This window comes from Mauremys mutica, chromosome 16 (genome assembly GCF_020497125.1).
Source record: "Mauremys mutica isolate MM-2020 ecotype Southern chromosome 16, ASM2049712v1, whole genome shotgun sequence".
In the NCBI taxonomy this organism is placed as follows: Eukaryota; Metazoa; Chordata; order Testudines; family Geoemydidae; genus Mauremys; species Mauremys mutica.
Genome location: NC_059087.1, coordinates 22165203 through 22687485, shown reverse-complemented (window position 1 = coordinate 22687485; position 522283 = coordinate 22165203). Strand labels below are relative to the sequence as shown.

The following is a 522283-nucleotide window of genomic DNA, read 5'->3' as shown; positions in this document are numbered from 1 at the left end:
GTGGCTGTACACTTGCCTTCTCTATTTTATAGAACATATTTGTAATATTGTCCAATAGTAAAACAGAGTCTTAATCCATTTCTATGTCACTTACAAAAAGTTACTATGATAGAGATTCCATGATGCTAGATACTACGTAGATCCTTTAGGGTTGTGCTGGCAGAGGCTAAGCAGGAACAGTTCTAAGGATGTTAATGAGGAGCACAAGTAGTTCTTAATGTTTAAGCACTTCCCTAGGGCTGGCACTAACTTTGAGCTGGGAACTATATCCTTTCAAATGCTGACTGTAAAGCCCCAGCTTGCAAAATTTATGGATGTTCACCATCTTCAGTACCAAGAATCCTTAGCCATCATGTTTCTGCTGCTCTACACTTCTTACTACACTTGAAAGTTACAGCAGCTTTTGGAGAAGGTATGCCAGCCTTATTAGGTACCAAGGCAGGAAAAGGTAAGGTAAAGGGGGGAAATAGGGTAGTGCTTTCAGCTGTTAATTGCTCTAATTTGTTTTAAAAGCCTCTCCATTAGAAGTAGCACTGCAACAATCATACTGTGAAGGATGGTAGTATAACAGCTATTCAATATGCATGAGGCTTTATGATGCTCTTCATTAGTATAGAAGTAATGTTCAATTATGTTATGCTTCCATGTTTAACACTTAAGCAAGACTCATAACTGTAGAACAATACATACTCAATACTGTTTGGAAAAAAATTTTTTTTTCAGGTGGAAGAGTAAAATATCTCTACTTACCTGATCTGATCTAGAGTCCAGTTGAGGTAGTTTGACAGACAATGTCCTGAGTTCTAAATGATTAGGTTAAGTGTCCTGCTGTAGCAGGAACCACTTAAGGTAGTGAATTAGGTAGTAGTCCTACAACAGATAATGCACTAAGAGCTGATTGATGTGATTTATTTAAGGGCCTATGAAGTCACATAGCATCCAAGCTCCTTTAAGTGATATTTTATACTACTATATTGATTGTTTACCATTTTGCAAGCTACCAGCAGATTACAATAACTTCTGCTATGTATCAAGCCTGCTTATGATTTGTTTCTACCAACTATGCATTCTGAGCTAGACAACTCTGTAGCTATTTTTTTCCCTTGGGTACTTACCACATTTCAATCCTACACTTTCATTCTGGTATAGAAACACAAATTACAGATTACTAAACCTCCAGGAAGCTAGTAAGAACTGAATTAAACTACACACTTTAGTAAACAAACTACCAGAATGCAGCTCAAATAAGATTTTTAATACATTTCTAGTTTTTCCACATTCATTACTGCAGAAGTTTCCTTGACAAGTTACCCAGATCCAGTCTTAACAGGATACAGAGGTAAACTAGTGGAAAATTTCTTTGAAGACATGATATAAGGTGATGGGTAGGGTATTTCACAATTATAGCACTGTTTCATGACAGTATAATTAAAGTGAGGATAGTGAACAGATTCTTTCAGAACTTTATCCCCATCACTGAGGAAATACATTAATAACTTACTACTTCTGCAGACAAGTCTTCAGAAATCAGTGAGACATTTACCACACAAGTGAAAGACTGATATATAAAATTTAATAAGATCTTTAAAATAAATACACAAAAACCCTACGTGTCACACACATTTGTAATTTTAGGTGTTACCCACCTTGAACTAGAGTCATTACTTGAATACAATATAGGGCGATATCTTGTTTGAAGGCTAGTTGGTCCATGTCTACCTTCAACCAGTTTATTACTGGTGTATGGAGTATATGCTGTCAAGCTTAGGTAAGTCAAGTGTACTTTTTGCCATATCCTCACACTGTACTTTAGAAGATATGTACTAAACAAGTCCAATAAAAAAGTCACTGTCTGTGAGGTTTTGGGAAAGTGGTATCAGCTGAGAGTGAGCACATACCAGGCATCAAGGAATCACTTGACCCATATTACATAAATACTTAATTGGCAGAGGGATTCCAGATCCTGACCTAGTTGTAAGAGCATAATTTCAACTTTTCAGAAACCCAAAATCTGAAGCTTTAGATTCTGCAGAGGGACCAAGTCTTCCCCTCCGCATAGTCTATCTTGGCAGTGAAGTTTTTGGAGTTGCATAGGTTTTAGCTTCCTCAGGGGAAATACCCTTTATCCTTAAGAGCTTTGCAAAGTAGGAGGGTCATAGTTTGAAACCTGAGTGAATGGCTACAATGCCCGATGTTAGATTTCGATATTCCACCTTCAGAAAACCTGCATCTTCAACCATTGCCTTGAATTCATCCTGAAATATAGTAATAAAGAACATAAGAATAGCCATACTAGGTCAGACCAATGCACCATCTAGCCCAGTATCTTGTCTTCTGACAAGGGCTGGGGCCAGGTGCTTTGGAAGGAGTGAACAGAACACAGCAATTACTAGGTGATCCATCCCCTGTCATCCAGTCCCAGCTTCTGGCAGGGACACTTAGAGCACAGGGTTGTATACCTAACCATCTTGACTAATAGTTATTGCTAGACATAGCCTCCATAAGCTTAATTTTTTTTTGAACCCAGTAATAATTTTGGTCTTTACAACATCCCTGGCAACGAGTTCCAAAAGTGGACTGTGTTGTATGAAGTACTTTCTTATGTGTGTTTTAAACCTGCTGCCTATTAATTTTGTTGAGTGATCCCTGGTTCTTGTATTATGTGAAGGGGCAAACAGCACTTCCTGATTTACTTTCTCCACACCATTCATGATTGTGTAGACCTCTCTCATATCCCCATCAGTCATTTTGTGTGGGGGGAGGGGTAATTGTGAAATTAGCAGAAGTAAACTAGCATATGCCTTCTTAAAGGCCTAGTCTCTTTACCCATAACCCAGCTGACCCCATGGTGACAATCTACACTAAATGTTCAAGCAGAGCACCTTGTTACCTGGGCTGGAAAGCGTCGGATGCTTTCCACAAGGTACTGGTAGGATTTCCAATCTCCAGCAATAATCTCACCCAGAACAGGGATAACCTGGAAACTGTACAAGTCATAGAGCCTGCCCAAAGAGACGAAGCGCAGATTAACATGCAGACACCAAAATAAAACCACCTAGGAGTAACTTTTTCCTAAAGAGGAATTAATTAGTCTCTGTATATCACCTTTGCTGTGGATTTCTACAGAGTTTGGATTTAAGTGTGCGATAGTGTTTCGAGGGCTTAGGACTCTTCCACGTTTTTGTCCCAGCTCAAGAAAAACCCTCATGAGAGAAAAGAAAAAAAATTGACATATTCCAACCTGGAAATAAGGGGGTTGTTGACTTGACTAAATTCCAGACACAGAAATCTCCCTCCTGGTTTCAGCACACGATACGCCTCCTGTAGTGCCTGAGAGAGATCAAAAGTGGATGAACACACTGTAGGAAAGCACCCTCCCTATTATCATCTCATGAGGATGTGAAACATGGATGTTCCACCTCCTTGGGTTGGGCACAGTCCAAGCAGAAGAAAGACTCTGTTCTGGTTAAAGTCACCAAAGTGTCCTGGGATTTTCATAGGGAAAATAAAACATTTAGACTTGGACAATAATACCACCCACCTATCCATTGTGGGCCTAAAATTGTATGTATGCTTTAAATTGGGTAACATTCTCACATAAGTCCCTTTCTGCCAGGCTAAACTCAACCCACTCAGGTCAGAGAAGCTCAATATGGCTGCACTATTATATTTTTAAATTATATCTGTTGCTTTCGCGAAGAGATTGGCCTACTTTAGGATGGTTTTAAACATTAGGTATTGCAGCCTACTAGCAAATATCCAAAGATTCATAATAAGATTTCAAGCTACATCCACCTTCTTCCTGAAGATAGGAGATAACACTACAAAACCAAAGCAAAAAGAAGCGGACATGCAGAAAGTCATCAGTTGTGTAAACAAGTAATTACACTTTAAGGGATTCAAAGCACATGGAACATTACATGCAATTACCAGTTTGATCAAAAATATCCTCTCAGGCAGAACAGTTATAACCAATCAATCTCAAAATACCAGGTCCCAATTGGAATCGGTGACATTACTTGCTAGAGTGCTTACAAATATTTTCTAATTTTTAAGTAAGGACTACTCAGAGCTTCCCAGAAAAATGTATGCAAGTATTTATACCATGCTTATCTCCATGGTAAAAATCTGAACCCTATGATGCCCCTAGAATATTTATTAACCTCAATTTCTTTTCATTCAACCAAACTGTAGGGCTATATCCCAGTTTCTTTTACACGCGAGAAGTTGAAACAGAGGTTCCCTCATACAGGAGTGTTTCTTCTTTTCTTGATGCCCAGAAAGCCCAGGAGAACTGTATATCCCAAGACATGTTGCCCCTGCTTACCTGGTCAATATGAGTTACATTCCGTATTCCAAAGGCAATTGTGTAAACATCAAACTTGTTGTCATTGAAGGGCAGCTCTTCAGCATTCCCAACCACCCAGGACAAGCCTTAAAAAAAACACAAAAAACTCACATATATACCAGGAGCTGCTCATCCCAGAAAACTTTCAGAAAGACTAAATCTTCACTTTGTTTTGGCAAAGATAATATATATATAATAGGGCTGTCAAGTGATTAAAAAAATTAATCGCAATTAATTGCTCTGTTAAACATTAATAGAATACTATTTTAATGAATATTTTTGAAATGTTTTCCACATTTTCATATATATTGATTTCAATTACAACACAGAATACAAAACGTAGTGCTCACTTGATATTTATTTTTGATTACAAGTGTTTGCACTGTAAAAAAACAAAAACAGTATTTTTCAATTTACCTAATACAAGCACTGTAATGCAATCCCTTTATCATGAAAGTTGAACTTACAAATGTAGAGTTATGTACAAAAAATAACTGCATTCAAAATAAAACAATGTAAAACTTTAGAGCCAACAAGTCCACTCAGTCATACTTCATGTTCAGCCAATTGCTCAGACAAACAAGTTTGTTTACATTTGCAGGAGATAATGCTGCCCGCTTCTTGTTTACAATGTCGCCTATAAGTGAGAATAGGCGTTTGCATTGCACTGTTGTAGCCGGCGTTGCAAAATATTTATGTGCCAGATGCACTAAAGATTCATATGTCCCTTCATGCTTCAACCACCATTCCAGAGGACATGCGTCCATGCTGATGATGGGTTCTGCTCGATAACGATCCATAGCAGTGCAGACCGACACATGTTCATTTTCATCATCTGAATCAAAATCACCAGCAGAAGGTTGATTTTTGTTTTTCGTGGTTTGGGTTCTGCAATTTCTGCTTTGGAGTGTTCCTCTTTTAAGACTTCTAAAAGCATGCTCCATACCCCATCCCAATCAGATTTTGTAAGGCACTTCAGATCCTTAAATCTTGGGTCAAATGCTGTACCTATTTTTAGAAATCTCACATTGGAACCTTTTTTGCATTTTGTCAAATCTGCAGTGAAACTGTTCTTAAAACGAACAACATGCTGGGTCATCATCCAAGACTGCTATAACATAAAATATATGGCAGAATGCAGGTAAAACACAAAGCAGGAGACATACATTTCTCCCACAAGAAGTTCAGTCATTAATTTAATTAACACATTAACGAGCGTCATCAGGATGGAAGCATGTCCTCTGGAATGGTGGCCAAACCATGAAAGGGCACATGAATGTTTAGGCACATCTGGCACATCAGTGCCGGCTACAAAAGTGCCATGCGAACATTTGTTCTCACTTTCAGGTGCCATTTGTAAATAAGAAGCGGGCAGCATTATCTCCCGTGAATGTAAACAAACTTGTTTCTCTTAGTGATTGGGTGAACAAGTAGGACATAGTGAACTTGTAGGTTCTAAAGTTTTACATTGTTTTGTTTTGACTGTAGTTATGTAACAAAAAAAAATCTACATTTGTAAATTGCACTTTCAGGATAAAGAGATTGCACTATGGTACTTGTATGAGGTAAATTGAAAAATACAATTTCTTTTATCATTTTTACAGTGCAAGTATTTGTAATAAAAATAATGTAAGGTAAGTACTGCACACTTTGTATTCTGTGTTTTAATTGAAATCATTATATTTGAAAATGTAGAAAAACATCCAGAATATATAATTCTATTGTTTACCAGTGCGATTAAAACTGCAATTAATTGCGATTAATTTTTTTGAGTTAATTGTGTGAGTTAACTGCGATTAATCAGCAGCCCTAATATATAATTTTTAAATCATACTGTGATTCTTCTTTTTGTTAGGGAGGACACCTCAAGTTTATTCCTGCTACCCTTCAAGGTTCTGCATCATGGCAATTCCCCATCAGACAAGGAAGAAGGCCAACAAACTTGTTCCTAAATCAATCAAAGACTTCCTCCTCCCCACTGGAGCTAGGCATGCTCTACCCACAGTACTTCAGATTGGGGGAATGAGACGGAACCTACATCTTTAGCATGGCAGAAGAGAGCAACAGCTATTTGGCTGCCCCTATATGTTTTAGTGTAAGGATTCCCTTCTGCAACATTCTCACTATTACAATCACTCGTGGGGATAGGTTTTGCAATGAGTTGTATGAAGTCCACAAAACACTGAAAATGTACGCATTTGTTTTGATGTCAGAATGAGTTTCATGACAGAAAGCAAATTGTGGTCATGAATCCTATATGACTACAGAAGGAAGAATCATCGGGTGGAATTAAATAATCTTGGAGTCGTATACATTTTTAAAAAATAGATTAATACTGGTAGGAGCAAATGTCCTGTTCCATCCACAGATGGGAGTTCCCAAGCTTTATATGGATTTTATGAAATGCAGACATTTCATAAAAAGTTGCCCCAAAACAATATTTCTTTGTTTGAACACAGTGGTTATTGTCTCTCTGTTTATCAGCACTGGAGAGTAACAAAAGATTATTATAGTAACAAAGAAGATGATGGGCTACACAGGGGTAAGCAACCTATGGCACAGGTGCCGAAGGCGGCATGCGAGCTGATTTTCAGTGGCACTCACACTGCCCAGGTCCTGGCCACCAGTCCGGGGGGCTCTACATTTTAATTTAATTTTAAATGAAGCTTCTTAAACATTTTGAAAACCTTATTTACTTTACATACAACAATAGTTTAGTTATATATTATAGACTTGTAGAAAGAGACGATCTAAAAATGTTAACATGTATTACTGGCACGTGAAACCTTAAATCAGAGTGAATAAATGAAGACTCGGCACACCACCTCTGAAAGGTTGCCGACCCCCAGGCTACAACTAGAGGCCAGAAAGCCAGTGTTTGACTTTTGAGCTCCCCCTTCTGGAAGAAGGCATGAAGTCGGGGTAAGGGAGAAGAAATCAAGAAGCTGGAACTGATGCTAGAGAAAGGCATTTGAAAGCAAAATGATCTTATCTAGTTTCTAAGTCACACACTACACTAGATGACCAAGTTACTTCTATGAGAAATCATCAGCTTACTTAAGCAACTACTAAGGCGAGGGTGAGGGGTGGGGCAAGAAATCACAGACATTATTAAAGTCATTCAGTGTTGCATCAACACAATACAAAACGAGCCCTCTACAGGATTCCTTTACATCATTTTACCTACGTATAGCACATTTTCTTCTCCAACTTAAAAAAGAAGAAACATTAATTATCTTTTGGTGTTCACCAATATGTGCAATTCTTTTGAATAAGCCTGGGGGAAAAAATATTTTTACCTTGCTAATTTTTTCTCTGCTTGAAAGACATTGATCTGTTTCCCCAACAGTTATTTCTCTACGCACTACTTGCATCAATGAGGTAATCAGGAATGCAGAGAGAGCTGGGTGTAGTAATTGGTTTGGGGTATGTAACACTAAAAATTGTAGCTGCTCCCCCAAAAGTTCATCAAGAGGAAATGAGAGTTGAAATTCTGTTCACGTTTTCAATCAAGTTTTAAAAGTTTAAAAAGGTACTTCAAATGCTGAGACTGACTGTATTTTCCAGTTACTGTTGATAAATTTTTAGTTTACTTTGAAATAAGGACTGGTATTAAACAGTGTTTTTAAAGCCAATTTAAAACAAAGTTTTATATAAAATATACCACATTTAAATACATATAGTAAATCTTATTTAAGGAATGTTTCTGTAATTAAAGTGGGAGAGGGCAAACAACTATTCTACAAATACTGTGCATCAAGCACAATTTATTACTTACTTCTTAAATTAATCCTGATTGAAAGGACCAATGTGGTCCCCAAAAGGATTTCTAGAGATCACTCACTGAATTACCCCATTGACCTGCAAACTAAATATTTAATATGACTCAAATTCCAAAAGCACTATAACCTATTCCCTATTGGAGGTATTATCATCTCTATATAGGTTCCCCCCCTTTGGACTCATGACATTTTTATTTGCTGCTTTGATTTTTAAAGTATTGCTTATGAGATCTGTGGTGTAGTTACATTTTTAGGGCCAAACTATCCTGTTTTGTACCTATGCAGCTTGACTAAATTCAGTGGAATTGCACTGGTGTACAGAGCAGTATTTTGCTCACTGGATGATTTTGAAGGAGAATCAAACTCTTGGCTTCAGATTAATACTCAGACTCATATTTTCAAAGAGATACAAGTATTAAAGAGACTCACTGTGCCTCTATAGAGAGTATAACTCACAGTTGCAGAATTGTCATGACAATTGGCCAGCTCATGTACATCATCTTACTTACCCACTCTTTCCATACTGTTGAGGATAAAGAACCTACACCTGATATTTGTCCATCAGAACAGTTAGTGCTCCAGGCAAATAAGCAAGTAGAATTTTGGACTATCGCTACATAAGGATTGTTTTAATCTAAGTTTCTATCACTCAGAGACCTACTATAGAAGTGATATAATGCAGGACTTACCTTCAGAGTAGCCAAGATGTTGTGCTTTCTGCTTTCCAACCTTTAGCATTTCCTTATTAATGTCACAGACCACCACTTGGGAACCTCCTGGCAATTTAAGTTCCTCTTCCTGGTAACTCTTAGAGATTTCCTCCCATGATAAATTCTGATGGGATTTCAGTTTCTGTTTGATCTGGTGCTCCCACTGGGAATGAACATAATTGATAAACCGAAAGGCGATGTCACCTGTATTAGTTTTGAAAGGGAGATGCAAAATGTGGAATATTTTCTGACATTATAAAAATTAAATATTCAACAGGAAGTTAGGACTTCTAATATTTAGGTAAACTGGAACTAACATGCTCCCTAGCTTTATTTTTTTCGATGAAACATTAACAAGTCACTTTCCCCCATTACTGTTAGTTGAAACAGAGTTTCTATAAGTGTAAGGGGTGGCTGCTGGATCCCTAGAAGGACTAGATAGCCTAGCTGGTGATGCAGATGCCTGGCCGGGCTCCAGAGTCTTGCTGCCCTGCATGGGCCTATGCTGCTCTCTGGACTTTCCCTTTCCCATACAGGATGTCGGGGAATGCCCTCTTCTGGTGTGCTTCCCCTGCTTCTTAGCAGGTACCGAGGATTGGGACTGGTGCCAAGAGGCCAGTGGCAGTGGCGCACTTCGCACCCATGCTGCTGTGCTCGCTGCAGAGTCTGATCTCGGGGGCCGACTCCATGAGGAGCGCTTATGTCCCACTACTTTTTAGTCCTTGGCTGGAAGCTCTTGCAGATGTGACACATCACTAACGGGGGCTTCTCCCAAATACTTCAAGCAACTTTGATAAGGGTCGTTGATCTGCATAGACTTTTTACAGCGATCACAAGGCTTGAAGCCCAGGTCAGGGCATGCCTTGTCCCTGGGGTAAGTCCTAGAGGGGACTATCTAACTTATCTACAATACTATTTGCTAGTCATTAAGGGAACAAATAAACTACTTATCTAGAACTATTTACACAATGTGATGGGGTGGGGAGGGTAAAGAAAGCTTCCAGCACTGTCACTGGCAGTAAGAAGGAACTGAGGGAGGGGGCCAGTGGCGCCCTTATATTGGCGAATATGTATGCCACTCCTGAGGGCACCAGAGCTGGTCCTTATGGACACCACTGAGGGAAAAACTTCCTGCACTGATGCATATGGTGAGCACACACACCTAACATGGAATGGACATGAGCAACACATCTCAAAGAACAGCAATTACAAAAGGTAAGTAACCGTTTTTTCTATAAGTGTAATACTTTGCATATCTAGAGCAGCTTTATCCAAGGATCTCAAGTGCTTCAAAACATTAGAAAACTAAGAGTATGTCTTCACTACCAACATTAAAGTGCTGCTGCAGCAGTGCTTTAACATGGCTGTGTAGTTGTGGCAACAGCACTGTAAAAAAGTCACCCCCATGAAGGGAGTAGCTCCCAGCGCTGGTGTACTATCTACACTGCCACTTTACAGTGCTGAAACTTGAATCGCTCAGGGGTGTGTTTTTTCATACCTACCCCTGAGCAAGAAAGTTTCAGCGCTGAAAAGTGGCAGTGTAGACAAGGCCTAAGACTCAACCCTGCCCCTTGAAGAGTAGAAGTTATCATCATTCTCCAGATAGGGAAACTGAGGGACAGAGCAGTTAATTACTTGCTTAAGGTCATAGTGTGTGTGTGGCAGAACAAAGACTACAACCCAGTATTCCCAACTTCAGGCCCCTTATTTAGTCACCAGACCAGGGTCCCCAAACTTTTTATGTTGTGTCCCCGCTTACTCGTAATGTAATCTGTTTGTGCCCCTTGGAGGACTGAAGCTGCAGCTGGGAGCCAAAGCTGGGACTTGGGGCCAGGGCAGAGCAGGCCTGGGTAGTCCTCCCTCCCTGCCCTGTCTATACTGTACTTATTTTCCATTTGAATCTATAGGTAGATGAATTTCTGCTCTCCATTAAGGAATCCTTACTCCAGCAAATAGTATTCCTTGATAGTAATACTAGAAATAAAATGGAGTGCACCTGTCCCTCCAGCAACATCTAGCAGCTGAGTTCCTGGGTAAGGGTTCATTTGATGCAGCAGGATATCCTTCCAGAGCCGATGAATCCCCAGACTCATTGAATCATTCATTATATCATACTTCTTAGCCACACTTTCAAATACATGGTAAACTGAAATAAAATTACATTATAATGCAATACATGTCACTTTGAGGTAGCAGGGGATAGCATGCCACTTAAGTTCACTTCTATGTATTCACTGTCCTCTTCCTATGTCTATACTAACAGATGGACCTGTAAAGTCTCAGGCAAGAATCCTATTTTTTTAATTTCATTAGTTAGATTATCATATTTCACAAAGTTTATATTTTGTTACATGCATTTACTTTCACCACATTCCTACATTTCACCACATTCCCAATCTAGGAAACACCATGTAAACTAAGTGCAATTTGTTCTAAAAGTTATTTATAGACAGATTACCTGAAAGCATTCAGCTAAGCATCAACTTGCTAAGAAATTCTCATCCCTCAGATAGCTAATCCTTGAGCTACAGAATGCACCCATTTATTATAGGTTTAAATAAGCTATTATTTGTATTAGGGTAACTCTAACAACTTCCAACCAAGATCAGAGATCTGTTGTGCAAGGCAGTGTTCAGATACTGAGCAAAAAACACTCCCTAGCATAGAGTTCTCATTATAAATGTCCAGACACAGGGAGAAGAAAGAATATATGGAGAGAGCAAGTGACTTGCCTGGGAGGAGGAGGAGGAGAGATGTGTGTGTCACTCTCACCAGGAGATCAGCGACACAGCTGGAAATAGAACCCAGGTCTCCTCGGTCCATTTTGTTTCACAATAACTGGACCACACTGCCTCCTACACTACACCAGTCATTGGGGTATTCAACGGTCCAGCAGTCCCTTCCCCTCCACAGGGTCTCCCCATTCTCCCGCTAGATCCCCTGCCAAGTCGCCCCGCCTTGCTCCTACCCCCCTCACCTTTCTCCCCTTTCTCCGTCTCCGACACATCCTGGAACCCGAAGTGCGTCTCCCCCTCCGCGACAAGGCACCGCGCCCCACTGAAGAGCCCCCGACCTACAGACAGCAACTGCCTGTGGCGGCGGCTGTGCAGAGCCCTACAGGCAACCGCGCCGATGGAGGCCGCCATCTTTGTAGCGGCGTGAACTTCGCACTCGCAGAACGCGTCTCCGAGTCACGTGACGCTTCAGGCCCCGCCAATGGGAAGCCCTCCTGGAGAGGAGTAAATAAAGCGCGTGATTCTTACTGGCCCGACGACAGGGAGGGCGGGTTTTATTATGTAAACTAGGCCCGGGGAACGTAGTGCTGGGGCGAGAGGCTCGGGGTTACCGAGGGAACAGGGGCCTGGTATCTCTGGTGCCAGTGGCTCGTTCGCCTCCTAGCCAGAGAAATGGGCCTATGCAGCGCGACCCCGGATTTACCGCCCTCGCGTCTGCCCTGTGACACCGCACCGCGACCCCACCGCCTCTCCGCACCGCGACCCCGAACCTACCACCCCCTGTGTCTGCCCCGCGACCCCAAACCCACCGCCTCTCCAGCTCCGCACCGCAACCCCCGATCTTCCGCTTCGCGTCTGCCCCGTGACACCGCACCGCAAACCCAAACCCACCGCCTTTCGCGCCTCTCCCCTCTCCAGCTCCGCACCGCAACCCCCGATCTTCCGCTTCGCGTCTGCCCCGTGACACCGCACCGCAAACCCACCGCCTTTCGCGCCTCTCCCCCCCAGCTCCGCACCGCAACCCCCGATCTTCCGCTTCGCGTCTGCCCCGTGACCCCGCACCGCAAACCCACCGCCTTTCGCATCTTTCTGTCCCCCCGGCGCCGCGGCGCGACTCCAAACCTACCACCCTTCGCATCTGCCCCGTGACCCCGCACCGCGACCTCAAACCCACCGCCTTTCGCGTTTCTCTCCCCCTCCCCCAGCTCCGCGCGTCAGCCCCGTGACCCCGCACAGCAAACCCACCGCCTTTCGCATCTCTCTCCCCCCGGCTCCTGAAATCAACACCATTCTCTCAGGCGCTCATTTCTAATCTAACATCAGAGCCCACAACCCTCATTCAGTTCCCTAGCCCCATCCACATCACTGAACCAAGCAGGTGAGTAAGAGCTGCACAATAAATATAGGCAAAGTGGCACTTAGGGTACTACTTTCCAATAGCTCACAAAGAACCTCTAGCAGGTTACAAGTGTTAGTTAAGTTTAGTTGGCCTCATTTAAGGCTGATTTTTTTTTCAAACATGGACATTTGTATCAATGTATAGAACCATAATATGCATGGTTATAAAGACTCAGATCTATGAATGTATTTAGGAACCAAACTCCTATTGATTTCAATGCAAGTTATGCACCAAAATACCTTTGAGGATCTGGCCCATAGTCATGTTCACATGTAAGTCAAACAACTTTATAAACCAGTTTAACCACAACTGCTTTTAATACATGTTTGAACATGACTGAAAGCCTTGCCTAAGCAGAAACAGAGAGCTAGCCATTCCCCATTACTGCATTTAAAATTTAATTATGTCATTACAAATGTCAGGTACATGAATGTGTGGGTTATTACTCCATTGTGGTCTGATCTGTTTATTGACTTTTTTTTTTAGGTACTGAAGTTTGTTTAGCTTAGAACAGAAAATATAAAGTACCCAAAGCTTTGTACATTATTATTTAGATTGTGGTAGCACCCAAAATAATGTGTTACACACTTCCCCAAGCCAGAAAAAGACACAGTCCCTGCCTTAACATATATCCAGTCCAAGGACTCTGATCCTACAAGTTGTTCCATATTGACTCAGGGATCCACTTGTGTAGAACAACTTACAGGATCACAACCAAAAAAGATAGACAAATGGATACATTTTATAAGACTAAGATCCAATTCTGCAATTAATTTTGCATGGCCCTTCCCCTTTGACTTTTTGATTTTGGAGCCCCTTTAACTTCACTGGGGCTCAATGAGCGCAAACGGCTCTGCCTATGCAGAAAATTGTAGGCTGAGGGCCCTAGTGAGCAGTGTTCACAACTGATTACAGTTTACTTCTTATCAACCCCTTCTCTTAAATTAGTAGTTCACTCATGAAATAAATAACTTGATGATTTAGCTAAGTTTACATGGCTTTGCAGAAGTAATGGGTCTTCTCATAACATAAGAACGAGGGGACACCAAATGAAATTAATAGGCTGCAGGTTTAAAACAAACAAAAGGAAATATTTTTTCACACAACAGACAGTAAACCTGTGGTTAATGGTTGATGATTACTTGTTCTGTTCATTCCCTCTGAGGCAGATGACATTGGCCACTGGCTAGACGGACCTTTGGTCTGACCCAGTATGGCCGTTCTAATGTTCAGGAATAATTTAAAAAAGAGAATGGTGGCTTTGTGGACAAGCCTGGGGAGGGCATTCCATGTATATGAGGCAATGTGGAAGAAAGTGAAGAGACTTGAGGGAGAAGCAGATAATCAGACATGAAGGTTAACACTAATTTCTTCATAAATATGAAGATGAGATACTGAAGTACAAATAAAAAGAACGAGGCGTACTTGTGGCACCTTAGAGACTAACACATTTATTTGGGCATAATCTTTCATTGGCTAAAAACCCACTTCATCAGATGCATGCAGTGGAAAATATAGTAGGAAGATATATATACAGAGAACATGAAAAAATAGGGGTTGCCATACCAACTCTAACAAGACTAATCAATTAAGATGGGCTATTATCAGCAGGAGAAAATTTGTTTTAATTAATTTGCACACTGGACACCATTAAATTAGGCTTGAATAAAGACTGGGAGTGGATGGGGCATTGCACAAACTAAAAACTATTTCCCCAGTCAAATTTTTCCCCTACTGTTACTCACACCTTCTTGTCAACTGTTTGAAATGGGCCATCCTGATTATCACTACAATTTTTTTTCTCCTGCTGATAATAGCCCACCTTCATTGATTAGTCTTGTTAGAGTTGGTATGGCAACCCCCATTTCTTTGTATTCTCTGTGTGTGTGTGTATATATCTATATATCTTCCTACTGTATTTTCCACTGCATGCATCTGATGAAATAGGTTTTAGCCCACGAAAGCTTATGTCCAAATAAATTTATTAGTCTCTAAGGTGCCACAAGTACTCCTAATTCTTTTTGCTGATACAGACTAACACGGCTACCACTCTAAAGTACAAATGTACTTCTTCCTCTGGACCTCCTGACCGTGACCAGACACATTAACCTTCTAAATAAAGGTAATGTTGTACTAAGTTTGTTTTATCTTTCTAAGCATCTAGATAGCTAGTGGTACATTTCTGATGGATTCATCACCTTAGTATTTAGGCATCCACCTCTTGGTCAACAGACCATCTAGGGAATTTGTTGATCCATATAAAACTTTTCATACTTTTTTTTGGGTAGAATTAACATGCTAAAATGAAGCAGAGGTTCTTCTGGATTCCAAGAAACGTGGGATAGTAGCTGACACTCCCCAACCCTCAGGGTTATGGGGCGTGTTGCCTCAGATTTATGAGATACTGGATCCTGCAAGGGAGGCAGCATTTTATGGAGTCTCTGTCATAACCTGCAATCCTGCATATGTAACCCATTAGCAAGATGGAAACAACTACAGCCTGTATTGATATTTTGCTTTATACCTTGATTTTCCATCCAGTTTTAAAATACTAGTACAGGCATATGAATTGGAAAAGGGGGTGAACAGTGAGGTGACAAAATTTGCAGATGACATAAAATTATTTTGTGATGTCCAGTGAGGACTATGAGGAATGGTAAAAAGACCTAAAGAAGCTAGGTGAAAGGGCAACATGATGACAGATGAAATTAATGTTGATAAATGTAAAATAATGTACATTGGAGGGAAAAATTGGAACTACCTCTACACCTTAAAAGTGTTTAAATTAGATGGATCAGGTCAGGAAAAGGATCAGGGTATTGGTGTGGGCAGTTCAACAGAGATCTCTGGTCAATGTACAGCTGTGGTAAAAAATGCGAACAAAATGTTAGGATGTATAAGGAATGAGACGGAGAATGATACAGAAAGTATTATAATGTCATTGTATAAACTAGTGCTTCATCCTCACCTGGAATACAATGTTCAGTACTGTTCACTCCATCTCAAAAAAGATACTGTAGAATTAGAGGGAGTGGAGAAACAAGCGATGAGCATGATTAGGGGTAAGGAAAAACTCTTTTATGACAAGAGATTGAAAAGAGTGGTATAGTTTACTTTGAGAAAAAGCAAGAGGCCTGTGATAAAAGTATGATAAAAGACTAACTTCTGTTGGTGAAGGAGACAAGCTTTTGAGCTTACACAGAGCTCAGGCTACCAAGGAAGAGCTCTGTGTTAAGCTCAAAAGCTTGTCTCACTTCACAACAGAAGTTAGTTTAATAAAAGATATAAGAGCTCTGTGTAGCTGGAAAGCATGTCTCCGTCACCAACCAAAGCTGGTCCAATAAAAGATACTACCTCAGTCATCCACCTTGTCTTTCTAGTATCAGAGGGGTAGCCGTGTTAGTCTGGTTCTGTAGAAGCAGCAAAGAATCCTGTGGCACCTTATAGACTAACAGACGTTTTGCAGCATGAGCTTTCGTGGGTGAATACCCACTTCTTCGGATGAGCTTTCGTGGGTGAATACCCACTTCTTCGGATGCAAGTGCATCCGAAGAAGTGGGTATTCACCCACGAAAGCTCATGCTGCAAAACGTCTGTTAGTCTATAAGGTGCCACAGGATTCTTTGCTGCTTGTCTTTCTAGTATTTTTCTGTGATGTTATGATTCTGTAACATGCATATAACACAGGTTGATTTCATCTGTACGTGAAAGACCATAAAATTGCTTTACAATATTCTGGGGTTGCACACTTGCATGATTCCATGAAGTAGTCCCAAAACCAACTCAGATGTGAAAAGAATGACAACTCCCACAGTGCTCTGCTTCGGGTACAGTAATACAAAACAACACAGAGAACTAATGGCGTGAAACACTAAGAACTACAACTCCCATAATGCCTTACGATAGTCAATACGAACCAAATCCGTCCAGACCCACCAGAGAACTACAACTCCCAGCATACATTAGGTCAGCCGGCTCCCTATATAATGAGTTCCATCCGGGTTCTTTTCTTGCTGTTGGCGATTCGTCGCCATTACAGGAGAACAGCTACGGTACGCGGTAGCTGGAGGAGCGGCGCCGAGGAGCCCGCGCTGCCTGGGCGGCGCCGACCACCCTCACCGCAGCCAGTGCCGGGCCCCGCGGGGCTCCTCGTCCCGTTGCCACCCCGCCTCCCCTCCCCCGGAGCCCCGCAGGCCCGGCCCGGCCTCCCCCGGCTCTCTCTGTTTAAGCGGAGCAGCGAGAAGATGTCGCCATGAAGGAGGCCGAGTCAGCGCTGCGCCGCCCCTGTCGGTCCCCTTCGCGGGCCATGAGCCTGGGCCCCCGTCGCCTCCCCCAGCGCCCGTCCTACCCCCTAGTCCAGAGCCGCTGCCGTCCACTCACCAGCGCCGTCGGGGCGCCCGTTGATGCTGCAGAGCTCGCCCAGCGCGGCCCCCGCCTCAGCCTCCGACATGGACAAGAGCAGCCCCTGCGGCTCCGGGATCCCCGGCTCCTCGGCCGGCAGCAAAGGGCAGCAGACCCGCTCCGCCTCAGCCGGGCCGGCTGGGGGGGAATCTAAGCCCAAAGGCGGTAAGAGACGGGCCCGGGGGGAAGGGGCGCTGGGGTAATATTGTAGCTGAGTCTCCAGCCAGGGAGCTCGCAGGTGTTTCGCACTAAGAGGGACGGGGCAGGGGTGGGATGGGTCTCCGGGCTGTGTAACAGTCGGAGGGCTCAGTGCTTCTGGGAAATGTTAACATCACCCACAGGAGGTCGGCGTGGGGCAGGGATACTAATTGTCATGGGGGTTGGTCCGCAGCCCAGGTAGTATTGATCCACTGTTATCCTCTTTCTAGCCCTTAACATACTGGGCATCTCTAGTAGTTTTGGAGAGGCCAAGAATTGTATGCCTGGCATGCATTGCTACTGTATCATCATTGAATGGAGCTTGGAAACTTGAACGTCTCTTCCTTGTAGGTGTTCTTTAGGTCAGCACTGAGACACACGGGGCGGGGGTGTCTAAGGAAACTTTCTTGCTCACATCCATTTGTGTAGTACATGAATGGACAGTCACTTTGCCCATCCTATCGCTTGAGCCTCTTGGAAGCACTAAGCTCACTATGTTGTTAAAAAACAAAGCAAACATTCTGTCAGTTTCTGGCCTTCCTATATCCTGCTCAGCTTAAGCTTTCAGCAGAACTATTATCTCCTGAGTAAGGATCATAAAATCTCAGGGTTGGAAGGGACTTCAGGCAGTATCTAGTCCAACCCCCTGCTCAAAGCAGGGCCAATCCCCAGACAGATTTTTGCCCCAGATCCCTAAGTGGCCCCTTCAAGGATTGAACTCACAACCCTGGGTTTAGCAGGCCAATGCTCAAACCACTGAGCTAACCCCTTTGTGGTGTTAATAGAAGAGTGTGGTGTATATCCAGGTGATGTGACCTGAAGTGGAACTCTGTCTTTTGAATAGTGGCTTCCTTCCTAGAATGTCTAAGCAACTTACAAATTACAACTCGAGGCAGGGGCAATATCTTAACTACAGATAGAAAGGCTGGGACTTGCCCAAAGTTAAATATTGGAAAGCTTTGTTCCAAGCTCTTCCAAAATCCAGGAATAATAAATCCTCATCCTTTGGTCTAATTAAAGATGAGTAGTGTCAAACTTGCTTGGTGGAGAGGGCTGAATTCCACTCACGTTTAACGGGACAGGGTATAAATCTAGAGTTACATACATTACTCAGTCCACAACAAACTGCTTCCTTTTGGCAGGAGGCTTATACTAGGATCAAAATTAGAAGTGGAAATTGAACATCTCGTTATCACTGTTACCTATTCAGTACCTCTTGGGAGAACATGCTTATCATCAGGACTATTATTATTTCTGCCCTTTTGGTTTTTCTCCATTCTTCTTTGTTTCTCTCCCTCTTCCCTGTTTGTGTTCTGTCTTTCCCTCAGGTTCCCTTAACTGCAGCAACTCCTAGTTCTCTCTTCCAAGGGGGAATACTTCCACTCCTTTCCCCATTTTACTGCTCATCTTTTTAGCAGATGAAGTAACCTTGTAACTGAGCTTTAGAGCCCTTGTTTCAGGCTGCCTGCAGACTTTGAGAAGACAGCCCTTATTAGCTTACACTTGGATCACATTTTTAAGGCTTTCTTTGCAACCATGAGTACTAAAAACTCTTAATGAATGTTTTCTGCATAGTTTGTCATGGAGGCCATAAAGATACATCAGGGAGGCTGGATCAATCTTGCAGCCATATGTTTGACACACTTGCACTCTCGTATTAAAGGGATCTTATAGTTAAGTACTATAGGTTCATACAACATTTCAGTTTAGACTCTTATTGCACATAGCTTCTCTGACTAATAGTTTATAAACTATCTTGTGTATCACTTACACCATTGCACTACATTATTTTAAGCTAAGGGTCTGATTGTCAGAAGTGCTTAGCAGTAGCAGTTCCATCCCGAGGCAGTTGGAGTTCCTGGAGCTTGACACTCTTGACAGTTTGGTCCTAACTGTTTCTAAGTATTGAAATTTGCAACAATACTTGATATTGCTGGACTCTTTGACACAGAACTATGCACAATACAGTCTAATTGGAATGGTGCTGTGATGGCTTGTACTCAATTTCTTTCCTCTTGGGTGGTTTGATGTCTCAATTGTATTATAAAAGTGTGTTGGCATAATGGCAATGTATACCTTGGCGAGTTTACCAGTGAAATGAAATAAGCTTCAAAGAGTAGCCACAGGCAGTTGAAATAAGTGACTCTAACTCTTGAGATGTTAGCTTCTCCCCAAGACTTCACTGCATATGTCAAATTGAAGGGCTGCCAATACATGACATACTTGATCTGGATCTCTCACAGAAGCAACTGGAGTGTGTGACATTCTTTTTAGGCTGCACCATAACTGACATTAATTTTAACTTTAAACCAGTTTTAAAGATGTTTTGTCATTATGAGTCAAATACATGAGTTCTTTTTAAAAAAACTGAAAAACCAAGTTCTACTAAGATCCCTTCATGAGTCAATAGCTGGGTTTGAAGCTGGGCCTTTTAGACTCCCAGCACAGACCTCTGCTACTTGAGATAAAGGAAAAAATGTTATCCTCAGTGAGCCAGCTACTAGAACAGGGGAAGGGGGGGAGGATACCGAACAGTTCTGGGATTCTGGCCATGTAGGGGGAAGGGGGATAGGATGGTTTATTAGACAGAATAGCCAAGTACAGTACATAAATTTATTCTGAAAGGCACTGTGACTGAATGGATGAATTGTGAGTCTGTCATTGAAGAACTGTATTCCATTCTAGTTCTGCCAGAAATGCTCTTATAAAATCCTTTTTATTTGTAAAATGGGGCACAGTGGTGATGCTTGCCTACTTCCTATGGAGGGGATCTGGTGCTTTGCTCAGTTATAGTCCCGAGAAATATAAACCACCATGGGTGGGAACTCATGGTTTTCTGATACCCTTTAGCCTAGAGAAAGGTGCACTGGTCAGGGAATCTGAAGTGAAAGTTTCTTGTTTCTCCCATCCCCCAGCAGAACATTCTCCAACTTGGCAGTGCTGCAGAAGAGGGAGGCTAATGTAACTGAAATGCAGATCATATGTTAGAATCTGGGACTCTGGGGAGGACTGAGTGAAGAATTAAGTCATAGGCTTATCTTTTACAAGAAGCAGTAAGGAAGCAACAGAGCCTCAAAGATTCCTACTTCATATCAAAAGTATGAAATATAGGCCATATACTAATTAATACAAAGAGAATATACCAAGGGCTGTTATGTCTAAATGTTTCACACTTAGCTTTCTAAGCTGTTTCCTAAATAACTGCAAAGTGGAAAAATTGGGGGCTGTACCTTTTTTGAGGTATAAAGGTTGCCTGAAAGGATTTCTTCAACTTTTTTTTATGCTTGGAATTCAGGTTGTAGGCTGGAATAGACTGGAGAGCTAATGTCAGTTATATTGCATGAAGCTGTAAACTGAGCTGTTTTAAAAATTGTGTTAATGCTTAACTTAACATTTTGAATAAATACTAAACTTCTGAATCTTGTATAACATCTGAATGTATATCCACTCAGGTACCATTCTAATGTCTCAAAGGCATTGATGCAATAGCTCTCTTGCTTGCTTTTGTATATAGCTGTAAGTCAGCAAATAACTCTGAGAATCTCTCTGAAACTGGAGGGATACCAAGTAGGTGCAATTGAGAATTAAATGATTTAGGAGCTTAGATCCCATTGACTTTCAGTGGAAATTAAGCTCTTAAGTCATCTAGGCACTTCTGAAAATGTCACTTGCTGTGAACAGTTGAGAAACTGGAATAGAGACTGGTGAAATAGAGTACTTTATCACAACTTCTGACTTGTGGATAAGGCACCTTGTGCTCCTGCTCAGGGTGCACCTTGAAACAGTTTATAGAACTACTAGTGTTCTAAATGTGAATTCAGCCTTTGAAAATTTAAACACAATGCTCCCCGTCTGAGGGGCCCCTGCCTCTCACAATTAAAGATAAGAAATGTGATCTGTTCTACCTATAGTTCATATAGTTGAAATAAGATAACGATAAGAAATGAGCCCTGCTTCATTAAAATGAACTGGTTCTGGATTAACAGTTCTAGAGAAGATTAATGCTTTCAAAAGTGTTCATTAGATTGGAACAAACAGCAGGGCCCCTCAAGTGAGGATGTTTGTTTGGCAACCAGTAGCGAAGGGCTGTTGGGAAATGATATGTACATGTTTTAAAAACAACTTGTCATTAAAATCATTTTTTGGGAAGTGGAGGTAGGGACAGGAACTGAAAGCTTTTTTTTTGGTTCCTAGGCCAAGGAATAAAATTCTGAATTAATTTTATTTTAAATACTTATCCAGCTGTCTTCTGTATCTTTTGGTAGGAGAGGTCACCGGAGGCAGTTCATAGTACCCTAAAATCCATAACTGAGGCATATCAGAGAAGAAAGATGACAGTGGACAGTAGAAGCTTTTTTCTGACATGCTGCCTGCCAAAACAATCAGAAGGAAGAAAAGCCCTTTTCCTGTAGTTGTAGGGAAATAGGCAATCCTCTCTAAGATGAGCTTTTGCAGCAAGACTAGACATTCATACTCTTTCTCTGGCTTTACATCTGACTCTTCTCTCATTTCAATCTTGTTTTACTACAACCCTGGAGGTTCTTAGACATCTTGGGAATTTTCATGCAGACCATCCTGAAGAGGAGAAACTGCCTTCATCCAGTAAAGTTGTGGAAAAAAAGGTGTCTGGAGTCTATACCACTCTGGATTCTTGGTCAAAAGGCACATTCCTTGACCATCAAGTCTGATGCAGTAAAGTCGTCATTATAATGATGAAAGGGAAACTCCTAAAAGCCATTGAGTCAGGTTGAAGGGATGTAATGTGATAGGAATGTTCTGGTAAGAGTTGACTGACAATTTAATGTTCATAATGGCTGTAATTTTGTGTTTGCTGTACTAAGGTGAGAAATTTCCTTGCTGTCAACTGTGGGGGAAGATTATTGCCACACCTGACAAGAAGTAATCTGACCCAATTTAAAAAGAATGAGGCTATGCAGTTATCTTGACCTCTGTCATAACTAGAAAGGGAAGGGTAACAACCCTCCTGTAGACAATGCTATAAAATCCCTCCTGGCCAGAGGCACCAAAATCCTTTAACCTATTAAGAAGCTCAGGTAACCTGGCTGACTCCTGACCCAAAGGACCAATAAGGGGACAAGATGCTTTCAAATGGGGTGAGGGGGGAGAGAAGGGAAGGCTTTTGTTTGTATGCTCTTTGTTTTTGGGTGTGGTCACTCTTGGGACTAAGAAGGGACCAGACATCAATCCATGTTCTCCAAATCTTTCTGCACATGTCTCTCATATTTCAAACTTGTAAGTAACAGCTAGGCAAGGTGTGTTAGTCTTATCTGTTTTCTCAACTTGTAAATGTTCCTTTTGCTAAGAGGGTTTACCTCTGTTTCTGTAACTTTGAACCCAAGGCTAGAGGGGGTTCCTCTGGGCTCTTTGAATCTGATTACCCTGTAAAGTTATTTCCATCCTGATTTACAGAGATGAACTTTACTTTTTCTTTTAATAAAATTCTTCTTTTAAGAACCTGATTTTTTTTTTCATTGTTTTAAAATCCAAGCGTTTTGGATCTGTGTTCATTAGGACTAATTGGTGAGGGTATACTCTCAAGTCTACCCAGGAAAAGGGGTGTAAGGACTTGGGGGGAGGAGGAGGATTAGTCTCAAATCTGCCCAGGAAATGGGGGGGGGGGGGTTAGGGACTTGGGAAATACTTGGGGGAAGGCAGAGTTCCAAGTGGCTCTCCCCTAAGATTTGGAACACGCTTGGTGGTGGCAGCTTACTGTTAACCTAAGCTGGTAAATAAGCTTAGGGGGTCTTTCTTGTGGGTCCCCACATCTGTACCCTAAAGTTCAGAGTGAGGAAGGAACCCTGACAACCCCCTTGTTTGCAGATACATTTTTCTGTCCCCTTGTGCTCATGAATTGAAAAAATCCAAAATTGCTGTGGCCTGGGAGGTCTATACCTGTCTAGAATATGCATTGTGATTGTAGATGTAAGAAGGCTGTTCAGTGATGGACTTCAGCTCTATTGGCTTTTCCATATAGACATTCTTAAAGTTAATTTATGAAAATGGCTAATTCAATAGCCATTCCTTGTCTTTAGAATGAATTTTAATTCTACCAGAGACGATATCCTAGTCTCAGTGGTGTAAATTACAGCTTCTTCTCTACACTCAGTCTGTCCAAATCACCATAGTCCAGGCCTGGCTACACCCTGAATATTTAGCTGCAACTGGTGTTTCTCCAGATAAAACACTGCCCCTAAGGTGTCAGGCTGACTTGCAGTCTCTCACATGTGCACTGTAACTGTTGCACAAGTCAAAGGCATGCTGTGATACCAATAGTAGGAACTGTTTGGGTTCTCAATAATTCTGAATTTGGCTCTGCCATTAGGCCAAATACATCACCACTTTTGCCAGTAAATAATGGCAGAGTGGTTGCATAATGCCTCTTGAAAACTTCCCTGCTGCTGCTTAACTAATGATTAATTACTGTCCTCCTATTTCTCCATGTCATCTGAAAGGTGTTTGGCTTTAGTCTTAATTTTGAAGATCTTCTACTGCACGATTATCACTCTTTGGAAATCACAGGCACATCTAACAAGTAAAATTCAGAATTGCATGGGGTTTTAGCTGTGACTCCACTGGAAGCTGAACTGTGAAAACTGATGCAGTAGGTCTCTTAAACTAGTTTTTCCCCCCACAACTCTAAAATGTGCTGGCCACACATTTCCATCCTGTGCATTTCCTTTCTACTAAGAGGTTAAAGCTTTAATTGGTCTTAAGATACATTTGCTTTTTTATGTATGCTTTTTTTTAAAAAGCATCTGGATGCTCAGTCATGAAGAGGTATGCACAGCCCTTCTCACTGTTCCCTGAACACACTTTTTGGGGGTGTTCAGGAGGGAGAAATGAAATGTTTGCAGTGAAAAGTGTGGAGAATAGACATGAATGAGATCATTTGGTTACTATAAATGTGCAGTTGGGTTGCTCCTGATGCCTGTCGCTCAGGAGTAATAGTGGAAGATAGTTACCAAGGTTAGTGGAACAGTAAGTAATATGATCTTAAAATAGGGAAGGAGGGAACCTGTTAGCCGTAAAAGACTTGTGCAGAATCCTGGGTGATGAAAAAGGGGCAGAAGCCTGCTACTTCCCAATATGTGGGTCTAGATGCAACTGATGTTCTAATGCTATTGTGAGGCATTAGATTTGATAAGTCACAATGGACCTGATGCAATGTAAATAACTCTTTCTGAGAGGGAAGGGTGTATTGGCACATCTATGGGCTGATATTGAAAATTAAGCTCTAGTTTTATTCTGCTGTTTCAGGAAACAAATGTATCAGTTGCATTATCAGGTTAATACACAGGGAAGTGGATTACCATGTTTGGACTCAACCTGATTTTACATTTAAGAACTCACTGGAACTTTAGAGGGAAGTACTTTCTAATGTTATGGAAAGATCCTCTGTAATAGTCTAGGAAGCATTAGCAACTCTTCTACACATTTAGAATACCCAACTAACATCTGACTGCTTTCTATTCTTATGAGCTTTAGAATTAAAGCCACCACTTTGTGCTTGATACTAGTGCGTTCTGTGTTAAAATGCCAACAGTGCTCAGCACTCTCACTAGGCAAACAATCCCTGCCTCCAGGATTTACTGACTAAAACACCGATTAGATAAATACACAGGGAGACCAAAGGTGGTAGTGGTGTGTTGTGGAAGAAGTGGGTTTTTAACAAGAGCCTGATGCATTGCACTGCCCTAAGCATAGGGCTTAGGATGAAAGAAGCACAAAGGAGAAAAGGAAATAAAGATAATAGTGATTAAAAAGAGAAGTCCACATAATAGAGCAATGTGGGAGATCTAGAGACAGACAAATGCAGGTATGGTGGTATCTTTTACACAGTCTAGACATGAAAACTCACATAATGAACTAAGGGCATGTCTACAATACAAAATTGTCAACTGAAGTTACATCATACAGCTGCTGCAGTAATTAAATCGTGTTGTGTATCCACACTACACTTCTTGTGTTGGCAGTGCAAGTCCTTATCAGGAGCCCTTGTACCAACTATACTGTCAGTGCAGGGCATTGTGAGACTGCTTCTGAAAGCAGTTGATGTAAGCATCACAGTGTCTCCTTATGCCGTGTTGACCTAACTATGTTGACGTTGATTCTACGCCTCTCGTGGAGGTGGAGTTAAGTCAGCATAGCGGGGCAGTTACGTTGACAGGAGCAAAACTTTAGTGTAGACACTTGCATGTTTAGGTTGATGTAAGCTGCCTTGCATTGACCTAACTCTATAGCGTTGATCAGGCCTATGTGTTCCCAGAATAAAGAACTAACTGATGGCTATTGAGTGTTTTGGAAAAACACCGGAAGCTAGAAAATTCAATCTTGATTACTTGTTGTAAAATTGTTCTAACTAAACACACCCTGCTAGTGGCTGTTCCTGGTTCTAGCCTGAAACTAGTTTTGTGAATGAATTGAGTGTAGTATTATACTATCCTCAATTCAACTACATACCTGCCTTATGTCTTTTTGGTCCTTTGCTTGGTATAAGCTCTGAGTAGTGGTAGATTTTGGTGTACGTTTTAGTAAATGCTGATTAAGGAGCTGATTCTGCAAAGAAACTATCCATGGTAGGAAGAATCCAGACAATAGAAGCAACTTAGCTGCATTTTATTTCAAGGCAGCTAAGAAGTTTCTTCCTTTATTTGCTGCATAGATTCCTGGATACTAATGTGCCTGAAAAGTACTTGGCTGTGGGTTTGGTGGTGTAGTTAGAGAAGCCTTGGAGCTCTGGATAAGAGTCAGTATTGTCTTGCTGTAGACAGGTATACAAATGATCCAGGCCAAATGCGGTCCTGTCTTAAAGGCATAAATTACTTGACAGCCACTAGAAAAGCACTGGAAGCAGGGCCGGCTCCAGACCCCAGCGCGCCAAGCGCGCGCTTGGGGCGGCGTTTTGCCGGCAGGGTGGCAGGCGGCTCCGGCGGACCTCCCGCAGGCATGACTGCGGGAGGTCCACCAGAGCCGCGGGACCAGCGGACCCTCCGCAGGCACGTCTGCAAGAGGTCCCCCGGAGCCGTGGGACCAGCAACCGCCAGAGCGCGCCCCGCGGCGAGCTGCTCTGCTTGGGGCGGCGGAATTCCTAGAGCCGCCCCTGACTGGAAGCATCTCACTGAGCTTGTGAGCCTGACTTTTTTTTTTTGTTTGTTTTGTTTTCAGATGGAAAGAATTCAAGTGGATCCAAACAACGTTACAATCGTAAAAGAGAAACTTCATATTCAAAAAATGAGAACTTTTCCAGCCAGTCCCGTCGCTCCAATTCACAGAAAAGCAAAGCTTTTAACAAGATGCCCCCTCAGAGAGGGGGCACTGGGGGAAGTTGCAAACTTTTTAGCTCTTGTAATGGTGGAAGACGAGATGAGGTGAGAATTGTAATGCCATGTCTGCAAGGCCCCTTTTTATGGGACGAGAGGATCACTCTGACCTGCTAGTTAGGTCTCCTGTGTTCCCTTTCTGGGCTAGGAAGGGCAAGAACCCTAAGGTGGTAACATCACTGAGATGCCAGATCAGAACAACTTTGCAACATCTCAGAAGAGGATGCTCTTTGGTCTGAGATGCCTTCAATAACAAGACCAGTGAAACGAACAGAAGTACAGTCTGAGGAATGGGTGTATAGACAGGCCACATACATATTGTGAAACACAGGTCCTTCATGAAACTGATCTTAGTAATGCAGTTTTCAGTTCCTAAATCTGTGACATATTTATGTCCAACCACTTGTGTATTCTGAATCCCACATTATGGAATATTTAGCAAAGTAATCTGACTAGCCTTGATATGATCTAGTGAGGAGTAAAGGCAGATCAGGAATCCTTTCATGCTGATGTATACTATGGGTGGTCTGCCTCCCCCCCCCCCCCCTTGGCATATATAACCATGTTACACCCTTTTTTTTTTAAATTAGCAATTTAATCTACAAATACACCTTTACCCTGATATAACACGAATTCGGATATAACATGATAAAGCAGTGCTCAGGGGGCAGGGCTGCATATTCCGGTGGATCAAAGCAAGTTTGATATAACGTGGTTTCATCTATAACGCAGTAAGATTTTTTTTTTTTGTGCTCCCAAGGACAGAGTTATATCGAGGTAGAGGTGTGTCACATATTCAGTTACTGTATGGGAGAAGGCTAGCTCAGTGGTTTGAGCACTGGCCTGCTAAACCCAGGGTTGTGAGTTCAAGCCTTGAGGGGCCATTTAGGGATCTGGGGCAAAAATCTGTCTGGGGATTGGTCCTGCTTTGAGCAGGGGGTTGGACTAGATGGCCTCCTGAGGCCCCTTCCAACCCTGATATTCTATATTTTGAGTTCTAATTCTGTCCATTTCAACTATATGGAAACTAATCTAAAATAATGAAATCTCTGGAATGATCCTAAAACTTGCAATACTGTCTCTTTAAAGGGATATTGTCATTTTAAAAATAACTTTTGTTACCCATGTCTCTAAAACTAGTTTAGGATTTAAAAAATAAAGCTTTCACTTTCACTACATAGGTTGGTTTTACACTTCCATTTGTACAATGGAAAAAGATTACTCAATCTTAACTTTCAAGTTCCTTTGCATTTCTAATGCTGCAGTATTAGATCTTCAGACCTGGAGTAGGAGAAGGTGAGTAGGTAGGGGTAGTGGATTTCCCTGTATATCACTGAAGGGAATGGATCTGTGTTTGTGCTGATAGGTTGCAGTGTACCAGCTTCCAGAAAATTCTAACCAGACCTCTGTGTCTTGTTATTTTTGTGGTGGACTTTTTTTAGGTAGCAGAGGTTCAACGGGCAGAGTTCAGCCCTGCCCAGTTCTCTGGTCCAAAGAAGATTAGTCTGAACCACTTATTGAACTTCACCTTTGAACCCCGTGGCCAAGGAGGTCACTTTGATGGGAATGGTCACAGCAACTGGGGGAAGAGGAACAAATGGGGACACAAACCCTTCAACAAAGAGCTCTTCCTACAGGCCAAGTGAGTGGAAGATCAGGGCTCCTAGACATTCATACAAATGAGCTTTAAGGGAATATGTATTCACTCTGTGTAGGTGACTGAGTCAGGGGATTATGTATTTAATTATACTGAATGTTTGTGGTGGTTCTCTTCTCCCCCCACCCCCTTGTGTTGGTTACTGAAGTTCTGTCTCCACAGTATTGGTGTACGGGTTACCTTGTGTGTATACAGAAGGGTGAAATATGTTCTTTTCCTGACTATAAAAGGAGATATTGGTATCTGAAAGAAAACAAAGGAAATGCAGTTAAAGGGTCTGAGTGTGAAGGATGGAAAGGGTAACACACCCTTCTGCCCAAATATTCAAGCACCACCTGTAAAATGTAACATACCCTGTTGGGTCTAGGAAGACCTGTGGTCACTTTACCACTTAAGTAGTTCATATTTCCTTTCTAACTTGAGTAATATGGTGTAAACAAAACAAACTCAATCCATCTTAGTACGGTGAGATGTTAAAACTTGCTGCATTTGAGATCAAAGCAAGTCTGAATTTTTAAGTCCTCATGTGCAGAGGTCTTCGGTTTTTAAACAGATACATTGTAATAGTTACTCCTTATCTTTAAAGGTGACTTGAATAATTTTAACTTGTGTAGAAATATTTACTGAATGCATCAATAATCAAGGTAGTCAGTCAGTTTAGCAGATGAACTTTTTTTTTTTCAAGCTAATGTATTAGTGGCTTTCTCTCTAATTTGGGGCAGGTTCAACATTTTCTGTATCTGATCACCACCTTTAAGACCATGAAAAGACTTGTGGTCATTGGCATTTTTGTATACTATGGTAAAATGTGAATATACTTTATTTGTATAGAGACTTCTTATAGCACTTGTCTGAATAGTATGTGATTTCCTGCCTTGTCTTCTGCCTATTTCAATAGTTTCCTTTACAGAAAGCTGTTTCCTCTGCATAAGTTCCCTTTCATTTAGTCTGTACTCAGACACGAACTCCAGGCAGGATGGCCAAACTGCAGGGAGAAGAACTGTGTCCAAAGATGTGCTGGCTCTGACCTTAGCCCTGTTAGGTTCACTGATGATAACTGCTGGCCATGGTCAGCCTAGATGCCAAGTCTTTTCACATACCCAGCATATGACTTGGTTTCTTGAGGATCTTAATGCAAAGGCCACTTCTGCTGTCACTTGGACACAGTTGGAATAGGTGACTTATCAATTATGCCTTTGTGTCTTCCTTCCAGCTGCCAGTTTGTGGTGTCTGAGGAGCAGGACTACACAGTGAACTTTGCTGATCCAGATACCTTGGTCAACTGGGACTTTGTGGAGCAAGTGGTCAGTAGTGATGGGATGGGTTTTTTAAACTTATTTCTTTTCATCTACCTATCTAATATAAAAAAGTACCTACCTGTTGCTCTAGTTACATTTGACATAATGTGAATTTAGTTGCCACGAAGTCTCATTCCTTCCAGTATTGCATGAGTGACAAGAGAATCTGATAGGGAATTACTTTTGAAAGACTCTGTATATAACAGGAGCTTAAGACTGCCAAAGACTATTATGAGGAAGAAGATATCTTCCTCTGTGCTTTATGGATGGAAGTTGATTAGGAATATTAAGTGTGTTTCTGACACTTCCCCCGCATAGTATTATGCAGAAATGTGGTCAGCCTTCTGACAAGGTCACAAGGATGGAGTTGATGGAAGTGTGCTGTGTAGAATGCTTTTACAGACTCTTATCCTGTGCATGGGCAAATGTCTTTTTGCCTCACAACAAAAATCTGTAGCTACTTGAAGCACCCCAGAATTCTAACCAGATATAGAAAATAGCGCTCTCTCTTGATACTCTTAGTCTATGATGCAGCGCATGCATTTGGGAGGGAGCATGTTTACTGTTATCCTGAACTTGATGCTTCTTTGGAAACTCATGAATGTGGACTTCTTGGTGTCACCTTATTGACTTTACAACCTAATTACACAACTAAACATCTCTGCATCTCCCAGATTAAAGAAAATCAATGAATCAGAAGAATAGACAGATGCATTTTATGTAATGTATATGTAATCTGTTTAAGATTATTGCCTGCAAGATTAGTTGCTTTCAGATGACAATGCTAGTAATCCTGGAGTTGGGGGTCAGCGAACACATGAAAAGGGAAACTAATCTAGGATACCAAGCCTTGTACACTGAAGAGTCTGACAACAATATCCTGTAGATGGCTCTACTGACTACCCTATGTGCATTTTAAAAACATTGTTCCTGCTAAACCATATGACCAACTTCTTGGTGACTGAAGGAATCTACTATCTCTGCTTTCTTGGAAAGGTTCCAGTCTGTCTTGTCTCTTTCTCTAGAGGACAAAAATATTTTGGCCAATATTGCAACAAATTCCTGAACAGATCTCAATTTATAATCTCTAGTTTTAGTAACTTGTTTGTATTATGCTTCTCTTATGGCCATCCAGCGAATTTGTAGCCATGAAGTGCCCTCTTGCCCAATATGCCTGTATCCACCTACTGCAGCCAAGATCACCCGGTGTGGGCATATTTTCTGCTGGGCATGCATTCTGCACTATCTCTCCCTGAGTGAGAAAACCTGGAGCAAATGTCCCATCTGTTATGGGTCTATTCACAAGAAGGATCTCAAGAGGTAAGACTTGCAGGCAATTCAAATCCCTTCATCTTTTTGTAAAGTTAATTCTTGCTATTTAGTCTATTCCTGTATTGCAGTGTTGTTGCTATGGAAACACGCCAGTATGCAATTGGTGACACCATTACAATGCAGCTAATGAGAAGGGAGAAAAGTGTTTTGGTAGCATTGCCCAAATCCAAGTGGATGAATGTAGAGCACCCCATTCATCTTGGAGGTGAGTACTCGTGAAGACTCTCCTGGAACGTTGGCTGCATGTATGACTAAAACTTGGATGTGGAAGCTGGTTGCTATGGGGAAACCTCACTCTAGGTGCATTTATATTGGGCCGATTACAAAACGTTGCTTTCAAATACTGATCAAGTTAACTACCACCTCTTAAATGACTAACATGCAGTCTCCTACTCCATAACTCCCTTCCATAAGCTTGCATCATACAGCAAGGCCCTGCCATCCCAGAATAATGTACAGAACAAGCCAACGTTCAGTATTTCATAACTATATTAGTGCATCACTGCAGAGCTTACTTCCTTTTGTTGGTCTGTCTTTGTTCCCCATGTTTTTGTTTGGTTTTGTCCCCCTCCCCACCCCTCTGCTCAGCAGCAGAGTGAATTATTTTAGATTTGATTTATTCTGTAGTTTATGCTAGATTATTTCAGAGATGCTGTGTAGGAACAGCATATGCATGATTCTACCAGTGGAATCTCCTAGTGGGGGAAACTGGGAAAACTATATTGCCTATCTGGGGCTTGATCATAAAATCATAGAATATCGGGGTTGGAAGGGACCTCAGGAGGTCATCTAGTCCAAACTCCTGCTCAAAGCAGGACCAATCCCCAGACAGATTTTTGCCCCAGATCTCTAAATGGGCCCCCTCAAGGATTGAATTCACAACCCTGGGTTTAGCAGGCCAGTGCTCAAATCACTGAGCTATCCCTCCCCTCCCTGACCTGTTCCATATGCCTCATAATTTTTGTCTTCCCTTCTCTACCTTTTCCAATTCATAGTTATTTATAGTCATAGGATACATTTAATTGCCGAAATTAGGCATCATACCATCCCCTCCATACATTTAAAGCACTAATAGATACAACCTTCTAGGCACTGCTTATTTCATAGACCAAAGCCCATCCCTTTTTTTTTTTTTAAAAAAGCCCTTTGTGGGTTCTTTAAATGTGCCGTGTGTGTTTGTGACCAAGTCACTAAAACAAATATCTAGTGCAGAAATTCTTGAATGTTTATGGAGACTTAACTTCATAACATGCTATTGGGATTTACGGTAAACTGATCTCCTATCATAGTAACTTCTCGCCAACAACGTTGCTTATGTGCAGATCTAGTCTTCCTAGTAGACTTGCTCACAATGAGAGAGTAGATGAGATTTTAATAGGAATGGCAGAGTTTGAAATTGAAGCTTGCTGCACATTGGGTGTCTGCAAAGGATGTCTTACTGATATTCTTTCCCTGGCCAGATGAGCAGCACAGCCAATTCTCTAAGCTGCTGCTGGCATCCAGGGAGCAAGTGCTGCAGTGGGTGATATTGGAAGAGAAAACAGCATTACTACAACAGTACGAGGAGGAAAAGAACACCCCTGAGGCTTGCTTTATTGAGGCAGCTATCCAGGAACTGAAGGTGAGGACTCAGTTGTGGTGGATGTTAATGGTTACTTGATGACAATTGTTTTTAATGGAGGCCAAGTATCCACAGTGGGTTTGGTTTTAGGGGAGAGTGAGATGAGAATCCTTAAGTATCTAAATATAGAGATTATTTTTGGAAATGTGTGATTCATATCTGCAGTAGTAATGAAAGAAAAGTTAAAATCTCAAATATTCTTCCTTTGGGGCACAGAATATTGGCAAGGTAGCTTGATATTGGTGACACCTGCTGATCAAAAGCAGCACTATAAACACTGAAAGGGAATAAGAACTACATGCACCCCAATCACTGTGTTACTGACCAAACTCTGCCACCTGGAATACCACCAGCCTCTGAATACTGTCTTAACTGTAGAGGTAGTTGTGGAAGCTTACTGTTGGTGAAGTCAGGCTCTCCTTGCGTCAGGAATAGCTAATTCTTGGGATAATGATTCTTTAACCAAACCTGCAGGCAATTGCTTGTTTCAAAGCCAGTATGTGGCAGATGGCCTGCAGAGGACCTTTCTAAGTAAGCTGGTGTCTCCCTCTATTATAGAAGTGGCCACTGCGTGAGGGAAAGTCTTGATCTGCGGCAGTCTGAGACACAAGGGGAGGGAAGACTGATGTTTATCATCTCAGTCTCCTGGAATAAGAAACTGAAACGTGTTCTCTTTGGGGTGGCTTGTAGCATCGAGAGAGGGCTCTAACTTCACTGGACCAGAGTAGCGATAGTGACGTCGCAGGAGCTACAGCAGCTGTAGAAGAATTGGTCCTGATGGAGCCCTCTGTGGCCAGGGAGCCTGCAGCTTCCCAGGAGAAAAAGGTGGGTTTTTTGGTCCCCTTTTCTCCCCCAGGACAAGCACAGTTAGGATCTAACTCCACCTCATCACTCTAATGTAAGGTGAGCAGGCACTGAGGATATCTACCCTTCTCAGAGTATGTGTGTACCAGATATTATAGTTCTTCTGAATGGGATGATGTGAGCTGGATATTGACTCTACACTGTTTGTGCTATAGCAGTGTGTTCTGGAATATCTTTCTGCATTTGATGAAGAGATGGTGGTGGAAGCCCGCTCTGATTCTGGAAGCTCCTTTCCTCTTCCCCTGGAAGCAGAAGAGGAGGAGGTACCTGAGGTGGACACTGAGGCGGTACCAGATGTGAGTGCTACAAAAGAAACTAGTCCATCAGAAAGTAACTACCAGGAATCTAAAGTTACAGCCACCAGTGGACGTTTGAGCAACAACTCTCCTTTTTACTATTTCTATCAAGGTTAGTGGAATGGAGTCTGTTTCTGGAGGGAGAGGTAAATGTTCACCCAAAAAAAGTGCCCCGGAGGAGGCATTTGTAGCTTGTTAGTTAACCCCTATGAAACAGAACTTCACAGAAGAAAGTCTAACACTTCTTGTTTGACACTTTGTGGGGAGGGGGATGGCTTTGAGAAATCAGTAGTTCCAGGGGAGTTAAGGGTGAGTGGGAAGTAGAGAAGTGACAGGTGAATTTCTTCCCCTGTAGCGGAGGATGGACAGTGTATGTATCTTCACCCTGTGAATGTTCGCTGTCTTGTTCGTGAGTATGGCAGCCTGGAGAACAGTCCAGAGAAGCTCACTGCAGCTGTGGTGGAGATAACTGGCTACTCTATGACAGAGGTAATTGCTGTAGCTTTCCCTTGTATTATCAATCATGGCCCTTTTTCTTAGGGAGGGCAGTTGAGAGCTGATGGTGGGTAAGATAATACTAGGAAATGGTAACTTATAGTGGTTGTCAAGCACTTTCCAATACTTGCTGAAGCACTTTTTTCCCAGGCTGGGGTAAGGTTGGGATCCACTTCAGGCATCTTTGGAAGTAGCAATGTCTAATATCAATTCCTCTGAAGTGACTGGTTTCGTTGGTGTTGCTTCTGTTTCCTCTTCCTGAGAACAGATGAATGGGGAGTACTTGGCATAACTGTTTCCAAGACAATGTTTCCTAGAATTTCAAGTGTTTAGTGGGCGAGAGTGATGTCACCTCCTAAAAAGCAGGTGACATAGATGGTTGCGAAGGGAAAGACTTGCAGGTTCTGCTGCAACAAGATATCGGATATCTTTGCTCCTTTCAGGATATGCGACAGCGTCATCGTTACCTGTGTCACTTGCCTCTCACTTGCGAGTTCAGCATCTGTGAACTGGCTCTGAAGCCACCTGTTATATCAAAGGAGACCCTAGAGACATTTTCTGGTTAGTACTTTCGTTCGTTTTCCCAGTATGGGTGATGCCCTGTAACCATAAAGAGTTTGGAAGAAAGGATGTCTGTTCTGTGGCTAGGAGGGCAAATACATAACAGGAATGTAAAAGGCTGGCTTGCTGATCAGTCACACTAGTTCACGATGATCCTAGCTAGAATTAGGAATGGCCCTGCTGAGGTTAAGGAAATCCTCTGACTTGTCTGCAACAGGTGAGGTTTTTATTTGTGTGGATTAGACAAACAGTTTGGGAGAGAAGAGTATGGACTAGGGTGGGACACTGCACTAACTGGCTTATGGGCAAGTTAATAATCAACTAGTAATAGTGCTCCAAAACTGGAAAAAGCTTTACCAAGTATTAGCTTTCACCTGGTTTCCTATGATTTGTGTGACACTTAGATGACATTGAAAAGAGGAAACACCTGCGGCAGAAGAAAGCTCGTGATGAGCGGCGTCGGGAACGCAGAATTGAGATGGAGGAGAATAAGAAGCAGGGCAAGTGTAAGTCTCTCTTACCCACAACTGGTGGGTTTCTACATCTCTTCAAATCCTGGGAAGGTGTGAGGTTTGCAGATTAGGGGTTAATACATTGGGGTGAAGGTTGGGGGGGCCTGCCATGATTACAAGTGAATACTTATCAACCTTGCCATAAACTGGGCTTGCTGTAGCACTCTAGCACCCTTTCCTTATATGGTGAAATCATAAATTGCACTAGCTGGGTCAAATAAGTTTATCAGAAACTGCACAACTAACATTGAAGCTGAAGAATGTGGTGGGGGGGCTTCCCATGGAAAGGATATACATTAAGACAGTAACTCCCAGGATTCTGTCTCTAAATCCAGACTAATCCCTTCAACTGGAAAGGTGAAGGAGGAGCAAACATCTGCATAGGGATTGCCTTTACTCAGCAGCAAGGCTTCTATTTGTGTTTTTTCTCAAGGTGGCAGTATTGTTACTTTCCCTTCAAGGAAGAGATTACTCCCAAAGCCCCTGAAACAACTTGACACTTGCACACCTGTCACCAATTACTCCATATTAAGCAATGTTCTTAAACTTTTTCTGGCTTTCTCTCTAGATCCTGAGGTCCACATTGCTTTAGAGAACCTGCAGCAGTTTCCTGCCTTCAGTGCTTGCTCAGGAGAACTCATCAGCAGTGATAACCAGAGCTCCTCTTTGTCCATTCTTGGCAGAAGCTCTGTCTCTCTCCCAGGTGAACAGCTGGAAGAATGCATAGAGGGATTGATGCACTCCCTCCCTCAGGCTTTGACTCGCCAAGCTAGACTTTCATTGCTGGCCACGGAACCCTTGGGTATTAGTGGTGAAATCCAAAAGTTCAACACCCAGAAATAGGACTAAAGTATATATCTCCATAAGCGTTGCCCATCTTCCATTATGTCTTGTCTATATCCTGGGTCTGAGCATTGCATTGCAGCCACCACTTACAATACGAGGCTTCTTGTAGGAAAAGGAATAGCTGCTTCCAAGAAATGGACCCCCACTCCCAAGGGGACCTGGGAAGTTTTATAAGTAACTGTTCAATTCTGCCTTGGGTAAACCACCATTTATTGTGTATTGTAACCTGAAACATGCTACCCTTAGCACTGAATATAGGATATGTTTTCCTGTGTTAGTCCCGAGAAGGATCAAGTCAGTGACTCCACCACCTTAGGTGTATCTCATCTTGGGGTCTACTTTCCAGCATTCAGAGACAGTTCTTGGTCACTTGCTCTCTAGTAAGTGACCTTGTATAAAAACATCTTGGAACAATCTGTATAAGAGGCTAAATAGCAGAGGGGGAAACTGAAATATCGACAAGATATGTTGAGATGAAAGCTGAAAATTATGGGCTATTATAATGCATTGTTTGACTTGGCTGGCACCAGCTTCTTTTTCCTCCGTTGCATAAATGTGCGATTTTGCTCATGTAATTAGCTTTCCTGTTAACTGACTGAATCTTGTCTCTGCAGAGTCTGTCTCAACTCCATTGTCAACTGCTGTCAGCCTGGCTAGCCCATCACTCTGTATCGGAAGCCTGGAAGAAGAGTCTCCCTTACCCTCCTTTGCCCAGGTAAATCCTCTTCCCTTAAAGTTGCATATGGAACAGACCACCCAGCTGACTATTCTACTTGCTGTTTCCTCACTGGTCTAAAATTTAAGACCTCCAAGCATGGTCCTAGTGGCTGCTAAGATGGGATGGTTCCTCCGCTCTTCAGTTAATCAGTGATAATATTTAGCAAAAGACCCATAATACTGGGCAAAGTCCTGTTTTCTGGCTTGAAAGTTGTATTGTACAAACGGCCTGGATTTCCTTACAACTTCTGGGGGTGTGGGAGGGGATGCTGACAGGCCTTGGTCTGCTTTCTTACATATGCTTTTTCCCCCTCCCTTGGTAGATGTTGAGAGTTGGAAAAGCAAAGCCAGAAATGTGGCCCAAAGCTGCCTCAAACTCAAGAGGTAAGGAAACCCGACCTTCAGTGACTATCTGGCATAATTTCAGCTGTAATGGCTACTGAATAAAAGCACTCTTGTACAACCTCAGCAACACAACTCTTCCATCACCTGTGGCCTTTCTAGAAATCTCCTTTCTTCCAGATCAGAATACCCTGGCACCTCCTGTTCCAGTGGATAGTGATGGAGAGAGCGACAACTCTGACCGTATGCCTGTGCCCAGCTTCCAGAATTCCTTTAGCCAAGCTATTGAGGCAGCCTTCCTGAAGTTGGACAAGCCGTCCACATCTGACCCCCTCTCTGGTAAGAACAAAGCAGTCTGTTACCTAAAGTTTAACATGCAGAGCTCCCTGACACTGGGAAGAGTCCTTCCCAGTGTACAGGGGCCATAAAAGCCCTATCACTGGCTGGGCAAGTTTTTTCCCCCAGTGCTGGCACTGCATAAGGCTTATGAGGTCCTGCGCAAGTCCTGGTGTAGTAGCGTATTATGTTGGGGATGGAACTGTAACATACAATACTAGAACCATTCTGAACAGTTCTAGGTTGTGGAGCTGCTCAGAGGCCGCCTTAACATGGAGCTGCTGTAAGTTACAATGGGAGTTGCACCAGCCTCCAACAAGCCCAGAATCTCATAGGCACAGAGGTGGCTTAAAACCACCTTTACCCCCTCTCTCCCTGGACTACACCTGACTTGGACCTCAGAGGCACAGCACACAATTGTCTCTTGGGTATTCATCCTGCACCAGCTTCTGCTGGCTTCTCCCTATGTGCAAGGATTGGTGTTATGTGGTAAAGTGGGCCTAGCTCACCCCAAAGTTTTTTGTGCCTCTGGCACTCTAGTGATGAATTCGGCAGCCAACTGTAGTCATATGTTTCAAACTAATTCATATCTAGACCCTTTCATTTAAATGAAAGGGCATTGACTGATAACAAGGACTAGTATGCTCAGTTTCATGCTTCCATGAAAGTTGCAGTGTATTGCGGACTCCATATTGATGACACAACTGTTGTAGAACTGTTTCTGGCAGTGGGAAGGAGATGTACTTTTTATTTCTAACTTATGAATGGGGTTGAGGTGAGCTAATCTATCATGCAGCAGTGTGATGGATAAGTATGTTCAGAGCTACTAAAATGACAGCAATAATAGCTCATACTGTTTGACTATTTCAAACTCTAGAGACCCAGAAAACAACCCATCAGATTGCTTGTTTCTCACCTTTGGACAGCTTCCTCTGTAGCCGCCACAAGGGCTAGTACTGGACTTTTAAAAAAAGTCCTAAAATTCTCAGCAATAGAAAACAAGGTCCTAGGTACCTACATTGAAACTAACCCTCTTCCTCAACCTATTGACCATGAAATGGGAAGATCACTGTAGCTGGGGGAAAAATATGGCTTAGTCTAAACCAAAAAAAAATTTATAAATCTTTTTTTCTTTACAGAGGAAAAGGGAGGCAAGAAAAGAAAGAAACAGAAGCAGAAGCTGCTATTTAGCACCTCAGTTGTCCACACAAAGTGATGCTGCTGTCCAAGAAAGTTCTGTCTCCTGGTTTTCATTTGCTTTTTGTTTTGCTGCTATAGTTTAAGTATTTAAGCTTGAACAGACTAAATCCATGTTTCTAGGCCTGAGGGGGGAACCATAGATATCCATTTTTTTTCCCCAGCACCTTCAATTGGCTTATACAAAATCAAAGTATTAAGAGAAACTGGAACCTGGCACCCTTTAGCCAAGGTTTCCAGTCTGTGCCAAGTCAGCTCTTTTGGCCCATCAGCAGTTTTAATGTGTTTTACTGCTGTCTGTGGCACTACCAGTTTTTTGCAGTGTGGTGTGTCACTCAAAAGGCAGAGAGGCTCTACTCACTATGAGTGTGTGTGTATAGTGAGGAGACAGTACACAAGATCTAGCAGTAGGTGCAGTTAGCTGTAAAGCAAAATCCTTTTTTCTTAGCAAGTGCAGTTGCCTCCCACTGGAAACAGGCATTACTGAAGAGCATAGTAGGAAGGAGGGTTCTTACTTTTTAAAATGACAGGAATAGCAGTTACTTACTCCTTCTGGTGCCTAAGGATTAGCTCTAGAGTGGGAATAAAGTAGATCCTCATTACCAAGCTCAAATTACAATACATACAGGACTCTCTGCATTTCAGAATGAAGGTTAGGGAATGACTGTTATAGTACAAGGCAGCTATGTTGCTGTGTTAACATGGATGTAGTAATAAGACTGACTTTAGCCAGCATAGGTTAAAGAGAATTTCTTTGCCTCCATGATCTGGAGCAAACATTCCACCCTATAGTCTAAAACTATGCTAGGTGGGTTTTGAGATCAGATGAATAAGTGATATCTAAAATCTGCAGAATTATTAACCCCACAGCAGGGAGCCAGGCTGTCCTGTCCTGGGGAGGGGCAGGGGCCTCATTCTGTTTTGTGCAGGGATGCAAGTTGGATTGTACTAGGCTCATCTTACTATAAACCTTCCCCCCCCCCCCATTTTTTATTGGAGCGGTCTCATTCTGCACTGCCTGTGGTTTAATTTGAAGCTAATGCATTAATTGGTGTGGATTTTCATTAAATAAAATGAACAGTAGGTGTAATGTACCAGCAAAGGCAAACAGTTGCAATAAATCATATGCACAATTGGAATTATGGTGCTGGGGTTGGGGCAGGAGTTCTTCCTCTGCTGTACTCTACCCCATTTGTTAAGGCTTGACTTGGAAAGGTTTTTAATATAACTTTTGCAGTTAAGCTGAGCAGCCACTACCTGAAAAAGAAGATCCCCTTTACCAACTGGCTGTAAAGGGAAAGAAAGTAGCTGTACCCTTTAGCTTGCAGGCCTTCTTTATAGGACAGCAGCTTTAAGTTCCTTAACTATCATGAATACCAAGGTGCCTTACTTCTTTTTCATGTGGATATACTGAAGGACTTACTATGCAGTGAGCTTTCTCACCCTACAAAAAGGGGAAGATATTAGATTAATATGCTAGAGAGGAGGTCTGGCCCCTTATCAAAAGTCTAAGAATTACACCTTGCCCCCTTAGTTCTTCCTTGGTATCACAATATCCCTCTGCCAGACTTGTTTTTCTGATAACATAAGAATGGCCATACTAGGTCAGACCAAAAGCCCATCTAGCCCCCTATCCTATCTTTTGACAGTAGCCAATGCCACATGCCCTCAGAGGGCATGAACAGAACAGCTAATCAAGTGATCCATTCCCAGCTTCTTGTAAACAGAAGCTAGGGCTAACAGCCATTGATGGACATAGTCATGGAGGATTTTTTTTTTTTTTTTGGAACCTTGTTATAGGCTTAGCCTTCACAACATCCTCTGGCAAAGAGTTCCACAGGTTGACTAGGTGTTGTGTAGAAATGCTTGGTTTTTAAACCTGCTGCCTATTTCATTTTGGTACACCCCTAGTTCTTATTAGTATAAATAACACTGCCTTATTACTTTCTTTACATCAGTCATTTATAGGCCTCTATCATATCTCCCCTTACATATCTTTCCTAAGGTGAAAAGTCACCATGTTGTTAATCTCCCATCATATAGAAGCTATTCTATACCCCCTAATAATTTTGTTGCCCCATTTCTAAATTTTTTTTTGGAGATGGGGCTAAAAGTAAACTTCTCTATAAACCTTTCAGGCCTTCCTAAAGAAGCCACTGTCCAACCTATCTCTTCCTTTGCAATCCATTTTATTTAACATGAACTAGGTGTGTCTGACATAGGACAAACTGCTTTGTTTACACTAGGACTCAACTGAAAACATGCCACTACTTGCTCTTGCAGCCAAGAGAAACTTCAACAGTCAGGTTGCATGGAATAATTTGTTTAGAGAAGGTGCTGACAGCTCCCTGAAGCCTTGTCTATACTACCTCTTCTACTTGAGGAGCTGAATTAGTGCAATGATGGGAAAACTTTGGAAAAAAAATCAGTATAAAACTTTACACCATCTCCTGTTCTTTCCTGACTCCTATGAATATCTTAACCTTGATTTGTGATGTCCTCTACACTGGGTGTTCTGCAGTCTAAACTTTACTAATGTTAGGATTCCACAGATACTGGGGGCAGGGAACACATTTTTGGGAGGGGGGCCCTCACATTCTTCTACCAGCAATGGTGCACATTTCCTCAGTGTGAATTAATACACTATAAGCACACTTCAACCAAAACCCAGAGGTAGATATTAGTGTTTTGCTGAGGGTAGTAGAGCAGTTGCTCAAAACTTATTCTGACAGTTAGAAACAGGTTAACTATATACTACATAAGCAGGGCAATATTTAACCATCCTCAAAGATGGCATACTAAGTCAGTTTAATCTCTTCTGCTATAGAAAAGCAAGCCTGATCCAGTATTAGGATATGATTCCCCTAGCTGGGTGTAGTTGGAGGTTAACTTGTTAAAAAAAACAAAACTGCTCTATCCTTCAAATAAATCCTTTTGATAATAGCTTGCTTATGCCTCCCTTGCCATTAAAAATCCAGCCACTCCATTTCCCCCTCTTAGCTGGAAGAGATTCAGACTCTCGGCTTAACAGAGTAACTGAAGAGTGCTGTAGTTGAGTTTTTAAGGCTGCTGCACAGTGATTTTACAAGAAAGCAACATTTTACCCTTTGCTTTATTTCCAAAAAATCAAATATATTTAAAAAAGTGGGGCACAAGATGCCTTGATCCTTATCTGCTCAGCACAGGACAAAAAGCCCAGGATATCTTTTAACTGAAAGTTATCTGCTTGTCTCTCAGAAGGCACTGCACTAGTTTTAGGTTTATGTTCAGTCTGTCTCTGCACAGTCGTCTTCATCCCCACTTTGAGACTGCTCCTCCTCCACTTCCTTAAGGCAACAGCTTAACACTGACTTCTGGATGGACTCTCTTTCCTCTGCAACAATGAGGGTGAAGCACACAATGAAAAATGTCACTATTCAACATGCCTTCACATAGAGGGAAATACAAGAAGTTCACTTAGCTATACTGACCAACTGAGGAGCCCAGCTCTACCAAATAATCAGACTGACAGGAGAGAAATGAAACCAATGCATCATACAATGTAACACAAAGTGTGTGTAACAGGGCCCCTTTTAGAATGTATGAATGGAGCAGCTGCTTACCTTCACTGGTGCAGTTGTGCAATAATAGCAGCAGCTGTTTCCTATTGTACTGAACAAGGAACTTCTGACATGTTCTTATTGTCCCTGTTGGAGAAACAAGTGCACAAGTTCTGTATGTTAGCAGAGGGCTGATGCAACAAAGCAGGGCAAGAGTCCATTTTAATGCTGCTACACTATATTCTCCCTACTCATGCAGGAAGTAGGAATGTAGTGGATCAAACAGCAAGAACATCACAGGCTATAATATTAATCAGCTACTGAAATAGTGCTGAACAACAAGGAAAGAACTCTTGCTATCCCTCCAGCCTTCCCTCCCTGTTTGAAACTTCTTGACAGAGACTCAGTTGCTACTTTGCTCCACTGGAGATTTGATCAAAACAGCTCCCTGCTGGCAGATTACCAAATTGTGATGGGGGTGGCCCACTCTTTGCTGTAAGTAGTGAAGTTGGGAGAAGAAAGTTACACCTGCAAAGTAGGAGGGCTTTTGCTTTTAAAGCAGTAGCAGTATAATGAACAGATGAGCGACTAACTCAGCATAATGAAAAAAACAGCAGAGCTTGTAGAGTCTATAGGAGAATGAAGAATGTCTTAGCTTTTGGATGACCTATTGAAAGCCATTAAAAGTGAGTTTATACTAGCCTCCGTGAGGCATTACATGGGCTTCATCTGTCATATAACTGGAAAATTAAATAACAGAGCTCTTCCCTCCTAATCATTACAAGAGTAATAATAAATTCAAGATCTCAAAGCTCTGAGATGTTGCTGCACTAGGAGTAAGACATGCCACAGGCCACCAAAGAAGAGCTACTGAAAACCTTACCTCCAACATGTAGTGTGTTGAAGAAACAGGAATAACGCTGGTTCCTGTTCTCCAAGTAAGTGACAAAGGGAAGAGCTGACCATAGGAGCCTGTAGAAGTCCTTTCGGCAACGCAAGAGAACTATGCCTGTATAGGCATTGAGATATTTCACTGGGCACACAAAACAGCTCATTAGAACAATTGATCTTTCATTGCACATTTGAATATTAGATCGTATTTCAGAAATTCTGGTTTACAGAACCTGAGGTTCCAAGTAACTTCTAGTGAAGCAAAACCTCATGTTTTCCAGAACTAATTCTACATATTTGCTGGCTATGTAGCCACAGAATGAAAGGCTGTAGACTAGACATAGCGAGGGTTTATACTGATTTTCCCTAAACCTCATTACTTGGCAGCCACTTGCCTCCAGTCAGGAGGATGGGTACAACAACGCACTGCAGAGGATGCTAGAATGGAAAAACTGCCCCGAGCAAAGGGACTGCACTTTAATCTCTTTTGAGATTGGGAGGAGGTTGTGAGCTCAATCCTTGAGGGGGGCTATTTAGGGAACTGGGATTTGAAGAAAAAAAAAACCACCACAAAAAACGGGGGATTGGTCCTGCTTTGAGCAGGGAGTTGGACTAGATGACCTCGTGAGGTCTCTTCCAACCTTGATATTCTATGATTCTAAGGCCCGGGCAGTGTTTTGGGAACTGGGGGCCGAAAGACCCATTCCGGATCGGTCGGAGACCCTGGTTAGCACAACGGGGCTCTCCAGAAATGACACACATTTGTTGGTGATTTTTCAAGACTCATTCACCCCTTGTAACACTGAAACAAACAGCCCGCGCCCTACGTCCAGTGACTGATGGGCAACCCCCGACCCCGTCTCTGGTGTGCGCGCACTACTCCGAGAAACGGCGCCCGGCCCCGCCTGTGGGCCTAGCCCGGGGGTCGGCACCGCGGAGGCGGGGGCAGGGGGAGACCTGTGAAGGCGATGGAGCAGCAGGCCAGGCCGTAGTCCCCGTGGGTCCGGGCAACGGCGTCCTTCGCCGCCGCGCCCACCGCCCGCTCGTCGATGCACTGCCGGCAGCGGGGGTCTTCGGAGACGATCTCACACAGCAGGTACCTGCAACGCAAGGCAGCGCGTTAAGGGGGGAGAGGGAGAGTGAGCGCGCGAGCGGAGCAGAGACCTCACCCCCACCTGTGCTTGAACCGCACCATCTCCTCCGGCCGGGGGCGGCCGCGCGCCAGCCTCCCCGGGGCGCCGAACCAGACAGACGCTCAGCTCAGCCCAGCCAATGGGAGGGTCGTCTCTGGGCACTACAGCCAATCGACATTCGGCAGGGGCGGAACCGGAGGGGCAAGAAACACCGCGAGGGAGCGTCGCGCGCGCGCATGTTACGTCCTCGTGCGTAAGGCTTTGGGTGGCGCGCGCGGCTCCCGGCCTCTGGTGTTTGCCGTGTTCCCGCTGCCGGCACGCGGCTGGCTGGTAGCGTAGGGACGCTCGTCGGCGGATAACCGCCCCTCCCCCCAGTCACCGCGGGGTCCCTGCGGCTGCCCGGCCCCGGCCTCGTAGCACGGCCCCGGCCTTCACGCTCCCGCCCAAGGACCCATCTCCAGCGTTAGCCCCGCGCGGTGGCAGCAGAGCATCGCGCAGCGCCCCTCGCCTCCTCCGGCCAGTGCGAGCCGGGGCAAGGCGGGCTGGTTGGCTGGCTTGACTGAGATCCCGTCAGACCCCTGGCCCTGCCCCCGCCCTTGGCCCCTCTGTCCTCATCTGCCCCCCCCCCCCAGCCCGTGGCCTTGTTTCTGTTCCCGTCTCTTTTTGGAGGCGCTTTGCCAAGCACTGACCCCTGCCCTGCTGGTGGGTGGCCCTCAGAGCTCTGCCCCCCAGTCACAGGCCCTCCTCCGCGGTGAGAGGCTTACATCTGCTCTAGGTCCCCTCCAAGGATATAGCTGGCCCATGGGTCCCTACACAACCACTGTTGCCCATTCACCTTCTGAAAGACTCTTGCCATATCCCATGTATGTGAGGGGGTGAGTGGAATCCCCCCTCCCAGTGGAGCCAGGGGGTGGGGCGAGAAGACCTTGGTTGAAAAATGAAGTAGAGAAGAGCAAGAGAAGAGTAACAGCACAAGGGTGTGAAAGATGGTGACGGGAGGCTGGGACAGAGAGGGGAGAAGGGAAGACTGAAGAGAGAGAGAGGACAAATCAGTAAGGAAAAATACGGTGAAGAAAAAGACATGGAAATGGAGAGAAGCGTACGTGTGGAGGAAACACTTGGCTTGCAAAACTCAAAGAAAAGCATCAGGATAAATGAAGGAAAAGTTGAGAAGCAGGAAGGAAAGAATGAGCAAGCCCTTAGCAAGTAAGTTCTTTCCTCTAGAGAAGTTAGTTTAATTTTCAATAAGTGATTTCATGGTGGCTTGTCTAGTTCTAGTGCAAAAAATAAAAGTTGAAAATGTTTCTGGTTTTGGATGGGGAAGGGTTTGCCCCCACTGTCCTTAGATCTGATCCCACCCTTGGCTTGGCATGGATTTCTCACCCTATCCACTTATTTTCTGATAAAGGTGAAAGTTAAGGCAGCCCTCAGCTCTTTTTTTGGTAATGGAGTTCGGGCAGCCACTGGGGGTCAAAAACACATGGTCTCCCAGTAGGAACTGGTCCTTGGAACCTTAGGATTTTTGTGCCCTCACTCTGGGAAACTACAGGGATTTATGTAAATCAAGTTTCCCTAATCCCAGTTTGTCCAACATGTAAGTAAAGTTCCAAATGCATGGTGGGTGGTTAGTGAAAGGATTTCTGAAAGAGAAGCCTGTCCAGAAGCCTGGGGCTTGGAGCAATTTGGATTTGAGGGGGGTGAATCTTCTGTGTCGCTGTATGATGGGAACCTCATGCCCTGTTCGGCCATAGTGGTGACACCAGTTTGGGATGAAGATAGTGAAAAGCCAAAGGGGTCTCAAATCAAGTCATTGAAACCGAACCCAGTGTCAGGGAAAGAGGCTCAGTGTGAGTTCCACTGTGATGTGTGAAGAGGATGGGGCCAGGCAGTGAGCACCGTGGCAACCAATGCAGTATGGGTGGTGCTGGGCAGGGAGCTTGAGTTCCAAGTCACAGGCATGTATGGGTGGCATAGAGTAAGGAGGTCAGTGGCCCCAAGCAATAGGCCCTGGGTATAAATGGTCTTGGGCAGGGAACTCTGTAACCCTGAGTGATTGGACTGGGCACTGGGCATGGATTGCATTGGGCGGGTTACTCTGTGGGTCCAGGAAATGGCCGCAGTATGAATGGCACTAAGTGGGGTGTTCTACAGTCCTGAGTGATAATCGGTGAGTGGGGCACTCCATTGCATTGAGCAATGGGTGGATGTGGATGGTATTGGACAGGAAATTCCATGGCTCCATTGATGGGTGAAGTGTGGTTGGCTTCTCTGTGGCTTTCCTTTGTTTTGCACTGTTTTGTATTAAACCCACTAAAGGATACATTATTCAAAGGAGATTGAGGGGTACCATGTTTTTACTGCAGGAGCCAGGCATTGCTCTGGCACTGTCACCAATTTGCTGGTGCAGACGAGGAGACATTGTTATTGCAGGTTATACTGGTAAAGAACCATACAGAGATGTGCCATCTGGTTGCAATTCCTGTTGAGTGACAGGGAGGGTTTGGCTTTGAAGGGATCCCAGCCAGCTCCCCAACTTATATTGATTTGCGCCTGTAGAGCTGCCAAGCTCCAACTCAAGATCATGCCTGTTACGCTTCCCACAATCCAATTGCCCTTTGAATTTAACAGAATGAGAACAAGAACATAAAGTAACAGCAAGACACTCCAGTTAGCACAGTGAGCAAGAGGGTCCTTTATTCATAAACTACATCCAGCCCCACTCCATTTTCAGGTTCCATCTGCAACCAACTCCATTTCTAACTACTGCCAACACCTTAGTCCCCCGTGTTCTCTCCCTGTAGCACATAATATTTTGTCTTCTGAGAGCTGTAATACTTTTGTCTAATTCTGGTTGTTGGGCTTGATGTGGGAGTGGCTGGGTGGTGTTTAGTGACCTGTGGTATATACAGGCGGTTGGTTTAGATCAGTGACTGTCAACCTTTCCTGATTACTGTACCCCTTTCAGAAGTTTGATTTGTCTTGGGTACCCCCAAGTTTCACCTGACTTAAAAACTACTTGCTTACAAAATGTGGGGATGGGGATGTGGGATACCGGGAGGAAGCACAAGCAGGAGATTACAAGAGGGGAGGACTCCTGTCTCAGACCAAGAAAGCGGGACAATCAGCAGGTTATCTTAAATGCCTATACACTAATGCAAGAAGCCTGGGGAACAAGCAGGGAGAACTAGAAGTCCTGGCACAGTCAGGGAATTATGATGTAATTGGAATAACAGAGACTTGGTGGGATAACTCACATGATTGGAGTACTGTCATGGATGGATATAAACTGTTCAGGAAGGATAGGCAGGGCAGAAAAGGTGGGGGAGCTGCGTTGTATGTAAGAGAGCAGTATGACTGCTCAGAGCTCCAGTATGAAACTGCAGAAAAACCTGAGTGTCTCTGGATTAAATTTAGAAGTATGAACAACAAGGGTAATGTCGTGGTGGGAGTCTGCTACAGACCACCGGACCAGGGGGATGAGGTGGACGAGGCTTTCTTCCAGCAACTAACAGAAGTTGCTAGATCACAGGCCCTGGTTCTCATGGGTGACTTTAATCACCCCGATATCTGCTGGGAGAGCAATACAGCAGTGCACAGACAATCTAGGAAGTTTCTGGAAAGTGTAGGGGACAATTTCCTGGTGCAAGTGCTGGAGGAACCAACTAGGGGAAAAGCTCTTCTTGACCTGCTGCTCACAAACAGGGAAGAAATAGTAGAGGAAGCAATAGTGGATGGGAACCTGGGGGGCAGTGACCATGAGATGGTCGAGTTCAGGATCCTGACACAAGGAAAAAGGGAAAGCAGTAGAACAGAGACCCTGGACTTCAGAAAAGCAGACTTTGACTCCCTCAGGGAACTGATGGGCAAGGTCCCCTGGGAGAATAACATGACGGGGAAAGGAGTCGAGGAAAGCTGGCTGTATTTCAAAGAAACCTTATTGAGGTTGCAGGAACAAACCATCCCGATGTGTAGGAAGAGAAGTAAATATGGCAGGCGACCAGCTTGGCTTAACAGTGAAATCCTTGCTCGTCTTAAACACAAAAGAACAGCTTACAAGAAGTGGAAGATTGGACAAATAACCAGGGAGGAGTATAAAAGTATTGTTCAGGCATGCAGGTGTGAAATCAGGAAGGCCAAATCACACTTGGAGTTGCAGCTAGCCGGAGATGTTAGGAGTAACAAGAAGGGTTTCTTTAGGTATGTTAGCAACAGGAAGAAAGTCAAGGAAAGTGTGGGCCCCTTGCTGAATGAGGGAGGGAACCTAGTGACAGAGGATGTGGAGAAAGCTAGTGTACTCAATGCTTTTTTTGCCTCTGTCTTCACAGACAAGGTCAGCTCCCAGACTGCTGCACTCTGCAGCACGGTATGGGGAGGAGGTGACCAGCTCTCTGTGGAGAAAGAAGTAGTTCGGGGCTATTTAGGAAAGCTGGACGAGCACAAGTCCATGGGGCCGGATGCGCTGCATCCGAGGGTGCTAAAGGAGTTGGCCGATGAGATTGCAGAGCCATTGGCCATTATCTTTGAAAAATCATGGCGATCGGGGGAGGTCCCGGATGACTGGAAAAAAGCTAATGTAGTGCCCATCTTTAAAAAAGGGAAGAAGGAAGATCCAGGGAACTACAGGCCAGTCAGTCTCACCTCAGTCCCTGGAAAAATCATGGAACAGGTCCTCAAGGAATCAATCCTGAACCACTTAAAGGAGGGGAAAGTGATCAGGAACAGTCAGCATGGATTCACCAAGGGCAAGTCATGCCTGACTAACCTAATTGCCTTCTATGACGAGATAACCGGCTCTGTGGATGAGGGGAAAGCAGTGGATGTACTATTTCTGGATTTTAGCAAAGCTTTTGATACAGTCTCCCACAGTATTCTTGCCAGCAAGTTAAAGAAGTCTGGGCTGGATGAATGGACGGTAAGGTGGATAGAAAACTGGCTAGATGGTCGGGCTCAACGGGTAGTGATCAATGGTTCCATGTCTAGATGGCAGCCGGTATCAAGTGGAGTGCCCCAAGGGTCGGTGCTGGGGCCGGTTTTGTTCAATATCTTCATTAACGATCTGGAGGATGGTGTGGACTGCACCCTTAGCAAGTTTGCAGATGACACTAAACTGGGAGGAGTGGTTGATACGCTGGAGGGTAGGGATAGGATACAGAGGGACCTAGACAAATTAGAGGATTGGGCCAAAAGAAATATGATGAGGTTCAACAAGGACAAGTGCAGAGTCCTGCACTTAGGACGGAAGAATCCCATGCACTGCTACAGACTAGGGACCGAATGGCTGGGTAGCAGTTCTGCAGAAAAGGACCTAGGGGTTACGGTGGACGAAAAGCTGAATATGAGTCAACAGTGTGCCCTTGTTGCCAAGAAGGCTAATGGCATTTTGGGTTGTATAAGTAGGGGCATTTCCAGCAGATCAAGGGATGTGATCATCCCCCTCTACTCAGCACTGGTGAGGCCTCATTTGGAGTACTGTGTCCAGTTTTGGGCCCCACACTACAAGAAGGATGTAGATAAATTGGAGAGAGTCCAGCGGAGGGCAACAAAAATGATTAGGGGGCTGGAGCACATGACTTATGAGGAGAGGCTGAGGGAACTGGGATTGTTTAGTCTGCAGAAGAGAAGAATGAGGGGGGATTTGATAGCTGCTTTCAACTACCTGAAAGGGGGTTCCAAAGAGGATGGATCTAGACTGTTCTCAGTGGTAGAAGATGACAGAACAAGGAGTAATGGTCTCAAGTTGCAGAGGGGGAGGTTTAGGTTGGATATTAGGAAAAACTTTTTCACTAGTAGGGTGGTGAAGCACTGGAATGGGTTACCTAGGGAGGTAGTGGAATCTCCTTCCTTAGAGGTTTTTAAGGTCAGGCTTGACAAAGCCCTGGCTGGGATGATTTAGTTGGGTTTGGTCCTGCTTTGAGCAGGGGGTTGGACTAGATGACCTCCTGAGGTCCCTTCCAACCCTGAGATTCTATGATTCTATGAAAATCAGACATAAAAATACAAAAGTCACAGCACACTATTACTGACAAATTATTTGTTTTCTCATTTTTACCATATAATTATAAAATAAATGAATTGAAATATAAATATTGTACTTATACTTCAGTGTATAGTATATAGAGCAGTATAAACAAGTAATTGTCTATATCGGGGTAGGCAGCCTATGGCACGGGTGCCGAAGGTGGCACGTGAGCTGATTTTCAGTGGCACTCACGCTGCCCGGGTCCAGAGGGTTCTGCATTTTAATTTAATTTTAAATGAAGCTTCTTAAACATTTTAAAAACCTTATTTACTTTACATACAACAATAGTTTAATTATATATTATAGACTTATAGAAAGAGACCTTCTAAAAATGTTAAAATGTATTACCGGCACACAAAACCTTAAATCAGAGTGAATAAATGGAAGACTCGGCACACCACTTCTGAAAGGTTGCCAACCCCTGGTCTATATGAAATTTTCATTTATACTGACTTCACTAGTGCTTTTTATGTAGCCTGTATTAAAACTAGGCAAATATCTAGATGAGTTGATGTACCCCCTGGGAGACCTCTGTGTACCCCCAGGGGTACACGTACCCTCTGTTGAGAACCACTGGCATAGATGATTTGGTGGCCCTTTCTGCCCTTAAGCTCTGTGTCTAGTCTTTGAAACTCAGAGACACAACACGTTTCAGTCCTAGATTTCAGTCTCTGGTTTGACAGTCAATGGCAGCAGTGGCAGCACATCTGGTAATACATAAAATAATTCCCATTTCTCTCCTGTTTCCTCTGCTCCCCAGGCTGCCTGCTGTGAATCCTGGTGGCTTCGTATAAGAGAATCTTACTGCTTCCTTCTGAGAGAGACAATTGGCTGAGCAAGTAGAGTGGGAGGAAGGCAGTGTCCTGTGGCTTCTATTTCCCTGTCTGCTTGGGCCTGTGGGGAACCTCATTTACACTTCAAAATCTGTTTGTCTGTGCTTGTACTACTGATCTGCAGACACAAGAAGATGCTTCTCTGCTATTCTCCCCCTCTTCACTAAGTCCAGATTGGGCTGGACAAAGCCTGGAAGTTTCATAAAAGACTGAGGAGTAAGATGGCTCCACAGGACATCACACATGAGTCACCTTCACCCTCATCTTGCCCTCCCCTGTATGTAGCCTTTGGGCCTCTGTCCTTTTGCTGCCACCATGAAACACTCTCTTAATGATGGATGATGGATCCTGCAAGCTTTATCCTGTCACCTATTAAAGCTAATGGGAGTGTGTCACAGTTCCCATGTTAACTGTGCCTCTGACCCCATCGTGGCCCTCTTGAGGGCACTGCACTTAGGTCTCAGGCCTCCAGCTGTCACCTTTCTCTAGGTGGGATCCTGCAATCATTTTCTTCCAGACCAGGGATTTAGGCTTCAAACTCCTGTAATTCACCATGATCACCTCAGCCAATCTGATTTCATCTCAGCACCTGCAGTTTTACTCTTTCAGGGTCAATAACAGGGTTTATTCAGTGACCAGCCAGCTCTTGTGAAGCAAAGTACTATTTATTCAGAACAAAAGAATTTAAGAGAAAAGCGACCATAAAAACAGTAATCAGCATCTTTTGCTTACCAGATGGTCATCCATCTCACACATGGAGACTCTGATAGGGCTGATGTACTTTGACTTTCTCACAGGGCTTGCCTCTGTTGGTCACAGACGGTTGCCTGAGCAAGCCTTCCACAGGGCCAGATGCTGTGGAGAACATTTTGTTATGACTAGAAGGGGATTTCCACGCCACTACCTCCATGGTTGGATCTTTCCACTTTCAGTCCAGTGCTGGCTGTGATGTGGGGAGACCCAGAGCCAGTGACACAGAATATCAGTGCTGTCTCCAACACGCTTTGTGGAACACGCCTCTAGTTGTGTACTAACTGGTGTATGTGCTCAGCACTGCCCCTGCTGGATGGAATGTTAGACTGTGGGTTCCTCTGATAGCCCACAGGATAAAAACCATATTACTAGCAGCTATTGGAGATTCTCCTTAGAGAAGGCATAGAGACCTGTGAATTTTGGGACTCTGGGTCCTGGTTTGTATCTCTCTTTGTCCAACCAGGTGAAAACAGCCACAGAAATCCAAGTGTCAGAGCTCCTCTTTCCTGCTACACTAATGTAGTGGTTCTTAGTCTGACTCTGGTCCCTGATAGACCACCTGAGAAAGCAGAAAATGTGCTTGGGAGGTGGTGAAGACTTGGTATTGGGAGAGGGATGAAAGAGAAGGTGTGGAATGGGAGATGAGGTAGAGTATTTAGGTATGAACGATTGGGAGGGTAGAGCATTGGAGGGGGGAGGGGAGGAGTTGCTGATCGGACTGGTATGTGATTCATGGGATGGACTCCCTCTCGCAGAGTGGTCCTTGGAATGAAATCATGTGGAATTATTGGCATGCTGTAAGGGAAGGATTTAGAGGAAAGTGGGAGCTCATTGTTAATTCAGTGTGGAAACATCTCTGTTAATGACCTGAATTCTAGACAGAGAGAACAGCGATAAACCCAATGGAAATACTGTCCTGGATGATAAACTCCTGCCCTCTGAAATGGATGCCAACTCCATTGATCTGGTTTTTCTTTCTTCACTCCTCTCCCCTCCACCTGGGATCACATGTTTTTCCTCCAAGCTTTTATGGCAGTTACAGATTGTGATGTGAATAGCTTTGAGGGGAGCATGGAGTCCAATATGGGTTTGTTGAGAGCCCTTCACCTTTGCCCTCTACAGGTGATGGGATTGATGAGAGGGTGTCCTCTTGCCCTGACAGTGTCATGGATCGAGTCTGCTTCCCTCATGAGATGGAATGTGTTGAGCAGGTCTCTGCTGCATTACCTTGTGTTTCAGTATCAAGATGATTTCACCTAGTCTTCCCATCCCCTGGGCTCTCAGGGAAATTCACTGTGTCTGCAACTCATCCCACTTATAGATGCAGTGAGCTCCCAGGTGATATTGATCTGTCCTCTCCACTTTTAGGTCTCACCAAGTCTATGGTGTTATCAACCAGGTTCTTGCTTTAGATACACACCAAGACTCATGCATTTCCTGCCTATAGACTGGGGTCCTGAGTTATCACCCTGAGGTGCCCCTCTCTCCATGCAGAAAGTCTCAGGTTACATCTGCTTGCTCATACAGTCCCAGGTGGAATCCTGTGCCCAGCCTTCTGACTGTAATGTGCAGACGCAGGTTGCTTTCACATATACCCCCCTCATTCCCTTTACTTTCTGCAGAGACACAGCTGAGTCTCTGACAGACTGGGCCACGTGAGTGTGTTCTGCCCTGTAATCCAATAGGACATGTGCACTGTGCATGCTCAGGGCTTGGCCCTGTGCACAGCAAAGGCTTCTGTTTTCAGTCCAGGAGGCTGATTAGGAGAGACACAGAAAGCAAAGGAGAAACAGTGTTTAGAGAGAATCCTGTCCCGCTTCATTTCCTGCAGAATGTCACTTGTGCTTCACTGTTGCTGACGTGGTAGAGATACACAGAGCAGCCCTGAGCCATCCCTGTTCCATCTGCAATTAATGCTCATGTTAGAACATGCTTCCTGACTCTGGCCGGTCTCGACAGGGCACTTGTCTTGCTTGGAAGAGGGGAACTCAGTGTAAGAAATCTCTGAGGGAGACAATGATAGCATGCAGTATATTCACTGCACAGCACCCTTATCAGCATAACATTGCGACCAGCATCGATGATCCAATAAAAGGTAACTGGCAGGACAACCCTGGCCTGGCTGCACTGGGCTCTGTTCTGGTGATTTCTTCATCACCTTGTAATGATTATGGAGGGACTGATAATCTCTTCATAGTTATTAATCCAGTTTACACCCCTTCACCCTATAGCTTTGGGTAGAAAAATTCTTGGAGCATCAAACTTTTTCTGGTAATGAAATGTCCTTCTATAATGCCATTTATCTGAGAATCTCAAAGCACTTTACAAGAAGTAATGAATTAGGAAGCCTCTTAACATCTTTGTGAGGTAGATATGCTCTCCATTTTGCAGGGAGGGAAACTGAGTCAGGGAAAAACTAAATAACTTACTTACAAGTCTGTAGGATAGCCAGAAATAGAAGCAAGAAGTCCTAACTTCCAGTTCATTTCTAACCATGAGAGAATGCTCCTTGTAGGCCTTGATGTGATGATTCCTGTGAGTGTGTGAAGATGCCCAAAGCATCTGACCTCTGCTGAGCTGCAAACCTCCACTGAACCTGCTGATAGGACTAAGGTGGATCCTCCTGGATGTGGTATGTCTGCTATGACAACATCTGCTCCCTTTCTTCTCAGGAACATTTACAATTGCTATGTTTTCTCTATGGCTTCCAGATCCAGGACCCAGCATAACTGGGCATGTTGACCCTGAAGATAGTGTTGGTCACCACTGTTGGCTTTTCAAAGCTGAGTTCAACAAACACACTTCACTAACTGTTAAAGCCTGAATTCATGCACCTGTGTGGATGAAGGATGGGATAAACAGCCATGAGGAGAGAGAGGTGTCTGCTGAGAAAGTGGGGGTCAAAGATAGAGAAGTTCAGCAGGAGAGCGATTCAGGATAAAGACTAAATTGAGAGAGTTGCTGTGTCAGTGGGTAGGGGTTGCCTTGCCGCGGGAGACCTTAAGAGATGCTAGAGACGACAAGCTGTTTTTGATTGGGGTGTCTCCTCAAAACAGAGTCACTCAATGTTAAGGAGGGTGGGGGATGACAGTGTCCCAGCTCCGTACTGTGTATTAAGCACATTGTAAATAGTTTGTAAAACACCTTGAGAACTTTGGATTAAAGACAGTCTATAAATATGTCTTCATCTTGGACTGTTACAGAATAAACTGGTTAATTGGGAAAGGTCACTAGGCTGCATGTCTTCAGTTGTAATCTATATATTGATTCCATCTCATCAATAATACAGAGTGTGCAAGAAGTGGCTGATATAAATCCACATGCTCTGGGGAGTTGCAGAAACTGTGTTTCAGAGTTACCATAACAGGTCCCAGAGTTGTTACCCATAGGTGAGTGTCAGAGCTTCTACCGGGACTGCAGTTAGATATATTCTAGCTAACACCCAATGATCTTCCCCCAAAATGTTTAAGTCTATTAGAAACATCTCAGAGTATCCTGGACCCCACTGGCCTTCCCTTTCTTATTCTGAAACTTCCTGAAATGCAGAGTGGGGATGGAAGCAAGCAGAGGATGAATCTGCTTGTGGGATGGAGATCTAGCATCCTCTGTCATCCTTGACCTTTAAGCAGTTCCACTCCAGAGACGGACAGCCAGAACACTGGTGCTCAGCAGCCTAAGCCCTCAGCCAGGCCTGCAGGAGCTGACATAATGTGCTTCACCTTTTCACTGTGTCTGCTCAGGGCCTCAGGAGGATGAGTCAACACAAACTGGCTCTGACCTTCCTGTGACTCAATTCCATATCCGCCTGCATTTAGGGACATTAAAAATGAGTCTTTATGGCATTAGCCTGGAAGTTGGAAAGGTGAATAGGGGAGGCTGAAGTCTCTCTTATCTCCCCAACTTCATTCCTGGAAGGTTTCAAGAAAAGCTCCTCTCCAAACAGACCCATCTGGTTCTGAGTGTGGTGTTACCAACTGCATTCATGATCTGACCTTTCATAGCTGACTTCAAGATCTATGACCTGATCCCTGGTATATAAATTACTTTTCATCTTCAAGAGTCTTTACAGATAGTACCTAATTACTCCTCAGGCCATCCTTGTTTAGGAGGTATAGGGTTGGATTGGATTTGTATTAGGAAGAGCTGGGTGAATAAACTGCAATGAACAATTTACATAATGAATTTATACTTTTTTTCTATCTGCAAACATATTTGAGAATTAGCAAATGTATTGCTATTTGAAATTACTGACAAATGTCTCCAGTGGAAAAATTCCTGGTTTGAGGGTAGTTTGTGAACTGTGAAATACTTTCCATTCAAAGTTTGCAATTTATGCTGTGTGGTCTGTTTCTATAAGTCCTGTGGTATTGTTTCTGTTCCCTGACTGGATGACTTATGTAACTAACCAAACCATTGCAAAATGTGAAATTTACAAGATAATATACTTTTAAAAATGATTTTTTCATGAGGATTTGTGGCAGTTAAATATTCATGGGCAGTGAATGTGAGGGGATGTGAATATGGTTAAATCAAAATTCACTTTCAAGTTTGAATTAATATTTGTGAATGTTTTCTTCACTATTGGCTAATACCTATTATTCTTATCCTCATTTACAGAAGGAGAAACTGAAGTACATAGATACTAAGTGACTTGTTCAAGTCCCAGAAAGGGTCAAAGGCACAAAGAGGTTAAGTGAGTTGCTCACAGTGAGTTAGTGACAGAGCTGGGAATATAGCACAGGGACCCAGTGAGAGGAAGAAGGCAGACCTGGAGCAACTTTGTGATGGGAGTATCTGTTCTGTGCATCCCTCATAATACCTCCTGACCCCATCTATGCAGCTAAAGTAATGAGTTTAAAAGTCAGGTTGTAATATAATAGTGTTCTATCCTTGTTATAATGCAGTTTGATCTTTCCTGTATAGCTAGAACTAAACCATGTAATAACCATGTCACCCAGCCATATTAGAGCTTTGTTTTTTAATATGAGTCTCTTACATGCATATAACACTATTTGGTCATAATGTAAGATCAAATGATGTTAAAACATGATCTCCTGACACAGCTAGTTTGGCTCTAGACTAAGGCTACATCTACACCAGAAGCACTGCTGTGTCTCTCTAGCACTTCTGGTGAAGATGCTCTAAGCTGACGGGAGAGAGATCTCCTATCAGATTAATTACTCCACCTCCCACGAGAGGTGGTAGCTATGTTGGTGGGAGAACTGCTCTGGATTAGTCACACCCTTGAGCGCTGTAAATTATACTGAAGGAAGTTCTAGTATAGACAAAGTGTAAGGGCATGCCTACAGTAAAAATTATGTCGACCTAAGTTATGGTGACATATAGCCACTGCAGTAATTAAATCGCTTTTGCATGTCCACGCTACACTCCTTTGCCCATCCTGCCAAGCATTCATCCCTCTCTATCTCCAGTCAATTGCTTCTGATCATTGTGTGTGCATGTGGGAAGATCAGCTTGGGGATCAGGTACCACATTCCACAACTGGATGGTGTCCCTGGCAGCTGATACCTGGATCCTTTTGAGCAGACCAACCCAAAAAGGTCAGAGAGAGCACTCATCAGCATTTGATGGGCTGGCAGCTCAAGGAGAGAGGAATCCCTGAAGGACTGCAGTGTGGTATGACATAACGCAAATGTCTTCCTCATAACAGCAGGTTAGGGCTGAAAAAGGAAGTGCTAGCAAGTGTAGTGGTTACAAGCACAGGACTAGGAACAGGAGATCTAAGTTCTGCCCCTCGCTCTACCACTGTCTTGCTGGTACACACATCTTTGTGTCTCCATTTTCCATGCAGCGCTAAGAATACTTGTCCGCCTCACAGGGGTGTTTGAGGCTTAATTAAAGATTGTCAAGGACTTTGAAATCCTTGAATCAAGGGTGTGCTCTGAGTGCAGTGTAGTAGTAGTATTAACACTGAGAGAGCAGAAGGTGGAAAATGGAATTTTTTTCTTTTGCCAGAGTCACCTCGGTGGGCTGAAGGTGTGCTTCTAGGGTGGGAAGAATTGGTTTGGATTTAGAGGCCCTGTTATTATTTTAAGTCCCAGGTATATTGAGGGGCTGACAAATATCTTGATCTTTACCTTTATCTTGTTCCAGTGTAAGTACATTTTATCCCAAAATAACCCCATGATTGAACATACAAAACAATCTGGCTAAAATTAAAACTGCCTTTTAAAGCCTCCATCTGCTGTTGCCTGAAGCTTTTTGTTCTGTTTCTCATTTTGCAAGGTCACTGAGACAGAAGAGCACATTCTTCAGGCACATTGGCTTCTGCACAGACTTTCATTTTAAGGGCTGGGAAGTCCTCTCTCAGCTTCTGGTCCCTTTCTCATCTCTCCCCTCCCACCCTTTCCCCTTAAGCTCAGGGCCCTCAGATCAATAACAAGTCTGTCCTGACCTTTACACTTAGGAATAAAAGCAGATCTTGCTTAGCAGCTCACATGTCACTGCTGCTCATTAGCCTTTCAAGCTAGTCACTAATTAACAGGAGGCTTCTTCAGGTGAAAGAGGATGTGATGTCTTATGATGTCTTTTTTAAAACAGGCACAACACCCATTTTTCCTTTGCCCCCTTTCTGTTATAGTGGCAGAGCTGAGAGAGCATCTGCCTAGGCTGCAGAGGGCCTGTACTTGTTGGCTTATCAGCTGGAACTGCCAAAGGTGTTGCTCAGAGCATCTTCAAAGCCCTTCCCCTTTGTCCTGCCATGTGGAAGGTGTGTTTGAGAGGCCATGGTCTAGTGGTTAGAGCAGGGGGCTGGGAGTCAGGACTCCCAGGTTCTGTTTCTGCTGTTTCACTGACTGAAAACATGGTCCTGGGCTTGTCACTTTGGCAAAAATGTTTTAATAGGGCCGAGCATCCTAAATGCCAATTTAAGTGAATGGGAGGTATGTGTGCTCAGCATGTCTGAAAATCAGTTTCAAGGTGTTTAAAGCTGAGCTTTCAATAACTGAGACATCTAAAATTAGAGACCACCTTGATGATCTGAGCCTAAACTGTTGAGCTCCATGTTTGTTCGTGTGTAGAATAGGATTAATAGTAATACTTTACTCACTGGTGTATATTGGAGGGGTAGCCATGTAAAGCACCCTCTTGTATAGCCTTGACTTCCATTAAACATAGAAAAGTTGTTTCATAGTGAGAGATTTAAGCAGGAATGGAGGGGCAGCACACTGCTCATTAGCAGCCCTCAAGCTGCTCTTCTGCATAGCGGATTCCAAACTAGTTAATTCACTTAGGGAGAAGGCTAGGATACTAGTTGACGTATTGTAGGATTGTTCACGGTTCTCCGTATGGAAACTTTGCAACTTATCTCATCTAAGTCTAATCTGTGTACATACACTGTATAAAATACATATTTAATACCTGCCTCAGAGGGGTGTTAGAAGGGTGTTAGAAGGCTCTGAAGATAAATGAAAGTTATTAATTATGTGGAATTCCAAAATTGTTCATCTTCACACAGCCTCCATCAGCAATTGGCAGCCCTTTAACCTCTTGCCCTCTGTAAGGCTGGAGTGATGCTATAGGGAGAACTCCCACAGACCCAGTATGCTATAATGTCCTTCGAGATTCCCATCTAGAACAAGCTGCTCAATGCCTGCTGGTGGGACAGGATCCTGAGACCTTGGTCAGTGCCAAGGGAATACCAGGGCAGGCCAGATGCAATTGCTAAAGTTGATTAAGTGTCCAACAAAGGAGCCTCCAGGCTTTACTTCAAAGGACAACTCATGGGGATAAATTCCAAAGAAGCTCTGGCTGCCTGTCCAGGAAGACAGCTTTTGTACGAGATCCCCTGATGTAGAACTCCTTGGTATCACCCATTGGTTAAGGACAGAAAACAGAGATATGAGCCATGGTAACAGGTTGAGATTCTTGAATCAAGGGCAAATGTTAAGTTACTGATTATTTTCAGGAGAGCTGAGCACCCCAGCCTAAAGAGGGAGGATGGTGGTTAGGTGCTAGCCTGGGGTTCAGTTCTCTGCTCTACCACAGACTTCCTGTGTGACCCTGGGCAAATCACTTAAGGCTTGATTCAAAAAGGGTCTTTGGTGCCTAACTGCCTCATTAGGCAACTAAACCCAATATTTAGATGGCACTGACATTCAGAGAATCACTACTTCAGGAGAGGATTCGTGGGAGAGAATTCCAAATGGAGATAGGCAGCTCCCTCCAGCCTGTCAGGCACCAAAGGTCCAGATCAATGTGAGTTAGGTGCCTAAATACCTTGTGGATCTGGGCTCTATGTCCTACGCCTTTCCTCTGCATTTCACTCCAGGCTGGCTTAGGTGGCTTCCCGCTCAGCTTGCTGGCTTCTGAGAATCCCTTTCTTAGGCTCTGAATTCTTCCCATACAATGCACGGGGAGCCTGGGTGCCTAACTCAGGGCTGTGAATTCCACTGGGTGGTAGGGTATCTAGGAGTTAGGCGTTGCCCTCAGTTCCCCATATGCCAATATGTAAAATGGGGATAATAGCACTTCCATACCTCACGGGGTGTCGTGAGGGTAAATAAAAAATACTCAGATTGTGAGATGCTTGGGTATTGTGCTAATGTGGCCCATATAATTAAGTACCTAATATATATAGATAGATTGCCCTGTCCCTTCTCCATCACGTTTGGGTTGGCATTAAGGGGCTCAGTCTTCTGAAGCAGGGAATGCACAGATTCTTTCTCCCTGCTTCCCTCCCACAAACTCCCATATGGATATTAGTAGGGGGTCCTAACGTATTGTAGAATGGATCTGCTGGTATCACTGAAAGATGGACAATCCTCTCTTAGCTCTTAGTCAAGCCTCTGCAGCCCAGAGTCAGTGATATCTTCCACACAACACTGCTTCTCTCCCTAATGAGGAAGGCAATGAAAACCATTTGCCTGTGCATCTGTCATTAAGGCAACTCAGGGGTGATGGCACAAGGACAGGCATTGAGGGATGACTTTATATAATATGTGCTTGCTACATGGGATTTGGTAGGGCAGCAGCAGCAACAGCCTTTGACAGGGAGGTGGGGAGCTGCAGTGGATTGGCTGTGTAGGGATGGGACTCTGATTGGCGGCTGGAGGGTCTCAGCTTGTGCTGGTGTCAGCTTGGTGCCAAGAGTATGCCATTCACTGACTAGTTGGGGTGCACAGATCTGAATTTCATGGCTGACCCTCTCCGACAGAGAGCTGCCCATCTGTCTGTTTCAGCTTTGATCAAATTCTGGTTGCAACATCCCACTGACCACAACAAATGAGAGCCGCTGGGAAAGAGAGTGGGGTGCAGCCTGTGAATGAAGCATCAAGAGAGGACATGAGCACACATTTCTCCTTGCTGCTGAGCTGATTGGGTAGCTCATGGGGACACATGTCAGAACCCAATTAGGTCCAGCACAGAGGAAACAATTTTCTGGGGGCATCTGCTGTAATTAGCTTGGAGACAGAGATCTCTGGAGACATCTGACCCATTTTTGAGGGCTTGTGGGTTTTTCATGTGTTTAATATTAGTTTTTTCAAGAGGTGTTTGCACTTAAGTCAAAGGGGTTGGAAATAGCTGTCACTTTTCTAGCTGTGCACTTCACAAGGATAGGAACAAACTAAAAAAGTCTTGTTGACTTTGCTTGACTTACTCCACCAGCAGCCCCAAGGGGATGGAGTTTGAACGGCACTTGGGATGACTCCTGCTGCTGCTGGCTGGTCCTACACCAGGGTCTCCAGTGATGGACACAGCAGCCTCCTTGGAGAGCTAGATGCCTCTCCCACAGAGAGGTAATTGAGAGGTGATATACCCAAGGCATCTATCCCATGCCACCTAAGCTGGAACCTCCAGAGTACCTTGTGAAACCCAAACAGTTGGTGCTATGTGACTGAGGAGTTCCAACCCCGTCCCCACACTTGTGTTGCTTGAAGGGCTGTATTAATCCTTGGTATAAATCCAATGTCTTCATCAGGGATGAATTTGCCCCAATATATCACTAATGGCTGCCTGTGTCTCAATTCAAGCAACCAAAGAGAACCATCCTCTACAAGGGACCCCATGCTTACAGTACAACCCAGACTCTACAGCAGAGGTTCTCAAACTGGGGGTCGAGACCCCTCAGGGGGTCATGAGGTTATTACATGGGGGGCTGCGAGTTGTCAACCTCCACTCCAAACCCCGCTTTGCCTCCAGCATTTATAATAGTGTTAAATATATAAAAAAGTGTTTTTAATTTATAAGGGGGTGTCGCACTCAGAGACTTGCTGTGTGAAAGGGATCACCAGTAAAAAAGTTTGAGCCACTGCTCTACAGTTAGGATGGGAAATCCAAATCAAGAGTCTATTTTGTGGATCAGATTAATTTCAAACCCAGTATACACAAGTGGGTCAAGAATCTAACCCAGAGCCAATGAAGGTTTTTCTCTGTGAATCACACAGGTGGCAAAGTTTCCACCCAGCACTGCCACAGGAGCTGGCATTTCACACAGTGTGGCTCCTCTTACACTGTTATCTCAGTCTCTTGAGCATTTGGCAGGGTGAATTATACATTGGACACTTACTGGTGCATTAACAGGGCTAGCAGAAGACTTGTCTACTTATATGGTCCCAACACCACAGCTTCCGAGCACCAAATGCCAAACCTCTTCCAGAACACATAGAGGTGACCCTATTTTGGCAGGGTGGTAATGAATGTTGAAGGTTTATATGGGAGTGAGGAATTGGTTGGCTCAAATAACTGATTATTTCCAGACATGCTGGCACTGAGTTTTCTACACTAGAGATTTACCTCCAGATGCATATTGATTGTTCCCTCTAACTCACCCCGCATCCCAACACAAAATTCCCTCAATTGTGTGTTGCTCATGGCAGAAGTTGAAGTAGCTATACTAGGGTGCCATTTTTAATGTTTTTTTAAAGTGTAGGATATTTGGTAGGAAAGTGTAATATGATGGTTTTGAGCGTAGGCTGGCCTCCACTGAAACACTGTCACCCTCAACACTCGTTTAACTTGTTTGAAAAAACCTACCACATTACTCTGTATAAAACCCTGATCCCTGGGTGAGCACCTATACTTTATTATATAAAAATACCCAGTATTGCCAGCCCCAAGCATTCAAAATTCATGAATTAGGTAATAAAAATGAATGTGATTGGCTTACAAATCATGAGATTTTAAACATTTGGGGTTCTCTTTATTTGCCTTCTGGTTTCTGAACCTTTAGGGTACATATAGGGCACAACTTCAAGCATTTCTCCACAAACATAAGGGCTAAAGGCTTACTTTTTCTTTTAAATGAAAGTCAAGAAACTCATGAATTCACATTATGACGGGACCTGGGGCTTCAAGTAAAAGAAAAACCAATTTTGCATGACTCGCAATAAAATCACAAGAACTGACAACTCTGAATACCACATTACTCTCCAGATAGTGAATATTATACCTTTCCACACAGGTACCACAGTGTCCTGCGTGTAAAATATTCTGCAGTCGAAGGATATTTTAAAGTTCAAATTCAATTTTTTTAGTAATTGTCTTGTCATAATCTGCTCTTCTACAGGTGAATGTGTTTAGAGGCTAGGGCACAGGTACCTTCGGATTAAACAATGGAGTTAAGCCTCTGTATGTAAATTGGGCTCACTTTCTGGCTGTCAGTGCTTGATACCATGTAACTAATATCCAGCCTGATGTTTCCTTTATTATTATTCATAAGCTTCCTTTCCTAACAGCAATCAGACTCTTCAGGCTATGCTGTTCTGGGGATTATCACTCTTGCTGGGTGTTTAAAGTCGCTCCACCTCAAGTCCTCTGCCTGTGACAAGCGCCCGAGGCTAATCACCACAAAATGTGATGCCTGTCATGTCTTCTTGCTTAAGTACGTGAGGCAGACCTGTCATTCACTAAAAGCCTTTACATCTGTTATTACATGGTAATCCTCATGCATCAGGCTTCCATGTAAGGAATCAGTAGAGCCCAGCAATCTATGGCTCAGTCTTAGTTTGCATAATTCCCACAATGCAAGGCAGCTCACGCTCCTTGCTGAAATCATTAATAAGCAATAAGAGCATTATATAAGTAGTAGCATCTTTTTTTAAAAGTATGATCATATCAAATGCTCTTATAATTAGGACAAAGATGAAGAGTTGGGCTGAGGGAGGGAGTGGATGAAGCTTTAAACTGAACCCCACCATGATATGAGTGGGTTGCTCTGTATGTGATACCTGTCAGGGATGCAGTCTGATGTGTAAGGACGGAAGTAGATAATTTAATTATTAATTATGTTTGTTCTGATGGAGCAATGTTGAACATCATAAATAACATTACCCATTTATACCTCTCTAGCCCATTTATACTCAATTAGCTCACCCCATTAGAAGAAGCCTGAGAAGATATAGGCCTCATGATGTGCCCTGACAGCCATCAATTCAGGACTCTGTTGGATAAAGCAGGGAAAATTGTTTCAGTGTTAAGAACTCCCTCATGTTTCCACATTTAAATTAGGGTGACTGCCAGTTGGAGTGTTCCATCTGATTGCAGCTACATTGCTATTGCTTGGCAAGAGACATGGCCGCTCAGGTACCCAGCTCCCAAATTGTAACTTATATCAGATGTGAGAGACTTGTAGATTTTTCTCCAGGAACAGGCTATGTGACTGGGTTTGAAGAATCAGTACCTACTGGTAAATGAGAGCCAGGGGAAAGTATGGTTAATGGATGTAACTAATAGGCTGATTACTTCTGAATAGGAGAGATTTAAAAAGTCACCTGTCAGAATTGGTTTCCCTCTAACTCTGCAGCAGCCCTCAGAGATTAGCATCTTCCTGATGTGCCCCCTCAGTCACATGCATGAACACGGGGAGGTTGGGTGGCGGGAGGCAGCTGCACTGACACTATGAGGCTGCAGGAGCATGATGGCAATTTAGCAGAGCGATTAAATGATTGCAAACATTTATTAATAGCTTTGCTGCTGCAGCAGCTCCTCTGGGGAAATCTTGCTCCCTCAGGGATGCTCTCATGTCCTGCTTGCTTCCTTCCAGGGCTTCAGGATTTGAAGATGCAGCTGTGGGCCGGATTTCAACATAAAGCATTAGACTTATATAAAATAGCACATGACCCAACAGCACACAATTGCCCAGAAAGAAAATGCCCAACTGTGAGAAAGAAACAAGCAGGAGATTTCCAAGGAAAAAAAGGAAAGGATTTTTTTCCAGATATTGTTTGAGCATCCCTTTCTTCCTGGGGCACAGTGGCTATTCACTCCAGTCCATGGTTCAGTGGTTCCCTAGGGCCTGGCTGAAGTGGACTAGCTTCAACAGCAGGACCAGAAATATTTGTCATGCTGTGCAGAAAAATCAGTGAAAGGCAGAGCAGTATTAAAACAGAAATTGAGAGGATCTATTAAAAGAACCCTGCAGAGCAGTCAAACTTCACAGGAGCTGGCTCTCCCACTGTTGTGGTGGCTGCTTTCCGTTTCTTCAACATCAGAAGGGGGCAGAGGTTCTACAATAAAGAGAGAGGGAGAGAAAGACTCGCTCAGCAGGTGATCACCTTAAGTTTGGTGGCTGAGCCTGATGAGCAGCCGGTCAGCGCTGTCCAAGGTGTAGTTGAGATGGCTGTGATGGGTTGGATCACAGAAACCCCCTTGGGGCTGCCAACGGATGTGCCAAGACTACTTCTGCCCCTGCTTTCCTGCCCTGGCAGCTTAGGACTTCAGTGCCCTGCTTGGTTTGAGCCAGACCCACTAGCCTGCTGCAAACCCAGACCCAGGGTCTGAACCACGTCCCCTAACAGCTGTAGGCTTAACTGAAAGCAACTTACAGAAGTGTTCCTGTCTTTAACACTCAGATGTCCAACTCCCAATGGGGTCCAAACCCCAAATAAATCCGTTTTACCCTGTATAAAGCTTATACAGGGTAAACTCATAAATTGTTCGCCCTCTATAACACTGATAGAGAGATATGCACAGCTGTTTGCCCCCCCCCAGGTATTAATACATACTCTGAGTTAATTAATAAGTAATAAGTGATTTTATTAAATACGGAAAGTAGAATTTAAGTGGTTCCAAGTAGTAACAGACAGAACAAAGTGAATTACCAAGCAAAATAAAATAGAACATGCAAGTCTATGTCTAAGAAACTGAATACAGATAAAAACCTCACCCAGTATGCTACCTTTTACAGACCAGTCTCCTTCTGAGTCCAGCAATCACTCACACCCCCTGTAGTTACTGTCCTTTGTTCCAGTTCCTTTGAGGTATCCTTGGGGGTGGAGAGGCTCTCTCTTTAGCCAGCTGAAGACAAAATGGAGGGGTTTCCCGGGGTTTAAATAGACTTTCTCTTGTGGGTGGAGACCCCCTCCTTTCTCCTATGCAAAGTCTAGCTACAAAATGGAGTTTTGGAGTCACCTGGGCAAGTAACATGTCCATGCATGACTGAGTTCCTTACCAGCCAAGCCACATTCCTGGGAAAGCCCAGATGTGGATTGGCATTTCCAAGTTCATTGTTGGCTTAAGGGCTTCTTGATTGGGCTCTTACTGAGAATGCTCTTTTCTCAGGAAGCTGACCAACTGCTTCACTAAAATCTACTTAAAATCAAACAAGTGTGCAGCCGATATTCATAGCTTCGAATACAAAAAATTATACATGCATACAAATAGGATTACTCGATTCAGTAGATCATAACCTTTACATAGATATGTTACATGGCATATGTAGCATAAAACATATTCCAGTTGGGTCATATATACATTCATAAGCATATTTCCATAAAGCCTTATGGGGGGCACCATCACAATAGCTTTACCTTTTTGCAGCTTATTTGAGACATCTCTACTCCACTGGAGCTGATCATGGCGACTGACTGGTGTGAGACTGCAATAGGAGGATGAAAATATAAGCAATTGCACACTCTGTTGCCTGCCCTGGATTCCCCATGCAGAGGGGAAAAACTAATTCCTTACAAATCTTCCTAACTAGATCTAGGCCCTAAAACAAGTTAAAATGTCCCTGGACAGCATATAGGCAATAAAATCTTTCTGTCAGGCACCAACAGCAGCAGGTTCAAGTGTTTGGGCCCCTATGATTGTTGTAAATCAGACCCAGAATTAGGTGGGGAGCACAGAGCACCACTGCACTCTCTCCCTCTGAATGCTTATTCCCCAGTCATTGCTACTCCTGTACAGCATGTCCAAGCAACTGGAAATGCCATTGGGCCACCAGCTGCTGGCCACCTGGGTTTGACTTCTTGGCTCCATCTGGAGGTTTTATCTTTTTTTCAAATGTACTTGCTCTGCATATGATCCAAACAAACCACAGGGTAATTTTAAAAAATGCCAGTGCACAATCTGTGCATCACTGCTCTGTACAGTAGAATGGGCAGCTGGGAGAGGTGAGGGAACAGAGCAGGGATTAGAAAAAGGAGGTGTGGAAGGGAGTGAAGGATGCAGGAAGAGGAGCAAATGAGAGAGTGAGCTAAACAGTATAAGGCCTACATGCTTACCATCTGAGCCAAGCAAACTCCATTTTTGTGTTATTTCCATAATGTTATAGCTGGGCTTGGTTCTTTCCATACAGGTCCCCCTCCCTACAGAATTTAGAGTCAAAACTTTTCCTCACAGACCCTATAATATAATCAGCTGTATAGCATCATTTTAAAGTGACCATTTTCAGGTGCTGATATAAGAACTGGCTAATAGCCATTGATGGACCTATACTCCATGAATTTATCTAGTTCTTTTTTGAACCCTGTTATAGGCTTGGCTTTCGCAACATCCTCTGGCAAACTGTTCCACAGATTGACTGTATGAAGAAATACTTCCTTTTGTGTGTTTTAAACCTGCTGCCTATTAATTTCATTTGGTGACCCCCTAGTTCTTGTGTTATGAGTAAATAACACATTCTTATTCACTTTCTCCATACCAGTCATGATTTTATAGACCTCTATCTTATACCTCCTTAGTTGTCTCTTTTCCAAGCTGAAAAGTCCCAGTCTTATTAATCTTTCCTCATATGGAAGCTCTTCCATACCCCTAATATTTTTTGTTGCCCTTTTCTGAACCTTTTCCAATTCCAATATATCTTTTTTTGGGATGGGATGACCACATCTGCACACAGTATTCAAGATGTGGGCGTACCATGGATTTATATAGAGGCAATATGGTATTTTCTGTCTTATTATCTATCTCTTTCTTAATGATTCCCAACATTCTGTTTGCTTTTTTACGGCCGCTGCACATTGATGTTTTCAGAGAACGATCCACAATGACTCCAAGATCTCTTTCTTGAGTGGTAATAGCTAATTAAGACCCCATTATTTTATATTTATAGTTGGGATTATGTTTTCCTATGTGCATGACTTTGCATTTATCAACATTGAATTTCATCTGCCATTTTGTTGCCCAGTCACTCAGTTTTCTGAGATCACTTTGTAACTCTTCACAATTTGCTTTGGACTTAACTATCCTGAGTAATTTTGAATCATCTGCAAATTTTGCCACCTCACTGTTTACCCCCTTTTCCAGATCACTGTTTACCTCTTTCTCCAGATCATTTATGAATATTTTGAAGAGCACTGGTCCAGGCCCCTGAGGGACCCCACTATTTACCTCTCTCCATTCTGAAAACTGACCATTTATTCCTACCCTATGATTCCTATCTTTTAACCAATTATGGATCTATGAGAGGTCCTTCCCTCTTATCCCATGACAGCTTACGTTGCTTAAGAGCCTTTGCTGAGGGACCTTGTTAAAGGCTTTCTGAAAATCTAAGTACACTATATCCACTGGATCACCCTTGTCTACATGCTTGTTGACCCTCTCAAAGAATTCTAGTAGATTGGTGAGGCATTTTTTCCCTTTACAAAAACCATGTTGACTCTTCCCCAACAAATCGTGTTCATCTATGTGCCTGGAATTCTATTCTTTATTATAATGTCAGCCTGTTTGCCCGGTACTGAAATTAGGCTTACCGGCCTGTAACTGCCAGGATTGCCTCTTGAGCATTTAAAAAAAATTATGTCACATTAGCTATCCTCCAGTCGTCTGGTAAAGAAACTGATTTAAATGATAGGTTACATACACACTTAAAAGTTCTTCAATTTCACATTTGAGTTCCTTCAGAACTCTTGGGGGAATACCATCTGGTCCTGGTGACTTATTACTGTTTAATTTATCAATTTGTTCCAAAACCCCTCTAATGACCATTCCATGAGATGAGACTGTATCTTTTGCAAAGTGACCATGAGATGGTTGAGTTCAGGATTCTCACAAAAGGAAGAAAGGAGAGAAGCAAAATATGGACCCTGGACTTCAGAAAAGCAGACTTTGACTCCCTTGGGGAACTGATGGGCAGGATCCCCTGGGAGGCTAATATGAGGGGGAAAGGAGTCCAGAAAAGCTGGCTGTATTTTAAAGAAACCTTATTGAGGGCACAGGAACAAACCATCCTGATGTACAGAAAGAATAGCAAATATGGCAGGTGACCAGCTTGGCTTAACAGTGAAGTCTTTGGTGAGCTTAAACACAAAAAGGAAGCTTACAAGAAACGGAAACTTGGTCAGATGACTAGGGAGGAGTATAAAAATATTGCTCGAGCATGCAGGATTGTAATCAGGAAGGTCAAAACACAACTGGAACTACAGACCGGTCAGCCTCACCTCAGTCCCTGGAAAAATCATGGAGCAGGTCCTCAAGGAAACCCTTTTGAAGCACTTGGAGGAGAGGAAGGTGATCAGGAACAGTCAACATGGATTCACCAAGGGCAAATCATGCCTGACCAACCTGATTGCCTTCTATCATGAGATAACTGGCTCTGTGGATATGGGGAAAGCAGTGGATGTGATATATCTTGACTTTAGCAAAGATTTGATACGGTCTCCTACAGTATTCTTGCCAGCAAATTAAAAATGTGTGGATTGGATGAATGGACTATAAGGTGGATAGAAAGCTGGCTAGATTATCGGGCTCAAGGGGTAGTGATCAACTGCTTGATGTCTAGTTGGCAGCCGGTATCTAGGGGTCAGTCCTGGGGCCAGTTTTGTTCAACATCTTTCTTAATGATCTGGATGATGGGATAGATTGCACCCCCAGCAAGTTCACGGATGACACTAAACTGGGGGGAGAGGTAGATACGCTGGAGGGTAGGGATAGGGTCCAGAGTGACCTAGACAAATTGGAGGATTGGGCCAAAAGAAATCTGGTGAGGTTCAACAAGGACAAGTGCAGAGTCCTGCACGTAGGACGGAAGAATCCCATGCACCGCTACAGGCTGGGGACTGACTGGCTAAGCAGCAGTTCTGCAGAAAAGGACCTGGAGATTATAGTGACTGAGAAGCTGGATATGAGTCAGCAGTGTGCCCTTGTTGCCAAGAAGGCTAATGGCATATTGGGCTGCATTAGTAGGAGCATTGCCAGCAGATCGAGGGAAGTGATTATTCCCCTCTATTTGGCACTGGTGAGCCCACATCTGGAGTATTGTGTCCAGTTTTGGGCCCCTCACTACAGAAAGGATGTGGACAAATTGGAGTCCAGAGGAGGGCAACAAAAATGATCAGGGGGCTGGGGCACATGACTTATGAGGAGGGGCTGAGGGAACTGGGCTTGTTTAGTCTGCAGAAGAGAAGAGTGAGGGGGGATTTGATAGCAGCCTTCCAAAGGGGGGTTCCAAAGAGGATGGAGCTCAGCTTTTCTCAGTGGTGGCAGATGACAGAACAAGGAGCAATGGTCTCAAGTTGTAGTGGGAGAGGTCTAGGTTGGATATTAGGAAACACTATTTCAGTAGGAGGATGGTGAGGCACTGGAATGGGTTACCTAGGGAGGTGGTGGAATCTCCATCCTTAGAGGTTTTTAAGGCCTGGCTTGACAAGGACCTGGCTAGGATGATTTAGTTGGTGTTGGTCCTGCTTTGATCAGGGGGTTGGACTAGATGACCTCCTGAGGTCTCTTCCAACCCTAATCTTCTATGATTCTATGATGGAGCCTGCCAAGGGGGTCTGGCTAGCTTTCTACTCCTAGACCATGTGCTGTGGAAAGATCACAGCAGGTCTAGTCACATTGAGGCAGAACTGAGAAAGTATGTGATCTGAAAGGGTAGATGTGCCCTCTACAGGAATCCACACTGGGGCATTTGAAACAATGTGGTATACAGCACTAGAAATCCTGGTGTAAGGACACAATGCTGCACTGGCTCCCAGTGTATGGACTAAGTAGTCTAACAGGCTGGCAGTTTTTGTGGCCTTGTAGAGCCATGCTCTTCCAGGGATTACAGTAAGTCACGTCTGTCCCCTTACCACCGATCTGCAAGCCAGCGTACCATTGCCCAACTATAGTCCACTCTGACCCTGGAGAATTAATTCTTTAATTTTATTCCTCCACTCCTTGCTTTTCTGGCCATAGGGGAAGTCACCAGAGACTGTGGTGACCCATGGATAGATAAGGGAGGAGGTCATCATGCCCTGAATTTTCATCATAGGCAGGAGACGGCATGGATATCTGGAAGGGGTGGGGGAAAAGTGCCTTCCACAGGTGGGGAGGGAGCTAGAAGGGGACCCACAAGTGTCAGTCCCATAAAGAACAATCCTGCCAATAGGTCTCTTCCATTGCTGATTTCTCACCTGGAGACTTGACAGCCCAGGCCTTTCCGCATTGCTCCAGCTGCTCCTTGAAGGCTACATTTCCTCTCTTGGAAATGACTGTTTTGTTCAACCAGCATCTTTAATCTCTGAGGTTGTTTTGCATAACTACAGGAGGATGTCGGAACCTTGCAGTCTTGGGACAGAGATGAGCATGCCCCTTGCAGGTTTGAGGTTGAGTTGTCAGTGGCCAGAGACGCCAAACTGCAAAAGACTAGTCTGTTCAGAGCCGGTCTTTACATGTGTTTAGAGCACTGTTTTTTTTTTATCCACACCTTTCCCCTAACATAGAGCTCCCCATGCGGAGTCTAATGCCTCCCCGATGGCCCATCTGGATCCTGCTGCCAGGCCATCTTCTTGATAATTAAAAAGAGAGATTACTGTACCTCCTGGGGCTTGACCCACCAGTGATGACTGCCAGCTGCCTCTGCTTGCTGCCCAATGGTCAAAGTGAGGACAGTGGCCTGAGCACTTCCTCCTCTCAGGACAAATGCTCCTCTTCCTTACGTTGGTCCAACCCCATTGGAATCATGGGAGGTTGCACCATCATAAACAAGAGAAGAATTCAGTCCCTTGTGTTTTGTCATTCTGCCCAGTGTGAAGTTAAGAGCATGCCACCTTTGTGGGCTGTACTTCCCTGGAGTTCTTTGCAAACTGGCAGCTGTATTAAAACTGGCAGTTGCATTAGCTAAAAAGCATGTGGTTCTGCCACAGTGATGTTCAGAGACCTGTGTGTACGTAGGGTTCTATTTGTACCCAGCCCATTCTTCTTGACTGGGGCAGGTAAGCAACACTGCAGTAAGTGTTGAATAAATTGAAAATAGGATAGAAGAGATTAGGTGAGAGCCTGGGGTATCCAGCTCCTTTAGAGGGGTGCTTAATGCAGGGAGTTGGCAATTAGGGCTCCTAGCTTTTTCCCAGGTCTTCTGACTTGTTGTCACTTCCCCTTTTTGTGTCTCAGTTTACCCATCTGTAAAATGGGGATAATAGTTGTCTTTCTCATAGGATGTTGCGATGCTTAAATTCAGCATTCTGAGAGCCCTGTACATCAAGCACTAGAGATGTGCAGAGTTTTATTTATATGTGCCCTATATTTTTTCCATTTTGTTGTCCTCTCTCTTTAAGGCAAAGAATATTTGCATGGAGACAGAGAGCCAGATTGTGAGCTGATGTAAATCTGCATTACTTCACTGAAGTCAGTGGAGCTACACTGATTTACATGAGCTGAGGATCAGTCCCAGAATCTTTGGGCAAAGTCATCTCTGTCACAAGAAAAAATGATGGAAGATGAAGCAGTAGAGACCACCAAGTGGGCAAGGGCAGCCAGCCAAGGGGTTGGAAAGCTGGGCTGTGAGCCTTCACAGGACCCATGTTTGACTTAGGTCAGGGAGCTTTTGGAGACCCTGTGATGAGTCTTGTGTCCTTTAGTGACCTCACAAAGACTATGAGGGACTGCATTGATTCCCTCCCTTCGGTGATGTCTCTTTATTTTTCCCTTTTTTGCAGCGTGCCTCTCAGTCTGAGCAGCAAGTAACAGGATTACAGCTGAGCTACATCTAAAATAAATTGCACGAGCCTCCAAATAGAACAAAGGAGCAAAGTGCTAAATTTCTCATTTTATAAATAAAGCAGGAGAGGGAATATTTTTCAAGATTTTAAATAAAATTCCCTTAATTAGAGATGTGAGAAAATGTTGCTAAAGAATTCATCAAGTACCAGGGATTTGCCTAATCTGCTCCTCTCCCACTATTAAATAAAGATCTGGGCTTGTAACAGATCCCATGGAATTGACCCATGAAATTCATTTCCTCAACCATCATACTACATTTGAGTAGGGATTGGGATTTGCGCACAGCCATAGGAAATACACTCCTGGGATGCACCGATCCAGTTCATAGACTTTCATAGACTTTAAGGTCAGAAGGGACCATTATGATCATCTAGTTGACCTGCACAACGCAGACCACAGAATCTCACCCACCCACTCCTGTATCAAACTTGTGTCTGAGCCATTGAAGTCCTCAAATCATGGTTTAAAGACTTCAAGATGCAGAGAATCTTCCAGCAAGTGACCCGTGCCCCACGCTGCAGAGGAAGGTGAAAAACCCCCAGGGCCTCTGCCAATCTGTCCTGGTGGAAAATTCCTTCCCGACCCCAAATATGGCCATCAGCTAAACCATGAGCATGTTGGCAAGACTCACCAGCCAGACACCCAGGAAAGAAGTCTCTGTAGTAACTCAGATCCCACCCCATCTAACATCCCATCACAGGCCATTGGGCATATTTACCGCTAATAGTCAAAGACCAATTAATTGCCAAAATTAGGCTATCCCATTATACCATCCCCTCCATAAACTTATCAAGCTTAGTCTTGAAGCAAGATATGTCTTTTGCCCCCACTACTCCCCTTGGAAGGCTGTTCCAGAACTTCACTCCTCCGATGGTTAGAAACCTTCATCTAATTTCAAGTCTAAACTTCCTGATGGCCAGTTTATATCCATTTGTTCTTGGGTCCACATTGGTACTAAGCTTAAATAATTCCTCTCCCTTCCTGATAGTTACCCCTCTGATATATTTATAAAGAGCTATCATATCTCCCCTCAGCCTTCTTTTGGTTAGGCTAAACAAGCCAAGCTCTTTGAGTCTCCTTTCATAAGACAGGTTTTTCATTCCTCGGATCATCCTAGTAGCCCTTCTCTGTACCTGTTCCAGTTTGAATTCATCCTTCTTAAACATGGGAGACCAGAACTGCACACACTATTCCAGATGAGGTCTCACCAGTGCCTTGTATAATGGTACTAACACCTCCTTATCTCTACTGGAAATACCTCACCTGATACATCCCAAGACCGCATTAGCTTTTTTCATGGCCATATCACATTGGCAGCTCATAGTCATCCTGTGATCAACCAATACTCCAAGGTCCTTCTCCTCCTCTGTTACTTCCAACTGATGCGTCCCCAGCTTATAACAATAATTCTTGTTATTAATCCCTAAATGCATGACCTGGTACTTTTCACTATTAAATTTCATCCTATTACTATTACTCCAGTTTACAAGGTCGTCCAGATCTTCCTGTATGATATCCCGGTCCTTCTCTGAATTGGCAATACCTCCCAGCTTCATTTCATCTGCAAACGTTATTAGCACATTCCCACTTTTTGTGCCAAGGTCAGTAATAAAAAGATCAAGATTGGTCCCAGAACCGATCCCTGAGGAACTCCACTAGTAACCTCCCTCCAGCCTGACAGTTCACCTTTCAGTATGACCCGTTGAGTCTCCCCTTTAACCAGTTCCTTATCCACCTTTCAATTTTCATATTGATCCCCATCTTTTCTAGTTTAGCTAATAATTCCCCATGTGGAACTGTATCAAATGCCTTACTGAAATCAAGGTAAATTAGATCCACTGTGTTTCCTTTGTCTAAAAAATCTGTTACCTTCTCAAAGAAGGAGATCAGGTTGGTTTGGCACAATATACCTTTTGTAAAACCATATTGTATTTTGTCCCAATTACCATTGACCTCAATGTCCTTAACTACTTTCTCCTTCAAAGTGTTTTCCAAGACCTTGCATACTACAGATGTCAAACTAACAGGCCTGTAGTTGCCCGGATCACTTTTTTTTCCTTTCTTAAAGATAGGAACTATGTTAGCAATTCTCCAGTCATACGGTACAACCCCTGAGTTTACAGATTCATTAAAAATTCTTGCTAATGGGCTTGCAATTTCATGTGCCAGTTCATTTCATATTCTTGGATGAAGATTATCTGGGCCCCCTGATTTAGTCCCATTAAGCTGTTTGAGTCTGGCTTCTACCTCGGATGTGGTAATATCTACCTCCATATCCTCATTCCCATTTGTCATCCTACCATTATCACTAAGCTCCTCATTAGCCTCATTAAAGACTGAGGCAAAGTATTTGTTTAGATATTGGGTCATGCCTAGATTATCCTTAACCTCCACTCCATCCTCAGTGTTTAGCGGTCCCACTTATTCTTTCTTTTCTTCTTATTTACATGGCTATAGAACCTTGCCACACAACCTTTGTTTTATCAGACTCTGCCCACTTTGAGCAGTAACCCAGTTCACCCATAACACATACCCTGCCTTTGTGCTGTACTGAACAGGAGCTATCCACACCTATCCTACACTCAACACAGCCTACTCCATAGAATGAACACATCTACTGAATTGTACCTAACAGCTGTCAATCACCCGTGCCCCACTGCTGACACAGCACTGAAATGAGGCATACTAGATCTCTCAAGGTACACACGCATCTCTTTCCTTTGATCACACAGCCAGGGATCAGGGAGAGGGGCTCACATACACCCCAGAGGGGCACAGCCCCTGAAATCACCTCCTAGCACAATCACAGCTCTTCTGCACTACACCTAACACAGTGTATGCAGCTGGAGTGCATACAGGTATTTCCCACTGGTTACTGTCAGCTTCAGCGGAGCAGAGTTAAGGTTGTGTGGGTGCATACCTTAACTCTGGCTTTCATGCATTTCAGAAGTGAGTTGGAAATACCTTAATTTCCTAGTTTTCACAATTTTGAGTTTTGCTGAACTCAACATTCTGGAAGGCCACAAGATACCACCGGGAAACCTTAACTCTGCATTAACCAAGGGTTTTGTCAGTGAAAAAAGGAACCAAGATGGAATAGGTTGGATACCCCATAAATTCTGTAAGGAATATAAAGCCCCATGGTAATGTAGATAGGTCCTTTTCAAGTGCTGGGTTGATAGAGGAAGGAAGGGATGGTGAATCTGTCTGTGTAGGTGTTGGGATTGTGGAAGGGAGGGAGGGAATGGGGTCTTTAGTTTTCAGCTATTGACATAGAAGCAAGGCAAGAGAGACAGCAGTCTCTCCACTGCAATTCTTGGTAAGAGAGAGGAGGAGAAGAAGTGATAATGAGAAGGAGAAGTCAGAAGTGGGAGTGGGAAGGAGAGTTGGCTTTCCAAAGCACATGGGTGTAGAGCTGGGGTAACTTTTCAAGGCACTAAAGAGCAAGGGTAGAGAGAGGGTAGGGGACTTTTCAAGGTGCTTTGTCTCTGGAAAGCCTCTCTTCTGTTTAGAGAAAAAAAATCTCTTCAAAGACAAAATGCTGCCAGGCAACATGAATTTAGAACAGTTGAATGATGAGGCTGCTCATGATGAAGTTGGAAAACTCAGAAGTAGGTCAAGTTTTAAACTAAATGAGAACAAAGACATTAACATTTCACAGAGGAGGCTTTCTTGTTCTGGTGGTAAATTAAAAACTGGAGGAATAAATGCAAAGGCAGTTGATATAAAACTGAGTGGGAAACATTCCAACAGGATTTTTGTATCACCCTGTCATGACTGCATTACTCAGGACTCTCCATCACTGAGACATGACTACATCACTTTTTCTGTTAGAAAAACATCCACCACCTCTTCTGTATCACAGCACAGCATCCAGGAGCCTTCATCACCAAGACATGACTGCATCACCTCTGCTATAGCACAGTACAGCATCAGGGAGCCACTTGCAGTGAGAAACTGCTAGGTGATCTCTGCTGTATTTCAGCCAAAGTATTGAGTGACTGAGTATTGAGAAACTGAATGAGCTGAGATCTTGACTATTCTGATTCTATCTTGAACCTCATCATTCCTGATGGATTTTATTTCTTTTCTTTTCTAACCATTGCCACCCATGTGTTTTCCCTCTTTTATTCACAGATACCACTCCTCTTGTGAGCCACCAGCAAAACCATGGCTTCAGTTCTCTCACCAGATATTACTGAAGGGAACAGCCAGGTTGTCCCATTGGCTTCACTCACTGTTAGAGCTCGCTTTCCCAGATGTCACTCATGAGGTCTGTCACTGTCATCCAGTGCAATTTGTGAGAAACCGAAGAACAAGTTTCCATAGTTCATGTTTCTTTAAACGCTCCATTTCAGGAGTCCAGCATCACATGATACCCTCATTTTCTTCCCCACAGTCCTGCTCCTTGCACACCAAGGAGACCTGCTTCTGAGACCTTGCCTGTCCCTCTCCTACACCATCAGATTCATATTCCCTCCCTCCCTGATATTCTTTTTCTTCTCTTTAATCCCGTCTCTTCCCCTGACTCCTGCCCCTGCTGTGAAATTCCCCCATCACTCATCATGTCTCAGGCAGACATGGGCTGCCCCATTCATATAGCCTCATTTCTCTAAGTGAGGGCTCTCATTCTCTCACATGCTTGTTTTCCTGCAATTCAGAGGGCATTATCCCCTTTTATCTTGTGTTTGGGGCAGGCCCTTCCTTAGTGAGGGTCCATTTGTCCACTAACAAGGCCCACACAAGCAAAGCAAGTTGCTTCTGGAACCTCTCTTCTTTTGGAGGCCCTGCATCCCATGCGAGTTCTGGAACTCCACACTGACATACCTTCCTCTCCAGCAGCAGGACCGGAGGAAGAGGTGTCAGCCCCATCTTTTCCCCTCACCAAAACAGGAGGCAACTCATGGACAGATTTTCCCCATTCTAGCAGTTTGGGCACCTGCAGAACACAAGGATGGCTTTGTCTCCTATTGTCATTCCCTGCTTCTGTCTCCAGTCTCTTCCCTGGGGATGCAGAGGCAGTGCTTGGAAAAAAGGTACATGGCAGGTCTCCTGGTACTTGACCTGCCCATTATCAGGGGTTGGATAGCAGAAATTTCCTGCATGGAGACTGAAGGATTTGCCCCTATAAGGGGACACTATCATCTCCATCACACACCAACTAATAGGCTACAAGCTCTTATCAAAAGCCAGGCAAGCAAGGAAGATGGTATGGACAAAAGAGGCTCAGGGCACCAGTGTCTCCGTTTCTAGATCCTCTTGAGAGTTTCTCTGGAATAAGCATTATTCTAGCTCACACAGAGATGGACTTTTTTGGGTGCATGTGGGTAAGGGGTAGGGATTTGTTTCTTTAGCCTCCCTGTCCCCAGATTACTGCCCTTTGAGAGAGAACAGTGTGCTCCTGGCAGCCACACTCAACCTGACACAGTTGGTTTGGTGGGAGCCACAGAGCAGGCAGGGATGACTCATTCTGCCTCAATGGCTCATTCAGGAGCTGCAGGGAGAAGCTATTTATAACGAGCCCTTTCAGGTTCAGTGCAGGAGCATCTTCAACACAGGGAAAGGGAGGGGCTTTTTCAGTTACAAATATAAACACTACAGTGCCTCCAGAGGCACCCAGGGAGCAGCTGACCTCTGCTAGTCCTCTGTCTCAGTCCCTTTGCCCAGCTCTCTGCATGTGTTCTTGTCCCACCTTGGGCTCTGCCCATAACCCATGTGCACAAAACTCAGACTCTTGGCACTTATCTAGCTGTCACCCATTCTGTCTGTCAGTGAGCCTAGCAAACTCCCCTAACTCTGTCTGTCTTGTCATTGAAGCAAGTTTCTTCCCTGGATGGTCTCAAACAATCTTCATACCAACAGGAAACCCCATCTAAAACCTTCTGAGGTAGGATTGCTAACATTGTAGTTAGAAAATAAGGGACTGTTTTCTTAGCACACCCGCCCCATCCCCCTGATATTATTATTATTAATAATAGTAATAATTAATAATAAGCAGTACTCACCTACATTCACCATGGGTATTTCTTGCTGCTTTTTGCAGCATTCAGCAACTCCCAATCTTGTTGTACAGAGATGAAAAAATAAGGGATGTCCCTTGTAATAAGGGACTGTTGGCAACCCTAGAGTGTCCCTTATATAGGAACTAATGCTGTAATTTATGGGATTCCTGAGTTATTTTCCTGACCCTGCCTCAGATTCACTTCATCTCTCTGTGCCTCAATTTCTCCACATGTTAAATGGGGACAATGATACCCATCTTTGTTTAGCATATTGAGATCTATGGATGAAAAGCACCCCCATGTTGTTATTACCAGAGAAGGGGGCACAGATTAATAAGAAATCACATCACATAATAGCAGGGAACAGCATGTTCAAGAGAAATATATTCTATAAGCATCGACCTTTCTAGATCTAAGTATTTGTGTGGCATACATCATGGAGATTCTGAGCATGTTTCAGGATTCTGAATTTTATGTTAAAGTAAATGGTTTTGATTTGTCTGTCCTCTAAGATGCTTTTGAAATCAAGTCTGCAACAACCCAATGAGCTCCTGTTGTCTTGATATTTAGTGTGTGTCCCTTACCATATTCTTAAACCTACATGCATATTGGGAACAACTCAGAGATCAAAGAGCTGCATGGCTCGCATCATTCTGCAACCCCTTCCCACAGATATTGCACTTTTCAGCTGGCTCTGAAGCATCACTTCACCATGGGCCTCCTCTCTTTTCCCATTCCCACCTCTTTGTTTCTCATGCAGCGGCACAGCTGCACCGATGCAGCTGCACCACTGTAGCGCTTCAGTGAAGATGTTCTTTGCCCAAAGCTCTCTCTTTGGCATAAAAAACCTACCTCTGCAAGCGACGTAAGTTTTGTCTGTGGGAAAACTCTCCCGCCAACATAGAGCTGTGCACACGAATGCTTATGTTGGTGTAACTTATGTTGCTTATGTGGAATAATCACTCCCCTGAGCGACACAAGTTTTGCCGACATAAGCTGTAGTGTAGTCATAGCCTAAGTGCTATCTGCACCAGGAATTAGGCTGATATAACAGCATTGCTCAGGGGTGTAGTTATATCAACATAAATTGCTAGTGTAGACCAAGCCTCAGTGTCTGTCTATGATGGTTGCAAAGAGAAACTAACAAATGTGAAATGAGTAATTGATGCAGAGGTGTTTACATGAACCTGCAGAGAGCTTGGGACAATATCTCTGATAGATAGGAACTGCACCATTCATTTCAGTGAGGTGTGAACTCAGATGACTGGTGATGATATATTAAATGTCAACACCCATTAGCTATTTCATTTCTCGACTCATTTTGCATAGGCCATGAGCTGGTACCCAGAGCTGTCCTTGGCCCATGGTCACAGGATTACCCTTTCCAGCAGCTGTCTTGCCCATTTTCCCTTCTCTGCCCTGGACACGAGCTGGCACTTACCTCACCTGTTTCAGACCAAGTACTTCCTGCATATCTCACCATCTTCTCTTTGACTTAGGGTTGATGACACTCTTCAGGAAAGCTCAGGAGTTGACAACTACCCCCTCTAAGCCCAAGAGGCCATGATCTAAGTGCCAAGTGTGAGCTGCACTGGTCAGTCTCCATGATCCCAGAGTGGTCAGGGCCATGGAGGGGAGATCAAGAATGTGTGCATGTCAGAGGCTCAGGACGGATTTACCTTCCTGCAATTCCAATTGCTTGTTTTCTATCTGGGGAAAATCCCTTTTGACAGCCCAGGCGGAGAGCTTCTAATTCCCGTCTACGGCTCATTTTTCACTTCAATCCCTCAGCGAAAGGACTTTAATGCTTGATGGATTCAAACTAAATTATTTCCGTTCCTGTGGCTTTGCAAAAGCCTCTAGGGTGTGTGTGTATGCAGGGGAGGAGGGCGGGGGCTTGTTTTCGTTACATTCCGATAATCCCCCTCTCCAAGGGAAATGCAGTTCATTTCTTCATTTAGGAGCTTCTTACTGATGATCCCTCTCATGCTGTCTTTCTGGCTCTTAGATCACAGCAGTGCCCATAGAAGAGCTGCCATTTCAGGGGCAAATTAGTGTCCCTTTCCCCTGCTCCACACCAGTATTTCTAGTACAGATATGTACACAAATAAAACCACCATTGGGATGTGCTCCAGGAATGGTACTGGAGTGGTGGTTGCTTGGGTGGAAACGTGAATCTTCCACAGTCCTTGCCTCTCATAACAGGACTCTTTGCAGGGAATGGGGAAGAAGCACTGGTTATGAGACTAGCAATTACAGCCTGGTACATGGCATCACCTTAGCTGAGTTCTATTCCTATTTCTGCCATTGACTCACCATGTGACCGTGGGCAGGTCATGTCCTCTCCTGTGCTTAAGTTTCTCTTACTGTAAAATAGAGATCATGATGTCTGTCTCACAGCAGGAGCAGTGGTTGTGAAAATTAATCTATGCTTCTAAAGTGTTTTGAGGTCCTCAGATGGGTGGGACTATAGAAGGGGAAAGTATTGTTATTTATTCCAGTCCCAGGCTCTCCCATCAACAAAAGTCACTGTAGGGAATGATGAAGGGACACTGCCTGTGAGAGAACTTGTTGCAGGCCCAGACTTTCCCAGCAGGAGGCTCTCTAGGGAATAGTATAGCCACAGAGGCTATGGAGAAGCTCAGAGCTCCTCCAGTCCTAGTGTCTCCCAGAAGGCATCTATTGGGTAAGTAAAGTATATTTTCAAAATGAAATCAGTACTGTTTGCCCAATTATAATGTGATACGAAGTGGCATTTCTCTGATAATAACAGCAAGCTGAGGCCATCACGGGCTGTTTCCTGGACAGTGGCAGGAGAGATGGCCTCATCTCTAGGGGAGATGATTGTCTGCTCATTCACTCAGTGGAAGATTTTCTTTCTTTCTTTCATATATATAGAATAAATAAAATGACTACAGAGTGCACATACCTGAGAGAAGGAAGATACCCTAGTCTCCTCTCCCAGTTTCTCCTCTTTTTGTTGCTCTGTCTCATGACCTTTACAGAGGTTTTTGCATTGATGCTTGAGATTTCTCCCCCACCCCCCGCCAAATATAACACTTCCCACCTCCTCATTTGCCTTTGATCACAGCCTTGCAGATGGCTCTGACATTGTACGCATTCCCTACACCGGTGCGAAGCCTTAATCCTTTTAATAGATGGAGGTTTTCAGTTTAAGTCATTTATTAATATTAATTCTTAACTGTAAAGCATTTTGGTGACATCTGAAAATCTGTCTTACATAACATCCTTATTCACACTTGAGTCCTTCAGATGTGGAGTGCCAGGGAATAACTCCCTCTCTCTTTTGATCTCCCCGTTCTGTCATTAGTCCTTGTGCCTTTAATGCACAAAGTCATTAAAAACGTTTCAAGTGTTTAAGCTCAGTTAATGTATATATTTTTTAAAAATCCCACTGTATTATGTGGAATGTGATTTGCTGTCATGTTTGCATTTAAGTGCTGCAGCAGTCAGCAACAGGAGTAGAGCAGATGACTCCATGAAGTCTTCTAGCGGTCTCGTTATGCAGATCTAATGGGAAGACTTTAGATAATAATGTGCGGTATGCTATAGAAACTATGCGATAGAGAGAAGATTTTTCCCAAAGTGCTGAGCGTCGCTAACTTTCTATATGCAACAGCTCTTGGGAAGGGGAGCATGTGATAGAGAACCTAGGACTTGGTGTTTTAGAGAGTTGGGGATCCTGGGGACTAGGAGCAAATAGCTCACTTGTTTTTATAGCTATTCCAGCAAAGCACTGAGCCAGGGAAAGGGGAAAAGGATCCTAGCTGGTCCACAGTCATAATGAGCCTTGTTCAGTTTGAAGTTCTTAGGTTTCCTCTGAATTTCCTGAAGATGATTATTCCTTTCCTGACTACAGTACTGAATCTAGTTGGTTCAGTTAGCTGCCAGCCTTTTCCAAATGTCAATTGCAATATTTGCATCTTTAGTGAGTGCTTGAAGTAGTCTTTAAAACCAAATACTGGCCTCTTCACTGATGTGAACCTTCCTGGAGCTGATTGGGAGACTTTCTTTAGGCCCAGAGCGCTTTCATACGTGTCCTTACGTCAGCATAGTTGAATAACAGCAGCAGCTGGTATCTTTGACTGAAAATCTCTTACCAGGTTTTTGGCCAAATTCTGCAGACTTAAGTTGTTTGCATGAGCTTCTGTAAAGCATCTGAATATTTGGGTGTGTAGGAAAACTAGACTTGAACTCCAAGAGTTTGATCCTTCTCTCAGTCACACTGGTGAAAATCATGAGTAACTCCATGGAAGTCATTGGAAGCAAGCTGGTGTGAGATCAGTATCAGGCCTCTTAATCTTTTGATGTTTTCCCATTATTAGTCCATGGGGGACACTCCTATATCATTGCAGAGCCTCCTTCTCCCCTTTTAGACTAGATAGTTCAAAACCAGGCTGTTGTTTCCCCTGAGCAAAAGACTCCACCACCAAAACTTGTTTTCAATAGGATGCTGTCAGATTGGCTCAGATCTAGGTGGTGTGTAGGGAGGAAAAAAACTTTGATAAGACCTTAAACCAAGATAATTGTTTCTATTAAATTAAAAATTAAGTAAAGTCCAATGCAAACAGTGTTGTGAGTTTTAAAAGAAATAAACAACACCATCCTGTGTTCATAATCCAAACATTGTTGCATAGAGGTAGTTAGTACATAAGAAACTGAAAGTGAAGCTGACTTGAAACTGACTAGATACCCAAAGTGAAGTGACTGCCCTTTTCAGTTCAATGTACAGCCTGAAAGAAATGCAAAGAGTAGACAAAAAAGAGCATTAATGCTAAATTAGATTTTGAAAATTATTTCAGTTTTCATACACTGTGGTGTTGTTAATAACCAGATAATTTAGAGAGGTGAGCTTGAACATCAAATCTGAACCGCTTCCTTCATCCCAGCTTGGAAAAGGATGGGAGACTGGATCTGGACCTATTCCTATAGTTTTAGGATCAGGGTCACATCAAAAATTGAAAGAAGCCTAGTTTCTTGCTTCTGGTTTGGATGCTGCCCAAGAAGACAGGAAAAAAATCATTTCCAAAACCACAATACTTAATACTTTGTACTTAAATAGAAATCCTTAAATAGAAATAAAACAGTTTCAAAACACTTTAGAAAGATGGATACCTACTTTACATATAAAGTAACCAAGGCACAGTGAGGTAAAGGGGCTGATTGTTATAGGTACCACTCAGTATGAGAAAACATTACAGCATTTGGCCTCAACTGTCTCAGATAAAGTCACAGGATCAGAGAGGGGACTAGAACACAGGTGTCCTGACTTTCAGCCCCCGTGCTGTATCCACTAATTTGTGCTACCTCAAAAAAAATAGGGAGGTGATTTTTGCCATTGCAGGTAACTTTGAACGCCTGTGCCTTATCTTCTTAGTAAGATCAAATATGCCCTGTTTGTTGTATTTTCATCTAAAACATGTTCTACTATACAGTCCTAGATAAAACAGCTACTCTTTCCATGTGTGCTAATTTGCCCCTGTAAAAACTTGTCTCCTTGCCTTATGGAAAAGTACTGTAGAGTTTAATAGCAATGCAACCAAGACATTTCTCTAGGAATTTAGTAAGGTTATATAAAAATTGGTTTGAAAAACCCTATAAAATGTAATAGAAAATGACAACCTTACAATGGAGGGTTTTTTAATCATCCTATGGAATTTAATAGAGGATGCTATCCCTGCTATAGAATTCCATAGGATGGTTCAGAAAAAATCTATACTAAGGTTATTATTTTCTATTCAATTCTATAGGACTTTTCCATAAAAATTAGGATCCTTCATTCTAATCCAATCCATCCCCCTAGAGGCATGTTAAGAAATTTAACTTCCTTTCTGTATCATGCAGTTTCCATCAGAAATGGAAGTACCTCACATCAATACTTTGTGAACTTTTTCTTGATTTTGTTTTGCCTGCTAGGATTTGTAGCCATCCCATTTTCCATCCATTTTGACAAGGTGCTGGCACAGTCACTCTGTGCTGCTGTGTATGTGAATGTGTGACATTTGCGAATGCACTAACACCTGGTTCCTTGTTCTTCATTTAAAAAAATTCACCTGAATGTGCAAGTGTCCAAGATTTATTTTAGGCCTGCAAATCGGGCATAGAGTATGCCTAGTGCACAGGGATGTAAGTCAGGAGACCTGGAGTCTATTCCAAGCTCCTCTGCTGTCTTGGTATATTTGCTGGACAAATCATGTCAACGTCCTGTGTCAGTTTCCTCATCTGTAAAATATGGATAATGATTCTCACCCTCTTTTGGAAAGTGTGTTGCCATCCTGGAAAATGTAGTAAGTACTCAGATCTGGGTTGTAGTCCCTAAAAAAGATTTTGTGCTTTTTGCCCCCCATGTGGAATATTTCTTAATGCAATCCTCTTTATTGTTCACTTTGTGCTCTAGTATATAGGATTCAGTGAAAGCTCAATTAAGTGACATGGGATTTAAATTCCCAGGGAACGGGGAGCCAAATAAGAGCTATGGCCTGAGGCAAATCTCATCCCAAATCTCAGGTTTATTTGTCTCTCACAAGATTCAGTCTATTAACATCATTACTAATTATTATAACAATTTCCAGTTCTATAGCACTTTTCATCCTGAAAGATCCCAGTTCTCTTTTCATACTGTATATCTAGAGATCTTTCTGAAATGCAACCATCTCTGAGGTGTGACACCACAAGCATTCTGTATTTATAACAGTACTGTAGGAGGAGAAGTGAGCAAGGACTTCAGTTAAAACTGAATGGAAAGTTAGGCAGAATGGCCCTGATCCTCAAAGGTATTTAGGTGCCTAACTGTCATTGAAATTAATGGTAATTAAGCATTGAAATAACTTTGAGATTCTGGGCTAATTAACTATTCAAGCTATTAGGAAATCAGGGTAGTACTCAAACTCTTGCAAAAATATTATTGGATCTTTTAGTGACTATGAATCCTCAGTGCCTTTGTGTTAAGTTTCATGCACAAAATAGTACCTCCAACAGCACAATGCCCCCTAACAGTGTGATAGGGTGTTGGTTCAGCATTGACTCAGAGAAAAGAGGGCTATCTAGTGGTCTCAAACTTTTCATATTATGATCAGAGTTTGGGGTTTTTTTTTGCCTTCCTCTGCACCATGTGGGTGTGAGTCACTTGCCAGGATTATCTGGGTATATCTAATTTAATCATTTCCTTGCAATTGCAGAGGCCTCAAGCACTGATGTATCTCGGTCTTTCCTATTCCCTCCTATCTCTCCCTGTGAAACATAATCTAGTGTTTTATGGGTCTTGTTTACTTTGGTCTTATTTCGGTTGTTGGGTTTAGTGTGCGGGTTGTGTTGGTGGCCTGTGCTACACAGGAGGTCAGACTTGATGATCTAGTGGTCCCTTCTGGCCTTGAACACTATGATTCTATATTTGGGTGCCTAAAGTTAGGAACCTAAATCCAATTTAGGCACCTAAGTAAAAGTGACCTAATTTTCAGAGGTGCTGAGCTACTGCAGCTTGTGTTGATTTCTGTGGGAGTTGCAGGCCACTTTTCCTTAGGAGCCCTAGCCAAGATCTTTACATACATCATTTTAACGCCCAAGTTTGATAATTTTGACCTGAGTCACCAGCACCACCTCTTGCAATCCCTTGGGATTTCCTTAGACAGCTCTCAGGTTCTAAACAGACTTAAACCTGCTTAGCGTATATGAATTAGGTCCTGATCCTGCAAGAATCCCCTTGATTTTAAGGATCAGATCTCAGCCTGAGGTGATGAAGCTTCAAGCTATTGTGGTTTATCTTCCTCCCCACAGTGAACGGGGTTAAGCTGAAGCTGGTCAGTGCATGTCCATATTTTCAGACTCATGTTTTCATTTCTGTTTATTGGCTGTATGTGCCAAATTGTCTCTCCAGAGCTATGTTCTAATGGCACCTTGTTGATTTTGTACCATTAGCTATGTTCATTATGTAAAATCTTTGCAATGAAGGGAGAACAGCTGCCCTGGAGCCTGGAGATAATGAGTGACTCACTCTGACCAATCCAATCTGAGTTTGAGTTCAGGTTATTTATTTTACACCCTTAGCTCTTTTGCTGTAATAACTGAGTTCCCCCTGCAGTGTCATGATGAAAGCTCATGTTTTAGTTGTTATATTGGAGAGACCAATGGATGAAAAGGAGCAACTGCTTGTGTCCTAATTTTTCAAACACTCGGCAGGGGGTGGCAAGATGAAATGGCACAAGAATCTGTCATCATCTGCAAATGGCACACACGGACACTTCATTCCCAGTGAATCCTGAGTTGCAGAAAAGAGCCATTTCCTATCATTAGGTCAAGAGGTGTCCTCTACCAAGGATGGACTGGCTGCAGCAAAGATCACCGTGCTAGGCTATAAATAAAGGCAATAGCAATCGCCTCGGTCCTTCCCCAGTGCAGATCCTTGCTCCCATTCCATCCCTCAAGAAGCCCTCCAAATGCAACCCCTCAGTGTTTGGTAAGTAGGGTGTGATAAATAGAGAGTAGTTTTTCCTTGCTGGCACATATTAAAAATATGCCAAAGCAGGCAAAAATGGAAGACATTTACCACATAGGCAGGGATACTTTCACCTCTGCTCAGTTCAGCTCAAGAGTCCCCCTATCTCTCTGAAAAGAGGGCACTGCTCATATGACCCAGGTGTAATTTTAGGCCTTCCTCTCTTCCCTTCAGGGGAAGACATCACCCCATCACATGACCTGATTCCTTGGGACTGCCTCACCCTCCCACAGGCTGGAGGCTGTGAGCTCCCAGAGGAAGCAGGGTATCTGGGAGACTTGGACTCATCCAGGAAAGATGCCTGGGAGAGCAGGGCTCATCTGGAAGGAGAGTATTGAGAGATCTCTTGTGAAAACTTTTCCTCACATGTTAATTGTTGTGCTCAATTAGAGCTAAAGATGAGCCAATTGATAGAACTTTACTTTCCTATTTACTCTCTGGCACCACATGTTTTTTTTGCCCTGGGACTTCTGCTTGCCATCCACAGACTTGCACCCACGTGTCCCTGATAGAGCAATGTCAATACTGCTTTTATTTTTTTACATGAAGAATTCTTTTTAACACAAGGACTCAGAAATCTACAACTTAATGTGCTGCTCCATCTGCCATGTGGTTTACCCTCCCCTTCTTCAACACCACAGAATGCCCTGCTAGGTAGAGGTGCACTGTGAAGTGGATCACAGTTTGGTAGGGAATAGGTCTGGCTAGAGGAAGGACCACAGTTATCCACTTTGAGTGCAAAGTGAATGGATCTGCAGGGCCAACCCAGCTTTAAGGACTGAGTTAATTCCCTTCCCAGCCTGTAGGGCTGGAGCTGGGTCTGTAAGAGGGAGCTCAGAAGGATGCAGCTCTAGGAAGATTCCTGGGTTTGTTATGGAACTGAGTTGGGGTGAGCTGCTGCTTCGCTGGAGCTTGGGTGAAGTTAGGCCCTGCTCTTTGGCTCAGGGAAGCCCTGCTGTATTTGTCCCTTAGAGGGGCAGGGCATTTCTTACATTTCCTTTTCTGCTTGGTGTGGCCAATTGCAAAGATGTTTAAAGTTAATTGATGTGTGGAATATCATCTCTTGCTCTAAGTGGCCCATCATGATAGCAACACAGGGCCCTAGCCATGCAAAGGTCTGCATCTTTCCCTAGCGTCATCGTGACAAGAAATGCTGTTTGCCCCTGTATCTTTCTCCTTCACCCCATTGAAGATTGCTCCCATGTTCCATGTCCCCACTGTCCTGCTAGAAGGGCACCACCTGATTCTCCCTCTGACAGGCCTTGCAGCATCACTACATCCCCTGTAGCTAAGAAGACAAGACAGAGCTTCACTTTCTCTCTCTCATATTTTTCCCTCCTCCTCTCTCCTCTCTCTCAATCATTCTTGGCTCTCTCGCACTATCTCTGTTTCCTGTAGGTTTTCTCTTCTCTCTTGTAGGCTGCTGTCTCTGTCTTTCCATCTCTGCTGCCACTTAGATTGCTAAACCCCTCTTTCTTTCCCATCCCTCCCCAGAGCCCCCACGGGGCCACTTTTGTCCCTTTTCTCCTCAGAGTTATTTGATTGCAGAACTCAGTCCTCTCCTGGCTTCTTGCTGCCCTTCATCTAGTGCTGGCTGAAGTGAGCTTTCTGTTCCCAGTGACACTGCATGTGTAGGTAACCGGAGTGGATTTGAGAAAAGTGATTACAGCCAGAACAATAATGCCTTTGTAATGCTGTGGGGATTATTCTTCTCCTATTGAGTAAGACCTAAAGAACAACGCTACATCGTCAAGCAAACAGAACCTCCAGCTGTCAATGCTGTAGCTCCCTTTAGAGACAGACACATGCTTGGCCAACTGCAGTTCCCCTGAAGGCAGACACTTGGCACCCTTGTTCCCATTGAAACACGCTGTGATTCTGCATCATCATTTGACAGAGACAGAGAGGTAGCGGATGTGAAGGGCCTTCTTTTGCCATGGGACAAGTCCCCTCTCTAGCAACCCAGCAGCTCTGCCTAGTCCACCTTTGCTTTCAGTTTGTCCATCCTTCTCACTCCTTCTTCCTTTGATGGATGATTCTATAATAAAAATGACCTTCTGGAAGAAAAAAAACTCTTCTAATTTCTATCCTATCCCCTACTCCTTGAACTTAAATTCCTACCCCTTTCCTGTACCACAATGGGTCTCTGTAGGAGCCTTTCACACACTCTTATCATGCTTAGATCCCCATAAAGGCAACAACTTTCAAGACTAAAACAAGTTCAGTGTCACCTCACTTTCCTCAGGAAAGGAATCCTTGTTCCCAAAAATCCTCAGTAAATGTCTTTTTACCATTATCATTTCAGAATGCCTTTTCAGTCACAGCATATGAGCCAAATTCTGGTTCCATCAACATCAGTAGCAAAATGCCCATTGGCTTGCCTGGGAACAGGAGTTGGTCTAGCATGTTCTGGAGTGATTCAGAGGCTATTTCATGAGCAACAGTATTGGGCTCAGCGCTCTACAGAGCACAGAGGAAGAGATGGCCTGTCACCCAAGGAACTTACATTCTACATTAAATAGCCAGTACAGCTTGGATACATAATGCCATAGCTGCTTGTCAGATATCCAAGCAGTGATTTATCCCTTTGAATAAGGTAATGTCCTACTCTTGATCCCCTGGCAGGATGCCACTAATGAGTTTCACAGGGCAAGATGGGATCCTAATAAGAAGAGAGCGTTCATTTAGTGCACAAGGTTAGTGAGTGAGTTCAAAGCTAAAGCAGCCCTATGGAAGAATGTCTGAACGTGAGAGTGGGAGAATGATAGAAAAGGAATGCTCAGGAGGAGATAGAATAGGGGCTTCTGGGAGTCAGGACTCTTCTATTCCCAGCTCTGTCATTGACTTGCTATGTGACCTTGGGTAAAAGTCATTTTAACTTATCTGTGTCTCAGTCTCTCCAAGTGTAAAATGAGGATGAGACCTGTCTGTCCCATACGTGTAGTTGTGTTTGTAAAGCACTTTGAGATGCTCAGATGGAGGTGCTCCTTGGAGAGCAGAGTGTTATAGTTTTAATAGAAGAAGGTAGTGTTACTCCAAATGCAAGTGTAAGGAAGACAAGAACCAGGAAAATGTAATATTGCAGAAAGATCTGTTCCAACGAATCACAAAGCCCATGGCCTCTCCTTCCTCAGGCATTTTTGGGCTTCACAGCTTGTCCTGGGACATTTCTCACTCATCTCACTGTCAAGCAGTTCCTTAACAGGGCTGCTCCATAGTCTCTTTAATGCAAACTGAAATGTGCTCTTTTGAGTTCCCTTTAGGACAGATAAAACACCCCTGGTTCCTTTGAATCCTGTTCCATTTCTTCCAGGCCATTTTCAGTAGTGCTAAGGAGGGGCAAAAAGATTCAGATCCCAACAGCAAAGACATTTTGTTAATTGTTATAAAGACTGGTCAGGATTGTTACCACTTACAGGCAGTACTGCATTCATAATTACCTGCTGGAATGGGACAGGCACCTGCTGACATTGAGATGCCTATGATTTTGGGAATGGAATGCCATCCCCTTTCTGGATTAGTCTCTGATTTTGAATTACACAAATAGCTTTGACATTAGTGCCATCTCAGGAAGACGTGAGTACGCATGTTATGTAATATAATCTTAGTATCTCAAAGATTCTGTTCTGTCCTCTTTTGTACTGCCAGATGGCATAGAATATCCATTCTCTCTGGAGAGATGTTCATATACATCTAACAGCTGGATTTATGGTGGTTCACTCTGTAACTGGGCACTGTTGTTCCTTGGCATTTGGCTCCTGCAGATCAGCTAGCAATTTAGTATTCAGCCAATGCCACACAGCCTCTTGCCTTACACTCCGATCCCAAGATTAAATTGTCTGCAAGAGGACATAAGTGAAGAACTTTAAACGCAAATTTGAAAGGAGGGGCCATTTCAGATTCTCCAAACATGTTCCTTCCCAGATGAGACCTAGGCCTGGGTTAGTGAACAACAGGTGTTAGATCCATGCTCTCACTCTGTCCCATTCTGCACTTGTTTCAGCTGCTGCCTGTTTTCTTGCTGCTCTGTTCTATAACATGGCTCTTAGGCTGCATTGTTATTGACTCAGCGGAGCTGTTTCTTACCTTCATCCCTGAAATGCTCTCCAAAGTGATGAATCACACACCTGCATAAGTGACTCCCTTCCCACAAATGAGGCATCTGCTCAAAATTCTGCAGTGCTCAGTTGGTTGAGACAGGGAACTATAACCCATCTGCTGGCAAGTGGTATCACCACAGTCTTCAGAAATAGCCCCAATAACTTCATGCTCCTTCACAGCAAGCAATGTCAAGTAGCACTCCAGTGGTGTGAACTTCCTCACAGCAGTGTACTGTGAGGGCCAGCTGGGACTCTAGGAATGCCAGCTTCTCTAAAATATCATAACTCCAGCACGATGGGCTTCCCAAAGCACACCTAATGTCTGTATGAGTTCCTCGTTATGGATTCTCATACCAGTGTGCTGTTGAGTGTGAGCTTCCTTGCAGAAATGCCTCTTCAGTATCCATGAGTCCTCCAGCTACAGTAGTTCTAGCGAGGACTCTGCCTCTCATACATGTAACCATACTGCTTCTGGAGTGCAATTTTAGTTTAATATTATAAAATATGAACAGCCAGTTATACAAAAGGGCAGCTGGGCTGTAATTAAGAGCTAGAATGACAGTGTAGATTTGATCAGGAAATTACTACTGGACAAGTGTCTTCATCACAATAACCACTATCACAACTGGCACTAATTAGCCAGAGAAATTGGACTCTTCTCTTAACCCTAGAGAGGACTTGAGGCATATTGTGGGAGAATCTTGCACTGCAGCTGAACATGCTGTACCTGTTCTGTAGCTAAGTGCCTTCAGTCTCCAGGACTGTTAATGAAACATAAGCACAGCATGCAAAAGTTGGGGAAGGGGAGAGTGTGGCCTTTACTCACTGAGAACATGTGTCTGATAGGAACATTTAGCGCTTCTCTTTGTCCAACAACAACTGATTAAATTTTAAAGCCCCTTTTCAAACCTGTCACCCTTTGCGAATAATGTCCTGGGTTTGATTACAGTAAAACTTGAGGCACCAATTTCTTAGAAACAAACGTTTATTTATTTTTATAATGGCCTTGAACCAAGGCCCCAGATCCATTACCAGGCTTGCATCTGAGTTCACAGGAAGAAGCTATTTCTAAAATAGTCTGAACAACTGACTCCAACCCTCCTGAACTTTGAGAACTTTGGGATTTGGATCAGGAATCTGAATCTCCACCTTTTGGAGTGTTTTGATCCAGGGATTTGTTCCTGCCAATTATACCAGTAAGAAGTTTGGATCCAGGTCTAAGATTCCAGGGATGTACCACTTAAGCAGTGTGAGCTCCCTAAAAACAGTGCTCAGAAAATGCCTGCTAGAACTCTGTGGAATGTGGAGTCCCCGATTGCAGCGCTAACTACCACGTTCATAGCTGCGGCATCCTCACAGCAATGCACCAGTGGAAGGCATCACTACACCAGTGGAAGGCATCACTACACCAGTGGGAGCTTTCTCACAGCAGTGCCTTCAACTCAGCTAGCACCTCAGCTGTGTGAGCTTCCTCACAGCAGTGCCCTGTCCCTGACCCCTGCAGTGTGAGCTTCCCCACAGCAGTGCCCTGCCCCTGCCCTCTGCAGTGTGAGCTTCCTCACAGCAGTGCCCTGTCCCGACCCCTGCAGTGTGAGCTTCCCCACAGCAGTGCCCTGCCCCGACCCCTGCAGTGTGAGCTTCCCCACAGCGGTGCCCTGCCCCTGCCCTCTGCAGTGTGAGCTTCCCCGCAGCGGTGCCCTCCCCCTGCCCTCTGCAGTGTGAGCTTCCCCACAGCGGTGCCCTGCCCCTGCCCTCTGCAGTGTGAGCTTCCCCACAGCGGTGCCCTCCCCCTGCCCTCTGCAGTGTGAGCTTCCTCACAGCAGTGCCCTGTCCCGACCCCTGCAGTGTGAGCTTCCCCACAGCAGTGCCCTGCCCCTGACCCCTGCAGTGTGAGCTTCCCCACAGCGGTGCCCTGCCCCTGATCCCTGCAGTGTGAGCTTCCCCACAGCAGTGCCCTGCCCCTGACCCCTGCAGTGTGAGCTTCCCCACAGCGGTGCCCTGCCCCGACCCCTGCAGTGTGAGCTTCCCCGCAGCGGTGCTCTGCCCCTGCCCTCTGCAGTGTGAGCTTCCCCACAGCAGTGCCCTGCCCCTGCCCTCTGCAGTGTGAGCTTCCCCACAGCGGTGCCCTGCCCCTGCCCTCTGCAGTGTGAGCTTCCCCACAGCGGTGCCCTGCCCCTGCCCTCTGCAGTGTGAGCTTCCCCACAGCGGTGTCCTGCCCCGACCCCTGCAGTGTGAGCTTCCCCGCAGCAGTGCCCTGCCCCTGCCCTCTGCAGTGTGAGCTTCCCCACAGCAGTGCCCTGCCCCTGCCCTCTGCAGTGTGAGCTTCCCCACAGCGGTGCCCTGCCCCTGACCCCTGCAGTGTGAGCTTCCCCACAGCGGTGCCCTGCCCCGACCCCTGCAGTGTGAGCTTCCCCACAGCAGTGCCCTGCCCCTGCCCTCTGCAGTGTGAGCTTCCCCGCAGCGGTGCCAAACTTTATTTCTTAGCAGCAGCCTGATTTAGTCCCTTTTCTGCTGTCCGCTTTCCTCTCTTCAAGTTCCTGCTCACACCAAAGAGCTGGGCCGGGGCTGCTTGGAAAGTTGATCCCCCTGCAAGTCACGGCGGGGGCCGGTTACCAAGACAGGGGAAGCGTCCTGGGATGTTTATGGTGATGCTCATTTTCTGCCTGACACCGAACCGGCTCCCTCAGCCCCTCCTGGTGGGCGAGAGGGACGGGTTCGGGTTTCAGGCGCTCGGACTCCCCTTCACGTTCACGCGCCACACGATCCCCGGTTAAAAATTCATGCAGCTGCCGCAGCGATCTCCATCCTCCCCCTGCCTGCTGGGAAGCTGCAGACAGCGCCGCCGGGCTGGGTGGGAGACGCCACGGAGCGCCCCGCTTGGCTCCCAACGCCCCCGGGTCGGCTCCTCTCGCTGGGGAGGGGAGGAGGAGACAGCGCCTCACCTGAAGGAGCTGCGCGTCGGCACCTTGGGCTGCCAGCAAGGGGAGGAGGAGACGGTGCCCTCCAGCCCCCTGCTTCCTGGCGGAGCCAGTGCCTTCCCAGGCCATTGTCTGGAGCTGTCACATGGGCTGTGGTGCTGAATTTAAGCAGATTTCTGAAGGACATGCCACGAGCACTTCCTTCAGCCTGCGGGGACTGCCGGGCGGAGAGCTTCCCCCAGACAGCAGCCGCCACCGGGTTTAAGATGCTTCTGTAGCCTCCCCGAGATGAGCTCGCCCATTGCAAAGAGCGAATCCAAGACTTCGCTGCTGAAGGCAGGGGGGAGCCGGAGGGCTGCGGTAGGAGCAGAGCCCCAGCCCAGGAAGAGCCATGCCCGGGACGGGAAAGGGCAACCCAGGTACCCAGCGAGGGAGCTGAGCAGCCAGGAGCAGCTCCATGGGGACCCCAGTTCCAGGAGGCCACTTTGCCACCCAGGAGTCAGGGAGAATGGAGTGAAGGGGCTCAAGAAGCAGTCACATGGACAGGGTGAGAGCCAGCCGGAGCCAGCAGAAGGAGGTCCAAGCAGAGGCAGCAGCAAGGAACAAGCCAGGACATCTAGGCATCATCACCAACATCACCATCACCACCACAAGCAGCAGCATCCCAGCCTGGACCAACAGCAGCAGCACACCCAGAGGGATGGGGAGGAGAGGGAGGAGGACTTTTTCTTCGGTCACAGAGAGGGGTCTAGCAGAGAGTCCCTAAAGCTCTCTGAAGGCTCGTCACCTCTGTCCAAATCCAGCAGCAAGTACTCCACTAAGTCCAACAGCAGCGACAGATCCGGGGAACCAGATCCCCTCTTCCACCAGCTGCACCCCATTCTCAGCTCCGTCTTTGGCCAGGTAAGGACCAGAGGGTCTCACATCTGCCCTCCTCCCATCCTCCCCCAGCACCCGCGTCTTTCTGCCCCTTTACACATCTTTGGCTTGCTGGCTCCGAGCCCTCCTGTGCTTTAGAGATAAGCTTGCAGCTATAAATGCACTGCTTCCTGGCTGCCTCTACAAAACTTCTCTGAGACATTTGCATCACAGTGGTGCAAAGTTAAAGGGGCGTCTTCCTTGCAATTGTGAACTAGGGTGCGTGTGTTTGTGTGGAGCAGGAAGGTTTGTACCGCGGATGGGCACAGGATAGGCTCAGGTGTGCAGGCTGGGAGCTGGCTTTGCGAGTGTCTATTGATAAAGTGAGGGGGGCATCTGTGCACTTTGAGTCTTCCCTAACGAAAGAACAAACCCTGTCAGATCAATGGCTTATAGGAATTCCCCTTGGGAGGCGGACACTGCCGCAGCTGCCCTGGTCTGCTGGGTGACAAAGGATTCTTTCTGGTTGGCTCTGCTGTGCGGTGTGTGGCGCTCTGAGAGATATCAGGCAATTAATTCAATTTCATCCCAGCACCAAAATGAATCCCACCCCTCACCCCATCCCCCTCTCTCCTTGGCTCACTGAAAATCCACTTTAATTGTCTGAGCTAAATTGTGTCTGTGTCGGGAGGGGAGAGGGGGAGTCAAATAATCTGATCTGAAAAAACACATGCAGATATTAGGGTCTTTCTCGCACCCTTGCTTTTCTTTATATGTTTACTTCTCCTTAAGGTACATTTATGTGCAATGAGAATATGAATCATTTATGATGGCAGAGCTGTCAGAAGAAGGGAGGGGGACAAAAAATCCTTCTGACCCAATTCTGCAACCCTCTCAGTCAGTGTGTTGAGATGGAACAGATGCCTTCAGTGTTTGCAAGCTCTTTCTGTGCAAAGCTGTTGTTTTAAACTGCGCCTGGTAATGAAATTACCCCTGACAGGGCTACTCTTTAAAAGTGAAGAGGCAAAGGGAGCCTCACTTCCAGTTTTCATTTAGAACCATTATGGGATGTTACAGTACTGGGAAATGTAATCTCCAGGAAGATTAATGTAACTGCAATCTCCCAGAAGCACAACTGTAGGTATAAACCAGTAGCCTGAAGTGCTAAATTCCGGTACAGAGAGTGATCAGTGAAACCAGAATTAGGATTTGTGGTTTTGTTTTATAGACAAAGCTGGCTTGGGAGGTTCTGTAGAAATGTCTAGTCAAGTTGGGGTGGTGGAGAGAGGAAGGGAGAAGCAGAACCTTAGTAGTCAAGAGCAAGGACAGTGTGCACCAGGTCTGTTTAGTTCAGTGTCAGAAAGTGCTGTCTACCTCTGATAACCTTGACTGCACTGAAGAAAATCAAACCTCACCTGTTCCCCTTCCCCAGGACTTTGCATCATCAACAATAATTTGTTTGTTGGGACATGAATATTATTGTTGCAATGGACTCAGAACTAGTATTTCCCCCCATCCCCACAAACAGGACATCAAAACTCAGGGATAAAGTCTTTCAGTAACAACATTCAGGGTTCTGGTCAGTGCCAGTGCTCAATTAGGTGACAAAAAGCAATATGCCACCAGCATATTTGGAAATCTGTGGGCTAAATTCTGTTCAGTTACATCTCTGCAACCTGGCTGACAGCAGTGGAGATGTAACTGAGTATGGATTTTAGCTCTGTAGCACTGCATGGCCTCAAAGTATCAGAACCACAAAATAAATCCACACCAGGGTCCCCAACACAAAAGCCATTGTCTACCTAGTTTTTAATTGACCTTTTCCCACTGATGGAAACTGGCTCTGAATGGCATCTTTATTATATCAGTGTTGCCTACCCACTTTCAGGTGTCACCACCTTCTACTGCATGCCATAAACTCTGCAAGATGTAGTCCCCCCAGTTCAACAATGCCGGCTTGCTTACAAGAAAGAAGGGCACAGATGAAATGCTGCTTCTGGCTCTTTTACCCAGTGCATAGCCCCAGTGCCTGTGAATAAACAGAGATCTTTCTTCATAGCCTGACATTCTGTATCTGTGTCTGTCTGCCTCTTGCCTTCTTTGAAAGGATTTAGATGAAATGACCATTCAGTGGATAATGTAAGACAGGAGTGTGGAGTGGGTTGTAGTAGGAACATTTGGGAATGGGTGAACACAGCAATGCAGTAATGCCCTGGTAGCTACAGCACGGAATGCAGAAATAGTTGGATGCAGGAGCACAAAGTAAATAAAATTGTAATTGTAAAGTTCAGGAATGGATGGAGGCCTGAGGACAGAAGCAAGTGCAAGTTTTGTCATGGTAATAGAAGGGATGGAGGCTGTATCCCAGGAGTGGAGAAGTGAATGTTAGCAGTTAGATAGAAATGTGAGTTTGCAGTAGTAGGGGAGGACAGCAAATTATACTTATAGGAACCCAAGTTTCAATCATGGGTGGATGCAGTGTCACAGGGGTGCAGTAATGCCCAGGATTGCAGTATAACGTGAAAGGAGTTGCAACACCCATTTATTATACACTGTAATTAAAAGATAGCAACAGCACCATACAGTAAACAGTTTCTTTAGTCCAGGAACTTCTAGCTAACACACCCCGCCCACTGTTTTGTTATCACACAGTGAGTGAATCAGTTAAAATAAATTTTCAGTTCCACATTAGGAGGGGAGCACAATGCTGCAGATTTACAGCAACAACGAAGCATGATCCAGGGGCACCAGTATGTGTTGCCCCAATGACACACAAGCAAAACATCCTCCTCTATTTACATAGTGGTGCAATGATATGGCCACGTATGCAGAATGGTACAATCAGACAGGCAGAAAACGTTGCAGGGATGACTTCACACGGTATTTCATTATTGCAGTAGCAGTGTGAAATAGCATTTCAGGACTCCAGAGTTGTGTCTTAGGCAGATAGATTTGTAACTGTACAGGAAGAAACATAGAGCATGGACAGAAGTGCTATAAATATATAACTGGTGTGCTAGCACAACTATGTGGTGCATTGATGGTGTATGCTGCAGGCTAATGCTAAGGCACGGTACTGTCAGGGTACGGTAATACAGAAAGAAGTATTTTATTCACTACACTCAAGGTGCACTGGTATTGTATATAGAGCAATAGTGCAATTTCAGTGCATCGAACTGTACTGTAGTAGTCGAGTGGTGCCTGGATAAACAGATGTGGGGTGGTGTAATAGTGTATTAGTATAAGCCACGGTGTCACATTAGGCTAATGACATGTTAGTGTGTTGGCTCTGTGGAGTAATACATAATATTATAAAAGCATTTTAGTGTGGTACTTATGCTTGGGTGTTGTACAGCCCCAGAGCGACTTGATAGTACAGTCCTGACAATGCAGTAATATAACAACACAGTCCTGGGGCTGTATAAGGAAGTGATACTGGTGCAGTGTGCGCGTATTTTGGCAGTTCAAGGATGGGATATTTGTGTAGTGTTGTAGCAGGTTGGCAGTCTAATGATAGAGTAATATAATATTGTAAAGGCATGATATACAGTCTCATGGCAATTGCACTCAGTGTGATGTTAGCACAGGGCTGTGCCAATCTGGCAGTGCAGTGTTGTAATACCATAAAACAGTGAGTGAAATGTTACTACAGTGCTGGAGGGGAGGATGAATGTGAATTAGTGAGAGTAAAATTAGTGCAGTATTATGGAAATACAATTTTGTACAGTGAACTTAATGCAGTGTTGTTATGGTCCAGGAGTAGTTTCTTAGAGTGGCAGCGTACTGGTGAGATATTAGTGCAGTGGTGCAGTAATGCAGCTGGGTGGTGGAGGGATACTAGTGCAGTGCTGCAGTGGTGTGGAAGAATGGCAGTGGTAGGAGGACAGCAGTATGCAGGTGGGAGAGTGGTGCAGTAGTATAGCAGCCTGGTGTTCGATGTTGGAGCAGCAGCATGGCAGCATGTTGCAAGGATGGTGGTGCAGTAGAATGGCAGCATGGCAATGGGATGTGGCAGTGGTGCAGAAGTGTGGTACTGTGATATTGGTATAGCAGTAATGTGGCAGTGTGGCAGGAGAGACAGCAATACAGAATTAGTGTGATAGAGGGACAGCGGTGCAGCATTAGCATAGCAGCAGGGAGAGAGGAGCACAGTTAGCGTGACAGAGGAATAGCACTGTAGCGTTAGTGTGGCAGCAGGGACAGTGGTTCAGGGATAGCCGGGCAGAAGGGATAGCACTGCAGCGTTAGCGCGGCAGCAGGGACAGTGGTTCAGGGATAGCCGGGCAGAAGGGATAGCGCTGCAGCGTTAGCGTGGCAGCAGGGACAGTGGTTCAGGGATAGCCGGGCAGAAGGGATAGCGCTGCAGCGTTAGCGTGGCAGCAGGGATAGTGGTTCAGGGATAGCCGGGCAGCAGGGGTAGCGCTGCAGCGTTAGCGTGGCAGCAGGGACAGTGGTTCAGGAATAGCCGGCAGCAGGGGTAGCACTGCAGCGTTAGCGTGGCAGCAGGGACAGTGGTTCAGGGATAGCCGGGCAGCAGGGGTAGCACTGCAGCATTAGCGCGGCAGCAGGGACAGTGGTTCAGGGATAGCCGGGCAGAAGGGATAGCGCTGCAGCATTAGCGTGGCAGCAGGGACAGTGGTTCAGGGATAGCCGGGCAGAAGGGATAGCGCTGCAGCGTTAGTGTGGCAGCAGGGACAGTGGTTCAGGGATAGCCGGGCAGAAGGGATAGCACTGCAGCATTAGTGTGGCTGCAGGGACAGTGGTTCAGGAATAGCCGGGCAGAAGGGATAGCACTGCAGCGTTAGTGTGGCAGCAGGGACAGTGGTTCAGAGATAGCCGGGCAGCAGGGGTAGCGCTGCAGTGTTAGTGTGGCTGCAGGGATAGTGTTTCAGGGATAGCCGGGCAGAAGGGATAGCACTGCAGCGTTAGTGTGGCAGCAGGGACAGTGGTTCAGGGATAGCCGGGCAGAAGGGATAGCACTGCAGCGTTAGTGTGGCAGCAGGGACAGTGGTTCAGGGATAGCCGGACAGAAGGGATAGCGCTGGAGTGTTAGCGTGGCAGCAGGGATAGTGGTTCAGGGATAGCCGGGCAGCAGGGATAGCACTGCAGCGTTAGTGTCGCAGCAGGGATAGTGGTTTGGGGATAGTCAGGCAGCAGGGATAGCGCTGCAGCATTAGCGTGGCAGCAGCGTTAGCGTGGCAGCAGGGACATTGTTTCAGCAGTAGCATGACAGGTATAGTGATGCGGGTAATGTGCCCGCAGGACAGCAGTGCAGAAGTAGCATGGCAGTAGGGATGGTGGTGCCGCAGTAGTGTGGCAGCTGTAGCCTGGCAGTGGGATAGCAGTGCAGCAATAGCCTGGTAGCATAGCAATGTAATAGTGTGGCAGCAAGGATAGCAGTGCAGTTGTAGCATAACTCCAAGTCTTTCTTGTTTAGATCAGTTGCCTCCACAGTACTGGCCCTTTAAGCCGAGCCTTTCCTGGCGTTTGCCATGCAATATTAATTTGTAAGTGATCCCGCCATGTGAGACCCGGCAGTTTTCAGAGCTGTAATGCTTTCACGCCCTGCCTGGCTGTTAAATTTTTTAATGAAGTGATTTCCCAACACAGTTTTCTGTCAACTGCTTTCTAATAGCCTGGGGATCATGCGGGTCAGAGAAAGCCATAAGGGCCTATCAAATATTTACAGGCTCTGTCTGTAAGTGCCCAGGGCCAAAGGGCCTGTTGCATTTCCACCTGCAGAGGCCATGAGAGGCTTTATCTTTTTGGTGTCTGTAATCCCACTCCCAGATCTGGTTTTAATTCTAATGACCAAATGAACATTAAACAGGAGGAGGAGAAATACCTTGTTTACAGCCCCCTCTTTTCTTTTTATTTCCCTTTCCTTGTCTGTCTTCTTCCATCTCTTTGGCGTTTACTAGTAGAAGAGCAATGGAGTCAGGGTGCATCATGGATCAAACCAGAGTGAAAGGAACTAGCCCTGCTTATCAGGTGGTTGGGGTCCCAAGCTGTAGGGGTGAGTAACTGCCATAAGGAACACCCTTCTCCAAAAGGAGCCAGAAACTTCAAGGCAAGAGAATATTTCCCAGCTGCCCACAGAGAAGGAGTGAGCACTTTCTCCCTGTTCTCCATGTTATCCTGAGGTCCTTACTAAGGCAAAACTTCCATTGACATCACCGGGAACTCTGAGTTCCTACTGATTTGAATGGGAGTGTTGCCTGACTAAGAATGCTGCATCAGGCCCACAACTTAGAGCCCTCCAAGCAGAAATGCACAAGGATACTCTTCAGTCTGAATGTTGAGAGAGAAAGAGAGAGAGAGAGTGTTATGTATATTTCAGTGATGGAAGTTCTCGGATCCCAGACTGTCTTACACAGATGTGTGTGAGTGATGGAGGTCCCTGCATGCTGTGTTGTGCTGTAGCAGAGGGGATGTCATTGTGTTGCAGTGATAGAGGCTGTTGGATGTAGTCCTAGGCTGTGCTATAGTGGAGATGAGTAGTCATATCTCAACGTTTATGGTGAACTGAGGAGACTAGTTCTAACAGCTGCACATTTAGGATGTTAGATTTACATAATCATTTGGGGGACAGGGCATTTCTTCAGTGGGTCATAGTCCAGTCCCCACATTAGCACTGACTCCATTAAGTCTCCTTCCTAGCTGATTAAACATTGAACTTGGGTAACACAGAATAACACAGAAGAGGGAAGCATAATCTCTTCTCCAGCTGCTTTTCTCTGACTGGACTATTATTCCTGCTGCATTTATTGTGGTGTCTGTGAGGTCCTGTCTGAGACATAGAAGTGGATATCCAGAGTGAGCCCAGATGCAGAGAAAGGATCAGTTCTGAGACCAGAATGTTAAACTATAGAGAAGGGATGAAACAGGATGTTGGTATAAAGACAACTCTGAGATCCTAACCATGGGTGCCTGGTGCAGAATCAGAGGATAGGAAAGAGTTGGTTCCCAGGCCCAGAATGCAGGTCCCAAGAGCCTAGCACAAACCTGCAGAAGAGAAACAGCTGGTTTTGACACCGACATCTAGCATGAATCCAGTGCTGTCACTGGTTTCAGGGGAAAGGTCAGGATTGTGATCCAAGGAAAATCTTCACGAAGGGACCCTGTTCCCTGCTTCATTTTCCTACACCAAACATTTCCTCTCTGCTCCATTCCACTCAGACCCTCCCTACTTTCTGTCCCTGGGGGACTCTTCCACTCCCTTCCAGGGGACCCTGCCTTTTATGGGACTTTCCAGTGAGAGAGGTTCTGCTCTGTCAGTGTCACCAAGGCGCCCTCTGCTGCTGGCCAGCAGAATTCACTACAGTCTCAGTGTAGGTTTCTCCTTAGGAGACTTCTTTATATTCTATCTCAGGGGTAGGCAACCTTTGGCACGCAAGCTGATTTTCAGTGGCACTCACACTGCCCGGGTCCTGGCCACCAATCTGGAGGACTCTCTGCATTTTAGTTTAATTTTAAATTAAGCTTCTTAAACATTTTTAAAACCTTATTTATGTTACATACAACAATAGTTTAATTATATGTTATAGACTTATAGAAAGAGGCCTTCTAAAAAGTTCAAATGTATTACTGGCACATGAAACCTTAAATCAGAGTGAATAAATGAAGACTCGGCACACCACTTCTGAAAGGTTGCTAAATGCTGTTCTAGCTTAACCTCCACCTCCAGTCTTCCAAGGGCTCTTCCCCTTATTGACCCCATCTTGCCAAGCTTTCACAGATTCACCCACCAACCATTAGGAATAGTTCTGGAACAGGAAGTCAGTGACGCACTGTGGGAGGCTCGAGGCTGTGAGGTATGCGGCCCCCAAGTCCTCCTCAACTTCCCAACAGGACAGGAGGTATTTAAGTTCAACAGCTCCTTCCTCCCAGGAGCACGGAGGATGCAATGATAATTCTTTGCCCTCATCATCCAACAGACATTTAGTACAGAAGATGTTGCATGGTAGAAGAAGAGCGCACATGGCCACAACCACTACACAAGTATATGCCTGTGTGCTCATTCACATACACATCCTGTATGTATACACACAGTCAACATACATACGTTCATGCATCCCTGTATGTATACACACAACCTACATATGGGCACCCCTGTATCTAGATATATAGCCTTCATACCTACACTCCTTTGTGTGGGTACACACACACACACACACACACATGCATCCCTGTGTGCAAAGACAAGCTGAATATACACACACATACAAATCCTTTCCAAACATTCACATGTTCCCATGGTCACACAAATTCCAACATGTTTGTATATAGACTTCTTTAAATGTATCCACACAACCTGCATCAGGTAACAAAATCATTTTATTTAGTGTACACACCACCTTATAAATGTATGTATATATGTATACATATACACACACAAACTCTTATATGTTTACATACAGAGTACTCTCTATGAATACACATAAATATATGTACACACAAAACTCTCTTAGAAGGATACACACACAGAACACAACTCCCTCTATTTAAAAATACACATACACAACTTCATATATACAGTTTTCTTACAATCCAATAAATGTGCATATGCCCCTGCATGAATGTACCTATATGCATATAAAGGCTAACATTTTCAAATTTTAGTTCTTAAAGTTGGGCATCTAAATGTATAGGCACCTAAAGAATAATACCCTGATTTTTAGATGTGCTGAGCACCCACTGACTGACATCTTCCACTGGAAAAGGAAGGAGGGACTTGTGGTTAACATGCAGAATTGGGAGACAGGCTATTCACATTGCTTCTAGCTATGGTAAAAACCTTGGGCAAGTCACCCTGCTTGTACCTTTGTTCCCTGTCTGTACAGTGGGGATAATACTTACCTCACAGTGGGGTTTGTAGGCTTAATTCACTTACGTCTTTCAGCTCCTCAGCTGAGTATATTCACAGAGCCCCCTGTGTGTTATGAACACAGAAAAACATGGATTCACTTGAGCACATCCATGCAGTCTACCCTTTGCTCAGCAGGGGGGAGAATTTATTGCATGAATTGCTTCTAAAGAGCCTGAAGGATGGAAGCCAGGCACACAGAAGCACCGAGGGACAATGGGCAAGATTCCTGTGCACACCACCTCTGCCAGGGAGCACTAATTCTGTTAGTGATGCATTTTTTAAATAGATCTTTATTTTTAAAGGATTTGGTAAAAACATCAAAGTAAAACTAAGCTAAACAAATATCCATTATTGCTCTGCTCATCAAATACACAACATAATATCTAACCCACTGACATACATATACCTGCTGGCTGGATCAGGCTCATCTTTTGTCCTCTAAATTAGCCCAATGTAAGTTCCAAGGACTATGTATTGCCTTGACTTATGTTTCATGAAATATCATTGCACTCAATGGGCTTGCACAAGGTGTAAATCAGGGAAGAGTTTGGCACCATGTACTGTGCGGATCCTGTGTATTTGTCACCAAAATTAGCTGTGGTTCTTTCCGGCATCACAGCTCCAGTTGCTGTTTTGCTCTGATGAGCCATCAGTGGTATTGATTTCCAATAACAAGCAACTGTATGATGTATATCCAGTAAAAGATGCTTTGCTAACTTTGGGCTCCCTTTTAATTATCCAGTGACATTCATGTGACCTTGCAGATAGTCAGCAGGATCCATAAACCTGAATCACATTTCTATTCCAGTAGCAAAGAGTCCTGTGACACCTTATAGACTAACAGACGTACTGGAGCATGAGCTTTCGTGGGTGAATACCCATTTCGTCGGATGCATGTAGTGGAAATTTGCACTACATGCATCCGACGAAGTGGGTGTTCACCCACGAAAGCTCATGCGGAAATTTCCACTACATGCATCCGACGAAGTGGGTATTCACCCACAAAAGCTCGTGCTCCAATATGTCTGCTAGTCTGTAAGGTGCCACTGGACTCTGCTGCTTTTACAGATCCAGACTAACACGGCTACCCCTCTGATACTTGATTTCTATTCCAGTTCAAGATCCCTTCTTGGAATAGAGGCAAACAGTGTTACAATTGGTGTGGTCCTGCGCAGTTGTTTAGTAGCCTACTGTACCAAGGTGAGGCTACCAAACTCAATACACCTGTGACTGAAATCACTATTAAATCAAAAGTGTTTAAATTTACTAATCTCTGTGCTACCTATCCCTTACTTAACATACTTTGCACATATATAGCCCCTTGCAACCACCCTGGGAAGGGATATAAATGAATCACTTCATCCCACGTTGATATGCAGCCTCCACTCTGGGGTAGAACGTGGCAGCTATGTAACACTGCACAGCAACATGACACAACTGTTCAGAACAGGAAGTGAAGAAGAAACCTGTATTCACTTAAAAAACTGGAGGAGGCATTTAGGAAGGCAGAATATGATCACCTGAGTTGGAATTTGATCAGGAGACCTCACACTGGGGTTAACACCTTGACTCTTACAAAATGTGTCATTAGATCTTGAAAGAGTGCACATGATCAGGACCTTGGTTTTATGAAGGAACCTCCAGCCTCATACCAATCTGCAGTGTCACACTGGGGTATTGGTTTAGTGATGACTCCAACGGAGGAGCACCACCTGTCTAGTCACCAGCACCATTGATGGCAGCACTTAGTGTCTCGCCAGGTACAGACCCAGGCTGACCCTGGGATCAGAGGATAATTAATGCTTTCTGCAGTGTCATGTTTTTTTCCAGACAGTGCAACTGATTCTCATTTCCCCTATTCCTGAGTTTAGGGCAAGGATGGGCACTGAGGGGAAAGATTGTTTAAACTAGAGGCCATTTCCACTCCACAGTGTGTAACTGAGATTCAGGACCACTGCTTTTCTTTGAACAGTTAGAGATAAAACTGTCCTGAGCAGCAATTGCAGGTCAGGGTTCTTATACCTTGGGAGGGATGGGAAATATCTGTGGAGGTTCAATTTTGTTAACAGACTTTCTGATTGTGTTTGAATCTGATCCAATTAGTGTAATGCAGAAGAGAAACACTCATATAATGTTATAGTCAGCATGAGTCAGCAACGGACACCTAAGAATAAAAAAAGTCCCAAACTCTTCAGGCAGCTGTACTTGCCTACTAGACTAAGACCTTCCCTGTACCAGCCTGTGCCTGCTGCTACCTGACTGGAGCATATAATACAGTCCAAGCTCCATTCCTGGTTGGAAAACACACAACTGAATGGGCAGCAATAACATGCCAGGGCCTAACACAGAAGGAGGAAAGATGACCAGTCTCAGATATTTGGAGGCCCAGTGCTGGTACCAGTGGTTGGGAGCTGTAACCGAAGGACTCCTGATACCAATGACAATGTAGTGCCAAGGATGTTAATAAATCCTAATCAACAGGCTCATCCAACACACACGACTGCATTATTTCTTATTTCTACAGAGTTATGTAGCACTATGTGGAGGATGAGTAGGTACAAGGTTGAAAGCTAGCAATCCAGATGCAAATTCATGGCAAAGTAGAGAAAGAATTCAAAACCAAAGCAGGTAGAAATCACACATATGTGTGGGATAAATTAAACAGGCAGAAGTCAGATGGGTTTCTCAAGATAAAAAACAGTGAAACCTTCCAAGTACACAATAGGTCAAATCCATCCCTTAGGTAGCTCCATTGACTTCAACGGAGGTCCACTGGGGATGAGTTTGAACCTCATACATATATTCTCACCAGAGATTAAACCACCACACTAATATTATTGTTACTCCAGTCATAAACAGGGGTCTGATCTGTTGTCCTAGAAGATGGAAGATCACATATTGTAAGGGACCTGAAATCTGAGAAGGAACAGGAATGCTTTGTCCTCTGGAAACTGTTACTTGCCCAGTAGAAACAATTTTATTCTATGCTGCCAAGCTAGGCTGCAATCTGACAAAGCAAATTCCCCTCCTCCCCTCTCACATCTCAGTTTCTGAGTTGGTTTTTGATCTCTCTCGGGGCTGTTTCTGCTGCTGGAAGTAGCCCCTAGCAGCTGCCACTGAACTAATCACAGCCAGTACACAGCAATGTTTTTCTTTGGAAAGAATGTCTTTATCTTTCTTTAATGTCTGCATCTAAGGTGTCGGTTCCATGTTTTCTTCATAAGCAGGAAGGGGTGTCTTATAATAGATAGCTGCTATTACAGGTGAAAACATAGTTCACTAGTCTCCATCTCTCTCAAGAACAACATTGCTTCTGATCATAGAATCTAGAGATGGAAAAAATTACAGTATTCTGTCATCTAGTCCATCCATATGCACACATCTGCCTGCACCCACACCCACATAAATCCACCCACTGATGTGTACCCACGTAAATCACTTGTGTGCACACGGATCCTTCTGCTGACTCCTAGGCTTCTTTTCCTCCTAGGCACAGCAGCTTCAGAGGTAGAGGAAGGGGTAAAGATAGATTTAACTGGCCTTTTTGCATTTATGGCTCCCTCCCTCCAGATTTCTTAATTCCCCTTCTGACAGCTTTGATGCCACATCTCATTGCACATCACTAGAGGTGCCGAGGGATGGGAATGGGAATTGGACCACAGCCTGTAAAGTGAATCAGCTGCTTAGGATGTGCATCAGTAGCTATGCTTAGGCCAGTGATACTCAAGACCTCAGTGGTTCAGGAGCCAGCAAAGTGACTGACCAAGTATTATTATATCAACTACAGTTGGCTAATAACATAGTAAAAGCATCCCGATTGGTTAATAATTAAATCATACAGTGTTTTAATTTCATATGCTGCAAAGAGCTGCAGGACACATATTAAAGAGCCACTTGCGGCTTACGAGCCTCAGTCTGAGTATCACTGGCTTAAGTTCTCTACATCTTAAATTGGAGGCTTGCTGGACAGGTGCTCTGTTTCTTTTACTTTAGAGGAATTCTATGTACAGAGGGAGGGGTTGAAGATTTAGGATTTTGCCCATGTTGCACACCTGAGTGCAAAATGGGTCTAATCCCAGACACACCACACCCTTCCAGATCTGGAAGTGTTCCTCTTGGACCTTCCCCTATACCAGGGGTAATCAATTATTTTTTGTCAAGGTCCGAAATTCTTGGTCAAGGTATAGTCAAGGTCCAGACTCCAGAGAAAATAATAAAAAAAAACAACAATAATGATAATACGTAAATAAAAAGATTTCATGGTTCAAAAGCATTGGGCGGTCCAGATTTGGCCCTTGGGCCACTTATTGACTACCCCTGCCCTATGCTCTGTCTGTCTTCCGTCCTGTCCCCCCTGCAGTTCCCTGCCTTTCCACTTTCTCCTGGAGCAGCTTGGGTGATTTGGTTAATCCTTATGCCAGGGCCATCTCTGGGGATAGAAGCCTGGATGAATTGCTCCGTTTCCTCCCCTCTTGGACAACACAGGCGGCAGATATTTATCAATTGCGGGGTGTTCCTGGCCACTATTGTTGCCTGTCACAGTGAGATTCATGAGCAGCAGGGAGGTGATTCTCTTGTAGTTTTGCTCTGGAATTGGAGTAATTTGTCTCAGGAAGGAGCCAAGACGGCTCTCTTGCTATGTGGCAGCTTCTGCTCAAGGGAGACAGGCACTTTGTCAATAAACAAGGAGCCGGGAGATGGTTCCAGCTGACAAAGAACATTATTAACGGCCAACAGCTTGGCCCAGTATAGATCAGCACTTCATTAGCATCTCTGAACAGTGTAGAGTCAAACCAGTAGCCACATACACAGGAGAGGAGGAGCTGGGAGCTCCCCCATGGCTAGTGCTTCCTCTAGCTCTCCTGCTGGGTGAGGCTGGGACTGGAGCAAACTCCCTCACAGGCACATGGTCCTGTGTTTTCCCCTGCATCTGTGATTCTCAAACTGTGGTCCACAAAACGACAGAACAGAGAGATTTGATTCACTGACGTTGCTGCAGGGAGGGGTGAATTACAGCTTTGTGCCACCTAATCCCCCTCTACAGGGTGGGCTGTGATATCAGCACTGTGCTCCCTGGAGGGGTTCTGTAGGGATTGGGAATATGGAGACAAGAGATGCTAAATTTCCCATCAGGGCTCCACAGGGACTCTGCCCATGGAATCTGCTCAGGAGATGCCCTGATCGGTGCTTCCCCATCCTCCCTGCCCAAACCCCTCTTCAGGGATAGATAACATCCATTTGCCCTGGATGGTAGGCAGTTTCTGGCCAATTTCTGCCACCACTTCCTCCATGGTGAACTTTCCATCTTGAAGGCCCTATGTCTTTCAGATGCTGCTAGTATAACCATGTGCAGGATCTGTCCCAGAGAATGCGCTGGAGAAGGAACTCAAGGGGCATTGAGAGGCTGGGTATAGGGTGTGGGGATTTCACCTTTGTGTAATACTAGCAGAGTGAGGAGTAATTCATGCTGGACTGGAACTGGAGATGCTGTCAGCTCCCATCACAGTCAGGGTTCCTAAACCAATACTTGAAGTGACTCTTGGTAGAAGAGACCACAGGGCTGTGGAATAGCTGTGAATTCTCTTCACACCTAGGGATCCTACAGTATTTCCTACAGCTAGATAGTATGAATGCAGAAAAATTACTTCTTTGCTGTTGCCTTGACAGTTCATCCTTCTCCATTCTTACAATACTACAGGTGAGAACTCATGAAACGGGAATAACCCTATGTCTCCAGCACAGCAGCACAAGGGCTAAGATCCTGGGGTCAATTGGAACCACACTTGTGAACAATGTTGTAAAGCAGTTCCACTGTAGGTGAGAACTCCTAAATCTCCGAGCAGATTAATGAATGTTCTGAAGTACAGCTGCAGCTCCAGCATCATCTCTGTCTTTGCAGTTATAGATGGAAGCGGCTCTCCATTCCATGGTCTAGTTATTCTTGTGGATCCACAGCCGGGGTGGCTTCATAGCTGAGGATGCATCCACCATTAAATTCAAAGCACTATTGCATGGGATGGGGGTGGATCATTTCTGTAATTTAAACCTCCCTTCAGACTGAACGTTCTCAGCCTTCTCAAGCCAGAAGTAAATTTGTTTGGGACTCAAATCCTGATTGCTTCAGGGATGGGTATTGCATTGCCCTGTGGTGGGGAAGGAGGAAGATTCTGTTATCTCCAAGTGGCTTAGAATGAGAGATGGGCTTACAGTTCATATTCAGATATATGTGTTGGAGGCCTTAGATTTCCAGGGTGTTTGGAGCTGAGTGCTTGGTTCAGTTCACTGCAGATATGGAGTGATCTATGAAATTTGGATCTGGAATCTGAACTTTTTTCCAGTACATCCTCAGAACTTGGATCAGTCCAGATCCAGGGGCAGAGTCGGCATTAGGCATAAGCAGACTAAGCAATTGCTTCGGGCCCCAAGCAGCTCAAGGGGATCCCCTATTAATTTGTGTGTGTGTGTGTGAATATTCCTGCTTAGGAATCCCAATGGGCTAGTACTGGCACTGTCAGGGGTTTGGTTGGGCCCATCTCTGCTTACATGTGTGCAGGGAAAAGCCAACCATTTGTTATTTTTTAACTACAGAAGGCAGCGGAGACTCTGGCATTTGGCTGGCACTTCGTCTCTCCTTCATTATGCAAACTTACTCTCTGGAGGTGAAGAGGGGTCTAGAAGCACTGGGTTACTACCTTCAGCTACTTGCTTTGGCCATAGCAGGAAAAGAGCAGTAAGGGAGCCAGCTCCCAGGTCTTCTATTGTTTGTAGAGTAGGAGCAGGTCCCATCCAGATAAATGGTCCATTGCTGTGCTGGTCTGAGCTCCGGTCTCTGCTCAGAGCCTCTAAATGGATTGCCTTCCAGCTAGCCTGGCTTTTTGGTAATTGAAAAGCTCAGAGGAGTTGGAAATGCGGGGGGGCGGAATACAGAATGAGATGTTCACTGGCTATGTGGACCCAAAGTAGCCAGATTCCCTGGACTCATCATTGAAATAACTTCTTATGTTGCCTCTCTGCTTTAATTTCCCCTGAATCAACCCTCTCCCATGAGTGAAACAATCTTCACTGCAGATTGAGGGGGGTGGGAGGGATTTGAGCATTAATCTGATGTAGATTATACCTCCGCCTCCCTCTTTCTGTCCTCCCTCTCTCTCTTCCTCTTTCTCTCTCTTTCTGTTTCTCTCCCCTCCCTTTCCTCCTGCTTCATCTTTTCAAGAAAGTGAACATAAAGTAAAAACACACAGAGAGAGAGAGAGAGCGAAGCAGAGAGAAAAAGCTCCCTGAAGAGGGAAGCCCCAGCAGCCAATAGCTGTTTGGATTTGACTGGTGCTGCCTTTCTTGCTTTGCTCCCAAGGATACGGTACCTTTAATGGAATCAATTGCCTCGGTTCCTTTATAACCAAGTCCATCGGAAAGGCAGACTCAACATATTATGGGCAACTGTGTGAAGTCTCCACTGAGAAACCTCTCGAAAAAGGTATGTTCCCTGAATCGAAGTGCGTTGTGCGTGTTTCAAGCCCTGCTTCTTGGGACGGATGACGTTGCGGGTAGATGGGAAGGGGAAGGTGGGAGGAACATGCAGACTTGTTTGCAAAGGTTTCAGCTCCCTCCAGAAGTCCTTTTCCTAAGAGCTGTTAATGCAAATGGACTGTTCAGAACCTGCGATGATGAATGCCACAGCTGGTGTGTGAATATGTGTCTAGGTATGTGAGTAGGCATGTTTCCATCCATGTGTGCAAATGTTTGTATGTGCATATACATGCATTTGTCCACTTGCATGTGGTGCATGTATATGTGCACAAGCATGTGGGCACATGTTTGTGTACATATTATTTGGTTATATATGCACACATGTGAGCATGTGCACACATTTGTGTGGGTATGCACGTGTGCAAGTTAAGATGTATCTGGCTATCAATGTGTGTGCATGGGAAGGTGTGGATGTTTGTGTTGTTTCTCTATGTGTGTGCAGACATGCATGTGAAAATGTGGGAGCACATATTTATTAGCATATGTCCCTCTCTGTGTGTATGCAAATGAGTACATGAATATGTGTGTTGTGTGTGTGTGCATTTCCGTGTGTATATCTTAATGTGTGTGTATACTCATGCATAGGCGTGCAACATCTGTGAGTGAGCATGTGTGGTTAAATGTATGCATGAGTGCGTGTTCACATGTATAAGTGTGTATGTGTATTTGTGCCTGCATGTGTGCATTTATTCTTGGATGTCCTCACATATGTGTGGATCTGAGTATTTGTGTATTTGATATTTGTATGTATCCAGGTTTGTGCACGTATTTACATATATATGTGGGCATGCCGATGTATGAGCATGTGTTTGGCCATGTTTGCTCAGGTGTGTGTGTTCATTCTTTCCCTCATGTGTAAGCATGCCCCATGTGTGTATACATTCATGCCCACCCGTACTGCCATGTGTGTCTGTTTGCATTTTACTTGTGGGCTGCTGTGTGCTTAGGTCTCAGAATGGTTCAGGGATTAATTACATTTAGGAGCTGTGCTGCCACTATGGGCTGAATTGGCAATGGGAATAGCTCTCCCTGGGCACTGTGCGTATCAGGATGAGGAAGGTGTTGAGATAGAATGTGTCCATTAGGCCATCTGGAGGAAGGAATTCACTTGGGGACGCTGAACCAAATAATAATTCACCACGAAATGCTCTGCTTGTTCCTTACAAAGGGGAAGGTCATAGTAGGCAATGACAGTGCACTGCACTGAGGGAGCTCACAGCATGGAGGCCTCACTGGCAGTGAAATGGCATTGCTGTGAGGAAACCATGATGGGGAGGCCTCGCGGGCAATGAAGTGACACTGCCATGAGGAATCTCACAGTGCAGAGGTCTTACCAGCAGTGAAATGGTGCTGCTGTGAGGACGCTCACTGCAGCCTGGAGTCACTGAGTACCTTGCCAGACATGAAACGACCCTGCCATGAGGAAGCTCACAGCGTGGAGGCCTTGCTAGCAGTGAATTTTTTCTGGTCTTGGGTTTGTCACTTTTGTGGGGCAGCTCACTGCTGTAAACTCTGCTACCACAAACAAGGCACAAGTGTAAGTTAAATCTGGAGTGTTTCCTGGTAATGACAGAGCATTGCTGTGCGGGAGGGAGCCCATCCCAGCAGACCCAGCTGATTTATGGGGTATGTAATGAGGCAATTCATTCCAAAGCAGCTAGACAGGGCTGAGCTCTCCCTTTGGTCAGTGTGACCCTGCGGAAGAAGCAGGAGAGGCACTTGGGGTTCAGCCAGCTGGAGTACCTAAACTTTGCACATGTGAAAGGGCCATTCTGGCAATTTGCAGCCTGCCTCCAATGCACATAAAATGGAACAGAATGTACCTGCACTCGTCTCTAATGTGAAGATGTGGTTTGCAGAGAATACAGGTCCCAGCGTACAGCAGGCCCTGGCTGCTTAGATCAAAATGGAGCATTGCATTCTGGATCTTGTAGCCTGTCTAGGCCCTACCTTTATTTGTATTTAATCCTTCATTCCTAAGAGCCATTTAAAGTGATGCATTCTGCACATAGTTCCAAAGAGTAGGAATGAAGGGGTTAAAGATGAGGAAGCCCACAAGCAGCATTATAGAACTCTGCAAGCTCCACTTTGGCCCTTATATTAAGGCCTCAGGGCCCAGTGCTGTGAGGTGCTGAGTCCCCTACACTGCTGTTGACCTCATTGCAGCCTGGAGTCACTGAGTACCTTGCTGGATCAGACCATTACATGACATAACCTCAGACTGCAGCTCTGTATAACATTCCTCCTCTCTTCCTCAGGTTTTGACATTGGCAAACTGAGGGTAAACTCAGTGAGCAAGGAGAGATGGGAGATAGGCTGAGCTAGACTTTGTCAGGGAGATTTCTCCCATTCTCCCCAGCTCCACTGAGTTTTCATGTCCAGTTCTGAGACTGAGGAACCACCTTGGCTAGAATGATGCCAAGCAGGGCCCTCTTCTTGCTGGTCTCCTCCATTTGTTCCTTCCAAATGTGGCCTGTCGAGTGGAAGCAGAGACTTTAACACGACTAGGAGGAACCTGGAGGCTTCTTGCTTTTGATAAACCTCCCTCAGGGAGAGGAGGGATGGATTTTGCATGACAGAGATGCTGCTTCCTGCACTTCTTTGAACATTGGTGGGGGGGCATAATTTCAAATTGAAGCGAGAGGGCAGAAGAGCCTCAGTGACAGATAATCATCTGTCACCCAAACACTCTCCATAGCAGCTTCTCTCACTGCAGTGATCCCAGCTCTCTTTATTGTGGAGGCAGAACAAGAAGCTGTGTAGATCTGAGAGAGGATCTCTACACAGACAAACTGAGACTTCCCTGAGTAGCTTAGACAGAGGGGGAAGCCCTGGAAATAGTGGATGTGAAGTGTCCTGAGAGAGCAGGGAACAGGCTCACTTTGAACTCTGGTAGACAAGACAGAAAGTTCAGAATAATCTGGAGGGACGGGATGGCTCAGGGGATATGGTTTGGGACTGGTGTATGGACCTTTTCACCTCCACCTCCCTGGTTCACATCTGTCTCTGGTTGATCATGATCAAAATTCATTCCCGTCCAGTCTCTCGTTGGTAGCCCCCTATTTCGTGCAGAGTGCACCAGTGTCCCCATAGCAGTAAACCCTACTGTCATGACACTAATTGACAGTCTCAGCAGAGGCACCTAGGTGTAAATGGGATAAATCTCAGTACTCCGGAGTGTCCCTCAGAGTCAGGACTGAGGCACATTGGCAGGGGAATGAGGGGAAGCCTGCTCTGCTTCTGCCTCTACAGTGGCTAAATAGAAAGCTTCATTCTCCAAGTCACTCAGTTTGGTACCTTTTGCCAGCTCTACAGCCGCCTCCCTGGAGGAGCCCAGCCAAGTGCTTGTATCATCCCAGAACAGCTGTGGGTTTTTATTGGGGAGGGAAGAAGGGCTTGAGCCTTCCTCATGATTACCTTGCTTCTATCAGTACTCAGGTCTGCGTGTTGCTGCTTCTGCCACTAACAGGTGGCTGGCCTCCTTTTGCCTTGTATCCCTCTCTTGGAGGAGCTGTCTCCTCTGCTTTGGCTTGATGTGTTTATGGGACACAGGAGGGAAGGGAGACTTTCCAGCACCAGATTGGGGTGGGGGGTGCAAATGGGCAGCAGCAGCAACTGGTGCTTTGTAGGGCAGTTCTCGGTGAGCCCTGTAAATGACCCTGGGTCACTAGCGGCAGAGGGGCGAGGGGAGACTCACCTGGTGTCACACTAGGATAGAGAAGTCCCATTCCCTTTCCCTGCACTACCTCTGGTTCTGTGGATCAGCCTGTTCTGTGTTCCTGGCAATTCTCTCCTCAGACTTGTGATTTCTGTCCACATAGGAAAATAAAGGGCTAATCTCAGCCTTGGTGAAACTCCACTGACTTCATAATAAGATCGAGAGACTAGGTGGCTCAGCTAGGGATTAGGAATAGGCTTTGGAACCTTTCACCTTTCATTTGATTTCAGTGGAATTACCCCTGAGACAGATTTGGCCTGACGTGTATATTTTCAATCTCTCATATTATATATTGAAAAAGACTCTGGGAAATAAAGCTGGTGATTTACAAAATATGTTGTACCAAAGTGACAAATGTTCACGTCATTATCACACAAATGTCAAGACAATTAGCTGCGCCCGTGATGTGCCAGGTGTGGATTGACGTTAGTCTGTTATATTTGTATAGATAAATTCCCCATCCGCCATGTATAATCAGGTGAAGGGTTTCCTTCCCATCTGTGATTGCAATTAGAACCCTGTTATGCTATTTTCTTTCTTTTGTGATTTTTGTGTGTGTGTTATATTGGTCTTGGTGCTTTTGGTGGATAGTCACATGACATTATACATGAGCAGATTGTCTCAAGACTGTGTTTAAAAATGTAAACTACAAAGCATGTGTGCGATGGAGTAACATATGGCAGACGCAGCAAATAGCTACAATAAATGTGAGGAAGTGTGAGTGGGGAGCAAATATGGCCTGCTTCTCAGCCCTGAAAGAAGAAGTTTAAGATTTAAGGGATGAGTCAATATAAAAAGACAATGGCTGTGGACAGAGTCTCCCAGATGAACTCTGGGAATGCCATTGGTACAAGCAGGAGCTCATTCCTGAAGCAGAAATATGATTGTTAATGTTTATTGTATAAAACCAAAGGTCCTGTGGGTAGTGCTGGCTTTTTATAGCTGCATGGGAATACCAGGATGAGACATTTCCGCCAGAGCCAGAGAAAAGCATTTCTATATAAGGACACCAGTGGCTCCTCAGTGGAGCCTGGAGCTCCAACCTCAGATTCTATTCTGGAATCCCAACTGGCTGGGATGTGTGGACTCTTTGAGAATGGTCTGTGAAAATGCAGAGCAGACAAGGCTGCAGGACTGGGACTGTAAGTGACTGAATAGACTACATTCTCATAGGCTCGGTCAGTTATTGTAACTAATTAGCATTGTAATTGTCTGGAACCCAGCTCGCTGACACTGTAAACGGCCGTCTGATGGTTTTGGTATGACTGTGGTACAGGTGTTAATAGAGAGCTGTAAGCTGTTGAACTGTGTTGCCTGAAAGTTACTTGAAGCCAAACTTAGTCTCTCTGTGCAGGTTCTGTGCCTGCTGTTCAGTGGAGGTCCCTGACGGAAGCTTCTCTCCCAGTAATCTCCTTCTGTACAGACACAGACTGTTATGTCTGGGCGTGCTATTCCCTTGCAGGCCACACATGAAATCATTCACTCTGGGGCTGGAGATGGGAGGGACGGGACATGTTCGTTTTCTATCCTGGCCCTTTCATCTGTAGCTGGAGGGATGCGTGCAGCTTTGAGAAAGTTTGATGTCATTTCAAAGTGAAATCTTCCTGGTTGGCTGGACTTTTATCAGCCATTGACAGTGAACTCCTGTACCTACTGCTTCTATACAAGCCTGGACTAGACTGGTGGGAGGGACCCAGCATGAAAAGATGAAGGAAATTTAGGGCTAATTACTCTGTCAGGCAGCCCAGTAAAACATCAGATCAAAGACTGAGAGACATGGGGAGGTAACTTCCTCTGTTGTATTGTTTACTTGCTGCTGATTGGCTGGGAAGATTCGTCATGAGGAGAAGACCTGCTATAAGGCTGTTCAGACGAGTGAAGAGGGGCCGTCAGCCTGCGAGTACCAAGGTCCACTCATGATGCTGGCCCAGAACTGCGCCGTCATGCACAACCTGCTGGGGCCAGCATGCATCTTCCTGAGGAAGGGCTTCGCAGAAAACAGGCAGCCTGTACGTAAGTTACACCCTGCTGGGCAAGAAATATACAAAACACAATGCCCACATTGCCACAAACGTGTAGCCACACATGTTGCCTCCATACATGGGACTCTGAGCTCTCCCAGCGACAGGTCACAAACCTACAGCCTCAGACCTGCAAATGCAGACTTACAGACACACATACATGCTCAGGCATGTGAACTGAAAGAAGTGCGGAGATACCCTGGCACCTAGGTAGTAGGCATTGTAGAAATACGTATACAGATGGATAGATCAGTCGCACTGAAACACTCACAGTCATACAGACTCATATATACCTGAGAAGTCCAACGTTCAAATATGACACTCCAGTGAGACATCAACATCCCATACGTGGAGGCTCAGATTAGTACATAGAGCCTAAATGGCCACTATATGTGCTTCACTGGATTTGTCTGTCCCATCAAGGTGCCCACATTTGGAGCCTACTCAAATATGGCCTGAGATGCATACCCATCCACATTCACTCTGACACACAAGCTCAGATTCATACACACATCCATGCACACTCTCATGTCTGCACAGGAGAACACATACATACAAACCTCAAAATAGCTACCTGTTCACACACCTTCAAATAGCAATGCACAAACAAGTATCAGTACCTATATACCCACTAATATACAACACACACCTATATTTATATTTCTATCCATCCAAGCATATATATGCATACATACACATCCATTCCTGCAACCTTAAAATATGCAAAAATATACACACAGACATGTCAAATATACATAGAGACATGCTTACATAATGTACATTCACACTAACATAAAGCACATATCCCTGTACACAAACATTTAATATCTACTAACATAATTAAACACATATACACAGACACCATATTATTAACACACATATAGGCATATATGTGATTAGGTGTACACACTTGCATACACTCATCCAGTACATTACATGTCAGAGCCGTAACTAGGTATTTTTGCGTCCAAGGCAAGAATATAAAATTGTACCCTCCCCCAGGGCCGTTTCTTTGGTGGCAATTTGGCGGCGGGTCCCTCAGTCCCTCTTGGAGGGAAGGGCCTGCCGCCGAATTGCTGCCGAAGAATGAATGAAGCAGTGGCGGTACAGCCTGTGGTTTTGGGGGGGTCTAACTCATGATTTTTGACTGCTTGGGCTGGTAATGTTGCTTCCAAGATGGTCTTTGGTTCCAGTCCAGTTCCAGTCCAGAGAGGGAGTCACAGGTTAAGAGAGGAGGGAGGTGCTGGATATCAGCAGTGGCCACTAGGGATCAGCATGTGTCCTGAGAATGCTGGGAGTTCAGGTCTGCAGGGCAGGATCAGGGGTGGCAGGTTTGTAGAAATTTTGGTGGTGCCCAGAATCCGCCCCCGCCCAAGCTCTGCCCCCCCAAACTCTGCCCCCCGACCCGCCCAAGGCTCTGGGAGGGAGTTTGGGTGAGGGAGGAGGTCTGGGATGCAGGCCCTAGGCTGGGGCAGGGGATTGGGGTGCAGGCTCTGGGAGGGAGTTTGGGGATGGGAGGGGTGCAGAGGGATGGGGTGCAGGGGTGAGGGCTGTGGGTTGTGGCTGCAGATGAGGGGTTTGGAGTGTGGGAGGGGCTCAGGGAGAGAGTAGGGGTGAGGGCTCTGTCTGGGGCTGGGAGGTTTGGGGTGTGGGAGGGGCTCAGGGCGAGAGTAGGAGTGTGGGGGGTGAGGGCTCTGTCTGGGACTGGGGATGAGGTGTTTGGGGTGCTGGAGGGGCTCAGGCAGAGGGTTGAGAGTGCGGTGGGGGGGTGAAAGCTCTGACTGAGGGTGTGGGCTCTGGGATGGGGCAGGGCTGGGGATGAGTTTGGGGTGCAGACAGGCTGCTCCGTGACAGGGGCCAGAGAGGAGGACTCCCCCCAGTCCGTTCCCTGCTGGCAGCAGTAAGCTCTGGGGGAGGAGTCCCCCTTCCCTGCCCCCCCCAGCAGCACACTCACCCCCACCACTGTCACTGCATGTGCTCCTAGGGCCCCTCTCAGGTCCAGGAATCTCCCTCACCTCCCCCGTGGTGGGTGCTGCGTGCACCTCCTCCCCTGCTGTTGCCCCTGACTGTAGCCTCACTGGGGGTGAGGGATGGGGCTGTCTCCTTGCCCAGCATAGAGCAGGAGCGATGACTGCGGACGGGGGGGCCCCCTGTGCTGGTGGAGGATCCCATTGGAAAATGGAAGGGTCTGAAGGGGAAGGGCAGGGTCAGAGTCAGTCTGTCCTGGCTGTGGAGATGGGGGGCACTAGGACCCTGCGGCAGCAGTTGCTGCAGGGACGCAGCATGGAGCTGCAGGGGAGGGACAGGGATTCTCTGCTCTGGGGCCGGGAAGGGTGGCGGGGAGCAAGTCGGGCTGGGGGACACTCAGGGGAGGCGCGGGGGTGGGCAGCAGGTGGGGGTGGGGGGAGATCACCCAGGTTATAAATATCTCCGTGCCAGCGGCTTTTTTTTTTCTCTGCCGCTTTCCTTGCCCCTTGGCTTTGTGCGCCTGAGGCAAGTGCCTCGCTTGCCTCTCCCTCGTTACAGCACTGTTACATGTTCCTCCAGTCAAACAAAACTCATCCTCAATGTCTGACATTCGTGGCAGTTAAAATCCAGTTGTCAGGCATCCCTCCATAATAAATCTCTGTTCTATATACTCACACGCAAAGACACACTTGTCCTTAGTTGGAATAGAATCAAGGACCTTTAGTTCCAAAACCTAATCCTCTTCCACTTGAGCTGAAGACAAGTCACCATTAGTTATTGCTCACTGTAAGTTTTTATTCTCTGCAGCCTCCAACTACTAGCAGACAATCGCATATTCCATTAGCCAGCACATTAAAACACATGCAGAAATATTCTCAAGCAAGTGCACACACACATATGTATAAACTGGCACACAAACATCTACCAAATAACATGTGCTTATGTAAAGAACTGGATCCAAATTCCATTTAGAATGTCAATAGCTTGCAGGTGACTATATCCACCATGTTCAGAGCCTGGAAATTCATAATATCCTAGGAGGCTCCAAAGAGAGGAGCACAGACATCTCTGACAACAGCCCTGGTGCGGAGTTAATGTATTTATAAACAGCTGTTCTCCTCATTGGCTCTTTAGACCAGCAGGATTTAGCATGCATAGGACAGAAATAAAGTAATGCCAGAAAGTTTCTTATGATGGAGTGGTTGATGATCACCTCTAGTGTATTCCTAGGACCTGAGCTCTTTGAAAAGGTGTATCCCTTTTTCCATATGTTCTCCTCCGAAAGCTTTACACTGCTTCAGCTGATTTCTTCTTAAGCAGATGTTTTCCTATTTAATAATTTTTAAGGGAGCTTCCTTGGACTTTAAAACAGAAAATCTCCTCATGACACCAGTTACAATTTGGGCTAGATTTCCCAAGGGACCTGGAGTGGCCTCTTCTTTTGCACATACAGTCTTTGGCTCCCTCCAATGACAGAATCTGCACACACAAAGAAGTGCTCACATCTCTGCACATGCAAATGCTTCTATGTGCAAAAATAGAGGCCAGGCTGAAAAAGTCTTGAGACTTCCTCTTGGACATTCTGGTGTGTTAATGATGCTGGCTATAATGGGGTTTCAGACATCTACTGTGGTACAGCCTGGTCTAGTGGTTAAAGCACAGGCCTAGATGGCATGAGACCTGTGTTTCAGCCAGATGCTGCCACAGATGTAGTGAGTAACCTTGCATGAGTCAATTCACTGTTCTGTAAAATTGAGTTGATGATACCTCTGTATCTTGACCATTCCTGATCAGACTGGTGGCGCTCAAGAAGGACTCCTGGGGTCATTAAAGTTCATAAAGAGCTTGGAGACTCTTGGCTGGAGATATGCAAACAGTGCTTAATTTGTAATGAAAGAGGTGCCGGGGCTCGAGCAATTTTTTTACTTTCATAAGTGATGTGGCAAGCCCAGAGATACTGGGGCTATGAACTGCCAAGCCCAGAGGTGCGGCGGCTCAGCTCTGGCACAGATTAAGCACTGTGTTACTGTAATTCATTATGATATCACTGATAGGAAGGCAGTGAGGCCTCCTGTGCCTGCTTTAAAGAGTGTGAACTCTTTTACAAATCAGTGTCTTTGAAAGCAGAAGAAATGGGATGACATGTCTGAAATTACCAGATCTGTGAAGGATGAAACTGCAGAGCTAGAGCTCTCTGAAAGTTCCATGCAGCACAGAGATGCCTCTGGGAAGGTTATAAATGACAAGCTGATCATTTCTCTGGCACAGCCCCTTTTTGCACAGACGTAAACCAGTGTGTGTCCTAGTTTGCTGTATTCTCCGGGCAGCCGCCGCTAGAGTTACCACAGAAGCCTGCGGTTAATTAGCAAGAGCTCATCCTTATGAAACAGATCAAGGGCACAGTCTCCAGGGACCTGTGGTGAGGCTGCAGACCCCTGGGAGATGAGGGGAGAAGCCAGGACTCAAGACAAGAAGGGAAATTTTGTCTCTGTTTCCAAATTCTCAGATATTCTGGATTTGCCTGGGAACCATGAGTGGAGTTAGAAGGGGGTTTTAGTAACCAGAAAGCAGTGCATTTCCACACTCATCTTTTCTTCCTCTTGATGCAGTCTCTGGAGTTTTCCTGTACTCTTTTACATCCCTCCCCTCTCTAAAAACAACCAAACCAAACTGGATGTTTGAAGTTGCAGTGTTTCCTGATCATGGTGAATCCTTGTCCTGTTTCGTTTGTAGATGACCTTGCTGCTGTATATTTTGTTTCTCTGCCTACATGCTTGGGTTTGAAATGTTTGTATCTGGGGTGAGCTCACTGCTTCTACAGTTCCAGTCCCTCCCTACAGGAGTGGCTCTAAGGAATAGTATTGGGAGAGCTCATGGCTGCTCTCCCTCCCAGCAGCAATCACTATAGGCTTGCTGGTTGTGGTGCAGCTATTTCCAGACCCAGACATTCCCAGCAGGACTTGCTGTAGGGAATACAGTAAGAGCTTCAGAGGAGCTCCGAACTACAGCGGTGCCAGACTCTGCCACTCAGAGTCACTGTAGGGGAATGATACAGGCACACGGTGGAGGCTCTCAGTGCCAGCTTATCCATCTGGAGTGGAGTGCTGGAGTCCCTTTGAGAAGCCTGTGTTGCCCTGGACCTGAGGTGTGGAACAACACTTCTATTTGCCCACTTGGCCAGCAGGCGAAATGGAGATGGGCTTCCACAGAGAAGTATGCAGGCAGCTGCTGGCACCCTCCTAATAGGAAAGGGAATGATGCCTTGCCAGGTAGATCGGATTAAACATGTCATCACCTTCTTGTTTCTTCTGTCACTTTCTTGCTTGTGCGTGATGCTCCCAGACCTGCCTGTACTCGTAAGTGCTGTTCTGACACCACTTTCCTAACAAATGGTTGGGTTTAACAGAAGATGTTCTCTCATTGCAGGACAGAGAACTGCGACCAGAAGAAATTGAAGGTAAAACTTTGACCCTTCCTCCATGTCTCACTTTCTCTCTGCTCAGTGAAAATATACTGCTGGCCAGACTGATCACGGGGGGCGGGTGGAATCTGGGGTAAAACTAGGTAGACGAGCTCATAGCTGTTCTCATTCTAGCCACTCCCTGCAGAAGACATCATAGGGAACGGTGCAGAAGTGCTGACTTTGGGGCAGCTCACATACACTCCATCTCCTGACAGAGGGGCTGTAGAGTGTAGTACTGGAGTGATGATTTTGGGGGAGATCACATTTACTCCATCTTCTGCCAGGGCTGCCCAGAGGATTTGAGGGGCCTGGGGCAATTTCGGGGGCCCCTTCCATAAAAAAAAAGTTGCAATACTATAGAATACTATATCTCGTGGGGGCCCCTGTGGGGCCCGGGGCAAATTGCCCCACCTGCCCTCCCCCCCCGGGCGGCCCTGTCTCCTGCAGGAGGGCTGTAGAACATAGTGCAGGAGTGCTGACTATCTGACCATTCAAAGACTCTGCAGTCTGAGCAGGGACTGCTGTAGGGCACGGTGCAGAAGTGCTAGTGGGGTGGAGCTCAGAGCTCCTCCAGTTCTAGCTTCTCTCCGGGGAATCTGCAGGGGGAATGTGCACCTTCCTAAAGAACATCTCTGAGATCCTAGCATCCCAGAGTGCTGCTGACTCCTTGTGGGGGTGTTCTGGGAACTGTGTCTAACACCGTCACTGATAACACTGTCCTTATTGGATTCAACCTGACAGAGTTAAGAGAAGCCTTCAAGGAGTTTGATAAAGACAAGGATGGGTTTATCAACTGCAGGGACCTGGGGAACTGCATGCGGACCATGGGCTACATGCCTACCGAGATGGAGCTCATAGAGCTATCCCAGCAGATCAACATGAATTGTGAGTGTGACCCCTCACTTGCATGTTCCCCTGTCACTGCCATTCTCTGCCTCCCTATGCTGGGCTTTAGCTGTCAGTATCTTTCTGTCATCTGTTCCTCTTCCTTTGTTCTCCTGGCTGCCTGCCTGCCTGTCTGTCACCCACTCTCTCCGCTAGGCCAGCTGTCTGTTTGACTAGTTCTCTGGGCATCAGTCAGTTTGCTTGTCTCCAGCCTACCAACCTATCTGGGTTTGTAGATAGTTAGTGAGGTATAAGAGCAATGTGTTGAGACAGATACACCAACACAGGACTGCCCTTGGTGCGTACACAGTCAAGTGTTGTCCTTGATATGGGTGTTTAAGGTATTGGTGTGCAGCTGCTGCATGTTGTTGTATTGAATCTGGTCTTTAGGCGGTGTGTGCTGAGGAGGGAGACTGGGTGTTAAAAGGAGGGAGATCCTTTGGTGTGAGCGTGGTGCTATGTCGGAGCAGAGTGCTGGGGTGTTTAGCTTGAGGTGTGAGTGTATTGAGGAGATAGCTCTGGGGAGTGATGGGCTGAGGGGCTACCCTCTGTCCATCTGCTGTCACATGAAAGGTGGAATAATGGGGAAGTGTATTCACAAACCTGTCTGTGATTGGATATGGCTGTATTTGTGTCCCTTCCTTCTATCGTCAGTTCTTTGTCCTTATACCTGTCTGCAGCAGTGCTATATGGTGCCCACAGGAATATTCACTAGGCATTATTTGTTGTACTCCCTGGACTAGAAAGTGTTAATCATCCAGAGAGGGAGCAGAAACAGTACCATGTGAAAATAATACATAACAAATAGCAGTTAACGAGGGCACTGGTTGCCATGTGATCCACAGGCTGTATAATTAGGTCAGGCGGTCTGGTGATCCACGGGCTGTATAACTAGATCAGGCAATCTGGTGATCCACGGGCAGTATAACTAGGTCAGGCGATCTGGTGATCCATGGGCTGTATAACTAGGTCAGGCGACCTGGTGATCCACAGGCTGTATAACTAGGTCAGGTGGCCTGGTGATCCACGGGCTGTATAACTAGGTCAGGGGACCTGGTGATCCACGGGCTGTATAACTAGGTCAGGCGGCCTGGTGATCCACAGGCTGTACAACTAGGTCAGGCGACCTGGTGATCCACGGGCTGTATAACTAGGTCAGGCAGTCTGGTGATCCACAGGCTGCATAACTAGGTCAGGCAGTCTGGTGATCCACGGGCTGTATAACTAGGTCAGGCGGCCTGGTGATCCACGGGCTGTATAACTAGGTCAGGCAGTCTGGTGATCCACGGGCTGTATAACTAGGTCAGGGGGTCTGGTGATCCACGGGCTGTATAACTAGGTCAGGCAGGCTGGTGATCCACGGGCTGTATAACTAGGTCAGGCGGCCTGGTGATCCACGGGCTGTACAACTAGGTCAGGCGGTCTGGTGATCCACGGGCTGTATAACTAGGTCAGGCGGCCTGGTGATCCACGGGCTGTATAACTAGGTCAGGCGGCGTGGTGATCCACAGGCTGTATAACTAGGTCAGGCGGCCTGTTGATCCACAGGCTGTACAACTAGGTCAGGCGACCTGGTGATCCACGGGCTGTATAACTAGGTCAGGCAGTCTGGTGATCCACAGGCTGCATAACTAGGTCAGGCGGTCTGGTGATCCACGGGCTGTATAACTAGGTCAGGCGGTCTGGTGATCCACGGGCTGTATAACTAGGTCAGGCGGCCTGGTGATCCACAGGCTGTATAACTAGGTCAGGCGGCGTGGTGATCCACAGGTTGTATAACTAGGTCAGGCGGTTTGGTGATCCACGGGCTGTATAACTAGGTCAGGCGGACTGGTGATCCACGGGCTGTACAACTAGGTCAGGCGGTCTGGTGATCCACGGGCTGTATAACTAGGTCAGGCGGCCTGGTGATCCACAGGCTGTATAACTAGGTCAGGCGGCCTGGTGATCCACAGGCTGTATAACTAGGTCAGGCGGTTTGGTGATCCATGGGCTGTATAACTAGGTCAGGCGGTCTGGTGATCCACGGGCTGTATAACTAGGTCAGGTGGTGTGGTGATCCACAGGCTGTATAACTAGGTCAGTCTGGTGATCTGACAAACAGGTAGGAATTTGAGGAACTCCTCACCAATTGCAGCTACTTCATAAACAGGAAAATTTATTAATCTGTTGACTACACTGCTTGTTACAAATAGCCTATCCAGCTGTGGTGTTGAGCTTCTGGGACAGATTTTCTCCCCTGCTCCAGTGCAGTATAGGGCCCATATGGGAGATACAACTGGCTGAGGCAGAATTCCCGCTGTTCACACACACCCGCAGGGCTGCCATGTGCTCGCTCGCTCACAAGCCCTGAGGGATGGTGTATGCTGGGAGCAGATCCATAGCACACAGTGCTGTGGGGATTCTGAGCTGCCTGCTGCCTATAGGCAGCCTGGGATGGCCTGCTGTAATTTAGAGGAGCTAGGACCCTTTCAGCCCTGTCCAGAATCAGAGGGTGCAAAGATGGTGTAATGCCACCTTTGCTTCTTCTCCCCCTGAACTGCACTCTCTGTGCTGTGCCTCCTGGAGAGTCAGACCCTGACTCTCCCATAGGTGGCTGATCTCCAGTGGAACCATGTATGGATGTGTTACCCTGGGTGCTCGGCTGGGCTAAGGAAAAAGGGCATATTAATTCTTACACACAAATTTCCCCTTGGTCCCAAGTGGGCGGCCATGTGGATTTTGAAGATTTTGTGGAGCTGATGGGACCAAAGCTTTTGGCAGAAACTGCAGATATGATTGGTGTAAAGGAGCTACGTGATGCCTTCAGAGAGGTGAGCACCCCCCCGTGCTGCGGGACCCCTCAGAGAGGTGAGCGCTCCTCGTTCTGCATCACCCCCTCAGAGAGCTGAATGCCCCCTGTGCTGTGACCCCCTCAGAGAGATGAGTGCCCCCTCTCATCTAGTAAAAGTGGAGAGAAGGGGAGAGCAAAGGCAGGAAAGAGAGAAGACCAGTGGGGGAATGAGGAGGAGGAGCGAGCATATACAGTAAAGAGGTCCCTGAGAAGGAAAGAAGAGAAACCAAGTCTGGAAAGGAGGGGAGCCCAAGGAGAGCAACAAGGAGAGCAAAGGCCTAAAAGGGAACAAAGGAGGAAGATGGGCCAAGCACAGCGATAATGTATAGGGTCTGTGAGGAGAGGAAAAGGACCTGAGGGAACAGGGTGGCATCAGAGCAGGAGGAGAGAAGATGCCTAAGGAAGGAAAGAGAGAGCCAAGAGGGACTCAGGGGACCTCATGGACAAATATGTGCACTCAGGAGGGGAAAACATGGGACCCAAGTCTGGAGACTGTAGGTACCCAAGAAAGCAAGTCAGGGTCCACTCCAGCTGACTGTGCTCTTTCTGCTGTTGTTTGTTGTCTCCCTGCAGTTTGACACCAACGGTGATGGAGAGATCAGCACCAGTGAGCTGCGGGAGGCCATGAAGAAGCTGCTGGGGCAGCAGGTGGGCCATCGGGATATTGAAGAGATCATCCGAGATGTGGACCTGAATGGAGATGGGCACGTGGATTTTGAAGGTGAGAGAGAATGAGCTACTGTCCATCTTCACTGGGGCAGGCAGGATTTCGGATCAGAGACTGGGTCATCGCCCTGCTCCAGGAATAGAGGAAGGGAAATGATCTCTATGTTCTAAGAGGCCCAGGTATCTGTGGAATGGGGTGAGAGGCAGCCGGATCAGATTGGGGGAGAGATGGCTGGTGTAGGAAATTCCAGGTTAGTGGTGTCTGGCTGTACAACTCTTCTCAATGAATCTCAGTGATAAGCATGTCTCCATGGATCACATACTAGGACAGACTGTCCCTATGTCAGAAGAGAAACCTCTTTGTGGCCACATGCAGCCCAATGGTGGATTTCTCTTTCCTCCTCAATGCCCCCTGGGTACATACACAGGCGGCTAGCCTGAGCTGCTACCCATGCCACTGTGGCCACACTGCTATTTTAGTGTGCTAGCCTGAGCAGAGCTAGTGCATTTACATTTATTCAAGTTGGGAATCACATCTCCCAGCTGCTGTGTAGACATACTGTGTCAGTGTCCAGCAAAGAGTTTAGTGTGGAAATGAGACATTACATTGTTCTAAGGCAGGTGTCCCAAATTATGAACTGCCCTGGCTAGTGGGATCCTGGAACACGTTGCGTAAACTCTCCAATGTCAGTAAAGAAATCAAACTAGTGAGCAGTGTGGGTGGGGCTTTCCTGTTGGCTGCATAGTGTCTCAGGATGGTGAGAGGTGGGATGGGAATGTGTTGGTGTGTTCTCTAGCCTCTCTGTTTGTCAATGGCTGCAGAGTTTGTTAGGATGATGTCCCGTTGAAGATTACACTCATCTGAAGAGGAACCAGCACCTCAGTGAGGGCAGAAGAGACCTGAGTGGAGCATCTAGCCCCGATGTTCCCATGCAAAGGTTAATAGGCTGGATGCATTTGAGACAGTGCGAGATGACCCGCCTCTCCTGCCCCAAAGTGGTCCCCACACTCCTCCACGCTTTCACACTGTGAAAGACTCATAATGTCCTATAACTGGAACTGTTCCTCCAAGGTGACAGCAGGAAACTGCAGCGCCAGCACAAGCCACGACGTTTTCATGAGATGATTGCAACTTTAGACTCCTCCCCTCCTGCTTTTATTCTCCCACCAACTGCTGAAAAGCAAGAGAAGGAGAAAGCCTCTCAGATTGGGGGATGAAAGCAAAGCCACCTGGGCTTGGTGGCTGCAGCAGGTCGCGCTCTGCACCTGTTAGATTCCCTTGGTGAACTGTGTCCGTGTTTGCTGTGTGTCTGTCTGGAGTTATTTATGCCTCCCTGGTACATTCTTGTGTCTTCTGTGGTTATGTTTACCAAGAGCAACTACAAATACATGTTTGGAAAAAAAAAAAGGTGATAAATGTGCAAACTGAAGATGTGTGTGCAGCCCTGACCTTTCTGTGGGAGGTGAAGGGTGGGCTGGAGGGAGGAGCATCTGCCAACCGATCCACTCCAACCAGACTACTTTGGGACCCATATCGTGGCTGGGGAGACAAGCTGGAGCCAGGGGAGGTAGGTGCTGCTTGTTGCAGGATTGGTGATTGGGTGCTGTTCAGGGTGAGTGATACCTCCAGCCATTCTAGTCACAGGCAGCGTAATACAAACACAAGATATACATACTACCAGGTACCAAAGACTTAATGGGCTAAATTTCTCCTTGCTGGAAATCGCTTTAAATCAGTGGAGTTACACCAGGGATTACAGTGTCTGAGGCTGTACAGTCATCCAGAATACAGAGACTCTGTCTGTCTGTTGCCTACTAAGAAGTGCACCCTAGAACACAGTATGTGACTCTGTAGTATGTACCATGATACTGGCCCCCAAGCTCTTCCTGTCCCTTTTCTATAGCATCAGGTGCATACCCCCTCTCTTTATCTTAGGCTCTCCCTTAGATTCTCCTATCCCCCCTCACTCTCTGTGTCTCAGGCAGATGCTGGGGCTGCCCCATTCACATCCCCATTTCTCTAGGCTGGGGCTTTCAGTTACTCACTAGATCATTGGGTCTAGTTCCTCCTGCAGTTCAAGGGGCATCGTCCCCTCTCTCTGGATTTCTCAGAGTCTCTTGGGAGCATTTTCTTATCCTTGGCTGTCCCTCTTCCCAGGGTAGGGGCTGAGATACAAGAGCCTCCTACTAGACCAATGTTGCTATTTATTTTTTTTCCCCTTAGACCGCCGGGTTCCAAAATTCTGTCTGTCCCAAAGGTGCAATACCCTGAATGAAGATTTTCTCTTGCTTCAGTTTGCTTGTTGCTGTGCCAGTCAGTCTGTAATTGACATTCCAACAGTGGGAGCATGTATGAGAGTATTTGGACAGGAGTGTGTGGGCAGGTTTGTGTGTGTGTGTGGGGGAATGCATGGGAGCGGGCACATGGCTATTTGCATGAGAGATCTCTGTGTGTGCGCGTGCAGTACTACTACAGGTATGTGGGTGTGCCCACCAGAGGTGAAAGGAAAGTGTATGTACAAGTAGTTGCACACGATACTGAAGCAAACGTGCAGGCCTGTGATATGTATGTGCAGACGGTGTGTGCGTGCAGTGCACAGATTCTGCTGTGATGAGCACAGTACAGAACTCTAGCTAGTTATATATGCATGTGTATGATGGGAGTGTATGTGTGCATGCAATGGGAGTGTTTGTATAGGCATGTCCCTAAGCAATAGGAGTGTGTGTGCTTGCATGTCCTGTGTGTGTGCGCAAAGTGCAATGGGAATGTGTGAAGTGATGGAACAGTATGTGTATGTGTGAGTGATGAGGAGTGTGCATGGATGCCCCTGTGTATGCGTGTGATGGGAATTCCTGCATAGGTGTTGAGTGTTCATGCATGTGCGTGTGATAAGTGTGCATGCACATGGCATACTGAGCAATAGGAACATTGCAGGGGTGTGTGTGTGATGGGAATGAGTTTGCGTGCATGTGGCCCCTGGATGAATGGGTAAAATAGTCACAGTAACTGTCTCTTTGGCTGCCTGCTTGCTGCCTGCCCCTGCACTGAGGCTCCTCTGCCTGCAGCAACAGATGGTGGGACATTGTCTTAATTTATTTAAAAACATAAGCCCATTCATGGAGGTTGCACAGAGTCCAAATTGCACAGGATTCCCCAGAATGCATAATCTCACTCACTGGGCACATTCTCTGCTCATTACTGCTGCTGGGGGCTTACAAATAATCACGTATGCTTAGAGTAACCCTGCCAAAGCATCAGCCTGTGGGATGCAGGTGCAGTGCATGTGTTGGGGGAAGGGTGCTCTCTGACAGATGGAAGGTAGGGAGGTGCCTTTCCTGTCTGGTGATGGCAGAGATTGGAGGCTTTCTCGCTCTGATCTGGGGCTGTCTGGAAGAAAAGAATATCACTAAACACAAATTCACCTGTGAATCTTGAGTCCAGCTCTGCCGTATGGAGCCACTGGGGCCATGGATTGCATCAGGGCACAGCTGTGCTGCATGAAGAGGCTGTAGTTGGGCTAGAGTAGACACGAAAGCCCAAGGCATCTGTTGAGGAAAGTCTTGGCATCCCCCATAAACCCGCTGGCTCCTCAATGCAGGATCAACCGCACGATAGGTCAGAGAGGGCCGGTCTGAATGCATGCAGTAATTGCTGTTGGTTCCAGCAGAATCGCTTCCTCCCAGGGATGGTTTTATCTCCCTATGCAACCTCGAATAATCCCAGGGAGTTTTGCTATTTTTTTGTGCTGACTGGGTCAGAGATTAAATCTTCAATCTAATAATCTCATTCCAGGGATAATCCTTTTGCTTTCATCTCCCAGCCAGTGCCAGGAAGGCTTCCAAATAGCCCTGAAGGACAATATGGAACAAGCAAGGGTCCGTCTGTCTCCCTTCTCTCTTTCTTGCCGTGGCCCTGTGCTCATCAGGATAAGCCCCAAGGCCTCAGGCTGCTGTCTCTAAATGTTTTTGTCCTTAGCTGAGTGTGACCATATTGCTCCTCAAGATAGCCCCATCCTGTTTCAGTCCATCATGTTCACTGAGCCCTGGTTCTGCCTCCCATCCATGGGTCTCTATTCTCTGTTTTAGCCACCCGAACTACTGATAATTCCTATGGATAATATAGCCTGTAACCTCCCTCCACAGTAAATGAATGTGGCCTTAAGAGGACTAATTGAAGGCACCATCCGTGCAGAATAAATACAGGCCCAACACATGAATTAATCTAATTCCGGTGCTGCTTCTAGAGGATGGGGACAGCTCCAGGGATTGGGAAGAAGACACTGGGCCTTTCACTTGTAGGTTACAAGTGTGTAAACCCAGCATGAGTCAGGGGACTGGCTGGTTTAGCAGATTAGTAACAGGATACAGAGCCTTTTGTGTCTATAGCACCAGCTCCCATCTAAATTGGTAGTGTCTGAATGTTACGGACAACGTCAGTGGGCTATTGCAGGTGGGGATGGGATGGTCTCAGTCCTCGTTAGTGAAAGCTGGGTTCAACGACCCACCTGACAGTGGCAGCAGAGGGACCGAGAACTGAATCATGGAGGCTGAACGCCCCTCTTGCAATTAGACCTAGCTCCCAGGCCCCCACCTCTTTTGCCAAATCGGATGTTAAGCAAGCCTGCTACTCCGTGAATAATAAGCAGTCTGGCTGGCACAGAGGAAGATACTCTCTTAACTGGAGAGATGAGTGTGGTGTTGGGGAGGGGAGAGACAACAATATGCCACTTTCCCTTTCTCCTGTTCATAGCAGGGACATGTGACCCTTTCCAAGCCAGCTGAGTCTTAGAATTGAAAGGAAGCAGAAGGAATAAAGAGGCCACTAGCAACTCGAGGCCTGCCCAGCACCAGCCCATCGGGAGGAACACCTCCCTCTGAGACAGGAAGGAAGGAGGTCCAAGGTCAGTGTCAGAGGAAGGGATACCCCTTGTGTGATATGCGACCAGGCAGGGTGCAATAGGCCAGGTTTGCTCATGCACATCCCATAGGAAGCTGAAGTGGGCCTGATACAGAAAAGCACCAGAGGCCAGGTCTCTGTATAATCTCCTCCAAGCAACCCCAATAAAAACGCTCTTCACCAGCAACTGTGCAATCCCGAGTGACACATACCAGCCCTGAGTGCAGCAGCAGGTGCATTAGGATGGCAGTGGCTGCCCCTCCTCCAGACAAACCCTCCGTAGTTGTGTGAGCCCCTTCCTAGGTCACAGGCCAGAACAATAGGGCAGGAGGGGCTCCCAGCATGCAGTGTAACCTTCTGCTTGGACTGAAGGAAGCAAGGCACGGTGATCTGTGTGTCTCTATGGGCTGCACCTCAGGACTACAGATAAAAGTGAAGAACGTGTGAGGTAGGGGCTGTGCTTGAGCAACCCCTTCATAAAGCACAGCCCAGCTCCAGGCCCCTTTCTGTGTCTCTGTCGGGCAAAGGTTGCCCCGCCTTGACATGGGCTGGCCAACTGCTCAGGTTTGTCATGGCTGAGCGATGTCAGCCAGCAAAGGCCCCTCACCAGCAGTGCTGCCAGGTCTTGCCATGGCATGGCCCCCAGCGAGGGGATTCTGGCTGGGCTGAAGCCTGGCTGGAGACGAGGCAAAAAGCTCCAGGCCGCTAACAAGATTGAGCCCTGCCTGAGGGACTGAGCCCAGCCCCTCGATTGGCTATCTGCCCCCCTTACTTGCCTCCTGGGGCCCAGCAACAGTCAGAGCTGCTGTAGGAAGAGCTTCCTCAGCTACCCAGAAGCAACCCTCGCAGGAGGAGGGAAGGGAGCAGCAAGAGCTCAGCAGCTCTGCTCCCTCTTGTGAGCAGTGGGGACAGCACTCTACTCTGCCCCTGCAACACTCAGCCGGGGAGGGGCAGGGGTACAGAGGGGTTCCCGCTGCAGCCTCTTCCAGGTGTGTGTGTGTGGGAGGGTGAAGAACCCAGCAGGAGCGAAGATGAGGCTGGGGGGCTGAACTGATGGAGGTGGGGGATGTGCTTAACTGAGGGGGGCTGAACTTATGGGGCAGAAATGAAAGGGGAGCTGCAGGGGTAGAACTGATGAGGGGATTGGTTTGGAGGTTGGGAGGCATCAGTAATTGTTGAGCAGGAGACGGGCAGATGTGGGTGTGAGCACTTCTCCAGCAGGGGTCAAAATCACATTTCCCAGTAAAATTGGGACAGTGGACAACACTAATTGTCACACACACATGCAGGGGGTGGGCAAGGGGAGTTCAAAAATCAAAAGACTGACCAAAAACCATAATATCAAAAAAAAAATTAATCTCATGATTTTTTGGGATCTGATTCATGATTTTTGATCGCCGGAGGTTGGCCAGTCAGAGGGTTTCTCAGCCACTTCTGATCATAACTGATAATGGCCAACATGTGTATACATGCTTTTGGCACTGACCGCCCCTGGGGACCCCAAAGTGCTTTATAAACTTCAGACTCACAGCACCACCAAAATGCAGCCACCTGGGGCAGCGGGAAGGAATTTCAGCTAAAGAAGCAGAGGCAACCTCTCTACTGCCAAAAAAGTGCTAGGGGATCCTTAATGTCCATGCACAGTGGAGAAGGGCTCTGCTTTGAAGGTGCTTTGATCTGAAGTCCCCCACACAGTAAAATATCTGGTGCTCAGTGTATATACCTCAATGGGATCTCAGGGCTCAGTTGATCCTGTATGGACTTGAACCCATGGAAAGATTAGCTTGAACCTGGTGTTTATATCTCAAAACCATCCCCTTCCTTTTTGTGGGTGTTTTACAGACAGGCTATTCTTGTTCATCCTCCCCTTGGCCATTTCATTTCCCTTTTCTAGCTAATGACTCATTACAGTAACTTGTGACATACAAAGAATTTAAGTGCTTAGAAGCTGTGCTGCTGACCCAAGCTCCTCACAGCTTAAACTGAGAAATCTTGAGGATTAGTGAGGATCGGCTGTAATCGGTATAAATGAGCCTAACGAGGCCTCCCTCTGCCCTGCCAACAGAATGGCATTCTTCCAGGACAGGCTGCTTTCACTCTCTTGCTAATTGAATTTGGGGGACACCCAGCAGGTTACAGGCACGGCAGGGAGATTAGACTGGATTTAATCCATCCAGGCACTGGGTCTGTCTGAGCTCGGGGGTGATGCCATTGCCACCCAAGTAACTTTTGTTCCCTGATCGGCATGAAGGACTGTGAGGAGCAGGCAAGAGTCCAGCATCATGGGGCTTGATTTTGAGAGGTGCTAAGCATGCTGAGTGCCCACTGATTTCTATGGATGTCTCACAATCAGGCCTTTCTCTGCCTCTTGCAATATTAACAAGCCCTTTTTTGTGGCAGCGCTGCTGTGGGGCCCAGTTACATCACCTCCATATCATCTAGAGCTACACACTAATGTGGATTTAACCAGTGCACTGAGTCCCCATCAGGGAGCTGGAGCGACTTGTCTACAGCTTGTGTACTGCCATGGGCAAGGCTAATGCCCAATGAGCCTCCACCAGACCAGCTCCTAGGATTCAAACTCAGCTCAGCTTATTTGGAGCCTGCTCCCTGCATAGCTCACCTCTGACACTTGGAAATACTCATGAGAAATTACATCTGGAATCATCACAGCAAAAAGTGTGCATGGGGGAGGGGAGAGAAACAAAAGTTAGCTCTTTCCCAAGCTCATACCTTGATGCCACGAGTGGACAGAGTACAGCTGGCGTCTCCTTTCCCAGGGCTATGGAAGCAAGAAAGCAGTGATCTTAGAATCTGCACTGACTCAGATTGGCAAGTACCAACGGGAACCTGAAATGCCTGGGAGTTGACTCCCTGGACTCCCTCCAGTTATTCTACCAGTTGGAAAAAATTTGACAATGAATGTCATGTAAAATTCTCAGAGCACTAGTACATCTCCTAGGACTCTCGTTATCACTGGGGCTGAAGAGCGGGGGCACTGTCCTCTCTGTGGCTTGCTTGGGCAGACCTCTCGTTCTGTTCACTGCCATGTCACTCTCATGGTGACAGGGTGCTGCTGAGAGCGCTGATGTTCTGGAGGCAACTTAGGACAGGTAAACGCTCCAGTTCTTTAAGAGGCTAAAGCCATCTTGCTGGATTCAAAGCTGAATACTGTGGATTGCTTGTGTGTGGAAAGAATGAGGCCAGATGGCAGAATGAGATGGAGTCAGATTGGTCAGGAACAGACCGAGACTAGAGTCCTAGCTAAGCTAGAGCCAAGGACCATGGCCTTTTGGAGACGTTCCTGTGAATTTGCTTAACAGCAAAATCTACAGAGAGACAAGCTGAGTGAGGTAATATCTTTAATGCAGTAAAATTTCTACTCAGTTGAGGGTAGATACAAAAGAAAGACCTGTCTGCACATAGCCCCCTAAGCAGCTCCTGGTCTGAGGCAGACAGACAGAATGCAGCCAGGAATTCTGCAATTGCAGTTTGAGCAAAATATTTATTTTTTCAGCCCTGATTCATGGCCTAGTGTTCCTGAGGAAGGAGCCATCTATTTGCAAACATGTAGGACCCTTCTGGCCTGATAGGTGACTGCACCAGGGCTGACTCCTGCCAGATTCAGAATAATCTAAAGGGGAAGAAAGCCCTTCTATTCTGGGACAGCAACAGCACTTGTAGCTTCCTTGCTGGACCGGTTTGAGGAGTACGTCCTCTGAATCACGGAACCAGCAACGCCAGCTTGTATCTCATTGGAGGATCTCAAACAGCTTTACAAACAGACAATTAAGGCTCCCAATACCACTAAATAATAGAAGGTATCATATTGACAAATGGAGGCAAAAAGAAGTTATTGACTGGGTCAAGGCCACAGAACTAGTCTGTAGAAGCACTGGGATTAGAACTCAGGAGTTCTGATTTGCTGTACCCTGTTCTATTTAGGCTGATTTGCTGCTACTAAGGTTTAGCCTGGGTCACCTCTGGCCCAATTGATTCAGGCCATACATGCAATATTCATGCACACTTTTGTTAAACAACAGTTATTCAACTGTCCTGATGTGGGGCATACAACTGGGTAATTCAGAGTCTCTAAAAATAGCATCCTGCTTTTACCATATGGGCAGCATTCACAGTACAACCAAAACAGGGTACCCTCTAGTCTAGAGGACACTTCATATATAATGGCTACAAGAACCACCATGTTTGCAATACCAAGGCTTGTGCCTATTCAGCAATGGGCAGTGGAACTACCCAAATGTCATAAAAGTCTCTCAATTAGTACATATGTTGAAATCTTAACCAATTTTAGTGATAATATTGGAGCAAATCAAGTGAGGACTTAGAAGTTTCATGGCAGCAGAGAGAAAATAACATGGATCCTGCACCTGAACCACAAGTGTGAACTAAAGGGAAATGAATCTACCTTTCAGCAGTAATGACATGCGGTTGAGTAATTCTGATTCCATCCAGTACAGAGCTGTAACACACACCAAAAACGGTAACATGTAATACAAATTTTAAATACCTAAAAAAACAAGAAACATGTTCCCTGTTTGTTACTAAAGTCTGTGAAAAAGGGAGTGTTCATCACAATTTCAATGCATGAGAGAGGCCAGAGCATTTTGCAATTGGAAAATTAAAGTTTGATTTATTAGGTTTTGTGTGTGCAGTTAATTTAACATTGGTTTAATATTTTTTTCACCAATTTTTCTAGTAACTAACAAGACTAACCTTAAAACAACAGTGAAAGCTTCCAGCCTCTCATGGCGCTGCTTAGCAGTCCTTTAGTCATGACTAAGGGCCAGGTTCTGGGGTCAGTCCATATGGAGCAGTGTGCAGGATTAGGGCTTCAGTCAGCAGACTGGACATCCCATTCCTTGACAATTCCCAGTCACAGAGATATTAGAGGGACACAACTTGGAATATTTATTTCTAATAATACACTGTTCTAAATGAATCCCCTTTCAATAGCAAGGAAAGGCCATTTAAAAAGCATAAGGGTTTGCTGCTCTCCTGATGATGTTTAGAAGGGTCTGTTGGGTGGACCAGAGAGCAACATCACTAAATCTGCTTAGAGCCATCTCTCCGCTCCTTCCTCTCTTGGCACACACCTGCCTGATGCCTCCTCAGTTTGTTTTGCTGCCAGGACCTTGGGTTAAGCATATGAGATCCCCCTGAGCAGTGCTTGTGATGTTGCAGGCTAGCAGATGAGATGGGAAGTGCAATTAACTATCAGCAGTGAAACTGACTGCACACAAAATGCTGTCAAACAGCCACTGAAAACATTGAAAAAACAGAGAAAATATTTTATCTTTAATCTGTGTCAGCAATACCAATTTTAACAACAGGCACAGTATTTTCAGAAGGAAAAGTGATTTTCAGGACAATGGTGTCCCTTTAGAACAGTGCTGGCTATTTTAAAAATGAGTTGGAAAATGCATTTTTAATTAATGAAGTGGGAATAGTAGAAAGGCTGCAGTCACTTACTGATATTGACTACAGCTTGATACATGGCCATGTTTTCCTCCATTTCAAATGTCATTTCAATGGGAGTTAGATGCCTACATATTTTAGAGGATTTCTTTTTAAGGGTGTCACCTTTGGAAGGCATTTGTTTCTCTATGCGCATAGATCACCTCTAATAAAACTAATTTTCCCGCTATATTGTTCTGGGCTTCCCCTCTTCTAGAGATTGGCATTTGAGAATGAGGCTCCAGGAATGGGAGTTGACTCAAAGTGTTTTTGTGGATGGCACTGCCTGTCACCAGCTCTAGGGGAGGCCTCTGGCTGCATTTATTTATTTTAAAAACATGGTCTTGCCACATTCCTTTGGACAACGGATTGCAAAGCATTTCGGGACACAGTTCTAACCACATACTGCCCTCTAGTGACCAATGTATGCAAAATCAGGACTGGCTACTTTATTCATCCCATTATGAAAGGAGTTAAAGGGATCCCATTTGTGGGGCTTCACACTCTGCAGGTCTTAGGAATGATTGCTTTAGTATCCTGTCGCTGAACCAACTCAGCTTTTGCAAGGCTTTATTTGCCAAGACTTCTCAAGGTGCTTTAGAAAAGATGTAGAATAATTTCAACTACAATCTGTAGTACTGAGGTTGTGATTAAAGGCAACGACTAGACAAAAAGACTGTGGAGCTCTTTTTTTTAAATATGGCAATGCCTCTGGCCAAAGTGTAGGATAAAAGATGGTAAGTGGCCAGTGTGATAGCCACCCAGTGTGGCAAGTTTAGGAGCAAGTAGGGCATCAAATGAACCCAGCTTCAGTCTGAGACTTCCAGGGGCAACAGAGAGAGAGAGAGAGAGGATCACAACAAGAATGACATTCATGATCGTACTGGGGCAAATGTGAAAATCATGAGGATATTTGGCCCCATTTACCTTCGGCAAGAACATAGTTAAAAAATCAGGTTTCATCCAAACTTCAGCTGTGAAGTCCCATGCCAAGTCCTCCAAAGATCTTGTCATAGTCCTCCAGGATAACATAAGGACACATGAGGACCGGACAGTTCTTCTGTAAAACACAATATGGGGGAGGGGGGTATGTGAGGATTAGATGTAATAACTTTAAACCCTTTAAGGAGCAGTAAAGGACACAAATTCTTTCTTTCCCTGGCAGTTCACCTTTCAACTGCATTTATTATGAAGCTCAGAAAAGGTCCCTGAGACCTTTGATTTCCCAGTATCTTCACTTTTTGCAATCACCTCAGAAACCTTTCACTTCCCTGTCTCGCCACCTCTTGTGCTTTCCCGAGACATTTTGCTTCCCCTCTCACACCAACTCAGAGATCTCTTAGTAGACACCATTCACAGAGTCTTTTCACTTCCTTCAGTCTCAAGAGACATTTAATATGTTTTGCTGGGTCCTGTGTTTATGCCATCTTGGATTCTGGACAGTGCATTGCATAGGAATAGTGTATTGCTTGGACTAAAACTGGGTTAACAGTTCCTATAAAAAGCATAAACACAAAGAAAGCACTGTTCTGATCTGACAAAAAGCTGCACCTAAAGAAACTACCTGATGAGTCTCTCTCAGCAGCTGTGGCTACCCCCATCTTGTTTCAGTATAGTTTGTGCTCTAACTGGTTTCCCATCCATCTACTCAGCATAGTAATGGGCACTCAAATAAAAATTGACAGGCAGAGGCAGGATTAACTGTGGCAACAGAGAATGGAACGAAAAGCATTTTAAACAGACTCTGCCCTGATGTTTAAAGAAAAGCTCTACCTGCTTGTCTGAGCAACCCGTAAGTTTGTAAAGCAAGAGTCACATCTCACTAGGAATAACCTGTGAGATGTGTTTGAGAGTAGTGTTGTTAACCACATTTGGCATTAATATGCCTCCTCTTGGCTGCAGTTGCTTGGTTGCTGAATGTCAGCAACTGTATGATGTAAACTAAGCAGGGGTTCTCAAACTGGGGGTCGGGACCCCTCATGGGGTTGCGAGGTTATTACATGGGGGGTCGCAAGCTGCCAGCCTCCACCCCAAACCCTGTTTCACCTCCAGCATTTATAATACTGTTAAATATATAAAAAAGTGTTTTTAATTTATAAGGGGGGGTCAAACTCAGAGGCTTGCTATGTGAAAGGGGTCACCAGTACAAAAGTTTGAGTATGGGATGACTCCATCTAGAGAATTCAGTCAAGTTGGGTCGGATGCTACAGTCCTTATCCAGAACTCCTCATGATGCTAACAGGATGTTCTCTGCATCGGGATAATAGGATCTAGTTCTATGTCCATACAAATAAAATAAATTATTACATAAAAAATGGAAATCACATTATTCTCACAGATTACACCTTTCCAGTTTCTTTGCAAATAGAGAAACTAGAACAGGAGGGCTGATGTAAATGAAGAAAAGAGATAGAAAGAAGGAAAGTGAGACAGCTGGAAGGAGAGAGAGAAATGCCAAGAAGTGGGAGAGAAGTGTGTAGGTGGGACACCAAGTGAGGACACCCTGATCTAAAAAGTTTTCCTTTGAACATGTAGTTGTTTGGTGCATGGATGTCTTGCAGGAACTGCCCTACCTGGGGTCATGAGATCTACTTGGCTTCTTGAGTTTCCATTATGAACACAGACATGAACTCCTTTCTTTCATTTCGCGATTGCCTGTGTGTAGTGGGGGTTGGAGCCTCCGCTTATGGGTTAAACCAGGGGCTGAAATTAAAAATGTGGCTTCCTAACCTGCCCTGAAATGCCAGGCCCCATCTGTCAAATTCTCTTCAGGCACCTCGAGCACCCAACGCACGAACTGGTGACGCTTAAAGAAGCGTTTCACAAACGTCCTCCCCGTCCATCAGCAAAAGAAACCGGTCACCCCCTGCACCCCGCCATGGGCTGGATCTTCACCAGGAGCAGAGCTGCTGCACCCAGCACTCCATGGGGATCCCCCTCCCCGCGGCTACAAGGGCCCGGCCCCCAGACGGGCCCCCTCCTCTCCCTGGGGATCCCCGTCTCCCGAGATAGAGGGACTAGGGTCTGATAAGACCCGTCATTCCGCTGGCGACGGGGAAGGTGACGGTTGCCATGGGAACCCCCACATGCTGAGCCACCCGCCTGCTTCCGTTCCGTTGCCTTCCCACAATGCATTACGTTCCAGCCGCGTTGGAGCTTCCTGATTGGTGGGAGCCTTGGGCGCGATCTCAGAGAGAGAGAGAGAGAGGGGTCGGTCTGGCCCGGGAGTGGTGGGAGGAAGCACTGAGGGGACATTGCGTTGGCGTTTTCCTCCTCTGTGTCCCAGTGGTCGCGCCCAAGGAGCCCGGCCCGGTCGCGGAGAAGCTTCTCCCACTTCGGGCAAGTGGCGCGTTCCGTGTCCCCCCTCCCGAGCGGATGGTAAAAGCCCAGCGAGAGCAGGAACCTGTCACCCGCTCGGGACTAGGAGACGTTCGGGGAGGGGGGGGAGTGTCGGTTTGTACCACTCCCCGCACATGGGGCGCTCCAGTCCCCGCTCCCCCGGCCTTTGCCAACCCAACAGCCTTAGCCGCCTGCTACCTGCTTATCTCTCAACCAAACTTGCTGTCCTGGCTCCTTCCTATTGGCTCGTCATTTTATTAATATACAAATATGGTGACTCCAGTACCCAATGGCAGACGGGCAGGTAGTTAACATTCAAGACCACGGGCGGTGACTGGTTGGCTGGTCTCCATCCGTCTGGCCAGCGGGTTCGGGTGCCCCCTCGCCGCGGCAGGAAGAGGAGGGCGGCATGTGCGGCGGGGCGGGGCTGCGCTGAGCTGAGAGCAGGAGCCGGGAGCCGGAGATGGGGGCGGCCGGGGCCCGCTGGGCGCCTGGGGCGGCTCTGGTGCTCGCGGCCCTGCTGGGGGCCTCGGGAGCCGGCCTGGCCGACAACGTGATCTGGGCAGTGAACGCGGGCGGCGAGGCCCATGTGGACGTGAACGGCATCCACTTCCGCAAAGACCCGCTCGAGGGCCGGGTGGGCCGAGGTGAGGCCCCCGGGGGAGGGAGCCGGAGGCCTGGCCACGTCCCGCCTCCCTCCGATCTGTTCTCGCCATCTCCTCTGCCCTCCCGCTGGCCCCTTCCCGCTCCCCGTCAGGCACCGTCCTGCCGCGCTGCCCCCCCCCCCACCGCCGGTGCGAGCAGCCCCGGCTGTGGCACCCTGCGCGCTGCCAGGCCCGGGACGGGCAGGCTCCTTGCCATGCGGCGGCCGGTGTGAGGGGGTGATGGGCGCGCGTCTGACGGGCACTTAACCCTTCCCCCGCCGGGGGCCCAGCCGGCTGCCCCGGCGTGCCCGCCTCATGGCTAACGGGCCGTCTGGAGCCCGCCTAGACGCTTTCCCGCTCCCTTGCCCGGAGCTGTTTGGAGGCTTCCGGCTCAGTGGCCGACTGGGGGCAGGTGCCAGGTGCGGACCGGGGCCTGCTGCCCACGTACCCTGACCAGCGGAACGGCTCCTAGCCAGGTGTCTTTCAAAGGGGGCGGGGGGCTAAAGGGACGACTCCATCCGTCTAGGACTTCGGAGCCCTGCTGGCTTGCGCCAGGCTGCACTGCATGGCCGGAGACCCGAAACATGCCCTGAGGGGCCAGACTCCTGGGTGCAGCATCCCTGCACGTCCTCAGTGCGCTAGGTGACCCTCCCATCCCCTCCTGCTTCCTCCTGGCCTCTCGCCTCACCTCTTCCTTTCCCCATTTGGCGCCCTTGGCTGCAGGGAGAAAGCAGGGGGATGGACTCCTCTGGAGGAGTTCCCTACCTCAGCAATTCTTGTCTCCAGTCACCCAGCAATTGTTGAACCCTCCTCCCATCTGTTAAAGCGGTAAAGGTTCCCCTGCCCCTACACTTCTCTTTGACTTGGTTGCCATTTTCCTGTTGATAACCTAAGCACTCGCCATGCTGGGTACCCGTTCTGTTCCTTCATTCCTGTTCTGTAATTTCCAGTCACACTGAGGAGCATTTTTGTGAGGGAAGTGAAGAGAGACAGGAAAGGGCGTTAGGACTCTCTAGTACCTTGTCACATGCTGTGAGCCATGTGGCAATGGAAGGCTGCCCTTACTCCTCTCCAGATGAGGAAGAGGACCGGGCTGATAGTGCTGAACTGCATGTGAACTTGTATAACACTCAGAGCTACCTGCTTCTGCCACCATGACACACTCTCTGGCCAGGTGGATACACGAGTGCAGCTGTTTGTAGAGATGCAGAGTCTGACTTTACAGCATGTGCTCTGTTTCAGCAGGCAGGGGAGAACAGTTGGGAGGTTGGTGTCTTCCACCTCTGATTATGTCACAAGTCTAGCATGTGATCCTAACTGAGCATAAGTTGCTTATTTGTTCATATCTGAATGGCTTCACTCTTCTTGAAACTGCTAGGGCATTAGTGTTTCATTGAGATGAGTCTTGATCCAACTTTTGAGAGGGTAGCCTCCAGCGGGGGAGAGAAAAAGGAAATGACCACTTTGGGGACCCTGCATCAGACCTCACAGGAGCAGACTGTTTGAGCTTTCTGTATTGTCCATCAGAAAGCTGCAAATATCAAAGTGATACTTACCAGCAACAAGAATTTTAAAAGAAGTTATTTAGCTTCTGCTAAATGAGGCCTTTTTTGGGGTGGGGTGGGGGGGAAGGGTGCTACGTTGGCTGTATCTTGCAAAAAAAACCACCCCTCTGTTGAGCATGCCTAGTGTCTCACCTGAAATATGGTAGCTCCCTGCTTACTGGATGAGACTTGCAGGGTTTAACCTGGTAAAACTTCAAGTTCCCTGCTTTAGACTGCAGGAATGTCATCTGAGGGGAAGTCTGTCCTTACAGACTGAAGTGGAACTTACTCTTGAAAGGTGATGCCAGTTTGGTAGCCTGACCATTCAACAACATGCAGCAACTTGCTTTTTCCAGAGAAAGACTCCAGTTTCCGCAGCAGGGGCTGTAAGTTTGAAGCCCATCTGGGAACAGTCTCGGTGAGACAAGCACAGGGTTCAGGCACTTTCCACAGCTGAACTGCATGTTGCATGGTGGCAGCACCCATTACCCAGTGATGGAATTCTACTAGGTGGCAGCAGGGCTGAGCACCTGCTGGTGAATGAGGAACCCAAGTACCTATTGCATGGGAAGTCACAGTAAATGAAAATGTGGCTGCTGGTTCACCCACCATTTCTGGCAGCAGACCTCCAGCACTGAGGTCATGGCAGGATTCTACATTAGCTGTGCCCTGAGCGAAGGCAGTAAATGGGGATACACTAGTATGGGGTATGTACCACTGTTGTAGCTGCTGAAGCAGTGAAATCAAAAATCCACCAGAGGGTGTAGGACATAGAATATGTTGCAGCTGCACTTTGGATCCTCAGTTCTAGGGTTGGGGAGGAGCCAGTCAGCACATAAGTCTCATGAAGTGAGATGCTGGTTTCTTTATCTGCCCACAGCATGAATAATGTCTCTTGGGAGCCAAGTTACTGTTCTCCTTTGCCCCACTTCTGGATGTTCAAATATGATAATGGCTGAAGGTAAAGAACATGAACCCTGTTCTGGTCAGGTACTGTGACACCCAGCGTCAAACACTGCGATCCAGATTCAGGCTGCATACCTTACAACGGTACGGCTGTGCCACTGCAGCCGCGCTGTTATACGATAAGCCGTGTAGCTGCTCTCTATCACCAGTAGACAAAATAAAATCACCCCCAACAAAGGGGAAGTAGCTTCGTTGACGGGAGAGCAGCTGTCCAGGCTGGTGATTTTTGTTGTTAAAACTTTTTTCATTCAGGAGTAAGTTCCACACCCCTGAGTGATAAAAGTTTTAACAATGAAAGTGTAATGTAGACAAAGCCTCAGCCTTGTCTGTGGCGTAGAAATTGCCTGCTGCTGATAATGGTGGCAGCACAATATCACTTAGCTGCAAGTTTAACAAAGGACTGAGTTAACTAAGGCCATGGCTACACTTGCAAATTTGCAGCGCTGCAGCAGGGTGTGAAAACACACCCTCTCCAGTGCTGCAAATTGCGGCGCTGCAAAGCGCCAGTGTGATCAAAGCCCCAGCGCTGGGAGCACGGCTCCCAGCGCTGTACGTTATTCCCCACAGGGAGGTGGAGTACGGACAGCGCTGGGAGAGCTCTCTCCCAGCGCTGGCGCTTTGACTACACTTAGCGCTTCAAAGCGCTGCCACGGCAGCGCTTTGAAGTGCAAGTGTAGCCATAGCCTAAGATACACCCATTAGCAGCAGCAGGTACCTCTTGTGGTGCAGACAAGGTGAACTACCCATTCAAGGCTTGGGTCTCCTGCCCATCACTGCTACAGCTGCAACATACAGTATCGATGCAGCTCTCCTTGCAGTGATGGTGTCACTACTACACAGTGCCCTAGATGTGGTTGACCGTTCACACACAAGTAACAGCCCAGAGGAATTTACCATTTAACTATGGATACGCTGTAAAGCTTATAAGCTTTTAAGTTTGCCCCACCAAAGGCTTATATGCTGGTAACCTGTATTTCACTAGCTGTAGGTGTTCAAATATCATTATTAATTTTAAGGGGAGGCTGACCTACAACTGTATGATTAACACTTGCAGCTGCAACCTGGAGGAGAATGTCTCTTTGGACTTTAGCAATCTCTTTTTCAAACAGTGCACGGTGTTGTGGTTTGCTCCTCCCAAAAGAGTGTTTGTTCATGGTGCCTCACTGAACAGCAACCTGTTACAATAACCCTGCTGCAACCACAGTGCCAGGCTCAGCAAGTAAGACTTTAACCCATGAGCTCAACTGCTATCTTCCTTCTCCTTCAACGGTTTTTATTGCACCATCATTTGAGTTCCCCCAGTTACTCATTCTGTTCCCATTTGTGTGGATGGGCAGGTAATGGCTGCAGCAGAAATCCTGCTGCTGATGGCTTAAAAGTCCTGGGTTGGCATTTTAGGGTTGTTTCCCCTCAAGCCTCAAATTCTGATCCTGGGACTTAAGGGAGAAAGTATAACTAAGGGATTTATAGCATATCCAGATGCCAAACAAATGAAGATAGTGGCTACTTTTGTTACTTTTAATGTGTAATGGTTTGTTTTTGTCTTGGTGCTTCAGTCATTCTTCACCACAACTAAAATACTGCTAATTCAGATCCACTTCCATTGCATCATGAAGAACTGCAGCATACACATGAATTAGTCTTTTGTAAAAAGAACAGGAGTTCTTGTGGCACTTTAGAGATTAACAAATTTATTTGAGCATAAGCTTTTGTGTGCTACAGCCCACTTCATTGGATGCATGCAGTGGAAAATACAGTGTGTGTGTGTGGGGAATACTGTTCCTCACAACTTCTTGTCAACTGCTGCAAATGGACCATTTTCATTACCACTACAAAATGGTTTTCTCTCTCCTACTGGTAATAGCTCACCTTAACTGATTACTCTCATTAGAATGTGTATGGTAACACCCATTGTTTCATGTTCTGTGTGTGTGTGTGTGTGTGTGTGTGTGTGTACACACGCGCGCACACACACACAATCTCTTCCTACTGTATTTTCCACGGCATGCATCCGATGAAGTGAGCTGTAGCCCACGAAAGCTTATGCTCAAATAAATTTGTTAGTCTCTAAGGTGCCACAAGTACTCCTGTTCTTTTTGCTGATACAGACTAACATGGCTGCTACTCTGAAACTTAGTCATTTGTGTGATTGGGTGAATTCACTCTGATGTTTGCTATCCCAGCCTGACAACAAACTTCCTTTCTCTGCAGACTTGTCTCTAACCTGCAGCGTTAAATAGGAGTTGAGCTAGTGTTCATGTGCTATTTGGACTACTATAAATTAGTTAACATGTAGCTGGAAAAAGGGATGTATTTACAGCAGTATGTGAAAACAGTGAGAGCTCTTAGCCTCCATGACCGTCCCTGGTGGTTACAGAACAATAGCAGTCTTACCCCAGGGTCCTCACTGTGTAGAACAGGTGTTAGTTTCCTCTTGGTCATTTCCATGGGCTTGGACATAGGTGGTGGGCAACTGGATAGAGCTTTTGGCTTACTCTGCATTGGCCAACCCAAACCAATGTCTGTTTCCATGGAAATGGGAGTGGAAATAGCAACTGTCAGCTGACAACTAAAAGCTTAGATCAGCTTTCGCTGCTGACTGGAAGTGCCAGCTATGCAGATGCCATCCAGAGTCTCCCCTGTTCCATCCAGTGAGAATAGCATTTTAGATTGTAAGCTCTTTGGGGCTTGTGCCATCTTATGTGTTTGTAGGGTGCCCAGTACAATAGGGCTCTAATGCTGCTTGAGGCCCCTGAGTTCCATTATGATACAGATACTAAACAACAAAGAAGGACAAACAAGTATTTAACCTCCATGATTGCTTCAGATACCGGCGCAGCTAGAAACATTATTCAAAGATTCTCCATTGTGTGGTGTACAGATAACTGAAGTAAAGGCTCACGCACACATGTGGCTCTGATGTATACCCCATAAAATCATACGAGGTAGTTTGCATGGTCATCAGAGCCCTCAGGTGCGCACATCCTTATTGATTCAGGTTCCCTGCATGGTGTTTGAAGGATTATTAGCAAGAAGAAAGGGATTGTATTAAGATCCCTTTAATACATGCAACACTCTCCCAGCCTGCATGTTTTCTCTTGGGTGGAACATGGCTTTTCAATGTTTTTTTTTTTTTTTTAGGAGAAATTGTAATTAGGTTTTTAATTTCAAGTCAGTTGCAGGGGATGGGATTATATTATCTGAGGTGACTCAGTCCTAAATTGACTTCATTTCATTTGTGCACTGCATCATGTTGGTTAAAACATAAGAAGTTCAAAGTGCTCTTTCTCTAGAGAAGTCTGGTCTTATGGCCAAGTCTTCTGATGCTGTAGGCCTGGTTTGACATGGGTGAGGCCTTATTTCTTGGGAGACAGGATTAGGGAGGTAAATGGATCAGCAGGCTGGAAACAATGTCTGTACTAGCTAAAATAAGGGGAATGCCCATTTATAGTGGACAGGGTAACAAAGGATAAGATAAACCTGGAATGTAAGCTGAGGTAAAGAGTAAGTTATGCATGGACAGTGCATGCTGTACAGGGTTTGGTTTCTACAAAGTGATTTAAGCCAATTCCAAAATGTGTGATGCAGTGTAATTTATAAATGTATATAAGGGAAGAGATTTGCTGTGTAACTCTGGATGTGTGGTATGCTCTATACACACCCCCTATCCTTGAGTCTGATCAATGTAGCTTTACTATAAGCCAAATAGAGGAAGCTGAGAAATTAGACTGGAGTCGAACTGAGATCTTGGGGATCCAAGTGGAAGAGGTCTCGGGGGAACCCTAGCGCACCCAGTCCATGAAATAGGACCTCTTCTCTGCTAACTGGCTTGGGGATGGTTGATAGTCAGAACTGTGTTTCTGTAGGATTCAGGTTTCCTCCAGCCACTGCTCAACTTGCCTCCCCCTCTGGTGTACTGGATTAAAAAAAGAAGTGTGGCAGTTGGTAAAGTGGGGATGGGGACACTTGAAAGGAAGTAGTGCCCCCCATTGGTCAGAATTAGGAGGGACTGTGGGGCCTCAAGAGAATTGGTCCTTGGAGGTTGTTTATAGAGTTGTCTTCTGCCGATGCCTGAGAAGTTAACCCTTGCATTCTTGTTGATTTTTATATTTGGAATCCAGCCTCTGACTATGGCATGAAGCTGCCAATCTTGCGGTCCAACACAGAGGATCAGATTCTGTACCAGACTGAGCGTTACAACGAGGAGACCTTTGGGTATGAAGTCCCCATCAAGGAAGAGGGCGACTACGTTGTGGTGTTGAAGTTTGCTGAAGTTTATTTTGCACAGTCCCAGCAGAAGGTAAGCTAAGTCTGCCCCGACCCAGGATCCTTCCTTGGTTATCTCTGATGATGCTAATTTCTGTCTAGGGCTGTGTATGCCAGGTTCCTGTGACATGCCTTTGGGGAGTTCAGGGCTGAGAATCACCTTGTTACTCCCTGTGGAGGGTGAGAGTCTCATGGGAGCTAACCTCTGTGTCAGTTCCCTACACTCTGGTCTGCTAACCACCCAGACAACCTCCTCAAAAGTTTTGCCAGCCTTTACTTTGCCTTGCAGATAAACCTGAGGTGCACTTCACTGCCCAAAACTCCATGTGGAGTGTTCCTCTGCAGTATCCAGCCCCTGTCACTGGACACTCACAGAAATTACCAAGTCTGCTATCTCCAAAGAGGCATATCACACACCAGCCTGTTAACTCAGCTGAGGATTCACCCTTTACTTAACAGCACCCAGATGAATTTATAGCAAAACCGAGAATAAGTGTATTAGGAACAGAGATATAAGTGATACTGAGTAAAGATAGTGGAAACAGATACGGTTACAAATAAAATAAAGTATTAACATGCTTCGAAGAGTCTAACCATAACTTAATGAGCTATAGTCCTTTGTCTGAAGCATTTTTCTTACCCTCAAAGGCCTTTCACAAAGTTTTATGGATTTTCAGTCAAACCAGGATCCAGATTTTTCATGACTCCCCCCTCTACCAGTTCCACTGAGCCCAGTGGAGCTGCCCTAGGGATGAACTTGTTCCTAAGGATGCATTCCAAAGTGATACTGAGCTCCCATATCAATTTCTAATATAAAGTAGAGCTGGATGTACTTGTTTGTGAAGTCATGTCTTCAGCTGACTTTCTGTAGTGAAATGTGACTGACACTTGACTTTTGTATAGCACCTTTCTTCTGGAGACATCGAAGCATTTAATGATTCTTGCCCACCTTTGTGATTCCCATTTTACAGTTGGGAAAACTGAGGTACACGGGAGTCAAGGCCACACAATAACTCAATGGAAGAGCTGGAATTAGAACCCTAGTCCTGATTCCTAGTCCTGTTCCTTGTCCACTGGACCATGCTGCTTCCCTACTTGGTGATTATTTTAAGCAGCAACATTGGCTTGTAGAGGCTTATCAGAAGGATGGAAATAATTGGATGTGAACAGGTGGCTCTCCTGACAAAATAGAGTTCTGTAGGATTTAAGGACTAACATACTTCCTTTTGTTTGCTTCCTTTACACAGTTGTGATGGTATTCCAGGCTATGAGTGATGCTTGAGTCACCGCAGCCCAGAGATTAGCTTCCGCTCTGTTAGCTGTTCAGTCTCTTTACCTAACTCATCCCTTTTCTTCTGCCTTTGGTCTCATCTCTTTCCCTCTTGTCTCTCCTTCCCCTGTTTTACCACCAGACCACTGGGATTAAAAAGCCAAGAGCACAATTTTCAGAGGTGCCGAGCACTAACAGCTCCCACTCGAGTCAACGGGAGGTGTGGGTGCATGGTACACCTCTACCTCGATATAACGGTGTCCTTGAGAGCCAAAAAATCTTACCGTCTTATAGGTGAAACTGTGTTATATTGAACTTGCTTTGATCCACTGGAGTGCGCAGCCCCGCTCCCCCGGAGCACTGCTTTACCGCGTTGTATCCAAATTTGTGTTATATCGAGTGGCGTTATATCGAGGTAGCGGTGTACTTCTGAGGATAGGGCCTAATGAAACTCCCCACGGTCCTCAGTACTGAACAGTAGTTATGGAGACGTGTTAGAGGCAGGATACAGGTTTGTCTATTTGAAACCATTTTTAAAGGGCTTAATTGTTTAACTTCTGTGGTCTATTTTGGGGCTGTGGGTCCTTCTCAACAAGGGGGTGGAGACAGATGCCATATGCGCAGAGAATCTGCATTGGTTCGGTGGCACATGCAGTAATACCTCTTGTCTCCTGGGCTTTGTAACGAGCACAGACTGTTTCTGTCCTGTCCCCTCTCAGTCATGTGTCTGATTCCCCTCTGATACTCTCTGCAATCTCTTCCACCCCGAAGGTGTTTGATGTGCGCTTGAATGGCCACGTGGTGGTGAAGGACTTGGACATTTTTGACCGAGTTGGACATAGCACAGCTCACGACGAGATTATTCCCATCAGCATCAGGAAGGGGAAGCTGAGTGTCCAGGGAGAGGTTTCCACATTCACAGGGAAGCTCCACATTGAGTTTGTCAAGGTAACAAACCCTGGCTAGGGGAAAGCCCTTTCTTTCTTTCTCTCTCCTCTCATCTCCACCCAATCCCTCACACCCTGCCACATGGTGCAGATGTGCATAGGGAGAGGGGAAGTGACTCTGATGGGTGGGGGGTATTCCTTCTTTGACAGCATTGACCTTTGTCTTCCCTTTCGCTAGGGATACTACGACAATCCAAAAATCTGTGCACTATACATCCTGCAAGGAACAGTGGATGGTAAGTTTTTTAACTAATAATCCTTCAAGACTTTTTAGCTTGGAGGGCAACTGATTTCCTTTTAAACCATGTGTATAGCACTCTGTATAGTGGCAGCCTTAACTGACCTGTCTCAGCCAGGCCCATCGCCCTCAGCTGTCCCCTGTGAAGTTTTGTCCTAGCGCATCACAGGTGTGTTGTCTCCCCAGTTCTTCATTCCAAGTATATGAGGCTGATTCATTTGGAAAGTAGGTTGTGTGTCTAATTCAAAAACTGGGGGCTTTCTGAGTCTCAGTGGCGGTTAAACTGGCTTATAGCTAAATTCTTTGGCTGCTAGACATTGTGAGCAGCTCTGCAGAGATCTGGCTCTGGAGACCTCTTTAGCTAGTAATCATTCAGTTTTTCTGGCCTAGTGCTTTCGCTCCACACTGGGCTTCTGCCCCCTTGGCTCTGAGGATGCCGCTGCAATTTTCCCAGACTTAATCTCTTGGAATAATTCTGTGTGGGGTGTGCTTTGTGGGAAGGGTTAGCAGGAGTCCCTGCTCTCTCGTTGCTGTGTGTCAGAGCACTCAGCTGAAATCTTTGTCATATGATGGGTCTGTTTGCTGCTCTAGAGATCAAGGATTGCTACCCTGCAGGCAATGGGTTGGCTCTGTGGTCTAGTGGCAGCACAGTATCTTGCTGTGTGGGGAGTTTGAACTCAGGTCTCAGACCAGCAAGGACTGGGGTGTGGGTTGGGATGAATATTGCTTTGCTTTGGTGGATACGTGGCGTGGCACTGGCAGGTTATGGGGAAGCTGCTGTGAGATAGGTCTCCATTTACAGGTTGGGAGGCACTTGGTTATCAAGGCAGTAACTCTTGGTCCTGCCTGGGGTCTATAAGGCTGCCAGGAGCATTAGAGGTTGGGATGGGGCAGATGTGCTTGCATGATGTAGCTCCTCCTGAATGAGAAGCTGGAGAGTGGTGATGTCGCTCTGTCCTCACAGGCAGGTTCTTCATAATAGGGCCCTACCAAATTTATGGTCCATTTTGGTCAATTTCACAGTCATAGTATTTTTAAAATAGTAAATTTCACGATTCCAGCTATTTAAATGTGAAATTTCACAGTGTTGTAATTGTAGGAGTCCTGACCCAAAAAAGAGTTGTGGGAGGGTCGCAAGTTATTATGTGGGGGTTGTGGTATTGCTACCCTTACTTCTGCACTGCTGCAGGCAGCGGCTCTGCCTTCAGAGCTGGGCGGCCAGAGAGCGGCAGCTGTTGGCCAGGCACCCAGCTCTGAAGGCAGAGCCGCTGCCAGCAGCAGCACAAAAGTAAGGGTGACTTGGTATGGTATTGCCACCCTTACTACTGCGCTGCTCCTGGTGGTGGCTCTGCCTTCAGAGCTGGGTGCCTGGCCAACAACCGCCGCTCTCCGGCCGCCCTGCTTTCTCCCCTGTGAAATCTGTACAGTATAGGGTAGAAGCACACAAAAGACCAGATTTCATGGTCCATGATGCGTCTTTCATGGCTGTGAATTTGGTAGGGCCTTATTCATATACTAATATTTGCTTCACAAGCTGAGAGTGGAGCCATCCAAGTATCTCCATGAATTAGGGTGCTTGTATTGGAGTGGAGCCCTGACAATGTGGGACTGTGTACCAGTCTATGGGGTGCCCCATGTGCCCTGTTCAACTGGTTGGGTGTGGGATGGCGCAAGTCACGTTCACAATAGTGAATTTCTTTCTTTTCCAACAGATGTTCCAAAGCTGCAGCCTCACCCTGGCCTGGAGAAAAAGGAGGATGAGGAAGATGAAGAAGAGTATGAAGAAGGCTCCAGCATTAAAAAACAGGCCAATAAGAACCGGGTTCAGTCAGGGCCCCGGACACCAAACCCCTACGCCTCGGACAACAGCAGCCTCATGTTCCCTATATTGGTGGCCTTTGGTGTCTTCATTCCTACCCTCTTCTGCCTTTGCCGGTTGTGAGGGCAAGCCCCGTGCAGAGATGCAGTGGCAGGGGCCGCAGGCCAGGAGGAAAGGAGTCGGACCAAATGCGATTGCTTTCAGTTTCTCCATATTTTTCATAATTTAAGGGAAAAAAAAGTTCATTTGGAATGAACGGCAGGTACAGGTAAAGGGGGGAGCTCGCCTTCCCCCAGCCAGCGAGCAGCGAGGCCTTGGCTTCCCCTGTTGCACCATAAGCAGCATCCCTTCCTCTTCGGGGCACTTGAGATTAAACTGGATCCTTGCTGTCTGTCTGGGCTGTAGGAAGCTGATGCTGGTGAACTTTGGTCCATATCCCGCATGGAGAGGAAGCTGCGTGACCCAAACGCTGTGCCCTTGTCCAGGTGGATAATTGGTCCCGGCTTAAGAAGCTAAGCAGGGAAGCACTCTCTGAATGTTGCCTGGAAAAAACAGCCTTTGAAGTGAGGCCTAGATGTGTGTGTTGGTCAGAAGTGTGCACAGATGTTCTGGTGCCTTTGGGTGACAATTATGGGGGAAAGAGACTGGCTTAACAGCGATCTGAATGTGTGTAACTAAATGCACGATACTTCTCTGTCCTGAAGATACACAGGCTCAGACTTGCTGATGGGTCTCCAGGAAAGGTTTCAACTTTAGAGTGAGTTGCAAAAAGAGCTGAGGGAATTATTTGGCCTGATTTTCTGCACCAGTTGGGAAAGACTTTCCTAGTTTGATAATTGTGTAACGTTAGATCGTTGCTGCGGGGATTCTGCTGTGACCTGCAATAGGCTGGCTTTTTGCTGCAGTGTCTCTGCTCCGGATGCGTTTGGTTTCTGTATCAGTTGTGGCTTTTATTTCCTTTTTAATATTTTTCTTCACAGTGGCTCACTTCAAGCCCCATCCCACCTTGCCCTCTCTAGTGTTCAGTGTCTCCCCTGGAGGGGCTGACAACCAGGTGACCAAAAAAATGGAGGCTCTGAGCCCCCAATGCTTGTGCATCCCTGCTATGATCAATAGTCTGGCAGCCATAAAACAGAGTAGTGCAACCCTTGAAGTACTTTCCAATAACCCTCTAATCCTTCTGCATCAGCTACATTGATCTGATCCAGTCTGCAGTAATGTGAGATTGCAGTCTGTACCTACCATTAACTATCTTGCGTAGGCTTTGGAATATCAGGATGTGCCTAATAATTGGATGCTGGCAAGTGCCAAGGTGCCCAGCCTCTCAGTCCTGTAGGATGAGCGTGTCCATCCATTGTGGAGAATCTGAAATGGATGGAAACTGATGTAGATCAGTCTGGTCAGCTTCCATGGTCACCTAATGATGGGTCTGAGCTACACTGTTCACTTTCCCCCTCTGATAGCTTAGCAAGTGGACTCTGCACCACATGAAGAGCATGTATTCTCTGAGTGGGGTGGCAGGAGTGGCTGCTTCGCTCTGGATCTGAGTCTGGTGTAATCAGGAGAGCAGTGTGGAAAACAAAAGCCTGCAATGTGCAGTCCACACACTCTTCCTGATCTGGAACTGAAGATCCTTGGGCAGCTGGCATCACTTAAGATCTGAATCTGCAAGGTGCTGAGCAGCTTCCGTTCCCATTGACTTATGGGAGTTGGCAGTGCTCCCTTCCTCACAGGAAGTGCCCAGCACCTTGCACAGCCAGGGTAAAGGGTATTCTTTGGAGCTTAAGTCTTGAGACACCAGCCTTGTCAGCTTTCATTCTAATAACATCCATCCTCAGGGCAGAATTCTCTTTGCCTTGGGCTAAATCTGTTTTTGTTGGCAAGCATCTCATCTGCTTCATACTGTGCAGCTTGACTGAGAAGTAATTCCCCTGCTGCTCCTGCCTGGATTCTGACTTTTCCTATCAGTTGCTTTTGAGCACAATTGTGTGTGTAGCTGCTCAACTCACACCTGGCCTTTTGATAATCTAGACAGAGCATCTTGGTGAAGGGAGCTCTATGAATAGTCTGTTTACAGCAGCCAAGACATTTACTTTCTTCCTATTAATTTTCAAGCTGTGGAAAGTGTTGCCCAGCCATGAGTGCCAAGACAGGAGCTAGGGACACTGTCAGAGCATTGGTCCCCAAAGCAGCCATCTTTCTGAGCAAGTGCATTGCTGCTTTGTGTTTAACCACAATTCTGATTCTGTAAGTCCAGTGCAGAATATAGGATCCAGCTGAGCTTTCTCCCATTGCTACTGTCAGCCACTAATGCTCGCACAAGCAGTTCAGTTGGTAAAACGGTCAGAGAATGCTTGACCGTAATGAAACCTACCCACGGGGAGGAGAAGGCCAGCAGTAGATCTCCAGAGCAAGCCAAGCTCTGAAACACTGGGAGGCCTGGGACTAGCAGATTCATTCAGCTGTTTCCACCTGGACTCTTATCACTCCTAAATGCTTATTTTTTTAATGTATGAGTCAATTAAAAAGGTGTATTTTGAGGACATTTTTAATTACAGGCATTGCCACTCGGAAAATTTTGTCTAACCTTATGATTTCCCCAGATCTCTTTGGCCACCATCTGATCACTCTAACATACTAGCATAGCACAGGGTTTGGAACCTTAATCAAATAGCAGGAACTTCTTGGGTTCAGCACAAACTGCCCTGATTCATTAGGCAAACCAAGAACTTGGTCTTGAAAACAACAAGGCTGCCAATTGAGGAATGTGCTCTTCTCGTCCCCTGAGATGCCAGCATTTCTTAGACACAAGTCTCCTTCAGCATCCCTCAGTCCCTGCATAGCTTGAGCTCAAGGGCCCACATCTAGGGTCATAGGTGTTAGAGATGGAAGAGGCCTGTTAGATTAGTCCACTCCTCTGCAAGGCCAGGGTAGCGGATCCTGCCCTGTTCCTTCTAACAGTGGCAATGCACTTGCTCTGTGCTGGACTCCCACCTGAGAACGAAGCAGCGTGTCTTTAGGGGTAGCCGGCACGGCATTAGACTTCTGCTGTGTGTTGCAGCCTATGTTTTTCAAATAAAATTAATTCAGTTTATTTTTTTTTAATTGGAATATTTTTTGCTCTGTTTACCCATAACTTGGTTATCAAGCCTTATCTTCTGCACTAGGGGTGAGGTACTCACATGGGTTTGCGCTCCCTCCCTTAGCTGCTTGCTGGGTCGTCTGGCCCCATGATGGTACTATAATAAAGCAATTTTCCTTTTTGCTTTCCTGTTCCAACCCTTCCCTTTCTGGCAGCTTCAGACTTCATTTGAAGGATCCTTTTGGGACAAGTAAAACGTGCTTTATTTTTATTTTTTAAATAAGGACTATTGAAGAGCGGGGTGGGAGGTGCGGTGGTCAGAGGGACCCATCCAACATATGAATGGATATTGAGGTCTGATTGTGGCTCGCTTTTGCCTAGATCTCTTCATAGCTGCATCTGCATTTCGGCTGCTTAAGACTGGCAAGAGGTACGCGGCTTGGGGGTGGTGGTGGTTTAGGGCTACTTTATTTTTCTGTTGATATGTTGGAATATCTTATCGTTCAGCTGTTGTCTTTCACTGATGTTGGTTTCCATTTGTATTTAGGGATGGATGCTTGAGCAAATACAGTCAGCAGGCGAGGCTGCTGCATGGTGGAAATGAGTGGAGAGTCAGTGATTGCTTCCATGACACGTTTCAAACTCTGGCTGGCTGTTTGCCTTTGGAACGGCTGCGCCGCTGTTCTACTTCCCTAAAGGAGTAGCTTTTCCACGGCCTTACGCTCCGGTAGTCTGTAATGCAGGCCAGTGCCCTGGGGGTTAGGGGACCAGTTAGAAACAACCAAGGTAGTGTAAAAACTCAGTATCACAAACAAAACAGCAGCGGGCAAATACAGACCTGGTCCCTGTGTGCACGGCCTTGCAATAGTGGGCAGGGTGGAGTGAGTACATTCAGGCCACAGCTCCGGGTACCTTGAGAAGCCTGAGGATGAACAGTTGTGTTCTGTGGGACAGATTGTTTAGAAAACAGGTTTAGTCAAGTTTTTTTTCCTAAAAACAAAAAAGCAACGTGATGATGATATGGGCTTGTCTTGAACCTTCCCAGCCCAGGGTATTCAAACTGCAGGTGGAGATTCTTTGGTTTGTTTTTCCTCCCCACCTGCTGTGCCTAGGGTGTGGGATCTCAGAATAGCAGGCAGCCTTACACATCTGAGTCCTTCTTCTGCAGTGCAGTTGGGAGAGTGAGGATCTGTTTCATCCTTAACTCTGAATTCTGTGGGCATTAGTTGCTTTAAACCAGCCCTGTAACTTTGTACTGTAGTGTTTGTGTGAGTGGAACAATATCTAACCTTTCCCTGTGGGACTGTAGGTGGAAGTAAGTGGAATGCCAAAGCAAATCCTTATGTTCATTTTTGGTGCCTTTTGTTGTGGTTTGATCACAAGTCTGTTGGAAGAAGCTTCTGTTTTAAGGAACTTCTGTTTCCTCTTTAAATCTAGCTCCTGGAGGAGACGGTCCCTAATCCAGGCACTTCCCCCTCTAAAAGGAGGGGGCATTATCTTACCATCCTGTGATCCAAGCTCTGGAATGTCCTAGCTGAAGTACGGTGCTACTTGTGAATATCCTCTGATAGTTTCTGTTGTCTGGATGCATAGTAATGGATGTGATAGGGGAACTGGCAGGCTCCTTCAGGTTTGTTCTCCCCAAAGAAATCTCCAGAGAGACGGGGAGCTTCCAGGAAACATTGTCCCCATCTGTCCATGGTTTTCAGGGGCTTGGTGAAGGTCAGATTTTGGGTAGGAGCATGGCCCTCAGCATGGCTTCAGTCCTGCTTCTGCAGCAGTAGCGTAGTTTATGGCATGATGTCAACCCCATCCCGCATCAGGACCTTGCTAGCAAAGGGCTTCCCCTAGAGTGGCCATTGTGGCAGGGACTCTAAACCAAGAGCAGAATACAGTACTTCATCCCTGGCTTTGCTGTGGTTGAGACTGGACTAGCAGCAACCATTGGAAACATAGTACAGTTTCAGCTGTAGCCTGCACAGTCCCTTTGGAAAAGGATAGAAAACTACTGGAGTCTGCATGACTCTCGATGTGTAACAGATTCTGAGAAAGTGGCTTGGGACAAAACTTCTCTTAAACTCCTGCTAGTAGCAGACCCTCTGCAGCATCTGTCTGCTCCTTGTGCCAATTAGGGCAGGAGAAAGATCTGCTTAGTGGGAATCCCACGGAGAGCAAGGTCTGGAATCTCAGAATCAATTCCACTATCTGGCTCTGCTACATCTCCATAACAAATGCATGCAAAGGTCTAATGGGACTAGGTTTGGGTTTTTTTTACACACTTGCCTCTGTTTCCACCAGATTTTATCCAGTGATTAATTCTAAATAAGCTGAGGCATGTATTCTTGAGGAGGAATATATAATGTGGGTTGGAACTGAGAACTCCTCCCAGGAAAGGATGGAGCCTAATAAATAGGCCCCAAGTTCCTGATCTTGACATAAGGGTTAGGGGATGCATCAGACCCATGAAACTTGTGATTATTTCACATCAGATCTGAACAGACTCATCCCAAGAATATGATAGTACTTAACTTCTGGCATTGGTCTGTGAGGAGGAGGTTGCAGCCAGGGTTCTGTCTTCCTGGACTCTGGCTTACTCAGAGTTTATAGCTATATATTAAAGAACTATTTCTGAAGAGATCGAGGAAATACCCTGGAGTACTCTGTGCCTGGTCTAGTCAGCACGACTCTCATTGCTGACATTGGTTTTTATTCCCCCCTCTTCCACCCCAATAAGTGTTTGTTTTATTTAAAAAAAAAATACAGAAGTGCTTTCTTCCCTCCCAGAGAGAGTGCTGTCTGCTCAGGAAATGTGAATAATCCATAGCAAACAGCAAAAGCTCAGGAGGCTGTGGGTAGAGGTTAATCCCAGGGAAAGTGGGGAAACAGCAGCTCAGACAGGTGTCAAGAGCAGTTTTTAACAAGTCTTGTTTAACCAGAAACTCTTCTTAGTGTGTGTGAATCTAGGAAATGCAAAATCTTTGAGCCATAGTTATTTCTTATTCATGTGTGTTAGGGGTGTGCTTATTTGTTCTCTCACAGCGATTCGGTTTTAATCCAAGCATGTTCAGTCAGGATCTTGGAGTGACTAAAACACCCGCTAGAGGCTGATAAACTTGGGCCAGGGCTGCTCCTGGGGACTTCTTGCACTCAAGCTCTTCCTGCTTAAGAAACTAACCAGTCTGTAAGGTGGCTCCAGGCTGCATGAAACAAAAGTAGAGTTCTCAGGGTTGTTGGAGAAGTAGCCTGGATTGCCTAAGGCTTTAGCCCAGTTACAGTGACAATGTTTGGGTCCCATCTGCACAGCAACTTTTAACTGTGTTTTAAGTGGGTCCCATGACATGGATATCGTTGTGTAGACAAGGCCTGAATGAGGTGCTTGCAGGTCCCTCTTGCTAAGGGAACACTGGCTTCTTGCAGTCAGCTGATTTGTTGAGCATTAAGAACCACACAGTTGCAAGCTCTACTCAAGGCTGCAAGACTCGAATGACCACGAAGGATATAGCAATATGGGGAGAAATATCAATTTCTTTTGGGGTAAATCTTCATCTGTATTAGTAATCAGTACTAAAGGGTTTCGAAGGAGGATTTTTTTTTTTAACTGTCCATTGCTTTGTGTTATAACAACTTGCGGTGACTGTTTGTTTGTATCAGTCTTAGGCCCTGGGTTAAAAGCACAGATGTCTATTTCTGATTAGACTGGCTTTGCAAAGACTTGTTCTTTTGGGGAGAAGAGCTGGGTGTGTGGGTGGGTTATTTTATTTTTGGTACATGTAGCTGTTTATTTTTTAATTTTCCCAGGATGTTTGGTTGAGGGAATGTTCTGAAATCTACTGCCTGGCAGTTTTAACCAGCAGTGTATTAAAGGAAAATAAACAAAATTATATTGTCACTTGGAGCATCTGGTGCTTTAAAAAAAAAAAACAACAAAAAACCAAACCCTTGTTTTTTACTGCACAACAAGATTCCTTGAAGTGCTGAGATGGGCCTAGCTGTTTCCATTTACAATCCACTGTAGAAGAGGCTCTTGGCTCTGATCAGGCAGGATGGAGGCAGATTCTGCCTCGTGGGTGTACTATGATCTATGTCAATCTTTGCTTAAGACAGAAAGGGGGGCAAAGGGGACCATCCCTGAGCAAAGAGAGGGTATCAGGGTTACCCACTTATTCAGATGTTGCCACCTTCCCCTGAGCTACAGGACAGCACATGTGGCATGGCAGGTGCGGTTAATTAACAGTCTGTAAAGACTCAGCAGCAGGGTCTGAACGCTGTAAGGATTCTTTGGAGGCACTAATGTGGCTGGGTGTTTGAGCTGAGTGTACAGCACTTTCTTGGCCAATACCAGGGATTTTGGGTGGGTAATTTGGCACAAGGTAACTTGCAACAAGGGATGCCCAGAGAACCACTGCTGGAAGAAGGTCTGGGTGTAAGGCAGATCACATCAGGCTAGGGACAGTGCTACCGCTGTGTATTCATGTGTAGATAAGGCCTTACTAAATGGCCCAGCCAGCATTTCAGGTGGGGCCTGTAAGGAGGGAAGGAAAAGCTCCATCCGTTTACTACACAAAGCCACCTGCTGCAGGGAGGGAGGAGGAGGTGGAGAGTAGCACTCCTCCTTTTCCACTGGGCTGTTGGAAAAGACACTTATTAATATTGTGTAACTAAACTGAAGATGGTGGGTTGTTTTCTTTATTAACTCTTCCCTTTTTCAGGATGATGCTCCAAGGAGTTCTACGAGAGATGACATCCATGGGCCAAAAACATTTGTCTGAAATACACATTGTTTGCCCCGCCTGTGCTCCCCTGACCCCATCACCAAAGTCAGCTGCACACACTCACCCCAGTGACTTGTGAACACCTACATATGAGCATTATCAAAAACTAAGGGGAACAATCTTTGTTGGATCCCTTTGCGTTAGGATGTCACTGCGGTGCCTGATAGTAAAAATGACACAGCCCCACAAGGAGAAGCTGCAGCAGCTGCCACATGAAATGACTGGTAGGATTGTCTAACTGCAGTGTCCTGAGTCAATCTTAGCTATGGATAAGTTGTAGTAATTGACGGTAAGATTGGGGGAAAGGAGCCTATTGGGGATCTGAAAAGAGGAGAGAAGGCAGGGAGACTCGGATACAGCAGAGAGCCCTGCCTTACTTGTCAGCTTCTCCCAACTGCAGTACAGGCATTTGCTCCTTTGGGGTAGAAAAGCAGGGAGTTTACTGCGTTCTTTTTGAAGCAGCGCCAGCTGTTGGCCCAGAGACCACCTGGAAGTTAATAATAGTTGTGTTTGAGGCTTTACAGAGATGTTGGAAGTCTTGGATCTGTCCCACGCAGCTTACTTCCTCAAACATGCAGAGGAAGGATGGGAGGTGCAAAAAGCAAAGCCACTCAGCCTGAGTTTGGGTCAGGTACTTGGAGGCTGGCGTGGTGAGCGAAGGTATCCTAGATTGTAACTCTGCTGCTGACTTGGCCCACTACCAAAATGGAATAGTTGTAGGTAGGGTTAAGATCTTGTCACGGGTATTTTTAGTAAAATTCTGACAGGTCATGGGCAATAAACAAAAATTCATGGAAGCCTGTGACCTTAGTTATAGGGTTCAGACCCCTACTGGCTGTGTGGGTCGGTGCTTGGAGATCAAGAAACCACAACTTGTAACCACTTCATTAAGTGAAATGACTTACCACTGTTTTGTGATGCTACTGCTCCTCTCTTTCCTCAGGGATGGAAGCTACCCATTCTCTGTAATTAAATTGCTGCCCCAGAAGATACGTTCTTCAATTAAATTAATGAGTAATATAGTAATGCTTCTATTTGCTCCAAATCTGTGCTTGCTGAGGGCTATAGCTTAGCTGCCTCTCGAACTACAGCTACTGGGAGACATGGGGCCTCATGACGCATCTTAGAGGATAATTCAGTCCCTGAAGCCTTGTGTGTGGGAGCAGTGCTGTTTCCATCTCTTTAATTAATTTCTAGGAGTCTCTGCATTGTCAGCCTAAATTCATCCACCTTAGAATCTCTGCAGTGACTGACTGCTATGGCTGCTGGAAGCAGGTGCTTCATCTATAACTTAAAAAAAAACAAAACATTGTTAAAATGGGTGAACACCAGCCATGGGCTGAGCAGAGCAAAAGCATTGTTCAGAATGAGATGTAGGTGTGAACACACAGCCTAGCATGCTATCTATGCAACCCTGTTGAAGCTGTTCTGAAATGTTAATTTGCCCTAGGTGCCTCCTCATGTGCTCAGACATATTGATCAGTACTGCAGATCCAGGGCTAGTTTTAGAAAATGCACTATTTCCGCTCTGCTGTGCCCTGAGAGGGAAGGCTGCATGTGGGCAGAGCTGGAATGGGGTTTCGGGTCTAGAATGGTACGCAGAGGAGATGTGACTAGGGCATCCACAGTGCAGAATACAAAAGCTGTTCTTAGCAGGACTAAGAAATAGGCCTTATGCCATATTTTCTTGTAACAAATCATCCAAACTGGTTCTGATTCCCTGGTATCAGTTCACCAAAGCGTAAGTGCCCACCCTGCCCCCGATCCTTGTACTGCTCTGCTCTGCCTGTCAATGGTCCTTTCTGTGAGCATAGCTCTTCTGCTGCAGCCTGCTCAGTGTCCCCACCTCCGGCTGGGGCTGCAGGGCACAGGAACCAGCCCTGCAACAGCGATGCCTGAGCTGCCCCAGAGAGCGCGAGAGCCCTGATGTGGCGCAGAGCCAGCCCAGCGTTGGCAGGAGTCCTGGCAACGGGACCCGGGAGTCCTGACTCCCACAGCTCCTGTGCTTTGCTCTGCACAGTAACTTCCAGGGGGGGAGAGGCTGATCCCTGCCACGTAGGCGCGGGGGCAGCTGATGCTGAATAACCGTGTCTAGCTGGTTAGGGAGAAGGGGTGTGTGGCAGTAGCCACAGGGCTCCCATCCCTCGTCCCCCTCAGGGCCAGGCTCTGCGCCCGGAGCACGCTGGGTCTCCCTTCCAGGCATTGTACGCAGTGGACCATGCTTAGCTTCAGTCCCCAGCCGGGCTCTCAGAGCCGAGCAGAGGGGCCGAAGTACTTCCGGCGTCGCCGCCACCCCCGTTGCCAAGCATCGCGCCGTTGCCCTCTGACCCCGCCGGTGCCCCGCCCCTCGCTCCCATAGCTACGGAGGGAGGCGGCGGCCATCTTGGCGGAGGTGGCGGGGCGATGAGCGGCTCGAGGCCGAGGGTGGCGGCGCCGGGCCCCGAGAAGAAGCCGCCGCCGGGGAGCGGGGGGGTGCTGAGCCGGCTGCGGGGGCGGCGGGGCTCCGGGGACGCGGCGCCGCGGGCGGCCCTGCCCCGCTCAGAGTCGGAGCTGCTGGCGCTGGAGATCGTCCGGCCCGAACACGTCCTGGGGCTGGGCCGGGTCACGGAGAGTGAGTGCTGGGCTGGGGGACCTGGCACCGCGGGGCCGTCCGTGCTGCTGCCGCCGCCCTGCGGGACCCCCTGCCAGCCCCCTCCCCGGGCGCCCCCACTCGCGGGCGTCCGGCCCCACGTATCGACCCCGGGCTCCTCCGGCAGAGCCGAGTGTGAGGCCCACGGAGACCTCGTGGCCGTTTGTCTGAGGATCCCCTCCAGGGACCCCATACACTTTGCCTCTCAGAGGCTCCATTTGCCTTCCCCGAGACACCACCCCTTACCCCAGGGACGCCGTTATCATCCCCTCAGAAACCCTATACACTATGGCCCCCGAGGGATCCCGTACACCTTAACCCCACATCCATTAGCATTCCCCCAGGGACCCCCTATACCAGGGAGGGACAAACGTTTTGGCCCGAGGGCCCCATCTGGGTATGGAAATTGTACGGTGGGCCATGAATGCTCACGAAATTGGGGGTGGGGGTGAGGGCTTTGGCTGGGGGTGCAGGGTCTGGGCTGGCACCGAGGGGGGTTGAGGGTGCAGGCGGGTGCTCTGGGCTGGGACCGAGGGGTTCGGAGGGTGGGATCGGGATCATGGTTGGGGCACAGGAGGGGATTACGGGTGGACACTCTGGGCAGCACTTACCTCAAGCAGCTCCCAGAAGCAGTGGCACATATCCTCTCCCGCTCCCACACAGAGCCGCAGCCAGGTGGCTCTGCGTGCTGCCCTGTCCACAGGCACTGCCCCTGCAGCTCCCATTGGCCCCAGCTGGAGCAAGGCAAACTCTGGACCCTGCTCCCTGGCTGGAGCTTGAGGGCTGGATTAAAACGTCTGAAGTGCCGGATGAGGCTCTGGGCCATAGTTTGCCCACTCCTTCCGTATACCTTACCCTCTTTGCGGCCCCAGTATCAGTCTTTCTGCAGAACTTGATATTCTCTTCTGAGGATACCAGAAGTAACCTTGGCAGGACAATATTCTTTCCGGTCCAGGACACCTCTTCCCTGGGGTCCCCACTATCCCTTCCAGAAAACATCCTAGTCTAGACTAGGTGAAGGACCTACTCTGCTTCCTCTCTCAGCAGCCATATTTGGCTGGATAGATGAAAAGGTTGAAAGTCAGAAGTTGTCAGGCTCTTGTGATAGATCTCTGCTTTTCCAACTGGGTCCATTTTGGTGCTGAGGCATCCCACCTTTTCTGGTTTGTCCACACAGACAGAAAAGTTGGGGGACAAAATCTGTCAGGGTCTGGAATACTGAGACTGTATTGGTCCATAGGGACCCAGATTTTTCTGTGAAGTTCCACATGCATGCCCATGTAGATGTTACATTTTTGGTTTCAGGTCCTAAATTGGCTTGATCATCAAAGTTTTGTTTTACTTGCCTATCTAGGATGAATATCCCTGAAACCCTGAGACTGCTTGTCAGCCTTGTTCAGTCTACTCCTCGAGTTTGTTGGTCTCTCACTTTCCAGTAGTTTTGATGAAGCAGGAGCCAAACTCTCCTTCCCTTTTGCAGTTTGTCCTGTTGGCTTTTTTGCAGGAGTGATGCTGCTTAGGTGGTGCTTGTGTTAAACTGTGGCATACTGAATAAATAGCCTCATTTTCCCCTCTTTGATTGGATTTGCTCACTCAGTATATATAGCTGAGTAGTACTAGTAACTTATAGTAGTTATACAATATATACATATGAATAGTAGTAACTTGGTTCAGTCAGCACTGAGTCCAAATGCTGAACTGCATTGTACTGTTTGATTAGTTTAACTGGCAACTTGCTTTTTTGGTTTCCTTGCTGTTTGCCCCCCTCAACTCTCCCAGAAACTTCTGGGAAATATCCCTAAAGGTTCTAAGGTGCTTGGGCTTAGTTAATGTTGCTGAAGGCCTTTTGATATCTGAGAGGAGAACCTTTGAGGCATATGGGTTAGTGGCCCATATTTTCTTCTCCTGATCTGGACTGTCGTGAGCAAAAGAGCCCCCTAATATGTTCCTCTATCTCCTAGATTATTTATGCAAACCTGAGGACAACATCTACAATATCGATTTCACCAGATTCAAGATCCGGGACCTGGAGACAGGGACAGTGCTGTTTGAAATTGCCAAGCCTTCTGCTTCAGGTAGAACCTGCTGACAGTGGGGAAAGGGCTAGATATTATGGGTTCTGGTGGGATGCAGGGAAGGGGCTGTGCAGGCCAAACACCAAGATCTTTCACTATGCAAAGTGTATTGAGTTCACCTGTGTCGTCCCTATAGGCTGATACTGTTTTTCCATTTGTGAGCTCGGTGGGATGCGAATACTGTGCTTAGAGATCCCTTTACCTCCTCAGCTCAGCAAGGTTGTTACAGATGGTGCCCAGTGTTTGGGGACTTGCATGCCCCATAGTTGTGGTGCTGCTGTTGTGGTCTGATATGGTTTGATTTTTTCCCCCCTGAACACTAGATCAAGGTTTATCAAATTCCATAGTTAAGTCCCACCAAAGATCCCTTTATGTGTAAGTAGGCAAAGGAAGACTGGAGTGCAGATCCTGGAGGTAAAAGGCTAGCGGTCAAGTATCTATGTACTTCCATAGCTAATTCCTGGACATGCATCTTTGTGAGCAGGGTCTTCTGGTCCATGTAATCAATTGTGTTTTCTATGAAGCTGCTCTCTGTTAACTTCTTAATGCCAGTAGCATATCAAAGAACAGTCCTTAGATATTGCGGTGCCAGGTGTCTGAGCAATGTCTTGGATGGTTTCTGTATACCACCTACAAGCCATCAGCATGTTATTCCTAGAACATCAGAAGATTAACTCTGAGTTGGTAAATTCTTCTAGAGCAAGATGATGAGGAAGAGGATGACAGTGGAGAAGTGGACACCAGTGCAGGCCGCTTCGTTCGCTATCAGTTCACCCCAGCATTTCTCCGTCTCCGGACAGTCGGTGCAACGTGAGTAAAAACTCATACAAAGAGGGGGGGAGTAATGCCTCCAGGGAACTTTAGGTACCAACCCTGTCAATTCATAGGTGAACTTAACAATGGACTAGTGAGAACCCAGTTCTCACTAAAAAGCTAATAGTGACAGGGAAGATTCCAAGATCTGCCTCGGTTTAGCAGTGATATCAGCCGTATTGGTAGGTTCTGCATAACCACAGCTCTGAGGCTGTCTGCCTCTCCCAGTCTGAAGTGAGCTAGGTGGTCTCATGAGGTGTATTTCTCCTGCCCTATGCCTGCAGAGTGGAGTTTACAGTGGGAGACAAGCCAGTGTCAAACTTCCGAATGATTGAGAGACATTACTTCCGGGATCGCTTGCTGAAGAACTTTGACTTTGATTTTGGCTTCTGCATCCCCAGCAGCAGGAACACATGTGAACACATCTATGAGTTCCCCCAGCTCTCAGAGGACCTCAGTAGGTATCCTTCCTCCCTCACTGAACTACTGCTGCTGTGTTCAAATGCTCTCTCTCCCTGAGATGATAGATGGTCATGTGGTGGGACAGGAAACTAGGAACAGGTAGATCTGGGTTCAGTTTCTGGCTCTGCTGATGGCTCACTGTGTAGTCTTGAGCAAGTTGCCTTCATATGCTGTATGGTTGAGGTTTGGTGTTTTCCTTTATTGGCAGCTAGTGACCTCAGAGTCACAGTGGCTTTTGCACATAATGCCTCAATGCATAGTCCAAGAGGTAACCGTGGTGACTTGGAGAGAATATTCCCTTAAAGGCCAAAGACACACATTCATAGCACCCACTGTTTGGGGTTTGAGTCCTCCAGCTGCAGACTGGGGTTGTTTCTTTTCTGGGAGCCTGTGGAGAGCCATCTGTGATGGTAAGCTGTGAATATTCCCTGTGTGGTTTTATTACAAGATGTGCTGTGCCATTGAGGGACAGACTGAACAGGAACAATTGAATGCTCTCTGCCACTCTCTGGATATGTCTGGCAGAGGGAGGATGAGCTGAGTTTGTATGTGACTTGAATACACAAGCTGGGCGTGCAAGTGACGTTAGTTTTTCCACTTACTCCACACCAGGCAGGTCTCAGAGGAGGAATGTACTTGTTCAGTGCTGCTGTACTGTGGCCTGACACAGGGTCCAGAATATCTGTGTGAAATTGATCCACCCTCTTCCAGTTTGCTTTGACAGCCTGAAGACCTGCATTCTGTGGATAGGCTGACCAGGTGGGCCAGTGCAGAGCTCCTGAGGCTCTCACAGTCACACCAGTTTGCTTCTCTTACCTCTCCTTAGGGGCAGAGCTTCAAAGTGACAAAGGGTTTTTTTTACCACATGCTTGTTTTCCTCTAACACTGCACTGCCCCCTTGGGATGTGCCAGACACAATACTCATGACCTTTCTCTCCTACAGTCCGCCTGATGGTTGAACACCCCTATGAGACCCGTTCAGACAGCTTCTACTTTGTGGACAACAAGCTGATCATGCACAACAAGGCTGACTATGCCTACAACGGGGGACAGTAACCATTGCGTTCATGTCCACTGGACGCTGTGCTATCCCTAACCATTCCAGACGTGCACAAAGGGAGGAGTGCTGCTGTCTCATGCACCAGGGCCTCTTGCTGAACCTTTCCTTCACCCATGGACTCAAAACATGAAGCAAGAAGGCTGAGGTGGCAGTTTATGACAGTAAAGGAAATCTCCCTGCAACACTCCCCTCCCTGGCATTCTTATGTACCTTGCCTCTGGCTTTCTCTCTGTTTCTGATGGTACCTTGTTTAGGTTTCGGATCAGGGAATCTAAGGCTCTGCTAGCAGATTATTGATGTTATGGTTTTTGTTGTTAGGTTACACCCTGTGCCACCCAGTGGGCAAACTGCCCCCTGTCCAGAGAGCTCAGCTGATATGTGGGCAAGTTATTTCTCAGTACGAGAATCTGCTTTCTCCAAGTAGCCAGTGGAGCCTGAAAGACAGATAACCTCTTTACTGCATAGTGGTTCAGTCTGTATGAATGACTAAGACTGGCTCCCAGTGTGCACCCCTGCTCCCCCATCCCTCAAGGGGAGAGTTACAAGAAGGGATGAATCTATCTTTAAATGGTGCAGGAATCTTCCTTCTGCTTCCAGAGACCTGGGCCACTCCCAGGATTCCTTAATCTGTTACAAGTATGTCTTGCAAGGGATTCGAATTGAGGGTCAGAATGTTTGAAAAGAGAGATTACACTAAATTGGCCATTAAATCAACCTGCCAGACTCCCACTCCTTGAGCTGTTGTTAGGGAATAATTGGGCTATGAGTGGGGCTCAGCCTTAGGGCTGAGGTTAATCTTGCCATCTTCATTTCCCCTGCATCTGTGTGAGAGATTTTTCTGCTCAAGCTACACGGGGGGGGGTAGGAGGTCTGTCCATTTAGCTCTTTCTTTGGAGGTTGGGGGAAAACCTGGAGAGTCACCTGAAGAACATTCTGCTTAGCAGGCAGATCTTCCTAGACTTCAGTCTTTTTATATATTTTTAAACCCATGTGAGTTTAAAATACCACATCAAAGGTATTATAGTAAGAGGCAATGGTGTTACCAACTCATCGACTTTGTGTTGCTTGGGCCAGTGCTTAGGGTTGTGCTAGTATTAAACTGAGCCCTAAATGCTGCCCAGACCAGGACATTGAGGCACTGTTGGGAGGTGGCTGCTTGTGGTGATCCAACAGGAAGAACTGACATGATTTTATCCTTAAACCATGTGGATTTGAGCCTCTGCCAGTGTTTTACCTATTTAGTTGGATCATTTATATTTAAGATTTGGAAAACTTCTTATGACTACTTCTGTGGAGATAATTACTACAGCTATTAGAGCAGCCAAACCAAAGTGTATGTTTCAGACCTATGTAGCACCTGGCATTGAAGATGGGAAGAAATATTTGTGTCAGGCACTGACACAGTGTGTGTCCGTGGCAGTGAGGCTGGGGTCTAGCTCTCTGCCACGCAAATGTGCACTAGTGAAATGCTTATATGGGTGTCATATTGGATACCCTGATCCACTGATACCTTGCCATTCATTCGCACTCCAGCCCTATTGCTGATCAGGCCTGCCTCTTGTGTCTAACAGCTTGGCCTTATCTATGCTAGACAAGTTGATCGGTGCCAGTATCGTTTGTTCCCCCTCGGACAGTGGAATAAGACAGTGGAAATGCACCTTGTGGCCATACACACACTGGCTGCAGTTGGTTCCCAGTCATGCTAAGTAATGTCCAAAGTAGACTCTGCTTTGTCAGGACTAAATATTGATTAAATCACAATTGTAGGAATGTGGATGTTACAACTTAGGGCTTGTTAATATATACACAATAAAAGGAAGCCATTGTTCCATTTGTGTGGCAGGAGATGAATAGCGTTAGCACTAGCACAGAGGATCAACTAGCTACAAGGTAACAGGTGAGAATAAATGTGGGATAAGGATCATGAAAGAACCTTCAGTTATAAGTGAGGATATTAATTATGAATGATACCACAAATGCCTTTATTTTTGTTTTGGAGAGGGCATTAATTGTGGACCATCACAACAAATACCTTGGGAGCATGAATAGAATAAAAGTGACCAGGCTCAAGATGTGTGTGTATGGCTGTGGTGTTAGAAAGCTGGGAGGTAAAGAACAATTCTCCTGCCATTTATACCCATCAGCTTCCCCAGGGACGTGCATGTAACCCTATTTGATTGGTAGTTTAGAATCAGTAGAGCTGGTGTATCTTAAGAAAGGTCTCTAGTTCTCCTTTTGCTGGAGCTGTCTCCAGAGCTCCTTGCAGTGTGCCATGGTGATACTGAAAGATCCTTTCTCACACAAGTACATCATACTTCTTTTGAGAGGACACAATTCCCCAGAAAAGTGCTTTCTATCCTGATGTGTTCCAGGATGCTCAAGAGAGGAATGTCTAAGGAGATAACTAGTTATTCCCAAGGAGCTGGTGGGAAATCCAGCTGAACTTGTGTGTAGTATAAATCCAGGTGCCTTTAAATATGACTTTTGTCTAATTCTCTGTTTAAAGCAACTACTTCTTGCTTGTTCTTATGAATGTGATGGTTTGTATTTGTTCCAAGTGTAATGGATAATGAGGTAGTCAGAAGGGATGTGTTATCACCTGAGCCAGCAACAGGGAATACTCTGTACACAAACATCCCAACATGTATAAGATGTATTATCAAATCTTTAAATAGTATCTAGTGTAGGTAGGAGGATTTGGCAGTGGTTGGATGCCATCTAGTTGCTGTTTTGCAGAGTACATCTGCCTAGCATGAGTATACTCCTGGAAATGTGGGACTGGCTATTAGTTGCTGAAGAAGAGTCCATTCCAAACTGCAGTGGTCATCTTGAGCACCCAGAAGTCAGGGCAGAGGAAAGGACTGGTGCTCTGGGTGTCTCATGTGTTACTGTGCCATCTCCTCAGCAATAAGAAAGGGAAAACTAAAGATCATAACAGGTACTTCCCAGTTGGAAAAAAGAGGTGCTGCCAGTTGCATTGGTTTTCCAGATTTAAAAGGCTAGCCCCAGAGGCATGCTGAGATAAAGGCTCATATAAGAGGGCAACACTATCCTAGGAGGGTTAGTCAGGCAGAGGAAGTTATGGATACTGAGCATAATCCAGTATTCCCTCTCTCCTGGATGCTGTTAGCGTCTCCATTTAGAAGAAGATCTGTGGAGTACTTCCCTGCCCTTGGTAAACATGATTAGCAGAGAATCTTTTCGCCTTCAGTCTGCGTCATTTGCTGCTGAGTACAAGCTCCTCAAACCAGGAAGGAACTGAATGGGAATCTCCACTCATTCTTCCCCCTCCCCCTTCAAATGGGCTGTCCATTTCGGTGTGGTATATGTGTGTATGGAGCCGGTGCTAATGGAATGAGGCAGACATTTCTATAGTGTTGGCTAAGGAGTTAGTGGGTGGGAGATCAGTATGAGACTGGCCTCCCTCTGTTAGTATACACTAGGCTGGAAAGGGAGTGGGAAGTTAAGCTTATACTGTAAGTAAAAGGGCCAAAAATGCAAACAAACTAACTCCATAAAGTATTTGTCCTCTTGGGACCAGTCTGAAGCATTCTCACAGTGACTGCTTCAGGCCCATGTGCTGTGCAAGAGAGGAGAGGAAACTTCCTGCACAACTGTTCCATGGGTGACTGAAGATTTTGTATTGCAGCTGGTGTGATAGGGTCACGTAGTGTTACATGACCAGGTATCACTGTCCCTGTTCTCTCCCTTAGTTATGAACTGTCTTCCTTTGTGTATTTCCTTATGGTTTTAAGTGCTTCTCATCAGAGAGGAGAAGAGCTGGAAGTCTCTTCCCATTGTAGCTTCTCTGAGCTGGGATTTTCATTTTGCTTCTCTAGTCAAGGTCCAGGAATAATGGGAAAAACATTTGAAAACAGGATATATTAGTGGAAACGAATCAGGAAGGTGATTAATAATATTTTGTGATAAGTGGTGGAGCAGCAAGATGAATTTGGCCAAGTAGTGTGGTAATTCCACTTCCAGGTTCTGTACTTCATTAAATCCAACGTTTGTCTTCTGAACCACTGTCTTGTCACATCAAGCTTTGGGCTTTGTGATGCCCTCTTAATGCAGGGCTCTTCACATAGTAGCCAACATCTACCCTGCCAGACGCACAGATGACTGCTGTCTAATAATGTGCGACTCGAGTACCAGCTGTAACTCTTGGAGTCATAAAACATTGCCCTCTCCCTGTGGCTTAATGGTGAGGACAAAGCTAATGGATAGCTGGCGATGTCTAACAAGCAATTCCTCTTCATCTGTCAAGGAAGATACAAGCACTAGCAAATATCATGGTCATCTACATGGCCTTATGATTTTTTGTTTGTCAATGAGGTACATTTATAGGCATATTAGATGTGGGTTTTGGGCTGGTGGCAAGTTGCAAATGCATCTCTATGCCCCAAAGCTTTGGCACTCCTATCAGAGTATTTGTAACAGGACATGGGTAGTGTTACATCTTCACATGACCAGTTTGTCTGAGGGAAAATATAACCCAGCATCCATACTTGCTTCATTCTGTGAATCAGATATTTGAACAAGCCCAGCATTTCCTTGTACTTGGGACTGGCTCTCTGCTTCATGATGCCCTTTACCCTGGGAGCCCTCCAAATCTTGGTCCATATTGTCTCCATATCATCCACGTCTGTCCCTTTAGATCCAAGAATGATCCTTGGGTGCTGCAGGTTCCCCTTAGTTTACAAAGGACAGTAGCAGTTCAGTGGAGATTTAAAAGAAATATATTTTTTCCTTTTTAAAGATATTTTTCACAGAGAATGCAAGAAGCATCAATGAAGTTGCTTGTGATATTTCCCTCCTCTGCTGTCCTTCTACCTTGGATCCTCATTCCACTGTGTCTTGTCATGTCTCTCCTTGTTGAGAGTAAACTAGGCGACTTATTTGTATAAAATGTTATTTTGTCCCAAGCAATAGTAATAAACCAGGATTTTCACAAGAATGGGATTGAGTACTGTTTCTTGGCTCACTCACTCACCCACACTCTGACGAAGTCGGTATTCACTCAAAAAGCTTATGCTCCAATACATCTGTTAGTCTATATGGTGCAACAGGACTCTGTCACTTTTTACAGATCCAGACTAACATGGCTCCCCCTCTGATACTTCACAGTATACCGGCTCTCAGCACAAGGCAGACCCCCAGTGTTCAGAATCACATTAGACCAGTGGGTCTCAAACATTTTGTATTGGCAACCCCTTTCACACAGCAAGCCTCTGAGTGTGACTCGCCCCCTTACATATTAAAAATGGGGGTATTAAATTTAACAGGGCCTCAGGGTGTCAGCCCCATGCCCGGTGGCGCTGATAGCTTGCAACCCCCAGGTAATAAACTCATGACCCCCTCAGGAGTTACAATCCCTCCATTACTCTTAAAACAGAGTACCTCACTTCTAGCTTTGGATCCACACTGGGTAACAGTGGAAACCTATATATGTTTCACCTTGAATCTGTAGTGCAGATTTATAACTGGCAAGAAAGCTGAGACTATGGCTTCTACCATCCAATGCACATTGAAGCTGCTGGCCTCCAAATGGAGCATTGCGTGATGGGAAAGGTAGTCGTGGTTAAGCCTTACTTCTGTTTATTACTATTCTAGTGCCTAGAAGCCCTGCTCAGGATTGGAACACTACTTTGGTAGGAAGGTAATGCAGATATGGTCCCAGCCTGGAAACCTTTTGAATGCAGATTGAGAACTCAGATCATATAGTGTGAGATTATATAGGCTACAGCTGGCTAAGGGGAGTGGTGGGATGACAGCTGGAAAGAGGCGCTACTAGCTTCCCTCCATATGGCGTGAGGGAGGGAAAACAGGTGGGTTATGACCAAGTTTTTATCTGCATGACGAGATCAGCCGCCTCTGCGTAAAATAAAGCAAGTGGCTGAGCGGCTCCCCGCAGAGCAGAAGCCGCAGCGGGAGGTTTAGCGTCAGGAGCGGGCGGTGCGCTGTTACTAGGCTGTCAGGGGCTGGGCAAAGGCGCCCCGGGGTTGAGCTGCGCTGTGCTCCCCGGGCCCGGCCCCTAGTGGCCCCGCGGCCCGGGCCCGGCCTTGGGGCAGGCTGCGGGCAAGGCACGAGCGTGGCACCGGCCACCGCCCCCCCAGCGTGTGTCGCGCGGGGCTCGCCCGCCCCCTGCCGAGCACGAGCCGCTGCCGGCGGTCCCGCCTGAGGAGCGCTGAGAGCCTGGCTCCGCCCAGGGCCCCGGGCGATGGAAAACTGCTTATGAATATTAATGAGGCGGAGGCGAGCCTATCTGGCGCGGGTTGGGGCGCGGGCGCAGGCGCAGCAGGCTGGGCACCAGGATGGCGGCTACACTCCTAGCCCGGGGCGGCGGCGCCGCTGCCCGAGGTCGGTCGGTGGGGAGCGGACCCGGGCGCTGGGGGCAGAGCGCGGGAAGGGGCCCGGGCCAGTGGCGGGCGCTGCTCCCCTCACCTCCCGCCAGGGGAGCGGAGCCAGCGGCTGCTCCGGGGGCAAAGCCGGGGAGCGGCGGGGGGGCCCTGAACACCCGCCCCCCCAACCGCCGAAGACCCGGACCCCACCGCCTGGCCCGGGCTCGCGGCAAATCGTCCCCCCACCCGAACCCACCCTGGCTTCCCCGCCCCGCTGCTGCTTCCCGCGGCCGCTGCCTGGGGAGGGGGTTCCGGCTCCTGCACAGCCTGGTCGCTGCCAGGGGTTGGGCCCTCGGGGCACGAGGCTCAGTCCCGCCCAGACGCGCTGTACCCACCTATGGCGCTTCTGTGGCGGGACTGGTAGGGCCCCTCACCGTGGTGTCTGAGCGCCTCACGCCCCTTGGGACAGGCGGGGTGGTGGGGGTGAGACTGATTTGCCCAAAGTTCTCCCGAAGCGCCGGAACCTGGGTCTCCAGCGCCCCAGGCCCGTATGGACCTGCTGGACCATTATTCCTCCCCGCTTGGACTTCCTGGCTCTACGGGCATGGTCGCAAGGGATCCCCTTCATCTCCTCCCCTTACTTTCTAGCCCTGACCTTTGGGTGCTTGCGACAGCTGCACACAGTGTACCAGACAGTGGAGTTACCAGAGACCCACCAGATGCTGTGCCAGACATGCCGGGACTTTGCTGAGAAGGAACTGGTTCCTATTGCTGCTCAGCTCGATAAGGAGCACCGCTTTCCTGCTGAACAGGTGAGTGCAACTCATTTGCGTAAGGGTTGGGATGATGGTGTGCAGATCTGGTTGACCCCATCTCAAAAAAAGATATATTGGAATCAGAAAAGGGCAGTAAAAATGATTAGGGACATGGAACAGCTTCCCTATGAGGTGAGATTAATAAGACTGGGACTTTTCAGCTTGGAAGAGTGATGACTAAGAAGAGAGATGATAGAAGTCTGTAAAATCATGACTGGTGTGGCGAAAGTGAATAAGGATGTGTTATTTACTCTCTCATAACCCAAGAACTAGGGGTCACCAAATGAAATTGATAGGCAGCAGGTTTTAAAAACAAACAAAAGAATGTATTTCCTCACACAATGCACAGTCAACCTGTGGAACTCTTTGGCAGAGGATGTTGTGAAGGCCAAGACTATAACAGGGCTCAAGAAAGAACTAGATAAGTTCATGGAGGATAGCTCCATCAGTGTCTTTTAGCCAGGATGGGCAGGGATGGTGTCCCGAGCCTCTGTTTGCCAAAAGGTGGGAATGGGTGACAAAGGATGGATCACTTGGTACTGGTTCTGTTCATTCCCTCTGAAGCATCTGACATTGGCCATAGTCAGAAGACAGGATACTAGGCTAGATGGACCTTTGCTCTGACCCAGTATTGCCATTCTTATGACTGTGTGCCCCAGCCTCACCAATACGTGGCCCAGCCCAGCACAAAATATGTTCAGTTTAAATCTGGATCACACATGTCAGATGATGTCTCGTGCATCATATTGAGTACGCTGTTCTCCAGCTCCATTGTATCAGGATGTCTCTGTATGTGACCAGTGTACAAATCGGCATGATAAACCCAAGCTTCAGAGTGATACACAAGGGATTCTGCCAGAAGCATTTGTACTTTCAGACATCATATTATACTGCCTGTAGGACACAGTTATTTAGCTTAAAACCATAAAACATGACAGCCATTGTGCATGTTAATTGCCCTTCTGTGTCCTCCCCTCTGGACTTTGGTACCATTGAGTTTTCTCTTCTCTCCCAGCGACTTTCCCCAGGGCTGCTGTAGTTAATACAGCATGTGATGCATCTGACTTGGAAAATCATTACCTCACTTTACTAAAGAGGTGACAGGTCACATTGCAGCAGAATAGTGTAGAACAGTGGTCCCCAACCTTTTCAAAGTTCCCCGAATTTCGGCGGATGCGCGACCGCTGCCAGGATGCGGCACCGCGTTGGGGACAGCTGGTGTATAACAATAAAATGTGCATGTATTGAGCGTAGTTCAGCTGATGAAGTGAAAGAAAACTACCAAGAGAATCATCTTGCCCAAGAGAAGCTGCACATTTTATTTCTTGACTATTAGAAGCAGGAAGGGAGTGTTTGAGGTTCCAGTGTACCAGTGTCTAGATGTTTCACTTTTGTGAAAAGAGCTCAGCCATCCCTTGCTGCAGTACCAATGCAGTTGGATAGCTTAAAATGCTAACTAGATTGTTATCAGATATGCTGTGCTAGAAAGCAAAATATTATTGCCTTAGCCCACAGGCTTCAAACTGAGCATACACAAAATAAAAAGGCACATTTTTTTCTCCCCAGTTTGAGTTACTGGCCACCTAAAATGTCATACTCTAAGAAAATAAATTAAAACGAGTATCCTCCCCTGGTTTACTGATCAGCCCGAGGTTCTTACAACTGAAAAGACGTTGACTCTAATGTATTTTCCCCCCATTGATGCTATTAAAATTTTCCATTTAATTCTATGGCATTACACATAAAATTAGTCAGTGTCATTTGTTCATGGTCACTTTATAGTCTCCCTTTCTGGATTTCATATAATGGCTTAGTGCCACAATATTTGGAAGACAAATACAGGCAAGGGGAACTTTTTATTTAAAAATTCCAAAACAGTTTCTGTTGGAATAAACAGAAGGTCCTAGCTAGATTTCAAGTAGTTTAATTTTTACAATAGCTAAATGTTAAGCCAAATTACCTGGCAATGTCATAAAATACAGGATCAATCCTGTTGTTAAATCATGACAATTGCTCAGCAGTGTACAAGATACACACACAATTATTGCCCAAAGAGATTAGGATTGAGGAGGCAGAACATGTTGGGTAACCCAGAGTGGGGAATATCTTGAATTGTGTTGGTAATAATTAACTCCTTGTAAAGACAACTTCAGTGAGAGAGCTAAAATTGCTCTCCTGTCAACTAAAAGCCCTTTTCTTAAGTACCTTTAGGATGCAGTATAAATAGAGTGAAAGATTTCAAGGTATAGTTGCAAGGACTGGATCTGCTAGATTTCTCCTGAATCACCTCTGTACAGTGTAATGAACAGAGCTTTGCTAGGGAGTGTGAGAATAACCAAACATTGTGGTTGTGCGTGATTGTAGGTTAAAACAGGGCTAGTCTTTGTCTCATGTGGCAATAAGCGTAGTCAACCTCAGGTAACTTGCCCTTAATCAGCAAGGGTTGCATCAGTTCTGAGCATCAGTAATTCCTATTGAAGTCACTGTGAGCTGTGGCTGCTCAGCAACTGTTGAGATCAGTCCCCAACTGAATCAAAAGCAGGTGTGTCCTTTCTGCAGGCTCACTATAGCACATCTGTGTACCCAGGAGCTGACCCAGTAAAGAACCTGCTGCTGTTACCAGACATGCCAGGATTGGCTAGTATGTGCATAGGTGCCCCCGCTGCTTTGGAGTGCAGAAGTAGTTGTTTCTGGTCATGTGAACGAGCAGGAACACATCTGCAGTGTGCATGTGCTCAAGTGCACCCATGAGGGTGGTGTGGTGTGTGTTGCTGTACATATGTACTTGGGGATTTGCCAGAGCATCACTGATGCAGAGACTCTCTGGCCTGGTCTACACTGCAGTGTTTTGTCAACAAAAGTTATGCCACTTTAATTAAAATACTTCAGTTAAACCACTGTTGCATGTCCACACTATGCTCCTTGTGTTGGCAGAGTGCATCCACACTAGCAGCTTTTGCATCTACACAGAGAGCAGTGCACTATGGATAGCTATCCCACTCTGCAACTGGTCGCACTGTGCTTTGAGAAGGGTTTGCAATGCCTCATGAGGCAGGTACAGCATCACATGATGCAAGTTTCTCAATCGTGTTGTTCCATGGGCATCCTACCAGATTGCCAGCCATTTTTCAATTGAAGTGTGTGTTGTGGGGAGAGACAGAAATGCAGTGTGTGTTGGGGGAGAGTGTGTCAGCATGTTGTCTCTAAGTTCAGACAGCAGCCTGAACAACCAATCCTGGGGGAGAGGGACACCCCCCCACCCCCAGGAGCAGCAACCTGCTCTGCCTGCCTGCGGTTCTGTGATTCCCTCCGAGTTCTCCCACAGCTTCCTCAGCAGCTCTGTGAGCTTTCCAGGCTGAAGAATGTCAAAGCTTTCTGGAGCTTTGACAGGGGAGGGGTGCATGCCTGCAGGGCAGCAGAGTTGTCATAGCAGGCATTGTGGGATACTGGGGGAGGCCAGTTATATCAACATAACGAATGGCAGTGTCTACACTGGCTCTTTGTTGACACAACTTCTGCACAAAAAGCCTTACGTGTCTTGGCAACAAAACAAAACCACCTCAACAAAACTGGCACTGCAGTGTGTACACCTCCACTGTTTTGCCATCAAAAGCTGCCTTTTGCTGACCAAACTCTGCAGTATAGACAAGGCCTCACTTGTCCATTTCTCCTTGTCTAGGTGAAGAAGATGGGTGCCCTTGGGTTGCTGGCCATGGATGTGCCGGAGGAGTATGAAGGGGCAGGGCTTGATTACCTGGCCTATTCCATCGCTGTTGAGGAGATTAGCAGGGGCTGTGCATCCACGGGTGTCATCATGAGTGTCAATAATGTAAGACCCTCCCACTGTCTGGGAAACAAGATGTGTGGAACCAGTCCTAGCAGCCAGGGGTTACTCTGCCAGTTGAGTAGTGTGAATCAGTGCTGATGGGGAATGACATCTGCCTTTGTTGAGCCTGGAGGATGGGTCCTGGTCATGATGGTGCTGGACTTTCGGGAGTTATTGGTTCACTTTTTCTTGCAGGGTAAATTAACATGACTTCTTTCTTCTTGAAGTCTCTGTATTTAGGTCCAATACTGAAATTTGGTTCTGAAGAGCAGAAGCATCAGTGGATTGCTCCCTTCACCAGCGGAGACAAAATAGGGTGCTTTGCCCTCAGTGAACCAGGTAACGTGGACGTTAATCTTCCTGGGCTGATGGCAGAGAACAGTTTCCCCTTGTAAATTCCCCTCTTTGTAATGTCAGGGAGCAGAGCTGTAACGCATATGGGAGCTTGGAGTGAGAGAAGCCTCCGAGAGGATGGCATTTCCATTCTTAGTTTATTGTGGCTCTGTGAAGGTAGAGGTGAGATGGAGCTGCCCCCAGTAAAGTGTGTGGTACTGTTACTAGATGTGCCATGATTGGCTAGCGTGTGTGGGTGTGTGTGCGCGCAGGGGCCAATTCTGGAGCCCCAGGCCCAATCCCCTGGGGTGCAGAAGTAATTGGTTCTCTTGCCTTTGGTTATATGAGTGAACAGGAATACTTCGGTTTTGTTTTGCATGGTGCCTTGCTCAGGAAATGGCAGTGATGCCGGAGCTGCTTCCACAGTGGCACGGCTGGACGGCAATGAATGGGTCCTGAATGGCACCAAAGCTTGGATCACCAATGCCTGGGATGCCTCTGCTGTTGTGGTGTTTGCCACTACAGACAAATCCCAGAAACACAAGGTGAGCTCAGTGGGTTATATCCTTAAATGTAGCTCTTGGAAGTAGCATGCAGAGATCTTGGTAAAAGGCTCCATAAGCTTACATTGGACTCAGAACGAAGAGCTGGGAGAAGCCTGTGTCCCCTCAGAAGGCTGGGGAGGGGGGGCTGTGTGGGATGCAGTGCTGTCAGAGGGGGTGTAGATGGATGGCCTATCCCATGAGGCCCTGAGTTCAGCTGTGAGAAGCTGGAGCAGAGCTTACTGCAGGGAGGACTATTTCATTCCCCCTTAATCGCCCCTCTGATCCATCACTTTTTTCCTTTCCCACTCCCTTCCCATGGCCAGTTGGATGGGTGGGTGAGTTGGGATTAGCCTCATGTGCTTCCCAGGAGAGCTCTGCCCAGCTGCATGATGAGAGGTTGGAAGCAATTTTAAAATCCTGGATCTGATTACAGGGCATTAGTGCATTCCTGGTTCCTATGCCAACACCTGGACTCTCGCTGGGGAAGAAAGAAGACAAACTAGGAATCCGAGCCTCTTCCACAGCCAATCTGATATTTGAAGACTGCCGGATCCCCAAGGCCAATCTGCTGGGGCAGCAGGGGATGGGCTTCAAAATCGCTATGGTGAGAACCAGCTGGACTTGTGGGAAGACAGGGTTGGGGCAGGACTACATCCATATAAACTTGTCCAGCCAATGGTGTGTGTAGTGACCCCTTCTTGGCAATTGAGGAGCACCACTAGTATATCTTGCCTATCTGGCAATCCTCAGGTGTAGGACTTGAGCAGATCTGAAGCAGAGGGAGAGCCTCCCCTCCCACCATCTCACCCTACATCTGCTGATCTTGTGAGGAAACACACAAGATCTTTTGGATGCTTCTCTTTAATTCCCTCTATGGAGGAGAGGCAGAAATTCATACCTTGCTGATGCAGAGAGGAGACCTTCTGGAGTGCATCCAGACATAGATTAGATCTTATTTGGGGAGCATGTGTGACTTTTGAGGAACTGAAATCTTGGCACAAAGATAATGCCTGGGGAACATTATGTGCAGTGTAGCAGGACTTTTGAACTGTTTGGAGAGATGATTTCTCTACAAGCAGGGCTGGAATAACAACTGAAGGTTGACTCTTACAGTCCCATGAGCTAGATTCGTTCTCAGACTGTCATATAAGTTAAAAATTTGGAGGGCTGGGGGAGCACCAGCCATCAGCACCTTGATTTAGGTAGGTCTCTGCCTCCATCATCCTTCCTTTCATCCCCAGACTTGTCTCAGTGCAAGGGAATTTCCGGACACATTATTCTGGAATTAAATTTCAAATACACAGGAGTTTGATGTGGAGGTTTCTGCTGGGAACCCTTCTTGTAAAGAGGCCTCTTTATGGGGTGGGGTTAGAAATGTTCCTTTTTTGAATGAAATCCTGCCTGGTTGAACAAGGAAGGAGCAACACTGACATGAAGTGCAGTGCTGGAATTGTTCCAAGAAAATTCAGTTCATTAGAGGTTATAAAGGTGCCAGTACCTTGCTGGGGTGTGGGAGAGACACATAGCACAGCGTTGAGCCTCCCTGAACAGGCCTCTGACTAGTTACCCAGCTCAGGACATGCAAGGGAAGGAAACTTGTGTCCCCCTTCAGAGTAAGGGAGTGCGCTGTGGCTTGGGCCTAGATTCTCAGAAGTGAGGAGCGATTTGTTTTTTGGGGTGTTACACTTGACACCTTAAAGGAGCCTGATGCTCAGAAGTTTGGAACTTTGCACTTTCTGAAAATTGGGCATCTAAAATCACTTGTCCTTTTTGGAAATTGTAACCAGTGTTCACTGCAGAGAGAAACAAACTAGCGCTGTTAACAGAAGTAGGGGGAACACGTAAATCTAGTTTTGTATCTTTATCATTTGTCTAATTTCTTTACTTCCCCCCCTTTCTTTGCAAAGTAGCAGTTCCTCTGCTAGATTATTTTTGCCTCTGTCATGCTTTCTCCCCTTTTTGTTCCCCTCTTCTGATCTCAGTATATATCTGGGATGTCCTAAATATACTGAGGATTTTTATTTCCATACATTGTGGGATTGTCCAGGGGGTGCCAACATGACTGCAGATTGCTGGCTCATTCAGGTATATTCACCCTTCAGCCCATGGTGTGACTGGAATTACAGATGTATAATTTGTGTGTCTCAGCAAACCTTGGATTCGGGCAGGATTGGGATTGCCTCGCAGGCTCTTGGAATAGCTCAAGGAGCTCTGGATTGTGCTGTGGATTACGCTGAGAAGAGGTTGGCCTTTGGTTCTCCCATTTCTAAGCTGCAGGCTATTCAGGTATGGGTTAAGATGAAGATAGTCCTGTGTCTGGTGACAGTACTGCTGCATTAGCACAGTAGCTGGCCTGGTCTGGGGAAGGTAACGCACCTTGAACTCTGGACACCATGTGTGCAAGCAACTTAGATTTACAGCTGCCTCCATGCACACACACAAGTCTGGCTTGGGCACCTCCCCATTACTGTGGGGGGATGCTTTGGGTTTCTGAGAGGTTTGTCAACACAGGTGGTGTGTGAAGCAAATGAGTTCTCCCCTCACATGTCTGTCTATTGCAGTTCAAGCTGGCAGACATGGCACTGGCATTGGAGGGTGCTCGCCTGCTGACCTGGAGAGCAGCCATGTTGAAAGACAATGGGAAACCCTACACAAAGGTACTTCCTGCTTTCTGTAATCTGCTGTTGATCTAGCAGTGAGAGGTATATGCATAGAAACTTAAACAATGGAAACCCTATTGAGTTATCTGGTCCAGCTCCTAGCCACCACAGGTTCTCTCCTGTGGTTTATCCTCCAGTGTTTTAGTTTAGTTAATCTCAGAAAATGACTAACAGAGGGCACCAAACATTGCATGGCATCCCCCTTTCTGTTTAAGCCTCTTATGCCCAGGTCAGAGGATTCCCTGCAATCTGACTCAGCAGCTCCCACTTTAAAAGAGAATTTAACACCAGTGAAAGGTGCAGTATGATAATCTTGGCAGCTGAGATCCTCACAAAGCAAAGTGAGCATGGGCAGTGGGAGCACTGTTCCCTCCCAATGAATGTGATGGCCTCCTGAGAATGGGTCTTATTATTGGATCTGGGACCTGCATCCAGTTACCTTCTCCAGAACTCCCAAAAAACATTTATATTAATTTATGTAGCATTTGTGACAGATGCAAGATTTTTTTTTTTATATAAATGGGTGATTCGGTAGGTGACTTGGAAGGGTTAACAAATCAAGGAGTTGCTCTTGTTATATCTTGGCTCACCTAAAACACTAAGGTGGTGGTAGTCTCCAGCTTATTCTTTAATTTCACAAATTGAACCTGGTGCGCTATCTCAGTCCTGTGAGTAACCCCAGAGCTTCGTGTCCCAGGCACATAGAAACTCAGTATCTCTGTGCTGTGCATGGGAGATGTTACTGTAGCCTGTGGTCCAGGATCCCAGGTATGCAGGGCTAGCCTATGCAGCTGCTACTATTGAGCTAGCTTGGCTATGTCTGTAGAAGGGTGCTAGACAATCCAGGGTAAAAACCCTGCCCTGTAACTTAAGGTGCACTAATCACAAAGCAGTACTTGTGCTAGCACCAGAGAGTTGTGAGAGTGTGCATGGGATTCTGACAGCCCTGGTGAGCCACTTAGAATGTCTGCTAGTTAAGCAGGGATGTGAGGGCCTCCCAAATAGCACCTCTTTGTATGTCTGGCTGAGATGGAGAGTCCAGGAATGAACCCCTAGACAGAGGGTAGGTTAAGGACTCTGGTCAGCTATTGCAGGGTTTCTGCAAGGACAACAAGTTGACATCAGTCTAAACAAATGTTACTGCCATGGTACCTCAACATCTGTTACTATTACACTGCACATTCCAGCCAACAAAATACTCTTAATTATGCATTTTGTTCATTTTATCAACCTGAGTACTTCAGATTTGTTACTGCTCTTGATCTCCCCTGCAAATTTCTCTTCCCTGTTGATATATTTAAAAAAAAATACACAAATAGGAGAAACTGACTTGAACCAAGGAGGTGTCAAATGAATCAAGTACACAAATGGAGGAAAAGTGTGTTTTTATTTTTTTCTTCTGTCCAGGGTTTCAGTGACAATATAGAGAAAAACTTTTCACAACTTAACAGTAATATCTAGAACTCGCTGCCAACAACAACAGTAAGGCCAAGAGCTTAGCATGGTTTGAAAAATAATAATAAAATAGGATAATTTGCTACAAACCCTTTTGCTTCAGGGCATAAGCCAGCCCTTGGGATGAAGCAAAAACCTCCCTTTGGACCTAATTTTCTGTGTAATGGGGTTTTACAGCTTCCTCTCGACCATTGCTCTGGTCATGAAGCCCAATTTTCCATCTTGTTTAGTTATTTTTAACTTAAGTTGGAGACAGCAGAATGGAGAACAAGACCCAGAGCTATGTTGTGCCTATACTTTGACTAAAGGGTTTTTTAAAATTGTTATATATTTGATAACATTGGTTCAGATATTTAAATTGTGTACATTCAAAAGATGGCAGAGATGGTAATGGGTAGGTTTAATTAATGAGTTATTAAAAAAAAAACTTGCTAAATTTAGAGGAGCTACCATTAGGTTACAGAATAGGCCATTTACATCAGAATGCAATACAACTTTAATCACCCATTAATACACCATTCCATCTCTGAATGCAAGTATAATTGTAGGCTTGTTTGCTTAACTAATCATTTTTTCTTTTAAATGAAGTTTGTTTCTATCATTCAAAGTATCAGCCAGAGTCTCCAACCAACCTGCCTGCCTTATCACTGACAATTTAATTATTAAACACTTAACAAATCAACATTCCAATAGTAAAAAGAAGTTCATGCATACAGCAATCTGGGCATGGGCAACTTAAGTGTGTCCCATTTCCTGTGTGTACTGGAGCCATGTGCTTTTTCTTTGGCTGTTAGCTCCAGCCCCTCTCACCACTTGCATCTTCTAATCAAACAGCTGGAGAGGACTTATCAATGAATGCTCAAATTCCAGCATGAGACTATCAGGAAAAGTACATTTAATCACAGAGGGTGTGAATTCTGGCTCATTTGCTTGTACACAAAGTTTTGTTTCAGGTGGTGCACGAATATTGATACTAGCACCCTGCTATATAAAGTCTACAAAATATCTTTGTTTTTAAAGGAAGCTGCAATGGCCAAGCTAGCTGCATCAGAAGCTGCAACTGCCATTTCCCATCAGGTAACCATCTGTCTCTTCTTCACCACTCACAGACTAGCCTAAGAGAGACTGGGTCTCTGCTCCAACACACCAGGGGGATAAGCTTGTCCAGCCTTCCCTCTCTGGATTACAATAAGTAGGCTTGACCAGACATTACTTGTAGTGTTATAACTGATGGATAATAGCAATATTTATTATCTATTTAAATGTCAGTTGTGGAAAGTTAGGCAATGATTTAATGACAGTTTATAAAACTTTATACCACCAATTGTCAACATGTGTCAAAATATAGAAGTAAATATCCTTACATCAAACTGGGTTCTCAAGCAGTATTTTTATTTATCAATGAAAATATTTTAAGCAGTTTGTGTGTATATGATATACACATTTAAAAACTTAATTCTTCCAAGCCTAAAATTAAGTATATATAAAGGAAAGAGCTCAACTTTCTTGCATATACACCATGTACTGCTGTAATTCCTCTCTGGCCTTGGTGCTTACATCTGTTTAAAGGCTGTGGGCTATTCTGTCCCCTGTGGAAAGTCCCTTCAGCTGCTAGGCCTAGATCTGTATAGCAGCAGGGCAGGCTTGAAGCCCAAGTAGTGCAATGGTGAAATATGCTACTGCTTACCCAACCACCACTTCAGTTTCTGTGCCGTTCCCTGTAGCATTGCACCTAATGAAAGGAGGGAGGGCAAATAACTCAAGGCTGTATCCTTGGTCCAACACAGTTTGCATCAGGCTCACTACAGAGAAGGTCCGTCAGGTACCAGCATGACTAATACACCCTATGACCTCTCTCTACTCCCTGTGGTTGCTACTAGACTAGGGTCACTCACATGAGGATTGCAGTCTCCATGGTGCACGGAGTCTCTGACATAAGACTCACTGCTTTTGTTTCAGGCCATCCAGATCCTGGGAGGAATGGGCTACGTAACAGAAATGCCAGCAGAACGCCACTACCGGGATGCTCGAATCACAGAAATCTATGAGGGGACAAGTGAGATCCAGAGACTAGTGATAGCAGGGCAGCTGCTGAAGGAATATCGTGGTTGAAGAAGAGCAAGATCAACTTAAGTGCCTTATAACCACTGCAGAAGTGCTTCTAGCCTTTGCCCTGGACGAAATGAGGTGGAAATTCCCTCATATCCATACTCACCACCCCTCTTTAAGGGGGTTGGTCAAGCCCCTTTCTCAAATTGCCTTTGTAAGGGTTTAGGGCCAAAACAGTCAAAGGGGGAAAGGGGGCAGCAGCATCTGAGTGTGGCCCAATTTATTTTAAGCCAGTATAGTTTCAACTCAGTTCTCTTACAGACAATCCATGGAATCAGTCGTTGGCCCTACTGGCTGCTGCCACCTAAGATTTAGTTCCCTTCACAGGGTGCTTGGTAACGAATGAAGTTATATGAAATGATGGGGATAAGTAATAGTTATATTTTTCTTGTGAATGTCAAAGGCCTGGTGAGGGTATAATGCAGCGGCAGGACACTCACAGTATTATTTCAGTACCTGAATGGGGGCTATATTTTCTAAAATTGTGTTGGTGAAGGGGTGATCTGTCTGCACTACCCCAGAATGATTGTTACACTACCTCTTCAGGTTTGGTCACTAATGAATTCCAAATGTTGGACCTTGCTGACTGTGAGCTCTCATTAGATGGATTTTCCTTTAATTACTGCAGCAAAGGGGGTTAGTACCTGGCTTGTTCTCACAGGATGAAAGCAAGGTGAGTTAAAAAAAAGCCACACAGACTGCAAGTGCTTTAATAGCACACTTTCAGTATCTACTCAAGAGCATTGCCCATAACTGTTCTGACTTAGTGGTGAAAAAGCATAACTGCCTTCTCCACCTCAATAAACCATTGCTTGACAGAGATTTACTTTTGGGAAGAAGTTAATCAGACCTTATATTTCATTCATTTTAGGATATTAGTGAAAACAGCAGTTCTTTACCCTAAAGATTTTTAAACTGCACACACTTGAAACACCCTTCAAAAAGGAATGCAGCATCTGGACTAAAGCTGTTGGTCCTAATTACTAACCTCTATGGAGAGGCTAAGTTAGAGAGCAGAAGGGGGTATTTTTGCATTAATTACACACTGATCTGCCCACCATCCATACACTTAAAGGTCACTGTATGAACCTTGATACCAGCTACAGCCTTGGTGGGAAGATGGTTTCACAGCAGCTGGTCTTAAACAGATGTATTTAATGTGCAACTCTTTCTTGAAAGTGAACTTTCAAGTTAGTCTTCATGAATGGGGTTGGCATCATTGCACATGTAGAGCAAGATAGCTACAGCTGAGCTCTTTCATTTGATCCTGGACTTAAGAGTCCTGTACCATGATATAAAGGTGGGGGTAATAATCAATTTTGCTGTAGATTGTAATTCATGCCCATTTATGGAGAGGAAGGACAGTATTATGGATCAGAGCTTTTTTTCCCCCAAAATCCCTCACTGTTAGCACAGGTTCATGAACTATGCTGCATGAAGAAGCAACAAACAGTAGGGCACAGGAGCTTGCATATTAAATTACATTATTTTTGTATTTAAAATATCAAATCCCAACTCTACTGGAAATTGAGTGGGGGCAGGGCCATCACACCAGGCTGAACCCGAGCTGGTATGAAGAATTTTGTTTAAATAGTTTAACAATACCAACAGATGGGTAAAAGATGTTGGGAGCTGCGTTTGGGATCCAGGGAGTCTATGGAAGAAATTGTTTTTAAACAGATGTGTGTGGGGTAAAAGCCATCAGACTATCTACATGCACTTCAGAAAGGAGCAGCACAAGGTACAGCATGATCACTACACAAAAGTAAAAACTGCTATTAAGGACCAGAGTTCCACAAGCATGTTTCTAGAGAAGTGTAATGCTGTTTCACTTTGGGGATTAGAGAAAGGTTTGACTGCCCTCGGCTTTCTTTCCTGGCAGACACTTAGAGGAAAGCAGCCCTGCCATAGCCACAGATGAGGGCAAGCATCTTTGTTCCATCTCCTAGAAGATAGGCCAAGATTCTGATCTCGATTACCCCAGTATGAATGCCGAGTAACTCTGCTGAAGTCAGTGGAGTTACTCCAGTCTTAGAACATGCCCATAAGATTTTTTTCTTGCTCTTGCATGTCCTAGTGCAGATTGGTCACAGTGGCCATAAGAAACTATGAGGATGTTATTTTCCTGAAGCCCACTAGGGGGCAACTGAACACTTAAGAAAAAATCTTGTGGCTTTCAAAAGCCACTGCAAAAAAGGAAGTATAGGGAGGCTAACCAGGCAGGAAATGGAACATACCTGATATTTCTGGTTAAAAATCCCAGAGAAATGTAAATTCTATTTAATCAAGTAAGTCGAATGAAGGCTGCATGTTCACTCCACACAGAAGTAGCATCTGGAAGTTCAAAGCCTGTTGAAGGGAAACTGTTTGCTTTAGTAACATGCAGAAATCAAATCACTCATTTGCATTAGGATTTACGGGATTTATAGCTTTTCCAACTCTGTCAGACTGTTACTATGTGCAACTGTCCAATTTCTTCTAATTGGGAAGTAGAAAACATTTGAGACCCACAGTTCTGGCTGGACCATTTCCACAGGTCTGTTTGCCTTGCTGTTAAAACAAAGCAGCTCTGGTAGAAGTCCCTTCTTACAGTTTTAAGACTGAATTAAGAGTCTTCTGGCTGCTGTTTTCTCCTAGTTATAGTCCTGTGTTCTACCATAAATTATTTCTCGTCATCTTTGCCTCTTGGCAACTTCCAAATGGTTATAGACTCATGTCCCACCTTGTTTACTGGAAGCTATATATACTACTTCTTACAAGGGGCAGTCAACTTAAACAGTTACTATCCAAAAGTGACTTTTCCTAAATTACTGTAACTGAAAGTTAAGAGGAGAGTTTCACTACTTTTCTCCCAAGTTGTTGGCAGGCTCTCTTCCCCCCCCCATTTTAAAAAACTTTGTCCACTTGACATCACTTTGTGTAACGTCAATTTGAATCATGTTTAGTGGACATTTCACACAGGGGGGAAATATTTACCATAGAATAGGAAAGCATGTCTTTAAAAGCCACAAAAAAAACTGTCAGGCGGCTTCAAGGGCAGGTGTAGCATCTGAAACTGCTAATTACTTTTTATTTTTTCCATGAGTCTCCCCCTTCTCTCATAAGGGGAGGCCAGAGAAGTTTTTATGCAACTTCTAATATTGAAGTGCCTAGAACAGAACAAGCTATTCTAGGGCTATATCAGTGAGAAGGATTTATCATCTTCTCTAATACTTGCTAATGACTTGTTTTAACCATATCCTCTCAAATGTGTCTAATTTGCTATCCAGTCTCCTCCCACAGATTCTTCAGTATTCCCAAGTTCTGTTTCTGATTTCCTTATCAGGTTATTTTCCTCCATGTGCTTTAAATTTGCACTTTTCCAAATTAATTGGTTTTATTTCTTGTCTGTATTTCTAACTTCTTCTTTAAACTCCTCAGTATTATTCAGTTCTCATTTGCAATTCCTCACCATTTAGTATCATCTGTGAATTTTAACAGGAAGCTATTTCCACCATCCCCTTTTAGATCAGTCATAATTATTTTAATAAATTCAGACCCTCCCGGTTCCCTTCTAGCTTGTTATGGTCACTTCATAAACATTCATTTTTTAAAAATTGCTGTTGAAGGCCAAAGTTCCTCAGATACTAGGGACATATATTCCATACATCCAAGTCACACCAGTTAGAGTCCTGCCACTCAGTTATAACAAGCAGGCTAATACTCCACTTCTACTCTTACAACCAAAGACAGCCAAACATAGCATAGTTCTCACTGAAGAGCTGCATCTTGTCCAGATCTAATTCCTACTCTCAAATCCTGCTGAAGATTCCAAAAGTTAATTACAGATCTTCGTTCTTCCATATTTTTAGATGCAGAATAAAACAACATGAACTGGAAGAGTTTCTTGCCCCATAATAGGTGAAAGCCAGCACAGAGGTCTGGGATCTATTGCTTATGAGAGTTGTTAATACCACTTGAGGGCATGATGCCATGTGCCACTAGTAGGTGGTGGTTAGATCCCTGCTCAAGCAAACCTCTGACACTCCTGGTCTCTCCGCTTCTCTTACCGAAAGTATTGTTAGCACAGCTCCAACTGTATCAGTAGTCCACAGATTCTCTCGATTCAGCAGTGGTGGGTATTGGTGCAGAGACGGAATTAATTATGTTCTTCAACTGATGGACAGATGCAAAGGGTCTGTGTTGATTGGGAAGAAAGTCTTGTCCATCAGGTGCTCATTATGCGATGTTGGGCAAGTCACTTCATCACTCTGGGCCTCAGCTCTTCATCTATAAAACAGGAATAATGTACCTCACAGGAATGTGGCAAGGCTTCCTTAGTGTAGAGAGAGCTTTGAGATCCTCAGATAGAAAACTGTAGCAGTGGGACGTATTTCAGCTCTCCCAGCAGCGTACAGCATCACTGAGGAGATTTGGATGACTCAGCTGTAGACTGTGGAGGGGTATGTGAGGTGCTTTTGCAGAAAGTTGCTTCTTTCCTCTCTGAGGGCGCTGAATAGTAATTACTCTTCCTGTAGTTTCTCACTGGTTATGTACCATGAGTTTCGCTTCTGTTCTATCTACATGCATATCTGCTACAGGAGAGGTTTTAGTCCCATCCATAAGGAGAAGTTATTCAGCATCACATACCTTCATCAACCCCACATGCCAGAGTCTAGCTACTTTTATCAGTGTCCTAGGGCGATGTATGAGAGGTGGCAGAAGCATGGCCCAGGCATGCTGCTGTTTTGTAAGGGGAAGTTTGAGGGGGTTGGCACCCTCTTTTGAACCCACTTCACAGTACAAACGTTCTCAAGCTGCTTCTCCTGCTGAATTTCCAGTTTATGCTTTTTTTTTTTTTTTTAAACCTACAGCTTTCCTGGACATTGCAGCTCACCCTCTCTCACACGGCCTGGACACAGAGCCTTACCTCTGTCCTCTCCAGGATAGATTAATGCCACAGTTCTTTGAGACTTTTCTAAAACACGTGCTGGAGTTGAACACAGCAGTTCACCTCAGAGAGAGAAGTTGCTATGAACATACTATGCTGGTGTTCTGCATGCAGTGCCAGAGGGTTGCTTACAATCTTTAAAGCCCTGAATGGCCTAGAACCTAGTTACTTGAGTGAGAAAGGCATCTTCACCTATAACTTGTCAGGACATTTAAAATCATGTGTGTTGCTCTTACAGGAGACTAAGGGCTTGTCTGTACTGCAAACAGTACCTTGAGTCAGTACAACTCAAGCTGATCTGTCTGGCCTGACTGACAGCAACAACACTTAAAAACAACACTGGAATTACACCAGCAGTACCAAAACTATGGGTTGCAATCCCAAGTGGGTCTCTCCATCAGTGGATAGAGTCACAACAATCCCAAATGTGTGGAAGATGCATACAAAATGGTCTCCTCCACACAGCATGACCTCACATTAGGTGTGTGACATGTCACACTGTGCAGAGGATGCCATTTTAAAATGACAACTTCCATGCTGTGTGGGGTCACGGGAAGCAGGAGATCTGAAAATGGGTTCATGGCAGGGAAAGAGTTACACACAATGATTAGCAGAACAACTGGATGAGCTGCTGTGGAGTAGTTGTATTCCCACTACACTATTAGCTCAAACATCAGCATCACTTGAGCTTTAACACACCTCCCACCACTCCACCCCAAACAGGCCAGCTCGTTCCAGCACCAGTTCACTCACGCTAGAGATGTGTGTGTTTGTTTGTGGATAGGAGTCAAATTAGGGGTAAAACTTGAGCTAACTGTGCAGTGAAGAGACATCCTCAAGCCTCCACGATCAACATCAGGGTATTTTTGCTAAGGGCCCTGCTCCTGCAGAACTCCCTTGCTACCACTGAGTTTGAGGAGCTTCAGGACAACGAGGGGCATACACGTTTAACCAGGCCTCTCGGTATGTCTCCACTGCAATTAAAAACCCATGGCTGGCCTGTGCCAGCTGACTGAGGCTTGTAGGTCTCAGCTCAGGGGCTGTTTAACTGTGGTGTAGACATTCGGGCTTGGGCTGGAGCACTGGGTCTAGCACCCTGAGCGGGGAGGGTCCTGAGCCCACACCACAATTGTAGCCCAGCCGCAGGTGTCTAATCGCAGCATAGAGCTACGCTCACAAGCTGCAATGTCAGATGCTATCGTTTAATGATTTGGTTGAAGTACCTACTTGAGGACAGTAACAGCACACCTGATCCCTCACTGGTGGGTGCTGAACAGAAAAACATATCAAATTATAAGCTTTTGCTGTAGATAGGCTGCACCCAGCTCAGAGAACTCACTGACTAACCATGTAACTATATGAACACGGTCACACAGGTCATGTCCAGGCTTACGAGACTATGAACATTTCCAGCATGCTGGCCAACTGAATATACTCAGGGGCAAGTAAACCATGGAAGTAAAGTCAGGCAAGGCCTGCCACAGCTCCTATGGCGATCTGACTTTACACAGGAGCAAACTACTAAATCTCCTTTCCCTTAGCAGCTACTGTTTGCAATCAACTGCTTCATAAGGTAAGTCTCTGCTACAGACAGAGCAGGAAAAAATTGCTGCATGTACAAAACAAATACATTTTGCAAGATTCAGTAGGGGGATTTTAAGAGCGATCTCCCCCCTCCCTCAGGGAGCACTAACCTGCCAAGAACAAGCATAGGCAGGGCCAGGCCAGCCTTTGAGAAGAGGCAGCGTGAAGTCATGTTTTTATTTGTCAGTTTATGAGCTGAGCCAAAGCCCAAAAGTTGGGGCCTTGGAAAGGGAAAGTCAGGTCATGGACAGATCACACAGGAGGAGAGGAGAAAGTCACAGCTTCGCTTTCCATTCTCTTTTACAGGACTTTGGCTTTTTGCCCCATGAAGTTGTAAGTGAACAGGAAATTAGTTACTAGACAGACTACTGGGAATGAGGCAAAAACCTTAAGAGCTGGTCACACAGAGGTGAGGAACACATTAGCAAACATGCTTGTTCTAGGGCAGGGAGAGCTGGTCAGATGAAAGCAGCTGGGCTGCTCTTGCTTGCCTTAGGTTTGGGAAGTGCCTTGCAAGAAATAAGAGCTTGGCTCTGCACCAGAAGCATTGCTGAAACTGTCCCCTTCCCTACAACTATAGATGGAGAGGCTGCTCGTCTTAGTGTTTTCAAAGTTTTTCCTCTCCCCACCCCATATAAAGAGTATGTACACCCATACATAAAGAAGGAAGTCTCTCTGTTCAGACTGAGCCAGAAACAAGCTGCTTTGGCTCATCACACCTAAACGTGGATGCATGCATCACACAGAAGTGAAGACCCCACTGATGTTTTATCATTTCTGTTTCTTTAAAAAAGCTAGGCTGTCTCCCCTGCAGCGTTAACTGCGGTGATTGGCTCCTGGGTGTGAGCAGCCACACAGGAATTACTGTGTCCTCAGTGGTGCTGCATTCACCTGTGTGGGACACTAGGATTTCTAGGGGCCTATCCCATGGTTCTTTGTGCTGCAGCCAGCTGAGCTACTGATCATCCCCAGGGAATTGTAGGAAATGTCATCTGTCCTTCTGGGCATGAGGGAATTGTAGGAAAGCACAGAGGACAATCAGCACTCAAAGTGTATGAGTTACCAGGTCAAGTGAAAGCAGCACCTGGGTTTTAATCTATATCCCCCAGAAGACTAACTAGTCTGGATTGAAAAGACCAGTAAACTTGTGTGAGAGGGTTGTGCATATGGACAGGGGCAATATTTGAGTAAACAGCCTGAGTTAACTCTGCAGTGAAGAGAATCCCTAAATGTACAGCAAGAGAAATCCACCCTCAGCAATTAAAGAACCCCCCATTATGGAGATAAAATAGTCCAGTGGGTAGAGCAGAGGCCTGGCAATCAAGATTATGGGTTTCCTTCCTTACTGCTATTGCCTTGTTGGGTTATCTTGGGCAAGACACTTTACTGCATGGCTGAATTTAGAGCTCTGTAAAGAACTGATAACACTTACCAATGTCTTGGGCGTAAAGGACTTGAGAGCCTCCACATGGAAGTCACTGTAGATATAAGAAGTTACTGTTGCACAAGGCACCATCTCCTTTCTCTCAGTCTTTTTTTGGCATTGTCTCATCTGCAGTTTGAGGAGAATAAAAGTAAGCCATTATCATCACGATTAAGCTGTGAGTTTGTCACAGAAGTCACAGATTCCGTGACCTCTATGACTTCTGCAGCAGCTGGCATGCCTGACCTGGGAGCCGCCTGAGGAGCTCAGGCAGCACCTGGGCCAGTTGCTGCTGGGGCAGTCTCAGGCCACCGCCCCCAGCAACAGCAGCAGGAGTTTGGGTGGGGGGGCTCAGGGCTGGGGCGTGGGAGGGGATGAGGGCTCTGGGCGGCGCTTACCTCAGGGGGGCTCCCCGGAAGCGGTGACACCCTCTGCTCCTAGGCATAGGCATAGGCACAGCCAGGGGACTCTGCATGCTGGCTCCGTCCCTGCAGTTCACAGCCAATGGGAGCTGTGGAGGCAGTGCAGAGAACTGCCTGGCTACGCCTCTGCCTAGAAGCACTGGGAGGGGGAATGTTACCGTTTCCAGGGAGTTGTGGAGCCAGGCAGCCCCCAGCAACATCCCTCCGCGCTCAGCACTAGTGGGGGTCCTGGGCTGCTGTCCATCCCACCCCCCAGCCAAGATTCAGTCAGGAGTATATAATACAAGTCATGGACCATGAATTTTTGTTTATTGCCTGTGACCTGTACATGACTTTTACTAAAAATACCTGTGACTAAAACGTAGCCTTAATCATGTTCAAACTGAAGACACCACACAGCAGGAATATGTTAAAATGTTTTAAGTACTCAACCTATGCATTTTTTTCCCCAAATGCAGCTTAAAAAATACGGTGTCACTGTCCTCTCCTCCAGTAACAACTGAACATTCTAACAGAGCTATCCATTAGGGGTTGATTGTAGGTCCACTCTTATTTAATATTTTCATTAATTTACAAGTACAATTTGCAAGGGATAGTAAATTTGGAGGAGTGGCAAAAATTTGTGAGCAAATAAAAATGGACCTGGACCTAAAGATTAGAAAAAATGAGATGCAACTTGGACATGTTACCATCATTTGGGTAAAACTAATCAACGTCATATTCAATATGGGGGAAATTACACTAAATGATTTAAGGGCAATGGTACATTGCAAACTGAAGTCTAAATTGCAATATAAAAAAAGACGACAGCAGCCAACACAATTTTGGGGCTGCATATACAAACATACTGCCACAAAACAGAGTGCATTTTCTCTAGCTCTGGGTATGTATCTATTTTTGAGCACCCAGATGTGCAAGGCACTTCACAAAAACAAGTAGAGATGTGACCACACCTGTTATATAGAATTAAATACCAGGCACCTCATTATCAAAGTAACTGCAGATAACAAAAAGATCCTGGAGGGACTGATTTACTGGAAAAGATTAAGAGTTAACCAAGTACTGGATTGGCTAAGAAACAGCTTTGTGGGGGATAGAATAGTAAAAAATGTGAAAGGTACAAAAAGCTAAGAAGGGAGAGAAGTTTAAGATAATATATGGGGGAATGATAGAAGTGTAGGATTAGAAGAGACAATAGCTCATCTAATCCAGTCCTCTGTGCTCAAGGGAGGATAACTAACGAAATAACTAAGGAATAGGAGTAAAAGGATTCCAACCCCCACCTCCCCAACCATTTTAGGTCAAATGTCAGGAAAAGCTTCCCAACAGTAACATCTATCAGGCTGTGAAATATTCTCTAAGGGTACGTCTACACTACAAGACTATTTCGAATCTACTTAAATCGAATTTGTGGAATCGACCTTATGAAGTCGAATTTGTGTATCCACACTAAATACACTAATTCGACTGTCTGAGTCCACAGTAACGGGGCCAGCGTCGACTTTGGAAGTGGTGCACTGTGGGAAGCTATCCCACAGTTCCCGCACTCCCCGCTGCCCATTGGAATGCTGGGTAGAGCCCCCAATGCCTGCTGGGGGAAAAATGTGTCGAGGGTGGTTTTGGGTAACTGTCATCATTGAACCGTCACTCCCGCCCTCTCTCCTTGAAAGCGCCGGCGGGAAATCTGTTCGCGCCCTTTTCTGGTCGGTTACAGCTCGGACGCCACAGCACTGCGAGCATGGAGCCCGCTGCGATCATCGCTGCACTTATGGCCGTTGTCAACTCCTCGCACCTTATCGTCCACCTCTTCCACAGTCAGCTGCTGAGAAATCGGGCGAGGAGGCTCCGGCAGCGCGGTGAGGACAGGAAGTCACAGAGTGGCGCAGACCTTTCACAAAGCAGGGTACGCCGTGCAGTGGAGATCATGGTGGCAATGGGTCAAGTTCATGGTGTGGAACGGCGATTCTGGGCCCGGGAAACAAGCACGGACTGGTGGGACCGCATAGTGCTGCAGGTCTGGGATGAATCACAGTGGCTGCGAAACTTCAGGATGCGTAAGGGCACTTTCCTTGAACTCTGTGACTTGCTGTCCCCTGCCCTGAAGCGCCAGGACACCCGGATGCGAGCAGCCCTGACTGTGCAGAAGCGAGTGGCCATAGCCCTCTGGAAACTTGCAACGCCAGACAGCTACCGGTCAGTAGCGAACCACTTTGGCGTGGGCAAATCTACCGTAGGGCTTGCTGTGATTCAAGTAGCCCACGCAATCGTTGAGCAACTGTTCTCAAAGGTAGTGACCCTGGGAAACGTCCAGGTCGTCATAGATGGCTTCGGCGCGATGGGATTCCCAAACTGCGGTGGGGCTATAGATGGGACTCACATCCCTATCCTGGGACCAGCCCACCAGGCCAGCGAGTACATTAACCGAAAGGGCTACTTTTCTATGGTGCTGCAAGCACTGGTGGACCATAGGGGACGTTTTACCAACATCTACGTCGGGTGGCCGGGCAAGGTTCATGACGCGCGTGTGTTCAGGAATTCTGGTCTGTTTAAACGCCTCCAGGCAGGTAGTTTCTTCCCGGACCACAAAATAACGGTTGGGGATGTGCAGATGCCTACAGTGATCTTCGGGGACCCAGCCTACCCGCTAATGCCCTGGCTCATGAAGCCCTATACAGGCGCCTTGGACAGTGAGAAGGAGCTCTTCAACTACCGACTGAGCAAGTGCAGAATGGTGGTGGAGTGTGCTTTCGGACGTCTCAAGGGGAGATGGCGGAGCTTACTCACTCGCTCGGACCTCAGCGAAAAAAATATCCCCGTTGTTATTGCTGCTTGCTGTGTGCTCCACAATCTCTGTGAGAGCAAGGGGGAGACCTTTATGGCGGGATGGGAGGTTGAGGCCAATCGCCTGGCTGCTGATTACGCTCAGCCAGACAGCCGTGCCGACAGAAGATCCCAGCGGGAAGCGCTGTGCATCCGGGAGGCTTTGAAAGATAGGTTCCTCGGAGAGCAGGGTAACCTATGACTCTCCAGTTGATTTACAGAGAAGCTGAACCTGAGCCTGTTTCAGGGACTGTTGACTTCGATCTGCGGTTACATACCCCGTTCTCCAGGTTTCCCCCCTTCCAACACACGTTTTAAAATAACTTTAATGGAACAGTGATTATTAATAAAGTTTTCTTTAATTATGAATTCCTGTTCAAGGGTTGAAACATGGACGCGGACTGTGGTAGGTACGGTGTGCACTGATGTACAGACCGCTTCTACACTAGAGGAATGACAGGCTCCTGCTCCTACAGCGGTCTCTGGGGGGAGGACGGTTGCAGGTGGGTGTGCAGGAAGGGGTGGGTTTGCAGGAAGGGGTGAGGGGTGCCGTCTTTGGGACGGAGTTTGGATGCAGGCTCTGGGCTGGGGCGTAGGAAGGGGTGAGGGGTGTGTGGGAAGGGTGAGTATGTGTCCGTGGATGAGGGCTCTTGCTGGGGCTCAGGGCATCGGAGAGGCTCGTGGCTAGGGTGGAAGGGCATGGTAAGGGCAGCCTGCCTTGCCATTTGTGGATGTCAGGCGCTAGGACCCTGGGGCAGCATACACCTCACAGACTGACCCGGGGCAGCATTCACCTCCCAGAATGACCCTAGTGCCTAGTGACTGCAGTCTGTGTGTGTCCTGCTGTTGATCCTGCCCCCAAGTCTGTACCCTGGTAATGGAGGCTGTCCTATGCAATTAAACCCCCCCCCTTCACACAAAGTCTTCTGACAAGGAAAACGTGACGGAAACAGTGAACAACAACAAACTACTTTTAATACTCAACTACACAGTGGGGGATGAAACTTGGATTTGGGACTGGGTGATCCAGGAAGGGAAGCACTTCTCATACTTTAGGGAATGAGAGCTGTTTGGTACATGAGCGCTCTGCTGGGGTGGAGTGACAGTTTTCACGGCCCCTAGCGCCCCTCCTTCTTGTGATTTTGGGTGAGGGGGGGGACAGGACTTTGTGGCGGGGGAAGGCGGTTGCAGATACAGTTCAGGGGGGCTCTCTGCTCCTGCCTGCGGTCCTGCAGAACATCTACAAGGCGCCGGAGCGTGTCCGTTTGCTCCCTCATTAGCCCAAGCAGCGTTTGAGTCGCCTGCTGGTCTTCCTGCTGCCACCTGTCCTCCCGTTCGCTGTGTGAGCGCTGGTGCTGACATAAGGTCTCCCTCCACTGTCTCTGCTCGGCCGCCTCGGCTCTGGAGCAAGCCATCAGTTCCGAGAACATGTCGTCCCTAGTCTTTTTCTTTCGCCGCCTAATCTGCGCCAGCCTCTGTGAGGGGGATGCCGGGGCAGTTCGTGAAAGAGCCGCAGCTGTGTGATGGGAAAAAGGAAGTGATTTCCTTGAAAAGATACATGTTTGCGAACACTGAACACAGTCTAGTCAGTTTCTGTGAACAAGACCATACAGGGCACCTAGTCTCATGAGCTCTCAGGACAAGTTCGAGATTTCGGAATACGCTTTCATTGGCTGCGGTCTTGCACAGGATATCGGACAAGCGGGGCGGTACAGCTGAATCCGTGTAGCAGCCAGGCCTGGTAAGCACTACACTATAGGCTGCTTAACAGTTAATGGATAGCTGTGCCCTCCCGCTGAAGGCAATCTGTAAAGCATAAAGTCTGACCCTGTTCCAGCCCCTCGCGGCTGTGCCCGGGAAAGATCACTGTATGCTTTTCCTCTGCGGCCTCCAACACGTGGCTGTTAAACGAAGGTCATTGCTATGCAAAGTAAAAGTCAAGCATTCACAATAGTAACAGTACACTAATTGCCCTAATTAGATGCAGCAGTCGCCGAACGAGATTACCCTGAGGCGGGTCACTCGGAGAGAGAGAGAGAGAGGATGCTGCTAGAATCCCTGCACAGACCAGGACCGTATGCTGCCATGCTGGTGGAGGCAATGATTCCGCTGTACATTAGGATGGCCTGGCGCGGAAGAGTGTGCTTCCACGGAGCACCAAATAAGGCACCTCTCCCCAGGAACCTCCTGCGGAGGCTTTTCGAGCTCCTGTACGAGAGCTTCGTGGAAGTGTCCCAGGAGGATTTCTGTTCCATCCCTATATGTGTGGACCTTCTTTTTATATAGTTTTATGTGGAAAAGTTTTTATATAGTTTTTATATAGTTTTTATTCCTGTTTTTTAAAAAATAAAAAGTTTCCATGTTTATAGCACTTACCGACTGATCCTTCCCCTGATTCTGAGTCCGGGTTAACGGCCGGGGAGGGTTGGTAGGGGATCTCTGTGAGGGTGATGAAGAGATCCTGACTGTCGGGGAAAGCGGTATTGTAAGCGCTGTCGCCTGCGTCGTCCTCCACAAACCCTTCCTCATCTTCCCCATCGGCGAACATCGCCGAGGAACTGCCCCTCGACACTATCCCATACTCAGAGTCCACGGTCACTGGTGGGGCAGTGGTGGCAGACCCACCTAGAATGGCATGCAGTGCCTCGTAGAAGCGGCATGTCTGGGGCTGGGCTCCGGAGCGTCCATTTGCCGCTCTGACTTTTTGGTAGCCTTGTCTCAGGTCCTTGATTTTCACGCGGCACTGCGTTGTATCCCGGCTGTATCCTCTGAGTGCCATGGCTTTGGAGACCTTCTCGTAGGTCTTTGCATTCCGTTTGTTGGAGCGCAGCTCCGAAAGCACAGACTCATCGCCCCACACAGCGATCAGATCCAGGACTTCACGGTCTGTCCATGCTGGGGACCTCTTTCTATTCTGGGATTGCATGGACTCCTCTGCTGGAGAGCTCTGCATCGTTGCAGGTGCTGCTGAGCTCGCCCCGATGTCCAACCAGGACATCAGATTCAAAGTGCCCAGACAGGAAAAGGAATTCAAATTTTCCCGGGTCGTTTCCTGTGTGGCTGGTCAGAGAATCCAAGCTTGGACTGCTGTCCAGAGCGTCAACAGAGTGGTGCACTGTGGGATAGCTCCCGGAGCTACTAAGTTCGATTTGCATCCACACATAGCCTAATTCGAGATAGCCATGTCGAATTTAGCGCTACTCCCCTCGTCGGGGTGGAGTACCGAATTCGAACTAAAGAGCCCTCTAGGTCGAATTAAACGGCTTCCTGGTGTGGACGGTTGAGCGGTTAATTCGAATTAACGCTGCTAAATTCGATTTAAAGTCCTAGTGTAGACCAGGCCTAAGGGAAGTGATGGCAATTCTACCCCTTGGAACATTTCAAAATAGACTGCAACACAAGCAAATGGACAATCCTGCAGTGGCAGGAAAATTTGACTAGATGACCCAATAGATCTTTTCTATCTCTAACTGCTACAGTTCAGACATTCCATTTTTATAGAAAACTGCAGACTGGAACTTGTTTTAGGGGCAGACCAAGAAAATGTTACAAAAGACACACTGAAGACCAACCTCCAATCTTACAACGTTGACCTCAGCACCTGGGAGCTCTTAGCCCATGACAAGATCTGACAGCAGCAACCCTGCCACACCTCAGACTGGAAGATTTTGAGAGCTTGTGGATTTCTGCAATCAAGGAGAGACGTGCAAGATGTAACTAGCTAAAAACAGCACTAATTCATTTACAATTGTCTTTACATATGGCACTTGTGGAGGAGGCTGCAGGGTCCAAAAATCAGTCTTTGGTCTCATCACAGGACCCACAAACTCAACAGGAGACTTCATCATATGTAGAGGAAGCCTTCCCCGCCCCACCAAAAGAGGTCAATATTTAGTTGATTAAGTGATCCAGCAGCACATATGTATTTCCTAATTCACGACAGAAATGCCGGTCTGAAAGAGACCTCGAGAGGTCATCTAGTCCAGCCCACTGCACTGCGGGCCAAATATTCCTAGGTTATACTTGACAGGTATTTGTCTAATGATTTTCAATGATATTTCTCCTTCTCTCAGCAAAAAGAAGGGCTGCCAATGAAAAGCCCAGGAAGTGTCCACAGTGAAGAGACATCTGTCAAGTCCCACATCAGAGGCAACACATGGAAAGGCAGGATTTGCAAGAATGCCCATCCAATGGGCACAAGGAGGATGACGCTTTAATACAGTACTTCAGGCATTTGACAGGTTAATTATGCATCACTTGAAGAAAAAACCTCCCCTCAAGTTTGCATTATGCACAACTCTGTCCCTGCAGTTGTAGCACTGGACACCAAGTCGTTCCGTACATTTCTTTGCAGCATGGGCTTCTCTCAAAGGGGCTAGTAACAGAGTTTGGAAACAGTGCATAAGAAGGGAGCCAACAGAATCCTTTTCTGACACCACTTGGCTGGACAATATTGGACATAATGTGGCCAGCCTGTATTTCTACCAGTTTGTCCACACTGGCTGGTCAAGCAGTTGGAAACAGATTTAATAAGAACTCTGTTTAGATAGAATTTAAACCCAGATTCTTAAGTCCGATTAATTTAAATTAATTTACATGCTTTGGGCTGCAGGGACACAACCTAATTAGAAAAAAACAAAAATAGGAAGAAAATTAAAGACATTGCATGGCTAAGAAAGCACAGGGGTAGGAACTGTTCTGAGGTTACATTTCAGATGAATGAGTGCAGCAGCTTTAACAAGTTGCAGGTGTTTTCTAAACAGAAATGTTCATTCAAGACATCTGGAGGAATGTGATCTTACAGGTGACTCACATAATGAGAAACTTTACAGTCTGATGCTGAATATCGCTAAACAAGCAGTATAAAGCATTTATTAAACAGCAGATTTCATACTAATTCATAACAGCTCCAGACATCCTAGTTCAGGATGGTGCGAGTTACATCATATGCTAATGATGTCCCGTAGAACATTGCTGCCAACAGGTTTTGCCTGATAGTACAATAGTATACAAATATAATTTCATTTAGATAATGCTATCTTATACATTTTTGGTAATATTCTTTTATTTAGCAAAGTTTTTAAATATCCTAATATCCCAATAAAATTGTCCTGCTTAGATGCAGTCAACTATCAGATAAACCAAAGTGTCCAGAACTGCATTGTCAATTCTGGATTCCACTGAAGAGACCTGTGTCAAACATATAGGGGTACGTCCAGACTACCTGCCAGAACGGCGGGTAGCGATCGATCTATCGGGAATTGATTTATCACGTCTTGTCTAGACGCGATAAATCGATCGCCGAACACGCTCCCCGTCAACTCCAGAACTCCACCAGGGCGAGAGACGGAAGCGGAGTCAAAGAGGGAGCCACGGCCATCAATTCTGTGCCGTGAAGACGGGAGGTAAGTCGATCTAAGATATGTCGACTTCAGCTACGCTATTCTCGCAGCTGACGTTGCGTATCTTAGATCGATCTCCCCCCACCCCCAAGTGTAGACCAGGCCTAACATAACTCGGAGTCACTGTATAGATTTAATCCATTTAAAAAACAAAAGGTGGAAATAACACAACTACCACTTGGGTCCTAGTTGTGATCTTGGACCATGAGTAGCCTTCTGAAATCCAGAAAATCCAAAGAAGCTTGCAGACTGGCCTAACAGTAAGCTTGAGAGATGCCAACAGTATCTGCCAGATCAAAAAGCCAAGGACGGAAAGTACTCTGCTCAGAGAGAGCCTGACAGCACAAGGAAGTGAAACAAGGGGGCTATTTTTACTCTAAAACTGGAAAAGTTTTGTTTGGTCTTACACAGGAGAAAAATACTATAAGGGCTTAAAATATATTAAAGTAAAAAGCCCAGGAGCGATGCTCTCGTCTTTGCAAGTGTAACCATTTTGCATTAAGAGCAATTATGCTTCAGTGAATCTGTCCCAGAGTTCAGCAATAGGTTAAGAAGTCTCAGGATACAACTACACTGAGCCTCAGAACCCAGGTCAATTGACTTGGGCTTGTGGGACTCAGGCTGTGGGGCTAAAAATACTACTGTAGACATTCAGGCTCAGGCTGGAGCCTGAGCTCTGAGACCCACGCCCTGGTGGGGTTTCAGAACCTGGCTCCAGCCCAAGCCTGAATGTTTACACTGCAATTTTTAGCCCCACAGCCTGAGCCCTGCAAGCCCGACTCAGCTAACCGGGCCAGCCACAGATGTGCCGTGAGTCTTTTACTAACGTGTAGACATAGCTGGAGTTCTATAACTCCTAATAAAGGCTGCTCTTTTCTTTTAGGTATATTATGATCTTAACCCACTTATGTGAACTGGTGCTGAACACAGCTTTTCAGGTCAGTTTTCCCTACCCAGTCAGCAGTTCTCAGCCTCCAATGAGAAAGCGATGCAGACCATTCACTGGATTAGGTGCTAGAACTTTTAGAGAAGCACTGTGTTTATAGCTGCATCTGTTCTCTCAATAGGAAGTCGAAAGGAGGTTCGACTTTAGGTGGACAGAGCTTAGCCACAGAAAAGGAATGACAGGATTGTTTTTTTCTGAATGCTGAACTAATCCTTGTTAAACATCTCCTTTGCTAGCCCTTTTAGAGTCCAAAGACATGCCTCTCTTCTGTGCATAACAAAGAATACTTGTATGGGCTTTCCTGGAATTGATCTAAAAATGCCAGGGAGGAAAAGCAAAGCTGAGGAGCTGGACTTTTTCCAGCTCTCACTTGGTCACAGCCAAAGCCATCCTGCGGTTTGCCTGCCCCAGTCACAACTGCATCATCATATTAGGGAGATGATGTATCATTATGCAAAATGCATGCATAGAAATATTTTCCATATTAACCATAAAGGTAAAGATAGAAAGGAGGCCTAAGAGACTGACAGCACTTGAGGTGGAAATTAACTTAAAATAGCTGGAAGTGCTGGGGAAATGAAGCAGTGACAGGCTGGATCTGAACAAAGCCTCATTAATAAAAATTTGGGCAAACACATTAGCAGCACTGGTGATTACTATATTTCTGAACACAGATGTACAGAAAGCCTACAACATCTCTGACACAGAAAGCAAATAGCAATGGACACGGTTCTACCACAATCACTTAATCCAATTCCCATGAATAAAACTGAATTTTGAAAGCAGCAGGCTCACAACGTAGTCGATTTGTTCATAACCCAAGACCTAAGGCATCAAATTCTCCCCAAGAAATCAGTATAACAAAGTGAGCAGAATCGGTAGTTTTGTACCTAACTGAACTGAAAGTTTATACACAGACCATGTTTTTTAAGTCTGGAGCATTGTGAGCAGTATCACTGCTGAGGCAGTGAGAGAGAAACATGCCAGTGAATCTGGTAAGGACTTTTACAGCCCCACTCTTTAGATTTTGGTTTTCTCACAATACTCTGCTAAAACCTTAATTGCCTGAAACATACAAATGCAGCTGTCTAAAGGTTATTGGCTAGGGATTTTTTTGGCTTTAAGTACAAATGGATGCTGTTTATGAGTTACATGGGATGGGGTGCTTATAAATTGGATTGCCGTTGTAAACTGTCTCCCACAACAGCCCAAAACATTAGAAGACATAGGAAGTGCTAGTTTTTTTTTGTTTTGTTTTTTTAAACCAGCTGGTAAGAGTGGCTATGGTACTAAACCCTGCCACCACCACCCCCACCCCAAATCTTGTTAGCAAACTGTATTTTGGCACTTTATAGTTTCTCTTGTATACTTGCAAATAAAGTAATTAATCACTGCAAAGCAAAAATCATTAGAGAATCTGACTACAAACGGACACTTTAAAAGCTTGACTGAAGTAGCAATGCCTCGATTACTATAACTTCCACTAAATTCTCCTGTTTTATACATTTGTTCTGCAGACACCAAATGCAAAGATTCTTTGGGCAATGTGAGCATTAGTGTGATGTACCACAGCTATGTAATGACACTCAAGATTTCTGATGACTTAAATGTCTGGCCTGATCCAGAGCCCACTGAAATCAATGGGAGTCTTTCCATTTACTTTAATGGATTTTGCATCAGGTCCTAACTTACAGGAGAAGTATACTTCATGCTTCTGCAAGTCATGTGGAGGTACTGAATAGTACAGAACTTGGATGCATCACTTGTTCTCTCCAGCTATCCCTCCCAGATGTTTATCCCTTCTACAATCCCCACTCCAAAAAAAGCACACTCTGACCAGAGCACATCTCCTCCCCTCAGATACCGTTTTCAGCACGACTGCTGGAAGATACCTGTAAAGGTGCTGAAAAATGGTGCTCTCTCTTCTACACTAGCAGATGAACTGTTTTCAGCACCAATTCAGCAGGATTCATTACTGACAGTCATTGTCAGCCAAAGGTGATGTAAAATTGGTGTAAGCCACTGGATTAGCAGCAATTGAGGTATGCAAATACTTACAGATCACAACGGTGCACACAATGAACTGGAAGATTTACCTGGAGTAGAGAAAATAATTCACTGTCACCATAGCCAACTGATAACATTATTCATTACCAGAATAGTATTCTGTGCACAGAGTTAAAAAAAGCTTACCTTTTAATACATGACGTGTCTTCATTTCTGGGTTATTCACACACATGCCCAAAGTTTTAGACCATATACAAACTGTGCTGGTAAAACTGAAGTACAAAAAGTAAGCAAGCTTTGAACCAGGCTATTTCTGCAGGTAGTTTACTGAACAAAAGCTTCCTAAACGTTATTTAATTTTAGTGAAAAAACTTGGGCCCACGGTACCCAATGGGTTTTTTAACTAAACTGCACTGCATGTTTGTTCCAGTGTAAGTTTTCAATAAAGATCCTGCCTCTGAGAGGACTCCTTTCCAGTGCAAAGCAAGCATCACTATTAGCTATTAAATGGGTGTGTCCAATATAGGACAAGATGGTTTTACGAAACTGTAGTATGAGGCAGCGAGATTGCAGGAAAGGTTTCCATGAGAAGTAGAAATTGGATCACCTCAGTGTGCAGCCACAAACTTTAGAGAAACCCACTACCCAGTCTTTCAATCCTCTTAACAGTTTATATTTTAAACGCTCCTACTAGCCATAGATTATTTCTGTTCACTGTCAGCTTAATCCAGTCAAACAAATCTTAACAAGCTCACATTTTACAGCCTAAACAGTGCTAAAGGTTCAATGAACTGACAACATCTAAGCACCAATTTATTTACAGCAGAAGCAATAGACATTCTTAAAGGACCAATGGCTTGGGAAGTGCGTGCTGGCTACTTTACTCTGTGGCTATTAGCAGAGGTCAATGCCACTGCTGGAGGAGTAGGTTCTCTCCTCTACCCTCATCACCTCCCAGGACTGCTAAACCAAGGACTTTGAGGGAGATGAGGGGAGGAAGAAAATAAGGAAGTTTTATTTTCCTGCGTGATAAGTGGTTTTCTGAGAAAGGCACTCTCTGGTTGGAAGGAATGTGCTATTCTGTTAGAGAGATATCAACATTCAAAATCTTGGAGCAGAAGTCCTCTTCTCTTTCCCCTAGCAGTTCATATACAAGCATCCTCCAGCCAATGCTGCGCTATATGCGGCACATACAGTTTTCATCACACAAAACCACATGGGCCATCCTAGACCAAGGGAAAGGTCTTGCAGAAATAACAGTTTTATGTTTCTACCTGACACTGGATTTCTATTACTGTGAAGAACAGTCCCATACAAAGAGGTTGTTAGGGAGAGAGGCCTTCCATTGCTTTGCTGGATCTTGAAAAGTCTTGTCCAATATGTCCCAGAAAGATACTGCCTCTTAAAGGGCCTACCCTAGCCTCTACTTTTCTTGGGAGTTCAACTATCATGACCAAAGCCAGAGCTGCCTCACCCCCACCACCATGCTGATGAAGAAAGATACCGCAACATTCCTTCTTAAATCAGGACAGACTGATGACTTCAGTCAATATTACTCATTTCTGCTAATGCTGTGGGTAGACTTAAATCTTACTTTTTTTTTCTTTTTAAAAACATGCCTACTAACTAGGAATAAGACCAAAGTTTTGGTGCAATATTTAGCAATGTCATAGTTGTTCCTAATTCAGTTTGCAGTCAACAAAACCCTTTAGACATTTGGTTCCATCACGAGAAGTAGAGGTGGTCTCAACATGGATCGTGGGTCTGCAGAGTCCATTCTGGAGACTGTGTCCCAAACTTCAGGCTTTACAGCTTGTGGATTACTTCAGAGTTTGGAGGAGTCTCCGTTTCTGGTCTCCCATTTTAATCCAGGACACTGACATAAATCATATCTGGACACATAGGAAGCACATGGTTTACACAAGCAGGTGGTCTTTTTGGGAGTCATCCTGTTCTGTGACTCTGATTCAGAACTCAGAACACGTCTTCAGGGAGGAAGGCTAAAGCCCTCTCTGAAGCAAATTTAGCACAATTCTTCCTCAAGGAACTTCAATATTCCCCTCCTAAAATGTGGATGAGCACAGATCTTCCATACTATCTGCCTACCATTTTTGCTATCTGCAGGGCTGAAGAGAGGGTGTCTCTTGTTATGGCTTAAGACTTCGAGATAAAAGATTTTTTTCCTTTGAATACTCCTTTCCCTCCATTATCTTCATTTATATAATGTCCTGCTGCTTGTGGCAAACTACACAGATCTGTCCAAAACTTCATGAACCTGAGCCAGAATGGAGGAAGGTGTCCATCAACAAAACTGTAGATTAACCTCAGTCCCAAACCCTTATTCTAAAGGCAGGTAGAATAGATCTCCCATCACTCTATAAACTTGTTCCACTTGTACCAGGACACAATGACTAAACTGAAAGAATAATGAAGAAAGAGATGCATAAGGAGGAATTAGCTACCTCTTAAAAAGCATCCAAGTGTGCAACCGGTGAGAGAATCCTGGGATTTGGAGTTTCTCTGTTTGTAACTTCCCAGAGATGAGTCAACAGCCAAAGGAGAGACCACATGTAGGAGGAAGTAAGTCAAACAAATACATAAGAGTGTGTTCACACTGAATTACCAGGAATCCTGCTGGGTTTTCCTTACCTCTTCACAGTGAGAACCTACTACCAAACAGGATAACATTATTGCTCCAAAGAAGTTATGCTTTGCTTTTAAGTAATCCTGTTGCCCCCTAAGTCAGGCAACAACAGCCACCACAATCAGTTCACTAACAGAAGCCACCAGCTCACAGGTGCATGCCCCAAAACCAGTTTGACAAAACGTTTTAATCTTGGCAGGAGAGGAAAATCCTGGGGCCCTTAGAAGTAGTTACTCTGTCAGTCAGTTAAATAATATAGCCGCAACTATTTGGTTAGAAAAATCCACATTTTAACAGACTCCCATGTACAAAGCAGTCAACACACAAACTTTGACCAATCACAGCAACAAAGGACAATTTTTTCTTTTTCTTTTTTTCTTTTTTTTAAGGGGCAGGGGTCTGGAAAAAATACAGCACACTAATGAAACAAAATGCCAAAAATACAAAAAAAAATAGAAAAAATGTATTTACAAGTGGTACATTACTATGATCAGAACGCACAAAGACAATTGCTGCTATAATACATGCATTGGGTCAAGAAGGAACTACTAAAAACCCTGCAAGGGAGAAGTTCTTTAAAAAAAAGAAAAGGGTAAGGGTTTAAACTTTTTTCTTCCCTAGTTTGCTACATTGATCAAAATCAAATACTCCCCTAAAGTCCATGAGTACAATCAGTACAAATACTACACTGGTTTTTAACTGTGGGTTCAGCTGTGGAGGGGGAAAAAACAGCAGCTTATCGTAGAGTCATATACAAGAAAGCCATAGTAAACTGCTCTACATGCTAAAAATTACAGCAAGCCCCTGACTGCTACATAGCATGATCTTAGCAGGTTTTCCTCTTTATTTATTCATATATATATCTATACGCGTGTGTGTATATATATATAGATATATATACTGTATATATATATATGTATAAAAATCGTGCCCTTGTTCACTGCAACATGACATCTGGGTGGAAATGTAACTCGCTACAACAAATTCTTATATGTATACTGCAATAAGTCACTCAATGTCTGTGGATTTAATAAGTCACCTCACACCACAGGAAATATTTAATAAATCAAAAAAAGAATATAGTGACAGATTTTCTGTCTCAGTTCTCTCCAAAACTGAAGTCTGACAGGAAACTGGTCCCAAAGTACTTGGGGGCTCTCTGATGAAACTTCAATTTGCTTAATTGTTTTTCCTTTTAGTGTTCGCAAGTTTCTGAACGACTTTCATGCCGTTTTCAGTTTAAAGTTTGTCTCCTCCTCTCTCACAAAAGTAACAGTCTGGTACTAATCCATAAAAGAGGGGGAGGAGAAGAGGAAGGTGGCTGCAGTAGCACAGTGTCCCCAATTCCACATCTGCAGGGAGAAAAGGAATCAAACGGAGCTCCAGAACCTTTGTATTTAAAAAAAAAAAAAAAAAAAAAAAAGCAAAGTCCATTCATACAAGTTCCATAAACTGGTACCTTTCCAAGTACCAGTCCAGCTTTAGGAGACAAAACCACAAGTTAAGAGAAAAGGACCAAGGCAGAAGTTCCAGTCACTTTCCATCTATTCCATCATACTTCCAGGAAACGGGAGCTGCTGGACTTGGAGTGGAAAGGTTCAGACCACATGCGACGTAGATCACCCTAGAGAATGGGAGTGAAGAAAGAAACCTCTTCAGAAACAGTCCACAGATTTTAGCAACTATTTCTAAGTCCTGTGTGTCAGGTATGTCGTCTTAAAGCATATTTGCTGTCTCACAGGTAGTGAAGACTGTATTCTGACACAACAAGGAAGAAAATCCTTTCCAGGCAGAGCAAAGACTTGTGTATATTTGAAGCAATTCCACCTGATAGACATTTCTGCTGGAAAAACTCAATGGGGAGTGATATAGAGAATTCTGCTTTTGTTGTGCCATACTGCTTGGAGCAGTAGGTTTGCATTTCAACAGTGTCTCTGAAATGCAAACCTTCCATTTTCAATTTAAATTCCAGGCCCAGTTTGTGCAAAGAGGAAAGCAGGAAGAATCTGCCCCTCCTCCACATTTAGAACTCTGTGTTCATTCTCTCATGATGAGCAGGACATGGGACAAATTCACTAAGCCACATCTTGTTTAAACAGAATGGCCTTTACTGGTTTGGAATCAGATTGCTTGCTAGGAGTTTAAAAATATGATTAATCCTGTGCCCTAGATAGGAAATCCACTCTTCACAAAACAGTTCACTACAATTATGTTTCATAGCTATAGCAATGAGAACACAACTCTATCATTAACGGCAGTGATACAAACAGCACATCATATCCTCAGAGGAATCAGTGCAACTGCAAGTATAAAGAACAGAGCTTTCTTCCACATTAACACTGCTACATCTTCCTGTGTAGGATCCAGAGCTGGACTACAACTTCCTGCAGACTATATTCATGCTAATCTCACCTTTAAATAAGCCATGGTGAGGAGCGGCAATAAAGTGAATGGTACCAAATAGAGCAGGGCAGGCTGTGCGGCCCGGTGGATGCGAGAAGCCACTGTTGCCGTTAACAGACCTTAAAGAGTAAAAAAAAAAAGTGATGGTCAGAATCCACTGGTGATGTATGATGTTTTTACCTTTTTATCCACATCTGGATTCCTCCTTCACTGTTCTGTTACAGTGAAAGCATTAATTAGGAGTCAATCTACCTAGGATACATTCCTAGCTTTTCTATAGACTGTTCAGCTGTGGGCAAGTCATTTTATCTGTGCCTACACTTCCCAGGATAGATATGAAAACATTAAATAATGATTTTATTTAAACTGATTTTAAGATTAGACTTGGTTGTAACTACAACTTCAAAATTTAACAGTCTCAAGGATTAACCTAACTATAGCTATATAGTCATGAACAAAGTAGTTGGATGAATGCATCAGAATGGATTGTTACACTTTCCAGGATATCAGCTGAGGTTTTCAATCTGGAAATCACTAGACTGAAACATGAGAGGTCTGAGGTAGGGAATTCTCATGTCAGGAACCATCTCTCTTCTCAAGTATTTGCCTGAGGCAGCTGGGGTGGAAGGGAAATAGTTTTTTTGTAGGGAATGGTCTTCCCTTTCTATCCTTGAGAGAACTGAAGTTAAATTATGTGCATGCGCCTTGAGCTTTATGGAAGAATTTTTATAGGGGGGAAACCTGCCATGTTACAAAAATAACTCCCAGTTGTGACTATTTCAAAGTTCCTGTATCTTCTCGAAATGTCACAGGATTACGAGCCTAACATTAAAAACGTGTAACAGATGCAGAAAGCTGAGCTAGAAGGGTTCATACAGAAGCAAAAATAGTACAACTGCACTCTGACCAATCAGGGCTTCTTTTCTAGATCCCATATGGAACATGATCCATCTAGAAATGCTGGTATTCCCTCCATAGCCCAGGCCTCAAATCCTATATCCTCCCCACTACTGATGCAAACCTCCACAAAGAGGCACAATCTCACCCTCCTGCTGCTTATTTCTGGTGAGATGATTGGGATAAGGAGATTTTCCCTCAGGTCAGTATTCCAAAGTCCAGGGAAATTAGTAGGGGGGAAAAAAGAGGACGTCCTTCATAACTGGTCTCATTATCTTGTAACCTAGTATGACCAGCCCACTCCTGTAAGCAATGCAGCAGTTGTTCATTTCCTTACCTACAAAGTATCCAATGAGTGTGCAGTGAAAATAGGAGACCTTCTGCATACGCCCAGAGATGTTCCCAGGTCCTGGAGTACCACAGGAATCACTGTTGGCTTGTTTTTTGTAGTTATCATAACGCAGGACAAAGCAGAGCAGAAGACCTGGCATCACAATATCTCCAATCCCCAGCATAGAGAAGTGGCTGCCTGTGGAACTGCAGAACAATTTAAATTATGTGCATGCCCAAAGCATTGGATGACAGGATCTAGATTCCTATTTCCACCGTGCTTCTATACAGGCCACCTTTCACCTGGCACGACTGATCTGGTTACTAGAAGAAAACTGCCAGCTGGTAAAAAGAGGCCATGTGATCCCATCTTCACAGCAACATAAGGTGCTTTGAGTTTTGTTTAATCTTTTAGTTCTGGAGGGTAGGATTTCGTGTCAGTAAGAATCTATTGCTTCATATCAGGACATCCCAATTCACAGATCAGCCTTTCCGGATCATAAAAGCCCTAACGGTACTGAGAAGAGATGCACATCGGGGGTTTTTGTGCCACCAAACCACTGAGTGAAACTGTTCCACTAATTCCAGATGCATCACTCAACTTTTTTCCTATTTCTGTCTGGAATTAATTTAATGTTTGTGGGAGATGTTGGACTGACAGTGCTGTCAATTTAAATTACTTATTTTCAGCAGCAGCAAAATCTTCCTCATGCTGTCCCATCAATACATCCTACCCCATGGTACAGAGAACAACTCCACCATCAGACAACAATTCATTTTACGGCCCATTCAAATCTTTGACCTCAGTTTAGAGAGACCACTAAACAGTCATCTGACAGTAATGGGTTTCAGCCACTTCCCAGATATGAGCCAATGACCAAGAGTTCTAAGCTTCTATTATCCCATCATCAGTCCCTAGATCTTCTTCATAAAGTGAAGTACAATTTAATTAAGTCAGAGAAAAGGGCCACAAGCTGAGCAATTTTTTTTTGTTTTTCTCTTCTTGGGGGGTAGAGATTGGTTGTCTATGGCTTCACTGGGCCAACAGCTGAATGGGATCAGAATAAAAAATAGTAAAGTGTGACTTCAACTACTATATATACACTGAACAGAGGAACTGTGGTACTGGATCAGACCCAAGATTCATCTAACCCATCTGACAATGGCCAGTACCAGATGCCTCAGAGGAAGGCGTAATAATCTCGCAGGAGGCAGATGAGGAATAACCTCCCTTCAACATAGGTCTCATTCTGACCTCTAGTAGTTTGGAGACTGGTTAAGCCCTGAAACATGAGGCTTAATATCCTTTCCAAAATTCTTGCTATCACTAATTATAACAATTCTGGATATTCTTGATACCCATATAAATAGCCAATCCCTTTTAAAATCTTGTTAAATTCTTGACTTTAATTTTCCTGCAGCACAGTTTCACTATTTAATCATGCATATCATAGAATATCAGGGTTGGAAGGGACCTCAGGAGGTCATCTAGTCCACCCCCTGCTCAAAGCAGGACCAATCTCCAGACAGATTTTTGCCCTAGATCCCTAAATGGCCCCCTCAAGGATTGAACTCATAACTCTGGGTTTAGCAGGCCAATGCTCAAACCACTGAGCTATCCATATAGAAGTATTTCCTTTTATTGACTTTAAATTTGCCACCTTTTAAATTTTATTTAAAAAGTTTCTCTGATACGAGACAAGGAGAACACACATTCCCCATATACCTTCTATAGACCATTAATTGCTTTATATGTTTTTATCATGTTCCCTCTTATTCATCTCCTCTCTAGGGTAAACACCCCAGTCTTTCCAGGTGCTCTTCATATGAACATTCTTCATGTCCTTGATCGTTTTCATTGCTCTTCTGAATCTCCTGTACTTATACAATCTCTCTTTTTAGATATGGTGACCAGTACAATACACAGTATTTCAGATAAGGTTGAACCACTGATTTATATTAAGACATTATAATATTTTTTGTATTATTCATGATCTCATTCTTTATGCATCCTAACATCTTGTTCACTTTTTTGACCACAGTTCCCACTGAGCCAAGATCTTCATTGAGTTGTCTATACTGACACCCAGGTCTCTTTCAAACATCATATTAGGACAAGGTTTAGAGCAGCAATTTCTCAACTACAATATCTGCTTCTTAGAATGGCAAATTCTAGAACACATGAAGAGAAGCTACTCAAAACTTAGTTCTAAATTACACACAAAACTTAATTCAGGAAGTAAACATAGCTGAGCCATTAAATAACACAAACCACAATGTAATTAAGCTCAATACCTTGGAGGAAGGATCATACCAAAAAACAAGCAAACAAAAAAACAAAACAAAAAACCCTAGCTCCATGACTCAATTCTAACTCTAAAGCAAGAAAAACAGACTTAATATGAAGGTTTCTTCATCCACTGACTTAATATGAAGGCTAGTTAACCAAACCATAAGCATTTTAGAAAATAGGCAGAACCCTAAAGAAAAAAGCACAGGGCAAGAAAAATATATAATTAAATGTACAGGTGCAAGAGGTTATTCAAGTTAAACAAGGTATCCTTCAGAAAAATGGAAATCCAACCAGAAGGATAATAAGTTATAGCTGGTTACAATTAAACTTAAAATAGAAATTAGAGAAGTTATGAAAATTTTTGAAGATAGCCAAAGACATAACAACAACAAAAACCTGAGAGAATCAGTGGGTCTGCTAAACCACTGGTGAGCTAAGGGAGCAGTTGAAGACAAAAAGGACATTTCAGAGAAGCTAAATTATTTCTTTCCGTCAGACATCTGGATGGAAGATGTTGAGGTAGCAAGCCTGAGATTGTCAAGATTAGGATGTCAAGAAAAAGATAGTGGTCGAACTAACTAAATTAAGAGAGAAAGTCACCAGGACCAAGAGTTCTGGAAAATATCAAGAAATGAAATAGCTGAACTGCCAGAAATATGCACACTCAACTACTACCTAGAGGACTGGAGGGCAGCAAATATAATTTAAAGGAGACATATGGAGAGATTCTGGGTATTACAGACCAGCGAGCCTTTACTTCAAACCTTAGTGAATTGGTAAAAACAGTAATTAAAAATAGAATTATAACCCCCCCTACATGATCATATGATAAGGGTAAACCAGCCTGGCTTTTGTAAAATAGAACGATGTCTCTAATCTAGAAAAATTATTTGAGTAGATCAACAAAAATAGTGGAAAAAAGGGAAGCAGCTGATATCTGAACTTTCAAAAGGCATCTGAAAAAGTATCTCACAAAAGTCTTGTAAGAAAACAGTCATGGGGGGACAAAGATGGAGTACTGTGATGATTAGAAACTGGCTAGGAGGTAAGAAAAAATGGGAATGGTCTATTTCAACATGGCAAAACATTAGCAATGGTGCTACCGGTTCCCCATATATATTATCTCACCAGATTTAGTTTATTTATTGAATTTATTGAAATTGACATTTAAATACATTAAATGCATATTTATTTATTATGCTGACTAGATAATGGATCAAAGAGTTAAACCATGAAATTTGCTGGTGACAACAATTTATGTTAGTCAAATCTAGGGAAGACTGACTATCTTCAGAGGGACCTAACAGAACTAAGATGAATGGGCAGCATATTGGCAGATGAAATTCAGTGCTGACAAATAAAAGATAATGCACAGGGGTTTCTAACTATTAGAGGAGTGAAGTTCTGGAACAGCCTTCCAGGGGGAGTAGTGGGGGCAAAAGACCTATCTGGCTTTAAGACTAAGCTTGATAAGTTTATGGAGGGGATGGTATGATGGGATAGCCTAATTTTGGCAATTAATTTGGCAATTGATCTTGGATTATCAGCAGGTAAGTATGCCCAGTGGTCTGTGATGGGATGTTAGATGGGGTGGGATCTGAGTTACTGCAGAGAATTCTTTCCTGGGTGCTGGCTGGTGAGTCTTGCCCACATGCTCAGGGTTTAACTGATCGTCATATTTGGGGTCGGGAAGGAATTTTCCTCCAAGGTAGACTGGCAGAGGCCCTGGAGGTTTTTCGCCTTCCTCTGCAGCATGGGGCACGGGTCACTTGCTGGAGGATTCTCTGCACCTTGAGGTCTTCAAACCACAATTTGAGGACTTCAATAACTCAGACATAGGTTAGGGGTTTGTTATTGAAGTGGATGGGTGAGATTCTGTGGTCTGCATTGTTCAGGTGGTCAGACTAGATGATCACAATGGTCCCTTCTGACCATAAAGTCTATGATGAAAGAGACCTGTGTGTCACTGTGAAACCACTCAGTGAACATCTTTATTCAGTATACCGCAGTGGTCAAAAATGCAAACGAAATGTTACATCATTTAAAGAATGAAACAGAACAAACCAAAATTATAATGCTATTACATAAACAGATGGTATGTCCTTCATCTGGAATACAGTGTTTTATTCTGGTTAGCCTATGTCAAAGAAATAGCAAAAACAGAATAGGTTCAGAGGTGGGCAATGAAAATAATTAGAGGCACGGAAATCTATATGAAAAGATTAAAAACACTGGTCTGTTTTAATTTAGTACGGAGACATGACAAGAGTACACAAAATAAGTGGTGCACATAGTATAAATGGGACGCTCCTATTTACATTCTTACATAAAACAGATTATTCTCTAATTGTCCTCCATGGGGTTTCTTGCACCTTCCTCTGGAACATCCGGTATTGGCTACTGTCAGAGATGGAATACTATACCAAATGGCCATTGGTCTAAGCCAGTATACCAATTCTATTTCCAAACTCCCATGTAAGGAGGATAACTGTTTACTCCTGGGAGAATTCTGCACCAAAAAAATTAAAATTCCGTACCAGACAATTAAGATTCTGCCAAATTCTGCAAATTTTATTTGTCAGAACACTATATAATCATGCAAGTTTCAATTATTTTGTTTAATTATTTCAAAATACCTGTCAGCAAGTATGCCTAACAATACAGACACAAAAATTCCCCCAGGATTAGAGAGTTAAAGAAACCTCTACGACAAACCAGTTCCTGCTTTTCTGCCCCTTCCCAGCTGGAAGGCCAGACACACCCCCCCCCTCTTCCCCCCGAGCCCAGCCAGACCCTCATACTCTTTCCTCCCCAGAGCTCAGCCATGGCCCCCGTCCCAGCCCAGACACTCACACCCGTTCCCCACCCCACAGCTCAGACACTCACATCCCTTCCCCCCCACAAGTCCAGCTGCCCCCGCAGCCTAGACACTTACACCCCTTCCCCCCACTCAGAGCCCAACTGCGGCCCCCTCGGCCCAGACATTCATACTCCTCCCCACAGATCCCAGCTGCACTGCTTCCCCCCCCGCTCCTCCCCCCCCCCAGACCTTCCCTTCCCCTCCACTCCTCTCCTTGAGCCCAGGGATCTAGAGGGAGAAACAACCTGATGCTGGGTCCTGGGCTTGCACAATTTCCCGTGTGCCACCTCCTTCCTTCAGGGCATGCTGGGAACTGCAGCTGCTGGGAACCCTCCAGCTCCCTTGCCCTCCCCCAGCCTTGTCTTCTATTTGCAAGCTGGGCTCTGCCAGGTCCAGCAGCCCCTAGTGGCAGCCAACATCTCTGCAGCCCATTTCAGGGGGAGGGGGGGAGGAGATGGGATTCTGCATGCACAACATTAATTTCTGCAAAATCTTGCACTGTGCAGTTGAGCAGAATTCCCCCAGGAGTAATAACTGAAGAGAAAGTGAAAGTGAACAGGAGCTTATGCTATATTCTTTAGTAGCCTCATAGCTAACAGAAAGTGAGGGATACCTTTTGTTCTGTAGTACAGTATAAAAGTGGCTACTCTTACCTTGGAAAGACAAGCTTGCCAGGCAGTGACAGGCGGGGAACATCTCTACCTACATTTGGTCCCAGATGCAACTTCCGGGATAAAACATCAAGGGGATTATCAGCAGGTTGCGTAGCCACTTTCACCATAACATTGCTATTAAAGATGTAGGCAGAAAAAAACACCTAGGGAACAGAAAAATAATTAGAGACCAAACAAGCTTCAAACAGAAAGCAACTCAAATATGTCACTCCTCTGGCTTCTGCTCTGTTCAATGGACTAGGAAACACATACATATGTAGGAACTGCCTGTAGGATAGGGAAATAAAAGGAATTGCTGGAAGAATTCAGAAAAAAGGATTTTTTAGTTTCAGTTGTCCTCTAGAAGACTGAATATGGCACTAGTGTACTGGAATATTAATCTTAAACCACTGGCTGCACAATTTTGCAAACGAGGAACAAGGATTGGAAAATCACAGGCTAGGCACTGAGGATACAGACAGCTAGAAAAAAAGAATAGATTTGGGATGTCTTCTCTTTAAACACAGGCACTCAAACTTTGCACTTTTCCATTCAGGAACAAATAGCCTCTTAGACTACTAAACCCTGCATGTAATGGGATACTGACCCATTGCCAGCACTTGTTGGCAAGTAGTTCCCTTGAGCCAGTAATTAAAACAGTTAGCTACTAATGTAGATTGGACAAAGCCATTTTCATCACTGTTACAAAAGTGTGTTTGTTCCACCAAGTCTCAGTTGTACTTTCTGTGACTATGCTGAAAATGATCTTTCCCCACCAGCAGTTAAGCAACTTTCAACACTGGTTTAATGATCCCAATGCTGATAACCACAGTCAGTAACAGATCAGCTTCCTAGTATACATGAGGCTTCAGTGTTGTTTGGATATGTTGAGTCCAGTCTGCAGCAGTTTTGCTTTTGTTTTCCAATCTGTTCTCTTTTTCTATAATATGCCATGGTTGAAGTGCTCTAACTGCAGTTCTGCATTTGTCAAATGGTTAATGAGCAAAGGATTCTGCATCCTACTGCACACTTTTTAAACAAGGCTTAGAACTGGCCTAATGGGGCTCATCCTCTGGCTTTGCTGGGGCTCAGAATTTTCTATGTTTAGAACTATGTTAGTTGACACGAATGAAAGGGCCAATCACAAATATGGACAGACGGTGTTTTAAAAGGAATGGAAACTTACCCAAAAGACATCATAAATTAGTAACCCCGAGAGCAGCAAACAGGAAACCTTGAGGCTCGGCAGCCGAACAAAGGCAATCATTGCAACACACAGGCCCATCGCCAGAGCTACAAAACAGTAAAGTACATCATTTGTTCAGTATTCAGGACTACAATAGCAGGTAAAGAAGGCCCATGCTTGCAGCTAGACAGACAGTCATCTAGTGCATACAGCACTAAGACCCCATGGTCTCCTCTCCCAGAGTGGAGATGACCGGTAGAATAAAGAAAAACATATTTGCAGTATCTACACTGGACAGACTGTAAACAGAGATTCATAATAATAGGCATACCTGCTTGGGTATTTAATACAATCTCACTTAACTAAACTTCAGTTATCTACAACAGGGTCATGGTCCCACAGGGTATGCCTCACTGTGATCAAAAGTATGATTAAACTCAGGCAGGCATTCCTAGGCTAGTTTTAATGTAGCTAGCGCATCTAAAAATAGCAGTGAAGATATAGTGGGCTGTGACCCAGATCAAGTCACAGGCTAGCAATGTGAGAATGTACCCCTGTTTCCAGGTGGACATGTACAACCTTCATTGAAGCCCGTGCCACCATGTCTTCTCTGCTATTTTTAGCTATGCTAGTTCGATTGAAACTAGTACAGCTATGCCTACTCAAGCTGCAATCCCCCCTTCAATTGCACTGTAGACTTATCCCATAGTGTCTAGAACATTAATCATTTCCCCTCACATGAAACCTTGATTATCTAAACTTATTCAACCCTCTCCCCATAGCAAGATTTTATTTTACTAAAAATAGACAAATTATTGTCACATTACAGTCATAGGTCAAAATCAGAGACCTTATAGCAAGAATGACCATTTCAATGGCATGACCTTCAACTCCTAATAGTTTAGGAGCTGGCATTTGATACATCATATACATAATCCCCAAATTAGACATAATAGGGTTTGGGTTTTTTTTTAAATTTGTGTTTTTGTTTAAGAAATTCATTGGACTTAGTAATTGAAAATGGAAATCTAAACTTCAACTTCAGGGAATTAAAAAGCTCAGGCAGGGTTACACCACCTTCCTCCATTCCTGTCACAAAAAAATGGTAAAGGAACATTCAGAGAACAGTAACATAGTCTGTTCAAGATGGAGAGCTAGAAAGTGATGAAGTAATAGGCTACTGGCTTTATTCAGTGTCATCATGATATCCAAACCAAGATGGCAATGCAGCCAACAAGCAGAAAGCTGCAAAAATTACTAAGCGAATGCTTTCTCAACGTAAAGAAAAAAAGTAAAGCATGTGTGTTGTGTGCTTGGTGGGTTGCCAACTGCAAAAAAGTGGAGAGGAGCCATTCTATCTCCTGCAAAATATTTTTTGTGGAGGAAAAACTAAGAAGGTGAACTGAAACTAATTATCACATCTTCCTGCCCTCCTGTTACCAAAGCCTTGCCTTTACTTTTGAGAACAGGTTCAATTGCATGTATGTAAAACTCTAAAGTAGTGTAATTAATAAGCACTTTAATCAACCTTCATCCTGGGACCTCAAAGCATTAAACTTTAACAGCTGTAATAGAGCCTGGTGGGGTAAGAAAGACATTATAGCTATAATTTCATTGAAAAGCAACCACCGCAGATATGGAATAGCAGTTAACAGGGCACAGAAACATCAGAAGTTATTTAGAAAAGGAAGTGAATACTACCCTTGACTAAATTAAAATACAGGGGAAATTTACACAGGAGGAATGTGATTATTAGAGTGGGAGTTTGACTAGGCTAAGGCACATGAATTAATACCCTTTTTCTTGCACAAAAAGCCATCAAGTTTTAAGTACAAGTGGTCAGCATCTTGAAATCACATTTAATCTGAAAGCAGCACAATCTTCCTATCAACGTGCTGAGGCAATGGTTCAGTACTAGCTCACAGGAAATAGTGCAACCACCGAATTTCCAACATCAATTCCCACAGGGCTAAACAATTTGACAAACAAGCATCAAGGAAAGAGCATGGATTCAGTAACTCAGAATGCAGACTTAGTTATAGGCTCTTCCTGGCAGGACAGTAAATACAAAAGAACATTCGGTCTTAAATCAGTTAAGAGATTTATCTAAAGCCCAGGTTAGTATTAGCTCAAGGATACCTATTTTAAGGAGAGGATTTCAACTTATAATTAGCTTGAAGTAGAAGTACTTTTACCAGTGTCAAGATTTATTCTTAATGTTTATTATTCGCCTTTAATTCCTCTAGTGCTGCCCAAATACAGGTATACATGTATGACACCACAATTACACTAAAAGAATGCAAAGGCTAGGAAAGGAAAACCCCGTTTCTGAGTTGAGGCTGAAACATACCTTCATCCTCACAGATTAAGGCAGGACACATTTTTGCAGCTGTTTAGGAAACACTGTTAAGACGCAAAAAAGTATGTCAGAATGCTGAAGAGCATGGTATTGACATCCCCAAGCACTAAAGTGTTAGTTCAAACTCAAAAGGGGACCAACAGCTTCAGGTGCTGGTGCATAAAGGCTGACACTAGAATGCAGAAGGGAAGGAAGAAGGTAAAGGTCTATCCCTGACTACAAGCAACATCAGTGTATTGAAAGAAGCCCTCAACAAACCACCTCAGACATCAGAGTTTCTTTCTTGCCAGTTGCTGGTGTGCAAAAGGGAGCCTGACGTCAGAAGTCCCAAATGCTGAGGTGTTATCTTCATAGCTTGCCAGAGTGGCAAGAGGCCTGGCACTGGTAACCTCAAATACCAAGCTACTGCAAGTAGATGCGTGCTGGCAGCTCTCAAGTGCCAATCCACGGGCTTCATACAGAGTAATCTGGATTGCTTGGTAAACTGGATGCAAGCAAACAATATGTATTTTAATGTGACCAAATTTAAAGTTCTACATCTCGGAACGTAGGTCATATTTACAGGATGAGGGACTCTATCCCGGGAAGCAGTGATTCTGAAAGACTTGGGAGATAATCAGCTGAACATGAGCTCCCAGAATGGAGATGTGGCCAAAAAGGCTAATACAATCCTTGGATGCGTAAATGAAAATACTGCGTAAAGGAAAATATTTCCTTTGTATTTGGTACTGTGCCCCCATTATTGGAATACTGTGTTAGGTTCTAGTGTCATTCAAGAAGGATGTTGATAAACTGCAGAGGGCTTAGAAAAGAGCCATGAAAATGATTAAAGAACTGCAAAACATGTCTTAAAGTGACAGACTCAAGGGCTCAATCTGTATAGTTTAACAAATAGAAGATTAAGGGGGAGAATCTGGTCACAGTCTGTAAGTACCTACAGGGGAAGAGAAATTTGATAGAGTGCTCTTCAATCTAGCAGACAAAGGAATAACAAGATCCAAGAACTGGAAGTTAAAAGATGGATAAATTCAGACTGGAAATAGGGCACGTCTTTTTTAACAGTGAGGGTAATTAACCACTGCAACACTTCACCAAGGATTGTGGTGGATTCTCCATCACAAGCAATTTTTAAGAAAAGACTATTTTTCTAAAAGATCTGCTCTTGTTCAAACAGGAATTATCCTCTGGCTTGAGTTATATATATCAGACTAGAGGGTTAAAATGGCCTTATAATCTACAAATGAATCTATGCATTTATGCAGTGACAATGGACCAAAGGAGACCTGACAGTGGCAGTCGCAGAGGCCAACAGATCCAGCTTCATACAATGTGACTTCTCCATGGGACCCAATGTGCCTACAGCTCTAAACAGGGTGGATAAACATCAATTTAGAAGAAAAAAAAATCTGATTTTTTTAATAAAATGCTTTTTGAGGAAAAAACCTGTCTAAAGATAGTTTTAATTAAGATACATTATAGCTCAAAGATATCTCATCATGGAATAGGGTTTATAAATTCTAATTCTATAGTATGAGACAATATATTCATGTAATGTTTAAGAAAAGTTTTGTAAATGAGTTCCAGTAGTCTAGAGGGTAAATTTGTTAACCTGAGTTTTGATGGGTGAAGCAATGTCCATAATGATCCTGTTGTATGTGCTTGTGTGACAACAGAAGAAGGGAACATCTTCCTTACAGAAACACTTGATACATCAGGAAATGCACACACAGAAGAATACTTACAAGAAGTAACAGTAAAAGTTATAACAAACTATGAAAAAAATTCAAATGTCTAGTACACAGCTTGGTCACAGACAATGCTGTAAATGTATCCAAGATGAGAAGAAATTTAGAAGAGAGTCCCAAGCTAATAACATACAGTTGCAGTGCTCATTTGATGCACCTCCTAGCCAAAGACATGTTGTTGAAATTGCAAAATACTTCCGTAACAACCACTTTGCAGCAGCTGCTCTGAAAAAAGTTGGAGGAACCAAGCTAACTCTCCCACAAGATGGATGGAACTCAGTAGTGGACTGTTTTGAGCACTATGTTAAGAACTGGCCTAATCTGATGACAGTTTGTGAACAAAATTGTGAAAAAATAGATGGCACTGTCACAGCCAAAGTTCTCAACAATGGGCTTAAGAGAAATGTTGAAGACATGCTGAGTACCTTGAAGCCTATTTCTGTACCCTTGAACAAAATGCAGGGAAATAGCTGTTTTATTGCTGACGCTGTTGAAATTTGAAAGGAACTGAGTGAGATCTTAAAAAGAGAAATATGCAATGACAGAGTTAAATTACAAGCATTAAAAAAAACAAATGGGACAAGCACTATCTCCAGCTCATTTTCTTGCAAATATTCGGTACCAGGGTCAAACCTTAACTGCTGAAGAAGAGGAGTTGGCTATGACATGGACATTCAGCAATCATCCCTCCATAATGCCAACTATCATAAACTTCAGAGCTAAGGGTGAACCATTCAAGAAATATATGTTTGCTAATAATGTCTTAAAGAAAGTCACACCAGTGAACTGGTGGAAGTTACTGAAGCACTTGGATTCAGAGACTGTTGAAGTGATAATCTCACTTTTAACAGCAGTAGCTTCTTCTGCCAGTGTAGAACGAATATTTTCTTCCTTTGGACTAATTCATTCCAAAATGAGGAATTGTTTGGGACCTGAAAAGGCAGGAAAGCTTGTTTTTCTTTTCCAGATTATGAACAAACAGGAAAATGAAAGTGAAGACGACTGAGTTAACTACAGAAGCCAATATTTTAAGTTTTTCATGTTGACCAGGCTGACAGTCAATTTAATTTTTTTTTTAAATATTTCATTTAACTATTTTAGTTAAACACAATTTTAACAAAAACAAACCTGATTTTAAAGAATTCAAATGTTTACCTAAATTCAAAAAAATCATATGCTTGTTTTGTTAAAATATTATACGTTTGCTGTTGAAGAAAAAAATCCAGAACACATAACGTTGTTGTTTTAGTTAAATAAAACAATTTATATGCATGTCTGGTGATGTTCTCCTCCTAATGCAGCATGGCAAGAAAATCCTCCAAATATTAATGATTAATCTGTTGAACTGGAGATACTTCACCTCCCAGTGACTTCATAAATATCTGCTTCAATTACCTTTGGTAAATGAAATAACCAAACAATCATTCATTTTCTGATATAGCTGTAAAACTAATCAGAAAAGTTTTCAAAATAAATAACTTTAAAAATCTATAGTGTGTACCTTCTAAAAATGAAACCTACATCTATCTCTGCACCAGAAACAGACAGTTCCTTGCTGGAGCTAAAGGAGTGCAGAGAGTGCTCTTGGCTGGCTCAATGCTAGTAAGGACTAGGGGAGCAAGGGAGAGCTCCTGGCTGGCTGATGGGCCTGAACTTAGAAGGGCCCTGAGCTAAGGGTAAAGCATTTGTGAAGGCTGGGGCTGTGGGTAAGTGGCCCAGGGAACTGAAGGCAATTTTGCTAAGAGGACATAACAGCACACAGCTGCTATTCTTAGGGTCCCTGGACTGGGGAGCTGGATTAGTTGGTGGGCCCGGGTCCCCCTGCATAGGCCACTGGGAGGGGCCTACGACTGGACAGCAGTAAACCCCCAGAAGGGGACCATACTGTCAGAAGTCCCAACTGGAGAGCCGAGGCCAGAATAGACTAAGACTAAAAGACTAATGGGCAAAACCATTGCTTCCAGGGAGGAAACCCTGAGGGCACGGCCCAATATGAGGGCTGGGACTGCTTTAAAGAGTGCAGGCCCATCCGACCAGAGGTGGGTGCTCACAAGAGGTGGGTGCATGTTGTTACAGGGACAGATTTTCATTATTTTTAGATATGGGGACCTGTTGGCTGTGAATGTGATTCAAGGATCCTTAAGGACTTTGTGCGCAGTTAATTTAGCAATTTTTGTATATATAGTAAAACTTCACAGATATGGTAACACTCTAAGGGTCCCTGTTTCCACAGTTAGAAAGGAGATAGTTTAAGCTTTACATCTTCTTACCAACTGTCCATAATGGGCCGCTCTCTTACCACTTCAAAAGTTATTTTTCCTCCCTTGGTATCCTGCTGTTAATTGATTTATCTCATTAGACTGACCTCACACTTGGTAAAGCAACCCCCGTCCTTTCATGTACACCTCTACCCCGACAGAACGTGGTCCTCGAGAGACAAAAAAATCTCACTGTTATAGGCGAGACCGCGTTATATTGAACTTGCTTTGCCCCCCCGCATTCCTTGTTCCCTGACCGCCCCCTCCAGAGACCCCCGTCCTTAATCACCCCCAGGACCCCACCCCCTACCCACTCACCCCTGCTCCCTGTCCCCTGACTTCTCCGACCCCTATCCACACCCCCCACCCCCTGACAGACACTCACCAGCAGTGGTGGGAAGTGGAGCAACTTGGCCCCAGCCCACTCCACTCCACCACCTCCCAGCCGCAGCACTCCTCTTCCCGCTGCCGGTGAGCGCGGGGAGGTTGGGGAAAGGATGCCTCCTGCACTCACCTGCAGCGGGAAGCGGAGCAACACAGCTGGGAGCTGGTGGAGTGGAGCGGGCTGGGGCCGGGCTGCTCTGCTTCCTGCCGCCCGTGAGCGTGGGGAGGTTGGGGGAAAGGACGCCTCCTGCACTCACCTGCAGCGGGAAGCGGAGCACCACAGCTGGGAGCTGGTGGAGTGAAGCGGGCTGGGGCCGGGCTGCTCTGCTTCCTGCCGCCGGTGAGTGCGGGGAGGTTGGGGAAAGGATGCCCTCCGCACTCACCAGCGTCGGGAAGTGGAGCGATGCGGCCCCAGCCCACTCTGCTTTCCTTGCCCCGGCCCCAGCTATGTTGCTGGGGGGCGGGGGTGTTGGGGAAAGGTCTCGCACTCACCTGCGGCGGGAAGCGGAGCGCCGCGGGCTGAGGCTGGGCTGCTCCACTTCCACCGCTGCCAGTGAGTGCAGGGGGATTCCCTTCCCCCAAACCCCCTCCCCTGAGCAACAGGGCTGGGGCCAGGGCGAGGGAAGTGGAGTGGGCTGCTCCCGGCCCCCCACTAATCCCTCAGGCCACTCTGGTACTGCAGGGCCCCCAAAAGTGCCCCCCTCAGCTCCTGCCTCTCAGACCTCCGGAGGGGCGGCAGAGCCCTGACCACCCCTGAGACCCTCTGCCCCTTATCCAACCCCTCAGCCCCGGCCCAGCACCCTTAACATGCTGCTCAGAGGAGTGTGTCAGAGCTTTACCGCACTATAGGCGAACCACGTTATATTGGGTCATGTTATATTGGGGTAGAGGTGTATTTATACCTGCTCCTGTATTTTTCACTTCATGCATCTGATGAAGTGGGTTCTAGCCCACGAAAGCTTATGCCAAAATAAGTTGGTTAGTCTCTAAGGTGCCACAAGGACTCCTCATAGTTTAAGCTTTGTTACAACACTGCAATCTTTCAGTCACTGTGTAGCAGGGTTAATCAAACTGCTGTGGTTTGAAGGCTGGTAAGCAGAAACCACAGAGTATTACATAAGCTGGCAAATGCAATTTTCCCTCTACCTTCCCATGAAGAAACAATTGGTGGTCACTGAAAGAAACAAGATACTGAGCTTGAAGTTCTGACTTAGTGTGGTAAATCTTAAGTTTCTGGGTACATTAGCAGAAGTTTCCAAATACAGTTTTACGTATCTTCTGGAGAGATTGTGAGTTAACCTGAAGCAGAATACCTTTAAGTTACCTTCTACTCAATTCCCTCAGCATAGCTAAGTTCCAAAATAGTACCTCATGCCTCTGAAGCTGCTCAAATCCTCCTCACGCATGAGAAAAGACATTACTGTCTATAACCCATTGTGTTCACATTATCCACCTCCATTTGAGCAAAAACATGGGAAGGCTATTTCCATACTTGAGAGGATGTACTCGGGTGCTTGCCATGTTATACTGATTAAATCCTCAGTCCATTTTGCCATCCAAGCAAAAACAGAACCAAAACATTCCAAACGCTCCACACTGAGAAATAAGCATTTTAAAACCCCACAAACATATGTCATGCGTCAAAACAATCATCCTGGGAAAAACAACTTTGCTTTCTATTATGTAAAATACCCCTGAACTTTGGGAACAGGTTAGCCAACTGCCCTGGGGAAAAGATGCCAGGATTCATACAGTGGTGGTGTGTGCTAGCAGGAACTGCCATGACCTAGACTTCGTAGGTGCTGTGAACTGGCTATGGAGGAGATAAAAGGCTCTATGGCAAATAAAAAAAGGGAGATATTGTCGGAGTTCAGAAAAACACAAGACAAGTTGGGTGTTTTCTCCCCTCCTTTCTGTCAGGCCGAGACCAATGGCCTGCCAGACTGATGCAAGCACACACTTGCACCATCTGTTTCGCTTTCTTCTGACAGAGAAACAAAAGATCAACTGTGAGTGGGAGGGCAAAACCAAAATACACAGAGAGAAAGCCACTGGCAAACAGTGGTTTAAAGCATAGTAAATGCTCCTTTTGCATGCATTACTGAGCACTGTAACTGTCACCTTTCCTCCTCAAATCAGATCAATTTATTAGAATCCAGTACTCAATTAACAGAGAAACAGGAGACATGCAAGGAAATGTGACTGCAGTTTACCTACAATGGTAAAGCTAGAGAGCTTGTTTTCCTGACAAAGGCCTCTACAGGCCCTAGGGTTGCCAGGTGACCAGTTTTCGACCAGAACACCCAATTGAAAAGGGAGCCTGGTGGCTCCAGTCAGCATTGCTGACCAGGCTGGTAAAAGTCCAGCTGGCAGCACAGCAGGGATGGCAGACTCCCTACCCAGCTCCGTGCAGCTCCCAGGAAGCGGCCGGCATGTCTGGCTCCTACATGGAGGGGGGACCAAGGGAGCACCACAGCTCCCATTGGCCGGAAACTGTGGCCAATCGGCGCTATGGAGGCGGAGGCAGTGCGCAGAGCCCCCCGGCCGCTTCCCAGGAGCCACCTGAGGCAAGCGCCATACAGAGCCCGCATCCCTCACCCCCTCCTGTGCCCCTACTCCAGCCCTGAGCCCTCTCCTGCGCCCTCAACCCCTCATCCCAGCCCAGTGTCCACATCCCCAGCTACAGCCCTCACTCCCTCCTCTACCTCAACCCCCTGCCCTATCCCAAAGCCTCCTCCCACACCCTGAACCCCCTCCCACACCTCAACTCCCTGCCTCAGCCCGAAGACCACTCCCACACTCCTAACCTCTCATCCCTGAGCCCCCTCCTGCATCCCAAGGCCCTCATCCCCAGTCCCACCCCAGAGCCTGCATCCCCAGCTGGAGCCCTCACCTCCTCCCGCACCCCAATCCTCTGCTCAGCCCAGTGAAAATAAGCGAGTGAGCGAAAGTGGGGGAGAGTGAGCAAGGGAGGGAGGAGGATGGAGTGAGTGGGGGCGGGGCAAGAGTGTTCAGTTTTCTGCTATTAGAAAGTTGGCGAGCCTAACAGGCCCTTCCCTGCTCAATATTACTCATGAATATTTATTTGGATTTATACATCCTAAAAAGGCACCTATACATACGTTCTAAGCACTCTTGACATAACTTAATTCTGATATAGTTACACCAGTCAATTTCCCCATGTAGACAAGCCTTGTGGGGCTTTATAAGTCAAAACCAACACCTTGAACTCTACCCAGAAATGTATAGGTAGCCACTGCAGATCACAGGGTAATGTTATACACTCAAGGTGAGCTACTCTGCTTAATCAATAGAACCCAACACACTTTGCCAGCTTCAGTTTCCAGGTGATTTTAAAGGTATAGACCAAAGTAAAGTAGGTTTCTGTATCTAATCTTGAGATGACAAAACGTATAGATGAGACATAACGTCCATATTCAAAGGAATCATTATAACCTCATGGCCACCTATGTGATAAAAAGCTATTGCTTCTCTCTGATCTTCTAGTGGCAGTAGGGAGACTAACCCAGTTTGTAAACCTGAACAAATGCCAGACACATCCTCAATTTATGGAGCAGATATTCTCACCACCTCCTCCCAGTTACTTCCTCCAAACACAACCATCACTTCAGTCTTTTCTGGACTGAGCCTCAATTAGCCAGCTCTCATCTAGACCCATCTATGTCAGCAACCAGACTGACAAAGATCAAGCAGATATAAGGCAACTAGATACTGTGAGAGTTGTCATCACAACCTTTTTAATAAACTTAACCAAAAATTGAAGATGGGAAAGGGCAATTGTCAGTCAGACTGCCAGGATCAAGCTATGGTTTCTTGAGCGGCTGCTGCACAGTTTTCTTTAAATGAACTAGGCAATCTGTACTCCTCTAAAGATGTGTTGACTATCTCCAACGATAGTCCAATACCTTCCCCACTGGCTTTTACCAGCCAGGAAGGACAGCTGGCCCAAACACAAATTGTTGCATAAAGTACTCTCAACAGCTCAGATACCTTTGGTACCAGCTGGTACCAGTTGGTACCTTCCCAACAAATCTGGGAAGACAGTTTTGTCCCTCCTCAAGAATTTGCCTCATTCCCATTGAATTTAAGTGATTTTATCTGTAAGTAAGAAAATTCCTCTCAATAGGAATTCCTCTTGAATCAGCAGCCCAGCAGAAAAAGCTAGGCTTACTCAAGGCTTGTACTTCCTGAAATTCCTCTACTGGTCCCATGAAATCCCCAATTTGTTTCAGAAGAGCTCCAATCCACATGAATGTTGTTTTCATTGAGCACTATCAGCTTCAGAGAGTCCAGTACTACTATGGAGAGGAACTCCAAGAACTCAGAGGAAACTCACAGTGCAACTGGTGACTAGCACAGTCAAAAATGAAAAAAATGAAGAATACTATGGTATGCTATTAAAAGTCAATGTATTAACTTTTTAAAAACTGTAATGTGAAAAGTCAGTGCTAATTTTGACAGTTATTTCATTTTTGGCCACTTAGCTGGCAGCGTTTTAAATCAACCAGAGCATCAATATTAGGTTTGATATCCTGAGACAAAACCAATTTCAGTGTTGCTTGCAATGTTCATCAGTGAGCCATGACCTTAACACAGATTTGTTACTCTTCATGGAAGAGAAAAATTGTTCACATACGTACATACATATATACACACACTTCCAAACATTGCCATTACCCTTGCAGAAGCAGAGAATAACATGGGAAATCCTTCTTGATAAAAAACTGGTAGAATTCTGGAATTCCAACATCTGTATACTTCTGCTTCAAAATGGTATCACACTGAAGCTCTACTAACTCCATCTGCATTTCCTCTGCAACATTGTCAATTTCCACAGCAAACGGTGTGGGGAAAAAGTTGAAAATGTGGTTCAAGTGCCTTGAAATCTTTAAACGGCATATCAAACTGTTTGTGTAAGTTAGAAATGATATCTCCATATTCTTTCAAGGATTTGGGTTCAACTTTTCCTAAAGAATTCAGAGTTGAGAAATGGACCAAATTGCCAGCAGTCAGCTGTTTCCCCCCCAAAGTAAGCTTGACTTTGAATGACTTAACACTGTCAGACATCTGTGTTATCACCTGTTTTCTACCCTGAAGCATCAAGTTCAGTGCATTCAGGTGATTGGTAACATCTGTTAGAAAAGCAAGGTTGCAGATAAAAGTGGAATCAGCAAGCTGTGGAACCTCCTTGTTTTTCATCTTCATGAAGGAATCAATCTCCTCTCTATGTGCAAAAAAATGCTTTAAAACATTTCCACAACTCAGCCATCTAACTTCAGTGTGATACAGAAGTTCTCCATATTTGCTGTCCATACACTGACTTCAGTGGAGCCAGGATTTCACTCTAAATAATTAGGGACAAATCTGGCAAACTCCTGTTGAGACAGCAAAGAATCCTGTGGCACCTTATAGACTAACAGACGTTTTGCAGCATGAGCTTTCGTGGGTGAATACCCACTTCTTCGGATGCAAGCAGTGGAAATTTCCAGGGGCAGGTGTATATATAAGCAAGCAAGAAGCAAGCTAGAGATAACGAGGTTAGATCAATCAGGGAGGATGAGGCCCTGTTCCAGCAGCTGAGGTGTAAAAACCAAGGGAGGAGAAACTGGTTCTGTAATTGGCAAGCCATTCTGTTGAGACAGATCCTTTGAGGAGCTGAGCATGCCCAACTGGAATTTAGGATGTTCAGCTGGTACTTGGTATATTGCAGGATGTTGCACAAGTGAAGTTTTTCTGAGTCAAAATCCTGAATCTCAGGATTTGATATATGGTCAGTATTTAAAAAAAACCATCATAAAACAACAACTAGAAGACCTTTATAGCCTTTGTTCCCCTGAGGTGGAGGGTTCCTCTTCAAATAAAGTTAGTACACTTATATCTTCTACATCTTGATGGAACATATCCACCAACACCTTATCAGCACACATTGCCACTTTAATGTCTTGTTTTGTAATTTCATAATGTCTTGTATTTTGTACGTAATTCCTAACCAGCTTTAAGATATCTGCAGAAATGCATGGTAATACTGCTACTATGTAAACAGATACTTCGTGGTCAATTTTATAACCTAGAACTTCTTTTAACAAAGGATGGATTTTTTTCTACAGAGAGAGATAATGGATTTCTTCATTCCCTCTTTTCAATAGCAGAATGGGCATCAGCTATTGCTCATTTATCAACAGGACGAGGAAAACTTTTATGAACACAATCCTCTATATAAAGAAAGCTTCTCGGCTGGGCTTGGCATAGCATATTCAACAACTGCAGAATTAATGCCTCAACATATTGTAAAGCATCTTCAGACGAGGAAAGTTTAGGATGGACTTGCACCGGAACCTTTTTGAGGGCTGGCACCAGCTGCCCCCGCCACTTGGGCTGAAGAACTTGTAGAGCAGCGGCAGTGCTTGCATCCGACTGCTGGCGGGCTCCTCGCAGGGCCTGGGACCAGGCAGGCGGGATCAATGGTCAGCCTGGTGCAGCAGCCGAGGACAACTGGAGGACAGCGGCAGCACCCGCCAGAGGCAGGATTCAGTGCTGGGGGGGCAGCGGCAGCATCCCAACACCCCCCCCCCCCACACACACACACACAGGGCCCCAAGGCCAGAGGCAGGGCCCCGAGGCCGGAGTGGTGTCTCTAGTCTCTGTTTGTCAGAGGGTGGAGATGAATGGCAGGAGAGAGATCACTTGATCATTATCTGTTAGGTTCACAGGATACTGGGCTGGATGGACCTTTGGTCTGACCCAGTATGGCCATTCTTATGTTCTTATAGGATTTCTATTTAAGTATGTACAATAGAGTACCTGAATTTGAACATATCTCATTTAAGATGCTGAAGTTAAGCCAATGCATAAACTGAAGTTAAATTAATACAGTCGAACCCATTTATCTCGACCTCGGTTAACTTGCCAACCCTATTAAGTCGACGTTTTAGTAGCGGAACCGCCAAACTCCCTCTTTGTCTTATCTGTTTCTCATCGGTTATGTCGATTCTTTAATCTCGCCGAACCCTAATATCTCGAGCACAGAAGAGCTTTTGCCACTAACCGAGGTCGAGATAAATGGGTTCGACTGTAACTCCGGCGGCGGCCCTGCCCGGCTCCTGCCGCATCCCTCCCCGGCCACGCGACTCCTGCCCTAGCCCCGGCTCCCCAGCCCCGCGGTTCCCCGCGTACCCGCCCGTCCGGCCCCGCTTCCCCGGTCCCCGGTTCGCCGCCCGCCCGTCCGCCCGGCCCCGCTTCGCCGGTCCCCGGTTCGCCGCCCGCCCGTCCGCCGGCCCTGCTTCGCCGGTCCCCGCCGCCCGGCCCCGCTTCGCCGGTCCCCGCCCGCCCGGCCCCGCTTCGCCGCCCGCCCGGCCCCGCATACCCGGTCCCCGCCCGCGCCCGCCGGCCCCGCATACCCGGTCCCCGCCCGCGCCCGCCCGGCCCCGCATACCCGGTCCCCGCCCCCGCCCGCCGGCCCCGCATACCCGGTCCCCGCTTCGCCGCCCGCCGCCCGTCCGCCCGGCCCCGCTTCGCCGGTCCCCGCTTCGCCGCCCGCCTGGCCACCCGGCCCCGCTTCGCCGGTCCCCGCTTCGCCGCCCGCCCGCCCCCGCATACCCGGTCCCCACCTGCCCGCTCGGCCCCGCATACCCGGTCCCCGTTTCGCTGCCCGCCCATCCGTCCGGCCCCGCTTCGCCGGTCCCCGCTTCGCCGCCCGCCCGGCCCCGCTTCGCCTGCCGCCCGCCCGGCCCCGCTTACCCGGTCCCCGCTTCGCCTGCCGCCCGCCCGGCCCCGCTTACCCGGTCCCGCTTCGCCTGCCGCCCGGCCCCGCTTACCCGGTCCCGCTTCTTTGGCTGCCCGGCTCCGGGTCCCCGTCCACGGCCGCCTGGCCCCACTTCCCCGTCCCGCTTCGCCGGATCCAGCCACGTGCAGGCACCGCGGTAAGGGGGCAGGGAGGGGGTGTTGGAGAGAGGGCAGGGGAGTTCAGGGGTGGGGGGGTGGATAGGGGTTTATCTCGATCATCGGTTATCTCGACTATTTTTGGCAAACCCCTAGGCCGGCGACATAACAGGGTTCAACTGTAAAAACCTTAGTGTGTTTGCAGACAATTCAGAAACACGAGGAAGGCTATAATGACTGAATAGTTCACCCAACTCTGCTGTCAAACAAGCACCTTCTCCTGTTATGATGACAGCATAAATGTCCTCCCCATGCCCTGGCCCCGCCCCCACTCCACCATTCCATGAGGCCCTGTCCCTGCCACGCCTCTTCCCATCCCTTCCCCAAAGTCCCCGACCCAACTCCGCCCAAATTCCAACCTCTTCCCCAAATACCCACCCTGGGCCCACCTCTTCTCCACCTCCTCCCCTGAGTGCACTGCATCCCCGCTCCTTCCCCTTCCGTCCTGGAAAGTCCTAAGCGCCGCCAAACGCTGGGAGGTAGGCGGAGGAGCGGAGACATGGCGCACTGAGGGAGAGGAAGGAGGGGCGGGGGTGAGGGGAGCTTGGCTGCCGGTGGGTGCAGAGCACCCACTAATTTTTCCCTGTGGGTGCTCCAGACCCGGAGCACCCATGGAGTCTGCACCTATGGTGGGCCGCAGGAAATAGCTCCGCAGGCCACATGTGACCTATGGGCCGCATGTTTGAGACCCCTGCTCTAACCTAAAACTTACATACAAGATTAAGACACTAATTAATCCAATGCTGAGATGGGACATCAACAATTCATGCTGGATGCTAACAACGCCATGGCAACCCTTCTTTGGTTTATGCTGTGTTGAGTACTTAGCTAAAAAACATCCTACATTGTCTCCCCAATACATGCAAAGCTGGAGGCCTCTTACATTACTAAGGTAGTGTTACTTTATTGACAGCATCCAACACAATGGGGCCCTGGCCACAACTACCTTCCCTCAACCAGTACCAACTTGTTCTAGAGTGAATGCAGAAGAGAGGAACTACTCTAGTTCACTAAAGAAACAGAGCTCTTTCTGCTTCTATCAACTTTCACATGCAAACCAAAACAAGTGGCTGGGCAGGAGCAGATTGTTCCATTAGCCTGTCTTCATAAGTATAAATTGACAGAATGTGAATCAGGCCATCTAAAAGTGACAAGACCTTATAACACAACTACAAGAGAGATTACAGCAGTTAGAAAATGGATAAAACAGGCTATTCAATGTCTGTTCCCTTTCTTCTACCAGTACCAATTTCAGATTACTTCTTAGATGACCAAGTACAGTCTTGCAACTTTTGTCTTGAAGTATGAAACAAGTTATATCAAAGTGATTCCACTGAACAAACCTGAATACAACTTCAATTGCCTCACACTTCTCATTAAACATTTGTGTGGGTGAGGTTTTACCTTTTGCCAGCAGCAGGGCACTTGAGGAAGGAAGGTTTTACTTAAGTGTCTTGACCTATAAGTATCATAGTCCACATACATCAGTTCAAAAATAATCAACATGAATGGTAGGAATCAGCTAGAAATCAGAACTGATTTTGAGAGATGTCAGAAGGCCAAGCACTCTTCAGCTGCTTCCTGATCAAGAAACCACTTCACCAGATGAGATTAGGCAATGTAATCAGAGGCAGAAATGAGATTTTAATCTTTTGTCTGAGGAGGTATTTAATATCTCTCTGCCAGATAAACCATTATAAGCAAATCTCCTTACTGTTTAACTATGTATACTTAGAGAAATTAAATCTTTATTTTGAAACAAAAATTCACAAACTATGATCTAAGGACCACTGGTGGTCAGGAAACACTCTGATCTGCAGAAAACTATCTGGATACATGATGCTAACTTTCCTCTTTGTTTTCAGCTGCTAAATTGCATTTAATGTATCTTTAGATATTTATAATCACTTTCCTAGCATTATTTTTCCATGTAACCAGTTGCTATTCTATCATGGATGTAAAAAGGAAGGTGCTCCAGATAATCACAAATGGGTGGGGAGAAGTCTATTGAGATGTGATCTATGCCATGAAAAGTTTAAGAGTTCATTTTACAACTATGTGAAAAACAAAATCAGGTCTACTAGCCTTCGACTGTCTGACCCTTTACTCGAGACACGTCTCCAGGAGCAGGAAATGTTCATGTATTAAACAGTTAAACAAAATTAAAACACTATCCCATTCATGACTATCATGAAAATCTGTACAATTCACTCAAAATCAGAGGCACTGGGGAAAAAAAAAAAAGATACTCAGAGAATGAAGGAGGAAAGAATTGTGTGGAGTGATCACTTGTATATTTAAGCAGAAATCTCACTTTCTTAACTATTAACACTGAGGCTACAACTTTGCCACTCCTGGCCAAACCAGCACAAACACTATTTGCTGGTGGAAGGCAGGAAAGAGTCAATACAGTCCCTTTTCCTCACACCTAGTAGAATCCTTCCATTACTGCTAGAAACTAATCATCTTCACTAGCTCACATTGATTTAAAGTGGCTTGTGTTGCTGCCCACTGCGATAGTTTTTCCTTAAAGGTATCCAGAAGTGTAAAGGAGTTTTAGAGGTGTTAATATAAAAATACTGTTTTGCAAACAGACAAAACCCCACCACATTACTGCAATGAAAGTTAAGTGAACAACTCCAGCAATGTGAGTTAAGTGAACAATTGTACAGACTCTCCATTAGCTTGCCACATATTTTACAAAGGTTTGCCAAGTGCGGTCTAACATTTTACTTGTATGACTCAGGAATGTACTTTGGCAGTAAATATATAAACTGGGACTTGACCCACATTTCACATACTTACCATCCATGAGGAGCCAGTGGCCAGTTAGGACCCAGATAAGGACAAGCATAACAGACAGGGAGAATGAGAGCAGCTCAGCAGCAGTGAAACGTCCACAACAACCAAAGGAAATCCTGGAAACAACACACCATATTAGTTCAAAGATTTAATGCTTTAATATTTAAAGAACAGAAAAACCTCTGGCTCTGTTTGGACGAGGCTCATTAGTAGTAATATTCATGAAAGATGCCAGAGAGAAGTTCTCTTTGCCACAAAATAGGTACCAAAGGCAGCAGCAATTAAAGGCTTTATCCACATTTAAATAACTTGCCTAAATCCTGAAGTGGAGGGATGAAAGGGTTAGTCTATGTCCATGTACATGGATTTAAATCCAAGCAGTTTAAAACAGTGATTTTTATCATTATTTAAATCAGCAAACAGGACACTTGATTTAAATCAATTTTAATCCTGTTTTACATTTGTATATAGGTATTTTCCTAAAGAAAGATTTATTCTCATTAGTAAATATTAAAACATGTTTATTTGCAACTAAATATAACCTTTACACTAAATTTAGTGCTTCATTTTGCTAAACAGGTAGATACACTATATCCACACATTTATTTAAGCAGTTATATAGTTTAATTTACATTTATTCAGATTCTTAATTTTTACATATTTTATGTTAGAAATTGGTAACAAAGCATTTCATATATACTAGATTCACTTTTTACTTGTGATTTGTATCTACTTTAATAGAAATTAGAATTCACTTAAAAATACATACAAAACCAATTTTAAAATGCTTTTTTATTAGTTAAATGAAGGTATCGCTAATGTGTTGGATACATTACAAAGTTTAGCATTTAAAGCTAATTACTAATCAAATGAAGTTTCTGTAGTTAGTAAGTAGAAATTATTAATTCTGGTCATCATGTACTTCAAGATTTTAGAACTAGCAGATCTCATCCGCTCACAGCTAATTTTATTAATAAATTGGAGGAGGAAAACAAGCTCTCGATTTTTCAGTTCCCAATTGGTTTCTTAAAACTTTGAATTAACTAGTCGTTGAACTAACTGATTAAAGTGAAATGAAGAAAATATTCTCTCTGCAAATACAGAGCAGAAGATAGAGAGATTTAAATAAATCAATGTATCAAGTATCAAAAGGAAGTTTAGCACTTCAACAAATACTTGCTTCAGGTGCTTAACCAGGTCAGAGGTCTGACTTACTTTAAAACTTCAGCAGCAAACATGTACTGTTTACCTTAAAAAAACAAATGTACTATACTAAATTAAAATCTTTTAAAAATTAGGCCGTCATAATTTCAAATTTATTTTTAGAGAGGTTTATTCTAAAAATAAACCTGTATTTAATTTAAATAAACTGATTTAAATCACAAAAAAATCAGCAATTTTTATCCATCCTGGTCTATGTCCATTTAATTCTTGGCTCTTCTGCTGAGACTGTTATCAGGGTTGACTATCAACTGGTACTGAATATGATGGTTTTGCAATACAGACTCCTGTCCGCAAGACTAGCAACTCATTTTAAAAAGGGCATTAAACAGCTGTCGTTCATGTTAAGGTGGCTTTTGCAAGGTCACTATAGTCTTTGAAACCTCTAGAGTTAATGAGCATAATGCAACTGTGTTAGCTTAATATAAAAGTCCAACCCCAGTTCCTAAGCACAATGAAATCTCACCCAAAGCAAGCCAAAACTTCTGAAAAACACTGAAGAACACTAATCCCCTGCAATAGTATCATATTTCCCATGCTGGCAAGTGTGCATGACAGGCAGAAATTGTGCTTCCTAGCTTCAAAGTGGGAACATGGTTTTGGCAAAGAGAACCAGAACTATACAAACAATCTGCACTAGAGCCCTGGAGTTAGTGCTAGTAGCAGAAACCCCAGTTAAAAAAAATCTCATTAAGAGAAATAAATGCAGCATACAAAAGAAAAGCAAAAGATTTATCAAGTCCTTACTTGTTTTGAGGAGAACAAGGTCGTGTTAAATACTGGCACATCGGGAGCAGAAGGAAAGCAAAGGCTATTGTTGCAAGGACTAGAAAAAGAGAAAATGTAACATTAGTACATTCAGATCCATTTTCTACTGTGTGCAAACAGTTCCCACTTTGAGAAAGCTTTGTGACAATATCTTAGTATATACTACAGCATTTATTAAAGGAAAAACTGTTTACGGCTAAGATTTCTTTTGCAGGACTTTTATAAATGAAATGTGCAAATAAGTTCACACTTCAATTTACTATCAACTAATATTATACAATTAAAAAACGTCACAGAAGAAAACACACAGATTGCCATTTTTCTTAATAGTCTTCAAGTCACTTGGGGCCACATTCAGAGAAGCAAAATACTGTGTCCAATTATTCCAACAGTCAGCCATAATGGAAAAAGATACATTGCAATCTGGTTATGAAACACTCCCAAAATGCTGCATCATATCAACACGGACTATTCTAACGCCCCAATCCTCCTAAACACTGAAACACACGAATAGTCTCATTGACTTCAGTGACAGTACTCCCATGGGTAAACAAGCTCATACACAAGTGCAAAATGGTTAGGGCCTAAATAGGGAATAAACTCTGCTATAGGGTTATCTTCAGACCATCTAAACCTGTCTCACTCAACCTATTGTCCTCATTCAATCATGTTTTAAGGGTAGATTTCAGGGTAGCATAAAATCTTCCTATCTGCAGTGAGTCTAAGTCTAGCAACAAAAACCACTGAGTCAACTATACCAAACTACATGTTCTTTTATTCTCTCCTCTAAGCACCTAAATTCTGATTTCAGCCTTAACTTGTTCCTGAAAATCTGAGCTGCTCTCGCTACCTCAGGATTATTTCAAGGTTGATTGCTTTTTCCTGAACCTAAATAATAAGGTTACCTTTTCTTTTCCACATTTTACTTATAACTCTTTATTCATTACAGACAAGTCGCATCTTAGGCGCATTTAACATGCGCAAATTCAGCTTTGTGCGGTTGGCAAAAACAGGGGAAAAAAAGAAAAACAACAACATAAAAACTGCATCTGTAGTGCAGGCGATTCCGCCTGCCATTCAACTCAATGAGTGTTTCACTATACGCGGTTTTCGCTTTACGCGCTAACCATGAAACGGAACCCCCGCGTAAAATGAGACTTGCCTGTACTAAAAATGAGAAAAAACTATTGAAGTACAACTTAAAACAAGAATTAGGAATGGAAGTTGAGAATTCAAAAATGTATATCAAATGTTACAGTAAGATGTACAAGTATAATAATCCACATTTTTAGTAATTCACTGTATAGTAATCCACATCTTTCACTTATGTTTCCAACAGTGAAGCAAGATTATTATAAAAACCTATACCAAAGCGCTCAGATACCTAATATTTTACAAATTTTCACAAACTTCTACATTTTCTATGTCGTATATTTATCTTATCAGCACAGCTGCAAAGTTTAACAGCTATTGATATATGTCTATATTTATAATACAGTCATTTTTCTTCCAACTGAACGCTGTCTTTTAGCACCACAGAATCCAATTCAGGATCAAATACCTCATAAATCAAAATGTGACTCTAAAGTTACAGCACCACACAAAATTACATCAAGTGATGTTTTAAAGAGTGAGGTAATAGGATGCGTAAAGAATGATGTCAGCAGCACTTATGCAGTTTTTAGAACTGCTGTGGTAAAAGAGGATTGCAACAGCAATGGAAGAAGCCCTCCACTTTACCCCATCACTTTTAGGTGTAGAGACAAACTACATGTTCTTTTATTCTCTCCTCTAAGCACCTTTTAGGAGACAATTTTCTTCTTCCAATTAAGATGTGTAATGGAATAAAAGATTCTCTTTAGTGCATAGCTTAAATCAATACAGCAATGTTTGGAAAAAGTCAATTGACCAAAGGGAGTCCTGTTGTAACTTCCTACACGTAAAGTTTCACACATCATATTTTGCAACTATCACCACATAATTCAATATTATGTTGAAGTTGTTAAATTACTTAGGGAGGAAAAAGTCTTTAATCCTACCAAAAAGAAAAAGTGCTTGTTCATAGTAATGGGCCCACAGAAAACTAAATGTGTTTCAGGGGAAAGGAAGATCTAAATTTCTCCACCCTAATAATGGTCTCCATGCTGATGTGTAGTTTCAATAGCAAATTCTGCAACATAAGGGACAGTATCCTCCATAAGGCAAGACCAATGAATAAAACAATAACTCCATCACAAAAATAAATGGCTTCAGGGAAATAATTGTTCCAATACCATTTACCCCATTAGATTCATCCAACAAGAACAAAACAGAAGAATCTACCACCACCCTCAATCTACACCCCCAAACATAATATAGCCTATATATACACACATTACATTGCAAATAAAGTGACAAATATCAGGGAAAAAAAATCTGAAGATGAAAAGGGATTAACATGCTGCAATAAAACAACATCAAGGAAGGGAACAGTAGCCTACATAAAGCAGAGCTGACAAGAATCAACAATTAAGGGAAAGGGTTTATGACCCAAGTGCCATATAAAGTTACCCAATACTGGAAGAAAAAAAAGAAAAAAAAAGTTTTAACTGATAAGGTCACAGAAGGGTTTTTAAAATCACCTCTTCACAGAATCAGCTTGAGGGTACAGGACAACAATTTTTGCTGTGTGTAGCATATTCATGGCTCTGCCAAACAGGAGCAGTAGGAAGCACCTTCTTACTGATACCTTGATCAGCAGTGTTCTGAAGAACTGCAGGAGCAGGGCCAAAAGGCCACTATAATTTTTTTCTGAAGTCAAAGTGGTTGACATTTACTTGTATGCAAAAAATCTAAGCTAAAGCAGTTTCTGAACTCTTAGAAGACGTAGCCTGCAAAGTTGAGAGGCTTGTTGACCTGCAATTCACTGATTTTAAAATATATTTGTAATGCCCTAATCAATAAAAATTGGCAAAGGGAAATGTGGAGAATTAGGACTAAGTTAATATTTTGTTATTTATGCATTACACTTAAAGGAAACTAGCCCTATGCCAAGGAGTTTACAGTCATGGTTAGATAAAATTTGCCATGACACAGAAAGCAGGAACAGCCAAAAGGGTGAAAATGTGAAGGGGTGGCACTACCATAGTACAAAGTCATATGGTTACTTATTTGCTTTTTATTTTATTTACAATGGTTACCAAGTTAAATTTTTATACACATTCATTCAAAATGTACAAAAATCAAAGTCATAGAAATGTAGCATTGGAAGGGACCTTGAGAGGTCTTCTAGTTCAGCCCCCAGTGCTGAAGCAGGACCAAATATACCTAAACAATCCCTGACAGGTATTTATCTAACCTGTTCTTAAAAACCTCCAATGATGGAGATTCCACAACCTTCCTTGGAAGCAGGGGCGGCTCCAGGCCCCAACACGCCAAACGCGTGCTTGGGGCGGCATGCCGCGGGGGGTGCTCTGCTGGTCGCCAGGAGGGCAGCAGGTGGCTCCGGTGGACCTCCCGCAGACGTGCCTGTGGAGGGTCCGCTGGTCCCGCAGCTCCGGTGGAGCATCCGCCAGCACGCCTGCGGGAGGTCCACCGGAGCCGCGGGACCAGCGGACCCTCCGCAAGCACGTCTGCGGAAGGTCCACCGGAGCCGCGGGACTGTCGACCGGCAGAGCGCCCCCCGTGGCGTGCCACCGTGCTTGGGGTGGCAAAATGGCTAGAGCCGCCCCTGCTTGGAAGCCTATTTCAGAGTTTAACTATCCTTGTAGTTAGAAAATTATTCCTAACATCTAACCTAAATCTCCTTGCTGCAAGTTAAGCCCATTACTTCTTGTCCTACCTTCAGTGGACTTGGAGAACAATTGATCACTGCCTTTTTTATAACAGCTCTTAACATATAACCACCGCCATCCACTAGCCAGCAATCTTGCCAAACAAGGAAATTAGGCTAGTTTGGAATGATTTGTTCTTGACAAATCCATGCTGGCTGGCTATTCCTTATAACCCTATTATCCTCTAAGTGCTTACAAACTGTAATAATTTGTTCCAGTATCTTTCCAGGTCCCCTTTTTAAAGATAGGTGCTATGTTAGCGGTTCTCCAGTCGTCACCCATCCTCCATGAGTTCTCAAAGACAATCTCTAATGAGGCTGCTTCAGCTAGTTCCATAACCACCTTAGGGTGAATTTCATCAGGTCTTGCCAACTTGAAATACAGGGGGGAGGGATAGCTCAGTGGTTTGAGCATTGGCCTGCTAAACCCAGGGTTGTGAGTTCAATCCTTGAGGAGGACACTTAGGGATCTGGGGCAAAAATTGGTCCTGCTAGTGAAGGCAGGGGGCTGGACTCGATGACCTTTTGAGGTCCCTTCCAGTTCTAGGAGATTGGTATATCTCCAATTATTATTTATTATATTATTTATTTAACTTAACTAAATACTGTCTTTAACCTGTTATTTACCTATTTTGGCTTGCATTCCTTCCCTCCGTGTCATTAGTATTGTGTTAAGTATCTGGTCACAATTTACATTTTAAAGTCAAGGATAAAGGAAAATAGAAACCGCTCAGCCTTCTTGATATCGTCCATTATCAACTCTCAATATTGTCTGTTATCAACTCTCCTTCTCCCCTAAGTAGAGGGCCTACAGTTTCTTTCATATTTCTTTTGCTCCTAATGTATCTATTGAACCTCTTTTTATTGTCTTTTATGTCCCTTGCTTGATGCAACTCATTTTGTGCCTTAGCCTTTCTGATTTTGTCCCAACATGTTTGTGCTTTTCTTTTGACCTCATCCTTAGCAACATGTGCATGTTTTAACGTTTTGATTTTCAGGTCATTAAAAAGCTCCCCGTGGAGCCAAACTAGCTTCTTACTATTTTTCCTATCTTTTCTTTGCATGAGGATAGTTTGCTGCTGTGCCTTCAATATTTAACAAGGATAAACAACAAAAACAATAGGGAAAAGACCAAAAGAACGCTCTGAAATTAAAAGCATTGAGGAAAAAGAAAACCAGAGTTAAAGTGGGGAAGAAAATGAAAAATATAAAAGTCTGGATTCTGAAGCTATCCACAGTTATGGGCAGTAATTTATAATTTACACTACATTTTATTTCTAAATGTTCCTTCTACATCGCCCCAGAAACTTGGCCAATTTATCATTCAAATGATTTATCAGAGTCTTTAAAATAGTGTAATTATAGAATTACAACCCTTGAGAGTTGTCAGGTCATAACATTTTTCATATACTTGGATCACATGATCCATAAATGCATTTCAATTCGTAGTTACAAGACTCAGAATGCTTAACATTTCCTGTTTGAGACTGATGAACATGAATAGAAGAGAATGTAGTCACCTGCTGTGCATATCGTAAAGACTACTTGAACTGAATCAAAGAAGAAGAACATGACTAGGAGAGAAACAGACGCTCCAATCGGAAGGAACAGTGCCTGGGTGGAATCAATGGTCTGGATACCTGCAGGAGAAAGAATAGAACAGGTTTCATTTATGGGATTTCTCAGCACACATACTAAAACAGAATATCCTATTTAGATCCTCTCCTAGTCTGTTTTTGTAGTCCATCTCCCAGATGTATCCAAGGACTCTATAGAGAATTTAGTCATTATACTGCTGACTGAAGAATACTGATTCTAAGATATCCATTTACTTTCAAGGAAATACATCAGGGCCCGGTTACAGTACTGAATGCAAAGATGGTTCTTCAACTAAGACTTACCACACTCTCATAGGGACTGGGTAAAGAACAGAAGCAGACTTAGCCTGCTCTGTGGAGCCCAGGGAGAGGGATGGGTGGGGAATGGTGGCAGCCTGTGCTCAGGATGTTGTTTGTGACTATCAAGAAATGACAGCAGGTTTAGCATTAATTGTGGTAATGTGATTCCCAATCCCATCTCATGTTTACCATACTATTTACCTTAATCTATACAAAATCAGTGTTGTCTAAGATTTAAAGGAATAGTGTTATATCAGTGGCTTTCAAACTTTTCTACTGGTGACCCCTTTCATATAGCAAGCCTCTGAGTGCAACCCCCCCTTATAAATTAAAAACACTTTTTTATATATTGAACACCATTATCAATACCGGAGGCAAAGCAGGATTTGGGGTGGAGATTGACAGCTTGCGACCCCCCATGTAATAACCTCGAGAACCCCTGAGATACTGCATCTGGATGAAATGTAGGCTTCCCCCATGAAGTAAAGGGCAACAAGTGAGGGCTGGAGGTGCAGATCTTGAACCCCAGCATCTTTGGCATAATCCAGTACCCAGGCATGGGTGATGAGGGTGGCACACAGATGACCAGTAAAATGGCATCCTAAAGTCCTTAAAATCCTAAAAACTACTACTGCTAACACAAAAACTACTACAAAAAATAACAAAATAATTACTATATACAGAAACAAAACAGTCTTTTTCTGTATTTTAGAGAAGTGTGTCACAAGAGATGAGAGAACGGAAGAGGCTTCAACTCGGACTATGTGATGGTGAGAAGGAACCGAGGGCACAGTCGGTCTGCCCTGCCCTTTATTGCCTCGGACAAAACCATGAGGTGGAGCAAGGGCACATGCGTGGACCAACTGACACTACTATTTTAAAAATCTCTGGCTCCAAACACATGCATATAACCCTCAGTGGAATACAATACAGACCATCACTTAAAGAAGAACTATCTGGGTAAAGAAATAACATTCTTGATGAAAAACTCGTCTTCAATGCAATATTGACAAAACAGAATGTAATGGGTGCACACCCAGTCTAACATCATAGTTGTAGCCCCAAAATGATTACAAACATTGCTACGTGCGGAATCAGGTAGAATTACAGGATTTAAAAGGTGAGGTTTTTAAGGCTGATGTACCGTATACCATAGAGCATAAGAATGATTGTTTTAATTTTGGAAGTTATGTTTGAATAGATTGCTCACTCAGATATATTGGTATCACTAGTCAAGATTTCCATGCTTCAAAACACATTAAGCCCACATTAAATCTTAAACCAACAATTTAGTTTTCAGTCACCAACATTTCAGTGTCCTTACCAAAAAAAGCATCAGAAGATAAGACCTATCAATAATAGCCACAGAAGCAATGTCATCCACATTACATAACTGTTTACTGTAAACCCCAAGGATCCGTAATTTCAAAACAGCTAGCATAGTCAAACAGAAAAATTAAAGAATCCGTTGCTTTGAATCTAGAAGTTACCTTGGATGATATAAAGCGGTAGCAGCATTATACTATAAATAGACATTGTGGTGATGTGAGGGGTTGGGACCTATGAATTCCCAAGTTCTAATTGTGGGTCTAATAATTGCCTTGTTCAAGGCAAGGGAACATAATTTGTGTGCATTTCAATTTCCCATATTACAATGGTTACATACCATAACCCACCTAAAAGGGTTGTTATAGGAATTAATGTTTATAAAGTGCCCTGAAGATGGAAGGCATTTGTGAAAGCACTAAGCATTTGTAATAATGTGTAGAAAGATGTTGTTGATTTTGTGAAGGCCAAAACTATAACAGGGTTCAAAAAAAGAACTAGATAAGTTCACGGAGGATAGGTCCATCAATGGCTATTAGCCAGGATGGGCAGGGATGGTGACCCTATCCTCTGTTTGCCAGAAGCTGGGAAAGGGCGACAGAGGATGGATCACTTGATGATTACCTGTTCTATTAATTCCCTCTGGGGCACCTGGCATTGGCCACTACCAGAAGATAGGATACTGGGCTAGATGGACCTTTGGTCTGACCCAGTATGGCCATTCTTATGTTATGACATAGAAGTTGCAAGGCATCTGAAACAGCCTTCTCAGTGCTTGCTATCAACTCAGCGCTCCCATCAACTGTAATCTATTAGGAAAGGGGTCAGGCAGCTTCTGAGAGACAGTTTTTCTGTCCTCAAATGCCTACATGTTAAGAGCTCTGCAGGGTACACTTCTTCCTTAGAGCTGTAATGGATTAGGATGAAATGTAGGCAAGGCCATATCATGATTCACATAAAATATGTTTAAGGCCTAAACTTAGGCAGACAGCTGACCATTATTCTGGGAGAAAAACACATGGCTCCAAACAAGACAGACAAAGAAGCTCCCTATTATTCTCTTGTGGCAGAACAAAGCACTATGAAGAAAAGTGTCTTTGATGCTCTCTTGAGTATCAATGGATTAAACTAATTTGGAATATGGCACTCTTATTTCAGAATAAGAGTATGTATACACACATAATGAGTTCATCAGAAATAGTTATTCCAGAATGACTCCCCATGTAGATAGGCTCTTTAAATATTTGTTTTACTTCTTTATCTGTTACTAGGAGTCATTATCAAGACTGAAAGTACATGTAGGCTCTTCAGGTATAGAAAGAAAACGGGCAACAAGGATGAGACTATATTAAAAAACCAGAACAAATGTCTGAGAGCATGCACAGCTAGTATCACTCAGTAAAACCCTTTGTCTCAGATGCTACACTGATGGGGAACATACAAGTACATGAATAAATGTGAAGTAAGTTCCTCCAAACTGAACTGCTTAACAGCAGACAAGGGTGCCACCCTGAAAGTAATAACATCTTTTAAAATCAGAGCTATATACACCACAGACCTTGACTAAATTACTGTGTCAGAACAGTTAATTTACCAATCTCCCTTAAAATGTGAATATCTGGCCTATGTGGGGTATTATAAATTATTTTTTGGAAGCCTACTGACTCAAAATTTTACATTCTGTAAAAAGCAGAGAAGGGACTCAAAGTCAGCCTCTTTTGAGCTCCAGGAAACAATAATAAAGCCAAGGAGTTCAGCGCATCTTGCTGGGGCTCATCCCATTTTAGCAGAGCAACTTACTTGTATCCTAAATAGCACCCAAAGCCCATGCGAAGTTAAAGCAGCAAAGAATCCTGTGGCACCTTATAGACTAACAGACGTTTTGCAGCATGAGCTTTCGTGGGTGAATACCCACTTCTTCAGATGCAAGTGGTGGAAATTTCCAGGGGCAGGTTTATATATGCAAGCAAGAAGCAAGCTAGAGATAACGAGGTTAGTTCAATCAGGGAGGATGAGGCCCTGTTCTAGCAGTTGAGTGAAAACCAAGAGAGGAGAAACTGGTTCTGTAGTTGGCAAGCCATTCACAGTCTTTGTTTAATCCTGAGCTGATGGTGTCAAATTTGCAGATGAACTGGAGCTCAGCAGTTTCTCTTTGAAGTCTGGTCCTGAAGTTTTTTTGCTGCAGGACGGCCACCTTAAGATCTGCTATTGTGTGGCCAGGGAGGTTGAAGTGTTCTCCTACAGGTTTTTTTATATTGCCATTCCTAATATCTGATTTGTGTCCATTTATCCTTTTCCTTAGAGACTGTCCAGTTTGGCCGATGTACATAGCAGAGGGGCATTGCTGGCATATGATGGCATATATTACATTGGTGGACGTGCAGGTGAATGAACCGGTGATGGTGTGGCTGATCTGGTTAGGTCCTGTGATGGTGTCGCTGGTGTAGATATGTGGGCAGAGTTGGCATCGAGGTTTGTTGCATGGGTTGGTTCCTGAGCTAGAGTTACTATGGTGCAGGGTGCAGTTACTGGTGAGAATATGCTTCAGGTTGGCAGGTTGTCTGTGGGCGAGGACTGGCCTGCCACCCAAGGTCTGTGAAAGTGTGGGATCATTCTCCAGGATGGGTTGTAGATCCCTGATGATGCGCTGGAGGGGTTTTAGCTGGGGACTGTATGTGATGGCCAGTGGAGTCCTGTTGGTTTCTTTCTTGGGTTTGTCTTGCAGTAGGAGGCTTCTGGGTACACGTCTGGCTCTGTTGATCTGTCTCCTTATTTCCTCGTGCGGGTACTGTAGTTTTGAGAATGCTTGGTGGAGATTTTGTAGGTGTTGGTCTCTGTCTGTGGGGTTAGAGCAGATGCGGTTGTACCTCAGTGCTTGGCTGTAGACAATGGATCTTGTGGTGTGCCCGGGATGGAAGCTGGAGGCATGAAGGTAGGCATAGCGGTCGGTAGGTTTTCGGTATAGGGTGGTGTTAATGTGACCATCAATAATTTGCACCGTAGTGTCTAGGAAGTGGACCTCCCGTGTAGATTGGTCCAGGCTGAGGTTGATGGTGGGGTGGAAGCTGTTGAAATCGTGGTGGAATTTTTCCAGAGTCTCCTTCCCATAGGTCCAGATGATGAAGATGTCACTGAAGAAGCACTGAGGTACAACCGCATCTGCTCTAACCCCACAGACAGAGACCAACACCTACAAATCTCCACCAAGCATTCTCAAAACTACAGTACCCGCACGAGGAAATAAGGAGACAGATCAACAGAGCCAGACGTGTACCCAGAAGCCTCCTACTGCAAGACAAACCCAAGAAAGAAACCAACAGGACTCCACTGGCCATCACATACAGTCCCCAGCTAAAACCCCTCCAGCGCATCATCAGGGATCTACAACCCATCCTGGAGAATGATCCCACACTTTCACAAGCCTTGGGTGGCAGGCCAGTCCTCGCCCACAGACAACCTGCCAACCTGAAGCATATTCTCACCAGTAACTGCACCCTGCACCATAGTAACTCTAGCTCAGGAACCAACCCATGCAACAAACCTCGATGCCAACTCTGCCCACATATCTACACCAGCGACACCATCACAGGACCTAACCAGATCAGCCACACCATCACCGGTTCATTCACCTGCACGTCCACCAATGTAATATATGCCATCATATGCCAGCAATGCCCCTCTGCTATGTACATCGGCCAAACTGGACAGTCTCTAAGGAAAAGGATAAATGGACACAAATCAGATATTAGGAATGGCAATATACAAAAACCTGTAGGAGAACACTTCAACCTCCCTGGCCACACAATAGCAGATCTTAAGGTGGCCGTCCTGCAGCAAAAAAACTTCAGGACCAGACTTCAAAGAGAAACTGCTGAGCTCCAGTTCATCTGCAAATTTGACACCATCAGCTCAGGATTAAACAAAGACTGTGAATGGCTTGCCAACTACAGAACCAGTTTCTCCTCTCTTGGTTTTCACTCAACTGCTAGAACAGGGCCTCATCCTCCCTGATTGAACTAACCTCGTTATCTCTAGCTTGCTTCTTGCTTGCATATATAAACCTGCCCCTGGAAATTTCCACCACTTGCATCTGAAGAAGTGGGTATTCACCCACGAAAGCTCATGCTGCAAAACGTCTGTTAGTCTATAAGGTGCCACAGGATTCTTTGCTGCTTTTACAGATCCAGACTAACACGGCTACCCCTCTGATACTTGACACCATGTGAAGTTAGATTTTTATTCACCCACCCTCTTTTTGCTTTATGAATGAACCCCATATTTTAAAGGGGACATGGTAGCACTGCACATTACTTAAATTGTTAGAGGTTGAGAGTTACAGACACTCAGGTTGGAATACAGAATCATGCAACACAGCGTTACCGCTTTGCCAAACAAGACCAGATTTTAAAATGTGGACTGGGATTCAAGAGATCTAGGCTGTAGTCTCAGTTCTGTCAGTCTTCCTGTGTGTCTTTGGACAAGTTATTTGACCTCTGTGTCTCAAGGTTTACTTATTGGTAAAACTGAATAATATTTCCCCATGTCTTAAGTAAATTTGAGGGTAAATTCATCAGTGCTTGTGACATACTCAGGGACTTGACAGTGATGAACACCACAGAAAAGCATGTAATTTAATTGCAATCTATTTGTAATACTAACTGTTCAAAAGAACTAAGAAGAGAAGTCTTCCACCTCTATCACAACTGTGAAGCATGCAATAGCGTACATATGAATGTTTTGAATTCTTAGTGTCCATGGGCATGTTTGATAACAGCACTATGAGGCTCACAATTCATAAGTCTGCACGTCAGATTGGCCTACACAGCATACTAGCTTGGCCAATGGGAAGACAGGAAGGACTAACATGAGCAGTTGGAAAGTACTTACTGTTATTGGTGCTGTTACCATTGAAAGATCCAGGTGAGCTGCTGCTGTCTTTCTCTTTGTCTTGATTCTCAAAGTCCATGTTAAGAGACCTGCAAGAAACAACGCAAACTCTTAATACTCAAGTTTCAAACTCCCATTGAGGTTCATTGTTTGTTTTATAGTTATTTCACAGATAATCAAGAGGATACGTAATACCAGGGTACAAATAAAAAGTAATGACAAAGTAGCTTGCACTGTTGGAATAGCATTATATGTGAAAGAAAGAAAGCATAGAGTCAAATATAGTAAAAATCTTAAATTAATCAAACACTATAACAATTTCTATTGATCAAAATGCCATGCTTGAATATTAAGAGTATACCAGTAGGAATAGGCAACTGACCACCTGACCGAGAGGTGACGGTGATAAGAGAAATACTCAGGGAGATTAGAGAGGATGCGGGGGGTGTGGGAGGACGACAACTACACACAGAAAACCCAATAATAATGGGTGATTTTAAGTATCCCAATACTGACTGGGAACATGTCACCTTATGACGGGATGCAGAGATAAAATTTCTAGACACCATTAATGACTGCTTCTTGGAGCAGCTAGTCCTGGATCCCACAAGAGGAGAGGCAATTCTTGATTCAGCCCTAAGGGGCAGACAGGATCTGGTCCAAGAGGTGAATATGGCTGAACAACTCACTAATAGCGACCATAATAAATTTTAACATCCTTGTATGGGGGAAAATACCAAAAAAATCCTTAACTTCAAAAAGGGAACTACACAAAAAATGAGGAGGCTAGTCAAATTGAAGTTAAAAGGAACAGTCACAAGAGTGAAATGCTTGCAAGCTGAATGGAAACTTTTTAAACACACCATAATAGAGGCTCAGACTATATGTATAACCCAATAAATAAAAAAAGTAATAGGACTAAAAAATGCCATGATGGCTAAACAGAGTAAAGAGGCAGTTAGAGACAAAAAGACATCCTTTAACAATTGGAAGTCAAATCCTACTGAGGAAAGTAGAAAGGAGCATAAACTTTGGCAAGTCAAGTGTAAAAGTATGATTAGGTAAGCCCAAAAATAAATTGTAAAACAACTAGCAAAAGACAAAAACTAACAGCAAAAATTGTTTTAAGCACATCAGAAGCAGGGCCACTGGATGACTGAGGTGTTAAAGGAGCACTCATTAAGACAAGGTGGCTGTGGAGAAGCTAAAATAATTCTTTGCATCACTCTTCACTGCAGAATATGTGAGGGAGACTCCCACACCTGAGCCATTCTTTTTAGGTGACAAATCTGAGGAACTGTCCCAGACTGAGCTGTCAATAGAGGATCTTTTGGAACAAGCTGATAAATTAAACAGTAATAAGTCATCAGAACCAGATGGTATTCACCCAAGAGTTCTGAAGGAACTCATATATGAAACTGCAGAACTACTAACTGTGGTATATCAGCACTGTACCAGATGACTGGAGGATAGCTAATGTAATGCCAATTTTTTAAAAAGGCTCCAGAGACAATCCTGACCATTACAGGCCAGTAAGCCTAACTTCAGAATCAGTCAAATTGGTTGAAACTGTAGTAAATAATAGAATTATCAGGCACACAGATGAACAAGATATGCTGAGGAAGAGTCAACATAGCTTTTATAAAAGGAAATCAGGCATCACCAGTCTATTAGAATTCTACGAGGGGGTCAACAAACATATGGACATGGTTGATCCAGTGGATACCAATGTACCTGGACTTTCAGAAAGACCTTGACAAGGTCCCTCATCAAAGGCTCTTACGCAAAGTAAGGAGTCATGGGATAAGCAACTGGATCTGTAACTTGTTGAAAGACAGAAAACACAGAAGAGGAATAAATGGTCAGTTTTCACAGTGGAGAGAGGTACATAACAGGGTTCCCCAATTATCTGTACTGTACTGGAATGCAAGGCACTGGGTCGCCTGGCTCAGCACTGAGGGACCCTGGAGGCTGGCCAGTAAAAAACAGTAGTCCCTACCTGTTCTGACCCCACACTGCGCCCTGGAAGCAGCCAGCAGCAGGTCTGGCTCCTACGCAGGGGGGCCACAGGGCTCTGCACGATGACCCCACCCCGCGCACTGGCTCTGCACTCTCTGGTCGGGGAGAAGGTGGTGCCTACGGGCGCGCCTCCGCCTAGGAACCGGACCTGCTGCTGGCCGCTTCCGGGGCGCAGTGCAGTCTGCAGTGCCAGGACAGGCAGGAAGCCTGCCTCTGCACCCTGGCTGCACCGCTGACCAGGAGCCACCGGAGGTAAGCCTGCACCCCAATCCCCTGCTCCAGCCCTGAGCCCCATCACAAACCCAAAACCCCCTCCTGCACCCCAAGCCTCTCATTCCCGGCCCCACCCCAGAGCCTGCACCCCCAGCTCAGAGCCTTCACCCCCCTCCCACACCCCAATCCCCTGCCCTAGCCCAAAGCTCCCTCCCACACCACAAACCCCTCATCCCCTGCTCCACTGAGTCAAGGGCATCAACAATTTTCTTCATCTGGATTGTCAGAAAAAAAGTTTGAAAACCACTGTGATAGAGGTCTATAAAATCATGAATAGTGTGGAGAAAGTAAGTGTTTTTTACCCTTTCACATAAAACACAACCAAGGGGTTAGCAAATGAAATTGATAGGCAGCAGAAAGTTTTAAACTAACATAAGGAACTACTTCTTCACACAACACACAAATCAACCTGTGGAACTCATTGCCAGGGGCTGTTGTGAACACCAGAAGTATAACTGGGTTCAAAAAAGATGAAGAAGGATAGATGCATCAATGGCCATTAGCCAGGATGGTTGAGACACAACCCATATTCTAGGTGTCTCTAAACCTCTGACTGCCAGAGGTTGGGACTGGAAAATTGGATGGATCATTCAAAACTGCCCTGTTCTGTTCATTCCTTCTGACATATCTTGCACCAGCCAGTGGACCATTGGTCTCATTCAGTATGGCCATTCTTAAGTCCTTATTTTATTATATAGTTATAAACCCTGATGCAATCTTAACTATGATTGTGTTACTGCTCCATCATAACATACACATCATTTTAGTATTAGCTATGACTATGAGCCACATGCTAGACACACAAATGTATACATCGCTCTCACTGACTATGGATGTGTCATCTTAACCTAAAACCAGTCACCAGTCTATCCTCCTTTAATTAGAGAGCAATAACATCCTCCCTATCACAAAAAACACAATGTTGGTCTTCTGACTGAGGCACAAGACTGAGTGGCCTGATGCCCTAGTTCTATTCCTGGCTCTGCTACAGACTCCCTGTATGACCTGGGAGAAAAAAATAATAATCACTTAATCTCTGGTGCCTCAGTTTCATATACAACATGGGATAATACTTATCTGCTTCAGAGTCTGAGAGGCTAAATGAATGAATATTAGGTATTATACTTCCATATATATATATATAAACAAACAAAAACAAATAAATAAAAAGACCTGTATGACTGAAATCCCATCTTCTTCCTATATCATTCAGGACATTAAAAATTTTACATCTATCAAATCCTTTCGCATCCAAAATTATTAGGCTCCCTGTCGCTTATTTCAGTTAAGCTAATTATACTGTGTTGTTGAAACTATTTTGGAAATAGTTTTAAATATCTATAGCCCCAAATGAGTCATGAAAGCACACACTGTCTAACATGCAGCCAGCCAATTAAGTTCCTGTTTGAACTGGCAAGGCATCCAAGGTTTAAAATGTCAGTTGATATACCTATTAGACATTTATCTACTTTACACGGAGTGTACAAAGTGATCGGAATACGAGGAAAGAGTTGAAGTTCTTTGGGATACCATAACACTATTTCCACATAGTTAGTTTTTTTTTCTTTAATGGTAACCTTAACTTTTGAGTTTGATGTACATTTTTAGAACTATAATGCTTATCATACATTTCCTACCCCCCAGGATACTGTTATGCATTTCCAACTTTAATGTTAGTTTACAAATAATTTTCTTGGAAATATATTAGGTTTTGCTTGATTACAAAAAGTTTCTAGATAGCCTATAACTTAATTGGCTACATGATTTATTTAGATGTATATGTAACGAACATGAATGCAGGGAAATTTGTAAACAATTACCACAAAAGAATATTATTCAGTTTCACTCATGGATCCAGGTCAGCTGTAACCCACATAAATATTTGTCATTGTTATGGTTGCTGTTTTTATAAAAAATGTAGTTACTCTGTTGCCTTAGCTGAGATCTATCAACTTACATTTACCATTTTTTTGTCCAAATTCCTTGAAAAAATGGATCTTCAATTAAGGGCCTATTGGGGTCAGCAATAAACCCTACAAGAAAATCCAATCTAGTTCCACATAGAAGTAACATTAATTAAATTTGCAATGACTTTCTCCTATTTTGATATACTGTGTTAATCACAAATTAGTTGCTGACTTATTTTATTCAAAAAGCCATTATTGTGAGAACCACAAAAAGCATTGTGAGAGTTCTAGATTGGTTCTGCAGCAACACTATCCAACAAATACAAAAGCATTTACACAGAGCTTTATTTTTCCAACAGTATAAGCATTAAACTAACATTATCTAACAATTACAAAGCATTTACACAGAGTTTTACTTTTCCAACAGTATAAGCATTAAACTATTCTCCAAGCTGAGCTATCATCAGTGATCCTGGTGCACAAACAACAAATTTTATTACTTCAGCTCCATTAGAAACAAAGGATTAATTTCAGTATTTCCCAAACAGATCAGAACAAACACCCCCTGTTAATTTTTTGTACAACTCTGCAGGTATTGAACACTAACATTTAGTACACACCAATATCTACCTATTGTACTATACAATTATGCAATTTTTAAACAACTCCTTAGTGTTGCAGGAAACTGTGCATTTTAAAGCTTTGCACATGTGCCAACTGTTTCTCAGTGAGATCTAGACAAATGTGAAGTCTGAAGTTAACCACCTAGACAAGGCTTTGAGTTTTAAAAATATTTTGTTTCTTCTGCTTTGATTACTCAAGAGTACCTGAACAGATTTTGTTAAACTCACCTTTAGGCTCAAGCAAAGCATGGAAAAGTTTCAGTCCTAGATTTCAATTCTATACTCCTGTAAACCTTATGAATTTAACAGCTAGCTAGTTATCAAAAATACAGTATGTATCATAGGGGTAAGTTAAAGTAGTAATAAATCTCTGTTTTTGCATAGAACTTTTTTTACATAAGATTTTCAGAGACAGATGTGGTGTTGCAATGACATTGTGTTTTTCCTTTTTAAACCTTGCTTCAGATCCAAGATAGTGGGACAAAAATTATAAATAAGTTGTATCTATAAAATTATGTCAAGTTGTGGCACAGTACAGTATTGTCACACCTGTGGTGCAAAGTATGAGGCTGAAGGCAGAGTATCAGTCACCTGAACAGAGGTGACATTACAGAATCGGACACGCACTAAAGTGTCTTGCTAAGATTACCACAGCTATGTTAAATATTAAAGAGAAACACCGTATATACTTGTTCATTAGCCCGTTTGTTTATAAGCCGACCCTCCAAGATGGATAAGCAAAAAATGGCAAAAACTGTATGACCCTTTCATAGGCCGACCCCATATTTCAAGGGTTGGCAAACTTTGGCTCCCAGCCCATCGGGATAAGCCACTAGCAGACCGGGATGTTTTGTTTACCTGGAGCATTTGCAGACAAGTAGCCCCTCAGCTTCCAGTGGCCGTGGTTTGCCGTTCCCAGCCAATGGGAGCTGCGAGAAGTGGTGCAGGCAAAGGGACATGCTGGCCGCCACTTCCGGCAGCTCCCATTGGCTGGGAATGGCGAACCGCGGCCACTGAGAGCTGAGGGGCTCCGTTCCTGCGAACGCTGCAGGTGAACAAAACAACAATGTATTAGATATTCAATTCAATAGACCTTAAAATCATCAAATTTTGGTGGAGACCCATTGATAAGCTGACCCCTGCTCTTTAATGCTTCACTTTTTTACCAAAAAAATTCGGCTTATGAACGAGTATATATGGGTAGTTTATACAATGTTTTTAAAATACTGTTGCTCCAAGAAATAATCTATTTTCAAAATTTAAACAAAACTGAAAAGAATGGTCTTTTCTTTGTAACTTAATTTTGTTTTCAGCTTCTTAAAAAAAGTTCTCTCCATCCCTCTTTTGAAGTACCCACCTTGCCCTACACTCTACCTCCTCTTGTCCGCATTGCTCCGCTCTATGCTCCCATTTTTGCTTCCCTGCTATCTCCCCCATATTTATCTTGCAAGAACAGGCTCACAACACTCCTTCCATTTAAATGTTTCCAGGAATCACTTCAAATCATTGGAGAACCAGCTCAACAAACTCAAATGGTAATTTTCCCAAAAATCAAAATTCTCTTCTTTAAAATGCTATAGCTTAATTGAGACCCTCTCCTAGCAGCCTTTTAATAGTGAGGTCAATAAGCACCATTCTGTAATTTAAGGAGAGAGCTAGCAGCCAGGAAGAGGACTGGGAGTTAAAAATGGAGGAAGAAAATAGAGGTGGAGGGCACACAAGGGAGGCAGATTTGGGCACAAAGCTATTTTCTGCAAAAAGTTGGAGAAAATATTTTAAAACATTAAAATTTTAAGAGTACATGGAACACCTGTGAATTGAATAGGCAACAGCCATTAACTAGGAAGGCGCTTTCAGCTAATATGACATGACACCATTTGCTTACTGGTAGGCATCACAAGATATCACCACAGCTATCGACCAGTTAAAGGCAGAATCACCTAATGCCATTTTATAATTTGTCCTTATTCTCTGCTGTAAAATTACCAACAAAATCGAAACTGAGAAGAGGTCAATAAACATCCTCTGAAAAAAAATTCAGTTCTCCACTGGGGAACAAGTTATATTGAGAAACTAAATGCAAAGTGCAACAGCAAACAAACTCGCTTGCTGGGTAAATTCAACTTTTGGGAGGATTCCAAAGGCAGAAGTCAGCAAGCGTTGCCAACTTGGAAACAGCAAGCAATCTACACAGTTGCTTGCCCCGTATATCTTAACGGCACAATTTGGATAAGAGTACTAATGCCAGGTTCTTAAGCCATGGCTTAGCCTCCCAGGGAAACATTCTGTAGGTTTACACTAAGGCCAAAGTAGTGACTAATCTGCTGGCACTTTACAACTACCAAAGTTCAATTTCAACCCTGGATAACTTGCATTGTCACACTGCCTCAGAAAATTTGCAGAAAACTATTCTTAGGACACTAATGCCTTTGTATTAGCTCAATTTTTAAAAAATACTTGTTTCACATGCAGCTAAAGAGATTCCTGAAAACATGCACAAAATTTTTCCTTGTTCTGCTCAGAGTACAATATACTAACCCACATTTGAAGGCTTTGGGAAAAATAAGAACTGTGAACCAGGCACAATACAGCCAGAATTCATTATGCTACATTAATTAAAAATTACAGCACAAGGCACAGTTAATGAAGTAATAGCAGCTTAATTCAATCAAAACTCAACACAAATTTCAGCACTCAAGAAGAGACACGACCTAAAACCACTAACTGCTTACAGGATATCAACTTTTAGACTAAAAGGCAGTACAACACAGAAGGACTTGCTGGCTGCCAGCAAAAAGGAAATAGTACTGAAGGCCTCCCCAAACACCTGAGAATTGTGAGGCTATCTTCCCCAGCAAAGCCAAAATACATAAGCAGTAACAACAGACCTCAAAGGAAATTTAAAAGTAGCTCTTCTCATTTAGTTTCATGTGTTTAGCCCCTTCATGTTTTGTTGACAAAGACTGCAAGTGTCACAGCAGTTGCTGTGCTTCCCATAGGACACATGGAGGCCAGTGTTTTATCTTCACACATACTAGGAGAAAGTTCTTTCCTCCCAGGTGCAAGAAGCCAACATATTTACACACAAGGAAGGATACCTGACAATAAAAAGGCAGTTCCTTCCCACAAGAAGCCTGAAAGCACACAGGATAGTGTGTTCAGACCACTTAGCCTCCACATCATAAATATAAATTGTATAAAGTTCTATGCAACAAAAATATCCCAGCATCCTCTGACAAAAAGTTAATTGCACTTTTGATAAAGAAAGAAAGAAAGAGATAATCCAGTCCTCAGGGAGCATCTGTGCATATATTTGGATCAAAAACAGACAGGGAAGAAGCCATGCAAAAATTAAATTATGACTGCTATTAGTTTTGGAAGTTTTCTCCTTGGCTGGGCGGGGATTTATTTATTCTTTGTATTGGGGTTTGAATATATTTAGTGGTTAATGGTGTTGCCCTCCTCCCAGTCAGTGATCAATATTCTACATTGCTAGTGATAGCTCCCATTATTACTCGAAGTCCAAAGTTAAAGATTTCTCTGGAGCAGGCCCTCATTATTTTATTTATTATTTCTATTATGATAGTGTCTGGCTGTGAAATCCTCTCACCTCCTCCTCCGGGTTTCAGAGCTTGAGCTTCACAGAAGCATCTACATCAGCCATTTCCAGACTGTGGGATGCAACCCCTAATGGGGCCATGCCACCAGCAGATGGGGTTGCAGTAATCCCTACTTTGTGGAGGACACCATTTTGACCTGCACAATGTGCCTTGCATGTATGGTGTGTGTAAGGTCACAATATATGAAGGACACCATTTTGCTCTACAAAATGGCATCCTCCATCAAGCATGACCTTGCATGCCATACATACAAGGTCACATTGTGCGGAAGACACCATTTTGCTCTTCAAAATGGCTTCCTCTATGCAGGAAAGACTTCCTTAAAATGGCATCATGCCAGCAAAAAGTTTGGAAACCTTTAGGGTTTACGTGGCTGTTTTTAGCATCATAGACCTGGACTTGGACGCACTGCCACGAAGATTGACTTTATTTATGTGCCATGTAGACACACTCTAAAGGATCCAATCAGGCCCCCATCATAGTAGGTATATAAACGCTTGAGGAAAACACTATTTAAAGGTTCACCTGTGACATAATGGATAATAATCCCAATCTTGTCATATACTGTAACTCTGTAAGCCCCAACCTAAAGACTACTTAACTGAAGGGATTTGCGCACCCATATAAAGCTCCCTGTACTGATGAGTAGCCTACTGAGACTAAAATAGTACACAGCAATGCTAATTCTAAATTACACATGTCTAACTGCAAACAAACCAGGGGGTTCAAAGCATGATATTTTACTGAGATATTTTCCAATCCAAATTTTGAACAGGGATTTTGATGGTTAGGGATTTCTGAAGGTGGGGAGAGAAGGGGGTGGGGGAATGGGCTTAGTTTTTCAGTATTAAAAATGTACAATAAAATATGCAGTTTCTTTAGAATATTTAGTGTTATGTAAGAGTTACAGTATCCAGCACAGATGACATGGTAATACATAGCTGCACTACAGCTACAGTGCACAGCAATACTACTTTTCTTAAAACAGTCTTGTCAGCTACCTTAGGGCTTGGCTACACTTACAGTTTGCAGCGCTGGTAGTTTGCAGCGCTGGTCATCCAGCTGTGTAGGAGCAGCGCTGGTGTGTGGCCACACTCACAGCTACCAGCGCTGGTGTGTGGCCACATTTGCAGCATTTCCAGCGCTGTTGGGAGTGATGCATTATGGGCAGCTATCCCAGCATTCAAGTGGCCGCAACGTGCTTTTCAAAAGAGGGGGGTGGAGTGGGGTCTAGTGTGACAGGGAGCGGGGGGAAAGAGAGAGTGGATTTTTGGAGCCAACACTGTGTGTTTAGCTTCCTGACTTGAAAAATCAGAACATTTTTCCGACCCCTTAGTCTTAACTCTTAATTGCAAACAGCATGTAGGCAACACGACTCCCCGCTGTTTCCCTGCCTGCCTCTCATTTGATTGTTTACAGCCAGGTACAGATGATCACAGCAAACAGGAGCTGTGTTTGTTTTTTAGATAGCAGCAGCAACGGAGGAGCTCCACAGAGCTCATTCACAACAGGGAGGAGGATCTCATTTGATTGTTCACAGATTGATCACAGCAAACAGGAGCTGATAAGCAGCTCCGGTAGAAACGGAGCGAAACGGAGCTCCTCCGGAGGTTCACAACAAAACAAAGAGAGGCTGCATAACAAAACAAAGGGAGTAATTTAGTTTAAAGCATTCTGGGATATCTCCTTATTCCCTGGAGGCCAATAAAAGCGCTGGTGTGTGTCCACACTTGATGAGCAGCGCTGGATCACCAGCGCTGCAATCGCTACACCCCAACCTGGCCAGGTGTACAGCCAGCGCTGCAGCCAGGGAGTTGCAGCGCTGGATGTGCCTTGCAGGTGTGGACAGTTACTAATTGCAGCGCTGGAAAGCCTCTACCAGCGCTGCAACTTGCAAGTGTAGCCAAGCCCTTAGAAATGTATAGCAGCACAATGCATTGCAACCATATTGCTCAGAGTTTGGGTCCTCAGCTTTACAAAGCAGAGGAGACTAGGAATGTACCAGAGGCAGTGTACTCAGACCCAGGGTGGGAAATACTGCCTAGTAACCTTCTCTGTTTAATTGAAAAGGTGGTAGCAAACTGACTGACTACTAATGTAAATGTACTCATCTAGCCTTGACAGACGGAATAATCCAGTGCTGGATCTGATATGGGGATAAAAGAAGAGAACTGGGCAAGTGTGTCTCTGCTGAAAATATTTTTTTTCTAAGTGAGAAACATTAAGCCTTAATCCTGATTCATGGGCTAGAACATCTCATGTGTAGCGATATTTTTACCACCACCACTCCCCCCCCCCCTTTTTTTTTTTGGACCTAGGGGGAGACAGGTGATCTTTGGGTTTGTTAATTTAAATGGAGAGAAAGACAGAAGTCTTTCTGGAACCCTCTGCTTCATTCTCAGTACTATTAATATGAGTTCTAATGAACCCTGAGAGCATGTCCTTTCTCTAAGGCAACTTCACTGCAAAATATATATCTTGCTTCTCTGTAAATGTCAAGTTGCAAAGCCAACTATAAAGACACTGCACTTAAGCCATTTTGTTTGCACAAATGCTTTAGTCGCTCAAAGTCTAAGGGACACAAGACATTGATTTCTTCCCATAATGCCTCTTGTATTCATGAGCTAAGTTTAAATCTTTCATTGCAAAAATGGGGAGAGATTTAAATCTCACATCATTTGCTCTCAGCAGTGTTTAAAAGACCTTTATTAGGACCTGTAGGGGTAAGTTTCAAAGCAATATGCAAATAATTTTGCCATACAGCTCCCATTAGCATCAGTCAGAGACAAATCCCTTTATATCATTTTGAAAATTTACTAATGTGTTTGAGAATATTTTGCTTATTGGCTGAACAGGGTCTCTACATTTGTAAGTTACACTTTCACGATAAAGAGATTGCATTACTGTATTGTGTATGAGGTGAATTGAAAAATATTTTTTTTAATTTATATTATTTTTATTACAAATATTGGCACTGTAAAAATGATCATCTAAGCACTATACACTTTGTATTGTGTTGTAATTGAAATCAATATATTTGAAAATGTAGAAAAACATCCAAAAATATTTAATACATTTCAATTGGCATTCTATTGCTTAACAGTCTGATTAAAACTGCGGTTAATCGCTATTCATTTTTGTACGTTAACCACATGAGTTAACTGTGATTAATCAAATGCTTGGGTTACAGTTCCTCTCATCCATAAAATGTTGAAAATCGTCAGCTTGCCCAGTAAAGAACTGGGATGGCAGCATGAGCCAATATGTAAGATCAGTTGCATCAATGGGAAGATTATTTCAAGATGCTCCTCAACTGTTCATCTAGTGTCCCTCTTCTGCTTCAAGTGAGACAGGAAGTCCTGATAAAGCCACTTTCTGTTAACCAAGAAGCAGTTCATACTACAGTTCCTAAACAGAAGTGAGGAAAGGCCCCATGAGCTTGTAACACAACCCTTGAGTAACTGAAGAAAGGAGAGAATATTATTGGGCAGACACTCTTCCAGTCCATCTGGCACACTAATTATCCCTGACGATTGGAAGACGGGTCTTATTCTGCCTCTGTTCAAAAAGGGAGATAATGGTGTATCAACTGTAGAGAAATTATGCTGTTGTCAATCACAAAACAAGTGTCTGCCACAATACACACTGCTAATGCGAGAAATTAACATGGAAACAGAGGCCAGGATATTCATTGTGGCTTAATACCATGTTGTGCCACTACTAACCAGATCTTTACCTTGGGACAGCTTTTTGAGCGAATGACTGAATTTAATAAGGCATGCTCAGCATTTTTTATAAATTTCTTTCTGATCTTTGAGCAATTTTGAAGGGATCTGATGAGGCATTCCTATGAAGACAGTGGCATTCATAGAAGAGCTCTAAAACAGAATGGAAATCTGTGTTTGGTCAAGAGCAAATACACAGCATGGTTTCCTACTTTCACAGGAGTTCAACAAGGCTCTGTCTTGTCACCGTTGTTCAATATCAGCACTGATGGATAAGCTTGAAGAGGATAGCTGTCAGTAACGTTAGGCTGAACACCGTTTTGCTTCAAGATCTCAAAATAGGCCGATAAAATGGAGAAAATACAATATTTTGATTACATCATACCCCATAGATCAGGGGTCGGCAACCTTTCAGAGGTGGTGTGCCGAGTCTTCATTTATTCACTCTAATTTAAGGTTTTGTGTGCCAGTCATACATTTTAACCTTTTTAGAAGATCTCTTTCTATAAGTCTTTAATATATAACTAAACTAAATGTTTAAGAAGCTTCATTTAAAATTAAATTAAAATGCAGAGCCCCCCGGACCAATGGCCAGGACCCGGGCAGCGTGAGTGCCACTGAAAATCGGCTCGTGTGCCGCCTTTGGCACGTGTGCCATAGGTTGCCTACCCCTGCCATAGATAGAAGTCTAGCAGTCTCACATTGCATTTGAGTACTCTGAAGGCATTTCCATATAGAGAACGAACTTAAAAATTCACATTCAGCTCAAATGATAGCCTCATTGTACCTTGTCAATAGCTCTATAGCTACTCTAAGTGAAGAATGAGCCCATACTGGCGCTAACAAAACTCTTAGAAAACTGATAGGAGAAAATGCCCCTCTTTCTTTGATGTCCTTTGGTCTTGTGTAGGCTCTCCCAAAGCAGTATATATTCAAGGAGGATTTAGTGTTTGACAGCAGTCTTCAGTACCATCCTGCCGAAGACCACATCAAGCATTCTGTAGTACCTAACGAAAACATGTGAGGAGACAACTCATGATACTGAACCTCAACTGGATGAAGTTAAACCCTGAACTCTGAGGTTCGGGCTACACACACCGTTGCACCTGTTTAACATTAGTTTTAAAACAAATTTTGTTAAACTGGTGCCAACTCCTGCGTGGACATTCTCAACCCAATATAAGCCACGTTTAAATCAAATGAAAAATGTCCACCCAGGAGTTTTCACCAGTCTATTTTAAAACCAATTTTTATTAACCTAGTGCAACTTTGTGTTTAGACCATTTAACTCATATGGGAGATGAGATCAAGGATTTAGCTGTTTCCTTGTGGTATTTGGGAGGCACTAGAACTTCAACATTTAAACAGATATAGAAGACTGAAGAGAGAAAACGGATAATGACAAGCAATTGTGTAAGGATAGGGGGAAGTGTTCAAAATATCTTGTAAGTTTTCATGTGAAATAAAATTGGCCCAAGCTGACTATTCTACAAATGTGATTAAACACTGATCTTGTACATTTAGTTCCACAGCAGCATACAACTCCTTGGGCGATTCTACTCGTCCGTTAAGGAATCCACAATATTGTACATAAGCTGAAGGAGTGGGGGGATTAGAGGGACTTGAATTGAAATTCTTAACTGAGTACATATTCACAAAGGAACTTGCCTTCTGTCCACACCACAACAAGCAGAACCTCAATGTGCTTTTGCCTGGATTTGGGTGCCACTATTTTTGTCATGCAGATGTTTCCTGGCACTTGTTTTTGGTGAATTTTGATGAACTGTAAATCAAGCTTCTGAGTGGATTTGTTTTCTTCCCTTGGCACCTCCTCAACCAGATTAATCCAACAAGCACATGGATTTTATCCCAATTACTCATCCACCCAATTCTTTCTAATCCTATTACTGCACTTCTGTTGAAGTCACCCAGCAGCACAACTGTTTTCTTCATTCTGGACTGGGAATTTAGATTTCAAGTCTACTTCCTACAAAATATGGGTTACTAGGCCCAGATTCCCTTCTCTTTCTGTCTAGTGTAGAACCTCACCTCTTCCAAACTTAAAGCCCCCCTAACTCCTAGAAAGCAAAGGAAATTGCCTCCCCTACACCATTTTCCAGGACAAATCTAGTCTCTTGCAGAACATTATTTGGCAGACAGGGTGGGCTCCAAAAGGTTATCCTTGTGCTAATGATTTCTAGCAAGTATTCTGACTAAAGTAAATGTATTATTTTTCACAAATTTCTAAAAGGACAATTCTTTATCTTATAGCAAATTATTCAAGATGGAAGGGGTTTTTGGGGGGGGGGGGAAGAGGGGGTTGGTTTGTTTTTTAATAAACGTAAGGAAAACACACCAACCTCGGTCTAGAATATCTGTATTCTGACTACTGTTATCTGAATCAACTGAACTTGCAGAAAAATTTGAGACTCAACCCTGATTCTAATGACCCTCTCCATGTGAAGAGACAGAATGTAGTATTACTGTCACTTTCCCCACATTCCTTATGACACTACTGTCACATTCTAGGGTGTCCAGGGGTATTCTTTATCACAGCTAAATTTAAATTACTGTATTTCTCACACTTAATCCCTGCTTTGCAGATAGAAACAGCAAGGGTTCAAAGACCTTTATGAATGAAAACATTAATGCTGTAAAACTGTACTCTAAACTCTAGTTAAACACGTCCTGTGACACAGGATCTAGTACTGTGCCATTAAAAAAAAGGGGGGGGGGAGAGAAATCAGAGGAACAAAATCTGAAGATAACTATCCACAGATAGTAGGCAACTTATACTTTAACTTGGGCATTTTGCTGTCAGATGTAAGTGGTCTCAAAATCACTAACAAAACAATATAATGATAGTTTTAATAAGGTCTTTTGAAGACAGGTGCCTTAGAACTAGTCAAAACTTCTTTATTTTGGGCAAGTTTGTATTGGTGGCTAACAGGTCTTTTTATATTCTTTACCCATGCTGCCTGCAAAGATAAAGAAATAAGAAAAATATGACATTTTTGGTTGTGGTGAACCTTGTTAGATTAAGCGAGGGCATGATATCACAAAAGGATAAACATGTTTGAGATAGTCAAATAAGTACTCATTTTATATTTTAATACTTTAATGTAATTAATTAGCTGGTAGAACTCAGTCCTATAATATATTATTGAAGCAAATACAGTTGTGCAAGTAGTACATGAATAAGAATAGAATGTGAGATTCTCCCAGTTAGAATAAATTACATGGTTTTCAATTCTCATGATTCAGGCCACATGGTGGCCAATAGCTGTGGTCAGAAAGGCATTCTCCCAGTGATATAATATTGCAGAGTTATGTGGTTATAAAATTTTAGGCCTTCTTTCTAAACTTGCAGTATTTTCCGACATAAGGATATTCAACTAGAAGGGTCAGTTATTTGATCTGGTACGGCAGTGTGTATACATAGTTGGTAAAATATCTAATTAGATGTGTCAAATTAGATATAGGAATCTCTGCATTCAGGCTTCTATGCAGTATTTGGCACCTGCTCTTTTTATTCTGAGTTTGTATCTTGTTAGGATGATTAATTACAATGGTTGTACACGAGGACTAAGGACATATTAGTTTTAGTTAATAGACAAAGATATTATATGGATTGGAATATCCTGTATTATGAACACTACGCAGGAATATAAAATTAGGGGCTAATCCAACCTTGAAGAAACCTAATCCTTCCGCCCAACTATCAGAAGACAATGAGTTAGCCGCACTGGCCTCAATAGATACACTGCTGCTCAAAAGATATTGAACAGATTGTCATGTTCTTAGCAGGGGCGGCTCCAGGCCCCAGCATGCCAAGCGCGTGCTTAGGGCGGCATGCCGCGGGGGGCGCTCTGCCGGTCGCCAGGAGGGCGGCAGGCGGCTCCGGAGGACCTCCCGCAGGCGTGCCTGCGGAGGGTCCGCTGGTCCCGCGGCTTCGGTGGAGCATCTGCAGGCACATCTGCAGGAGGTCCACCGGAGCCGCGGGACTGGCGTGCCGCCGTGCTTGGGGCGGCGAAATGGCTAGAGCCTCCCCTGGTTCTTAGCCTTGTTCATCACAGGTCTTCCAACTCTGTGCTGCTTGATAGTTCCCTCACAGAAAGCCTGCCTTTCCTGCATTGTCACAAAGGCCAAAGGACTGAGACTGGCACTTGAGTTTTTCCACAAGTTCACTCTCGACCCTGCCCTTCCAAAATGCACACTTCACATCTGTGCAGCATTAGAAGCAAGGAGACATGGGGCTAGTCTACACTGGCAATGTTAAAGTGCTGCCACTGCAGCGCTTTAATATGGCTTGTGTAGTATTGACAGAGTGCTGGGAGATAGCTCTCCCAGCACTCTAAAAAAAACCCACCTCCACAAAGGATGCGGCTCCCAGCACTGGTGCACTGTCTACACTGGTGCTTTACAGTGCTGAAATTTGCTGCGCTCAGGGGGTGTTTTCTTCCCTGATCAAGAAAGTTGCAGTGCTGTAAAGTGCCAGTGTAGACAAGCCCATGCTAAGTAGAAGTCAGGTCACCATCACCTAAATTAAGAAGCTGTAATCTAACCAAAATTAGAAAGTGGGGTAGAGAATTTAAGTACTCTCTAAGCAGGAAGAGACTGCCCAAAACAGCCAACAGAAAGGTGCTTCCATGTACTCAAAATAGAAAGCTAGATGTCTCTAGCAGCATCAAAAAATTTAGTTGTTCATGGTAATGGGAAAATGAGCTTTCTGGGCTGAAATGGGATATTTTCTCAATTTGCATTTACCTTATGTTTATCACAATTGTCCAACATCATTCCACCAAATCATCTGATTGCTACTAGTTAAGTTAGATTGTTCTATAGTTTTCCACAATTCTCCTTAATGACCCTGATTCCAATGCTGATGATTGGGACAAACGTCTGCCCGTGCTGAGTAGCTATGTTGTACAAGTGTTCCTTATTTATATGTGTTGATCAATAACAGGACTTTAAGGAATGTTCTACTCTGAAAAGTGATTAAAACAGCATTGTAGAGCCAGAACACTGCTACTAGTACTAAAGATCCTGAAAACCAAATAATGTCATCACTAACAACTATGCAGCATTTCTGATCCACCAGCTTTCTGCACATTCATTATCCAGGGCCTAAATGAAACAGACAATCCAAAGTCTGAGGGAATAGTCTCACTTGCAAGATTATTGATAAATATTAGTGACAAGAGAAGAACCCAGCCTGACTATCAGATCACAAATTAATTTCACAAAGGAGACAGACAAGCTGTTTTACAGGCAACTAGCCCATTAAATCACTATGTCAGCACGGAAACTCCTCAATACCATTTTTACAGTCGTTTTACAAAACAGAATTGCAGTTATTTTAACAGCTTCTTACAAAGAACTTTTTCAAAAGCCAATTAATTATTAGCTAAAGTGCATCCAGCTCCCCATTTTCCATTATTTCACTATTTTTCTATAAAATAATAGTTCAGTGAAGTATAAGCTTACTCAGTGTAGAAATGATTTGGTCACTGTTTAGCCAAGTGCTGTATTATGCTGTCCTTAAAGTTTATATGATACTGAGATGCGATTCACAGATCTATAGTTTCAGGGACCACTATTTTCTTTTTGAAGATAGGTGCAATATTTGTAACCTTCCTTTCTTCAGGGACAGGTGCTGTTTTAGGAAATACTACCTATTTCAGCAGAAGTTCTCTTAGTGTTTTATTGCTTTATGAATTCCCAAATGAACACCATCTTGCAAATTACCACTGCACCTGAATTTCTTAATTAGCTTAACTATATCTTAGATGCTTCTGTTAATACCACATAATGATTTCCTGTATAAATCATTACATGAGCCTGACCAGCAAAGCAAAGGGGATGGAAATTTCTCTCCATCACGTTCCATACTACTACCACCATAGCAGAGATAAGCTGAAAGCCTATTAGTATAAAAGAATAGGGGGAGATATTGCATGGGCGCACTCTGAGGGCCCCTCAGTTTTGGAATTCACTCCCCAGTTTGGTTGTTATGGTCGAAATCTGGAGATCTTCAGGACACACTGCAAAGCTTATCTTTTTTCTGAGGAACATGTAAAAAGGGATAAGGTGGTTAAGGGGGGAATTTTGAAGGTGGAGAACTATTGGAAGAGGAAGATGATTTAAGTTTGAGAGTTCCTGGCTCATTGCTGGTGGTTTATACTGCACTGTGCTGCTGTACTTTATGTTTTGTTGTATCTTAAAATAGTAATTTTAAGGTCTCCTAGAATATAGGAAGAATCCCATGCACTGCTACAGACTAGGGATCAAGTGGCTAGGCAGCAGTTCTGCAGAAAATGACCTAGGAGTTACAGTGGACAGGAAGCTGGATACAAGTCAACAATGTGCCCTTGTTGCCAAGAAGGCTAACAGCATTTTGGGCTGTATAAGTAGGAGCATTGCCAGCAGATCGAAGGACGTGATCATTCCCCTCTATTCAGCATTGGTGAGGGATCTGGAGTACTGTGTCCAGTTTTGGGCCCCACACTAAAAGAAGGATGTGGAAAAATTGGAAAGAGTCCAGCGGAGGGCAACAAAAATTATTGGGGGGGGGCTGGAGCACATGACTTATGAGGAGAGGCTGAGGGAACTGGGATTGTTTAGTCTGCAGAAGAGAAGAATGAGGGGGGATTTGATAGCTGTTTCAACTACCTGAAAGGAGGTTCCAAAGAGGATGGATCTAGATTGTTCTCAGTGGTAGCAGATGACAGAACAAGGAGTAATGGTCTCAAGTTGCAGTGGGGGAAATTTGGGTTGGATATTAGGAAAAACTTTTTCACTAGAAGGGTGGTGAAGCACTGAAATCTGTTACCTAGGGAGGTGGTGGAATCTAAGGTCAGGCTTGACAAAGCCCTGGCTGGGATGATTTAGTTGGGGACTAGGTCCTGCTTTGAGCAGGGGGTTGGACTAGATGACCTCCTGAGGTCCCTTCCAACCCTGATATTCTATGATAAGGCTATGCACCCTTTCTACTGCTATGTAAATCCAAACATCCAACCATAGCAGAATTACGGTTTACCCATAACTTCTCCACAAATACAGATTTCACTTTAATTACCCCCTTGGCCATAAGCTAGATAGGTCCAAAATCCTCCTGCACCTAGAATATTTAAATATTTGTTAATCATCTTAATATACTTGGCTATTTGTTCTCCGTACTTTCTTTGCCCTTTTTGCTTATATACCTTCTGTAACATTTTCTTTGATGAAAGGCTTCTTCAGCTCTAATACTATCCGAAGTGCAATATTACCCCTGAGTATCAAGTAATACCTGCCTAACCTTAATGATAGGGACAGCCAGTTCTTCCCCCCCCAAAAAATCACTGTTTGCATTACACAACTTTGTTTACTGTATGATGGGATTCAGCAACCTTTATCTTAAGGGTTGCCACCTGGACCATTTGAGACTTTAATTTGCTCTCACCTGGTTTTGGAACATTTAAAAAAATGATGATGTGATGTATTGCTCACTGTAACAACAAGGAATCCGGTGGCACCTTAAAGACTAGCAGATTTATTTGGGCATAAGCTTTTGTGGGTAAAAAAACCCACTTCTTCAGATGCATGGAGTGAAAATTACAGATGCAGGCATAAATATACTGACACATGAAGAGAAGGGAGTTGCTCATTGTGAATTTCTGGCTGTTTACCATAGACTTATTAGTAACAAGAAGTTATATACTATTGTTTTCCCAAGCTTGATAAATAAAGCAAACATGTTTTTCATAATTTTTAAAATGTCAGGGGTGCAACTAACTAGAATTTACATATTTTGTTCATCTGGTACACCTTGTCTCTTGGCCATATTCAAAGTAGTCAAACATTTCATACTTGATGCAGTACATTCTGTATTCCCTTCCTCCCTGAACTGCCGCAGTTCAACTGGTTTCTCTAAACTAAACTGGAGGCCCCAAACACAATGGATAGTTACTTTCACAACTTTCCTGCTATGCATTGGTCAACTAATTTAATTTTTAAAGACATTCAAATATATTTTACAGGTTTCAGTTACAGCAACCACCAATTCCATCATGTGGAAAACAGTGACAAGCAGTTATACAGTCCTCTGTGACTTTGCTATATGGACTATGTATCAAAAATACCTTATTTGATCCTTTTGTAGCCTACAAGATAGTTTCAAATGGATGGGGAAAATGTGTCCCTGGCCAATTTAATCCATATAAAGTGTAAAATGCTGCTGTGGTATACTTGATTTGCCTTCACATAGTTGATGCTACTGTGGCATACTTGAACCTGGATTTGCCTTCACATAATTACATACTTCAGAAACTGATCTTCCAAATACACCAGGTCCTTCCATTTTCTTCCTCTCCTTTATATCCTTCTCAGAACCAAAAGTAAAAATTTAAAGTCCGTTTACAACAAGTATCAGTCTGAGAAAGATAGAAACAAACACACATACTAAATAAAGTCAGACCACTAACTGCTAAGTATTAGTCAGTTCTTTGGTACATCTTCTAGAATAGGTCTAGCTCTAACTGACAGATGTGTCTTCCCCCTCCTAACAAGAAGGCACTGACATGACTAACGTACTGAATGCAAATGCTGTTCATAATGAAGTTTACATCTGAAATAAATAGAAGCTTTAGAGAACAGTCTTACCTGAAGCTGCCATAGACTATAAGGAGAATGGAAATCAGGAACGTAGACACTTGGCTGGAATCCACAAGGGAATATGCCCTAGAATGGGGGAGAGAAAGGCACAATGTGTTACCACAGAGCATCACTTTTGGGTGTCATTTGATAACGCTTTGTCTTATGTTAACAAAACAAATAGGACACTGAATGACAAGTCAGGAAGGTAGCTATTTCTAGAATGTCAATGCCAAATAAGAAAAAACTTAAAAGGCTGACTAATTATAATTAGCCTATAATAGTCAAAGATAGACTCACAAATTATTTGCAGCATTCAAACAGTGATCAAATATGACTTGTGGTAACTTGTGCCAAGCTCACCACACGGGCGCTTCTGCCAAAGCATGTGGGAGGAGGAAGATGCTTTAGCTTTATCTAATGAAACCGTGCCTATAAGATGCAGCCTTCTCAAACTGTACTTAGTTATAGAACTTAACTTGTAACACAAAAGGTAGAATGGTGACCAAGCATTATTTCAGAGAAAAACTACATCCCACATAACTGCATAACATTATACCTTACATGAAAGATGGAAATATTTTGATATAGGACTTCTGATGGAGATTTTGGTAAGGACCAAGTCTTAAACTCACTAACGCCAGTTTACTTGCATAGATTTCCTGAGAAATCAGACTTCAGAAAACATATGTACATGGCTTCCCACATGTGTTTATAATACAGAACTAAGATTCCTAGCAGCCTTGTGTCCCTAATGCCTATGCTATCTAATTTTTGGTTCCCTACCCCCAAGAGACTGAATTGTATTGTCTAGCTTATATTGCAATCTCTGGGGTTGGGATGGTGTCTTTGCCAAATTTATAAAGCAGCAATCTAACACAATTAAATATGTACATACTACCGCTTGACAAATTTCAAGTTTTTACATATTTATCTATTTATGCAAGAGTTTCTATTGGGCGTCTAGCATTCACATTTTCAGGGTATGAGGGATTCAAAATGCCTCTAAAGTTAAAACCTGACATGGAACACTTAGCAATCACTGGATTGCTTCAGTTTCACTCTGCGGCAGAAATTCTGTCCGTACAGGCAATATAAGTTTTTATACCACTATAGTATTCAGGTGACTTACACAATGATCCTTCCCTCTGTCAGATTATACCAAAACAAAATGTCTAGAACATGGGGATGTGTATGTCGTAAGATTCCTAAAACCTGTACAAAAATTTAGAACTGAGTATTTCAGAGGGCTGACAGCTAAGAAATTGCCAATAAGCTACTGTAAACAAAAAGGAATGAATGGAAGATGACTAGCTAACTGACTCAAACAAGTATTTAGGTATGTTTACTCATTTTTCTTCTACAATAAATGAATGGTGTGTTATTGGAGATATGCATAAATTGACCATCTCCTCCATCTGAACTACATGGTACAACATATCAACTCTAATATTTTAGCACGACAGTGTTTTATCACCCCTGCAAACCCAGATAACTGGCTGGTGTAAGTGTAAGCAAATCTATTCACAACTTTCCCTGTTACAAGATTCACTATTAAATCATAACCTGATGAGAAGTTACTATAACCTAGGTTACCAGCTACTTTGTACTTCAATACACAGGTACCATCAGCAACTTCAGCATACTGAACTATATACATTAAATATACTAGAGTAAAACTATAAAGGCATCAGAGGATAACAAGTGAGAATGCGAATGTATCCATTTCTTAAATTGGTTTATTCCTAGATCACTAGACTGAAAGTGAGCAACAGCAAAAGGACAAAAAGTATCCTTTCACTTCTTTATAAAGACCACAGAATGCCTGGGGGTATGGTTCTCTACTTCGCATGCTCCCCCTCACCCTGCCTTTTTTATTTACCATATATATTTGTTCATAAGCCGAATTTTGTTAAGTAAAAAAGGGAAGCACCAGAGAAGGGGGTCGGCTTATGAACAGGTATAGAGAGGGAGAGGTGGGACACAGCCCCTCCCCTCAACAGAGGGAGCAAGGAGAGGCAACACAGCCAGTAGAGACAGAAGGGCAGAGGCAGGGCCAGAGTCTCTCCGCTTCTGGCCACATTGCTCTCCCCTGAGCCTCCAAAGCAGCTGCAGCTCTGGAGCAGGCTGCGGCCGCGCCACCTGGCCCGGCCCACCGGAGCAGGTCCAACCAGGCCAGAGACATCCTCCCCTGGCCCTCCCCAGATGAAGTGGGAAGGGATGGGATGGGAAGAGTGTGGTGGTCCAGGGCTAGGGGTGGGATCAACTTCTCCCACACCAAAACATTTCCCACCAGTTGCTGTCCCAGCCTGTCAGGGTAAGCAGCTGGCGCGCCAGGACACTTTGTTTACTTAGGTTTACCTCCGTGCCTGCAGACGCTTGAGGCAAACAAACCATCTCGGCCCATCAGCGGCTTATCCTGATGGCTCGGGAGTCCAAGTTTGCTGACCCCTGAATTATAGGGTCAGCTTATGAATGGGTCATACAAATTTTCCCTTTTTACTTATCCATCTTGGGGGGGGGGGGGTCGTCAGCTTATAAACGAACCAGCTTATGATCGAGTATACATACAGAGGATAGCCAAAACCTAGCATTTCCTGTTTTTGCTTGAAGAGACTTGGAACTGAAGAAATAATGCATTGAGATCATAAGACAAACCACAGCAACAGAACTGGGAAAGCATTTTTAGGCCACGTTGACACTACAAACTTCAGTCGATACAAGTTATGTTGGCATAAAGCCACAGCAGGTAGTACAGTAAAACCTCAGAATTACGTAAACCTTGGGAATCTAGGTTGTTCGTAATGCTGAAATGTTCATAACTCAGAAAAATGTTCTGGCTGTTTCAAAAGTTTACAACTGAACATTGACTTAATACAGCTTTGAAAAAAAAGGGGTGGGGGGCAGCATTTTTCTTCTGCATAGTAAAGTTTAAGTTTAACTCAGTAGTATACTGTATTTGATTTTTTTTCCTATGCTGCCTGATTACGTACTTCCAGTTCCAAATGAGATGTGTGGTTGACCGATCAGTTCGAAACTCTGTTGTTCGTAACTCTGAAGTTCTACTGTGTATCGTTTGTGCATGTGCACACTTGGCTCTTCACGTCAGCACTGCACATACTCATCAGGAGTGCTTGTGTCAATGCGCAGTGCAGTGCATTATTGGTCCGTATCCCAGCGTGCAACCAACCACTACCCAGCATATGATCTCTTAGGAAGTTTTGGCAACGCATGCTGGGATAGAAATGAGTTGGGTAGGAGTGACTGGGAGCAAGGGGTCAACTTCCCAGTGTGCAACTGTCTCCATCCCATAGTGTCATCCATATGCCATAGTTTTTGCACCATTTATAAAAATCCCAGAATCTGCATGTCCCTCCTCACTGTTCATCTCCGACAGAAGCATGGAGCCTGCACAGCTCCGCATTATTGTCATAAGTGTTGCAAGCACAGGACACGATTCTCCAGTATCTGCAGAGCTGTAAGAGGAACTGAATCAGTGGGGAACATGACAATTTCTTGGATGACAGATTGCTGTGGGACATAGCAAGAACCAGTTCAAGGTTGTGGGTGGTGTTCACACAGCAACTGCGGATGGTGGAGCACTGCTTCTGAAAAATGAACACTGATTGGTGGGATCGCACTGTAATGCAGGCTTGGGATGATGAGCAGTGGCTGCAGAACTCTTGGATGTGCAAAGCCACAGTCCTGGATCAGTGTGCCGTGCTCACCCCAGTCCTCCAGCCACGGGGCAAACAGAATGAGAGCTGCACTGGCAGTGGAGGAGCAAGTGGCAATCGCACTGTGGAAACTTGCAGTGCCTTATACCTCATTCGGTGCACTAAATGCCCCAACAACAATTATGGATAAAACCAGACAATCACTACGCTCTTGAACAAACTCACACAATGATACAAGACAAAAGGTATGTCTTCACTAGCACTGTTAAAGCACTGCCATGGCAGCACTTTAACATGGCTGTGTAGTTGTGGCACCTCCACGAGGGGAGCAGCTACCAGCGTTGCTGCACTGCCACTTTGCAGCCCTGAAGTTTGCAGTGCTCAGGAGTGTTTTTTTCCCACAACCCTGAGCGAGAAAGTTGAAGCGCTGTAAAGTGGCAGTGTAGACAAGGCCAAAAATACCACCCCATCATCTGTGAACACTTTTCACAAAGCAATCACTTTGTATCTGACCTATCAGTCATCCTCAAAACCAGGGGTCCCTAATCTTTTTTGTCTGGCAGGTGCCAGACAACGAGCCACAGAGGACCATGGCGGCGGACGAGCATCCGCCCAAATTCCACTGACAAGCAGCAACATCAATAGGTGTCGCCGAATTGCCACCGAAAATCGGCAGCATTTCAGTGGCAATGCCTCTGGATGACGCAGTTTGTTGGCAGCATTTTGGCAGATGCTTGTCCATCGGACAGTACGCGGGTGCACTTAGATGCCTCAGCAGGCGCCATGGCGCCCGTGGGCACCGCGTTTGGGACTCCTGCTCAAAACACTTAACACTTTCAAAAGACGAGCCTAGGGAACCATGGCTAATGGGAGCTGCAGGGGTGGTGCCTGCAGGCAGAGGGAGCGCGCAGAGCTACCTGGCCACGCCTCTGCCCCCAGGTAAGTGACACCCAGAGCCCACCTCATCCTGTGCTGTGCCCCAACCCACTCCCACACCCAAATGGGGGCGGGGGGAGAGGGAGGAGAGAGAAACGGAGCCAGGTAAGGAGCCTGCCAGCCCCGACAACACCTCCCCTCCCAGCACCAGCAGGAGTCCCGGGCTGCCACCCCACCCCTCACCCCTAAGCAGCCAGGTCGCCCTCCCCCAACACCCATGAGGACCGCGGGCAGCCGCCCCGCCCCCAGTTTTATTCATGAGTATTTTTAGTAAAAGTCATGGATAGGTCACAGGCCACGAATTTTTGTTTACTGCCCGTGACCTCTACTAAAAATACTCGTGAGTAAAACGTAGACTTAAATATAATATACACTCAGCAAGGTATTTAGTACATTATATTATAAGACAAGGCTCTACTCGGCATCATTCCTTCCCTCCTGCACACAAGGTTCTCCACTCTGTAATATGCTATATGACAGATATGATAAACTGTACAACAGCATATTAACACACTTATCCAGTATTGCTGCTTGTTCATGGAACAGTTTGACATGTTTAGAAATGTACAAAGTGGGTGATTTTTTATGTTATGGGGCTCAATGATTTTTCTCATCCATAATACACTCAGATTTGAACCAAGTATTGTTTTTAAATTAAGTTTATTTCACTACAGTGAAATGAAAAACAATTCTATATGAATACTGGAATAACACTTACATAAGCCTATCAGAGCATTGCAGCGGAGAATAGCACAGTGACCTGTTGATTCTAGGCGGTAAGCAGTAACCATGAAGGTGTTTTCATCCTGCATACAGCAGTGTTGCAGGTACAGCAGCATTATGTACAGTGGAGTTGCATCATAGGCGCATTTAATTTACGCGATTTTAACTATACATGCTCGGCAAAACAAAACAAAAAAGAGAAAAATTTTAAATACTGTACCTGTAGTGCGGGCGATTCCGCCCACCATTCCACTCAATGAGTGTTTAACTATACGTGATTTTCTCCTTACGCGCTGACTTCAGAACCTAACCCCCCGCGTAAGATGCAACTCCCCGATATTCCAAGTAGACAGTGGAGTGTTCCCAGCTTCTCTGCATAAGCATTTTTCTTAGGAAGGTGTTCCAAAAACAACTCAGACTCAGTACCATATTACTATGTTGCCAGTACAATCCACTATCACAGGCACTTTCAGCAGGGGAGCCCCAAACAGGTCCAAGGGAGTCACAAACATCCTTCCTTTCTTCATTACTTCGTGGGAAGGGGTTCAAAAGCTTTTTTTCGGTTACATGAAGTCACTATATGAAACACCGAGAACTACACTACAGGATTCAAACAAGGAACTCTCAATGGCTATGCTACAGACGCAACAATCGCACAGCTACAACACTGCAGCTGTAGCGCCATACTATAGATACTCACTACAGGGACAAATGGAGTTTTTCTGTTGCTGTAGTTAATCCAACTCTCATAGAGGTGGTAGCTAGGTCAACGGATGAATCCTTCCATTGACCTAGCGGTGTCAACACCAGGGCTTACATCAGTTTAATTGCATCTCTGAATTCACACCCCCATAGCCACCTAGCTAAGGGCTTGGCTACACTTGCGAGTTAGAGCACATTAAAGCAGCCCTGGGCACCCTAGCTCACTCCCCATCCACACTGGCCAGGCACATAGAGCACTCTGACTCCAGGGCTAGAGCGCTCCTGGTACTCCACCTCAGCAGGAAGATTAACACTTGGTGCGCATTGGCTGAAGCGCCCGGGCATCAGTGTGAACGAGGTGTTGCATTACTGCTCTCTGATCAGCCTCCGGAAACGTCCCATAATCTCCTTAAGTCAAGTGGCCACTCTTGTCATTGTTTTGAATCACTGTAGAAATGCAGATATGTCATTTGAAAGCTCCGTTTCTGACAGCCGGCTGCTTATCTGCTCTGAGACAAAGCAACCATTAGTGTGGAATGCTGAGGGGGGGGGAGGGAGGTCTGCTGCTGTCTGAACTTAAAAGACAGCATGCTGACATGCTCTCAGCCCCCCAAAAACCTACTTTCTTTCTCTCCCTCCACATACACACAACACACTTCCTGTCACACTCCACCTCCCCCCAATATGAAAAGCACGTTGCAGTCACTTGCATGCTGGGATAGCTGCCCATAATCCACTGCTCCCAATGCCGCTGCAAGAGCTGCAAATGTGGCCACGCCAATGCGCAAGCAGCTGTCAGTGTGGACAGACTGCAGCGCTTTCCCTACTGAGCTCTCCTAAGGCAGATTTAACTCACAGCACTCTACATCTGCATGCCCTTAAGGCTAAATACGGTCTGATCCCACTAGAATTTCCCTTCTTCATATAGCCTGGAGACATGGAATGTTAAAGAGTATTGTTCAAGCCTGTGTATAGAAATGCTTCCTGAAACCTGACATCTTAAATGTTGGTCAGTTTGCTAATGGATTAAAACCCTTGACCCCGAGACAAGATTTTTTAATCACTTAATCTAGACCCAGAATAAGGATCTGCAGTAAGTGGGGAAATTACACTGCGAGTCATTTTATAATCTACATAGCTTTTTGGACACAATTCAAAATTCCAGAAATCTGCAAACCCATTTATATTTGGAACAGACATCTAAATGAGAATCTAATTTAGCCAGTGCAGGAGTCAGGTTATTATGAATACATATGTAAATATTAACCAGGTCACAACTGGAGCCATATCACTGGCGTGCCAAACAAAGTTGTGTTAAACATTTTTTTTTCAAAGAAGGATCCAACCAGGAAAAGTAATAGGAAGTCAGAGAAATTGTCAACTTTATGCAATGACGTTCATCCCAGAGTTTTCACTGAACCTCTACCAGGAATGTCAGTCACATTAACTAAATGATTAGCAGTCAGAACAGTAGTAGAGGATTATACATGCAAAATACATGTTCTCAAAACAGAAGTTATCCCTTGACTTAAAATATCCATTGAAAAAGCACTTTGTAGTACTTGTTACAAGGCTGTCCAGAATGGAAAGGCGAGCTCTTTCCTGGTTCCTGCTCTCATTCAGACAACTAGCTGCTGAACAAAGTTAGGTAACTGGCTTCTGAAGGTTCCGGTTTAGTACTGTAGTTCGTTACTCAGCTGTACACCAAATGAAAAGCATTGCCCCAGCCCATGTCCAGTGTCAGATTTATGTGCAAAAAACACTGCTCAGAAAAGTACCACAAGCTTTTCTGGTGAGGTTCAATGCTTAATAAGATTCTTTTGCTACCATACCTCCAATTAAACATACATTCTGGAAGGTGGGTTTTAAAGGATACTTAACCAGGCTAGCAGGGGCCCTGAAAATAAACTCAAGATCACTGATTTTGCCAGGAAATCTAATGGATAAAGCATTTCAAAAGCTGATGTTATTAGGTCATTACCAAATCCACAATTCAATTTAATACTCTCCATAAACTCTACTTTCCCATCTGCAGACAAAAACAACCCAAAAGTTTTCTCTAGGACTGAAGACCATATTCTGAACTTCCAGTTTTGCAGGGCCACTGCTGATTTTAATAACTGGTCCGCCATCAGACATCTCTATTCTAGCTGATTTAAGGGCAAGTGCTTACAACACAGAGCCTGCTAAAGGCATGCCAAGACAGAGACACAGCAAGCACTGTTCTACAACATTCTGTGTGTCAGCCTTCTAGCTATACAATGAGAGCATTCTTGTCTACACAACAATCCAAGCAGCCTGCTCTTTAGCCTGGCACAGAGAGCTCCATAGATATTTACCTACAGAACAATTCCAGGAATACCGAGCTATTCAGCCACACAACCACTTCCACACTCCTCAAACACTAAGTGTGGAAAGCATGTGCCATGATACAAGCTACAGCAGGCAGTCCAAGCAATTTTTCCCCCCATTCTGGGCAAAAGTGAATAACCTCTATATCCCCAGTAGTACATACACACACTTTTTGCTCTGCTAGATAACATGTTGATCAGCTAATAAAGCGTCTCAACAGCAAACCTAATGTAGTTAAACTGCAGAGATCACTTACAAGCTCTTTTCCTCCCACTCAGCAATCCGGGGTCCAAAGCATGTATCTCTTTCCCTTCTCTCTCTCTGTGGTAATGTAGCATCATTCATTTGGCTTCCCCTAACCAGACCACTTGGGAGCTTCCAACAAAGGCTTCCTTCAACACTGTCATTCCTACTCATTCTAGCAACGTGTACCATTTCTTTAATTCCTCAGACTACCCACTTGCATGCTATTCTTTCTACAGCTTTGTCTACACTACAAAGTTTTGTCAACAAAAACAAATGGATGCATACACACTGCAATGCAACTTTCGGCGGCAAAAATGCACTGTTTTGGTGACAAAATAAAACCACCCTGATGAGAGAGAGAGAAGGCTTTTTGTGCAAAATTTGTGTCGGCAAAGCGCCAGTGAAGACACCATGCTTGATTTTATCACTTTAATTGGCCTCCAGGAGGTGTCCCACAATGCTCATCCTGACCGCTCTGGTCAGCAGTTTGCACTCCACTGCCCTGCAGCCAGGTATACAACCATTCACCCCTCCCTTTAGAAGCCCTGTGAATTTTTGAAATTCCATTTCCTGTTTGCTCAGTGTGGAGAGGTCTCAATGCATCTTCCCAGGTGACCATGGTAGGTTATCGCAGAAGACGCTCTCCTGCTTGGACCACTATGGATCTGCTGGATCTGCTCAGTATATGGGGAAAGGAGGCTGTGCAGTCCCAGCTCCGCTTGACCCATAAGAATTTTGATACCTACGGGTAGATTTCTCAAGGCTTGTGCGAAGAGGGCTATGTTTGGGACACACTGCAGTGCAGAGCGAAGATAAAGGAGCTGAGGCAGGCTTACCATAAGGTGAGGGAGGCAAACCATCGCTCCAGTGCTGCACCTAAGACCTGCTGGTTCTATAAGGAGCTGGACATTATCCTCAGTGGAGACCCACTTCCACCGCCAATAGCCCCCAGGTATACTTCGGTGGGCCTGGAGACGGTGGAAGAGGACCTATCCCAGAGGACAAGTCACTGATGAAGAGGTGGAGTTAGATAACGATGTGGAGCTCCTGGAATGATCGCTCAGTAGGGCAGACAGCCAGGAACTAACTGTTCACCACTCTGGAGGTGTCAAGCCAGTCTCAGAAGTTGCTGTCTGACAAGCAAAAAGCAGGAGAGGAGATGCCTCATAAGTGGCTGTGGTTTGTATAGTGCGGAGGTGGGTTCAGGGTATAGACATGTACAAGGCTGGTTCTGTTTCTGTGAGTTGGCCATTTCCCTGTTTAGCTATTCAGTACAGTGGAACAGGGTGTTGATAAACACAGAGATCTCACAGGAATACGCCAGAGAGATCTCTAGGAAAGTTTCCTGGAGGTAGTCGGTAATCTTCTGCCGAAGGCTCCTTGGCAGAGCAGCTTTGTTCCTTCTCCCACTGGAAATTTTCCCGTGCCATTTGGCAATCACTTGTGCAGGGACCAAAGCAGTACATAGGCAAGCAGCATAGGGACCAGGGCGGACGCCACAAGCATTTAGTAGATGTACCCTCGTTTCCCTGCTTACCCTCAGCAGTGAGGTATCTGCTACAATGACCCCCACCTATGGAAAAGTGTGGAAAAATTTTAGAATTTTTTCCATAGTTGGCTGCACCACAACCCTTGCAGAGTACTCTTTTCCACATGTAAAGCGCCTCCCAGCCAACACTCACCATGCTTTGGCTGTTTGCAGAGATGTGTGCTTGCCAAGGGTCAGTTAGAAAGTGATTGTTTCTGGTACAAAAGGTGTATTTTACAGAAAAGTTTCAATGCTGTGCGTGAACTTAATCATGATTCTGTGCATTGTTCCTTTTGCTTTGGCAGATGTGGCCTTCAGGAACATCCTACACACACCGGCCACGCGTCTGCGCCAGATAAGAAAGCACCCAAGATGGAACAAAAACGACATGTTCCTGGAGATCTTGCATTCCCTTTTTTTCTGCATTGAAGAAATGTAGTAAGTGGAGGAAAGCTGAAAGGCAGGTGCCCTCCCTCCCCTGCAGCACATTCAGAACTCTTTTCCATGCACCCCACCCTGGCCAAAAAACAAAACAAAAGAAAACCACACCCTGCCTGCACAGTCCTTTCCCCTTTCCAGTACTTCTCGGTTTCCCCTTCACTCCACCCCGTTGGACAACTTTCAAAATGACAGCAATAAATGCAAAGCTCTTGAACGGTAACTCACCATTTATTTTCTACAAACTGAGATAGCAGGCAATTTAATCATTTGCTTACTGGAATGTAAGGCCCCAAATGTCACCACTGCTTTCTAGGAAAACTACATGTATTGTAACATTACAACAACAATCACAAAGATATACATTACTGGTTCTCATTTTCAAAGTGTTGCCCCAAAGCCTTCCTGATTCAAATTGCCCCTCTCTGGACCCCCTGATAAAGGCATCGTCAGTGCACCTTTAATCTGCCAAATGCACATTCCACTGTCATCTGGCACCTACTCAGCCTGTTGTTGAACCGCTCCTTACTGCTGTCCAGGTTTCCCGTGTAAGGTTTCATGAGCCATGACTGTAAGGGGTAGGCCATGTCTCCCAGGATCACTATGCGCATTTCAACAACATCCCCCACTGTAATCTTCTGGTCTGGAAAGAAAGTCCCCGCTTGTAGCTTTCTATACAGGCTGGTGTTCCCGCAGATGCGTGTGTCATGCATCTTCCTGGACCACTCCACGCCAATGTCAGTGGAACACTCACAATGATCCACAAGCACCTGCAACTCCATGGATAAAATACCCCTTCCTATTGATGTAGTCCATTGCAAGGTGGTCTGGTGCCAAAATTGGAATGTGCGCGCCATCTATAGCCCCTCCACCATTAGGGAAACCCATTTCTGCAAAGCCGTCCGCTATTTCATGCACATTTCCCAGTGTCATGGTCCTTCAGAGCAGGATGTAATTAATTGCCCTGCACACCTGCATTAACGAAGTCCCAACAGTCAACTTCTCAACTCCAAATTGATTTGCGACCAACCAGTAGCAGTCTGGAGTCGCCAGCTTCCACACAGCGATTGCCACACACTTCTCTACCAATACGGCAGCACTCATTCTGGTGTCATTGCGCCGCAGTGCTGGGGCAAGTTCTGCACACAGTTCCAGGAAGGTGGTTTTCCGCATCCAAAAGTTCTGTAGCCGCTGCTCGTCATCCCACACCTGCATGACGATACAACCCCACCATTCAGTGCTTGTTTCCTGAGCCCAAAAGCGACAGTCCAGCCTCTGCAGCTGCTCCATGAATAACAAAAGCAATCTAAAGTTGCTCCTATCCATATCACACGGCATGTCAGGCAACTGGTAGTCTTCTTCCGTTAGGAATGTCATGATTAACTGCACTGCCATCCATCATGTCTTCATGACAGTTATCAGAGCACAGGAGAGCAGTGTGAGATCCATCCCTTCTCACAAAGATACCGGAGTGCACAGCAAACAAGGGCCATTGGAAAATGCTGCGAAAGAAAGCCAGAAGCCCACCGAATGCTTGGACAGAAAGCAACGCATCATTGGACATTGAGCCCGGTCCCAAGATGCGCTGTGATCCGCTCCGCCTTCCCACAAGACTTAGTGGCAGAAGGTGTTGAGCTGGACTGTGGGATAGGTACCCACAGTGCGCTGCTCACACTGTCGATGCTAGTCCCCAAGTGTGGACACACTCTGCTGGCAGAGGGAGTGAGCGTGAACATGAAATACCAATTTTTATTACAGTGCTTTTTGAGTGTTGACATAACTTTTGTTGACAAAACTCTGTAGTGTAGTCAAGTCCTAATTTCCCTCCAGAGGTTCATCCTCCATTGTGACAGCCATAAGGACATATCCCTTTATACTTCCCCCAATCTTATACCTTTGATTCTTACATTGCTGCCACTCTCTCCAGCTAATGATTTTAAAAGGAATTCCATAAAATCTGGTCAACACTGCTTCCAGACTGATGGAAAAAGTCACTTAAGGAAATGCCTTGCATAGCCTCTCCTATCAATTTGCCATCTGTGTTGAGTGATGTGTCTCTGCAGCACACTCAATCCACAATGGACCAAAGAACAAGGCACCAGGACCATGAATCAAATCTAGGTTTCTTGAATAACAGCACAGAACACTAGCTACTAAGCAGCCTCTATATCTCAGAGACAGTAACTAAATCCAATGAAAAACCTCATCCCACAAAGCAATGACACCAGCAGTAAATGCCACCGCTCTGGTCTTACACCTCCATGGACAAACAGGATTTTGAGAGAAAGAGAAAGAAAAGAACGCATACTGAATGGCAATGCCTTTAGATATGAACTGCCCTCACACAGGGCCCCTTATACCCAGCAACAGAGAAGTCTGGCCATATCCCCATTGTGTTCTCTCCTTTCGCGCATTTATAGTATGCATAACTGAATATAATCAATACGGCAGCAATGGAAGGAAAACTACCATCTTAAATAGGATCCTTTCAGAAGCAGAGGCCAGCTGCAGTTCACCAAAACACATGTAAAAACAGAAATTGGTAATTTATTTTAATAGGCATTTCTATATCACTCACCATAGTATTTGAGCACTTTTAAGATGAAGGAGGAAAAAATCAAACAATTGTTAAAACATAAAGCAGACATAACAGTTAGGCTAGCCTGTGTTCATTAAAATGAAATACACAGGCCATTCATTTTGTTTAGAGGAATAGTTGTACAATTTTTAGATTTCTGTGTTAAAGCCTACATCTATATCAATTTCCAACATTGCAATGTTTAGTTTCCGATAAGATTTCCATTGCTTTTCTCAAGTCCCACTCACTGGATTGGCTTAAATATATATTGGCCTACTATATAGCATGTGTACATGGGTCAGCATAAGTGCTTCATGTTAGGTAATTCAGCATCTCAAAAGTATTTATTCAGTATTGTAATAAAAAATTCTAATAAAGAATTAAAATCCTTTTAGGATGTAACAGACAAACCATTTTAAGATATGGCATGCACAGAGATGAAAATCTGAATAGGTTTCTCTCTGCTACTTGTTTAAATAGCTTTACAAAGGACTCAAACACAATTTATTCCAATCCACAGTCTTTATTTCAGACAATGGTATATCCAGTGAGTTCTCAAAATGAACATGATTTGACTTTTAGTTGTTTGACAGCTGACTTGCTCATTGACAATCCACTTGCACATAAATAGGTACATGTAAGAAATTGCAATTGTTCAGACATGCCCTGTCTCATTTAATATAGCCACTCACATGGTAAAGAGATAATTGTTTCCTGAGTCAGACTAAAGAGACCATTTAAAAGAAACCTTAAACTAACTTGGGGCCTAGAATCGGTTACTAATGTGTGGACATTGTCTAGGCTCAACTTTTACAAGAGTTCAAATTCCTGAAATCATTTCACTTTTCACTGGGTCTCAGTTTCTAGAGCTCTCCAGTACTAGGTAGGTTTTAGATAGTTCCCCCTTTTAGTTCAGCTCACTAGCTCATTCCAACTTCTGGGAAAAAAATGGCTATGCGTGAAGCAGCTTCACAAAGTTTTACACACCCTTTAATGCACACTAAAGGCCTTACTTCATTCAACAAAAATGGTATTCCACAGGCACACTTACGAGACACCACTTTTATCACGGGATCTATTTTACCTTACTGATGGGGAAGTGACAACTATCCATATCTTGCCAAGTCATCCAGTAGGTTACCAGGGGAAGATTTATCCTACTTTCACAAGTGAATGGAGAGCTGGGAAGGAGAAACTCAGTTAATCCTCTGCCCAACCCCATCCCCAGGGCTCTCTTCCCTTTTGATGAAAAGGTCTTGTGTGTATTTACAAGCACTAGAGGAAATGAAGCATCACTCTACTATTGCACTTGCCACTCAGGATTTTTTGAACTTGCAAAACATGAGAAGGCGGCAGTTTATTATGGGTTGCATCTCAGCAGGTGGGCAATTCTTTCAAAAAAATCCTCATCTGGAAATCTAGAATCTGATACTGAGATCCACCAATGGTGGAAAATTCTTTTTTACTGCTAGAGTTTAAGACCTATAAAGCTATTTTACTGTGTGGACCACACTAAAGATTATCTTCTCTCTAGCTCACATGGCAGCAAACAGACTATCCAAAAATCTTGGGTGTGCTTCTTCTTGCCTTGGGCTGCCAAAGGAGAATCTTGCATTCCAGATCAGAATTTTAAATATTTTTTACAATTACCATACAATATGCTGAACTCAAAGCTTACCTACCATCAGTATCACCACAACTGGCCTAAAGCATAAAGATACTTTGTCCACATCAAAGATGAGCTTTTTTTTTACCAGGGATGTGTTTTCATCAGTATGAATTTTTTCAGTTTCCCTACCCCCACCCTATTTCTCAACACTCTGCATAATATCACTTCATTTAAGGAAGTTACAAAATACCAGTTTCACATGCAGTGGGTGCTGTTCTACATTTTAGAAGAAAACTGCTTAATGCAGGTTCGCCGCTCCAGGCCAATGGGGGCTGCGGGAAGCGGCACGGGCCGAGGGATGTGCTGGCTGCCGCTTCCCGTCACCCCCATTGGCCTGGAGCAGCGAACCGCGGCCAGTGGGAGCCGCGATTGGCCAAATCTGCGGACGTGGCAGGTAAACAAACCGGCCTGGCCTGCCAGGGTGCTTACCCTGGCCGGCCACATGCCAAAAGTTGCCGATCCCCGGCATAATGTATTGGTAACACTTAAGACAAACATCAGTTTTAGTCTGAGGACGAGCATACCAATCAGGAAAAAAAGGTTTGGTTTTTTTGTTTGTTTGTTTTCGGGGGCGGGGAGGTTGGTTTTTCCAGTATAAACATATGCTAGTAATGCCCAACAGTCCCAGTCAAAACTAGAGCCTCTTTCCTGGATGCTGTACAAACACTCTGGATGACTTACAGTCTAGTCTAAGGGTCTATCTTCATAGCACAGTTAACTTGAACTCTTACCTAGTGTTTCCCTAACAATCCTCCTGACTACACCTAAACCCTGTGACCAGAGTTTGTTAGTACTTTCAACATTGAGCAGATAGCTTGTCTGGGGCTGTAGGCTAAAACCCAAGTGAGGCTTTCACCTGCCCAACATGTAGTAAGGATGCAGGTTAAGTCACCTGTGTGCTGGTAGTCCTCCAGTGTCTTCCCCAAATTTGCTCTTGCCCACCCTCCCAGAAGGATAGACAATTTCTCCCATAATTCACTTAAAAGGATTAGCACTCGTCTTATTACTGCAGCACAAAGAACCACGGGATATGCTCTTAGAAGATCTAGTGAGATATACAGGCAAATGCCACACCAGTGAAGAGACACTTTGCAGTATGACTATTCACATCCACGTTAGACTAACTTGGGTGCCAATCACTCAAGTTAATTCTGCAGTGAAGACATATCCTAAAAGATTAAGTCAGGTGCAAAACTTGGAAACAGCTAGTAAGTGCTCATACATTGCACTGGCACTTCTCTAAAGCTTACTCTCCAGAAACTCAGCTTCCATTTAAAAAATATTTATAGCTGTCACGGTTATAGAGAAAACCTCAAAAACATGAACAGAGGGTCACCAATGCAGAATTGAGTCTGCAACAATAGACTCAAAATGTATGAAGTGTCAAATTCATCTCCATGAAATGTTACCTCTCATGCTCAGTGACAGTTTAAACTATTAACTATTTTATTCCTCATGTAAGGAACAAGGACGAGAATTACAGATCTGGATCATTTATTCCGAGCGACGTCTCATTTTGGTGCCACAACTATGTGCCATTTGGGAGATACCACTCCAGTACCCCATCAAGAGGAGGCAAGCCCAAAGAGCTTAACAGCCCATCGGCAAATTCAAGCTCCACCAAGGGGGAGCCCATCAAGGTGCCCAGGGGAGCCAAGCAACACACACCATCCTATTTTGAATATCTGCACAATTTACCATGAGTAGTTTTATTTTGGGTTCACATGGGTGGGGCTCACTTTGTGGGTGATGCTTGGAAAACTACCACTTTTTTTTCAAACTGACTCCTGATCAATTGTGTCTTACTTTGCTTCAGAAGCTCAGGGTATGTGCATATAAGAACTTGTAACTGGGCTTGCCACTGCACTACAGCTAAATCTGAACACTTGTAGCTACAGTCACGTTTTTCAAAAAAAGAGACATGGCACCCATAGCACTAAACATTTAATCCAAATAAATATTTTTTCCTGTTAGAATCTAAAGGAATTTGGAGTAGTCTGCTTGCCTTTCCCATGAATCACATTAACAAAATAAGTCTGTCAGCCTACTCAGACAAGAAACCTTAACTGCACATGGCTGTCAAATCTGGACAGCTTACAGCAGCCAGAAGATCTGAGAAACAAAGTTCGCAGTATCAGAAGTGTCTCTCAAATTTCTCCTTATTCACAAAAGGCTTCCCCCACTGAAAATGAAAACTGATTTTCCCACCGAGCTTTGGTTAGGACTCACTGAACATGTACATATTTCAAAGTAAAAATGGGGATTTACTGCATTGCATTAATTTACAAGAAGTTGATCTGTTTGACTTGAGATTTACATAGCACTAGAGACTGCACAGAAATATTTAGACAGACCATTCCAAAATCCAATACCCTCCTCATCTTTCAGTAGGAAAATAAATCCTGGAAATCATGGCCACATCTAAACGCCTGGCTACTGACTAAGCTCTTAAAGACACACCGCTTTCCATGATCAGTGAAATATGTATTCAGCAAAGCATTCGGAGAAACCCTTATAGACAAAACTGTTGCTGGTGCTGCCATTTGAGCTACCTCCTCTGGTTTACCCAACTGTTTGCCAACAGAGCAAATAAATGACATGTTAAACAATGTTTAAGAATTACAGCAGCTGGAAATGTTCCAAATTTCATGTTCTGTTTTGAACACCCACTATAATGCAGGAATGAAAGCACAAAGAAGATTAACTTCTAACCACTGCATGAAAGGATCAGAATATCTGATGCATGTTATCAAGGGGATCACCTCTCCCAAACAGTGTAGAATGACATGCCACCACTTCAAAACCAGTCACATGCCAGGTGCAAGTTCTTTACTCTCTAAAGAATACTACATTAATGATTACACATAACCAAGCTGCTCCTGAAGGAAGAATGGAATCAATGGATACTGAAGAGAATACATCTTCGAACTAATTCTCCTGGGGCACATGCAATTGATGGGAAATAAGTTTCCAATCCAAAAATAAAAAGCACAATTGAAAGAGTTAAACTGCAATAATTTAAAAGCTGCAGGATAATACTCATATGAAATATACATTTTTATACTGCACATTATAAATATATATAAATAAATGTGAATCTGGACATAAGTTTCATGTCTTCCCACACAAGCTGACCAGGGCTTCTGAGTTTTAGACAAATAAAGACCTGGAGATTTTCCTTCCTTTCTTTCTCTGAACAAAGGACAACTCAGTTACAGATCAAAAACAATTCACTCCACTAGCAGTCAACACAATATCACCTCCAAGCAGAAATTAAAGTCCTACTCCAGAGTCCTAGGCGCTGAAGTAGTAAATTTCCTATTTTGATTTCTTAGCAGTTTTGTGGGTTTTTTAACTGCTTTGTTTACTGGTATCTGTTTACTCTGTACATCTTGGATATGGCATGAGCCTGGCTCAAAAACTATAACTCCTCACTTAAAGTCTTCCTGGTTAACATTGTTTTTTTGTTATGTTGCTGATCAATTAGACTAGAGAACATGCTCGTTTAAAGTTGTGCAATGCTCCCTTATAACGTTGTCTGGCAGCTGCCTGCTTTGGCCACTGCTTGAAGAAAGAGCAGCCCATTGGAGCTAGCTGGTGGGGGCATGGAACCAAGGTGGACCGGCAGCCCCCCATTAGCCCCCTGTTCCCCTAAGTGCCCTGTGCAGCAGCCGCCCAGCAGGCTATCATAGCCAGCAGTTGCAGCTGTCCCTCCTCCCACTACCATGTGCTGCTCCTGCCCTCTGCCTTGGAGCTGCTCTCTCTCTCTCACACACGCGCACACACTATAACCTTTTGTCTGGTGAAAAAAATTTCCCTGGAATCTAACCCTCCCTATTTACATTAATTCTTATGGGGAAATTGGATTCGCTTAACATTGTTTCACTTAAAGTCGCATTTTTCAGGAACATAACTACAACATTAAGCAAGGAGTTACTGTATATCTACTTTAATGTGGTTAAACTGTGATTACTGGGCTTTCTGCTGTTCCGCAGAATCCATCCCTCAGTACAGAACTGTGCTCCAGAATTTAAATTTTCACTTTCAAAAAACTGTTTTGAGCCCTTATTGATAATGAAGAAAACATTTAAATTTCAGTGTAAGGCAATGCAGTGATGTCTTCAATAAGTGTGCAGCAGTAACTAAAGACAAGTGAACCTCATTTCATTTCAATGAGTTAAGAAAAAAGCAGAATATGGTAACAGCATAAAATATATATTTAATATAAAAACAGAGGCTGGCTATTGTACTAATGTACTACTGATATTCATATTTTAACTAAAAAGTCTACAGTTTTTAATTTACATGAATCTAAGGGTATGGCTACACTGGCGAGTTGCAGCGCTGGAAAGCCTCCACCAGCGCTGCAATTAGTAAGTGGCCACACCTGCAGGGCACTTCCAGCACTGCAACTCCCTGGCTACAGCGCTGGCCGTACACCTCACTCAGCATGGGGAATAAGGATTCCAGCGCTGGTGCTGCAGCGCTGGTCATCAAGTGTGGCCACACACCAGCGCTGTGATTGGCCTCCAGGGTATAAGGATGTATCCCAGAATGCTTTTATAAATTACTCTCTTTGTTTTGTTATGCAGCCTCTCTTTGTTTTGTTATGAATGAGCTCCGCGCAGAGCTCCGTTGCCGCTGCTGCTTATCTAAAAAACAAATAGAGCTTCTGTTTGCTGTGATCATCTGTACCTGGCTGTAAACAATCAAATGAGAGGCAGGCAGGGAGCGAATGAAACAGCGGGGAGTCGTGTTGGCTGCAGGCTGTTTGCAATTAAGAGTTAAGACTAAGGGGTCGGAAACATGTTCTGATTTTTCAAGGCAGGAAGCTAAACACACAGTGTTGGCTCCAAAAATCCCCTCTCTCTCTCCCCCCGCTCCCTGTCACACTAGACCCCACTCCACCCCCCTCTTTTGAAAAGCACGCTGCGGCCACTTGAACGCTGGGATAGCTGCCCATAATGCATCACTCCCAACAGCGCTGCAAATGCTGCAAATGTGGCCACACACCAGCGCTGGTAGCTGTGAGTGTGGCCACACACCAGCGCTGGCCCTGCACATCTGGATGACCAGCGCTGCAAACCGTAAGTGTAGCCATACCCTGACAAAGAATGTTCAAACTGCCACAGAATTTAGGCCCAATTTGCTGCGGAGTGCACAGGGCCTTGGGTTATACTCTTAAAAGTAGTTGCACTTCAGTTAAAGAAGAGAGAGTTTAAACTCTAAAGGGGTTTAACTTGAGGTTTTATTTTAAACCAGTTTAGTTAAATTAGCGCAAAAAGATGAAGAGACACTTCGGTCAAGTCTACACTACAATCTTTGGGCAGCACAGCTATGTCAGTCAGAGGTGTGATGAGGTGCGATGTGACCAACACCACTGGCGTATATACAGCTATACTAGTAAAACGCACTTTTGCCAACACAGCTTATTTCACTGATGGAAGAGCAGCGCTAGAACAAGTTATTCTGGTAAAAGCAGCTTTGCCTGCACAAGTTCCATCCACACTGTGAATACTTTGCCAGCATACTGATATAGGTAAATTGGCAAAGTACTCCTCCCATGGACCCAGCCTTATTTTGATTTAACTTAAGGCAATTAGGAATCAATTTAAGATAAATCAAAATAAGCTACACTTCACTCTTACTTCAATTTGTCTACACATGGATTTGCACTGGTGTAACTAAATTGGGTTAAAAACTGATTGAAGTTAAGCCAGGGTAATTTTGGTACAACCAACATCTTGTATATTACAGCCTTTCAGCCTAGTTTTGAGAAGGGGGAAAAAAAACCTCAGACAAGGAGCAGCTCACACTTCAGATGTCACCAAGTTACATGAGCTCTGAAGTCTAAGGGTGTGCAGTGTCCAAAAGCCCACCTTTTGAGGAAGACAGAAAAAGTATTTTTTTACATCTTAGGTGAACTTAACGTACACTAGCATTTGAGGGCTATTAGAAAACAAAAAATACCTTTGAAGGTCACAAACTGTAAAACTAAAATCTAATAAAAACCTCAAGCAAGATGCTAACTTGGGACTTTGTCTACTAATAATCCCAAAGACAAACCATCATCTATCTAAAAAACAGTTCCCAAAAGTTTAGCTTTTGCTATCAGGGCACTGAAGGGAAAAGGGAAGGCATGTTAAAAAAACCCAAAAATCTTCAGACACATTTACTGAATCAAATCAGCAGTTTCAGAACTGTCTCATACTACAAAGATATCTTGCACAGCTCCAAGGCTAGAGAGTTCAAAAACTCCATCCTATCTGAAAAATTGACCACAGGGGCTAAACATATTACACGTGACCTTGGTGGACCATGTTTTTTCTGGCTGGCTCAGAACAAGCTGGCCTTTCATCAAGCAAGATGTTTCAACACTCCTCCAGATTTGTTAGCATTTCAGAAACAAGGCCACTACAAAATCTACACATTAGACAAACAGCTGTTTATTTGCTATTGATACCAAATTAAATTAAGAAATTAGCTGGAACTTGCAACAGTTTGAAGTGTTTACTCCAGTTGCTGCAGCAATCTAAAGAGACTGCAGATGCTACTTGTTCAATAAAAGCTACCTCATACAGAAACCATAGAGTTTCATTCTCTTTTCCTGGGAAGGTGGGAGTATGATGTGACTGTCTCCGTTACAGGACAGGCTGCACTTCTGAGCCCTCCCTGGTTTTTATTAGTGCACCCCACCACGTGATAGGCCTTTACCTTTCCCAAGATGGAACTGCAGTTCTCCCACATTCTTACACCAGCCCCTCGGCTACACTACCCTGTCTGCCAACCATGCTTACCCAGCTTTTGGTCCAACTGCATTCAGTACTTGCAGTTCTTTCCTTTGGGACTCTGTGACCGTTGATGAATATAGAGACCAGGCAGCTTTCTTAAATCAACATACAATTTAATCTTAACAGTTGGAACAAAGCATAACATCAGAGAGAGGATTTCATAACAGTCTACACTCATATTTATCTTGACTAAAGAGAGAAAAGGTGGATGTAGAAGTATTTTTATTGGACCATTTTTTGTTTGTGAAAGAGACAGGCTTTTGAGCTACATAGAGCTCTTCTTCAGGTCTGGGAAAGGTACTGAGTGTCACAACTAAATACAAGGTGGAACTGATTGTTTAGCATAAGCATTTTAAGTACCGTATTTATCGGCGTATAACACGCACAGGCGTATAACACGCACCTTCATTTTAAGGGGGAAATTTCAGGAAAAAAACTTAAATTTCAAATAAAGGACTTTGAAGCAAAATAAGGGTAGCTCAGAACTTGTTTTATTAATATTATTACCACTTATAAGGTAAATAATGTAAAAGGACAGTAAAAAAGGCCGCTCGGGGGCTCGGGCCGGGCCGCGCCGCTCGGGAGGGGGGCGGGGGCTAGGGCGGTGCTCCACGGGTTAGGGCCGCTCGGGGGGGGGGGGGGGGGGCCGGGGGCGGGGTCTCGGGCCACTCGGGAGGGGGGCGGGGGCTAAGGCGGCTCTGGCCGGGCCGCTCGGGAGGGGGGCGGGGGCTAGGGCCAGGGCCGCACGGGGGGGGGGGGCTGGAGGACGGGGTCTCGGGCCGCTCTGGAGGGGCGCGGGGGCTAAGGCAGCTCGGGCCGGGCCGCTCGGGAGGGGGCTAGGGCCGGGCCGCGCCGCTCGGGAGGTGGGGGCTCGCGCAGGCCGGGGCTCGGGGCTCAGGGCTCAGGCCCCGCCGCTGGGGGGGGGAGAGGGCGGGGGCTCGGGCCGCTGGGGGGGGGGCTAGGGCCGCGCTGCTCGGGAGTGGGGCAGGGGCTAGGGCGCCGCTCCGCGCCGCTGGGGGGGGGGGCGGCGCTTTTCTTTTCTGCCTGGGGCAGAAATCCTAGAGCCGGCCCTGTTAAGGTTATATCGGCGTATAACACGCACACATCATTTGCCCCCTATTTTCAGGGGAAAAAAGTGCGTGTTATACGCCGATAAATACGGGTAATCATATTCCAAGAGATCATTCAAAGTGAATTGGCCAGTTAACACTTCTGCAGTCAGAGGACACCACAAAAAAGGAGGTGTGGGGGGCTTTAGGGAGTTACAGATTGTTGTAATAAGCCATAAATCTAGTGTCTTTATTAAGACCATGATTTGTAGTGTCTAGCAGTTATGAATTTAAGCTCTGAGGCTCATCTTTTGAAGGTGTAGTGCAGCTTTCCTTTGAGGATGAAAACAAAGATCAAATATGGAATCATCATTTTATGAAAAGTATTCAGCCATGGGTGATTTGATGTTTTAGTATTTTTTGAGAGAGTTCATTCGAGAGTGTAGTGATTGTCTGGTTTAACTCGCATAGTTATTGGGGCATGTATGCACTGGATGAGGTACACCACATGTTGTGATGGACATGTGTAAATCCCATGGATTTTGAAAGGTGAGTTGTGGGGGGGCAGGGAGGAGATACTGATCATCATTGCTGTGGCGGTATGTCTTCTGATGAGCTTGGCTGTTCCCAAGGTTGGAACACACACACACCCCTTGACAAACTCCACCCCTTGACAAACTAGTCAGGTGAGCTCAGCAGGGCATCATAATTAGAACATCAAAGCAAATGGCTCTTGCATTGTCCCTTAAGCTTTGGTGACTGGCTGGCTAGGTCAAACTATTGTACTTTTTCCTGCTTGTTTTTCCAACAGCCTGCTATTAAACTAACCTAACATTCACATAGGAAACATTTCAACTTCTAACCCAACACAAGCCACACAGTAAACATCCAAATAACCAGGTCAACATACTGTATTTATTGTTACAGAATTACAGGGATTATACGGATGTACCTTTTATAATTAAAAGGATAGTGTTATCAAAGTATGGCTTAACAAGCAGCCCTATTTTAACAGTCCCCTTCACCAGTTCTCTTCCTCCAATAGGGCCTATGAGTAAGGATAAGATTTTGTCACAGAGGTCATGGAAGTAATGGATTCCATTACTTTCAAAGACGTCATTGACATTTTCTGCTTCAGCTGTGTCTTGGGGCAGCAGAGATGAAGGTCCGAGCCGCCACCAGGGGCAGTGTGGGCCCCAGATCTGTTAGTGCCCCCACCCTTATTTTTAGTGGCAGTTAGACAGGTCACAGGCTTCCGTGAATTTTTGTTCATTGCCCGTGAGTGGTCTGCGACTTTTACTAAAAATAACCAGGACAAAATCTTAACCATACATATGAGGTAGCAAATCATCTTATGAAATACCAGGGTTTCCTCAAAAACAGATTGAGAGCTGCTTTTGTCTGTGTCAAAGTTTAGCTTCCACAGCTCCCCAAATGTATGCTTTATACTTTCTTTCTAATCTGTTTTCAATCAGCTTGAAATCCTTCCAGATAATAAGAACTGTAACACAAGCCCATAGAAACAATCCATGGTTTTGTTTTCATTGAAAGCTGAACAAACCCAAGGATAATAGCAAGGAAGTATGTAACTGTTTTAAAATAAAGATAACAGGACCAGCACAAACCATCCCAGCCACCTAAAGAATTAACTCTGGACAGAACTCTAGCATTATTTCTCTCACAATCCATTTGTTATCTTTGGCAAACAAATTATGTAATTAATCTCTTTTTAAAAAATCACTATAAAAGTGTCCCCAGTCACTCTTTAATGTTTTTCTACATACCTAAATATAGAAAAATAATTAACAATAAGACCCCAACACCACATGCACACACCTCATGAAGGATATGAAAAAGCTTTGGAACTCTGCAGTATTCCCAATTTAGTAGGAATAAACTAAATCCACTCTCTAACTACATCAAGTGTACTTGACTGACATCAGTATCAGCAAAAGATTAAGGCAGATGGGACTTTTAAATCACAGGCCACCTCTGGAGTACTGCAAGAGGTGCATGTGGGAGAAAGTGAACTTGAAGTTTGTCAATGAGGACAGGCAAGCCCAGGCACGGAAATTTAAAAGCTATTAATATTTTCTTGAAACAAATGTAGATTAAAGAGCAGGATTATGTTTTAAATTTGAATAGAATAGGGAGCAGTTTTTCAGTAAAAAAAGAGAGGTTAAAAACAAAAAAATCTTAAATGATACTATGGGGTAATTAGAAGTTTCAAGTAAAAACTAACACTTTCTTTGTAGGGATGTGGAAACAGTTTCTCATGCAAACAGTTGGAATCCAACTTTGTTTGGTAGGATGAAGCTGAGGTACCACTACTTAAAAAAATCAAAGTCAGACAGAATTAAGTGCTATAAAAATTTCAGTTTTTAAAGATGGCTAATAAAGGAAGTCAGTTACATTTGAACTAAGGATGTTCCACTAAGTTCTTTTAAAACAGAAACAAAGAAGCATGTAGTCTTTGCAGCCAACATATTGTTTAAGTCCGAGATAGAAGCTTTCTTCTATTAGCTGGATCATCTTCTAGAGATATGCACTAAACCATATTTGATCTTGCAAACATTGATTTGAGTATCTAGTTCCAGGCAGAGGCAGAGAAAAATCCAACTCCAAGTGTTTGTCTAGACTAGAATTTTTGCTCCTATTATAACTGGAGTCTACTGATTGCCCATTAATTTAGCTAAAACTTGTATAAGCTAAAACTTGACACTTCATAATCGGTTAATTTTAGTCTAGACAACCCCTAAAACAAAGATGTAAGAAAAAAAATGAATTATTTTATTTACCTCAGTACAGAGATCAAATGAACAAATGCAGCACAGAAGGAGAGGGTACTCACCTTGTGCAATAACTGGACTTCAAGATGTGTGTCCCTATGGGTGCTCCACTTCAGGTATGCATGCTCCTTATGCACCTTTGATCAGAGATTTTTGGTAACTTTGCCTGTTAGGCCTGCACGTGCGCACCACACCTCCTTGTGCCCCATACCGAGGATATATAGAGCTGAGTGGGCAAACCACCCTCAGCTCAGTTTCTTCTCCATTGAAACATCCCACAGACAAGACTTCAAAGCAGAGGGGATGGAGGGCCAGTAGTGGAGCACCCATAGGGGGACACATCTCAAAAGAACTCCAACTACTGCACTTCTTGGAGTAACATCAGGTGGCTTCTGGCCACTACCTACAGAAAGAGAAGGGAGCTTTGAAGCTGGATCTAAGACTGATGATTGAACTGCCATGACAACAACAGTGTCCGACCTAGAAGCACACAGGAGGGTAGAGAGTTTTGAGAAAGTGTGAACAGACGTACAAAGTTCAGCTTCACAAATTTCAGTCACTAGTACATCTTTCAATAATGTCATGGAGGCAGACTGGGATCTAGCAGAATGGGCTGTCACTCAAAGGTGGCTGAGCATTAGCGGCCTTGTAGCAAGTGAGAATACAGCCAGAAATCCATTTTGAAAGTCCGAGTGTAAACTGTAGGCCCTTTTGATCTCTCCGCAAATGAAATTAACAGTCTTTGAGACCTTCTAAATAGTCTGTTTCTGTCAACATAGAAAGCTAACGCCCTTCTAAAGTCCAGAGTAGATTCTCCTCTAGACTAGTGGCACTTTTTTTTTTTGGTGGGGGGAGGCAGGCACAGGAAAGTGTAATAACCTGGTTGATGTGGAAATTGGAGGATATTTTTGGTAAAAATTCAGGATGTGGTCATAAGAAAACCTTTTCCTTAAAAGAAAACTGTTAAGGGGAGAGTTCTGACACTAATGCCCCCAGTTCTTTGACCCTGTGCGCAGAAGTTATGGCTCCCAAAAATGCCTTTCATAGATAAGTGTACCAGAAAACAATTAGCTGATGGATCAAATGAAAGTTACATGAGGCAATGAAGTTAAAATCCCATATGGAAGTGGATTTCTTATTTATAGGAATAGATTAATCAACCCTTTAATGAACCTTGCCATTGTCAGGTAGGCAAATATGGCGGATCCCTCCACAGATTAATGGAAGGCTGTGAGCACTGCTAAAAGAACTTTAAGAACTCATAGAAAGACATGAATTTCTTAATTCCTAAAGATAATCTAGAACAGCAAGAAGAGGAGAATGAATTTATGAAAGCTGTCACTGAATGCAGTAGTGATGAAACCTCTTTTAGTGAAGATAAATAGTTCTAGTAGAAACCTTTCTGCAGTTTAATAGGACTTGTTGAACCTCGGTTGAACCATGGAAGAGCCAAGCTGAGTCAAAAGATGTCCAGATTGGGATGGAGAAACTCACTGGAGATCTGAGATAACACATGAGCAACGGTTGGGGAAGAGTAACAATGGACAGGTAGTGACACAAATCAAGTGAGAACTTATCTCAACCATGTTGGTGCAGTAAGAATGACTTTTGTTTTGTTCTGTTTGATTTTGTTCAGCACCTTCAAAAGCAGAGGTGTGGGTGGATATGCACAGAAAAGACCCTTCATCCAAGGAATGAGAAATGTGTCCCCTAGGAACTGATGGCCCAGATCCCCTCTTGAACACAATTTCCTTCCACTTTCGGTTGACAGCAGTTGCAAAGAAATCCGCTTCTGGAAATCCCCAGCTTAGAAAAATGTGCGTCTGAAAAGCCAAGAGTGAATTCCCATTTGTAATCTTGGGAGAAGTGCCTGCTCAGATTGTCAGCCACTGTCTTTTGAATGTTTTGAATGCCTGAAAGGTAAGAGGCTGAAATGAGAAGATGGTTGGCTATACAGCATTTCCATAGCCTTATTGCTTCGACACAGAAGGACGTGGATCTTGACCCCTTGACAACTTATGTAAAACATGCAGGCTATGTTGTCAGTCGTGGCTTTTGCAGATTGATCCATGATGAGGGGAACGAAACATACAGAGGCATTCCAGACAGCTCCTAATTTCAGGAACTTGATGTGAAGTTAAGACCCTTGAACAAACCATTGGCCCTCTGCACACCTAGGTGAGCTCCCCACCCTATGAGAGAGACATCTTAAGTTATGGTGACTGTTGGAGGAGATTGGTTGAAAGGAACTACTGCACATAGTTTGCACAGGTCTTTCCATTAATTAAATGAGTCCAGAACCCAATGAGGAACAGACACCATCCTATCCAGACTATTTGTTCGAAGTATAAACTGTTTTGAACCATCCCTAAAAGCAGTGAAGATGTAACCTGGCATCTGGGGTTACAAAAGTATATGCTACCATAAGAACCAGTAGCTGGAGGCATTTATTTGAATCTCTGAAATTAGGTTTATTAATATCATGAACCTATCTGCAGGAAGGTATGCCCTGGCTGTTACAGCATTCAGGAAAGTCCCTATCAAGGATCTCTGATTAACTGGGCTCAAAAGAGACTTTCTGATGCTCTGTTGAAGACCTAAACTGTGAAAGAGGGTCATGGCTGTCTTTACAAGCAGCCAATTGTCGAGATGGGGAAGATGAGTATTTCCATCTGCCAAAGCTAAGTTGCTACCACTGCCATGACCTTTTAGAATACTATTGAGACAGAGGAGAGGCGAAAGGGAAGCACTTGATATTAGAAGCGATCCTGACCAATTGTAAAACAAAGAGATCTCTCATGAGAAAGTTGAATTGTGATGTGAAAATGTGTTCTGAAGGCTGCAAACCAGTCCCTGGAATCTAAAGATGGAATAATAGCTGCGAGAGTCACCATCCTGAATTTCTGTGATTTCACAAAGGCATTTAGGCATCTGGCAGCTAGTATCAGTCTCCATTCCCCATTCTTTTGGGGGGGCCAGAAAATACTTGAAATACAATCCATTCCCCTTACGCAGGGCTGCATTTGTTTCTATGGCTACACTAAGTATAGAAGAGATATCACTTCCTGTCTCAGCAAGTGTTTGTGAGATGAGTCCCTGAACAGAGACTTGGACTGCTGGGGGGGGGGAAGGGAATGAAGGTAAAACAAGGGGGAGGGATAGCTCAGTGGTTTGAGCATTGGCCTGCTAAACCCAGGGTTGTGAGTTCAATCCTTGAGGAGGCCACTTAGGGACCTGGGGCAAAAATTGGTCCTGCTAGTGAAGGCAGGGGGCTGGACTCGATGACCTTTCGAGGTCCCTTCCAGTTCTAGGAGATTCGTACATCTCCAATTATTACCTTTTATTACCAGATTGAGCAGCCCAGTGTTAAGACCTCCAAAAACGCATCTGTTGAAAAATGGGAGAGATGGTCCGTAAAGACAGGGAGGTGGGTAGGATGGGGAGCTGAAGATTTCTGAGGTGGGAATATTCTGAGCCCTCAACCAAAGCTATTAAAATTGACAGTTGAATGAAGATACGGCTAGTTGGTAGTGTGTAGTCGCAGTAGGAGGTTTTGTCTTCTGATACCTCCGTCTCTTTTTAGATGATTCAGTTTGCCTATAGTAATAGAAGACTGAATCGTATAAGATCTCTGCATTGCTGGATATCTGCTAAATTTTCTTTTGTTCGCAGATATACATATGCCAAGGGACATGAATGTGGCCCACAAACTTTTTGAAGTATGGAGAGATGTGTCTATGGACTTTAAGAATAAATTATGTCCACCAAAAGGGAGGTCTTCTGTGCTATTCCGAACCACCGTAGGGAAACTGGACAGTTGCAGCCAAGACACTCAATGCCTGATGACAGTGGTAGACATGGAATAAGCCAGAGTCTCGGCTTTATGTAGGGAGGTCAGCCACAAGGTCCTAGCAATGGCCTTAAACTCCTCACTATATCATTAGGTGTAGACTTTGTATGGTGTTGTCTACAATACTCATTGACTGCCTCCACAACGGAAGAATTTGGTGAAGGATGGGAAAATAAAAAATCAGAGATTTTTGCTGGAACAATATATTGTTGTCAGCATGTTTACAAGCTGGTGACACCATCACTGGGGTTTATCACATGTTTTTTTCAGTTTCCAATAGAACCTCATTCACTGGTAACAGCACTCATCCAGAAGATGTGGTGTAAAGGATACTCAAAAGTTTATGTTGCTAATCTTGGACCTCCTCTAAAGGAATTTGGAGCAAATCAGCAAGGCATTTCAAAAGCTTCTGAAACCACTTGAAATTGTCAGTCGAAGGTGGTAGAGGCATTACACCCTGATCTGGCGACAATGATAATCTATTTGTCTGAGGCGTCACCTGGTCTGCTCTGGCCTCTTGCTCCTCGACAGTTTCCTCCTCAGGCTCTGGCTGTTGAAGAAGTGGAGGATCAGGCTAGTGTATGTGCACCCCATGGGAGAAACTAAACTAGGAGCTCTCGAGAACTGCTGGTGATAGACACACACAGATCTCAAAAAGGCCACTGACGGGACCTACAGGATGCGGAAAGAGGGATCCACTAAGGGTCAAACCAGTGAAGCAGGGCTCAAGATTGTTTCTCCTTTTAAATCTTCCTTTCAGTGTAGGTTACAGGTCCCTTTCATGGTCGATAGGAGATCACTGGACAGAAATCTGACAATCAGCCAAATACACAATGCAGTCCAAAGATGGAATAAATAATGAAGATGGGACAGCTGTCCGTGTGGTGCAGCAGGCGCCAGAGAGCTGGTTGGTACCAGGGAAAGATATGGTCCCAAGTGTCCCAGAAGATCCTAGAACCAAACACTTGATATTGGCTAGTAATGGAGACCCCAGCTCTTCCAAAACACAACAGATCTCTGAAATATTTGGGGTACCAGGTGTGTCTGAACTGAGGTTGGATGGGGCTCTGAAACGATCAGTGTTGGTACCAAAGACAGCAGTGGTGGTTGAGATAGTGCCAGTACCATGGATGCTGAATGCTTAGATGGTGCATGTCTAGTGGACATCAGTACTGAAGAAGCTGCCATCTTCTGGTACACCAGTGTAGTAGCCTAATATAATGGTTTGGGTACAGAAGGTGGTACGAAGTTGCCTTCTTCAAAGCAGAATGTTTAGAGTCTCCGCTGGAACGGTCATATCTAGTCAGTACCAAGGGAGATTTCGGTACTGAAGTATGCTTGCTACTGTAGCTCTAAGAGGAAGTCAAAGTCTTTAATGAATTCCCAGTACCGGAACAACCTAGAGCCTCAAAACCTTGTGTCTCCAAAATGGTTATTCTGTGAGGCAAAAGATTTCTTTGAAGAATCATCTCTGGTAGAAGATCCGGAAACCCTATTCCTTTGAGTCTTATTGGTACCGTCTGTGATCTTATCCCCCAAAGCTCTCGGTGACCAGGATAGAGAGGTCAACAGAGCACAAGGGCACTTGAATGCTAATCTACAAGGAGGTTCTCTGAGCCTGATCTCAGGTCTTGCTCTAGCACGAGCAGACTAAATTTAATATCCCTGATTCTTCTATATCTGCTTTTAAAAGATATACAGATCTTATACTGAGACACATCCATACACCAGCCAAAATTGCCAACCAGACACAGAGAATGACCGTTGCTAATTGGGATGCACTCCCTGCAGAAGAGGCAGCATTTGAAGCCTGAGGATCCCAGAATACCACAACCCTGAAGCTAGCATCTCATCTGGAAGGAAGCTTTTTGATAGAAAACCCCCAAATCATGCAACAATTATCAAAATAAACAAATACATTGGGTAAACAACCAAGCTAAACTATCACTAAGAACTAAAACTAAAAAGACTAAGCTATAGGCTATGCTAGAGCAGGTATATTAGATGCTGTGTCTCAGGCCAAAGGGTGGTTGAGAAGGAACTGAGGGGCAGTTTGCCCAAGCAGCTCTACATAGCCACAGTGTGGAGCACAAATAGATGTACAGCACATGCGCAGGCTGAACGGATGCTGCTACTGAAAATCTCTGATCAAAAGCGTCTGGGGCACACCTGAAGTGGAGCACCCACAGACATACTATTGTTCCTCATGGAAAAATTAGGAAATATTTATCCAAATAGGAAGCATCATGAGGATACACTACAAAGGTGTATGCACAATTAATACACTGGTTTCAGAGTAGCAGCCGTCTTAATCTGTATCCGCAAAAAGAACAGGAGTACTTGTGGCACCTTAGAGACTAACAAATTTATTTCAGCATAAGCTTTCGTGGGCTACAGCTCACTTCTTCGGATGCAATACACTATGCTTCACATTGTCTGTGCCAAAAGCACAGATTTAATGTACTGCTGGGCCAATAAAGAAAGTAATAAAATATGAACCTTAGTTCAGATTGTTAGCATAGAGCAAAAGGCACATGAACATAGGACGCAATGCAATCAGTTTGTTAAGGCAGTACTTGACTTTAGTGCAAAAGAACGTAAAATTAGTGTTCTTATATGCAATTTATTTTTGAGGGGTGGGCTTGTTCCACAGTTCTTGCCCTTAAGTACTGGGTTACCCTGCTATTGTTGCTCTTCTGGAGGAAGCCGTTAAGGAATGCTTTTCTTCCTCCATTTGACTGCTGCAGACCTGTTCTCCATGCTTTGCCTCCTCAACTGCAAATCTTTTGAGCTCTCCAGATGAGAGCTAACTGAACAACCCAAGGGGACTGAAATATAGTACTATGAAGGAAGGCAGGCAGTGGTATTCGGGTCAGAATGCACACACCAGTGCACAACTGCCATGTCATCCATTTCATGCCTCAGCTACTGACCTAAACTTTCCAGGGAGATGCACCAAAGGGCAAATAGACTGACCAGAGAAATAATAAACCAGCCTGATTTACTTGGATCCTCGAATGTATCTAATAACAGCAAGCAAGAGTGAGACACTGCTCCTGCAGGCTGTGGAGTCCTGGCAGGAAACCAGTTCAAGTACCACCTCAGAGCCACATCTAACTTTGGCTGGAGAGGTGTCAGGGAAGCCAACTGTCTAAAACAGCTGCAGCCCACTTGTGGCCCAATCAGCACACAGCAGCCGCCCATGTGACATCCTTAGGGCATACAGATAGTGTGTGTGTATATATACTGTGTGGATGTGGCCCACAGACAGCTGTATATGCAGCCCACAATTGTAAATAGGTTGAGAACCATTAATCTAAAAGGTATATGGGTCAAGGCTAACCAGCCCTCAATTATTTGCCAAACTATTCTGGAAATCCAATGTGTCCTCTAGAGAGAGAGAAGGCACCCTAAGAAGCAACTTGCAATAGTTCCCTTAAAGACACAAAGGTGTCCTGCTACTCTTCAAAGGAAATGCAGTACACAGAGGAACTGATTTAGGCATCTGCAGCAACATGCCAGTAGTGGGATCTAAGATGTGACAGAGTTGAAGGGGGGAAAAAAAGCAACTCTTAAATGGCTGCCTCCAAAATTATGGAAATGGCAGGATGTTCCAGAAATGAGGGCCAGACTAGTATCTAAGAGCCACTAACAGATGGCAAAGCATGCACCAGCGCATGGTATTTACGATCTAAGAGTGCACCCTTCTCTTTGCCAAACTGAGAAATCCGTAGTGATCCACTCTGATGGAATACTTTATGGATGGTGGGAAATAGGCAAACTATTTATTTAAAGTTTAGTACATAAAATCTCCAACTGTCAACTGAACACACATCTAACAGCATTTCTGGGCTACACCGTGAAGATTTAAAGCAGGGGTCTCAAACACCTGGCCCGCAGGCCATCTGCGGCCCAAGAACCTCCCCACTGCAGCCCACGTAGGAGAGACGCAGGCAGCCACGCTGCCGACAATGTTCGCTACAAGCGCAGCCACGCCCCTCCCCCGTAGCTCCCATTGGCTGGGAGAGACGGACAGAGACACCGACACCATCATTAGTTGCGAGGCAGAGTCAGCCATGGAGACAGCATCATTAGTTGCCAGACAGAGTCAGCATCATTAGTTGCTGGGCAGAGTCAGCCATGGAGGCAGCGTCACTTTTTTCCACGTGAATATAAACAAGTCAAAAATACCGAACACAACTATCTGATGCATACCTCGCTGCAATCCTGAAGGTTTCAACTGCTCAGTCACTGAGGCCAAATATTAAACTGATAGAACTGAAGCACTGCCAGGTGTCTGACAAACACTAAAAACTCTGAGGAGTACTTGTGGCGCCTTATAGAATCATACAATATCAGGGTTGGAAGGGACCTCAGGAGGTCATCTAGTCCAACCTCCTGCTCAAAGCAGGACCAATCCCTAACTAAATTCCCAAATGGCCCCCTCAAGGATTGAACTCACAACCCTGGGTTCAGCAGGCCAAGGCTCAAACCACTGAGTTATCCCTCCCCACACAAAAGCTTATGCCCAAATAAATGTTAGTCTCTAAGGTGCCACAAGTACTCCTCGTTGTTTTTTGCTGATACAGACTAACACGACTACCACTCAAACTAAAATCTCTCTGGCAGGCAAAGAATTGTATGAAGTTGTATAACAGTTTTATTATTTCTAAGAAATTTGAAAAAAACCACAATATATAAGTTTTCTTTCCTGAATACCATCTTCAGTGACATTATTGGCCCGCTGGGAGGATTTGAGGACTGGCATTGGCCCTAAGGTAAATTGAGTTTGAGACCCCTGGTTGAAAGATTTGGGAATCAAGTAGACCTGGAATCATTAAAACTAAATGATATTTGGTTCAAAAGATACAAAACTGGCCAGAATTCTGAAGGTACCTTCACCCGTAGGAATGACTTTCAATTTGTTGCACATTAAACACTTTTCCTCCATTTCCTGAATACCCAAATAAAGGCTGGACCCATTTAGACTCCATTATCCAGTACATTCCTTTCAATCCTGACAAACAAGACAGGGCAGGAAATTGTTCTCTTCTGAACCTAGCAGCTATTATCAATAATTCTTAGGCAACCAGAACTATGTCTGATCTGTGGTTAAGGTTCTATTGCACCCACTATTCTGAACCACCAGAGTAGTGGTTGGTTTAGTGAAACATGGATGGATTACAGTAGGAATCGCATACAATAACCTTTAAACAAAGCTTTTAGAAGCTGCTCTGCTTATTAATAGAAAATTCACAATTTGAGCATTACATCTCCCCCTTTAAATTTAAAAACTTACATTAAAAAAAGTACACGCCACCACCACCATGCAGGACTGGAAGTAAAATTTATGTTCCAGAAAGCTACCAAATCAGATTAATCTGAAGACTCAACCAGCCTTAACAGAGTGCAAATTGGTTTATTCTTTTCATTACTTACCTATCCTTCTGCTCTCCTTTTACACAATGACCACAGGAACCATCTATATGAGAGACATGCTCAAACTGACTGTCAGATGCTACAGAAGCCTAGTGTGTAATATTTCTGTATCAGGGGAACAATTCAAGAGTTGCTAGAAGTTCAAAAAAGGAAACAACTTCCATTCAGGGTGCACAGTGTAACATTACATAACAAAACAGGATCATCTCATTCACATTTGTCACATCTTGTGTTAATTTGGGATGATCACTTTGAACACTTGCTTTGGCTCAGGTCAGGTGACGCCTCCTTCCTTTATTGGAGGTTTCATATTAATAGCATTGAATCAGTTTATATTTGTTCTAAAATGTGTATTATATTCTATACTGAAATTACAAACACATGAAGCAGTGACTCCTTTAAGAAACAATATCTATTAGTTAATTTAATGTTCTTTATATTTCTATGTTAATTTAATGTTACGACACTGTCAAATTATATCTTCAGCAACAGAGCACTAGGTGAGCCAGAACTCCATTCCAGTATTTCTCTGGTGGCCACATCAGTTTCTTTAGGATTTAAATCCATTAAATTCAATAAAGTTTCTGTAAAATCTTCCAGATATGAATCACTGCAACTTCCTGAGTCTCTTAGAGAAACAATAATTCTCGGAGGACTGTGAACCAGCGCCTTGTGCAAACTCTGAAGCCCGTTAACAATATTGCCCTTTACATTTCTAACCATTTCAGATCTGATTTATTTTAAAAGAAACATCTTGTTTCTCCAATGAGACTAAAAAATAAATTAAGAGAAGGAAAAGACCTACGGGGCCTGATTTTCTGATAGTTTGCACACAAAGGAGGTGTGCAGGTTATCTTAGATGTGCATATGTCAGTGATCTGCTCATGCACTGGGAAGATAGGCACCCATCTAGCCCCATCCATGTACACATCTGATTTGTACAGATCTGCATACAAAATAGCACACAAGTTGTCTGAAAAATCAGGCCCATTAAATTGTTAATCCATCCCACCACAATGGAGATTTCCACCACCATTCCTTGGGGGGGCGGAGGGGGAATTGATCTCACCACTAAGACTTTTTCCTGATTTTTTTTCTAGATTGTGTTCTCCTTCACTTAGTTCCAGCCGAAATGTGTGTGTCACAGGAGTGAGGGAGAGGGATGGAAAGAGAGGCTCCAGCTAATGGATGTGTAAAGGGGCATGTGTAGAATTCCATTTGCCTCCACCCTTCACCCCACTTTGCCTCCTTAATAAATGCCTGAGCATCATTCCAGAAATTGTGGAAGAGCACATCTTACCCCCATGAGACTAGTTCTTTAAATGTAGTGCCTATACAGCCACTACACTCTCATTTGCTCCAACCCCTCAGACAGAGACAAACACCTACAAGATCTCTATCAAGCATTCTTACAACTACCTGCTGAAGTGAAGAAACAGATTGACAGAGCCAGAAGAGTACCCAGAAGTCACCTACTACAGGACAGACCCAACAAAGAAAGTAACAGAACGCCACTAGCCGTCACCTTCAGCCCCCAATAAAACCTCTCCAGCGCATCAAGGATCTACAACCTATCCTGAAGGACGATCCATCACTCTCACAGATCTTGGGAGACAGGCCAGTCCTTGCTTACAGACAGCCCCCCAGCCTGAAGCAAATTCTCACCAGCAACCACAGACCGCACAACAAAAACACTAACCCAGGAACCTATCCTTGCAACAAAGCCCGTTGCCAACTCTGTCCATATATATATTTATTTTCAGGGGACAAACATCATAGGACCTAATCACATCAGCCACACTATCAGAGGCTCGTTCACCTGCACATCTACCAATGTGATATATGCCATGTGCCAGCAATGTCCCTCTGCCATGTACATTGGCCAAACCGGACAGTCTCTACATAAAAGAATAAATGGACAGAAATCAGACTTTTTGAATATTATAATTCTTGACCAGTCTGAGAACACTTCTATCTCCCTGGTCACTCAATTACAAACCTAAAAGTCACAATATTACCAAAAAAACCTTCAAAAACAGACTCCAACGAGAGACTGCTGAATTGGAATTAATTTGCAAAATGGACACCATTAAATTAGGCTTAAATAAAGACTGGGAGTGGTTGTGTCATTACACAAAGTAAAACTATTTCCCTGTGTTTATTCCCCCCCCCCACACGGTTCCTCAACTTCTTGTCAACTGCTGCTAATGGACTATTTTGATTACCACTACAAAAAGTTCTCTCTCTCCTGCTGGTAATAGCTCACCTTAACTGTGCGTATGGTAACACCCATTGTTTCATGGTGGGTGGGTGGGTGTCTGTCTTCCTACTGTATTTTCCACTGCATGCATCCGATGAAGTGGGCTGTAGCCCACGAAAGCTTATGCTCAAATAAATGTGTTAGGGCTTGGCTACACTTGAAAGTTGCAGCGCTGGGAGTTACAGCGCTGGTCGTGCAGTTGTGCAGGGCCAGCGCTGGTGTGTGGCCACATTTGCAGCATTTACAGCGCTGTTGGGAGTGCTGCATTATGGGCAGCTATCCCAGCATTCAAGTGGCAACAACGTGCTTTTCAAAAGGGGGGGGTGGAGGGTGGTGTACTGTGACAGGGAGCGGGGAAGATAGAGAGAGTGGATTTTTGGAGCCAACACTGTGTGTTAGCTTCCTGGATTTAAAAATCACAAAATGTTCGCGAGCCCTTAGTCTTACCTCTTAATTGCAAACAGCCTGCCTCCAACACGGACTCCCCGCTGTTTCACTCACTCCCTGTGGTGTACTGTGACAGGGAGCGGGGAAGATAGAGAGAGTGGATTTTTGGAGCCAACACTGTGTGTTAGCTTCCCTGGATTGAAAAATCACAAAACGTTCGCAAACCCTTAGTCTTAATTGCAAACAGCCTGCATCCAATGCTGTTTCTCTGTCAGGCAAACTGCTTGCCTCTCATTTGATCATTCACAGCCAGGTACAGAGAGCTCCTGTTTGCTGTGATCAGTGTTTGTTTTTTAGATAAGCAGTTCAGCTCCGATCGGAGTTCACAACAAAACAAAGAGAGGCTGCATAACAAAACAAAGGAAGTAATTTAGTTAAAAGCATTCTGGGATATCTCCTTATTCCCTGGAGGCCAATAAAAGCACTGGTGTGTGTCCACACTTGATGAGCAGCACTGGATCACCAGCGCTGCAATCGCTACACCCCAACCTGGCCAGGTGTACAGCCAGCGCTGCAGCCAGGGAGTTGCAGCGCTGGATGTGCCTCTACCAGCGCTGCAACTTGCAAGTGTAGCCAAGCCCTTAGTCTCTAAGGTCTCACAAGTACTCCTGTTCTTTTTACACTTTCGGTGGGGCCTCTAGCCCATTACTGTAATACAAACAACAAATATTGAATCTTGAAGTGATTCTGAAGATTTGCAGCTGATGCTGCTATAGAGGCCCAGATCTTCTAAACAGCCTTAGGTGCTAGGACCCCAAAATCCTGATCCCCCAGCCAGCACTGCTAGAGAAATCCTTAGTTCTGCATACTTTTATTTTATTTAAATTTTATTACCTTACCAATAAACATTGAGTCAATTACAAATTTGGGGGATTACAAACAATATTTGAAAGGACAGCTTGTTTTAATCGAAGATCTATTAAACAGCTACACAATTCAGCAAAGTTTAATGTTATGTTTCAATAATACATAAGATCAAAATTTAAAGGGAAATGAAAGTTATTTCACACTCTACAAGTAAAAAATTATTCAGTTATTCATTTATAGAGATAGTTAAAACAATGACATTCTCTCTCTTTAATTTCTTAATTATTCTCTAAGCAACACTTGGACACGGAGTTGAAAAAATCTTTTTTCTCAGTTGCAAAATCCAACTTAGTGAGGAAAACTCCCCAAAGTAACTAAAGTTTTGAAATTTATTAGTGTTTTCATACCATGAATCTGCTGATTTAGCAATGTAGGGAATATAAGGTCTTTTGCCAGTGAGAAATCAAGATATCTTTTACATTTCAATCTGTCTGAAAATATTTGGCCAAAACAGATAGAAAAAAATTAAAGTTTTATAAACTGAAGCATCAAACAAAGCAAACAGTAGTATGTTTTATGCTGTAGAATATAAGAAAGAGGGGGGAACTTCTGTCATATCTGTTTGATTATCAGCCTTTCGGAATTAGCTCCAGAATTTTCAGGTAAACCTAGAACAAAAACACTGCAGGGCCTTAAATCTGTTATACACCTCTACCCCGATATAACACAAATTTGGCTATAAGGCAGTAAAGCAGTGCTCCAGGGGCGGGGGGGAAGGGCTGCACACTCCGGCAGATCAAATCAAGAGCAATATAAAACACAGTTTCACCTCTAACATGGTAAGATGTTTTGGCTCCCGAGGACAGTGTTATATCGGGGTAGAGGTGTACTTAATCTCCATTTTTCAAGTGGAGCAATGCATTATTATACCAAAAATTAGTATTTTTCCAACACTGACATTTTATGTCCCAGATTACTAATGTATTCTTCCACAGAAGTAACTTTTTCCCTCAAATCATTAATTTTTAAATTGCATACATCTACTTTAGACTCCAAAGAATGAGAGATTCATATGGCCAAAAAGAGTTCTTATTTTAGAAAGAGTTATACGATTCGGACAGGGAGATGAAATTTTTAATAAGCCCTTTTGTCAACAGAAGTAGCTCCATTTAAAGTAGACTGTACACAGGGAAGAAGAATCAGGAAATCCCTTAATAGAAATGGATGTTACGTATTCATCCATATACCTACCATCCTTATTTCTCTGGAACAGATTGAGAAAAACCATGGAGGGATTAAAATAGGAAAGCATTTTTAAAACAACCCTCCATACATACATACATACATACATACATACACACACACACATACACACACACACTGCATCTGAAAATTCTGAGAAATCACAGAGCAGCAAGATCATAAGTCTATTCAATCTGTACGCAGTCCCTCTCCAACTCACAATCACAGTAATCACAGGGTGTTGGGTTTAGTCTTTCAGACCCTTCTGTTGATTACTCATTTTTTGTCCGAGTAAAACGCAGTCACACTCTGAGGGCCAGTAGATAGGTTTTGCTGTTTTAGATATATACTGGGAAATTTCTCCACTAACTACCCTGCCTTGAGAAAAAATGTGCTATTCTCAACCAGTAATTAAAAATCCTGAGTATTAAAAGAGAAGACTCACAAAATTTCATTTATTTTCTCTGGTATCTTTCCACCACTGCTACTGTCTTCCAGGGAAGAATCTTACAACTCTGCTCAGTTTCTTTCCTGTTTTGAGATCACTTTGTAAGCCACCCAAGTGGAATACTACACAGATGAATCCTTCCCAGCGCATTCAATAATCTTCACAGGTACTTTAAGCAACATCTTGTTCTGAAAATACCATAGTCCCTTGGGAAGCCTGAGATTATGTGCTGATGCCTTTATAGACAGTTTCTATTTCTGCTAATCTGTCCAACTCGGAAACAAACTGCTACTAAAAATTATTTCAAGGAAAGCAAACAGTGTAGTTTTACCTTCCCAGAAATAACTTAATTCCCCTGTGGAATGGATTTACACTGTTTCAAAATACACCCCATAAGCAACAGCATTAACATCAGAACTATGGGAATCTGAAATTGAGAAATGGGAGAACAGATAAGGCAAGGTCCCATACACCAAAGGACACATTATAAAAGAAAATGGTAAAATTCTGTATCAATGGTATCTAACTCCCCCTAAAATGGAATGATTATGGTGCAAGGATGGGCAAGTGCTGAAGAGAACATAATGAAAGAATTTCTCCATATATGGTGAAAGTGACCAAAATTTAAGACATTTTGGAAAGCCACTGGAGATTCTATAAAGGAGATAACATGTGTCAGCTGTCAAATAGCCTTTTTATATTTTTGTTATTTTTTCATGAAAAGTGAAGTCTTGAGTTCTTCGTGGCTTTCTTACCACTCATTTCCTAGTTCCTGCTAGAATTACCATAGCAAGGGGGTGGAAGAAGTGTGACTGCTATGAAAGAGTGGGGGAAACTCTGGTACTAGAAAAAATTAACTCAAAGTCAGAGTTCTGCACAAGAGAAGGAAAAAAAGCTATTTAGAAATCTGGTCACTGCCACCAAACTTGATAGTTAGAGAACTTATGAACACTAAGGAAAAGAGAAACCCCTTCAACAGTCAAAATTAAATTCAAAATTAGGAAAACACAGAGGAAGAAAAAGGATAAAAGTTTAATATTGCACTGTTAACCTGTTTTATTAGCTGTCCTAAATGTAAGAAAATCAGATGTCTGGATCAAAACATGAAAGACTATCCAACTACCACCAACTGGAAAGACAGAAGAGGAATACAAATAGCACAAAAGAATCAACCACAATTGTGAACAATACCACAAAACTGAAGAAAGTGACTGGTAGCAGGTCTCATCAATATAGCTTTAGGAACTTCATAGGCCAATTCATATGTATATTAAGTTTCTTTATTTAAGTTGCAAAGAATCCTGTGGCACCTTATAGACTAACAGACGTTTTGCAGCATGAGCTTTCGTGGGTGAATACCCACTTCTTCGGATGCGAGTGCGAGTCCACTCGCATCCGAAGAAGTGGGTATTCACCCACGAAAGCTCATGCTGCAAAACGTCTGTTAGTCTATAAGGTGCCACAGGATTCTTTACTGCTTCTACAGAACCAGACTAACACGGCTACCCCTCTGATACTTTATTTAAGTTGTAAAACAAATTTTTCAAATTTCTGTTATATAAGAATTGGTCTGTTGATACATTAAATCGAGACAACCATAGGAATCTAAGTTCACCCCCAATGTTATACTTTGAGCATCTCTCAATATAAAACTGAATCAAATACATTAGCACTTTTTGCATGGACTATTTTGGGTGAACTGTTACTTGTTGAGGATAAGCTTTTTATTGCTCTGCCTGCAGCCTGATAGGTTATAATTTTGCTTTGGTTCCTGTAACTGACAACTTTGTGAGCATATTTTGTGTCCATAATAATAAACAGATGCTGTTTCACTTTGCAGCAATATTAAGGCTTGGCTAGAACACTTTTTAATATACAGATGCAGATAATTATAGATGTACAAAGTAGTGAACAAAGACTTTCAGACAAACCATCCAAGATACAATGCACAAACACCATTTATTTCATATTAAAACTACTGCACGGGGAGTGAAAAATAATAAAGGAGAACATCTACTCGGAAGAAAATACTTAAATCATCTGAAAGTTTTGCATACTATTGCACCTCACTGCTGAGGGTTTAAAGTATCTTGAAATAAATTTGATTTTATACACAAGAAACTAATTTGTTGATAGTTATAAAGTAACAGACAGCTGGAATTTACAGAAGAGAATCAAAGCATTGTCCATATTTAAGTCACTAGCTTTGACCTTTAATAGCTGTACATTATGTGATAGAGAAACCCACCACCTTTTTCACTAATATCTGAAGTGGGTCCCATACTTCTGTATCATTGATATCATAATTTTATAGGAAAATCCAGGAGGTGAAGATAGAAACACAAGGCTTCTTCCAGGCCCTGATCAAAGAATAATTTTATTATTTGAAATTTACAAGTACCACCTACGTTGGGCAACAGACTGATCCCATGTGTGTGTTAAATTATTCAGAAAGTCAACTGTGTGCCTGCCCTGCCTCCTCTCAAGATAGAACAAAAGGCTCTGGAAAGTCTGCCTCAGTCTTGGAAAACACACACACACACACTACATAATTACTCAATCTTAGCTACAGCATTACTGCTGCAGCACTAAAATAGCAAGTACCTTGGGCTCAGGAATAGGAAGCAGCTTCACACATTTATCTCCATTATACAATAGTTTCCCCAGATCCCCACAGTGAATATGGAAGTGTGCATCTGTCATTTCCCTGACAAGACTCCCTGCCACTTTAGCATAGCCTTCTCCTGGCCCAGGGGAGAGTGGCTTGAGCTACCCTCCTCAGGGCTGGACTGAAGTGTGCCATGGGGAAGGGTGGGCTTTCCCCTGAGACACAAAACCAGCAGAGATCACCACCCATGATCCATAGCTGGGAAGAAGTGCATGTGAAGCAGGTTTCCCTTTCCACATCTCTTCTTGTTTGTGTTACAGGCTGGGATCAAGCAGAGGCTTACAACAAGACATAGCAAAGAATTAAGCTGTTCATACCCCATCTTCCCCCACCCAAAAAAACTAGCTGAAAGATTTAGTATAGAACCAGCCAATCTAAAGTAAAACAGAAATAAAAAATAATTTAAATTTCAAGTTAAGCATTTTAGATACAAAGATCTCAATCTTCAGCAGGCAGGTCCCATACTATAGTTGCAGAAGCAAAAACAAAACTGACAGGCTCATGAACAAAAGAGACATACATATGTGCAAGCATCAGACAGGTTTGGGTTCTGCATCAAAAGCTTAAAAGACAGAACACAATCATTTGGGAAGTTGCCCCTTAATTTCTCACGTGACATTACTAAAACAATGCAATTCCTGAAAAACAGATTAAAGCTGTTTCATCCTAAAACTACTTCTAAAAAGATTAGATAAAGCAAGTTTTATTGCTACTAGGACAAACTCATGGTACCTTTTCTGGTGAATATTTTTGTCATTCTTTGGCACTAAGAAACATGCTTGAGAAAGTTGTATTTGTGCAAATAATCCATAGTTGGCAATTACTTCTTAATGACTGAGAATTTAGCTAACACTTGGCTAAATGGACAAAAGGCTTGGCTGTTTCTTCACCTTAATTTAAAAGCCTGTTTGAAGACATCATCACCCTAATGGACTTAGTGGCCCACACACGTCTTTGTGAAGTGTGATCACAGAGATTCTAAAATAGGCAGCCAGTCTGATTAATCCAGACTAACTTGGCTCAATAATTGATTAAAGAATTGACAACTTATTTTGTAGGTAAGAAATATGAGATATGGACTAGTTTTCCTTAAGCAGGTAGTTAGTATACAAAGGGTCTCTCCCCCAGGGCTTATCTTCAAAAGTTTGGCTTCAGAGGGGGAGAATTTGCATTGCCCTCACTTCATGGATTCCTCAGGATATCCACTTCACAAGTATGCTCCAAAAAGACCTTTGAAATTCCTCAGACCTTCCAGAGATGGCATGAATCTTGTCTCTCTGCTAAAGAAGTTCCATGTAATCGCACAATACAACATAAATATTTACATTTATAATACAATTAACTCCAAAGATGTTACGCCCCATTCAACCTTTAACTGAATTCAATAAAGTTTATCTTAATTCCATAAGGTTTGTTCAAGATATCACAGCTTATTGTCAATCCATTACACATGGATTCTACAGATTTCCTTTTCTTCATCATATCTTGTTTCAGACATGAGTCGAGAACAAAATATATAGACACCACAATGATTGCTGTCATAGCAATGGAGAAATATGCACGTATATGATTATTTTATTGGCTCAAATATCAGGCCTTGATACAGGCAAACAAATACCTTGTATTAAAGTCTGATCCAAAAGGTGTAGATGGAATGACACTTCAGTGGATTTACTCCTTCCTCTTAAAGGTCCTAGTAATACTGGACAACTTTTCATTCTCCAACAGCCTTAATATGCAGCATACCACAAAATACCACTCAGTTACACCTGCTCTACATGCAGATAAAACTATTAAGAGATGGTGACACATTCTGGGCTACAGCTTTTCATTAAACCCAAAGTTTACCACAAGGAACAGGATGAAAATGAACTGCACAACCCAACGCGGATAAAACTGGAGTGATTTGTATAGTAGCACTCAGAGAAAAAGGAAGAGGCAGAATCTGCATTGCTTTATCCTTTGTCAAAGTTGTTTACAGCTGCAGAGTCCTATTCAATTTATCTGTGAACCAGTTAATCCCCAACAGGGAATCTGGCAGACAATCATTAGCATATTAATATTTATAAAAGGGGTATTTAGTTTATCATCTACACCTAAAATATTTAGCCCCATTTCCCCATAGTTTTCTTATCTCTCAGCAAGTCCAAAGATTTCTAGAAAGGTAAGCCGAGCCTATGCCCAACTTTCCCCAAACTCAGTACTTTTTTCCTATCAGGTATTTGTCTCCTCTCTTACCCCTTTCTGGAGCTGTTTCTTAGGCACTCCTAGGTAATGCTTCAGCTTCCCAGGCTTCAAAAGCGCTGCCTCCTCCTCCTCTTCTCTTTCCTTGGAATGAACTATTCCCAAGCAGGAACTGTTCAGCAGCAAGCTGGCCTCCCCCTTGGCAGGGGATGTCCTCCTTCTTGCAGTCCTGCCCAGGGGTCTCTGCTCCACTGGGCCAGGACCACAGCCTCCCCTGCACCCTGATATCTTGGGCCCCTCAGCCTCGCAGTGAGCCCCTGCACTCACACTGTCAACGCTGGGAATCCCTCCAGCTCTTATATCAGTGCTTCCCTAAACCTATCCCAGCCACCGTAAAAATAACTGCTAAAAAAATTCCTAGAAATAAAAATTGATAAAATCTTAATAAAAAAGTCATTAATCGTCAAAATTAGGGGGGAAAATTGTATTCTACCAAGCCTATCAACATCCAATCATTACAGTTAAAATTGGCTAGGCAGTTCTCACTGTGTTCCTGGGGTTGAACTCTCCAGGACTGGCATCAGGGCCATTTTAGAGAAGGGCCCCTTTCATTGGAATTTTTCTCTCTGCAGCACGCCAGAGCTTGTCTAACTTAGAGCACAATGCAACATGTTTGATAATGCTTTTGGTTTGATTTTAGTTTTAGTTTGTCTTTACTCCTTTCAAAATGAAGTATTTACCTCTGTAAGAAGGCAGTCACAATGGATCTTTGCTACCACCTATAGTAGGTACATTTTATTTACATGAAAGTTTGGGGGGCGGGGGGGGAAGTTGTTTGCTTTTAATTCTTACACTAAACAATTAGTTATTTTAGCAATAGTGCACTATAAAGTCATAACATATAAAAGTCTGTGTAATTCTAGAATTCAGCCATAACTCTGACTTAATAGCATCAGTTATTTGCCATGATAATGGGATGATGTGCTGAAGTACCTGACTAACTCCACTGTAGGGCCAAGCCAAAGACATTGGCCCAAGACACACTCAACCATATTTAGTACTTTATTAATAGAAGGAGCAGAAAAATACAATCTTTGTATGATTTTATTTTCTTCACTCCCCTAACAATTTTACTCAAATAAGAAAATTACTTTAAAACACAAGAACACTACAAACTACTACTACATCAACTATTACAAAACTAGATGAGTGAAATCTGACACACCCGACACACCCTCTTGATCCTGTGTTCAGATCTCTTCTATGAGTAAGCTGTAACAATGCATTCCAACTACTAATTACAGCTCCTTGAAGTTATGGGGGTAGCACAAAAATCTACTCCAACACAACTGCTTCAACTTCTGTACCAACAGCAATAAAACTACTACTTCTTGCAGGAGCAGCTCCCAAAATAGCCTTTCATGCAAATTATGTAATATTGTTTTTAATCAAACCTAAACATTTCTCTAAAATCATTTTATAAAGAAATGCTTTTGTGGAAGCATTTGGCTTTAAAATAAGACAGGCTAATTTCAGAAAGCATTGCTTCAGAAAGCTTTTAGGTATAAATAGGCAACATTCTACAAAGGGTAGCTGGGAATTCAAGTCTCAGGTAATCTACAAGAGAATATCCATGGGATTGAATAGGACAAATATCTGAGCATATTAATAGGTATAATAGAATTCCTTTGGTCTGTTAATATGAGTAAAAAATAGAATTGTCTTTCAGTTTACAACACCAGAAGAAACATCCTGGTTTTGTACAGGAAGAATAGTCCTTATTACTCTTCCATACAGAAGTTTGAGAACTATTGTTGCATGGATGTTTCTCTTTAAAGGAGCAATAAATCCATTTTAATGGTCAATATTGCATTTCTGATATTCATAGTAATAATCTGTAGAACTGCTATTTCCTTCAAGAGTTATTAACAACAACTATGGTAAAAAAAGTCACAAGGCAGCAATCTTACAATTACTTTAAATTCTAAGACAAAACTCCAGCAAATGCAATACAAAGGTGCTGCTTTAAGTAAGTAAAGTCTTGACAAAGTCTGCACTGCAAACTAAGAACATAAGAATGGCCATACTGGGTCACATCAGTGGTAAACTAACCCAGGATCATGTTTTCTGACAGCAGCCAGAGGGAACAAACAGAGCAGGGCAATTTATCAAGTCATCCATCCCCTGCTTCTGGCACAGTCAGAGGTATGGGACAGGTAGAATATGGGGTTGCTGCCCTGACCATCTTGGGCAATAGCCATTGATAGGTAAGTTCATGGAGAATAGGTCTAATTCTTTTCTGAGCCCCATTATAATTTTGGCTTTCACAACATCTATTGGCAATGAGTTCCACAGGTTGACTGTGCATATTGTGCAAAAGTAGTTCCTTGTGTTTGATTTAAACCTGCTGCCTATTAATTTCATAGGCATAGTTCTTGTGGTACATGAAGGGGCAATAACACTTCCTTATTCACTTTCTACAAACCATTCATGATTTTATAGACCTCTATCATATCCCCCTTAGTCATCTCTTTTCTAAGCTGAACAGTCTCAGTTCTCTCATATGGAAGCTGTTTCATAACCCTCATCTTTTTATGACCCTTCTCTGTACTATTCCCAATTCTAATACATCTTTCTTGAAACGGGGTGGCCAAAACTGCAAGCAGCATTCAAGGTGTGGGTGTACCATGAACATATATAGCGCCATTATGGTATTTTCTGTCTCATTATCTATCCCCTTCCTAATGGTTCCTAACATTGTTAGCTCTTTTGACTGCCACTGCACATTGAGTGGATGTTTTCAGAGAACTATCCACGCTGACTTCAAGAATTCTCTCTCGAGAAGTAACAGCTAATTTAGAACCCATCATTTTGTATGTATAGTTGGGATTATGTCTTCCAATGTGCATTACACTTTGCATTTATCAACATTGAATTTCATCTGCCATTTTGTTGTTCCACCAACCAGTTTTGAGAGATGCTTTTGTTACTCTTTGCAGTCTGCTTGGGACTTATTTATCTTGAGTAATTTTGTATCATCTGAAAACTTTGCCACCTCACTGTTTACCCCATTTTCCAAATCATTTATGAACATGTTGAATGGCACACATCCCAGTACAGATCCTTGGGGAATGCTGCTATTTACTTATCTCCTCTGTGAAAACTGAACATTTAATTCCTACCTTTTGTTTCCTATCTTTTAACCAATGACTGATCCATGAGAGAACCTTCCCTCTTATTCTATGACTGCCTACTTTGCTAAAGAGGCTTTGATGTCAAGGGCTGTCTGAAAGTCCAAGTACATTATATCCACTGGATCACTCCTGTCCAAGTGTTTGTTGACCCCCTTCCTAGAATTCTAACAGATGGTGAGGCATGATTTCCTTTTATAAAAGCTGTTTTGACTCTTCTCCAACATATCTTCTTCATCTGTGTGCCTGATAATTCTGTTCTTTAATACAGTTTCAACTAATTTGCCGGATACTGAAGTTAGGTTTATTGACCTGTAATCACCAGGATCATCTCTGGAGCCCTTTTAAAAAACTAGCTTTACATTAGCTATCCTCCAGTTATCTGGTACAGTGTTGATTTAGCTGATAGGTTACATACCAGTTAGTAGTTCTGCAATTTCATATACGAGTTCCTTCAAAACTCTTGGGAAAATAACATCTAGTCCTGGTGACTTATTACTGTTTAATTTATCTATTTGCCCCAAAACCTCCTCTACTGACACTTCAATATGGGACAGTTCCTCAGATCGGTCACCTAAAAGGAATGGCACAGGTGTGGGGATCTCCCTCACATCCTCTGCAGTTAAGAGTGATGCAAAGAATTAATTTAGGTTCTCCACAACCACCATGTCTTCTTGAGTGCTCCTTTAGCTCCTCGATCATCCAATAACCCCACTGATTGTTTGGCAGGCTTCTTGCTTCTAATGTGCTTTAAAAAAGTTTTGCTCTTAGTTTTTATGTCTTTTGCTAGTTGCTTTTCAAATTCTTTTTTGGCCTGCCTAATTATACTTTTACACTTGACTTGCCAGAGTTTAGGCTCCTTTCTATTTTCCTCAGTAGGATTTGACTTCCAATTTTTAAAGGATGCCTTTTTGTCTCTAACTGCCTCTTCCACTCTGCTTAGCCATTGTGGCTTTTTTTAGTCCTCTTACCCCCAAATATAAAAATAAAAGTATATACACATACAGTTTGAGACTCTATTATAGTGTTTTTAAGAAGTTTCCATTTAGCTTGCAGGCATTTCACTCTTGTGGCTGTTGCATTTAACTAGCTAAGTTAAAAGGATCTCAGTTCCCCTTTTTGAAGTTAAATAGGGTGATAGATTTCTTTGGTATTTTCCTCCATACAAGGATGTTAAATTTTAATTACACTGTGGTCGCTATTTGTGAGTTGTTCAGCTATATTCACCTCATGGACCAGATCCTGTCCACCACTTCGGACTAAATCAAGAATTGCCTCGCCCCTTATGGGTTCCAGGACTAACTGCTCCAAGAAGCAGTCATTTGTGGTCTAGAAATTTTATTCTACATTCCATCCTGAGGGGACCCACTCCCAGTCAATATGGGGATAATTAATATCCCCCATTATTAGGTTTTCTGTTTCTTTAGCCTTTCTGATCTCCGAGCATTTCACAACTGCTGTCACCATTCTGGTCACTAGTATATTCATTCCTACAGCTATGTTCTTATTATTCAAGCATGGAATTTCTACCCATTGAGATTCTATGGTATTGTTTCAAGTTTGAATTAAATCAAGACCTGGCCTCAATAATACATACCTTGTCACTTCCAGTCTGGATTATATCAATGCAATGTCTCTTGCCTTAAAAGCATCAACCCTATGAAAATTGAAAACCGGTGCAGAATGCAATGGCTTCCTTTTTCAGCAAAGCAGGTTGCTATGAGTACACCACCTCTGTATTCCAACGGGTTTCTGTATATGCCATGTTGAACGTAAGGTCTACAGTCTCATTTTCATAGCTCTAAATGGACCTGGCTCATGTCACTCAGACCTCAGTTGCCATCAGTAAGTCTCCTCCTCAGGTATTACGAAACAGTATATTACAACAGTGAAGCCTGTTTGGTTAGGAGACGAGTTTTTCTGGGGCTGACTCAAGACATTAAAACTCAATCCCACAGGAACTAGAACCACAAAGCTCATCACTTTCCAGCACAAATGCAAAGCATACTTGAATCTTGCCTTTCCAGTACCACCACCTGGTATATCAAGTTAAAGATTTTATAATCCATGTACATACAATCTTTCCCTACGGGGAGAGGAAGACGAGATCCCCACTCAAGAGAGGTTAGTCACTGCTTATTTTTAACTGTGGAAGGCATTCTGGTACCATGGTGACAAGCATGGTAAAACACTGAACAGAACAGACATAAGATGACTTTTGCTATTGAAAAAGCAGATGGAATTGCAATTTAAGTATGATGAATCCCCACACTGGAGAGAGCAGAACTCTGATGAAGTGTAAACACTGGGGGGGGGGGGGGGGCTTGGAGGACTCAGCCTCCTTGAATGTGAAATTTGGACTCCCTTTGCATTGGCCTACCAAGCCTGCAGAATATTCTCATAGAATGCAAGTACTCAGCAACAATCCATACTACGTAAGAATTTAATCTGAGGACATTTTGACTGAAATCCTCTAAAATTAGTTAAATCCCCAAATGTCACACCACTTTAAAACATACTGATGTTAAGAAGATTTAAAATATACAGAAAATTCTGAAATATTCATTAAGAATTAACTTGCTTATGGTGTAAAGCCATCCAGAGATAGTAGGATGGAAAAACTGAGCTGTCACTTGCAGGACTGTTTTCTACTTGTTAATCTATTTCACCAAATCCCCCTACATTAGGCCAGACAAGCACATTCATCTCCTCTCCCATCACATTGAGACAAAAATGTTAACAGTTAATGGTACTATGCCCCATTATAGGGGCTGACCTCACTCAGGCCGTGAATACCAAGAGATGTTACACTGGATTAACTTTAGTTTGTTCACCTCAAAATGCCTTGCACTCAACATCTTTTCAAGTTAATTATGAGGCATTTTTGAGCACAGTAATCAATCCTCCTTGCAATAGGAGTAGCTCCACTTTACAGTGAGTATACTCACTTTAAGGTTCACATGGACATATTTTTAATTAGTCCACTTCTGGCAGTTCTGCACTGCCTCACACTTGGATCAATCTATGTACCTGTTTTCCTTCCACTGCCCCACAGTCATCTTGACTTTACCACCTCTCCAATTAAATGTTGGAACTCAGCCAGATTGTGCCCCTTTGAGACCAGGTAGAGATGAGTTCACATACTCAGTCATATACCCATTATAGTAACCATACCATCCCCATGCTTCTGCATGGACCCCCATAGAGCTCCTGGATTTGATTACCCTGTTTGGAGACCTGCATGTCCAATCCCATCTGGAGAAGAGTCGTCAGAATGCAGACACATACAAGACCCTATCAGAGGAAATGAAGAAGAGGGGGTACTCCATTGCCGTGTCAATGCAAAGGAGCTCCAGCAGAAGTACCTGAAGGCAAGGATCTCCACTAATCCTTCCACTACCTGCCCACACTATGAGGAACTGGACAACACTTTTGTTAGCAATGTCATCACTGTACCTAAGATGGGGTGGACAATTTTCCACAAAGCACCCCAGACAACACAGCAAGAAATTGGATGGGATCCAACCAACCACGAGATTTTCCTGGGCAGCCAAGAACTGTACAATATGGCAGATTCAGAAATTACACGAGACTCCCATGTGGACAGCCATACTGACTATCACCCAGAAAATGCTGCAGAGTGGAGCTGTATCATTAAGTATTATGAACTGTACTATAATACAGCTGCACTGGGAGATTTAAGCTACTGTTCTCCGGGTATTGGCTCCCTACCACCACGTTGCCAAGCTGGTTCCTGCTCACTCTCCCTCCTTTCCCAGCCTACCATGCCCCTGCTCAAGATACTGGCACCACAAAGATTTAAAGAAAATTAAACACTACGTGGTAAGCATGTTTATTGTAGAAGTAGATATAGAAACGGCAGTAGAAAAAGTACTTTGGCTCAGTCATTAATGCCCCCAGTTTTTAGGAAACTTGAGATTTTATACTATAAATTGCCCAAATCAGGCTACACAGACATTTATTGCTCATATGGATCTTAAGCCATTATAAAGCATTAATGGCTACCTGAACCCCTTGGATTCAGAACAATTAATGCAGAATTTTATTCATTTTGTAATGCACTTTATGCTGATTTGTGGGTGTCAAAGAAGAGAACTTAAGGCAAAGACTGTGCTCTATTTTGGCACGCACACTGAAAGTCAATGCAACTTTCTCAAGACAGCCCATATCACTAGTGCTTGCTTCCATTCCTGTCTCTTCTACTGATACATACTATCTTGGTAAACAGCAGCACTTCATATCTCTCTGGTTTGCCCATTGTCGAGGTAAGTTAAACCGCTTTGATTTAAATCAGTTCATCCTGTTGAGGGCTGACCTGGTAATAGTCTTCAAATATGTTAAGGGCTGTTATAAAGAGGACAGTGACCAATTGTTTTCCATATCCACCTGAAGATAGGACAAGTAATAATCAGTTTAACCTACAGCAAGGGAGATTTAGGTTAGATATTAGGAAAAAGTTTCTAAACCTAAGGATAGTTAACAGTGGAATAGGTTAACGGGGAAATTGTGGAATACCATCATTGGAGGTTTTTAAGAACAAATTAGGGTGTGTCTACATAAACACAGTTTCCAACAAGCTGGAGTGTAAACTACCTCACACTGTTTGGACCCTGCCGCTTTGCACTAAAAGTTCTCTAGTGTTTTGTCCTACCCTGTTTCAAAGCAGAGTAGAACAAAGTGCAGAAGGAAGCTTCTGGTGTGTGGCAGCAGAGCTCATGCAGACACTCAGTACCTTACACTGTCTACACTGCAATTAAAACGTGCAGCTGGCCTGTGCCAGCTGACTCAGGCTCATGGGGCTCAGGGCCGATTAATTGCAATGTAGATGTTCGGGGACCCTTCCACTTTGCAGGGTCCCAGAGCCTGTGTTGCAACCCAAGACCAAACATCTACACTGCAATAAAAGAGCCCCTTAGCCTGAGCCTAGCTAGCCTTAGTCAGCTGGCATGGGCCAGCCGCAGGTATCTAACTGCAAGGTAGACATATTCTAAGTGTCTGTGTGGACCATGCTTACATACACCAGAAGTTCACTAGTGCACTATGATCTACTCTGCTTTCAACAGGGTAAAAAAGAACGCTAGAGAACTTTTAGTGGAAGTGTAGACATACTCTTAGTGTGCAGCACATTAGTGCAAGGTAGATTTACAACCCAGCTTGCCATGAACTAAATATTCATATAGAAAAGGCCTTAGACATCTGTCAAGAATGATCTAGGTATACTTAGTTCTGCCTCAGCATGGTGGGGGGAGATGAACTAGATGACCTCTAGAGGACCCTCCCATCCCTACATTAATATAATCATATGATTTCGCACTCTGAGCACTGATTCTGATGCTGAATGTTGTATGCTCAATAGCCCTAGAACCTTCAAAGAGATTTTCAGGGCTTACATTTATTTCAGGCAAGACTCGTCTCAAGATTACATGGCATTCCATTAGTTAGCAGTGTGAAAACTCCAACTATCCCTCTTTTTTGCACAGAGCTCAATTGATCCCCTGAATATTATATGAAATGGGACCACTGACAAATCAAAACATACCACAACAGTGGAACTGGCAGACAGGTGAGGGAAGAAGAGACCAAAAGAAAGCCTGAAAAATAAGAACAGCATTAGCTCAATTTTCCTATATAGAGCATGATAATACCACCAATACAACTTAATACTTAGCACTTATAGTGCACTTTTTATCCTTGTATCTCTAAAGCAAAAAGACAGACACTATTTCCATTTTATAGATAAGAGAACTGAAGCATTGAGAAATTAACTGACCTGACCAAAATAACAATGGCAGAGTTCGGAATAGAATCTAGATCTCCAAGGTCCCAACCAGCTTAGACCTGGGTTCTATTGCCATCTCTGTTGTTATAACCTTGGTCAAGCAATTTAATCTTTCAGTGCATCATCTGACAGTCTACCAACATACCTTTATGTCCTGTTCAAGAGAAGGCCTGAAAGCGATGTTCTACCCACCTCCTCTGGCTCCCAGTTCACTTCCAATACCACTTCCACATCCTGATCCTGATCTTCACTACTATCAGCAGATCTGGATCTAGCTGCATCACCTCTCCAACATGTTCGGGGACCCTTCCACTTTGCAGGGTCCCAGAGCCTGTGTTGCAACCCAAGACCAAACATCTCCAACATCCATAACCCAGGACTGCTGCAACCTTCTGGAACAATGCAGCTAACAAAGCCCAGAAATAAACAGACGAGCACTACAGAAAAGCCTGAAGGCATGGCTACATTTGCAGATGTAGAGCGCTTTGAGTAAAACCAGCCTTCGGACAGCGCAGTAGGGAAAGCACTGCAGTCTGTCCACACTGACAGCTGCGAGGGCACTGGCGTGGCCACATTTGCAGCACTTGCAGCAGCATTGGGAGCGGTGCATTATGGGCAGCTATCCCACAAAGCACCTCTTCCCATTCTGGCGCTGTGGCTTCTGGGAAGGGAGTGGGAGGGGGGAGGGGCATTCTGGGTCCTGTCCCAACGCCCCGTGATACATCGGTTCGCATCCCAGCAATCCCTGTGCTTCCATCCACATTTGGCATCATCTTTCAACGTTTTTTGTGCTGCGCATGCTGTCTTCCCTTTCGGTCTGCGAGAATGGAGCCCAAAATGCTGAGGAATATGCTGACGAGTCTCACCAGCACGTCACGTTTGGCAGTCAAGTTACTCCCTAAGATCCAAACGGACAGTGAAGACTCCAATGATGATACTGACTCTAGTAACGTATATGACACGAGATTGCTTGTGACATTCACAGACATGCTCACCATGTTGGAACGCCACTTTTGGGCTTGGGAAACAAGCACTGAGTGGTGGGATCACATCATCATGCAAGTCTGGGATGACAAGTAGTGGCTGTAGAACTTCTGGATGAGAAAAGTCACTTTCATGGGACTGTGTGAGGAGCTCGCCCCCACCCTGCGGTGCAAGCACATGAGATTGAGAGCTGCCCTGACGGTGAAGCAGATGGCTATTGCAATTTGGAAACTGGCAACTCCAGACAGCTACCGATCGGTCGCTAACCAGTTTGGAGTGGGAAAGTCAACCGTTGGAATCATGTTGATGCAAGTTTGCAGGGCCATTAATCGCATCCTGCTCAGAAGAACCATGACTCTGGGTAACATGCATGACATTGTGGCTGGTTTTGCACAAATGGGTTTCTCTAACTGCGGAGGGGCGACAGATGGGACACATATTCCAATTCTGACACCAGCCCACCTAGCCTCCGAGACCATTAATCAGAAGGGGTATTTCTCTATAGTTCTCCAGGCGCTTGTGGATCACCGTGGACATTTTATTGACATTAACACAGGCTGGCCCGGAAAGGTGCATGACGCACGCATCTTCCGGAACACTGGCCTGTTCAGGAAGCTGCAAGCCGGGACTTTTTTCTCAATTCAGAAGATCACCGTAGGGAAAGTCGAAATGCCCATTGTGATCCTTGGAGACCCCGCTTATCCTTTAATGCCATGGCTCATGAAACCCTACACAGGGAACCTTGACAGCAAGGAGCGGTTCAACAAGAGGCTGAGCTGGTGCAGAATGACTGTGGAGTGTGCTTTTGGCCATTTAAAAGGCTGCTGACCTCTCTGTATGGGAAGCTGGACCTGGCCGATGACAGCATCCCTGCGGTTATATCTGCATGCTGTACCCTTCATAACATTTGTGAAGGGAAGGGTGAAAGATTCACTCGGGCATGGAACTTGGAGGTTCAACACCTGGAGGCTGAATTTGAACAGCCAGATAGCAGGGCTATTAGAGGGGCCCAGTGCAGGGCTGCAAGGATTAGGGATGCTTTGAGGGAGCAATTTGAGGCTGAAAGTCACCAGTAATGTCTGGTGCCCTGCACAGGAGTGAAGTGCAGTGGTTCCAATGTTAGTAGAAATCTGTGTTTGCTACGCTGACTTGCAGTGCCTGTTGCTTTCCTGGGCTAAGGTATCTTTTATGTTATGCAGTAATAAAGAACGTTTTCAAAGCCAAAAAATCCATTTATTGAAAAGAAAATTTATTTATTGAAAAGAAACACAACTGCCTGATAAACAGAAAGGGCAAGGGGTGGGGTGGGGAATGATACAATCACAGATTTGCATATGTCCTGTTTTCATACTCAGCCTCTCTGTCTGGAGTGCTGTGCAATGAGTGTTGCACTTCAGGATAGCTATACTGCATGGTGATGGGCGTTGAGTGCAGTGGGTAAGAGTCCTAGTTTGCAGGGCTGGGTGGTGAAGCTACAGGTGCTGGAGGCAGCTGGTGGTGATAAGAACCCAGATGCTGGGGAAAGTGGATTGGAGGTGACATGGGGGCACAAGGGAAAGAGTTTTGGGACAAGGGATGCGGGGGGTGGTGGGGGGCAGGCTCAGTAGCGCTCCACCTCCATGGCTATGAGCACCTGGATCGAGTCCGCTTGGCACTCCATGATGCTTATCAGCCAACCCATGGTTTGTTGCTGGAGCTCTGCGCTTTTGTGCCGGAGATCCACATTCTGCTGGCAGATCCTCCTTTCACTCTCTCTCCACTCCTGCGCTTTTAGATTCTCATTAAGTGACTGCTGCATTACTTCATGCAGCATGTCTTCTTCGCTTCCACATGGCCTCTTCCTAATTCTTTGCAGTCTTCTGGCCGGTGATAACACGGATGGCTGAGATCTCAAGGTTGCATCTGTAAAGGTAAAAATGCAACACTTAACAGAGGCAGCATTGTTCACACCAGACAGAGCAATGATTCCCCCATACTTAAGGGCAAGCTCAGTCTACACAATAGCATAATTTGCCCATCCCAAAGCGAGCGCACATAACCCACAGGAGCCCCAAAATGGTGAGTAAGCACAGGGTCAAGGGGGACTGATTGTTTCATGGCTGTACTGTCCTCTGGGTTTCTGTGCCTTGGGGAGAGCCAACAGCTGCAGGGGGCCCCTATACTGAACACTGTCCCCACATTTTCCGCAGAAGTTCATCCTGGAAGATCTCGCTGCTGAGAGTGACCTGGGAAGCAAGGGAGGGTCTTCTACTACAATGTGGCTTTTGCCCTGGCCCATATGCAGCTTGCCTGTGTGTAGCAATGGTCCTCCCGCCCCTCACGGCAGTGGCGCGGACATATTAGCCTGACTGGGACAAGGACCACAGTGGCTCCCCCCAAGAAACCTGCGCAAGCGCATTGCCCAAGTTCTGGATGAGACCTTGGAAGAGATCACTGAGGCTGATGACCACAATGTGAGAGAGCACATCAACACTCTACTCCACATCTAGGCATGCATGCAGCCCTAACCCTCCTCGCCCGAAGAGCCCGCACCGAATAACTTCCTTCCCAAAATAAAAGCCACTTACCAGGCACCTCCTCTGGTGTTTGTCCTTCCCCAAGCACTGGCCGCCGCCGCAACTGGCTACCTTTCTCCTGGCTTGAAAATAGCTCCTGGCTGCATGCATCTAGGGATTCCAAGGAGTCTCTCCTCCTCAGCACCCTCGCTCCCGCTTTCCTCCTCCTGCCTTGTTGAACTGGGCTTTGAAGTGTCCACGATGGCACTCGGAGTGGAGGTGGGGATCACACCCAAGTATTGTGTCCAGCTCTCTGTAGAAACGGCAGGTCATGGGGGCAGCGCCGGAGTGGCGGTTTGCCTTGCAGGCTTTGCAGTAGGCATTCCACAGCTCCTTTACTTTAACCCTGCACTGCAGTGCATCCCAGTCATGGCCCCGTTCCATCATGTCCCTTCATATCGGTCCGAAGGTATCATAATTCTTATGGCTGGAGCGCAGCTGTGACTGGACAGCTTCCTCCCCCCAAACACTCAAGAGGTCCAGCACCTCGCCATTGCTCCACACTGGGGATTGCCTGGTGCGTGGAGGCATGGTCACCTGGAAAAATTCGCTAAGAGCACTCCACGCCTGGTTGAGCAAACAGGAAGGGGATTTTCAAAATTCCCAGAGAATTTAAAGGGTGGATCTGACGGTTGGTCACCTGAAGGCAGAGCAGTAGAGTTCAAAATGATGACCAAAGTGGCTAGAACAGGCATTGTGGGACACTTCTGGAGGCCGATCAGAGGACATTAACAGACCAGGGCATCCACAATGGCTCCATGGCGCTCCAGTGGGGGCGCATCAGACATTATTCCACTCGCCGAGGTGGATTACCAGGGGCGCTCTAGACGCCGAGTCAGAGCACTCTACGTGCCTTGCCAGTGTGGCTGCGTCGTAAGTTAGAGCGCACCGGGCTGCTTTAATGCGCTCTATTTCACAAGTGTAGCCATGCCCTATGATACCCTCTGGTGGGTAGGAATTAGTGTCCAGGCAAGTGGGGGATGGAGGGAGGAGAATGTGGGGTGTATACAATTTCCTGCAAAATTTTAGCTTTTCTTTTAAAATGTTTCTAGCCTTTATAGTTGCAAGATTTGCCTAGTGAAAATGAAGCAAATGTATGCTGATGCAATGTTGTCCTCAGGAATCTAAAAACAGTTTCAATGCCTTTTGCTGCTAGTCAGAGCTTTCACTGCTAGGCAAATTGATAAGACTTATCAGGTTCACTATTATTCAATACCCCAGAGCAACAGAAAATCTGACAAGAATGGTGATATTCTGCTATTGCTTAGGAAAGCTAGACCAGCAGCAGTCAAATAATGCATAAAACCAAAAAGGTGTCTGGAGGAAGCATAAAGTTGCAAAACCATCCACTCCTTCATAACACCAGGAAAGGGGTGGAAGTAATGAAGGTTCTGTCATAAGTCTCTTAAGAATGCTTCTACTCTTACAACAGCTGGGAAGGGGGTTTGGTTCAAGTTAAAAAGTGCAAGGTGGATATCAAAGATGAAACCCCTCAGCAAGGCCCAGCCTGTTCCTCCTTTCCAGCAGCCAAGGGCTATATTTCACCAATATGTTGCTGTTACTTACGCTAGCAGGTATTTGATACAGTTGTCAATCTTTGCTATGATGTAAAATGAACGTTTGTAATTCTTCCAAATACTTAAGAATTTGCTGACAGCATTTTCTGCCCCAGATGTGATGTCTGAAATGCTATTGTGTTAGTTAAAATGTTACAGGTCTTCTTGAAGAGCTTCTTTTGCCTTGGCTGTAGGTGGGGAATCTAGTATTTACTGGACACCCTGCTGGTCTTCTGTCACTGTGGACCTCTCCCTTCCCTGGAGGGTCCTCCTTGCCCCCTAGAAACACCTCATTGTTACTGGCTTACTCCTGGATCCTCAGTGTAACATCCTCCCAGAGGAAATTAAGATAAGTGGAGAGCTGTTTGTTTTGGGGAAGAACAGATTCATTTTTCTCATCTCTCTCGCACCCTGTTTCCACAGAAAGAGAGACGGCCTTTTTTTTTTTTTTTTTAATATCCTAGATTTGGCCTAATTTCAGCATGGTTAAATGGAGAACATTTTGTTCTTTTAGAATCTATTCTCAGCTCTGTTAAAAATCAACTTAAGCAACCCATCAGATCCTCAGTTACCTTATCTGTAAGACAGACAACCTAAAGCGTTGCTCACTAAAAACTGTAAAGCATACCTATTTATACCAGTCAGCATAAGAGAAAAGACCCATGGTATGCTGACTCCCAATTCAGTGCACTTTGCTATAGGCTCAAGAGTACTCTGTGGAGGATTCATAGAATATCATGGTTGGAAGGGACCTCAGGAGGTCACCTAGTCCAACCCCCTGCTCAAAGCAGGACCAATCCCCAGACAGATTTTTACCCCAGTTCCCTAAATGGCCCCTCAAGGATTGAACTCACAACCCTAGTTTTAGCAGGCCAATGCTCAAACTACTGAGCTATCCCTCCCCCCGATTCTCTCTTTCAGAGTCATCCTATGCTGACACTGCTGAACAATGGCAGCTTAGTTTTGGCTTTTTGTTACCCAGAAGTCAAATTTTTGAAAAAAAACTAAAAGATTTGGGGAAAATAAAGTAAGTCATTTGAATTACAATGAGCCACCAATGTGATATGGCTGTGAAAAAAGGCAATTGTAATCCTAGGATGTATTAGGCAAAGCATTTCTAGTAGAGATGGAGAAGTATTAATGCCATCGTACAAGGCATTGGTAAGACCTCATTTGGATCCCGTGTACAATTTCAGTCACCCATGTTCAAGACAAATGAATTTAAACTGAAATGGGCCCAGAGAAGAGCTACTAGGACAGGGGTCGGCAACCTTTCAGAAGTGCTGTGCCAAGTCTTCATTTATTCACTCTAATTTAAGGTTTCGCGAGCCAGTAATACATTTTAATGTTTTTAGAAGGTCTCTTTCTATAAGTCTATAATATATAACTAAACTATTGTTGTATGTAAAGTAAATAAGGTTTTTTAAATGTTTAAGAAGTTTCATTTTTTATTAAATTAAAATGCAGAGCCCCCTGGACCAGTGGCCAGAACCCAGGCAGCGTGAGTGCCACTGAAAATCAGCTCGTGTGCCACCTTTGGCACATGTGCCATAGCTTGCCTACCCCTGTACTAGGATATGGGGAATGGAGAGCTTATCTTATGAAAGGATACTGGAAGAGCTTGGCTTGTTTAGTCTCGCAAAAAGAAAACAGAGCAGATATGACTGCTTTCAGTACATACATTAGGTACTCCAGGAGGAATTCTGCACCACTGCGCACATGCAGAATTTATGTCCCCTGGAGATTTCTTTGCTTCCTCGCAGAAAAATGACTTCTGACGAGGAAGCAAAGGGAAGCTGCAAGAGTGGTGTCACACCCTTCCCCAGAAGCCTGGGCACATCGTTTTGGGTGCCCAGAGCAGCCAGCAGAAAGGTAAATCACTGCAGTGGTGGGGACGCTCTGGCCAGTGGTTCTTATTCTGCACCGAGATCAGCTGCTAATTTTGGCTGGGTCTGGGTCAGACTCACCCGCAGACAGGGCAGGCTTTAGGCTGATTCACCCGATTCCCCTGTGCCCAAGCCCCGGTACGGTGTACTGGCAAGAGCTGGTGCGCCGCACTGGGGTGGCCAAGCTTCCCCAGGGGGGCAATTTAGAGGACTTGGTGCTCCCCCAGAGCCCCACTGCTGGAGCCCTGGGGTAGGGCTCTGGGGACTATTTAAAAAGTCCAGGGCGCCCATTGCTTCTATCACCCCGGCCCTTTAAACAGCTGCAGGAGCCCCGCCAATTCACCAGGGCTCCCTCGGCTATTTAAAGGGCCAGGGCGGTAGAAGCAGGGGAGCCCTAGGCCCTTTAAATAGCCCCCAGAGCCCTGGAGTAGTGGGGGGCTCCAGCTGCCTCTGCCGCCCTGGTCCTTTAAATAGCCACGGGAGCCCCACTGCTTCCCCAGAGCTCCTGCAGCTATTTAAAGGGCCAGGGCGGTAGAAGCAGGGGAGCCCCGGCCCTTTAAATAGTCCCCAGAACCCTGAGATAGCGGGGGGCTCTGGGGGCTATTTAAAGGGCCAGGGCTCCAGCTGCCTCTGCCGCCCCAGTCCTTTAAATAGCCGCGGGAGTCCTACCGCTTCCCCAGGGCTCCCGCCGCTATTTCAAGGGCCGGGGTGGTAGAAGTAGGGGAGCCCCGGGCCCTTTAAATACCCCCCGACCCCCGGGCTGCTGCTGCTACCCTGGTGGGGTAGGGAGGAGAGAGGACTTAATGTACAGGGTGGGCTGTACCCCCTGTACCCGCATCCCCTGCCCGCAGCCAGCCCCTGCTGCACCCCCTGCCCACAGCCAGCCCCGCACCCCCCTTTTTTTTACATTTTTTTTTGTCATCCCTGCCAGGGCCCCGCCGAAAATGTTCCAATTGGGTCCCGCACTTCCTACAGCTGGCCCTGCCCACAGAAACCTCTCCGAGTACAGGAAGCTTCCCATCTTCAGTCCCCATTGCTCCTCAGCTGTGGGAGGAAGGGTCACTGTACAGGGAGCTGCTCCCCTGCCTGCCCAACCCCAATGAATCCAGACCTCTCCCATACACAGACCCTACGGCCAAGCCTCACCCGCCTGAGAACCAAGTCATGAAACCCCATGCACTTGAACCTTTGCCCCCCGCACCCGGAGCCCCCCACCAAGCCTCATTCCCGCAGTACTGTTAAAAAGAAAAAAAACTACCTCTATAGGAGAAAGTGCAGCAGTGCTGGGAGCCAGTCTACACTGGCACTTTACAGCACTGAAACTTGCAGCGCTCGGGGGGTGGTTTTTTACACCCTTGAGCAAGCAAGTTGCAGTGCTGTAAAGTGCCAGGGTAGACAAGCCCTGAATTGAATCTTTGAAGGCTTCAAAGGAAAAAAAGAGACTAAGTATGAAGAGAGACATTTTCCCTGAGCCCAGAGACAGCCAAGAAATTAATCGCTCATTTTCATTGCATTGTTAGCTTGAGGTATAACTCAATTTTTCCTCCTAATCAGACTCCTGTACATTCACAAAAATCTTAAGTGGAGCTTTGAACTCGACCTAGCTAGTCCAGGGGAGAGACGGTTGAAGCTAAAATGCTGCTGACACTTCAGCTAGTAATGCAATGGGCAGCTTGAGTTATAACAATTCAGTAACTACTAATCCAATCACTGAGTAGCTCAAGAGTTCTTTTGCAGACTGGTTGCACTCACTTTAGCTAGACTAGCTGAAGTGGAATAACTCAAATGTACTGTCGGAGTGAAGACAAATTAGCCCAAACTCTTGCCTGGGCATTTCCCCTAACACTCCTGCCGTCCACACAACCCAACCGAGCAGACACCAGCTCTGGTTTTGTTTCAGCCCAGGCTGGTAACCAGCTTACTTGGCTAATCAAGTCTGGGTGCTGTTAGTCCTCCAATGCTATCCCACAACTCCCCGAAAGGTGCACTTGTCTACTTCCTCCCTTCTTCTGTACTCAAGTCACCTGCACTGGCTCAGCATTTTAAACCCGTATTTGCCTGCACCAGCACCATTTCTGCTGCAGACAGGCAGACAAGTCCACTGGGTGCAGTACAAATCACTGATTTGCAGACTTAATTCTTTAATGGCATTCTCCTTAAAAGTTCTCACTACTAAATGCTGTTTGCTTTTGCCTTCAGAACTGACTGCATTAATAAAAGGTAACTCCATTTGCAAATTGTTTAAATGAAGTATTGTTCCCATGTCATTACACCAGAAATCAGCTCCATGCTAGGTGAGAGAAAGCGAGAGTGCACTCTGCAAATGAATTCATAGAGCAGTCCAGTTTAATGCACCACTAGAATATCCACCAAAAATCCATCCCAGCACATGGGCAGTACAGCAACATTGTAGAGGCAATTACTCAGGCCACAGGTGGGAACGTTACACCAGTACTAGGCTAGCCTGGAATAAACTTCAGTGAAGATATACCCTTACAGGTAAAGTGAGTATTTAAAGAACGGGAGGAGGGGAGGAAGGGCTATTCTTGCTGTTTACAACCAAGTGCCAGATGACATACAGGAAAACATCTAGGACCAGGAGCCTCCAAACAGCCAGAGAGCGTAAAGGAAGCTCACCCAACCCAGACAGAAACAGATCTAGAAGTGACATTAACTTCTTAAGATTGCAAAAGGTGTGGGAGAGGTCAATGGCGTTCCAAAACTGTCGTAGACCTCTTTCAGTTTCTATTATGTTAGATTATTTACTGGCAGTATTTTCAGGCTATAAAATAGGTTTGCATATCAGTGACTTCCTTGTACGTACACTGTGCATTAAGGAGGTATTTTATGTGCAAGACTGCATATCAAGGAATTGCTTTGTTAATGTTTGCCATTATAGATAAATGAAGTTGTGATTTAAAAAGAAAAAAAACAACATAGTAGAAGGGTTCCTGTAAAAATTCCAAAGTGAAATATGTAGTCTTAAGAAGCCACTCCACCTTTAGCCCATGTCCAAAAGACAGACTTCATTTGTACTTCTCTTGCTATATTTGTCAATTTTGAATGTTGTTGTGATGTGGTATTGGAGGACTATTCTATTATAACTCTTGTTTTGTTACTGTTCATAAATTACTTTGTTTTTTTAAATGGTGATTTTTTTTCCTAATAACCATAAGTCTGGTAAATGCTTCAAAAACATAACAGAAGTACATGTTCCCTTCTAAGGAGCTTACAAATTTTAAACATGGCTGAGTGGAGATGAACAACACAATGTAAGAATTACAACACTACAATGACACAGTTACTCAGTTTCAGAACGTGCACATCATGGTGGTTCTATAGGATAGAAAGACAGCTTCCTTTTTCACAGGGCGCACAAACAGAACTCCCGAAGGAATACGAATGAGTAAAGTGGCTTAGCAGACCAGAGCAGGAAGAGCATTCCATGCATAGAGGCTTCATGAAAAGTTGTGGGAGAAAAGGATCATCAAGGCTAGCATCACTGGCAGAATAAAAGGAGTGTCGCAATACTTACATTTCAACAGTTTTAATAAGATTAATGAAACATGTACTGTATTTTCAAAGTACATTACACAGCCTTGACCCAACATTTGTTCATACTATTGTGTTTCACACCATTTCTCCCTACCCACGACTAATTTGTTTCCAATTTTTTTTTATTTTGAATCATTTACGTACAAGCACAATAACTGTTACCAAAATACATTTTGTACACTGAGATTTTCCTGTAGACCAATTTCCTTATAACAAAGTAGTAGAAAGTTGTTGAAATTAAGTTCTCATGATCCATCCAGAGGATAAGGATGACTTCTCTACCACACCCTTATCATCAGATTGATCCCACGTAATCAGCTCATCATTTTAGGTGATTTAAAAGCCAGAGGTGCTCGTGATGATGCATCATGGGGCAATATGATAGGGTTTGTTACTGACTCCACGACAACCTAATGGCTTTCCAAATGTGTCAAGTACAACCCAGTCATCTCCAACATAGTATCTGAACAAGTAACAAGTATAAGACAACCTGGAGGCACCCTTATTCAAAACAGTGGCTCATGATTGATTACGTTATTGTACAGTGAAGTGATCTTCACAATGTCAGGCTCACTCATGAGAGGCACAGATAATCATGTGAAAGTCAAGTGTCCCTCTGAATGCTATCAAGAAAGAGACAGCAACTCATGTCAATGAAGAAAATCAGTATTTCAAGCCTGGAAAATTGTGGCAAACAGTTTGAACTCCAACCAACTCATGGAAGCATTTCCCTCAATTACAGAAGCCTCGAATGTTGAGACAGCCTAGAAACATTTTTTGGGACATAAAATATAATATGGATGCTGAAGTTCTTGGATTTGTTAAGAGAAAACATCAGGACTGGTTTGATGAGAATGACCCCAAAAGTATATCCGCTCTTTAAATAATTGCATAGTTCCCATCAAGCCTATACAATAGACAAAAATTCAGCAGCTAGGAATGCAGTATATCAGAGAAACACACCATTGAGAACAGACTTCAGCAAATTAAAAATCATTGGTGGGAAAAGAAAGTGGCAGAGTAACAACTGACAACAAAGCCTTTTTTCCTGGGCGTTGTGCGGTGTCTGGCCCCATGTACAACCCAGGATAACCCCTGTACGTACAATGGATGGCAATGAACTCTTAAACTGACCAAAAAAATACTTGGCCAATTGATGGAATATTTCAGTTTGCTTCTCAATCACCCTTCCAACATTTCCAAGGAAGCAATTAATGTTCTTCCACACTGCCTATTAAAAGAACTTGCACTAGCCCCTACCTTATGAGACCATAACAGCAATAAAGCAGCTGTCACAAGGGAAAGCACTGGGACCAAATGGCATTCCAGTAAAGATCTATAAGCAGGGTTGCTACCACAATGCAAGGCACCACACATGGCTCTTCAAGAATCAGTGCCACAGAATTTCAAAGATGCCAACATGGTCCACCTCTATAAACATAGGGGTGAGAGGGCAACCTGTGATAATCACCAGGGCATTTCCTTACTCTTTGTTGCTGGGAAAATTCTTGCACAGGTCACACTGAACAGACCTACCATCTATCTTGTGGAAACCATCTCCCCAAGTTTCAATGTGGATTTTCGTCAGGACAGGGACCTACAGACATGATTTTCACAGACTGTACGCTTTAGGAAAAGTGCTGGAAGCTAAACTGTGGTCTTTACATATGGTGTTTGTCAACTTAGCTAAAGCTTTTGACTCTGTAAATCATGATGGACTGGAAACTTTTGTTCATCTTTGGATGCCCTGCAAAGTTTATTTCTGTCATTTGGGCCTTCCATGATAGCCAAAGGGGTGAAAAATGGCAAGGTATCAGACCTCTTTCTAGTCACCAAGGCACCGAACAATGTTGCATACTGGCTCCCACTCTTTTCCATCCTTTTTTGGCTATGCTTATGGATGCTCTTCATGACATTGAACAACTTTCCATCAGTTTTAAATGGATAAATACTGTGTCAATCTGCAACACTGTGGTTCTCACACAAAAGTGGCAGATTTACTCATTAAGTTTTTATTTGCCGATGACTGTACAGTGGTTGCTCACTCAATTAATGACAGTCAATTTATAACTGATCAATTCACTCGTACAATTGTTTTGGTTTCACAATCGGCTTAAAGAACAGTGATGTACTGTACCAGCCTGTGCAGTGAATGCACGTCTACTCTACCCAATTAAGATCAACACTCCGCTCAAGTTCATGCAGAAGTTTTGCTACCTAGGTAGTATGCTGTCACAGAACACCACAATTAATTATGAGATTACCCATTGCCAAGGTCAGTGCTGCATTTGGAATGCTGTCACACCACCTATGGAATGATAGGGGCATCAAAATAAGCACTAAGCTAAATGTCGATTGGGCAGTCACACTTAAAATGCTTCTATATGATTTTGAAACATGGACAACACATTGCCACCACTTGATCAGTTCTACATGCATGGTTTTTGGTCTGTTAACAGGGGCAAATGGTGGGACCAGATTCCCAATATTGATATCATGGTTGGATGTCTGGAATTCAAAGTATGCTCATAAAAACTCAGCTGCTTTGCACTAGGTATCTCATTCATATGGCTGTCTTGAGAATACCCAAAGCCATATTTTATGGTCACCTAAAACAAGGCACCCATTTTCATAGTGCCCAGTATAAACAATATAATCTAGAACAAACTACTCAGTGGAGTTCTGGTTACCCCATCTCGAAAAAGGTACACTAAAGTAGGGAAAAGGTACAGAAAAGGGCAACAAAAATTAGTGGTATGGAATAGCTTCCACATCAGGAGAGATTAAAAACACAGGGACTCTTCAACTTAGAAAAGAGACTACTAAGGGGAGATATGATAGAGGTCTATAAAATCATGAACGATGTAGAGCGAATGAATACGTGAAGGGGGTAAATAATACTTCCCTAATCCAAGAACCAGGGGTCACTCAATTAAATTAATAGGCAGCAAGTTTTAAACAAACGTAAGTACTTCACACAATGCACAATCAACCTGGTGAACTCGTTGCCAAGGGATGCTGTGAAAGCCAAAAGTATAAGTGGGTTCAAAAAAGAATTAGGTATGTTCATAGAGGACAGGTCCATCAATAGTTAGTAGCCAACATGGTCAGGGATGCAACCCCTTGGATCACTCGATCACACTCAAGTTGAGCTTGAAAGCATATCAGGTAGATCCTAGCAACTGGGAAGCAACAACAGAGGATAGAGCAACAGGGCAGCAGATTTGTCAAGATGTTAACCACTTTTAAGCAAGGCACATTAACATTTTATGTGAAAAATAAGAGCCCACATCCCAGACACCTCCTGTACCCCACATCCCAACCCCCTGCCCTTAGCCCTATGCTACACCCCAACTACCTGCCCTGAGCCCCCGCCACACTCCTCCTGTACCCAAGCCCCCTGCCACACTCCACACACACCCTGCATCCTAACCCCCGCTACACACCTCCTGCACCCCAACCCACTGCCCTGAGCCCCCTGCCACACCCCTCCTGTACCCCAACCCCCTGTCTGAGCCCCTCATACTCCCCGCTCCCCTCCTGCACCCCAACCCCTTGCCCTGAGCTCTTTCCTGCACATCACACCCTCTCCCACACTCCTGCCTCCCAACCCCCTACCCCAGCCCTACATTCATGGCCCTGCATGCAATTTCCCTACCCAGATGTGGCCCTTGGGCCAAAAAGTTTGCCCACCCCTGACCTAAGCACTAAAGAAGTCATTTAGTTTCACACAGAAGACATATCAGAATCTGACCTTCCCTTCTTCCAGGTTCTGGGAAGTCTACTGTTTTAGGAAGTGAGATACTTTCTCACCAGTTATTACTTTAGCTTTCCTGCAATGTATGGACTTTGAGGCATACCTGAAGACAGTTTTGTTTGTTTTTGCTCCATCTTATCTCCTGCAGTACTTCATTTCATAGTTCAGCATTTTTGAGAGAATATGTTAAGTCTTTATCTCAAGCTTCATCCTAGGCTTTGTCAACTATATTGCCAAAAGGCCACTGCTTTCTCATTGTGAAAGGAAAGAAAGGCTGTCCATGATACTGTAGATCCTGACAATCAAGTCCAAGGCCTTACTCAATCTGAAACCAGTTCATGCATATAGTACACTTCTATACAAATTTGCTATCTTACAAAGTGTCAGCAGATCCTGAAGATTCATTTTAATTGGTCTGAAGAAGTATGAAAACACAATGCAGCAGCTTCCATTTATATCCTGGGTTCAGGATAAAAGTATAAAGAGGTATTACTATGGTAAATGATCAAAAGCAAAGGTTAACTTGAATAACTGATCAAAAGCATAACCTGTGTTGGAGAAATGTGCACTTGGTCAGATACCATTCTGCACTTTCTAAATGTATGGGGTAATTTTTTTGCCGTGATTAACTATACTATCATTTCTCTGTAGCATTTTAATTAGACTAAATGGAAAGAAGTCAGCCAAACAAGATACAGGGATGCAGTATGGTTACTGAATTGGTTACTACAGTCTGTAAGTATGTAAATGAGGAAAAAAATGTGATAATGGTCTTTTTAATCTAGTGGAGAAAAGGATAAATACAATTCAAAGGCTGGAAGTTGAAGCTAGTGAATTCAGACTGGAAATAAGATGTCAATTTTTAACGGTGAGAGTAACTAACCACTGAAACAATTTACCTAGTAAAGGAGAATCCACCACGACTAACTACTTTTAAATGAAGATTAGATATTTTTCTAAAAAGATATTGGCTAGGAATTCTTTTGGGGAAGATTTATGGCCTGTGCCATACAGGTCAGACTAGATTATCACAATGGTCCCTCCCAGCCTTACAATCTAAGAATCTATACATCTAGGAATTCACAACTGAATGAGAGTTTAGGTCTCAAGAGAAGTCAGACACTTTAAAATATTTTGCTCTTCAATAGTTCTTTACAAACTATTAACTAATTTTATGCAACACACCTGTAAAGTATCTAAGGGTAAATAATAGGGCTGTTAAGAGACTAAAAAAATTAATCGCGATTAATCACACTGTTAAACAACAACAGAATACCATTTATTTAAATTTTTTGGATGATTTCTACATTCGCAAATATATTGATTTTAATTACAACATAGGATACAAAGTGTACAGTGCTCAGTTTATATTTATTTTTATTACAAGTGTTTGCACTGTAAAAAGAAAAGAAATAGTATTTTTCAATTCACCTAATACAAGTGCAATCTCTATCATGAAAGTTGAACTTACAAATATAGAATTATGTAAAAAAATACTGCATTCAAAAATAAAACAATATAAAATTTTAGAGCTTGCAAGTCTACTCAGTCCTACTTCTTGTTTGTCTGAGTGATTGGCTGAACAAGTTTGTTTACATTTGCAGTAGATAATGCTGTCCACTTCTTGTTTACAATCTCACCTGAAATTGAGAACAAGCATTCTCATGGCACTGTTGTAGCCAGCATCGCAAGGTATTTACGTGACAGATGCGCATGCTTCAACCACCATTCCAGGGGACACGCCTCCATGTTGATGACTAGTTCTGCTTGAAAACTATCTAAAGCAGTGTGGACCGACACATATTCATTTTCATTATCTGAGTCAGATGACACCAGCAGAAGGTTGATTTTCTTTTTTGGTGGTTCGGGTTCTGTAGTTTTCGCATCGGAGTGTTGCTCTTCTAAGACCTCTGAAAGCATGCTCCTGATCGTGTCCCTCTCAGATTTTGGATTCTTAAACTTTGGGTCAAATGCTGTAGCTATCTTTACAAATTTCACATTGGTACCTTCTTTGCATTTTTTCAAATCTGCAGTGAACGTGTTCTTAAAACGAACAACATGTGCTGGGTCATCATCCGAGACTGCTGTAACATGAAATATATGGCAGAATGCGGGTAAAACAGAGGAGGAGACATACAATTCTCCCCCAAGGAGTTCAGTCACAAATTTAATTAACACTTTTTTTAACAACCATCATCAGCATGGAAGCATGTCCTCTGGAATGGTGGCCGAAGCATGAAGAGGCACATGAATGTTTAGCATATTTGGCACGTAAATACCTTGCAATGCTGGCTACAAAAGTGCCATGCAAATACCTGTACTCACTTTCTGGTGACATTATAAATAAGAAGAGGGCAGCATTATCTCCTGTAAATGTAAACAAACGTATCTGTCTTAGCCATTGGCTAAACAAGAAATAGGACTAAGTGGACTTGTAGCCTCTGAAGTTTTACATGGTTTTGTTTTTGAGTGCAGCTATGTAACAAAAAAAAAATCTACATTTGTAAGTTGCACTTTCAGGACAAAGATTGCACTACAGTACTGGTATGAGGTGAATTGAAAAATATTATTTCTTCTGTTTATCATTTTTACAGTGCAAATATTTGTAATCAGAATATACACTTTGATTTCGACTACAACACAGAATACAAGATATATATGAAAATGCAGAAAAACATCCAAAATATTTAAATCAATTTAAATTGGTAGTCTCTTTATTAAAAGTACGATTAAACCTGTGATTAATCGCAATTAATTTTTTTAATCGGGATTAATGAGTTAATCACTTGAGTTAACTGCAATTAATCAACAGCTCTAGTAAATAATGATCACTTCCCCACTCAGATACGCTCATCATTGAGGTGAAATAAAGGGACTGTTCAACTATGCATAGCAACAGTTAAAAAAATAAATAAATAACTTCTTAAAAACCGGAAACTGCAAGGAAAATTTAGACAGAAAAATGTTTTACTCAAGTTGGAATCTGATCATGAAACTTGCATTAATACTCCTACAATCTCCTTTAATCTCTTTAATGACTTCAGGACCCCAATTTTTACATTTAAACCAGCAGACAGTATCACCTCCAGTTGTAGTAGAATACCCCTTAACACTACTGGGAGAGACTGGCTCAATATTGATCTGCAAAGAAGACTGCCACCCACAGAATCACCAACACCATGCCTGCAGCAGTACATCTACAGCTTTTGGAGATTTCGAATCCAAGTACTGGTCCTACCTATCCCTATATAGTTTTGATATCAGACAGGATCACAGCAGAATGTGGCATGGCTGCAAGGCCAATATAAGCCATCTGTCATTAATCCAAGCTAAAGTTATTATAAAATTTGCACTGTGCTCAATTTATTTAGTCCCCACTGTTTTTTACTTCATGAACTGGAAACAACCTTGAGTTATCATTTAACTACATAAATGCCAGTACTACTTCCCATCCAGCTTCAGTTGACCCCCTGCTCCTTGTCCCAAAGTCTTTTTTAGTCTAGTCCCTGCCTAGGTTAGTGCACAGTCTAAAAAGGCAAAGCACAGGGGAAAAGGGATTTAACCAATGAGCAATCCAGTAAGGGCGAAGATAGGTACATATAAGTAATGTTTGTTATTCCAAATTTACTATAGGTCAACTCCACTGATGGCAGATAATACAGATTTACAATGGTTAACAGTGGAATTTGGATGTAGATTTCAGTTCTTGACAAACTTAAGAGTAAAAGCTAAATTCTATCTTCATATATGAGCACAACTCCCACTGAAGTCTTCAGGTGGTATGATTAATTAAGGGGAGAATTTAGCTTGTATATTCTGTGATTCCTCTCCTAAAAAAGTTAATATATTAAAAATTACCTTCTTATATTTTCATTTATTGTAATCAGCCTCACACCCCGAAAGTGTCCTCACTGCAGAGCTCACTCAAGTTAGCCTAGCTGAAGTGAGAGCAGCCATGCTACAAATCAACACTTGAGCTGCACAGAGTGATTTTCTTTGCAGCTGAAGATCTGTGCTAACTTAAGCTATAGTGTATTGTATATCCCATTGATGTGCCAGACTACTTGAATTAAAAGTATCAAACCAAACTTGAGTGAAATTTTTTTTTGGGAGGAGGGGCGGCCTGGACCTAAGTTCGGGGCAACACTGAGTTATAACTCAAGTTACCTATGACATGAAGACAGACCCCAGAATTCTGAATCTAAATACATTATAAACACAAAGCTGATTAGAAATCATCATGGGACAAAGGATGGCATTATGTGTTTGTGCTTATTTGAGAGCACCTTGCTTGCTGACTCATTTGACAGTTCACAAAACTGAATTTCCATACAAGCATACCTGACCTATTTCTTTTAATATTAAAACTTGACAGACATACCTGGTCTGCTAATTGTGTAATCAGAGATTTCACTCAATTTAATCAAATCACTAAAAATGACATCATTGGTACTGTAACGATGCTGACTCTAACATGTGAACACCCTATTAAATAGAAAGCTTTGATGACTATATCTCTGTATAAAGTCTCCTTAAGCAAAATCTCGCTGTTGTAATGGCTGTTTTGTAACTATTGTTTTGGTTACAATATTTACATGGAAAGGATTAATGAACCTGTTAATAATTCCTAAATAATAGTAATAAATTAATTTCCATCTTTTCTGCACTGGGCTGAGAAGCCTCCTCCTAATACCACTTCTTCATACCCCAAGAGTTTGACGCCAAATACAGGGACCATTCTACTGCCTGAATCTTCACCCTGAACTTTATAAGTGACCAAATCAGAATTAAAAGGCTACTGACTGAGTACAGATCTGCTTTTTCACTCAGATCCTTCATCCTCCCTGACAACATCCCCATGGAAAATATTCAGATGTACAATGTTCTATGTTACACTTAGCCATACTATTAGGAGAGGGTGAGTCTGAAATTATAAAGGAAATATACTTCTGTTTTGTTAGGAGGAATCCTCATTCTCCTCGTCTTCTGTATAAACCAAGTTTTGGAGAATCTTTTATGGCTTCAGAAAGCAAGAAACCAAACAGACTATTTCCAGAGTGGGTAAGAAAAAGGGGGAGTTACATCAGGACTTGAACATCTAGGGCTTGGCTACACTTACAAATTTGCAGCGCTGCAGCAGGGTGTGAAAACACACCCTCTATAGCGCTGCAAATTGCGGCGCTACAAAGCGCCAGTGTAGTCAAAGCCCCAGCACTGGGAGCCGCGCTCCCAGCGCTGTCCGTTATTCCCCACAGGGAGGTGGAGTACGGACAGCGCTGGGAGAGTTTTCTCCCAGCGCTGGCGCTTTGACTATACTTAGCGCTTCAAAGCGCTGCCGCGGCAGCGCTTTGAAATGCAAGTGTAGCCAAAGCCTTAGACACCTGCTAACCAGAGACAAATAAGAGATTCATGCTACTTTCCCTTCCAAGTAGGATCCAATGGAAGCACCCTAGAGAGAATAGTGTGCTCTTTGCACCACAAGCTGACAGGAGAAGAGGGGCTGGATTTTTTCCACTAAGTTACCATCCACAGCTCCTGCTGTCTTCATCCCCTTCTTTTGTATTGGCATAGACTTTTCTATGTCTGAAGTCTGAATCTTCACCACCTATTAACCTCTGCCACAGACACCCCTGCAGTTACTATGATAGACAGCCACTTCCCCCTCCCTCACCTTGGTGCTCCTAAAGAGGGAAAACTTTCTGATTGATGAGACAGTCTCAACACAGACCCACTTCCTGGCTTGGAAGATAGGTTGGAGAGATTCCCACTCTGCCTCTCCTAACCCCATATGAAATACTTCTGCTGTCACCTTCTACCAGAGGAGGATTAAGCCCATAACTCTGATGCTCATGAATTTCCAGAATAATTCAATGGTAATTGCATCAGTTCAGTTTCACTGTTGGTCAGAACTTTAAGCAGTAGCACTGAAACAAACTACATTCTTATGAGCTTCATTCGACTACTGCAGGCACTTGGAAGAAAGTTTCCCCACTCACCATTAGCAAGCATTTTAATTCAACACTTTTTAAAATAACATTTCCTTCTGCCACTTGTTCCACATTGCATATCAAGATTAGCCATTCCCAGGAAAACACTAATCATAGTCATGCCAGAAAATAAATTCTTGTTACTCATTTTTAGGATGGTACACCTCCCCTTTGAAATACTAGTTTCTAAATGGACAGATAGATCCAATACAGCAGAGATTGAAAAAGCCCAAAGAAAAACAGTTACTGTTCTGGATAGGGTTTAAATATGAAGATTTTACAAGAAATAGCCTGGAGAAGAAAAGTCAGAGGGCACTTGCTGTATTTAAAAGGCATGATAAAAAGGGATCAGTACTCCTTTCCACAATGGCCCTTAACATAAGAAAAGTAATCACTGTGAAATAAAAATGCAGGTAAAATTAAAACATTAAAGAAAACACTTCATAAAATTTCAGCTTTATATCGGTAATACAAAGAGAGTAAAACAGTGAAATACCAAAATTACAATGTCCTCACCACTTACAAATTAACTTTTCTATCAACTGACATCTTAAAACATTTTGAGAAAATCATAGTATGGTATATTATCTCATTTTATAGAAATCATTTCAGACAATGCTTGTGTCCTGTAATCAATTTTTGTAATTATTTTAGAAAATACTTCACATAACACATAGGCAGTCTCCAGATTTCAATGCAAGTGGAATTAGAGTTTTAAATTATCTCGATTTACAAAGTTAAGTGACTCTGATTAACACTGATAGTTATCCATGGTAAGATGAGGATCAAATATGCTTCAGGACAGAAGATAAGCCCCATAGGCGTCAGAAAAATCCTCCCACCTTACACCTACAGCTGTCCAGTAGGGAAGGTGCTTTATGGGAGTTTTTTGTCCCACTTTTCCATCGGGGTTGGCTGCTGTTAAAGGCAGGATACTCAGATGCTAGAAATGGTGTTATCCTATGGGACAGAAAAGCCATTCACTCTGATAAAGCTGCCAATTAAAGCACAAAAAGAGGCTTAGATCTAGCACATGGAGGGGAAATGAACCACCAACTGCGAAAGAGCACAGCAGCACCACTTATTCAACAGCTCTCCCAAGAAACACTGGTTTTCTCCTTTACAATAAACAAACATACTTCTGGTACCACAGAAGATTATGTACAGAACTGTATTACCATACTTATATAAAGAAATCCAGAGATTGTTGATGGACGATGAATAATCAAATGCTTTGCAGGCAGAAAAGAGCACAAAAGATATAAAATAGAAGTGTTCAATTCTGAACTAGGTCTTTACCATTCTTCTCACCACATTCCCCACACTATGTTGATTAAAGCCCTACATATAAAGTGTAAACAACACCAGATAAAATAGATTATATTAACGGATATAGGTAAAAGCAAAATTACTCACTCTGTTCTGAGACACATGTATTGTTCTGCTATAGCAAGGAAGAGCCATAGCTCTATTAATGTATCAAGTGGTTAAAATCCCAGCTAACTCCTATCTTTGGGTTTACTTGCTTAATGTACATAGATTACAGAAATATTAATCTCCCTCAGAATAAAAACTGAAGTGCTTTTGGTGGTTATCTTTAGTACTGTTCTAAAAAATATATATATATGTAACAATAACAACCACACCTGTTTAAACGAGAAAGGGAATCAAAGGTAGCAATTAAGATTTTCAGAAGCATTTAGAGTGGAAAGTTTTCTCATTGGCTCAACTGAATAAATGCAATGCCCCCTCTGCAGATGGTACACCCTAAGGTCAAAAGATCAAGTTTTTCCTCTTTTAATAATAATCTCATAAAATTTTCAAAAAAACAAAAAAACTACTCTTGGCTTTACAACAACAAAATAGCTAAAAAATGTGAAAGAGTAAAGCACTACAATGCAAGTACTGCAATATTCTTCCAGGCAATTCAGCTGTTCATCTGGCATTTTTGCACAATTAGATTATCTGAAATATTTTCCTTTTTAATCCTTTAAATCATCAAAAGCAAACTATGGAAGTAATCAAATCTGGAATCCCAACTAGGCCTGACAGAGGGTCTGGACATACACACAATGTCCCCTATTCTCAGTTGCTCTGTTTCACTGGTCTCTTCACCCTGTTCTTTTATTTCCTGTATACAATATTATCAGTTCACCGGGGAAAAAACTCTGCCACACAGTCTTATCAAGAGAAATGTTCTGATCTGGATATGGATCTGGAGCTAAAGTTAGGAAGAATTAATACCCACTACCTTTTAACTGCAGGAAACGTTTCCCTCCTTACTCTGGGTCTAAGAGGAGTTTAGTGTAACACCTATAGCCATGAACGTGCCCAAGGAACCTAAAAGGACCTCCAGCTGCTACAAAAGGGGCTGAGAGCGCTGCACTCGGTGTTCAGAGAGGCCTACTTACATTTGCAGCCGTTCAAGGGAGGATCTCCGGTGACTCCCCCAGTTATTTCTATAAACGGGCTAAGCGCCCAGTTCCGCTGTTACAGGTTTACCCGACACCACGGGCCTCGCGCCCAGAGCTCCCCGCTGCCTCCTGTGGGCTCTGACACGCTCCCCTGGGGCAGGAAAGGGGCCTTACAGCCCGGTCTCCGCGCCGCCGCTCCGTCCCCGAGGAGAGATGCACCGCCGGCTCCTTGCCCACCCGTCCCCAAGGACACCACCTGCTCCCCGGCTCCCAGCCACAAGCCCGTCCCCGGGGGCCGCCTCTCTCACACATCCCCGCACACACCAGCCCGCCCTCCGCCCGGCCCATCCCCGGGTCCGTCGCATTCCCCGCCGACCCTCCGCCCGGCCCCGGGGCCTCCCCCGCCAGCCTGGCCCAGCTGCTCACCAGGAGTAGGTCTGTTCCGCCATGGCGGCTGCGGGGCGGCCGAGCTGCGCGGCGGTGGCCAAGCCCCGGCTCCTCCTCCTCCTCCTCACTTGCTCCGGGGCTCAGTGGCGGCCCCGCTGCGGCTCCCGGCCCAACATGGCGGCGACTGTGAGCAGGGAGGAGAGCGAAGGGGTCCCCGCCCGGCGGGGGGGCTGCTCAGTAGCCACGCCACAGGGCCGTGCTCGGGCGCCGACGGCGGGCAGGCCTCATGACCGGGAAGCGGCGACGGCGTCCGGCCCGGGAGAAAGAGAAGGGGAAACTCCGCGTACCGAGCTCCAAGGCGAGGCCGCTCAGACTCTGCTCGCGCACGGGGGGCGGGGCCTCCGGTCGCGCGGGTCACGTGCCCACAACACGCTCACGTGCCGCCGCCGCCGGCCCACTGGCGCAGAAGCATTACGGAACCTGACGCGCTTGCGTGCTGGGCCTGCCCGCACTCCGTTCCCGGTGACCCTCCGGGGAGGAGGGGCGGAGCCTGCTGCCGGGAGTGCAGCCTGTTCGCTTTCTCTGGGGATGAGGTGGACTTGCCTACGTCTCCCCCCCCCCCACCCCGAGAACTGGGGACAGGAGCCTGCCGGGGGCGGGGGGAGACTCTGAGCTATTCACTTCTCTCTCGGTGCTGGGACATGGAGCCGGGGGAGCGGGGAAGAGTCCTGATCTATTCACTCCCCTCGGTGCTGGGACATGGTGCTTTCTGGGGGTGTGTGACCTGTTTATCCCAGGTGCCCTTCCCGTCCCGGCCGGGTGCAGGACTGGCGCCTGCTCACTCTGAGCTATTAAATTTCCCCTGCAGTGCAAGAAAGCTGCCTGGGGAGTAGAAGTAGGGCGGAGCCTGCACCCGGCCCCCTTCCTCGCAGCTCCGCCCGAGAAGCCAAGCCCACCGCGGAAGGGGCTCCGCCCAGCACGGCTGCTCTGGGGGCGCGGTTCTCTCCCTCTGCAGGGAACCACCTTTCCTCCCCGGTGGCCCTGCCTTTGGGAGTGGGGCGAGGGGGGTTGCTATGAGCGGAGCTCCTCTCAGCCCTTCCGCCTTTATATGTAATCGGTGTAAACAAAGCATTAGGAAGGAGCAGAGAGAGTTTTGTACCTGATTCGAACCCTAAATGGTGGAGACAGAACAAAACTGGGCAATGTGCTGGAGGTCAGACTAGATGTTCATGATGGTCCTTTCTGGCCTTTGAGTCTATGAGAATTCTGACCCGTCACACACCTGGTTTGTTTCTTTTAGTTCACTTAGTTCTGCTGGCAATGAAAGTCGGACTGACTGCCAGAAATCCCTCCCTCCAACTAGAAGTGTTCGCTGCAGGAGTTGGGAGTCTGTATGGCGGGAATGGCCCTGGTAGGATCAGGTACAGACTTGAGCTCAGTGGAATGGGGAAATCTCAGGGAGTCTTTTAGTAGTGAATAGGGTGAACTCTGAGACCGGAACCCACACGTCAGACTTTTGAAAGTAACATCCATGTTAAGGAGGGAGGGTGTGCCTGAGTCTAATTTATGCATATTTTATTCTGACATGTTGCAGATTGTAAGCCCCACAGTAATAGAGACAGTTTAATCATTTAGGGCTGGGATACCTAGGAACATCATAATTGGAATATGAAATTAGACCTATGGTCCATCTAGTTCAGCATCCTATCTCTGACTGGCCAGAACCCAGATGCTTCAGAAGAAGGTGCAAGTAACTCCACAGTAGGCAGATGTGGGATAATCTGCCCCTCTCCCATGAAAAATCTCATCCTAATCTCTAAAACCCAGAAGCATGAGATTTTATATTCTGTCAGAAAAATGTGTTAGCATTAACTATTAAACATATAAATGTCCAATTATTTTGAATCTTTCTAAAGTCTTGGTCTTAATGACATCCTATGACAATGAGATCCACAGTCTAATTTTTCTTTTTGTAAGGGTGAGAGGTTTCCTTGGTTTCCCTAGCCTCATTTCCACCTCCCTCACTCTGCTTGCAGAGTGCCATGTAATTGGTTGGTTGCCACCTTCCCCAGAAATTACAACATTGGGTGGAGTCATGGGTAGATATAGGACTCAATCCTGTGAGCTCATGAGCTTCCTCAGTCAAAAGAAGTTGATGTTGAATGCTGGGTTTGGATATGTTTAGATACTTATTTAAAAATCTGGGGTGGTAAATGTAACTTTTATTTCAAATCAACTTGGTTTTTGTCAATATGCAGATGAGGTATGGGATTTGTGCACAGAGAGATAACTGCACTCCTCACAGTTCCTGAGGTTGCTACTCTGTTGTCTCCCTCATTACCTGGAAATGCTGAATTTATAACAGAAGACACTATTGACATTTAAAATGGATGTGCTAATCCAGTAGTAGCTTCTATGTGTTTCTTCAGTCCAAAAAAAAAGGGGGGGGGAACTCCCCCAAATTTACCTGCAGAGTGATGTCCTTCCAGTGCTGGGGGAGAACATGAGTGAAACACACTTATGGGGACTGTGGAGTGGAGGGGGGTGCACATGCATGTACACAGCTTGTCTTTTTGTCTTCAAAGGCCAGACTTCATCTGCCTGGGGTGAGGGGTGGGGGAAGAAACAAGCTAGGGGCCCAATCCTGCAAGTCCTAACTTCAGTGGAGCTACTGGGATGAGGAGGATCACACCCTAATTTAACACAAAACTATATTTCCATTTCCTCTTTTACACACATGGGTATACATATTGAAGCCTTGAAAACCAACAGCTTTCCCCATTGCTGTTTCAGTTTCACCAAATTCATGTGACTTCATAGGTACATGCTACTTCTGAGGAATATGTTTGTTTGTCAGAGGAGGGGCACTTGATAAATATCACGTCCTTGGTACAATGATTCTGAACTTTTAGAATTTTCCTTTAATTACATTCCCTGGTATGTTACAGAAAACTGACACTTACAGAGCCATCTTTGACTTTTTCTTTCAAGATAACAAAGGAGATTAAAGAAATCAGAAGCTCAGGATTCTTTTAGGAAAGCCTGCAGGGGGACAAAAGAACATTCAAAATGTCCAAACATGCTGAGACAAAATGCTAAATGGATGTCTCACTGTAACACCAAACACCATGTTAAAACCATCTGTCAGGGGGAAAACTTGTCACCTGTTGATACGACTTGTCCCTTCCCTCTTCTCTGTCTTCGTCTCTCTGTTTAGTGCTGCTGATAAATCCTGAATCCTAAGAATTATTGTGCTTCTGCTGAGTACAACTTGTGGCCCTGATCCCACAAGCTTTGTTCGCTCAGGTAAACTTTACTCCATGTTATTTTGTTTAAACTACTTGCCTGAGTAAGGATTTGCAGGTTTGAGCCCTTGGACATCAGTCCACCCTTTCAGTATTTTTCACTATTCTCTTTAACATGCCAGAGAGTAAAGAGTTAGTATTACGTGACAGATGACCGTAATGTAATTGCCTTAGAGATGGAAGAGCTCCAACTAGGCCTGGAATAAATAGCCCTTATAGTGTAAGTTTAAGGTACATGCAGAGACTGCACTCATTAACATAATGTTAATAACTGTAATTATAGTATTTTTTCTTTCTGCCATTGTCCACAGTGCAGTATCAGGAGCTGGATTACTTGATCTTATTTGGATGGGAGAGGACTCAGGACCTATATTTTTGTTAGTCTTATTTATTGTATTGAAACAGAGCAGCTTTGTTTCAGGAGGTTGATCTGTGGTTAGAGAACAGGATTGGGAGCCATGGGTTCTCCTCCCAGTGCTGTTACTGGCTCTCTGTGTAACCCTGAGGAGAGTCACTTAACATCTTTGTGTCTCAGTTTCACCATCAATCAAACGGGGATAACACTTCCCTACCTCACAAGGGTGTTGGTTGGACTGATTAGTTAATTATAGTAAATCTCTTTGAAAAAGGAAAGTATTACATAGGAGCTCAGTGTTATATAAAGTATTTGTCTTTCCTGGGAGGAGGAGGGAGCACCCAAAATACCTGTACAATTAAAATAGTGCGTATTAATAAGATGACATTTGGAACTTCTTTGCGGGCTTCTCCTTCTCTATCTGTACCCTTAAAGTACCACATATCTATGCCATGAAAACAGTGTTAAAGATGCATCATAGCTGATGGAGTGAGGAATGTCATCTCCTTCCCCTCTTTTCCTCAGAGGTCTTGCACTGAGCCAGTCAACCCTGTAATATTGCCACACTTCTAGACCCCCCGCAAAAACTTTTTGCAGGCCAAGGTATTCTGACCAGACAGTAGAGGAAAAGCCAAGGAACAGATGATGTAAGTAGCATGTACCCCATCCAACTACTAAAGCCTGTGAAAAATTGTTACTATAAAATATGAAGTAGAAATACTTGAGGAGGCATTTGCTCAGCTTTCATTCCCAATTGGGGAATACTGTGGCAGGTGGAAGCCTCAGTCACCACTGGAGAGTTGAGTACAATCATTTATCAATACCCAGTAGCTGCACAGCCAGGAGCTAATTATGTTGCCACTGCTGAAAAAGTAGTGGGTCTAGGCATGAACACAGGACAGTAAGATCCCTTCTCTGTACCCCACCAGGAAAAAGTTGGGATGCTAAAACAATGATTAGTGCTTATGTGACAGTGTCACATGGCATGGAACACAGCCTGTCCCTATTCACAATTCTGGTGATAACAGTCTACCCACCGGGAGGGAAGAAGCAGGGGATTTTCTCTTTAAATCATTCCTGTCCGGGCCACCCTCCAGATTCCTTCTTTCTATTTAACAGTATATTTCCATACTCTTCCATTAGGTCCCTCCTCAAACACATACCGGTATATACCATTCCTGATACATTCCCTGTCCCCACCCCAGCAGGTCTGGGAGAACAATTTGGGATAGAGTTGGGGCAGGGATGGAGGAGGAGTTCACATTCAAAATCTTGGTCTGTGGAGCTTGAATAGCTTTGCAGGGAGCCCAGATAAGCCCTGCAAAACACACACAGCAGGACCCCCTCTCAGGGGAAATCATTTTCTTTTCCCTGAACAGTCTCCCTCTAAGTAGCAATTCACTATTACCAGAACTGAAATTGGAAAACTGTGACACAGTGAGGAATTTGGGACTTTTCATTCTACTGCCCTGCAAATAGAGTTTCACTGGGAGCGATTCCCACCATACCATGCATCAGTCTGTTCAAACAATTTATTTTCACAAGTCTTTACATAAAGTAGAGCATCATAATCTGCTCTTTTCCACTATCAGAGGGGAGTGTAAATCAATATTTCAAGTACTTTTCAGTTCTTCAGATTAGTTTCCTGGACTCTTCTGGGAAGGGGGCATACAACAATTCTGGTATCCATAGAACAGCAGCATGCACGCTGACCACCCATGATGAAATGGTTTCTAATTCTACAGCCTGGAAAAACTCAATTTACCACATTAGTTTGAGGCACACGTGATTTTATCTGATGGGCAATTAACGTATCATCATATTTTCAGCGGCAACATGATAAAAGCAGGCAAGAAGACTTTGTGCCTAGGCTTGTAAACATTCATGATGATTTTGCAGGCATGCTCCAGCAGCATTACACAGTAACAATGAGACCAGTTCACAGGGCAGGTTTATTGCTTTCTGCAGATCCAGCATGCACTCACTCTTAGCAGCGTGGGGTGGGGCATTGCTTGCATTCCCCAGATTATTTTCTTATCATATATCTCTCTTTCACAGAAGCAGCAAAGAATCCTGTGGCACCTTATAGACTAACAGACATTTCTCTTTCACAGAATCTCCTCAGATCTGCAAGAGATGGAGAGCCTTACTCTGAGTTTCAGTGATATCAGAGTCTGACATTACAACCTTCCTGGCCACACAATAGCAGATTTTAAGGTAGCCATCCTACAGCAAAAAAACTTCAGGACCAGACTTCAAAGAGAAACTGCTGAGCTTCAGTTCATTTGCAAATTTGACACCATCAGCTCAGGATTAAACAAAGACTGTGAATGACTAGCCAACTACAAAAGCAGTTTCTCCTCCCTTGGTGTTCACACCTCAACTGCTAGAAGAGGGCCTCATCCTCCCAGATTGAACTAACCTCGTTATCTCCAGACTGATTCTGGCCTGTATATTTATACCTGCCTCTCAAAATTTCCATTACATGCATCTGACGAAGTGGGTATTCACCCACAAAAGCTTATGCTCCAATACATCTGTTACTCTATAAGGTGCCACAGGACTCTTAGTTGCTTTTGACATTACAGTCTCTCTTCCAGTGAGCTGCACTGCACTGCACTGCACCTTGAACATACACTGCTGCAGTGCCTAGATCTGTCAGAGCCATTTCAGTGCTGGCAGCAAACAAATAAGATCCTTCTTTGTCCCTGGTTGCATAAGTAGCTCCCAGGGCACAGTAAGGTAACAGCAGTGGAGAGAACGGGTGGTAGAGGGGAATCAGATGGCACCAGTGACAGCAAAGAGCCCTCCCCCATCAGCCACAAAGCTTGTCTTTTATCAGATGTCAGTCTAACAGAGCCAGTCCTGATTCCTCACTGATGGAAATAGAGAGAGAAGAGCAGAGTGGCCTAGTGTGAAATGGCCACCTTGCAGACAGAGACATGACAGGAATGGTTGTCTGCTCTTCGGAGGTTTGAGGGGAGCAGAGAGGATGGAAATGAGCAGGGAAAGAAGGCAAAAATCAGAATTCCAGTCTTAGAATTTATCTCAGAGCTGCAATGGGTTCTTCTGCATTCAAGATCTTAATATGAATCTCAACATTGTAGATGGTTTAAATGTGTGCTCCTACCTCTGTTTATCCAGCAGGTCAAAGAATGAAAGGATGGCATACTTGTGTGCACATCCTCCTCCTCCTCCTTTAGAGAGAGAGGAAACTAGAGATAAATAAGACTTGTCCCCTCCATCTCCCTAAGGCCAGTGCAGGGTCATTCCCTATACTATACTTTCTAGTTCTTTGTCCAGTCTAATTTTAAATCTCCATTAGATCTTCAACTATTTCCCTAGGGAGATGGATTGTCAGGGAAGGGCATCAAAATATCTTGTTTTCTTGATCTTAACTACTCCCTGCACCACGTGGCGAGGGGAATTAAAGAGGCAAGACATTGCTCTGCTGAGGACAAGGCTCCAGGTTCGGTACCTACCAAAAATTAGCTGTTTACTCTCCTGCTCTACTACAAACGAATTTCCCTTCATAATCATGTATTTTGGTACCCCTTCCATCCAGTGAGGTGTTCACGGTTTGCACTAACAGCTGACATGTAACCCTGTAAAAAAACAAAACCAAACGTTATCCAGGATTTCTCACAATCCCACATGTTAATTAAGAGTGAGCTCCCAGGGCACAAATCATCATAATCATCATCCTTTACACTTATAATAGCTCCTTTTCACCATAACGGGGATTAGGAGGAGGAGGACAGCTTTTCTATCTGGGAAGAGGAAGGATAGTGAAGTTAAATTAATTCATGCCAGTAAAGTACTTTGAAACACTCTGCCAGAGGTGTAGTAAAATGTAGTAATGTCAGCGTGGCTGTTACACTAAGGGAACTATATGGGCTCCCTCTGGTGGTCTCTTCATTATAGGAAGATTTGTATTTGTTCCTTCCCCAGATACTCCTTGGAGCCATGGTGTGGATAAGTCAGGGGCTGACTTTGCCATAGAAAACTGCAATGTTTATTTGTCAGCACATATAAGAGGAATAGTTGAATACGATGGATGTAATTCAATAAAATGGTTACAATGTATGTTATTGACAGAACAAATCAGATGTTATGGGCCTGAATTTGCTCTCAAGTCTATTCATTCAATCTTCTGATTTAGGAGGTAGATGGCCGTAAAAAGCAGAATTCATATATCTCTAAAATAATATAGCATATAGCTCTAAAATAAGAATAATACTTATATAACACCCCCACATTGTACTTTCATGTCGTGGCACTGACTGCTAATCCACAGTTAACTTCTTTATTAAATATTCTTGACAAAAGCAACACTACTAGAATGGTTAATTAAAACAAGAGCATTATTGATCAGTAGAACATAATGCTTCGTTCAAGATACAGGAGACACACCTTGTTCCAAAAGTCTGTCAGGAAATGCCAGCAATTCAACACTTTAAGACAACTCCCATGCAGTACACTGTCTTGTCCACTGTTTGGGTGGGAGTGAAGGAGATTATTCATTATTATCTGAAAGTAACATGCACAGAACTTTAGAAAGGAGATGTCATTTTTTTATCTCACCCTTAAAAAAATACATACAGAAGCTTGAACCTAAAATCTGCTTCCTTCTTTATTTCTCCTTTATGAATTCACACTGATTTGTTCATGTAAAGTTGCTTATAAGCACTGGGTTGAGCAAGCTTCTTTATTATTGTAGGGTTACTTATATTATTTTGTCATTGAAGGGTTAATCTTAAGCACTCGGCTGCTGTAACTACATTTATTCATAATTAGGAGGAAAAGAGTAGTGAATTAATTTTGCAAAAAAAAAAAGGCATGGAAAACAATAACATGGATGCTGAAAATAGATATCAGAAAAACAGACAAGTGTCATTTTGAGCCTCTGAATCTTAAAAGCTTCCTTTCACTAGTAGAGCTGCAAACATCATATGAGGCATGGTAACTTAGTTCACATTACCGACTAAATTAATCAAGTAATTCACAACTCAGTAAGTCAATTATTTCAGATAAGGAAGTCCGCAAACACTGAACATTTATATTAAACAAGAACATCGATGCAGCAAAAACAAGTCCTTATCATCCAAACATTCATTATTATGGCAAAAGCTGTCAGGTGCCATGCCATTAAGTCACAGGAATCTCTCCTGTCCAAATCTGTGCCACTGTACATTTTAGTTCTTGTTCTAGTAGGACTGTAACTTAGATGAGTAAAGCACTGCAGCCTCCTCCTTTAACCTATGCCACAACTATAATGTCCTCATGGGATACTGCACCCAGTTGCAATAATCAGAGGTACCTGATCTAGCAAACCCTTAATTTAAAAGAAAGAGCACTGCTGGTGAGGTTGTCAATGAGACATTTCCCCACTGCCCTCTTGCTTTGCAGTCTGATAGAGCCAGTATGTCAGCTGTAGGACAAGTTGCAAAGCTCATCTTTTCTCTTGGGTTGTTCAGGAAGGGAGGATTTGAGGTGGGGTATTATTTAATGGGGTTCTGAACTGTTTATCAGTTTATCTGTGATTTGATGGATTATGTTAGGGAACAGCTTTTAGGCAGTAACGTTTTTATATTAAGAATGTTTACCCTCGATTTTTGTTTTAATTATTTGTCCAGGCATCTGGAGTTTAGAATAGGTACCTCTGAAAGATTAAAAGTAGTAAGTCCTTTGGTTTTATATTTTATAATATAAAATATAAAACCAAGGTTCCAACTGGCCTTCAGATGCAGCCATTCTGAAATTTTCCATGTCTGGAGGTTGCAAGGGGGACCAGGACTAGCTGGGAGATGGTTTCTCGGTGCATCAAGAAGCTGTATCCTGTGGTTTTAAAGAAAGAGTATTGGATATTATCTTCCCCACTTGTGTCTTTCAGTAATGAGCCCAGATGTTGGCTCCTCTTGTCAAGAGCAGGCTCTTCCCAAGAAGCAACCAAGAAATCAAATGTGTCTAAGCTTAGGTGGTGTTCAGAAGAAATGGGGGCACTTCCTGGACAGGTATGTTTGTGCCCCAAATACTCAATTCAAGGGAAGCTGCTGTGTAATACAGAAGATAATTCTCTATGCTGCACAGAATAGTGAGGTCATTACACTACACTACACAGAGGAGCAAACTCTAAAAAGATTAAGAGAAACATACTACAGCTCTACCCCGATATAATGCGACCCGATATGACACGAATTTGGATATAGCGCGGTAAAGCAGTGCTCCGGGGGGGGCGGGGCATGGCGGCATACGCCGCTGGATCAAAGCAAGTTTGATATAACGCGGTTTCACCTATAACGCGGTACGATTTTTTGGCTCCCGAGGACAGCATTCTATTGAGGTAGAGGTGTACTATACTAGGCACTTTACAAGTGCGACGGAGAAATGTTAAGGTCTTAAACAGAACTAAATAGAATAATTCACAATCAAATGGGAAGCCACCGTCTTCATGGTATGATGATTTAGAGCAGGACTTGGGAACATAAATCCCAGATGTATTCATGAAAGATCAGAAGACTTTTTAAATCCTTCAAAGAGAAAGTATCTTTTTAAAAAAATTGGTCTCAATCACTGTAAATTAACCTTCCCCTCTTCACAAAAATATAGAATGCACATTGCATTATCTGTGAAAGGTTTAATAAGGTTGTGTGGGGCTATTATACCCCTTCAGAGGCTCTCAGTAGTGGCAAAAATGCCAATGGCCGGTTTACACTTTGCTCCTGGTCTGTGTCAAGTCTACATCCAAACTGATAATGCCGTATGTGTGAAGTCTGCTAAGAGGTGCTAATTGCTACAGTACTTCCCACCTAAACCGACCAAATGGACACAACTGTGATAATTGTATTTGTCCATTGGAAATGTGAGCTGTACCCCTGAATTGCTCTCTGGAATCCCACACGTAATCTCCCAGGATTGTGCTCTGTTCATGGTTGCCATTCAGAGAGGTAGCTCGTCACCATTTTTCACCAGAAAATAGGGAGTTTCCCCAAGACATTGCTTACTCTTTATTCCTGCACATTTAAAGACCGTGGGTCACAATCACCTTTGCATTGATGAATAAGGAGTGGAGATAGCTTTCTCAAGACCCAACCAGCTCTGCTCCAGACCTCAGCCAGAGCAGGTCATTGGACAGTGTCACACAAGACTTCAAGTCCCCAACATGAGCAGCAATCTTGATATGGTCAGTGTCGGTTCATATTTTTATTAGGCATCTGAACTCAAAGGAGTCCCCAATGGCAGGAAGGAGGATGATCTTGTGATTAAGGCTTGGAGAGCTGGCCTTTATTCATGGCTCTGCAACATGTTTCCTACGTGACCCTGGAAAAGTCACTTAACCTTTAGGTACCTTGGTTTCCATCTGCAAAATACCCACATCATAAAGCAATTTAAGCTCTGCCAATGAAAAATGCTACATAATTATTTTAATTCATCTACCTTCTCAGGGTATGTGATTGTGATGCTTAATTCATTAATGTTTGTAAACCACTTTGAGGTCCACAAATGAAGGCATCTGAGACTGCTAATGTATCGTTTTTCAAAACCTTGAACTCCCTACAATTTCCAAGTGCTGATGCTGACTGGAACTTGGGCTCCTGTGACTGGGATGCACCATAACAAATCCGTTCGGAGGAGAGATTCCTCATTTTATTCCCACATACCATGAATATGGAACCTGAAGGTTGTTTTTTTATTTTAGTAAGAATGAGACTGAGATACAGAATAACCCATTTTAGTGTAGGAAAGTGCAGTGAAGGAGAAAGATTCCTGCAATGACATGAGGCAGTCCCAGAATCTCCATCTCACACTGGGGCCTTCCTAGCGTTGTTCCTATTGTCCCAAACTCAATTTTTGAAAGGAAAAGTGTCAGGTCAAATTAAGTCTAGAATTTGGGGGTTTGTGATTTTAAAGTACGTTTTACTAAATTTAATATTGATATAATGATCTTAAAAAGAAACAGTAGAAGGAGTTTGTTTGGATTTAACTCTTCCTCTGCAGTGACTGCAGCCCAGACCACTGTGATAGTGCATAACAGTCTGAAAGTGAAACTAATAAACAGAAGTTAAATTTACTATTATATTTTAATTGCCCAGGAAATAATTTTCCATTTATATTAAAAGAGGTACTGGTAGGTCAAAATAGAGCCCAAATTTGGGATTAGAAAAAGTTCATTTTTACAAAACCTAACAAAAATATTTCCATGGTTATTTTTATTATTATTGCTGCAAAGAACAAATTTATTTTAAAGAATAACATTCCTTTCCAGCATCTTTGTAATAGAGATGAACCAGAAAGTGAAATTATAGGAAACAATGATGCACTCGACTAGTCTAGGTTCATTATTTATTTTTTGCAAATCAGCACAAGAACAAATGGATATAAAATTGGCCATGAACATATTCAGGGTGGAAATTAGAAGGTTTCTAACCATCAGAAGGGTGAGGTTCTGGAACAGCCTCCCAACAGAAGTTGGGGGTGCAAACAACTTAATGAGTTTTAAGGGAGAGCTGGACAAATTTATGAGAACTGTATAATAGGATTGCTTGTGATGGTGGGAGTAGGTCTCACTTCTGGTTTATGTCATATGTTCCTGAAGCTCCTGTGTCTGGGTTTCAGCTGGGAACTGACAGGTATCAGGAAGGGATTCTCCCCCCTCCCCAATGTATTCTGTGAGGATTTTTTTATCTCCTTCCTTTGAAGTATCAAGGATAACCATGGCTGGAAATGGGACATCAGTGGGGTGGGCCAGAGCTCTGAGTGGCACCAATTCCAAGCATTCTCTTTCTCAAGTGTTTGGCTGACTGATTCTAAGTCATCGCCATATGTGGGGTTGGGAAGGAATTTCCCCCCAGGTCAGATTGGCAGTCTTCTGTGGATCCTAATACTTAGGTCTCATTTGGATTCCATGGTGTTGGTGGCCTGTGATATAGAGGAGGTCAGACTAGGTCCCTTCTGACCTTAAACTCTATGAAATTATTTCAGGTTGTAGCTAAAATGTAACCCATTTTTTAACCGGAAAGAGTCCTTTGAATTAACGTTATATTTTTCTGTACACCAAGAGAATGCATGCACCATAAACCTACACTCCAAATCAGGACTGTCGTTTAAAAAAATAACATTACTTTTGTATTTTTCCCTAAATACTGAGGAGCACCTTAGACCGGACAGAAACTTTATAGTTTCCCTTTCAAGTTTTCCACCCACAGTTGTTTGATCAGAATGTGAACTCTCTTTGTCTAGATGTTGTCCAATCTGCTCTTTATTTTGTTGTATGTTTGAGACAACAAATACAAACATTCTTAAAATAAAAATACATTTTCAGTCTGAATGATTTATTTTAGTTTAAGGAAAACACCCCATGAAAGAACAGCAAGAACACTATGGTTGTTAAAGCAGCAAAGAGTCCTGTGACACCTTATAGACTAACAGACGTATTGGAGCATGAGCTTAATACCCACTTCGTCGGATGCATGCATGCTCATGCTCCAATACGTCTGTTAGTCTATAGGATGCCACAGGACTCTTTGCTGCTTTTACAGATCCAGACTAACATGGCTACTCCTCTGATACTATGGCTGTTGTCTCTGCACGCAGAGGTCCTAGAGACATATAGGTGCAGTGCACGGAAAACGAGGGGATTGCAGTTTCATAGCTACATGCATCACAGCTGGGTTTTGTAATGACAACAAAAGCTTTCCCAACTTACAACTGGGGCTCAGACTACAGTATGCTGTGTCTTTAACCAGGCTGAGACTGTGTTCCAGGACTTCAGGTTAGCCATGTTAACTTTACTTGTGTATTCTGCCCTGTGCCAAGGGGAGGAGGTGCTTTCTGGAGCAAACGACATCTGAAAGAAAGGCAAACTGTTAGTGAAAATCCCTGCTGAATGGCTGACCCAGCAATCCACTGATGATTTGTTGTCAGAAGCAGCCCTAGGAGTTTTGCTGGCCAGGGCAGAAAATGTTTTTAGTGCCCCCTATTGTGGCCAAAGAAAACAAACACCAAAGAAAAACAGACGGCCAGTCAGCCGAGTGGAAGAAAAAAATACCACCAAAACCCTCGGAACTTGCTGGTAAGGGCAACCACCTTCCTTGCCCATGCCTAGAACTGGCCCAGCTTGTTGTGTTGTCATAATGGGGATCCATTTTGAAAAGCTTTGTCCTTCGCTGGTTCAATGTGCAATTGAACCTCTACAGAGTGAGGCTTGAGAAGCCCCCAAAGGGAAGGGAGTGCCCCAGGTCACTCTGCAGCATCACCTTTGGTCGGTCCTTGGGCTGTGGAGGGAGCTCCATCCAGTCCTCCTCATCTTGAGCCTTAGAGGGGAACATATAAAAGGGAGGCAAATGTGCGGGAGAGAATCTACAAAGACCCCCTCAGTAAAACATTATGGTTAAAATCCTCCCCTCTCTGCTCCCACAGGAGAAACAATCATCCATTCCCAGTCAAGATGGCACAAGCTATAAAATCAGTATTGGGAGATTAGACTATTACAAGTTGATAATTTTAATTATGCCTTCTGTTAGCCAATCAGAGCAGAGACATTAATTCACAAGTGTTAAGGTGAAAAGGGACCATTATTAACATCTAATCTGACTTCCTATACAACAGTGGGCAGAGAATTTGACCAAGTTATTCCTGCATCAAGCCCATACCTTTTGGGATTAACTAGTGCAGATCTTTTAAAAAAGACATCCAACAGTTGGGAGTAGATCCCTAAAACAGGTTAGTATCAATGGGGTAAAACTATGGTGTTGATAAATGAAGTCACTGTGGGTGGCACTCATAGGGAGAGGAGGAGCAGTTGTAGGCAAGCCAGGAACCTATAGAAGTGCACCAATACCCAGAACACAGGTTGCATGTTTATTTTGTTTGCCTGCTTAGATTATAACTTCAGTGGGGCAGGCCCCAGGTCTCCTTTATAAAGAGTACACACTATGAGCGCTCACCAAAAGAATAATAAAGGCAGTAGGTTCCAATGAAGAGAAATGGGGACAGGTAAGTGTCAATGTGGGGAACTGGCTCAGCAGTCATTTAGTGCCCCAGCCTGTCCCACTGAAGTCAATGGGAGCTCTTTGAGAGTATGGTAGATCTTGGAATATTAGAATAAATCCAGAGGTTGTACTTGATGCCTGGGGTGTGGTACACAAAGATTGGCCGAGCTGCGGAGGCCGCTAATTCCCAACCCAAAGGTTTTGGTGGGGCTTAGCCCCATGCTTCTGGTTCCTCAAGCCTATCCCTGTTCTTAACCAATAGGGCCAAGAACCAGTCAGACTTCTCCGCTCTCACTTTCTCATTCAATTTTCTTTCCATTTCTCTCTTCTATCTGTCTCCCATCCTGGCTTTTTCTCTGTCCATTCCTTTTACTCTCCTTTTCTCTTCTGGCTCCCTACCTTTTCCCCTCCCCCCCGCTGCACTTTGTGAACTGCTGCTGCAGTGCTGAAGTCCAAAGTTCAGTAACTTGCTAAGCACACGGATAAATATGAACCTTGGAGAATTTACACTGCTCCAATGTAAACAGATAGCCAAGGGTCCCTTTATCAGCACTGGCTCAGGACAGTCGTGGGGGGTCTGAAGTGGCTCATTTTTGTATTTTGTTTTTTTTGGGGGGTGCAAAGGCGGGAGTCTATGCCATTCCCACTCTGCTGACAGTTGGGTGTATTACCTCAGGAACATGGTGTAGGGAAGGCTGAAGGCAGAACGTGCTGAAACTCAAATCCAAGGGACACCAGACTGAAGACCATGGTCTCTAAGCTGAGTCATCTTCAGGTGGAGCTGCTGGGAGCACTACTGGAGTCAGGGCTAACCAAGGAGACCCTGATCAAAGCGCTCGGGGAAGTGGACCCCTATGCCCTCCAGAGTGAAAGCCAGCGTGCCATCAGTGCCATCCAGGCGGAAAAAGGGGAACTCTGTGCTGAAATTCCCAATCTGTCCAATGGGATGGAGGAATCCAGGATGTCCGAGGAGGAAACCTCTGACGATGGGGAGGAATTCACCCCTCCAATAATGAAGGAGCTGGAAAACCTAAGTCCAGAGGAGGCTGCTCACCAGAAGGCTGTGGTGGAGAGACTATTACAGTAAGGACATGGTTTTCCTTTCCCCTTCTTGCTCTCCGTTCCTTTATTTCTCTTTCCTTCACCTCTTCCCTGAAATACGTTAGGGTTTACAGTTGATCTAAGTGTGCAGAGATTCTCCCCATCAATGCCAGCCCCAAAACCCCAAAACTGAACTGATAAGCTTCACGTTCCTTAATAATGTTCAGTTTCCTTCCAAAGACAGTTAAAAAATACGCACACACAAAGTGTTATGGGGCCCAATTACATATTAAAAGTGCTAATATCATCTGGGAAACAAGGACTTCAGAAAAATCTGGGAGCTGTACAACTTCTGTCGCTTTAGCTGTCAGTTTTTACAGAAGCCACCATTTCAGTTGTTAGAAAAAAATAAGAAAAGAAGCCATCTTATTAACTCCCATCATGTAGTGTGGGAATTCTCATCATAGGAGGGAAAAATACTCCTAAATTCCCTTGCCATTTTTACCGAGATGTATATTTTTATTTTAACTAGAGTCAAATATTTGTCAGTAGAGACAAATTAAGAGAGCCTGATCTTCATGTCTTTGTGCATGTAAGACTCCCATTGATTTCAGTGGGAATTTCAGATGAAGAAGTTCAAGCCAAATTGGTTGGCAATCCAGGTCAACATACCCTTCTATCCTCCATCTCCCATCATGAACACTGAATATAGACAAGTGTGCAGTCTACAGACTACTGTTATATGACTTGCCTGAACATGCAATTATTTATTCTTAATAGCCAAAAAATATGAGCTTCCTGAACCAATCACTCTCATTTCACTCCAGTAAGCCCATAGACAGAATCAGAATTGTGTTCCTGCAATTCTAACTCAGCGACATGAATCCTAGGGATTCCAATGGCTGGTCTGCCTGAGCAAGGAGTTCAGGATATCTCCCTTCAAATCCATCTAACACAATTAAATCCTTAGCCACAAAATCTCATCTGTCTGCACTGAAGCTATTCTCCAAGATTAGGAACAGACAGGAGGCACAGGGTGACTGTGATGTTCTGGAGTCTCAAACCGCCACTCACAATCTTTTTGTGGAAAATTAAACTCCAGTTAGAGGATTTACTGGCTTTGTGGCCATTCCTTTTTATAGGGAAAGGATATTAATACAAAATATAACAAGAAAAAGTACGCACAAAACCCCAGCAATAGCCCCAAGATAGAGAGATAGTACAGTACTTAAGGGTTAATATTCACTGTAATATTTAAGCGGGGATGGTTCTATTGCCTGACCTCTAGAGAGTCTGGGCAGATTTGGAGCTGATCACATTACAGTAGCTGAAGGAAGAAAATAGACTGGAATAGCACTTACCTGAGAGGAAAGATGCTCCCCATAATTCAATCTTCTTTTCCATCCAATAAACCCCTTTCCTGTCTTTGCCTTTTAATTTTGTCCCCCTCCCTCTTTATTACACCCTTGCTGTTTCCAACTCCCCTGTTCTATATCTGTTTTCCTCAGATCCTCCTTTCCTATCCCCCCACCACTTCTCTCTGTCTCTCATCACCCTGTTTCTATGTCTACCTGTCTGTGAGTGTCTGTCTGTCTCTCTCTCTTTCACATTGCTTTTACCCATCTCCTTCTCTCTCTCTTCTCCCTAAGCCTGTGTAGAGATCTTGGGGCAGTTTGAGCTCCAGTTGCACCGGGCGGGCCCTGGCTAGTTACTAATTATCCAATGGCTTTATTATTTCTCTTTTGTCTTATAAATTTATAAACGAAAAGACCCTGATAAGCTTTTTGATCATTAACTTCTGATGATTTATCAGGTGCCTCTCTATAGGGAAAGCCATGGAAGCTAGAGAAGAGCACCTGGCTTTATCCCCTCTTTAATGAATGGATGAAGCAGGAATTACACTCTATCCACTGTGTTCTGGTGAAGAGAATTTCACAACTGGAGGGAATTCCTATCCAGGAGTTGGGGATCCAGTGTGGTACTTCACCCCCACATCTCCCTTCACCTTGGCATAAACTCTGGTTTCTGATCTTCCCATTCTTTCCAGTTGCCCTGTGGTTTCTGTCAGTTTCAGCACAAAACTAATTTCTATACCACATTTTTACAGTAATGCTTGGCACTTCTTCAGCATTTTCTAACTGAGGATCTCAAAGCTCTTTACACACTGTGAATGAGACATCATCCTCATTTACAGATGAGGAAACTAAGGCACTGGAGAGGTTAAGTGCCTTAGCCATGGTTACATGGGAAGTTGGTGGAAGGGCTGGAAATAGAAGGAGGGTCTTCTGGAATCTGGTCCTGTGTCTTAACCACAAGGCATGGAGCATATTGACCCAAACCCATTAAAAATGTCTCCTAAATGGGAGCAGTGGATAGACAGGTCTAATAAAAATCTCTGCCTTTCTGCACAATTTAAAAAAGCAATTGTGTGTTTGGGGAAGTAAATTAAAAACATCTGGGTCAATATCAGAGACCGATAATGGGCAAGCAATAGCTAACAAATAAGAAGCCCCTTCAGGAAAGAAACCTTTTAATAGAAGAAGTCTTGATGGTCCTTAGAATAATAAAATAATAATTTATATTATATATAAATAACCCTAAATAATGTACGTGTTTTTGAAAATGCCTCAATTCACTTGACAAAGGAACAGGATTGGAGGTGTGATAAGAAGTCAATATATATTATACATAGTACAAAATGGTGTATTATAGAAATCACTTCCCACCAGATGGGACACAAGGAAGGAGAGCAGCCTTGCTCACCTAGCACAATGGCATGCAGAACAGAACTTCTCTGCTTGCAAATTGATGGTTGCTCAAAAACCTGGGTGCATGATTTTGTAGTATTCAAATACATAGGCACTGTGAAAGTACAGAAATCCCCTTATGTGTTACCAGCAGTTTTCAGACTACTGTAGACCACATCTCAACCAAAAGATTGTCTCATGGACACCTCACCTCCTGTTCATGGTCACAGTAACTTACTTGTTTACATGGGAAAATAACATAGGAAAATTTTTAATATATTTCTGTGCTTCTGATGTACTGGGTGCAAACAAGGAGAAAAATCACAATGTGACCAGTCACCTTTCTGCAGACCATTAGAATGTGCTCTGTGAAACACTAGTGATCCTGCGAAACAGTTTGTGAACCGCTGTATTACACTGAATAAATCCAGTATGGAGGCAATTGCCCCCTTACATAGCTCTAAGTTCACTTGCTGGAGTCCATTACCCTTTGCCCCTACAGAATACACCGAGTATGCAATCCATAGGGAGGTTTCCTTAGTGAGGAGCTAGTGGGCCAGCCCTTCACCCACTACACTGTGAATCCCAGAAGAGAGATAAGGGATGGGATTTTCAAGAGTACCTCAGAAGTGATTCAGAAGTACAAGTCTCATTGCTCTTCCATGGGACCCACAATCCTAAATAACGTAGGTGTTTTTGGAAATGCCTCAGTTCACTCCACAAAGGACAGAACTGGAGGGAGAAGTCAATAGTAAATTAATTAATTTGTGGGGGGAAGGCTATGGGGGCAATTATTAGCTATTCCCTATGGAGAAGACAGAGTACCGATTGTCTTTGGTGGGGGACAGGGGAAGGAGCAGACTTCAATTGGTGAGGGGTATGCAGTGAATGTATAATGAGAAGGCAGGATAAGGGCTGCTGTTACCTGTGGCTAGGTATAGCAATTTTTCCCTCTAGGGCAAAGGGTAGAATTCCACAAGGAAAGAGGGAGGTTGAGATGATAAGATTTTCTGGGCATATTTTCTGAAGAGGAAACAGGGAGCTGTAGAGGTAAAAGGCCCAGCCCTTTCCCCCAGAGAGCTGGTTGCTGAGGGGCCCTGAGATTAAGCTATTACACCCCTTTTATATCACCATCTGATTGTATAGGCCAAGCTAAGGGAAACCAAGCAAAGTTCAAATGAAAACAACCATGCTGAGGTTAGTCTTACCTTCCCTGCTCTCTGCCTATCTCAGGTCCAGTCTGTGCATTGAAATCCGCGATAGATGTCTGGCACTCTTCAGTGAAAAGGACTGGAGGGATGATCCTGAGCACTTCAAAGCTCTGGACCTCCTTTGAACTCCTTTCCAGTTCAAAGCAGGAGGAATTCAGAACCTGTCTCCAAGAGATCAAATCAGATCTTTGGCACAAGGGAATCTGAAAACGATCAGATTGTGCTGCCCTGAGAAGTGGTGGAGAATAAAGGAAAGAGGATGGACAGAAAGAGGACAAAAAAGGGAGAGAGAGAGAGAAAGATTAGGAAGAAAAATCAAGAAGACTGAAGGAGAGAGAAGGTCCCCTGAATGTTACATCCCCAGCTCTCTGGATTGGGTTTTCTTTAATGCTAACAACTTGATATTTACTTTCCATTTAAATTTGAGATGTTGCTATAAATTATCAACTAGCCTCTTGTTCCCTTTGAGTTTATAACTAACTACCTGGGTTACTTATTGTTCAAGTAACAAAAGGGAGGTGAAAACGCCCTCAAAAAGCAACCTCACAACTGAGGAAGGGAGCAGCTGGAATGGAAGAGATAGGACCCCATGCCCCAGAGGTTGTATAGGGCCAGGGAGAGAGCCTATGCTCAGGGGACAAGGAGAAGCTGAAGGCAAGAGACCAGGACCTAGAAGATGGGAAGGAAAGAGTAAAAGTCTATTATCTGAGGATAAGGAAAATCTGGAGATAGCCCCTGAAGAATGGTAAAGCAATGGGGGTAGAGTTTGTACTTGGGAAGAACGGGAAGCTGAAGCCAAAATGAGGCAGGAAGTGGTCAGATGTTGAACAAGCCTGAGACCTTTTTGCCGTCCTGACTCACTAAATTAATTGGGCATTTTGCTCAAGTAAGGTGAGGAAGATCGGCCCTGCAGTGAAATCCTACTCCTACTGAAGGCAAAGAGAGTTTTGCCATTGACTTCAGTGGGGCAAGGATTTCACCCCTGGTGCTTGTGTTTATGGTGAAGGACACTGCAGGCAGCACTATGAGGATAAGTGATAGTCTGTGAGAGTGTTCAACTGACCTAGCAACACAGTCTGCTCTACAGTATAACCTATGATCATGAGGTCTCTTTACACAGGAATTAAGGCTTTGGCTTTGACAGTACATGTGGACCCAGTTAAGGCATCATCTATGCTACACCATGAAACTACCCTTTACCTGTGTTAAGGGACATCCATGCTGTAAACAGCTCTCAAGTGCAGATGCACTTGAATTGTAGACACACCTTGGGAATGTCTCTCTACCTTGGCACCCCATAGTGTTCTCAACTATGAAAGAGTGTGAGTCTCTGTCTCCCAAGTACCTCTCCACTCTTCCTGCCAGAGAGAGCTGGGAATTCTGATAAGAGAGAGAGGTAAGTAAGTGGCTCAGATGCCAAGTGGGAAGGAAGTCAAAATGTTATAGAAGCGTCTATGGGTGATCATGAATCCCCCTCCCTTTCTTCACTAGACGACCCAGAGACATGATCTGAAAGACAGGGCAGAAGTCTTGCCCTTAAGCATCTTCTAATCTATCACTGTACAACAGAATCCTGGGCCATCTTGGGGCTGTTGGGTATCTCTTTAAAGAAGGAAAGTGCCCAGGGCTCAGCTGCAGGCTAGATTCATAGAGGCTGAATGAAGAGAGACCACAATAGGGAGGAGATTAGCCCTTGTCTCAAGAGGTAGTAAACACCAACTGCTTAAAGCTCAGGAATGGGAAAAATAGGCTAGATGGGTTGCCCTAACCTGGGGTCTTTGAAGAGTACAAGGGGAGAGGGTGGAAAACGGAGCATTTTGGCACAGCTCCACCATCAGAGAGGAACCAGTGGTGCCATTTTAAGAAGAGAGATTTCGCCAGAAAGCTGGCCCTGTCTCAGCCTCCTGTCACACTTTAACTGCAGTTGAGCTTGCTCCTTGGACCGTCTGGTTGCTGTGGAAGAGGCTGCAGCAGGAACAGAGATAAGGGTGTTTGCGCTGAGAGAACAGGTGCGGACTTTGTCCTCCTTATCGCTTTTCAGCCTCTGACAACCCACAGAGTCAACAAAGCAGCTAGTGCTCAGGCTGCTCTCTCGTCCTCCACCCCCAACTGTCCTGCTGTATTTCCCCCATACTCCTGGGTATTTTTCTCTTATTCCACTCACCTGCTACTGGTGTTTGGAGAGGACATCAACATTATCTATACTGTGTTGGGATCCCATCCAGTCCAGTCAGTCCCTCAGGCATTTCACATTAGAAACACAGAGGGCAGCTCCATGTTACATCTGCAAAGAAATCAGACATTTTCTCAACTCAGGGGTTGTTCATGTTTGGTTCTAAACTGCTTGGTTCAGATCTTCCAAGTTCTACTGAGTTTCAGGTTTAGTCAAACCCAAACCACTCACCGAAATTTAATCACAATCCCCTTAGTCAGCCCCATGGTTACTCAAATTCTCAGGAACCTTAACAGACGTTCTGATAAACCTTATCAGATTTACAACCATTATGAAATTCCCAAGGTCAGTTTACTATTTTGTTTTTTTCATGCACAGTTCTACCCTTCTTGGCTTGTACAGTGGAGTGGTTGGGATTGTAAATAGGTGTTCATTTTTTTCCTGTAAGTACATAGATGCAAAATGGAAAATTTGAAAGAGCAGATGTGTGCTTATCTATATGTAAAGTGCCATATGTGCAAGGACATGTGTGTGGTGTATATGGTTAAGTAAATAAAATAAATAATTGGAGATATACCTATCTCCTAGAACTGGAAGGGACCAAGGTCATTGAGTCCAGCCCCCTGCCTTCACTAGCAGGACCATGTACTGATTTTTGCCCCAGATCCCTAAGTGGCCCCCTCAAGGATTGAACTCACAACCCTGGGTTTTGCAAGTCAATGCTCAAACCACTGAGCTATCCCTGGGTACAGGAGTCACATGTGCATGAATATATATTGTAGAATCATTTCAAGTTATTTTGGGTTTGGAGCTGCTCTCTCTCTTGGCCGCTCAGCTGTGGGTTACCCCAAGCTGTATCAGAGCCAGAGTCAGAATGCAAGTGAGGATGAGTCGGTCTGATATTAAAGTGAACCCAGTTTAGGAAAGTACATTACATTATCTGTGAGCACACATCCCTCACAGACAGGGAAGCAGAGAAAAAGAGACCCACTTTCTGAAACTGAAAAGCAGAGCCAGAACATACAGCACTGTGAGAAATGGAACCCTGAAATATGGGACATCATCTGCTCCACCCCTCATCCCTTTCCCACTGCTCCAGAGGTGATAGGCTCTTGGTCAGAATTGAGCTACATAGGAAGGATGGCATAGAGGAAACTGTCACCACTGCTACTCCAACGAGTTCAGTCTCCAGGGCTATCAAAAATACTCATTAAATGATTTAGGCAAGTAAGTCATTTAACTTGGAGGTTAGGTCAGACCACTGCATAAAGTGTCACACTGAACAAGAGATTTCCTTGGAGAGATGAACGGCTATTATGCAGCATACTAAATCTATCCTACCTGCCTCAAAGGCAAAGTGTGAACAGAGGATTCACCTCTCTCATTGCTTCTGGTACCCACACTTCATGCAAGAAGTGGTGGCTGACATTCCTTGAATCCCTTCTGTGCAACCTGGATACAAAGACAAGAATTCTATCTTTAATGAGGTGCATTTTCTGTTCCTTCTAGAGAGGATCCCTGGAGAGTAGCAAAGATGGTGAAATCCTACCTCCAGCAGCACAACATCCCTCAAAGGGAGGTAGTGGACACTACGGGTTTAAATCAGTCTCACCTCTCACAGCACCTCAACAAAGGCACACCCATGAAGACCCAGAAGAGAGCTGCCCTCTACACCTGGTACGTCCGCAAGCAGCGAGAGGTGGCACAGCGTAAGTACAGCAACAGCAAATCTCTCCTAACTCTAGTGTCCTATAGCTCCCCCTACCCTCATCTGCAGTGCGGAAGGCAAGGGAGTGGGGCCCTTCCAATCAGTAAGGTTAGACAAGTCCATGTCACCATTCAACAGGGGTAGCCAAATTGCACAAAGGAGCCTGCAGCCACTCACTTCTTTAAAGGTGGAGAGCAGGCTACAGCTCTCATCTATCAGTATATCCAAGTGGGGGCACTGACTTGGACCAAGATGGGGCACTGCCCAATGAAGTGCATTTATGTAAGCACAGACAGCATAGCTGATCACCAGCAGTGATAGAACCCAGGACCTTCAGCACTAGAAAAGAGTTTTCTGCAATTTCATCTAAAGAAGTAATTCCTTTAGCCATGAGTAAGTAGCAGGCTGTAGCTCTGGGGTCAGCCATGAGTGGGATACCATCTCTCACGCATACTAAGCCAGCGTGTTACAAATACATGCTTAAAACGATAGCCTTTGCAACCTCCACCTCCATACGAACGAATGTGGCTGTAATTGGTTTCATTTTATACATATTAGATGGGCCCCTAGTAAAATTAAGAACTTGGCCTTTAGAGGGTTGGACTCTACATGAGCTGCATCCATCCCAGCTCCTGCTGCTTGTTCTGTTTCACTGCTTCACACTAGGAATCAAGATGCAACATATCCGATGGTCCCAGTGGGGATGATCTTACCCATTTTAGACAAATATAGAGCTTTATTTAAATCTCATCTAGATTTTGCACCTGCATTTGATCAATGGTAGGAGACGCTGAGTGAGGGTAAGTTGCTCTGAGCCAGCTGAATTCCAAGCAAGAGAATGACAGGTTTCAGAGTAGCAGCCGTGTTAGTCTGTATCCGCAAAAAGAACAGGAGTACTTGTGGCACCTTAAAGACTAACAAATTTATTTTAGCATGAGCTTTCGTGAGCTGCAGCTCACTTCTTTCGGATGCATAGAATGGAACACACATTTGTTAGTCTTTAAGGTGCCACAAGCAAGAGAATGTTACAAAAACATCCTATCAGCAAGCAAAGCCCCTTGCCTATTTGTGTTTCCAGAGTTCACCCATGCTGGTCAGGGACTCGTGGCAGAGGAGCCCATGGGAGATGACCTGCCCACCAAGAAAGGGAGAAGAAACCGCTTTAAGTGGGGTCCTGCCTCACAACAGATCCTATTCCAAGCTTATGAGAGACAGAAGAACCCAAGCAAGGAGGAGAGAGAAGCATTGGTGGAGGAGTGCAACAGGTGAAGGAGGGTCTCCAGTGTTGATGGAGGAGGGGAAAAGAGAGGGATGGAATGGGCCTTTGTGTGTTCCTGCTATACTGCCAGAAGCCATACTCTGCTCTGTGTAAGGGCAATGGGGTAGCAGTGGATTGAGATCTCCTATTGTTCTTTCTTTGGGATACAAATTGCAAAACGCTGTGTAGTGAAATCCCAATACACAGACAAAGCTAGAGAATGATTGGCTAGAGCCAGCTATAGAACAAGCTTCCAACACTGAGCTCTCACTGCCTGTTATTCCAGTCCTGGGCTCCAACAACGCTCTGCCTCTCTACCCGCTGTACAGAACAGCCTGCTCATCCAGCCCTGAGCCTCTGCTTACCGGGTGACCAGGCATACATACAGACACCAAAGTCATGAACACACCGCACACCCACACAGACCTTTGGCTGTTGAGCGTGGTCCCCCACCCCACCCCCACGAGTGTATCATCAAGGGCCTGGTGTTATGGAGACCCTGCCTGGTCACAGGAGTCACCATAGCACATATTAGCTGATTAGGGAGTCAGAGCTATCAATCATTCAACAGTGCTCCAGCTCACCCAACAGAAAGAAAGTGTTTCCTAACACAGCTATGAGATCACCAAGGCCCTTCCTGTGCTCTTTCCTGACAGGGCAGAGTGCATTCAGCGTGGTGTCTCCCCTTCCCAGGCCCAAGGTCTGGGCTCAAACCTGGTCACCGAGGTGAGAGTTTATAACTGGTTCGCCAACCGTAGGAAGGAGGAGGCCTTTCGGCACAAGCTAGCCATGGATACCTACAGTGGGCCGCAGCCCAGCTCTGCTCCCTCACTTACCTCTCACAACTCTTCCTCCCTTCAGCCAACGCCTGCTATCTCGCCAAGCAAAGTCCACGGTGAGTACTGACTACAAAGAGGGAGTTTTGGAACAGGAGACCGGTGAGCCTGCAAGTTCAGGCACCGAGGCCATTTCGAAGCATGTCCCTTCAGAAGCTGATCAGTAGATGGGAGAGCCAAACTGATGTGGGGTTTACACAGGATGAGAGTGTAGGTGATAAAGGGATATTTCTGCATGCACGAGATGAGGGGAGAAGGGTGACAAGTGGAGTGAAGAGGACATTGGAAGCTCAATGCTGAGGGAGTGCCTTACAGTCAGTTCTTATTCATTGCTCTGTCACAGCCCCCTATTGATGAACAGCAGTCAGTAATCCCTATTTCAAAGGGCTTGCCTGTTACCTTGTATCAGAGGTTAATTGTATACCCTTTCTTCTCACACGCACGGCTCCCTCTTTGGGAGCCTCCAACTGCCATAAGTCAGAGACACAAACATTCTTGGCTGAATTGTTAGGAGTTAGGAAAAGTTACCCCCTGCAGCCTCAGCAAGCCAAAACAGACTCTTCTGCTTTCAGTGATTATGAAAACTGACAATGGCATCTCCGCCTCCTTTCTCTGTGGTAGCCAGATGAACAAGTACCTGCATTCAGCAAGCTCACTTTTCTATTATGTAATGCTCAGGTGCTTTGTCCTTTTTCGTGTTTCTAGGCAAAAGTCCTTGAGATGCCAGTGTGTTAGTGAAGCAGTACCAATCATCATTGATCTCCAGGGCTGCAAGAGACACTGCAACTAGAGCACAAGTGCAAACTCCCCCTCTGTGCAGGGAAGGGAATAAAGCTGCTACCTAAACTGTCCTCAGTGCTAGAGCAGGGATTTAATGGTGGAAATTCCATCATCCCTCTCAGAGTAAGAGGTTACTAGCAATCTCCCTTGACACAATAGAATAGAGAAGCCTACCACTTAAAAGGCTAGAAGGAAGAATTCCCCTCTCCCTTTGACACATGTTGGTCTCGCCAAGGAAGCATCTGGGTCTATTGGTAAGGCCAGGAAAGCCCAGGATTGAGTGAACCTGGAAGACTGAGTTTCCCTCTCACTTTGGGGTAGATGCTATCACCCAGACTCCCTTCCCATCTATATTTACTCCCAGGAATAATTTCTAAGCAACTTAGCTACACAGCTTTTTTCCCCATGGCAGTACTCAGCCCTGCACAAAGCTGGTACATTAGGAGATGACTTGTCCAAGGCCACCCAGCAAGCTACTGGGAGGATTAAAATTTTGGGGTGTTCTTGATTTCCAAGTACCATGCTCAGTCCACACACCCTCTCAGCTCTGAAACAGCACCAGTGAAGGAGGGCTGCCTCGGTGCACCTGGCACTTCTAAGGCAAAGGCCTAGAAAGGGAATTGAATTTATTGCTTGTCCTAATTTACTAGATCAGCCTCATCTGTGGGAACCAAGTCTCTCCTTTTCTGACATAGGAATGAGGTACAATCAGCAGCCAGCCAATGAGGCAGAGTCTTCCAGCAGCAATCATCATGGGAACAGCTCCATGGTGACCACCCAAACCATTCTTCATCAGGTCTCTCCCCCTGGACTGGAGCCAAGCCAGAACCTGTTGAGCACAGACACTAAGCTGGTGAGTGACATATACCCTAGTCCAGGTGATTCCATGATGTCAGGGAATCAAAGAAGGGTTTCCAGAGGACAATATTCAGAAATGATATTTTCCAGAATGCTGTTAACTCTCCACAGCAGTACCAAGTCCAAAAGCATTCTTAGGAGTCTCACACCATGCCACCTAGTGGTGGGGGTGGGTCCTGGGAGCATGAGGACTGAGTAGGACTACCCTATCCAGTTACTGCCCTGGGATTAATCAAAACAGTATGGTACACCTTTCAACAGCAAAACAGGGCCCAAGACATCTAATGACACACCTGTCGTTAACCTCCCCATCCCAAAAGGTCTGTTCCTCTCCCACTATCAGATTCCTTCCATTACCACTCACTTTTGATTGAACTCCACACTCAGCAAGATAGCTGAAAAGAATCCAGTGGGTCTAACAAATCAGGGACCTGTTACCTTCCCTGACCCATTTGTAAAAGTTAGGTGCAACAGACCCAGTTTACATATAATTCCTACCAATAGATCTTGTACAGTAAATCTGGATTGTACCAGCCTAATCATATTCATCTTGAGGCAGATCTCCTTTGGATATCTTTCATTAACTAGGCCCTCTCTCATGTGGTTTGTATCACTACGCTAAGATTATATGATTGATCATTCTTGGCTGGTTTGCACAGTTCCCTTGGATTGTACGCGACGTATAAAACCTGTTAGCAAGAAGTTTCTACTGGTCCATAGCTGTCCTGGGGCAAAGTTCAATTCATTAATCCAATTAAAATCTTTACAGTCACCCAGTCACTTTGCTGATTTTCTGGTCACTCCTGTGAAGGAAAAGTCTTTCCACAAGACTTTGAAAATCTCCTTTTGCTGCTGTGTACAAAAAGGGACACTGTCAAGATGGTTAGTCCAACCATTTACCCTATTGCTCCTTAATCTTGTTACAAATCAACGCAGATGTTTATGTTTAAGAAGTTCCAATGCTTTAACTATATAATCTCTTAAATATTCAGCTTTGGCAGCTTAACACTTGTGATACTTTTATAGGACTTTTTAACTAGGGACCTCCCATGGCTTACGGACTAAAATCTCAACCTCACTAGAAGGTAGATATGAATTATGAAGTTAATCTGAGAGTTTGAAAACTGAGACACAGACAGGTTAAATGACTTGACAAAGGTCACAAATTCAGTCAGTGACAGAACCAAGTCTAGAACTGAAAGTCCTGCTCTACCCACTAGCCAGAAATGCTCCCTCTCTCTTTAACAAGCAACCCTGCAATAACGCACACTAGAATTTACACTCCTCTGGTGCGTACTTATGTAGAGTGTAGAGAAGCCCTAAGAAAGGAAGGACTCATGAGTTCTAGCCTCCACTTTGAACCAACTTTTAAGTCACTTAGCCTCTCTGTGCCTCTCTTTTCAAACTCTAAAATGAACTTCATATCTACCTTTAATGGGGTTGTGAGGGTTCAAGTTTGTAAAGCCTTTTGAGGTCCCTAGTTACAAAGTGCTAAACAAGTATAAGTGTTAGGCTGCTAAAGCTGAACATTTAATATGTTTAAAAAAAAAAGCATTGAAACTTTTTATACATAAAAATTTGCATGGGATTTTTAATAACATTAAGCAGCAATAGGGTAAATGGATGGACCTCTGTACCTCATTTTTCCCTCCCTAATGTAAACTGAGGATAATACTTCACTATATGGGAACGGAGGCTAAATTCACAAATGTTTGTAAAGCACTTTGAGATTCTCAGATGGGAGGAGACTGACCAGGGCAAAGTGCTATTGTTAATACCGTGACAGTGTTCTTTAATAGTTAATCAATCAGCATGGAGGCAGCATACAAACTATACTCAGCTAAATGAAGTCCCTTCCAAACTGTCAGAAGCTGGGTGGGAAACTGATCACAAACTGGAACTTTAAAGTGCTCACCATACTCCAGCTGTTGCAGATGGCATTCTCACAGCTCTTCTTTCTTCCTCATGCCCAGATCTCTGCTCATGGGGGACCTCTCCCTCCTGTCAGCACCCTGACCGCTTTGCACAGCCTAGAGCAAAATCCACACACGTTGAGCCAGCAAACCCAGAATCTAATCATGGCATCACTGCCTGGTGTTATGGCAATTGGAGCTGGTGAGACCTCATCCCTGGCACCAGCTTTCACCAACACAGGGGCCTCCACCCTGGTAATAGGTGAGCAGTGAACAATGTGGGGAAGTTGGAGGGCTCATTGTGGTTTCTATCCCACACCCTGTTTATCAGGATTTCCAGAAAGGGAAAAAAGGATCTATGATCATTTTAAATGTCTCCCATTTCCTGAGCCAAAAGCTTTGAGGCTGCAGGGAAAAATATATGGCTGGGGGATCAATCACAAATATGAGGGCTGTCAGGAGCTTCTCGGAAGCATTAGTACTTTGCACCATTCCACATGATATGAAAATGTCCTGCTCCTGTAGAGGCTTAACAGTTCACAAGTGGGGAATGGATAGCTAAGCAACTTGAGTAAAGGGATATAAAACCTTTCATCTCCATGTCATTGGTTCAAATCCAGCTAGTTGGTAGCCTAAACAAAATGAAACCCATGAGTCTAAATTTAGTTCTTTGTGGCTAGTTACACATAGCACTCTTGCCAGCAGTTTGAGGTGAAGTTAAAATAATGACTGGGCCATTAAACTCCACTTTCACTTTCAAAGAAGGTCTCTCTAGTGAAGGATTACAGCAGATTTGAACAGAATTGCATTGCGTGATCTGTGGCTGAACAGGATGCCTCAGCTCAGGCACAAGCACTGGTGGTAAGAGCTACTTGCATGGTGCTTTTCTGCACGAGATGTGGCTCAAACTACTGTTGATAGACCTTAACTTTCATAGACACTAAGTTCATTCATTCACAACTGGACAAGGCACAGGTGTAAAGCAGCTCCCCCTGCCCCTAAGAGTCCTAGCTCATACTACTATTGGAGACTAGGCAGAGCTATGGAAACCATTCCAGAATTTCTGCAGACCCCACTTTGGCAGAGGGAACAGTCATGCACTCCCAGTATGAGATGAGATGAAACAAGGAACTGAATATGCATGTCTTTATTTCTCAGGCCTAGCCTCCACCCAAGCCCAGAGTGTTCCTGTGATAAACAGCATGGGAAGCAGCCTTACTACCCTTCAGCCTGTCCAGTTCTCCCAGCAGCTCCACCCATCTTACCAGCAGCCCATCATGCAGCAGGTCCAGAGCCACATCAATCAGAGCCCCTTCATGGCCACCATGGCCCAGATACAGAGCCCACATGGTAAGGGTTCAAACTGGATTTCACCACCTCCAGAGTCCTTTTTGCTTGAGAGGTTAACTGATGGCCCATGGGTTTGCAGCACTCTGTTTATTATCAGAAGAACAGAAGAAGAGGGTAGGTGATTCCTCTCCTAGATCCAGGTCCCACTGGTTGTCTGAGATTCAGGATTGACTGACAGCAGATTCATGTTAGTGTCACTTTGGCTAAGTTGATCTCCCATTTATTTAACTGTTCCTGTTCCTAGTTACAACTCTCAGAGCTCCAGAATCCACACAATCTTGTTTTCTTTCATTTCTAGCTCTCTACAGCCACAAGTCTGAAGTGGCCCAATATGCACATACTGGCCTTTTACCCCAGACCATGGTGATAACAGATACAGCAAATCTCAGTACCCTGACTAACCTGACACCAACCAAACAGGTAACAAAGCAGGGAATGGTATTTATCATATGCCTTCATTCCCCTACTTAAAACTGCACTGCATATCACATAGCATACTGCCTATGCCAGTAGAGCATATCTGGCACCCTGTCTGTGGCACTCCAGCAGGACAATCTTCCTCACCCCAGCGCCTTGCCAATACCAGCTGGAACACTGGGAACATTAGAGCAAGCTTCCTTGCTGCACTGCCAAGCAGCAATGAGTTTCCTTGGAAACAGGACCTGCTTGCTGTTTCCAATCCAGCTTGCCCATGTAAATGCCTATTAGAAAGCTTATAGGAGACAGATCTGACCCAGGCACTGTTCCAAAGCTCAGGAAACATTCATTTTCTCAGGTGTTTACATCTGAATCAGAGACCCATACGGAGTCCGGGATCCACACGTCAGTGTCACAGACGCCAACAATACATTTACAGAACCAAGACACAACCATTCAGCACCTTCAGCCAGGCCATCGCCTCACCCCAAGCCCAGCTGGTAAGACCAATAAACTATCATTTTATACTGTCCCTCCATCCCTCCTCCTCCATCTGCCAATACCCCAATGGTAGGACATGAAATAGCACCCAGGGCTTCCAATTCTGCATCAGAACTCCAACCAGGCCCTGGGGGATACAGAAAATGACCTAATGAAAGGAAACGGTAAAGCACAGTCCATAGCAAGGATTTTTCAGCATATCCAAAGTGAGGTATGGGTGTGGATATGGGGCCTATGTGGAATTTGTACAAGTGACTAACATTGAAGAACACAGGCAGGAATGGTGTCCCTACACAGCCAAACATGCAGAAGGCATTCAGGGCTGGAGAGGCAAAGACTCCTTCAGGGATAGGGTATAGGGTAAAGCCTACCAGCTCTGAGAGGACATTAGTGAGTCATTTTAATTCCAAGGGGGTTGATCCCCATGATACTTTGAGAACAGCTTTGGATCTGGGCACGCAAGTCTTTGCCTATGAAATGGGAATGGGATAAAGGAGTGAGGGCTTGTCTATAAAACACTCAGTGTGCAGCAAACTGGGGTGTAAATCTAGCCCGCACTAGCCTGCTATGAACTAAGTGTCTGTGGGAACCCTGCTGCCGCACACTGGAAGTTTCACAGTGTGCTTTAATTTATGCCTGTTTCAAAGAGGCATAGATCAAGGTGCGCTATGGAACTTTTAGTACACTGCAGCAGGGTCCACATGGCAAGCTAGTGTGGGGTAGATTTACACCCTAGTTTGCTGTAAGCTCAGTGTTGGTGTAGATGAGCCCTAACTCTTCAGTGATGTCAGGAAAATATCAGACCTTAGTGTCTGAGATGAAGAATCCTTAGATGCCATGTAGAAGGAGTGCGGGGAGGGGGGACGGAATTAGAGAAGGAACAGATGAAGGAAACTACCATGGTAAAACTGCATGTTTTTAACAGTCTCCTCTAGCAGCCTGGTGCTCTACCACAGCTCTGACTCCACCAACAGCCACAGCCACTTGCTGCCATCTACTCACAGCGTTATTGAGACCTTCATCCCCACACAGATGGCATCCTCCACTCAGTAACCATGGTGACCAGTTCACAGGCGACTGCCATGACTGAGCCGTCAGGAGCACCTCCAGCTGTGTTTGTGATTCACTGTCACTGCTGCCTTCCACAGGGAAGAGAGTGCCTGGCCTGGAGGCCTTCACCCCCTCTCCACTGCCTTGTGTAAAGTCCTCACCCTCATCCAAACACAACACGGGAAGAGGTTTTTCTTGAGCACAAAGCTATGAGCACACATCCAGATGACAGAGGAGGACAGGGCTGACACCACTAGCTTCCACTGCCAAAGGGAACAAGTGCCAGCATAGAGACCAGAAATTGAGGACTTCCACCAGGATAAGGGTCTGAATGGTCTATGGCAAAATTGCAAAGGGATAGCTGGAATTTTCATTCTTCTTAACCTTAGCTGGGCTGCATATACGTAAACCTGCCAATTCCATAGCAGGTCCTGCAGGAAAGAGCAGAACTGAGCTGCTAATGGCAGGTGAGCACCACTTAAACACCCACCACTGCTGCAAACAGGCAGATGGAAACTGAATGAGAGAGAAACTTTTCTTGGGGCAGACAGTACAAGAACCCGAATACTGGCCCTGCAGCTAAAAGACACTGAGAAACAGAGCCAGGGATGACATGAGAACTATCTTCTCGTTACAGAACCACTAACTAAAAACTTGCCATTTCTTTAACTTAAAAGGGACACTGTCAATTTATTTAGGTTCAGAAATATGACTTCCACTAGGCCAGGGCTGTTTGAGGGTAAGAGGCCTGAGTATTTTCAATAGTTCTACTTTGTTTTAAATTCAGAAATTAAAGGTTAGGAGAAAGGAATGTTTAGTTCTCCACATCAGCAGGCTTGATTCTTGGTCGCTCACACACCCCACAGGGTGATCAGTGGAGCCAGTGCTGTCAGCATTTGGGATGGGGAGAGAGAAAGAAGTGGCTCAACATAATACATCTGAAAATAATGTTTCAGAAACAAGGCTCTTTAAGCCCTGCCCCTCATGTAACACCATTGCCCCTTCTAAGAGAGGGAGAGGTGCGTGTGTGTTGGTCTCTCTCACATGTATCAGATCTTCTCTGTAAAGATCTCCACATAGGTGAATTGTTTTAGTATAAATATAGCGTAACCACATTCTTAATTCTTAGCCCTTCACTGTATGCCTGATGCTACAGCCCTCACTCCTGTGAATAACCCCTCAGATTTCCATGGATCTATTTGTATAAGTGAACGCTTTGAGTCCTGAGGCCCTAGTTATAAATGCTTCTAGTAATTCCTCTTCTTCCTTGTTGCTTATATGTTCATATCACTGATGAGCTGCAAACAAACATAGGAGAAGCCATAATAAACGTCTTTCTGGGGTTCTAATGGAGCTGAAGCTATCAATTTACACTGCAGAGGGGACAAATCCCAATGAGGGGAAAATATGATCAAGCCTCTAAAAGGATAAGAAACAATGGAGAATAAAAGAAACTACACAAATAAGTTGACAGTGTCCCTACAGCCACCATATTTGATGATTACAAACATATAGATATAAATTGGTGCCAGTATTCAGAAGACTTTTTCCCTGGACTCTGATATTATGAGCTATTAGAGCCTAATTTCAGTAACTGAAACTCTCAGTGGAATTTGTCTCTAGGACTGATGCCCCTCTCTACTCTGTGTTATCCTGTAAATATATTTAACTTTCAGTAAACTGAAAGAAAACCATTTGAGACTGTTGTATATTTATCCACTTTACAGTATAAGTGAAGTCAAATTTATGAGGAATCAAGAAAAAAAGTTTTTAAAAAGTCACATGATTTTCAGAAGTTAAAATTACTTATAACTGTAATGATGGCCATAAGGCATGTGATTTCTGTTGGTGTATTTGGTTAATTTACAGGCCGATTTTCAAAATACTTTTGCAGTTTAGATGCCTGCAGGGCATTTCCTTATGTGAAAAATATCGGGGTTCTTGCACAAAATGTGGGTGACTCCCAGGACCCTACGAGGAGCAATATTTTCCTCACTTTAGCATCTTGAGTTCCTCCACCCATCCAAATATTAGGTCTTTCCCTGAAATCTCAGAGCTGCAGGCCTCTATCAGGAAAGTAAAAACAGTACTGAAAACTACTGCTGCATCTCAGAGAGACAACACACACCTGGTTGATCAAATAAGGACTTAAATGCAGTTACTGCCATGCTGGGCTCAAAGGCACCTATTTCTGGCAGTTCTACAGCATCATCAAATAGCTACAGACAGTTGTGCAATAAAACCACATATGATGTGTAATACCTCTGTTAGCTGTGCCAATCCTAATGGAAGAAGATGGCAGGTCTGCACACGACATTATATTAAATGAGACTACGAGGCATTTATTGTTATTGAATTCTACTGCACACTGGCAGATGTAATACCATGAAAATAAAGCATCGAGGGAGACAGTTTTGAAAGAAACACCTGCTTATAACAATTACGTGACACCACTGCACAATCTTTTTATAGTTCTGCACAGGACCCCTGGAGAGGTGTATATTCCATGGGAATTAGTAACACGTCAGGTTTCAGTAACATACTTCTGATGATTTTAGGAGGTGGGTCCCCAAGATTTGCCAGGATATTTATGGATGAGTCAGTCTCTCTCACAGCCTGGAGCTGTTTCTCCCATAGTTCTGGCAGCAAGTGTTGGGGAGGTGAAGTAGGAACTGATCTTCTGCCACCATCTCCACCAAAATCAGTTTATCACACACGTGCACTAGTTCCAGGGCACAGGATTTGGGCTGGATACACAGAAGGATCAGACCAGGGCAGAGGTGACTCTAATATGTCCCTGTATCGCCCAAATCCTTCAGTGCAAGGTCTGCATAACCAGCAATGCAAGTAATTGGTTTGTGATGGAATGGAAAAGGGGAGTTCCCCAAGGGATGCCTCAACAAGGGCAGTCACTTAAACTCTTACTCCTTTGACTCCCCTAAAACAGAAGCTTTGCCAATTGTTTCCCCACATTTCCAGGAGAGGACAATGTGCAGGAACTACCTTTGTTAACTTTTCACCATCCTTCTTCCATCCTGACCATATGTGGTTCATAGAGCGGAATCATCATTTGCTTCTTTTCTGATCATCTTTTTCTTCTTCTTCACCACACTAGGCAATGTTGTGTCCTCTGTACATCTGCCTTCTTGCCTCGTGCACTCTCCATCAATGGATGATAGAGTCTTGTTGCTGATCTGGTCACATCCTGCTGTCTTCTGTTCACTATTATGCTCTCCTCTAGCTTTCTTCTTCCTTTTCTTTTTCTTCTTTTGGTTGTGCTCTGTGCACTCCTGCTTGTGAACCTGGCTGGAATCCGGAGGCATCACAGAAAAAGCACTTTGCTTCAAGATATCTGCTGCTGACACAGCAGCCTCTTGGTATCTCTGCCATTCCTGGTCACTGTCCAGCTCACTGGAAGGGTTGCAAGCAAAGTGGGAGGTAAGTATGTTACTCTTTCATCCTGAATTCACCCAAAGCACAGACTCTGAGATTAGCATAATCTTGATAAATGTAATGACTTTGTGACTCAAAAACGTATTCCAGTGACCGCTTAACCAGGCTGTACTCCAAGCTGTCCTTTAAGATGCATTATGTGCATTGGAAAAATTAATGCAAGTTAAAATTCCTAGTTTCCCTGCACTAGGAAAAATATTTTTCCAAAGTCAAATGTAAAAGGAATCTCTGAAACACAGCATGGAGTATTTTTTGGAACAAAGTAGCAGACTAACACCTCACCTAGAACTGGAAGGTCGTTGCCTCCTGGCTGAGAGCAGAGGTTTGGATTTCCCACAATCTCCTGGAACAGATGAAGAGAATAGGCGAAAGCCTAAGAAACACAAAAAGGAACAGGGGGAAATAAATAGGTTAGCAAATTATTTTAGACAAGATATAAAACAGAGTCAGTAGCAGCAGCTAACAGCAATCCAAGTATGAGGCAACAGTGGTGTCAACCCTCACATGGAATTTACGTTGGCCTGAAGAACCAGAAGCTGTTAGTTAAGCTTTCTGCGCTATTACATGAAGATAACAATTCCTGCTGATATTAACAAGAAGTCCTTCTACTGCACTCTTTCTTTAATCTAGAGCACTGTATGAACTAATACCAGATAGAATTCATTACATTTGTCCCAGTGGAGAGCTATTAGATGAGTGCTGACAACAGTGACTGTGCTTGGAACTCACCATCATCTTCAGAGTCAGCTGTTTGCATGGCAGTCTGTGCAGGACCTGATGAATCCTCCAATACAGTGATGTAGCTAGAAGGAAGACCACAGTCTGAATTTAGGAAAGGAAACAAGGATTCGATTTTATGCAGCCAGGCTAACATTAAGAAGTTGGAAATGTTAAACAAGATTAAGGTGAGCAGTTAAGTAACCTTTTCTCAGTGGGTTCATTTCAATTTTTTTTTACTTTCAGAGCTATCTCCACAGAGCACGGCCATTTCATTCAGAAGCATGGCACATAGAAACTATGCATATGCAACAGTCCAAGCAGCCAACCCACACTGCATTCTAGGCCCATTAGTTCCCATGGGCCATACTTCCACATTAAAGAAGGGCAACAGCAACCTGCAATTAGGTGAAGCCTTTGAACACCTACTACGATGCTCGCACAGCTCTGAGTTAGGCTGAATTTGTTTGTTGTATGGATAAGTTGACAAAAAGATCACAAACGTGGACTGGGCAATTTCCTGAACAGATTCAAAGCCTTACCATAAATGGAGGTGGCTCTGATAAATCTCAATCCTGTCTATTCCCTTCCCAACACAGAACACTGAGCACTGAAGCTAACAAGAAAGGCTCTGCAGAACACAGCTGGTCTACATTATCAATGGGAGAATAGGACAAGGGTCAGTTCACTAGCATTAGGAGCTCAGTCACAGGCCAGCAGTATGCACAGGGATGTAGGAAACAAGAAGAGAAACCAAAATATAAGATGATTCCCATGGAAAAAGATGTATTTAACTCTTCAGTGATTCCCACTTCTACCACTCAAGGGTACTGACACTGCTCTTGCAAGGGAAGGTTCTGATTAAGGCTTATTTAATCTCAAAAGGCTGTGCTTTGGTACTAGTTACCTGTCTAACATTGCTCCCAGTTTCTTTGCAACATGTGCTCTGAACTCTGGTGTGGTCTGTAATTCGTTGCCATCTTTGTCATGGTCATTCACCTTCTGTCTGTTTGAAATAAAAACAATGTGTGATCTCCTTCAGACCCAGTAACCATCTGCTGCTTTCACCTAAAACTGGGGACTGGCAATGGGATAGAGAGCCTTAGACCACTAAGTGATCGATTAAAATCCAGCTCAGACTGATAGTGGCCAAAAGCAACTACCATCAGAAGGCTGTTCACTAGCATGTGTGAAGTAGCTTGGGTAGTCTCAGTATGGTCCACATTCACTAAGTATCAATGACATAATTGGTATTAACTGACCCTTTGCTGAGAGTCTCAGCAGCACAGGCCAAGGATTGGAGCCTGAATGCTCCTACCATTCCTTTGTCCCTGAAGAACAGAGTTGCGGGTATATCAGCAAAGCAATGTGCTGCTGTTCACTCCAAACCTGCCCCTGGAGAGAAGACTTTATTAAAAGTTGCCAGGTTGATAGGCTTGGAGACTATGCTTAAAAAGAAAAATATTGAGAATGAAGACAGAAGAATGTGGACTCTGTTGCAAGGCTTCTAAACCAAGGATTGCTTTCCCCATTGATCAGGGGAAATATTTGGTCACTTAGTATTCAACTATAGACAAAAGACAATGTCTTATAATGGGAAGGATCAGGTAACCTTAACTACTGTATAGGCAGCACAAGTTTTGCCTATAATCACTGTTTCATTTTTCTTCACGCAAACAGCACTCTGAAATCCAGAAAAAAATACCTGAGACTTGGCTGAACTGGTTGTAACTTGTTCTTCCCAAAGCAACCTGACAAAACAAAGCAAAGGCAGATTAGAAATCTCCAAGACTAAAACACCTTTAATCCTAATTCCACTGTAGATGATTTTACAGGGTAAAAGTAATTTTTGCAAGATAGAATAGAGGTTGCATTCAAAGGAGGATACGGTTATGATTTGAAACATTCTTCAAGCAAACTCCACATCAAGTGACTAACTCCACTTGCTAAGATAGTGCAACATGAGTTTAATATTGGACCCAACATCTACTGGAGGAAAGTATCCAACTCTGGCATATATCCAACTCTGATATATCTTTTCTATTTCTATTATGATCCTAAATAGAAGGCAAGCCAAGTCCTTCCTTGAAAGTACCATATTTCACATACTCTATGACAGAGAGCCCCACAGAGACAAACTTTGAAGTTTGAATTCTGGAGCTTGACAGAAAAGCTGCCAAATTCCTAGAAGTAGGGTGAGGTACAGATGAAGGTCACTGGCAGGGTGAAGGCACAAGATAGAGTAGATCTGAAGCTTTCTGGCTATTTAGCTACTGATTAAATTACCCAGAAATTCTGTTTGGATTGAGTAGCTGGATACTATGTCTGGTTTAAGTAGGAAACATCCACGTTTTAAGCCTTCTTTATGATTAAACAGCAGAGACAATAACATTATCCAGTGTTTAATATGAGGCAAGGTTGTTTTTGTTTGTTTGTTTGTTTGGGGGGTTTTTAAACAGGGGTGTTTAGGGACCCATCCAAATTGTGGAGAACTATTACAAGATTCACTCTGCAGCAGAGAGGGAGCCAAGATACATATTCCCAAATCATGTTACTGTCCTAAACAGTTAAAGCTTTAGTATGGTCCAGGAACATGGATGGATGCAGTCTACATTGCAGGACTAAACAACGTTTTAACCATAACAAGGCAATACTGTATTAAAACCCTGTCTACAAAGCAGTAGCTATCACAGTTTAGACAGGATCTTAGAAGTCCTCAGATTTTCTGCTCTCTCAGCATCCAAGCAAGCAGACTTTGGACAGCATGCAAGACAGTCGTTGCACTTATCCAAAAAAAAAAAAAAAAAAAACAGTGGTAGGACAGCCTGGGGAGTAAGGAGCCAGCATAGCAAAAATATGTTTCTTATGTATATTAATTCTCCAGATTTAATTCAAAATATGATCCATAACTCAACTGTGTGATTTACACCAAGGGTCAGGCACAGTGAAGAAAGGCAGACAAGACACCAGACATGATTCATGATGCTAGAGAACCCTCAGTCCTCCCAATTCTTTCTTTCTGAGATTAATTATTTCAGACTTATTGTAAAGGCTGTTTTTAAGAAGTGTTTTCTTACTGAGAGTGCAGGTTAACATGAGATTTAATATGACACTTTTAAATTTTTTAACATAACCTATCCCTGTTTGAGTCACGTCAGAGTTCATCATTAGATTAGTTCCTAAACCAACTGTACTCTAGACACGATCATAATTAAACATAAAGCTGCTCAGGAGGAACTGCCTTTGAGAGGCCACACTTTTGGCGGGCAGGGGCTTGCACCCACCTACTGACCCATACGCCCCTCCAGCACCCAAAATCCAGGACCAGCCACCTCGCCTGCTTTGGGGTCTGGTTGCTCTTGCTGAGATGTGGGCCAGTCACAGGCCCGGCTGCTGGCCAGGGAGGCAGGAACGGAATTGGGGTGTGACAGCCTAGGGCACCCCCCTGACCAGGTGAGACCAGCCCCGGCTTCCTCGGGTGCCGCGCCCACGCATGGGATGGGAGGGGAGGGGAGGGGAGGGGCCTGCCCTCGGTCGCGCCTGCCGTCGCCAAACCAAAGGACCCCAGCGTCACCCCCAGCTGCCCTACCGCTGCCGGGCTCCGGCGGAACCACCGCCGACCGCTGCCCAGCCGGGTCCCAGGCGGCCTCGCGAAACCGCTCCAAGTCCTCCGCGCTGCTGCTGCTGCTCTCCGAGTCCGAAACATTCGCGCCACGGCCACCCGGGATCGCGGCCATCTTGGAAACCGCATAGCATCCTGGGACTTGTAGTCCAGGCCACAGTGACAGGGGGCCGAGAGCCCTCTGCTGAGCCCATGCGTTTGCAAGTTCCTGCTCTGGCGGGGAGACCCCATGACCCTCGCCTCTCCCTCAGGTGGACAGGGTGAGGGAGTGGAGAGCAGCACTTCCTCAGCAGGGCTGGTTTGGGGGGCCATGGTTGTATCTCCCTCTGCAGTGATCCCTTCTGAAAGATCATTTAGCCGAAAGGGACAATATGAAGATTTATGTCAGTGTTTCTCAACCTTTCAGGTTGACAACCCCTTATCCAAAGTAAAAACAATTCATTAGCTGATTACATTTACTATAAGAGTGAAAAATGTATCAATGACAAGCCTATATATTTGTGTATGTGTTTTGAGAAGTTGACGGAGAATACTTGACCTTGAAAGGCACAGGTGTGCAGGGACTGCAGGGATGAAATTTTCTTTGCTTTAGATTGTAATGGAAATGTTCAGCATCTCGCTACCAGCCTTGTTGCCTTTTGTGAAGTCCCTGGGGATCACAAGCCACTGGGTGAAAAACATTGATTTATGGCATTCAAAACCAAGGTGCTGATGATGTACAGTCATCCACAGCACTCTGATATCACAGAGGGAGCAGAAAGTGTCTGCTAGGATCCATCTCATATGATAATCTTTCCTGCATTGTTAAGTGGAAGGAAGTTACCTCTCAAAAGCAGATGGGAAGAGGGTCACAAGGTGCACAAGAATCCAGAAAAACATGGACAAAAAGTCAGGTAGGCAGTATCTACTCTGTATCAAGGGGGGTGAAACACATTGGTACTGTAGTGTAAAATAAATCTGCATTGTCACTGACAGTTGTATAACTGTTCTGTGCATACAGATGAGACAGTCTCCAAGGATCTCAAATAGGCTGATATAATTTACTAGCAAACTCAAAACCGGGTTAAAAAAAAACAACACAAAAGGAACTGCACTGCCCTACACTTTTAAAATCAGGTGGCATAAGGAATACATAATCTGCAATATCCCTGACTGGAGGTAAAAGGTTGATGGTTCAGTACAGACATTGAGATATGAGGGTATGAAGTTCATAAAGTGGCTATCTTCGGGTGTGGAGTATAATTAGTGGATATGATGATGAGGATGGATTGACCCTCATTTGGTGAGTTTTAATGTTCAGGGAGTTTATGGTTCCAGTTCATATGATCCAACGGATAAAGCCTCTTGGTCCCTTTCTCGTAGTCGAAGAACAACGTCACTCTTGTCTCATGCCTCCTGGTACTGTTGGTGGCCAGTGATGTGCTCGATGTAGATGCCCCTGGACCACTGGATGGTGTCTGAGACCATAAGGCGCCGCATGAGCTGTGCATAGCGTCGACCGATCCTGCAGGTCCGCAGCACATGCTTGTTGCAGGGGTCCCAGGTTCCCAGGGCTCCAACGATCAGGGTGTCTATCTACACCTCGTAGCCCTTCACTCTCAGGGTGTCGGCCAGGGGGGCGTACTTTTCCAGCTTATGAGCTTGGGCTTCTGGAAATGCCAGGGTCCTGTTCTCAAAGGAGACTGTGACGTCGACGAGGATGATATTTTTTTGGGCCTCGGTGACGACAACATCAGGTCGTAGCTGGCTGTCAGTACCAGGGATGGTGCAGTTCACAGAGATCTCCCCCAGGCGTGGTGCGAAGGCTTTTACGGGGCGGTTCTGGATGGCGTTGTGGCACAGCTGCCAGGCTCTGGAGTGGGGTTTCCAGCTGCACAGGACGTGGGGCAGGGTCTCGTTGGAGTAGCCGCACTTCCTGCAACGCTTGTCTTGGTTCCCGTGGCAGAGGGCTCCGTTGAGTGGGGTGCAGTTGTGTCAGGCACGGTGGATGAACCACCAGTCAGCGAAACAGGTGAAGCCGCCCCCAGTGTTGTCATCAGACCTGATCTGCGGCACCCAGACTCCCAGCTCCTGGAGCTCCTCGCATCACTTCCCCAGGCAACGCGTGGCGTTGCGAGTGCAGGACCACAGTGAAGCAATGTCGCACCCGTCCCATCCGAATTCCCCATCCAGGGAGCTGCCCAGGAAGGTGGCGATGTCTTGGTTGGAGGTACTACACACATCTTCATCATAACTGTTTGTTGTTAGTTGATACACTTGCATACAAGTGGAAATTCCAGCATGGCTGCTTGTTTATAGCTTTGCTGTGGATCTTGCAGTAGACATCTGCTACTGGTGTTGACTTCTTGGCTCTTAGGGCCTCTGCTTTCCCAGGCTGAAGCCATAGGTAGTTCATGGTCTGTTTAAAAACAATAAGGCCACAGGGGATGGGGGGTTGGAGGGACACTACCACTATGGCTTAAACCATCTCCTCTGTCTCTGTATGTAGACCAGTGCAGAAGCTGCACTCTTCTCCCACACCCTTGTGTGTGGAATCCAGACACTGAAGCGTGCTGCGGTGGTCTAGTTCCCTTAAGTTTAGTAGAAACAATACCATTGTTTGGTGTTTAACCTTAAGTTAACCCCCTGCTCCACTGCCCTAGGAACCAATGTGTGTGGAACCAGCCTCCACTCCCCCCTCATACTCCTCCCTCCCGCGTGTGGAAGCTGGACTCCTTTCGCCCCGCGGGATCGACGTGCCCCAGCCCTTAGGGCGTACGAGAGTTGCCCCCGGCCCCTCCGGCCTCCCTGGCAGGCGGAACCTGATGCCGCGGCCCCACGTGCCGGTCGAGAGGCTGGTCCCGGACAATGCGGGCGGGGCTGGGTTTCCGGGGGATCAGGTGACAGCGGCGGCCCAGGGAGGAGAAGCCGGAGCGGGGATTGGAGCCAGCTGGGAGTCCGAGTCTCGGGGTTGTTGTGGGGGTCGCGGCACCTGCTGCTCAGGTGAGCACCAGGGGGACGGGCCGGAGACCGCCGGGGGCGGCTTCGAGGCCCTGCCTGGGGTTGCGGGCGGGCCTGAGGCCTGGGACGGGAAGCGGGCTGAGGAGGGGGTCGGTGGGGTGGGGCTGGGGACTTGGGCGGGGCTGGGCTGTCGGGTGGGTGTGTTGGGCATCCTGTCAAGTTAGCAGTAGGGGGTCGGGAGCGGAAAGGAGAAGCCGAAACCCCTGGCTCCTCAGGCAGGCGCCTCTCGCTCTTAGTTTGCCCGTCTGTGCGGGAGGGCGAACAGGTGGTGTGCAAGGGGGTGTCTCCTCACTGATCCACTGAATTTACATCGGTTTACATTTAGTTTTTATTACCTCAGACCATTAACTGGGTAACTCATAAGTCTGTATCCCCAAAAAGAACAGGAGTACTTGTGGCACCTAGCTAATTTCTTCGAAGAAGTGAGCTGTAGCCCACAAAAGCTTAAGCTGAAATAAATTTGTTAGTCTCTAAGGTGCCACAAGTACTCCTGTTCTTTTTTTGGAAATCACAGTTTGTTAATGCTTACTCTCCCAAACTAGCACATGGCACAGGGTGTCCCTGTATCTGGCTTGATTCAGGTGGGAAATAACCACTCTCCTCCTCCCTGTGTGGCTCTTTGTAAAATGTTATTTGGTAAACTGTCGCTTGTCCCAGTTGCATTTTTTCTGTAACACTGACTGTGTTAAGCGACAAAGAGTCCTGTGGCACCTTATAGACTAACAGAAGTATCGGAGCATGAGCTTTCGTGGGTGAATACCCACTTTGTCAGACGCATGACTGACTGTGTTGTATTAATCTCTCTATTTGTCTTACATTCCATCCTTTGATTTTCTTGTCCAAAATAGTTTAAGATTATATCAAAATAGACTGAGATCACTCTTGTATTTTCTTTAGTGAATTATAGAATAGCAGATTTTAGGTTTACATGTAACAGTGGGACTTTGATTTTTACTTTTGCATCTGAGGAAGATGGTACTGCTCAATGGTTGGCGCTGGAGTCCAATAGCAAGGAGACTTGGATTCTATTCTCCTTTTTGCTTCTGGGTTCCTGTGTGTCTGCAGGGAAATGATTATTTGGTTTCCCCATCTGTAAAAATTGGGATAATTTACACGCCTTTGTAAAGTGCTTTGGCCTCTTAACATTATTTGTCGCTCTCTACATTTAGATTTTTTTTTTCTCCCCAGGGACCTAAAATGTTTCATAAGTGTCCATCAAAGATGTGACTATTTATAAATAGATTCATATTTTGGTTTTAGTTATCTTCAAATGTAGTAACTTCTGATATATTTTAATTGCCCTCTGGGATTGCTTTATATGCTTTAAACCACATAAAAACAATTGAGTCTTTTTTTATTTTGTTAATTTCAAATAAAACCTCCCCTGGCAACCTATAAAGTTCTAAGTAGTCCACATAGTACATTTATGACCAATTTAATCCTATAAAATACATTACATCATCTAATATCATCTGAATATTTTTCTGGCATTATCTAACTGATTATATCAGTTTTCTTTATCCCTTAGATTTGCCATGGTTTAAAAAAGAAGTGTGGTTCATAGGCTTCATTCCAAGTTCTGTTTGAGTCTGTTATCTGTTTAATGGATGGGAGAGAGCATAAAACAGAACAAAGCTATCTTTGTCTTTTACATGCTTGGTGTTCACAATAATTTTTTATACTAACAAAGTACCTTGCATTTGTATAGCACATTTCCTCTCAATGGATTCCAAATCACTTTTTAAATTTAGGCCTCAATCCTGCATTCTAATTCTCTAGCACAGATCTGTGAAGCGTCCCACTGAATTAAATGTGTCTCTGAATTGCTGCATGGGTCCCTGATAGTAGATTAATGTGCAAGATGGTGTTTTAAATTGATGTTCAGCCTATATATATATATGTAGGGACCACTTCATCTAACACTGAAAGGGATATACAGCACAGCAACATAAAAACCACAAAAGGAGAATAGAACATGCATGACTGATTATCTAAAGAGTGAGTCGAAACATAACCTATCAGGAGATGGGGGAAGGGAATAAAGAGGCAACTAGGTAAATGTATGTTTAATAATTAACAGTTTTACTTCAGCAGGAATGTACATGCTGTGAATGTCAGGAAATAAACTTACTGTTTTTCATGGGGCTGTCAGCAAACGTCAGCTCTTGCAGAAAAAGTGACCTGTGACCATATGTCAGGTACACTTAAAGTTCAGAGAAGTCTCATATCGTAAGTTTCAGATTTGTGTTTTGTTTTATGTCTGAGGGTTTTCCAAACCTAGTGTTGAGAGAGAGATTTTCTTGAAACTTTTATAATATTAATGAAAACTGATCATTTTATAATTTGGATTGCCATGTTTGCAACAAAAACATTGTAATATTGTGCTAGTACATCAGAAGAAAGTGAACCCAAAATTTTCATTGCCCAAGCAGAGGGAAATTTAGAACTTGAACAAAACCGAATCTGTCATGAGAAGCAAACTAGACTTGAAAAATTCTTTTAATTTTAGTAATCTCTTCAGTAATGTAACACTGTGACACGTAAGTAAAACGAGCAAAGAAACTTATTTTTCTGTTCAGGTTTTTTAACCTGACAGTGGTCCTTTAAATCTAATATTTAAGATATACAGCAAAGAGAAATAATTAAAAATGTTAATATGTAGTCAGTGACCTAGAGCCCAATTAGAAAGCAGTTATTCTTAATATTTATGAAATAACTAACATTATAAAGCAAACACTTCTAAACATTTTATATACCCTACAAATATGATTTATAACTTAGGTGACATTATCTTCTGATGCTTTCTATCCTGCACTCTGAATTCTTGTCCATCTGTGCTCTTTGTCATTGAGATTTTTGGATGCTTTAATTTAAAATGTCATGATCTCTTTTTTTATTGTGAAGTTCCTCGTAGTTTTCAGAGGCAAATTGCTGTATCTCTGGAAAATCTCTAATTTCTCTTAGATCCACACACTTGGTCTCTTTCACAGGCTGATGCTCCAGCCCTGCGTTTCCTGGTGCATAGTTCCCCCACTTCTCTACTCCAGTCTGTCTTTAAAATATATTTCCTAAATATTTTGTGGGTATCTTCTCCTCAGTTGCTTTTTGCAGGCACAAGATGAACACATAAACCTCACCAGTCTCCCACGCTATTATTTCCTCCTCAGTCTCTCAGACCATCTGTTCTGTCAACTGCCATGGAACTTTCAGGCCCCAGAGTGCCATCTGCTTCTTAAAGCCCTCTTTCTCCTCATGTATTCATTTGCTCTTTCAACCAGACTGGCTCCAGAAAAGCCTGGATAACGGAAAGGGAGGCATGTTATATCCCTTCTCATATATCTTCTCCTCCCTCCCTTTTTGTTTATTTAAGGACATCTGCATGAAAAGATGTTCCTTTTTTCTTAACAGTTCATCTGTTCCTGCTGTTTGTTCCCCATGTCAAGTAGGAATACACTGTGATATCAGTCATTTCCACAGCAACCAGTTGTGATATCACAGAGGATGATGATTTCAAATGGGGGAATAAACAGCAGGAACAGATGGACACTTAAGAAACAAATACTTTGTTTTCATGGAAATGTCTTGGTAACAAAGAACAAGGGAAGAAAAGTGGAAAATCTTTGAAAACTTGCCATGAGGTCAGAACTAACTCTTGCACCTTCTTCCTTCCTTCAGTTTCTTTAATGGTCCTGGCATTTGTGAGTTGGGCCTTGAAGAGCTGGTCAAAGGACAAAGGTTTAGTAAACCTAGATTGGGGTCGGCAACCTTTCAGAAGTGGTGTGCCGAATCTTGATTTATTCACTCTAATTTAAGGTTTTGTGTGCCAGTAATACATTTTAACATTTTAGAAGGTCTCTTTGTAGAAGTCTATAATATATAACTAAACTATTGTTGTACGTAAAGTAAATAAAGTTTCTAAAATGTTTAAGAAGCTTCATTTAAAATTAAATTAAAATGCAACGCCGCCCCCCTCCCCCCCAACCGGTGGCCAGGACCCAGGCAGTATGAGTACCACTGAAAATCAGCTTGCATGCCGCCTTCGGCATCTGTGCCATAGGTTGCCTACCTCTGACCTAGATTATTACCATTGTACACCCAGTTCTTTCTCCCCACTTTTAATAAATACTTTTGTGTTTAATTTAACCTGAAAGCAACAGTGGCTCCTGAGGTGCTTATGGTGTCTCCTCTATCTGAGCCCTGAATCGAATACAAAAAGGGTCTGGCCTGTTTTATCTGATTTTCTTAAGTGTACTTCTCTGCCTAGCATTTCTTTTAACAAGCTCAGGTGGTTGACTGAAGGTGGTATCATCTTGGAATTTACTCTCAGACTTATGAATCTGTTCTAGTTAGGACATAAGTGATCCAGTTATTATGGATTGAGCAAATGTGCTGCTTACTCTCTGGCTCTCAAATCTTGTCTCACTTTAATTTCAAATGTATAAATAATAATGTTTGTACAATACCATAGGAGTCTGCATGGTGCTTTACAGATAAATATAAGATTGTCCCTTCCTGCTCCAAAGAGTTTATTACAAACTAGGTTAAATAAGACACCTTGTGCCTCAGTGAGAGATTACAACAGACAAGTGGGTGAATGAGACAGTCTTGCACAGTACATGCTCATAAGGTTACTTGTTATTGTCTTAGCTTATTAATTATGTTTGTAATCTTATTATTTTTTAATTGATGAATTCCTAATGGAGGATTAGGTCTGAAAGAGGGTATAGAGAAGAGACTTGGAGGAGGTGCAGTTACAGGGTCAGGAAGGTCTTTCTTTCCAGGAGTATAGGTCAGCATTGGAGAAAGTACAAAGGCTTTTGTGGGAGAAAAGCTGAACTGGGTCACCTGACAGCTTAAGTGGGGTGAAGGAAGATATTGGCAGAAACAGAACTAATTACACCTTTTTGTGTATCTGGTTTCTCTCTTGCATTATGACCAAATCTGCTTTAAAAAGAACATTAAATCCAGATCTGAAAATTCATGCTATGGATCCCAAAATCTGTAGGGGTAAATCCTTCCCCCATCTCTCCTCCTACTAAAATATTAAACCAATATTTAAAGCAGAATACCACATGAGCGAATCCTGGTACTTTAAACATTAACTTCTTTCTTCAGTTTTGGATTTTTTTTGTTATTGGGGTTCATTTAAACATTCATTATCTGAGCAAGATAAGCTAATGCTGCTAAAGATTCTGGCAGAAAGGATGCATGAGAACAGTGAAAATAGTTTTTTAATGTGTAGTTTGGGAATTGGTAACGTTTCCACCTGTCCTGTACTAAAGCATTTTTTTTTAAAATAACAATGGCAAACTGCCTTGCTGATGAGGGTAAATGAAGCCATGCTGTGAAATGCTGGGAGTCAGCAGTGCTGAGAGGCAGTGTGCATTAAGGCACAGTAGTTGTGAATGCTGAGCTGTCCTTCTGGGACCCCAGGCAAAATGATGTAACTGAGTGAAAAAGCTCTGTAGAAATAAATCTCTTCTCCTTCCCCATTTGTTCTATTGTGGTGTCATTGATGCAATACTTTAATTGGGCTCAGGCTTGACACTTTTTTAGTCCTGCAGTAGAATTGCATTGTATGAAAAGAACTCTGCGATAAAAGCTGGAGATACTGAAGTTTTGTTTTACAGCTCTGTATGTGTGCTTCAGCATTACTCGGGAAGCTGAGGTGACCTTTTTAGTACTTGTGGGGTAAGTTTATGCAGTCAGTAGTTTATGAAAGGTTCTAGTTGCCCTTTCCAAATAATTAATTTCTGTGTACTTGTGAAAGTTTTAGACAATCATCTGTTTCTTTGATTTATAGTATCTTATGATTTATAGACTTTCAGCATCTTGGTATCTGAGCTCCTTATTTTTTTAATTGTTTTTTCTTGGTTAATTGTGACTGACTCAGCAGGTATAGATTTGTTCTTGATTACTAGATTAAAAATCAGAGTAGACATCTGGTATTTGTATTGGATAATAAAAGTATATCTCTATTCCTTGGGATGTACATGTCTTGTACCCATGCTGCCTCCATTCTGTAAAGTGCTTCGGGATTCGCATGTCATGGAAATCCCATACTAAGGTTTATGATAGTTATGTTTTAGCAGAAAGAAATAAAAAGAGAGAGAATCCTGTTGAGTAGACATAGATGATATGTGCTGCACAGGTAACATATTAACATGAGTCAAGAGCATGTGAGCTGTACAAATAACTGGGATGTTCAGTCCTCAGTATACTGGGTGCTTCTGCAACATAATTGCTAGAAATGTTCACTGTTCACTTCCACCCACGGCCATGACAGCAGTGAGAGGGAAGGGTGGATAAGAAACAAGAATGTTTTAAAATAAATATATTGGAATTTTTCAATTTAAACTAAATTACATGTATTTTTTAAAAATATATATTAGGTAAATTTGAAATTGACAATCTAAGGCCTAAACTTGTTGTTATATAGTTAAATAATTTTAAATTAAATACAAAAAATATTAAGCAGTATATGTTTGCTGCTGAGTTTCAAAGAAAGTTAGACTCACTGAACTGTTGTAAGCATCTGGAACCCAAATTTGTTGAAGTGCTAAACCAGATTTTGAGAGCAGATAGCCTCTTCTGCAGGTGCAAGAGAGTAACAGAGTAACTTTTTAAATTTTAGTTTATTCAGCTAGTTCAGTTCAATAGCTAGTTCAGTCAAAGTTAAGAAGGAAAAAGCAGGAAAATTTGTCTTCCTCTCCCAATCTAGGAATAAAAATCAGGTATAAGATGATGAGATCTACTGGTTCTAAAATCTTGAATGACATGGTGACCAGAAACACTCATTTCCGTTCACTAACTACAGATAATGGTTCCTTTGTTTAATACATCATCTAGTTTAAAATGCAAAACATTATTGATACACTTTTTTTTCTTATGTATCCGATACATTTAAGGTAGTTCTATTTAAAACCAAAATTTAAAATGCTGTTTTTGTTTGTGCATTTTAAGTAAATTCCACTCAACCTCCAAAAGGAGCTTGACACAAATCACAAGTTAAAAAAACAAAAAACTTATCTAGTAAATAAGAAAAACCCCATTTACCATTTTTCTAACATAATCAAAATGTAAAAATTAAGAATCTCCATAAATGTAAATTAAACTGTATAATTGCTTAAATAAATGTGTATAGATATATTGTATCCCATGGTTAGCAAAAAGAAGTACCAAATTTAGTACAAAGGCTGTATTCAGTTGCAAGTCAACATGTTTTAATTTTTACCAACCAATGAGAATCAGCCTGTCTTGAGAAAAATAACTAAAAAATACCAATGTGAAACACATCTAAAATTGATGATTTAAATCAATCCACCCTGGTGCGAGGATCACTTCCATCCACCTTCTTTTCCTGGGCTCCTGGTAACCTGAACTAATGGATGTAAAAAAAAAAAATCCTAGGATCATTGAATGACCCGTATGTTCAATCTGAGAATGTGGGGTGGGGATTAAAAAGACCTCTTTAGTTTTCTTGTAAACCTCACTGAATTCTAGAAGAAAGGTGTGACTTGGTCTCCTGACATGGTCCTTTCTTAAACTCCTTTTCAGGCTGTGCTCAGACATTTGTGCCCTGTACTGAATTTTGGGAAGAGCACATATGACTAAATGTACATGTATCAACAATACACTTTGCAAAGAGTAACTGCTCTTTGGTAACATTTGCAAGAAGAAGGGGGTGGGAAACCTGTCTTCATTTTCAGCCTTGGGGTTTAATGTGCTAGTCAGTCAGTGCACCCAGAATTTTAAAATGTAGGTGATATCAACAGCTAGGTCATATGACAGATATTCAAGACAGCTTAACTTCTAAAAAAGACTCCTCTTGGCTGCCATAAAATTGAGATGTTGGAATCTGGGATCCAAATGGTCCTTGGGCAAGTAATCTGAATATTTTTTTCTTCTTTCAGTTTCAAATAGGACAATAATGTAACAGTGTAATGCAACTGGAATTTCTTTTTCTCTGTCTCATAGGATTCCAGTTGGAAGATTTTACTGACCTTGGATCTGATTAATTCCTGAGGATGGCAAGTAAAGGGCCCACAGCATCTACATCCACTGAAAACTCCAGCACTGGAGGGACCAGTGGTAGCAGCAGTAGTAATGGTGCTGGGGACAATACTAATCAGGACAGCACTTTTGAATGCAACATCTGTTTAGACACTGCCAAGGATGCGGTTATCAGCCTGTGTGGGCACCTCTTCTGGTCAGTATTCTGCTTTCCTTAGGTAGGCCAGAATATGGGTCTGGGACAAATACACTTTTATCATCCAGGAGCTGAGGATATAACAAGGTTAAATGTCAGATGAAAAGTCCAGCTTTGCAATCTTAAAATGTGAATGGGATTATGGACTTGGAATTGAATGCTGTAAGCAGAAATTAGCTAACTTACTGTTCTGCCCCCAGATCCATTTTTCTGTTAAATATGTAGTTACTCCAGGCTAGTGTTGGTCTTCTTAAGTTTAGCTTTTGGTAGCCCTCTGGATTGTTGTGCTAAAAACTGAATTGCACAGCCTTGATTGATATAATTTGTCAGAGCAATATTATTCTCATTCATGCCTTCTGGCTTGGCACACATCCACTGTTTGGGTCTAAATTCCTCTGTAACTCCCATACCTGGAACTGCTTTGCATCTTGTCCTTGAAGCAGGCTCTGGAGTCCAAATTAGGAATTTTTAGGCAAATCGCACCCTCACCACAGGCCTCTTTTCACTGCTAGTGCTGGCAGAAATGTTGTAGAGAGCCCATTTTTGTTGTGAAGTTATTTTTCTTTCCCTATACCATCATGGCAGTGGCACTAGCTCTTCAGGTCCACCGTCTGTCCAATGTGAGCAGATGTCCCATAAACACAGTGAAAATGTTATGCCTCCCATGTGTCTTGTCTGGGTTTGAGCATTGAAGTAGATTGCCCTGCTTTTCCACAATACTTCAGTGGGCTGCAACGGTATCTATTGCCTCAAATGTTACTGTTTTGGTGTAGTTGAAAGATGGAATGATACAGGAAATAACCCTCTTTCCCCATTTTTTTTTCTTAATGCAACAGTTAGCAAGGGTTGACATTGCAAATTGTGTGGCGTTTTAAACACTATGGATTAAATTCAGGTCTCAGTTAAACCTGTGTGGTTGCGTGGGTGTAAGCAAGTAGAATTTGGTTTCTGGTGTCAACATATCAGCTGTAGGTGCTTGTTATCTGGCTTTTTTTTTTTTTTACAATGAAACCTTCTTGTGATCACAACTTTTTGATTAAACCACCTAAGTGGGGTGACTTTACACCAGGATTGAAGGTCCAGTCTTTCGGTGGACAATCTGCATATTGTTTATACCACTTGGAGAGCAGTTGATTGCAGTGTCTTTTGATAAGTAGTCTTATCTTGTGTCCTGTTTTTGTTTGATTTTGACTTTTTTAAAGTTGCCACAAGGACTTTAATTGAAGTAAAGTGTCTTAAAGGGGAAATTAGAATAACCCTACTCTGTTCCTCATACTGCATGCCCATTTTAGAATTAACAGCGTGATGCATAATGTACGTTTCTCCATATCTCTCCCAATATTTTAGCCATGTGATTCTTAAGATCCTAACGTCATTCAGCTGGCATCTTTCTAATTTGCATCTTTGCCTAGGACATGAGCTCATGGGATCAGTGAGCAGAATCTGTGCAAAAAGGCCTAGAAGGATGAATTTAAGCCTATGTGTATGCCTTTTGTGCTGATATCTAAGGCGGTGGAACTTCTAGATGGTGAGAGTACAGGGACCAAGAGTTGTGATGTAGTTTCTGTCCATTTGGCAACCTAGTGTCAGATTGAAAAACTGGAAGGGCCAGAGGAGGTTTGACTTTGGCTGTACTTTCAGAAGTTCAGTTTGTTCTAATGCAAAGTTATGGTACTGACATTGCTGATTCTTTAACCTTCTGCTGTCCCTTAGGTGTGCTGTCCCCAATATACTCTCTATATTTTCCAAATCTCAGTGTAAGTTACTAACTACATTTTTTTTTTAACCTTTTTCTCTTTCTGTCCTGTTATCAAATCACCCTGGGAATACCAACAGTTGGCCTTGTTTACACCAGGTAAGATCGTTTTCTTTTTACTTTGTCTTTCATCAGCTCCTATTACACAATAACCCCCTCAGTCCTCTAGGGTATTCTGTCAGAAGCTGCAATATCCCCTTCTCTTTCTAAGCACACTTCCTTCTCTCCAGGGCAACCAGAATGCACTAATGAAACTTAACATGCAATAATTTGCAATCCACTTTTCCAGAGGAAGAGAAGTATAAGCCCAAAGTCCCTTTTTTTTCAGGGTCTTAATCACTAAAATATTTAGTGATTCAGGGAGGAGAGTTTACATATGGCAGACGAGAGGGCTTAGTATGTAGATTAAAAACTTGAAGCACTTTTCTTGCCACGTTTACTATTACACCCCTACTCTGTGTATGTTGGAATCATAGAAACAAGAGCTGAGACAAGACTAGTCCTTCCTTCCCCAGGCCAGTGCGGGGTTGTTTCTGCAGTGTCATTTTCAGAGTTTTCCCAGCCCAATTACAAATGTACACTTCAGCAGATGTGATATAGCAGTTTATTATACTAAACTACAGCAAGTACTGCCCAAATCTGAGGCCCTTTGGCGTTTCCAAAGGGTAAGGAGTTTGCCTCCTTGTTTTTCAGAATAGCTGTAGAATTCTATTTGGCTGGCTTTTGTGTGGCTGTGTGAGATATATTTGCATGTTGTTATTGTTCCATTGTTCTCATGGTGACTTATTTATTTTGTTTTATTTTTCTCTTGTAGTGGTTAGAGACCAGGCCAAACAGGCAGGTGTGTCCAGTATGTAAAGCAGGAATCAGTCGAGATAAAGTTATTCCTCTGTATGGAAGGGGTAGTACTGGGCAGCAGGACCCCAGGTAAGGAATCCAAATGCAGCCACTTCTTTGTGGAAACGACAAACCTAATTATTATACAGTTGATGTGTCAGATAAGAGATGGTCAAAACTTAGGGGAGGTGATATGTCTGCCAAATACATCCTGGCTCTCCCAGGACCTGGATTCCCACACCCTGTTTCTTGCTTATCTGTGGAAATCTATTTTAACTGAATTGAACACTAATTACTAACTGAAGATGACACATTGTGCAAAATATTACCTGACTAGGACAACTTGGACAGGACATTCATTGGGCTGATCACAGTTTTTAAGCTCCCTTGATTGTGAAATGTAACAAGGGTGTTGTTTCACAGAAATGTAGAATCTCAATTTTGTGGATTTGGAACTGGAGGTTCAACTAACTGGTGGGCCTGCTGGCTCCTGCTAGTGAGCTAACTACACACAAGTCTGCTGCAAGAATTCAGTGGTCTCTGGACATCTGTGAAAGAGCAATTAATGTTTGTTCTATTTTACTGGCCAGGGCAGGAAACTAATATTACACCATAGATTGCTACGTTTATACTAACTCTGCTGTCTTTTCCAGAGAAAAAACTCCACCACGACCACAGGGACAGAGACCTGAACCAGAGAACAGAGGGGTAAGTAAAACACAAGTTAAAGTGGAAAGATTGGATTAGGATTTGGGGAGGAGGGAGACCAACTGTGAAGATCCTTTTATATTGCCTATTGTACATCTCTTGGTACCTGATGTTGTGTTGTGGATGCCTGCATTCCTCAGCATTTTATAGCACGAGTTAACTTTACTTAAACTTTACAATTAAAGCATACAGTATGGTGTTGCTGGGGATGTTATCTTTTATAGTCAGAACGTGCTCCCTACGCTTAAGTGGTGCAGTGCTTCTGAAAATGGTGCTGGACATATCTCTTCTTTTTGTCAAATGAGAGGTGTCTTGGAAATGTACACTGTGTGTGCTTCTGTCACTGTATGCCAAAGGTCCCCAAAGTGTGGGGCACACCCCCTGAAGGGGCCGTGGAGGAATGTCCTGGGGGCGCAACGAGGTCCAGGCCAGCCTCCGTGGAGGGTGGAGAGGGAGTGCCATCCAGCCCTTCCACACCCCCAGCTCTGCTCCTGTGTCTGGCCCCAGCCTCAGCGCAGCTCTGCTGATGGCCCCATGCCAGCTCCCAGCCTCGCCACTAGCTGTGGCTCCATTCTCAGCCCGGAGCCGAGGCTGGGGGCAAGCCTGGGAGTGGAGCCATATCTTGCTGCAGGCCCAGCTACCAGCCTACACCACACCCTGGCTGGGGCCCCAGCCTTGGCCCTTTACCCTATCTGTGTTCCTTCCTCACCCTCCCCGCCCCCCGGAGCTGCAGCCGTGCTCCCAGTTCCAAGGGTGTGTGGACAGGAGTAAGGGGGGGCATGATCCTCAAAAGTTGTGGGACCATTGCTGTGTGCTGATATCCACTTCACTATAGAACATTACTTTACCATGTATATATATACTCCAAATGGAGTGGGGTACGTTTATGCAAACAGCATCCCAGGTACAGTGAATATAAATAGTAGGCTGTACATGGGGAACAGTTATCAGGATAGATCAGAGTTTCCTAGGACAGTAAGAAATAAGCGTGACCTGATGAAACACTTGCATATTTCCATGTAATTCAGCTTCAAGTCTCCAGAGAGCACTCATATATCTCATTGCCTCAAACAAACAGCCCTGCTGGGTATGACCAAGGAACATTTCTACATTGAATAAATGGGAGCTCAGTAGTTCTCTGTCCGCGGAGCGTTGCCTTCTTATTAAATCAGCTGCTGCATCTTGGTATAACCTTTTAGCAAGTGCTGCCATTAATTGGAGGAATCTGGCATAAAGACATTGCAGCAGTGGTGCTGCTTCTCCAGTTTCTGAAACTGAAGGAGCTGCCATGCAAAGAAGCATTGCTGCATCTGACCCCTTTTGTAGGGAGTTGATGACAAGACAACTGTCAACGTAGACAGAAGAGTCAGAATCTTTACTAATCAAATCAAGGGGTTAGTCCATAAACTCTAGGTCTAAGAATTATGTCACTGGGATCAGTTCTGTGTACACTCAAAGCTGGACAGCTAGAAACTAGGGTATTCTCCAGAACTGATACCATTGGTATAATTCTGAGACAAGAAGGCAATCTTCTTTGGATTGGTGGAGTCTAGCACTAGGGTAATTGTTTGCTCTCCCACAGCCATTCCTTACAGTATCATTGTTTTGTTTCATACTACACCTCCTTGGGAGCCAAAAAATCTTACCGCGTTATAGGTGAAACCGTGTTATATTGAACTTGCTTTGATCCACCGGAGTGCGCAGCCCCCTCCTCCCCCCCCGGAGCACTGCTTTACTGCGTTATATCCAAATTCGTGTTATATCGGGTGGCATTATATCGAGGTAGCGGTGTAGTTGTTTCCTAAACATTGCACCCATTTTAAGGATTTGGATGTTCCTTGATTCAGGAGTTTCATCTTTCTGCTTGGCTAGACTAACTCTGCAATTTTGCTTTGGACCCTCTACAGTCAGTCAGTGATGTTGGATCATAAAGCAACCCTTCCTTCCCTCCTACATCACAGAATGTTGTATATAACCTATTGTAGGCTCCTTGGGGCAAGAACTCTTCCTCCTCCTCCTCCCCATAAAGCGTCCTATGGTGCTGTAGGAACACAATTTTAAAGTGACTGTGCACAGCACTTGACATATATCCCGAGGAGCAATGTTGGGTAATTTTTCATGTTACTTTGGTTTTAGATTGCTGGATAGCAAATATTGACTCATAATTAAAGCTTTTTAAAAAAACAGTGAGTGATATCCAATGATATAAATTATGATGCATTGTCAGATATCTGGTGAGAGAATTACAAAAACATTTAGCATTTGCTAACTTGTAGCCCTCAAACATGAGCTGCAGTGAAGTGTGGGACCATACAGGCACAAACTGAAAACTGCCAGACATTTAGCCTAAAGGAGTCCATTGACATGGAATATTTGGCTTTACTCTGTCTTGCAGTATAAATGACAGTATGTTTCACTTCCATTTTTTTCTTCTCTGCAGGGATTCCAGGGCTTTGGGTTTGGAGATGGTGGCTTCCAAATGTCATTTGGAATTGGGGCATTTCCCTTTGGTATATTTGCCACAGCATTCAACATAAATGATGGGCGGCCTCCACCAGGTATTATGCATCTCACCTTCTGGGAAAATCCCACAGGAGAATAAATTTCATATAGATTAATTTGTATCTTTCAAGCAAAGAACCTGCTAAATCACTAACTTGTCTGTATGCCCAAGTAAACCAGTGAAACAACATGTAGGGAAACACCCTTTTGAGCACACAGTGTTGGTGCACTGTAGAGCTAATCATTTAAGGGTGAACAACAAAGGGAAAACCTTTGCTGTGTCTTTATTATATAAAATACATTTTAAAGGTGTTTTTCTGATGGTTTTACATTAGAAAATACCAGCTTATGACTTCTCTCTGCTTTGCTGAAGGGCTTTTTGGAGGATTGAAGAACTGGAGAGCAAAAGTGACATTGTAGGTTAAACAGGTTTTAACAAAAAATGTTTTAAAACAGTCCGATTGAACATTCCTTCCGCTCAGGTGAGAACTGGGAAAGCCCCTTCAGTGATCTGAGTGCTTCCATTCCAGTCCTCCAAAAGATTCTCCAGGAAAGCCAGAGAAGTTGAGACCTGAATTTCTAGCATTTTTAAAAAGAAGGAAAACTCCCACGTACACAAAATATGATAACTTTTTTGGGATGAAAAAAGGTTATCGGTCTTTATGTACCATAAAGAAGAAGAAAAAGCAAGAACACTACTTCCTTTGCTTTGCAGTTCATCTTCAAGATGATCACCTATGTGCTACAACAAATAACTTCCTGGTGAATTAATTTCAGTGCTGTCAATTGAGTAAAACCAGTTGGGTTACTTTAGTACAGTGGCCTCATTCTGAGGATTGCCAAACAGCCTGTAAAGCTGAAGGGTTTGGCAGTCCCTCTGCACAGTACTCAAACTGCAAGAGTCTGCCTGTTTTGGGCAGAAAATCTACAGCCCAAGATTTCCAGGGCTGCCTATGATAAATCTTTTAGCCAATAGTCTGCCATACTGTTTATAGATTAAAGGAGCCCCAGTCCATGTATTTCATTTGGAATAATGAGAGAAAACTGAACTGGATTCTTAAGCTCTTGAAAGGGCTGCTAAATTGTATACCCCTTGGAATCTTCATTTCGGCCGTTAGTTGTGCCTTGCTTTGTACTATCTGCGTAAGCGTGTGTCCATTTGGAGCTAGAGACTGTGTGGATTTGTGCTGGTTTGGGTTAAATAAGTACATAAGAACGGCCTTACTGGGTCAGACCAATGGTCCTTCTAGCCCAGTAGCCTATCTTCTGACGGTGACCAATATCAGCTGCTTCAGAGAGAATGAACAGAACAGGAAATCAAGTGATCCATCCCTTGTTATCCACTCCCAGCTTCTGGAAATTAATGATTATCAGTAATCCTTTTTTAAATCTGTTGTTCATCTACAGGCTCAGTATTTAGTTTTCAGCTCCTTTAAGCTTCCCACTAGTTTTATTGGTATAAGACTCCCCTTAAGATTTTCTGTCTGTTTATAACTTGCTTATTCTGAGGTAGCTTCCTCTTGTGGAGGACAAAGGCTGATGCAAAACTTTGTAGTGTAGAACAGTGGTCCCCAATGCGGTGCCTGTGGGTGCCATCGTGCCCGCTGGGGCCTCTATGTGCACCCGCATACTGACCGGCAGACAAGCATCTGCCGAAATGCCGCTGAAAAGAGGCATCATCAAGAGGCGTTGCCGCCAAAATGCCGCCGAAAAGCAGGGTCACCAAGAGGCATCGCCACTGAAATGCCGTTGATTTTCAGCGGCATTTTGGCAGCGACACCTCTTGACGTTGCCGCTTCTTGGCCGCATTTCAGCAGATGCTTGTCTGCTGGCCACGGTCCTTGGTGGCTCATCGTCCGGCGCCCGCCACCTGGAAAAGGTTGGGGACCACTGGTGTAGAAACACCTGGCTGAGATAGACTTACTTCAGCATTGTCTTTTGAAAATCTGTGGTGAGGACTGCAAGCTTGAGTAGGGTCACGTCCCCAGACCTAATCTTGCTTTGTGGATCTGACGTTTTGCATTCCTTCCTAATTCCCAGTGTGAGTGAGGCAGTCTGAATCATTCCTGTAACAGAGAAATTTTGCCAGTAGCAGTCTGTCAGCTGGTGGGTTCCTTGGTAATCTCTCTAGACTTGTGAATATGCTATGTGCAGTATATACTACATCTTGAAGAAGAGGGAAGAACTGAACTGTTTTACTTCCTGTTTTTCAGCTGTTCCAGGGACTCCCCAGTATGTGGATGAGCAGTTCCTATCCCGTCTCTTCCTGTTTGTGGCTCTGGTGATCATGTTCTGGCTGTTGATTGCATAACTGCTCTATACCCTGTATATTCCTGGTCATCAGGGTCTCTGAACTAGCTAAAAACTGCTCCCCCATCCTACTTTAAACCTTTTGGTGTCTGGTTCCATTGCTAATCACAGGTTCCAGGAATCAGTGGTGCCACAACATATTGAGGAATCTCGCATGTTGCACCAGAACCTTGGAATTAAATAACAGTTAAAAAGCATGTCTTACCTCAGCTATGTCTCATACCGCTGGTATCCAGATACAACCATGGACCTAGCTTTGAGCTTCACTCTCAAAGGGAGCGTTGCTTTGAAATCCTGTGCCAATCAGCTAGGCCAAGTTTATGTGGAAGACACTGGTACTGAAGGAGAGTGGGCGGGTGAGAAAAGGAACCTACTGCATTGTTCATCAGTATCACGTGTGTAACATCCATGATGGGAAAGAAATGCATCAACTGAAGTTCCAGAACATTCTTTAATCTTTTTATATCAAAGTCCAGTTCTTGCCAGGAAATATCTTGCGGCACTAATAAGACTTCTTTGGGATGGCATCTGCCTGAAAATGGAATCAGCTTTGGAGACCGGTGTTCTATACCTGCTGTTACTCACCAGAGTTGTGAAAAGCCAATGGCACTTGAATGGCTGTAACTGGAGGGATTAAGAAACTTCAGCCTAAAATGGTAAAATAATATTAATTTTCTGGAGCTAGACTCTTGAAAATTCTCTCATCATGGGGTTGGGTAGGGTTGTTGGACAGTAGAGTACCTCTCTGGCCACATGCAGTGCCGTTCCTCAGTGACAAAGCAGTGTTTGTTTTTCTTGGGTTTGTGCAGCTGGTTTTGGCTTTACTCATGGATAGTACCTTCATAACTCTATTGCTGTAGCTGCACTCACTCCTTCTTCCAAAGTTGTGAGACTTCCAGGATTATTGTGTACTCTGAATAAAATCATTTTACAGATCTGAGATCATCTTGTTTGTGGGGAGAGGCCACAATGGGGATTTATTAAGTGAGTTGAAGTTAACTTTTCAAACACATTTATTTTGGCAAAAAATGAAATCTAAACTTGCCTAGCAGGTGCCACTGTAGGGAATAGTGTAAGACCATTGCCTGTATGGTAGTGCCCAGCTGCTTCCAGCCTATAAGGAATAGCTGTAGTGCACAAGCTGCTGCAGGTTTACCAAAGATAATAATTTGAAGGACAGGAGATTACAAATATTTTTGTGCCTGGAGGAGGATGTTGCAGAAGTTGTGCCCACAACTCTGAAAGCTTTTATGGAATTCTGTTAGGTATAAAGCTTTAAAAAGTGTTTCTGATTGATTCTCTGGATCCACAGTACCTGAAATATGAGGGATTTTTTACCTCTGTTTGACTTTCTTCTAATTCTAACTGGACACTTTCAAAAGGATTCTCTTCTGTCTTTATTTTGAGATGCTGTTTCTTTGACTCAGATCACTAATAGTCAGAGACTCACCTTCTGTAGAGAGGAATTTTGTGACTTCCTGGGCAATAAATCATGATATTTGACACAACAAATCAATATATAGAAACTCACGGACTTGCTTCAGGAGCTAGGCTTTTTCTCATGTACAAGGATGAAGTGCCTGGGCACGACAACCATGAGCAGTAGCAATGACACTTACTTGCCTAAACACAAACTGTACATCCATCTGTAGCATGATGGTGTGGGAGGAACAGGTAGGAGTTTTGTTTGCCTGCTCCAAAAGTCTCCTCAGCAAGCAGGATTTTGCAAAGCTGGCTTCTGCAATAGTTGACCTCATCTATCATATACCAAGATGCAAGATCTGGTTGAGTATAGGTAGTTCAAGTGCTGCTTGAACAGTACAGGCACTTTGGGAGCTTCATCCCTTCTGATTGGCTTCTGTAGTGCATATTTTGGAAATTAAGTGCATTTTTATCATCAACTGGCCATATTATGAAGCTTTTTCACTGCCTTGATGTTTTATTGAGAGGCAGCTCCACCTGCTGGTGAAAAGGGAACGTTCATCTGCTAATGTAAAAGGGATTTTATTTCCTTCCCTTCTACCATTATTCTGAGAAACTGCTATGCCAGGAAAGAGAGTGTGTTCTTCCAGAAGTAATCTGGTATGAAGATTATTTCTTCAAAGCTTTTATCCTTTGAAGATGACAGTGAGAGAGTCAGCTGTAACATGAACAAAAGAGGTATTAAACCAGACTTAACAAACATTTTTTTGTTTTAAAATATAAAATTTTAAGCTTATTTTGCCAGTTACTCTTGAGACGCTGAAGGGATGAAGACTGAAGTGGCTGCAATGACAGAATTTAGAGTCATTAGTTTCCTGGCAATCCAAGAATGAGATAGTTTAAGTGTTAATGCTTCTGATTTTCTTAGTGTGCATTTTGTATTGTATCATTTTTCCCTCCCTTGTATTCAGACTGCACATGGTCTGCAGTTAGAGAAAGATGGCACATACAGTGCAACCCTTTACTGTTCACTAATTTTCACTGTTGTGAAAGTGATTTAGAATAAAAAATGGTTTTACATTGACCTCAGCCTATGTGGATTCCTTTTGGGTAAGGAAGTGCAGTGCTCTTGCCTTGTGCTACTTGGATTTTCACTGTAGGAGGCATTACTGTGAACACAGTAGCAGAAAAAATATTTTATATCTATATTATTGTGGAAAGTGTTAGCAGTATCAGGGCTGCTGTTGGTACACCTGCTCTGTAGGAGGCATGTCCATGATGTATTCTTCACTTAAAGAAGTAACCAGTTGTTGCTGTCTTCTGATAAATGACAATGAAACTGTTTTTGAGGGTGCCGGAGACTAGACTTAAAGGGATATCCTCTGTACCTACTGATCCTTTCACATAGAGTACGTTCCTTGGAGCTGAAGGTGCTACCTGTATTAGCATATAGGCCAGCTATTTCTAGTCTAAACAGACCATCTGTGAGATTGAACTATGCCTCTTTTGACAGAGAAAGTAAAAAAGCAGGCATCTCTTTTTCACTACTTATGTCTTTAAAAAAAAATGACTAACATTTTTTTAAATCAGGAAACTATCTTGTATATGGGGGTGAATCTGCTCAAGAGTGGGGACTCATGAATGGCCTTTTCACACTTCTGCCTGGACTCAATCTCTCCCATCCTTTAATGTCATTTACATAGTTGAAAAAGTTTCACCGCCACTAGCAGTCTTGAGATTTCAGAGGAAGACCAAAAAAACCCCAAAAAACGGCACGATAAAAGCCTGAATTGGGGAGGGGTTGAGCGGAGTAAAAACTGCTATTGTACACTGTAAAGCAGTGGTTCTCAAACTTTTTTTTTTTTTTCACGGACCACTTGAAAATTGCTGGGGATCTCAGTGGACCAAAATGTTGTTTGTATGATTAGCTATCTGTTGTAAATCGCTTTGGATAAAAGCGGTATATATAAAACAACTTAATAATTAACTTATTTTGTTTTACAAATAAAAGCACACAACTCATATTTTAATACCAGTAGTCTTATCTTTCTAATGCAATGGTTATGCCCTCTCTCCCCGCACCCCAGTAGCCCCCAAGCTGGGGCTGGGAAGGAGGAGAGTCTGTCCCCTGCCACAGAGCTGAGGCTGGGAAGGAGGGCCGTCTCTCCTCGACAGCTGCAGCCCTGGAGCTAGGGAAAGTCACCTCTTTCTCTGGCTGCCACAGCCTTGCATGTCCCAAACTCCCCCCCACACCCCACTGTCCCCTCCCACCTGCCCCCCTAGGCCACCACATCACCATACATGTGTATCTTCTCAAGGGTCCAAGCACCTAATTAGGGAAACCTTGCCTGTGCAGCTCCACTAATTAGGTGAGTGGCTATTCATTGTTTTATGTGCAGCTTCCTAGGCATGCACCTTAGAGAGAACTATCCACGGATCTCTGAATGGAGCTCATGAACCACAGTTTGAGAATCTCTGGTGTAAAGGAACATGCACCCCAGATTAAAACAAGGGGGGAGAAGGCGGGCAGCAGTGGGTATGGGGGCGGGCACCAAGCCTTTCCCCTGCTCTTAGAGAACTGTAAGAGAGTTGTGGTGCCAGGAGGTGGAGTAAGCAGGGGGGCTGGCACAGCTTGGGAGCGAGGTTTGGGGATGGGAGTAGGGCTGGAGATGGGGGCTGGACTCTATGGGCTGCTTTAGTTTCGCCCCTTTACAGCTGCCCTGGCTCACGCAGCAAGAGCGGGGCGGTAAGATGCAGCCACGTCCCGCCCCGAATCTCCCAGCTGGTTTAGCACGTGTGGCGTTAGGGAGGAGGAGGGAGGGGGCGGAGCCGAGCTGTGATTGGCCCATACTCGAAAAAGGGGCGGTCTGTGGTGCGGAAATAGCGGGGTTCTTATCAATGGATAGGTCGGTGATTGGCCTGTGACCATAAAGAGGCGGGGCTTCCAGAGGTGGGCGGGGCTGTGATTGGCCCGCGGCAGGGAAGGGGCGGTGCGGTATTTGCCCCGGGGCGGGCGTTGCAGGCCCCCTGGGCCAGGTGCGGTATGACCCACCCCGCACGCCGTAGAGGCTGACGTCACATGTGCGGGCGAGGTCTGGAGACCTGGTGGAGGCGCTTTGCTCAAGGGGAGCGAGCCCGGCCGGGCGATGGAGGGGCCGCCAGGTGAGGGGCTGTGGGGAGGGGGTGAGCTCCGCTCTCTGCGCTGCCTAGGCCCCGCGCCCCGCCCTCGGGCTGGGGGTGCTCGGCTCTGCTGGCCCCGGCCGCTGCAGGGCGCGGCTCCGTCACCGGGGGCGCTAAGCGCTCTGCGTGCCAGGCCCGCCCAGCGGGGACAGGTGCTGCCTGCGGCTGCTCGCACCAGGCAACAGGAGCTAGCGGGGCGCTCGGGCCGCTGCTCTGCCCCCTGAGACTCTTTTCACTCCCCCAGTGTCCCGTCTACAGCCCCCTCCCCTAGGGCCTTGGCGTAGCCGCTCTCTCCTGGGACACTGGCACAACCCCCTCCCCTCACATTCCCCTGTGGTCAGGGTAGAGCCCCTCCCACACCCCTTCCCTGGAGCCCTGGCATAGCCCCTCCCCTCACATCCCCCTAGGGTCAGGGTAGAGCCCCTCCTATACCCCTTCCCTGGAGCCCTGGCATAGCCTCTCCCCTCACATCCCCCTAGGGTCAGGGTAGAGCCCCTCCCACACCCCTTCCCTGGAGTCCTGGCGCAGCCCCTCCTCTCACATCCCCCTGTGGTCAGGGTATAACCCCTCCTATACCCCTTCCCTGGAGCCCTGGCATAGCCCCTCCCCTCACATCCCCCTGTGGTCAGGGTATAACCCCTCCTATACCCCTTCCCTGGAGCCCTGGCGCAGCCCCTCCCCTCACATCCCCCTGTGGTCAGGGTAGAGCCCCTCCCACACCCCTTCCCTGGAGCCCTGGCATAGCCCCTCCCCTCACATCCCCCTGTGGTCAGGGTAGAGCCCCTCCCACACCCCTTCCCTGGAGTCCTGGCATAGCCCCTCCCCTCACATCCCCCTAGGGTCAGGGTAGAGCCCCTCCTATACCCCTTCCCTGGAGCCCTGGCATAGCCCCTTCCCTCACATCCCCCTAGGGTCAGGGTAGAGCCCCTCCCATACCCCTTCCCTGGAGCCCTGGCATAGCCCCTCCCCTCACATCCCCCTAGGGTCAGGGTAGAGCCCCTCCCATACCCCTTCCCTGGAGCCCTGGCATAGCCCCTCCCCTCACATCCCCCTAGGGTCAGGGTAGAGCCCCTCCCATACCCCTTTCCTGGAGTCCTGGTATAGCCTCTCTGCTCATATCCTCCTTGTAGTCTCCACACATCTCTAGGACTTGGTGGACAGAGCCAGCCAAGCCATCTGTATGAGTGTAGGGCCATAAGTTTTTGCTTTTTCTCCATCATTGGCACACTGATCTGGGTGAGTGGGAGAGACTGTGAATTGCTAGCTGAGTGCAGAACAGCAGGGCACAGAAGTGGATGCATGGTATCAAGAAGTCACTTATAAGCTTGTGCCTAATAATGACCCAGCTAAAGGCTGGGTGTTCAGCTCCTTTAACTGCTGTGCATATCATAGCTGACATGTGAGTTCAGAGTGACCTTGCCCCTCTCCATTGGTGGAGACTGCAGATATTTTTATATTCTCCAGTCTCTTGCATCCTTTTCTGGGCAGTGGAACCTGAACATCAGCTTGAGGCTTAATTTGCACAATGTTGAAAGACTATGTAAACATCTCACTTGATAATGTAAAATTGCTGTTGAATCTTTATTTCTTTCATTGGCTATTACAGCTCCCTCTTGGTCTTAAATGTTGATCTATAACAGTTTTTTGAAGCTTTAGTGAAAATTTCAGCAGAATTTTCCAACTTGTCCTGCAGGCATAGTGACCTTCTGGGCATACAGACAGATCTGTTGTAGATATGTTGGTCTGGCAGTCATACAGAAAGCTTGAAGGAAAGAGAGTTGTGACTCGCATTGTGAATTGCCTTCCTGCCCCAGTGCTCCACAAAAGTGGCTGTTCTTTCTCTTTCTCTGTGTAGGCATCCAGACTAATCTGTTTTTGGCACTCAGTTGTGGTCTTTTATTATGTCTGATTTCTCTTTACGCAGAGACTTGCATTCCCAGACATGCAAAATCCCAATGGGGTCCTTTGTTGTTGAGGTTCCACCCATGCTTTATACTCCCTTCACTTTGAGATATTCCATTGCAGCTACCATCTTTCTAGTTGAAGGTTAGCCTTATAGATTATCTGTAGAGGGTACACTGCTAAGCAATGAGGCACTTCCTTTGCTCCTTCACCCAGTGGCATTCTTGTTGTCCTGGAGGAATTTGAGTTGAATGACCTACTTTGTTGATTACGTACGTTTGTTGTCTTTTTCATCCTCACTGTTTCTCCTGGATACCTAAGCCAACAAGGGGTTGCTTCAGCTGAATACATAATTTTTCACTTGCTTTCCTAAACTGTTGTGTAGTCTTGACACTGCAATGCAACAGCTGTTTAACATTACGTAGCAAGTGAGGTGATTACTGAGAACTTAGGTGAATTTGTAAAGTCCTGTTTGAGCCTTTTAGGTGACTGTCAGTCACATTAACTAACAACAGTGTGGTAACTTGTGCCTTTAAACTCCTTGGAGCAAAGGCTCTGTTTTGTACAGTACATGGCATGCTTATGGCACTAAATCGAGGGAGCTGGATGTAAAGAACATGTATCTTGTGCACAGAGACTATTTTATCCAACAGAAGGCAGGAAGTCCAAATCTAGTGCACCTATTGCATTTTTTATTTATACTTTCGGGGATGCTGAATGGTTTTGCTCCTTGTCCTCATGTGTAACTTCTCAGGCACATGGGTTCAGAGACTCACCCTTTACTCTGGAACGTTCATCAGGCTTATTGGAAACTGAAGCGCACATTCCTATACTAAGTGAATGAAGCAGAGGCTGTGGCTTTCTGCATCTTTCTCTTGGGTTTTAAATCAACGTTGTGTCTGTGAATAAGGTCAACTGGAGTCCTATATTCTAAGTAGCAGAAAGGGGTAAAGCAGCTTATGGTATTGAGCCAAAGCTAACTGGAGGAAGAATTGATTATTTGATACATTTGTAGCTTAAATGAGCTTAACTCAGTTTGTATGGACAGTGTCACTTAAACTAGCTAACCCTTTTTTGTTAGGGTGGGTTGTTTGTGGCTTGAGTTACTTAGATACATGTACATATATTGATCTCTGCACTGGTGGTGAGAGACTCGTGACTTCCTATCCCTTGCAGCCTCCTGTCTCATTCTGAATGCTGAGGATGAGACCAGGAAACTGAGTTAAATATCTGTTAATATTTAGAAAAGCCATAAGTGATTTAAAGAGAGAGATGTTCTTCAGTGAAAGATTATCCTATGGGTGTTTGAGGAGAGTACCTAGAGCAAATGTTAATCATTATTGAAGTCTAATGGTTTCTAGAATCAGGTTTTTCTTCTAGTCTTGGCTCCTCTTCCATTGTGGTGGCCTGCCTTTTCTACTCTTCCAGGTTCTCTTTGCCATAGGTTGTCAGGATGACTCTACTCATCTGCTACCATATGGTGCAGTAGAAACTGTTAGCTCTTGAACTGTCATGAATGCACAGATTATTTGTTCATGGTCCTTGATAAGCAAGTTGTTGACCTTTTCATCTGAGGTTTGCAGAATGCCACAATGTGCAGGTCCATGGCAGGTTAGATTGGCTTCTCATATCTGGTGAACCTTTTCTGGTGATTGAAAATTTGATCTAGCAACTTCATCTCCATCCCAAACCTTGATGTTGGAGAACCAGGCAAAGAATTGACAAGATGAGGCAATAAACCTGGCTCCCTGTGTTATCTGGAGTTGTTTTGAAAAGAGACTTCAGTTGAGAGGAAAACGCACTGGTGCGTTTCAGGATTCACAACATTGGACAATGGAGTGTCTCTGCTGGAGTTGGTCATACCTGAGGAGAAAAGTAACATAGGAGCTCTGTTCTGCTTGGTCTGGTTACCTAAGCATGTGAAGGCTAGATTTCAGGCATTACATTTCTTTCTTTCCAAGCTTTCTAGTGAAGAGTAGAAGCCCTGTGGTGTTTGTGTTCTTATGGATCTGTGTCTCAAATGCAGTATCCTGAAGATTTGGAAAACCCAAAACCTGTAAATAGATGGATGTGCTTCCTAGTTTCTAGCTCTCTGAGTCCAGCAGAGGTGATTAGTGCAGAATCTGGGCCTGGGGGTCCCTGAGTTGAGTATTTGCTTCTACATCTTGAGCAAACAAGGAACCTGCAGTTCATGAGAGCCTCAGAACAATTAACACACTGAGCAGAAACTCTGGCTCCCTTGGCCACTCTTTATGAATGCACAGAGGGTGGTAACTGGAAAGATATTTGGAAATGGCTTTTGCTCCCCAGGGAGCCATTTCATATGTCAGTGCTGTACCCTGCCCAGTTCTAATTTGCTGCAGACACTCAGTGCTAGCAGGTGACCCTGAACAGGAGCCAACTCTTGTTACATGTGGCTCAGGGAGGTGGTGGTGGGGTTGACTGAGCTTCTGTCAGGCTTTCCCGGTCTCTGAAAACTGGCTGCTCATAAATTGGAAGTCTGGCCTCTTAGATGAATGCTTGGTTAATGAGTGTTGAGTTCCTTCTTTTAGCATATAATTTCCATGCAACCTCAATTGAACAAAACTTTGAGTAGAAAAAAGGTGCATTTTTACAATTGCCCCACTATGTGACATGTCTTTCCACACTCTTGACACCACCTAAACTTTGCTCTCACTTCCCAATCATCTCTTTGTGTCTCATAGATCAGTAGACTTTCAGGCCAGAAGGGACCATCATGATCATATAGTCTGATCTCCTGCACATTGCAGGCCCCAGAACCTGCCTCACCAACTCCTCCTTAGTTTCCTTTAGTCCTAGCTTCATGACTCTGCCATGCTGCCCTCTACCCTTGAAGTAGTCTGCCCTTGTACACCAAGCACTCTTCCCACCCCCCTTATAATCCTTTTGTTGTCCAAGTTTGTAAACTGCTCGGGAACTTGTCATATCATCGTGTCTATTTCTAGTAGAGGCCTTAAAATCCTTCTGCCAGTCTCTAGCTGCTTCTGAAGGGTCGGTAACCCCAGGAAACAGTAAGCCTATAGGATTTGTTCATCTTTTCCAAAACCCAGTTGCTGCTTTCAACTGGAATTGTCTTTAGGCCGCATAAATGCTTGTAATAATGATGTACCTTTGTTGGTCCCAGGATATTAGAGACACGGGGCTGGTGAGGTAATATCTTTTATTTGACCAACTTCTGTTGGTGAAAGAGACCAACATCTGTTCCTGAAGAAGAGCTCTGTGTAGCTCAAAAATTTGTTTTTCATCAACAGAGGTTGGTCCAATAAAAGATATTACCTCAACCATTTTGTCTTTATGGTAACGAGTGAGCTGACTGGCAGTCAAGGCTATTCTTCTTTAAACAAACCTCCTTTTTATTCTCCCTTATCGCCTTTTCTCTTTCCTAGGAAATCCAGTTAATTAGATGAATTGCTGTAAATCTTCTGAGTCATTAGCATGGGGCAAATGCTAGCTTGGCTTCTATACTAGCCTAGCATATAATGCTTCTGAGTAATAGCTGAAATACTGAACTAGTTTGTCCTTGTCATTTCTGGGCATGAGAGAAAGGCAACCAAGTGTGACTGCTTGATTTATTTTGCTGAGAGTCCTGCTTTATACTGCAGAGCACAATGACACTGATGGCCATTGTAGTGAGGCATACAGGTCTTTGGACACAAATGTGCACAAGTGTGTTAAGGTTCCGGTTGGAAATGCCCCCCGTTTTCTAGAGTTGGGTGTCAGATAGTGGCACTGGCTTTTACTTTTCTAGCCCTGGAGGAGTTGACATTGAACACGTAACTCAAGGATTGTCCTAACAGAGGTTGTGGGAATTCTTGCCTGATAGTGTGAAGAGAGCTTATGCTGTTTGGTAGCCATTCTAATAACGCTCTGCTTTTCGTGTGTAGGTGAAGAGGTCTGGAGATGTCTGGGCTGTGGGGACAGCATTCCAGCTGGTCAACGACTGTACAGAACTGTTAATGAAGCTTGGCACAGCTCTTGCTTCCGGTAGGTTATATCTAGCCTGTTTTTAGATATTACTTTTTCCCTGTGTTCATCCACCATTGTGTTAGCCTGTATGCTGAGTATTAACACTTACAGGGTTTAAACTGGCTGCAGTATTTTACTGCCACCTTTATGCCTACTCAGGAAAATCTTACAGAATGATCACGTGCTCCTGCTCATTACTATATTCTAATGCTGGCATAGCACTTTGAAACTAGATTGCAATTCTAATAGCTGTTTGAAACAATCTGGAGAAGTGGTGCTTACACAACACACAAATAAAGATTAAAATAAAAATGAAAGCTCTGATTTTGTGGTGATAGCAGATAGGTGAGATGCTGCATATTTCTCTTCAGCTACATCCCAAGGTAGTGCCCACTGAACTAGGTTGAGGCAGTTTGAGTAGCCATGGTTCTCTCTCTCTCTCTTTGCCATATGTGTATGGCTTGAGGGAGCTATTGAGGATTGGCAGGAAAAGGTGCTGATGTGCAGGAAGGTTTTGCGTTCCCCAAACATACTTTCTCCCTGTCAAGCTATTTAGATCTACAACTTGCCATAATCTCTTCTGACCACATTGCTAGCAGCAGAGAGTGAAGAGGCCTTTGAAATCCTCTGCTCTTGGCAGCAGGATTTCATGCATGTAATCTGTTCCTTGAGCAATTTATCCAATTCATGCTACATTAGTTGGATTTCTAAGCGGTCCTGATTCTGAACACATGCAGCTTCTGCTGACTCCACTATGAGTAGCAGTTGTATAACAGCCGTTGATCAGTCTCCTAAGGTTCTAGCTTTCATTTGGCTTTATCCTTTCACCCTTGCTTATTTTGTCTGTGCCCAGGGAAAGGGGGGTTTGGGAGGTGAGTGATATGTGCCAGGAGAAGTGTCTACTGTCTTGTGTTTTTTAAAGTAAAGATCCTACATTTTGGTTACTGGTGTCTAAAAAACATATTGGGCTGGCAAAATGTTTCTAGCTCTGGCAGATCACAAGAGATGTTAATCTAAATAATCTCCCAGTTTGCAAATACTGGCAACTAATACTTTATACTACTGAAGCCTGGCTCTCCAATGCTAGGTTATTTGACAATGACCAGTCAGAGAGTACCAGACAATAAAGGTCACAGAACTCTAGTCTTCTCTTGTCCACACTCAAAAACAACCTGGGGGTTAAGCACTCGGGCTCCCTCTCCCCCAGTCCCTGCCAACTTGGTACCAGTAGTCAAACTCAGATGTGCATGACAGACCAGAGCACCAACTCAAAGTGAAGACTTCCCTAACTGATGCCTGTAGGGCTCTGTTGGAATAAACTAACTTTGAATACAGGTTTTAGTTTTCACTTGTCTAAGTACTTTTTGCTATGTGACCTTTCAGGCTACTACACAAGGTGTGGGGCAGCTCTCAAGTGGTGTCGTAGCAGATGGACTTGAGGATAGGATGTGAACCATATGGACTCTTCATAATGGGCTGATGGAGACAGTCAAATCCTGCCCTTAGTGACACCTGCGCAGCCTGCATGGCCTTCGGTGGGGCTGCACAAGTCTGAGTAAAGGCAGGATGTAGTGCTGTGCACTAGCTTGATTTCCTAGTGAAGAGTCTAATCGGACCATGCCAGCAAAAGATGCCAAACTCTCCTGTCCTGTGACATGCATCGAATCGCTGAGTCTAACTGATGTTGTGCTTCCCTTACCGCCTTGTGCCCTTGACTGGCTACAACACTTGATTAAGCTACTGTGCTGAACTAAGCTACACTGTGAGAAACTACAGTCAAGGAAACTGCCATTCCCTTTCTTCTTGTTCCAGGGTGGGGCTGTGCACTAAAACAACAAATTCCAGGTTTAATTGACTGACTCGCCCTTTCTCCTCTCGCTCTGTGGCTCAGCATGTCTCTAATCTTGTGCTTAATATCCCAATGCCAAACTTTAAAAGGCCTTTACTGGTAGGAAGACTGGTAGCTGAGAGTTCCGGCAGCTCTTGTGGAGAGTTGTTTACAGGCTTCCTGTGGATTAGCTGACTTTGTCGCCTGGCACATAATTTCCATCATGCAGATTGGCACCTCTCCAGGCCTGTTAGCTTTGTTTATCCTCAGTCAGGCTAGCCTTCTGATCACACTTCAAGCTGGTAGCTGCTGATGCTTGTGCATCTCCCTGAGGATTTAAACTCTCTGTCACTTCCCTCCTTTCTTGAATAGCATGCACAGGCTGTGTCCATAGATTCTGTGTCTTCTCTAGGTATGGCTGGAGAGGAAAGTGATAAATTCCTATTTGATATGTACCTTGGACATCTTAAATTGTCTGGCTAGCTAGTGCTTTGGCTTGAACCTACTGAGTTATTTGCTGATATTCTTTAGGAGAGGCATCTGTCCACTCTAGATATGCCTTTGCATAAGGCTGTTTTCACCTGTTTCTGCTTCCAGATGTCCCCAGCCACCACTGAGATTCAGTCCCAGGGGCAATGGCCTCATGGGGTCTTGCCCAGGTTTCCATTTGTCAGGCTTTCCTTTAGATTTCAGGCGTATCTGAATAGGCATGGTCGTGTCCCCTTCTTGCTGATGCTTATGTCTGAATTGTTATCAGTAGGATTACTGGAAGGAAAATCTGTTTAATTGTATCTGGGCATAATTAAACTTCCTACCCTAGCAACATAGGGACACAAGTTCTGTTGCCTTCAGTGTGACTTTATTCCATGGTATAGCCTTAAGGTAGATGGCTTACCCTCTGATCAACAGTAGGTAAAACATCAGGCTTCTGATGGCCTGTGCCAATTACTTGATGCTAATTTCCCTTCCTTGTTCCTGGCTGAAAATATCATACTAAAGCTAAAAATGTCACTGATATTGCTTTTCTGTATAAACAATTGCGTTTGCCAGAGGGATATTGCGTGTGTGTGGATGAGAGTGGTGGGTGAGCAGAAATGGGAGGCAGAGGTGAGGGAATGTGGTGAGCTGGCCATCTGAAATGAGTTCTGTGGTTTAAAAGAGATAAAAACACTTTTGTGATAGAGGATGCAGAGTGCTGTAGTCTCTCCGACTGTCCTCCTTCCGGAAAGTTCAGGGTCGGTGGGGGGGGAAGCTCCTAGTACGGTTTTGTCACAACCGTGTCCATATCTTAATGCTGTCTACTAGTGGGGACAGCAACACATCTCTGTGAACATGCTGAGCGGATAGCGTTGTATTGCAACCTCACTTTCTGAGTAGTTGTCTGGTGCCTGCCTCCATTGTACTTCATAGCTATCTCATGGAGCAGTGTAAAGTTGCAACATTCTTGATAGGATTCTGAATGGCAAAAGTGAACTGACGGTCTTATCTCACTCTGCATTGGGGAAAGCTCTGAGCAGCAGAATAGGTTCTGAGGTTGTCTTTCTGCAGAAACAGGAAAACACCACTGCATCTTGGAAGTAGAAATTTTATTTAAGTGGGTGCTTAAATTTAGCAGAAATTGACTTAGAACGCCACACTTTCCAAGAAAATCTGCTTACCCTCCACTGACAAGTGGTCAAATAGATTGTATTTATTTATTTAAATTGTGTGTGGACAGGATTAGGATTTCAGATGGTTCCAAGGCTAATGTGCTACATTTTGTGCGGTAGATTCAAACTAAAGACTATAGCAGTGCAGTTTAAAATGTGGGACAGATATCTAATGCTTTCTCTGGCCTTCTTTTCGCTGTTTGCTTGTGAACACTGCTGGGTTTGTGTGCGCTGCAGATGCATTTGGGGCTGAGATCTATCATGTTCCTTATAATGAAAGGCAGTTACAAAATGCATCATTTTTATCTCTACCCACTTCTTCTGCTTCTCTTCTCCCCTCCTGCCCCCACTCCATCCGCATATTCTGGCAGTTACAGTAAGCACCTGGTAGAGTTCCAGGGTTGAAAGGTCAATGCTTTATCCACTCATCCTCATGAGAGTCTCTCTTTAGAGATGTCTCCGCAGTGGATGGGGTGTTTAGCTGTTGAATCTCACTCTGGCTATCGGATTTAGAGAGAAACCATTCCTAAGTGCTCGTTTGCCCACAGGTCGCCCTGAATTTTCATTGGGGTTAGAAAAACAATGAAGCACTTTGCAGGTGGTCTGTCTTCTGAATAGTTAGAATTCCTCAGGGATGGTGTAGCTGCTGCAGGATCTTGGTGGCCACTCTATATAAGGTAGAGTTGGATATTCCATTCTGAGCTTTTATTTTCAGGTTGTCTTCTAGGGAGTTATCATCAAAGTCATTACTTGCTGTGCCCAAAGTGTGCATGGTGGTTTACAAACAAATGAGGCAAACGGTTGCTTGAAAAATTTAAATCTAAATAGACAAAAGCTATGGGTTGGGAAGCCCCTGAAGCATGAGGGCAGCGGTGTTAGTGCACATTTTGTTACTAGAGATGTGCACTGTTTACAAAGAGATGTTGCTGTTCCCAGAAACATGTGTAATAGACAATTACAGAATTTCTCTTGCTTGCTCCTTAGCATACAGATAAATACATTCAGGAACCTTTTAAGCCTTTTTGAGTTGGGCAAGTGAGTGGTGGTGGTGACGAGGAAGATCCATCTGTTGCTGCTTATTTCAGATGCTTCTTCTTAGTGCATTGTGCTTATCTGTGTACCCCTATGAGGAGCTGTCACTGTCCCGGCTTGAGAATGATATGGTTTAAAGTTAGAAGCGATAGGCAATAACATAGTAAACGTGCAGTACTTCACTCCCCCTTTTTGTACAGTTTGAGGGGTATGGCTGCTTGGAGGAGTTTCACTCAGATGCTATTGAAATATTTCAATAGCTGATCACTGCGATCAGACCTTCCATTATACCATATGACCCCGCTAGCCACATCTTGTGTGGTAAATGCCTTGGAAGTACAAGGAGGCATTGGGTCTGGATCAAGATACTTGGAGTGCCTCCAGGACAAAGAAAGAAGGCACACTACCGCCTCCCCATTTGCCCAGTAGATGCCAAGCCTGCTCAGAGCTCCTCCTCCCCCAGTTTCTACCAGTCCCATGAATGAACTGAAGTGCCCCTCTATGCATGGACGGTGATCTGTGTATCTTATAGGCTGGTGGAAGTGCTGAGGAGTCTCAGTCCATGCCTTGTTCACTACCACCCCTGGCATTTAAAGTGCCACTTTTAAAACCAGAGCATTTGAGAATGTGCAGCATGTAACCCTTGCCATTCGGAGCCCCTGGGATTATCTGTATACAGCTTGCTTTAAATACACCAAGACAGTTATTTTGCAGTGTTAAAATGGAAAAAAACCCACCCCTGAAACATAAAAATCTGCTTGAGTTCCTAAATCTAAAATTAACCAGTGGGGAGCCTGGAAAGTGATTTTAAGATGGAATTAATTTGTAAATGGAAGTTTTCCTTTTACCCGTCAAGGCCAGAGTTCAGGCTTCTTTGTTTCTCTTGCAACAGTTAATGTCAAATGTCTAAAACCATTGTAAAGAAAGCAGCCCTGTTGTGGCAAGTTTGTTAGTGCATTCTGTCCCCAAATCTTGCAGGAGAAACGCAGAATTCATGACAACCTGTCAAAACAAGATACAATTTTCAACTTGCAAACAGATGCTCTGAGGCAGGGGTCCCCAACGTGGTGCCCGCGGGCGCCATGGCGCCCACCAGGGCATCCAACTGCACCCGCGTACTGGCCGGCGGACGAGCATCCACTGAAATGCCACCGATAAACTGCGTCATCCAGAGGCAGTGCTGCCGATTTTCTGCGATATTCCAGCGGCAACGCCTCTGGATGACACTGCTTGTCGGCGGAATTTCAGCGGATGCTCATCTGCCGCCACGGTTCTCCGTGGCTCGTCATCTGGCACCCACCAGACAAAAAAGGTTGGGGACCACTGCTCTAAGGCCACCAATGTGAATTATTTAGATTTTAAATAGTCTTGTATTTTTTTTAGACTTCAAAAATGCACATGCTGGAAATGTTGGTCCCTGCCACACAACCCCACAATGCATAGTGGCCCACCTAATTTAGCTGTGGGAATGTTAACGTTGGAATTTCTACACTCTTGTATGTTCTCACCTTTAGTGCAACTTGTTTGTCCCTCAGAGATTAGTGATATCTGCAAAATTACCTGGGGAAGATTAGTGGTTCTGACCAGGAGTTCAGATCTAAAACCTGAGACGTGTAATAAACAGATTAGCATCTCTTTGAGAGAAACCCTTTTATCAGAGCTATAATGTTCATAATTGAGTGATAAAACAATTGAGAAGGGAAGTAACTCTGTTCACAGAATTCTGTGGGTGGAGAGTAACTGCTGCTGTCTGATGGCTAGGACTTGTTTCAAAAGTAGAATTATCTTCTTGATAAGATGTTTCCTGTTTAAATAGAAGATTGAATATATGTCCGTTGGCTTCAAGGAAACCCCAGACAAAAATCTCTTCCCAGTTTCTTAGCTGTCTGGCTTGCTTTTATTACTTTGAAGTTGGGTTTTATCTGCTGGCTTCTTTCACAGACTAGTAGGCTCCTTATCACATCTCTGGATCAATCTTCAAAGGTCTGAAGAGCTGAGATTTACAAGGTCACGTGGACTCGACCATAGAGGGGGTTCAGCCCATGACAGCGACGTTAAGGGGACTGCTTTTGTCAGGAGGTGATATGCAGTGGGAGGAGGGGCTTACCAATTTTCCATGGTGTGGTGTTTATAGTACGGGAGCACTGGGATGTGAGCCCTGGCCGACTTTCAGCACACAATGTATGGAGAATGTGGGAGAAAGGAGTGCATTCCTAGACACAGACTCACAGCATTGATGCTTGCAGTGAAGCTGTCAGAAATGTCAGAAGGAATTAGATCTGCATCAGAATTGATGGCTGCATCAGGCTTTACAGCCCTGGTTCTTTCTGCACTGTCTCAGTCTATGTTAAAAATCAAACTGAGTAGGAGAAACTGACCGTTTCAGGCTCCTTTTCCCCATAAATGTAGCTGCATCTTCTCTTTACAAAAATTAGGTGCCTGGCTCTCTAATGGAGTTGAAAAGCCAGCCACAGCTGTCAAACCTGCAGCCAGTGCCTCCATTGAGCAGATTGTCAGCTGTGTGAGATGGAGGATCTTCAGTCGGAGCACATCTGGGAACTTTCATCTCTGGTGCGTGGCTGGGTTTTGAGACTCTTGTGAGAATGGCACGTTTTACTGACTGCACAAATGTGGGAGGGCTAATAGCAGCAGTAGCATGTGTAACAGGCTAGCCACTCAGCAGAGCGCTGTACAAACACCAGTGCTTTGTGTTGGGTAGACCAGGGCTCTGAGTAGAACTCTGTCCACTGTTCAGTCAGTGGCATGGACAAGGCAGAACAGGCTGAAGCAGTTTGTCTGTGCAGCAGTTGCAGGTTTAAGTCAAGGATCGAGTGACTTGTTTGCTCTCAGATTAACCAATCTTTGACCTGTTTTAATGTTACATCCTGCACTGCCATTCAGGAGCCCTGGGCTGGGTTAAACTGCCGGGCCTGGTCTTCTCTTTCTGCTCTGAGGCAGCTGAGGCTGTATCTTTGGGGGCAGATTAGCCTTCCTCAGAGTGAAGGGCACTGTGCAGCAGAGAATCAACAAGCAGGTTGGAGGGACTGTAAAGGGTGGAACGTGCGCACACCAGTGAGATCTAGGAAACTGCGATAAGCATTTATCTGACATAAGCAGAGGCTTAACTCTCTGTATTTGATTCTGCCCTTGCTTGACTTCAGTATCAGTACCATTGTGCCGAGAGGAGCTTTGTGTTCATACACCTGGCTTTTATTGTAACAAGTTTCAAACCTTTCAGGGTGTCTGTCACATGGCCTCTCTCTGGAGCCTGGATCACAGCTCCACCCCTGGTGAAAAGGGTCTATTTCCTTGGTGCTTCTAACCACCCATGTTCCTTTTGTAAAGGATGACTCCTCCTCCCCTCCCGCCTTCGAGGGTGGAACCAAAGAAGGAAAAACTAACTTGACAGCAGTTTGTTCTTGCACTCTACCAGCTCCCGCACAAGAATGTCCGAATTTTAGCAAGGTTAGTGGTGACGCTATCCCACCCAAGGGTGCAATTGCTGCTCAGTGGAGGAGGAGGAGGAGATGGTTACAGCCATGGGAGCCAGGAAAGATCTGAAAAGAAATGAGTGGCTGAGAGACCTGGCACTCCTTAGGCAGTTTCAGAGAGGGGAGAGGAGCCTGAATCAGCACAAGGTGAAGTGAGACCTTCCAGCTGCCATGCTGGCCAAGTGGAGTTGTTCACAGGCAGTTGGACAGGTTTGCGACCGAGCCGGTTTATCCAGTGCTTGAAGATGGGAAGTTACTTGTCTGCCCCAGCTTATTTCACTCCCAAGGATCCCTTTCGGTAAGTTTTTTGCTCCCAGATTATTTCCCTCCGGGCCTTGTCTCCACTTGGCACCCTGTAATGTCGTCCTGGGCGCCTTGTGTTTGAGGTTCTCGGAATGAACTTCAGCTGCTTGTGTGTAGGGAGCAGCAGGCCTGAAGCTAGGAGCTCTGACTTGTGAACTGTGCGGGGGACTAGGCAGAGTTCTTGAAAGCTAATCTGTATCCATGTTCTTATTGATAAGAGGGTGTGGGATGTGTGCATATCTGTTCAGTAATGCTGTGCCTATGGGCACAGCCCAAGTGTGTACTGGCAGGCTCCCTTTCAGATTCAAACCATAAACGTCAGCTTCCTCACTGCCTCCCAGGCAGCAGCTAGAAATAATAGGATTTTATGGAAAAGCTCCTGAGATGTAGAAAGGGAGACAGTGTGTGTTTATGGGAATGACACAGAATGAGGTCATTGAGTGCCATATGCTCCTCACTGGGATGAGTTTGGGAAGGTAACGTAATCCATAGGCAGCAGGGTGTGACCATATTTAATGAATGAAATCAAGTGATTTGCAGGCAATAAATAGTTACAGTAAATGCCTGTTATCTTGGAACGAGCTCTTATCTCAGATGTTTTGCTTACGTTAACCCCTTTTGTTTGTCTGAATGTTCAACTTCAATCCATTTAAATGACTTAGGGTTGAGGCAGGAGATGGCTGCAGAGCAAGGCCTTGATTGCACTAGTTTCTCCATATTAGCCAGCCAAGTTTGAAATTGGTCCTGCAAACATAGTTGTGTTGGCCAGTAAGGCGGCTTGGGAAAACGCTGCTAAAACAGTCTTAAAATCCTCAAGACTGAAGTTCCTATCTCAGGTGGAACAAGGGCAGGCCAGTTTAGACAGGACGGACCTAACTTCACAGGCAGGCTTCTAAAAACCCGTTTCCTACCATTGGGAGGAAGTGCAGGCAGAGCCATAGCCTTGTAATAGTATGTAGAGTCCTACTAGTAAAAGAGATGTATGGGAATTATTCACAAATACATGCTCCACTTGCTGCTGCCTAAAGGAAGTGCCATGGGAGAGGTGCGTGTGGAAGCAGAGCTTCCATGCCCTGCCTTCTGTCTGTAGCACCTTAGATATGCTTTCTGTTGTCTCTTTGCCCTGGAGGTTTCTGGGGCATTAGCCAGTGTGCGCACTTCAGCTAGGTCCTGGGTGAGGAGGTGGTTAGGTTGAGTTTTAGGGAAGTGTTATGTTCTGGAAGTGTCCTTTTCCCTGCATGCCAGTTCTTTCCCTTCCCCACCCTTGGAGATGTAGACCCTGGTGTAAGGGTGACCGTATGTCCTGATTTTTATAGGGACAGTCCTGATATTCATTCAGGGCTTTGTCTTATATAGGCACCTATTATACCTCACCCCACCTTGATTTTTCACACTTGCTATTTGGGCACCCTATCTGGTATAGGGTCAACCCACCTCACCTGGTGATCCACGAGGGGTATCCATTAGTGGCCTTTACTGAGAGGGTGCAGCCATTTCAGTGCTAGTGTGAGGTTTCTCTTCATTAAGATACTGGCTTCCTTTTAGATGTAAAGGAGACTTTGCCTTTGAGCTTAATTTTCCCCCTCACCGTTGGTCAAGTTGGTTTCTTGTTGTTGTCTGATCCATTTAGCATCCTCCAAAACCAAATTGACTGCAGGTGAGAGTTTCTAATATCTCTGGGCCTGCTCAGTTGCAGAACTCAGCAGCATGGACACAGTAACACCCAGATCCACACCAAGATGTGACCTGTTTTCCAAGTACCATGGAAGCCTAAAGCAGACCTCTGGAGTTGACTGTTCCACTTTGACCCATAAAACCCCCATCACAGTTGAAATTGCTGGGGCTGGGTGGGCCTGGCTCCTTGCTCTGGGTGGGCCTGGCTCCTTGCTCTGGGTGGGCTTGGCTCCTTGCTCTGGGCACTCTGACCTGGCCATTGCCTGTGGAGTCAGTGCTGCTCTGATTTGGCCTGGCCTGGCTCCCTGGGTGGGGGGATGAGCAGCTGGGCTTTGAATGGCGTTGTAGGGTGAGGGTGGGGCAGGCTTGCTCTGCAGTTCTTACTCCCTGGAGGCAGAATTCATCCTGCGTTGACTACTTTAAATGTTGGGAGGTATGCCTAAAGCATAGGGACTGAATGGGATGTGGTGGAGTTTGGGCATGCAGGTCAGTTACATCTGTGAGTGTCGGCTTCATGTGTAAAACCTGCCCTCCTCCTGGGGCCACTAATTCTCTTGCTGCCTCTTCCCCCTCACTCCCATGTGAGGTAAACAAAGGTGCAGCCTCCCAGAGGCAGCTGTTAAGGGACTATATATTTTGTAAAATAATTCACTAAATGATCATTTTAATATGGCTTTAACAAAGTTCTCTAGAGTCTTAGGAATGATGGATGGGGAAGGGAGGGAATTGAGCATGGAGTGGCACGCACTTCTGTCTGGCTGTCACTGGTAGATTAGTGTTCTTGATTATATGATTGCCATGGAAGCAGCTCCAATGCCTTTAAATGCAGGGCTGTGGCATCATTAAATGAGTAGGTAGGAGCTACCAGTTTAAAGCCTCTGTTCACATGTCATGGTTGTAAGTGATGGCAAAGGCAGCATCAAAGCCTCTTGAATTTCTTTAGAAAAATATAGGAGGCATGGGGATCCCTAGGAACCCAGCTCTTCCCCCCCTCCATAAGGCCCATGTTATGGCACCCTCCTCTGAGTAGGGGTGGTTGCAGCTCCCTTGGATACCCGCCAACATTGCTCCATCAGTCACTAGAACACTTGGAGGATCATCTGTTCCCCTGGGGTTTGAACGTGCTGCTCCCACGATGTTTCTAAGCTATGGGAGCTCAGTGTCCAAACTGACTTCGCCTATTCCCTTGGCAGCCTGTTGTGTTGCCCCAAGCCAGCCTTGTTCATCTAAACCCCAGTAGTGTTGGATTTTCACACTTTGTGGAGAAGTGGCTGTGCTCTTCAAGAACATGTTTGGTCTGCTGGTGGTGCGGATGGGGGAATTTCACATGGGCAGTGAAGACCTTCCCTTGTTAAGCCTAGAGGATTGTTGCAGCCCTCATCTCCTACTTTGCCACTACGGGAGTAGATAAGTATCCTCACCATTAACCATGTCCAAAAATCTTGTCAAGGATGCTGGAACAATTTGTATAGAGGGGGTGCTGAAAGCCATTGAACCAAACTGTAAACCCGCTATATTGGGTGGCCAACCTGAGCCTGAGAAGGAGACAGAATTTACCAATGTACATTGCCAAAGAGCCACAGTAATACATCAGCAGCCCCCATCAGCTCCCCCACTGCTCCCAGTGCCTCCTGCCCACTGACAGCCCTGCCTATCAGCGCCTCCCCCACCTCCTGATCAGCTGTTCCGTGGCATGCAGGAGGCTCAGAGGGGAAGTGGGAGGAGCGAGAGCATAGCAGGCTCAGGGGAGGGGACAGGAAGGGGTAGAGTGGGGGCAGGGCCTGTGGCTGAGCAATGAGCACCCCCGCAAGCACATTGGAAGGTTGGCACCTATAGCTCCAGCCCTGGAGTCAGTGCCTATCAAGGAGCTGCATGTTAACTTCTGAAAAGCCACTGATTGGCCACCCCTGCTCTATATGATGGAAATCGCTTCAAGCAGCACCTCCAGCACCCCTAGTTCCAGCCCCTGTGAATCTTGGCAAACATGATCCCATGTTTGGAGAAGTGCTCTGCAGCTCCAGAAAAATGAACTGATTAAGAACTGTTCATGGAGATTTACTTCCCTTACCTGGGGCTCAAGCGTCGTACCTGATGGAGTGAGAAGAGACTGAACTTGGTGGGGTTATTAGCAGCAGCCAGCCAGCAAGGGGACATGATCAGGTGTAAGCTGTGGTGGTTTCCAGTCCCCGAGGAATCAGTCATGTTTTGGGTACTCTTGCAACACAGTGGAGAAAAGTAAATCTGGGATTAGACCTTCCCATTGTCCATATCCTGAGCAGAAGAGTGAAATCTGCCTTGCTTCTGGATGTGGTGGCCTAGAAAGATGAACCCATAAACGAACAATGCTAAAGTTGATGCACATCAAGTGAGATGGAGGGGAGTTTGTCCCACTGTCTTGCATGAGTAAACCTCCCCTCTTAATCTTTCCAACTGGGGACTTGAGGGTCACATGGTGCCTCTGTAGCCTGGCCAAGGACATGGATTTTAGTCAAAGGGTTGGTTCTGGTGACCAGCTCTATGCTGTGTACAAAATTTTCAGATTTAGAGAAATCTAAAGCATCTTCCTTGTTAGAACATATAAAGTGTAATGGTGGCAGAAGGGGCTGCGTTGCGGTGTGGTGTTCAGTGAGGTGGTTCTTGCCAACAATGACTCATGACAGAGGCAGCTGTTTAGCACCGTTGAACAAAGTCTTGTGTCTCTGAGACCTGACACGCTTACTGTTGCCTCATTGTTCTGGGTGGGGTGTTGAGCCTTTAGCTGCAAATTTATCTTGCCCAGATTTGTTTAATCACATAGCAAAGAGCTGACTGCTTACAGACTCCACCCCTTTTCACCTTCCCTTTACTATGGATGTGTTGCAACAGCAGTATCCAGAGTTCCTATTTCCTGGTAGAAACTGCTAATCAAACTGGTGTCGTAGGGTTGGGATCAATTGCTAAAGTGGTATGGGGAAGGTAGGGGAGCACCTTGTAGGCCCCCTCCTTAAGATCATGCCCCTGTAGTGTTGACTACAGTGGCATAAAACTATGGCACCATAGCCAGCATAACCCCGTTGTGTAGATGAAACCTACAGTGACACAAGGGGTTTTTCCATCAGTGTGGAAATGCCACCTCCCCAAGCAGTGGTAGCTAGGTTGACGGATACATTCTTCCATCAAAGCTACATCGGGGCTTAGGTGAGCATATGTAGGTCACTCATGGGTGTGGATTTTTCACATCCCTGAATAATATAGCTACATCCGCCTAAACTTTAACAGTGGGTCCAGTCTGAGTAATACCAGGGGAGCAGCAAAGCACTGCCTGGAGCTGCAGCCATGTTGCTCTTACTGAAACTGGGGAATTACATGAAGGAAAAATGGTCTCTGAATTGTGACCTTGCTGGGTATTTTCAACACTTGGGTATAACTTTTAAGTGGCTGTGTCGGTGTTTCCTGTCCCCTCCAATATTACTGTCTCCCTCTCAAGTGCAGGTCTGATCATGGAGCTTTGCTTGTTTTAAGCTGTAATCGAGCTCTCGGTTTACACACTGGTACAGGCATATACACATGGAGGTTGGATAACTCTGAAGGATCTTATTTGCTCATGTTAAACTAGATATTCCTGCAGTGTGTTGCTGTTAGTCACCACTTGCTCTTCTCCCGCCCACCCCCTTGATCATTCAGCCAGGGATGCTTACAGCAAATGAAAGCCAAAGGCTAGCGGCTGAAGGAAAGACATTGTTCTGATGCCCTGCAGGTGGAGTGTATGCATACCATTATGAGGGTGTAACTCCTGAAGTGCCCCAGGTCTGGAGGTTGTAATAACAAATGCACTGTGCATCTTAAGGCACAAAGACTCTCCTCCTACTAATGAAATTGGCAGGGCCTGTTGCACATATCAAAGCTGTGTCCCCTCATGAGGGAAAAGGATTTGCAGCTCCCCAAGCTGGGAGAATCTCTACTTTCACAACATTCATGAACTATTAATCTAGTTTGGGAGAAGGAGTTGATTCATCCATAGTGGGGGAAATGGCTCCAGATACCTCACAATGAAGTCACTTCCCTCAAACCACTGGCTATCTGTAAGCAATTTCACCTTGTTCCTTCTGCATCCATGTGAATTGGAATGAAAGCGGATTTCCGTGTTGAGGCAAAATCTGGTTCTCCCCTCCGTGTATGCACATTCCAATCTTATCTCTACTACCTGGAATTCCCCAGTGGAAGCTTAGCACAAATTAACTTAAACTTCCAAGAAGTGTGTTAAGGTAGTGCTTGTGTGAAGGATGACAGAATGACACTGATGGGTCTGAGTCTATCTGCAAGGTGACTGTAGTAGCTTCCTTCCCAATGACCTGGGAAGATTATCTTTAGGAGGTGAGAGAGTATTTGTCTCCATAGTCTCAGGGCTGGTTTACACTGAAAAGTTAGGTCGACTGATTACACTGCTCAGGGGTATGTAAAAAGCCATACCTCTGAGCGATGTAGTTAACATGACTTAACTCTTGGTGTACACAGCACTAGATTGACAGTTATTCTGTCAGCCTAGCTGCCGCCTCTCCACGCGGTGGATTAATTATGGTGATGGGAGAACCCTTCCTGTTACCATAATGAGTGGGTACACTGACATGCTACAGCAGTGCTGCTGCCGTTGTGCCCCTGTAGTGTTTTAAGTGTAGATTAGCCTTCCGGCTTTGGCCCCTCTTTTGCCAAGGGAGTCAGTCAGTGCCAATAGTGCTATAGACATACCTGCTGTGAATTGGACTAAAATTGCAAGTACATAAGAACAGCCATACTGGGTCAGATCAAAGGTCCATTTAGCCCAGTATCCTGTCTACCAACAGTGGCCAATGCCAGGTGTTTCAGAGAGAGAGAACAATGTGGTAATGATCAAGTGATCCATCCCCTGTTGCCCATTCCCAGCTTCTGGCAAACAGAGGCTAGGGACACCAAGTAGATGATAGTTTTGGTCACTACCAGCCTGGATAAGATTTTATCCCATTACTAATTCTGAGGCTGCCCAATGCCTGCCTTACGGATCTTAAGGAAAATATCATGTTAGCAAAGCTGTTGCTACTCCTAAATGATTCAAGGTATTCTCTTAATCTGTCTAGTGCTGTGCATGATCATGTGAATGGCTAGTCTTGCTTCTCAGGTTGAGGGCTGAATGTGTACTGCCCTGGGCCCCAGGGAGTGTTCAGTATGCATTTTTCAGCAACACCACCACCTGTACAGGCCTCCTGGCTCAATGAAAGTCACATGATGCAAACTGAGGAAAGGAGGAAGGAACATTTAAAAGAAAAATCTTTCTTTCTACTCCAGTGCATCTGCTAAGAACATAACAGTAATGTGCTTAAGGAGCAGCACAAGGAGCCTGCAGATTTGGATTCAATTTAGTATTTTTGCTGCAGATTTTCCTTTTCAGCAAATTGTTCAATCCTGTGCCTATTTTTTCATCTGTAAAATGAGGCTGATTATATTTGTCTGCTTGCTTCACACGGATTTTAAGGCTAAATTTGTCTGAAGTGCATTGAAACCCTAGGCTGGAAGATGCTCTAGAAGTACCAAATTTTTCCTTGGGGTCAGTTATCAGCATGAAGGAGAGAGAATACCTGCAGCATCCACCACTCTGTGAATAAACATTGAGCTTAAAAGGGTAAATGTCTTGTGAAGCTCATTCTTCAAAGGATAATATATTACGCAAAAAAATCAGGAGTAGAATTCCTGCTCCGTACAGAGTTCCTTCTGCTTGGGGTGATTTTTAAAGACTGTGGCTGGAGGAAAACTAACTCTTACTGGGGCAGTCCATGATGAACTGTTGCTAGCCATGTCCCTTTGTCATCTTCTAGGTGCTCTGAATGCCAGGACCCCCTCACTAACTGGTACTATGAAAAGGATGGGAAGCTCTATTGTCACAAAGACTACTGGGGGAAATTTGGGGAATCTTGCCATGGTTGCTCTTTGCTGATGACTGGACCTGTGATGGTAAGGACTCTGCTATGTCTTTCTTCCCAGGCCTGTTAACTGCAGCAGACTGGGGGTTTTAGTCTTAGAATTCAACTGTTGATATGAAGTGTTAAAAGTATGCACAATCTATGCATCTGTTGGGATGTAGATGACCTTAAATAGGCCAACTTGTGAAGGAGGGGTGTGAGGACCAGGCACAGGGGCGGCTCCAGGCCCCAACATGCCAAGCGCGTGCTTGGGGCGGTAAGCTGCGGGGGGCGCTCTGCCGGCACCGCGAGGGCGGCAGGCAGGCTGCCTCCGGCAGTTTGCCTGCGGAGGGTCCGTGGCTTCAGTGGACCTCCCGCAGGCAAACCGCCGGGGGCAGCCTGCCTGCCGTGCTTGGGGCGGCAAAATCTCTGACCGGGCATGTTTTGGGGAAGATGGCAAGCAGCTGAAATGCATAGAACTGAACAGGATGAGGCAAAACACTTCCCATCCTGCCCCCAAGCTGTGCATCAGTGAAAGTGATGTTCAGGGAACTGAGACTCTGCTGTCGCCTGATACTCAAGTTCCTCTAGAGCAGTTAGCCTCGTATCCAGTGAGGGGCTGCACTTTTCTTTGCCTTACGAAAGGCTGCAATTGTCAGTTTGCAGTCTTATGCTGTGTCTACACTACAAATTACTTCAGTATAACTTACGTCGCTCAGAGGTGTGAATAATCCACTCCCCGAGCGGCGTAAGTTATAGCGACCTAACACCAATGTGGACAACACTATGGTTGGCAGGAGAGCTTCTCCTGTCGACATAGATACTGCCACTCATGGAGGCAGGAGTTATTCAGCCAACGGAAGAACTCTCTCCCATCAGCTGAGAGCAGCAGTCTCACCCAAGGGCTCAGGGGGTCCACCAAGCAGGTCAGTGTTAGACTCTCTGGGGCCCAGGGCAGAAAGCTGAAGCCCCATCATGCAGGGCTGAAGCCCGGGACCCTGAACCCTGCCACCCAAGGCTCAAGCCGAAGCCTGAGCAATTGAGCTTGGTGGGGCTCTGGGCAACTGCCCTGCTTGCTACCCCCTAACGCTGGCCCTGTTTTTTATATGCAGAAAAACAGTTGTTGTGGCAGTGGTGGGCCGTGGAGTTTTTATGGCATGTTGCGGGGGGGCTCAGCAAGAAAAAAGGTTGAGAACCCCCCTGCCTTAGAGCATCTTCGCCAGAAGTGCTACAGTGCTGTAGTGTAGATGTAGGCTTAGACTGAAGCATTTCTGAAGCTACATAATAAAATGGCACCATGTTTAAAAATAGCTTTCCAAGCCCTCTAGTGGCTGGCTGCAGAGCCACAGTCCCTCAAGCATTTCTAAATGATTGAGCACCTCTCGCATGCTTAGGTGTAACACAATATTGTCTTGCCCCAAATATCCCACCAAAAAGGAAATCCTAACCCTCTTAAATCAATCTTTGCCAAGAATGAAAAGTTTTCCAATATTTAGGTAGGCTAAATAAAAGCAGTATATTGTGTACCAGCTAACTAACGCTCTCTGGAGGCAGTACCGACATCTGCTAGTGAACATAGTGCAGATGAATTATCACCATTAATGGAATTTTTGCCAAAATTCCATCAGTAGGGAAGGGTCTCATATAAGAACTATTGCAAACTATGGAATATGAACAAAGTGTCCCATTAGACTCATCTCTGCTTTCTGGTAGCTGGTGGAAGTAGCTGAATCTTGTGCATTAATACTAGTCTTGCAAAATCATCTCTCAGATTTATCAGTTAAGGCTTAACATCTACTCTTACCTGTATCATAACTAGTGGGGAGTCTAGTATTCGCTCAAATACCTACTTTGCTCCAGGCTAAAAAAATTTAGCAACACTACCAAATATATGGGGAGGAGGAGTGCTTGGGCTACATTCAGTGTCTTATGTTGATGCACTTGTTTCAGAGCAGTGTATTGTAACCAAGGCTGAGAGGGAGGGGGTTTAGGAAAGGCAGGGTGGATTTGCATTGCTCTATCCAGTATTTAATGCTGCTTAGTCTTGGAGTCCATGTAGATTTACTGTTAATAGGTGCAGTTATTGCTTCCCCGAATCCCTTTTTAACAGTGTTCCCTCCTTGATCAGAACTTCCTCTGCCTGTCTGTGTAGGTGGCTGGAGAATACAAGTACCATCCTGAATGCTTTGCTTGTATGAGTTGCAAAGTAATCATTGAAGATGGAGACACGTATGCACTAGTACAACACTCCACACTCTACTGGTAAGATCGGGCACATGACACTCCATTGCTGTCCTGCTAAAATGATCCTGTGGTACTGTGCGCTCCATTGTCTGCTGTACATGCAAATCACTTCCCCTTTCTGTCTAGTGGGTCTGTGTGGCTTAAACACAAATGGATGTTGTAAAACTGGAGAGGGTTCAGAGAAGAGCCATGAGATTGATTAAAGGATCATAATGCATGCCTTATAGCAGGCCTGCACAACATGTGGCCCACGTCGGCTCACTGTGTGGCCCGCAAGGGGGTGAGTAGGCAAGCCAATGGCTGACTGGCCGGCTGGGTGGTGAAGGGGCCAGTGGCAGGCTGGAGAGAGAGTGAGCCAGCAGCAGAAGGTAAGAGGCCACGCAAGTGGGCTGGCGGCAGGGGAGGAGGGCTGAGGTGAGCCGGGGGTGGGGGGGCAGGTGAGCTGGTGGGGGCGGGAGCTGAGGAGGCGAGCGGGGGGGGCAGGTGAGCTGTGGGTGGGGCTGAGGAGGTGAGAGGGTGGGCAGTGGGGGGTGTGAGTAGGTGAGTGGAGGGGGCGAAGAGGCGAGCAGGCGGGCAGTGGTGGGTAGCAACAGCTTCCGAGGAAAAGCCACCTTAGGAGGATGTTTAAATGTATATTTAGCTTCTTTCTATCTCACGCACCCAGCTCTCTGGACTCAATCCCACCACACTTTGGGAACCTTGCAGCCGAGTCTGTCCCCAGCAGTGCAAAGGCAAAGTGAGGACAGGATCAAATCAAATGTCCATCCCCGCGTTAGAGAAGAGAGAACTATGACATACTGCACATAAATCCGAACCACTTCGTTAGCTGAAGAGTTAAGCTGAACATTTTAGAGGAGCCCAGTTAAAAGCCCATCAACAAATCTCACTTAGAAATACTTGACAACTTCCCTAAAAACTCAAAGGCAGGACAGTCTAGAAATGAACAGTTCAGGGATCCAACCCCACAGCCATATCATTCTTCCCTGTTCTTCACCACCCCACCTGCCCTGCCCCCAAGAATCCTAGCCACATCCCACCCAGTCCAGGCCCTCACCTCTTCTTCTGCAGAGCAGCCCTTGCAGCAGAGCCAGGACTCAGCAGAAGGGCAGTTTAAATAATTTACAGAGTCAGTGTTATTAACATGACACAGGTCTTTGTGATTTCCCCCAGTACCACCCAGAGGCCCCTGTCTGACTCAGCCCGACACCTGGTGTTTGGGGCCAAGCCATTTTGGGGGTAGGAAGCTAGGAAAATGTTCAGAAAGGGAATGATGGATATTTGTGAAATACCTTAATTGCAAAACCCCTTTTTTGAAGGTTACCAATCCTCCCCGACAAATCCTACCTGGCCTAGCAGAGCTCAGGGGCTCTGGTAATTTTTTGGAGAAGTTACATGGAAGTTAAAAATGGATCTTAGTTGTAAGTTAGGATCAGTCTGAACTATGGAGTGGCTACCACTGGCCCATTACATCCGTGGAGGCGTCTCTATAGCAGCATTGGGCCTGATCTGGTCTGGCTCCCATCCCCTCTCCAAGGGTTGCTGCTGTCTGGAGGTGCTGCCTTCCTCATTCACACCTCATTCATTCAACAGGGCAATTGATTACAAAGTGGGGGGAAGATCTTATTCTACTTCTAACAAAAAGGCATTTTTCTGTGACCTTATACCTTAGTGGCCCGCTATAACATTACCAAGGTTCAATACCGCTGTTTCGGCAGGGCAGCGCTGGGGAAGGAGGGTTTGTTTCCGTGGGGCAGGCGGTGCTGGGGGCGGGGGGGGCGGTGGGTTTTGGCCCTCAGCAGCTGTTTCCTTTGGAGTAATCTGGCCCTTGCTGCTTTACGAGTTGTCCAGGCCTGCCTTATCGTGATGGACTAAAGGATCTAAATCTCTTAATAGAGAAGAGGTTAAGGAGTAACTTGATTATAAGGCTACGTCTTCACTACCCGCCGTATCAGCGGGTAGCAATCGATTTCTCAGGGACGCGATATATCGTGTCTCATCTAGACGCGATATATCGATCCCCAAATGAGCTCCTGTCGATTCCGGAACTCCACCAACCCGAACGGCGGTAGCGGAGTCGACATGGAGAGCTGCGGACGTCGATCCCGCGCTGTGAGGATGGGTAGGTAATTCGATCTAAGATACTTCAACTTCAGCTACGTTATTCAAGTAGCTGAAGTTGCGTATCTTAGATCGATTTCCCCCCGTAGTGTAGACCAGCCCTAAGTATCTGCATGAGGATCACATTGAATAATGGACTTTTCAGTCTAACAGAGAAAGGTACAATGTGATCCAATGGCTGGAAGCTGAAGCTAGACAAATTCAGACTGGAAATAAGGTGTAAATAGTGAGAGTAATTAACCATTGGAACAATTTACCAACAAGAGTGGTGGATTCTTCATTCCTGACTATTTTTAAATAGAGAAAAATTTAGAAAAACATCCTGTATGTTCTAGGAATTATTTTGGGGAAGTTCTATCATCTTGATTTTACAGGGGATCAGACTAGATGAACACAGTGGTCACTTCTGGCCATGGAATCTGAATCTGTAAACACCAGAATGGAATGATCAAGTACATTTCTAGGGGTCAGGGAGCACTGCTTGAAGCCTTGATAGTTGATAATAATAATAGCATTGTTCCAGCCTTTTAGGGTAACAGGATCCGGCTACATAGGTTGGCAAGAAGGGATGGGAAATGGCCAGTGACTCTTCTCTGTTCTTTCTGTAGTGGAAAATGCCATAACCAGATTGTGCTGACGCCAATGATAGAAACTCTTTCCACTGAATCTCTGCGTGAACAGCTACCATACACGCTGACCCTCATCTCTATGCCTGCAGCCACTGATGGCAAGAGAGGGATCTCTGTGGCTGTCGAAGGTGGCTGCTCCAGCTATGCCACCAGTGTCCAGGTGAAAGAGTGAGTATGAAGAGGCCATAATAGCTGCATTAGCTGTTCACAATTCAGTAATTGTGCAGAGGTATCTGGGCAAAGGAAAGTGGGAGCTTCTGACTAACTTTTATTTCTATGAGAATCTCTCCAGTTGCTGAAATGGAATTTCTCATTCGGTGACCACATGTGGTAGGAATGAGATGCAGATGAAACCATGAGTGTTTCTTGGCTGGGCAGTTTTTTGTTCTCCTACATTGTTATGGGTAACTTAAACTGTGATTCAGGGCAGGGATTCTCCACTGCCCAGAAATCACTTATGGGGTTATAGCCGTAACAAATAAAGAAACTAGTTATCTTTCCCTATGGCTTGGCTACTGTTCGCTTCCTTTTCCTGTGGGTATATGAGAAGACCCTTTATTCGCCAAGCTTGCGGAGGTCTGGGCACCTCAGAGAACGCTTGCCATCACAGCTTAGTGTTATCTCACATTAGCAGACTGAGAACACTTCACTTATTTCTGGATCCTAAAAGGGAAGAACACTTGCTGGGAAGTAGAGATCCATTGAACTTCTGGTAATCTGTGTTTAGGCAGATTCTGCAGCATGACCCTTTCTTTCCTTTCATTTAGAGTCAACAGAAGACACATTAGCCCAGATGTCCAAAATGCCATCCACTCTGGAGACCGGATCCTGGAAATCAATGGAGTCCCTATTCGCACATTACAAGTGGAGGAAGTAGGTATAGTTTTATCTTGAGTAATCCTGAAGTCTATACTCCAGACTGATTTTTTTTTTCCCCTTCTCTTTCCCCCCCCCTTTCTACCTTGGGACTTTTTTACAATCTTCTCCCATAGCAGTGCCTATTGCGTGGGGCTGTAATGCTGTCATTGATTTGTACTACAGTACAATCCACTGGCTGTGAATGCAAGAATAAGCTTTTGCTGCCTCTTACTTTGGAGTCAGCATCTAAGTTCCATCGGGGAGGGGAAGGTATTGGGAGAGGGTAAATTAGGAAGCAGTTTAGAATAGGGGAGGTGTACATCAACAATTGGTAGGTAGTTAAAGAAGCCTGGAGTTCAAGTTGTCTCAAAGGGAAGGAGTTGGACCAAATGACTGTTGAAGGCAGAGTACTACGTATATCATCAGGCAGACCTGTTTTGAGAGAGGACAGCTGCCAGGCATGGTCAAGTGAGACGGTATCTAGAAGCTGTGTATGGTGTAGCAAGTGACAGATTTGTCTGCATTTACTATATTAAATGCTTTATACAGCTAATCACATTCAAGGTAACTCAGTGCACAATATTAGGCTACCCTTTCGGTCGCTAGACAAACACTTTTTGTCTGCTGTTGGTGTTAGCTAATACCTTGAGCCTTCTCTTCTAAAGCAGAATAATTAGATCTGGGTTTAGACACCTGGGTAGCTTTACATTTCCCTTTATAAAAGTGTATTGATCAGTGTTAGGCATGATCTACGTCAGGGATCGGCAACCTTTCAGAAGTGCTGTGCCGAATCTTCATGTATTCACTCTAATTTAAGGTTTCGTGTGCTGGTAATACATGTTAATGTTTTTAGAAGGTCTCTTTCTATAAGTCTATAATATATAACTAAACTACTGTTGTATGTAAAGTAAATAAGGCTTTTAAAATGTTTAAGAAGCTTCATTTAAAATTAAACTAAAATGCAGAGCCCCCAGGACCCAGGCAGGGGCCAGGACCCAGGCAGTCTGAGTGCCACTGGAAATCAGCTTGTGTGCCGCCTTCGGCACCCATGCCATAGGTTGCCTACCCCGATCTACATACACTGAAGAAAGCAAGTCCAAGAAGAACGTGGCCTCATTCCAGGAAAATAGTGAGCTGGGTCTCTTGTTGCTGATCAGAGCAGAAGAGGATCTAGCTAGAATGAAGAGCTACCTGTTGCTAGATTGAGAGTGGTGTGGTGGACAGTTATATTGTGTGTAACTAAACCACAGCCACAGTGACCCGATTGAGGCACTGTAGATTCTAGCCTGAAGGACATTCAGGTGGCTTCATGGTTTTTACTATGGTCCCCTTCAAAGGCTCTTACCCTGCCCTTGGATTTGTGTTCAGGTGGAGGACCTGATTCGCAGGACAAGCCAGACACTTCAGCTGCTCATAGAACATGACCCTGTCTCTCAGCGACTGGACAGACTGCGTCTGGACTCCAGGCTCCCCACCCATGTAAACACCACCACCACCTCGCGCTCCATTTCCCCTTTGGACATTAAGGGGAATCTGGAAGGAACACTGAACAGGCGCTCCCTCAGGTACCAAACCCTAGGAAAACTGCACTGCGGCTAGTGCTTCTAGAGCAGCAGCTGCAAATTGTCTGAGAAATGACTGTTCTTTTTCTAACCTATGAGAATACCACCATGGCCTGTCACCTCTCATCCAGCTGTGTGTGTTTTAGCATGCCCTAGAGCCTGGGCTATACAATGCACAGTCTTGCAATTGCAGATAACTGAGTCGTGGCCAAGCCAAGCTTGGAATGAAGCATTGCCCAGGAGATGACGTTGCAGATCCCTTCAGTCATTCTCTATGGCCTCCCCTTCGGGCTGGCTTGTTTAATAGTGTTTAGACTGATAAAGGCTGAATTGTGGTTTCTAAATCTGCTAACCACTTGAAATAAATTGAAAAGTCAGATTTCTGCCAGGCTTAGGTGGCTGTGGTGAGAGCTTACCCCTCAGGGACTGGCCCCTGCTAAGTGAGGCTTGGGTCTTCAGTGTTAGAAAACCTGCCCTGCCCTCCCCATACTGGGGTCCTCTGCCCCACCAACTTCCTTCATCTTACAAAAATTGCAGATCATCCCGTATCACTTCCATGACACCTGAATCCCTTGCTCAGAACGATCAGGAGTTGTTCCTTGTAAGATGGAAGTCGGAATTCAAATGGATAGAGATGTGCAGCTGTGGAGGCTGGCCAGCATTGACATTGCTGTTGGCTCACTCAGGAATTTAACACTGAAAGTGACCCTGCAGCATTGGGTACATGCTGCAGCACCGTCCACATCTGCAGAATTGTGGGAAGCTAGTGAGCTGGATGGTTACTAGCATGCACTCATTTAGGGTAATAGACCTTCCTTGCAGCTGACCTAATCTTCCAGTTGCTTTCACTCTCCAGGCGAAGTAACAGTATTTCCAAGTCTCCTGGACCCAGCTCCCCAAAGGAACCTCTCATTCTGAGCCGTGACATCAGTCGCTCTGAATCTTTGCGCTCCTCCTCCAGCTATTCCCAGCAGATCTTCCGGCCCTGTGATCTGACACATGGTGAAGTACTTGGGAAAGGATTCTTTGGACAAGCTATCAAGGTGAGTGGGCAAAACATTGACCCATGAACTTACTGCCAAATTCCCAAGTTACAGGATATACCTTCTACAGAAACTTTCAGACATCACAACAAAATCTCAAGTGACTTTTATTTCCCTCCCAGTAGCGTGCTGGGCCTGGGAGCTTGATTGGCTGTTTCACCATATTCACAGTTCTCTCTTAGCTGGAGTGTAGCTGGTATCCTGGAGAGATGGCTTACATTCTGCTGGAGAGTTTGTCCTGTTTAAATTGCAGCCTGTCTAACAAGCATCTAGTGTGCTGAGGTGTTTGTTTATAACCAGAGCTGCAGAGTGAATGGGTCACACCTCTGTCAAGGCGACAGGGGGAGGACTCACTGTTACATGAACTGTCTTCGTGAAGGTGCCCGCTCAATCTCCCAATTCAGTATTGTTAAGTTCCCTCAGTGCAAGAGTCTGTGCTAGACAGACTGGGACTTGTAAGGGATCCAGTGACAGTTACTGTGGTAAACTGTTTAACAGTCAAACTCGACTCCCTTGAGTATTGACAACATCTGTGGAGTGGCCCCTTTGAGAACACAAAGCTCCTGCAATAGTAACTCTACTATTCCCTGTATTAACTGTCTGATCTTAGCCATGGAGCGTGGGCCCTTCAGGTGCTCCCTCCTTGGCATTCTGCATCAACAGATTTCCTCCTGACCCCCATAATTGGAGTTTCTGCAGTCTGCTCAGATGTCTGGTATTACTATAGCCGATCCTTGAGTCAGTTTCCTGAACGCTACCTACCTTTCAAGGACCAGTATGAGCTCTTGAGTACCCTGAGCTCCATCCCACTATGCTGTGGGAATCAGTTTCTCCTTAACCACTGTTGTATCAATCATCCTCCTGTGCTTCCTTGGGAATATGACAGTGTGCGCTGGGATTCATAGCGCTAGGTGTTCAATCTTTGATATGGTACTATACTAATTGGCATATTTCTTTTCTCTGCTCATAGACAAATAGCATGTCCAGGTAAGCAGAACCTTTTCCTCTGCAGCATGTCTTGCCATCTGCATCCCTGTGGGGTTAACAGCACAGAGGCATTTCCTCTCGTGTTGGTGCATGCACTGGGAGATAAAATCTCCTCAGTGAGTTCCATAACAGCACTGTTCTTAAGTTTGTTTGCTATACCAGCCTAAAGAGTCCATTTATTTGTCTTCATTACTTCCCTTCACTTCCCTTGCCTTTGTCACTGTGCTTTAGACACTGACGTCTCTTTGCGGAAGGTGATGGCATAGTGCTCCTCAGCACTCGACTAACGTTTGGATAGGAGCTAGAGAAGGGATGCGCCAGAGTCTCCAGGTTTTCACACTCCACCTAGATCAGAGTAGCGCTGAATTCTACTGCTCACCTTTAGTGTGCACTGGTGTCAAGGCTGAAATCTGGTCTTTCCAGTAGAGCGTTTTCCCAGATTCTCCAAGCTCGTGGTCCCTTTCCAGACTAATGTTCTTTACAATTCTTGTCCCCCAAGATCTTGAACTCTAAACATGAGCAAGTGACACTTTGTAGCCACAACATACCAGAAATTATTTAGTAAGCTTCACAAAACAGAGGTGCAAAAAGGACCCTGTAATTGTGAATCTGTCTGTTTTATTGATGTGCTATGTGCTTTTCAGCTGGGGAGATAATTACTTTTGATCAGCAGTCAGTTGTTATGCTTTCTTTATAATTGTAATTGAAGCAAAGCTGGACTCTGCATTTCATCCTCTATCTATGAGAAGTTCCATGGCTTCTGCAACTACAGCAGAATTACTCCTTCACAAACCCCCCAAATCTGAGCTCCTGGCTAATGTAAGTTTCAGGGTCTCCCAAAAGAGGCTTGTCTTTTAATAGCCAAGTCAGCACTGCCGAATCAGTTTCTTGCATGATGAGAGTTGGTTGATCCACTGCTTTTCTCCTGGGTCACCAGGAGAATAGTCCTGCAGATGGAACTCATGTTCTTTAATGCTGAGTTGAGGGCCTGAGGGTTTCTGTTGGGTTCTTCAGTTCCCACAAAGTATGAAACAGAAAAGCTCTTCCAGTTTCCTCTCTGAGATTAAGACCAGTTTCCAAATGTTCTGTTGAAAGCTTCTACCCTGTTCTCTGTGGACTGAACATTTATCTTCTCTCTTCTGAGAGAAGAGGAGATCAGCTTGTTTAGGTGCCCTGAAATTTAAGTGAGGTAGACTCTGCCACCCAAGCTGAATTACTGAAGGAGTGGGCAGGAGGAGAAGTTCTTCCAGAAAACCTGCAGTCATGCTCTAAATCCAGAGTCAGGCTGATTTCAGTGTGAAAGGAGTTGCAGGTTAAAAGGCACCCAGATCCTCACAGAGCAATGCAAAAAAAAGCCAAGAATCATTGGATAAGACTTCAACAGCTTTCATGAAGGACCTGGCACAGTTTTCAGGCATTTAAGAGCATGGTGGTGTGTGTGACACAGTGAAACCATGAGGCTTTAGGTACTGTCTCACATGTCGTCACCTTGGTGCCATCCTTGGAGATTGCAGTACACTTTTCACACCGAATGTGGAACCTTGACTGCTTGCTGTCGCAACTAAACAGTCTCCAGTTGTGCATCTCTGCACAGCATTTCAAAAGAGCAAGTTTTCGATAAGCCCATCAGAAACCTAGCACTTGCTGGAAGCTACATGACAGCAGGGATATCTATTGACTTGGTGAGAATTGCTTAGTTGTTCTTCTTGACCCGTGAAAAAGGGAACCATCCTCAGTAATTTCACTAATAGAGGCTGAAGTGGTTGGTTAAGGTCTGTGTGCATGGGGACCTGCTTTTCATGTTTGTTTAATTGTGCTTGTATGGTTTAAGGTAATTCCAGGCACACGCAGGTGCAGGGTTAATACTGTCAGCAGAGGCTCTAGCAGCCTGCAGCACACACTCAGATTCTGCACTGGTTAAAACTGAACCACTAACGGGGGTTCTTGGGATACAATAATGTGGACTCAAAGGGCCACACCACAATGGGCCTTTTGTGTGTCTATTTTATCACTTTCAACTTACACAATCTTATGGGAAACTTTTTATTTTGTGGCAATTTCCTGCAACTCCCTGGACCTGGTCTGTCTGAATTTCCTCTCCTCTCCCTGGTCGGGGTGGAGGGAGATGTGACCCACAGTTTGGGAAACCCTGCTCTAAAGCATCTATAGGTTTCATAGGGCTTTCCTTCCTGCTGTGACAGTGTCTGTATCCAACAGGTAACGCACAAAGCAACAGGGAAGGTGATGGTGATGAAGGAGCTGATTCGCTGTGATGAGGAAACACAGAAGACTTTCTTGACAGAGGTAGGAGCGAGATCTCAAGTAAGGCCAGGGAGCCAGTTGTGTGGGGATTCGAGCTCCTCTCTGCCCCTGGTAGTAATGCATACCAGCGATCTTAGCAGGGAAGCAGCATGCTGGGGGAAGAACGGACCTGGTTGGAAACATGTCACAATTAAACATGACTGACTTATTCAGAAAATGAAGATGACTTATTGAAAATTAATGAATAGGAAGTCTAAGAGGCACTCTGAGTCTAAGAGGCTATTTGGTTGAACTGTGCTTAGTGAATATAAGTGTAAAACGTAGGATGCGTCCTGTATAGCGAGCTTTCCAGTATAAAACATTAATAGGGAACAGCTGACTCAGAGACTAAGAGCTGGAAGATGTTCCACTTAGTTACAGCAGAGAAGGGAATTTTTAAATCAACCTATTGAATGGCTGCCTTCCTCGTTCCCCAAAGTCAGGCTGCTCTGAAAAGCAGCTTCCTAAATACCTGAATGCTTCTCTTCTGGCCTTAAGTGTGTCATACAGCACACTGCAGCTAGTGTGGAAGTCTTGTCAACTAAACCATAACCAGCCTAGGGGCTCTCCAGCCTGATCTCTATCTTTCAAGAATCAAGTAATAATGGAAACAAAAGAGGCAACAATGATCATTGAATTGTCTTAAAGTTGAGTTTTGAATGGACTTTCTTCTGATACCTCTGGGAGGTGCAGTGGGGCTCCACGTACGGTATGTGCCCCTTCTCTCCCAGTGCGGGGACCAGTAAGTAAAGCTCCTGAGAATCTCAGGCCTATACCAATCTTTCATGGGGGTGGGGGGATGTTTCTGCCTCCACAGGTGAAAGTGATGCGCAGTTTGGATCACCCCAATGTGCTGAAGTTCATTGGTGTACTGTACAAGGACAAGAAGCTGAACCTTCTCACGGAGTACATTGAAGGGGGGACTCTAAAGGACTTCCTCCGCAATGCAGTGAGTAAATGCCTCCTGGAGCATGTATGGGCATCCTGATGGCTCTCTGGCCACTGTGAAACAGGTGCCCTGGCTACACAACACTGTCTTTCTGCTGCTGAGTGTCCACAAGGAGCCCAATGAGCTGGAATGTCATCTCTCCTTTGAAGCTGGTTCCTCCAGGTGAAGGGAAGCTTCCCCTGCTTTTGCACATGCTGTAGCTGGCCTGTAGATAGAGCATCTTGCTCTCCAGGACTATATCATCTTTCTCCAGTTCTAGCAGAAGGTGGCCAGCTAGTGCGATGAGACCTGATCACTCAGAAGTTGTCATTGTTTTGCAGGACCCTTTTCCTTGGCAGCAGAAGGTCAGCTTTGCCAAAGGAGTTGCTTCAGGAATGGTGAGTTGAGTGTTCTGTTGAGACTGCTCCTGCAGGATTCTGGGTTGAAGCATGGAGGGCTGATGTAATAGTATGTTATATAATGGCCTGCAGAAGCTGCGTGGTAGTTAGGGAAATATTGAATGCTTATACCAATGTTTTGAGGGAGTTAACTCCAAAGGATGTATTCACGAGACTTGCTCTAACGCTGCTTCCTGTCCCTCTGTTTCAGGCCTATTTGCACTCCATGTGTATCATCCACAGAGACCTGAATTCGCATAACTGTCTGATCAAACTGGTGAGCTGGTATATGGTCCTTCTCCTCTCCTCCCTCTGCTTTTCTCCATGTACTGTTAGCTTCCATGGACACACTAGACCTTCTGGTTACTCTCCCTGGCAGCGTGGAGGTGATCCCGTCTTGTAAGCCTTCTAGCATGTATCCCAGTTTTCATTTCAATGTCCCCATAAATGAAAGTTCCATAGCCTAATCTTTTACTTTCACTCCATTAATCCTGGTCACACCCTTGAGTCCTCTCCCATTTCTAAACCCTTTATACTCTATTGTAGCCTCTTCCCCACTAGCTGTTGCTGAGTTGAGCTATATACTTGGCTCTCCTGACCTTTGTCCATAAATTGCACCTACCGTCCCTTTTTGTTTGTTCTCTGATCATTCATTTTGTCTCACTAACTCCCCAAGAATCCTGGGGGCGCTCTCTCTATTTTAATATGCTATGAGATCTCAGCTGTGGGCTTCATTCCCTCAGCCCTGACTCTGTGTCCCCTTAGTCTGAATATCGGATCTACCTCTGGGCCGCAACCCCCAAGGTCAAATCTGAGCAGGGTGTTTGCTAGGAAAGACTTCTGGGTAGAATTAGATAAGCTGGATAGAGAGCCAAATGCATTATAGCAACTGTAAGAAAGTTAATGGAGTTAAAACTCCTTCCCTGCATGAGCAGCAGAGAGTCCTGTGGCACCTTACAGACTAACAGATGTATTGGAGCATGAGCTTTTGTGGGTGACTTCATTGGATGCCTGCATGAAGACTCGTGGGCTGTCTTCTCTCCTTACTCACCCTATCTGATCTTGTCTCCCTCTACCTCTAATCCCCCTACTCCCTGGGAGACTGCTGGGCTCCCATGTTCGCTGCATTCTACTAGCTAGCTGCAGGAGGCTTCCTTATTGCCTGCCTGCACAGCTGCTGCTATTGTTACATTTCATGTGCAGTTTATAAGTGACAGGAAATATAGCCACTCGGTGCTAATGAGTTACCTCTGGGAGGAGCTGAGGGGGAATCAGTTGTTTGTGATTAAATCCCTTGGCTAGGATAACACTGTGGTGGTTGCTGATTTTGGACTGTCTCGGCTGATTGTGGAAGAGAGAAAGAAACCCACCCTGGAAAAGCCATCTGTCAAGAAGCGAACTCTACGCAAGAGCGACAGGAAGAAGCGCTATACTGTGGTCGGGAACCCATACTGGATGGCGCCGGAGATGTTAAATGGTAAGATGCTCATACTGTGGCAGGTGAGGAGCTACCTCAGGGCACTGCTGTAGGGATGACAGGATTATTGGAAACTCCAGCTGTTGGCAGCAATCAAATCTATTAGCTGCCTAGGGCTCTAAACCTTCTAATACACAAGCTTCTTTCTTGTCAACAAATCTGGTGGATGTGCTTTCCCTTGCACATCAGCCCTGCTAAATTTCCCTGCGGCCAGTAATGTAAGCAGCAAGAAATGGGGAGCCCATTCCTGAGATTTGTCAAGATTCTTTGGGAGGGGTAATGGGCCTATACCTGCTATCATCCAGATGTTGGAGGCAACAAACAAGAGGCTTGAAACAATGCGACTGGCTTTGAAATTAACTTCAGTCTTGTGTCTCTAACATCCTTAGGGATGCAGTGAATGGGCTGTGCTTCATAGAAATGAAGTACAATAGAACTGTGGGGCAAACTTGTAATGTCCAACACTAGAGGGGAATCCGGCTGTTGCATGGTTCCCCCCACACTGAGTGGGGAGGGCAGTGGCTATATGTCTTGAGGGGCAGATCTTCCCTGGCACTGGGTTAAGGGCAAACAATGTCCCCGATGGGACCTGCTGCCTGTGTGGGACCCGAGTGAGGGGAGAATGCAAACTCAGCTGTTTCTCGTGAATTGGGCTTCCATGTGACCAGGGCATGGCTGCAAGGCAAACACATGAACAAGTAGAACTGCCCCTAAATCCTCCAGAAAGAGCAAACAGGGTCATGGTTGCACTATCAAGTATTGCCCAGCTGACTTCAACATCAGGCTGTTCTTAGGAATCTCTTGGGAAAGGGAAGACTCTGGTTTTATGGCCTCTACCCTCCCTATCCTGCTGCTCTCTGCTACCACTTTCGATGCTGCCCTCTTCTTCCTTTGAGCTCTGTGCTGTTGGGCCCTTCGGAGCCTGGCAAAGGGTTATCCTGCTTTCCAAGGCATTAGAGTAGTGATGCAGGAACGCTAATGTATAGCATGCCTGGCACTTGCCAAGAAAACTGCCAGCTGTGCCCCCAAGATAGTCTGCTCTGGGATACCAGGGCTCTTCCCAGATCCAACACTCACTTGGCCCTGCCACAATTCCATTCCTGGCTGTGGAGGGAGGCCTCTATCTCTGCCTGGAGAGACCAGCCCTGTGGATCATGTCTCGGCGCAGGGGCCTGCTTTCCCTGTCTCAGCCCTCTGCTGTCTGAGATCATTAGCACTTAATTTATTACCTCTGCAGTCACTGCAGCAGAAACTGGGCATCCAGCTTCCTGGGCAGCCAGCACTGGCTTAGCATACCATGGAAATGCATTGGAAGGACTGTCAGTGTGAATGGCAAAGGCTCTCTGGATTTGACATCAGCAGTCACTTGAACCCTGGGGGCCATTTAGGACTCTGCAATAGAACCCTTTCTCCTCCCTTCAGCATCCTTTTTCTTCCCTTGAAACTGGGCTGTATTATAGGCCTTATGGAAATGAATTGTTTGTGTGTGTAATGGCAGTGAAAGAGAGTGGATTTTGATGGACATTTTTTGGCTACAGACTGACTACAGCGGTTGCCGTTTCCACCCCTGCCTCTCCACTGTGCTTCTTGTTCTATCTGAACTAACCTCCTTCTAAGCAGTCCTTCAGCTCCATGGCCCATTCCCTTCTCTGCAATTTGTGGATAATGCCAGTTATGGTGGAGGCTCCTGTGATAACTGAAGCCACCAAACTGTTGTTGGATGGTGTTTACTCTAGGTCATTATCCAGCTAAGATACTGTCCCCATTTCCCAGGCTCTGGCAGGAATATGGTTGGTGCACAAACTTCCTTGTGGTGGTCTGTCAAGAAAAGTTGCCATGGAAACTTTACAGCTTTATTCTGCTGCCTGGAATCCTACTTGTGCCTCACTCTTGCAGTAACATGCTTCCATTACTGCAGTGGGGAATACACCTGACCTTTCCAGGCTGCATCCAGTAAGTTTGGAGCCACCAAGTGAATTTATTCACTGCTACTTTAAGCCAGCACCATAACAGTTAATCAGAAATGCTCAACAAAGGCTGGTGGTGTGAAAACCAGAGAGCTCTGCCCTCACAGAGCAATCCCTTCAGAAACGTGGAATGCGGGAGGGCTGTTGGCTACTCCAGCCTGTACCTGAATGCTAAAGAACAGCTAAGGTGGGCATTGAACATAAGACATAATTGGTTTTTATTCCACTCATTTCCTTGCAAAATAGCCATGGTGGGGAGCAGCCACCAGGCTCTGAAACTAGATGCAGCTGCTCTAGATGTACATGCTAATTGCTGCTTTGCCATGCTAGAAACCCTCTTGCTCCCCCACATCAGTGACTAAACCCAGCTCTGCCTGGGAAACAAATCTAGCATTGTAAAATGGTCATGAGTGCATCTGTGCAGGCAGGGACACCTCTTCCCCAACCCTCACCAGGATGCTGCTGAGAAAAGTCATGTTTTACTTGGCTGAGCACGGCTGTGCTTGACTCCACTTCGGAGCACTCACTGCCCTGCTAGGCTGCCTGGGCCTGGATTGTGAATCCTTCCTGGGGCTGGCATATAGGCTGCTGTACAATGGGATGCTATTCGGCCTGACTGCACTAGGAACACCCCTAGCTCACAAAGTCGCCTGTCTTGTATTTCCTGCAGGGCAGAGTTATGATGAGACTGTGGACATCTTCTCGTTTGGGATTGTTCTCTGTGAGGTAAGTCCAGGCCACACTCGGGTATCTAGTGGATCTGAGCAAGAGGGCTTCCAAACATCACCGGGGTCCTGTCCTACCTCTTCCTCTCCATACACAACAGAAAGCAGCTCTGTGCAGCTGAGCCTGGGGTTCCTGACTCAAATGTACTGTGGCTAGGACGAGTCTGGGGAATTGCACCTTGCATGCCCATCTCACTCCCCTTAGTGTGGGGGTGGGAGGGAAGAGGGCACTTACTGCTCTGTTGGTGCAGTTCCCTCAAACTTCGAACTGGTGCTGGGAAGGAGAAAATCTGGCTCTAGTGCAAAAATCTTGGGATTTAGGTGGCATCTTCCAGCAACATGGTAGGTTAGAGCTGAGATTCCTTCTCCCTCCTCCTGAACCCTGGGTCTCCAGCCTGTAATTAGCCATGGTAATTCAGGGCCTTTGTAAGGGTGAGATTTGACACTAGAGAGGTGGTCAAAACCTGTCTGAAGGTGAAAAGTGGGGCTCAGTTCGCAGATCCTGCTTCTGGAAGGAATATGCCTGGTCTGGCTGCACAGCGACTTCTCTGCCCCACTCCTGCTGTATGTAGAAAATAGGCCATCTCTTTTCTCCATGGTATGAATGTCTGATACAGATCCAAGAACCAATATCCTGTGTGCCTAAAACTTCTCCCCACCTCCTTCCCTTGCAACACCAGCCAGATGTGCGTTATGTACAGATTGTTCCTAAAGGAAAGCACAGCCTTTTAAAGTACCCAATGTGTATAGAAGTGAGAGCAATCAGGGGTGGCAGGGAGACCTGAATTGGAGTTTTCCTCTTAATGCTTGGGTGAAGAATATGGAAAAAATGTCTCATGCATGAATGGTACCGCCTCATCTAGAATACTGTACTGGTATCCAATGTTCCCTCTAATTTTTTCCATCCAAGTGCAGAATTAATTTTGTGCACCAATATCGAGGTGATGTGCGCCACCAGTAGAAACAAAAAACCTAGATATGATATATATATTTATTTGTTAAGTTACCATTGGGATAATTACTCCAGCCAGGACAGGTTAGGTATTTTAGAACTCACTACTCAATTAAATTTAAACCCGAGAGAGAAATAAAATTATGAAATGCATAAACCAGTCAAAAAAAATAAAATAACAGCACTTTGAAAGAATAAAATTACAGAGAACATATATGTGCATTGCAGGAAGTACCAAGAAATAACACAAGTATGCGCTGGGAAGTGTGTGTCAGAGACAGAATGCATGTGTGCTGGCTGCTGGGGAAGTCTGAGACACTGCTCTGTCTCTTTAAGGCACTCACCAAAGGCTCATACTGCAGCAGCTGAGCTCTCCTGCTCCTGAGACCTGTCCCTCCTCCCCTGCTCTGCAGAGATGGGGTACATGGACTGGAGGGAGGGGGACATCCTGACATCAGTGCCCCCCTCCCCCCCACCCGCTCTGCACAGCAAGCAGGAGAATCCCAGGAGCAGTTGGCCAGGGGCTCCAAGAGAGGGCAGGAGCAATGTGGCTGCAGAGCAGTGCGGGAAGGGGCACCTGAACACAAACTGCTGTGCTTGCCTCTGCTTATCGAGTGCTAATCAATCATTCCTGGGTGGCCCTGCCACTGTGCAGCTTAGAGGGAACGCGGCTGGTAACCATCTTGAAGGTTAGTGCAAAATGGCAGGTGGGGTGCAGAGAACAGTAGCAAGAATGAGTAGGGGCCTAGATATTCTTATAAAGAGGGACTGAAAAAATTTGATTGGCTTACCTTAGAAAGGAGACACATAAGAGGAAACATGATAGATAGAATATCTGTGACAGAGAGGTTCTCTTCCTCCTATCTCATAACTAACACTAACACACACACATTCAATGAAATTGAAATTTAGAAAACTTAGAAGTGATAAAAATAATTTTCTATACAATGCACAATTAGACTGTGGAACTACTTGCCACATGATGTGGTTGTGGTCAACAACTTGGCAATATTCAAAGCGGGACTGTATTTATATGGGTAACAAGAACATCCAGTTAGTATAAAGTATTGTAACAGAGTATTGGAAGAGAAATAAAATCTCATATTTCAGGTCTTAAATCAATCTAGGTGTTAGGGATCAGGCTGAGACCTTTTCGGGGGGGGCAGATTATCACACATCTGCCTGTTCTGGGGTTTGTTGCACATTCCTCTGAGCCATCTGTTGTTGGCCACTGTCAGAGATGGGATTCTAGACCATATTGACCACAGGTCTGACCCAGTCAGGCAATTACATTCCTAGGCTTTGACTGCTGGCCTTCTGTGTCCAAGGTGACTGGTAGAATTCAGTGGAAAATGTGTTCAGTGTTAGAAGCCCTTAGACAGAGGCAGAGAACCTAAGTAATGTCCTGTGTATTCTACAGTCTTCTTCCCCATTTCTTTCCTCTGCTGGGGTTTCCCTTCTGAGATTTTTGATTGGTCTCTGTAATAATGTGTTTGATGCACCATTTCTTTCCTTCCCTCCTTTGTCACCCTCCTGTTGCTCCTGCAATGTACTTCAGAGCTCACTGCAAATCCCCACTTGCCTTCCCCCAGCTCCTTGGCATGTGAGCTGTGTTGGGGGAGGAGGGGTTTGATAGCATAATGACAGCATGGAGGGCTGTGTGCATGCTGTGAGATGTTAATACCCTGGCAGCAGAGGAATTGCTTCCTACTTCAGTGCATGGACTGACCGTGGCTAGGACACTGCACAATCTGCACTAAAGCTAAGGTTGTATCGTACTCCTTCCAGCTATACTCTAGGGATGGGGGGGATTGAACTTGGGCTTAGTTTTCCTCTGCCATAGCAGGGAGAGAGTTCTAGGGTCAGCCCCTGTACTGCCTGTGAGGTTTACCTGTATTAAATGGTGTCGCCTTGATCCTCCTTCATGCAACAAGCCCTTCTGTAGCTGGGGACTGGTACAATTCTAGCTCTGCTCCCCCTGCCCTGTAACCAGACACGAATTGTAATGTTTCCAGGGAGCCAGCCTAGCTCTAGAGACTGAGCAGCCCCCACCGGCAAGCCCTCAGCTGCTGTCCCTGCTGCTACAATCGCTGTACCTGAGCAGTTCTTTCCCCTCTAGATCATCGGGCAGGTGTACGCTGACCCTGACTGCCTCCCTCGCACACTGGATTTTGGCCTCAATGTAAAGCTGTTCTGGGAGAAGTTTGTTCCTGCCGATTGCCCTCCAGCCTTCTTCCCTCTGGCTGCCATTTGCTGCAGGCTGGAACCAGAGAGCAGGTAAGGGGTGAGGCCTGGGTCTGATCTCTGGTTCTCTTCAGTTTGTATCTTTGCTTCTCTCAGGCTGGAGGATGCCCCCTCCTCCTGCCCCCACTGGGAAGGTGTTGCTCTGCGAAGTGGGTCAGAGTGGGACGGCAGGTGTGCGTTAATATCCAGGGCATTTCGGTTGCTGTGTCCTCACTTCATGGAGGAGTGTTTTGCTGCTGTCTTCCTTTCCCCATCACTGTCCCAGGAGCTAGGCTGCTGCTGTCCTGTTGACCCCTCTCTTACCTGTCTTATCACTTCTTTCTTAGGCCCCCGTTCTCAAAGCTGGAGGATTCCTTTGAAGCCCTTTCTCTCTACCTGGGAGAACTGGGCATCCCCCTCCCTTCCGAGCTGGAGGAGCTGGACCACAATGTGAGCATTCAGTATGGGCTGAGCCGTGACAAGCTACCTGAAAACACAACCTAGGCGGCCCATCCTGTGATCCGTGCTACTTTTCATTGGATCCCATACGAGTGACATGGAGGGGAGATGTACTTCGGCCACCTGCAGGGCATTCAGAGGGCACCAACTGCATACTTGGTGCATCACCTCTCCCTCCCTCATGAAACTAAACCGCCATGTCTGTTTGATCTCCTGGTTTCACTGTGGATTTATGGCACATTCTGCAAGTGGAAAGGGCTATTTCCTGCCTGCTGCACCAAGGAGAGCTGCTCAACACAAAGGGGAAAACACAATTCTTTGGGGCCTGTCTGGCCTTGTATCACTGTGGTGCCTTAGAACTTGACACGTGACTGTAAGCTGTGAAATAGTCCTGGCCTATCTGCCAGGAAGGGAATCACTATAGGAAGTCTCCTTTTGTTAGGAACTGCTTTTCTGGAATCACTTGTCCCAGACTTTAGTGACTGTGCTCTCCTTGGACGACCTGGAATACACTAGAACTGGGAAAACCAGGCACCTGGCAAAGGGCTCAGTCAGGGACTCCATTGCTTTTCTACATGCCAGGGTGGGAGTTCCTGAGCTGCCTAGTGGTTGAGAGAAGCTCTAGGAATTGAGGGGAGCTTGAACAAAATGGTTGTGGTATCATGTCTGTGGGTAGAATTTGTCTCGGTTAGTGTAGTTCACCCTCCAAGGCCCTGATCAGAAACACTACAGCCAGTGCAAACTGGGCTTTGCTCACCCTCCTGATGTGAATGAGGCTGTGATCGAGTCCAGAGGGTAAGAAGGGGGAGACTGAGTGGTTCCCAGGTATGCTTTCAACTCTATCAACACCTTCAGCTACTGAATCCACACAACCAGTCCCCCAGCCTGGGACCTCAGATCAGGCAAAAGGACACAAGTCTGAATGCCCAGAACTGCAGCAGCACTCTGATCCTGATGTGCTGTATACATGGCAGACTTGTCCCCCAAGAGCTTGTGCCTGTTTCTGGGCGTTTGACCTGGTGCAGTGAGATACATGTCTCATAATGGTGGCAGAATATACCTGGTGGAGAGCTGAATAGCTCTATGCTGAGGCATTTGGCTTGGAGTAGGTGAGCGTTGTTTGAGATGGATAACCCTCATGAGCGGAAGGAATTTGAGGGCAAGGACAGATGCTAGTGAACTGGAGTCTTGTGTCTTCTGTCCTCTGCGTGTACTAGCTGGAGGATTCATAATTCAGTAGCTATTACTGTACTTCTCCAGAAAGACCTGCAGTGGAGGGGAGTCCCCTAAGTGTCTCTGCCACTCAGTTATCTGTTCGGGAGCCCGACACACAACTTGGTCTCATTCTCCAAACAGAATCCTTCTCCAGAGTCGTGCCATGCATGGAGGGAACAGAGAGCCTGGAGAGGGAAGGAGGCAGCATATTCACTGGAGCTTTGAACTGGGCCATTAGAGGGAAATGGAGGCGGAAGGAAACAACTTCCTTAGCAATATGTGGCTGGTGCTACCCAGTCAAAGGCTGGCTGGCTAGCTGAGTCCACTTGAGTTCCATGCCCTCTTGGTAAAACTGGATTCAGTCTCTGCTCTCCTTTGCAACCCCATAATCTTCTAGTGAGGAATGTGTTAATGTTTGTTCCTCTATTCCCTAAGGCGTTGGGAATATGTGAAAGCCTGGCCATAGAAATTACATGGGACCAGCCCTCATGTCTGTCTAAGTTGGTTGTGTTTAATTTGTATGGTGGTGGTTTTAGAAACAGAAATCCTGTACTGTGAGCCAGTGGGGGAGTTGTCAGCTGGGTCTGGTGGATTCAGGCATTCTGATTGTTACAGGACTTTCTTCCTACTACTTAGTAGAATGGGGAAACTCAAGGGAGGGTGACGTGTGGGTGGGGAGTCTTAACTCAGTGTGATTGCACAGCACAATGTTTGTTGACTAAATTAAAAGCAGTAAATATACCCTAGGGACATAAGGCTGTTTGTCTGCATTTGGAGATTTGGGGGGGAATAGCTCAGTGGCTTGAGCATTGGCCTGCTAAAACCAGGGTTGAGAGTTCAATCCTTGAGGGGGCCATTTAGGGAACAAGGGTTTAAAAAAAAAAACCTGGGAATTCACCTTGCTTTGAGCAGGGGGTTGGACTAGATGATCTCCCTGATATTCTATGAAAACATGAAGCTGCCACACAATGGGACCTCTCACTCAGAGTATCACCAGGGACATCAACCTGGTAGCTGTAGACTGACTTGACTGAGCAAGGGCTTTGTAGAAGGTTAGGATCTGATGCCTGACCAATCTGTAAATCCTCTACAGCAGTGCCTTCAGCTAGGGTAGTGGAACAGGTGGCAGTAACAACAGCTGCTGTCAGGCGTAGACTTTAAAAATAAAAAGCATTTGTCATTGCCACTTTTGAAATCACCTGAATCTAGCTGTGCTGCCTCCTCTTAATCCATGCCAGCCACTGTAACCTTCTGACTGTGTTTACACCAGCCTTTCTAAAGTAAGAGCGGGAGCAACAGAGCTGCCTCTGAGCAGGAAGTAAAGCAGAATCCACTTCCATCAGAGCAGAAAAGGAATAATTAGATCCTCTCTCCACATGCCCAGTCTGCTTAGTCACAGTAGCTTGTTCTGGGCTAGAGAATAGACAGCTGCTTTGTTAGGCATGCTCTGCTCCACTCTAATGCTAGACTTTGCCAGTATGTCTACAGAGTCAACATCCCATGGTGTTAGGAGAGGTGAAGGCGATTGTGGCTGTGTGTGTCTCTTATGCAGGATGGGGTTGTAGCTCTGAATGGAGCAATGGGTGAACTACAATGGCCTTAATTATTCTCTCCTCTCACTGCTTTGCAGTTTGGGGTAAGGGGCCTTGCCTGGGTTTGAATAATGCTGTTAAGCCTGCTTGTGCAGCTCAATACCCTGAAGGAACTGAAAGGTGTTCAGAAAGGCATGCTGAGCTGCTCACGCTTCCTAGGTGTGAGCAGCTACTTCCACTGAAGCCCACACAAGTTTCCACAGAACCTTTATTTTCCTTTTTAAGCTTTAATACAATGTAGCACAATCTGCATATTTATTTTATGAGGTATTTAAAATATTTACAAAGAAATGGTATTCAAAGACTTTAAAAAAAAATTTCCCTTTTCTGAACCATATAAACATCAACACTTAATGTCTGCTCAGTAAGTCCCCTTAAAGTAGCTGGGTAGAAAACCTTATTTGGATGGCTTGAACCCTGCTGCAGCGATGGGGCTGTGCATTTCTCTGAATTAGTCCTACACAGATTATGAACAGAAGTGCTTCTTGCTGATACACTTGCCCTAAAATCTTTATCCAAAGAGGCCAGTTTGGATAAACAGCCCCTACAGCGTGACCTCTCCTGCAGCCTGTGCAAGGGACACAGAACAGGATGCACAAGGCCTTGATGTGCCTGCACTAGTGCAGCTGGCTTGTCCTTCTCTCAAGCACTTTCCACTTGCATTCACCCTAGGACTGGCTTAAACTCTTGTTTGCTGGAAATACACATCCCTGGGGAAAGTCTGAAACGAATTCAGAAATGGCTACTATCCCTTTAAGCAGCAAAGAGTACTTAGCCGCTCTCCCTGAAGCTGATTGAGGGGTTGTCTATCTTCCCTCCACTTCTGAAATATTTCTGCTCTTCTGCCCTAGCAGACAGCCCAGCTGGATGCTCTGGAACCAGGCTCTTCTGTACCAGCCAAGGAGAGTGGGAATGTGTCCTGGGCACTGGAAGACTTTGCTTTAAGAGCATCTTGAGAGAGATCTCTTAAGCAATGCATTGGGGGCTAACTGTCTCCCTCCCCTTTAACCAAATCTTCTGTCTCCCAGCTGAACCTGAGCTCTTCACATGCCCATATTGATAGTTGTCAGTTGACTCTTCCCCATCTCTAAAAGACATTTGCACAGGACAGCTTTTCTCCTATTAAAGTAAAAGTACATTCAAAGTCTCTACACAACCCTTCTGTAAAGCTCCCACCCGCCCCTCTGATACTGCTGCTGTGTCAGCGTACAGGCTGAAATGCATGTAACACTGGTCAAAAGGGAGAGGAACAGAAAAAGAGGATGCGGGGAGTTCCCATTCTGAAGTACGGGAGGTGGGGCCAGCGTGGCACATTGCACCAGTCCTCAGGTGAAACAAGTCCTGCTAGCCACAAAATGAACAGCCCCCATTTCAGTGCATCTCCAAGTCCTGTCACTTGCTGGAATTCATCAACAAAAAAAACACAAATGAACCCCCACTCCCGAAACAAGAGCCTGGGATCTTAGCCTCAATCGTTTCAACCTGTGCCTCTCCTGGCCCTAGCTCCTCAGGCACCGGGAGTACCCGCCTGGCCCATGAGAGGTGTGTTGCCATCATGTGCCTCCTCTATGGGGGTCTGGTTGGTGTGTACCACTATCGTGTTCTCATCCACAAGCTCACAGGCCTGGTTCGTGAAGGCAGAAAGTGGAAGGGTGATGCGCTGCATTTCGCGCTCATAAACCTTCTGCTCGTGCTGCTCCTTCAAGTCTTTGCCCCTAGAAAGAACCAGAACAGGTGCTCTGAGTGCTGACTGCAGTACGGTCAGTCCCTGCAAGTGGGCTCTGGCCCAAAGGAGCTGCAGCAGAAGGGAAGAGGCTACTGCTCCAACAACAGACCAGGCCTTTAACATGAATGTGAGGTGCTGGGTTTTCCCCCCAAACTCTCAACTACAGAGCTGCCAGCAAACGGAGCCAGGTGGGGTGTGGGGGGGAGGTTTCCAACACTCCTTGCTTTTGACTGGTTCATCCAGTCTGCTCCCACCTGGCACTAGACTCAAGGCCCAGACAGTAGATATGGAAACAACATGTGGCAGCTAACTGGATTTTAGTTTATGGCTCTGTCTTGAGTCCCTGTAACATGCAGGTCTGCTGAGTCAAAGCAGGAGCTGCTAATGTTTAGAGAAGCCATTAACTGTGAATGGTAGGAAAGGATGCAAGAGCTCTGGGTGGTGGCTGGCACTTGCACAGGTGAGGAAGGATAAACACATGCTTTAGGCAATGAGTATCTTCCAGAAAGCAAACTGCGTTAATGGCACTGCTCAGGGTAGGTATGTAATGATTTTATGTGCCTGCTGTGTTCCAAAGAGACTTGCTTCTCCAAACTACCTGACCCCTCACATGACAGCAAGGAAGGTGACACGTCTTCAGTGTCTGGTGCCAAGAAGTGGCTTTTTTTTTAAAAATGAGTGACAGTTACTGAACTCTATAGCAAAGGTAATGAGTGCTTTAGTTAATGAGACACCAACCAGGTTTTTTTTAAGACAAGTGCTACATGCAAAATTTAACTCTAACCAGGAAGCCAATGCACCTGAACATGGCGAGCTGAAAAGGGGAAAAACTGAAGCATCCAGTGCTGACCCTGCCTGAAGCTTGAACTTGGGCTATTTTGATTTAAGGGAGGGGCTACTAAGAGTCAAGCCTCCCCAAAATCCAAATCTTCTCACAGCAAAAACAGTCCTGGCAGAGCCAGGCCCCAATTCAATGGAAGTCTGGTAGATCAGAAGTTACATTTCAGACTATCCTCTGCTTGAGCCCTGGAGTAGCCAGCTCCAAGAGGCTAGAACAGCTTCCAGGGTTTATTGCCAGACAGTTCTAGTGCAGTCTAACGTTCTTTCTTCCTTCCACCCCCGCCAGTCCTCTCTATCTACCTGCACTGGCCCCCTGAATCATGCTCATTAGCAAGTGCTAGATTCGTGCTCTAACCTTATGTAACACTGTTGGGAGTCTCTGCTGTCCAAGCTTGCTGATATATCTTATGTAAGGACTTGGCTCAGCCTGGGAGGGACTCATTCTGCTTCACTAGGAGAGGTTGGCCGCTAGCTACAAGAGTTAAGCCCTAAAGCAGGGATGTGATAATCGCTCTGTGGCTGTAGGATGTCTGTCTGGAATGCTATAGACAAACTGCAGGCCCGATCAGCCTGTCAGGTGCACATGTAAGTCTAACTGAACTGAAGGGGAGTTGAGTATGTGCAGCTGTCAGGCTAACTGGGCCATGCAATTCAAAGGACAAATTTAGGAAAGGGAAAGAATTATGATTCTACCCGGTTTTCACTCAAATAGATGAAGGTATAAACACAAAAGGGAGAGCTGGCTTAGACTGCCAGGAGTAGGAAGGGGAAGAGTGGGCTCAGCCTGGGGAAGACAGAACAAAGGGCAGGTTACTGTGGTTTGGGTGTTTGTTTTTAAATACAGCTGTTATTACTGTCTCACTGTGTTAGGGCCTAATCCTATGAGGTACTTAACTCCCACTGCTTTAACAGAGTAGCCAGTACTTGTGACTCGCAGATGTGCTGGCAGGTCCATATTGGGGAATCATAGGCAGATTAGCCAGTGTGTCTACATAACTGCAGCCCTGCCAAGGGCCTCTGACTGACTTGCAATAATGGAATGGAAGCTTAATAAATCTTGCCCTGTGACACTTTTCAGAAACCAAGTGGTGAAAGCTCCATCAATCAAGACATATAGAACTATACGGTGCAGCATCTTGGAGGCTATACTTCAAGGGGAGTGGGCTCCTCCACTGGCCCTGGGAGAGCGGGGGGTTATTACGGGACCTAATCCCTCTGTATTTAAATGAGTTCCATCGAGGCTATGACAAGACCAGATCTCACAGCAGCACCACCACCAATGTATAAGAGCCTACCCTTCTCAGAGTCCTGCATGAACTGGGACTTAGGTGTTATCTATCGTAGCTCAGAATTTCCTGACTTTTATAGGCTTGTATCACAGCCACAATGCAAACTCTTGATCCAGAGACTACTTACCTTTTGTAGATGTAGCCCACAACAATGCCAGCTCCAATGGCAATGATTATCACCATCATGATGAAGGCCATCACATAGCCTGTGGAGAAGGAGCAGAAGCGACAAAGTTAGGAACAAGGCAGCAGCTCAGCCTCTGTATACAGCAGTGGCTTTAGGGTTCAGAAAAGAAACATCCTGTTGTTGTCCCACTAAGGAATCTACAGAGTGTTCCTGGAGGTCATACCTAACGTCCCCAAGTCCTTCTTTTCGTTAGACTTCATCCGGACTCTCTGACTGATCCCAATGACGGGCTGCACAGCAGCTGCCTCGCTCCGGGCTGGTAAAGTATCAGCTGGTTCAAATACCTGGTCTATCCCCTGAGAAACCTCAGCCACAACTGTAGGGACCAAAGTCTCTGTGGAGGAGGTAACAACTGTTGGGGAAAAAAATACATTAAAATGTGTCACCAAACTTTCATAGCAACAGCTATCTTGTGAATGGGGCACAAACCCATCTCAGACCCAGAACCTTGGGACCTTCCTCATCTTAGACTGACAAATAGTCCCACTCCCCCTTAGATGTTACAATGCCTCCCCACAGATGGGAGAAAACACACACACTTTTCAGTTCAACTGCTGCTAAAGGTCAAGAGCAATCTAGGCAACTGGCAGAGCAGAGCACCAAAATAGGAGTGAGAACAGAGGTGAGACCTGAACCCAGAGCATTAATCAAAGGGCCACCAGGTAAATCCATTTATAGCTCAATATACAGAGAAAAAAAATCACGCTGAACAAAAATGACCAAGCTGATCAATATCCCCATACTGAACTCTTGCAGGAGCACATTCCTGAGCAGGAAAGGCCTGCGTGGGACTGGTCTATGAAAGAATTTAAGTCCATCACCACTCTCCTATTTACAGCTTGCTACCAAACAGCCCTTGTGAAAGAGTGAAGGGAAGAGGGGGAGCACTCACTCTGGGTCCACCATCTAGCTCACTTTTCATATTCCTGACAAAAGCTAAAGGGGGTGTCAGCTCAGGGCACTGGCAATATAAACCTTTCACATCATCCATGTGGCTCACTCATCTTCATATTCCATTTCATATGACCACTGTGAAATAACGAAGACTATACCAGCAGGACACGCTTCTACTCCCTGTCTGGGCTAGTCCTAGACAAGAAAAACTACCTTTTTGGAGGAGACCCCCCACACTCAATATGCTGCCATGACTGTAAGCCACCCTCCACAGCATCTTTTCTATGGGGCTCAGAACCCCCATCTCACACATATGATGGCAACGTTCCTTCCTTTAGGTATTTTTCCTTGGAGCATTTTGGTTCAATACCTCGAGTCTGTGATCAGCCAGACTGACTTCCCGTATAACACAGACCATAGGACTTCCCTGAATTAATTTCTCTTTGAACTATAGCATATCCTTTAGAAAAAAAATATTATGTGATTGGGGGGAGGGGGTGTTGGGTTAGTAACAGGCAGGAGACCACCAGGAAATAAAGGTCCCTCTGCAGAGGGATGTTACTTCACACAGTGTCTTTCAGAAAAAAAATGAGAACAGGATCTGGCAGGGGCTATGCCTGGGGAGAGAAAGCAATGGGACAGCCTCTTCCCCGGGCAGACATACCACAGCAGGGAAGGTGGTTTAATCTGACAAAATGGCTGGATCCCTGGCAACTGCGCCAATTGCTCAGCATATTGGCTCCCAGTCCCAGGCAGTTCCCCAGTCCTAGGACTTTTAAATAAAGAGCCATAAACAGGGAACATCTGCTCTGCTATGTCCTTAATGAGCTGCAGTCCAAGGGTAGGAGGACTGAGAAGACTGAGGGAAGCAAGAATTCTGAATCCTGCCTGGGGTGGAGGACTACATGCAAGGAGGAACATGCTCTCCTGTAGAACAAAAGGACCCCACTCGTTATGCCTTTCCAGTTTGACTGTGAACCACAGATGATTACTCTCTGGGAACGTTTTTTTAACCAAAGCAAATTTTGAAATGAAAGATGGGGGTGTCTAGGGGAGGTTTTTTGGGGCACAGACTCTTAGAGAGGAGAGCAAACAAGCAGATAGTTCAGACAGGATCAGTGCAGATGTGTTCTGTATTGTGCATCTTCTAACATTTTCCCTGGAATAGTCCTAATCAGATTATTCCCCACTCTAACACCTCTATCAGGGAGATCTTCCTGGTATGCCAGTTCTTCCCTTTCTTAATTTCTTCCTGTTGATTCTAATTATTCTCCCATCAGACAACTCCTCGCCACAGCTGTAGGTGGTTAGCCCGTCCCCCTATCAATCCCACTGTGTCCACTCTGGATAGCTTCACTTGTTTAATCTTTGCTTCCTGCCCCCTGCGGTTTCACGGGTGCCGCAGCTGTTTGTGAAGCTCCCCACAAGCTGGTGCCTGAGCCTCACAGTCCCTGACATTCTGCTGCTCTTCGCTCCCTCCAGTTTGTCGACACCTGAGCTGCCCACCCTGACCTGGCCTTTCCCTGCAGTGACCCACGTGGGACTAGGGGCTGGTGGGGAGGGGGCTGCGCAGAGGCTCTCTCTGGGGCGCGAGACACACGCGGGAAGGGCCGGCATGACGTCACGGACGGTGCCCTGGAACGAGCGGGGGTCAGCGGCTCACTCCACGTGCAGTGGGCGGGGACAGCCCCGCCCTGGGGGCGGGGTTAAATTGTTTACACGCCGAGCTAGAGCCGCTGGGATGACATCACCCCAAAACGGGAGACCAATCAGCAGCCCCTAGAAGCTTGGCAACAGGGCAGCCAATCCCGCTGCAGCAGGGGTGGGGACTGGCAACTGCACCCCCTCGTTCACCCGACGCGCTCCCCCAGCGCACGTGCCCTGGCCCCGCTGACCCCACGCGGGGAGAGCAGCGGGCACGTGGCCCCGCAGCGGGTGGGGACCCCTGACGGGGAGCAGGGCTCGCGCCAGCCCGGGGAAGCGCGCGGGGAGCCCAGCGCCGGGCGGAATCGCGCTCACCTGGGCAGGGGGCGATGTCGCAGGGGCTCCGCTCCGGGATGCCGGCCTCGCCGCTCACGTAGCACCAGGGGGCCGCGTCCCCGTCGGGGTTCCGGCAGCTGCTGTGATCCTCGGAGACTGGGGGGCCGGGAAAGACAGTTAATGCGCGGCAGGGGCTGGGCTTGCACCCCCCACCCAGCCCGGGAGACACACACAGGGAGGGGGGGGGAAACGGGCAGTAACACAACTGAGGAGCTGTTTGGACCCCCCCCAAACCCAACCGCCCCCGCGGTGGGGCAGCCGAGCGCACCTACCTGCAAGGAGAGCGGCGCTGTAGTTTCTCCGCACCGCCAGCCAGTTCAAGCAGGGGGCACCGCTCGAGGTGAGCTGCTGGCTGCCCCGGTAGGAAACGCCATTGCCACGGACACATTCTGCAGAGAACGAGAGCGCCCCACCGGCCCTGAAACTGCGCCCGCTTTGTAGCCCCCAGCGGCACCCCCTGGTACCAGCCCCCCGCCCCCGCCGCTGCCTCCTCGCCTCTTCCGTCAAGGCACCTTTAAAACATCAAAGCCCCGAACACCCTCCCCGGACGCCATGACATTTCCGAGCTGAACGGGGGCGAACAGACTCAGTTCTAAAATGGGGGCCGAAAGTCTCTCCGCAGAGCCAAGCAACTCTTCAAACTGCCCAGAAGGGGAGGGTTGGGCGACCAGCTCCGCTGATCTGCAAACGTAGGGCAGCATCTCCCCCGTCCCTTTCCCCGAGCCACCCCTCCCGAGGCGTGCGGCAGCTCCCCTCTCCCGGGCTGGAAGTAGTAACAACAACCCGATCCATGGTTTCCACTTTCCGCACCCCCTGCGTCCTGAGACCGGTCACGTCCTCTTTACCCTTTCTAGACTCCCAGAGCTGGCAGGGACCGCGAGAGGTCACGACGTCCCTGCACTCAAGGGGACCGGACTTATTTCATGTGCCACAATCTCATCCCCTGGCAGAGGCAGAAGGGTTTTCGGGAGGCTGAGATTTGCCTTTGTTCCTGGTAACAAAGATGGAGCTCGGAGTCCCTCTCTCCGAAACCATCCGGAATAAGACACCCCTGCCCCACAGCAGGGCAATGCAGGCTCCATCGCCGGCCCCCGAGCTCGGGGAGCTCGGTGCGTGTGTGGGATGGGGGGGTTCGGCTCTCACCTTCGGTGGCAGACGCTGCTGTTAGCAGCGCGGCGCCGAGAAGCAAAGCTTGCAGCCAGTCCAGCATCCTTGATCCAATCCGGGCACGAGCGAAGGCTGGAGAAGTAGCCGTGGAAGTCTCAGCAATCCGGGAATGCTGCTCGCTCCTTTTTGGCCTCGGCCCCTGCTTTGGTCGTTATTTTCTCTTGGTAAACAGGCTGGACTGTAGCTCACTGCAGCGAAGGCTCCTCCTCTAGACTCACCCTGGGTCCTAAACATGCAGCGAGAGCGAGAGAAAACAGCTGCAGCAGAGAGTGGCGGAGCAGGCAGCCCAGGGTCTGTGTGCCCGACCCCTGGCTCGGAGAGTTTCGAGGATTCAGTAATATAAACGGTGAAACAGAAGCTCTAGGGCAAACTCCGGCAACCTGGGCTTTCACGTCCCCTGACCTCCGAAGGTTTTGCACGATTCTGGGATCGGCGAGAGGCGCCCAGGAACCAGTTATAGCCGGAGTTAAATCGCATTTAACCCCTCCCTGGCTATTGCGTCCACACAGGCGTAGTGGAGCCGGTTCAACTCCTTTGGCCTCCTGCCTATGAGGAGGTGGTGAGCTTCTGTCTGCGGCTCCCCTCACAGCACTCTCACCCTCTGCTGCAATCTCTCCGGGGATAATAATCCCCAGGCCTACACCCACAGACACACCAAGGAATACACACACCATTCAGAGATGGAGAGACCCATCCCCTTCCCACCTTCAGCAATAAATCCCTCTGTGCTAATAGTCACCCACTGAGGGAGTTAGGAAATCAAGTTTACCTGTGTGACAATGCATGTTATGAAACAAGGCCATTTGATGTTTTTTGCTGGTCTAGTGGATTGATTGGTAACAGTGCGATGACAGCTACAGAAGGGCCATGCTTGCTATCCCACAGGAGTAGTGCCATATTAGTGGGGGTTTGAAGAAAAATATGATTCTAGAGTGAAGAAGGGTGGATGTTATTCTATTCAGGTTCTTATACTGCAGTGCTATGGTATCTGAGGGAAGGGTATTTGCAAAGTAGAAATACTGTACTATTGCAACTGGGGTACATGTGTTTGCCTGTCTCAGCTTCTTCCTACAACCTTGAAATCAGTGACAGAACGTGTCTGCACGACGTGGTAGAGATAGACCCAGGTTGGCACCTTTTAGACAAGATCCTGATCTTAATCATGTGCAATTAATTTGTATATTGGAAACAAACCTGAGCTTCTGGAGTTAATGAAGGTGTTTATAGCTATAATTGCTTGTTATTACCAAAAATATTTACCTTACTCCAACAGCTTAATAGAGGGAGAAAACAATAATATGTCTCACAAGTGTAGCTTCCCTGGTTTCAGCTACAGGATGGGTCACAGGCCCCATTTTACATATTCATGCGTGATTCCTTCCAACCTCTACCAATCTGGATCCTTGGCCTCCATATTCATGACATCTTTGGTTTCCCCAAGGATCCTAATCCTGCCATCTTTAGTCTGGATATGAGGAGGAATTTCTCTCTTTTAGAAATGTACACAGGGGGAGATGGCCAATGAAGGGCTCCCTATTCACCTGTAACTACCAAGGTACTCCCTTATTTCCTAATTTGGGTTCCTCTGAGTTTGCCATAGTAAGCAGGAAATCCCAAACAGTGTAACTAAACCTGGTGGCACTCACTAACACACAGGCTATGCTTTCACCTCAAGGACATCAATTCCTGGAGCTTCTCTGCTTTTCATCTGTTTTTCTTTATTTAATCCCACATAATTTAGAATCTGTGGCTCTGGTCCTAGTTTTCTGGAGACATGCTCACAGCAGAGAATAAGAGGTGAAAACTCCCTGAAAAATACTGTTAGTGTTGGTTCCACTGTAGGCATTCTATCCAAATAATGCAACCTTTTTGTAGCAATTTCAGACAATATGTTTAAAATAGACAAATGAAAAACAATCAGCTAAAACGGGTTGGCAACCTTTCAGAAGTGGTGTGCCAAGTCTTCATTTATTCACTCTAATTTAAGGTTTTGTGTGCCAGTAATACATTTTAACGTTTTTAGAAGGTCTCTTTGTAGAAGTCTATAATATATAACTAAACTATTGTTGTATGTAAAGTAAATAAGGTTTTTAAAATGTTTAAGCAGCTTCATTTAAAATTAAATTAATCTGCAGAGCCCCCCGGACCAGTGGCCAGGACCCGGGCAGTATGAGTGCCACTGAAAATCAGCTCGCGTGCCGCCTTTGGCATGCATGCCATAGGTTGCCTACCCCGAGCTAAAATATTCACCCCTTCTGGATGGGAGAAAGTCTCTAAAAAGGTCTAGGGAAGAAGGATGGGCTTGTGGTTAAGGCATAAGGCAGTAATACAAGGTTCTCTTTCTGGCTATGCCACAGAGCTTGTGTGTGACCTTGGGCACTCCACTCTCTCCTCTGTGCTTCATTTTCACTTTCTATAAAATAGGGGTAATCATGATTTCCTACCTTAGAGGGATGTTGAGAAGATCAGTGCTTATAAAATGCTTTGGAATCATCACCTGGAAGCCGCTAAAAGAGTGAAAAGTATTTTTACACCCGAAGGCTACAAGGTCTAGTGGATAATGGATGACTGGGCATCCAGCAGGTGTATATTCTACTGGTTCTCCACATGATCATGGTGAAGTTAAGCTTCCTGGGGCTTGTTTCACCACCTGTAAAATGGGTATATTAGTACTCAGCCAGCTTTAAAGGACTTTGACATCATTGGTGAAGGAAGCTGCATAAGTACTGGTTCCCACTAGCTGAAATGTCTGCTCTGTTTAAATGCTTTATGTTTTACTGTGGGGACAGACTGTTGCTGGGCCAGGTTCCAAGGTCTTATTTCTGGCAGCACTTTCACTGAAGCCTTTGGAAGTTTTGACTAAGGCTGTAGGATATGACAAAGTGGGTATTCACCTACGAAAGCTCATGCTCCAATACATCTGTTAGTCTGTAAGGTGCCACAGGACTCTTTGTTGCAGTCAAATCAGGGAGTCTAGGATGGACTCAAAAGCTCTCACAGTACCACCAAAGCACAATAGCCTTTTTCACCGGTCTGACTTGTACACATTTCTTTTTTCCTTTTATCTCCAGTTTTTCTGGGGTGCCAGGGCAGATTTAGGCCCTGCAGTTTGACAGAGCAAAGTCTAATGAGATGCCATGGAACTCCAGAGAAGGGGGGAACAAGGGAATTAAAAGCTGTGCCTGCTCATTAGGAATGGGTTGAATCTACTTGCTCTGTTCTTGCAGCTGAGAGCTTCTGTTAATTTCTAGAGACTTTATTTGAAAAGGAGGTGTTCCACTGATTATTGGATGGATACCTCTGTGCTATATCCATGGCACTTCTCAGTCAAGGATCTTAAAGCACTTCACAGAGGTACATCAGTATGCCATTTTACAGATAGGAAAATGGAGACAGAGAGGTTATGTGATTTTCTCAAGTTTGCATTGTGAATCCCTTATCTAGGTTCTGTTCACATCTCTGTCTTGCGCGCAGTTTGGTGCTTTAACCACTACACAATACTGCCTTCCATTGATATATCTGTATCCCCAAATGCAGACATTGTCTGTACAGGCTGATATTATGGCATTTACCTTATAGTAGCAGACCAAACTGTCACAGATGTTTTCTTCTTCCAGACTGTCCCTTTGGTTTTCTTTGTTCTACTTCTTCACCTGTGGGAAAACTTAATAAAAAGTTTAAAGAAAGAAATATTCCAGGGTAGTTAAGCACTGGAATAAATGGCCTTCGAAGGTTGTGGAATCTGTCAGAGATTTTTAAGAGCAAGTTAGACCAAGATACGTCACAGATGGTCAGATAATACTTAGTCCTACCTTGAATGCAGGGGTCTGGACTAGAAGACCTCTTGAGGTCCCTTCCAGTCCTATAATTCTATGAAAACAACAGTGGAGCTTACCTGCCACACAGGGTGCTGTGAGAATGAGGCAATGTTTGTAAAGGGCCCCGAAGACAGAAAGCAAGAAGTATACTAAGTGTTCTTAAGTACTTACAAATAAAATGCAGATAATTCTGCAAACCATTCCTACTCCCAGCTCGATCATAAAACAGTGTCTGTCAGGGTTTCTCACCTAACAAAGCCATCCTTACAAGATGCTCCAGGGGACAGAAACAAATTCCAACACATTATTTCTGGCTTACAAAAACGATAAGGAGTCAATCACAAGGACTGGGACAAGGGGGCTCCGACTACACATGTAGTTTATGAAGTTGTGGGCCAATGTGCAGCAGCAGAATTACAAGCCAGAGAGCGAAACCATGCCGTACGGGTCAGAGGGGAGAGAGGGAGTGAAAGTTCTGCCTCCATTGCTGGATCTCCCTGCTGGCATGGTAAAGAAAAGGCTCTCCCCTCCCCCCTCCAATCCAAGAGCAGGAGCTACTGCCAAGTAAGTGCCAGCCAGAGCCTCCAGGACTAACAAGGAAGCCAGCAGGAGCAAAACAACCTGCTCTGATATTTGAACTGGTCTGGACAGGTTCAGAGAGTTTGCTCTACTTACTCAGAGTGCCTTCGCTGATGAGTTTTCTGCATGGTATATAATGAAAGGCTAGAGGCGCTAGCAGTGTAATCTGGGTCCTGTGGTTCAGAGGAGGGCAAAGTAGCCCCTGTGGGTGACGGCAGGGCTTGAAGGGGGAGTTATATTTTTCCATCACAAAGGGGTCGGTGCTGAATGCCTTCAGCTCTTGCTGGCTACACTTGGAGTCAGGACACAACCCCCAGCATGATCGAACCCTTCAGACAGCTACATCTTTCTATTGTGGCCTCTCTTGTGATAATCTGTACAGCATTTTACCACGATGGTAATCAGTACCACTCATCACCAAAGCAAGCAAACAACCCAGAGTTATTTGTATTCATGCTGGTCTATTTTGTAACAGACTCGATTTAGATTACTGTTGTCCTTGTCAGAACTCCTCCTTCCTGGTTTCTGGGCCAGGCACACAAATAACAAAACTGCTTGGATTACATAACCTGTTGTTTTTACTTGCTATGTGTCATGGCAGGATATCACCAAACCCTAGCTGTGTTATTAGGCACAAGGCACAGCTGACGGAGGAGGGGGTGATTTCCCAACCTAAGCTACTGCTGGAAAAACAGAGCCTGTCTCTTTAAGGGTGGAGGAGAAATGCCTTTGTGAGGAAGGCAGCATGGTTTTAGTTGGGAGGCACCGTGATCTAAGGGGTGAAAGCACAGGCCTTGAAGTCAAGAGCTCAAGATTTATGAATGTTAATTTTTTAGATCCAGTTTTCCCTACATCCCACATACACCCCAGTTAGCTCGCCACTTAGGCATCTCCCCAACAATGAAACTGAAGGTTAGAAATACTTTTCACTTTTTTTTTTTAAAGGAATTGTTCTCATATTTCCTCCTCTTTGTCTGCTGTTTAGTGTCTTCTGATATTGGAGATACTTGCCTCACATTTTAAAGGCTGGTGCTGTGTGTCTGGGCCCTGGGGAGTGGTTAGGCCTCCCCTGGTGCCATCTTTCTGATTAACCAACCCAAATGTAACACTAACAGTTTCACTTCTCTAATGACACCTGGTTCATTGTGAGCCTAGTAGCCAATTTTTTTTCCCTTCAACTTCAGAGTTGGATCTCTTCTGCAGCCTTCCTTACATGCCAAGTGATTCTGCTAATTCTCAAGCAGGTACAGATGCAAAATTGTAATTGGAACAATAGTTTTGCAAGGAATCTTGTAGAATTGCTAATTGTTTGATTACTTGATGCAGGTAAAATTCTGCCACTTATAAAGTCTTCCTTGCTATGTTAACTTCAGACAATATACAATGCCACCCCACTAAGCTGCACAGAAATTTGAAAGTAAGCATTTGTTCAGCAATGGATCATGCTTCTGCATGAGATTTGGCTCCAGAGGTACCAACCAGTGTTGCATTATCAGCTCCGGATAGCTATGCATCATACACTTCTCCAGCTTAACACTTCATGGCTCTTACTGCTTCAATTCTGCTTTTCCATCTTCTTTCAGGCAGTTGTTTCACTCTAATACCAGAGTGTCCAGTGTGTTTCAAAACAATATCCCCTTGACAAACAGACTGAAAATAAATTAAAATACCCTGAATGACCCCCAAAAGGTTCACGCCTTCGGTACAACAGCCAGCAGCACTGCTCAATACCAGGCTGATAGAATGGGTGCTACAGGACACAAAAACTGTTCAAGAGAAGCTCACGCATCTGTTTCTACACTCCGCTATTCTTCCCTTTCATGTTAGCTCCATTGTCACAGTGTTGCCCCCTCACATCTGCAAGAGGCAGTCCCATTTTATTTAACTTCTGGAGAAGAACTTCTGCCATGCCTGCACCACTTGAATCATCCAGTTTCACAAATACTAAGAAGCATTCCTGTATTTTCACATTTACACTTTTTTTCCAGATCTTATGGAAATAAATCTTACAATCATAGACATGTCTACCGCTTGGCTATTAGCCAGTGTGCAACCATGGACGACTAAGTAATATTTTGATTCCTTCACCATGGATAAGATTTTGCCTCTGATTTCTGATGCCAAAAGGTCAATTAGCTCATTCTAAATTTTTTTTCCCAATGTAATAAAGACAGGACTATTTGACGTTATTCTTTGCAGAAATTATTTCATAATGTCATCAGACAGGACCATCAACTCCACAAATTTTAGGAAGTTTCCATTACCTGGTTCCTACAGCCTGTCTGAATGGCCTGGAAGAGCCATATCTGAACAGCAAGTGTCCAAGTAAGAGCGATAAGTCTATGCAGAACATTATGCCAGTGTTCTGTTTACACACTAAGTATATACTGATTATTTTGATCAACTATTACAGTTTAATCTCTCCTGCAATCCATTGCACATCTGAATGATTAAATGTGATCAAGAGATTTTTCATGACTGCTGAAAGTGGCAGATATATTTTTCCAGTCTCAGACGCCATTGCTTGCCAATTTGGACTTGACATTCAAAGTAAAGATCTTGCAACAAAGGCAAAATATGTTATCACTGCCACCCTATCTCAGCCCTGCACCTGGATCCTTGGCCTAACCTCACACCATCTTGCTATCCCCCACCTGGCCCCTTGCCCAGTCCGCCCCCCCCCCCCGCACTCACCCCTCAAAACGCACCACCCCCACCTGACCCCCCAGCAATCCCTGCACCCACCAGTCTGCCCCTCAGACCTTTCCAGAGGAGCTCCTCGCTATCGGGCTCCTTGCCCACACACTGGCAGCACTGCCAGAGACATGGTGGAGTTAAAGAGGTGGCTGCAGTGTGAGTCCGGGGCAGTGGCCAGGGACTGCCCAGGCAGCAGGGCCGACCTGAGGAGCAGTAGGCATGGACTGGGATCAACATGGAGCTGTACGGATTGCTGCACTTGTGGTGCAACCACCTGAGCTGCAGTCGCAATCTTCCCTGGTAACCCCTCCCCCAGACATCCCTCCCAGCTTCATCCTCCGCGGCTGTTGCCTATCTGCTGCCCTAGTCTTGTCCTTGCAGAAAGACAAATGTCTCTGGTTTTCCTCAATTGTGCACGTCACAGACATACAGAGACAGCACATTTTATAACTCCTACAATACATACGACCTCTCTGCAGCCACTACAAACATGCAGAAGCCAGCCCTGCAAGCATGAGAGCACCTCCCCCTGCAATTCTGGTTTTGAGTTTCATTGAACACAGTACTCCAGCTGAGGCCTCTCCAGCGCCGAGTAGAGCAGGACTATTACTTCCCATGTCTCACATACAACAGTCCTGTTAATACACCCCAGAATATTAGACTCTTTTGCAAATGTGCCACATTGTTGACTCGCATTGAGTTTGTGTTTCACTATAACCCCCGAATGCTTTTCAGCAGCACTATCACCCAGCCAGTTATTCCCCACTTTGCAGTTGTACATTTGATTTTTTCCTCCCAAGTGAAGTACTTTGCACTTGTGTTTATTGAATTTCATCTTGATGATTTGAAACGAGTTCTCCAATTTGCCACAGTAGTGTTGAATTCTTAATCTGGTCTTCCAAAGCGCTTGCAACCCCTCCCAGCTTTGTCTCGTCTGCAAATTTTGTAAGTGCACTCTCCATTCCAGTATCCAAGAAAATACTGACTACTGGACCCAGGACAGACCCAAGGGACCCCATTAGATATGTCCTCCCAATTTGATAGCTAACCATTGATAACTGCTCTCTGGGTAAGGTCTTTCAACCACTTATGCACCCCCCTTATTGTAATGCAATTTGAGACCACATTTCCCTACATTGCTTATGAGAATATTGCATGGGACTGTGTCAAAAGTCTTATTAAAAATCAAGACATATCACGTCTACGGCTTCCCACCCATCCACGAGGCCAGTAACCCTGTCAAAGAGTTTGCCATCTTCAACAGCAACTCTGGTTGTGAAGTGAAGATCCCTAGCTGCTGTATTAGGAAGACCACAAGGATCCAGAAAGGCCTTTTCTCAGTGGGACAGGTAGTGTTAACTTGCCTCACCATACTATTTCTTACAAAATAAAGACACTGGGGTAGGATGCAGTGCACTCGATTAGTTAGCTAACACTTGACATGGGAAGGCTGCGGGGCTATTTCTTAAATAAAAGCATATTTATTTTAAAAGTACCCTTTCATCTTCACTCTCCTCCTGGTATTCAGTAGGGATGGCCAATGGATTGCAGCTGCTCTTTCACACAGACACTTGTTGCTGGGTCACCTTCTCCTGAAGGAGTTAGAGAAATCTAATCAAGCAGGCACAGAGAAAGGATTTTGTGTGTTCAAAATAAGCCCATCCAAACATGTACACAGTGCTGCTCAGGACAGCACAACCCTCACACAATCCTGTGGCAACAGCAAGAGAAGCCTTTGTCAGGCTGGCAGGAGCTGTCTCTGCAAAGAGGGAAATTCAGAACTATGAAACATACAGGCCGTCTCTCCCTGCACCCTGGGCTTCTATAGTCCGGCTCCAGAAAATAAACGCATGCACCCTGCAGGGTAAATTCTCTTTTGGTTTATTACCATTTAAAATCAGTGTGTACCCCCTTGTACAGAGGCCTCAACTTCCAATAGAACATACAAAAAATACACACAATAGAAAAAAATAAGTGAGTAAAAGTAATTGCTTGATACAAATGGGTCCCTAAGACAGCTGAGGTGGCTAGTCAGGCTTGGTTTCAATAGAGGTAGACCTATAAATAGGCAAGAAATTTAATTCAAGCAGGGAGAGAGTCACCCATCCTTATCAAAGCCTCACCTCCTGCTTCCATTGAAGATAGTGGCGAAATCCAATGGCAGCAGGATTGGGGCTATCCAGAGCCAGTGGCAAGCTTCTCTGCTCCCTCCCTTCCAAGGCACCATCTCTTCCATATGCCACTGCATCAGAAGAAACCTACTGTCCCAGCTTTCCTGATTTACCCTCTTCACGCCATACATCAGCCAGTCACTGGTTAGGACTTTTGAGAAAAGTCTTTTCATCTTAATACACCCTGTATCAGCATTAATTGCAGCAACGTTCCCTCTCTGCCTTACCATTGTGGTCTGACTTAAGTCTCTCCCAATCCATGCCCTTGGGTTCGAACCGTTAGCAGAGTCAGCCTGACAATTCTGGAGAGAGCACATAAAAGCTGCCTGGAGAAGGTACCTGCCTGTTGATAAAGCAGCCAGAAAGCAATTAGCAAGAATGAGACACCAATTTATCATACCAAGCACATACCAGAGGTGTGTGTTTACTACATGACTGCAGGTAGCTTAGACGTTTATACATCAGCCAGTGTCTTCAGGAAAGGTACCCTCCAGCCCAAGGGAGTCACTGGAATGTCAATTAGGCACCAATTATTTCCTGCAGTGAACATCTCTCAGAGCACTTCTAGGTCTGCAATACTGCAAAGGCCACCCAGGAAAAACTACATTCAGCTGGACCCAAAGACCACATCAGTAATGCCAAACAGCTTTTAAATACTGCACGTTTAGAAAAGAATGCATCCCAATGTTTGTCCAACTTTTTATCCATTACACCTGAAGTCTAGGGTGCTGAACAGATGAAAGAGAGCAGAATCTGGCCCATTAACTGATCAGTCTCCACAACACACCAATGAAGTATGGTTCCCATGCCCTGTTTTATAGAAAGGGAATGAAATCTAGGAGGAGGGTAAAGAGTTGATCCTCCCAGATGCTAAGAGTGGTGTTAATGGGAGCTGAAGGGGCTCGGCATTCCACAGCTTCAGTGCAAATCAATGACAGAGCCAGGTTTACAATTCAGGATCTCAAGTCTCCCAGTCCCATGCTTTGAATACTGATCACATTTCTTCTCAGAGGAACATGGACTAGATACAGCAGTTCTCAAACTGTGGGTCAGGACCCCAACGTGGGTCGGAACCCCCTTTGAATGGGGTGGCCAGGGCTGGCTTAGACTCGCTGGGGCCTGGGGCTGAAGGTGCAGCACGGCCCAGGACCAAAGCCAAAGCCCAAGAGCTTCAGCCCTGGGTGGCAGGACTCAGGTTGCAGGCCCCAGGCCTGGGGCTGAAGCCCTTAAGCTTCAGCTTTGGCCCTCCTGCCCAGAGCAGCTTTGGCCCCTCACCGGGGGCAGTGGGGCTGAGGTGGGCTCAGGCTTCAGTCCCCCTGCTGGGGTCGTGAAGCAATTTTTGTTGTCAGAAGGGGGTTTCGATGCAATGAAGTTTGAGAACCCCGTAACGAGCAGATTACTGTGAAAACCAACTCCTATGGGTCACTCACAGGGCCTAGTGGGGGCTTGCTTTTGAAAGGGAGGTTTGCGCAAATGGAAAAAGGCAGGGCCCAGGAGAGGATGTCCAGACAACTCTAGTTTTCATCTAAGCTTTAGTATCACTCCCCCTCCCACGCCACCCCTTGCTGATTTGTTCCTCCTCCTCTCTGGGACAGAGCTGGGTATACGGGTTCAGAGAGTCAATATTACTTCACTCAAAATCAAAATTCAGCACAGTGCCTAGGCAAAAGGGTAATGGTACAGAGCCTGCTTAACTGATGTGAAGGGTTTCATCATAGTGGTAAGGCCAATACACTCCACAGTATAGTTTGGCACGTCTCTCAGATTTTGTCACCTTGAACAATTGAAAACATGCAGTTTTATTTTTAGGGGGTAATAAAAAGAAGCCTTTTCTGTTTCATTGTTGGGGTGGGGGCGATCTGTAACTTCCCCTGTTTTGGCTTGACTCATTTTATATGTAGTGAAACCCAGAGCATTTTACTCATCCTTTCAAGGTCAGAAATTAGTTCTTTTGAAATGTACTTTGGCATCACAAGTACTTTCTCTTTTTACATTAAAGCTGCAGATTGCATCACCCTCCAGACTTAAGACAGGCACCGGCTTAAGTTCAGATATTACATTTTAAGAACTGAGGTTTAAGGAAAAGCAAGACGTTAAAAAGTTACGACAGACACTACAAAATCTAGGTTAGTTTTCCTGCTATTAATCCAATCAGCTGAAGAGTTAGATCATTCAGTCACATGATTCCTCTATTTCAAGTAATTAATTATTGAGGACATTCAGTTCAGGGAGTGACAACTGTAGGAAACAATGGGGAAAGAAAACATATTTCCTAAGCCACTGACACTCAGAAAAGAGGTTCAATACTGTCACCAGGCATTTACAGTTAGACCAAAGACGGGTATGAACACCAAATCCTCACCACCTTAAAGTCCTGTTGCTGTGCTTTAAGGAAATAAAAAGTCTGGTTTGCTCTACCTGTTTTATCCCATGTATTTTCTTCTTGTTGTTAAGGCACCGGACTGGGACTTGGGAGACCCGGGTTTAATTTCTAGTTCTGCCACAGACTTCCTGTGTGACCTTGGGCAAACCATTTAGGCATAGATTCAGCGAGACTAATGTGCCTTGCTGAATTAGATCCTTAATCCATGCCTGTTACCCACCTATAAAATGGTGATAATGTGCCCTCTCTTCACCCCGTGTCTATCTTTGTTATATAGACCTTTGGGGCGTGGACCATTGCTACATTCGTATGCACTTCCAATCGGTTAGGAGGCTGGAGGCACTACTGCAATACAAATATCTCACTTTGATTACCAAGATATGTATAACTGAACTTTTTCCTTTCGTCAGCCTCCTCCTAATGCCTGAATGCCATTATGATCCAGTGTTTATGGCATGTCAGTCCCTGTCTCTCGGGAAGGAATTGTGAAATCTCAAAAACAGGATTGTAGACTCACCAAAGAAGGTGGGAAGGAAAGGGAAGCTCTTTCTAAAGGAGAGTTTCTGTTTACACAAATATGGGTACTCAGCGACTGGAAGGAAAATAGAAAAAGTTGGGTAAGGCTGCCCAGAGTGCAGCTGTGTTCACTGCAAGATCATGCAGAAACACTCATCAGGTGATTTTTTGGTCCAGATCTTTTCAGTTCTATTAGAAGTACATACTTCCCAAGTACAAAATCACACAGAATTGTTTTAAACCAGCAGTGTCACACCAAAAAAAACACACACCTCATCTGAAATTAACAATTTGCCCCAGAAGACGCAAGGAACCATAAAATATTCTTGGCGAGCTGCTTGGTTTCTACATTAACAAGCCCACCCCAGCCACCACGTCAGCAAAAATCTCTGCCATGCACATTGGGACCAGTTAGAACAATCATTACAGGTTTGTTAACCTCCTACCTAATAGGTTTCATGTCCACTGGCCTGGGAAGCAAGTCGCTTTCATTTAATTTCAATCTAAGAGTCCCTTTGATAAGAAGAATACATGGGGATGCTTTTAGAATCCTCCCTTTTTAACAGAAGCTCTACACCTTTTATGACATCAAGTCCAGTTCTGCAGCACTCAAAATAAAGTTCTGATGCAACTGGCCAAAATTCATCCCAGCCATAACTCCAGGGAAATATGAATGAATTTGGCCCACTGTCTGAAATTCTCCCTAGGCTTATGCCTATTGTGAACAGAGTGCCCTCTCGGAGTACTCATGGAAACAATAAATGGAGACACATATGCTACGTTCACTTTTGTTAACTGCCCTTTCTCCTCCAGCTCAAGTCCATCAGCAAGCTGATTCCCAAATTGGCAACAAAGCTCTTGCCAAACACACTACTCAGTTTACATCCTTCATCAACATTTTCCTGCCTACTTCCTCCCAAGTCCTCCAGTGTGGATAATCAATAAGAGTGAGGATGACTGGAGTTGCCAATCTCTGATCCTGGCTTACCCTTCTGCTGACTGGAAAGCCGGCTATATCTTGACATGCTCCTGGTGAAACCCTTGGCAGATCACAAGAGTTGTTTGGTCAAAGCCTGGATTAGTAAGATTTTAAGATATTTTATTACCTTGCCAAAATCTTGCTTCTCTACTGGTCAGCAAGTGTAAAAATAAGGTAAACTCTAGAGATTGATACATCAATAATAGAAACAACTCTGTCTGAGCCACTTGGTTTTAAAACCTTTTTTTTGTCTTTTCTTTAAATGAAGACACTGTTTTTTGTTTTTGTTTGTGTGGGTTTTTTTTGGGAGGGCAGATGGGAGGAGAGGAGAACAATCTGCCCCCAAAATTAGCAGCAATTTGTCAATTTCATATCAACAGTGTGTGACGCCAGCCCACCTGTTTGGGTGGGGCTTGCATTGTACAAAATGGGCCACAGAATATCTGTCTTTTGGTTTAGAATACTCAATACTGTTCACTTTACAAAATATAAGAACAACTTCCTGCATGAGTGAAGTCATGATTTTGGGGACTTTTTGGTGGCTGGAGGAGGGTGCTCAAAATCATGAAGAAACCCCACCCCCACCCATGAGGCTTTATGGCAATGGCACAGGTGAAAAATAGCAAGAAAATATGTCTTATTTCAGCTACATTATAGCTACAGAGTTTAAATTAGGAGCAATCAAGCACAGCACAGACAATTTTATGCAGCAGCTCACCGTTGTGTTCATCTTTAACACAAAAGTGCGACCCACAGAGAGTCCAGGTCCCAGCATGCAAGGCTACATCTTGATCTAGCACCATGCTGCATTAAAGATGGTGCTATCTTCTCCACCGTATGCAAATTTGATGTGGGTCTCCGGCTCCTTAGTTTCGCAGATCTAGAAATACTTAGCATATACCTAAGCACCTGGTATTTCCAAAGCATTGTATAAACCTTCATTAGGTTAATCCTTGCAATACTATTGTGATGTAAGGAACCTTTATTTTGCAGATGGGGAGTTAAGGCAGAGGTTCAGTGACTTGTACTATAAGATCTTGAGCATCGGTGGCAGAACCATGAGTAGAACTCAGGAGATTCCGGACTCCTAATGCAGCGTTGAGTTCACTAAATCGTCTGGACATTCGGTTTTTGGTACATAAAAATTTCATCAAAGTTAAATGTGGGAAGGCTAGAAAGGGATATTCAGCCTCTCTACATCGGCATCTGTGTTCATCTATAACACAGCGTCCAATGCTCTAGAGCTCAACTCCGTAACATTTTATATCAGCTTTTTCTTCTGAGGCGTGCTCTGATCTGGGTCCCTCCCTTTGAGGGTGGAAACATTTCTTCTCTAGAAGAAGAAAAGAAAATAGGATTGCCATGTGAAAACCTGATTAAAGGGGAATCAGGAGCGTTGTATTGGAACCAAGAGGTCCAGGTCATTGAAAGCACATCTCAGAGAAGGACCAGTGTCCCATTTCCTGGATCTCAGCTGCACACCTTGCAGATAGGTGGCTAAATCGCTCAAAAACCAGACAAAACGAGGGGATGTAAAGTAACATACTAACTTCTTTAATACAGTCCAATCCGATTAATTCAAAATCACTCTGTGAACCCTGGGTTTATTCACACTAAACAAGTCAGTGGTACAGATAATTTACCCGGATGCTGACCATGTTCATCTTCTAGGTACCCACACATCAAATGAGCACCAACCAACCAGACCACACAGGTATTTTCTTCCTTTTTTTTTTTTTTTTGATAAAACTATTTCTTTGATAGACTTAAAACAATTAACTAGCCAAGTTATTAATTATGATACATCTAAAAAAAATTAATACTAACCCTAACGTGACTGCTGCTTTAAGAGCGCTCTGTATATCGCCTTAGTCTGGCTTTTCAGTAGCAATTCACTACAACAGGTCCTAAAATAATAATAATAGAGAATTAAAAACCTGACAGCAAGTTTAATGGTTAAAAGTAACAAAAACAACCTGTTTTGAATGGTGATTTTCCTCAGCAGGTTAGTTCCTGCTGCAGCACTCACAGCCTCACAAATGGCCGAAGGGGTCCAAATTCTTTTGCCGTCTTAAAAATCAGTTTTTAAAAGGACATCTGCACCGTTACCTGCTAGGTACCACAGGGTTTTGTTTACGTTATGAGCAGTCAGTAATGGGTGTGTGTAAAAAACTTACTGTGGTTTTTTGGGGGGTGGGGGGGGGGAAAGAGGGCAAAGGCATAAAACCTAGTTCCCCACGTTTGGGTCACTAGGGCTGTTTACAATTCTGACCACCACTGGTGGCTTTTATTTATTCTAAAAGACCATACTGGAGCTCTGGCACTCCATGTGGTGTTCTAGGTCACATCTCTCATTCAGGGTCATGCAGATTTTCTGCAGGTCGTCAGGCAAGAAGCCTTCTTTTCCCTAAAGAAGGTTTAAGGAGGGTAGACAGGGAGGGGAGCTAAAATGAATACAAATTTCTCAACTATAGAACCAAATTTCATTATTTCTTCTCTCATTCACAGCGTCTTATAGGTATAACCAGACGGCTGCTTTGTTTTGTTAAGGTTAAACTGGTCTCATTTCCCCTCTGGCCCCATTGGTTGCTGGTCGACCTCTGGATCCACCAGGGATGATGCAAATGCTGACTGGACGATCTGAAACCCAAATGACTCCAGAAGAGACATGTTCTGTTGGGGTGAAAAGGGGGACCCTAGAGCAGGACCCAGGTCCCCCAATGGGCCCCCAAGGGCTCTGACGTGAACTTTCTGTATATGTTTGTTCAGATAAGATTTGGATCTGAAAAAGCTGCCACATTCAGGGCAGGGGTACTTCTTCTCTCCCTCCGGCTCCATTTTGTTTTTGGTGACTGCCATATCGCAGGAGAAGGACCCATTGGTGCTCTGTTTCTCAGGAGTCTTGAGGTCACTGGCATCAGAGAGGTCGCCGTAGGAATCAGAACTCTCAATCGGGTCCGAATGTGAGCATTTCTGGCCTTCTATGGAAAAACAACAAGACAAGTTTTCAGAACCTTATCCCCCAAGAGTGCTATTCTAAAATGCTTGTAAGTAAAATGTGCAGTCACCAGCTGATTCACTATTACCCAAAATGACAGAATGCTACAGACCTAATATACTCCTCCATGTAATGAAGCACTGTGCCCCTGTGGGTCCCTCTTCTGCATAGCCTGGACATGCTCCATCCCCCAGCACCCCAAGTTTATATTATAGATCTGTAGTGATAGTGGCGGTATCCATAATATCCTCTTACATTTATATAGTGCCCTTTTTGAGACATAAGACACTATATAAATGTACAGTAGAACCTCAGAGTTATGAACACCAGAGTTATGAACTGACCAGTCAACCACACACCTAATTTGGAGCCGGAAGCATGGAATCAGGCAGCAGCAGCAGACAAAAAAAAAGCAAATACAGTATTGTGTTAAATGTAAACTTCTAAAAAAAATAAAGGGAAAGTTTACAAAAAGATTTGACAAGATAAGGAAACTGTCTCTGTGCTTGTTTCATTTAAATTAAGATGGTTAAAAGCAGCATTTCTCTTCTGCATAGTAAAGTTTCAAAGCTGTATTAAGTCAATGTTCAGTTGTAAACTTTTGAAAGAACTATAACGTTTTGTTCCGTTACGAACACTTCAGAGTTATGAACAACCTCTATTCCCAAGGTGTTTGTAACTCTGAGGTTCTACTGGAGATATTATCATGCATGTTTAGATGCTTGGGTCACTTCACCCAGCATTGAAATGAAGCAGGTACTTCTGGGTAGAATCACAGTGCACAACGGTTTAGGGAAACAGGTGAAAAAACCTGGAACTATTCCATCACCAGTAGCCCAGCCTGGGAGTAGGGGTTGCTCTGTTCCTGGAGATGCAGTTCTAATATAATCTCAAGAGGCTCCTTCTCAGAATAAAGTGCATTACTCTCAGTTACTTCAACACATACCCTAGCCGTGTCACTGGTATGTTTGGGGTGTTCCCCAACCTATTTTGGCAGTGTACCAAGAAGGCTTTTCCATGATCCTCTCTCATGGCATATTTATGAGCATGGCAAACCCAGACGTACTCCCCAAACAAATCTCAGAATACAAACCATTCTACTCCTAATCCTGAAAGGCCATGTTTCATAAAACAGACTTTCTGTGGAATCAGCATTAGCAATCAAAACAGGACATGCATGAAATCAATATCCCACTGGGGAGAAACACTTTTTAAATTGGCACACAACCCATGACCAAGGAGCTTCTGTAGCAACTCTGTGAGGACTTCCATAGAAAGAAAGCTACACAACTGTGACATCCCATCAGCACAAGACAGAGCACAGGGTATGCTTAACTCAGCTCTGTTCTGATCTCCAGGGCAAAAGTAACCCCAATTTTTTGGGACAGCCATGGTTTCCGATATCAGAGAGAGGTTTTCTGCTGTTCCAGCTTCGACCAAGGATACAGATGGTCCAAAACTGAGAGGCAAAAAGGAAGTTACTGTACACATATTAATAACTAATTTTACAGAGGATATTTACAAATTAAATACTTTTAACCACTCTGAAAAAGATAACTTACTTTAAGCAAAAGCAAAACTAAATATTAGTGACATCTAAAAAGAAGCAGTCAATATCTTTATCCTTCTTCTCAACCACAGCGTAAGAGAGGCCAAAAAAAAAAAAGTTTAACTAAAAATATCTATGTGGCGCCTCACCTATTTGAGCTTAAATAAATGGACTGTCATGACTCCTATCAGACAAGCATCTTTGTGACTTTTGCTCCATGGGAATCAGAAATTGGGCTATACAGAGGGTGCAATCAGTCTTGGAGCATCTCAAGAGCAACTGGGAATCTTGGCAGTACCAGATTCTAGACTGAGCTATAAGCTTATCCTTCCCAACTCACAACCTCTCAGTTAAGATTCAAGCACAATCTACTCACAGGAAGAGGAGCTGGATGACCTAACAGGTCTTTTCCTCTATAAAGTGAAGGAAGCTACCAAAAGTTGAAGTACTTCTACTACTGTCCCCAGTAAGGTACCCAGAGAGATCCTTGCACACACTATAGAAATGAGCTCTATGTAACCTCCCCACTTCTTGCTAAGCTTCTCGTTAGGACTTCCCCGTCTTTCCCTCCTCCCCTTTCCCATGCCCAGCCCAGCCCCCCACAATACAAAGTCCTGTGCAAAGAAGCAAAGTGCAGAGCAGGGAGTCGCTTGCCTTTGATGCCATAGGTCCTGACGCAGTGGAACGCTGCTCCCCCATTCGGGATGGGCTCCTGGTGCCTGGAGACCTGGGGAAGGGGAACACCGTGGTGGGTTTTAACATGGACCTTTAAGTAGGAGGCAGAGGAGAAACCTAAACAAGATAAAAGGAGATGAGATCCTGCCACCAGCAAAGACACACATCTGCCTTCCCTGTTCCTTTTATCCTTCTCTCTCTCCCCTAGTCTCCCTTAAGAGACTCACACTAAGTTAGTTTCTGGCTACCCAAAACATGCTGAAGTAGGACCCTTGTGTTAGATCTGACTAAAGATCAAATGTGAAATGGGTTTCCACTGGTTCTGTGGGGAAAACAAAACTTGTGCATGCATGTGTGTAGAAAAAGCTACTGCAAAGAAGACGACACCCTAGAATCCTTCAGCCTTGCAAAAGCAAAGTCCTGAAACTTTCTGCTTATGCCAAGTATATTGTAAGAGAACATATTAAGAGAAATTACAAACATGACTGTTATTTAGAACCTGCCAGTAATTCCATGCTACATTCCTACTGTTTTAAGAAGGGCTCCTGTTTTGGGGTTCACCTGCTTCACCTTTCCCTGTAATGTGATAATTTGTCTCAAATATTTTTGTAAGCACTCTTTCATTAGCTTTCAGAAGTTGTGGCAATTAGTCTGAGGCTCATTAGGCCCATAACTGGATGATAAGAGGCCAGATATTTGAGGAATCTTTCAACCTTATCAATAAAGATTTATTGTGGTACTTATCAATAACTGATATCATTGTGATACTTTCATATTATAAACCTTTCCCTGTAAGAATCACAATGAGGCACAAGATCCACTGGTACAGTCACATGAGCAGACTTTTTTTTTTTTGAGTAACAACAACAACAACAACAACAAAAAACAAATGTACAGAAGAGAGAGAGAGAAAGAGAGAGAGAGAGACACAGACACTTACATTTTGGCCACTAACACAGGCCTGGTCTACACTTGAAAACTGTACTGGTATAACTATGTTGGTTTGGTGAGGTGTTTTTTTTGTTTGTTTTTAAACCGACATAGTTATACCAGTACAAACCCTTGTGTGGGTGCAGTTATATCGGTATAAAGGTACCATATACAGGTACAGCTTATTCCCTTTCCCATACAGGGACAGCTATCCTGGTATAAACCACCTTTATATGCTGATATGAATGCATCCAGAGTAGAAAGGTTCTCCCGCTTTAACTATAGTGGCGCAACTTTCTAACATAAACAAGGCCTTAACAGGCAAAACAAAGTCAGTTACTCCAGGTAATGATTTTAAACTGAACTCTGTTTCAAAGCAAAAATCCCCATACCTTTCTTATAGAATGGCCCTTACTATGCAGAGACTTTCACTAGAACCTGAAGTTCTGAATAATGCATCATAAATCCTTTACGATCTCAGAGGATTTAGTTACAAGCCCAATTACAGAACTCTCATAGCAACCCGCTGGAGAAGAAAAAGGAAGCGGACAGGCTGCTTTTATCTCTGGGGTGGAACAAGGACTGTCTCTTGAGAGCAGCTGAGTTGCAGAGAATCAGAATATGGAGACAGCATTGTGGATCCATCAAGAAAACCACAACAGTGATTGAGCAAAAATATTCACTTTAAAAAAAAACAGAGTAGTTGTGTTTTAGCCAAATCAGTTGTCAAAAGCACTGAAGGGAAGGATATATTCCTCTGAAATAAGATTTCTCCAAGGACTCAAAGTGTGATTCTGAGTACATCGCATTGACAAGGAAAATACACATCCTTCCTCTGCTAAAATTCACAGCAAATGAAGAAAGAATCAAAGTTGGGTTGTGAGTGAAATTGGCATATCATACAGATGTGATGGTACACTTCCAACTAGGCTGCAAGCTACTTAGGGATAGAAACCTTCTTCCCTTATTTCACAATGTTTGTACCAGAAGTATGTGGATACTGCAATATAGCAAACTCAGAATCAAACTGTGAAATAGGATTATGAAGTAGGAACTTATTTTCAGCTTGCCAGAGTTTTCTGTGATAAGTACTGTTTTAAAGTCTGTGTTTCGCGTAATGGCAGACAGCTAAAAGGATACAAGTGTTTATATACCAATGCTAGAAGTCTAAATAATAAAATGGGTGATCTAGAGTGCCTTGTATTAAATAAGGATATTGATAGAATAGGCATCACAGAAACTTGGTGGAATGAGGATAATCAATGGGATACAGTAACATCAGGGTACAAAGTATATCGGAAGGACAGAACAGGTTGTGCTGGTGGGGGAGTGACACTATATGTGAAAGAAGGCATAGAATCAAATGAAGTAAAAATCGTTAATGAATCGAACTGTACCATAGAATCTGTATGGATACAAATTCCATGTTCTAATAATAAGAATATAGCGGTAGGGATATATTACCGACCACCTGACCAGGATGGTGATAGTGACTGTGAAATGCTCAGGAAGATTAGAGAGGCTATTAAAATAAAAAACTCAATAATAACAATGGAGGATTTCAATTATCCACATACTGACTGGGTACACATCACCTCAGGACGGGATGCAGAGATAACGTTTCTTGACACCTTAGATGACTGCTTCTTGGAGCAACTGGTCCTGGAACCCACAAGGAGAGAGGCAATTCTTGATTTAGTCCTAAGTGGAGCACAGGGTCTGGTCCAAGAGGTGAATATAGCTGGACTGCTTGGTAATAGTGGCCATAATATAATTAAATTGAATATCCCTGTGGCAGGAAAAACACCACAGCGGCCCAACACTGTAGCATTTAATTTCAGAAAGCGGAACTACACAAAAATTAGGTTAAACAGAAATTAAAGGGTACAGTGTCAAAAGTGAAATCTCCGCAAGCTGCATGGAAACTTTTTAAAGAGGCTCAATTTAAATGTATACCCCAAATTAAAAAACATAGTAAGAGAACCAAACAAGAGCCACTGTAGCTAAACAACAAAGTAAAAGAAGCAGAGAGAGGCAAAAAGGGATCCTTTAAAGAGCTGAGTTAAATTCTAGTGAGGAAAATAGGAAGGAGCATGAACACTGGCAAATGAAGTGTAAAAATACAATTAGGAAGCCCAAAAAAGAATTTGAGGAACAGTTAGCCAAAGACTCAAAAAGTAATAGCATTTTTGTTTTGTTTTGTTTAAGTACATCAGAAGCAGGAAGCCTGCTAAACAACCAGTGGGGACACTAGACGATCGAGGTGCTAAAGGAGCACTCAAGGACGGTAAGGTCACTGTGGAGAAACTAAATTAATTCTTTGCATCGGTCTTCACGGCTGAGGACGTGAGGGAGATTCCCAAACCTGAGCCATTCTTTTTATGTGACAAATCTGAGGAACTGTCCCAGATTGAGGTATCATTAGAGGTGGTTTTGGAACCAATTGATAAATTAACAGTAATAAGTCACCAGGACCAGATGGTATTCACCCAAGAGTTCTGAAGGAACTCAAATGTGAAATTGCAGAACTGCTAACTGTAGTCTGTAACCTATCATTTAAATCAGATTCTGAACCAGATGACTGGAGGATAGCTAATGTGACATCAATTTTTAAAAAAGGCTCCAGAGGTGATCCCGGCAATTACAGGCCTGTAAACCTGACTTCAGTACCGGGCAAACTGGTTGAAACTATAATAAAGAACAATATTGTCAGACATATAGATGAACATCATTTGTTGAGGAAGAGTCAGCATGGTTTTAGTAAAGGGAAATCATGCCTCACCAATCTACTAGAATTCTTTGAGGGGGTCAACACGCATGTGGACCAAGGGGATCCAGTGGATATAGTGTACTTAGATTTATAGAAAGCCTTTGACAGGGTCTCTAACCAAAGGCTCTTATGCAAAAATAAGCTGCCACGGGATAAGAGGGAAGGTGCTCTCATGAACTGGTAACTGGTTAAAAGATAGGAAACAAACAGTAGGTATAAATGATCAGTTTTCAGAATGGAGAGAGGTAAATAGTGGTGTCCCCCAAGGATCTGTACTGGGCCCAGTCCTATTCAACATATTCATAAATGATCTGGAAAAAGGGGTAAACAGCGAGGTGGCAAAATTTGCAGATGATACAAAATTACTAAAGATAGTTAAGACCCAGGCAGACTGCAAAGAGCTATAAAAAGATCTCTCAAAACTAGGCGACTGGGCAACAAAATGGCAGATTAAATTTCATGTTGATAAATGTAAAGTAATGAACATTGGAAAGGATAATCCCAACTATACATATAAAATGATGGGGTCTAAATTAGCTGTTACCACTCAAAAAAAGAGATCTTGGAGTCATTGTGGATCGTTCTCCGAAAACATCCACTCAATGTGCAGCGTCAGTCAAAAAAGCAACAGAATGCTGGGAATAATTAAGAAAGGGATAGATAATAGGACAGAAAATACCATGTTGCCTCTATATAAATCCATGGTACGCCCACATCTTGAATAGTGTGTGCAGATGTGGCCGCCCCATCTCAAAAAAGCTATATTGGAATTGGAAAAGGTTCAGAAAAGGATAACAAAAATGATTAGGGGTATGGAAAGGCTTCTGTATGAGGAGAGATTAATAAGACTGGGTTTCCAGCTTGGAAAAAGAGACAGCTAAAGGGAGATATGATTGAAGTCTATAAAATCATGACTGGTGTAGAGAAAGTAGATAAGGAAGTGTTGTTTACTGCTTCTCATAACAATAGAACTAGGGGTCACCAAAAGAAATTAATAGGCAGCAGGTTTAAAACAAATAAAAGGATGTATTTCTTCACACAACGCACAGTTAACCTGTCCTTGCCAGAGGATGTTGTGAAGGCCAAGACCATAACAGGGTTCAAAAAAGAACTAGATAAATTCATGGAGGATAGAACCATAAATGGCTATTAGCCAGGATGGGCAGGAATGGTGTCCCTAGCCTCTGTTTGCCAGAAGTTGGGAATGAGTGATAGGGGATGGATCACTTGATGATTACCTGTTCTGTTCATTCCCTCTGTGGCACCTGGCACTGGCCACTGTCAGAAGACAGGATACTGGGTTAGATGGACCTTTGGTCTGACCCAGTAGGGCCATTCTTATGTTTTTATGTTTCACTGCAGTTCACAAAAAAGAAAGGATCTATATTGGGAACAATCATAACATGGTAGTCTTTGGTGAGTTCTGTGATTTCACCTGCAGGAAACACTATTTTATACAATGAAAGTTTATATAGTGAAAATTTCCTGCAAAGTGCCTGGATTTCTTCTATGCACTTGGTAGATGAGGGGTGAACCACCAACTTCTACCAAAGCAGTATGAATAAAAGTTACTTCATAGGCAGCTAAGATAAAGTGAGATTTTTAGCATAATCAGATCTTGAGAAAGATCATAGTCCAAGATTTACATAAGGCAGAATTATAAATAGGTACGTGTCTATCCTAGCAAGAGAGGTGGAGGATTCCCAAGGAATAATCCATCACTTCTTAAACCCTTCTTGAAAACAAACCAAGGTGAGATTTAAAGAGTCTTTAAAATAAATAAATAAATAAATAAATAAATCTCATCTACTGCCCTGTCCACAGGCATGTTTCACAGCCCCAGGGAGCAGATCCTGCTTCTTCTTACCATTTTAAGCCTTTCAAAAATGCACAGGAACAGGAAGGAAGTAGACTACCTCCTACCAAACAGAAGTGTTCTGTCTGTAATCAACTCTCCCAAGAACTACTGCAGGATGTGCCCCGTTCAGTCTAAACTGGATATAGCTAGATCAGCTGGCAAATACCTCCAGCCCCTGGCCTTTACCAATCACTTCAAGCCCAGCAGGAAGAAAGGCAAGAATTCATCCTTCTATCAAAATAATTCATCCTTCTATCAAAATAATTCTCAGTCTGAACACACCTTACATAGAAGATGAGTCCACCAGGAGCAGAACCTGTGGCATTAGTTGACTCATGGGATGCCTGTGGCATGGAAACTGGACATGTATTTAACAGGAAGTGTCTGTCTTATGTTGCACTTTCTAATCACTATATCTTATTAAAAAAAAAACAATGCTAAGATTGTCAAAGGAGTCTAAGGGTGTTGGATGCTTATCTCCTCTAGCTTCCTTTGAGCCTAACCCAACCTAAACCAATACAGAAAATTTCTAAGGATCTTAGAATAGAATAAGAGAAAATATGTAACAATTAGATAGGAAGCAGCAGTTGACAGTCTGATGAACTAAATACAATTAATTTGCCTTTAGAAAAAATATTTTAATACAAAAATGTTTATGAAAATTAAGTTAAAGTTGATGTATTAACTGTTCAGTTAAACAAACCAATATTAAAAATGAACTTACAGAACTTTCCTTACAGCACCTTTTAAATCTCAGTGTCCAATACTTCCTTTTGGCAAAACCACCTGAAACCTAGTCTGCACCATCAAATGGAGCCCCTGTTGACAAGTATCAGCAAAATGGCTGCCCCATCAGAGAGAGAGAGGAGTCCCAGTCACTAAACAGAGATACTGACAATGATGGATTTTTGAAAATTGTTTTCTAAGTACTTAGATTTCTAAGGTATTACAGTTCCTCTGTTGCACAACTCCTTTACAGAAACCCCTTCCCAGAAAGTACAGCTTCCCAGAGTAAACAAGATTAAATTATGGATGCTAATAATCATATTTAGCATTAACATCCTAATTATAGAAATCTCCTTGAACTGACTTGGAGGTGGTGATGTCTGAAGATCATATTTTTCCCACTGTAAAAAAAAATAAAATTTTTAAACCAGGATTGATAAAGATGCCTTAGGTGTCTGTGTGTAACAGATCTGCGACTGTTCCTTCCAAATTCCAGGAAGTGTCCCCTATATCTTTAGGACAGCAAGATGCACATTACTAGCTTTCCATAGAAAACCTCTCAGTCTGCCAGAATAAAGCAACAAATTAAGCCCATATTTGCCCTCCTCACTTTAACACTAAAATATATTTGTACACACAAGAACCTCTTCCTCATCCGCCCAAGAGTCCTTGCTTTCTTCCTCCTTGGCTGCCCAAGCTTGGCCAGAATCTGGCCCCAGATTCATTTAATTTTTTTTTTTTAAATCTTTGTTTCTTGCTCTACATTTATCATAGCCAGCATTACTTAAGTTCCCATTCCAAGGAAGCAGTGCACCAAAACGCATTTAAAGGGGAAGATCAAAATAAACTACCCTTAGCACAATCATCACTTCCAGGGAGGAAGAAAAACTTCCAGATTCTGGTGACATGAACCTCTATCATGGTTTCTTAGTATGAAATTTTCCAGTGCATTTCATTTCTCAGTGGTCTGCAGTTTATAGGACTTCTAAACAGAACAGTTCACATTGTCTACTGATTGTCATCAAACATCTTGAACTAGGGCTTTCAAACTTCTTATCCATGTCACTTTTAAGCAATAAGTATCCCACTGAGTTTTTAGCATATGATGCCATACTTGCTCAACAAGATCAGTCTTTATTTAAGGGATTAATAAGCTTATTTCCTTGAATTTTAGCTGCAGATGGCCAGGCTTTAACAGATTAACTATTACTTGTAGGTGCTGGTAGAAAATTAAGTTCACAACAGCCTAATCTTTCTCTCTGAAAAAGCATATGAAGTCAGTGAAGTGTAGAAAAAAAAGCAGCACCTTTAAAAGCTGTCTGCTGTCTTGGATGCTCATCAGACCCCTCCACTTTACACTTACACTTACACACACACAAGTTTACATTTGATTTAGATTTCTGCTTAAAACCGTATCGTGTAAATAGCCCTTATTAATCATTTCATTGTTTGATGGCCAAACCAATGCCTTTGTTTTCCTGGTTGGATTTTTGAGGAGCAGCAGTGACATCCAGTGGCTGCTAGGGTGAATCCTAGGTTCTCAAATACAATAAATATTAACATTAATGAATTTTCAATGTGCTATCCACCGTGTTTGACTGAGGGCATAGCTGCAGAGAGCTTGGATCAGGGGCTTCTGAATCTCAGTGCAAGAGTTGTCAGGATAAGTTAAAGAAAAGTTATTCAGAAGTCAGGCTCTCCTTCCTTGAAGAAGGCCTATATTCATTTTAATATCCAAATCCATGGAATTTAAGAACCCTGAGGATCTCGTAGCAAACTGGTGTTTCTATGCAAAAGCTTAACTCACTTTAAGGACCCAAAAGGTGTTTCCACAGTGGACAATGGCTCTTCCATAATTTAGCAAGTTGTTCATTACTCATCTTTACCTACTCTAACAACCCAACTATATTCTCTCAATAGATATCAGCTCCCTTCAATTGGAAAACGGAACTAAAAATAGACCCCTTCAGCAAAACCAAAAGGCAGTCCCATAACTGACAGTGGCTGCCTCCAACACACGAAAAGGTGTTCCCACACATGAAACCAACCCATTCAACAACCTAACAGGTTTTACTTTATCCAACACCAAGTTCATTCCATGCAGAAACATCCCTTACCTGTAATAATTGTTACCAGTTACTAGCAGGTACACTTCAAAAATTAGTAAAGTGTTGGTCAGGGTTCTGTGCAAGCAATAAACCTGTGTACATCTAGATATGTGAAGTAGGAGACAAATGTTTCTGGAAACCAGAAAATACAGTGCTTTTGATACAATACCTGGATCAGTCCTTTCCTTGCATGTCAGGAGTCCCTCTATAATCCTACCTCTTCATTCTGGGAATCCTTTTGCTCTCTTTCACTATCTCTGAACCCTTTCCTAATCACTAACTCTAATGCTTCCTACACAGATGGACTATCCAAAGAAATCTTTTAGTAGGTATCTTTTCATCCTCCCTGAAAACCAGTTGTTATTTCACTGCTGCTAACAGAAGTGTGCAGACATGCACAAGTCTCTTTTTGTTCACCTGGCACCAGCTGCATGTCTCTCTTGCAATCAACAGCATTGTTCTGAAGTAGCGTCTTTAATTCAGTGTTTTAAGAGTCTCATGATATCAGTCAGTCTGGTCTTAAGATTCCATTACCCTTTAGCTTCTTTCTTCCAGAAACTTTGTCCTGTTTATTAATAGCCTACCGGCAGGTCCCACATTACCTAAATCTGCAGGCCTTGTTCCCCAATTTGTGGACAGTACATACGTAATGGAGAAGCTTAGCTTTGTTTGCTTTATAAATTAAAGTTTGTTTCTGGCTCTTTTTCTTACAAAGCCAACCTTTGTAAATGCAAACCAGCACAAAGCAATCGCGAGGGTTCAAACGAGAGAGCAGCTGAGCTCCACTTCTAGTGCAGGAGGCTAAGAGGGGATCAGGATATCACATATACTTATGTAAAATGAACCTAAAAAGAATCTTCTCCCAGACCCTCCCCAGGGTAATTAGTCCAGCCCTGTGATAGTGAGCAGGTGCACAGTGAATAGTGTCATGGCAAGCAGGAACTGGTTACTTTGGAGGGATGTGTGAGGGGAATTTGGCAAAAAATTATAGATCCATCCAAAAATGCTAGGCTCTGCATTTAATTTAAACTTCATCAGAGAAGGAATATTAAACATCTAGTCATGTCCAAAGGCCAGGCCAATACTTCCATCTATTCCAAGATGTTTATTGTTCAATGAGGAAAACAACAAGGGAAGCTATGGTATGATCACTTCCTGCTGCAGACAGCATTACAGAGCTTAGCGCTGTCTCTGCCTTGCACTATCCCCCTGAAATAAAGAGACAGCTCATCATTACCTCGGTTACAGATAGTGCAGAAGTTGCTTGGTCCTTCGCTGTGTTTCTTCAAATGATCTGCCATGTATGCTGCCCGCAAGTACTTTCCACACACCTGGCATGGAACTTTGTCTTCATGGCATGCTAAGTGTGAGCGCAGTCGGTCACGGGTGGCAAAGGAAGCATTACAGGTCTGCAGGCAGAAGGAGGACAGTGTGAGTCACCAAATCCTGTGCAAGTGTTTATATATCCATATCTACACTAAGTGACCCCCACTGTAAGACTCTCAGACTCTGCACATGGACACAAGTGACAATTGTGAGTTAATCTTCCCCCAACAGGCAATCCAAGTTACCATCACACTGCAAATGATGCAATGTTACTGCTCAAAAAGGAGCAGGCACCAGGATTAGGACTTGACATAAAGAAAGAAGGTTTAAAACAATACAGTCTGTAAAATGTGAGTTAAAAAACCACAGATCTGAAATGCCTCAGCTCCCCATTGAAATTTACGTTATTAAAACTTCACAAGTCATGTTTGGTAACGTAAATAGATTTGTCATTATTCTTCTTGAACAGTCCACTCCAAGCACATCAGAGTCTATCCTAGTTTATTTTATGGTGACATCATAGTCACATAAACCAGGTTTACATCAATCCCTCTGTTTCCTTCCTGCATTCACTTTGTGATCTCATCAATTTGACTCTAGTCTCTATGATTTCCCCTTGGACTCCCAATGATGTATAAACAAAGCATCAGAGACCAGAAAGTCAGGTTGGATTGACAGGATCACAGAGGGTACTACAGAAGGAGAACCATGTTGGCATCCATAGTGCAGAGAGACCTCAGAATGGCACTGTGTAATCTGTTTACAGTGGATAACTTGATCCCTGTTATGGTGTCATACTCCAGTTACTATTACGTAACAAGATGAACTTAGGGTAAAACAATAACATATCATTATAACTATACATGTCAACCTTGCAAAATTCAACTTGCCCATTCACACCAGGAGAATAATTTGATAGATGAGTGAGACATCCATCCCCACCATAATCACAGAGTGTAGGCAAGCAGATTTTATGCTTGGGCTAGTATGTTTTTGACAGTTTTGCAAGGCTGATCATCTCATTAGCATATACATGAAACAAGTCAAATCTTTACCAACATGTTACATTAAAAAAAAATACAATCTGAACACATTGCTCACAAATGGAGGACAGAGAAAACCAGAAATATCAGAGCGACCAGTCCAGTTGGATGAAAGTAACAAAATTCAAGGTTGCGCCGTGACTGGCTTGTACCACAGCACCCTTTAGGTGAAATATTGAGACACCTGGTTTATACCACAGCTCCCTAGGAGATTATATAAACCCAATAAGTGATCTAGGGAATGATTTTTTTGTCTTTTCAGAAGTAGTGGTTTACTTTTTAGGCAGCTGTTTCACTGTAAAGTAGATTTTGTTAGGATAACAACTTAACTACTGCACTGCAATTACAACACAGTAGCTTAAAATAAATTAAACTGGCAATACAATAGAGGTACATCTGTAGAACTTTACATAGCTGTCACTCAGTGTCTGATCCTAAGCCCACTGAAGTTATTTGAAAGGCAACTACTGACTTCAGTAGGCTTTGGATCAGGCCCTAAAGGGTCCATCTTGTGAGGTGCTAAGTACTGTATATATTCATTCATTAGCCCGTTCGCTTATAAGCCGACCCCCCCCCCAAGATGGATAAGTACAAATAGCAAAACCTGTGTGACCCTTTCATAAGCCGACCCTATATTTCAGGGGTTGGAAAACTTTGGTCCCAGCCCATCAGGGTTAGCCGCTGGCGGGTTGGGACATTTTGTTTACCTGGAGCGTTCACAGGCATGGAGCCCCTCAGCTCACAGTGCCGTTCCCAGCTAATGGGAGCTGCAGGAAGTGGTGTGCCACTTCCCGCAGCTCCCATTGGCTGGGAACGGTGAACCGCGGCCACAGGGAGCTGAGCGGCTCCATGCCTGTGAACACTCCAGGTAAACAACATGACAATGTATTAGATATTCAACTCAATGATTCCATAGACTTTAAAATCATCAAATTTTAGTGTAGACCCGTTTATAAGCCGACCCCCGCTCTTTGATGCGTCACTTTTTTACCAAAAATATTCAGCGTATGAATGCGTATATACGGTACTTTATTTCAATGGAAGTTGAGGGTACTCTGCAACAAACAGGACACTCAGTATCTTGCATGACCAATCCCTAATATAGTTTAAAAAACAGTGATACAAACATGGATTGCTGTGATGTATGGAATTTCACTGACCTCACTAGAGAAAAACTTATAAATCACAAACGATGAAGGGAAAAAAGGTAATTTCTTTAACATGAAAGAGAAAGATTTCTCCTCATATGAACTCTCAGGACACAGCGCTGAGCAAAATACGTGTAGCTTTCATTTAGCAAAATGCTACTGGAAACAAATAAGTCTTTAAGTAAGGATTCCAACAACAAATCAACCTGTTGGAGGTAAAGATAACGTGTGTTCCTGAGCAGCGGAGCATGAAAGTCAAAAGCTCCATCACCAATAATTCAATATCAAGTGACAGCAAGCTTGTGTATAAATGCATTCGGAATATGTGGGCACCAGTTCTATGACATAGCTTTAATTCTAACATATGAGGATTTGTGTCTATCATCTATCCTACATTGAACATATCAAGTGGAAAGCTTAGGGTTGGGGTAATACAATCATTTTTCTGTTTGGTAATCAGTCTTGCTGCCAATTTTTAGAGAGTCCATTCCTGGATAAGCTATGTATTGATCAGACATGCAAAAAAAAAGTCTAAAGAACAAAAATAAGGGTCCAGTTGAGTAAGCACGAACCAGATTAGCTGAATCATACAAGGGAGACAGGACCAGGTTTGGAGAAAACCTCTTACAGTTAATATTAGTTAATGTTTGTAAAAGGCTTTAAAGATGTAAAGTGCTAAATGAGTGCGAAGTATTTATTATTAATTGTTATTAATAATAAAGGAAAACTCCAGTGCTTTCCTATCAAACATTGCATAAGTAGATAAATAGACCAAAAAAGAATATATAAAAAAGTTTAAAATAACATTGTTTAAGAAATACCTCTTGAAGTTTCAACTTTTCTATGGCTGTGGATGTCTCTGAGCTTATTCCAGGATGGCTGCCATTTTCCTGCTAATAGGCAGGAAGTAAGAGAAATTAGGACAGGAAGAAACTCATTCTGCATTGAAATCAAGGGGAAAAGCACTGGATTTGGAATGCCAATTTTAGGTAAATTTCAATAAATAGTTTTTATTTGTTTTTTTTTTCAAATAAATGTAGCTTGATTTTTAACAACTTGTATTTTCTCTTGTTTATTTAAATTGACAGATGTTACCTAGGACTGTCAGCTGTTCCTTCTTTCCTGAGAAATAATGAACCTCTGATCTCTCTCCCCCATCTTTCCCTGCTATTTCAGTCCACATTACTTTCAAACCATCATTCCTCCCACCCTACAGCCTGACGTTAGTACCAATCCCTACAAAGTCATCAACCCAGCAGCTCAAGTTCAATCCCACGTCAGGCCCCAAGGGCAGAAACCTGAATTATCCCATTATGGCCAGCAAACTGACTTACCCTTTCTCCCATGTCAAGCACTTAATTGACAGATTTAAAAAATTCCAATGTTACCAGGGAGAAAAGTATCCAGAGTTCCATTTGATGTCTGCCTTGGACACCAAAGCAACTTATTGGATCTGATTTCTCAGATTACCTGGCTCTGTAGAGGGCTTCCTTCCCCATTCGGAGTCTGTTTTAAGAAGAAGGGAAAAGGTGGAATCAGGTGCTTGTCTGCAGAGACAAGCTCTCTTTTTAAGTGAGGTAGGTGCAGTGTTGTGTGCTGACTAGTCCTAACAGTGACCTGTATAAGTAGCATTTAGCAGATGGCCATCTCCTCACCACAGATTCATTTCAGCTGCCCTGAGGTTATGTTTTTGTTGATGGCCCAGAAGCCACAGTGCTGTGATATGACCTTGGAGCCTCGCAGGTTTGCAGAGATGCATGTAGGGACTCAGGTAAGTGACAGATTGTACAGCACAGTTCTGAAGAATATCTTTAAAACAGAGGAGCCTGGAAAACATTTTTCTCTTTGCCAAAACAATACTTCTCTTTTGTAATTAAGGTTGTTCAAGGATCCTTGTCATTTGTACACAACAGAATTCTCAAAGGCGCTCTAATTGCCACTAGGGGGAGCTAAAACAGCTTCACTGATTTTCAAGTGAAATCGAGGAAAAATGATGGTGAGGTATGGAGAAACAACATACCAATATTGAGCTATTTTGCGCCTCAGTGCCCAAACTTGGTGACTAGGAAAGATAATTCTATGGGAGGGAAAGTTATTTCTCAGGAGATAACTAGAATGAAAGGCACATTAGTATATCGTATATATTTTAGATTTGAAACAAGTTTACAGCACTGTTTTCCAGAATGATATCCTTTCTGTGGTGTGTACCATAAACACAAATCTGTATGTGTGTATGCAGAGAAACATTATAATTCTGACAGGGTGCTGTCAAGTAGTTTTTGCAAAGATAGTAGGCATTCAACAAATCTTCTACAGCTTATTTATATTAATTATTATGGCCACATTAAGTTTGAACAATTCAGCACTCAAAAGTCAAGCACAAGCTACTGTTGAACTCCCAATCTTAATTCTTTCTGTCACTATCTTAATAACCATTAATTATACCATTTTCTTATACAATATCTTGTGGCATTTTCTACAATTCTAGAGATAGGAGATTATTCTAAGAAACTGTGCTCATGTAATGCAAATATGAAAAGGGCAGAGTTAAGGTTGTGTGTTGAACCTTAACTTTTGTATTTCTTGATTTTTGAGTGCTCAATGCACCCTTAGATTTGCATGAATTTAGTTGTTTACATTTAATACTCCTAAATGAAAGAAAATGTATCTGTTTCTTAACAATTAGTGCTTATCAGTGTTATTAGTCAACTGCACACTTTCTGTAAGCATCACACCAGCTGGCCAAAGATTGATGAGTTTCTGCTAGCATTGTAGGCTAAGTACACATGTCCATACCTGCGTATGAATATCTATATTATATATAGATATTTATACACACACACACACACACACACACACTTAAGTGTGCATTTTAAAAAAATCTTTAAGGCATCCTCACTACATACAACTAGTCTCCTTGTTTTTACAAAAATTGTGGTTTGGGAATTTTTCTGATTTAACCTGATCTATAGACTTATATCATCTTAAGAAACTTAAGCCAATTTAAGACTTTAGATAGGTTTAAGGTGTTTAATTAGCTTGAAGGCCCTATGGCCTGATTTTCAAAGGTGCTGAGCTCCCACAACTACCAATGAGGTCAATAGGAGCCTTTAGGTCAGGGAAGGACAAACTACGGCCCACAGGTCGGATCCAGCCTGTCAGGGCTTTCAATCCGGCCCATGGGATTGTCAACCCCATGGCGCAGCGGGGCTAAGGCAGGCTCCCTGCCTGCCCTGGCCCCACGCCACTCCCGGAAGCGGACGGCACCATGTCCTTGTGGCCCTGGAGGGGGGGGGGGGGCAGAGGGCTCCATGTGCTGCCCTCGCGTGCAGGCACTACCCCCCACAGCTCCCATTGGCCGGGAATGGGGAACCGCAGCCAATGGGAGCTTTGGGGGTGGTACCCACATGCGAGGGCAGCGCGAGGCAGAGCCACCTTCCCCACCCCACCCCCAGGAGCCACTGCGGACATGCTGGCCTCTTCTGGGAGCAGCGCAGGGCCGGGGCCAGGGCAGGCAGGGAGCCTGCCTTAGCTCCACTGCACGCCCCTGCCACCCCGGAGCCGCTTGAGGTAAGTGGCTTTGGGCAGGAGTCCAAACCCCTCCTGCACCCTGCACTCCAACCCCCTGCCCTGAGCCCCTAACGCCTTGCCTTGAGCTCCCTGCCGCACCCCTCCTGCACCCCAACCCCCTGAGCCCCTCCTGCACCCGAGCCCCCTCCTGCACCCCCCACACCCCAACCCCTTTCCCTGAGCCCCTTCCTGCATACTGCACCCCCTCCCACTCCCATACCCCATCCCCTTGCCCTGAGCCCCTTCCTGTACACTGCACCCCCTCCCACATCCCAACCCCTTGCCCTGAGTCCCTTCCTGCACACCGCACCCCCTCCCATACCCCATCCCCTTGCCCTGAGCCCCTTCCTGTACACTGCACCCCCTCCCACATCCCAACCCCTTGCCCTACATTCATGGCCCTGCATACAATTTCCCCACACAGATGTGTCCCTCAGGCCAAAAGGTTTGCCCACCCCTGCTTTAGGTGCTCTACATCTCTGAAAATCTGCTCACTGGATTTCTTTAAACTGCAAAAACATCCCACAATCCCCCACAATTTGGAAAAAAAACAGGGGCATGTGTCAGGAGACAGAAAAATGCAGGTTAAGAGGCAACAGTCAGACAGGATGGGGTTAGAATTTTTTAGTCTGGAAAAATTTCTCCCCCACCCTCACTGACCTCAAAGAAAACTGAAGGGATTTTGCTCCAACTTTCTGTAAAATTCACCTTCCTTCAGACACCAAGCATGGAAAATATTGGCCCAAGAAGCAAATATTTCAGAAATTTACCATAAAAGCGTTTGAAGACAGGGGGTCATAATGGAAACTGTTTTGTCCAGATGCCTGTTAACTACTCTCCCTCCCGCCCCGCAAATGGATTATAAAAGGTCAATCTTGATTTGGTTTTAAACCTTAATGGAAGACTTATTGTTTAACTGTAAAGAACTATGAAAGTTGATATTGCATTTCAAAGGATACTGTGCTGATGTCACCCATGTCCTTGCTGAAAAAAAGCTTCCAGTTTTGCTCAGTGCAATGTTCTGAAGGCTACGTGATACAAAGAGCTTCACAGCAAGTGAAGTTAAATTATCAACTATGTTTGAAATTATATTAAAAAATTAAAGCCAGAATTTGAGCCTCTTGTTAGTGGCCACTGAACTACAGAAGAGAAAAAGGGGCATCATTTGAGACAGCTAGGGACAAAGCACCAGGGCAAGGTTTCCAGGGTGGGACTGGGATAGAGCAGCAAGAAAGAACATCTGGTAGAGGGGGAGGGGAGACAGGAGGACCAGAGCAGCAGGAGATGACAACAGGGCGTGGTGGGGGGAGGGTAGAGAGAGGAATGTAAAGCGGCTGTCAGTTTGTTGAACATGATTAGTTACAAACATGATTTATCTCAGTTCACACATTTCTATCAATGTTTGATCATTCTTTGCACACATGTACATTCATGGTCTTTTTTTAAATAAAAAGATATAAACCCTCTTTTATCCCTCTGCTCCTACCTGACACTTATGAGGTCTCTCCGACGTGTGCACCTGCTTGATGTGCCCATTCAAGTGGTCTGGCCTTAAAAAATATATATATATATATGTATTTATATATGTATACAGACACACACACATACATATACTTGAAAACAAACATTAAAAATAGAAGCCACTCTTGCATCCACTCCAAGAAAAGTTTTCTCTGGTGTGTCTGGGCTCCAGTTCATTCAAGCAACCCATTATATTTTACTTCTCAGAAACGGTCAGAGCTCTACTCTGATAAATATCCTGCCATCCCTCTGCAAAGAAATACTGTTTTCTGATCAGAATAATCAGGAGATCTAGGTCAAAGTTTTCATACTAGGATGCCCACAGTTGGACTTCTAAATTCATATTTGGACACCTGAACCAAAGTGACCTCAGTGTCAAAAGTGCTGAGCATTTTAAAGTCAGGCCACTTTGATTTAGGTGTCCAAATATGGATTTAGGGATCCAAATTTAGGCACCCCAGTATGAAAATTTTGGCATTAAGTTCTACTTTTGTGTCTCAATTTCCTCATATATAACATGGAAAAATTGTCCTCCCTCACAACTATGCTGTGAGGCATAATTAATGTTTGTAAAGTACTTTGAGGGCCTCAGCTAGAAGTGCTGTAGAAGAGCAAATAAATATTGAAAGAAGTTAGTTCATTCCCAGCGATTGGTAAAGCTTGTTTTGAAGGAGGGAAGCCTGAATAGCTAATGATTTTCCTAGCGGGTGTTTCTCTAGGTGGGAAGAAAGCTTTTCATTGTAGGAGACCAAAGCTGCTTGGAAACTAATTCTCCAACTCTCCTCCCCCAGCTTTCAAGTCTCAGCCAGTCAGAGAGAGCTGGGTGGAATTCATTTTCTGGAGACAGAAGACGAGTTAACTCCACAGTTAAGCTGTTAAACCTGATGCCTGGGCAAGTGGGCTGCGGCTGTTTAACTGGAAAGACTAGTCAAAGGTTTGAACTCTTAGTACATACCTAGGGACTTCAGGGATGCCCCTTGAATCAATCCTTGAACTAAAGGCATACTGTAAAGTTAAACATCACACTTCTGTTTGATTTATTTTGTTTACACACTTTTGTATACCACTTAAGATTACCAAAACTAGAAGACTAGAGAAAAAAAGATTCTCTATTTTTCAGTTTTTTTATTTTATGAAGGCATGTCGACATTTTCACTGTTCCCCCTTAAACATTTAGGCCCTGGTTTTCTGAACTCAATGAGAGCACTCAAATCACAAGATACACACAAGCCATATTAAGGCAGTATCAAAGATCCACTTGTTTGTGGGAGTTCACTTAAGTGACAACAAATAGCCACATTAAATGCACAGATCTTATGCATGCTGCAGGGTAGAAACAGGATCCCCTTCAGGATGCTGTAAACACAAAGGACACAAAGACCATGTATTAAAGAGAACTGTTGCTGCAGACTTTGAAATATCAACTCTTCATTCATATGTGGGTGATTACATACTAGGACTAATGGAGTGAAGTTAAGACAATGAAAATGTAGACTGTTCATCAGAAAAAAGTCATTTTAAAATCTATTAATACTTTGCACTTCAATAGCAACTTGCAGTGGAGGACTTCAAATCACTTCACAACCCATAATTAAGCCTCTGAACACCCAATTATTTCAATCCCCATTTGACATAAGAGTAACTTGCCCACCATCATACACCAAGTCTACAGCAAAACTGGGAATGTTACGCAGGACTCATCCAACTCCCCATTTTGTGATTTAATTACTAGTTAACTCTTCTACAGGACTGTAAAATAGTCTCCCAAAAAAACCCGATGAAAGCCCCATCCCTTGTGGGTATTTAAAACTAGCAGTATAGGGATGATTCTACACGGGTCCTCAAGAGGTGAACTAGATAACCCTCTGGGTCTTTTCCATTCCACATCAATGTCCTCTTACCTGGAGAAGCCTTTTCCACAGCTCTGGCAGATGTAGGGCTTTCCCACAGAGCCATCGTGAGACCGAACGTGATAGGACATCCTGTCTTTCCGCTTGAACCGTAACCCACACACTGGACAAGAATATGGCTTCTCGCCGGAGTGCGACAGCTTGTGCCGGTTCAGGTGGTACACGTCCCGAAAAATCTTGCCACAGATCTCACAGGCCACCTGCTTCCTTGTCCTGCTCCTCTTTCGGGGGGCATCAGGATCGTCCTGACCAGGCACCCCGTTTTCACCAAGCCTTGGCGGTGGGATGTCTATGTAACCCAACTGTAAGCTGGTCACCCCATGCTGAGCCTCATGCTGCCGTAGACGATTGGCGTCTGTAAACACTTTCCCACAGAGGCCACAAGGAAGGATGCCAGCCTCTCGCAGGCCCCCTGGGGTACCAAACATCATGGAGTCCAAGAGGTTTGCTTTGCGGGGCCGCCCCCTGCCCCTCTTGGTGCCCAAAGTGGGGGCACTGGTCCCCACGTTCTGGAAGGGCGAGGCCAGTAGGGGTGGCGACAAGGGCCCCGCCACCATGGGCAGGCGGTCGACGCCTTGCAGGACGGGCAAAGAGGACTGGGCGGCGGTGAGGGCGGCCCGCGTGGCCTCGTCTTCGGGCATGCCGGCGATGCCGTTGCCGTTGGGCGCCAGGCCGGCCCCGTTGGTCATGTCGAGGGGGAAGCCCAGGTCGGCGGCGCTGGGGCGGAAGAGCATGATGTCCGGGCGCGCGGGGGGCACCAGGATCTGCACGTTGGACTGCTTGATGACCTCCTGGCAGATGTCGATGACAGAGCGCATGAGCAGGAACTTGGCGGCCGTCATGAGCTCGGGGAAGCTCTCCAGCCGCACCACGATGCGCGAGGTGTAGGCGAAGTCCAGGATGTCCCCGAAGACCTTGGAGCTGATGGTGTGCATCTCCAGCTCCCGCCCGCCCGCCGCCCCGCCGCCGCCGGCCCCGGCCTCCGCGGCGCCCCCGTCCGCGCCCCCGCCGGCCCCCTCGCCCAGCTGCGCGCTGAAGACCGACTCGAAGTACTCGCTGCAGGCGGCCAGCACGGCCCGGTGCGCGGGGAAGCTCTCGTCGCCCACCCGCAGCAGCACGTCGCAGAAGCGGCCGCCGTTCTTGCGCTGCTGGTTGAGGCCGTGCAGCATGTCGGCGCTGTGCCGGCTCACCTGGTAGGTGTAGCAGCCCGACGACGGGCCGCAGGCGGCGGCCTCGCTCACCCGCTCCATGGGGCTGCGCTGCCCCCGGCGGCCTGCAGGCGGCGCTCGCTCTCAGGCTGCCCGGCGGCGCGCGCCGCTTCCTCCCCCTCCCCGCGGCTGTCCAGGCCCGACGGCGGCGGCGGCGCGCGCTGCCTGCAAAGCGCGAGGGGATTGAGAGCTGGGGGGGGGACGAAACAAAAGGCTGAGGCGGCGGAGGGGCGCGCGCGCAGCACGGAGCTGGAGCGGCGGCAGCTGAGGCGGCGCGAGCTCCGCCCGGGCCCGGCCGCCACGAGGCGCGGAGGCCGCAGCGGGCAGGGGCGCGCGGCGCGGCTGCAGCGGGCAGGGCGGGAAGGGGCTCCGGGCTGCCGGCTCCGTCCGTCCGTCCCTGTGTGTTTGGAGCGGAGGAAAGATGGCAGCGGCTGCACTTCCTCTTGCACTTTCACCCCTGGGGGGAGGAGAAGGAGGGGGGCGATACCACCCCCCCGACAAAAATCCAGCGGGGGCCCCCCGGCTGCTGCTCCCCGACCAAGCGCCGCCGCCGCTGGGCCGGGCCCCGGACCCGCCTGCCTCGCTGCACCCGCACCAGGAGCGTCGGAAACTTTCCTCTCTTCTGGGGTTCTAACGCCCCCCACCCTTTTCATAGAGACCCCCCCTCCAGCCACTCGGGCTCCCCCCACCCCCCCGCTTCCTGCCCCCTCCCTCCCTGCATCCGCCAATGCAAGAGCAGCCAGAGCCAGCAGGCCAGCCCCCACCCCCGCCCGCGGGGGCTGGGGGCTGCAGTCTCCCCCCTCCCCAGCACAGATCCTCCAATGCCGAGCCAGGAGCAAGGCCCCCGCCCGAAGCATATGGGGGGGAGGGGGCTGTACTCACCCCCTCCCCGAAACAACCAGGCTGCAGCTCGACCCCCCCCCAACCACCCCGCCCGCAGAGGAGGGGCGGGGGGGCCAGCGGTATCAACCCCCCCCCGCAGGCGCAAACCGTCCAATGCAAACCCTCCCTCCTGGACTCGCTGCAGAGCGGCCCCCACCTATTCTCCCCACGCCTGAGGAAAGCTGATCCTAAAGGGGCCAGGGGCTGCAGAGAGAACGCCCCCCCACCCCACGCACTTAGACCTTCACTGCACCCCCTTCTTCGTGTGGGCAAGAAAGCTGGGCACAAGGGGCGGGAGAAAAGGAGTACAGCAGTTCACTCCCAATCCAGGACAAAAATCCCTCCTGGGAGGAACTGGGGAAGCGCTGCCCTGGGGGTGGGGGAGCTGCACGAGTCAGCCGATTACACAACCCCGCGTCCCTCCATGTTGGGGAAACCTGGACTGCCCGGTTTAGCTTTGTGCTGACCATTGGAATCGTGGAGCTGAACAACCCCCAAGATGGGTCCATGCAAGGCTCCCTCCACAGTGAGGCTGGGTTCCTCAGGCCCTGAGCGAAGCATGCCAAGCGCTCTCACTACTTTGATTTAATAAGGGGCTTTCTCTGAACTGGCTTCCTTGTGCCCTCAGGGTCTCTCCATCATAAAATCCTATTTTAATGGCTTCACAATAATTCAGTTCTAGATGAAATTTGACTTGTTCAGTCTTGGTGTGGGTAGCCACAGCAGTTTGTTTTTGCATGTTCCCCCTACTTCCACCACTAAGTTCACATTTTGTTCTAAGAAAGTATTTAAAAAGTCACAGGCTTCAAGTGTTCTCTTCTACACTTGGGAAATTAAATTAGATATGGTATTAAAAAAATTCCCAGATCAATTAATAAATATGGTTTCTTCATTTAAAATGTTATACTAGAGAAAATATGGAATTTTGTGCGCAAAAGAACATCGCAGACTTTCAGGTTTTTTTCACCCAGAGCTCAGACCAGAGCACATGTATAAAATAGTGGTGGAGCTGAAAGAGCATTCTGGGTATTGATGTGCAAATTAGCACACCAAGCTTCCAGCTTCCAAAACGGAGTTATTATAACAACACTTAAGGTCATATAGTGCCCTCAATCCGTGTGCTGTATTTCTGTTGCTGTCAGTGGGAGTTGCTTGTCTACATTGAAGGCAGATTATTGCCAGTGTAGCTTTTTACCACTGGATCAAGGTTTGTGTATATTACATATACACACATGCAGTTAGGTGATCTATTTGGATTGCAACTGTGACAAATCCACTTTAAATACTCAAGTTGCATAGATACTACATGCTAGTAGTATTGTTCTCCAGATCTGTTTGCCTGTCACAGAAACAAGAGTTCTTGATATAGTGAGGAAAAAATATTTGTATTTAAGCATACATGTCAGGCAACAATTCACAGGCTTCACATCCATAGTACAAAGAGATCATCAGGAACTCTTCTCTTTTCTGGTGAGTTTTAGTCAGTTCTGTGTCTTTTCCTCTGTTGGTTTATTTTGCTTTTTGCTTTATTGAGCTCCATATTCACTGACAGGGTTCTTCTCACCCAGCTTCCTATTACGATTCCCCCCTGCCTTTTCTTTGTCTCTAATCTTTAAGGGGGAGGGGAGCTGAATTCCTGCTGCAGACACTCCACTTTCTTCAGAAGACCTTTTTCCAACTCCCATGGAACCTTCTGGTTCAAACAATCTATCTCTTCCGGCAAAGGGGCATCACCCAAAACATGCTTCCTGCTATTTGTACGGAAAGTTAAATATTCAGCACCAAAGTGGTGGTGTTTGTGGAAAGTGAAGCCAGCCATTCTTTCCATTAAATAGTGCACTGGATTAGCATTCTTCATACTCATATTCTTTAATGTATTGTGCCTGTTAAAGATCATCACCTGCAGACTACTGCAGTCCCAAGAGCAGCACAGCAATTTAACTGGCATCTTCACCTCTTTTACATGACGGAGGTTACTCTTGCAGTGTTAAGGCTGGGATCTAATCTATTTTATTTTCATCCTATCACTCCTAATACCTTGGCCTTCATATATTTATGGTCTCTCCAGCTGTTAAAGCACCACTCATAAATACCCTAATGTAAAATGTAAAGCAGTTTATTCTTAATGCTAATATGGATTTAAAATACATACATGTTCTGTCTCTATTTAACTGTGATCACTTAATTGCTACTCAAGTCAACTATCCCAAGCTTGTTCTGTCCCAAACATACACAATCACAAGCCATCAACCCTCCCCTCCCTAGCTTATAGTCTCCCCACTCAATCCTCCATCTGATCAACTGCCATTTCCCAACTGTCTTGGAGCTTTCTGAATTCAATATTTTATTCCCTTTATTAAAGGCATATCACCCAGAAAGCTGCTTTCTTGCTGTTTAAACCAGAATAAGCCCAGAGACTGAAGATTCGGGGGAGGAGGAATATTACTATGTATAGATGATAGATACTTAAATCAGTTAACAACTGCTCCATATATTACTTCTTTTTGTTAGCTTTGCACTTAATATTTATTAGATAAATATGCTTTTACTAAAAAGGATTAGCCACTTACAGTAGAATAGATACTTGACCCATTTACATTGCTTTCTATATATTTGTAATATTTGTAAGAGTTCATGTGAGACTAGTGTGTCTGGACATGACAGATTTATAGTATCAACAATGGAAGGTTAAATATATTTCAGGCTACTTCATTTGAGATGTGATATGTACTATTAGATAGCTAGGTATCAAATTAGCTATTGAATAAGGCATGTTTGATATAATTTAACTCAATTTATTAAAATTTATATTTAAGACAAGTTGTTCATGATTGGCTTGAGACTCGGAAGACTGAGGCTATGGCTACACTTACGGTTTGCAGCGCTGGTAGTTTGCAGCGCTGGTCATCCAGCTGTGCAGGGCCAGCGCTGCAGTGTGGCCACACTGACAGCTACCAGCGCTGCAGTGTGGCCACATTGGCAGCATTTCCAGCGCTGTACTGAGAGGTGCATTGTGGGCAGCTATCCCACAGAGCACCTCATCCCGTTTTGGCGCCGTTTTGGCGCTGAGTATTGTGGGAAGGGGAAGGAAGTGTGTGGGTCATTCCGCTTCCTGTTCCAACGCCCCGTGGTGCATCGCTTCACTTCCCAGCAGTCACACTTTTGCCGTCCACGTTTCTTGCCATTTGTGAGTGCAGCACGCTGTGAAATGGAGCCTGAGCTGCTGAGGAATTTGCTGCTGACTGTCGCCAGCACATCACGTTTGGCAGTTGAGCTATTCCTTCAGCTCCAAAGTGACAGTGAGGATTCCGATGATGATATGGATTTGCCTAAAGCGGGTGACATGAAATTGTTTGTGGCGGTAACAGAAATGCTCAGCACCGTGGAACGCCGCTTTTGGGCTCGTGAGACAAGCAGTGAGTGGTGGGATCACATTGTCATGGAAGTCTGGGATGACGAGCAGTGGCTGCAGAACTTTCGTATGAGAAAAGCCACTTTCATGGGACTGTGTGCTGAGCTCGCCCCCACCCTGCGGCGCAAGGACACAAGATTGAGAGCTGCCCTGACGGTGGAAAAGCGGGTGGCTATTGCAATGTGGAAGCTGGCAACTCCAGACAGCTACCGGTCGGTCGGGAACCAGTTTGGGGTGGGAAAGTCGACCGTTGGAATCGTGTTGATGCAAGTTTGCAGGGCCATTAATCGCATCCTGCTGAGGAGAACCGTGACTGTGGGGAATGTGCAGGACATTGTGGATGGCTTTTCAGAAATGGGTTTCCCTAACTGTGGAGGGGCAATAGATGGGACGCATATTCCTATTCTGGCACCACCCCACCTAGCCTACGAGTACATTAATCGCAAGGGGTATTTCTCTATGGTTCTCCAGGCGCTTGTGGATCACCGTGGGCGTTTCATTGATATTTACACCGGCTGGCCTGGAAAAGTGCATGATGCACGCATCTTTCGGAACAGTGGCCTGTTCAGGAAGATGCAGGAAGGTACATTTTTCCCAGACTGAAAGATCACAGTAAGGGACGTTGAAATGCCCATTGTGATCCTTGGGGACCCTGCTTACCCATTAATGCCTTGGCTCATGAAACCATACACAGGGAAGCTGAACAGGAGCCAGGACCGTTTCAACTACAGGCTGAGCCGATGCCGAATGACTGTGGAGTGTGCTTTTGGCCGTTTAAAAGCTCGCTGGAGATGTCTATATGGGAAGCTAGACTTGGGGGAAAGCAGCATCCCTGCGGTTATATCCGCGTGCTGTACCCTCCATAATATTTGTGAAGGGAAGGGTGAAGCATTCAGCCAGGCATGGACCAACGAGGTGCAAGTCCTGGAGGCTGAATTTGCACAGCCAGACAGCAGGGCTATTAGAGACGCCCACCACAGGGCAACAAGGATTAGGGATGCCTTGAGGGAGAAATTTTAGGCTGAAAGCCAACAGTAATGTTTTTTTGCCTTGACCAGGAGTGACGTGCACTGGTTACAGTGCTTTTAAGTGCCTGTGTTTTCCTTGATGTTTGTTACCTGTGTTTTCATTGGGGTTTGTTATCTTTCACTTTATGCAATAATAAAAACTGATTCATAATCAAATAAATCATTTATTTAAAAAAAAGGAAGTACACGGGCAGGGGGGTTGGTTGTTGAACTGTACATTCATAGTTTTTCATATGTACTGCCAGGAGTGCTGTGCACCTCAGGATTGTACTGTTGCATGGTGATGGGGGTTGAGTGCAGAGGGTAAGGGTCGTAGTTCTCTGGGCTCATAGGTGACCGTACAGGTGTCGGGGGCAGCTGGTGATGGTGTAGGTAAGAACCTGGATGCTGGGGAACGGGACTTGGAGCTGACATTGGTGCATAGGGGAAAGAGGTTTGGGAGGGTGGGGGTTTGCCACGGTAGTGCTCTGCCTGCATTGCTACCAGTGACTGCATACAGTCTGTTTGGCGCGCAATGAGGTTTATAAACTGCCTCGTGGTTTTCTTCAGCGTCAACGCCTTTCTCCTGCTTTCTGTTTGCCTCCAGTGATGCATCTTTTCTCTCCATTCCTGCGCAGTTTTATTCTCTGTTGCACACTGGTTCATAACTGCCTTCACCAGTTCTTCTTTGCTCTTGTTCGGTTTCCTCCTCAGGTTTTGCAGCTTTCTTTCAGTCACTGATAAGACTGGCCCAGGACTACTCAAGGTCACTGTAAAAATGCAGCAAATGATACATTTTAAGAGAGCTTCCATTGTGTATAATCTGAAGTTATTTTAAAGTCTCACAAGCATTCCTCACACATTTCAGCAACTGCTAGAGAATTCACAGCCTCCCAGAAATGGTAATGGTAATTAACCCTGGGGTTTCCTTCCGCGGTGTGCTCGAGCAGGGTGCTGGTGCTTTGTTAAACGCAGCACCTCCATCTCCCTCAGGAATTAACCCTGGGGTTTCCTTCCGCGGTGTGCTCGAGCAGGGTGCTGGTGCTTTGTTAAACGCAGCACCTCCATCTCCCTCAGGAATTAACCCTGGGGTTTCCTTCCGCGGTGTGCTCGAGCAGGGTGCTTCTTGCTTCATGGCTAGGCTGCCTGTTTCGGGGCTTTGTTAACCCTGGGGTTCCTGGGGTTCCTGCCTGCCGCGCTATGCAGTTGGGGAAACCAGCACTGAAACACTCCCTCCATTTCCCACAGGAGTTAATACTGGAACATATCTCCCTTCTGCGGGTTACCAAAGAAGCAAGGGAGGGTCTCCTACAACAATGCGGATTCCGCCCGGGTCCTTATGCAGCGTGCCTCTGTGCAAGCATGGTTCCCCCACCCCTCCTGGAACAGTGGCGCGGACACGTTAGCCTGAATGGGACAGGGACCACAATGGCTCTCCCTTTAAACTTGGTCACGCGAATTGCCTATGCTCTTGCAGAAACTTTTGAAGAGATTACAGAGGCAGATTACTGCGACGTGATAGACCACATCAATGGGATATTCCATGTCTAGGCATGCAGGCATGCAGCCATACCATCCCCCCTACTCTCCCAAAACCTTTGCATTGCAATAAAAGCTGCTTACCTGGGACCTGCTCCTGTGATTCTTCTGCACCAAGTTCCAGGGGCTGCGACTGGCTAGCTTCCTCCTGGCTTGAGAAGAGCTCCTGACTGCATGCCTCCTCCGGGCTGGCTTCCCCCACCACAGTAGCCTCACTGTCTGCCTCCCCCTCCCCCTCCTCTACTGGCTCTGAACTGTCCATCGTGGTCCTTGGATTTACAGAGGGGTCACCCCCATAAATCGCATCCAGCTCCTTGTAAAACCGGCAGGTCGTGGGGGCACTGCCGGATCTGCGGTTTCCCTCGCGTGCTTTGCAATAGGCACTCCGCAGCTCCTTTACTTTTACCCTGCACTGCAGCGCGTCACGCTCATGGCCCCTTTCCATCATGGCTCTCGATACCTGGGCAAAGGTATCATAATTCTTACGGCTAGAGCGCAGCTGTGCCTGCACAGATTCCTCCCCCCAAACACTGATGAGGTCCATCAGCTCGCCATTGCTCCATGCTGGGGCTCGTTTGCCACGTGGAGGCATGGTCACCTGTAAAGATTCACTGATTGCATTCCATACCTGGCTGAGCAAACAGGAAGGGGATTTTTAAAATTCCCGGGGCATTTAAAGGGCGGGTCACCTGAGGCCAGGGAAGTAGAGTCTGACCTGATGAGCAGAGTGGCTGAACAGGCATTCTGGGATACATCCTTATACCCTGGAGGCCAATCACAGCGCTGGTGTGTGGCCACACTTGATGACCAGCGCTGCAGCACCAGCGCTGGAATCCTTATTCCCCATGCCGAGAGGGGTGTTCGGCCAGCGCTGCAGCCAGGGAGTTGCAGCGCTGGAAGTGCCTTGCAGGTGTGGCCACTTACTAATTGCAGCGCTGGTGGAGGCTTTCCAGCGCTGCAAATCGCCAGTGTAGCCATACCTTGAGTTCTTTATTCTTGAAGTGGTGGCTGCAGTCTACCTCCCCACACCACATTGTGTAAGTACCTTATTAGAAGTGTTATCACCCTGTAACTTGTTTACCCTCATCAGAACCAGCAAATTACTGGCTTGGTGATAATGGACTAACTGGAGTACAAATAACTAGTTTTATATGTAAAGGGTTCACACCCACTTTCAGTGCAGGGAGTTCACTTGCTTTTCCAAGTTGATCTCTCAGTCCATTTTCTCTCTCTCTCTCTCTCTCTCTCTCTCTCGATTATGTTATTTATTTTTGTTCAATATCTTTTTCTCAGCAGAAAAAATTCTTCTCATCCACTTTATCTAACTTTTCTCTATTGCTCTCTTCCTGCTCCTGTGTTGTTCCCACTCCCCACATATTTTTTGATGATTTTTTTTCTCTTCAGGTGCCCGGTCCCAACTCAAGCACTATATCCTCTATTTGAATAGTAGCACAGAGGAGTTTTATTAGCTTATTAATAATAAACATAGTCTTAGTACATGGATGTACTGTACACAGCACATGTCACAGTGACCCAGTTCCTGGTCACTTTACTCACACAAGTATACCCATTAAAATCAATGGGACCCACAAAATTAAATAAGGTGAGTAGAATTGAGTCCTGCTGGGTAACTAAGGGCTTAATCCTCTCAAAGAGTTGAGCATCCTCAACTCTCATGGCTTTTGAGGATGCTCTGCACCTTGTGGTGTTGGTTCAGTTATGATAATCTTTAAACTAGTTAGCTGGACATTTTTCCACATGGATTACAACATGTTAGCGGAGTAATCCCTCACAGACAATTGAGTAATGTATAATAATGAGTAGTCATATGACTTGTTTACTTTTTAATTCTGTTTCACAGAACTATATAGTAAGTATTTAATATACTATATGGTGACATATTTTCAGTTTTAGGAACTACTAATAACTTTCCTGAGTTTTCAGTGAAATTTAACTCCTGTCAAATACCACTGTTCTAATGGGCAATGAATTCAGCATTCATTACTTATTAGTAGGGTCCTACCAAATTAAGGGCCATGAAAAACACATCACAGACCGTCTCCCCCAATTAAATCTGGTCTTTTATGTGCTTTTACCCTCTACTATACAGACTTAATGGGGGGGGGAACCAGCATTTCTCAAATTGGGGGTCCTGACCCAAAAGGGAGATGTAGGGGGGTCGCAAGGTTATTTTAGGAGGGTTGCAGTATTGCCACCCTTACTTCTGCGCTGCCTTCAGAGCTGGGCAGCCAGAGAGCGGCAGCTGTAGGCCGGATGCCCAGCTCTGAAGGCAGCACCCCACCAGATGAGGGGTTTGGAGTGTAGGAGGGTGCTCCGGGCTGGGACTGAGGGGTTTGGAGGGCGGGAGGGGGATCAGGGCTGGGACAGGGGGTTCAGGGCATGCTGGGGGAGTGAAGGCTCCGGCTGGGGGTTCAGGCTCTAGGGTGGGGCTGGGGATGAGGGGTTTGGGATGCAGGAGGGTACTCTGGGCTGGGATTGAGGGGTTCGGAGGGCGGGAGGGGGCTCTGGGCTGGGGCTGAGAGGTTGGGATGCAGGCAGGGTGTGAGGGCTCCGACTGGAGGTGCAGACTCGGGGGTGGGGCTGGGGCTGAGGGGTTCAGAGGGTGGGAGGGGGATCAGGGTTGGGGTGGGGGCCCGGGAGGGGGGCAGGCTGCGGGTGGCACTTACCTCAAGAAACTCCCAGAAGCAGCAGCATGTCCCCAGTTCAGCTCCTGTGCGGCCAGGCGGCTCTGCGTGCTGTCCCATCTGTAGGCACTGCCTGTGCAGCTCCCATTGGCTGCAGTTCCTGGCCAATAGGGGCTGTGAGTGCGGTGCTTGGGGCGGGGGTAGCGTGCTGAGCCCACTGGCTGCCCCTACGCATAGGATCCGGAGGCGGGACATGCTGGCTGCATCCTGAGAACAGCGCAGCGTAGAGGCTATCAGAGAGCCTGCCAGCTCCTTTACACGGTGCCGCCAACCAGACAGTCAAGGGCCCGGTCACCGGTGCTGACCGGAGCCACCGGGATCCCTTTTTGACTGGGTGTTCCAGTCAAAAAACGGATACCTGGTCACCCTAGGATATAATATAGGTGTTCTGACTCCTAATCCAGTGTCTAACTGCTGAACACACCAAGAATTGGGCATCCTTGGGCAACCAAACTGCCTCTAGATAGATCTTCTCCATTTCATAAAATGTGTTAGATAGTAATTTAAGTAGGCAACAGTGCTTAATGTCTGACATTTACAGATTAACTAGTCAAGACATGAAGATTATCTGCTCTTCTGAGTAGGAAAATGTATCAATCATTAACTGAGTGTAATTGGCATGAAGGATTATACTCAATAAGAGACATGACAGTGTGTGTAACTACAGTGGCACACCTTCATTTCTTATGGTGCTGAGCAGGCTGACAACTTTTGGCCTTGTGCCGCAGGACTTACCTAAGTTGTTAGGTTCACTACAGAACCCTAAAAGCAGCAAAGAATCCTGTGGCACCTTAATGTGTGGAACCCTGTAACACTGCATTGTGAGCTTCCAGAGTGGTCCTTGTGTTAAAGGGAGTATTTTTCAGCACTGTGAATAAACTACTTTTTCATTAAGGGTTTGCCTTTACAGTTATAGAAAACAGTCATATACCTGAAGAAATTAGTTAACAAAAAATGCTCCTTTAAAAATAAGTTTTGCATTGACTATAAATAAGGCAGAGCCTACAGACATTGACATGATTATTACTTTTACAATCGTCATTGCATTTTACACCAGTCACCCCAAACCCTAGGATACTTACTTAATTTACTAAAAAATTTCAATTGGCTTCTGTAAAAGTTTTATCTGAGTAATGACCTTGGGATCTGGCCTATTAAGAATAAGATTGTTTAGAATAGGAGATGTGGTAAAACTTGTGTGCATATAATACATATCACCTATCTGTGCTATCCTACTCATTGCTGTGTTATCTGAATATCTTACATCTGAGGATCTAAAGTCCCATACAGGCATTAATTAATTAAGTCTCAATACTGCTGTAAGGCAAGTAAGCATTATTCTTGTTGTACAGCAAGTGAAACTGAGGCACAGATAGGGGAAGTGACTTGCCCAAAAATCACACAGAGAGTGAATGGTAGAGTTGAGAAGAGAAAACAGATCTTCTAAATTCCAGTTCTGATTTTTTTCTTTCATGACCCTAATGGGCTGTGGTTGTGTACCTGATCATGTGGTTATATATCTCACAGTTCCTTATTCTAGCAGTCATGACTGAAACCATACCGCGTAATACCTGTCAGCTGTTTGATAGAGGGACATCTGTTATTTCAGATACAAATTTGCTCCCCACCTACACCACCTTGTGATATCTTGTTTTCATTACCCTATATTATTGATAAAGTTTGATTAGAGAAGTTGAGATTTTACAGAACGAGAGAGACACGGTGGACGAGGTAATATATTTTATTGGACCAACTTCTGTGTGTGGAAGAGACATTGTTAAGCATAAGGGGGTCAATCTGTCCCACCTTGTATTTAGTTTTGAACTCTGGTTACCTCTCTATAGCTGAAGAACAACTCTGTGGAGCTTGAAAGATTTCCCTTACACCAACCGAAGCTGGTCCAGTAAAAGTTATCCCTCATCTTGTCTCTTTCGTATCCTGGGACCAACAGTGCTACAAAAACATTGCAAAGAACATTTTTTGACAGTTTATTTACACTGTCCGATTTCTACTCATCTTAAAGATAGTTGTTTATGTTTTGTTTCCCATTTTGGGTCTTCATCCCTAATTGTCTCCCATATTTAGGCACTGGGCGAGATGAGAGGTTGATCATGTTACATAATTACCTCAGTAGTGGGGATATCACCCTGAACCCATTTACAATAATCAAAACTAACTGGCTTAGGGAACAGAATTTTCTCAGCAAAAAAAAGTTTTGTTATTCTATTAAAAACAACAAAAGAAGAGAGGCAGGCAAAGCAGCAACTCACATCCTCAGTGCAGGGAGATAATATGGGGCTCAGTCAGACTTTCAGGTGGATTTTTCAGTGTCTTTCTGACTTTTTCTCTCCTCATTTTCTCCCAGGTTCTATTGGTTTCTTCTCTCCCTTTTTCTTTCCTCACACCCCTAATATTGTGCTCCTGATACTATATCCAGCTTTCTGTTAACATTCCACCCTGCCTGTTCCCAGTCTCTCATCTTTTCAAAAGCCCCCTTCTGTTGTCTCTGTGCTCTAATAGTATCCTCTGAATTTTTGACTGCTCTGTTCCAGTTGGCCAGTTCTAGCAATCATGCTCAAGGGCCTAATACCAACTGTGCCTCCAGTTGTCCATTCCCAACTATTTACTTCTCAAACAGTCACTTTCTGAGATGTCCCATCATCTAACTGCCATTCTTACACTTGTCCATTTCCACATGTCACACAGTCTTCCAGTCATTTCTTTTGATTTAATATATTTCCTGTTAGGGGGGGCTTCACACTAAAGAGAAAAATATATGACTCTATGTATAACCCGTTATCAGTCAGGCTTTGAATAAGCCTTGCTGCACTGTAAAAGATTAAGTTGTAGGTTGGTGGTGCTTGCCTGAAACACCATGCCCTGTTACTGTTAGGAGATGTTGATCCTGTTGGGAAAGGCTTAGGAGGATTCTGTCAGCTCAGAGGCAGGTAGCTCCTTATTTCCCCTGGACATAAGAGAGATGAGAGACTTTCTGAGGGTCTGGGCTAAGCAGTTTTGAGGTAGGAACCCTAGGAGCAACTAAGCCTGAGGAACAAGCTTAAACAGAGATCTATTGTTAGTGTTAGTATCTTTGTTAATTAAACCCAGGGGCGGCTCTACAAATTTGTCCGCCCCAAGCAGTCATGCCCGGGAGGCGCCCCGGAGCCGCGGGAGCAGCGGACCTCCCGCGGGCATGACTGTGGAGGTTCTGCTGGTCGCGCGGTTTGGCTGGACCTCCCGCAGCTGCGGGCGGTTCGCTGGTCCGGCGGCTCCGGTTGAGCTGCCGCAGGCATGCCTGCGGGAGGTCCAGCCGAGCCGCGGGACCAGCGAACCGTCCGCAGTCATGCCTGCGGGAGGTCCACTGGAGCCGCCAGCCGAGCGTCCCCTCCGCAGTCATGCCTGCGGCAGGTCCGCTGCTCCCGGGGCTCCGGTGGACCTCCCGCAGGCATGACTGCGGGAGGTCCGCCGGCCCAGCCTGCCGCCCCCCCGGGAAAGGGCCGCCCCAGGCGGGTGCTTGCCCCGCTGGGCTCTGGAGCCGGCCCTGATTAAACCAAAACCTAGGAAGGGGTGAGTTTTTAGCTAGATACAATACGTGCACTTCAGTTTAGAACCAACTGGACAGGTTGGTTTATGTTTTACACCAGTAATGGAACTAGGAATTCTTTGGTCCTGAGGGTTGGTTGTTATGTTAGTCTAGGGTGACCAGACGTCCTGATAAAATCGGGACTGTCCCGTTTTTGAGGAGTTTGTCTCACGTCCTGACCAGAGTATGGTTGGGATCCCCATAGGCGGCAGGTTCGTATAATTTTTGGTGGGGCCCAAAATGGTGGTCCCCTCCCCCCGCTCTCACCCTGTAAGATGATATAAAATGAAGCTACAATGCATCAGCACCACAAGAGTACAAGGGTCATTTAAAAGTGGAAAGTCAGAAGCAGCACTTGCCTGCTTCAATATACGGTATTAAATTTTGTTGCACCTGTTGTGACAAAGTGGGAATGTTCTTAATGTTTTCTCTGAATACTGTGTGGGTGCCTCAGTTTCCCCTGCAAAGTGCCAACTGACGGTGTTGGGGACAAAGAGATCAGGTGGCCTCCTTGTCCGGAAGAGACACAAAGGCCAGATGAGGGAGTGTCAGTTTGGAGCTGGCTGGGGAAATCGGGAGAGGCCCAGAACTTGGGTCTGGGCTCCCCACCCCCCCAAGATGGACCTGACTGAGGGGTCCTGTTTTCTGTACCTACAAGCTCTGTTTTAGACTGTATCCCTGTCATCTAATAAACCTTCTGTTTTACTGTCTGGCTGAGAGTCACATCTGACTGCGGAGTTGGGGTGCAGGGACCTCTGGTTGCCCCAGGACCTGCCTGGGCACACTCGCTGCGGAAAGTGCATGGTGTGGAAGGGCATGCTGAATGCTCTGAAGTCAGACCCAGGAAGGTCTAAGCTTCTTGCCCTGGAGACAGTCTGCTCAGAGACCCAGGAACCTATCCTTGCAACAAAGCCCGATGCCAGCTCTGTCCACATATCCATTCAAGTGACACCATCATAGGACCTAATCACATCAGACACGCCATCAGGGGCTCGTACACCTGCACATCTACCAACGTGATATATGCCATCATGTGCCAGCAATGCCCCTCTGCCATGTACATTGGCCAAACCGGACAGTCTCTACGCAAAAGAATAAATGGACACAAATCTGACATCAGGAATCATAACATTCAAAAACCAGTGGGAGAACACTTCAACCTCTCTAACCACTCAGTGACAGACTTGAAGGTGGCAATTTTGCAACAAAAAAACTTCAAAAACAGACTCCAAAGAGAAACTGCTGAAATTGAATTAATATGCAAACTAGATACTATTAACTGTGGCCTAAACAAAGACTGGGAATGGTTGGGTCATTACACCAATTGAATCTATTTCCCTATGTTAAGTTCTCCTCACACCTTCTATGGGCCATCTTAATTATCACTTCAAAAAGTTTTTTTTCCTCCTGCTGACGATAGCTCATCTCAATTGATTAGACTCTGCCTGTTGGTATGCATACTTCCACCTTTTCATGTTCTCTGTATGTATAAGTATCCCCTGTCTGTGTGTTCCATTCTATGCATCCGAAGAAGTGAGCTGCAGCTCACGAAAGCTCATGCTAAAATAAATTTGTTAGTCTTTAAGGTGCCACAAGTACTCCTGTTCTTTCTGCTCAGAGAGGAGGCTCCCCCAGAGTCCTGACTGGCTTTGTATGGAGTTGTTCCAAAGCATCCCAGCATCCCCTTCCACACCATGCGCTTCCCAGAAGTCTGCACAGGCACTGACACTCCCTCCTCTGGCCTTTGTCTCTTTTCCAGGTATTAGGAGGCCACCTGATCTCTTTGTTCTCCAACACCTTCAGTTGGCACCTTGCAGGGGGGTGGCCCAGGCCATCAGTTGCCCGGAGACAGGGTTGCAGCCATTCTCTGTGCAGACGGCATCACACTGGCCCTCTAGGGCTCTGCCACAATCACAACCCCTTATCCCACCATCTAGATCGTTAAGAAATGCATTGGGGAAACTGAGACATCCAGACAGTATTCAGAGAAAACACCTGTATACGACCAGTTACATACTTTGAAGGGTGTAAAATAATCAAATATTGTGCTAAATACAATGATACTCCAAACACCTTCAGTTGGCACCTTGCAGGAGAGTGGCCCAGGCCATCAGTTGCCTGGAGACAGGGTGTCGGCCATTCTCTGTGCAGACAGCATCACACTGGCCCTCTAGGGCTTTACAACAATCACACCCCCTTATCCCACCATCTAGATCCTTAAGAAATGCATTGGGGAAACTGAGGCACACAGACAGTATTCAGAGAAAACACCTGTATATGACCAGTTACATACTTTGAAGGGTGTAAAATAATCAAATATTGTGCTAAATACAATGATACTCCAAACTGACCACCAAATTTAAGTTGCATGTTTTTCCCCTCAGGTGAGGGTTCTGGGGTGGGGCTGGGGATGAGGGGTTCACAGTGCAGGAGCGTGCTCAGTGCTGGGGGTGCAGGCTTTGGGGTGAGTCAGGGCTGAGGATGAGGAACTTGGGGTGCAGACAGGCTGCCCCAGGGCTAGGGCCAGAGAGGACTCCCCATCACCACCACTGGCAGCAGCAAGCTCCAGGGGAGGGACCCCTCCTCTACCCCCCTACCCCCCACAGCACACTCACTCTGTACCACAGTCACTGCACATGCTCCTAGGGCCCCTCAGGTCCAGAAAGCTCACTCCCCTCCCCTATGATGGGTACTGGGGGGGGGGGTTTGCCATCACAGGTGGCCTTCCATGCTGCCCCTCACCATAACTTCACTGTGGATGGGGGATGGGGCTGCCCCTTGCCCAGCATGGGGCAGAAGTGGGGTAGGCAGGGTGGTGGCTGGCTATGGGGTGGGGGAGCAGGGTGTCATAAAATTCATCCAAGCCCCAGCTGCTCAGGTCTAGGAAGCCTCCCTCTCCCATCCCTCCTGTGGTGGGTGGGTTGGTGGGTGCTGGGGGAGGGGGCATTGCCTTCACATGTGGCTTCCTGCCTCCCCTGTGCAGCCTGCTGTGCCTCACTGGGGGTAGGAGTGGGGGCTGGAGCTGGGGCTGGGGGGGAATCAAAGGGTCAAACACTCACGGAAGCCCCAGCAGCTGCTAAGGTGAGTGATGTCCCTCTCCTGGCCGGAAGTCCCGTTCGCGTCTCCTCCAGGTAGGGGGAGGGGAGAAGAGGCCCCCTCCACTCCCCTCCTCCTCTACAGCAGCAGTTAGTTAGCATTGTCTTATGCTAATGCTGCAGCTGTAGCCTTAGGCTACGGCAGCAAAAGCAAGGGAGAGAGACACTCGCTGTGAGATCTCTTTACGTTCAGGCAGGGAAGCTTCGGGGGGGAAAAACCTAGCTCCAAATATTGGTGGAGCAGAGCCCCTGATTATGAATATTCCTGGGGCTTTAGCCCCAAGAGCCCATATAAGTTGGCGCCCATCGGGACGGCATTTGTCCCGATATTTTGTTTCCTGGTCTTCGGTGGCAATTTGGCGGAGAGCCCTTCATGGTCTTCGGTGGCATTTCAGCGGTGCGTGCTTCTGTCTTTGGCGGCAAGGTTTATTACCCGCTGCTGAAATACCGCTAAAGACCGTCTGCGACTGAAGAGCTCTCCGCCAAAGTCCTGGACAGGTGAGTGTAAAAAAAAAAAAAAGCCCCCCCTGCAACGGTCCCGATATTTTCCCCTTAATGTCTGGTCACCCTATGTTAGTCTCAGTAATTATGTTTTCAGGATGGTTATTGACTTTTTTTTTTCTAAATAGGACAGGAAGTATCATGTGATGAGAGTTGTGGGGAGACACCTCAAGTTTGGATTGTGTTTTTGTGTAGCACTAAGTCCTTGTGGTATATCAGAGGCCCACAGGTCTCTCCACAAGAACCACAGAACATACTTATTAGGCAAGAGGTGGGTGGGAATCCTCTTTTAGGTAGTACTTTAGATTTATTTTAAGAGCTAGTATAACCCCTCTTTGTAAAGCCCTCAGTTCCTTGGACTGCTTAAGAAACAAAAATTTCAATACACAATAAATGAAACAAGTATCTATGGTTAGGAGCTTCCCCTTCAAAGGCTAATAACTTTTCCTTCCACCAAGCAGCCACTATTTACCCAACCTGATCTGTTTTATATACATATGAGCTACAGCTGCCCTACCCTCTTACCTTGAATTGTGAAGGGGATTTCTCAGGCTCCAAGCTCCCTTTCTCCATGGAGAATTTCCTTTGCTTTATTTGACAAACTAGGGAGGGTTATACAGCCAAGGCGGCCTTTTTTTAGGGCCCAGAGAGCCTGCACTGCTCCACCTTTTTGCTTGCTGTTAAGATTTATAGATCCACCATGTCACTCATATGGAGGGAGATGTCTTCCTTTTGTAGTTTTAAAACCATTATCTTTTGATGAAGAAAGATTTTGCTGTGTGCTTCAGTGAGATATTTAAAATCTCTCTCATCCATCCTTGAAATCTCCCTCATACAAATTGTCAGTTTTACTGCCTTGGAATTGCAGCGGGAGGAAGAACTAAGAGTGGGGTCCCGGTCTATGACTAGGGTCCCTAGGTACTCTGGTAATACAAACAACAGCCATAATAGAAATAGGAGTACGTTTTCCCCCAGACTCATAATTTTCTGGCACTTGACTCCTGATTGAATGTTGTGTAACCCACCGGGCCTGTAATCTGCAGAGGACATGAGTTGTTAGTCTCCTCAGCTAGAGTTTTAGCTCAAGCTGTAGTGGCCTATGCTTTTAGTTACACTGGGAAGTCCGTGGTGCATCAGCTGCCTTGCAATGGGCAACCGTGATTCCCCAGCCTCTTTCCAGCCAGGCCTAGTTGGTAGGGAAGAGGAAAGCCTTGAACATGGTTTATTTTCTCTTAATATCTCTGAAGCAACTAGAGCTGCTCGTAGGCTGGCTTGTTTCCATGCCCCCCTCCCCGTGCAGGTTGCCAAGCAAAGGC

At 44.7% G+C, this 522283-nt stretch overlaps 14 protein-coding genes and 4 long non-coding RNA genes across 57 annotated transcripts; 8 read left to right on the top strand and 10 right to left on the bottom strand.

Annotated features, from left to right (window-relative positions):
* Nucleotides 1–1556: 1556 nt before the first annotated feature.
* On the bottom strand, nt 1557–12067 carry COQ5 (coenzyme Q5, methyltransferase). Its single transcript, XM_044990103.1, has 7 exons — nt 11818–12067; nt 10837–10986; nt 8820–9044; nt 4328–4434; nt 3242–3330; nt 2891–3002; nt 1557–2255 (listed from the first exon to the last, which is right to left on the bottom strand). Exons 1-7 carry the CDS (start codon nt 11984–11986, stop codon nt 2154–2156), a joined length of 954 nt encoding a protein of 317 aa, XP_044846038.1. The 5' UTR covers nt 11987–12067; the 3' UTR covers nt 1557–2153.
* A 4931-nt stretch (nt 12068–16998) lies between these two features.
* RNF10 (ring finger protein 10) lies at nt 16999–41434 on the top strand. Of its 2 annotated transcripts, none has more exons than XM_044989614.1 (17): nt 16999–17540; nt 26760–26962; nt 28357–28556; nt 29785–29875; nt 31005–31189; nt 31270–31406; nt 32662–32822; nt 33513–33647; nt 33845–34094; nt 34338–34471; nt 34921–35038; nt 35443–35544; nt 36119–36253; nt 37011–37111; nt 37437–37497; nt 37636–37794; nt 38931–41434. In XM_044989614.1, the coding sequence occupies exons 1-17, from the start codon at nt 17378–17380 to the stop codon at nt 39005–39007; spliced, it is 2412 nt and encodes an 803-aa protein (XP_044845549.1). In that variant the 5' UTR covers nt 16999–17377; the 3' UTR covers nt 39008–41434. The 2 variants fall into 2 exon arrangements, with proteins under 2 accessions (XP_044845549.1, XP_044845548.1); XM_044989613.1 differs by having other exon boundaries at nt 33842–34094.
* Nucleotides 41435–42082: 648 nt separating this feature from the next.
* Nucleotides 42083–44743, bottom strand: POP5 (POP5 homolog, ribonuclease P/MRP subunit). The gene is made up of 5 exons (XM_044989627.1): nt 44594–44743; nt 44376–44518; nt 43411–43560; nt 42591–42674; nt 42083–42361 (listed from the first exon to the last, which is right to left on the bottom strand). The coding sequence occupies exons 1-5, from the start codon at nt 44611–44613 to the stop codon at nt 42255–42257; spliced, it is 504 nt and encodes a 167-aa protein (XP_044845562.1). The 5' UTR covers nt 44614–44743; the 3' UTR covers nt 42083–42254.
* A 114-nt stretch (nt 44744–44857) lies between these two features.
* CABP1 (calcium binding protein 1) lies at nt 44858–128724 on the top strand. Of its 7 annotated transcripts, XM_044989617.1 has the most exons (8): nt 44858–45757; nt 111929–112051; nt 117655–117831; nt 123238–123268; nt 124016–124159; nt 126863–126972; nt 127566–127713; nt 128481–128724. In XM_044989617.1, the coding sequence occupies exons 2-8, from the start codon at nt 112007–112009 to the stop codon at nt 128504–128506; spliced, it is 681 nt and encodes a 226-aa protein (XP_044845552.1). In that variant the 5' UTR covers nt 44858–45757; nt 111929–112006; the 3' UTR covers nt 128507–128724. The 7 variants fall into 7 exon arrangements, with proteins under 7 accessions (XP_044845552.1, XP_044845550.1, XP_044845551.1 ...); XM_044989616.1 differs by lacking the exon at nt 44858–45757 and having other exon boundaries at nt 111758–112051; XM_044989618.1 differs by lacking the exons at nt 44858–45757; nt 111929–112051 and adding an exon at nt 116835–116964.
* Nucleotides 117714–141545, bottom strand: LOC123350842. Of its 3 annotated transcripts, none has more exons than XR_006573850.1 (5): nt 140604–141545; nt 138958–139090; nt 136982–137035; nt 135289–135337; nt 117714–117847 (listed from the first exon to the last, which is right to left on the bottom strand). It is a non-coding gene; the product is annotated as an uncharacterized LOC123350842 (long non-coding RNA). The 3 variants fall into 3 exon arrangements; XR_006573851.1 differs by lacking the exon at nt 117714–117847 and adding an exon at nt 131084–131176; XR_006573852.1 differs by lacking the exon at nt 117714–117847 and adding an exon at nt 132794–132975.
* On the top strand, nt 141247–160034 carry MLEC (malectin). 3 transcript variants are annotated; one of them, XM_044989623.1, is made up of 5 exons: nt 141247–141369; nt 148645–148823; nt 150831–151007; nt 151185–151242; nt 152957–160034. In XM_044989623.1, the coding sequence occupies exons 2-5, from the start codon at nt 148659–148661 to the stop codon at nt 153184–153186; spliced, it is 630 nt and encodes a 209-aa protein (XP_044845558.1). In that variant the 5' UTR covers nt 141247–141369; nt 148645–148658; the 3' UTR covers nt 153187–160034. The 3 variants fall into 3 exon arrangements, with proteins under 3 accessions (XP_044845558.1, XP_044845559.1, XP_044845557.1); XM_044989622.1 differs by lacking the exon at nt 141247–141369 and adding an exon at nt 141421–142016; XM_044989624.1 differs by lacking the exons at nt 141247–141369; nt 150831–151007; nt 151185–151242 and adding an exon at nt 141420–142016.
* Nucleotides 156984–166743, bottom strand: LOC123350843. The gene is made up of 3 exons (XR_006573853.1): nt 164158–166743; nt 161823–162207; nt 156984–157088 (listed from the first exon to the last, which is right to left on the bottom strand). It is a non-coding gene; the product is annotated as an uncharacterized LOC123350843 (long non-coding RNA).
* Nucleotides 163282–172902, top strand: UNC119B (unc-119 lipid binding chaperone B). The gene is made up of 5 exons (XM_044989626.1): nt 163282–163528; nt 165508–165621; nt 166320–166431; nt 166719–166891; nt 167840–172902. The coding sequence occupies exons 1-5, from the start codon at nt 163321–163323 to the stop codon at nt 167950–167952; spliced, it is 720 nt and encodes a 239-aa protein (XP_044845561.1). The 5' UTR covers nt 163282–163320; the 3' UTR covers nt 167953–172902.
* Nucleotides 172903–174183: 1281 nt separating this feature from the next.
* Nucleotides 174184–186862, top strand: ACADS (acyl-CoA dehydrogenase short chain). The gene is made up of 10 exons (XM_044990027.1): nt 174184–174316; nt 174946–175109; nt 178792–178941; nt 179166–179277; nt 179665–179816; nt 180250–180420; nt 181965–182102; nt 182378–182473; nt 184952–185008; nt 185891–186862. Exons 1-10 carry the CDS (start codon nt 174271–174273, stop codon nt 186041–186043), a joined length of 1239 nt encoding a protein of 412 aa, XP_044845962.1. The 5' UTR covers nt 174184–174270; the 3' UTR covers nt 186044–186862.
* On the bottom strand, nt 183845–200912 carry LOC123350994. Its single transcript, XR_006573895.1, has 4 exons — nt 200792–200912; nt 193987–194106; nt 190090–190309; nt 183845–188389 (listed from the first exon to the last, which is right to left on the bottom strand). It is a non-coding gene; the product is annotated as an uncharacterized LOC123350994 (long non-coding RNA).
* A 7750-nt stretch (nt 200913–208662) lies between these two features.
* Nucleotides 208663–348365, bottom strand: SPPL3 (signal peptide peptidase like 3). 2 transcript variants are annotated; one of them, XM_044990527.1, is made up of 11 exons: nt 347994–348365; nt 271069–271146; nt 250259–250347; nt 243668–243787; nt 238316–238394; nt 236351–236463; nt 218841–218947; nt 217655–217818; nt 211856–212055; nt 210631–210740; nt 208663–209842 (listed from the first exon to the last, which is right to left on the bottom strand). In XM_044990527.1, the coding sequence occupies exons 1-11, from the start codon at nt 348014–348016 to the stop codon at nt 209771–209773; spliced, it is 1155 nt and encodes a 384-aa protein (XP_044846462.1). In that variant the 5' UTR covers nt 348017–348365; the 3' UTR covers nt 208663–209770. The 2 variants fall into 2 exon arrangements, with proteins under 2 accessions (XP_044846462.1, XP_044846461.1); XM_044990526.1 differs by lacking the exon at nt 347994–348365 and having other exon boundaries at nt 271069–271190.
* Nucleotides 348366–350855: 2490 nt separating this feature from the next.
* LOC123350979 lies at nt 350856–377147 on the bottom strand. Of its 8 annotated transcripts, XR_006573893.1 has the most exons (6): nt 377133–377147; nt 369769–369888; nt 361871–361927; nt 361321–361461; nt 356028–356144; nt 354061–355219 (listed from the first exon to the last, which is right to left on the bottom strand). It is a non-coding gene; the product is annotated as an uncharacterized LOC123350979 (long non-coding RNA). The 8 variants fall into 8 exon arrangements; XR_006573887.1 differs by lacking the exons at nt 361871–361927; nt 369769–369888; nt 377133–377147 and adding exons at nt 350856–350996; nt 367602–368024 and having other exon boundaries at nt 355097–355219; XR_006573891.1 differs by lacking the exons at nt 361871–361927; nt 369769–369888; nt 377133–377147 and adding exons at nt 363277–363757; nt 365008–367563.
* Nucleotides 363158–385659, top strand: HNF1A (HNF1 homeobox A). Of its 4 annotated transcripts, none has more exons than XM_044989981.1 (10): nt 363158–363688; nt 371287–371486; nt 372564–372750; nt 373400–373638; nt 375010–375212; nt 377191–377392; nt 378289–378480; nt 378779–378900; nt 379256–379397; nt 380324–382147. In XM_044989981.1, exons 1-10 carry the CDS (start codon nt 363354–363356, stop codon nt 380449–380451), a joined length of 1950 nt encoding a protein of 649 aa, XP_044845916.1. In that variant the 5' UTR covers nt 363158–363353; the 3' UTR covers nt 380452–382147. The 4 variants fall into 4 exon arrangements, with proteins under 4 accessions (XP_044845916.1, XP_044845914.1, XP_044845917.1 ...); XM_044989979.1 differs by lacking the exon at nt 380324–382147 and adding an exon at nt 384865–385659 and having other exon boundaries at nt 363159–363688; XM_044989982.1 differs by having other exon boundaries at nt 363190–363688; nt 375055–375212.
* On the bottom strand, nt 382717–394677 carry C16H12orf43 (chromosome 16 C12orf43 homolog). Of its 3 annotated transcripts, none has more exons than XM_044989984.1 (7): nt 394002–394677; nt 393372–393517; nt 386324–386369; nt 385526–385624; nt 384631–384704; nt 384184–384274; nt 382717–383859 (listed from the first exon to the last, which is right to left on the bottom strand). In XM_044989984.1, exons 2-7 carry the CDS (start codon nt 393379–393381, stop codon nt 383499–383501), a joined length of 681 nt encoding a protein of 226 aa, XP_044845919.1. In that variant the 5' UTR covers nt 393382–393517; nt 394002–394677; the 3' UTR covers nt 382717–383498. The 3 variants fall into 3 exon arrangements, with proteins under 3 accessions (XP_044845919.1, XP_044845920.1, XP_044845918.1); XM_044989985.1 differs by having other exon boundaries at nt 394378–394677; XM_044989983.1 differs by lacking the exons at nt 393372–393517; nt 394002–394677 and adding an exon at nt 388208–388647.
* RNF185 (ring finger protein 185) lies at nt 391068–411014 on the top strand. 3 transcript variants are annotated; one of them, XM_044989986.1, is made up of 7 exons: nt 391068–391222; nt 399218–399449; nt 401286–401304; nt 402020–402132; nt 402696–402750; nt 405191–405308; nt 407466–411014. In XM_044989986.1, the coding sequence occupies exons 2-7, from the start codon at nt 399268–399270 to the stop codon at nt 407561–407563; spliced, it is 585 nt and encodes a 194-aa protein (XP_044845921.1). In that variant the 5' UTR covers nt 391068–391222; nt 399218–399267; the 3' UTR covers nt 407564–411014. The 3 variants fall into 3 exon arrangements, with proteins under 3 accessions (XP_044845921.1, XP_044845924.1, XP_044845922.1); XM_044989989.1 differs by lacking the exon at nt 391068–391222 and adding an exon at nt 394729–394878; XM_044989987.1 differs by lacking the exon at nt 391068–391222 and adding an exon at nt 396641–396931.
* Nucleotides 411015–412048: 1034 nt separating this feature from the next.
* On the top strand, nt 412049–456687 carry LIMK2 (LIM domain kinase 2). The gene is given in 17 exon segments (XM_044990162.1): nt 412049–412098; nt 412100–412146; nt 417972–418071; nt 433856–433991; nt 436092–436201; nt 438910–439098; nt 439698–439803; nt 441157–441353; nt 442207–442393; nt 445598–445684; nt 446499–446630; nt 446951–447007; nt 447219–447284; nt 448310–448484; nt 451122–451177; nt 454248–454405; nt 454699–456687. Coding segments are annotated over 17 exon segments (1995 nt in total). The 5' UTR covers nt 412049–412063; the 3' UTR covers nt 454856–456687.
* Nucleotides 456688–457796: 1109 nt separating this feature from the next.
* PIK3IP1 (phosphoinositide-3-kinase interacting protein 1) lies at nt 457797–478478 on the bottom strand. 8 transcript variants are annotated; one of them, XM_044989824.1, is made up of 12 exons: nt 478371–478478; nt 475253–475368; nt 474351–474446; nt 469333–469424; nt 468205–468410; nt 466141–466687; nt 465737–465986; nt 464866–464982; nt 464573–464689; nt 461823–462011; nt 461600–461678; nt 457797–459332 (listed from the first exon to the last, which is right to left on the bottom strand). In XM_044989824.1, the coding sequence occupies exons 7-12, from the start codon at nt 465801–465803 to the stop codon at nt 459125–459127; spliced, it is 777 nt and encodes a 258-aa protein (XP_044845759.1). In that variant the 5' UTR covers nt 465804–465986; nt 466141–466687; nt 468205–468410; nt 469333–469424; nt 474351–474446; nt 475253–475368; nt 478371–478478; the 3' UTR covers nt 457797–459124. The 8 variants fall into 8 exon arrangements, with proteins under 8 accessions (XP_044845759.1, XP_044845760.1, XP_044845752.1 ...); XM_044989825.1 differs by having other exon boundaries at nt 466530–466687; XM_044989817.1 differs by having other exon boundaries at nt 465737–466687.
* A 1958-nt stretch (nt 478479–480436) lies between these two features.
* PATZ1 (POZ/BTB and AT hook containing zinc finger 1) lies at nt 480437–504434 on the bottom strand. Of its 7 annotated transcripts, none has more exons than XM_044990132.1 (8): nt 503027–504434; nt 501091–501154; nt 497505–497540; nt 496856–496927; nt 493755–493926; nt 484105–484177; nt 483238–483360; nt 481716–481884 (listed from the first exon to the last, which is right to left on the bottom strand). In XM_044990132.1, the coding sequence occupies exons 1-8, from the start codon at nt 504283–504285 to the stop codon at nt 481851–481853; spliced, it is 1833 nt and encodes a 610-aa protein (XP_044846067.1). In that variant the 5' UTR covers nt 504286–504434; the 3' UTR covers nt 481716–481850. The 7 variants fall into 7 exon arrangements, 6 of the variants coding, with proteins under 6 accessions (XP_044846064.1, XP_044846065.1, XP_044846066.1 ...); XR_006573910.1 differs by having other exon boundaries at nt 481746–481884; nt 484105–484242; XM_044990129.1 differs by lacking the exon at nt 483238–483360 and having other exon boundaries at nt 480437–481884; nt 484105–484242; nt 503027–504426.
* Nucleotides 504435–522283: the final 17849 nt, after the last annotated feature.

Excerpts from the sequence above, each read along its gene's own strand:
- POP5 (XM_044989627.1), bottom strand. The coding sequence starts at position 44,613 with ATGGTGCGGTTCAAGCACAG. Across the intron at positions 44,519-44,593 it reads ATGGTGCGGTTCAAGCACAG|GTACCTGCTGTGTGAGATCG; the intron begins GTGGGGGTGAGG and ends CTTGCGTTGCAG. Across the intron at positions 42,362-42,590 it reads GCACAACTGCACCAGTGAAG|AGGAAAGAGAGTCCATCCAG; the intron begins GTAAGCAGCTGC and ends TCATTGTTGCAG.
- C16H12orf43 (XM_044989983.1), bottom strand. The coding sequence starts at position 388,355 with ATGGCCGCGATCCCGGGTGGCCGTGGCGCGAATGTTTCGGACTCGGAG. Across the intron at positions 386,370-388,207 it reads TCCGCCGGAGCCCGGCAGCG|GTTGCTTTGGGAAGAACAAG; the intron begins GTAGGGCAGCTG and ends TTGTTTTGTCAG. Across the intron at positions 384,275-384,630 it reads AGCTGACTCTGAAGATGATG|GCTTTCGCCTATTCTCTTCA; the intron begins GTGAGTTCCAAG and ends TGTGTTTCTTAG.
- PIK3IP1 (XM_044989817.1), bottom strand. The coding sequence starts at position 465,803 with ATGCTGGACTGGCTGCAAGCTTTGCTTCTCGGCGCCGCGCTGCTAACA. Across the intron at positions 462,012-464,572 it reads CGACATCGCCCCCTGCCCAG|TTGTTACCTCCTCCACAGAG; the intron begins GTGAGCGCGATT and ends TTTCCCCAACAG. Across the intron at positions 459,333-461,599 it reads GTGGGCTACATCTACAAAAG|GGGCAAAGACTTGAAGGAGC; the intron begins GTAAGTAGTCTC and ends GGTTCTTTCTAG.
- MLEC (XM_044989622.1), top strand. The coding sequence starts at position 141,833 with ATGGGGGCGGCCGGGGCCCGCTGGGCGCCTGGGGCGGCTCTGGTGCTC. Across the intron at positions 142,017-148,644 it reads CGAGGGCCGGGTGGGCCGAG|CCTCTGACTATGGCATGAAG; the intron begins GTGAGGCCCCCG and ends TTTGGAATCCAG. Across the intron at positions 151,008-151,184 it reads TCCACATTGAGTTTGTCAAG|GGATACTACGACAATCCAAA; the intron begins GTAACAAACCCT and ends CCCTTTCGCTAG.
- RNF10 (XM_044989613.1), top strand. The coding sequence starts at position 17,378 with ATGCTGCAGAGCTCGCCCAGCGCGGCCCCCGCCTCAGCCTCCGACATG. Across the intron at positions 31,190-31,269 it reads CACAAGAAGGATCTCAAGAG|TGTTGTTGCTATGGAAACAC; the intron begins GTAAGACTTGCA and ends CCTGTATTGCAG. Across the intron at positions 32,823-33,512 it reads CAGCTATCCAGGAACTGAAG|CATCGAGAGAGGGCTCTAAC; the intron begins GTGAGGACTCAG and ends GGTGGCTTGTAG.
- CABP1 (XM_044989615.1), top strand. The coding sequence starts at position 95,139 with ATGAGCTCGCCCATTGCAAAGAGCGAATCCAAGACTTCGCTGCTGAAG. Across the intron at positions 124,160-126,862 it reads CCAGCAGATCAACATGAATT|TGGGCGGCCATGTGGATTTT; the intron begins GTGAGTGTGACC and ends CTTGGTCCCAAG. Across the intron at positions 127,714-128,480 it reads TGGGCACGTGGATTTTGAAG|AGTTTGTTAGGATGATGTCC; the intron begins GTGAGAGAGAAT and ends CAATGGCTGCAG.
- ACADS (XM_044990027.1), top strand. The coding sequence starts at position 174,271 with ATGGCGGCTACACTCCTAGCCCGGGGCGGCGGCGCCGCTGCCCGAG. Across the intron at positions 178,942-179,165 it reads TCATCATGAGTGTCAATAAT|TCTCTGTATTTAGGTCCAAT; the intron begins GTAAGACCCTCC and ends TTCTTCTTGAAG. Across the intron at positions 180,421-181,964 it reads TGGGCTTCAAAATCGCTATG|CAAACCTTGGATTCGGGCAG; the intron begins GTGAGAACCAGC and ends TGTGTGTCTCAG.
- SPPL3 (XM_044990526.1), bottom strand. The coding sequence starts at position 271,190 with ATGCTCTGTGGTAACACATTGTGCCTTTCTCTCCCCCATTCTAGGGCA. Across the intron at positions 250,348-271,068 it reads ATAGTCTATGGCAGCTTCAG|GTCTCTTAACATGGACTTTG; the intron begins GTAAGACTGTTC and ends TGTTTCTTGCAG. Across the intron at positions 212,056-217,654 it reads GGCAAGCTTGTCTTTCCAAG|TTCCACAGGCAGCCACTTCT; the intron begins GTAAGAGTAGCC and ends ATTGTTCTGCAG.
- COQ5 (XM_044990103.1), bottom strand. The coding sequence starts at position 11,986 with ATGGCGGCCTCCATCGGCGCGGTTGCCTGTAGGGCTCTGCACAGCCGC. Across the intron at positions 10,987-11,817 it reads GACGGAGAAAGGGGAGAAAG|TTTACCATGTATTTGAAAGT; the intron begins GTGAGGGGGGTA and ends ATTTTATTTCAG. Across the intron at positions 2,256-2,890 it reads TCCGACGCTTTCCAGCCCAG|GATGAATTCAAGGCAATGGT; the intron begins GTAACAAGGTGC and ends ACTATATTTCAG.
- UNC119B (XM_044989626.1), top strand. The coding sequence starts at position 163,321 with ATGAGCGGCTCGAGGCCGAGGGTGGCGGCGCCGGGCCCCGAGAAGAAG. Across the intron at positions 165,622-166,319 it reads TGCCAAGCCTTCTGCTTCAG|AGCAAGATGATGAGGAAGAG; the intron begins GTAGAACCTGCT and ends AAATTCTTCTAG. Across the intron at positions 166,432-166,718 it reads CTCCGGACAGTCGGTGCAAC|AGTGGAGTTTACAGTGGGAG; the intron begins GTGAGTAAAAAC and ends CTATGCCTGCAG.
- HNF1A (XM_044989979.1), top strand. The coding sequence starts at position 363,354 with ATGGTCTCTAAGCTGAGTCATCTTCAGGTGGAGCTGCTGGGAGCACTA. Across the intron at positions 363,689-371,286 it reads GTGGTGGAGAGACTATTACA|AGAGGATCCCTGGAGAGTAG; the intron begins GTAAGGACATGG and ends TGTTCCTTCTAG. Across the intron at positions 372,751-373,399 it reads TTGGTGGAGGAGTGCAACAG|GGCAGAGTGCATTCAGCGTG; the intron begins GTGAAGGAGGGT and ends CTTTCCTGACAG.
- RNF185 (XM_044989986.1), top strand. The coding sequence starts at position 399,268 with ATGGCAAGTAAAGGGCCCACAGCATCTACATCCACTGAAAACTCCAGC. Across the intron at positions 402,751-405,190 it reads CTGAACCAGAGAACAGAGGG|GGATTCCAGGGCTTTGGGTT; the intron begins GTAAGTAAAACA and ends TCTTCTCTGCAG. Across the intron at positions 405,309-407,465 it reads TGATGGGCGGCCTCCACCAG|CTGTTCCAGGGACTCCCCAG; the intron begins GTATTATGCATC and ends CCTGTTTTTCAG.
- PATZ1 (XM_044990129.1), bottom strand. The coding sequence starts at position 504,285 with ATGGAGCGGGTGAGCGAGGCCGCCGCCTGCGGCCCGTCGTCGGGCTGC. Across the intron at positions 493,927-496,855 it reads AAAAGTTGAAACTTCAAGAG|ACCTGTAATGCTTCCTTTGC; the intron begins GTATTTCTTAAA and ends TTCTGCCTGCAG. Across the intron at positions 484,243-493,754 it reads CTGCACTATCTGTAACCGAG|GTTTCTCCTCTGCCTCCTAC; the intron begins GTAATGATGAGC and ends TATCTTGTTTAG.